At 33.1% G+C, this 576716-nt stretch overlaps 3 protein-coding genes and 1 long non-coding RNA gene across 6 annotated transcripts; 1 reads left to right on the top strand and 3 right to left on the bottom strand.

Annotated features, from left to right (window-relative positions):
- Positions 1-35489: 35489 nt before the first annotated feature.
- Positions 35490-46307, bottom strand: LOC146997293 (uncharacterized). Its single transcript, XR_015041297.1, has 3 exons — positions 46166-46307; positions 43533-43622; positions 35490-35656 (listed from the first exon to the last, which is right to left on the bottom strand). It is a non-coding gene; the product is annotated as an uncharacterized LOC146997293 (long non-coding RNA).
- A 48497-nt stretch (positions 46308-94804) lies between these two features.
- On the bottom strand, positions 94805-148561 carry thoc7 (THO complex subunit 7). 2 transcript variants are annotated; one of them, XM_085817197.1, is made up of 7 exons: positions 148404-148561; positions 148191-148314; positions 147119-147182; positions 125258-125385; positions 112858-112944; positions 106824-107018; positions 94805-99346 (listed from the first exon to the last, which is right to left on the bottom strand). In XM_085817197.1, the coding sequence occupies exons 2-7, from the start codon at positions 148216-148218 to the stop codon at positions 99315-99317; spliced, it is 534 nt and encodes a 177-aa protein (XP_085673323.1). In that variant the 5' UTR covers positions 148219-148314; positions 148404-148561; the 3' UTR covers positions 94805-99314. The 2 variants fall into 2 exon arrangements, with proteins under 2 accessions (XP_085673323.1, XP_085673322.1); XM_085817196.1 differs by lacking the exon at positions 147119-147182.
- Positions 148562-148790: 229 nt separating this feature from the next.
- On the top strand, positions 148791-184207 carry Rpp14a (Ribonuclease P/MRP subunit p14 a). Its single transcript, XM_085817198.1, has 6 exons — positions 148791-148978; positions 149078-149174; positions 178366-178442; positions 179801-179879; positions 180000-180083; positions 183846-184207. The coding sequence occupies exons 1-5, from the start codon at positions 148932-148934 to the stop codon at positions 180078-180080; spliced, it is 381 nt and encodes a 126-aa protein (XP_085673324.1). The 5' UTR covers positions 148791-148931; the 3' UTR covers positions 180081-180083; positions 183846-184207.
- Positions 180169-469463, bottom strand: Dhc64C (dynein heavy chain, cytoplasmic). Of its 2 annotated transcripts, none has more exons than XM_085817195.1 (91): positions 469122-469463; positions 468831-468936; positions 465889-466062; positions 461405-461660; positions 457992-458178; positions 447113-447333; positions 446913-446963; positions 437271-437440; positions 436853-437012; positions 436674-436765; positions 434951-435254; positions 426351-426506; positions 424650-424781; positions 424379-424513; positions 417804-417875; positions 402896-402979; positions 402626-402805; positions 394908-395198; positions 381983-382218; positions 381822-381894; positions 380153-380263; positions 379939-380058; positions 374496-374735; positions 372993-373116; positions 372609-372754; positions 371978-372088; positions 368005-368214; positions 367669-367815; positions 367377-367543; positions 366648-366821; positions 364034-364199; positions 362240-362425; positions 360220-360420; positions 331434-331716; positions 327475-327575; positions 327232-327385; positions 324294-324528; positions 323884-324067; positions 312953-313165; positions 312339-312491; positions 312142-312227; positions 311873-312029; positions 310216-310443; positions 309430-309633; positions 308538-308705; positions 279031-279264; positions 277966-278140; positions 276082-276235; positions 273662-273827; positions 273120-273283; positions 270693-270879; positions 270488-270583; positions 268708-268803; positions 268529-268600; positions 267309-267521; positions 264501-264592; positions 259898-259991; positions 259616-259807; positions 249988-250167; positions 249379-249444; positions 248174-248261; positions 246410-246605; positions 237823-237940; positions 237447-237662; positions 234723-234861; positions 233115-233215; positions 229224-229408; positions 229045-229114; positions 228789-228935; positions 226615-226704; positions 219511-219571; positions 218197-218284; positions 217920-218085; positions 214777-214911; positions 212813-212907; positions 205221-205395; positions 200331-200567; positions 200069-200241; positions 198738-198975; positions 194031-194201; positions 193808-193909; positions 193585-193706; positions 193288-193391; positions 190684-190919; positions 190473-190596; positions 187096-187238; positions 183834-183944; positions 183668-183731; positions 180961-181057; positions 180814-180844; positions 180169-180486 (listed from the first exon to the last, which is right to left on the bottom strand). In XM_085817195.1, exons 1-91 carry the CDS (start codon positions 469372-469374, stop codon positions 180349-180351), a joined length of 13944 nt encoding a protein of 4647 aa, XP_085673321.1. In that variant the 5' UTR covers positions 469375-469463; the 3' UTR covers positions 180169-180348. The 2 variants fall into 2 exon arrangements, with proteins under 2 accessions (XP_085673321.1, XP_085673320.1); XM_085817194.1 differs by lacking the exon at positions 246410-246605 and adding an exon at positions 247199-247394 and having other exon boundaries at positions 469122-469462.
- Between the last annotated feature and the right edge of the window lie 107253 nt (positions 469464-576716).

The following is a 576716-nucleotide window of genomic DNA, read 5'->3' as shown; positions in this document are numbered from 1 at the left end:
CACTTTTGTATAGATATTTTCAGTTGAAATTTGTCCGCCCTTCTTTGAACAATATAATTGTTAATTGTTTTCCTTTATTTCCCTGCGGCTTGTGCTTTGCGTAATTAACAAGAAATTGTTGGCATAGGCCTAGGCATGCGTGTTGGGGACGTTTTTTATACATTTTAAGCGCTTCATTTGCGATTAGGTTCCAAATGACTGGTCCTAAACAAGACCCTTGTGGGCATCCTCTAGTGATTTTGTACGTTTGGATGCCACTGTTGGAGATGTACTGCAGCAATCTGTTACTTAGGTAATCTCTTAATAATCTCAGAATTCCATCTGAACAGTTTCTAATTGATAAGATTTGCAATGCATCCTTCCAACATATTGAGTTGAAGGCTGCTTGTATGTCCAGCGAAGTAACTATAGAATGTACATTCTGACTTTTATTCTGTTGTGATATTTGTTGCAGATTTGAATTGCATGATCTGTAGATTTATTAGCCATAAAGGCGAATTGATTTTAGTGCATTAGTTTGTTTTTGCTCAGATCGTAGTTTAATTCCGCTAATATTAACTTTTACAGAAGCTTTCTTAGAGCAGGTATTAAGTATATTGGTTTATATGAATGCGGATTTTGTTGTGGTTTGTGCTTCTTTAAGAATAATACTAACTATGCTTTTTTAATATATTTTGGAATGTTGCTGATCTCCAGCAAGCATTTACAAATGAATTGACTATATTTTTGCCAGCAGAATGGATTTGTTTTAATATTGTTGCGTGCGTAGGGGTTCGTAATAAATTGAATGCACAAGTCCGATGAAAAGGGAACAAAATGTATTTTTATCAGAACAAATAAAACAAAATGCTAAAATTTCCTCAGAGATATTCGTACAATATCGCAATATCTCACAGTAGTTATATTTTAAACTACTAAAACGTTGAATAGAACTCAATTCAAAACAATGAAAAGCTAATCCGATCTCACCGCGAATTCGATACAATCAATAGCAGCACTAAGTAAACAACTAAATTGAGATGTTTTCCTTCGGCTTTTATAAGCTTTTTAATCATGCACGAGAACATTTTAGCAATTTTTATTTTCTCGATTTTTCTGGATAGCAAAAGAGTACAATCACGGGATATCGATTTATTAAAATGCTCGTGCGCCTGTATTTTAATTTTTTCGGCGTAGCTTTCTCTTCAAATAAGTCTCATGCTGCATTGCACGGGAATATAAAACAATTTTAATTAATTCTACTAAAAACAGCTAAATAAATACAAAAACCCTAACAGTATTATATTATCCATGCCGTCAGGACCCGGCGCGTTTTTGTTATTTAAATGTTTAATTATGTGTTCTATTTCCTCTGAGCTTGGAAGATCCGAAGGAACTGATCTGTGTGAAAAGTCAGAGATATCTATAGTTTCCGAGTTCTGATCTGCATTTATCATATCCTCGCCCTGGAGATAAAGGGCTGATACGATTTTTATGACTGCATCTGTTGATGTATTAGCTCCCTGGAAGGCTGATATGAAACGTTGCTGCGGTATAAAAGTTTTGTTGTCGGCTAGTTTGAAGGCTGACCCATAAAGTTCTGTTGTTGCCGTGCAGAAATTCCTACAGCTTGTCATTTGCGCTTAACGTATATGCTGCTTGTAGATTGCCTTCGCTTTCAAAAATTGTGGTCTGGTTTCCTGCCTCTCCTCTTGGAGCCTACAGGCTTTGTACCGTTTGAGAGCCTTCACTCTGCTCCTTTCTATTGTAAGGGAAATAGTGCCACCAAAGTAGCTTGAATTATATATATATATATATAGCTTGAGGTACAGATATCTGTCGCTGTTTGAATGAATTGTCTGTTGAGGCATTTACTTCTTTATAAGAGTTTGCGATTTCAAAGCAGTGTATGATATCCTGCGAGCCAAGCTGTTATTTTCGCTTTAAATCTGCTATGGCTTCGTTGTTTTAAAATGTCTCTTTACAGTGAAGTTGCGTTCTTCTTGAAACTGGAAGGTTATGTAGCGGTGGTCGTTTAAAGATTCCTGGTCCGAGACTTTCCAGTTAGACACTATTGGTGCAATACCGGGTGTCGCTAGTGTAAGGTATATCCAGCCTTGGGCCTCCAGGGTTTGTAAAGTTATCTGGGGTGTTAAATAATATTAAGCTTTTTAATTTTCTGCTTTAGTGCCCCAGACTGGGTTGTGGGCGTTAAAATCACCTGCTATGAGGTGTTTTGTTGATGGGGAGAAGTTCAGGTTATCCAATTATAGCAGGACATTTTGGAGTTCTACAGAAAGAGGTGCATATACTGATGTTAAATGAAGGAAGTCATTTAAAGTTTCCAGTTTTATGGTAAATGTGTGTTGCGTGGTGAGGATAGGAATAGGGGTTAGAGGACCATTACAGATTATTGCCAATTTAGCTGTTGTGGAGAGGCGAGAAAATAGATCCGTTGATAAGTCCAACTTTCTCGTTGACGGTACATAGGGCTCTTGTGCGAAAATCAAGTTTACGTGTTTTCCTCGGGCTGTTTTTAACGCATATGACAGAGTTATTTTTGCGCCTTGAAGGTTTATCTGGTGGATTCGTAGATTAGTTATTTGCTATGTAGGAGGATTTTGATGCGTGGTATTGCCTGGAAGTGTCGAAATCTGCGACATTATGCTCTTGAAAGTAACTCGACTAGCTTTAGCCTGTAAGTTGGGCAGTCTCGATCTTTGGCACTATGTGTTGTGTCAGTTTTGTGCCCTGTTGTTGATTGTGGCTTTGAAAGTTCGCGGAGTGTTTCTTGTCACTTTAATAAGCTGTATAGGTATGCTCTCCTGCACAGATAATGTAGTCCTGCTGTGTAGGTATACTCTCCTGTAGGTATGTTCTCCTGTATATGGGACTGTTATAACTAGTTGTGCACTTCCCTTCTTTGATGCAAACTGCAATACCGAAATTAAATATGTATATACCCACAGTCCTTATCCAGCTTAATTTTCACAATCGTTGGTCGAAGACATAAACTTCCAATCACAGAAGTATTTAAAATGACGAAAATAATCACATTTTGTCAATTTCACATTTAAAAAAATAGATTTTCTTATTTATCCAAAATTAATCTTTTAATGCGGTCTAGCGGTTACTATATTTATATTTGGGAAAGTTTTATATTCGTTATGAAAAAATAAGAATACAAGAAGTTTGAATTCGTACTGCGAAAATTGACCGTCATATTTGTTTCAAAATTTGAAATTTTTGATGCCATTTTCAATTTGCCTTGAGGGATTGGTTAACTAAGTCTGAATAATTCTAGAAAATAAGTTTAAATTAGGCGCAACAAAAAAGTGTATAGCAGATTCAAGTCAAGTGGTGTCCAAATCAGATTTTTTTGAGGGAGGCATCCATTTACAGCAAAATTTGTGAATCTGTTGCCATTAAAAGGCACGATTAAAAGTTCAAACTCATTTCTCTCAAAATAGGTAAGCTTGGTCTCAGTTTATTTCATATATATGCTTGTTTAATTAAGTAAGTTTCATATTTTTTTTAGGTTTTATTAAAATTTCTAATTACAGCTTTTTACCTTATAAGGTATTTCTCCCGCCGTCATGCTTTAATGCCCAGCAAACTCGGTGCGTATTCGAGAGGTCCGAGTCCTGGCGAGAGCATTGCTCATTTTTCATGGCTCTTACTTCGAAATAACTTAATGTCTACAGTTTCATGTCTCTACAGTGATGCCCGAACTGAAAAGGCGGTGTATGAAGATTCTCCACCACCGGGATTTGCCGATTGAGTCTCCTAATCCCCTGTCGCCATTTAAAAGGGGGAGTATATAAGGTACTTCTCCCACCTTCTTAGCATGCCTTCAAGGGGTAGTGGTCAGCACACTCGATGCGCATTCGAGAGGTCCGTAGTTCAAGTCTGGAGAGGGAATTGTTCATTTTTCATCTCTTCTGCTTCTAAATAACGTAATGTCTCTACAACATCTTTCCATTTAATTTTGACCATTTTAACTGATAAATTTCTTAATATTGTACTATGTTTATATTATTATAAACTAAAGAAGTGGACTTATAAAAGAACACAAACAACTACAACTTTATTAGCTGTAATTTCTACTTACTACATACTCTGGCACGTTGCCCTAGCCGAATCCAGTGGCTAATTATGAGTTTTCTCTCTCTGTACAATAGGTAGCGCTGTATTCTAACTTAACATACCGTTGCGGTTGAAATTTCAAATTTCAGTACGTAAATTATAAACATATAGTTTAACAATTTTAAGACTAACTAGTTCTACAATACAAGTATAAAAAGCTAATAGGTAGTTTTCCATCGTAAAATATATTATAAAATAATATAAATATTATGAAGAACATAAACTAATTCACTAAGCTACAGCTTAACTCGATTTTTTAAAAAAGTTCTATTTTAGTATAAGTTTCAATAAGAGCACAACTATGTAAAGAAAGCTAAGCATTATTATCCTTGATAGGCATTAAGCGAATCATACCAATACGTATACCATTTCATATATCAAATATTTATTTTATTCATTTCATTATATCAAATATGTATACCATTTCATGTTTTCACTTTAATAACTCTTGTTTTATTACCTTTACCATGTAAAACTTCTGTAGTTCTATATAAAGGCCATTTAAATGGAGGAAGATTGAAGATTATCTTCCTTTAACAAAACAAATATACCTTCTTTTAAATTTTCTTTATTAATAAACCATTTGGTGTGCTGTTGAAGATAATTTAAATAGTCTGTCTGCCATAGTCCCCAAATAATTTGAATGAACTTTGTAATAATCTGCCTTTTGGAAATTCGATTATGTGTAAGATAAAATAAATAAAGTTCAGGATAATAAGTAATGGAACGTCCATTTAAAAAATGATCCAGCGGTCAAGGCCTCAAGATCATTCGCATCTGTTGAGAGTAAATTGGACGAGAATTGAGAATACCTTCAATCTGTATGATAAGTCTAGAATTCTTATTAAGTTAATTTGTAACTGACGATTGTATGAAGATGATATTTAAGTAATTTGAATGTGTTTCCTATAAACCATCAAAATTTGGTACACTAAATGGAAGCAATTTCCAATTTATACCCTCAAATGTTAAGAAATTTGCAACATCAGAATTAGATTTAAGGACAAAGTTATACAATTTTTTAGTTCTGATTTTGCACCAACCATATTAGTATCGTTATCTGACGTTACGATATTAAATTTTCCACATCTAGCAATAAATCTTTTAAAGTAGCAAATATTGCATCTGTGATTAAATCAATTATTACCTCTAAACGTATTACTTTAGCAGCTAAACATATATATATAGTAACATGCACTTTTATATAGATGCCCTTTCTCTGATTTTTATACTTGTTGAGGAATGGACCAGAAAAATTAAGTCTGCAAGTATTAAAGAAAGGCAAACCCTAGATTAACTCTTTCCCAAGGTAAATTTCCCTTAAGTTGCTCACATACTATTGGTTTAACCTTAAAACAGGCACAACATTCATATACAACCCTTCGAGCATTATCTCGACCATTAATAGCCTAAAATTTACTGCGAACCTGATGCAATGATGCTTGCGCACCAAAGTGCAAATATTTAACACATTAAAAAAATTAATCTAGTAAATACATGATCTTTTGACATTATATAAGGAAATTTTTATAACAGATGGAGGACCTATTATTTTTTGTCTTTTACAACTGGCTATAAATCTGCTAACAAAACTTAATACATATATAATACGCACATAGTTATTATTAACATTAAAAATATGGTCTAAAACGAGGGAATTGGAGTTCACATTTAGATTAACTATGTCATTAGCCTTAAGTTTGAGCTCATTGGCGTATTACACATCAGTCGTATCAGATGAAATTATTTCACACGGTTTCGATTTTTTTTAGTTAAGACATTTGTACATACCACTATAAATCATTATGAAGAATATCCTTAGGTTCAGTTCCGCGTAATATCAAATTAGCTAGATTATTATGAGTGCTAACATGATACCACTGATGAATAGCAGTCATATTGCGAACAACAGACAATCTCCTATCTTTAATTGATGAGGTTCTTTTTTAATCCATGATAATTGAATAATTAGTGAAATAATAAACTTCTCTATGGGTAGCTGAATGAGCTGTAATATTCTTTTCACTAGTTTTACCAACAGAATTGCACAACAAAGCATTTAGCAATAGCTGAAATCCCACAATGAGGACTGGTAATTAACTTCAAAGGTTAAACACCAGACTTGCTGCAGAGAAGTCTTGATGAACATTCATTCGAAGATGACATACATTTCACATGAACTGCAGCACCATAGTCTTTCTGATTAGCATCGCAGATTCCTATTATTTCCATTTGCTATAATCCCTTGGTTAGAACAAATCTAGGGATGCGATAACCGTTAAATATTTTAATACAATGCAGAAATGCCTTCCATTCATCACAGACATTTTTAGAAAGAAATGTATACCAATTTATTTTTAAGAGCCGAAGTTTCTGTAGAAATATTTTAGCCTTTGCTGTAACAGGTCCAATTAAGCCTAATGTGTCAAAGAGGCGACCTATTGCAGATAAGACATATCTTTCCGTTACTGTTTCTTCAATGTCAGGTATTTTTAAATTGTAAGGAAAACTATCTGTAGCCGTACTCCATGACATACTCAAGGTCTTTGTCACTGGAGGCTTATCAGTAACTTGCAGAGAATAATCCTGAGTTGCACTTTCTCTTTTCTTCAGTAGTTCAGTATTATTCGAACACTTTGGATAACTCCGTTCCACCACGTTCTAGAAGACAGATTAATTGTGTCTGCAACTTCTGGCTTCTTGCAGCGTATTAACTCCTGTAATCTCATATTTCAGCTATTGCTAAATGCTTTAGGACATTTGTTGCGAGGAATCGTAGACGGTAAGTCTGCACATGACTACCAGCTAATTCTTTCCATAAGATTAAGTGCAGGTTTCTTTAAGATGGTTCAATATGTATTTGTCTACACATCTTCTGAACATCAGCTTCTAGTGCATAGTTGTACTTTCGAAATCTGACAATAATTGAAAATACGTCATCTTCTTGTGGTATTCGTCTTTTCATTAATATTAAATTAAGTGATTTTCTATTAGCAGTAGACGCTGATGCATTAAACACAGCGCGGAGCTTGGTAGAGGTAGGTTTTCTCCAAATTTTTCCTTGGTAGGTTTCTCCGAATGATAAACTTTGTGATGATGAAGATAACTGCTGGTCGATGTTTCAGTTTCTTGAACTTCTTCCATGAGATTTTAATTCTCACATTCTTTGATACGATTCTTATAAAAGATATTCATATTTTAATCTTTCCTAGCGAATTCCATGCTTGAGTTAGTTTCGGCTTTAAATTATTAAACACAAAACTCGTGGCATTTCACTGGTATTAGACGTATTTTGATTTATGCTCGCTGGTATTAGATGTATTTTGATTTAGGTAAGCTGGTATAGTGTCTACTCACATTACACTCCTTCGACTCACTTAAGATTTGTGAATTGATAATTCACTGCGGTTTTCTATTATGTGCCCCCCCCCCGAAAAAAAAAGTAACTTTCCTGCCACTTAAACTGAAATTGTCGTTTTCATCTTCAACACGCCGTTCCTTTAGTTCCGCCATTTTAGGTAGTACTGAATGAAAATGACAAAGCATGCACGCCAAGGATTATAGCAGTCAAAGAGTGGAGCTTATTACCGAGGTAGTCGTTATAGAAAAAATGAATATATGAAGACTGTAAGGTGCTGTCATCGCTGAGAATGAAAGGAACTACCATCTGTTGGGCAGCGTCGCCAGTGTCAATGGTATCCCACTAAATCTACTTTTTTGTATGTCCTGGAGCGCAGAGGGAAGAAAATAATGTTTAACATAGGTTATTCTGTTTTAAATTGCTGGTGCCAACACTGCTGATGGCATTTCTTTGAATTTTATTGAATATGGGCCAGTTAGTTCGAATCCTAGCGATTGTACTAAACGGTCTGTTTTGCAAAAATGCGATTTATTCTGTTTATTGTTATTTAAAGTAGTAAGAAGGGTATACGATTTTTTCTCAATGTTTAATTCATATTTTTTATCCAGTAAGATGCGGCAAGTGCCAACAAAATGAATAAAGAGGGCCGAGGGGTTGGACCACACGAACCTAATCCATCCTTTTAACTAAATGTGATCTCTGTATGTTTGTTTGTTATATGTATATAAAAAGCTAAGCTACTAATTCCTATACAAAAACATTTTGGTTAGACTACTTTTAAATTTCATACCTCGAACGTAAATGTTTCGCAGAGACGGCGGTGATGTCACTTTTTCTTTCTTTCTTTCTTTCTTTCTTTCTTTTTTTTTTTTTTTTTTTTTTAATGTTTAACAACTGTTGAAAAGAGAGAAGTAGAGGGAGCTGCTTGGCAGTAGCGCAATGCATTTAAGTACAAACGAAATATCGTTTTTGATTAGGCAACATGATTTTCTGCCACTTAAAGGGTAGTCCGCCTAATAATAGGACAATTATAAATACACTCACGTTTGTGAAAATTGCAACACCAAGAAGGAATCGTCATAATTGAATGCAATTAAATACACAGTTGAGTGGTAGTGGTACAAATAAATGATTAAATGTTCAAAGCAAACAAACAAGAACAAGAGATCAGAATCAGTATTTTGTGTGGCCACCACGCGCCGCAATAAGTGCTGCTACACGACGTGGCATGGAGTCAAACAAAGTTTGAATGTCTGACTGAGGAAGAGCATTCCATATCGTTTGTACGCGTACCCAAAGTTCGTCTGCAGACGCAACAGGACAAGGATCACGAGCAAGACGCCGACCAATGACATCCCACACATGTTCAATTGGCGACATATCCGAGGAACACGCAGGCCAAGGAAGAAGCTGTACCTGCTGCGCTGCAAAGAAGGATTTAACAATCCGAGCAGTATGAGGGCGGGCATTGTCCTGTTGAAATACAGCGCCTGGCAAGCTTTGAAGGAAGGGAACAGCTTCGGGCTGTAGAACTTCACGGATATACCGGTTGCTGTTCAGATTGCCCACAATTCGTAGCAATTGAGATCGTCTATGATATGCTATGGCGCCCCAGACCATAACTCCGGGTGTTCGTCCACTGTGGCGTTCGATAATGCACTCCGGAAGGTGGCGTTCACCGGCATAGCGTCTGACACGAATGCGGCCATCATGGTACCACAAATTAAAGCGGGATTTGTCAGAAAACACGACATGCTGCCAATCAGCACGCCAGTCTCTATGCTGATTAGCCCATTGTAGCCGCAGGCGGCGATGGTCGTGCGTTAGGGGGATCCTGTATAAAGGAGTCCGTGCGCGCAGTCCACACTGCAGCAGACGTCTACGAATTGATGAAGCACACAATGAAACACCTGTAGCTATTGACCACAGTGCTGCCAATTGTCTAGAGGAAGCTGTACGGTCCGTCCGCGCCATGCGGACCAGGTGTCTATCATCGCGAGCTGACGTCACATTTCGGGGTCCACTCCCGGATTTCCGAGTTGTCCGACACTCGTCCGTCCACTGCTTCCAAACGCGCATCACTGTGCTGCTGTTACGCTGCACACGAGAGGCTACTGCACGATACGACAATCCAGCTTCACGAAGGCCGATGATTCTACCTCGTTCAAACTCTGTAAGTTGTTCAAATCTCGCTCTCTTTCGTCGACGAGGCATAAGTACAGATTGAGCTAACGTTTACCACTAGCAGATAACCACCGATAACCATACACGCCTCGCTACAGCCGTCTATTTATTCGGATCCATCAGCCGTTCAGAGGGCGCTGCTCAGCATACGCATGCGCTACGGATTTGCAATTCTAATCATTTGCATATCATGCGCTATTTTGCATTTCCTGAAAATTTCAGCTCACTCGCGTAAGTCCTTCATGGTGTTGCAATTTTCACAAACGTGAATGTATATATATATATATATATATATATATAACGGTTAATAAATAGTACAGTTATAAATACATATATAACGGATAATAAATATCGTGAGAAAAACTGAACCACCGGATGCTTTGTGTTCCCTCTTCGGGCCGCCATAGAAAAATGCAGGTTCGTTACAACAACGGCCTAAAGATTTCTGAATATTGATATTTCGCCCTGTGTTCGAAATCAGGTGAACGGGCTGGCTGCATGGTTTTTTTCATGTGTAACCTGATAAAGAGCCAGTTTCCCGTAAAAAGTTAACCAAGGCATTCTTGCCATTGGGTATATAGCTCTCCTGTGCTTTGCTATAAATTTAACCATTTGTTTTTACTTATTTTTTTTTCCATTTTTATTTAATTATTTATTTAAGACAGGTGTGCGCATTAAGAGCAAAGAGAAATCATCGCTTCAGTTTTTTAAATTACTTAAATAATTTGAAATACGTGCTGATGCAAAAATAAAATTGCAAATCTGTCTCTATCTAATAGATAATTAATTACTTGCGGAGGACTTAAAAGCACGCAGCCTTTTCGCGATCCATAAACGTTATTGATTTAAATAATAACATTAATAAGGAAAGAAAAATTTACAATCCGATCATTCAGACTGCAGATTAGAATTTCAAAGATTAATTTTAAAACATAAAGAAAAAATAATAAATCTATTTATTAAAAACAAACAAAGACTTTTCAGATTTTATGAAACTATCTCATGTGTTTAATATGCAAAAAATATAGCGGAATTCGAACTCTCTTTGCACTGCCATCTCTCAGACCTGAATAACAACTGACTCCTCAATAATACGTAGTACATGATTCAATAATGGAAATGCTTATTTGGATCAAAACTTGGGTAGTTATACGTTCGTGAAAGTAACGTCACATAGAGCCGATCACCGTGAAAAACTGTTTGAAGTACGAGTGGCGTAAGAAAATCTAGAAAAGGAGGCAAAAGGAGTGACATGACACAGACATCACAGGTTTAGTAGGAAGTGAGAGATAACTCATGTAACCGAATGGTCCAGAAACAAAATAAGAAGAGATCACGTCACAATTGGTGAGAATAAAAAAATCTTATTTACAACGTATGAAATGCATGTAAAGGTGAATGAAATAATGCAATATTAAAATAAATAACAGGTATAAAACAGAAATGTTCTATCTACGAAAGCAGCGCACATATATAGAATTCGGAATTAGGACAATATGAAAATAATAAAATAAGCAAATTATACAGGTGAAATGATAAAATTTGTACAGGATGTTTACAATGAAGTACAAAATACGCAACAGCTTAAGTCATGAAGTTGTGATCTTGAAGAATATGCAATTCAAACAGACCTGAAGAGTTTGTCTTCACGTTATAGTAACGGAGAATACTGAATTTGTCCGTACTAAGGAGTTAGATCTCCTTGTGAATTATGGAATGGCTGTTCTATAATACAAGGGGCTTTTTGTTAGAAATCTAATAGTAAAATTTTGCAAGTTAGTCAATCTATTAAAGCTGGTTTTACATAAATAACCCCAGACTGGGCATGCATAAGTGAGTATGGGATACAAATTTTGATCTTCCTTCAACACCTAGATTAAAAGACTGGTGACCGGTAACATTGGATTATGGACGGAGCTTTCTCAACGCTAGATATTTAGAAGCTGAGTGTTAAAATTCCACCTTTTTGTCCAGAAAATCCTGAAATTTAGTTTTTTCAAACAGAAGCTCAGTTTGAAATTAGCGGATAAACGGCTGTTGATAGCACAAAACTTAATTATGTAGTATCTCAATTAGAGCCATTCCAAAATTGATCTTTTCAAAGCATATTTCCGATTCCTATAGCCGAAGAAGATGGACAGAAAACCGCCATAATTACGCTATTTGGCCTCTATGAATTTAATGTAATGAGTGACATAACAGCAGGAACCGTTGCCAGAGCTTTTTATGAAAGTTGGATCACCCGTTTTGGAGTTGTTTACCAAGTTAATACGGATCGTAGAGCACAGTTTGCTTCTGAACTGTTTCGAACCTTGTCAATTATATGTGGAGTTAAACTTCAACACACAACTTTCTATCATCCGCACAGCAAAGGCAAAATTAAGAGATTTCATGAACTTTGAAAGCTGCTGTCAAATATCATAATTCCATTAAGTTGTCTGAATCCATTTCAACAATCCTTTTAGGTCTTAGGGCAGCATTGAAAGAAGACTCTGGATATTCCTTGCACAAATGGTTTACGGGAAAGCAATCAGACTTCCTGGAGAATCTTTCGGTAAGCCGAAGGTTATCGAAAAATTCTACAATACCTCAAACAAACAAGCGGAAAAAAACCTATAATATTAAAACCTAAACGGAAAAAAACCTAAGCATATACTAAAACCTAAACGAAAAAAAAAATCTTTAACACTTCAAACATTATTGCATAAATTGCAAAAACATCCTAAAGTTTTTGTCCATAATATGTGTACTAATGTCTTTCTAAGAGCATATACAGTCAAGAAATAATTAGAACCTAGCTATAGAAAACCCTTCAAAGTTGTTTAAAACCTCGAAAACTACTTCCTGTTACAAATCAAAAGCAAGGACTTAAACACTTCGACTGACTGGCCTATTGTTTAACATCAGGAGACCAAAGCCTAGAAAAAGAAATTTCTAATACTCAGCCCAAGACTCAGATATTGTTAAAATTTGAGGCAAATGACGAACGATCTCGAGTATTACGAAATGGACGACCAATAAAACGTCCTTTACGTTTTAGTAACAATGTTGAATATTTTTCCTAACCCCTAATGTGGAATATGTCTAATTGCGATTGTATACATTTATTTATTGGATTTTGTACTTTTAATTCTAATGTTAGCTTACACTATACTATTCCACTACCAAAATCTCTTAAATCGCAGCACAGTTACTGTCTGGAGAGTAATACAGTGGGAATATGCACTATGTCACAAAAAAGTATATGCACCCAGAAACCACAATCACGAAACTCGACAGAGATGTAGGCTGGTAAGAGATATGCGAATGATTTAAATTTCGATGCTATTGAGACAAGGTTAAGCGTGCTATGATGCTATTGAGACAAGGTTAAGCGTGCTATGATGCTATTGAGACAAGGTTAAGCGTGCTATGATGCTATTGAGACAAGGTTAAGCGTGCTATGATGCTATTGAGACAAGGTTAAGCGCATATGAGATGTGCAGCTGGAAGAGTTTAAAAGCATCACTGCTCGTGCCACAGGACTATTCAAATGAATCTGTCGACTTGGATGGATGGTATTGAGATTAGAGATGCCTCTGACACGTAACCGGTTACAGTACGAAAGAGAAGGAGTGTATAGTAGGCCTTAGAGAAACAGGTTGGTCGAATAGGCCTTACTGGCCGCCACCTCGGTCGGAGCGATATGGTAGGTTCTCGATGTTGGCGACAGTGGGATAGTCTACCGTCGCGGAGGGTAAGGGCGCACCAATCATAAGGGCGGCCACTTCCGAAACAACAATATAGCTATCATCAATTCGACGCCATTTACTACCTTCCAGGCATCCGGTGGTATCAAAGGAAACCATTCGGAGACGACTGGCTGACGCTGGTATATACTGCCGACGTCCATTAAGACGCCTACCACTGGCCTCACATCGCAGGCAGGGTAGATTGAAACGGCGATTGCATAAGGTGTGACAGTTTGAGAGGAACGATTTCTTGGGACACACGATTACCTCTAGTCGTCCTTTAAGGCACTATGACGGCTCGCAGTTATGTGTACAATATTTTAACGCCGGTTGTACTGTCTATGCTATCAAGTCGCCCAAGTGCTATTTATCAGCAAGACAACGCTCGTCCACTCACTGCGCGATTCTCCCAACAATATCTTCAGTGCTATGACGTACTTCCGTCACCTGCCAGGTAACTAGACTTCTCGCCAATAGAGCACGTTTGGGATATGCTTGGAAGGCAATTGCAGCTGTCTCGGAATATTGGTGAATTAAATACCCAGTTGCAAAGATTATGGCATGATCTATCGCAGGGGGTTATAGGTGACCTACTTGTTTCGATGCCACGCCTTGTTTTGGTTGGTATAGCTGCCAGAGGTGGCTATACTACTTCCTGATTTTAACCTTTTTCATGCCATAAATTCTTAATAAAACGATCTTTTGTTTTGAATTTGTGAACATTTGTTTATCTCCTCATACACTACATACACGTTAAGTTTCGTGATAGTAATTCGTTTCCTTCTGGGTGCATATATTTTTTGTAACAGAGTGTACTTAAATATTTTTATATAATTATTAAGATTTTCTGAGTGGAAGCATGAATTAATGTTCTAAAGGATTTTAAGTTTTACTAACATTTATTTTACTTTAAAACTTTGCTATCCTCTCTTATTTTCCATTTCCGGCCAGAACAAGTGCGAGTAGAATTGATTATGCTAATGAGGTTGCAAACTATATAGGTATTTAAGATGTGGCTTTTAGCTAAGAGATGAGAGATGCTTCTAGCTGCCTTACCACGCGCGTGCTTTTCAGTCAGTCCATATCTGCCTTTAAGGCCAGAACTTAGTTCCTGTTGATATTTGAAGACGTATTGTCGTTTCTGCATTTCGCTCACTACATACGTAGTGCCAAAAGTCCAATCTTCGCGTTCCCAGTCCCTGTAAAGCAGCTAATTTTAATTTTTATTTAGTTTAGTTTATTTCTTATTTTCTACGATTTAGACCATAAGTGCTGATCTCTGTATCCTGAAGTGCGAAAGCGGCTGTATGTTGTAAGAAATAAAGGGTAAAGTTAACCCTTTTTAATGGTGTTGTTTGTCCTACACACGCACGAGCATAGTTTGAGTAAGCTCCCTGCTTCCATTCAGGATTAGATAATGTTTCCAAAGGCAATTAGAAGGAGCAGCAGTCCTGACAATGTTTTTGCATAGTTATTAAGATTTGCTGTGATCAGTTAACTTAAAAAGTTGTTATCTGCAGTGTTCCATGATAACCTTAAGCCTTATTCCTTAAAAAGCTTTGTTGTACTATTTTTATGTTAAAAATACGTAATATGTATCAAATAAGTATGAAAGCTATATAAAAATAAATATGCTGTTTTTAAAGACTTAAAACGAGCAATAATTTTAATTATGAAACGCTCTGGATGTTTTGTTTCGATTTTAATCTTCCTTCAACACCTACAACATAATTGTTACAGCCTTATACACGGTGCAGCAAGCGAGAAGCGAATCATGGTCCAGTTTCTGTCACGGAAAGTCCACCACACAGAACAAATGAAAGATTAGCCGGCGGCACGAATAGTAAATCTGCGAAGAGAAGAAAACACTCTACCTTGACAAACAATAAACATTCTGTCACTGAGAACTGAGTTGATATATATAATAATGCTATCTTCGAAACTGAAGCTTGATGAGTTTGCAGATTAATCTCCTACGTCAGACGCGATCGAAGGCTTTCGTCACCTCCAGTATAAGGAGAGATTTACACCTTTTATGCCGTAAATCACTGTGATGAAGTCGATGATTCTTAATGAAAGTTGGTTCATTTTTGAAATTTCCTTCCAAAACCTGAACAGCTCATTCGGAAGAGAATGCACATATGGTTTCATTCAATGTTACATGATACATTCAAAAATCTTGCTAGAACTAGCTGCTAAGCTAATATCTTTTAAGCTTGTTATACACTCATGTCCATAAATTAAGGATAATTCGGAGTCACGCGGAAATCGAACTCTAAAATAAATATATCACCTGTAAAATCACTACACACATCTTCAAGAATCATATGCAAATTTCAGGAAGTAACCAGATGACACCGATGGTACATCACAATGACGAGAGTGTAAGAGAGTGATATATAAGGAATACAGGAAAAAAGTAACATTGTTCGCAGGCGCTTTATAAGCATTTCAGTGCAATAATCGAATAGTTATGACACAAAGAACGCATTTGGATGATTTTTAACGTGGTAGAATTATCGGCCGTCTGGAATGTGGGCGTACCCAACTGGAAGTATCAGACGAACTTGGAATTGCCCAGAGTGTCATCTCCAGGCTTTGGGAACGATTCCAAGATGATGGTAATGTGAGTAGACGTTACAGCACAGGTCGCCCCACAGTTACAACGCCGAATGAGGACCGGTATTTGGCAGTTACTGCCAAAAGAAACAGGCGAAGAACAGCCTCAGACCTGTCTCGTCAGCTCTCTTCAGCCACTGGAACGACAATTTCAAGGCAGACCGTGTACAGACGCTTAGGGAACTATACAGAACTTAGGGAACAGACGCTATGGTCTATATGCTCGTAGACCTGTCAAATGCGTTCCACTTACTGCAACTCACTGTCGCCTGCGGTTAGCCTGGAGTAGAGAGCATGCACTATGGACACCGCAACAGTGGGCTTGTGTGATGTTTTCCGACGAGTCCAGGTTTAGCTTGCAGTCTGATTCTCGCTGGACTTTCATATGGAGAGCTCCAGGTACTCGTTACCACCAAGAAAACATCATTGAACGACACCGTTACGGTGGTGTAGGAGTGCTCGTTTGGGGTGGAATTATTCTGGGTTCCAGAACTGACCTGCATGTTCAAATTGGAACCATGACAAGCCAAATCTACCGGGAAGTCATTCTGGAACAACATGTACGTTTGTTTCGGGGCGCATGGGCGCACAATTTGTGTTTATGGATGACAACGCCCGTCCTCACCGTGCAAACATCGTAAGCGAATGCCTTCAATCGGAGGATATCACCCGTATGGACTGGCCAGCATTCTCACCGGACTTGAATCCAGTAGAGCACGTGTGGGACATGCTTGTCCGACGAGTTGCAGCCCGTCAACCTCATCCTACATGTCTATCGGAACTTCGGAGAGCATTGCTTTTTAAGTGATGTAATATCCCCCAAGATCAGATCGATAATTTGATACTCAGCATGCCTAGGCGTTGTACGGACTGTATTGCATCGTCTGGGAGACATACAATGTATTAACAATCATATTAACCATGTAATATTGTTTTTTTGTAAATAGTTTTTTTTTTTTTTAATTTGCTCCAGGGAGAAAAAACCGCTAATTTTTTTAATAATATCAAACATATAGCATCTTTTTTTGCTCTTTACGTTTTGTTTAATAAATAAGCTTTACAAATAAGTCAAATTTGTCTTGCTTCTATCTCTTTCTTTACTTGAATTTGCATTATCCTTAATTTATGGACATGAGTGTAGTTTACTTTATGGTTCGGTAGAAGGGATATTTTCCCATATTTCCATATATCAGGAAAGTAATTTTTGATGAGAGACGAATTTAAAATGCAGGTGAGTTTTGTGATCGCGTTAGTTAGGAGATTATGAATCATATTACTGACAACTCCATCAATGCAAGATGGTTTTTTTCTAGTTGATTTTGCGGATGATGGAGATGACTTTTGCTAGAGAAATGAAGTTAGAGTGACTTTACTAGAGAAGTGATTATACTCTGTGATTCTGTGAAGAGCTGTTCGAGTATTTTAGTGGAAAGTTCCAGAACTGTGAAGTGTATTTTTGGTAAAATAAATTTTATCAATCTATCATCGGTTCTGTACACATTCAATCACGAACGCAACAATTTTTGGTGTCTTGAGTGGGCTGAATGCCGGTGACAAGAGTGATGAAGAACTAAGATAGCTGGTGACTGCCTTTGCTGCATTCCAAGAAAAGATGGAAATGGCCGTCACCTTCTTTAAAGAAGAGATGAGAGAACGTGAAGAAAGATTGAAACAAGTCAAGAGGAAATGAAAAGGGAAATTTCTGCACTAATTTGAGGCTATGGAACATAGAATAGACACGAGTTTCTGCTGTTGAACCACAAATCGAAAATAGAATTTCTGTAGCCAACAACAAATGCATGACAGAATTTGTGCTGCTGTCGCCAAGGAAGTTGAAAGTTTAAAGAAATCCATACCGAAAGCTTGTCACAATTATAACACATTTAATTTCGAACTTATGCAATTCTGATCCTCTCTAAAGCTATCCGCATATGATGAAAAGTGCACAAGACGCAGTTCTCCATAGTGGCAACCGCAAAAAGATGACTTCAGAAGCTAAAGCCTGCCATCTTGCCGCTCCCCTGAGAGTAGGTGCAGCTGATATAATTCAAACGCTTGCTGAAAACCAGAGGCTAGATTTCGAAGCTCTATCCAACGCGTTGGAGCTGCGCTTTGGCGAGAAGTGTTTAAAAAACTATAGTAGGCTTTAGTTAAAATTTCGCGAGGATATGACCACGCAGAGAATCTCGCTACGCATGTTGAAAGGCTGTTTCACCTCGCCTTTTCAGACAGCCCATCAGAAACAAGGGAAATCCTTTCCTTGCAATACTTCATTGATGGCATCCCGTATACTGAGATACAGAAAGCGATGCGAATGGCTGATGTCAAGGATCTAAAAAGCTCTTTAATATACGCCATTATATTCGAGACGGCCAGCAAGCAACTCATAGAGACCATCACCCAGTCAGAGCTGCTTAAGTCTAGAAGCCAGTGGATCAAGTGACTGCCCGTACAGACGATTCAACCAGATTAGTCAATGCCTTGAGACGGAACAGGAGGGGCAACAAACAGATCCTACACTTCAGAACTATGAAGCTGAAGGCCACGTACAAAGGAACTGTAGAATACCCTAGGGCACGGAAAATAAGACCTCTCCCCAGCAAGGACGCAACATTTAAAAGTGCTTCAGATTTCTGCAATGAATGGGCTGTTTATCATGGGACATATAAATGGAGTGCGCTGCAATATGACCGTCGGTACAGGATCCAATGTTACCATCATCTGAAAAGATTTGGCACAACTTGGTATGTAAACTCATCTGGACGCCGCGCTGCGTTACCCTCCAGACTGTAGGGTGATAAAATCGAAACTAATGGAAAGTTAGACGTGAGCACCACGCGCATCACACCCCGATGACCCAGAAAAGACAATATTCACTACCGGATAAGGACTGTGCGATTTTAAGGCGATGCGGTTTGAAATATGTATACACCGGCAACATTCGTACGCTGCATGGAAACCGTGTTGTGAGGTCTTTCTTACGAAGCCGGTCGATGACATCATCATCGTCCTCAACAGTTTTGAAGAGCATTTAGAAAACATTCGAAGGCGCTTCATAAATTGAAGATTATTGAAGTCACAAGATGTCAGTTAAATCACACCAAATGGAACTTGTTCAGACCAGAGAAAGCATCAGTAGGAGTTGTTTAGTTTAGCGTGATTTCGGTGTATTGAGATGTATCCACGTTAGATTCAGAATTGTGTTGTGTTTAACGTTCTTACTAACTGGAAGTGTAACTACTTATCATACTCCTTGTTACTGTGAAGGTCTATACGAGTATTTTAATGAAAAATTCCAGCACTGCGAAGTGTTTTGTTGGGTAAAATAAATTTTATCAAGCTATGGTCGGTTCTGTGTGCATTCAGTCTATTACGAACCCGTGCGCACTCAACAGTGTAATTTTTTATTTAAGATGAAATGCAAAGCGTTTGTACGATGTTAATTATATTTAAACTTTTTAATAATTCTGGATTTTTAAATTAAAAATTAATATCTTAAGTTTTAAAGCTTAATCTGAACGCCGAGATTTTAAGTTAATTTTCTATATCCGGAAGGGAGTGGATGTTTTTACTTAAGATACAAAATCCTTTTCTGGCAAAAGCTTTTCGGTATGTTTTTTCGATGTAATATGTATTCAAAATGCAGTAGAAGATTAAAAAAAAAAGTATGTGGTTAAAAATGATAGATGGCACACTGTTGTTTCATGTCACCTGAGCTTGTTACAGCTTAGGAAATCAAATGTACAAATTCAAAGTAAGAAATAAGAAATGAGTGAACATGTCACTCTTCAAAGCTTATTTTTATATAAAGTTTTCGGAATATTCAGAATTAAATATCATATATAAGCATTTTCAGACAAAAAATAAATAAATAAATAAATAAAACTAATAATATATGTTTTCCTCGTACACTGCTTTGAAGCACTGGCGATCCCTTCATGGTTGACCAAAACATTGTTACTTACCATTAAGATCAATGAGTTTTGACACAGTCGGATGTAAATATTTTGCATTTACGTCGTAAATATACATATAAATGTATATATTTTGTTTTTCTACAATATTCTAGAGTTCTAAGTATGTGAAAAGATTACGTTTTCAAACAACATTTCATTCTGGGCGGAATTAAATGCTATACTTTTCACAGAACAGTTTGCTCAGAACGGTTTAATTTGAATGAAATATTTTCATATTTTCGTTAATTACATTAGAAAAAAAATTTTAAGGTAACTCGATTTTATTCGGTTAAGGATTACAAAAATTAAGATCAAAGTTTATTGTATTAATTATTAATATTAAAATTATGCATTAGTTTTTTTTTTTCTATTTATAGAGCTGCCTCCTAAAATACTTTCTAAAATACGACATGATTTTTTAGCTTTTGAGGCATCTTTTAAATCAAAAAATCTAAGTCAATTTATCATTAATGTTCTATTCGGTTCATTTCAAATTAGAGCACCTTTTATTTTAATTAGCACGTTAAATATTGGTGCTCATTTCCATGTACTTAACTTTAACGTATTTGTCAACGGGATTTCAATTTATGTTTACAATTCAATGTTAAGGTTATTATATATTTAGACAATATTTGTAATCATTATAAAGTTAGACACATTTAATAATTAGATTTCTTCACAGTAATTTTCACAGGAGTTTATGAATGAACAAATCCTTCATTTCAAATACATTTATAAATAATTTAATAAATATTTACGTATTTTGTTAAAGGAAGATACATGCTTTTAGCAAGCCTATGCATAAATACACATACATATTCCATATTTTTCATTTTCGGAATGGGTAAATCTTTAATTTCTGTGCATTCATTATATTTTTCGAGTAAAGCAATTTACAATAATTTAGTATATACCCGACATTTTTACATGAGAAATATGTATAAATATAATTTGAATGAAAATTACATGCAATATTTTTAATATCCACTCAAAGGTCAGTTTTTCTTCGAAATTCCTCCACGATGGCATCTAGATAACCCTTGCATGCTTTCCTCTATTTAATAAAAACTTAACCTGATCTTATTACAAATACTTTAACATGCATAATTTTATATTCACATTTAGCCATCAAGTTTCAAACTTTTGACTTAAAACACGTTTTAGGATACATTCATTATCAAATTCAAATCATCTAGTAAATATATTTTGGCACAGCACTCAATACCTCTATTAGCGATTTTACCCACTTTAATAATTCTCTGATAATACAGCGTGTTACAAAAAGAATATACGTATTTCGAATGCATATATTTATTAAACTGTATGATATACGAATATGAAACTTTAAACACATATGTACGAACCTCTCAAGTTCAGATTACAGATGTTCAATATGTCCTCCATCAGCGACACGAACAATATCACATCGATACTCAAATTGCTCCCATACTCGGGCAAGCATGTCCGTCCTCATTGATTGTACAGTACGGATCCGGTTCTTCACCTCTTCCAGGTTCTGTGGAAGTGCTGGCATTTAAACCTTGTCTTTAATGAAACCCCACAGGAAGAAGTCACAGGGTGTCAAATCCGTTGACCGTGGAGGCCAGCTGAGACATGCTAAGTCGCCAGGTCCTTGACGACCAATCCAACGGTTCGGCAGAGTTTTATTCAGATAAACACGCACTTGGCGACACCAGTGACGGGGTGCCCCGTCTTATTGAAAAATGAAGTTGTCTTCGTGCGACCTCATCGGAAACAAGTTTTGTAGCATAGCGAGATACTGCAGGCCGTTAACCGTGTTTTTATCAATGAAGAATGGGCCGTAAACAGATGATCGGCATATCGCACAAAACACATTGATTTTGGACGAATCTCGTACATGTACAATGGCTGCATGTGGGTTCTGTAGGCTCCAAATTCGAACATTGGGTTTGTTTACACGACAACTAACATCAAAAGTTGCTTCATCACTGAACACGATGCGTTGTGCGATCGTGTTATCATTGTCAATAGCATCAATAATCTCATTACAAAATGCCACACGTTTGCGTTTGTCATCAGGACGCAGAGACTGTAACAAATGTAACTTGTACGGCTTCATGACCAACCAATGTCTCAAAACACGTCAAATTGTTGTTGTATACAGTTGTAACTCCCGACTGGCACAACGAGCTGATTTTAAAGGACTACGTTTGAAAGCAGTTTGAATTCGTGCAACATTTTCGTCAAGAACACGAAGGCGGCCAGGATCCTTTCCTTTACATACAGATCCTGTATTTACAAACTGTCGATACGATCTGCGAATGTTCCACCCATTCGGAGGATTACTTTGATACCTCAACTTGAAATGTCTTTGCACTGTAATTATGGAATTGGACTTCGCAAACTCCAGAACACAAAATGATTTCTGCTGCGGAGTAGCCATTTTAATCATGTGACGGTTACCACGCAAAACAGAAGACAACTGTCATCTAGCGGCTATTAATATAAACTAGACTATGTATTCATTTTGCCAATAGCCGAGTCGAGGCGCAGTGATCGATAGTTTGGACAAAATAACACTTTGTAATGCATATATTCTTTTTGAAAAACGGTGTATAATAAATAATAACTATCCATTTCACATTTAAACATTAACGGCATTATCATCAAATCGCAATCTTGATTGCCGTACTCTGCATAATATTGCTTCATTTGCCGATTTCGCAAATGTATTCGTCTTCTGTTCCACACATTTGTTAAAACTGTACATAATTTTACACAAATGTATGATTACAAATCAAGGAACAGTTAACTTATTGGCATATCTGTGTGAATATTTATTAATTTTGACGAGGGTTGCAGCATTCGGTGGTAATTTTATATTTTAATTAACCCAAATAAGTAAAACGCGTAAACCCAAAGTGATTATTTTTCAATTATATACAAATAACACGATGAGTTTAAAATGCGTAACTGTAAAGCATTTCCTCTAAAAAATTTTAAAAAGTATATGTTACAATAATAAGTGGATGACCAAAAAATTTATTTTATTTAAAACATTTTGGCGTTTGGAACATAAAATAAAAGTAGCGAATACTCTATCAAAGGAACCGTAAGGCATTTTTCATTCTTTAAGCATAACATTTTTGCTAAAATCTATATTTTTGTAGTTCAACAGCTTAGAATTTTATAAAACAAATTCATAATCAAAATCGCTATTGTTAGCTATCGAAAAATAATCAAGATGTGAGTTTTGCGTAAATGTCACTAAACTATACAAATTGCTATTATCCATCACACGATGAATATTTCTTTTATGCGGAAGTGTCCCGTTTTTCGATTTGTATGAAACTATCGTGTGTCGAAATATTATAAGAGCGCTGTCAAGGGAGCTTCTGAATATAAACAAAAAAACACCCCCATCTAGAGACCGAAGCCTCGGACCAGTGCTTCACTCGTAGTGCGGGTTTGGCCTCTCCTGCCTTTCTTATCCATGAGTCTGACAATAATACTTTGTTATTCATTTCATAACGGTTTACATATTAGGAAAGATGATATTTCAATCGATTACATTTACCACTATTCAAAAAGGGTTCGACTTTAATTTTCTCACCCATTTATTTCAAGCATTCTGAAAAATCTAGACTATAAAGTATTTCGTTTTCTATTGAGAAAATGATTAATGCGCTTAAGTTACTTTGTCCCATAGTTGACCTTAAAAATTTTTTATCAAGCTTAATTTGGAAAAATTTCTTTCACCACTGGCAACAGAAACTGGAATGATTAAAAGGATTCTCAGCGAAATCCTTAAGTTTGATAGAGGTTTTCGACTTTCTGTTTTTACATAAAGTGTAAAACATCAATAGCATTCGTCTTTCATGTACTTTATTTTATTTTGAGATTCCATGGGTTAAATGAAATTTCATAAGTTATCTCATGATTAGCATTTTAAAATGCAAATTCTCTGAATAATTATTGCATTTTATATATTGAAATATTTTGTAGTTTTACAAAAGAAAAGCATAAAAAAGCGATTTTTAAGTTATGCTAATTAAAAATCACTATTCTTAAAATATTTTTGTTCATTGAATATTACGAATTTTACATTGCCTAAAATAATGCGAGACCTTGATATTACAAAGCATTTTAAATAAGCAAAGAGATTTCACAATAGAGTAATTTTTACAAGTAGTAAATTAATGAATTATCAAAATTAATTCAGAATGCAGAAAGCAAACTGAGTAGGGTTATTCCTTTCAGAAATTCGGCCCACCAGCGGCCGAGCGGTAAAGTCGCTGAACACTGGTAGTTCGGTCCGAGGTTCGAATCCCGCGAACGGACTGGCTGCATGGGCGTTTTCGTGGTTTTCCCCATGTGTAACGTGTATACGATCCAGTTTCCCTTAGAAAGTCCTCCACGAAGGCATCCCTCCTCTTAGGCAGATAGCCCTCGAGGCTTTGTCATAATCACACACACACACACCCTTTCAGAAATTCAGATTTAAATTCTTCACAATGAATATTCTTAACCTATCGCCTCTGTAGTATATTAGATATCGAATCATATCAATGCATCACAAAATAATAACCAAAACAAAATGAGTTAGTACTTACTTCTCAGAGCTTAAATTGCGCCGGAGCCCGGCTCGGTACTTCTTAGTTTTGGGGATAAATCATGATTCTAGCTGTAGCGCACCGGAGCTCTAAATCAGAATGCTCCGGCGCTTCATTTATATAACTGAACAACAATTTCAGTTGAAATTTGATTTCGAAAATTTTTGCTTTTTGCAATAAAATTATATTACAAATCGCTTATTAAATTTTAATATATCTCTTTACCTTTTATTTAATTTTAATTATTTAATTACTTTAATCTTTCATTATTTAACTATTTTAATAATAATTTATTTATTTAAATAATAATCGTTAATTAAATAATATTTTACAATTATTAATTATTAATTAAATAATAATTAATTTCCTAATAATTAACTATTTAATTTTAAAATTATTAATGATTTTAATAGTCATTTTATTTATTTCTTTACTTTTGTTCCTCTTTGCTGACGGTCTTCCATAGGGCTCCGGCACTTTGAATTTTAGAAATTAAGTCCTGGTACTTCTACCCAAGAAATCAGACGAAAATTAGTTTAATATTAACAAGCGGTCTTGTTTTGCATTTTGCACAAAAATTGCGTTTGGCGAAAAGAAACATGATGCCAGTATTCCCCAACTCAGTGGCGATTTCTTCCGATCCCGGCAGGGTTGAGCCAAAGAATATATGATTATAAGACGAGAGTATGATAGAATAGATAGATGTTTTTTGGTTGAGCCGCTCGTGGTATTTTCGATTATCTTTCCTTTCTATTCTATTCCAGTCGGCAGTCATGTAACGCGCGCGAATTTTCAAATTTACGGTTAGGCACTCCTACAAGCTCGGCGGCATCTGCCGCGGCTTGCACATCTCTGGAACACGGCTATGATAAGTGAATTCAAAAATCATTTGTACTGCTGTGCACGATTTCTGTCTTAAAGGAAAATGATATGAATCGGTTTGAAATAGAAAAAAACTCTGAATGCCTTAGTTTCTATTTATGTTACTATACATAGATTAATTTTCTTGTTGTTAATTAATTTTTACACTTCCCGCTTCACATAACCAATAAAGATTTCCAGTTAGTAGGGGTAAGCCTCAAAACAACATATGCCTTTTCTAGTAGAAAGAAATTTCTAATGTCACTGGAAACCAAAAAAATTCTCAAATAAATTAATACCACAATTTGCATTAAATATCATTCTTTCACTACTCATAGATGTACATTATCAAATAATAAATGTGAAGAGTATACAGCTTTGAACAGATGTTAGTTTCTATTTATGCTGACAGTAATTTTAAAGAAATTCATTCACTGTTTCCAGAAAAACTGATGTAAAAGTTTGTCTTCTAGTCATTACAAAACAAATTTTTCTTGTTTTAACTTTGTTTAAGCTCATCTTTTAATTAGGTAAAATTCCACCTTAGATTGGAATAATCTTATAGAAATGTTCAAGGGGCGGCTGTGTCTCTTCTTTAAGCTGACCAAAAGCTGAATGGCTAAAGCCATGAAATAAATTCGCATCTAATTTTATTCCAGGTATAGCTAATAGAAGTGTCTGAAGTTTTCTTGGTTTTCCTCAAATGCGTCGAATATGTGTCCCTTAGAAAGTTCTCCATGAAGGTCATAAGCAGATAGCTCCAATGTGCTTTGCTATAAAAAAAGTGACTCAGTCCTCTTCTATTCCGCCCACCAGTGGTCGAGCGGTAAAGTCACGGACCAGAAGTTCGAATCCCGCGAACAATCCAAATTCGAATCCGCTGGTGCGATATTTTCGTGGTTTTCCGCATGTGTAACATGCACATGAGCCAGTTTTCCTTAGAAAGTCTTCAACAAAGGCATCCCTTCCCTAAGGCTGATAATCCTCGAGGCTTTGTCGTAATCATATAAACCAAACCAAACTTTTTTTTTATTCAATGAGCTCTTACATCTTGCTTGAACAAAACAACTTCTGCCAAATTCTCACAAAATTCTAAAGTATTTATCTAAAATTTAAGCCATTATAAATCTAAATTTGTCTTAATTTTAATATATCTTCATAAATATTTTAATCTCAGCATGCCTCTCTCGGATCATATTATGAACATTATTGATTTCTATTATTTGTGATTAAAGCATTCATTACCAACTACATACTTGCAGTTGACGTATGAAATTCGCTAAGCAACTACTTGTATATTGCAAGACGAATCGGATGGCAAGAATGATAAGTTTGGTGTTTTTAAAACTAAGCTTTTAAGTGTGGTTAAAGACAGGACTAAACTTGAAGCAGAACTTCCAATAAATAAAGACTACCTATGAGTTAACTGATTTTTATTCTAAAAAAAGTCCAATTGGTAAAATTGCTACATAGAGAAAAGTCTGATTCATAAGTTATTCAAATTACATTACCCAATTTTTTGCAGCATATCCAAGATTTTGTAGAGTTAAAAAATCCTGGTACGCTAGAACAGCTTTATGAATTAGCTATGAAATTTGGAAGTGTGTCAGTAAATATGCGTAGGCAGGAATATGATGAAAGAGTTAACAAAAACTGTAAAACCTGTACCGAAAAGAGATGTCAAATTTTAAGACAGGAAAAGTTTTGGTGGCTAGCACAAATTTTCGTCCGTTAATGGCGATCATAAATGTAAATCTCAAAAAAGGAAAGGATGTGTTGATAAGCAGAGGCCTTTACACTAGGTAGGTTTGCTGTGGGTCAGAGAATATAGTCACTCCAGCTAAAAGCGAAAGCCTCTCATATTCAATTAAATACGATATACAGATATCCCTCTTATAACACGATAGATAGGTTCCCAGAAAATACCGTGTTATGTGAGACCTAATGGCAGTATGAAAAGGGGGTTACGTTCCGAAAACTTATTAAAAACAAATATTTCTTTAAATTATACATAAACACCTTAATTTTTATTAATATATATATATATGTATGTACAACACAAAACAAAAAATATTACATATTTTATTTCAACGCAACTTTAATTTAATTAATTTCTTCGTTGTCATTTCTCAGTATAATCAACAGAGAACATTTTTTCGGTGGAATGAAATCGCTTTCACTTTCAGAACTTCTTTCTTCATTTAACGTTCTGGCATTTTCTTCCCTCTTTAATTGCTTACTAGTTCTTACCAGTCTATTTCAAATTTCTCGATATAGAGTTTTGCAGCTCTCTTTTAAATTTTCGGCTTATTTCAGAGAAAGGGTCTGCACTCAAGAAAAATAACTCGAGATTTTCAGCTAAGCGTAGGCCTTCTTTTAATTTTTTTACTGTTAAATTATTAACTTCACAATCTTCATGAATGGTAGTGTCCTCAGAATCGATTTGAAATACAGCTTTCTGACGATTCACGCACGTTTTCTATTTCAACTGAAGAGGGCTATATATTCTTCCAACATGCATTTAACGTTGATACTTTCAGTTCTTTCAGCGACAAAGACACGATGTCGATTCAGTTCTTGATTGAAAATGTCTTCCAAGCTTCCATTATATTATTCGATTTTGAATTGGTTACGTCTAAAATCTACTGTAATGCTCTTCTAATGTAATATGTTTTAAAGGCATAAATAATACCTTGATCCAATGGTTGGAGTAACGAAGTAGTGTTAGGTGGTAGGAACAGTATTTTGACATTGGGATGATTCAAATCTTGTGGGTGACATGGAGCACTATCTAGTAGTAATAAGCGCATTGAAATTTTTCTGCCTTAAATAAAGATCAGCGTCTGGCACAAAACAATTTAAAAACCAATCTTTATATATATTCCCAGCTACCCAAGCTCTTGGATTTGCTTTCCAATATACCGGTAAGGTGTTTTTATTTACGCCTTTAAGTGCACGAGGATTTAAAGATCTATAAACTAAAAAGGGTTTTGTCATAAAGTACAAAGACATACTGCACAAAAATAGCATTAGACAATTTTTAGATACCTTAAATCAGGATGCAGTTTTTTTTTTTTTTTTTTTTTTTTTTTTTTTTTTGTCGTCCCGGTATAAAGGTTCTACTAGGCATTTTTGTTGCTCCAAAGCCCAGTTTTGTTGGCATCGAAAACTTGAACTACTGTATATCTTTGTTCTTCTATAATATTTTGAAATTTTTCAGAAAACGTCCTAGCAGCTTCATAATTAGCCGATGCAGATTCTCCTTAAATTCTTACGTTATGAATTGCAAAACGCTTTTTGAAATTTTCGAACCAGCTTTTACTTACCAGAAAATCTTGGTTGAAAATTTTAAGTGCTTTTTGTTTAATGATATTACCATCCAACGAAATTCTTTTTGACAGCTATCATCAATCCAAATGCTAAGTGCCTTTTCTATCTTCTCAATTATTGGCTGCCCCGGGGGCGAACTGCACGTTTTGCGGATATCGAAAATCCTGTAGCAACTGCACTTCTTATTTCTTTTTCATTTTTCTTAATAGTCTGGACTGTTTCTTCATCCAATTAAAACTTTTCCAATGTGCAGATATCTTTTCTCGTTTTAAAAGATAGTCCAAGATTTGTATCTGTTCTTCTAAGGAAATGAATTTCCTCTTAAACTTTTTTTTTTTTTTTTAAATCTTTATCGGACATGTTTGAGGACTGAAACTTAATATCTTAAAGACGAAAAAGTTATTCTTTAGCACACCGTGGCTCAACGCAGACTGCCGACCAACAGTGTGAGACACTTTTGTTTTCAGGCCATGGAGACGATGATTCGAATTTTGGAAGCCGAACGTGCAGGTTGTGTGTTCTAGAGCACTTATTGTGACCTCATGTTGTTTAACTTCTGCGATAGTGAGGTTTCTTCATTGTTATCTGGGGACATTTGTTCATACGGGTCATCTGAGGACATTTGTTCTTACGGCTACTGGATCTTGGAAGATAACTAGTAGAACTTACGAAACAAGGATTCTTGTGTGTTAAATGACTATATAGGTGCTTTGCACAGTATGGAAAAACTTCGTACGGGGTTCGTTAAATTTCTTCGGATTGCTTGGGCAATTTTCTTATCATGTTAGAGCGAAAACCGTGTTGTAGGAGGGTTCTCGCAATTTATGAATCATGTTATAGCGAAACCGTGTTACAGGATGCCGTGTTGTAGAAAGGCTACCTGTATATTAAAACAGTTTACCTTCTAAGTATTCAAATCGTTGAATGGAATCTCGTCAGATGCTTTATTGGATATAGAGGAGCAAAACAGCTTTTCTATTGAAAACTTAAAAAAAAAAAAAAAAAAAAAAAAAAATACAGGTGGTGTTGAGATCTTCCATAGAGGGCGTTGTAGCACCCCTCAACTGTGTGAGAAAAGTTTCGATTTGAGGCAGAGTTGGCGTGGGTTTTGAAAATGTAGTGTGAAAAGCTGTGTAATGCGTATTTGCTATGTAACTGTACTATGTAATATAATGTAATTAAATGTATTTATTTAAAATGTGGAGCAATTTTGAAGGAGCATACTTCACATTTTTTTGGAGCCACCAGTGAGAAAGAGTCGGTCTTGGAAGCTGTGGATTCTAGTGGTTTAGTTGCAAGCTTTGTTTGGGAATTTGTGGAATTTTGCAGGAAGTGAAGGTAGGCTTTGTTTTGATGTTTTGTTTGAAATTTGAATTGTTGTAAAATGTCGGAATTACCTAAGTTGAGAAAGGAGCGTAGCGCAGTTAGGTCTACGTTAACTGAGTTAATTAACAAAGTTGAAGCTTTTATTAAGGAAGATTCTACCGAGATAGATGTTACGAATAAGGTAGATACTTTAAAGGAATTTCGAGCCCAAATAATAGATAAAGAAACTAATTTAAAACGATTAAACGATGAAGTGAAAAATCTTTGTAATTGTGATGATATAGAAGAGGAAATTACTGTGTCAGAGGAATATTCAGAAAAAATTATCCTCTGGAAATAAAAGATAACTAATGTAATTGATAGATTAATGAAAGTTGAAATGAATATTAGTAACGTATCCTTTTCTATTCCCGCAACTGCTCAAGGAACACTAGAAAACCAAACCTTTAGAGAAACCAAAACAGTTAAACTTCCTAAATTGATAATCAGTAAATATTATGGTGATCCTCCTTCTTCTTCATAATAACAGTAATATTACAAAGATAGATAAATTTAATTATTTAAGGTCATATTTAGGGGGTACGGCATCTAATTGTATAAGTGGTTTCGCGTTAACAGAAGAAAATTATGATGCTGCTTTGGATATATTAAAAGGTAGATTTGGTAATAAGAATACTCTTATACAGACACATCTGAATGAGTTACTTAAAATTCCTATTATTAAAAGTATAAATGATTTAGCTGGATTGAGAAGGTTGTTTGACAAAGCTGATACTCAAATTAGAAGTTTAGAGTCGTTAGGAGTTGAAACAAAATCTTTCAGCACTTTATTGATTCCCATTTTGTTAGAAAGAATTCCAAGGGAACTCGTTTTAGAATTCAATAGAGCGTATCCAGATAGTGATTGGAATTTTAAGGATTTATTTACCTTTCTAGACAAAGAGATACGGTCTAGGGAAAGGACATATTTAGTTGCAAAACTGAAAATTATCATAATTTGGGTAATGAATATAAAAGTAATTCTAGGAAATTTGGAAATAAAAAGCTTAACACTAATAGGAATATATCAACTGCTAGTTATACTACAGATGTTAAAAGAAACTGCATTTTTTGTAATAGCAAAGAATACGAATTTTGCGAATTTGAAAGTGTCGCAGATAGGAAAAATAGATTAATAAGAGATAATCGATGTTTTCGATGTTTCTCAAAATTCCATTTAGCGCGATTCTATAAAACTAAACTCGACCAGTGCAAGAACTGCAACAGCTTAGCTCACCACTCCTTGCTATGCGAAAAAAGTAATAAAGCAGATGAAGTCGAAGGAAGGAAGGAGAGTTCAAACGCGGTGACTGAGTGCAGCTCCTCTCAGCGGGGTTCAAATGTCAGTGCTTTACTGCAAACTTGTACTGTCTTGGCTTGTTCGAAAGGAAACTTCAAACTATGTCGTGTGTTAATGGATAACGGGAGTGAAAGATCTTGGATAACAAAATCTTCGGCAGATGCCCTTAGCCATAAAACTATTCGACAGGAAAGATTGTCAGTTCATGCTTTTGGGTCCACGAAAGCTATAAATAAAAACTACAGTGTAGTAAAATTAACATTGAGAAATAGGAACGATCCTAAGAAATATATTGAGATAGAAGCATTAGTTACTGAAATGATTACTGCCGCACCCATTGCATTTCCCAATATAAATATTCAAAATATTTTTGAGCAAAAGGGTTTAAATTTAGCTGAGGCATGCATGGATTCAGATGAAGGTATTCACATTTTAATAGGAGTAGATTATTTTTGGGACGTCATTAAAGAGTCGAAAGTAGAAAAAATAACCAAAACGCTAAACTGCATACAAACTATTTTTGGCCTTACACTCCAGGGCATACAAAATAATTCTGAGGATGAAATTTGGGGAAACATAGTATCGACAAATTTTTGCGTTGGCACTGATATGCAGATGCTATGGAATTTAGAATCGTTAGGAATTACAGATTCTAATAAGTTATCAATTGCAGATGAGAATTTGATAAAACAATTTGAACATAATTTGAGGTTTGTAGATGGAAGATACGAAACTTGTTTGTTATGGGGAATAAAGCCAACGGATTTAAAAAATAACTTTTGTCTTGCTAAAAAAAAGACTTGAGGACTTAAAAAACAATTTCGAAAATAATGAATGGTTGGCGAATGAATACAAGGACATAATTAAAGATCAACAAAGTAAAGGAATAATTGAAGAATGTTCTAGGGATGCGAAGGAATATTTCAGCCACATAGAGCAGTTGTGAGAACCGATAAGGATACTACTAAAGTTCGCGTGGTTTTCAATTGTAGTTCGAAAGCGAAACTAAATCTCTCTTTGAATGATTACTTAGAGAGGGCCGAATTTGAATCCCAGTGTACTGGGTGTTATTTTAAATTTTAGGAAATTCAAAATTGCATTTTGTGCTGATATAGAGAAAGTATTTTTGATGATTGGAATTTCAGAAGAGGATAGGAAATTTTTAAAATTCTTGTGGTTATCAGAAAATGCAAATGAAGACTACAAAATAATGCGTATGACACGTTTGCCGTTTGGCTGTAAGTCATCGCCATTTATTTTTAAGTGCAACAATAAAAAAGCACTTAAAGCAGTACAGGAATAATAAACCCGAATGTGTTGAAATGTTGAACTCTTCACTGTATGTAGATGATTTAGTATATTTTGGGGGAAATAGTGTTGAAGAGGCATTTAAGCTGCCCACATAGCACAAAAACATCCTTGGGATATCCCAAGGATGTTGCTCGCGGGATATGCGCACATCCTCAGGACATCCCGGAATATCCCGCGAACCTCCTCCCGAGTGCTTAATGTCACATCCCGGGATATCCTCAGGACATCCTAACCAAGTCCCATCGACAGCGTGCGGGATGTTATTAGGATATGAACTCCTACTTACTTACATCCTCAGGACATCCCGGGATATCCCACAAACCTCCTAAGCACATCCCATTATATCCTAAAAACATCCTATCTATGTCCCATCGACAGCATATGGGATGTTATTAGGATTTCAAGTCCTACTTACTACATCCTCAGGACATCCCGTAATATCCCAATTTCCTCCTAAACTCATCCTCCTGAGCGCTTAATGTCACATCCCAGTATATCCTTAGGACATCCTATCTACGTCCCACCGACAGCGTATGGGATGTTATCAGGATTTGAAACACTAGTTACAATATCCCTTTAACCTCTTAAATACATATTCTCAACTGCTTAGTGTCACATCCCAGTATATATACAGAGGAAAATTCCAGTGAAAATAGTATGTGAAGGTGTGATGATCTAAAACCTACTTTTTTTTACACAGATAGTCTCAAATCGTTCTCCTATGGTTACTAAGGAAAAATCAGAAATGTTGAAAATATTTATACAACTTATTTTGTTTTTAAATCTGAATTTGTGAATATATTAAAACTGAGCAAGGAAATTAAAATGAATTATTAATACAAAATATTAAAACTGAAAATTTTGCTTTTATTTTTAAGATATTAAAAATCTTTTGGTCATTTTTAAACATCCAATAGCCCCCAAATTGAATTATTCATAATTAAATTATTTTACAAAATCAGTTTCTAATTTCAGTTAATTTGTATTAAAAATTGAATAATAAAATTACCCATTTAATAATCTTTACATAAATGAATCATCTTTCTTTAAAAGATGTAAGGAATTTATAGTGTTTCGATGACACTGTTGGGAAATTGTTAAAAGGAATAAATTGTATTTTTAAAACTAAATCAATTCCTAGCCTCAGAATAAATAAATATGTTTTCGTAACATGAGAATGCTGCAGGCTTTTTTATATATTTAATATTTAGTTGTAAAAATTTGACATTATGTTAACAATTCTTTATATCATTCAAAAGGTAACTCAAGAAGCTCTTCTAAAATTCTATCTTTCTGCTCACACAATTAAAAAAAAAATCTGAAAGGCCTCAGATTTTAGCAGTCACTCAAAGAGGCTAAAAGTTTATGAATGCATAGATTATCAATACAGATGGGGCAGTGGAAATAGCAAAACATTTTATAAGATACTGACACCAGAAAGTTATATATCTTCTATATATTTGAAAAATGAAGAAATATATCATGTAATTATGTAGAAATATTAAAATGTTTTCAATTAGATATATCATGAAATAAATGCATTTTAAATCAATCAGATTAAAAATTAAAAAAAGCATTGTTAAGAACTGTGTGTAATGCTTTTAATTAGCTTGGCTTGTTAGTCAATAATATATTAGATTTTAAAGGTAAATATTTTAAATTTTGCCAAATGGCAAGACTTGAATGAAAAGCAAAACAAGTTTACGACTGACGATATGAAGTCACATTTCAAAACTAATAGCCCTTTTAGATTAAAAAAAAAAAAATTCTGAAAATAATTTGCAATGGTTCATTAATATTATTTTACGCAAAATTCAGTAAAATGAAATTTACCCGTTGAAATCAGCACCAAATTAAACTTTGTAAATTCTAACGCATGTTAAAGGTTGTCTCATCCAGAATTTTATTACATTCATTTCAGAGCAAAATAAAACAGTAATTGCCATTTATATGACAATCAATATCAAAAATTTAAATCTGCATTTTACGCAACATAGAAAAACTTCAAAAGATCTACTGTTTATCATGCAATTAAGGCATTTTATTCTGCTATCAACTTTACCAATTATTAATTCCATTAAGTATATTCTGTTTACTCTTTCTGCTCAATATATGCAATGTAAAATTTTCCATAAATTTATTAATTCATTTTATTTTGAGGTGAGCTTTTATTCAACTCTCAATGTCAACGAGAATGTTTAATTCATTTTTTATTTGGTCTCAAAAGAGAAATCAAAATACGTGGATTTATGTACATGTATTTATGAATCAAAATACATGAGAAATCACAGTGAGAAAAGCACTGCTACCTTAAACTGTGATTATATATAACAAATGCAGTGAATTATAGTTAAAAAATAGTGAAAATATTTATATTTCTGAACTATTTCATATATAACATTTTCAGTTTCGCATATGTGGCAATTTAAGAACTTTTTTACGTATACCAATTTTTTGAAATATCTGCAAATTTTTTTGTATCTTCAAGGAAAGCTTATTCTTTCACCTTTAGTATATAAGTAATGGTAATTTACCAGATAAAATTACTTAATGGGGAATACAGAAAAATATCTAACCACTTACCTTTGTGACTTCATCTGCAAAGAGACTAAAAAAGTAGTTCAGCTAAATCTGCTATAATAAATATTTATAATAATGCTAAATTATGCAATATCTATTAATAATGACAAATTTTTGTAAAGCTATTTATTTGGATGAAAAATAAACACATTCAGAAATTTATGGCACTATATTATGATTAACAGAGGAAAAACACTTTTCAAAATTCAAAATAGTTTTTATTAATCCAATTTATCACATTTTATTTGAATTCATGAAAAACAATCTTATATCCATGTATTCTTATGTATATAAGAACTCTTGATAAATTGGATCTCTGTCATTGCCTTTCACAGCACCTAAAATAAGAAAACACTCACAATTACTATATGTGAATATAATTCATAATTAAATTTAAACAAATGACTATTAGAATGCAAATTAAAGGAAGCATTTAAAATATTTTAACATTTAGTACCTATAAACAGAGTAGCAATTATTTGATTTTTCGATTATAGTAAAATAAACATGAGGGATGCCTTTTAAAATTTTTTATGTCAGAAAATAAACTCAAACCACCAGCTGAACATATGAGCAGTTTTATCAATCAGCCACTGGTAGGTAACCTGGATACTGAATCAACATATAAAGTTGCCAAGATAAAGAGAGAAACAAAATTCTGATAATCACATCTTACCTATTCATAAAACTATTTTAAATTTAATGTGTAGGCAAGTCCAAAAAGAGTGAGAATGAATTTATTTTGCAACACAAAGTAAAGTCTTGCAGGAGCAAAAAAAACTTGTCTCATGAGATTGGCAAGTAAAAAATAATTAACTGCATCTGGTAACATTTATCTGACAACACATAAGTAATTGTTAGCTACGTGCAGAAAATAAAATCTGATCAGGGGTGTAGCTAGAGGGGGGGAAGGTGAGCATCTGTCCCCGGGTGCAGAATCCAAGGGGCGCCAAACTGATGTTAGAACATTTTAGAATTAAATGTTTTCCATCCTTGGCTAGCAGTAGGGGGTGCAAAATCTATAGTGATTTCCGGTTATGTTTTTACCACCAATCCTCTAATTCCATATCACAGATTATGTTCTTACTGCATTAATATAATATTAACAAGACATAGTGCACAATAAAAATTAAGCTTTATTTAGGAACTTCGCGCATACTGCCCGACAGCCTGCCTGTTTCGCTCTGCTCGCTACTCGTAAGAAATTTCTCCTCTAGGGTTGCCACACTTATCGGAGGGTGCAAGGCGCGCTCCTTATCGCCATCACCACAGAGTTTCCCCCCAGTTCCTTTAATGGCTATTCAAAGGAACGACATAGGTTATGAAATTATCTCAGAGTATCCGAACTGTCGGGTATTTTTACATGATTACAAAATTAGAATATAAAATTAGAAAAGATCAAAATGAAATTCAATATATAACAAGGTATTGACACATATAATAAAAATGAAATAACAAAAAATATGTTAAGATATGAATTTAAAAAAAATGTTTTAAATTGTTATGTAAGAAGCAAGTTTCTTAGGGAAGTGAACATGTCTTCCCGATCTGGTGACAGTTTGTGTCTTAGAGAGTTCGTTTGCAGATTTATTCTGCTGAACTGTCTTTAAGTCTTTATTTGTTTTCAGTTCAGGCAAATTAGAGTCCGAAAGCAAATAGGCTGGTTTCACACGGTCTATAGACACAGTAGATTTCAGACCGTTAACATCAATTGTGAAAGTTTTGTCCGTTCTAGAAAGGACTTTATGCGGACCTGTGTATGGTTGGCACAGAGGTGGCTTTACTCGATCGACACGTAAGTATACATGCGTACACGACTTTAAGGTAGCACTTATGTAACATTTTTCTTGGCAATGTGCAGATGTTGCTATTGGATTCAATTGTTGCATTCTATGCCTAAGATTCGTGATAAATTGTGTGTCATACGGAGATATCTTAGATGACGTTATCATATCACTAGGCAGCTTGAGAGTTGTGCCGTACACCAGTTCAGCACAAGATGACTGTAGATCTTCCTTTATGGCTGTCCGAATACCAAGCATAACAACTGGTAGTGTTTCAGTCCAGTTATTGGTCTCGTGAGCCTTGAGAGAAGATTTTAAATGTCGATGAAATCGTTCAACAATGCCGTTGGACATTGGATGATAGGCTGTTGTTGTGATTCTGTTCGTACCCAAAATGCGCGTGAATTCTGCAAAAAGTGCGGATCTCATTTGAGAACCTTGGTCTGTTGTTATGATCGATGGGCAGCCAAAACGAGATATCCAACAGTTGAAGATGGCTCTGCAAATGGTTTCCGTTTTCATATCCGGGATGGGAATGGCTTCAGGCCATCTGGAGAATCTATCTATTAGAGTCAAAAGGTACACATTGCCTTCTGATGGAAGTAACGGTCCGACGATATCCATATGGATTTCTGAAAAACGTGCATCAGGAAGAGAGAATGTGCCCAGTGGTGCTTTAGTATGCCTAGTAATTTTCGATTTTTGGCAAGATTCACAGGATTTCACCCAATTTTTGATATGACGTTTCATATCAGGCCATACATAACGAGAACAAATAAGCTTCGTAGTAGCTGCAATTCCTGGATGTGACAGATTATGCAGATGATTAAAGATGAGTCTGCGAAAGGAATTCGGAACAAATGGACGAGGAATGTCTGTTGATATGTCACAAAGAATATTACCATCAGAATATTGGCACGGTTTAAATTCCAGTTTCAAAGATGATGTGTTGTTTTTGAGAAGGTCTTGTACCTCCGGATCATGCCGTTGAGCTTCCGAAAATTTTTTAAAATCCAAAAATGGAGATTTTGTTATGGAATCAATTTCGATTCTTGAAAGAGCGTCAGCAACGACGTTTTTTGAACCTTGCACATGCCTAATATCAGTAGAGTACTGAGAAATAAAATCTAAATGGCGCAATTGTCGAGGTGAAGATTTATGAGGGTTCTGTTTAAAAGCGTATATTAACGGTTTTTGATCCGTATAAATTATAAAATTTCTGCCCTCTAACATGTGTCGGAATTTCTTAATTGCAGAATAAATAGAAAATAATTCCCTATCGTACGCGGACCATTTCTGTTGACTTTTACTGAGTTTCATAGAGAAAAATGCTATAGGTTCCCATGTTTGTTGAGACAACTGCATAAGTGTGCCGCCGATTGCGACGTCTGAGGCATCTACCCAGATGCTTAGCTGGGCTCCGGGAATAGGGTGTCTCAAAAGGGTAGCCTGAGCAATGGCATTTTTGGCAGCAATAAAGGCTTGTTCAGCATTCTCGTTCCAATTTAATTGTGGGGATGAATCCTGAACACGAGAGCAAGATTTCTTTTTATTAATATAGCCTTCTAACAATTTTATTAAAGGAGAAAGAATATGTGCTGCTTTAGGTATGAAACATCTGTAAAAGTTAAACATGCCTAAAAATCGGCGAAGCTGAGTGAGAGTGGTAGGTTGAGGAAAATCTAAAATACATTTGACTTTGTCAGGAAGAGGTTCAATTCCGTTTTCACTAAGGTGAAAACCTAAGAAATCAATAGATGTTTGACCAAAGGTGCATTTTGAAACATTTATGCAAAGTCCATATTCCTGAAGTTTGGAAAATAAAGCTTTCAAATGCCTGCAATGTTCCTCAGAATCTTTAGAGGCTATGAGCAAGTCATCGACAAAAGCGTAAATGCCTTCTAAACCCTTCGTGACTTCATCTATAAAACGTTGAAAAGTCGCAGATGCATTGCATAAGCCGAATTGCATACGGATACTTTCGAATAAACCGAATGGTGTGCATATGGCGGTTTTGTGGATGTCGGCTGGGTTAATTGGTATTTGATGGTATGCCTTAATCAGGTCGACATGACTAAAAATTTTAGTACCGTGCAATGCAGCAGTAAAATCGGCTAAACATGGAATAGGGTATTTGTCTTTTATTGTTTGAGCGTTCAATGCTCGATAATCTCCTACAGGTCTCCATTCCAGGCTTCCCTTTTTTGGAACCATGTGAAGTGGGGATGCATAATTGCTGCTCGAAGGTCTCAAATGCCCCAATTGCATCATAGTTTGAAATTCTTGTTTTGCTATTTTTAAGCGATCTGGAGCTAACCGACGAGGTTTTGCAACTACAGGTGGACCTTTAGTTATGATATAATGAACGGTGTTGTGTTTAACAGGTTGGTTAGGATCTGGTAATCTAGTAACTGAAGGAAATTCTTTTAAAATTTTGTGATATGGTGTATCACTAAATACAGTTTTTACTGAATAAATGCTTGCATTTTTCACGCAACCGACGGTTTTAAAATGAGTTTTTAAATCTTTGAGACATTTGTTTCTGAGATCAGGCACCAATTCAAAGAAATGGAGAAAATCTGCTCCAAGAATGAGTGTACTAACATTTGCTATAAGAAAAGTCCATGTAAACTGTCGTCTTAATTTGAAATCCAAAGAAAGTGTTTTTTGACCATAAACATGAATAGTAGAAGAATTAGCAGCGAAAAGTGTTTGTTGGGACGAATTCCGTTTTTGAGAATTATTTGCTGGAAGTAAGGACATGTCAGAGCCGGTATCGACCAAGAATGAAAGGTTTGTTCTACGGTCACGAACGAACAGGCGGCGTGAAACTTGAGGCAAAGAATAAGTCGCCTCTATTCTTTGCTGGTTTCGTTTTCTGCCATGAACAAGGTTTTGTACATTTGTCATCTCTACACTTTTTCCCAAAACGTCTATGATACCAGCAAATAGAATAATCTCTCCTTTTGGAATTGCTTCTTTCCTTATTGCGATCTCCGCGATTTGGCGAGCGACCACGAGAAAGAGAAATGCGATCAATACGTTTAATTTTTCTATTTGTTTAAATAATTTATCCTCAAGAGACTGATCGACTGTGCGAGAAACGGCACAAGTCCCTGGGGTTGGATTTACTTCTAAAATTCTGTCGGCAATTTCTGCAGCTTTATCTACAGTTAAATTGGACACCGCTGCCAAAATAGACTGAACAGTCGAAGGCAAACGTTGAAGGAATAATTCTAACATTAAGTTATCAGGAACATTTAAAGATTCTGCTCGACGTTTCATATTTCTAAGCAAATCGGAAGGTTTTCGAGAACCTAATTCTTCTCCAGATAATAATTGGCGAATTTCTTGCTGAGAAGATTCTCCTGAATGATTTATTAACTCAGTTTTGAGCTTTGTATATGGATCAATAGGGTCTGGTTTCATAAGTAAATCCCGTACTATTGATGCAGTATCTGGAGGAAGATGAGCAACTATATAATTATATTTAGTAATGGATTCTGTGATAGGTTTGGGGGTGGCAAGAGCAAAGGTACTTTCACACATAATAAACCATAAAGATGGGTCTGATCGGTTATAAACCGGAATTTGGACGGCATGAACATCAGACATTGTGCAAGGTTTTTAAGCCAAAATAAAAGGAAAAATTTAACTAAAGAAAATTAAATTAAATGATAAGTAGAAAACAGAATTATAAAATGATCTATAATTACTACTCATCTGTGATCCGGAGGACGAAAACCGATGTAATCCATTACTTCTGGTTTGGAGATCTTGAGTGATGGCTTGTAGTCAAAACCGAAAGTGCTTGAGAACTGTTCATACGATTTAACACAGTCCGGGTTACCATTATGGTAATTTCCAGTTATGTTTTTACCACCAATCCTCGAATTCCATATCACAGATTATGTTCTTACTGCATTAATATAATATTAACAAGACATAGTGCACAATAAAAATTAAGCTTTATTTAGGAACTTCGCGCATACTGCCCGACAGCCTGCCTGTTTCGCTCTGCTCGCTACTCGTAAGAAATTTCTCCTCTAGGGTTGCCACACTTATCGGAGGGCGCAAGGCGCGCTCCTTATCGCCATCACCACAAATCTTCAGTTGTCCCTGAGCGCTGAAAACCCTAGCTATGACTCTGAATCTGATCATGTTAATGCAATTTTAAACTTTTGAATTTAACCACAGAAATTTACCAAAGAAGTACTTGTAACAGTAGTAAATGAAGATGTGGCTAATCTTTACTGTATGGTACACCTTGGTTTCTGTCTGAAAAAAAATCGCAAAGTGGTATTGGTTGTTTGTGAAATGTGGAAGCCCATTGCGTCAAACAAGTTTTTTGGTAACCTTAATGTTGATAATGTTGGCGAAAGTAGCCTTTGGGAAAAAAAAAAAAAAAACTTTTTTTTGTCAATAAAAAGGAGTTATTTCTGCAAATATTGCCAACGTGCTGTGATAAATTTAGTTTTGGGCTACTTTTTTTTAATAGTAAACCTTTTGTACGGTCCCAGGTTTTTGGTTCTTACCATTCTTTTCAATTGCTGTGTTTGGTTGCACGGAAGTGGTATGGTCTTGTATTTTGAACATACTATTTATTATTTTGGTGTGGGTACCATCGTTTGAGTATGTCTGAAGTGACTAAGATACGAAAAATTTAATTGAATTGCTTACCTGGAAGATGGTGGTGGGAAGCCTAAACATATGCATGTGAAAAAAAAGGTATGTTAAAAAAAATGACGTTTCATTTATTTTTTTGTCTCTGTGTGTTAAATTTTGTTAGAAGATTTGTTGTTTAATGTTTTTATGTTAGGAAATATGTATTTTTGGTAATTTATTCCTCTCTGTTTATGTATTTTTGGTTGCCTGTGTGTTAAGACAGTGGCGAATTTTTTCTGGTAACTATGATATTTTTAACTTTCTGATTTTCTTAAAGTGAAAATAGATTAATGTGTACATGGACAAAGTTAAGGCAGTGCACAATGCCCAGTTTGTGCAGTTCTCTGTTTTAATAGGTCGATGTGTACAAGGACACAGATTTTGTGTATGTCTTTGACTTCTTATTTTGGTTTTGTGTAGCGGCCACCTTGAAATTGGTGCCGATCCTCTCAGGTGACGATCTTGATATAAAAAAAAGAAACGATTCACCAAGGGTTACAGTAGAGTAAATTTTTACCAAAGATGTTCTACCATAATCACCATTTCAGTGGTTTAAACACTAGTGGAGCAGTATGCAGAGATGAAGATTTGAGTTTTGTTTACACAGCATGATGGTTTAGGCACTCCAGCCATTACAGTGAATAAAATTATAATAAACATAGCCACAATAATTGTCTATAAATATTGATGTATAACACTGCATTAACTAATATATTTCTTATGCTAGTATATACAGAATCCTTAATCGAAGGGAAAATCAGAAGACTGTGCATGCATTTTCCTTTAACTGAAACATGGATTTGACCATACAAATCTCAGTCTTACGGGACATGCCACACTATGCAGATAGACAGTAAAAAGTGCTTGTGTTGTTTTTATTTGTTAGAGGTATGAAATAAATATACTTCTAGATTTTAATTTTTTCTTTTCTTGTTTTACATTTGGATTACCTATCAAAAAGTAAGGAATTCTGATATTATTACAATATCGGAGTTAAAATAACAATAATTGGACATGTTAAAGTAATGAAAATTTTAAATTAGGTTAAAAAGTAACCCTTAATGTGGCATATTTTTTAATTAAACTCTATCGACATTAAAAACAACAAAACGTCCCTCTTTATTAAGGACTTTAATTAACTAATTTTAAATACAGAGCTATGAATGAATTTTTTCCCTTGCATGTTATAATAACTGAAACAAAATTACTCTGATACAGTCAAAATTCCTAAATGCAAGTACATAAAATTTACTTTAGCAATTTAAAGAGATGAGACACACTGAACACATGAATAAATTTCTATCAAAGAATAATTTATTAAATTTGGCCCGTTCCATAGTAAACTTTAACCATTAGATTACATTATTACACCATGTTATCAGTTTGAAAAGCAAGTCATATGCCAGATCTTGGATGTAAAAGAAATGCACAAAATAATATACAGATTATTGAAAAATGATGTATACCAATGTTTATAGATATGATTAAATGTAACAGAAAATTTACTGTCACAACCATATTTTTAAGTGAAATGTATTATTTTAACATTTTACAATATTTAAGGTATGGCATTAAATGCAATTATGTGCCTGGATGTAAGTTAGTAAATTAAAAAAAATAATAATAATAATCAAAGAATGAATGTCATGAAAAATTTCAAAAACAAGCAGAATTTAATTTAGACCTTTAGACACTTATGATAAATAAATTTGAGAATTCTTCACCCAAAATTAAATTATAATTAACTAAAACCAGTTTGACTGACCTTCTACAAAATCTTTCAGCTGCAATTTTTTCTAGCTTGAAAACCAAATTCTTCTCCACATGGTAATAACATCTTAACCAGTTGAAATTCCTGCAGAAAGTTTGATAACACAGTAATAGAATTAATAGAATAGAAAAATTAACACAAAAGTATAGAACATCATTTAAACTTAACATTATTACAAATTTTGGTGCTTTCTGACTATCTGCAAAGCTGTGAAAATTGGCAAAATGGTTAGTTTATGGTTCATATCTACTGCTCTGTTCACAAGTAGTAATTCAAATAAGCACTTTATAAGAAACAAGAAATTTTAGGATGCACACACACAAAAATATATACATTGGGTCAATATTCACATATTTTTCATCCAATGGAAATACTATTCAGAAATAAAGATTAAATATAAAGCATGTAAATACATGTGTGTGGTATGCATATTCATAGTTTGCTATTATCGTGTGCATACTCTTGCTGTTTTAGCATAAGTTGAGGCTGTGAGGGCAGATGATAAGAAAGTATCAGAATTTTTCATGTATAAGAAAAGATTGCCCTGACAATAGTATCTCAATTGTTTAGCACTGACATTTACATAGCGCATTAGAAATATATAGTAATATATGTATGATAAAAAGATAATTGCATATTATTAATTCATTTTTTTAAATGCCAAACTTTAACAATTCTTTCACATATACTTAAACAGAATTTTTTCACATGAACATCTAAAATCCATTCTTAACTAAAGAATAATAATAAAACCATGTAAATTTCTTATCAAGCCCATCATTTCCGAAATGTCTACTTCTGAAAGTTCCCAGCATTTCTCAATATATTATTAAATTACTAAACTAAGCATCAATGATAGTCATGTTCGCTAATGTGGCAATATCTTTCACACTTCTTTGTTACCACAAGTCACAAGTAGGCTTCAATAAATCTTTAACTGTTACATGCTACTTTTGTCTAAAATTTGTACAAATAATAAAATTAAATGAGCTCTTTATAATATGCTCAAAGAAATAATTTTGTATGAAAATTTGTATGTTATATATTGGCCTGATTAATGATTCAGGAAATAATTCGGGTTTTCAAAGTGCTTCCAATAATTCAAATTTCAGCTTGTGTCAAAATAAAATCTATAACACAAATCTAAGCAAATTTCCTTATGAACAATGCATTTTAACATTATTCAATCACTGGCAATCACACAGTATTGATTGCTTCAATAAACATTACTCTAACTGTGTTATTTTAAAGACTGTAATGTTTTAATTATTTCCTTAATTAAAACATTACAGTCTTTTCCTCCTTCTAACACCAAAAGAAAACCCACATAAGAAATATAAAAAATATCAGTAAAAATAAATTATATTATTGAACGACACTTTACATTAATTACACTTATGCATATATTATTTTATTATAAATTATTTCAAAATCAAAGAAGAGAAGGGGGAGAAACTTTAATATTGACATTTCTAAAATGATATAAACATTAATCATTTAGTACAGTTTGTTATTTCAGGCAAAAAGAATTCACTTTTCTGGATAGCATTTATATTTCCATCTCACTTTCAATGAAACATTAAGAGAAATGCATATAATTTAAACACCAGTTTATTTTATTTATCAGACAGATTATGTCAACTCAAAAAAACCTATCGGTAAAATTCAGTAGTAATAATTCTGAATGTTAGGCAACTTGCAAGATTCAACAAAAATTATCAATACTTTTATTATAATGACAATACTACAGTAACATGAACATAAAATTAAACTGCATATAACTATAAAATAAGCCAGCATATAATAATGGTGCATTGGTTTCTAAAACAATGGGCTCAATGAAAAAATACATGTATTATGGTAGCTATTCATATTCTTCAGCTTTACTAATATTCTCATGTTTACTTTACATAACTAAAGTATCTAAAATACAATAAAAATGCAAACAATATTCATGAGAAAATGTTAAAAGCAATCATAAGCATTTGATTGAATGACCATATTTTGTCTTCCTGCAAGTCGAATCTTAAAATGATATGCAGTTTGAAAAATGCTCAATCCTTTTATAAAATATTCAAAAAAGATTTAAAAAAGGTACTGTTCTGTTATTAGGACCGGGTTCAGAATTGTATTTATGTATGCTTGTATATTTGTATGTTTGTGTGTCTACATATACACATCTATGCACATACTTACGAACACAGGTTCATACATTTCCGATTCTGGTCCCAATAACAGAACAGTACCCCCAAAAAAACTTGAATTACAAACTAGATTAAGATAATGTTTCAACCATACATATTTTGGACACAAACTCTTATTTTTATACAATTGTTCAAACTATTTAACATAAATGTATTGCTGCAATAAAATAATAAGCAATCTGATCACACATATTATTTTGAAACAATGCATAAACTAGACTAAAAAAAATTCAGTCATAAACATTTGGATAGCAGGGCAAATTAGATATTTGAAAAGACAGCCAGCCATTGAGATACACGTAATTCACGACAGAATGGTAACAATTCATAAAGCTGTGAAACATTTAACTGTCAAAATGACATAAATAACATAAATTCGAAAAGCAAAAAAAGTAAACATACAAGTATTGCAACTGAACTTACCTTTCATGCAACAAAAAATATCCATACAAGTTAACCTCAGGGCGCAGCCATTTTGGATTTCGTTTCAAATCAGACAGATCAAGGAGGTTAGAATAGGTTAGATCAAGGAGGTAGACCTCTCCTTGAGACAGATGTTTACGGATTTGCGGAAGAATACGAGGAACTAGTAGTTTGCCGGATACAATGTGCAATGACGCGAAAGAATATAGTTCTGTAGAACTTCCTACATTATTCCGTAATAAACAGTACTATTTCCTAATTTTTTCTTTATCTAATTAACTAATTAATAGGGAAATAGTTAAGTAATGCCAAATTCATTTTTAATGAAATGTAAAATTTTGTATGTATGGGACGACCACCTTCCGTCCAATATTTCTGAGAATATAAAGAAATTTTGGAATCTGAGAGTATCAGTAAATAAATATATAGAATATCGCTTCTCAAACGACCACTTCTGAAAGTGACCAATAGTTCTGAGATTATAAATAAATATTGATATTAAGCATTATTTCTATAAGACGACCATCTCTATATAAGACCAAAGTTTCTAGAATCTTGGATAGTCATCAGAGATGTATCTTTACTGCGAAATTATCGCACGACTGTAATTCAATATCAATAACAGATCGCGCGATTGATAAACATTTTCTGTCCTGTAATTAGAGGAAAAATATTTTCCTTATGAGGTATTTCTCCCGCTTGCCTAGCGTGCCTTCGTGGTGTAATAGTTCTGCACGCTGGGCCGGTATTTCAGAGGTCCGTGGTTCGATTCACGGCGAAGGCGGTTGCTAATTTTTCATCTCTACGGCTTCCTAAAAAAATCCTAATGTCTCTACAGTGGCGCCCGAACTAAAAAGGTGTTGGATGAGGTATATCCACACCCAGGATTTAGTGATTCGATCCCCTTAAAAAAAGTCGGCCTTTAAAAAGAGAAGTAATATGAGGTATTTCTCCCGCTTTCCTAGCGTGTCTTCGGCCCACCAGCGGCCGAGCGGTAAAGTCGCTCCCTGGTAGTGCGATCCGAGGTTCGAATCCCGCGAACGGGCTGGCTGCATGGGTGTTTTCGTGGTTTTCCCCACGTGTAACGTGTATACGAGCCAGTTTTCCTTAGAAAGTCCTCCACGAAGACATCTCTCCCCTTAGTAGTGGTTCTGCACACTGGGCCGGTATTCCAGAGGTCCGTCCTTCGATTCCCGGAGAAGGCAGTTGCTAATTTTTCATGTTTCCTGCTTCCAAAAAAATACCTAATGTCTCTATACCCAAATTTAAAAAAAAATTCGTTTCCGTAATTAAATATATCTATATCTAATTTTACCTATATTTGTAGTAGGGTTTGTAATCTGTAAGTAATTATACATGTAATTTATACATTTTTTATAAAAAAAAAAATATATGTTATTTAGAATTTTGCAAATATTCTAGAAAATGCTAACCCATTGAAAAAAATCTTTTCTATGACTAAATAAATTTTTAAAAACGTCAGAAAAAATAGCAGTTAAAATTAATAACAAAATAACAAGAATAAATCATCAATCATATCAATATTTTTAATGTACAGCATTTAGAAACAACTTAGTAAAATACATATGAAAAATAAAATAATGTACAAGTTTCAGATGTGCAATGTCAAAAAATTAAAACTGGTAAATTTGAGAACAAATATCCTCAAAATGTTTGACAACGAAAGTCCTCCGGACAATGCAGAATGAATGTCCTCAGGATGTGAAATTGGTGAACTCCTCAGGACATCTGAGAATCAACATCTTCAGGACATCCTGCCATATCCCGGGACATAGCGACTTAAATAAGACATCCTTAGGATGTTAAATTACGATCTCCTCAGGACATCTGAGAATCAACATCCTTAGGACATCCTACGTATATCCCGGGATATTGCGACTTAAATAGGACATCCTGAGGATGTTTTGTGCTATGGGGGTGTCTTCTGGAAGCTGTGTCGATTTTAAAGGATGCAAGTATGATTTTGCGAAAATTAAAAAGTAATTCTGAGAAACTGAGGTCATTGTGGATGCAGAATGGACTTAGCAATGATACTTGTTCTTCTGATTGTCAGTTGAAGGTTTTAGGCTTGAACTGGAACCAGTAAATGATAAATTTTCTTTAGATATAGCAAGATTAATGGATAGTTTAAAGAGTTTAAAGAGCACAAAGCGTTATGTCTTGCATGTTGCAGCAATGATTTTTGATTCAATTGGTTTTGCAGCTCCATTTGTAGTTAGAATTAAGTGTTTACTACAGGAAATTTGGGAACGTGGTATTGGTTGGGATGAGAAATTGCCAGATGACCTTAAAATCAAGTGCACTAGCTGGTGTTCTGAGGTTAAATATCTGAAGGAAATTTCAGTTCCGAGAAATTTATTTGTGTGTTGTGATAACTTAAATTCAAAAATGAAAATAAACGTATTTTGCGACGCGTCTTCTATAGCTTATGGTGCTGTAGCGTATTGTCGTTACTTAAATGATAAGGGTGACATTTCCGTGTCGTTTGTCATGTCGAAAAGCAGAGTAGCTCCTTTGAAGAAACTGACGTTGCCAGGAGAGGTTTTTAAGATTCTTATTGATAAATTTGTGTATTGGACTGATTCTTGTCTTGTTTTGGATAAAGGGTTCTGCGAAGCAATGGAAACAGTTTGTCGGTAATAGAGAGGTTGAAGTGCAGGAAAAATCATATCCCAGGTTTTGGAATCATTGCAGTGGAACGGAAAATCCTGCTGATTTAGTTAGTAGGGGTGTGCCAGCTCAATGTTTGTTGGAAGGTGATCGTTGGTGATGTGGTCCATATTGGCTAAAAAGAAAAGAAAATTTTTTCCCTAAGCATCCACTGAAGGATATCCCACTGGAAGTAGTAGAAACTGAGAGAAAGGGATGCGTTGTGCATACTACTGGTGATTAAGAATTTTGTGATTGATGAACTGCTTCATAAATATTCTTCTTGGACAAAACTTTTACGAGTTATAGCTTGGTGTCTCAGATTTCTTGCCAATGTGAAACGGTCATCAATAACAAGGACAAAATTAAATTTTCTCCAGACTGGAGAGCTAGCCGTAGCACATTCTTGGTTAATCAAGTCTGTGCAAATGCAAGAATTTAGTGAAGAAATCGATCATTTGAAAAAGAGAAAACTAGTGAGTCCTCGCATTAAACTCAATATGTTGAATCCATTCTTAGATGATGAGGGTATTTTAAGAGTGGGAGGAAGACTAAGAAATGCTAGCATCGCATAGAATGTAAAATATCCAGTCATTCTGTCTAAATCACACACTATATTACAGAACTGATAATACGATATTATCACTATAAATATCTTCACGGAGGAGCACAAATGCTCCATTCAAAAATCAAGCAGAGATATTCGATTATTAATGCACGAGCAACTATTCGAAAGATCATTCGTAAATGTGTAACATGCTGTCGACACAGAAGTGAGCTGTCATATCAAGCAATGGGCGATCTTCCAGCATCTAGAGTGAATCCCGCAAGAGCTTTTTCGAAATGTGGTGTGGAATTTTCGAGTCCTTTCCAAGTTAAACCGAAGAAAGGGCGCGGTGTTCGGACAGTGAAGATCTACGTTTGTGTTTTCGTATGTTTTAGTACTAAGGCAGGGCATTTAGAACAAGTTGGAGACATGACGACAGATACCTTCATTAGCAGCTCTAAAACGGTTCATTGCTAGACGTGGAAGACCGGAGGAAATGTATAGTGATTGCGGCACTAATTTTATAGGTGCCAACAGACAACTGAAATCATATCGTTCTGACCAAAAGGTAGCTAGATACTTAATAGAGGAAGAAATTAAGTGGAATTTCAATCCGCCTTCTGCGCCGTACTTTGGTGGACTATGGGAAGCCGCGGTAAAGGCTATGAAATATCATATGAGAAGAGCAATTTGTTCTCAAGTTCTAACTTTTGAAGAATTTGCTACTTATCTAGCAGAAGTCGAGGCATGTCTGAACTCAAGACCATTAGTAGCGATTTCAAGTGATCCAGATGATTTTTCCGTGATTACACCGGGTCATTTTTTAATAGGAACATCATTAAAGGCTATTCCGAAACCAAATGTGTGCGACGAGACACTAACACTTCGCAATCGTTGGAAACTAGTTCAGCAAATGTCACAGTCCTTTTGGAGGAAATGGTCTAAGGACTATTTGACTCAACTGCAAGTTCGCACAAAATGGCATCGTGCTTCAGCAAATATTAAAGTAAACGACTTAGTAATCATTAAGGAAGATAACACACCTTCCTTAAAATGGAAACTGGGACGTATCACCGAAATTTACCCAGGTAATGATTACAGAGTGCGTGTTGTAAAAGTAAAAACTGCTGATGGTGAATTCAAGAGACCCATTCACAAACTGTGTGTGTCACTAATGGACAGTTAAGTATCGTAAAAAATTTTGAACTTTAATTTGATATTCATCTATATTCATTTGAATTCTCTAAGTTTTAATGTTATTGTACATATTTATGTTATTAATTTTGTGTAATTAATTGTTTATATTTATATGTTAATTTAGGCTTAGTATTACTCATTTATAAGCAAGAACTATTTAATCTAGAAATTATATGTTTACTAAGAATAATGTTAAGTAATAAGTAATAATTTCATGTAAGAGGTAGTTTGATGACCTGAACGGTCATCCGTGGGGAGTATGTTGATATCTCCCATAGAGGGCGTTGTAGCACTCCTCAACTGTGTGAGAAAAGTTTCGATTTGAGGCAGAGTTGGCGTGGGTTTTGAGAATGTAGTGTGAAAAGCTGTGTAACGCGTATTTGCTATGTAACTGTACTATGTAATATAATGTAATTAAATGTATTTATTTAAAATATGGAGCAATTTTGAAGGAGCATACTTCACAGGTGGACTTCGAAGGAGCCAAGGTTGGTAACAGTGCAGAAAAAACACTGTGAATGCGCAAGTTAAAATGAGCGGTGTAAAGTTTTTTTTCGGGGGGGGGGTTGCATGTGTGTGAGTGGAGAGGGAGGAGAAATTTACAGGCAAACATGACATTGGGGTTGGAGTTCTTAAAAAACAGCTTGGCGCAAGAATTTATCAGGAAGACTTGGTACAATTGGACGTAAGCAGATCGAGGGAGAAAGAGATAGAACCACCATCTTTGCATTTGAAGGATTTGCCTGTAGAAGAAAAAACAGATTTGGAGAAACTGATAAGAAATGTTTAAGACTTATTTGATGATACTTTAGCGCATGGGGAGAGTCATCCCGGTGAGACAGAAAATACCCCCCTTCCCCAAGTAGAGCAAAATCTACAAACCCTACCGTTACTATAAAGTTAAAGAAGAAATCATAGAAAGATACATTTCGGACATGTTGAAAAATGGAATAGTCTCCAGAAATAGTCTGTACACTAGCCCTGCAATTATGCAGGAAAAAAAAAAAAAAAAAGAGTAAACTTCCTCCAACTGATTTTAGGGTCTGATGATTCACAGTTAATTACAGAAAACTAAACAGTAACTTTCCTTATGCAAGACAGGTGACGGGGATCTCTAGAGGCTACAAGAGATTAGCAGGAATTGTCGCTGCCTTCCTGACAGGATTTTATAGCAACAAAAATAATTCTGACATGTCAGAGAAGGGCTAAAATACATAAATAATGCATTACAGATATTTTCCCCCCAGTTCATAATGAACAGTTAGTTTTGCAGAAGTTAAATGTGTTTTCTTAACTAAATAGGAATTTAGTTTCTAACTAAATAGGCATTTTAATTTTAGTTTTAGAGCATAATACAATATATAAAATAATACTAATTATTCAAATATTATGCTCTAAAACTGCCTGTTCTGAAATAATAATGCTTTAAAAAAGAGAGAGAGAGAGAGAAAATTTAAAATTATATATGCAACTTTTGTTACACTAACCTTTTCGCTACCAGCGTATCGTATATGATACGGTTCAACTTCTTTCCGTAGGCCTACCATATCAATGCGATATGTAAGCGAATTGCTACTGATGCCCATTGTATCATATATGATACTCTGAAATGGAACGCTTCATTTAAAATATTAAATGCACATAAATTATGTCAGAATGTTATGGAAAGTTACTGAGTGGAATCTTGAAAGTGCTAGAATTGTTGTCATTAACATTATTTATTATTTTAGTCTACGAAAGTTAAATGTGTGAAACTAGCGATATACGTTATTAATTTTGAAACCTTTCACGCAGTGCAAGCAGCTTAAGATTTCTGTATGTACACATAACAATAAGCCTCAAGACTTTTGCTTCATTATTATGCAGAAATAATTAAGACACAATAACACGCCGAATAAATACTAATTCAGAAGTCAAACAACAAAAATCAGCGTTATATTTACCAAATTTTCACAGTGAAATTTTCACAAATCTGTGAAAATTTGGTAAATATAACGCTGATTTTTGTTGTTTGACTTCTGAATTAGTATGCAGAAATAATTTGAATTTGGGAAAATAATAATAATATTTTTATTTCTTATTTAACGGTTATTTTATTGTGGAGGCAGTGAGAGATCATTAATACTGGATGTGCACGGCCAAGGTAATTACTTTTAGTGATTTTGGAAACAAAACATTTTACCTGTTCTCAATTCATTGCACTCCTTGGAATATAAACCTCTAACATGTGAATGGCGGCTTTTTTTTTCCAGTCTTAACCATTGTGCAGTCTAAGCTCTGGGCTAGTTGTGAGATGGTAATTTTACATGTTGGTAATACTTTCAGCATGAAACCATGCATTCCTGTGCCACTTTGGTTCCATCCCAATTACCATTTTTGGATCATTTTGTCCAGCAATGCGAACTTCAAATGTAATGATGGCATTGGAATGTTAAGTTGTGCTGTGTTTGTATTACTGGCTGTTTTCTTGGTGAGCATATTTCCTGTTTTGTTTTCCTCTAGCCCAGCATGTGCTTTTACCCAAGTAAGATGTATACATGCATGAATATTGCTAAATAGGAGTCGCTATATTTCTATAATTAAGAGAGAGGTGCGATTATGGTTCAGGATTGCAAACAATGTTGAAATACTGTCAATACAAATCATTGTTTTGCTGGCGCTTAAGTCTGTTACATGCTGTATGACATCGATAAGACACTATAATTTTGGTTAAGAGGACCTTTTCATGTATGTATAATGCTATCTCTTTCGAATGTAACAAAAGCACTTTCCACTCCTTCTGTTTTGGTTCATTTAATTATGGTAAAGCACTTGAGGGCTATCTGCCTAAGGGAAGGGTGCCTTCAAGGATGACTTTCTAAGGAAAATTGGCTCATATCCATGTTACATATGAAACAAATAAAACATCCATGCAGCCAGCCCGTTCACAAGGATTTGAACACCAGACTGAAAACTACAATGTTCAGCAATTTTACCATTCTGCCACTGGTTGACTTTTCAATTTTGAAGCCATCCATATAGATGATAGTGTGTGCTCTGTAAAATAATAGTTCTTTCTGTTTTTCAATTGTTGCCTGCATTCCCTTTCCTTTTAAATCAGGATGAATCTGCAGAATATTGCCTTGACTTTCATATTGCAAGAGACTTGATATAGTGTTTAGAAAGTTGCATCACATCTGATTTGTATAATTCTTGTATGAACTGGCTCCTGTGCTACTCTTATATGACAGGCGACCAGACCTGATATTACAGGATCAGCGTTTGCTGCTGCTGTTCTGTATGTTTTGCATAAGTTAAGTACGAGTAGACAGAAGCATTAGAAAGTATGTCTTTTTTCCTCTCTTCCATTGGTTGCGGCACATAATGGTATTTTTTCAAAAACTGTCGCATATATTTTCTGTAAGTGGGGTTCTCACCCCAGTTCATTCTTTGAAACTGCCTTGTTTTCCTGGCTATATGCAAGACACACAAGCAGCAACATATTTATTAAAAAAAAAAAAAAAACACGTAATCCAACTCAAACAAATAATACTGCTGCTTAAAACCATCAGTAATCTGTTGGCTGCTCAGAAATTTCGAGTTTATTTTGGCAAGGAACATTTTACCGTATATATACTAGACCATGCGAACATCGTACGTTCATATTCCGATAAAAATTTGTCGCCCGGATTAATAAGATGGGCTCTTTAATTGCAAGAATGAAATTTAAAAATTAAACATAATCCTGTGAAAGAAAATGTTGTGGCAGATGCCGTATCAAGAATTAAGCTAGATGACGAGGGGAAATAATTAAAATGTGCTATGCTGACTTAAAAAATTTCAGGTTCATGAGGAACAATTATTTTAGAACTACAAGTAGACTCAGATTTCAAAAATATCTATAATTATTTGAAGTATCCTGATCACTTTGAACATCACGACATAATAAGAATTGGGAACAGATTCAACTAGGAAATCATGCATACCCTTCTGTTTTATTCAAAAGGAATAAATAACAACAATGAATTATGACTAATTATCTCACCTAATTTAAGATTAAGTATGAATACATGATCAGCATGATGCAGCATTTAAAGGCCATCTAGAGATAAGAAAAACAGTTTGGAGAATACCAGAAGCAGCTTATTTTTTGCAGCTGCAATCATTTGTAACTGAATATATGAAGTCATGTAGCACTTACTTAATTTATAATATTAATTATGGTTCAGATAGGTACCTAAGCAGCATATAAAGGCCACATTTCCTAATAAAAACATAGGAAGTGATCTGTTATGCTTTTAGCACTTAGTGGGCGGGGGGGGCAGATATTTGCTTGCGACTGTTAATCATTTGAAATAAATCTTCTCAGAAGAGCATCTACGAAAATTGTTGCAGATTCATTGTTAAAGAAATTTATACTAAAACACACAGCTTCAATAAAAGTAATCTCAGCTAATGATCTGCAATTCATAAATTAAATTTTTGAAAAATATGTGTATACCTTGACTTAGAGCATTTTCAAATGGTCCCTCATCGACTACCGTTAAATACCAAACATAAATCAAAATCAAAAATAAATAAATAAATAAAACATAGTATGATAGAATAAAATATGAAAAAAATAAATAGGAGACCAATCTTATTTAACAAAGACAAAAGCAAACAAAACTAGTATCAAATTAACCCTCTGGGCGTTATGACCGGGTTTAGGCGGTCAAGGAGACCTGCCTCAAAAGCGTTACTGACGCTTCTAGGCGGTCATTGGAAAATTGTTCGAAAGCGTTACTGACGGTTCTAGCCGGTCAGTGACGACGATCTCGAAAGCGCTATGACCGCCTTAAAGCGGCCGTGCATATGTCTTACCACCCCCCTTATTTTTGGAACCCTGGAGATCTCTAAATGACAACTCTCTGTAGGAGTCTAAGAGGGTTGCTCTTCTTCCTTTTAAACCGCTACATTTTATCGCCAAGAAAGTGTTTAGACATACGACAAACTGACGCGAACATGTAAACATTTTCCAATACTATCTTTAAACACACAACATTTTTATAAAATATCCTTTAGATTTCAAACTAAACGTTCAGAAATATGCAAAATCCTTGTGAATTCAATTAAAAAATAGCACTTCAAAATATTTGCATTATTTAAATAAATTTACTTATGATTATGTATATGCATAAAACCGGCAAGTTAAAGACTTTCAATTAACTCGAACGAACCGAATAGTACTGCATTTAATTAACCTGAATTACATGCAATTGCATATAAATAATAACATTACTTAAGCAATAAGTCAGATAAAATTTAGAAAATCAATAGTCTATTTTAATAAGTTATAATAAGCGTATTCTTGATACGGGTTTATAAAACACAAACTAATTTAATAGTAAATATAATAATGGCGAATTAATTATTCTTTTTGGAACAATACTCGTCGCTTATACTGGTTTGCTGAAGTTTTGTTCTAATGCACTTTAAATAATCCAATGATTTTAATGTACATTGATATGAATGTGGTTTTCACTAGATAAAATTTTACTAAATTTGATTTTCTTGTGTGCTCATGCTTTACATAATATAGTATATATTACTTTGCTTAACGCAATGTAACTACAAGCAGCAACGAAGAGTTGAGTAAAAATGTCCATATTTTGTTTCATAAATTATTAAAATAACCTACAGCGTAACATCTGAATTTCCTAAATATAACCCGCAACTTTTCTAAGAGTTACAAATTTGAATAAAAAAAAATAGCAGTAATTAAATAATAAAAACGAAATACTAATAAGAAAAGAAGCACGAAAGTTTTCTTTCTTTTTTTTTTTTTTTATGTTTGTTTAGTTTATTTTATTGTTTTTGGATATATATTGTTGGCGAATGGTGAAGTTGTCGTTGGAAAATGACACATAATAAAGAAGAATGATCTGTATTATTTATTATTTAAAATGCATATAAATTTCCTCTAAAATAGTATCAGCCTTAGACTGAATGTTGTCTAGACATCTGCAATGATATTTTAACTTGATTAACATATCAAATACAGTTTCCTTTTAAATAACTTCGTCAGCAATCTGAAGAACCTTTTCGAATTATTAGATGATATTGAATAAACCTTGGATTAGTCCAATTTTAAAAATATTTAGAATTACTGAAATAATAAAAGCTAACCTTATTTTAATTTCTTTATCAAAGTACTATATTCTTTAGTCAGCAAGAACTGATCATAAAATCTGAGCCTTATACCCAAGATTCTTAGGTCTAAGCAGTAAAAAAAGCTTGTCCCGCTAGAGAAAATCGTCACATATTATGGAAAAGATTTTGCAAGAGATCATTAATTTAGACAAAACACTACTTTTTAAATTTAATCTCTTGTATTAGAAATCAAGTATTTTACCATAATTTTATTTTCACATATGCAGATGATGGTGTGCGGAAAAAATGTCACCCGGAGAAAAGGGAAACGGAAAGAATGTCCCTGGAAAATAAGGAACGGAAAAAATGTCACCCGAAAAATTAGGAACGGAAAGAAAGGAACTCTAAAATCTAGCCAATCTGAGTTGGGGAAAACAGCCAAATTCTCATTTAACCAGGACTAATACTAATATCTAACTAAATATTTAGCTAATGGATACGAGGCATAAATTTAACTTTCGGGTTGTTTATTCTCCCATCAATAAATTCCGAGTTCCATACTCGTATCCATTAGCTAAATATTTAGTTTCTAGATTTTCCACTCTATTAGACAATAGCATTTACACCATAAAAAATTCAATAGAGTTTGTAAAAAAGGTTTAAAACATTTCTCCTAGTAATTTACTCATGGTTTCTTTTGATGTAAAATCATTATTCACTAACGTCCCAGTGGAGGGTGCATTAAGATGTCTAGAAACCAGACTTCGCGAATTTCATTTCTCTTGCATCGAAATTGATGAGCTAATTTCTCTCACTCAACTCTGTTTGAAACAAACACATTTTGTTTTCCAAAATAAATATTACAAGCAAACTGAGGGATTAGCCATGGGAAGCCCCCTCAATCCCATCCTGGCTGATATCTACATGCATTATTATGAATCAAATTTGTTTGAAACTTTAAACTTCCCGGCATGGTTCTGCTACGTAGACGATACTTTTACCCTGTTTGAAGGTAATAAAGATGATTTAAATAAAGTTCTTTCAACAATGAATTCTATTGATCCTGCTATTCAGTTCACTTTTGAACTTGAGACTTGCAATTCTCTTCCGTTTCTCGACATTCTGGTCGCACGTAACACATCCAACTTCAGTACTACGGTTTACCGTAAACCTTCATCGGTTTGCCTTCCACCACACTTTAAATCATGTCATCCGACTAAACAAAAGTTAGTTTCATTTTATTCCTATGTTTTCCGTGCTCTTCAAGTTTGCTCCTCCAAACTAGCCCTTGATGAAGAACTAAATTATTTAAAAGCAATAGCTATTGACAGGGGCTTTTCACCCAACATTATTAATCAAGCAGTTAAAAATTCTCATCTCTACACACTAAAAGGCACACCCTTGTTTTAGGAGATTATAAAAATTCTGTTGTCATTCCCTTCTTTCCATCAATTAGCTATAAAGTTGCACATATTTTGCAGAAATTTAACTTTCGGGTTGTTTATTCTCCCATCAATAAAATTCCGAGTTCCATACTCAAGGACCCCATTCCGGATATGAATTCCTGGGGTATTTATAGAATTCCTTGCCAGTGTGGTTTAATTTACATTTGCCAAACTAAAAGAGCCTTAAAATTTCGTGTCAAGGAACATGAGGCATATGTTAGAAAAAAGGAAACACAGAAGTCTTCTGTTGCTCAACACTGTTGTTCCGAAAATCACACTTTCAATTTTTCTGCTGCCAAAATTATTCAAAAAACATCTTCCATTGGAGAACTGGATTTTCTAGAGGCATTTCACATTCATAAAAATCTTTCTGTTCTAGTTAACGATACTAATTCCAATCCAAATTTGCCTTCGGCCTTTAAAGAAGTTATGTTTTAGTTCTGGTTTCACCAACAGATGGCGCCACTTGCTTATTCTTGTCCAGGCCTTTCTTATCTTATCTAATCATTATTTCCTATCTTGTTCATTTGCGGTTTTGCAGCTGAGGATGGTGGTTCGGTAAAACCATCGAAACTAGTCCTGTGAAGATTTTGTAAATATAACGCTGATTTTTGTTGTTTGACTTCTGAATTAGAATCTATCTTTAATTAATCTAGTGAATAACTAGTTATTTTATAGAACAATTAGCAAAGTGTGAAATTATTAAACCATTGTTGCTGTTCTTTTTCTCGTGACTTATCTGTCTCTTCTGACAGTAACATCAAAGCAAGCCCACGAATCCATTGTGGCATGGAGTGCAAGACTGTGCTTGTCGTTGACAAGAGCCTTCCTCACACTACTGTTGACAGTTCTGACTTTGCTCAGTTCCGCCCTAAATTTTGAAGGAGGGCGTCCTGAGTAGGGCCAGGTCCGATGGTCTCCCACGTTTCCCCTCTGCAACCAACCTCTCAAGAGGCCTTTCGGCTCGCCGCAAATTTAAAATGCTCCCATGCCGCACAGACACTATACATTTACAAACTTCCATGCCTTCTCCGGGATTCGAACACGGGCTTTTCGATACGACAGTCAGTTTCACTAACCACTATCCCAGTTGGATGACTTATTAATCTATTATACACATTAATCGACTTAACTAGTTAATTCATGAAATGTTTAGTTATTCTTTGAAATAATTGAATTATATGCTTTAATGATAACATATATTGCATCACTAACAACGTCAAATGGTAATTCAGGATTCATTTATGGTGGAATATTTTCAGTTATGAAGCATTATTCGTATCCGATGGAACAAATCCCAACAAGTAGATTTCGTAACACTGACCTCATTTTTATACAAAGCGAATCAAATACGAATGTGTCGCTTTGTAGAGCCATTAGAATTTTATGAAGCAAGAAACTTGAAAAATGAGCAATGCTCTCGCCGGGACTCGAACCTGGACTTCTCGAATACCCGCCGAGTGTGCTCCCGCGTTACACCACGAAGGCGTTCAGAATGGAGGGAGAAAATACAAGCAGTTTTTAGTATATGTACTGGGTATTACGTAAATATTTGACTAAAGATACAATTTACAACTAAATGCGTGTGAGCTCATGAATCAAATGCGTGTGAGCTCATGAGTCAAGTATTAAATAATACATGTTGATTCTTAGAAATTATAAGTAGAAGAGGTTGTCCAAAAAATTAATCAAATTTCGAGTTATTCTGAAAATGTTTTCTACAACGATATACTGGGTGGTTCAAAACTATATGTCAAAAATGTAAAGGCCGGTAGAGGGGGCCTAAATAAGCAGATTTTTTATAGGAATGTGTGTGTGCTAATGCCGCGTTGAGCCAGTAGAGAGCACGTATAAGAGAGCACGCCAGTAGAGAGCACGTATATGAATGCGGCGTATAAAAGCTAGCACGGCTAGCGGATGAGTGCGGCTAGCTAGATTCTTCATTTCCCGCACAGATCTTGAGCATCGTGCATCGTTACACCAATGCGGAGCTTACGATATACATTTCATGTATGGGGCTGCACAAGGAATTTCATGAACGGTACATTTCATGAATGAGCTACTCCAAGGATGTACAGGGAGCGACTCCCGGAGAGGAATCATAGTAGAACATTCGAGCGTCTTCATCGAGAGTTAAGCATGGGTGGATCGTCTTATGCATCCAGGCGTTATACTGTCATTGGAAGATATCTCAGAATTCCTGGAGTGGAAGAAAGAATACTAAACACACTAGGGGGTAATCTTTCGTCAATCTTGAGAGCTGTAGGAAGTGCGCTGGGTGTGAGCCATGCAACTGTTTTGAGGAGTTTACATAAAGACGGACTACATCCGTATCATTTACATAGAGTGTAAGCAATGACTCCTGACGATTATCTTCCAAATTTGAACTTTGTTCGTTGGTACCTATAGCAGTCGGCAGGCAATCAAATTTTCCCCGCTGCAGATGCTTTATTCACTGATGAGGCTACCTTTACGCGGTCAGGCACGTTTAACATTCATCATTCTCACCTGTGCGCTCATGAAAACTCACATGGCACAATAACACACGCCTACCAAGAAAGGTTTTCCATTAATGTTTGGGCAGGCATTGCGCTCGATAACTTAATATGACCGTACATTCTACCCAGTCATTTAACTGGCCACATGTACAGCATTTTCCTACAAGACGTCTTACCTGAACTTTTCGCGTCCATGTTCCTCCAGCTGTTCGCGGACGAATGTGGTTCCGGCATGAAGTAGCCCCAGCTGACTTCAGCCGGAACATCAGGAACCACCTGAACACGTCTACGACCAGAACTGCATAGGACGGGGCGGACCAGTTCCTGGCCACCGCGTTCTCCTGATTTAACCTTCTTAGATTTCTTCTTTTGGGGTCATATTAAAAACCTCGTGTACGAGAGTCCAGTCACATCTGCAGAAAATCTTGTTGCTCACTTGTATGTTGCTGCTGAACATGTGCTCTACATGCCTGACGTCTTTTCTAATGTACGCTGATCCGTGCGCCGCCGCTGTGAATCTTGTATCGCTGTTGGTGGCCGCTCTTTCGGGCACCTATTGTAAACTGTTAGTAATTTTTTTTCTTTTGTCTTTGCTTATCTTTTAAGTTTCCTGTGATTCATATTGCTTTATGTGCTAGCGCTTTAATGCGGCATCTCTCTTCGCATTTCCATAACACACATTTCTTTACGAAATCTGCTTATTGAGATTCCCTCTGCCTGCCTTTACATTTTTGACATATAGTTTTGAACCATCATGCTAGGTAGAGCCATCTCGTGAATGTAGCTAATTATTAATAAATCATCATTTTGAGGAAGTGGACTAAAATTTTACGTTTCTTTTCTATCGATATCATTCTGGCGTTCAACTTATGTCATGTGGTGACTATAATAGTATTTAGTCTGAGGACATTAAAACAATTTATTAGACCAAGCTGTTTAGACTTTTCGGTAGATATGTAGAGGTATTAAGTATTTTTTGAAAGTACGAGAGATGAAAAATGAGCAATATCCTCGCCGGGACTCGAAACACTGACCTATCGAATACGCGCCGAGTGTGCTGACCACTACAACACGAAGGCATGCTAAGAAGGCGGGAGAAATGGCTTATAGATATTCACAGAATGTCGTAAAACTTGGTCATGAGAACAGGAGATTACTAGAACAAAAAGGAAAGAAAAAAAGCTATGGAAAAAGTCTTACTGGTAAAAAAATATTATGGATAATTAGAACTATCTCTAGGGTCCCTCATTCTTCAATGTTCAACAGTATATTTTTTAATATAAAAGATGAACAGCGTAAGAGATAAACAATCATTTTAAAAAACCATTCTTAAATACTCGATTACTTTTATAGGACGACTGTGTTAGTGAATTTATATTGTAATTGTGTTTTTTCTTTTTATCTTTTAGGTAAGTCATAAATGACATAAAATGGTAAATGGTTTTTTTAAAGACATTCTACTTCAGCAGTAGTGATATTTTTCAAGTCCCCCCCCCGCCCGTAATATATTGTGTTTCGTATATTTTATGTTCTTTTCTTCCTTTTTATTTCGTTCTGCAGATACTGTATTCTTTGTTTCATGTCTCCGAGTCACATCGCATTTGTGCTTTTTCATACTTTATGTTTTGAAAATGTGTATGTTAGAGCATTTCAGGCTCTCTTTATGATGATTATGAAATTAATTCAATTAATAAGCTTACAAATATAATATTTAGCAATCATACGTATAATTTGCAATTCCGATTTTCCAAGGCATCACAAAGTCCACAAGATTTTGCGAAAGAATATATGATTTAGTACTTTGCAGCTTAGTCACACTTAATCAAACTAATTATAGGCTTGTAAACAATCGTTCAGGAGTAATTTAGTTAGGTAATTTTTTTTTAATATTAAAATGCAAAATGTAGTATTGATGTTAAATAATGTATACATTTTAGACTTGATTTTATTTTAATTGTGTAAGTAAAGAAGCTTTTGACTTAATATATACATTTACCTTTTTTTTATCTCATGAATTTTGCGGGCGAAAAGTTTTACAAGGAATAAGGTTTATGTATTCTGCAGTAAAGATTTACATTCATTCATATAATGATTTATGTGTATTGAAAGTTGTTTTTTCATTTTATGGAAAATTTATGCGGCAAAAAATTTAGAAATTTTCTGCATTGGTTACAATTTTCACCCTTCTGCAGAGATTGGTATATCAGCGAAACACATTATGTCGAATTACAGCATTGGCTGTAATAATTATGTCGAATTACAGCATTGGCTGTGCTTAGAACAGTGTTTGTTTATTTAAATGGTCCTATCATTAACTTTTGCTAACATTTTTTTAGGATCCTAACGTGTTAAAAAATTCAAAAATTTACTGCACTATTACGTAAATTATATCCTTATATGTTACATGAAGGTAATTAATTGAGTACAAACTCAACCAAAATACTTACAGGTCTTTTTACTAATATTTCTAGTAATTTTATATTTATGAGAAACGGTACCGGGCTTTGATGATATAAGAGGACTGAAGGTCATTTGTGCTCAAAATTCATAAAGCATGATACATACTGCAGCCCATTAGTGCTACAGCGGTAAGATAGCTTAACACTGATCGTTCGACCGGGGTTCAAATCCCAGCGAACAAGTTGGTTCCAAGAGAAATTTTGTGATTTTCTTCATTTATAAAGTAAATGAGAGCAAGTTTCCCATAAAAGTCGTCCACGAAGACATCCCTTCTCTTAGACAGATAGCCCACATGTGTTTTATCATGATACAAGTAACCTAAGAAGAAATGAGGGGAAAACGCAGTATGTATTAGTTGGTCTAGGAATAGAACAATTACTAATAGATGTAGTAGAACATTTTTGAAATCATTTCTTGAGTACAAATGTCCTGGAGTTCTAAATCGCCCAGAGTTCTTAGTGTTAAATAACTTCAGTGCCTTTATTGATTCTTAAAATTGGGTTGACTGAGTTGGATTTATTGAATCTTAAAATTTGCAATTTGCTAGGAAAGACGAATCATCTATAGTTGTGACGAACCTGCATTTATCCATGGCGGCCCGTAGAGCAATCACAAAACATCCGGTCGTTCAGTTTTCTAATGCTATTTATTATTCGTTATATTTACATATTTACAACTGTCCTATTGTTAGGTGGACTACCTTCACAGAAATCATGTTGCCTAATCAAACGACATTTCGTTTCTACTTACATGCGTTGCGCTACTGCCAAGCAGCGCCCTCTACTTCTTTCTTTACAACACTCCCCACCTGTGAACTCTTTTCACACAAACCGAATACAAAATAAACCAGTATTTCTAAATCAAACACAACATTTGAATACTATATAAACTACATCAAATTACAAATAACAATTAAGTAATGTTTAAACACGTTAAATCAACTTATAAACTAATTACTAAATAAGAAACATTATACTAAATCAAAATTCGCAAGAATTATATAAACTAAACTACATTTAGCAACAATCAATAAAGATATTCAGAAGATGACATAAGTGCAAACAACAAATTAGATTATTACACTGTAACTCTTTACTACTAATTATGCACTTCAAGGTTGTACAGCAATTGTACTGGTCTCTTTAGATTACCTGTTTGAGTTTTTATTAGACAAGAGCGAACCTGACCATCTCTGCCAGGATAAGTTTCTATTATCTTACCTAGTGTCCACAAATTCCTAGGTAAACGGTCGTCATGTACAAGGACTACATCATTAACATTAAAGTGACCAGACACTTTAGTAGGTGGACATAAATTCACAGATCTTAAAGAAAGCAAGTAATCCTTCCTCAACCTATTCCAAAAGTGGTTTAACAAGGTTTGTTGATGTTTATACCTTTTGATCAAGGAATGTCTAGACCCAATCAAGTCTTCTCTGCACACTCTTGTAACTGGAAGAGAAAGTAAACGTTTACCAATTAAAAAATGAGCAGGAGTTAGCGGTGAGGGTTCTGAAGGGTCATTGTACACATACGTTATGGGTCTTGAATTAATTATGGCTTCGATTTCTACGAAGACTGTTTCTAGCTCATTCAAACAGAGACTAGAACGTCCAACTATTTTCCTTAAACAAGTTTTGATCGTTCTAAAATGCCTTTCCCAGAACCCTCCCCACCATGCTCCTTTTTCCACAATAAACTTCCATGTTATACCGTGGGAAGAAAACAAATTTTCTACAGATGGATGTTGAATACACTTCCAAATTTTTCGCAACTCGAGATCAGCACATTTGAATGTCTTGGCATTGTCAGAATATATTGTTGAGCACAATCCACGACGAGAAATAAACCTGCGAAACGCAAGCATGAAATTCTCCACGCTCATAGAAGGGACAAGTTCTAGATGTAAAGCTCGAGTTGTAGCACATGTAAACAGAAGCAGATAATGTTTATTCTTGCTGTCCTTTGTAAAAAAGGGACCAGCATAATCCAGCCCTGTTACAGAAAATGGAGATGATTGAAGAACACGATCAGGTGGTAAAGGAGCGGTTTCCTGTGTACCGGCACGCACCTTGTATCGTTTACACAAAAAGCACTTACTTAACGTGGATTTGACGAATTGGCGTCCTTTTATGATCCAAAACTTTTCTCTAATATCGGCCAAGGTAGCTTCGACTCCAGCATGAAACAATTTGTTATGAGACTCAAAAATTACTAGTTCACTGTATCTATCTTTATAAGGTAACAGCCATGGGTGTTTTTCTTCGAAAGAAAAGTCTGAGAATTGAAGTCTGCCCTTTAAACGCAGAAGACCATGGGTATCCAATTCTGGGTTAAGTGAATAAGTCGACGATGTCTTTTCTAAGCATTTTCCACTTGATAGATCTAGAATCTCTTTCGCAAAGTATTTTCGCTGTGTAACTTTTACCCAATAGAACTCAGCTCGTGAAATCTCAACAGAGCTTAATGGACCTTTGACTTTCACTGAATTTCGTTTTATATTGTTGGTAAACCGCATAACATAAGCCGTAATTCGATACACCTTGAGCAGCCTGCTAAATCGCGTTAACTGTAGTAATGCCGAAGATTCTACGTCTTGAACAGAAACATGAAGAGATGTTTGCACCCTTGCTTTGTTCTGAACGCTCTCCTTGTCGATGTTGGTCTGTTGATTTACTGGCCAAACACTTTCAGGTTGAGACAGCCAGTTAGGTCCCTGTAACCAAAGGGAACTTCTCACAAGATTAAAGGCATTTTCTCCTCGAGATAAAAGGTCAGCAGGGTTTTCACTCCCACTGCAGTGAAACCAGCATTCAGGATTCGTGAGTGACTGAATATCAGAAACTCGGTTTGATACAAAGGGTTTCCAATTTCTTGCACATCCCTTTATCCAGTAGATAGTTATTTGTCTATCACTCCAAAGAAACTTTTGATGACACAGTTCAGGAAACAGCTTTGTCAAATACATAGACAATTTGGCGGCTACTAAAGCAGCCATCAACTCCAAACGAGGTAAAGTCATAGTCTTGAGTGGAGCTACGCGACCCTTTGCGGTAATGAAACTGGTGCAAATAATGTTTTCTGAATCAAGGTATCTAAAGTATGCTACTGCGCCGACGCTTTAGGGCTAGCGTCAGCAAATACATGAAGACTAACATTAGATTTTTCACTACTACCAAAATATTTTCTCGGAAGAGAAAAATCCTCCAACACCTGTAATTCAGCTTGCCAGCGACTCCAGTCCTTAACTATTTCTAATGGAAGGGTATCATCCCAGTCCACACCTAATGTCCAAATTTTTTGTAACAAAATTTTCATTTTCATCACAAAGGGTTGAAACACACCAATTGGATCGTAAACTTTGGCCACCCTTTGGAGAATAGTCCTTTTTGTGACCTCAGCACTGTCATGGGATAAATTTCCTAAAAATTCGCAATTCAACTTGATCTTATCTGCTTCAGAGTTCCAGATCATGCCCAAAAATTTTGACTCTTTAGCTGGTTCTATGTTATAACCTTTTCCAATCCACCAGGAATTAAGTTCCTCGGAATTTGACCTTAATTTTCTCAAATTCATCTCAGCGTCTTTAAAAATCTTAACCGCGTCTGAGGATAATCGACATGCATCTTCAATAGTGTCTGCACCGTAGTATAAATCGTCTACATATAACGAGGAATCTAACATATCATAACTTTCTGGATTTGTGCTTTTATATTTTTTAATGTGGAATTTTATAGTCATCGCTAAAATTGCTGGACTACAGCAAAGTCCGAATGGAAGACGTTTAAACCTTAAAACTTTATATTTTTCCTCACTATTCCCGAACCAAAGAAATTTTAAATATTCCCTATCCTTTTCTAAGATTCCTATTATTAAAAAGGCCTTAGCTAAATCTCCGCTGAAAGCAATTTCATATTTCCGAAATTTCAAAATTATGTCCAAAACCACGGGGATCAAACTAGGTCCAATGTCTAAAAAATCATTTAAGGACTTTACACCTTTAGTTCTAGAAGAGCTCGCGTCGTAAACAATCCTACACCTTGTGGTTTCGTTAGGTTTTATTATTTCCCTGTGCGGCATAAAATACGATGCCTCCGTTATTTCCTGTGAACACTTCTCAACTATACCCTCCTTCATTTGCTCTTCAATTACGGATTTATACTGCTGATAAATCTCAGGATTTCTAATAAGTCTATTTTTAAGACTTTCAAATCGTCTTAATGCTACTCCGAAATTATTTTCTAATTGCCCTGCTTCCGATTTCCATAATAAACTGACATAGTATCTATTACCTTCTACCCGTATTTCCTTTTCAAAGCTCTGAATAATTTCTCTCACCTCGTTAGAAACCGCTGAGTCATCGGTAAGGCCCATCAAATCTAAAGTCCACAACGATCTCAATGAATCAGTTACGCAAGAAGAAAGGTTTACTATTGCCGTGTTTTGAGATACTATTTCGCTCTCTTTATCTTGAAGGCCAACTGGGACCCATCCAAACATAGTAGAAATCGCATAAATTTCCTTTCCTAATTGAATCTTTTCCCCCCTTACCATCTTCCAGTAATAATCCATACCTATTAGAATTCCAACGCTTCTTTTACATAAACAAGCGATTCGCAATCCGCACTCATTCATCATTTTTAGTGTTTCTTTTGACGGCGTGGTCATATGCGCAGCCGTAATGGCGTCAGTGACGAGACAGCTGATTTTTATTTTGTTCTTTTGCTTCGCATCTGAAACACAGAATTCGACAACCTTATATGTTTTAGGTACTGCGTATTTCATTCCGAAAGAATAAATAGACAATGTTTCTTCTCCAACAAATTTTAAGTTTAATTTCTTAACTACACTAATATGAACAAAACTTCGTGTAGCACCACAATCGAAAATTAAATTAGTTAACTCTGACTTTCCGTCATAATGAGCTAACACTGAACAGGTTTGCAATAAAGCATTTTTATTCAATGATTCATCACATGGAACAACAGAAAGCGTGTGTTCTTTCGGGGAGTTCTGTGTTTCATCTACTGAATTGTCTCGCGAGCTTTTGCACAATTCTTTTATGTTTTGATTTGAAGCCGTTCGCGCTTTGTTAGGATTTGAACTACTCGTACATAGTGACTCATGATGCGACTTAAACCCGCATTTTAAGCAATTAGTTTTATTTCTGCACGATTTCCAAATGTGATATTTTCGAAAACAAATAAAGCATCTATTTTCAGTACGTAACTTACACAATTTTTCTTTAATGCTTTTATCACAAGAAAATGAATTATGGGACTTTTCGCAGAAGATGCATGCACGATTATCAACAGCATTGAAACTGGCAGCCGTAGGTACATTTCTGTGAATTTTTTTATAATCAGACTTAGCATGTTCGAAACGTGGAGGCAAGGTATTTCTTTTATCTCGCGTCAATAAACTCGACGCTTCACGACATTCAATTTCCCGCTTTATGAAGTCCAACAAGTCTGAAACATTAATTTCTTCATTTGGGTTTTTCCTTCGATTAAATTCCAGAACGAACTCTTCTGGAATAGCTTTTAACAACACAGGTATTAATAACTGACCAAATGAACCTTTCGTAACTCCTTGCGCTTCCAAATTCCGAACTGCAATTTCGATTTCATCATATAACCTACGTAAAGCTTTAATATTATTTGAATTCCTTACTGGTTCTAAATTTAGCAGTTTGTTCATCAATTGACTAATTATTATTTCTTTTTTCCCGAATCTATCCTTTAAAGATTTTATACTCTCATCGTAATTTTTTGCATTTAATTCTAATGAAGATACTACATTACTCGCGGCACCTGTAAGTAATGTTTTCAAGTATGCGAATTTTTCTATCTTACTAAGACTTTCGTTTTTGTCTATAGTGCTTTCGTAACTGTTCCAAAACTCCATAAATTTTTCAGGATCACCTGAATATTTCTCTAAAATTAGTTTTGGAAGTTTTACCGTAGTTTGTACACTTTGCAGTCTAACCAAGTTTTGTTCAGGATCTTTAATACATATTTTATCCTCTTCCAACATTCGATTAATTCGTTTAATAGCTCGAGAACATTTTTCCTGATATTCCTCAGAACTAACTACATCCGCTTCTAGAGAATCTATCTCAATTACGGAATGAATTGCCTCGTCTAATTCTTTCAAATTACTTTTCTTTTCTATTAATAATTCAAGCACTTCGCATAACTCATCTGTATCTTTCTTTGCTAAGTTATCCTCGACTTTCTTTAATAGTTTAGATACTACCGTTCTCAATGCGGTTCTCTTTCGTTTTAATCTATCTAGTTCTGCCATTATTTCGCGTTAATACACAAATGTACCCAAGACTGCAAATTATCAAAATTCAAATCAAACACGTTCAAAATTTAATAATAATCATGCTCTTACCTAGGGCATGGTCTGGACACATACTTCCTCGTGAAGTTCACTTTAACAAATCCAAACATTCCCGGCCGATGCACCATTGTGACGAACCTGCATTTATCCATGGCGGCCCGTAGAGCAATCACAAAACATCCGGTGGTTCAGTTTTCTAATGCTATTTATTATTCGTTATATTTACATATTTACAACTGTCCTATTGTTAGGTGGACTACCTTCACAGAAATCATGTTGCCTAATCAAACGACATTTCGTTTCTACTTACATGCGTTGCGCTACTGCCAAGCAGCGCCCTCTATTTCTTTCTTTACAACAATAGTAGTGCTTATAACAATTCTGAAAATTCTAAATTAGCGAATCCATGCGCGACATGCATGATTGATTATATCAAACGCTTCGAATAATTAACGCAAAAACTCTAAAATTGGGGCGTGACTGTAAAAAATCTATAAGATATTTAGAAATACAAGAAGATTTGGCAGTTGAGGAAAATTGAAAAATATACTAATTGTCATAAAAGATGAACAGAAAATAATTTTAATGTATAAATGAATTTTTTTTCCTTTCTTTTTGTTTATTTTCACAAATTTTAAAAAATGATATAAATCTAAAATTTTGTTACTTAGGGAAACTGGTATAAATTAAGCGTATAACAAATCAGTGTGAGAATGGTTTTGCATATGAAACTGAGACTGCAACACTTTTCAACCAGCTTCAGACGTTAAAACGCTCCATAATTATTACTTTCGTACTGTAAATGCACAAATTTTAAATCTGTCATTAAATAATTTGGCATTTACAGCCCGAATATTGAAAATTATCATAATTAAGGATTTTGAATTTTTGCAATAATATACGTACGAAATAATGATAAACAATTGATTCAAGGCTTTCATATGAATATAATAATCCGAATCGAAGGTAAAAGATTATTACTATTCTAATTTATATTGAAAGTTGTTATACGACCTTGAAAAATCGATATTATAATTTATAAGGCAGACATGTTAAATAAACTGAAATTATTAAATTTCATAAAAAAGCAAATATAATGAGACTTTTCTAATGCGACCACTAACGTTTTCAAGCGATTTGAGCCACTTATATAGATGGTTGCTTTAGAGAGGCAAATGTACAAAAGCCTGTTTATTTATGTTGTAGGAAACACTTTAAGAGTTCGTCGTCATGAGAATCTCTGTACTTATATGTAAAACAGTTACAAATAATATGTCTTACTAAAATGATCAGACATGTTTAGGCTTTTAAAATGATGTCAAAAATTTTAAAAAGGAAATCTAACTGAAAAGTTGCTGATATGGTTAATTTAAAGTAGTTAACACAGTTTATGATAAATAAAACATTTATTAAAGCATCACTAGCTTCAATATGAAAGTAGATTAGCATGATCATCAAAAATCAAATTATTTAGGTTCTGTCAAAGTACCCTAAGATTATCTGCAGAGAGGATATGGGTGTTTTCATGGAAGACTCTTTATACAGTGTGGAGCCGATACAAAAATTATTTCATACGTCTGATAGAAACTGAGTCGTATTTATGCTACACATGGTGAAAACCACGAAAATTTCCTTGTAAGCAGCCCATCCGCCATGGTTTGAACGCCAGTTCGAACTACCAATATTCAACGATTTTTGCCTCTCGGTTGCTAGTGGTCGAATGTCAGAAAAGTTATTCTCTGAATTTCAAAGTTATCGATCTATGTTTTATTGCATGATTATTCATGCTCAGATTTTTGGAAACCAGGGATAAATTAAAAATTGGAATTCTGCATAACCAAGTTAAATAATTAAATTTATTTAATTTTCCGTTCTGATACGTTTTAGGTTCTGAATAGGAAAAGCATCCACATATGATTTATTTGGGACGCAATTTAGAGAGTAAATTGAATAAGTTTCTTTAATTTGGTTTGAATTATAACAAAGCGCACGAAAGCTATCTGCGTAAGAAAACAGTTGTCTTAGTAGAGGGCTTTCTAACAAAAACTCGCTCGTAACCAATACGTGGTTACGAGCTCGTAATACGTGGAAAAAACCACGAAAAGCTGCTTTGCTAGGAACCGAACCCAGTCTAACTACCAGTATTCAGCAACTTAACCGTTCGGCCGGCGTTCGTGTAAAGTTTCCTTAAGCTTTACACGTAATTGTAATGAATGTAACTACTGTGAGTAAAAATCTTTCTACGATATTCATCCATGTTTCTAGTTGATTTTTGGTATTCTGTAGAGGTGATCACCTTAGAAAGATGATGTTCAGTGCAGGTGTTTATTTATACCTTTAGAAATGCCGGTCACTTTTGGAAGTGTTCGTCTTAGGGAGGTGGTCGCCAATCTTTATGGGCTACTAGATGGCCCGGATTTAGGTGGATCATGCACTAATGCACTGTTAAATTATATTAAATCCTCTGTTAGACGATCATCTACATTTCCAATTATTTTGGTCTTCGGTGGAGGTGGTCCTCTTAGAGAGATAATGGCCAGTACAAGCGTTTATTTCTACTCTGGGAAATTTCTTTGGAAGAGGTCGCCACAAGAGGGTTCATTGTATATTAAATGTTTAAATCCAGATCATATGGTTTTAGGATCCATTTTAATTAGATTTTAAAATTTTAATATAATTTTGAAATAAACCTCTTAATTTTTAATAACTATGATTTTCTTGTTTTCCTATTCAGCCTTAAATGGAAAATTAAACAATTGTTTCCTGTGCAAATACGTTACTTTTAATTAAAATCAAATGAAAAATAAATATGCGACAATTAATTAGCTAAAAAATTGAGTAATATTCTTATCTCAAACCGGTGACTTTAAATTGCATCTACAACTGTTTGTTATAATACTGTTTTATACCAAAGCTCATGTGAATTCGTTTTCAATTATGCGACAATCAATGCTTCATTAAACTGCAGCTTAAGGCTATGAGGTGCGAAGGGAGCAGTTACTAATGTCCTGACAATGACACTCGCTGGACAACCCGCCTTCGCCCGCTGGAAACCACTGTATTTTTACCATAAGGGAGAAGCAGAAGCTCGCACATCTTCTTGCAATTATCCACAGAAGTTTCCGTTTATCCGAAGCTACGGTTGCTGTGATAAAACTTTTATCTCCCAGCTTGGCGATCTTTCTAAACATGCCTTACATTTCCCATTGTGGACCACCAGCGGCCTAGCGGTAAAGTCGCTGAACACTGGTAGCTCGGTCCAAGGTTCGAATCCCGAGAACGGGCTGCCTGCATGGGTGTTTTCGTGGTTTTCCAAATGTGTAACGTGTATACGAGAAAGTTCCCCTTAAAAAGTCTTCCAGGAAGGCATCCCTCCCCTTAGGCAGATAGCCCTAGTGTGCTTTGCCATAATTAACCCTTTGCGCTCGAGGCGCTTTTCTGTCGGGTGAACCAGCAACTTGAGAGTAATCAGTCACTCCCGCTTATATCATGAGTTCCTTATTGTTAACTTAATTTTAGACACAATATTTTAACATAATACATATTTTTTTTAACTTAATGAAACATATTTATTAAACATTACGTTCTAAAATTTTGCTTCGTATGATATTTCACGAAACAATCTCCAATATGCATCCTTGGCTTGTCGGGGCATGCGTCACAATAGTATACAGTTTGTCGCCTTTGGGAGAAAATCTTGCAATCTTTTTTTTTTTTTTTTTTTTTTTTTTTTTTTTTTTTTTGCCCCATCAAAATAATATGCAGCTTCCCATTTAGTCGGATCGCTTCAGAAATGCTGTGTGAAGTAGAAGCTGTGCTGGGTTGTTTTTGTCGAAAGTCTCCTCTCAGTTGATCCACTAAAGTTTTCAAATATTGTAAGTGACTAAGCGGCCGTTCGTTTCTCTGCTTCTTTACTGATTTATAAAGAATGTATGAATTGATGGAGCAGATCTTCAAACCCCCCAAAAATAGTTTTCGCCACCATTTTACGGATTTTCTTAAAAAACAATATGTCGAAGCCAGTTGGTCAGCTCGATTAACACCGCTCATAAATTTGATGTAATTTACAATAACGTTGGGCTTTTTTATAACGACTTCAATACCGCCTCGTACAGTTCTTCTTACAGCAGTTATTCCCGCATTATTCCAAGTAGTCAAAGCCGTCACAATCCTCTTGTCCTTCCACGCAAGAACCAAAATATTACCTTTACGATATGCACATGTGGTTCGATTCTCAAATTTTGGCTTTCGTATTTCACATGGCAGGTGCTTTCTATTTGTCATGATCGTCCCAGTTAAGTGGCACTTATGTTTGCGTAATTCTTCCGCCAATATGTAACTCGTATAATAACGGTCCGTGAACATGTGGTGTCCCTGAACACCGGGAATTTTTTCCTGTATTATTTTGTATAGATGTAGCGGTATTCTGGTTGATACCGGTAGATCGGGTCTTATCAAAGTCTCTGTTGTTAGAGATCCATAATACGGCAAAATAGCACAAATGAAGCCGGTATTTGAATCTGCGAGCGTATAAACCCGAATACCCCATTTTGTAGGTTTCATTGGATTGTACGTAATGAATGATATGCGGCCTTTGAATTTAACAGTCGACTCATCCACACAAATCTGCTCTCCGGGTACAAAATAATTCAAGAACCTTTCATTTATATACTCGAAGAAACCAGATACTAACTGCAAACGGGTTCTAGGGTTTGTGTTTTCTGAGGGTATTGTCTTGAGGTGAAGTCTCCAAAATATTTGACAAAATCGGTCTCTCATAAACGTGTCTGAGTAAAACGGAATATAACTAGTATCATTTTTTGACCAGTATTCTTGTATGTTTGCCAGTGGCATTGTCCCCATATTTACGATTGCCCCAATAAACGCCCAAAATTCGGTAACTCTTACATCGTACCATGATCGCCATATAGAACAGGATAAGGTCTTCCCTTCCTCCTTCCTTGCAGCGTTATTGTTAGTTTCCTGCACTATGTCAGTAACTAATTCCTCGGTGAAAAATAATTTGAAAAAATCTATCGGTTCTTATATGTGTGCAAATATGTGCGGTCCTACTTGTCTTTCACCGGATACAAACGGTATTCTTCTGGAGATTTCTTCGGATTCTGTGCACACTGTCCATTCTGAAGGTTCAGTCTCTTCTGTACAATCACTTTGGCTTCCAGATTCACTATCGATTATTCGGATTTTTCGTCTTCTTGCTCCTCTAACGTCGTCACTATCTTTATCACTTCCGTCTTCGTTCTCATGGGCAAGCTATCTATGTAGTGATGTAATTTCGTTCGTTATTGCCGAAAAATTAAACTCATCTTCGCTAGAAGTAACTTCTTCGTTGTGTTCCATACTTATTGGGCTCAGTAACTTTGAAAGAAATACTGCGATCGGCAAGAAGGTTGAGTTCGAACTGATGTCGAAGACACAGTCCTACCCGCGGTCGCAAGTATTTTTGAGATAAGACATTTCATCGCATAAGCATTGCAAAGACAACCTTTATTTGAGATAAGACATCCTTATAGCTATTTAGACACCTCGTAATATGATCTACAAAAGGCTAAGTAGATCTCTCAAGGGATATTCCTTAGGTCAAACACAAATAAACACATCGATTCGAATGGTGCCTCTCAGGCACCGCTCGAGTGCCAAAGGGTTAAATACACCACCATTTTCCATTGCAGACGAAGGGTGACTTATTTTCCGTTTCCTTGTTTTCCAGTGCCCATCTTTCCGAGTGACATTTTTTTCCTACAATCGCAGATGATCGCCATGTCCTTCCGTAACATAAATTAAAGAAATATGCATAGTGTTGGGAATGGCATCACTAAGCCAACGAATCAAAAGCCAGATAGAACCTGACGTCATGGGACGCCAGAGGAAAACGAACAGTTCCGGTTTAGTTAGCTAAGAACGATGTTTGCATGATTTTGATAGATATTGTAGCTAGATAAATATTTTTTATTCTTTTAACTTGTCTTTATGTGTAAATAAATCTTTTTGCTTAAGTTTAAATGAAGTACTCCATTTATGACAAGATAGCTGTTAATTCATCGGGTAGATGACTTACGAATCCCTTCTGAGCTAGCCATTGTTCGAACGTAACGCCTTACGTAACATATCATTGTGGCGCCAAGACGTGGGGCGCGATAACAGCTAAAATAAATTGAAAATGGAGCTTACACAGCTGAAAACCGAAAGAAAATGTCTAAGAACTTCCTTTACTACATGTGCAAACAAAATTGATGCAGAACTGAAATCAGATACTCCTGATTTTAAGCTACTTTCGATTCTGGAACAACAGCTTAGAGACAAGTTTAATCGACTTGAAGTTTGCCAAAAGGAAGTAACGTCGCTAATTCTACAATCTAAAGAAGCTGAAAAGCTATATGAAGAAGATTTTATTTCGTCTGAGCCTTATAGAGATAAATATTTTGAACTGTGTTCTCAAATCGAAAAGCTGTCGAAGAATCCTTTACCTACTGAATTACCAGAGAAGCGCAAATTTAAACTGCCGAAGATCGAACTAAAGAAATTCAACGGCGAAGCAAAAGAATTTTTGACGTTTTGGAGCCAGTTTTCGAAGATCCGACGATTCCAGATGAAGATAAATTCCAGTACCTCCTGCAAGCAGTTGTTCCTCAGTCCAAAGCCGCACGGGTAGTGGAGAGCTTTCCGGTAATGACCTCGAATTATCCGAAAGCAATCGCCCAGCTTCGAGAGAGGTTTGGAAGAGAAGACTTACTTGTGCAGATATACGTCAGAGATCTTCTAAGCATGGTTATGCGTAATGCAAGCAGTGGACGTGTGAAGACAGATCTTCCCACTCTCTACGATGATTTAGAAACCAAGATTAGAGCTTTAGAAAGTCTTGGAAAAACGCAAGAGAAGTATGGTGATTTCTTAACGCCTTTAGTTGAATCCTGCCTGCCCTAAGAAGTATTAATTGCTTGGTAGAGAAACAGAAATTTAAAAGAAGCACCTCAGCCTGATGACCGATACCTACAAGAAGTGAAAGGAGAAGAGATGGTCGTGTTAGCCCGCACTGGGTTTGGTTCTAATCATATTTCTAAGAAAATGGATACACTAAATAAAAATTCAGATTCCGCCACCGCAGCTGCGTTAGTAAGTACATCAAATTCTGAGAGCCCAGGTAAGCGCAATTTTAAATGTCTCTTTTGTGAAAAACGGCACCCAACTAAAGAATGTTGAGAGAAATGCGCATGCTCGCGCCATTGCTGTGTGTGTTTTCTTGAGCTCTGATTTTCATCTTTATTTTGCGATAATTAATGTGTGTAAACTATTTATTGTGTATAATTTTATTTGTGCAAGTGCTCTGCTTTATATTTGTGCAATTTGTTTCAAGTTAAAAGAAGTATTGTTAATATTATGGCTCTTGCAAGATTTCGGTATAGTTAACCCTAGCTTAATGATTTGTTTACTTCTTTGAGTAGTGCTACGAAGTAAAAGAATGCCAAGATGGACGAAGACGATGATGTGTTTTATAGTGCGCTTAAATGTTGCTATGATAAACTTGAAACGGCTATTGAGTCAAAGTGTAATATGAACCAGAATATTCGTGAAGAGGCAAGGCATGCAATGTGTGAGTTAAAGTGTTTGATTACTAAGAATTTTGAACGTATTAAGTCGTTGGGTTACCGTGAAGCTTGTAGGGAAAGTCTTAAAGACATTTTCGTAAAACCAACGTATGCTAGTGCTGTGCTGCCATCTCCTGTGGAGAATGCAAAACAAAATTCTTTAAGTTGTGGTCTTGTCATTTCTTCGGAAAATCGTTCGTCAGAGGATATTAAGAAGATTCTTAAATTACAAATTAATCCTGTAGAGAAAAACGTGGGTATTCTCAATCTAAAAAATATTGGAAATGGCAAGGTATTGATAGAATGCTCCTCTGAAAATGATTTAAAAAGGATACAAACTGAAATTCAAGTAAAATCACCGGAATTAACTACCTTTCCTTCCAAACGAAGGAATCCTACGATCTTAATAAAAAATGTCCCTAATGAGATAAGGGATGAGGATGTTCTCGATGTTTTAAAAAATCGAAATCCAGATGTTATCGCCTCTGAAAATAAATGGAGTGAATCTCGAATTCGATTTACGTTAAGGAAATTTCAAAATACGAGACATTTAGTTGTTGAGGTGCATCCAGACATGCGTAGAGGTATTTTACAGGAATGTAGACTAAAAATTTCTTGGAGCATCTGTACGGTGGATGATTTTGTCGTGATTAATCGGTGTTTTAATTGTTTAGGATATAATCACCGTGCTGAACATTGTAAAAATCTACGTGCTTGTTATTTCTGTGCACGTGAACATGAAAGTAAAAATTGCCCACATAAGAATTTGAAAGTCTGTATCAATTGCATTAGACGCAATCAAAAAATAAAAGATGAGAAAAAAAAATTAAATGTAAGCCATTTGCCTTTTTCTGAAAGTTGCTCTTGTCATGAATTTATAAGAAGTCAAAATATAGCAAGAACAAATTATGGATAATAGTCATAATTTTATTTTAAAATTTGTTCAAATTAATTTACATAGATGTAAGGCTGCTACTCAGCAACTTGTTTTGAATATGGAGGTAAACAATGTTTCTGTTGCTTTTATTCAAGAACCTTACTCTTATCATGGTTTTATGCCTGGCTTTCCGAGTTCCTTTAGGTTATACTATGATTTTAACTCAGAGGTCATAAAGGCTGCTATTGTTGTTCGAGCCGGATTTCTACCTACGTTTTTGGATTTGAGATTCTTGGATTATAATATGGTGACTCTTGATATTATTTTTAAAGATACTAAATATTTTCTATTTTCATACTACTTTGAGCCCTCCCGATGTATTGAATTTGATTTGCATAAAATAAGTCGGGTCTTCCAGGCTAAGGATCTTGCAAAGCTTATTTGGGGTATGGATTCCAATAGTAAGTCTGAACTGTGGTTTAGTCCCTACAGTGATGCTCGAGGAAACAAGCTTGGAGATTTTGTCAGCTCCTATAACTTATGTGTGATCAATGAGGACTGTGGCCCTACCTTTTGTTCGGAACAGGGATCAAGCTATATAGATGTCACAATTATGGGAGCTGATTTGCTAGCAAATGTTACCCGCTGGTGTCTCTCGGACTGTGAATCATTGTCAGATCATGCAATGATTGAATTCGACTTATCTGTTTCTGATGCTTCTTTAATTGCTGTCAGTAGAATTTTGTTTAATACAAAAAAAGCAAATTGGGGATATTTTGAAAAATATTGTTCACAATATATTTCTTTGATCATAATGGTTTGGATTCTTGCTCGAGCACTGACTCACTTAATGTGATTGTAGATTTTGTGACTTCAGTTATTTTTCGGGCATGTATTAAATCTATGCCTACTAGAAGGACTGGTAGGCGAAAAGTACCTTGGTGGTCATTGGAAATTTCCATTATGAGAAAGAGAGTCAACGCGGCTAGACGGAGGTTCCAGAGGACTACTAGCAATGATATAAGGGACTTGTATAAGCGGAAATACCTTGATTTAAGGAAAAAATACAATGAAATGCTTATTGAGGCCAAATTAGAGTCTTGGAGGAAGTTTCTTTCCGATATCAATAATGAGAATGTGTGGAAAAAAATTTACACTTATGGTATTAAAGAAAATTTTATGAGGAAGATTGAGATCTCGGGCCTTCGGCTTTCAAGCGGTAACTTTACGTCTTCCTTGGAGGAAACTATCGATGCTATTCTTGATAAAGCTTTTCCTCCTGATTGTGTGAGACTTGATAATGACTTTCATACTCAGTGGCGCTCATCTGCTCGCAGTAGTTATGCGTCTCAGATTGATCCTCCTTTTTCGCAGGCCGAGGTTGATGATGTAATTCGTAATTTAGGGCTTGGCAGGTCTGCTGGCCCGGACTCTATTTCCAATGAAACCATAGGATACTTCCATCGTCCTTTTCCTGCAGTTTTTCATAGATTATTTAATATATGTTTGAATCTTGGTGCTTTTCCACGAACTTGGAAGAACGCCCTTGTTATTGTGATACCCAAGAAACAAAGTATCACTGTTCCCCATGTGAATAATCTTAGGTGTATCTTTCTTCTTTCTTCTTTAGGTAAATGTTTTGAAAAACTAATTACTAACAGAATTACTTGGCATCTACATAAAGAAAATATTCTTAGTGCTGACCAATATGGTTTCATTGCTCAAAAATGTGCTGAGGATGCACTTCTGCGTCTTAGCAACATTGTACAGAGGGGTAAGATGAGAGGTTTGTACACTATTTTAATTTTTCTTGATATTGAAGGAGCTTTTGATAATGCATGGTGGCCTGCTATTCTCAATTTACTAAAAGAAATGAAGATACCTCAAAATGTGTTTAATGTTGTTTCTGATTTGCTGAAAGACAGGACGGTCGAGCTTTCTTTGGGTGGCACCTCAAGTGTTCGCCGACCTCAAAGAGGTTGTCCACAAGGTTCTGTTTCCGGTCCCAAGCTTTGGATTATTATTATGAATGATCTCTTACAGAAACTTTCTGATCTCTTCAGTTGTGAAGTCATTGCCTTTGCAGATGATTTGTTGATTTGTATTCAAGGAAAAGAAATGCAAAAAGCTTTTCGTCTCGCCCAAGATGTTATAGATTTCATTTATCATTGGTCAATAGATTTTAAGTTAAAGTTTAACCATGTAAAATCCAAGGCCATGTTTATTGATAGAAAAAATACTACTTATGAAGGATATCAATTGCTTTTAAATGACAATCCTCTTGAGAGGGTGAATGAAATTAAATATCTAGGTGTTTTTTTGGACAGCAAATTTAACTGGAAAAAGCATATTTCCTACATTTCTAATAAATGTGAGAGACTTCAGCATGGGCTGAATCGAATTGCTTGTAATAGTTTTGGTGTTAAATCGAATGTTAGCGCAATAATTTATAAACAAGGCATCGTACCCCTTATTTCATATGGATGTAGAGCTTGGGGATTGTCTCTAAAAAAGAAAATTAACTCTAAACGCCTGCTTCGAGTTCAAAGACGAATTTTGCTGCGAGTTATAAGCGGTTACCGAACTATTAGTTACAATGCTGTTTTCTCTCTTGCCGGATTTCCACCACTGGATTTGTTTATTCTGACTTTTATAGATTATAAGAATAGTCTTGCAAATTACTCCAATTCTCACTTTGATCGTTTATTGCCCTTGTCTGTTCTACCACATCCTTCTGTAAGACAACCAGTACAGATTCTGGATAGTACGGACACTGATGTTAATTCATTCTCATTTGTGCTGTATACGGATGGTAGTAGGATTGATGATAAAGTTGGTTTTGCTTATGTTATTTTTGAAGATGATATTGAAATTGAGTGTCACCAATTTCGCATTAGAAATGAATGTACTGTATATATTTCTGAACTTCTGTGTATTAATTTTGCAATCAAGTGGATAATTAGCCAGAATGGAAGTGGTTCCAGCTACTTAATCTGTACGGATTCACTCTCTTCCCTGGAATCTCTTAAAAATACCTCTTTATGTAATGATATTATTGTCAATATACAGCAGTCTCTCGGAGATCTGGAGAAGAGGGGTATTTCAGTGTTTTTTACATTTGTCCGTGGTCATTCGGGTAATTATGGAAACGAGAGAGCTGATTGGCTTGCTAAGAATGCAACTAAAAATGATATTAACGTTGATGTAAATATTCCAAAATCTTATTTAAAAAAAAAACAATTAAAGCTAAAACGATTGAGCGGTGGAACTGTGATTATATCTCTTCTGATAAGGGATCTGTTACAAAAGCATTCTTCCCAACTATTTTTGAAAGACTGAAAAGTAAGGACTTGTTGCTCAATTTTAAAGTTACGCAATTTTTGTCTGGAAATGGTAAGTTTAATGTTTATCTTGAACGATTTAAGTTGATATCTTCCAATTTGTGTAATTGCAAACTTAGCGTTGAGCAGAGTGTTTTCCACCTGCTTTTTGATTGCCCACTGCTTGATAAAGCAAGAAATCTTTTGAAATGTAGATTGAAATTCATTGGAATTCATTGGCCGCCGAAATGTTATGATTTTGTATCCTCGATTTCGGCCTACCGAGCTTTCAATGATTTTGTTGACTTTTATTTTAAACACTGTTAATGATTTCTTTATACATTTTTATACTTTTGTATTTACTTGTGTTTTTTTTTTCCTTGTTATGATTTCATTGTATTGTTGAAAACTGATGATATTACTTACTATTCTGCCTTTTTCACTTACGATTTGTAAGTCTCGTGCGATACTTTGTGGTGCACGAGGATTTCGTTTTCTCTAAATAAAAAATAATAATAATAAAAAAAAAAAAAAAAACTAAAGAATGTTTTTCTGCTAGAAATATGACATTAGAAGCTAAAAAAATATATATTAATTAAAAAAGGGGCCTGTTTTAGATGTTTCAGATTCGGACACACTTTTAAAACATGTCGAGTAAAAAATTCTTGCATGTACTGTAATAAAAATCACCATTCTTTAATGTGTCCCAATCGCCAAGAAAAAGGCGCAAATGAAAAGTCTAAAAGGGACGTAACTGAAACCAGTACATTAACTAATAACTGTAAAATAGAAAATGTTTATTCAATGACTCTAATAGTTAAAATTAAATTTAAGAATGTTGAGCATAAAGTACGCACATTACTGGATACAGGTTCTCAGCATTCGTTTGTCAGTAAAAAATTAGTAGAGAATTTAAATTTAAAACCATTAAGGCAAATTAAATTGAAGCATTCGTTATTCGGTGGAAGAGAAACGCGAACGCAGATTCACGATGTTTATAATTTGTTGATTTCGGCATGAGATGAAACTTTCTCCTTTCAAATCGAAGCACTTTCCGAGAGCAAAATTTGTGGCACAGTGCCAAAAGTAAACGATAGTAAAATTATTAATGAACTGAAAGATAGAGGCGTCAGTTTGTCTGATTTGGGTTCTTCTGATCGTGAGATTGATCTGCTTTTGGGAGCGGATATTGTGGGCGCTTTATTTACTAATAAATCTGTTCGGTTGGAGTCAGGGTTATTTTTGATTGACACTTGTTTGGGACATGTGTTAACTGGGAAGCATGAGTCATTTGGAGATAGCAATGATGATACTGTTTTGAATGCAATTTCGTTGTATGTTAGTAATTATTCGATAAAAGATTTGTGGTCTTTAGAATCCATAGGTATTTCAGATCCCATTGAAAATAATAGAAAGAATTTAGAACATTCTAGAGTTTTGGAAAAGTTTAAAAATAATGTGAAAATTCTTTCAGACGGTAGATATGAACTTTGTTTACCTTTTAAATCTGATGTGGCCGATTTGCCGACAAATAAAGATTTAACTTGGAAGCGGCATAAAAGGATGTGCCAGCGAGCACAAGATAAAGCATTTTTAGAAGAATATACTACGATTTTCCGGGAATGGGAAAAATTGAATATAATTGAAAAGGTAACTGATAATATTGAGACGGGACATTTTTTACCTCATCGGCCAGTAATTAAGGACAGTACCACTACAAAAATCGGGTTTTCATCCGCAGAGAACCCGTTGGCGCTTCGGGAAAGAACCCGTTGGCGCCGTTGCATTCTTACTCGCCAAGCTCGCGGTTCATCGACGATGAGCCGAGCCGTAAACGTGATTTATAGTGCATGTAAATTCAAGTTAGCAGATAAAACAATATATTAAGCATATGGTAGTAAAAATTCACAGATAATATGCATGTAGATGTGAAACTAAACGGTTAAACGTGATATACGAAAATAAATTTGTATTAAATTCAAGTTAGCACAGAAAGGAATATATTATTAAGCATAATTCCAGTTAACACAGAAAACAATATATTCCTTACACCAGCAGTGATTTGCTAATTTTGATGACCATGGTGATGCATCAAACTATTCTGTCATCTTAGATAATCAATATTTTTTTATTTCAATTTAATCATCTATTTATGTCACACCTGCCATCCTCTGAAAGGTTATTGTTAGAAAAGCATTAACAACATATTATCTTGTTAAAATTTTACGCCATAAAAATTGATTTATTCTCATAATTTTAGATGACAATAACCAATAATAAAAATAAAAGCATTACTTAATTATTTTAAATGCACATGCGCATTTTTGCGGTCTACGAAATCAAATTATTTTAGACTTTGGAAACCTCATGGTTCTTAGAGCTGTTAATAATTAAGAACAAAACGTGAACAGCCGTGTTACAAATTAGCATTCACCCCTCCTTTCATCCCGAACCGAGAACCGGCATCTATCTACGAAAATATTTCTATTCTATCTATTCGTTGTTAAAAATTCAAAAAAAAAAAAAAATAATAATAATAATAATAATAATAATAATAAATAAGAGGAAAATAATATAATGCGAACAACGACAGTGTTAATTCAACAAAATACACGCAAGAGGAATGGTTGCAAACTTCGAACAAGCGAATAGGATAAATCTGATGGGTTACCAAGTTTGAACTATTATCGCCAACGTTGGCGATGTTTACATTTACCGGGTTCTCTGCGGAAGTGCTTCCAAAATCAGACCTGTTTTTGACGCGTCAGCCTGAATGCTCTTTGAATGACCTTTTGTATAAGGGTCCGAACTTACTAGAAATAATTCCAGAGATACTTGATAGGTTTCGAATTCATCCAATAGGATTATCTTCAGATATTGAGAAAGCATTTCTGATGTTAAGTATAGCCCCTCAACATAGAGATTTCTTGCGGTTTTTTTATCCGTCCGAGAGTGAACAGATTGTTTACCGACATCGCAGAGTAGTATTTGGGTTAAAGTCGAGTCCATTTTTATTAGCAGCCTCAATTACACATTTATTAGATAATGTACCATCTGAATTTGATGCTATAGCACAAAATCTGAAACATTCTTTTTACGTAGATAATTGTGTCTCTGGTGTTGCAAATATTGAGGAGCAGGAAGATTTTATTGTAAATGCAAAAGATATTTTGTCACGGGGTTGCTTTAATTTAAGAAACTAATAGTACTGGTGTCACGAAAGTATTGGGAATTTTGTGGGATCTTGATAAGGACACTCTTAAGTGTAATTTAAACTTTAATCTTGTAAGTGAAGATCAGAATTTTACTAAGAGAATCATTTTAGCTACAGTTCACAAAATATTTGATCCAATAGGTCTGTTGAGTCCTCCAATCTTACCACCTAAGCTTTTACTGCAGGAAACGTGGAATTTAAATCTAAAGTGGGATACTCCCTTACCAGATAGCATTCAAATTCTTTTAAAAGATGGTTTAGAGAAATAGATGCATTAAGAGATATCGAAATCTCACGTTATGTTGAAATAAATAATTCCACTGAGATGCATGTTTTCGTAGACGCGTGCAAAGAGGCATATGCCACCTGTATTTTTTTTAGAACGAGAACCTCTCAAGGGGTAAAAATTTACTTTGTTAGAGCAAAACCCAGAGTTGCACCTTTGAAGAAAGTAACGATCCCTAGGTTAGAGTTAGCTTGCTGCATTGGTGCCAGGTTGGCATATTCAGTGAAGCAGGCTTTAAATGCCCATGAGATTAAAACAATATTTTGGAGCGACTCTAGGGTAGATTTATACTGGTTAAAAGAACGTGGTAATTGGACAGTTTTTGTCTCGAACAGAGTAAAAGAAATAAATAATCTGTTTCCTAATAATGAATGGCGACATGTGCCAGGGAAAATGAATCCCGCTGATCTGATTTCGCGAGGGTGTTCTCCTAAGAAATTGTTAGAATCCTGCTGGTGGAAAGGCCCGGCATGGTTGTTGCAAGCAAGAGACAACTGGCCTGACACCGAAATATTGATAACGGAAACACCCGAAATAACACTTGAAAGGAGAAAGGTTAGGTTATGTAATATTAATTTGTCGGAAGAGAGAGAGTCCCATGGTATGCCATTAAATTCTCAAATTTCCATTCAATAGTTAGAATGGTTGCATGGATATTGAGATTTATCAGTAATGTAAGATCGCATCATGATACTAGACGGGGGGGGGGGGAAGAACTTCTAACGCAGGAGATTGAAAATGCTGAAATTCTGCTTATTCGTAATGTTCAAGCTCAATTTTTTCCTAGTGAAACCTCTATTCGGAACTTGTGTGTTTTCAAAGATGTGAACGGAATTATCAGAGTTAAAACTCGAATTACTGAATGCATAGATAAGCCTTTCTTCATTTCACCTATTCTTCTTCCTGATAAATGTATTTTTACCCAAAGACTGATTGAATATTTTCACCGAGAAAACTGTCATGCTGGAACCCAGATATTACTAAGCATATTGCGTGAAAAGTACTGGATTACAAGAGGAAGAAGAGCGATACATAGTGTTCTGAAGGACTGTATTAAATGTCGACGATACAAAACTAAATCTTTCATCACTGAACCAGTTTCCTTACCTGCTGATAGAGTGGAAAATGCTGCAGCTTTCGAAGTAGTTGGTATTGACTTAGCAGGTCCCCTATTTGTAAAACGTGGGGACAAAGTATGGATGGTTCTCTACACGTGTGCTCTTTATAGAGCAATTCATTTAGAGTTAATAACATTGCTTTCTACTGATGCTTTTCTGTTATCATTTAGACGTTTTGTTGCTAGAAGAGGAAGACCTAGAGTGGTTTATACAGACAATGGTACAAATTTTAGGGGAGCTTATAATAATTTTTTAGAAATTGATTGGAGTAAAATAACTCGACAAACAGAAATACAGAAGATCGAATGGAAATTCATCCCCCCCCCCCACTGCTGCCTGGTGGGAAAGACCTGTTCGAGTAGTCAAAGAACTCCTTAGGAGAACATTGGGCAGAGCTGTTCTTACCTATGAAGAACTGGAAACGGTTATGTGCGAATGTGAAAGGGTAGTAAATTCGCGACCCTTGACATATTTATCCGAAGATACAGAAGACTTAGTTTCACTTACACCTGCCATGTTTTTGACCGATAGATCCAATTTAGATGTAACTGATATAGACACAGTAGACACCAATCATCTCAGGAAAAGAATCAGATTTCGTGCAAAATTAATGGAAGATCTCCGAGTACGTTTTCGAAAGGAATATTTAGGACTACTTATTCAGACACGACAGCAAAATTCACAATTTTCAAATATTCGCGTGAATGACGTTGTGTTAATAGGAGATGATATCAAAAAGAGATTGAATTAGCCTTTAGCCAGGGTTACGGAACTGATTCCAGGAAAGGACGGCAAGGTGAGAACAGTTAGATTAAGAACACAAACTAACAATTTAGTACGTCCGATACAACGAGTGTTTCCCCTAGAAATCCAAGATGATGATTTGTCAGGTTCATGTCATCCAAGTGATCCTCAAAAACATCAATCTGCTGTGAAGTCTTCAGATTCTCATTGTGGAGACGACATGAGTACCTCTCATCATTCAGAAATTTCTGGGTCACCCCGATCTCCGGACCCCACTGATGTTTCCGATGTATGTGACAGTTCTAAGACTATAAAGCTGGTAGAACTGTTAAGATGCCACTTAGACTGAACTTGATAGACTTAAATGTTTTGAGTAGCTATCCAGCAACTCAAAGGGGGGAGGATGTTGGGAATGGCATCACTAAGCCAACGAATCAAAAGCCAGATACAGACTGACATCATGGGACGCCAGAGGAAAACGAACAGTTCCGGTTTAGTTAGCTAAGAACGATGTTTGCATGATGTTGTTAGATATTGTAGCTAGATAAATATTTTTTATTCTTTTAACTTGTCTTTATGTGTAAATAAATCTTTTTGCTTAAGTTTAAATGAAGTACTCCATTTATGAAAAGATAGCTGTTAATTCATCGGGTAAGATGACTTATGAATCCCTTCTGAGCTAGCCATTGTTCGAACGTAATGCCTTACGTAACATATCACATAGCAACTTCAACCATGAACATATGACTTAAGAGAAGTTTGTTTTGACATGCTACGTGAAGGAATGACTAAACATTCATTTATTTTACATTTATGTTAAATGACAGTGATTAAAAAAGAATAGCTGTAGATGTGTAAAAAACCTGTACTTGTAACCTTCTGTATTTCTAAAGGAAAGCTTAAAATGGTTCACAATAACGGATGGCTTTGATCATTCAGTAAAGTCATCGTAGTGTACATTCAGTTCACGGTTTTGGAGAACTGCAGTAGTTCAGATTTGTCGCAAAAGAGTAATCACACGCCTGGGGGACTGCTTTACTTACGGAACGGAAAAACAAGTTTTTAAACATAGGCATACAAAAGACGTAACTTTTCTCACAACATAAATGGCAGATGTGATAATTTGAACACATGCTTTCAATCAGTTGCTTCCTCCTAACAAAAGTTCCTAGCAAAGTCTTGTACTGTTTTAAATATGCTGTGTTCGAGCATTGTGAATGCTTCCATTCATTATTTTTAATTTGAAACAATATTAAGTTGTAATTACTGGTTAAAATGGCTTAAAATAAATATATACATTATACGAAAGTTTGTAAAAATGAAAACTGGATTCACTTCCTTTCACATAATTTCTGTCTAGCTCTTCCAAAATATTTTAAAGCTTACTTTACAACATACTAGAAAAGTCTACATTTTGGGAAATGCATTTGCTGTCTTTAGTAGTAGTATTTCAGTAGTTTAGTCTTAGTTAGTAGTTTTAATTGGGGTTGTTATGTAAGAAGGTATTTAATCGTTGTTGCTGTGTTATAGTGCTTATTTTATTGTATAATATAAGTACTGTAGGGCAGCAATAATGCAAATATTGCTTTTCTTGTTAATATTATAATGCATAGAGGAACTTTAAAAAAGAACAAAAATAATTTTCAGCGTTATAATATGTCCTTAAAGGGTTTGCAATGAAAGCATAGATAACTAAGTAGTAACATTAATAACTTTATATCAATTAATTTACTAACCAAATATGATAAAAATTTTGAATCCGTCTTTAACTGAGTACTTTTCTCAGAAAGAAAAATCTGTACTGTTAATACATTTTTTGATAAATTCCTGAGAGGAATTCATTGATAATAATAATATATAAAATCCATTAGGTGCTTAAAGCCATGAAAAAGGTAAACTTAACAATGCACTCATGCAGTCAGCTCGTTCGCCTGAGATCGAACTCAAACCAGGCCAAACTGCTAGTAGTCAGAGGTCTTAACTGTTCGGCCATTGATGAGGCCTTGAAGACAATCATGAATCTTCAAACTTATTTAGCTGGACGTGCTGTTAATTCCATATATTCTCCTCTCTTAAAGACTGAAATTCGAATCATAGATCTTTCAGTCTACTAGTTGGATCTGCTACTACTTGCACTACCAGAGGACGCAAGGCAAAAACGGGTAAGTCTTTATAAATGTACTAGTGCGACAGCATTACATGATTTGTTGGACATCTTAACTTATATATGGAATGTATTTCCAAATGGATATTATGTTCGATTATTTTTTAAATTGTTGATTCTAAACTGATCGTCGCCTTTTCAATCCAAAAAATTTCGTATTATAACTAGATGCTATATAAATCATTTCATCTACATACACTAAGTTACGAAATTAACTTTTACATTAGTCCTACAGCAAGAAATTTCAAAATAGAAAGTGTTCTTCGACTGCTTTTGCAGTCTCAGTTGTTTGAATATAATAAGTTTCAGAAATTGTATTTACTATGATTTAGGGCTTAAAATTTTTAATATTTATGACAAAGATTTCAGGAGGCGTCTTGGCGTTGAAATAATGGAATATTAATCCTGAATTCTTAAAAAGTCCTCCAACGAAGTCATCCCTCCTTTTAGGCAGATAGCCCTAGTATACTTTACATTAGTCAAATAAGCCAAAGCATACTGTTGCTGTAAAAAAAAAAAAAAAAAAAAAAAAAAAACATATTGTATTTATCTTAAATAATTTCGACTGCAAACATTATATTTGTTACTACGGAAAAAATGTATTTTTGTGTAAAATTCTGAAAGCTTGAATTTTTATAATACACAGAAATAGAGATAACAAGAAACTAAACAAATATTCATAATTTACTAGGAGATATAAACAATATAATCATTGCTAAATAGATTTTTAATAAGAATATTTTGGAAAAAATAAATGATTAATGTATACTTCTACATCATACTTGCTACAGGGTTGCCACTCAAACAGGAGAATGAAATTCCCTGACTTTTCCAGGTTTTCCAGGTGTGTTTCAAGAAAATTCCAGTCTATCCGCAATGTACGTTGGCTGTGCTAAGAGGTAAATTAATTATGGTATTACTTGTATTGTGTAGCAAATTCACTTAATTATTCAATAAATCCCAGAGGACATTTTTTCTTAATTATTCTTGGTATGCTTTGTTTGATAATTTTGTTTAGTTTTCCACTTAAGAAACTTAATAAAATTTAAGATATATATATTGGATAACAAATGTATGTTTTATTTAATTATTACTCATGATCATCACCAGTTCAACACGAGGCTAATCCGGTCCTTATAAATCACAATGCAATGCTAAATAGTTAGATTAGATTTTAGGTAAATTTAATTTGCGTGAGGTATGTTCTTAAAAGGCACCTTAACACTTGAAAACACAAATATAATTATAATAGTTGTTGTTTTCTCCACTGAAGATTGAGATTAGAAACTTCCCATTCTGGAATAAAATAAGGCTTTTTTTGCAGACATTCTACAGCTAAACGAAAGAAAGAAATCTATTTTAATAAATTGAGGTATTTTATATTTATTTTGCAGCATACATAAGGAAAAAATATGTGCATTAAATTTCGTGATGGTATGTCATCATACTGCTATAATTAATTTCAGAATTATGCCAGAGAAAATTTCCTGAAATTTGGAAATATTATTTACTAATAATAAATAAATTTAAGAGGGAAGAAGCAACATTAAATTACATGAATAACATAAAAATAATTACTTAAAAATTGAATATGAATAATCAATGATATTTTAGCGAATATAGTTATATCACATGGCTAGCCTAGATGACTGATTACTATTTTTTTATTTTACTGCAAAATGGCAAGGTATTTATTAAAAAGAAAAAAAAAAAAAAGGTTTAAAAAGATTTTGCGGTAAAATTCTAGTATATGGTAAGGCTTTGGCACGATTTTGAAAATTGTCGCCAAGACCAAAATGACCCGTTTACTGCGCATCAAGATGTCGCCAAATCCCATTATTATTCTAACCAAAGAACGTCTATGTAAAGAAGAAAAGGTTCCATACAAGTAAAATGCTATTACGCCGCTAGAATGCGGAGGGAAAATTTGCCAAGGGATTTGGCGACGGAACCTGGCTGCCAGAATTTCCCTCTCCGCGATGTGTACAGGAAATTGAGAAACACGTATTAAGAAGAAACGCTCGACAAAAAGAAAACTATGAAAATCCGTTTTTAAATTATTGCGAAAAATCCAAGAAGAAACGTCCTTTGATAAAACGTTTCTTCTTGGATTTTTCGCAATAATTTTAAAAAAGGATTTTCGTAGTTTTTTTTTTCTCTTAAAATAACTAATCCATGAATTAATTTACTTGCGCCAAAAAATATTTTCTTTTCCTTTAGAGTTTAACCACTTGCGCTAAGACTAAACTTCACGTTTGCGGTGCCGTGCGCTACAATATAACAAGCCGTAAAGTGTCTCATTTACGCCGCTCCGCATCTGCGAGTGCAATCCAGAGCTGTAACTCGAGAAATAAACAATCTTGTTGTTAGGCGACGTGTGCACCACGTTATTTTCATTTTTGCGATAAATGCCTATCGACGTGGTGTTCACGTCGCTCGCGGTTTGAGACAAAAGCATCTCGACGTGCGTGGCACGTCTTTTTAGCGCAAGTGGTTAAAGAAATTTTAAACGATATTCATTTTACGAACTCTTGATAACGTGACCTTCGAACTTCGACACCGGTTTCGAGCTTTGGCAACAGATATATCAGACATGCACAGCTGTTTTCCCTCTATGATGGAACGGAGCCACAGCCACGTCTGTTGCAGAGAGGTTTTCATTCTTTACAATACATATTCTTTGATTGTAACCTCCATGGTACCGTATACTAGGATTAAACCCATTTTGTTTTATACGAGAACAGGTACATTCTTTAGTTCATGCACTGCACATGCGATTCTCGAGAATATTGGAAACCAAAAGTTGCGGGAAAGTTGCTTTGCCTTTCTAAAAGACAATCAAATTGGAGCTGCGATAATTGGCTCTATGCCAGCTACCCGAATGACACTCACGTGATACATAATTCGCCAAAAAAGTTACCTCTTCCGACGTCGGCGCAAAAATCGTTTTTTTTTTTTCGCGGGATCGTTGTATGAACTTCCCTGACTTTTCCAGATTTTGACAAAAATACTTAAATTCCCTGAATATTTTGGTCAATTTTCGAATTCCCTGACTTTTCCCGGTTCTCCCGGTAGCGTGGCAACCCTGTTGCTAAGAAGCTTGTTTGTTTTAATTGAAAACGATGAAACATTCTTGAATCATCTCACTAAGAAGTGGAATTCTTTCTTGGAAGATTCTGAAAGGAAACTTGGCTCATAATTGTATTTCACACAGAGAAATCCTAAAAAGTTCCTAAGTAGTTAAGATGCACGCCATGATTCGAATCCATATCAAAGGATCAGATTTTGTGGTCTTATCCAGTCGGTCGTCAGTAGACCCAGTTTCGTAGAAAACTACAAGAATCAAGTCATTAAAGAATTTGCTATTACATTGAATCGGCTAAATAATTGCATGTCACATAGATTTAAAAATTCTAATATAGCATGCAAAGTCACATTTTCCTAAACAGATATGAGCTAGCCAATGGTCGAGCGGCAATATCGTTGAATACTGGTAGTTCGACCAGGACTCAAGTTCTGGCAAACAGGTTGCCTGCATGGATGCTTCGGTGGTTTTCCTTCTGTGTAACGTCAATACCAGCCAATTTCCCTTGGGAAGTTCTCCCCAAAGACATACTTTCATTAGTAAGATAACACTTTCTTGCTTTGCCATAATCAAATAAACTAAACCTAACACTGTCATATGTTTTGCGCCTTTTTAAAAAAAGTTTCACATTCAACATCCCTTTAACAGTAATGAGATAATTTTACTTGTTCGCATATGCCATACTGACATATTTTACCATTCAAATATTCAAGAGGATAATTATAACTCTATTTCGCTGATCATAGAATAGATTGAAATGGATAATAGAATAGATGGAAATAGATGATAGAAATGGATCATTACGTAGATCTTGTCCAGTTGTTATATTGTGTTTTAACTGACTGCTTATAAATACAATTAGATAACATAACTTTAAGAATATCAAATTTATGTATAGAAATATTGCTTTAGATGAATTTTAGAATGAATATTACAAAAAATATCTTTCAGAAAGAAAATTTAAGGCAGAAATTATTGTGTGATATTCATTTTAAAACAATACTTTTCTCCTTAAAGTTATAAGGTATTTTCTCTCCCCTTTCTGCATGCCTTCATGGTGTAATGTAGCACATTCGGCGTATATTCGAGAGGTTCGAGTCCCGGCTAGGGCTTTGCTCATTTTTTATGTGCCTCCTCCACAAATAACCTAATGTTCTACAGTGGTGTCTGAACTAAAAAAAAAGGGGATGGATGATGATTCTTCTCTACCAGGATTTGGCAATTGGGTCTCCTAATCTCCAGTCGGCCTTTAAAAGGCAGAGTATATAAGGTATTTTCTAACTTCTCATTGCATCCTTCGCGGTGAAATGGTAGCACCCTCAGCGCGTATTCGAGAGGTCCAGGTTCGAATCCCGGCGAGGGCATTGCTCATTTTTCACGTCCTTAGCATCAAGAAAACCTAATCACTCTACAAATTTTCTTTCTGAAAACAATATCTGGTTTCATATGTAATATTTTACAAAAGGTATTTAATGTGTTTCTCTTTAAGGTATGCTATTTAGATTACTTCTTATCTCTTTTGTAAAATTTTTATAAACAAATAAAGCTCTTATATTTGAGATCGTTTGATATTAAAACCATATATTTATTTATTTTGAAACATCTTAAAAAATCTGATGCGGTCACAACATGACTTCCTTGTACGCCAAATAAATTAAACACAATTTTTGTTAAACTTCATTTAAGCCTATTTCGTTTGAAAATGAGATATGATCTTCCATTTGCCTCTTTGGCACTGCCGATTGCAATAGAAAAGGGAGGTGCACAATTAAATGTTATACCAATCCCATACAGAAAATTTAAACATTCTATGATTAACCGTTTTTAAGTTATGCGATATACATGCATACATACATACGGACATACGGTCACGCTAAAACTAGTCATAAGTCCCTGAAGTTATGTGACATACGTACAGGTAAACATCATGATGGAACTAATCAAAATGGAAATTTCCTTTAAAATATGAAAATTGAAATTTTTCGTGATTACGATACTTTATTTTTTTGTCACAAGTCAAAACAGTATCATAAATAACTAATTATTAATAAATTTATGATGCAATCTTAAGAATTATTTAAATCTAATATTTTAAACTGGAATAAACTTTAAATATTTGAAAATTAAATATAAACATAATATTAAAGTAAGTTGCGAATAATTTGTATTCGAAAAATTGGAACACGAGGGAAAAAAATTCTCACAAATTCCCTTTGTATATTAAAAAGTATTTTCTCAGAAAATAACGATAAAAAATGCAAGATTAATTTTTCACCATTATCGAAGCAATTCCTTAAAGAAACTGGAAATTTAAAGCATTTTACGTAGTTTCTCTTACTGATGTATATTGACTAATGTTCTGTATTTGGCACATATCTTGATTAAGGTACGAGTAATATACAGCATATGTGTTAGTATGCAAATTATAAAGTAGCCAAATAGGAGATAAAATACCATTTTAGCAACCAGTCCTGTGCCGAAGATACCATAGGGAAAAAAACTAATTTCACTCGCTAAATTCAACCCAGAGGAGAATTAGCTTAATTATATCCACATGGTAAGGGGGCCCGCTTTTGAAGTAGTCTGAGTCAAAATACTTGCCGTTTTTGCGGCAGACCTGATAAGTACACACGATTATTTTTTATGCGGTTTCCTGAAAAAGCCGTAATGCTCGGGGGGTTAATAAACCTAATTTACAGTGAGACAAGGCATAAATTCATCAGGAGCCCAAAATAAAATGTGTTCCATTATTTTAATTTAATTATTTCTTATTAATTTAATTTACTTATTTTATATTTATATTTTTTAAAGTCTTCCACGGGCATCCCTCCTTCACTGTGCAGTATAAATAAGATTCTATTTTAGATGATCTTTGCATTTGTCTGAGCTGCAACTATGGCTATTACCTGTTGTAAAAAATAACATGGTCATTATAATAATTCAGAGAAATTGCATTAATTGCCATTTTATTTGTAACTCTGATATTCGCATGATGGACAGTCTGCAATCAATTAAATTATTGCATACACATAATTTTCTTGTACGGAATATTAAATTATACACAATTTTTCTGCATTTCATTTAAACATATTGAATTAACAATTACTGAATTTTGAATTAAATCTACTTCGTCAATAGCACATAAACCACAATAGAATTAATGAACTCTTTAACATTCACTATATTCATTTACCATAGTGACACTTTGGCACCACGTTCACTTAACAGCATTAACCTTCATTTTATAACTCAGAGTGCACAAAAATTATATCATCTGAAGAATTACCACAAGTTCTATTCAAATACTATAATAAATATAAAATGATGTGTAAAAAAAAAAAAAACAGTTTTTTGCAGACGATTCAATGCCGCTTACCTAATGCACATGCGCTACTAATTAATTCAGTTCTCACTTCGCAGCAAGATAAAAATTCAAAATATTTTCATTAAAATTTGAAAGATATAGAAAAACACAAAACATCAAATACAGTTAAAAGAATTAAAAAACAATTTTTACAATTAAAATTACAATTTCTATGCCAAAACAAACTAATAACTTAAATGATAATTCCAGAATTAATTAAGCATAATTTAATTTGCAATAATAAAAGAAGACGCTACTTTATGAAGCTTACTTTTTCTAGATTGGCAACAAATCTACTATTGTGCTAAGTTTCAAATATAAACAAACATTACAAACAAAAATTAAGCTTAGCTGTACTTAAAAAAACTTTTTAATTGTTGATAATTCCACAATTATTGCATGCAGGTTAACTAAAGGCATAAAAATCTTAACCAGAACAACACAATTCAATCATTTTTAAAGTAAAATATGCAAAATTTACAAACATATAAGAATAAAGAAATTGAGCTCACTGAGCCGAGTAACAGAGTGGATATTTATATTTTATGCGTGTAAGAGTCATATGACATGGATTCATCTAGAAATGATACAGTACAGAGAGAGGTTACTATTTTTAGAATTGAGAAGGCAAATTTACGTTGCTATCATTTCTAGATGAATCCATGTAATATGACTTTTATATAATTATGGTGATGCAAATGGAACTAAAACTCAAGCAGCCAATAGTAATTTTACAGTAATATTTATTATTCAATCACAATGCATTGAGAACCAAAACTAACTCAGTCTGAATTAAGATTTCATTCTAAACATTACGCACATGCTTTCTACGCTTTGGCCTGGCTGGACTGTAGTCTGTCTGTTTCTTCTTTCTTTCTGCAAAATTATCTAAAATGTAAGCTTTTTGGAATAGGCACATTTAATATGCCAACTTGATTGTGGCCACAGCATGTTTACTAAAATAAAAGTTGAATTAAATATACCTCGACTGCCAAATTTCTTAGTCATTGTGAATCGGTGTTTCAGCATTCCTCGATATCAAAATTCTGGCTGTTCATTACGGATTCAGCTGCTTGTGTTCTATCACAGAATCTATTATATACATATATATTTTTTTGGTGCGACCTATTGCAACCAGAATGGGAGGTCCCCATCTACATGTTACAACAGTCCTATGTACAAAATTTAAACATTCTGTGGCTACTCATTTTTGAGTTATGGGACATATGTATGTTTGTATGTACAGACGTTATAAAAAATCTCTTAAGAATTCATTTTAAATCAGTTTTATAATTTTTTTGGAGGAAAAAGAGTCCTTTGTTCTGTCCTTACATACAGATGTCATGCAGAAAACAACGTTAAATTGCATTCGATAGCGGTCAAAATGGATATTTTCGTCAAAATGTTATACCGAAAATTTTTCACGATTACAATACTTCCTTTTTACTTCGTACAAGGAAGTAAAAATCAAATTGCTAATTGATAAAAGAGCATCAGTGCACAAATTTAATTTCAAAATGCAAGTATATTCCAAAAATAAAACTATTGTTTGTTGCAGGCAAGTTGCATTTAAAAAGTCAAAGATCTATTTAAGAGGCTCACAAACTGCAGTTTGGCCATGCCTGGTCGACAGTTTCATATGCAACCAGATGTAGATTTTTGTTCTGTCATAGAACTATATCTTGTCATGAAATAACAACACCAGCTGTATTGTCAACTATCTTCCAACAAGGGAAAATGTTTATATTTCTTTCACCATACAGTCTGTGATTTTCACTGTGAACTGGAGATTTTTTCTACTTTAACATATTTCTGCTTTTTGGTATGATTTTTACCCATCAGCCTTTAATGCACAGTCCATGCAAATGTTCTCCACTGTTGCATTTCTAACCTTTAATTTATTATTTACTACTTTCCCATACACTGGAAGCACCAGTCTTTTCAATCATTTTCATCAGTGCTCTAATCACTGGGTATTTTGTACTGCTGTCAGCCCTTACAGAATGACAATCTTTTCTGCTAGCAGCCTGGATTGTTTCCACTTTCATGGTGCTACTTGAGGTGCTCATTGTAAAAGTTCTACTGTTCATCGAATAATTTTCTTCGGCAAATAGTTCTATTGAACCATTTGTGCAAGAAAATCAACAGCTATATTGGAAACAGAATGGACACAAATCAACGAGGAAACTTTGTGAAGCCGAAGCTACAAGTTGTTAATTGGGTGAAGAATGCATGAGATAAAATAACAGACAGCTGTGTTACCAATGCCCTATGAGCAGACTACATGTGCAACAACAGCTCATTTGAAGAGAAGCTCTGTTACTCAACATGAGATGCTAGGGCTAATTTTCTTAAAGTAAATGAAGTTAAAAAAAATTCAGGCTGGAATTCGTGACTTTGAACTCTAAGATCGTGCTCCAGAAGAAAACAACATGGTGCATTTGAATAAATGATTTTGTTCATTTTTGAATGTTTCTTGAATGTGAATAAATGTACTTTTTGAACTTAAAGAAATGCATTTCTTGAACATGTTGATTATTGTGCATGAAAAATAAGACATTCCCTGAAAATAAGCCCTAGCGTGCCTTTTATAGCAAAAATAAAACAGGGTCTTATTTTCAAGGCAACATGCTGTGTGTGTGTATAGATATATATACTTATTTAAAACTTAAAACATATTGTAAGAAGGATTTCCAAATCTAGCAACCATGCACAACTGTTGCTATGATTGACATTAATTAATTAATTAACAAAACAAGCAACATACACATATATGCATAAAATATATCAGACTGATTTATGTTGATATAAATGTACAGTCAAAAGTCGTTAATCCGGACTCCTCAGGACTTCAGTGATTTCGGATTATTGATCATCAGTTTAAATCTGGTAAGATGGCATGCACAAATTATAAAATTAAAAATATGAAACCGTAATTTATGAAATAAAGAACAATTATGATCTAAAGGGTATCGACATTTCAAAAAAAAAAAAAAAAAAAAAAAGCTTAATATTTATTTGTTTACTTTATTAAACATTTCTTTCAATGTAAGTTGTTTAAGTTGCTTCGTTTTTTATGTGATAATACATTCTCTTTAATTTTATAAACAGACATAATTTCTTGTTCAGTTACAAAGTTCCGCTGTTCAAGTCCTATAATTGCTGTGTCGAGAATACCGACTAATTTGTCAATCGAAATTTTTTCGTTTTCAATAACCTCTGTCACTTTCTTCGCTATCGGAAGCAAATTATAATGACGAGGAATTTGATTTAAATCATATCAAAGACGGAGTACATCGAGATGAAATACTACATTTAGTAAGGAATTATGAGCCAAATAAAATAAAAACATCTGCCCTGAAGATAAGGATAGTGCTGACAGATCAACTTCCAATTCATTGCGCGCCGCGGCGTTAAAGATAAACAAAGGATATGCCTTTATCCATTTTTTGCAGCAATTCCACTTTTTGTTTAATGGACTTCAAAACTTACTTTCGCTTAATAGATCCTTTACATATTAGTAAATATATATCAGAAATTCTACTTGACATAATCGAAAGTTCAAGCTTACTTTTATAAAATTTCTCTAACAGTCTGCAAAAAATAATAAGCAGAATCCAATTCGAAGATTAAGGAACAACGCAATCTGCAACGTTAACTGAATTAGATAATTTTAGCTTATCTTATACCGTCCGTTATACATTAAACGCGCATTCGTAAACGTATTTTGTGCACGCGCGTATTCGCACCCGTAAAGGTCTTACGCACATGCGTCACCGCGATGCATGCGCAGAAAGTTTGTAGCTTTGAGGTCCAGATTATAGATCATTCCAGATTATGGATGTCCGAATTAACGACTTTTGACTGTATAATCTTTTAAAAGTAAGAAAATTAACTTTTGGGCAACATTTTATTAACATACTTTTTTTACAATATTGAAATAAATAAATATTAATAACGGGTTTAATGTGCAGTTTAATAACTGTTTTATTCCATTAATTACAGCTCAAAAGTTCTATACATATAACAAAAAACAGTTTTTCTAATTATGAAAGTGCTTCTATATACAGAATAAAACAAAAGTGAAACACTAAGTCAATCAATTTCCATTTCTGATTCTTCTTCCTCTGAAAAAGAATTTCAAATAATGCATTAATATATTTAATATGAGAATTAATAAAACCACAAGATATTAAGACACAATAACACGCCGAATAAATACTAATTCAGAAGTCAAACAACTAAAATCAGCGTTATATTTACAAATTTTTCACAGGACTGGTTTCGATGGTTTTACCGAACCACCATCCTCAGCTGCAACAGTGAAAATTTTGTAACTATAACGCTGATTTTTGTTGTTTGACTTCTGAATTAGCACAAGATATTACTTATAAATTTGGCTAAGATTAATAATAAATTACTCACCACATTTCTTCATGCAATAACTAAAAGAATTACATTCATAACAAACATGGACAGAACTTTATATATATATATATATATATATATATTATAAAATTATAACACTTTAATTTTTATTTTATATCCAGTGGCAGCTCGTGGCTAAAATTAGTGGGGGTGCTGTTCCAAAAAAATTTAACCTTTGTTTTAAAATTGTGTAAAAGGAAACAAACATGTATAAAAAAAAAAAAAAATTATTATGAAAGCTTACGAGAAAAAAATCAAACATTTAATTAATTATTTTAACCAAAATTGTTACAGTTCAATCTTTGTCTAGTCATTTAAAAATGAAATCCCTTCCTCTTGTTTTAATTTGCGCGAAAAGATCAATAATTTCCTCCTTGATCTCTGGATGACAACTGAGGAAATTTTTTTTTTTTAAATTGAAAGCAATGCAAGTGCATTTAGTCTTTCCGAATTCCTAGTGCTTCTTAGAAAAGTTTTCATTCTCTTCAATGTTCAAAAGCAGCGTTCTGCCTCTGATGTAGTCATGGGAACTCTCAAGAGAATTTTTATCAGTTTCGTAATTTCACTAAGAACATCACCTACATTATTTTTGAAGATAAATTTCAATAGCTCAACTAATTTGCAATATTCATAGATATCAGACCTGCAATAGAATACTTTTAGTTCAGTTTCAAGCTTTTCTTTGTCAATCATTGGATATGCTTCAGTGGTCAGTACTATTTCTTCTGTAGAATGTTCATTTCTAAAACTAAGCATTTCTTGTAAAACAATTTAGCAGCTGCTAAGTGTTTAGTGGAAGAATATCTGTGCATTATATCAATACATAGTATAAAATCACATATTTCCTTAGCTTCTGCCATCAGTGTCTTTGAAAATTTCTTACAGTACTTTGAATTTCTTAATTCTAAAATAGCAGTTTTGAAAACTTTAAACACACTAATTTCTCTGGATTGCATTTAGTTGTATATTATTTCAACATGAGGTATCTGATAAAAAATCTCTAACCAAAACTTGAAATTATCATCATTTAGATATTTTAAAATTCCTCTTGCTGTTTCAATAGTTTGATCTGCATTTGATGTTGACTGAATTTCAGTAAGGCAATTTTTAAAAGTTGCAAATTTTTATGAACTCTGTTTATGGTCCGTATGATGAAGTTCCACCTTGTGGAGGAAGACCACACGCACGGAGTAAAAAGAAATCACGTTTTCAGCAACATGCCAGAATTTCGGCACTGCAAGAGTGACAGTGCTCTTCTCTCTACCTGGCTCATGCGCTGCTTTCTGTGTGCGCATGCTCAGAACAGCCAAACACCACATTGCTGGAACTGTTAAGCGCGCAGTTCCAAACAAAGACTTTCATACCTTTTTCACAAAAGTAGGGGATGGCTACTGACATTAAGCTTACGGATTATGTATTGTAAAAGTATAAAGAAAGAATTAAAGACTAAAGGGCACACTATATTAAATATTAAAAATAATAATAAGTGGAAATAGGGGGTGCTGTAGTTCCACAGTGCTTATTTCGAGTCGCCACTGTTTATGTCACTATCTAAAAGAGCACAAATTTAGATTGTCCAAAAACAAGCTTAATTTTACACCCTGTCTCGCAAATAAATGAGTAAAATGTACACTGTACATTTTTATCATAAAACCAGAGGTACATTCAACTGACAAAAATAAAATATTCAAAAATAAGTAGTTTTTTTATCTAAACTAATATTTTCAATGTTTTAATATATTCTGGCGAGATTTATTTAGAAACAAACTTTTAATATGTATTTTTCCATTCTTTTATAAGGATTCACTTAAGTTCTGTAGAAAATAAATAATTACCAGGTACATAATACACAGCATTAGAAATATCCTTCATTAATTACAACTATACATTTCAAGGCATTTTAATTACGTTATGCATTTTAAGCTGGATCTATATTAAAAATAAAACGAAGGTTTAAACCAGTGACCTCACACTTGCAGCGCCCAGAACAGTTTTACATAAATATATGGCCCATATATTAATTAGCATTATCACAAAATTAATTATTATGACAACAATATGAAGAAAGATTTAAGCTTTTAATGATTTTGAGTCCCATTTCACATATTTTCATTACCATTAGAAACGAAGATTTATAATACTCCAAAAAAATCTAAAAATAAAGCTAATTAATTTATAATACAGGGTTCGTACACATTTCCTTACATGAAAATTAAAGACTTTTAAGGACCATCAAAGAAAAAATTAAGGACCTTTGAGCAAACAACAAACAAACAAACAAACAAACAAAAAAAAAAAAAAAAAAAAAAAAAAAATCAATTATCCATACAACCGACTTCCTGCTTGTAATTTCGTTTTAAGAAACTAACAGAAGTGTGTATTATGCACTATTATTAAATTCAATTTAATACTTAACATAAAACAATTTTGAAAATTAAACTAACTCCTTACAAGTTATGAAGTAGATAACATTAAATTAGGAACATAATTTCTTGAAAAACATGTCTAAGTGTATTTTACACTAATAACAGTCACAGATATTTTAGAGATTTACATGATTATTATTTAACTTATTTGATATTTATTTAAACACAGTCAACTACTATTATAATCACAATGTAAGAATATTTTGCAGATTAAAATAACAGATTTGTAAACATACAATTTATTTCCTTGGTTTTTTTGAAAGATACTAGAATAATAAACTATACAATAAAAGATACAAAACATTTATGCTTTTTTCAAATCTGAAATTTTTTCAGATATTTTAACATCTAATTTATTTATGTCTATTTCCTTTTCTTTAACTATTCTTTTAAGTTCATTTGTTTTGTTTGATAAACAAATCAATGTTCCTGCTGGTCTCGGCTTCATCTGCTAAAGCATCTACTTCTTCATTAATATCTTTAATGTCCCTTTGAAGAAATTTTTTCTTCTGCTTCATATAATCAATTTCTTCCTCAATAATATTTCTTTTCATCTTTGAATTTTCAGATTAAGTTAAATATTTTTGTTCTTCTAAATACTGTATATATTTAGACTTTGCAGAAGCTGCTGCTGATCTCATTTCTTCATTAATTTCGATTTTAAGAATACCTCCAGAAAATTTTATGTAATCAAATACTGTGCGTTGAAAAATGTATGATGAGTCACTTAAATTTTCAATTTCAATTGCTTTATTTACAGAGAAGCCCCTTTCCACAAAGGCCTGCCCATGTGACAAGATAAGAATCATTTTCACTTTTTGTAAAGTAAGATATAACTTTGCTTTTTGAGTTATTCTATTACAGTGAAACAAAATAAATTTTGTAGTTTCAAAGAAATAAAAAACTAAGTGTAATAGTTTGAATATTTTGTAGAAGATTTAAAGGAATCTGTTATTGCTAACTCTAATATGACTTTGACACAAAAGAACATATTTAAAAAAAGTCTAGTTTGGTTCTTTGGTTCTAAGGTTATCGATATACACACATTTGACACACAGCTTTTCTCTACAAGAAATTTTTAAAAATGCAATTTTGTATTACAATCATACCATTTAAAAATGCAATTAAAAATTTGGGAAGGACTGAAACATGAAGAAAGAGGTGAACTGTTAATTTAATATAACACATTAAAATCGGTTAGACCAGAAGTAGCAAGCTTATCCCCTGTTGTGAATAAAAATTTACACCAAATCTTACCATACGCATGGAATTAAATACGTTGGAGCCTATTGAATTAATTGATGACTTGGGGTAAAAATAAAGATAAAACATGAAGATAATTAAAACTTGTTAATTTTAAATCTGTTGTTTTGTTATGGGTGTTAACTCATCAAAAGTTATACTTATATTACCATAGAGATATAACTGTTTTCAGAATGTTACTAAAAAGATATTGTTTTTTAAAAAATTTCAACTGGCAACATTCAATAGTTTTAGAAAATCCAATATGAGAATTATTTTAGTTATGCATTTTATCCTCAATATGAGAATTATTTTCAGTTTACGTCAGTGTTACGGTTTTGTAAAAAGATTACAAAAATCCAACTTTTTACACGTTCCCCTAGGGTACTCGTTATAAAAAATAAAACATAACAATTTTGGCCTGCATACAATAAAAATCGACAGAAATATTTGATATGAAAATCGAAAATCCTATTCACAAGCCATACACAAATTGAAGAGGGAAACATTTATATGTAACTAAAAATAAAATATTGTTTAGAAAAAGGTTTCTGATGTTAAGAGACTATGTGAGGAGCATTTCTATACAGATTATTATGAAAAATATTGATGAACATAATTTTTGTTTTTTAAAAAGGACATCCTATTCACAGAATCTTGGGGTTCAAGGAAACACAGGCTTTCATTATTGGCATCTGGCCAACTTTTAACATTATTTAAAATTAAATATATTTGTACTTTAAAACAGATAAAAGTATATCTGCCTCAAAATTATATGAGGAGTATGGCATTGGAAAGTCAACTGTATATGATATATATTAAAAAAAAGGAACTTTTGAATTTTTTGTGGATTTCAACATCCTACTTGCAATGAATAACAGAAAAATTATTTGTTATGCTAAAAGTGACGATCATGACAAAGTAATGATTGAATGGGTCAGACTCACTGCAAGGGCAAGCTAAAATATTTTATGAAGAAATAAACTGAAAACCTGAGTGCACATATTTGACAGGCTGGTTAACCAAATTTAAAAATCGTCATGGTATAAGACAATTAAAAACTTCAAAAGAAAAAGCTTCAGCTGATACTAAAACTGCTGAACTATTTGCAGATGAATTTACTGAACTCATTCATAGTGAAAAGTTATCTTCAGAAGGAATTAATTTATAACATTGATGAAACTGATCTTTTCTGGCAATATGTACCATGAAATACCTTGGCAACCTCTACAGAAAAGACTCCAACAGGTGTCAAAGATTCCAAAGCGAGACTAACAATTTTAGCATATGCAAATGCTGCAAGAACGCACAAATGTAAACTTTTCATAATTGGAAAAAATATGCGACCTCAAGCATTTAAAGAAGTAAAGATTTTCTCCGTTATGTGTCATGCAAATAAATGAGCATGGATGACACAAGCATTAATGAATGATTGTTTGAAAATAATTTAAAACCGGAGGGTTGTCAACATTTGAAATTGGCTGGTTTACCTGATGACATAAAAATTGTTCTGATTATAGACAACTGTTTGGTTCATACTGCACTTAAAAGCTTTAGTGAAAGATAATGTATCTGTATTATTTTTGTCTCCATACTGAATGTCCATCATTCAGCCTACGGACATTGAAATAGTGTGCACGCAGAAATATAAATATAAAGTAACATTTTTTAAATTCATGTTAAATTTTTTGAATAATGGAAAGACTTTTCAAGAATTTCTGAAATATTTTAGAATAGAATGTGCAGCAAGGAGCATCACAAGATTGTTGGAGGATGTGTCTCCAGATACTTTAAAAAATGCTTGGCATAATTTATGATCAGCTACCATATTTCATGGTGAAGCTGATAGGCGTGAATTTGAAGGTTTTTGGATATCGCAAACCAAAGGTAAAAATTTCCAATTAATAGATTTTGTAAGGAAATGTGGAGAAGCGGTAATAAATGAAGATAATATAACAGAAGTTTTTCTTTGAGATGAAAATACTACTACCGATTGTGAAGAAAGTGACAGAAAGGTTATTGAAAGTGAAAAAATTTCTACTGATATGTTAGTCAGAATTCTCAACACAGCAATTACAGCACTTGAACAATGAAACTGAACAAGAAATTATGTCTGTCTATAAAATTAAAGAGAAAGTATCAGCACAACAAACAAAACAATTTACATCGAAAGAAACATTTAATAAAGTAAACAAATCTATAGTAAGCTTTCTTTCTTCCCTTTTTTTTTTGTTGTAAATTTTGATACCATTTAGAAAAGTAAAAAATAAAAAGCTTTCACAAATGCTTCATTATTTCATAAATCAGAATTTCATTTTTTAAAATTTCTATATTATTTATTATTATTCTATATTATTATTTATTTTATTTATTACTAAATTTAAACTGATGATCTAATATCGATTAAATCCAAAATCCGGAATCGCCAAAGTCTCAAGGATTCCGGATCTCGGACTCTGTACTAGACATATTTATATAGCACAAACATTTCTTTTTCTGCCCTCCCCTAAAATACAGGACAGAGGGACATACAGAACGTTCATTTACCTCTTTGCCTCAGATAAATATAAAAAAATATGCAGGTACGGCGCTGCTCGCAGCTACTGAAAGCTTTTCAATACCAAACATAGAAATCCTCTCCTAGAGACCATCTTGGAGATCATAAATAAACATCAGTTCTAAATGTCTCATCTTTCAGATCATCCAGATGATCATCTCCAGAGAAGAACTATATTATCTAGAGCCATGGCTAGTCAACTTAGAAAGGATTCAGTGAACTGTTTACAGCAATTAAATCAAGATGCTTCACTTTTTCTAGCAAGTTGCTTATTACTAGGAAAATTATTTAAACACCACTTGCCAAGTTCATTGCTCTGTTTTGTAAGTATCATACAATTTTTCTTTCATTCTAAGATACCATTGATTATGTACATACAACATATACATTTTAATTTCAGTGACATTAAAATAAAATAAAAAAAAATAAAGACATAGAAAGATGCATAGAATTACAACTTTATTTCTTTAAATTTATTTATTTTAAAATTTCTCATTAAAATGAAGGTTTGCTTTGGGTTTCTTAAGTTAACTGGAAGAAACAATTTAAGGATCCAGATATTTCCACGTTGACACAGCAAATTTGAAAAGAAATAACAAACACAATACAAAGACACTGGTTTTAATAGAGTGACACTGGTTTTAATAGCTAAATTTAAGCTGATGTAATGGTAGGTTCAAGAGCCTCATATTATATTAGGGAGGCAACTCAGCACTCTGAATTTTATGCAGTTAAGATAAATGAAAACACATAATGTATCTATAAATATTTGAGAAATATGCACCCAAATACACTACTTGTACATGACAATTAAACATAATTTAAAACAATGGCTTATTCAGATTAATATACTTTTTGCAGATAAAAATTCAAATAATTAAGTTTAATAAAGTTGCATATCAAATAATATACAATGAAAATAAAGCACAGTAACTGCTCCTTATAACATACTTTTTATTAACTGCTGTAGTCTATGAGCCGCACTCAATAGTACTTTGAATTGTTTATGACGCTTTTCTAGCTTCATTTGAAGATCTTGCTTAGCTTTTTCTAAACTTGCTATCTCCTCTCCCAAAAACTGCAACTTCGAATGTGTTTCTTTGCGATCAGGCTGTTCAGATATAATTCTTGCAAGGGCATCATATTCTATAATTAATCAACAAATAATTTTAAAAATCATGGAAATATATTTTTAACAACAGCAACATACATTTAAGAAAACAACAATGAAATTTTTTTAAATTTCAATGCATATAAAATTTGCTCATTTAACAGGGTTCGTACACATTTCTGCGCACGGAAATTAAGCACTTTTAAGGACTTTTAATGAAAAAAATTAAGGACCTATGAGCGAATGGGAACTGAATAAATTCAATTAAAAATATTATCTATGCCTGAACTTTACTTTTATAATACCATCCTAAAAATAAAATAGATCTGTAAGTAGGATGCATTATTATTAAACATGACTTAATTCACATAATTATTATTAAGTCTGAGAATAAAATATATGAAATTTATCAAGGAGCATTATATATTTTACACTTATAAGAACTGAACATATTTGAAAGGTGGTGGTATGTGGTGTATTTAATGATGGCAAAGCACACTAGGGCTATCTGCCTAAGGGGAGGGATGCCTTCGTGGAGGACTTTCTAAGGGAAACTGGCTCGTATACATGTTACACATGGGGAAATCCACGAAAACACCCATGCAGCCAGCCCGTTCGCGGGATTCAAACCTCGGACCGAACTACCAGTGTTCAGCGACTTTACCGCTCGGCTGCTGGTCGGCCCATATTTGAAAGGAGATATGTGACATTTTATTTAAGTTTTACTAACAGTTAGTTTAATGTCGATTTTATTTTATACCTCATTTTGTCACATACTTGCTCAGTCTAGAGCTTTAGTAAATAGTAAGCAGATTTTATGTCAAGCGGCATAGGTTAAAATGAGAAGTAAAATCATAATCAGCATGATGAAAAACAAAAGACTGGCTGTTGTCACTGCTGCTGCTTGCAACCAGGGGTTGTGACTCAGTTAATATACTTTAAGGTTCTAATAAGCCACTAAAGCACCACAGGTGATAAGTTGTTTTGCATTATTCACTAGATGCAAAGAATAAGTTTTACATGAATTTTTTATCTTGTGACTACGGTAAGGGTTAATGAAAGGCAATAACTCGCTTTAATATGCAGAGATAATTTTTAAGGGCAAGCAGTTATAAGTAATTAAATTAGGTATAAGATAGTCTTAGTCATTATGGATTTACATGGTCACTATTAAATTTTATTTATTTTAGCTCTATTAAAATCCCAATCTAATAAAATTTCACAGTTTAAAATACATGTAATTTATGACATTGATTCTTAAATGATATTTGGATAATTACACATAAAACATTTATGTTTTGTAGTAACAATACTCAAAAAATATTTATGTGCCTTTTTAATTTGAAGCCTTCCCAGACATTTTGCCTAATTTATATCGATTTCCGTCTCTTTAAGCACCTTTTTTAACAATTAGGAATTTGCCTCAATACACAAAAGAAAGTTCTCACTAATTTCTGTGTGTTTTATCTCCTAACCTGTCAACCTATCTATAATGTACCTATGAAGGTTTATTTGATTTGGTAAAAGTTGAATAGTCCAAAACACATAAACAGATATGAAGCAAATTATCGCTATGTCTGAAAGAAACTACAATGTCCGACAGAGGTTTAAATAAGATTCGGCTGATCTTTGGAATATGGTAACTGGTAGTTTGGCGACATTTTGGAGGCGATAAAGGTTACTACCTGGGACTTTGGTAATAATGTGAGCAGTACTCAGTTCCGATTACGCATTATTTTGTGTGAGGGAAATGAGAGATCATGAGATATGTCATGTGACATTAATGGACGAATTACAGTTCTTTAATTGGAAAAGGGGGGAAATCTGGAAATTTTGTATTTAGCTTTATTCTGTGTTGTGTAAAACAGTGTTGGTTAATTTTTGGATCCCATGGCCCTAACTAAAGTGAATTCGAAATGGGTATTTAGGCATTGTGATAAAGAGAATTTTGCTTTTTATTTAGCAGAGGAAGTATGGAGGAAAAATTCGCAGAAAACATCTTTCAATAATTTTATTGAATGAATTAGAAGAGTGTATCCACTACGTAATCAAGATTCTGAAGAAGATTAGGTAAGTTAGTATTTTTAATTATTTGAGGATATTATTTTTATGCATTGTTCTAAATGTAAGGAGTAAATAAAGTAATATGGTATTATTGGAAAATTGTTATTAGCAATGATTTAGTTTAAAGTAATTAGGATTGTAAGCTAATTTTTATTAATTTAATGTATGTGCTTATTTATATTTTAAGTAGTGTTTTTGAATTTAATTATATTTTAATTAAATGATAGTTATTTTGTGAATTATATGTTTGTAGGAATTTGGTATACGTTTCAGTGGAAGTAAACGTGCATGGAAATAATTTAAATATTTGACACTAAGTATTTGTAACCATTTGTAATGTTTGCGGTATGAATTCGTTGGTGACGTTTATAATATAATAGATAATTTAGAGGTAAAAGTTTTTGGATATTTTATTTATTTTATACGTGGAAATGTTCATCTTTGGAAAGGGTATATACTTTTTCGTTATTAGGTAATTTCACATATGTTCTTTTTAACGGGTTTAAAGATTCAGAAAACTGTCATGCATTTTCGTGAAATTTTTCTAATTTATGAGAAAAAAGGAGTGTACATGGATATGGTGAAGAGTGTGTGCAATGCCATTTTTGTGCAATTCTGGGACTTTTTTTTTTTTTAAGTAAAAATAAGTCGACATGTACATGGTTTAGTGATATTTTAATTAAATGATAGTTATTTTGTGAATTTTATGTTTGTAGGAATTGGTATACGTTTTAGTTGAAGTAAACGTGCATGGAAATAATTTAAATATTTGACACTAAGTATTTGTAATGCTTGCGGTATGAATTCGTTGGTGACGTTTATAATATAATAGATGATTTAGAGGTAAAAGTTTTTGGATATTTTATTTATTTTATTCGTGAAAATGTTCATCCTTGGAAAGGGTATACACTTTTTCGCGATCAGGTAATTTCATATATGTGCTTTTCACCGAGTTTAAAGATTCACAGAATTTTTTTGCATTTTCGTGCAAATTTTTGTAATTTATGAGAAAAAACAGTGTAGATGGATAAAGTTAAGAGTGTGTGCAATGCCATTTTTGTGCAATTCTGGGATTTTTTTTAAGTAAAAATAAGTTGATGTGTAAATGGTTTATGTGTATGTGCTATTCTGAAAAACGCGCAAGGAGTTTGCGATTGTGCACTTTTTCCCAATTTTGCAGTTAATATTTGTCATGATTAAGCAGTTTTGTTACATAAAATTTCTAGCATAAGTGTAATTTGGCTAGTAGATTGTTGGAAAAAGTGTTCAGTAAATAAAAAGAAAAGAAACATGTCTTTACTTCGTGAAGACAAAATGGCGGCGAAAAAAAAATAGAGTGTTGCTGTAGCAGAGTTGGTCGCCAAAAAATCGCCAAGTTAACATAATCCAAAGATCAACCTAAGATTCTTATTTAAAAAGAACTTAAAAAATAAAGGCATGTTCTTGTGCTAACAAAATCGATTACAGCTCGAAGTGATGTAATGAAACAAGAAGAGTCAAATTCAAACTAAAAATATGGATTAGTAGTCAAAGACTATACAATTTAATTTAATTTTAGGCTTACTCAATAATTCTATCATCATAACAAACTTAAATGTTGCCATCGGTAATCCAAGACGAATAATTACAAATTATCAGAATGTGCAGGAACTAATGCAGTGAGCAAGTGGAGGTCAGAAACACACTCTTGTCTTACACTCCAAAAATCTCGGTTTAAAAACTGTCTACGTGATTTGCATTCTGGTGAGAAAATAGAAAAGGGAAATTATAGTAAGGGCTGAAATTGTAAACAATTGGGTAATTTACATAACAATAACTGTACATATCTTTGAAGAATAAATTTGTTTTTCTTTATGTATTCAGTTTCTTTCTTCCACGTTTCCTCTTCATTTTAGAATTTTTGGATTTAATTAGAGATTTCTGATATTCTAAATAAACTAAATGCATTTAGAATGTATAGAAAAAGCTGTTAATTTTATTTCTTTAGTAACATGAACATTCAGAAGAAATATGAAATATATATAGTTAGAGAGCTGATGTGGCATAATTTTTTAGAATTTAGTGACACACTGAGTAATAAAGTATAGAAATGGCAAAACGTTTAGCATTTAGAACAGGCATTGGAAGCAGAATTTAGAAAGGCACCAGGCAGCAGAATTTACGATCCACAGAGACTGCATCAGATGGGAAAGTGCCTAGTGCCAGCCCTGTGTGTGATGCATTAAGATATATTAAATGAATCTTTTAAATTTTCAATTTTTAATATCTTTATTAATAAAATAATTCCTTTCTATAACGCCTGTCCATATGATAAGATTAGAAGCATTTTTGATATTTTCTATGTTTATATCTAGTGAAAAGTAGAGAAAATAAAGGGAAGATTAAAATGTTAGAAAAAAGATTCTAGCATCAGAAGGAATACATTCAACTATAATGTTTTCATTGTTCTTCCAGAGCTTAAATTGCGCCGGATGCTTTATTTTAATCTTATCTCATAAATATAATTCAAAAATATTACTATTATTTAAATGAAATTTATCAATGTTATAATGTTCTAAAAAAAAAAAACTGTCGAAAATATCCTAGATCTTGGAATTAAAAATTTTCTACAGAAACAGATCTTAAAATCGCCAAAATTATGATAAGCCGCCAAATTTATTTGGCAACCGTTGAAGACCGTTTAATAAAAGAATTCACAGCCCAAAAAGCAAAAAGTTGTTTAATCTTCATTAGAAAAAATGAAATAATTTTGAAATGTTCATGTTTCACTTCCTGCTCAGAAACTCGAGTATCCCACCATTTAATATTAGAAATAGGAACAAATTATAATCCAAGAACCCATTTAAAAGATAACCATATTTATCAGCAAATCAACAAAAATATTACACTAAAATGTAAATTCACACTTAAAATGGCAGTCGTAAAAACACAGAAATTTCTGATGATTAAAATTAAGGACCTTCTGACGATTTTGGCCGAAATTAAGGACTTTTAAGGACCAAAAATCGATTCCAGAAAACTTAAGGACTTTTAAGGACTCTTAAGGACCATACGAACCCTGTTTAAGCTTATTCTCATTATCTCTCCACAAGAAAGTTCAATTAATGCATTTCTTACACAAAATGTTTTTTCCTCTTGCATATAAATTCTAATTTTCTATAAGGAGAAAGCTAGGATACTTACATATTACCCATTGACCATGCAAGTTGGCTAACATTAAACTATAAAAGATGGCGTAGATTTTGCCAAAGTTACGGCAATCGCTCCAGCAGAATTCTGAAGGAAATGATGTCTCTTTATTTAATAAACAATCAGTATTCGATCCGCTTTGTTTTTGCACTTTGTAAAAAGCTTTTCATCTATTTCTGCTATTTTGGTAGGCCTTCCAATTTTGCTGAACATTTCCATTTACTGAATGTGCCAGCAGCTGAGAATGTTGGCTCAGTAAAACTACCAAAACTAGTCCTTGTGAACATTTGCAAATACAATACTGATTTTTGTTGTTTGAAATCTAAATTAATAATTAGTATCATTACAAAAATGAAGATTTAGATGTCAGCCAATTTATGTTTGCTTTATGGTTCAGCTGCTGAAGACCACACAATACGCTAAATGATTAATGTGTTCAATTTTCTGCAAAGAGGTTAAAAGCTTGTATGGTTTAGAAGTTTCAAATGCAGCAGAGCTCTAAATTTGCATCAATACATGTGTCAAAAAAAAAAAAAAAAAAAAAAAAAAAAGTAATAAGTAAGTTACTACTTGAGAACCAAAGTTAAAGGTTTTCCATGAAAAGCTAACTAAACTACTTACGTTGCTTATTTTTTCTGACCCTCTTTGATTGTTGAAGTTCAGCTTTTTTGTCTAAAATAGCCTGCTGTGCTTCTGCAATCCTTGTTTCTAGAATTAAAAAATAAGTATAAAAACGAGGTTTATTAAAGTAAAAGACATATGTGCCAAACACACATTAGTTTAGACAAAGGTAGCTTTCGTTCCCAACTAAAGTTTATATGAAACACAAATTTAAAACAACAAATAGCAATGTTATAAAATCTACATGAAATAATTAATTGATGAAATAGGTATTAAAACTCCACAAATAAAATGGAACACATTAAAATTACACTATATTAAAAGCTAAATCAAATTAAATAATAAAAACCTGTTTCTTTCAGGTATGGAAATAAATTATTATTGACGTCTTTCCCGATTAATCTGTCAAGAGGTAAGTCACACTCGTTAAAATGCTTTAGCCTAAGTCTATTAAAATTCGGACACTCTATTAAAAAATGACACACAGATAGAATGCTAACACAGTAGGGAGAAATTGGCTCACTCTCTGCTTCGAGAAGGTAACTGTGAGTGGCCAATTCGAATGCGAGTCAAGAGTACTTCTTCTCTTCGGTTTCGAGCGCTTGCCTAAAATAGCACTCTAGGCTTCACACTTCTTAGCTTATTATTTGATTGTGCATTCCAGATTTCTTGCTATTTATTTAAAATTTTCTGCTTGATGGTCTTGCTGATAGCTCTGAGAGGAACAAGTTGACTGGAATCCTCAACAGCAGCTTTAGCTGTGTTATCTGCCAACTCATTATTTTTCATTCCTACATGTCCGGAAACGCAGCAATAAAGAATTTCATATCCACGGCTACTTAAGTTTGCAATCAGAATAGATAATAAACTTTCTTCGACAACATCTAGATATCGATAAAACAGCAAAATAAATTGCAGTCAATTCAGATGTCAGGACTGAACAATTATCATTTAGTCATCTTCCCACCATATCATTTTCAATTACGAAAGACATTACAACATGGTTGATTGCTTTCGATCCATCTGTATATACAGAAATATAATTAATGTACTTTTGTCTATGTTCTAAAAAAAGTTGTTGATACATTATCTCATTAGTGCTTTTTTTATCCAGATGGGTGGAAACATCAAGACAGCGAATTTGTACATTTTCCCAAGGTGGTATTTCAAAATGCTTTACTAGCTGGATGTTGCTTTACTAGCAAGTCAGACATGGAATATTTTTTAATTAATGAACTAACTTGTAAGGAGAAGGTAGGAATACAAGACGGTCGTGCTTCAAATAAGAGGTCACATATGTCATCAACCATAACTTTACAAGGATGGTTCAGTTGTGACAAGATATTGAAATAATAATGAAGGGACAATTGCTCGTGTCTTAGCTGGAGTGGTGGTTCATAACAGTCAACATAAAGGCTTTGAACTGGAGATGTTCTGAAGGCTCCAGAACAAATCTGCAAGGCCTGATGGTGCACAGGATCTAGCTTCAATAAAATGGAAGATCGTGCTGAGCCATATACAACTGACCCATAGTCCAGTTTAGAGCGTACAAAGTCTACAGCATATAAATGCAAAGCATTGATTCCCGCTTGGCACCCCAGGAGGCGTTCCCCCAAGACTTTTAAAATATTCAGTGTTTTGAAACCTTTCTGAAGTACAGGACATGGGGAATGAAGGTCAACTTTCAGTCAAGCATCACTCCTAAAAACTTTACTTCTGGTACGACAGGAATCGATGAACCTTGAAAGTGAAGCTCCAGCCGGAAATGCAAATTACGTTTTCGGCAAAAGTGCATGCAAACACTCTTTTGCTTTGAAAAGATATACCCATGTTTTTCTGACCATTTCTCAACTCTGTTAAGAGTGATCTGCAACTGTCTCTCGATAAATCTCATATCTGTACCATGACAACTTATTTGGAGGTCATCCACATATACCCCGACACAGTAGGGGGAATTAATTTTAAATAGTTTTTATTTTTAAACTAAATAAAGTAACACTTAAAATGCAGCCTTGAGGCACACCCTCTTCTTGTTCAAATACATCTGAGAAAACAGAGCCAATCCTCACCTGAAATGACCTAGTTCTCAAAAAATTTTGTATGAAAATCGGTAAATTGCTGTGCAAGCCACAGACATGAAGATCTCGCAAAATGCCATACCTCCAGGTCTAGTCATACGCTTTCTCTATGTCAAAGAACACAGACACAAGGTGATTCCTCTTGACAAAAGCTTCACAAATAAAGGTCTTCAATATGAGCATATTGTTAGTCATAAATCTACCTTTACGGAAACCACTCTGGTATGGGAAGATTACATTGTTTTTCTCTAGGTAATACACTAAACGATAATTTACCATTTTTTCAAGCAACTTACAGACACAACTAGTCAATGCGATAGGCCGATAATTAGAGGGATTCTTCAGGTCTTTGCCTGCTTTAGTTATGGGAATGACAACAGCTTTCTCCACAAACTGGGAAAACAGTGCTCCTTCCACTCGATTTTAAAGAGAGAGAAGAGCGACCAATGCCATAGAGGAAAGCTGCTTCAGCATTTCATAGCTGACACCATCTGGACCCATACTAGATTTATGAATCTGAAGCAAGGCTCTCTTTAGCTCAAGCATAGTGAAATCTTTATTATGAGGCTCCGAGTTACTAGAGTTTAAGGATACGGGAGTTCTCTCTGAGTATTTCTTCACGGAAAGAAATGCTGGCAGATAGTTGTTGCCACTAGAAACTGCCCCCAAAGGTCTCATCAATAACATTTGCAATTTCTTCCGGAGTGCTAATTACCCGGCCACCTTTTTCCAAGATGGAAAGTGAGTGATCATTATACATATCGCATCCTTTCCTAACTCTCTCCCATAGCTTTTTACTCGGAGTAGAGAATGTTATTGATGACACATAGTGTATCCACGAATCCCTCTGGCTCTTTCATCGTACTTTTCTTGCATTTGCTTTCGCTTTTTTGAAGGCTAGGAGGTTTGACAAAGTGGATACCTACGAAAAATTTCCCAAGCTTTTCTCTGTTCTCTAAGGGTTTCTTGATACTCATGGTTCCACCATGACTTTGAATATTTTCGTATCATTCCCGATGCCATTGATATAGAGGCTCTAGCTGCCTGCATTATTTTATCAGTAATGGCTTTCACTACATCATCGATTCCCACAACTTCCACCATCTCTTCTGTGAGCTCTGTAAGAGATGAGAAGAGCTGCCAGTCTGCCTTCTCAAGTATAAATCAAGGAGATCTTGACATGGGATTTACACCATCTCGTGTGATAGAGACTAAAAGAAGAAAATTATCACTGTTATAAAGATCATTCCCAAAGTCAAAAGTGCAGAAGGGCAAAAGAGATGGTGAGCAAGGTCAAGAGCGTGAAAAGTCCTTGTAGGCTCATGGAAGTAGGTAACTTCTCCATTATTGAGGAGACAAAGAAAATGATCTTCAACCATTATCTCAATTTGTCTACCTTGAGGATTAGTGTCTTTGTTACCAAAAAGCAAACTATGGCCGTTAAAGTTGCCTATTATGAAGAAAGATTCAGACAGTTGCTCTATTAGACCATCCAAATCGCCTTGATCAATGTGGGCATTTGGAGGCAAATAAACAGAACAAATTGAAACCAAGGTCCTTATATTTATTTGGATGGCAACAGCTTGGAGGCTTGTAGTTGAAGGAAGTGAACTGCTTGGGTAGTCCAGTAAGGAAAGGAGACTTACACATCCAAAGGCAAGTTCACCTACAATATTGTCTTTCCTAAAAATTGAGAACCCTCAAAGTTTAGTTTGCTTTTCTGGTTTCAGTAGAGTTTCCTGCAATGCCAAACGTACAGGATGATGCAATTTGATCAAGTCTTTGATGTTATCAAGATGTTGATGGAAACCTCAACAATACCAAGAAATGAGCGTGGCCATTATGTCTGATTTTTGTCTTTCCTATGCTGCATTTTGGTTTTAGGTGAAAGTAGGTTCTTTGGGATGTTCAACCCTCTTCCACCTCCATCTCTGAGTCAAGACGATCAGAGCTACAGCTCAAAAAAGAGCTTATGTTTCTATCAGGCTTTAATGTCTTCGGTTTTCCTTTGTTTCTAATAAGGTTTTCTTTCACTTTATTATATTCTATTGTTATTATTGAATGTTTCGATATCGCTGGTGTATTTGGTTGACGATTTTGGACTGGTTGTTTATTTGTGTTTATTGCCTAGGTGGCTATGGATCTGACCGATTTTACTGCCCTTGCAGTTTTTCGAGACTGCGACTCTGCTACTAGTTTCCTTGCTTCTGCAGAAGGAATATTTCTAGTTAGTTTTATATTTTGCACCTCCTTCTCAGATTGCCATTTTGGGCAAAGTCGAGAGAATGCCGTATGCTCCCCTTTGCAATTTGCACATAGTGGGCTGGCACTGGAATTTTCACTGTTATGGCCTTTCACAGAGCAACGTGCGCATGTGAGTTTGCCACGACAGGACATTTTTGAGTGGCCAAATCACTAGCATTGAAAACATCGTAAAAGGTTAGGTATGTAAGGTCTAACAGGACAGTGCAAATACCCGGCCTTAATACAGTACAAAGTCCGTAATCCCGACTCGTCGGGACTTCAGCGATTCCGGATTAGGGGCTTTTCCGGATTTTAGATCATTAATTTAAATCTGGTAAGATGGCATGCAGAAATTATACGTATGTTCTTTTTTTTTTTTTCAACCTCCGATCGCACAGTATGATGGCCAGGTATGCGGTAGGTGGTTGGTGTGCGTAGTAGGCGACTGTGCATCTCCCCCTCCACACGCTCTGTCACTGGCGTATTCAACACACCATTTTCTGTTGAGTTGCAGTCACGTATACATGGCTGTCGTTATTGATTCTCCCGCGAAGTGTGAATTGCGAGCTGTTATTCGTTTCTTGCAGGCAGAAGGGAACACAGTGGAAATTCATCGAAGAATGAGTCGAGTGTATGGAAACAGCTTTATGAGTGATGGGCGTTGTTCATGAATGATGTCGAAAGTTTAAAGATGGCCGAACTGATGTGCATGATGAAAGGGGTCAAGGACGCAAGTCTGTTGCTACAGATGACATTGTTCAACGAGTTGAACAAGTGGTTAAGCAAAATCGAACGTTCACCATAAGTGAATTATCAATGAAATTTCCGGAAATTTCAAGATCTTCCCTGTACTCTATCGTTACTGAAAACATTTGCGCTACAGAAAAGTTTGCGCTCGCTGGGTCCCACAGATGCTGACTGACGACCACACCACAAAACTCGCCGAATGGTTGCAGCGTTTGAGTTTCTTGACTGTTACAATACTGAGGAGAAGATTTTTTGAAATCCATTGTGACAAGGGATGAGACATGGGTTCAATATGACACGCCCGAAACGAAACGACAATCACAACTATGGATGCACACAAATTCTCCAAAGAGACCCACAAAATTCAAACGAACCTTTAACAACCGTAAGGTTATGGCAACTGTTTTTTGGGACCAAAAAGGTGTGTTGCTTGTGGAGTTTATGCAGCCTGGAATAACAATTAATGCAGATTCATATTGTGAAACTTTGCGACGCTTACGGAGAGCTATTCAAAACAAACGAAGAGGCATGCTGACTTCTGGAATTGTTCTGATGCATGACAATGCCCATTCTCACAGCGCTCGTGTAACCCAACAGCTCCTTCAGCAATTTCAATGGGACATTTTCGAACATCCACCATATAGTCCCGACCTAGCGCCTAGTGACTTTCATCTGTTCCGTGAACTGAAGCAGTGGCTTGGCGGGAAGCGCTTCCAAAATGACGTGGAGCTGAAAGAAACCGTCACAACTCACTTCCAATCATTGGCGGGGACATTTTATGAAGAGGGTATTGCAAAGCTTGTTCACAGATATGACAAATGTCTCAATCGTCAAGGTGATTATGTAGAGAAATAACCTGCACTGTACATTACTTTTGATAATAAAATCTTTTTTGTATATTCACCCGTCTTTTCTTTATAGCCCATCGGAGGTTGGAAAAAAAAAAGCCCTTGTACAATTAAAACATGAAAACGTAATTTATGAAATAAAGAGTAATTATGATCTAAAGGGTATCAAAATTTACAAAAAAAAAAAAAAAAAAAAAAAAAAAAAAAAAAAAAAAAAAAGCTTAATATTTATTTGTTTACTTTATTAAACATTTCTTTTAATGTAAGTTGTTTAAGTTGCTTCGTTTTTTGTGCTAATACTTTTTCTTTAATTCTATAAAAAGGCATAATTTCTTGTTCAGTTACAAAGTTCTACAGTTCAAGTCCTGTAACTGCTGTGTCGAGAATTTCCGACTATTGTCAATTGAAATTTTTTTGTTTTGAATAACCTCACTGTCACTTTCTCCACTATAGGAAGCGGTATTTTCTGGATTTAGAACCATACTACAGATTTCGCTGTCCGTTAACTGATTGATGATTGGGGCATTGTCGTCGCAATGAAAACCTGTTATATCATCTTCGTTTATTACCGCTTCTCCACATTTCTTTACAAAATCCAATAACTGGAAAATTTCACCTTTAGTTTGCGATGTCCGAAAACCTTCAAATTTGCTGCTATTATCTTTATCATCCTCACCATGAAATATGGTAGCTGGCCATAAATTATCCCAAGCATTTTTTAATGTATCTGGGGACACATCCTCCCAACGCACATGTGCATGTGCAAATGCATTATGCTCATGCATAAAGCATACACAAAAAAAGTTTGTGGCTTTGAGGTCTGGATTATAGATCATTCCGGATAATGGACATCAGGATTACGGACTTTGTACTGTACTTTTTGGCAAATCAGGCAAATTGAAAGTAAGGATTACGTGTTTATATCTTTACATGATTTCTGTGCATTACCTTATCTAAAAAACTGTGTAATTCCATTTGCAATGGATTTTCTATATATCAACAATCACATCAATTCTGTACATCTATATGAATTTACCTTCACTTTGGAAAAAAGCAATAAAACTGTCTTCTTTTTCATACTAAATAGGAAAAATACACAAGAGAAATCTCTGAGCCTAATTTCCTAATTATGTATGCAAGAAAATAAATGTAGTTAAATCTTAAATTACAAACCACATAAAAGATGAGTGAAGTATTGATAACAATCAGTCATATTTATTCTCTGTACATCAAATAATGGGCTTAAATCAATGGCATGTTGTTCACCATAGAAGAAAGAAAAAATAAAATTAAAAAAAAAAAAAAAAAAAAAAAAAAAAAAAAAAAAAAAAAAAAAAAAAACCAGCTGTTTGTGAAAGATATTTAATGGGGGGGGGGAATAAAAGGCCTTCATATTTTACATTACGCCCAAATGTCTTTTTATTTTTAATGTTTTCTGTGTTATCTTTATTTATTAAATAATTAAATATCATGTTCTTCACACCATAAAATTCAATTCAATAGTAATATTGCAAAATAATTTTAAAATGAGCATATCTTTAGAATTTCCGATACAGTCTCATGCACTGGAGATAAAAACGTTCCCCCCCCCCCCCGTATAAGTGTTGCCATTGCTTGCTTAAAAATTGTTGAGTTTCTTAAACAAAAAATTCGTTAAAGTGTTACAAAATATGAAATCAATAATAAAACAAATTCCAAATTTGGGTTTCCAGATGAAGCGTCCTCCTCTGAATATCAGAGGAGGATTTTGTTATTCAAAATTTTGCTGGCTCTAGATACCGTTGTTTTATCACAGTGCGAGAAAGACACATATATTTATGCAAATTCTTCATTATTTAATTTCTTAAAGTAAAATACAGGGCTGTAATACTTGGTGGCAACAGTTTGAAAAGTGAATCAATGCAAAATGCTAACATGAAATTAATAGCCCTTCTGAGCTAATGCTCCTTTGGGCTAACAATAATAGCAAAAGTTGAAGATTTATTGCTTTCATGTGGCATCTTTAATGTGCCTATCAAATGACAGTACTATACTATTTATCATCAGTGACAGAAATATACCTTAAAGGCAACACTGTTAATAAGAAGACTCCATATAAGTAGTGGTTTTACATTTAAACTTATAATATTTTTGCAAAGGCATTTGAGGACTAAAACTGCCTTCACATAAAAATAAAGAAAGAAAATGAAACCATGCAAAGATCTTAAGGCTTACACATTCATATACAAGAAAAATGTCCAAAATTATCTATTATATAATTTCTTTTGACTCCAATATATTTAAAATTTCAATCAGTTAGTCTTAATTATAAAGCTGGTTAGCCATTATTTATAAATTTCAGTATATCTATACTTCTCAGTCGCATTTACCTAAAAATAATGAATCTAATAACTACTTATAATATAATAATAATTATTACTATAACAAGGCTATTGTTGACTTCTACATAAAAAGTATCCCAATAATACATTAATACTACAGTTTACATTGCCCTGATTTGATACAATACTTTAACAAATCAATTTACAAAAATCTAAAATTTCATATTTTCCCCCTTGTATTAGAAAGTGATTAATAGTTACTTTTCATTAAGAATAATTAAAAAAAATCACTATAGAATTGAATTGCACATTGTTAGGCTGTTGATGACATGAAGAACGATCAGATGATGAACGCTATTGCAAGCAATGATCTGTACGGCTATAATATAGATGCACGCTAATTTTCATTATAGGGTCCTTTGCTCATCATATTACTTTTCATGCATTTCAGCTCACAGATTTTTTTTTTGTGCATAATATATATATTTATATACCGTATTTGACGGCAAATAAGACACACTTTTTTGCCTAAATTTGGTCTCAAAAAAGTTACCTGCGTCTTATACGTGAAGGACGCCTAAATAAGGGTGCGTCTTATATGCCGTCAAATACAGTATATATATATATATTTTTTTGGGGGGGTGCATTACTGATTATGGATTTATAAATTTATGGTGATTATGGATAATTTTGTCTTAAATGTTTTGCAAAAAATAAAAAATATTTTTTTTGAGGTGGGCAGCAAGTTGGCATCCTGCCAACCTCAAAGTGAAAGTTTCCCCGCCAAGTTTTTGAAGAAATGGAAAGACAACTCAGCATTTGGATCAATCACAAAACACTACATAAAATTTCTTCAAGCCAAATTCAAGTCAAGTCATAGTTATGGCAAAAGCAAAAAGCATATTTAATTTTATACAAGAAGAAACTGGTAATACAACTGAATGTTTTGTGATTAATTGAGGAAGGTTTGATCGATTCAAATGCTGATAATAAATCTGCAGAAGGATTTTCACAAATTTTAAAGAAAATTATTACTTATGGAAACTTTAAACTACAAGTTGTGTTCGGTATGGATGAAATTAATTTACTTTGGAAGAGGATGCCATCATATACATACATTTCACATGATGCAAAATGTGCTCCTGGATCTAAAAGCATCAGAAGACAGACTCACCTTACTTTTAGGAGGTAATGCAAAAGGTTATTTTAAACTCAAACTTTTGCTTAGGTATCATTCTGAAACACCATACCCATTGAAACAAATGGATAAATCAACACTTCCCATCATTCAGTGAACAAATAGAAAATCCTATAGAACGTTTGAAGGTTGGCTTATAAACAAAGTTTGTTCATCGGTAAGCATTATCGCCATTAAAACAACACTGGATCAAAAGGCTTTTTTCAATAAATAATGCTCATGGACACAAGAAGTTATCAATCTGCTACCAAATTCGACATGGCATATGCTACCTATGGATCAAGGTGTGATATCCAATTATAAAGCACACTACTTGTGGCAAACATTTCAAAATTTAATTGACAAAACTGATTCTAATAAAAATAAAAGTAGCTCAGTTTTGGAAAAATTATATCATCACAAATGTTTTGCAAAAGAAAAAGCAGGCTTGGAATCAAGTGACTTCAAGCTGTAGAAAAAAATTTGGAAAGTTGTCAGAAATTTACAAAAATGTGAGCGAAACTATGGGCAGAAATGAAATCATTGTTACATCTCATGAATCAGAAATGAATGAAGTTGATGAAGAGGACATCAAGAATTTGATGGAATCTCATGCACAAAAACCTATCAAATGCAGAACTGAAAGACATGACCGATAATATAAATAGATCACAAGGCAATTAATGTATTGAAAATGTTTTAGAAAATATTGCTGCAGATAAATTGAAAAAGATTTAACAACAGAGGTCTTAAAAAACAGCACTGAAACTCTTACAAAAATCTGACAACTGGCTGAAGGGGGGGGACTTTAGATAGTTTCTTTATATATAATTTTTAAATTTTATAATACATATTCAATGAAATAAGAACCCCTTTTTACTTCTATGTGTGAAGTTAAGGAAGTAATGTAATTGCGATAAATTTCAAAGGAAATATCCATTTTAACTATTTTTTTGCATGACATCTGTACATAATAAAGGACTCTACTCCAAAATAGATTGTAAAATGGATCCTTTCGTGATGTCTGCATGTACATATGTACGTATCTCGCATAACTCAAAAAACAATTAACCATAGAATGTTGAAATTTTGTATGGAACTGTTAAAATATTTGTGCACTCCACATTTTTACTGCAATTGGCAGTACCAAATGAGTGTATACATACACACACACACACCCTTTCTGCAGCTTAAAAGTTCTCACTCTGCCTTTATTTTCCCAATCGTAGGTTGTAGCCATATACTTCCAATTACACTGGTCTCTTAACTCCTATACTTATATTTTGTAAAGTTTTGCACTCATTATGAAAAAATAAAATTATAAGAAATGTTACTCCCATACAACAAAAGCTGACTAGAATATTTAATTTCAAAATTTGCAATTTTTTATGTTATTTTCAACTTGCCTTAAGGAATCAGCTAATTAAGTTAGAATAACTAGAGGAAATAAGTTTAAGCAAAGTGCAGCAAAAATTGTATAAAATTAAATAGGCCATACAAGGACATCATGTGGTATCCAAATCACATTTTTTATTTCTGTTACAGTTGTTAGATTATTTTTAAATATGAACTGAAATTTTACTAGACTTATGACATACGAGACAAAGACATTTTTGGACACAGTCACCTTCTATTACCATTCCCTATAAACTTTCCAATGTTAAAATGATCCTCCTCTTTTTGTTTATGTGTGACTTGATAAAATGCGCAGTACAATATATAAAAGCACTGCTAAATTAAATAGTAATGTTGATTTTAAATAACAAAATTAAATATGTTTCCAAAATTTGATTGGCCTTGTGGAAAAAAAAAAAAAAAAAAAAGAATTAAAAAGTGTGCAATATAATTATTTTTTAGTCACAGATTATTTATTTGAGCCATTGCTTCATTTCTGATATTTCTGGTTCTTTGAGAAAGGTGAAGATCTTTGTTCAAGAAATTTTTATGGAGATTGCTGGTGTAAATCTCACACAGCAAAAATTTCATAACTTTCTAAGTATCTCACTAATGCCTAAAAAAATTTACCTTTTTATCTCAAGAAAAAATTGATATTTTAATTATTATGAGTGGTAAAAATCCTTTTCGTCTGTGTCCGTACTCTGAAACACCATAGACACAAAATTTTAGTTAACTTTTGAGGAATAAAGTATATTTTAACCAACTTGAGTCTTCACTGAAATGTGTGTATATCACACGATCAGATCTACAATATAAATATCATAATTCAGTTTTAATCAAAGTGTTAAACACTCAAATGTGTTTTTCTTCCTAACTGATATTGAAGATTTGTAATTTTTGTGGTGTCACCAACAGTATCTCTAAGTTAGGCAGGATAACAATCTAAAAACTCAGCTTGACTTGTCCAACTATATAAGTTACTTTATTTTTAATACTGAAACAAAATTATTGCGAACAATTCAGTTAAAGCAGTTATTATGTGCAGTACAAGTTTGTAACTTCTCTAACTTATTTAAAAAATGAAAAGAAAAAGAAATAAAGAAAAGTGGAAAAGGAAGAGAAAAATTAAATTGAATAAAAAATTATTAATTAATAAATTAAATAACAATAAAATTAATACTTAAATTAAATTTTTTCAAAGTATGTATTTTAGTGTTAAGTACTGTTTTTAATCTTATTGTATTTGAGTTCTTTTTTAATTCAAAATACTTCATATGACAATTTAAAAAATGCAATTGATCCCATTTTACGTTTGATCTACTTAGTGTTTTTTTCTCCCCACGAATTAAGAGTGTAAACCGGGATATTAGTGTATAAATAATTCACAAAATCAAACACACAATAAATGTGAAATTTTAGAAACTATAGTTGATGTTCATTATAATGACTCAGCTAAAGAAAAAAAAAAGAAGGGTACTATAAAAAAAATGGATATCTTCAATCAGCTGCAATATGCAATCAATATAATAAGTATCAACTATGTTAATTAGAGAACAAGTCAAGAAAATAAGCTGAAATATCAGTTACCTATCTTAGAATATAATTCTTCATAATGAGTGATTTCAGCTTCATTCACTATTTGAGCTTGCTGAGATTTTAGCATTAGAAATTCACAGTTTGAAAGGGAAGTTATGAGTCTTTCATAACCTGCAATCCTAGAGTATGTGAAAAAAAAAAGGAATTCTTTAAGATATGTAATGTACAACAAAAATCCTTAAAATAAATTAAATCTTCAACTAAACTGCAGAACTTTGTCTTACTATTAACTTGAAATTTTTGTTTGAGGTGAATTTGAAATGTTTATGTGCGAGAAATCTAGTAACTGCCAGATGTATGAGCAATATGAAATTAATTGAATGAATATGCTGTCTAAGTAAAAAGAGATGAAAATCCATAACAACTTAAACATTATATCATTATCCATAACAAATTAAGACCTAGTTTCATGAAAGTAAAATTAGAACAAATCCATTTACTTTTATAAAACAAAGCAAGAATATATACTGATTTAACGGCTAACAAATTCAAAAGCTGATTTGCTTATGAAATACCATCTTAACTTTCTGGAACAATTTCCAAAAAAGGCAGAATATTTTGAAATGTTCTATTGCAAGCCTTCAAATAGCTGAAAATATTTAGTAAGTACATATATATATTTAACAAACATTTTCTATTCATTTACAAATTAAAGTTAATAAATTTAAATGAAATTTAATGCAATCTGGTAACTGCCAGATGTATGAGCAATATGAAATTAATCGAATGAATATGCTGTCTAGGTAAAAAAAGATGAAAATCCATAACAACTTAAGCATTATATCATTATCCATAATAACTTAAGACCTAGTTTCATGAAAGTAAAATTAGAACAAATCCATTTACTTTTATAAAACAAAGCAAGAATATATACTGATTTAACAGCTAACAAATTCAAAAGCTGATTTGCTTATGAAATACCATCTTAACTTTCTGGAACAATTTCCAGAAAAGGCAGAATATTTTGAAATGTTCTATTGCAAGCCTTCAAATAGCTGAAAATATTTAGTAAGTACATATATATATTTAACAAACATTTTCTATTCATTTACAAATTAAAGTTAATAAATTTAAATGAAATTTAATGCAAACAAATAAATGATTAATTATTGTTGCAAATTAATTTACAATATCATTTAAATTCTGAAAGCATATGTAAATCAAGTGTAAGTATCAAAGTCCATTAATAAATATAAAATTTGAAGATATTCTTTTGATGCAATATATATATGTACCACAAATAAGTTACATATACATTTAGTTACAAATTACAGGTACAGCTCATAACATTTGGTATAATCATTTTAATTCCTAAACATACATATTCCTTTTTTTTTTTTTTTAATACAGAAACAAACCCCCCCCCCCAAAATTTTTTTTTTTTGGTAAAACATACACACACATACAAAAAATTAAAACCTTATATCAGTCTCAGATAAATATAAGTAAAACCACAGCACAATGGAAAAAAAATACAATCAATAATTAGGTTAATTACTTTAAATGTCAAACATGCTAATTTTTTTATATATAAGTGTGCTTCAACTTTGGTTTTCAAGTAATTTTAACAGTTTTACCACTGATCTACATCCCTGCACATGTTGAATGGAATATATAGACATTTGTGTACTTTGCAAGCAGTTTGACTGTTCCACAGTTCATTCATTTTGGGATTAAGTCACACTTTGGCACATTCTGTTTTGAAGCACAGTCTTCTTAAATTTTGAATGCATTTAACAAAATCAGAGAAATCGATAATAGGACAAGTTCAAATTTAAAAAAAAAAAAATATATATATATATATATATATATATATATATAAAATCTGGATCTAAGCAGCAGTCAGATGAAATATATATATATCTACATATAATTTGAATTTAACAAGAATATTCTCTATTCATATAAAGCTAATTTAAATTTAAATTATAAATTATGAAATTTTAATTGCATACAAAAAAAAGATTAATTATTGCTGCAAACTAATTTACAATATCATTTAAATTTTGACAACATATGTAAAATAAGTGCAAGTATCTAAAACCATAAAAAAATATGTAATATTCTAAAAAATTAATTCTCCCAAAATTTAAAAAAAAAAAAAAAAAAAAAAAAAATTATTTGCATAAGTGAATAATTACTAATTCAGAAGTCAAACAACAAAAATCAGCGTTACATTTACAAAATTTTCACAGGACTAGTTTCGATAGTTTTACCGAACCACCATCTTCAGCTGCAAAACCGCAAATGAACAAAATAGGAAATAATGATTAGATAAGATAAGAAAGCCTGGACAAGAATAAGCAAGTGGCGCCATCTGTTGGTGAAACCAGAACTAAAACATAATTTCTTTAAAGGCCGAAGGCAAATTTGGATTGGAATTAGGATCGTTAACTAGAACAGAAAGATTTTTATGAATGTGAAATGCCTCTAGAGAATCCAGTTCTCCAATGGAAGATGTTTTTTGAATAATTTTGGCAGCAGAAAAACTAAAAGTGTGGTTTTCGGACCAACAATGTTGAGCAACAGAAGACTTCTGTGTTTTCTTTTTTCTAACATATGCCTCATGTTCCTTGACGTGGAATTTTAAGGCTCTCTTAGTTTGGCCAATGTAAATTAAACCACACTGGCAAGGAATCCTATAAATACCCCAGGAATTCATATCCGGAATGGGGTCCTTGAGTATGGAACTCGGAATTTTATTGGTGGGAGAATAAACAACCCGAAAGTTAAATTTCTGCAAAATATGTGCAACTTTATAGCTAATTGATGGAAAGAAGGGAATGACAACAGAATTTTTATAATCTCCTAAAACAAGAGTGTGCCTTTTAGTGTGTTGAGATGAGAATTTTTTAACTGCTTGATTAATAATGTTGGGTGGAAAGCCCCTGTCAATAGCTATTGCTTTTAAATAATTTAGTTCTTCTTCAAGGGCTAGTTTGGAGGAGCAAACTTGAAGAGCACGGAAAACATAGGAATAAAATGAAGCTAACTTTTGTTTAGTCGGATGACATGATTTTAAGTGTGGTGGAAGGCAAACCAATGAAGGTTTACGGTAAACCGTAGTACTGAAGTTGGATGTGTTACGTGTGACCAGAATGTCGAGAAACGGAAGAGAATTGCAAGTCTCAAGTTCAAAAGTGAACTGAATAGCAGGATCAATAGAATTCATTGTTGAAAGAACTTTATTTAAATGAGCTTTATTACCTTCAAACAGAGTAAAAGTATCGTCTACGTAGCGGAACCATGCCGGGAAGTTTAAAGTTTCAAACAATTTTGATTCATAATAATGCATGTAGATATCAGCCAAGATGGGACTGAGGGGGCTTCCCATGGCTAATCCCTCAGTTTGCTTGTAATATTTATTTTGGAAAACAAAATGTGTTTGTTTCAAACAGAGTTGAGTGAGAGAAATTAGCTCATCAATTTCGATGCAAGAGAAATGAAATTCGCGAAGTCTGGTTTCTAGACATCTTAATGCACCCTCCACTCGGACATTGGTGAATAATGATTTTACATCAAAAGAAACCATGAGTAAATTACTAGGAGAAATGTTTTTAACTTTTTTTACAAATTCTATTGAATTTTTTATGGTGTAAATGTTATTGTCTAATAGAGTTGAAAATCTAGAAACTAAATATTTAGCTAATGGATATGAGGCAGTACCTAAATTTGATACAATAGGACGGAAAGGAATACCACTTTTATGAATTTTGGGAAGAGCATATAATCTGGCACAATTCGCAACAGATGGGATAAGTGAATGTTTTAAGTTGCCTGAAATGATTTGCGAAGATTTGATTGCAGTTTTTATTTTTGACAAGTCCGAAGGTGAAGGATCTTTAGGGATCGGATTATATGCTTCTTCGTTTAAGAGTTAATGACACCATCGATGTAAGTGTTCCTATCCATGACGATTATCTGGCCACCTTTGTCGGCCTTTAAAATAATAATATCCGGGTTAGAATGAATTTCACGCAATGTAGCTCTTTTTCTCGCAGTTAGATTTGGTTTCAAAGGTTTATTATTGAATTTCACATTATGAGCGATAAGATGCCTAATCATTTCTTTCTGTGAATCTGAAACTTTACTGAACTTGAAAGCTTTTTCGATAGGAGCCAAAATTTTTGGAATCGAGGGTTTACAGGTTTGTGAAAAGTTAAAATTATATTTTAGAATTCTCTCTTGTTCTTCTGAAAGACTAACATTAGAAATATTAACTATTGGCTTGATGTTTACAATGGGAAGATTTTTTGAACTTCTTGAACTGGAAGATTGTAAAAGAAGTTTTTCGAATTTAACTGCAAGGGTGTTTTTATGACGGTTAACTGCATTCTCTGTTCTAGACCAAGACTTTTGTTCAAGGGCAGTGAATTTTTGGATATGATTTAGCGAGTTTCAGATGAAGCTTATAGAGTTCACGTTCAATTTTGGACAATTGTTGACATGTATCCCTTTTTGCATCTAATGGTTCTGTGAGACTAAAGGTGCATCCAAGAGATAATAAGAGGTTTTGTTAACAATAACAACATTTATTTACAAGAAAATATACGAAATTTTCAATCAATTAGATATAATATTAGGCATCTCTGCCTTCAACGTCTTACACCTTTAGTATCCTGCCTGCCACTGACTATTAGGACGAACGCAGCGCCATCTAGTCAGAATGACGCTGGCTGGAAATATGTAATACTCCCCACCTGAACTCACTTGAGTTGACTTACCATTGAATTTCAACTAAATTTACATTCAGGAACCATTTAAAATTACAAGAATAAAAATATAATAGCATATTATATCAAATACAAAGCTTCAAAATTATTCAGTGACTTAACATACAAAAACCAATTACACTTTTAACTTCCAAAGAAAATTGTTCAAATATCAAGCATTAAAATATAAGCACAATTAAACTATAATTAATACACAGATAGAACATTAACAGGTTGCAACTCAATTAAACTAACACAATTAAGGATTAATTTCCAAATTATACACAAGTTGTACTGAGCGTTTTATTTGTCCTTTAGGAGTCTGAATAAGAAGAGAACGAACTTTTCCATCTCTTCCTGGATATAGCTCTAAAATTTTTCCCATCATCCACATATTCCTGGGATAACGCTCATCATTAATCAAAACAATATCATTCACTTTAAATGAAACTATTTTACCTGGTTGTGGAGAAATATAAGCTGATCTTAGATTAAGTAAATATTCCTTTCTCCACCTGTTCCAGAAGTGATTCGAAAGTGTTTGCTGATATTTATATTTCTTTACCAAAGAATTCCTATTAACATTTAAATTTTCATTTTTATGTTTTATTACATGTAAAGACACCAATCTTTTACCAATAAGAAAATGAGATGGGGTGAGTGGAGAGGGTTCTGAGGGTTCGTTGTACAGATACGTGATAGGCCTGGAATTAACCAGAGCTTCAATTTCCGAAAAAACAGTTTCCAATTCCTTCAAAGAAAGAGAGGATCGTCCAACAATTTTCTTTAAGCAGGTTTTAACCGTCCGTATCTGTCTCTCCCAGAAACCTCCCCACCATGGACTTTTTTCAACTATAAAATTCCAAACTATTCCTTTAGAAGCAAACAAATTTTTAACTTGATCATTATCTATCTGATTCCACCATTTTTTCAATTCACTATTTGCTTTTTTAAAAGCTTTGGCGTTATCAGAATATATAGTGGAACATAATCCTCGACGAGAAACAAATCGTCGAAATCCTAACAAAAAAGAATCAGCACTTATGTTAAGAACTACTTCTAAGTGGATAGCTCTTGTCACTGCACAGCTGAATATAAGTAAATAACACTTTGAATTAAAATCACGAACAAAAAATGGTCCGGCAAAATCCACACCGCATACATCAAATGGTGGATGCTCTTGAATTCTATCAGGCGGTAAAGGGGCAACCACCTGCATTCCAGATTTCACTTTGAATCGTCTACAAATCAGACAGTTATTTAACACTTTTTTCACAAATTGACGACCATTAACAATCCAGAATTGTTCTCGTAAATGTGTTAAAGTTGCATCAACACCTAAATGGCACATTTTAGTATGAGAATCACAGATAAGTAGTTCAACAAATTTATCATTAGATGGAAGAAGCCAAGGATGTTTAGCTCGCATATCGTTACATGAAAACTGTAGACGTCCCTTTAAACAAAGTAAGTTATTATCATCAAGTTCAGGATTCAAATTAAATATGCGTGAACTCTTATCGTTAGTTCCTTTAGAAAGAAGTTGGGTAACTTCTGTACTATAATGCTTGAATTGAGTAGCTTTGATCCAAAAACGCAAAGCTTGCTCAAGTTCTGGAACACATATAGGTCCATTTAATTTTGTAGAATTAGGTTTAGAATTGTGCACAAACCTTTTAATCCAAGCAGTAACACGCAGTAATCTACTTAATTTGCTGAAGTCATTAATGTCCAATAACGACGACATAGGTAAGTTTCCATTAGCTGAACTGGTTACCATGGAATTAACCAGTGTAGTCCGTCGCTCTTTCACTACAACGCGTTCGTCACAGATGTCATTAAAATCATGTAGCGATTCTTGAAGAGGCCACGAGTGAAGTGGTTTAGACAACCAAACAGGGCCTGACCACCACAGAGAACTTGTAAGAATCATCCTAGCCGATTCTCCTCTAGTAAGGTCTGCGGGATTGTCGGAGCCACTGCAATGGTTCCAACACTCTGGTAGAGTCAGCAACTGCACTTGAGCTACTCTGTTGGCGACAAATGGTTTCCATTGTTTAGAAGATCCTTTCAGCCAATGAAGGACGATTTGAGAGTCGCTCCAAAAGAAAATTTGTTTCGCAAAATTAGGAAATAGACCTTGTAAATAATTTCCTAAACGTGCAGCGAGGAGAGCTGCCATTAACTCTAATCTTGCAAGAGTCAAAGGTTTTAAAGGAGCAACTTTACTTTTACATTATAAAGCTCACTTTGATTTGGCCACTGTAATTCACGTACCTTAGGAACGCAACAGCCCCATATGCCTTGGGACTAGCGTCACAAAACACATGAAGAGAAAGTTCACTTATTTCTACACTTTCAAAAAACCTTCTTTCAATAGATACTGATTCAAGTTCACAAAGTTCAGAACACCAGGTTCTCCATTTATTTTGTAGGTCACTTGGCAAGTCTTCATCCCACTGTAGACCACGTTCCCACATCTCTTGCAGAAGAATTTTCACAGTGATTACAAAGGGACTGATCAGTCCACATGGATCAAATATTTTTGAAATAACTCTCAAAACGTGACGCTTGGTGATTCTAGCATCAATGGAATCCCTAACATCCTCTTAAATCTAATTTAATTTTATCCTCAATCGGATCCCACTTCAATCCCAAGAAACCTGTTCCTTGACCGAAGTCAGTATTTTCCTCATATCCGTTTTCATTCCAAAGTTTATACAATTCCGGACAATTAGTTTTTAATTTCCTCAAATGAAATCCCGCTGCTTTTAATATCTTTACTGCCGTAGATGTTAAATGATAAGCATCTTGAACGGTATTGGCTCCATAGCAGAGATCATCAACATAAAGAAAAGAATTTAACATGTCATAACATTTTGGATGAAGTTCCTTAAATTTCTTTATGTGAAATTTCAAAACACAAGCCAAGGAAAATGGCGAAGTAGTTAAACCGAATGGGAGACGATTTAAATGGAGAGTTTCGGTTGAATGACCTACCTCTTCGGAAAACCACAAAAATTTAAGGTATTTTCTATCTTCCTCCGCAATCTCTATCATAAGAAAAGCTTTCTCTAAATCTCCGCAAAATGCAACTTGATATTCTCGAAATTTAAGAATTATGTCCAATAAATTTGCATAAAGATTTACTCCTGATTCTAGAGACTCATTAAGAGATTTATTATTTTCATTAGCCTTACTGCTACAGTCATAAACAATTCTAACTCGAGTTGTTTCCTTGTCATCCCTAATTACCGCTCTGTGGGGCATATAATACCCTGAATTTTTATCTTCATTAACACATTTTCCCACAATCTGACATTCTAACTGATCCGATATAATTTGTTTATACTGGTCATAAATTTCTTGATTTTTATTTAGTTTTTGCTTTAACGAATCAAAACGCTTTTTCGCAACGTCATAATTAGAATTCAACCCAACTGCAGGTCCCAAGTTTTCCTTCCACATCAATCTACAAACGTACCTTTCCCCATTAAATTCCAAAGAATTTTCAAATTTTTCAATCAATTGATTATCCCATTCAGAAAAGTTTTGTTTGACTGAAATTCTTCTATTTCCCAAAATTTTTTCAAATCGCACAAAATGGAAGAAGAGTCCATGACTAAACATACATTTTCATAATTATTAGTCAATTTATTACTTCCTTTCACTCCCGCAAGTAACCAACCGAAACAAGAATTTATCACAGTAATGTTTTCATTTAACTTTACTCTCTCGTCATAAACAATATCCCAAAATGAATCGCATCTGATAAGTATTTCCGTCTGGCAGTCGCCAGAAAATGAATCAGCCAAAGGTAAAACCTTTTTCCTTCAACGCACTGCGAATAGATACATCAGGAATTTTCAAGGACAAATTAGATATATAATCCGTTATGACAGCTTCTAACTCGTACGATTTCGAACTTTGATCCCTATTGCGCAACGTCAATGAAACGATACCGTATTCCTATCTCACGTGCTATTTTGTCTCCGAAAGCAAAAATAGCTATTCTTTCGTAGCGTATTGGCTTTAATTTTAATTCTTTAACTAATCGAGATGAAATAAAACTTCGATGACTACCATTGTCTAAAATAACATTAGTTAAGACTGAATTTTTATCCGAACAGGCTAAAACTGTACATGTTTGCAAAAAGGGCTTATTTTTGGTACAAATATTACTATGAGACACAGAAATATTCTCGGCACTTTTATTAGATTTAGATTGTGAGTAATTCAAAACAGTTTCGCTTTCCACTTGCTTCTCACAACCTTTCAAAGTAACATTAACGGGTTTATTTTTTCTACACACTGACTCATGATGAAAATTGCTTAAACAATTTTTACACGATATTTTTGCCCTGCATACACGAGACACGTGATATTTCTGGAAACAACACCAGCATCTAGCTTCAGTCCTAAGCTTATTTATTTTTTGTTCTACATCCAATTTTTTACAACTTACGGAATCGTGATGACCGTCACAGAATAAACAAACATTTTTTATTTGTGTATTTAATGCTGAAGCGGTTGATATATTTTTAGGTTTTGAATAGTTTTTCTGATAAGTTTGACCACTTTGATAATTTTGGGAAAAGGATCGTTTTGTTTCGTAACTTTTTAGGGGGCTCATCACAGTTTCGGCAATTTCCCTAGATTCGACTTCATTCCTCAAAAACGTAATAATTTCCGAAACCTCACAATTCACTTCCCTGTTTCGTTTTCGGTGAAAATCTAACACCAAATCTTGTGGTAGCAACTTCAATAATAATGGATTCAATAAATGCCCATATGAACCCTCCGTTACATTTAATGAACGCAAATTTCTTATATTAACTTCTATTTCATCGTATAATTTACGCAAACCCTTAACATTAGACGAACATCTCACGGGTTCTAAGCTTAATAATTTAGTCATGTAAGAATTTATAATAGAATCAGTTCTACCATATCTTTGTTTTAAAAGCTCAAGACATGATTCATAGTTTTTCTCATTTAATTCAAAACCCGCAACAACGTTATATGCAGGACCAGAAAGAAGAGATTTTAAATATTGGAATATTTCAATTTTCGTAAGTGAATTGTTTGAACCGATTGCGCTATCAAAACAGTTTAAGAATTCCATAAATTTGCCAGAATCACCATAGAATCGCGAAATTTCTAACTTTGGTAATTTTAAAGCCGTAACAGTGTTTTCCGAAACACTAGATGTGTTAAGAACTGAAGAAGTCCGCTGAACATTTTCTGCTGCTAATTCTTTAATTTTGCTTTTTAGTTTAATCTTAGCTAACAATATTTTGTCATCGTATTCTTCCGAAGCTTTTAATTCACCTTTAAATTTTTCCGGATCGTCTATGAGTGCTTCCACCTCTAAATCATGGCTTTTCAACATCTGCTCTTTCGTTTCTAATAGTTCCAGTAGTTCTGATAATGAACTTACGTCTTCGACGGCTTCATCAAGCTTCTGCACTCTTTTAACTAGTTTAGTATCACTAGCGCGAACGTTACTTCTTTTTTCAATTATTTTCGAAAGCTTATCCATATTAACTCCGAATTTGTGAGTTCAAAAGGTCTTACCTCCACAGTCCAGTATGCAATGTTACGTATCCAAAAGCGTACGTAAAGTATCCAAACTTCTCAGAAATATAATCCAGTAATGATGACTAATTACTTCCGGTATTCCACATTCGCGGACAAGATGCACCAATTTTCCATCTAATGGTTCTGTGAGACTAAAGGTGCATCCAAGAGATAATAAGAGGTTTTGTTAACAATAACAACATTTATTTACAAGAAAATATACGAAATTTTCAATCAATTAGATATAATATTAGGCATCTCTGCCTTCAATGTCTTACACCTTTAGTATCCTGCCTGCCACTGACTATTAGGACGAACGCAGCGCCCTCTAGTCAGAATGACGCTGGAAATACGTAATATCCCTTATGATGGACCGAAGTAAGGCAAGCTTGCAATTTAACAGAATTATTGAAACGCGACTCGAAGGTTTTTGATTAGATTTGATTTGAATAAAATTGGGGATCAATTTTTTACATTTACATTTAAGTAAAAAGTTTCAGGCGTAATTTAGTGAAACGATTAACGGATGAAGGAATGATAAATGTCTTCGGACATGTCAAAAATAAAAACTGTGATCAAATCTTCGCAAATCATTTCAGGCAACTTAAAACATTCACTTATCCCATCTGTTGCGAATTGTGCCAGATTATATGCTCTTCCCAAAATTCATAAAAGTGGTATTCCTTTCCGTCCTACTGTATCAAATTTAGGTACTGCCTCATATCCATTAGCTAAATATTTAGTTTCTAGATTTTCAACTCTATTAGACAATAACATTTACACCATAAAAAATTCAATAGAATTTGTAAAAAAAGTTAAAAACATTTCTCCTAGTAATTTACTCATGGTTTCTTTTGATGTAAAATCATTATTCACCAATGTCCGAGTGGAGGGTGCATTAAGATGTCTAGAAACCAGACTTCGCGAATTTCATTTCTCTTGCATCGAAATTGATGAGCTAATTTCTCTCACTCAACTCTGTTTGAAACAAACACATTTTGTTTTCCAAAATAAATATTACAAGCAAACTGAGGGATTAGCCATGGGAAGCCCCCTCAGTCCCATCTTGGCTGATATCTACATGCATTATTATGAATCAAAATTGTTTGAAACTTTAAACTTCCCGGCATGGTTCCGCTACGTAGACGATACTTTTACTCTGTTTGAAGGTAATAAAGCTGATTTAAATAAAGTTCTTTCAACAATGAATTCCTTGCCAGTGTGGTTTAATTTACATTTGCCAAACTAAAAGAGCCTTAAAATTTCGTGTCAAGAAACATGAGGCATATGTTAGAAAAAAGAAAACACAGAAGTCTTCTGTTGCTCAACATTGTTGGTCCGAAAACCACACTTTCAGTTTTTCTGCTGCCAAAATTATTCAAAAAACATCTTCCATTGGAGAACTGGATTTTCTAGAGGCATTTTACATTCATAAAAATCTTTCTGTTCTAGTTAACGATTCTAATTCCAATCTAAATTTGCCTTCGGCCTTTAAAGAAATTATGTTTTAGTTCTGGTTTCACCAACAGATGGCGCCACTTGCTTATTCTTGTCCAGGCTTTCTTATCTTATCTAATCATTATTTCCTATCTTGTTCATTTGCGGTTTTGCAGCTGAAGATGGTGGTTCGGTAAAACCATCGAAACTAGTCCTGTGAAAATTTTGTAAATATAACGCTGATTTTTGTTGTTTGACTTCTGAATTAGTATTTATTCGGCGTGTTATTGTGTCTTAATTAAGTGAATAATTGTTGAGCAGGCAGAAGATAGATCTTATCAAGGGGAAGTTGCCTGCAACCTAACTCCTAAATTACTCAATTCGTGTTTCGTCATCCATATAGCCATGGGTATACTAGTAATATTCAAAACCAACAGTAAAATCGAATGTAGTGAATTACTTAAAAAAAGAAATTTAAACTAAAGGAATTTTGAGAAATTTGGAAAGCAAATTGACTAAGGATCAAAATATTAATTAAACGTAAACAGCCAATGTAAAAAGAGTAAACAAAGTTTTTTAGAAAACCAAAGTAATTTAGAAACCTTTGCCTATTTGAAAACTTCCCCGACATGAATTATGCTTGTAAATCAAAAATAAACTATATAGAATCTATCAAAATACAAAAATAATATATATGATAGAAAATACATAAATCAGCTTTATAATTTAATTTAGTACAGTCAAAAGTCGTTAATGCGGACTCATCGGGACTTCGGCGATTCCGCATTATAGATCATCTGTTTAAATCTGGTAAGATGGAATGCAGAAATTATAAAATTAAAAATATGAAACCGTAATTTATGAAATAAAAAACAATTATGATCTAAAGGGTATCAAAATTTACAAAAAAAAAAAAAAAAAAAAAAAAAAAAAAAAAAAAAAAAAGCTTAATATTTATTTGTTTACTTTATTAAACATTTCTTTCAATGTAAGTTGTTTAAGTTGCTTAGTTTCATGCGATAATACTTTCTCTTTAATTCTATTAAAGAGACATAATTTCTTGTTTAGTTACAAAGTTCCGCTGTTTAAGTCCTATAATTGCTGCATCGAGAATACCGACTAATTTGTGAATCGAAATTTTTTCGTTTTCAATAACCTCTGTGTCACTTTCTTCATTATCGGAAGCTAATTATAATGGCGAGGAATTTGATTTAAATCATATCAAAGATGGAGTACATCAAGATGAAATACTACATTTAGTAAGGAATTACAAGCCAAATAAAATAAAAACATCTGCCCTGAAGATATGGATACTGCTGACAGATCAACTTCCAATTCTATGCGCGCCGCTGCGTCCCCCCACTTTTTGTTTAATGGACTTCGAAACATACTTTCGCTTTGTAGATTCTTTATATATTAGTAAATATACATCGGGAATTCTATTTGACATAATCGAAAGTTCAAGCTTACTTTTATAAAATTGCTCTAACAGTCTGCAAAAAACAATAAGCCGGATTCAATTCGAAGATTAAAGAACAAAGCAATCTGCAACATTAACTGAAATAGATAATTTTAGCTTAGCTTATACCGTCCGTTATACATTAAACACGCACACATTTTCGCAGCCGTAAAGGTCTTACGTGCATGCGTCAACACGACGCATGTGCAGAAAGTTTGTAGCTTTGAGGTCCGGATTATAGATCATTCCGGATTATGGGTGTCCGAATTAACGACTTTTTACTGTAATAGCTTTTTAATTTAGTTATTTCCTCTTTATTCTAAAAATAATAATAACATTTCTGGACTGCACCATTTCTAGATTAACCTATGCCACAAAGCTTGCATAAAGCTGATGACGCAGTTATTTCGGAACCTAAACTCTGAGAACTGAAACCTTTCTAACGTAAATCAAAATCTTCCTTTTTACTGAGCTGCCATATTGGAATTGGATAAATGCTTACTTCGCCTGCATCTCTATTGCTGTGCTCTGTTCCTATCGCAATACTACTAGTATTAAAAATGTAAATGTTCTGTAAATAGGCACATTTAGAGTTCCAAGTGAGTTGTAACCTCAAATATGAATTTAAATAAAAAGGGAATTTAACCTGCCTTGACTGCCAAAGTTCCTATTCATTATGGATTAGCATTCTATGTGATCAAAATGCTTAGGCTTCAATATGGATCTACGTTCTATGCCAAACAACATTGCTACAACTTTTTCTTTTTTTTACTTCCTTGTATGAAGTAAAAAGGAAGTACTGTAATCGCGAAAAGTTTCAGGCAGCATATTTCAACGAAAATATCCATTTTGACCGCTATCAAATGCAATTTAACGATGCTTTTGCGTGATATCTGTACATAAGGACAGAATAAAAGACTCGTTTCCTCCAAAAAAATTATAAAACTGCTTTAAAATTAATTCTGAAGAGAATTTTTTGTGGCGTCTGTATGAACGTATGTACGTATCTCGCATAACTCAAAAACGAGAAGCCTCAGAACATTGAAATTTTGTATATAGGACTGCTATAACATGTAGATGTGCACCTCGTATTTTGGTTGCAATCGGCCGCACCAAACATATATAAATATATTTATATATATATCCTCTCTGTTACCCGACTCAGTGATCTCAGTTTCTTTACTCTTATATGTTTGCGAATTTTCTTTGCTTCAAAAATGATTGAATTATGTTGTTTTTATCTTCCGGTTAAGGTTTTTATGCCTTTAGTAAATCGGTATGGAATATTTTTAGAATTATCAACAATTTTAAAGTTGTTTAAGTGCCACTAAGCCTTTTTTTTTTTTGATGTCGGCCACTGATTGTTTACACTGAACCACTGAAATAACAGACTAATGGATTTGTTGCCAATCTAGAGAAACTTAGCTTCGCAACAACAAAGATAACGCCTTCATTTATTATTGCCAATTAAATCATGCTTAATCCTTTCTGGAATTTTTTCGAGGAAATAAGTGTTTAAGATTTACTTCGTAATTTTTAATATAGATATTTTGAGTTTTTATTTATTTTTGCCTTCTTGCGAAGTGAGAACTGAATTAATTGAATGAGAAATACTCAATCATCTGTGAAAACTGTTTCTTTTTTGTTTTGTTTGCTTAATTTCTTTTATACATTATTCTAGCTTTATTATAGTATTTGAATAGAACATGTGGCAATGATTAGATAATTCTATTCATTAAATGATATAAATTTTGTGCATTATGGGTTATAATATGAACGAAATATAATACTGTTAAGTGAATCTAGCGCCAGAGTGTCACTATGATTAACAAATACTAGAGTGAATTTTAAAGAATGCATTTATTCTATTGTGGTTTATGCGCTGTCAGCGAAGTAGATTAAATTCAATCCAATAAGTTTAAATGAAATGCAAGAAAAAATGCATATAATTTAATATTCCGTACAAGGAAGTCATGTGGTGTACACATCATATTTTTTTTTTATTACATATACATACACTTACTTATATGAACTCCAAGATATATGGTTTCTTATTTTCCATCCTACCTTCTCTGCCCCACCTACTATGCAGATTATTTCACCAAAAAATTGTTTCACCTTATTCAGAAAATGAACAAGTTACTCATATAATAGAAAGAATTATCAATACTGCCCTGCAGTTTCATTTTAAAGTAAATAATAATGATGTCAGCAAGCTATTAAATAACGGAATTGATAATTGCTGCACTTATAGTGATACATGAGCACACCGCTACTACCCAGTTCCAACAGCTAATAAAGCATCCAATTCACCTCCAGCAGAAAAGTATGACATTTGCAAACTGGGCAGAAGGTCTCACTCAACTGGAAAAGGGTTACACAGTTTGGAGAACATATATTCTAAGGAGGAATATGTTCAGGCTAAATGGGGGGGGGGGAAAAAAAAGCTAGCTAATCCATGTTATAGATAAAAGGTCATCAGATGAATTAAATTCAGAAAGCCATTGGCACCAAAATAACTCTATTTCATGTAGCAGATTTACTTTAATACTACAGTACAAAGTCTTTAATGTGGACGTCCATAATCTGGACCTAAAAGCTACACACTTTCTGCACATGAGTAGCATTTACGCATGCGCATTCAATGTATAATGGACGGTATAAGCTAGGCTAAAATTATTTAATTATCTATTTCAGTTAATGTTGAAGATTGTGTTGTTCCTTAATCTTCTAATTGGATCTGGCTTATTATTTTTTGCAGACTGTTAGAGCAATTTTATAAAAAGTAAGCTTGAACTTTCGATTCTGTCAAAAAGAGTTTCCGATTCTGGATCTGCCAAAGGATCTACAAAGCGAAAGCATGTTTCGATGTCCATGAAACAAAAAGTGGAATCGCTGCAAAAAAAAAAAAAAAAAGGATAAAGGCATGAAGAAAGTGACAGAGAGATTAGTGAAAACGAAAAAATTTCGATTGACAAGTTAGTCGGTATTCTCGGCACAGCAATTACAGGACTTGAACAGCGGAACTTTGTAATTGAACAAGAAATTACGTCTGTTTATAGAATTAAAGAGAAAGTATTAGGACATAAAACAAAGCAACTTAAATAACTTACACTGAAAGAAATGTTTAATAAAGTAAACAAATAAATATTAAGCTCTTTTTTTTTTTTTTTTTTTGTGTGTGTAAATTTTGATATTCTTTAGATCATAATTGCTCTTTATTTCATAAATTATGGTTTCATATTTTTAATTTTACAATTTCTGCATGCCATCTTAGCAGATTTAAATTGATTATCTATAATCTGGAAAAACCCCTAATCTAGAATCGCCGAAGTCCCGACGAGCCCGGATTAAGACTTTGTACTGTACTTCACATTGATATGGATGAAAACTTACAATTCTTCTAAAAAAAGTATTTTTTTAGCTCCTGGTCCTATTTAAATAAAATTCATATGTTTTTAAATGCTCATCTTATGCAAATTGTCTTACGCTTTTTATTGGTCCTACCTATTACATAAATTCAGGGTATTACTATATACACTTTTTTTAGAAGTCTAAATCTAAAAGGATAAAGTTAATTTCTTGACAAAGAAATATTAGTATCCCTTATTAATTAAACATTTTGGAATGAACATTAGTGGCTAAAGGATTAAACTGACATCATTATCATCAACAACCACTGTTACATAAACATATGCATTGCAACACTTTGTATAAATGACTTATGAAACTATTGATTCAGAAATGATGCAAAGTTTAATTATCAAGCAGCGGTTTTTTTTTAAAGAAGAAATGAACAAATTAGCCATCTACGCAGCATGAGTGGGTATATCACTCAAAGTAATCAAAAAGACCTATATCGTAAGCATTACAGACGCTTATAAGCAGTCAGAAGAAATTTAGTCTAAGCATTTATCTAATTCCAATATGGCAGCTCACTTAAGAGGAAGGTTTTCATTTACATTAGAAAGATTTCAGTTCTCAGAGTTTAGGTTCCGAAATAACTGCGTTATCAGCTTTATGCAAGGTTTGTAGCATAGGTTAATCTAGAAATGGTACGGTCCAGAAATGTTATTATTTTTTTAGAATAAAGAGGCAGTTGGTCGCAAGAGCCTTAAACATGACATGACCATCTTTAAGTGCCATGCAGATACCCCCTTATACACAGAAGCCTGTGGATCTTCAAAACGACAACTCTCAGCAGATAGTCTATGAGGGTTGCTTTGCTTTGCAGTAGGCTGCCATATCCGAATGTCAAGAAAGTGCTTGGATATACAGCTGCATATAAATATCGAACAGACACTGACATTCTTGCTAAATTAACAAAAAAACTCCTCCTTTATTAAATTTTAAAACTAACACATATGAAAATATGTACCAGCTTAACTGTTTAATTTTCTCCCCAAATTCAATCAAAAATAGGTCACAGTTTTCAATTTCCTTTTGAAGTAGAAAGATGCTGTTAAAATTGACATTTGTATTATTTTTAAGCATTTAAAATAACTTTTTTACTATAATAAATATTTTTCCCAGAATCTGTCTTTTGTTCTTACATGAGCATTTAACAGGGAAGTTACATTTATGGCTATATACATAAAATATAATTACTTCACAATTACGTTTGATTACAATTACATTTACTTAGCCTTTTCATTCAAAGATCTGATTTAGTGCAATATATCTTAAAACCAGGCAGATGGCACAGTCCAGACAAAAATCCCTTTTTAAATTCTTCTATTGTTGTCACATTTTTCAGTGGACACATAGAACCATCCTGTGGGTCTTAGTGCCCCCTCCATAAGTAAAATCACCTCTAGAAATGCCTTTCTGCTAGTTTTAGTAGAGCTAGTAAATATCCACGAAGACCCCTTCTTTACTTTTTACTGTTGCATGCCTTTCAATCAAATGATAATAATCCAAACAAAATTGTAAATTCATATCTTTATGGCCTTTCAAAACTCTTCGATTCGTTTCAAAGATTTCAGATTCTGATTTCAAATCAGTCTGAATTGCGAGAAATTTGCTGCACACTTTGTGAACCAGTTGTTACTTTATGGTTAAAAAAAAAAATTAACTACTTGCAGGATTGCCACTCAAACACAGCATCTAGACTTAAATTCAAAGAATAAAATTCCCTGACTTTTCCAAGTTTTCCAGGTGTGTTTTAAGAAAATTCCAGTCCAGATGCATAGTACACTTTGGCTGTGCACAGGGTAAATCAATTATGGTACTTGAAAACACAAAAATTTGCTATTTATATATGATTTTGATAAAAAAATATCCTACATTGAAAATCTCCAAAGCATTACTATTATAACTACAATATGGGTGCCCCTTGGTGATAATCAGTGGTACACGGACACAGAGTTTGTGCAATTCTTTGACTTGTTATTTCGGCTTTGTGTAGCAGCGAAATCGCCGCTTCTGCATAAAATTTATTGCAAAAGGAATCATTTCTTCAATGAAAAAAAGAGAAACTAGATTGCTCACAAAGAAAAGAAAAACTAGTTTGCTAGATGATGAGATCTTGCTGGGTTCAATATATGTAGATCCGACACATCGAATTTTCTTGGATGACGAACAAATTAAAAAGGCAAAGAAAGTTATCTATGAACTTTCATTAAGAATGAAATTATTCTCAGAACAATTGGAGAGTTTGAATCAGGACAGCCAAACTGCAGACATTGCAACTGAGTCTCTATCATCCTCTGCCAGAGATGAATTAGATTTTGAGAAATATTTTTGGATAATATTGAAAAGGCTAAGGCAAAGCAAATGAAAATAAAGAACCAACAGCTTTAAGATATGAAAATGAAAAAATACAAACAAGATTTCTACATGGCCTTTGAAGAAATAGAGAAATATGATTGCTTTTGCAAGTCACCTTATAAAAATCTATCCTGAAAAGTTAAAAGAAGTAACCCTAACAGTAACAGCTCTTCCTCTTACTCAAGTCAGTGTGGAAAGACTCTTATCAAATCAGATCTATGATCCTCTAACAAAGAAGATCTAGCGGAAGCTATACTGTTTCTTAAATTGCTAATGCCAGTTTTTCCATTCCAAAATAAATCTAATTGATATAAATAATTTGCTTTGCCATCAATTTCTTCCCTGTAGCATTCTTCTTTTATATTAAAAAAATAAGCTGTAACCCATGTGAATATGTTTACATATATATGATGGAGTCGGAGTCAAAGTCTTCAGAATTCCAAGAGTTGGAGTCAGTCATTTTCCCTATCGACTTCACAGCCCTGCTATTATGTTCTTTTTTTCTTTAAATTTCATTAATTTTTGAATTGAGGTGAATTGAATTTTGAATTGGAAGAGTTTTGGTTTTGACATTTATTAAATTCTTTTTTACATTTATAGGATTATTTGAAATTTATTACTTAAGAATTTCAAATTTTTGGCCTATGTAAAAAAAAAAAAATTGTTCTAAATTTCTTACTTTATGTCTTTAGAAATATCAAATTTATATGCTAAAATATTATTTTAAAATAAACATTACACAATATTTAACCCCATTAATATGTCTTCCTGAAAATCATATCTAGGTTCTTACAGCCAAATATTTTTTAAAAACATTTAACGGTAATCTATTACTCATTCTTTAATTCTTCTATTTAAAGAAAGTGCATTTAATGGATTTCTCCTCCAAATAAAGTATTTGGATTTTTTTTTACTTTCTTTTAGAATACTTTCAGCAAATATAGCTCATATCCTTGAAGCTGTTTTACTTGATTTACCATTACTAAATTCTGCTTCAAAGCTTGCAGTTCCTTGCTTTTCTACAAAATTTTACATTTTATCACTGTTTGCTGCTTCCACAGAAGCTATATGACTGGCTTTATTTTTATTCACTACAAACTGATTAATGAATATTTTATAATTTCAGTACAACAAAATAAATTGAACATCTTTAAGAATTGAAGACTAAAATGCAGAATCACCCACTTATTTGGCGCATTGTGTTTGACGCTTTTTACGAGATTGATAAATGCATCAAGTGGTATCCAAGTCAATTTTAATTGTTTTAAATTAAGAATTTCTTTTGAGCGTGAAATTCAGAGCATTTTCCCGCATGCTCAGTATGTATTTTAAAATTTAGAATTTTTGCTTGGTGTAGACGATAATAGATGGTAGAGGTGCAGTTATTTTAAACAATAATTCGAGAACATTTCGAGAATTCGTTACTTTTTGTTCTTAGGCTGAAAGGAGTGGATTACCCCTTTTCAGGCAAGTGAAATTATTTTTATTTTCCAGTGTTTTGTAATGATTTTTAGTTTTTAAAATTATGTTTTTGTAAGGACTGGATTTTCATATTTAAAAATTTTTTGGAAGTGAAAGTATTAATTTTTGAGGGTTTTGTAAAGATTTTATGTTCTTTAAACTTACTATGTTTTTGAACGATTTAAGTTTTTAAAGTTATTAGGTTTTTTTTTTTTTTGAAAGGATTTCCAGCTTTGAAAATTTCCCACTTATTTGTTTGGTGCTTTTTACAAGAGTAAGAAGAATTGGATTTTTGTCATTTTTCTTTGATTTTTTTAAGTGAAAATAGGTTGATATGTACATGGATAATGTCAATAGAGTGCACAATGTCATTTTTGTGCAATTCTGGGATGTTTTTTTAAGTGAAAATAGGTCGATGTGTACATGGATATCGAGTTTGTGCAATTCTTAAAAACGCGTCAAGCCGTGGGTTATTCTGCACTTTCCAGAATTTTTTTAGGTTGATCTTTACATTATGGTAACTTGGCGTTTTTTTGGCAACCAACTCTCCTACAGCAACCCTCTATTTTTTTTTTCCCGCCGCCATTTTGTCTTCACGAAGTAAAGACATGTTTCTTTTCTTTTTATCTACTGAACACTTCTTCCAACAATCTACTAGCCGAATTACACTTATGCTAGAAATTTTATCTAACAAAACTGCTTAATCATGACAAATATTCACTGCAAAATTGGGAAAAAGTGCACAATACCATACTCCTTACGCGTTTTTCAAAATAACACATACACATAAACCATGTACACGCCGACTTATTTTTACTTAAAAAAACATCCCAGAATTGCACAAAAATGGCATTGCACACACTCTTCACTATATCCATGTACACTGCTTTTTTCTCATAAATTAGAAAAATTTCACGAAAATACATGACAATTTTCTCAATCTTTAAACCCGGTAAAAAGAACATATATGAAATTACCTGATCGCGAAAAAGTATTTACCCTTTCCAAATATGAACATTTCCACATATAAAATAAATAAAATATCCAAAAACTTTTACCTCTAAATCATCTATTACATTATACATGTCACCAACGAATTCATACCGCAAGCATTACAAATACTTAGTATCAAATATTTAAATTATTTCCATGCACGTTTACTTCAACTGAAACGTATACCAAATTCCTACAAACATAAAATTCACAAAATAACTATCATTTAATTAAAATATAATTAAATTCAAAAACACTACTTAAAATATAAATGAGCACATACATTAAATTAATAAAAATTACCTTACAATCCTAATTACTTTAAACTAAATCATTGCTAATAACAATTTTCCCAATAATACCAAATTCCTTTACTTCCACCTTACATTTAGAATAATGCATAAAAATAATATCCTCAAATAATTAAAAATACTAACTTACCTCATCTTCTTCAGAATCTTGATTACGTGTCCGATAAACTTTTCTTTAGTTACGGCCATGGGATCTAAAAATTCACGAACACTGTTTCACACAACACAGAATAAACTAAATACAAAATTTCCAGATTTTTTCCCGATTTCCCCCCTTTTCCGATTAAAGAACCGTAATTCGTCCATTAATATCACATGACATATCCCATGATCTCTCATTTCCCTCACACAAAATAATGCGTAATCGGAACTGAGTACTGCTCACATTATTACCAAAGTCCCAGGTAGTAACCTTTATCGCCTCCAAAATGTCGCCAAACTACCAGTTACCATATTGTAAAGATCAACCTTTTTTTATAGGTGAATGTTATTTTAATTCTTCAGTGTTTTGTAACGATTTTAAGTTTTTGAAGCTTACTACCTTTTCTTAACCATGTTTGTTTTTTAAAATTATTACGCTGTTTTTAAAAAATTTTCAGTTTTCAAAATTTTGCTTCAAATTTTATTTTGTATTTAACTGTTCGGTATTGTAAATGTCGCACCTTGCGTAGTGTTTTCTGGAGGGGTTGCAAATCCAGGAGACAAGACACGAGAACGTGCCAAGTTGGCGTTTTTGAAAAACGCGGCACGCAGTGGTCGAATTTAAATGTGTATAGTCCTTGGCAGAAATGAAAGCACATATAACTGAGCACTGTATTGGATGATAGGGAGGAAATGCATAAAAACAATCCTTGAAGATCTGCATGTTATTTGATAAAGCATAAAACAAGAAGACAATATGAATCGCAGCATTTATGAACATGTGCATAGCGACAATTGATTATTAAATGATGGGAAAATGCGATAGATTTAGAATAAAATGAAGAAAACATTCAATTGATATTGTAGTATGAAGAACTAAAATTATAAATGTTTATAATCTTAACAAATTTCGGGTTTTCATCCGCAAAGAACCCGTTGGTTCCATAATTTGATAAAGTACAGAAAATAAAACATGAAATAGTAGATTGTTACATATTTAAATACAGTCTTATGTTTATATAACTGTCTAATTAATTTATGGCATAAAATAAATAACATACATTTCTTCTTCAGAATCTTCTTTCCCATCACACCACTTAAAAAAGGATCGTAAAAGGATATTTAATCGCCTATCGTCTCCCATTCCTTCTCCATCCATAAGTAGTTTACGACGGAATACTTCATCTAAAACAGAATATCATAACGGAAATTATATCTGTATGTGCAAAATTAAGCAGCTGATGGTAATAAAGCAACATATAAGGAAAACACACCATCACTAATTTGAATAGACCCTTGAGAAGACGCGTTTGACATATTTACACTGTAAAAAATGCACAAGTTTATATGATCCTAGAAATAAAATAAAATAAAGTCTACAAATCTTAAATACAATTACGAAATCGTGTGAACCGGCAAACAATCACTGTTGCCAAAAGCTCTTTCCATAAAAAGTAGAAGCCTCCCCTGATTAGCCGCGATATGTGTTGAATTTTATAGAATACTTTTCTATAATTCGAAAGATATTATTCCTTTTATTATTTTTAGTTTAGAAATAAATTTATTTTTGCCACATTATGACGAATTTTCATTAAAGTATTATAAAAAGTTACCGGGAATCGTTATATTGATAATGATACTTTTATCAGGAATAACATTATAAACAAAAACACATGTTTTGAGATATGATTCCTCACGGACTGGAGGAAACGGCGTTAAGCAAAGTCCTCATCTACTTTCTTTTTGCTTAAAAAGCAAGATTGATTATATGATTATCCCTACTTTTAAATAAATGCGTGAATATGAGTATTACTTCTATAAGTTCCAAATATTATATGGATTTACAGTTGTAAGTTTTCGAGCTCCAGAATTCAAATCTTCTACATGAAAAGATTAATACTGCAATGTTATTCTGTAATACCTAATTGTATACAATTTTACATTTCAGAGATTTTGGAGAAGAATATGGGAAAACAGGAGTTGAAATGGATGAGAAAATGTTTAAATATGCTATTTGTCTGGCTCTAAAAATTATGTATGGTGATGTACGTGATTTTTTTTTCTTTTGTGCTTTAAAGTCATGCATGCAAATATTTAATATTAGAAATATAACGTCAAAAATGAAAAAAAAAAACCTCTAATATGCAGAATTTGAAAAATTATAATTCGTATTTAATTTGTATAGACCTAAACAGTAATCCATTGTAAGTACAACTTAAGCTTTACCTCCCAGTGAACTTTGTTTATGAGGTGTTGAAAAGGGAAAGTTCTGATTATGCCATTGTCAAGTGGATTTATATTTTACTGATACTGAATTTAATTTATATTACCCTTTACATACCGATTATATTTAATTTGAATCTGAGGAAGTTTTATCGTTATGTAAATTTAGACAGTCACCTAATGTGCTCAAATATGGATGTATTTCCTTCTCGTAAACAAAAAAAAAAAAAAAAAAAAAAAAAAGAAATCATTCAATCTTTTTGATTTTTAAGGACTTGTTAAATATAGTTTAATTTAATGTTAAATGAGTGGCACCTAAACGGTATAGAGATTAGTGTCGCTGACTGCCATGCCCAAAGGCCCGGTTTCAAATCCTGAGAAGACACTTATGCTTGTAAATGTATACTGTCGGTGCGGCTGTCTAAATATGTGGCAAGCCGAAAGTCCTCTCGTGTGGTTTGGTGGAAGGGGAGAGGGACCCTCGGACCCATCCTCCCCCGGGTGCTCTCCATCAAAATTGGGGGCGGAACTGAGCAAAATCACACTGTTACCTGTATGCTCAAGGCTAATTGCCAACAACAGGCGTATCTTACGCTCCTTGCCACGAGGAATTTCGTGGGTTTGGGTTGATGTTACTGTCAGACAAGTGAGCATAAGTAACAACAAAAATATTAAACAAGCATTACTTGAATACTATAAATAAATTGAACCTCTCATGGCAGTTACCTTAAGACAGCTACTTCTGTTTAAGAAGGCATAACAAAATAATAGTATTGAATTTTGCTGGTTGTGTTTTCAACGATAACCACCATAACAGATGACCATCTGTATAATCATCATTGCATATACTTTGTAGGCAATGCATAGGAGCATCTGAATTATACTGTTGTACTTACCTAGAGGTACAAGTCCTGATTTAAGCTAAGATTTAGATATAATATTAATTGGATTAAATAATAGCCAATCCAAGAGCTCTTGAACTTAACATTGGTTTATTTGCAATCTAAATGAAAGTGACCAAATTTTTTTCTTAATAATAGAAAAGAAAATTGTACAAAGAGGATAATGATGATATTAGGAATTTATGACGTGGTATGAATGAAATGCTATAACATGTTAATTTAATGCGATTTTAAACTGGAAATGTATAAGACCTGAAATGTTCATATCAGAACTACGCAGAGATATTAAATAATAATGAAAATACAAAATAAATATATTTAAAAATAACTTGAATTACAAGCATAACAGATTTCAGGAAACATCCATTATACAGCCTAATTGTTGAATATTCAGCCACAATTATTATGGTCTGTCAGGTGTTTCAGCAGCTTGGTTACAAACTTTTAGGAGAGATTATGTACACCTAGACAATGGAAAATCAAACAACAATGCATGGTCCAAAATGCTTTCCTAATGCTGTAGTGACAACACAAAACACAAGAAAGGAAGAACATGAAATGGGTGAAGAAACATGTTTATTATGCCTAGTACAGCAAAAATCAAGAAATAAGAACAAAAATTGACAATGATTGTCATCAAAGAAGGTTTTTGAAATTATGACTCCGGACCCTGATGCAGGTCTCGTATCTCCGGCATGTCGAAGATCTGATGTTCTGGCAAAATACCAGGCATGTCTTGGACTTTCCCAGCAACTGCTATGATGCATGCAACGCATTCCTCAGCACTTCTAATGGGGGTTTTGTACACCAGTGTCTTGACATACCCTTCAGAGGGATCAATGCAAATGAGGTCTGGTGATCTTGCTGGCCAATGCAACGAACCACTCCTGCCTATCATATGTTGAGGAAACATTTTGAACATAATTTCAAACACTTTCTTTGGTAATGATTGTCTGTTTTTGTTCTCATACTTTGGTTTCCACTGCGCTAAGTGTAATAAACGTATATTCTTGCCCTATTCATATCCTTTCTTTCTTGTGTTGTTATTAACATGCAGGAATGAAGTAATGGTAGCAGTTCTAATGTATGAGCAACACTTACTTTGGCAAAATTTATCAGAAAAGAAAGTATTTTAATTAAAATGATTTCATAGTTTTCCTCATCTCCGTGCAATTTTTGCTGCAATTGCTATTACATTAACGATTAGGAATGAGATACATTAATTTACAAAAATAAATAAATAATAATAATACAAGACTTCAGTGCTGATGCAATTATGTGTAACAAGTTAAAAAATGAAAGGAAATGTATTACAGTCAAAAGTCGTTAATCCGGACTCGTCAGGACTTTGGCGATTCCGGATTATCGATTTTTCCGGATTATAGATCATCAGTTTAAATCTCGTAAGATGGCATGCAGAAATTCTAAAATTAAAAATATGAAACCGTAATTTATGAAATGAAGAACAATTATAATCTAAAGGGTATCAAAATTTACAAAAAAAAGCTTCATATTTATTTGTTAACTTTAATAAACATTTCTTTCAATGTAAGTTGTTTAAGTTGCTTCGTTTTATGTGATAATACTTTTTCTTTAATTCTATAAACAGACATAATTTCTTGTTCAGTTACAAAGTTCTGCTGTTCAAGTCCCTTTAATTGCTATGCCGAGAATAACGACTAACTTGTCAATCGAAATTTTTTCGTTTTCACTAACCTCTCTGTCACATTCTTCATGTCTTTATCCATTTTTTGCAGCAATTCCACTTTTTGTTTGATGGTCATCGAAACATACTTTCGTTTTGTAGATCCTTTGCGAGCTCCAGCATCGGAAATTCTATTTGACATAATCGAAAGTTCAAGTTTACTTTTATAAAATTGCTCTTACAGTCTGCAAAAAATAATAAGGGATCCAATTCGAAGATTAAGGAACAATGCAATCATCAACATTAACTGAAATAGATAATTAGATAATTTTAGCTTATACCGTCCGTTATACATAAAACACGCACGCGAAAACGTATTTTGCACTTGCGCACACGCATATGCGCAGTCGTAAAAGGTCTTATGCGCACACGTAAATGCCTATGCGCATATGTCAACGCTGCGCATGCGCAGAAAGTTTTTAGCTTTGAGGTCCGGATTATAGATCATTCCGCATTATGGGTGTCCAAATTAACGACTTTTGACTGTAATAAGATAATTTGTCGTAGGAATATGACTAAGTACAATGAGATGCACAAAAAAATTCTTCCCCGCTTAGTTCCTTAAAAAGTTGTTTATTGTAATTCGATGTACTTAGATATACTAATGTAAATATATTGTTTGTATGAAGTAGAATGTACAATGAAAGATTTTTTAATTTATGTTCGAAGTAATTATGTTATATTAATCTGCCATAATCCAACATTTGTTAATAGGTTAATTTCTTTGTAATAATTGTATACCGTGTTTTTGTAATTGTATATTCAATACGTAAGTCTAGTATTAATGTAAAATTTCTATGTAAATGTCTTGTTAGGCTAGCATCCGACGCGGGCCAACTGAAAGCCCTACTGGGTACAGTAGTGCGGCGGAGCAATACCTGTAAAAGTCACTGACAAAGTTCTGGTGCTCCGTCCACTTTTCCCTGTCCCTGTGCATTGCTATGTGTTTTTTCATCGTCTAGGTGTACTTTATCTCTCATGAAAGTTTGTGATCAATTTTCTGAAACACCCTGTACATAAAAGGAAAATTTCTCACTTTTTTAAATTTCATTTTATATATTTACTTTTTTTTTTTTTTTTTTTTTAATTTAAAGGCATGACCAGTCTTTTTTTTTTTTTTTTTCTGTTGTATTTTAAATAATCATATTTTGGGGTTTTTTAAAACCATTTAATGTGTACTAATGATTCAGATGACAAGTTCCAAACAGGTATTATACTTATGAATTATACCAAAAGTTATGAACTGCTTTATAAAATGATATGCAGATATGCACTGCTTTATAAAAGTTTAGTGACCATCACTTTTATAAAAGTTTTTAATTTTTTAAAAGAAATATTTATAGGATTTTTAATTATATATATAAAAAGAGAAAATACTGTTTCTTTATGTGAAGATCAAATAAAAATTGACTTTACTTGTGAGAGAGCAAGGATAGTTTTGCAGGTTTGATTGCCTGTAAAGAACTATAGGTACTTTTCTGTTTCGCTGGTGCAAATCTTGCCAAGCAGTCTTTATTCACGACAACATAAAAGAATGTTAACAAATGTTCTAAGAATTTTTTATTTTGAAGGCATAAACATTTTAATATCATTTAAAATTCTGTAAAAAGACATTAGTTTAAGAATTTACTATGTTTTCATGGTACAACATCCCGATTTGCTGGTTCATATCACGTGGCTCCAAGTGATCTCATCTCACGTAAACTACGATAAATTACAATTCTAGCTGGAGCGCACCGAAGCCCAAAATAAGATGAGCTTCAGTACTTCTTTTCATAAAACTGAGCCACAATTTCAAGGAAAGAAAACTTAGAATTCTTAACGTTTTAGTTTAACAATAAGCAGATCTTACAATACTCTATTTCCCTAGAAATATGAGCTCATGAGAACATGAGATGTTTAAGTAAAGTCCCGTCACTCACATGCGGAAACCTTTCCCTTTAAGAAGGGCAATAAATTTGGGGGAGTTTGTTTAGGAACGCGTAAATTTCTTGCCATGAAATCGTATCTAGTGTATTCTTATCGATGGTTACAGTTAGTTATCCTTGCATGAAGGAAAATTTGTGTTCTTAAATGTGTGTTAAGTGACAGTGAGTACAATAAGAGTGAAATACTGAGATAAACTGCACAAGCACGTCCTATACATCGTCTTCCCACAGTATCCACTAATGTAACCAAATACGAGGGGGCAAAAAGCATAACCAGCAACTTTAAATTCATCCTTAGAAGTCAGATTCAGGACTCATTTTACCCCTGACACACATCCGCTTGATGGCCATAATTATATCAGCAAAGAGCCACGGTCAAAGAAAACGTTCTCTCTCACCGAGATTCCCCTCATTTTTTGTTTCCACACACTCATACCCTCATTCTGTTTCGCTCTCTTTTTAGCATTATCTGAATTTTCATCAGCTATATTTTAAGTATATTTAATTTTTGTGATGATAAAAGAACTTTTCCCCCCTACAATCAGAGCTTAAATTGCACTGGAGTTCACCAGATCCCGGCTCCGATGCTTCTTAGTTTTTGTAATAAATCATAATTCTAGCCGGATCGCACCGGAGCCCTGAAAAAGAAGGTTGTGACATTTCTTTTACATAATTGAATAACAAGTTGAGTTGAAATTTTATCTCGAAAATTTTATTTTTAGCAATAAAATTGTATTAAAAATTACTTATTAAATTTTAATTTATCTCTTTACATTTAATTTATTTTTAATTATTTAATTATATAATAATTATTGATTAAATAACAATATATAAACATTAACTAAATAGCTATTAATTAATTTGATAGTAATTAACTATTTAATTTTAAAATTATTAATGAGTTTAATAGTCATTTTATTTATTTATTTACTCTTGTTCCTCTTTGCTGACGGTTTTCCATAGGGCTCCGGCACTTCTAATTTTAGAAATTAAGCCCTGGTTAAATCTTAATATGGAATACAAGTTTAAATGCTAGAATTAGTTCAATTCATACAAATAGCTTACTTAGAAATTATGTAAAACCTCAGTGCTTAACTCTTTCGCATCGAAGTCGCCCGTTCATTCAGGCAACGGCAAACCGCCCCAATGCCTCGTTTATTTTTTACCTAGTTCTTTCCCCTTCACGTTAGTGCATGGCCCATTGGTTTCGTGAGTTGTTAAAAGACATGTCAATCATTCTTTTGAAGCAAATAAAGGAGAAATACAGAAAGCTATTGACGTTCGCAGGTGCAATCCGGCCCTAAGGTGAAACTGCACACTATGGAAGAAACAGCAGAAAAACCTCCAAGAGCAGCAAGGGGGAAAGGAAAACTATTTTAAGACAAATTCGTAAACACGGGCGTTTTCGATGTTTGTTGAAAACAGATTTGGTCGTCTCTCGATGCGAAAGAGTTAACTTCGTTAGTGCATTCTCATTAGAATTGATGGATTTAAACCTTGACTTTGCCTTTTCTATATTTTCGCCTTTGGGTGAGCAGTGTGATTGCATCCTAATTGACTTAATTATTGCGAATGGCCTTAGGCCATGAAATTGAACTATCTGATAAAAATTCTATGTAATTGTATGCCAGTATTGAAAGAAACTTATCAATCTGATAAGAAATGGCTGCGACTTGTTTTGAAAATGAGGCGTAAAAGGTTACCAGCGAAGATATTCCGTTTGGCATCGGTTGTGCTATTTTTGGCGACTTTATCGCCTGCGCCACAAAATGGAAAAGTACCGAACTATACAACAGGAAATGTATCAGTATAAACAGGCAAACATACCATCATACTTCAAAACTTTTGCATCAGTCACAGTAAATGGAAAACCTCTTTTATCTAGTGATGACATTCAGGTTGATACACAGAGAATAGATAGAATTTGATAGATACAAACCCTCTGTTTTTCCTAAACCTTTTTATAACTAAAGGGAGTAGATTGTTGATATAATCTGTCACCACCTAATCTTCAACAACTTAGCTTAATGTGTCATCACCTAAACCTGTTCATTATCTTCCAATTTTTAAAGGTGAAACTACATTATATGTTTTATTTCTATTTATTTTGGGTTGTATAGTAATCATATCATTCCTGTGTGTAGTAGCAAGTGAAATTAGTATTATTTTAGGTTTTGTGCCATATGATTTTTTTTTTTTTTTTGATTGGAGATGACAAGTGCCAAGCAGGTGTTATACTTAACACTAAGAATTGTTTTCCATATAAATTAATATTGCATGCTTGCTTGCTTTAAGCCTGTTCATATGACAGAAATTTTCACAGGAATGTGGCAGTTTCATAAAATAAGAGGAAAATGCGTGATATGCTTTTTTTCCATAAAAGTTTAGTTTTAAATTCATAGATATTAAATATATTATAGGAAATGGAAGTAACAGATTTGAATTTTAAAAAATTAGGTAAAGCTCTGTCGTAAATTGACACTGGTTAACCCAGATAGTCCTGAATTGAATAATTTTGCAGCTGAGTGGTAAAGTCGCTGAACACTGGTAGTTTGGTTCAGAGTTTGAAACTTAATGAATCATCTGGCTGCATGGGCGCTTTCGTGGTTTTCTCCATGTGTATAGTATATATGATAATTCTCTCTAATAAAATCATTCATAGAGGCATTCCCTTGCATGGGCAGATAATTACAATTTGCTTGACAAAATTAAGTAGGCCTACCATTGGCTGAGTCACTGAACTCTGGTAGTTCAGTCCGAGCTTCGAATCCTGCAAGCAGTCTAGCTGCATGGGTATTTTCATGGTTTTTCCCATCTGAAATGTATATACCAGCCTGTTTTGTTTAGAAAGTCCTACACAAAAGCATCCCTCCCATTAGGCAGATAGCCCAGTGAAGAAGAAGAGGTGACTGAGATAAAAATGCTTTGCCATAATCAAGTAAACTAAACCAAAACAGATTGAATAAATTTGAGAATTTTTCAAGAATTGTAGAAGGTACCAATTTAGTAGAAGAAGGGAGCAAGAGAATGCCATGAAACCCTTTCAGAATGAAGATAATTTTGTATAAAATCGAGTAACTTTCAGAACCTTGATGAATAATTTTATATCATCTACATCTTCACGAAAGGAACAGATTTGCCACAGAATGTATGCAGTTAAATGTCCAATATTTTGTTGATGGAGCTTCCTGTATTTAAATTTTATTATACGTTTTCATATGTACTTCTGTTTGTCATGTAGGTAGCAGGGTTTTATGATTTAGAATTCATACACATTTTAACATTGAAATTAACTTTTCATAAATTGTCTTGGATGATATTGAATCTTCTACAATAAATGTTTCTTGACTCGAGTTTTTAGCAACATTAACAAAACTCTAAATAAAATACCATACCTGAAAATTATTAAATACAGGAGAAGCTTTTGAAGTAATACATGGGAATGGATGTAGAAGGAATGATCGTATGCCATGATTATCAGGAGTTTATCACAATTCTGAATGAAGTATTAGAATGATTGGATGTAGGAAGTATTAAGAGATTTTTAATTAAAACAATGAATGAGATTTTTTTTTTTCTTTGAAAACAGCTAAGTGATCCTCTTCTATAACTTAAACTTTTGAAGCAAAGGTTTCATGTTCAGAAGAGGCATTCAAAATTTATTGCAGCTGTACAAAGAATTATACAGATATTGAAAAAAAGAAACAAAACTCAAGAACGTTTCTTTTTCCTCTCCATTAATAACATAAGTACTTATCAACATTTTTACTGCATTAACTTTGGTTGTTTAACCCAATTAATATTTCAAACTTCTACATTCTTTTTGTTTGTTTTTTAATTAATTTAGAAAGAAATATTCAAACTCCATATAAATACCTTATATTATATTAAACTCATTATTTAATATGGCTTCCTAGTCATGCGATATTATGTATCACTGCACAAATCTATCCCCATGACAGTCAGGGACTTCTGCATTTAGTAATCTAATTATTTTTTATCGGTAGAAAAACTTTCATTCTAAAATATTTGTTTTTTAATACACCATTTCTGTCATTGCATAAAGTACTTCAAATTCGATTACTGAAAGTAAAGGTGGAATAAAAATTATAATTTAGAAAAATTTTAAATGCACTAAACATATATGGAGCAAGTTTGTTTTGAAAATAACTAAACATCTTTTTTTTTTTTTTTTTTTTTTTAAAGTTCTCTGTTGTGTAATTTTTCAACTCTTCATAAAATAAAATATTAATTTACAAGATAACACATTTTATGCAAGTCTTGTAGAGTCATTTCTTTCATGCTGTAAATAAATCATGTAGTAATTTAAGGGGTTACATGGGTTTCATCCGAGTAAAAACTGCGTATTTTCAAGATTTTTTTTCATATAATAAATGAAATATTTAATTCAATTTTTTATTATGTTAAAGGCACACATTTAATAAACAATTTCTGAAATTTTAGAAAAAAATATTAAAGACTCCGCCATTGTGACGTCATTCCCGGCGAGCCCTCGGAAAAAAGGTGCATTCGCGTTGACAGCAGAACTCCTAGCAGAATCATCTGAAGTGGGAAAAAAAAAAAAAAAAAAAAAAAAAAATATTGAAAATTAAATGTTTGACAGCGGTTTTTACATAAAAATGCAAAATTCAATAAAAATTTCGTGGCAATATGAAAAAAAAAAAAAAAAAAAAAAAATCCTTCGTCCAAGTCCTTGTAAATTGTATCTCGAAGACCTGTTTAAAATTTCATCGAGATTGGTGGAGTAGTCTTCGAGAAATCTTGACAACCGACTTTAAAAACATAGTTTTGAGAAAAACGCGTTTAAAGTTTTGAGTGACCACAAAATTTCTTGCATCCGGCAAGCCCTAAACCCAATAATCTCATGACAAAAATAAACCGCCTATTTAGTTCATACATTCTGTCAATTTTTTGACAAGATAAAATATATTTCGGCTCACATCGTTCACATGCTACCTCAATTTTAAATCCCAGACCGAATTTCGAGCATTGTTTAAAGTTTACTTTTCCATTACACAATTTTTCTTCACCTTCACTTTCAATGACGTTTGAACACCGCACAAAATACGACAGCGATGAAAAAACAAGATAAAAATCGATGGTGGAATACTGGAGCGTGGCTTCCTCTGGCACGTGCTCTTTATTTTCACCTTTCAAATTTTGCTGATGTGCTCATGAAAGAATCATCATGCTGCTCAGGATTTTTAGGATTGAACGACTGGGTTTCTTGGATCTACGAGCACCGCCACTAATTGAGATCTTGAAACTTTGGGCATTTTTAAATATAATTTACTTTGGACACTTATAACCTCAAAATAAACCTCGTGGCTCAACAAGTGATCACCAAATGAAGTATTTCAACTAGTTGCCCTTAGAAAAAGAGAAAAGTAGCCATAAAGGACAAATGAACAAGCAGGCGAGCAGCTGCTCTTTTATAACTGCGGCAAGCGGAGCCCAGGTAGCTTTGAGCGCGCCACTTCAAAAGGCTGTATCTCCGAAACTATTACTAGGATCAACTTCAAATTTTCGGACAATATTCGAGAGATGTTGTAGATTTTAATAAGAAAAAAAATCGATTTTTTGAACCCGTGAAACCCATGTAACCCCTTAAGCATCTAAGCCTCAGTATTAAGAATTGAAGTGCATTATTTTCTAGAAATCAGCATAATAACTACAGTATACTGCACTTGTCCAAGCTATGCAATAGGACACAGTTAACCCGCGAGAATGTTACAAAAACGTAATACAAAAATTTCTCCTTTTGGTGAAATTTTTCGACCTTCTCAGTAGGTGCGTTTAAGGTCAAGTACTTGTCATTCACAAGCCTTTCCGGAATTTAACCCTTCATCTTATCTCAGAAACTGAGTAACTGGGCTTCTCAAGCCTGAGGCGCGCTCTCGTATTGTCATTTAAAATTGTGAAAGAGATCAGGCAGTTGCAAAAAGGTCTTGCTATTTGAGTTATGACGATGAAATGAAAAGACTACAGAAACTATTAACCAAAGTGTCGACTGATAAAGATACAATTAATGAAGAGGACGAAGAAATAGTTGGTGAAGAACAGTTTAGTGATCCCCAATCGAATTCTGAAGAGGCATTAGACTCAAGCCATGAATCTAGTAATGAATTAAGTAATTTTGTGTCCGTCAGCGAATTGTTATCATGGCAAATATAATGTGACAAAATGGAATAAAAAAGAACCAAGACTTGCTGTGAGAACTCTTGCTCACAACATTGTGAGAAAATTGCTCGGAAATGTTTGTGAAGCAAAATTTGTATCCTCCCTTATGAATTCTTGGCAACTGCTTATGGATAAAATAATAGTAAAAATTCTAGTAGTTTGTGCGAACATTTATATCGAATCCATTGCCGTCAAATTCGGAAGATAGAGGGATGCTCGATCCACAACTATTACAGCATTTTTCTGTCTTCTTTATTTTGGTGGACTCCACAAGGCTTCTCACGTAAATGTTCTCTACTTTTGGGTGACAGATGAAACAGTGCTTGATATTTTTCATCGAACAATGTCTAACAAACGTTTTTTATTTGTAATGAGATGTTTGTTTGATGACATAAGAAATCGCCCTTCTAGAAGGGAGATAAATAAAATGGGTCCGATAATATATGCCTTTAAAAAGTTCGTTGAAAATTGCAAAAAAGTTTACAGTCTTTGAGTAGCGGACTGGAAATTACAAATTTGAAAAATGTTTATGGTAAACACAGCACGATTATTTGCAAAAAAATGTGAAACGCAAGTTTTATTTTTAAATTATTGCTGTAAAAATTTAATATTGCATAAATTATTAGTAAATTTCATTTGCGCTCGACATCAGTTTAATTTTTGTTGTTAATGATAAATAAGTTCAGCCTTAAAATTGTTTAAAATACAATTTTATTAGACTTATTAAATTAAAAGTATATTTTTACATTTTATACACTCTTTTTTTATAATTTAAATGTTTTTCTTCAATTAAACAAGCAATTTTATTTTTGTTTTGTTAAGAAATAACGCTTCGGGCCTACGGAGCCCGACGCGCGTCCTCGCGTAGCTAAAAGTAGCGCGCGTCTTCGCGGGTTAAAAATATAGTATAAATTCATTTAGCCAACATTATGTTTTATTAGGCATGCCTTCAAAAACCTAAGTCATACTAGAAATTATTTATTATTTCAATGTTTTTTAACTAAGTGTTATTGCAACAACTGATTTTTAAGCGATTTAGAAACACTTTGAAAATTTCACTATATCATTTCAACAAATTTGAAGACTTCGAAGAATTGCTGAGAAAAAGCAAATGTCAACTGACTAAAGCTACTGGAAATAATTATACTATACGTGAACCTGAGCAAACAGAGAAAATCATCTGTAGGAAAATCTGCTGAAATAGTTTTAATGTGAATAAAATAGCCAATTAAGATAATGGTTGCTGACACCTTATTGCTTTTATGTTAGTACAACATAGCTACAATCAAGAGAACTGCCGGAAAATAATCACATTAACAATTTTTGTAACTAATTTGCTATGTTACAAAAGACATTCTGTTGAGTATTAATTTATTTAATATCCAATGGAATGTACTTCTTTTCTGCTGTATAACTTTAATATATTATACAGTCAAAAGTCGTTAATCCGGACTCGTCGGGACTTCGGCGATTCCGGATTATCGATTTTTCCGGATTATAGATCATCAGTTTAAATCTCGTAAGATGGCGTGCAGAAATTCTAAAATTAAAAATATGAAACCGTAATTTATGAAATAAAGAACAATTATGATCTAAAGGGTATCAAAATTTACAAAAAAAAAAAAAAAAAAAAAAAAAAGCTTAATATTTATTTGTTTACTTTATGAAACATTTCTTTCAATGTAAGTTGTTTAAGTTGCTTCGTTTTATGTGATAATACTTTCTCTTTAATTCTATAAACAGACATAATTTCTTGTTCAGTTACAAAGTTCCGCTGTTCGAGTCCCGTAATTGCTGTGCCGAGAATACCGACTAACTTGTCAATCGAATTTTTTTCGTTTTCACTAACCTCTCTGTCACCTTCTTCATGTCTTTATCCATTTTTTGAAGCAATTCCACTTTTTGTTTGATGGACATCGAAACATACTTTCGTTTTGTAGATCCTTTGGGAGCTCCAGCATCGGAAATTCTATTTGACATAATCGAAAGTTCAAGTTTACTTTTATAAAATTGCTCTTACAGTCTGCAAAAAATAATAAGGGATCCAATTCGAAGATTAAGGAACAACGTAATCATCAACATTAACTGAAATAGATAATTAGATAATTTTAGCTTATACCGTCCGTTATACATAAAACACGCACGCGGAAACGTATTCTGCACTTGCGCACACGGCGCAGTCGTAAAGGTCTTACGGGCATGTGTCAACGCGGCGCATGCGCAGAAAGTTATTAGCTTTGAGGTCCGGATTATAGATCATTCCGGGTTATGGGTGTCCGAATTAACGACTTTTGACTGTATACTAATAGTCCTTTGTTTTTAGATCTTTGACATGATTTTATAATTGTAGGTTTCGAAAGATTAAATTACATCATGATATCAATATGCAGTAATTATGTCGGTCTTTAATTGCACTAAATTTGTAGCAAAATTTTGCCTTTTATTCAGCAAATGTACTTTATAATTAATCTTGAGTTGTTAAATGTTATCATTCACTCTCCAGTCCTCTTATGTTGAATAAGTGGAATTCTGCAAAACTGTTTGTTTGTGCATATATTGTTGGTAAGAGAACAATTAAAAGAAACTCTGATTTAATGGTTCTCATTGATAATTTTTAATTCCTTGTTCTTTTATGCAAATCTTAACTGAATATGTTAAACTATATCAACTAGCCAATTTACTTCCTTTATATATATATATATATATATATATTTATAAAATCTAGACGAATTTATAGTTAAAACTAGTTACAAATTAAATATTCCAAATTCTACCTTTATGGCTTGGAAACATGAAGTATTAGAAGAATTCAACCGAAGAATTCGAAGGATTGAATTTAATAGAGATTTACTGTGGAATATTCTCATTCCTTTACTGCAAGATTTGAAACAAAAGTTCGTAATAACCAAAATTGACAACGCCAATAATAATTTTAGCATAATATGAAAAATTTTTTATGTCTCATTAATTAATACTGAACTGAATAATGCCATTACTTACAAACTCACCAATGTACAAGAAAATGTTATTGCAAAAAAGCTAAAAGCATTTCATAAGAAACTCCAAATTTCACAACCATCTAACTACAGTAGATTAGCAAATCTATATGATCTCCCAAAATTTCATAAATCACCACTCAAATTTAGATTTATTGCTAATGGTACAAATAATTATAAAAAGAATATAGATTACATATTTGCAATTAAACTTAAAAAAAAATCTGTAATTTAATCCAACAACTTGTTAAAAACAACACAACTATAATTGGATTATTTATAATAATGCTCCAGTTCTCAGCAGATTGGAAAGTTTAGAAATCAAGAACATTGACTCCTGTGACTTTGAGAACCTTTATACTTCTCTACCATTAGAAGAAATTTTTACTAGTTTAATGGAACTCCCACAACTTTTTCCTGACATACTTGACATCCTTTGTATTGAAAGATGGAATACTTATCTGAATTGTGCATTATTTAATAACTATGGTAAATTCAATAATAAGATCTTTCAGCAAGTGAGAGGAATTCCTATGGGAGCAAACAGTTCTACACAAATATGTAACCTATTTCTTTTTACTTATGAATATAAATTCTAACTAAGTTTAAATAAGAATGAATTAAAGCTATTTGTACATACATTTAGATACATAAATGATATTATAACTTTCAATAATAATTCTGCTTTTGAGCAATTCAAAATTTACCCAAATAGTTTAACACTTAATAAAACGATTACAAATCAAGATACTATTGAATACCTAGACCTGCTAATTATTAAACACAGTTAATTAATTTAGTTATAGTGTGCTATATTAGTCGGTTCTGGTGTTTAAACTTACATTCTAAACTAGAAATTTTTACCAGTGAGAGCAATTAAAACGCAACTTTATAATATTAATAATATATTTTAATCAAATTAAAAGAAACAATATATATAGATAATCAATTTTAGTTTTTAAACTAATCTAATGGGATGGATGAATTTGATGATTTTTAACAAGTGTGTTGATATCAGGTTCAATTTTACTCATAAACAGTCGTAAGTCGCCGCGTTTGGTAACTTACAAATGATTTCTCTTTTTAATAAGCAGCGTTGTCACAGCGCTAAATTCACGTTCACACAAATATGACGATGGGAATGATATCAAAAATTGTTGAACGATCGACCATAATCCAGGGTACAACTGCGGAATTGACTTTTGTAGCCAAAATTGTTGGTAGCCATTTTTAAATTTGCTTTTTATTTCCTCATTCGTTGTCAGTTCTATAAGTTCTTCCAGCTGGGGTGATATTGCTATGTTGACTTTTGAAAAAGGATCTAACACCCAGTCTGGTATTTCCAATTTCAAAATGTCCTGGAATCTTTCAATGAAATCACCGTGAAGGTTTTCCAAATGTTGGCAGTAGACGAGCAAGTCCTCGTTGTTGCAGTATACTGATAAATTGGGAAAATTATGGAACTCACGTCTGCCGATATTCTTCTTGTGTAAGAGCAGCTTGGCTACGAAAGCAGCGACGATATTTTTTGTTTTTTTTAAGTTCAAGTCATCGCTTTGAAGTTGGAGATTCATATCATTAAACAATGTATAAAGGTCTGTCAGGTATGCGATATCATTCTTTGATGTGATGAGGTTTTCGCGCAATGCTGTGTCTTTGATTTCCAAGAACTCAACAGATTGTAAAAACGAGTCAGACAATTTCCTTTTGATAGCCAACGTACTTCTGTGTGAAAGATCAATCTGTTGAAATCTTCATCATTAGCAACACAAAGCTGATTAAATAATCTAAAGAGTATTTTAAGATAATTTAAAGAGTTGTTTCGGATTATATTGACTGCTCTGATGACATGTTGCAATGATTGAAACAGTCGTTCACTTAAATTTCTAACTAAATGCTGTCGATGTATAACGCAATGTACAGCAATCACATCAGGAATTTTGTTTTTTAAGTACGACATAAAGCCTTTTTGAGACCCTGTCATAGCTGGAGCACCATCTGTAGCAGCTGATATAATATTCTTTAAGGGAATTCCTTTTTCATCACAAAACTTTTCCAGTGTTTTAAATATGGTTTCTCCTTTTGTGTCTGTCTCTAAATTTCTAGCAAATAAAAGTTCTTGACATATTTTTTCATCTTTAATGAACCTCATGTAAGACAACAACAATGCTTCATTAGTTGGTAAAGTGGACTCATCCAACTGAATTGAAAATTGACTAGTCTTCATATGATTGTACAATGGCTCTTCAATGTTTTCAGCCATTTCATCAATTCGTCTTTGCACAGAATTATTGCTCAAAGGAATTTTTCGAATTATATCTGCCGCCGTTTTATGGAGCACAGTAGTTATAACTTCTTTTATCGCCGGCAAAATTAACGTTTCTCCGATGGTGTGTGGTTTACCTGTTTGAGCAATTAACAGAGAGATATTGTATGAAGCTCGAAGTCCGTCATCGTCTTGCTTAGCAGCCATCGAAAAAAGTTTCGATACACTTGGCTGAGCATTATGCTTCTTTTCTAGATCTTGAAAATAGGCTACATTTTTGTCCTTATCTGAATGCATTTTATTTAAATGATCTTGAAGTCTTGAAGGCTTCATCGCTTCATTTGAAAATGTTTTTGAACAAAGAAGGCACAAAGGCAAAGATGGGTTTGTCGAATTTTCTATGAATCCATATTTAATATATTCTGCACTGTATTGCCGTTTCTTCTTTTTTGCTTACAACATTTTTTTTTCAAAAATATGTAAATAAAGTGTTAAACTTAAATACTCGTTTAAAGATAGCGCGTGAAACCACTAATGAAAATATAAGAAAAATTACGAGCTTTTATATAGGATTTAAATACAGCAAGCACCGACAGGAATAAGACAACACGGACAAACTCGTTTATCTCTTTCGAGGCTCAATCGTACTGAGCAAGTTAGGACAAGTATCGATGAACCAGCCGATTGCTACCACGTACAGTCCATTTTCGTATTGCAAAACCGCCACCTGTCGACGATTCTATTCTGAAAAGGGGCGATACGCTGAGATGGACTTTTTCCTCAGACCGGTTTTTCAGAAGCACGGAAGCACGCATGTTAAGTAAACATTTCTCTTTTGTCTCAACCACGGAGTATAATGAAGGAGGTGAAACTGCCTAGTAGAAAAACGGTCCTAAAATGTTGCGTTCACTAGATGGCGCTGTTGTTCCATCTTAGTAGTTCCAAATGTAAACATTTTTTGAGTAGCCAGGCAGCGAAGCTTACTACCGAATGAAAAAATGTTTATGTTTTTAATGTCATGGATTGCGTTATTATCAACGTTATAATATTCTGCTCACTAATGATTGTATTTTATTCCTCAAATTATAAAATTAATATACAGCTTTCATGCTGTAAGGCTTGTAGTACTTTTTATGAATGATTAATTTAATGATTATTTTTCAGTCCTTCCCCCTTAGAAAAATAATCATATTACTAGTAATAATACTTGCTGTATATATGTTAAATTTAATTAGAATAGTTTCTTCGCGTCTCTCATTTTGTAAAATGCTTAGATACACAGCTTGATATAAAATGTGTCGAAATTTTAATGAAGCTTATAGAATTTTTTGCTTCAGTCAGTAAATTTTCTGTACTATCATAATAAGTTATTCTTTTTCATGAATCAGATGTCAGTTTTGATTTTGATATTTTTATCGTTTTCTGTTAAAAATTTCCATATCTTTGTTATTTGAGAAGTATGTTTCAAATTGATTTCAAAACATTTTAAAATAGAATTCGGATTTGAATTCAGTTAAGTATTCTGAACGCTTGGTTATGCTGAACTATATTATTCATAATTAAATATAAAGAGTAAGAAATATTGACTGTTTATACTCCGTGGTCTCAACCCTATTTTGATGAAGTCGAAGCAGACCTGACGCATGCGTAAAAGCGCTGAAGGTTTCTCCAAACGAAAACGGACAGTACGTCTACGGAGCACATCATAAGTGCACCGGCTCCCACAGTTAGTCTTTCCCCCCCGGAATGTTTGCCACATTTGGCGATGCATGCATTTACACAGCTGTATGCTTTTCGACATTTTACAACGTATGCGCATACGGCGTGCGGGCTATCCTACGAAATCTATGTTAAGTATTTTAAGTTTTTATACCATCATACAGGGTAGAAATATAAACTAAGTATTCGTTATTGTGTAGTAGGTAGGTTTTAATTCTAGTGAAATTAAAAATATAAAGTAAATGAAATTACAAATCTACCATCGCCCCTAACCCACGTCAACGCCCCCCATTTTTTTCTGGGCCCCTTAACGCCCCCCTCTAGGTCTCAAACGCCCACAAGGCGGCATTATCGCCCACTTTGGGAAAGACTGCATTAAACTTTAGCTGGAGGGTAATGAAGGATATAGAAGAGTAAAGGAATTATCTTGTAAATTTTTATTGTAAATAAGTATATTTAATCAATACTGGATTCTTTCCTTTTACTAATAAAGGGCCAACTCTTTTCAAAAGTCTCAATTATAGCCCGAATTGAGTGAAGATTTTAATCTTCTTCTAATTTTCCATGCTTTAGCCAGCATTTAGTAAAGTTTTGATATACCAGTTGGAATCAAGTTTATTAAAACTTTCAATTTTTTCTTTCTTTAAATTTTGCTTTTAATAAACATTTTTTAAGGAATTTATGGGAAATTTCTAGGAATTTTCTTTTTTAACTTACATTTAATTTAATGAATAAAATTTTTTTTAAGGAATTCAATTTAATAAATAAAAAATTTGGGGAGGGGAATTTTTTTAAGACATTATGAGACTTTTTTTAATTTAAATTTTAAATTTTACTTTAAAACATTTCAGTTTTACTTAATTACTTTTTAATTTGCAATTTTCACTTAACGTAATTATTTGCATTATTTACACAATTTGGCAACACATATTTAACATTACAAACAAGTTTACATTTATTAATTCACAATAACCACTTAACTCTACTTTACTTCAATTAGAGTACTCTTTTTATGATATTTGCAGAGCAAACATACATCTCTTGATTGGTTCAGCTACTAAACTCCCTACCATAAATAGTTGGTCAGTTTAAATTAAAACTCGAATTACTTACGTTTAGGATAGTCTTTAATTTTTCTAGATTTATATTATTTAAATATTTTAATATTAAAGTTTACATAATTTTTAATAAAACATCATAGCAGCTTGGCACTCAACTTTACTTACCTAAGCGCCATCTATATAATTTGCAGAACACACTTTCATCACTTAGGAAATACTTTTGCAGGCCCCCATTGCTAATATGGTAGGGAAGTTAGAATTAAAACTTACTACATTTACTTGCTTTTAAGTATTTTTCTGTAGTATTTAATAAAAAAGTATTTCTTAAAAAATACATAACCTGAAAAGGTATTTCTAAAAATAGAGAAAACAAACAGCAGAGCAAAAATACGATGCTTTTTATTTGGAATTACAAACTATAGCTTTCTTTGAACGACGGTATCGCGAAGCACGATCTCCTGATGACGACAACACTCACTGTTGCCAGAACTTATCTAAACTATGTATTATATTATTATTATTATTAACATACTTTAATACTTCCCCTTGTAAAAAAAAAAATAATAATAAATTAAAAAAAAAAAAAAAAAAGTCACATCTTATCACAAAGAATTAACAGTCTCGGTTTAAATAAAGGTTTAGTCATTACGTCAGCAACTTGCGCTTCTGTAGGTACCTGCTGCACAATGATTTCCTTTTCTAGAACTTTCTCTCGTATGAAAAAGTGCTTGATATCAATGTGTTTTGTGCGTCGATGAAACTCCGGGTTTTGTGACAGTCTCACTGCAGCGGCATTGTCTACTTGAATTACTGGAGTTTCACGTAACTTGGTTACATCACTAAATAGTCGCTTTAACCAAATTACTTCTCTAGAACATTCACTAGCTGCAATTACTTCTGCTTCAGTCGTCGAAGTTGCAGCAACTGATTGCCTTTGGCTAATCCATGATATAGCTCCACCACTATATAATATCACTACTCCACTCGTTGATTTTCCTGTTTCTTGACAGCCTCCAAAATCTGCATCACTATAGCATTCTAGAATTCCTGGTTTGTATTTATTCTTGTATGTAACACCTTTAGTTAGAGAACCTGCTATGTATCTGAATACACGTTTCACTTTTTTCCAATCATCTTTCGAAGGATTTTCTAGGTAACGTGATAGAATGCCAACACAGTAAGCTAAATCTGGTCTTGTGCCTAACATAAGATACATTAAAGCTCCTACAGCTTCTCTATAAGGAAAAATTTCTCTGTTTGATTTATCTTCCTTTTTCTTTTCAGTTAGACCTTCCTTCAGGATAGGAGTTGACACTGGCTTGCAATCTTCCATCCCAAATTTTTGAAGAATTTTTCTTGCATAAGCTTGCTGACTAATTTTAATACTTCCATCTTCAAGATGTTTAATTTCAAGTCCAAGAAAGTATACTGCTGGTTTAGTTGTGATTCTGAATCTCGACTTCAATTCTCTGAGAAATTTTTCATTCTTGTAGATCTGTTGATGCTACTAAACCATCATCTACATATAAACATATGATTAGCTTCTTGCCGTTATTGTTTCTTATATATAAGCATGGATCAGCTTCACTTGTCTTGAAGCCCAGCTGTGACACAAAATCTCCAAAATATTTATTCCAGCAGCGTGATGATTGTGTAAGTCCATACAAACTGCGTTTCAACTTACAGACTTTTTTCGAACCGTCACTATATCCTTCTGGTTGCTGCATGTATATAGATTCTTCAAGTTTTCCATATAAGAATGCTGAACCGACATCAAACTGAGAAAGATGCATTTTCTCATTGGCTGCGATGCTCAAAACTGAACGAATAGTTCCTAACTTTGTTACTGGACTAAATGTTTGATCATAATCAACTCCAAAATGTTGAGTACATCCTTTGGCAACAAGTCTAGCCTTGAATTTATCAATAGATCCATCAGGATTCCTTTTGATCTTATAAACCCACTTGCATGGTATAGCTTTAGCATCTTTTGGTAATTTTTCTAAACTCCATGTTTCATTCTCTATCAATGATTTCATCTCTGAATCCATAGCTTCTTTCCAATTAACACTTTGCTTACAGTTGATCGCTTCTTCATAAGATTCGGGCTCTTTAGAATCAATAATAAAAGCTTCACTTATCATTATATAATCTTCAAAACGCTTTGGCTTTCTCAAGTCAGCTCTATCTCTTAGGTATCTTGGCTGTGCATTATTTTGCAAATTAATATCTTCACATTCTTCTCTTTCAGAATGTTCTTCTGATATATTTCCAGATATTTCTTTGTTGTATTCTTTTTCTGAATTTTGTTGATGTTCAGAGCCAGAAATTAGGCTATCTTGATCTTGAATAGGTAACTGCACCCTTTCTTCACAATTTGTGAGCTTTTCGTTAAATATAACATCCCGTGAACAGATCACACTATTGGTTTCTTTGATCCATAGTCGGTATCTTTCGTCTCCATCATAACCAATTAAATAAGCTTTTGTAGCCTTATTATCCATTTTCCTTCTTTGTTTAGGAATATGGGCATAACACACAGATCCTACTATATGAAGATGCTTAATTCGAGGTTTCTTTTTAAACCATAGCTCATAAGGACTCATGCCTTCTACTGATGATTTGCCAGTTCTGTTTAGTACATATATGGCAGTGTTGACTAGTTCAGCCCACATTGCTGCAGGAAAATGAGCTTCAGAATTTGAGTACTTAAATGTTCTTGCCACTTCGATTATTGTACGTATGTCTCTTTCACTAGAGCCATTTTGTTCAGGAGAATAAGGTGCTGTTAGTCTTTGAGTTATACCTTCAGAATGCAAAATAGCACGCACTTTGTCATTGTCAAACTCGCCTCCATTATCGCTGAGAAATTCTTTGATTGAATGTCCTAAAATTTTAGCATGTGCAAGCATGTGTTGTAACATATTTACAACAGCAGATTTTTCCTTGATAAAATACCCATAACGAAACTTTGTGTAGCTATCTTTAAACACAACTAAGTATCTTTTCTTCTGGAAAGATTCATCAAAAGGTCCACAGACATCAGCCGAAATTAATTCACCAGGCTTGCTGGCTGGCTTTCTTATGCCAAATGGTAAACGGTGTGCTTTGCCAAAAATGCATGGTTCACACAATTTTCTTTCAAATGGGATTTTAATTCCTAATTCTTTCTCAAGCATGTTCTTAATGTGACGTTTATCTTGATGTCCCCATCTCTGATGATACAATTCTAACAAGGAATTGTCTGCTTCAGCAGCATGAACTTCTATAATTTTATCAGGCATAATAGGTTCGATAGCTGCCTTGTATAAAGTACCATATACTTTGCGAGTTCCAAAAAGCACTACTTGACCATTAACCTTTAACCAGCATTCTGTAACTGTTGAAATAAATTTACTATTCGGATTTCTATCTTGAGCAGCAAGTAAAGAAAATAAATTTCTGTTTATCTCAGGGACATGCCAAACATCTTTAAGGTAAATTCTTTGGATTTTACTACCAATAGTTGTTTTGACACATACTGTACCTTTACCAAGAGCAACTAAAGTTTCTTTTCCAGCAGCCTTGATGCTACAGGGACTATCAAACTTCATAAAGTACGTGAAACAATTCATGATATGTCTTGTAGCTCCACTATCAATCCAAAAAGATGTTTGATCAGTCTTAGCCTCTTCGTCAATGGACATCAGTATTACACTGCCTGTATTTCCTTCATTGGTTTTCGTTAACCTATTCTTGGGTGGTCTTCCATCAGCAATCCACTGTTTACAATCTTTTACCCAGTGTCCTTTCTTTTTGCAATAATTGCAAATATCTTCTTTTCTTGGTTTTCTTCTGAATTTGTCTTTTTTATATTGCTTTTGTTTTTCAGATTTTGACATTACTAATGCCACTTGTTCATTTGTGTTGCCTTTCTCATGACTTTTAAATTCTCTTTCATGAGAGCAAAGCTGTGCTGTTAACTCATCAACTGTTCTTTTGTCTTCACCCAAGAGTAACCAAGTTGACTTAAACAAATGGTATTGTCCTGGTAAGACATCTAAAATCTTGCAATTGTATGTCAGGTAACTTATTTTCATTTTTCTTTTCAAGTCCTGAATTCAACTCATTCTATAAGTTTTTTAATTTAGAAAGATGAGCCGCCATATTATGATTTTCATTCCACTTGAATTGAAAAAAATTGCATGCATATATTATACAATTGATTTTCTTATGATGCTTCAAATAACTTATGTAATTCCAACCACACTTCTCTAGCAGTTTGAAATCTCATAACTTTTTGCAGAGTTTCTTCCGTCATGGAATTCGTTAATACCATCATAGCACTAGTGTTTGCATTTTGAAACTTCTTAACAACTTCATTATATCTCTCTTGTTGAGCAATCGGAGCATCTACAGGAAGAATTTCTGGTTTCACTATAGTTCCTTCTACAATTTCTAAAGCACCAGGATGATAATTTAAAACAAATTTTATCCTGTATTTCCATGTAAGCCAATCGCTTTCACCTGATAAATGCTTTACTTGGACCTTAGATAATTCCATACTTTGATTTCTAAACAACTTTCGATTGCTATAACGAAAATAAAACACTTACTTGATTAGGCTTAACGAGTTCCATTTCTTCGAGAAAACATCAATTCATAACATTTGACGCAATATGGGAGCTTGCTTGACCCATAACCTAAAAAAGTATTTCTTAAAAAATACATAACCTAAAAAGGTATTTCTAAAAATAGAGAAAACAAACAGCAGAGCAAAAATACGATGCTTTTTATTTGGAATTACAAACTATAGCTTTCTTTGAACGACAGTATCGCGAAGCACGATCTCCTGATGACGACAACACTCACTGTTGCCAGAACTTATCTAAACTATGTATTATATTATTATTATTTTTATTAACATACTTTAATATTTAAGTATTTTCTAGATATGTAAATATATTTTTAAGTATATATTTGTTTTTTATAAATTATGAATTAGTTCGTTTTAGTTTCTTATCGGTTTATATAAATTATGTCTAGTTCCTTTTTAATTGATATGCATATTCCTGTCGGCGAGGTTTCTGTAGACAAGGGTTTCTAAAATGCAATGGTTTCTAAATTAATTTTTCTGGTAAATTTAAAATTTAATTTAATACTAGACTTTAACTTGCCTATTTCTTAAAATACTTCATTATTGGTATTTTCCTTTCAGAACTTTAATTTTTAATTGCTAATTTCTCAAGGTACCACTTTATTGGTATTTCTTTTTGGACATTCTTCACTATGTTTTTACTTTTGGTTTTGACTTTTACCCTTGCCTGCATGAATGACGAAACACGAATTGAATGATTGAAAAGTTAGGTTTGGAGGCAACTTCCCCTTGATAAGTCTGTCTCCTACCTGCTCAACAGTCATTCACTTATGCATTAAATAAATAATTTTTTTTAGATTAATTTTAATTTGCTAAATTGGTGAAAACTTATTTTCATGGTTTGGTTTTACACTTGATTTGCTTATGCTATCTGAATTTAAAGGATATTGTAGATTAGTTCAAAAATTAAATCTTTTATATGTTTGCACATTTAAAAAAAAAAAAAAAAAAAAAAAAAAAAAAAATAACTTTAATTTTTTTTAACTTTAAATTTGCTTTTTACATATATACATGTTTGTTTAAATTTATATATATATATATAACATTCTGAGATCTATCTTGTTTAATGAAAGTGCTCTGTTAAGCAAAATAATGGTGGCCAAGTGGTTAAGTCAAACACTGGTAGTTTGACCCAAGTATGAATTCGAGTAAAGGAGCTGGTTGCATCTTTGGTTTTTCCCATGTGACACAACACAGATATAAACCGGTTTCCTAAAAAGGTCCTGTGCAAAGGCAAACAGCCTTTAAGCTGCTTTGCCTTAATCAATTAACCTAATCTACACTCAGCATTCTGTTATATTTTTTAAGAGTATATGCTTAAACCTAAATAAATATCCATTTTACTCTTCTATCAGAAATTACTACATATAAGAACGTGCTAATTATAGAAACAGATCCATTTGCGGTAGATTTTTGTTTTGAAGCATTTCATAAAGTTAAATAAAAGCTGAAAAAATTTTATTTCATTTTTTTTTTTTACTTTGTTTCTAAAATAGTGTGCAAATCAAACAATATAATGATAACTAAAATAATTTTTTATATAAAATTTTAAATATATTTTCATTAAAAGAAAAGAGTACAGTAATACCCCAACTTCAGCAAACTCGAAATTATGCAGTCCTTTACCTCACAGCATGTATGTGTTTATCAGCGTCATACTTGAAACAAAAGTGCAGATGTAACACAATGTCCAAATATAATTTTAACTTCTGAAGAGAAGTACTCAACACACAATACAGTTACCTGGATTAATTTTCTTCGAGGAAACTATCTTAATGTGAATGAATCAATTTCCACTTTGAGGCAAATGACATGAATGTCTCTCATTTTGCTTTATCTCACTACTGAGTAAACAATGCTATAAACAATTCGGTGCTACTTTGGTAGACGGTTGCACGGATTTTGGCGAGCAATACGACTTATGGTAAACCCATTGCTGGACAAGTTATTTATGGTAACTGATACTTTGTTGTCATTTTATTTAAAAAATAATGCATTTTATTATCCATAAATTCCATGTTTTAAATATTATTTATGACTTCAAAATAATAAAAATGAATTTAATTTTGCATTTTTATTTGAAATAAAAATTTTATTGTTTATGATATTTTATGGAATTTTATGTTGTGAATGATGTAATGAATGACGTCACATTATTTTAAAAGTAATTGGTTTTAATATTTATAAATTTAATCTGTTTTAAACATTATTTATGGCTGTTAAATATTAAAATACAATTTAATTTTGCATTTTTTTTAAATATGATTTTATTATGAATGATTATTTAAATAATTTTAATTCTATGCGTGATGTAATCAGCTCCCTGATTGGTTACTGAATATTTGTGCATTACCGCTCCATTTTAAAATTTTATTATTCATATCTTCGAATTCTTCAGATTTCAAAGCGAATGGATGTGACTGTTTCGAATATGAATGTTGTTATTGGTAATTACCAAGAATTATTGGTATCAGAATAAAAAATTGCCGTTTGAGACCTTATTTTGGCCAACCTTGCTTTCCTAATCAAAGCTTTATTTATTGTTACAAGGGTCAGAGGAAATTTATTTTAAATTTTTGGAGGAAACCTCGCTAATTGCTTCTTCGATGAAGTGCGAGGGACGTAGATCACAAATGAAAATCTTTTTTTTTTTTTTTTCTGGTACTTATCAACATACAACAGGTAAAATACTTTAAAAAAATGTAAGTACATATTTTTCTTTTACTTTATAATTGTATACTTCAATTTCTATTAAAAAATTAATACATTGTTTTAAAAAATTCCTGAGATATTTCTTGCCACATATGTTTTAATGTTAAATAATTATATCCTATAAAACTTATTTTTAAAGGATTTGAATTTAATTATATGAAAAATTTTAATTCTTTTGAACATTAGAATGATGTTTTTAATTCAATATTCAATTTAAATAATATTTTATTCCAATTAAATGTTGGCGCAATGTTTTTATTCTATTATATGAAAGTAATAATTTAACCTTACTTTAGCATTTTATACTCGTAGTAAATGTATTTATTTACATTTGCCAGCCATCTTAAAAAACAACATTTTCAACAAAAAATTAATCCATTATTTTTAACGATATTGATTTTTTAAAAGTTTCGAATATTTTACTATGCCTGAAATACGTAAAAACGGCGTTTTTCAAGATGGCTGACGACTGTGAAAACCTCGCCAACGTAAATCGCCAAAAATACATGCAACCGTCTACCAAAGTAGCACCACTAAATGGTGTAAACTTCTGCATTTTTAAATTTTAGGAAACTGAGAGATTTCTCAACAAACTGGCACTTCTTCATTTTTAGTTTTCCTCAATTGAATGATTCACATTATACCTTTCAAGTGGTTTCAGGGCCCTTTCTCTTTACAGCAGGACAATCAGTAAAACTTAGGATTATTATTTTGTGTTACATTTTTTATAATGTTTAAAAAAGAAGCATGCCATCTAAACAAGGTAATAATGATTCTAGTAAAAGAGAAGAAAAACACTAATGCTGAAACTTAAACACAAAAATAAGGATTTTGATGATGGAATGAAAATCTGTGAATTTAACAATAACTATTAGAATTCATAATAAGAAGTCGAAATATAATTCTCATAGTTGTGAAAAATGCCCAGTTGTTAAAGTAAAGCATTATTGCATAGATGGAACCAGTTCAGAAATTTTGAAGTGGTAATCAAGTAAGAGTTAACCACTTGCGCCAAAAAGATGTGCCACGCACGTCGAGATGCTTTTGTCTCAATGCAAAAATGAAAATAACGTGGTGCACAAGTTGCCTAACAAGATTGTTTATTTCTCAAGTTACAGCTCTGGATTGCACTCGCAGACGCGGAGCAGTGTAAATGAGACACTTTACCGCTTGTAATATCATAGTGCACGGCACCGCAACCGTGAAGTTTAGTCGTAGCGCAAGTGGTTAAAAACTGTTCAATCAGTCAGAACAGTATATGTTATTAATCTGGACTGATTTTTCAGAGGTATAAGTAGAAAGAAACTACAGAAACAGTCAAATATGAAAACTTTAGTAATGGATGATTTAACTGATTTAAAACTCATTGTAACTGGCACAATATTATGAAGAGTAGAGAAGTAAAAAGTGCAGAGTAAGAGATGTCTTCTTTTCATGAGACACTGAAAGTTATGATCAAGGAAAGTGGCTATAGCAACCAAATCATCTTTTTTATATGGATGACAATAGCCTGTTCTGGACAAAGATGCCTAAAAGAACTTCTTTTGCAAGTGTGTGTGTGCAGTGTGTGCAGGGGGGGGGGAGAATCTTTCCAAGTTTTTAAAAACGGGTTGACACAGATAGTGGGAAGCTAGTTATTGCAAGTTCGAATATCTTTTAATTTATTACTCTGAAAATCTAAAAATATGTCTAAAGCTGACTTGGCCATGATTTGGAAATCAAATTCTAAAGCTTGCGTGAGAACTTTCATTTTTGAGTATTAGTTTAGTCATCACTGTATACCCAAAGTTGAATTGTTATTGCCAGTATAAATTCCATTTAAAATTCTGCTTCTAACTAGTAATGCACCTCGTTCATCCTCCTGCAACTTGAATTAATTCTGACTCAGATGTAAATGTGGTTTTTTTTTTTTTTTTTTTTTTTTTTTTTTTTTTTTTTTTTAACTTCAAACAGCCAACTTGCTTTACCCTATGAACCAAGAAGATACCAAAACATTGAGGGTTTATACATCAGATGATCATTTGAAGATCTAAATAACTCTATGAAGCAAAACAATCAGCCATCTGTTAAAGATTTTGGGTCACAATGCAGTGATTTAGATGCCATAAAAGTCTTGAAATGGGGGGAGACTGTACTGATTCTGATGCGTAGAAGAAAATTTGTTCATTCTTTTTTTCAAAAGCAAGATCTAAACAATGCCAGAAGTTGATGAAGTTGACAAATAACAGAAGTTGTCGGTCTTGCCAGATAATTAGATTTAGAAGTTGATAGTGATTATATCAATGAGCTTTTATACTCACATATCAAAAAGCTTACAGTCAATGAGTTTATAGAGTTGCATGAGAAAATCACTTCTGGAGAAGTCAACATATTAAACTCAGATCCACCAAAAAAACTTAAAACAAATGCATACTTGACAGAAAGTCTTAGCTCAATTGAAAAAAGGTTACAAATTTTGGAGAATAGTGATTTTAATAACAAACATTATAGATACAAGACAAAAAATAAAATATTAGCTTGATATGAAGAAATTTTATACAATGAAAAAAGTAATTAAGTCATCAGACAAGATGAATTTATGGAGACAGTGGCATTGAAATAACTCCACTTTATGCAGCACATTCATTTCCATACTATTTTATTATTATTACTACAGCTTAAGCACTACCTAAGTGCTTAAGCTGCATTATTGCTCTGTACGAAAGCTGCATTTTTCATTTCAAACTTTTTTTAAAAAAATGAAGTTTTTAGCTCTTGATTCTGTTAAAAAAATTCATATGCAAAGTTATATCTCTACTTACTTATGGCTTTTCATCAGTCTTGCCTATTGCATTATTACTGTATATCACTTTTAAAAAGTATTTAAAATTTAAATCTTGTTTTACAGATGGGATACATAATTCCTATAGATATTCTCAAGTACAGAACAGAAGACAGAAGAGCATACATTAGATTACCTGCAAGGTTTGTTTTATAATTCCAGTTTCTTTAAATTATTAAAATTAAGTATTTTAGTTTTCATTGCTTTTATCTTTAAAAAAAGATACTTGTACTATTTTCAAAACTATTTTGCATAGAGAAGGGAATGATAATACAAAATAAGATACTTTCATTACGGAAAAGAAATGCTCTTTGATCAAACCATTGTAAAAAGTATTTTATCTGAAATCTCATGGCAATGTACTCAAAATTAAACAAAATTGCTTGGAATGATGAAACGTTGAATCTAGATGGTTTGAATAGTTGGATATTAATTCATATCTTCAGGAAAGACTTTAGTATGATGTATGATCAGACAACTATAATATTTCATTTTCTAAAGAAGCATACTTAAGTTTTTCAAAATTAATGAAATTTAAATGTTTATGTCTAGAGATGATCAAACTTGTCTGATACTTGTGCACTGAACAGTGATCAATACATTTGTTGTCTGCTATATAATCCAGTCAGTTTTAAATAATTATGAAACAACATAATGAGGATAGTGACAAACTTCAAAATACATCAAAATGACTGCATATTTTGATATAATTTATTGTCTTTATACAATAGTTTGCTAGTCACATACTAAATCAAATTCAAACTTAGGGAAAGAAACAGTACAGTCAGAGTTTAACAAAACAAATTACATTTGCTTGTCTCCCAGTTGAAACTGTCTGATGAACATCAGTAAAATAAGTATATTTTACTCAATAAGTTCAATTATTTTAGGATAATTTTCCAGAGAAGAAAATTAAACCAAAATTAATAACTTTAAGTATTCAGACCAACCCAACTCCCGGGAAGGTATATTTCCTAGAATTAATTTTTTTTGATTTCATACTTGCTTCATACTTTATGTAAAATTCATCTTTTGAACAGTTCTTTCATTTTTTAAACATTACTGTTTGATGAGAATGCGATTCCAATATTCAAATTATTTTTTAATGTCTTATTTTTTCCCTTTTGTTAAATGTTAATCTGTAATACATCTTTACCATTGTTTAATCAAATATTACACTCAGGACAAATTTTTTATTTACATAGAAATGATTTTTTTATATATTTTTGTAAGTTTTATCAAAGGAAGCTACAGTCAGGGAAACAAAATTTTTAGTATAGTTTAAATCAAGAAAGAGAGCATTAAAAGTTCTATACTACAAAGCACATCAGATTTTTATCATTAGTTACTTTAAGCTAGATAAGATGCACCAGATATATTTTAATTATTCAATCAAAAATCTCAGCTGTGCCAAAAAGTTAAATATCTTTCGACTAATAATTATATATATATATATATATATATATATATATAATGTTTGTTTATCATAATTTGCTTACAGGGATGTCACAAAAGTATGGAGTGCTCTTTCTCTGTTTACCAGTTATGAAGGTTTAGAATGTATGTTTAGAATATTTAAGGTAGGCTTAGACTGAATTTGAATAATTCTTATGCATAAGTATTTTAAAAGTGTATAATATTTAAAAATTTTTGTTTTTCTAAAAACTATTTTTCATTGTGTTTTTTCATATTCCCTTTAGGTAACTCAAGTTCTTGCTTGTCTGAATTTAAATAGTAGTATATATTTTCACAAAAAAACAGAAGATTGCACAGATACTTGAAAGGTAGTCACAGCTTTATTCTTCATCTATATGTAAACCATTTTCCAAAATCGTTAACAAAATTTAGGTGTTAAAATAAATATGCCAATTCTTTTTGAGTTTTTATTATGCTTACAAATAAAAATAATTAAAAAATGATAAATACAAAGATGTTCAAAGACAGCATAACTTCAAAATTAGTCTTGAAGAAATTAAATAACACAGCTGCCCTAATAATTAAATGAAATTATGTGGTCCATAAATTTAACAAAAAATTCATCACAGTCATTTAACCAAGAGCTGATGAACAAATAACAGCCACTCCTCTTTCATAAAAACTATATTCTTTCTGTTGGCCAGCCACAGGAAGATTAACTGTGAAGAGTAATTCACTACGGGTTGTATTTAAATACACAGGAAGTGTCACCTAAAAATAAAATATAATAGGAATGCATATTTTAATGATGGAAAATTGTTAAGCACCATATTAATGTGTTCAGAATTCAGTATTTAAAATGACAATATATTTTATAATGCACACACAGAGAAAACTATGGAAATATCCCAAGGACCATATTGTTCACCCACTGGGAAACAGATTGGGAAGGAGTTATGAATGATACTTGGCTACCATACAGCATAACTTCCTGGCTACTAGTGAAAATATATCCCCCTCACACTTCGTACATTTTGCAGGAACAAATTCTTAAAAATTATAAATATTAAATAACAGGAAAAATAAATTTTATATTACCTCTGGTGTTGATTTCTTTTCTTCAGTTCTCCTAAACAGTGGAGCGAAAAGATGAAAATATATAATAAACATGATATTATGCTACTAAAATCTGTAACTGAATAAATACACCTTTATGTATTGTAATGAGGGAAAAAAATGCATTACTTGATCCAACGAAGTGTAGTTAAAGGCAGATCAGTGGATATGGTCAGGGTTAAGTACAAATGGCTTTTGCGGCATTCAGCTCCTTGAAGTTTTAATCCTTTAAGAACATACATTTAATATTTTACTATAGTTCAAAATAAAATATATATATTTTTAAATTGTCCATCAACATTATTTAACATGAAGAAATAAACACCAAATAAATGAAATAAAATAATCATAATTAACATAACCTGTATTTGCCACATTGTCATGCAGCAAAATAACATAAATAAAGAAATTGTATTTGCACGAAATTAAATGTAGAATATATATTTTAATAGAATATTTATGTGGACACACAGGATTATTAATAATTAAATGCAGTATGGATATCAGAATAATACTGTTTAAAATATATTTCTAATAATACGCAAGCAAAGATCCAAGAATATAATTCTTAATAATAAAAAGTTAACTTCAGGAAGATATTACCTAAAAGCAATATCAAAGCTAGCACAAACAGTTTACAAATTTCATGCACTTCTTGAACACTTTTTCCATCAGAAGCATCATAATTAGATAGTTAAGCTGTTTTTCCCAAATAACCATAAAAGATTGGTCTAAATTCTAAGCAAACTGTACTGCTGAGGCATGTTATTTAAATACTTTTATTAAAAACTTTACTAAAATGCCTTTAAACTTGATCTTTTTTTAACATTTAGATTTATTAAAAAGTTGATAAAATGAAGTACTAATATTAGAGTTATACCTACAAAAAATGTTTTCTAAAACTTGAATATAACAATTTAAACCAGGACAATCATAACTAGAACTTTTTCTCATGAAAGAATCTCTCTCTCTCATTTCTTGTTTATATTTAATTTACAATACACATACCTTTGCTCTTTCTATACATGAATATTATTTACTTTTATATAAATTATAATAAACATAAACCTATGCAGATGAAAAGTTACTTTGTTATTTAAAATTTTACTTCTGATTTTTTTTTAATAAAAAGGGTCAGTTTTTGAAATCTACTGCAGCTTTTGTAATTTACATATACTTTGTGAAGCTTTTACCCTTAATTTAATATTTTCATTTATGAATGTCTATGGTCTAAATACACATTTAAGGGAAAAAAAAACTTTACAGAACTCCCCCAATAGAATATTAACTATTAGTGTAATTCTGGTATCACTTAAAAAATATTTTAAGGTAAAATATAATTAATTTAAATACCAGTTTTTCTATGAAATATTTAAGTTAAAAGACTTAAATGCCATAAATTTGCAATATATGGATCACCTAGTGAATTTTTGAATTTGAAACCAATACAGAATTTTAAAACTGTCCAGTCCTACATTTAATTGTATCTGAATAATCACAATTGATGAGAACACTCTATGAATTGTTTTTTATGTATTAATTAAAAACATGAAGTATTTTATAATACATTTATAGAACTTTTGGAATACACTGCATTTTACACAGTATTCATGCCATATTTAGATTAGTGAAATATTACATAATACTATCATGTGAAACTTAGCCTGCATAGGTATCACAGGAAATTCAACATAACACAGCACTGTGTCTCAAACAGTTCGCAATATTAAAACTTTGCCTTTAAATTTTCCGAGTTAAGATTTTTTTTAAAAAATTCATTTTTGGAAGAAAATTAATTGTAAGGATACTGGAAAAGGACCTGTTGCTAAATCAAGTAATTACAGTGAATTAATTCTATTAAAATAATGTCACAATGCAAGCACAAAGAAAATTATATTAAAGGAATACCATTTTAAATTGCGAAATGCCCAGCCCATTATTTTATTCAATGCATTACCTTTTTTTTTGGGGGGGGGGGGCAAAACAGCTCCTTGAAATATGTTGCACCATGAAATGCAAATTGCTTATACTATCCCTTCTGTTATCATATTAGGTTTACTCTAAATATGAATGACAAGTACTTCATTGATCCTAAACTTATTGAAAAATATTTTTACATTATCAAAACAATTCCGTGGCCTTTTTTTAAATCATTTATAATAAAACTCTTAAAGAAATTCTTTGAAAATCAGATTCTCCCCCCCCCCTTCCAGTGACCAGCTATACTTGATCTGACACCATCTGATATTTTTTAAGGGAAGCAAGCAATCATGTAGGTAGATAATCCATATTTCATCAGCTACAGGGTACAATAATAACCAACCATCCAACCATATCACATGCCAACAACCTTCAACAATATGTAAAAAATATATGCAGACAAATCTTAGGAAAGTAGGGGGATGGTTTTAACTTCTTCTATAATAGGGTTGCTTTATCTTTTAATGAATGACAGCAACTTTACTGTATACAGAATTATGATCTACTGATGCGTAGCTAAAATGTAAATTAATCATCTAATAATGTAATAAAAGAGATTATGACTGATGTAAAATCATGTCCCTTTTGATATGATCAAATGGTTGGCCGGACCTATTCTATAAGAAACAGTGTGGCAGAGTAATTTCAATTCCCAGTGACAAAGTATAAAATAGTACAACGCATGTATTAAGCTGTCTCATGGGTAGAAAAACAGAACTAAAAAAAAAAAAAAAAAAAAAAAAAAAAAAAAAAAAAAAATGTAAAAAACTAACTATTAGCTTTCCTCCAAATATCACAAAATAATCTCAGAAGAATTTAAGAAATAAAAAAGATTTAAAAAATTAAAAAACAATACCTGTTACACCAAAACTACATTCATCTAAATCAGCTGGTTTTTCATCCTTATCCAAAATTGTTACCTAGTATTTTAAATAAACATTAATATTTTTAATTTATGTAAATAATTTTTAAATAATTTTAAGACATTTTAATTTTGTTCTAATTGAAACAAATAAACTTACTTTCATTGCCAGTTCTTCCAAGGACCATCCATTTGCTTGAGCAACATACTGTCGAGTAGCTGTGATATATGCTTCAGGATTGAAGAGACCACCAAGCCAAACATGTAGATTCTACATCATATAAAAATGCATACATTATTTTAAATGAACCTTCATTGCATTATCAGATATTCCAATATGTTTGCACATGAGGAATATAACCTTGATACTGCAAAACTATGAGATGGTAAAGACTAAAACATATCTCACTGTGGTTTGTTTTCAAATACAACAGCAGCTCTTGTACAGCTCAAATTTACTTAAGTTAATAAATCAATGCATTTCAGTTCTCATATATGCCATTATATGGAATAATAAAAGTTAATTGTACCTTATTTTATTTTTGTATTTCTTGCTTACAAAATTTAAAACTTATAATTTTATATACAGAAATATTATTTGAAATACACATGTATGTCAGATATAGCCAACCAATGTCTAATGAGCCTCATGAAGATCTTTCATTCCTTAAATGTGGCTTGCAATGTAACAAACAATACTTTTATTTCTGAAATATAATTGTAACAGAAATACTACTGTTTAATAATTGTTCACTTTTTTTAAACTGCATTATGTGCATAGAATTTTAAACTCAGCACTATACACAATCTTCAAAATTAGGAATACAAGGCAAATAATTCCATTGTTGTGACGCTATGAACAAAAGGTATCACAACAACAGAAAATGGACTTTGAAAACAGCAGAGGAAAAAATTTGTATAATTGTAGATAAAAAAAAAAAAAAAAAAAAAAAAAAATATATATATATATATGATTTCTAGTTTTAATCTGTTTATGGCCTCTCTCTGTTTTTCTTCATGTTTGTTGTGCAGAAAAAACAAACTATTATATTTTTAAAGTCATAATAAGTTGACTGCATACCTAAAAACAATTTTAGCATCTGAAATAGCAATTTCTATGTGAAGTGTGCTATTTTATCTCATTTATTTTAGTCTCTATAACCTGTGGGTTAAAAAGGGAAAAGAAAACCCACTAGTTCTATTTCTCAAGTTACCATATTATTATTCTTCACTTGAAAGAAAAGTTTTTTACATTACTGTAAAAACTACTGTGTTTTCTTTCTTTTTCAATTTACTGCTATTAAAACAAACTGGGAATTGAAAAATAAATAAATCATAATAATAATAATAATAATAACTCTTGCTTTTTCTAACTGGAAAAAAAAGAGAGATGCCTAGTGTATATAAAAACCCAGACTTTTTTTAGCATAAACATATACTTTAGAACAAAGACGAATAAACAACAAGGATGAAAAGATATGTTTATATATATTCATTAAAAACCATACTAATTGAAAATTGCAAAATCCTTGTTAATTTATTCCAATAATTTTAGATTTTTATTTCATACTATTCAAAAACTACCTAGCCCCTTTTAAAAAATACAGCTGTTGCTCTTAAAAATCTATTTGCTGCTTTTGGATATTCCATACATGATGCCTTTTCTTTGAAAATATTCTCGGTAAAGTGTAGAATTGCTCACATATTTGCCTGCCGCTTTTTACAAGGATAAAAACAATTAAATTTTTGTCAATTTTCTTTTACTTTTTAAGTGAAAATAGGTCGATGTGTACATAGATAAAGTCAAGGGTGTGCGCAGTGCCATTTTTATGCAATTCTAGTGAAATATTCAAGTGAAAATAGGTCGATGTGCACATGGATACCGAGTATGTGCAATTCTTAAAAACGTGTCAAGCAGTGGGTGATTCTGCACTTTACCCAAAATTCTATTGCCGACTTTTCGTCATGGGCAATTCCCAAATTGTTAAATCCATAGGATATCAAAAAAGGATTTAAAAATTAAACTAGTATGTCAATGGCGTCTTAAGAAATATAGAACTATATAAACTTACGCAATCTGAAATCAACGCATATGCTAGATTTGGCGCTTTTGCGCATACATTTTCGCTGCAATTTTTTTACGGCCCTCAAAATCAAATAGTACCAAAAATTTTAAATGTCACATTTTTATAAATTCACATATTTAAAGCATAGAACTTTAACAGCAATATTAGAAAGGCAATAAAAAATAGTAAAAAGTACTTCTAAATCTAGAGCATCTCTGCAAATTTTGAAAACAGTATACAATGTACTATTAAATCAGGATGTCACATAGGCCATTCATATGAATATTAAATCTAAAGAATTATTATTCTACTGGCCAAGTTCTATATGGATCACTGCTATAATTGCATAGCACGAATAACTCCTTTTCCTTTAAGTTGACTAGGAAGTGACTTTCTCTCCTTCCCCACATGAGGTTCTACTTATTCCCATCGATAAATGTCATCACTGTGCTTCAGAGGACTGAAAATTGTATTTTTCAACAGATATATATACATCTTACTAGCATGGTGTATTTGGCACAGACTCTAGAATGAAACTGCAAACTTCATTTTCTCCATGGCATGAAACTAGTAATATTTTGATTAATATGAATACAGATTCATTGGTTTTTCAGTCCAGTTTAAATATCCGAGTGGTCATTCAAGTCTCTCAGCTGATGTGATGGGCACAAAAAAATCACTGGCTACTTTGCATACAGATTTTTATGAAGATTTCTTTGTGTAATAGAAAATATTTTAAAAGTAATTTGTGCAAAAGAGCACAATGGTAGAAACAGCCTAGAGGCCTTTTGCTTCAAAGTAATGAACTACAACAATCAGTCTTGTACAACTATTTCAACTTCAGGCCTTTCATGGTTGTATATTTAGAATGTGTTACCTGTTCCTAGATAATAGTCTTCAGCTAATATACTATGTCTGACTAACTACCAAACTTCCAGCCAAAAATGACATTCCATCATAGTTTAGTTTGGCAAATAATATATCAAAAATTAAAATGTGAAACATTAATCAAATCTGAAATACCATTTTCTCATACCGTTACCTGATTATGTAAATTGGTGCAATCCAGGCTATCATGCAATACACTGATTCAGCATTTCTTTACTATATGACAAAGTTTGACCCCCCCCAAAAAATTATAAGCAAAGATTTGTGATTTTTAAAAATTCTTCACTTGTAGAAATCAGTATAATACTAAAGAAACAATATTAAGGTGCAGCTATTAATATTTAAAATGTTATTTCCCATTAACTTAAGTGTTGCAGCAGCTTCTGTTCATGTATAAAACATCATTTTCATATATAGAGCTTTTAAAATGCACAAATTAGTATAATGCATATTATGAAGCAAATATACCTTTAAAGCTGCAGTACCTCCAGACACAGATGCAGTAGACACTTTTTGAAGTTGCTTTATTCGGTCTGAGAAATCAGTAATCCACTGTATTACAGTACATCCGGAAGGAACAGTGTAGCATCGCCAGTGGGATGGTAGAATACCTTGGAAAATAAATCAGAATATTAAAACATTATATCAGGGGTTCTGAATCATGGGGGATGCAGTCAGTCTTTTATTTACCTGTTAAGCATTTAATTTTAACCTATTTTTATTCAAGTTTTGGTATTTATCAACATTTTCTGTACTTTTTCTTGTTTATTTATAATACATTAAAAAATAATCTAAATTTTAACATATTTTTTGAGTTTTGGAAAGGAAGAGAGGAGGGAATGATCATTTAGCAAGATGAAGGGGGTACATGGAGCAAAAAACGTTCAGACCACTGCATTATATGACTGAAGTTAAGTTGTCTTTTTAAGGTTTAGTAACAGTTAAATTAAATATGCAAATTGACTACCATTTGTACATACTCTGGTAATTAATTTTATTTTTCAAGTAACAAAAACAATATCTATTCATTATTTAACACTTGTACATTGCAGCTTATTTTAAAATGTTAAGATTTTTGTTAAATTTTCATAGCTTGCCTGAGAGAACAGAAAATCAATGTTAATTATACAATTAATTTTTTGAGGGGAAGACGGACACAATTGTGTTAAATTATATTGTAATGGCTATCACTGTCAATTTAAAGAATTTTTCCATCTGAATTAAAATCAGATATTTAGTTAAGTACATTAATTATCATCACTAAATTACACAATATGAGCATATAAATTACAATCCCGTATTTTGATCAAGTCTAGAATACTACCTATGAAAATGAACATGCAAATACTGTGACTAAAATGACAACAAAAGTTGAAATTGGACCTAAATTGAATATCACATACTCAGTAGAACAAAATCAGTGTTATAGATGTCTTAGAGAATTGCTCTATTATACTGATCTATTAATATATACAATATATTAATTAATCCTAATATATTGATCTATTAATCCTAATAGTCAATAGATTATAGTATTTTCCTTCTATGCTACATCAGCATGAACATTTCAGTACAGATTTTAACACACTACAAGGGTTAAAGAAGTCCTAAAATTCTCATTTTTCCTATTCATATTTTCTAAATACAATTTAGAGTGCCTTTTAATGTCAGAAGAATGGTTGGTTTGGTTTATTAAGATTACGGCTAGGGCTACTGCATAAGGAGAGGGAGGTGGCTCGTATACAAGTTACACATAGGCAAAACACCCCTGCAGCCAGCCCATTCGCCTGGAATCGAACCCAGGTTAGAAGTACCAGTGTTCAGTGACTTTACCACTCGGCCATTGATGGGTCATGAAAACAATGAATCTGAAAATCAAATAATTAGGAGGATAGTTTGGGAAAATTTTCTGATAATTCTCTAGAAACATTCTGATGTAACATTTTTTCATATTACTTTTGAAAATCGATAAGTTTAAATCTTCCTTTATGTAACAAATTTAATTATTTCCTGTTCTACTTCCAGTCATTTCAAGCCTTGGAAAGTTTTAGAATATTTTTTAAAAATATTCTATACAGTCAAAAGTCGTTAATTCGGACACCCATAATCCAGACCTCAAAGCTACAAACTTTCTGCGCATGTGTCGCGTTCACGCATGCGCATAGGCGTTTACGCGTGCACGTAAGACCTTTACGGCTGCGAATATGCGTGTGTGCATGCGCGTTTTATGTATAACGGACGGTATACGCTAAGCTAAAATTATCTATTTCAGTTACTGTTGCAGATTGCGTTGTTCCTTAATCTTCGAATTGGATCAGGCTTATTATTTTTTTTTTGAGACTGTTAGAGCAATTTTATAAAAGTAAGCTTGAACTTTCGATTATGTCAAATAGAATTTCCGATATATATTTACTAATATGTAAAATATCTACAAAGCAAAAGTATGTTTCGAAGTCCATTAAACAGAAAGTGGAATTGTTGCAAAAAATGGATAAAGGCATATCCTTTGATTATCTAATCATTCCGAAATATGTTGATCAATTTCACGCTGCTGTACGGGGGGAGGGAAACGACGCGGCGCACTATGAATTGGAAGTTGATCTGTCAGCACTATCCTTATCTTCAGGGCAGATGTTTTTATTTTATTTGGCTTATAATTCCTCACTAAATGTAGTATTTCATCTCGATGTACGCCGTCTTTGATATGATTTAAATCAAGTTCCTCGTCATTATAATTCGCTTCCGATAATGAAGAAAGTGACACAGAGGTTATTGAAAACGAAAAAATTTCGATTGACAAATTAGTCGGTATTCTCGACGCAGCAATTATAGGACTTGAACAGTGGAACTTTGTAACTAAACAAGAAATTATGTCTGTTTAATAGAATTAAAGAGAAAGTATTATCACATGAAACGAAGCAACTTAAACAACTTACATTGAAAGAAATGTTTAATAAAGTAAACAAATAAATATTAAGCCTTTTCTTTTTGTAAATTTTGATACCCTTTAGATCATAATTGTTCTTTATTTCATAAATTACGGTTTCATATTTTTAATTTTAGAATATCTGCATGCCATCTAACCAGATTTAAACTGCTGATCTATAATCCGGAAAAATCGATAATCCAGAATCGCCAAAGTCTCGACGTGTCCGGATTAACGACTTTTGACTGTATTTGTAATGCATTTAAAAAATTAGTAGTTTTTGTTGAAATATGTAGTTTATTAAATAGAATATAGACCATTTATGAAATTTTCCACAAATTAAAACGTTCTATAAATAATTAAATTTGAGACATTGAAAAGGGAAGATCTCCTAATATGTGTAACCAATGTAGTGTTACACCACATTACTTCCCCCCCCCCAAAAAAAAAATCCTAATACGTTGGAAATGCTACATCCCAAAGAATTTTTCCCTCAGTGTTCACATATAAAACAAAGGGACTTTGACAGTAATATTTTTTTTTTTTTTTTTAAAGTACAGGTTACTATTTTCTAAAAGGTGTGGATTTGGATGTAGTGGCATACAAAATGGTGGGCAATTATTTCACTGACCCATAAAGAAGACCTACTTCCCCTCTTGTAAATAAACTTGAAGTTTCTAACTGGCCAACTAAGATTCTTTTAAGATTTTACTTGAATTATGAATTTTTTAACAGTAATTAGCTTTTTTATGTGATTTTGCACATTTTAATATTTTGCCAATAGCTATTTATTTGTGAGTTTGCTTTTATATGTTGTGAAGCACAATGAATTACTGTTTAAAATAACTTTTTAATGCATAATTTTTTTAAAATGCTAATATTATCTATTATGTATACAAATAAAATAGGTTAAATTTACCCTTTGCAAGATCACTAATCATGGAACGATGGAAATTCGTCTGCTTCTTTTCTCCCTTACAAATCTGAATAGCATCTTCCAAATCACGTCGAACAATTTGTAACAATTTAACAGCAGCATTAACCTGTGTGAGAGGAGAAATGAACATTTACAATTCAGTGACAAGTATACAAATTAAAATACATTTGTCCATACTTAAAAATTTTTATACCTCTCTCTCAAAGTATCTGTACATTGGATCCTTGATATTTTCAACAGTTCTTTTTAACGATGGTAAACTTTGAGGAACTAAGCGCAACCATGTAGCAGCAGAATTATGTAGAGTAATCATCCAAGCTGGCCGTCCATCAGCTTTACGCTTTGCCTCAGCCTCATCAGCAGAATATACTACTTCATCATCATCTTCTAACAACTGCATCTTCAGCAGCTTAGCAATTAATGATGTTCCTGTATTATTAAACATAATAGTTACTTCATACAGATTTTTCAATAAAAATCACAGAATATTTTAATGGGAAATATTCAGAATTTCTTAAATTTTAGCAATAAAGATAATGAGAGATAAAACTGTTACTATACAGTTGCATTTCTTAAGGGGTTAGAAGCATATGCATGTTAAAATATTTCATCATACAATGAATAACTGAAAGTTATGATGAATGCTAATTTAAAGGAAAGCTGTTGAGACAAACACAATTTGGTGATATGAGGAAGGTATTTACACTGCCTGATTCAATCAATTATGTACTAAGTGAACTAAGTTCCCCCTCGCCCCATTTTAACAGAACAATGCTTATATTTATATTAGGGTTTTAACTAGCATTTTTTGCAGGCTCGTGTTCAACATGTTATGCTTGATTATATTATACTGGACATATGCCTGAACAATTCTACTATGTTATCCATGATAGATGGACATGAAACAATTTACTGGTCTTGAGTTACAGGATGAACTAAGCTACTGTGGGAATATTACTGGGTCTCAAAATGCACAGAAGTTTAATCTTGGCCAGAATAATCAGCAAAAGTATTACCAAAACACACAATAAATTTTACAGTTTAGAAAACCGTTTATTTAATTGTGTTTTTTTTCGGGGGGGGGGAGGTGATGTTATATGTGAAACATGGATCGAATTCTCCTTTTTAATTTTAAGAAATTTCAAACAAAAACTTGTACTAAATACTTGTAATTCATCAATAGATTTTGAGATAAATTTGGAGAAATTACAAAAACAATAGCCTGTTATGTAAGAATTTAAGCTTTTCTTGAAATAGGTATATATGAAAGGTAAATCTTAAATTATATGAAAAATTTTGCAGCAATAATTCGTTAACTTTTTTGTGATGTAAGGCACATGTACCACTGGGGTGGCTGTTTCTTTCGTGTCTCTCCAGGGCCGAAAAATTTTTTGCTACTAAGCCTGAATCAGCTAAATTAAGTATGAATGCATTTCTTAATAATATTCTGTAAATTACATTACTGTCTTAATAATTTCTTAATAATATATATATATATATATATATGTGTGTGTGTGTGTGTGTGATATATCCTTTATATATTTCTTTATTTACATACTTGATATACTTAAGTTGGTTTTTGTTTACTTTGCACATTAATTTATTTTTCAGTATTCACTTACCTGTTAGTGACTATTGAAATTATACAACTGACAACTAAACATTTTAATTAAAATTCATTTTTAGTGTAATAAATTTTAAAGCAGGGAACTACACACAATATTATGTTACAATCCTTGCATTCATAATAGCTTATTTTCTTTTCTGGAGCACTTTTGTAGGAGTATGAACAAATGAATCATCGCTGTCGCACTTTTCTTAGAACTTTCATTTGAACAAAAAACATTTCCTAACTATATTTGAAAGTAATTTAGGTTTTTTTCCCTGCAAAATCAACATCTCACCAATATTCATTTCAGGTGGTGGAAAATTTTCAATAATTTCTTTCCTTCTCCTCATTACAATCCAACAAGTATTTGTTGCAAATCTAAAGAATTCATTTGCCGGTGATGGAGACATAAAAAATTATCTATATAAAAATGACATTCTTGTTCAGAAAGTTCTTCAAGTATAGATTTAACAACTCTTTCCCCGTACATCCTGAAGTTTCTTTTAACTCCTCTTTCTTTTCCCATTTAAAAGGTAAATTCATATATATAGCCTGATTTAGATTCTAATAATCTGCTAAAAATTTTTGAAACTTCAACATTGTAATGCTCAAAATAGAAACATTTCACTTACACAAGGTATAATTCTCTATTAGAAACTGGACTGCCATGATCCAGCCCTCCCCCCCAAAAAAAAAATCGATAACTACTAGGTCACATTCAAAGGAACACTCAATGCTATATATATATATATATATAAAAAAAAAAAAAAAAAACATAACATTTATCAATAAATACTATGTGCACATTTAAAGAGCCATCAATAAACCTGTGAGTTGAGAACATGCCTTATTAATCTTATGTTTATATAATCAAAATCCAAGTGTTTGAGTCACCTTTGTCTCATTTTGAGTACAAGGTCAAATCTACATGTATCTCTAATTCTATGAACATATAACATATCTTGTGCCAAAAATTATTAGTTTCTAAAACATTTCAAAACTTTTGACACAAATGCATGACAGGCGGGGTAAACAAGACTTGCCGACATATCAGTTGGGAAATGAGTAGATTTTATTTTGGTACATCTGTGTGATAGTTGGCACAAAAAGGTTGATAAGAGATATAAAAAAAAATTAAAAATTAAATTCATACTCAGTGACAAGAATAATTCAAGAAAAATCAAAAACCTCTTGTCAAGAGTAGCATTTTTTCAGCATTATTAGGTAAACCAAGCCATGATGGTGACTGTCGGTCAGAGAGATTTTCAACCCAATGCAAAAATTGGTCCCTTCTAAAAAGCAAAAATCAAATTTATTATAATTGCTGAGAAAAAAATTTTTAACAAGCATATATATATCATTAAATGAGTAAAATATTTCACCATTTGTCAATTACTCTGTAAAAACTTACAAAAAATTAGCATAAGTTTATTGGTACTATTAATTAAACTTCATTAATCTAGAATTTCTTATTTTTGTCTTTACCTTATTCCTTCAGGCATTGTTATAACTTTGTTATCAACACCATCAACGCCTGTTACTAAAGGAAAATCTGGCTCAAAGCTCTGGGCAGTGAACAGTTTATTCAAGAAAGAGTTCAACAAACGCTGGTGGAAGAAAAATATAATATAACAGAATTCAGGGAAAAAACAAGAAAAAAACTGCAAAATGTAATAAATGAATATACTGCAATTTATATGAAACTTACTTGATCAAATTCATTATCAATTTTGCCACCATATATACACTGGCTAAATAGAGTACAAATGGCATCCCAAGGCACTTTTTCTGGCGGTAAATTAGTTCTTCCCTTTAAAATAAATACTTTAAATTCCAATAATTTATATATATATGTATAAATGAATGCACAAATAAATATAAAATTTAAAGTATACTATAAAATTTTAAAATTACTGAAAGATAGCCATTACCATGGCTACAGTTTCAATCCAAGTATCCAATGTATCACAAGCAACACGAAGGTCAGATTCATTGAACTCGTAGCGTTTTGACCATCCCAGAGGTGAATATCGTAGCCTCTCTTGAACTACAGCATGGAACCATGCAAGCAAAAAGTAAAGGCGAGCCCTTTCGCCTGGAGCCTAAAACAGAAATTACAATAATTTATTTTATACTCTTTTAAGTACAGCAGGTGCCTTTGAATATACAGTACAAAGTCCGAAATCCGGACTCATCGGGTCTTCAGCGATTCCGGATTTGGGATTTTTCTGGATAATAGATCATCAGGTTAAATCCAGTAAGATGGCATGTAGAAATTATAAAATTAAAAATATGAAATCGCGATTTATGAAATAATGAAGTATTTATGATCTAAACAGTATCAAAATTTACAAAAAAAAAAAAAAAAAAAAAAATTTGATTTGTTCATCTTATTAAACATTTCTTTCAAAGCAAGTTGTCTTAAGTTACTTCATTTTTTGTGCTAATACTTTCTCTTTAATTTTGTAGACAGAAATAATTTCTTGTTTAGTTACATTGTTGAAGTCCTGTAACTGTTCTTTCGAGAATTCCGACTAACTTTTCAATCCAAATTTTCTTGTTTTCAGTAACTTTTCTGTCACTTTCTTCACTATCTGTAGCAGTATTTTCTGGATCTAGAACCATACTACCAATTTTACCATTCATTAATTGATTGATGATTGAGAAGGATTGTTATCACAATGAAAAACTTCTTTTATATCATCTTCATTTATTACCGCTTCTCCACATTTCTTTACAAAATCCATTAACTGGAAAATTTCACCTTTGTTTTGTGATACCCGAAAACCTTTAAAATTAGCAGCTGTCATCATGAAATTTAGCTATCCTTGCATCATGAGCTTGGCGATTAACGACAAGTTGTTAGGTTAAATTTTATCTTGCTTCTATTGCATACTGAGACAATTAAGCCTGAATTGTATTTTGTCTAGTTATTCATTATACTTATGTCTATTTCTTGCACATGCTTAAGGCCTATCAGAAAAATAAATTCCCACATGTACTTAAGCCTTATTGAGGGCCGACACTAGATATCTTACCGCCTGATGCAGTCTCTGTGGGTCCTAAATTCTGCAACTTGGACGACCATACGAGCCCTGGTTCTGGTTTCATGCGAATAACAAATCAGTTATTCTTAATTCAAATAGCCCTAAATGTAATCTTTGGGTCTATGAGTATCATCAACAAAATCTATTTTTAGCATATGGAAAGAAATTTTTGGTAAATTTTTCCTCGTCAACATTTTTTAGAGCAACTGAAATCTGTAATCATCACCAAGCATAATGTCATGATGTCAACATAAAAGGTTACCACACTCCTTTATTATTCAAATACTAACATAAAAAAATTGTTTAGGTAACACTACATGAGCCATTACTCAAGTTGTCATGTTTTGATAAACATGCGGTAATGAAAGGAAAGTATAATAATAAATAATGATTCGCCAAGTTGGCGTCAGATCAATGATGTATCTATGTGGAATGTTTTGGTTTGAGATGTGTGCCAAGCAAATATGCAGCAGTAGAGCCAAATTACTAATCTTACAAATTTATGCTAAAATGATTGTTTCTTCAATAACAAAGTATTTTATTCAGCATTGAAGTGAAATTAAGAATCGGGACTCTCCAGATTTTTTTATTATGCGTGGAGGGAGAAATTAAATGCGCATGCGTAAAGCCTACGAGAAAAATTTTGTTGGTGGTTTTGAGGTCCAGATTTTACATCATTCCGGATAATGCACATCCAGATTTCGGACTTTGTACTGTACTCCTACATTAATTTTAAAGTACTATAACTTTCAAAGAAGAGCAAATGACAAAGTGCAAATACAGAACCACTGATCTTTACTTAGATTTTTGTATCAATCAGATGAAAATTATTGTTTCAGTTATTTAGTATTAAAGAGAAGGCTTCAAAATAGTGCTTCATGTGTATATATGAGTTTGCAGGAAGTCAAAAGGAAACTGTCAAAATTCTCAACCCCCCTCCCCCCTTGTTCATCAGATATGGCATCCACAGAGTACTTTCTCTCTTCTAAAATTAAGTTTCATTTCATAGGCCATTGATTTTAATAGCACACAAGACATTCAAAAACTGCAAAGAGAAACTTAAAGGATATTCTTAAAGCTGAATTCTACAAATGAATCATGCAGCTATATTACGCTGAAAGCTGTGAAGAATGTTAACATTTTTATATGAACGTACTCCTTTATGCACTTTATAAATGCATAGAACACATACTTCAATAAATGAATTTATACAAAAAAAAAAAATGTATACTTATTGTCTAAGAACAATGAATTTAATTTGACATTAACTATTCTGATATACAGAATTTAGCCATTTTGGACAGCATAACATTCTTTGGATATACATAGAACTATACGAAATGGATTACTTAGTATTTGTAAAACACTGTTGGCTATTATATACAATTAATGTAAATAATTAGATCTAGAAATAAAGTTACATAAAAACATAAAAATATCTAGTTTGCAATTTTCTTAAAAAATGGGAAAATCAGTTCCCTTTTTAAATACAGGATGAACAATTAGTCACTGGAAAAATTACATTTCATATTACAAAACCATTTGCAATTAAGTTTGAATATCTAAAACTACACTAATTAGGAATACATTACAAAGTCTGAGATCCGGACTTGTTGGCGTATTCTGGATTTGGGATTTTTCTGAATATTAGATCATAAATTTAAATCTAATAAGATAATACATAAAAATGATAAAATTAAAAACATGAAATAGTGGTTTAGGAAATAATGAAGCATTTATGGCCTCAAAGGTTTCAGAGTTCATTTAATTTACTTAACAGCTATTTTATGTTCAATCAGCTTTTCTATAGCTCTTGCTTTTAAATCACACTTTCTTGCCAGAATGCAAATTGACTAGTGTGTATGTACTTAAATAAGGCTGGAAAAAGTCAGAATTTAAGGGAAGGATTTGGAATGTAAAATTACAGTGTGTTTTGCCTGTCTGAGTCACAGGTTGTGCTCCAGTAAAAAGGCAGAGAACAGGCATTCTCCATTAATAACTTTTTGGTCCTTTGTTTCCACAGATTCTTTTTTTTTTTTTTTTGTTTTGTAAATAGAACTCATGTTGTCCTTGTGTTTTTGTGTATGCACATGTTTGAGAAAGGATATCGAAAAAACACAATGACAAATGGTACACATCTTAAACGCATTACATTTCCTTGAGGAAATAATAGAAGGAAAGTCATCTGTGTAGGGTTTTTGAAAAGTACATAAATAAAACAAAAGATCGTAATTTCTTAAATTATTTCTTGAAAGCACATGAACTCACATTCCTCAGCGACAAGATGAATGAAATAACAACCCCGACCTTGCTTTGCGCTCATTGGTTAATGTACGGCAGATCACACACAGTGGTGCTTGATGCTCATTAGATAACTGAAACACAATGTTTTTGGACTCATGTGCTCTCACCCACAAAGCAGAAGTGTGTCATAATTTCTCACTGATGAAACGACTTTTATATGTAATCTAGTTGTTTTCTTTTATATGTAATCTAGAGAAAAACCAAGTGCTTTCAGATGCCTTTTTTTTTTCTTTCAAATAACAAAAATAACAAAATATTAAGTAAAGCTACAGAAAAATCGTGAAAAAATTTTAAGAATAAGAAAAAGTCAGGAGAAATATTTTGTAGATCGGGTTGGCAGGAGAACAGTTGGAAATTGGGATCATTGGCAATTCTGCAGTGCCTTCTCAAAATTTTAAAGATTTTGCCATCCCTTAATTTTGTTGTTTGGTGCTTCTCTAAATTATAAAAATTCAGCCACTTCAGCTCTGGCATTGCCCTGGGCTTGTATGAATCAAAAATAAATTATTCTCAATGCAAACAGCACTAAATGTAATCTTTTGGCCTATCAGTTTCATTTATGAAATCTATTCTTTGAATATGGGAAGATATTTCTATTAAATTTCTCCTCATCATCACATTTAACACTTCACAGCACAGTTAACTGAAGTCTGTAACCATCGCCAAGTGTACTGTCAATATTAAAGGTTACCATGCTCTTTGATATTCAGTTACTAATACTTAAAAAGAAAATTTTTAGACATCGCAAAATTTCTCAAGCTGCTGCATGTTGATAGTCATGCAGGATGAAAGCAAATAATAATAAATAATGATATCTCAATTAGCATCAGGGAAATAAATTATTGTGTAGATGTAACATCAATGATATTTCAATGCAGAATGTTTCGGTTTGAGATGTATGCCAAGCAAAAGGGCAAGAGCCAAATTGTTGATTACACAGATTTATGCTAATAAATGATTATTTCTTCAATATGTTTGTATTTTATTTAGTGTCAAATAGAAATTAACAATCGGAACTTTCTACATTATATTGTGAAAAAAATATGAAATATGCATGCATAAAGCATACAAAAAAATTATTAAAAAAAGGGGGGTTGCTGCTAGTCTGTATTTTAGATCATTCTAGATACTGGACATCAAGATTCTATACTTTATACTATATATAAAGACTATGTTAGATATATATATATTAACTCTTTATGATATAATTAATGAACTGCTAAAGGATTTCATCATGCAAACATATATATTACACAACAGAAAAATAACACAACAACAGAAACTTACTTTCATCATCCTTTGTGCAGGTACTGCACTAAACGTACGCAACAAGTTGGCTTTGATACCAGGCGGAGGCTCAAAGACAAATATGCGACCAGCACGCAACAAATTTACGGGCACTTTTGGATGAATTTCAAGTGTTAAGAAAAGTCTAAACAATGCATGAGGTTTCAATGTGTGTAGCTTCTTCTCTAGCTGCACTAGCCACTGAGGTGCCAAATGTACATTCTTCAACATTACCCACCTATAGAAGAAAATAATAAAAATGATAAGTGAATTAGCAAAATATATAAACAAACTGAAACACCTACAATGTCTTTCCAAAAATAACTGAAAATCCATAAAAATGTATTCATCTCAAGCTGAAATGATTGTCAGTATAAATAAAAGTCATCTATTCACTACTACCACAATTTCTATCCCTCAAGGGAAACATTTTAGTACATTTTTTGAGTTTTATATTTCCATTTTCCTTCCTATAACACTCACTGTTGTATGCAGTACCTAGAACTTTCCAGGTATCTCATAGATGGAATCACTGAATTAGTGGATACTGATAATCATGCTACTTGTATACTGAACATCATTCAACTCATATCACATATTCATTTTGCAAGTATCCATAACATATAGAAAATACTACTTTATGTTATAGTTATTAATGGAAAACTGGTAAATGGTTATTCTTATAAATAATGTTACAGTACATAAGAAATTCTTATACTGCACAAAATGTGTAAGACTGTCTTTTTTTTAAAAACTTATTTTAATTTGTGCAATAAGTTTAGAGCTTTAATTATATATGTGATTAAAACTAAAATTAAAAAAAATATTAAATATTTTTAACATATCTGTCATTATGCCTATTTAGTTGACTTTCATTCCACATATTTTACATTAAAATAAATGAAATACAGTACTTATTTGACGAAAATACAATATGTGATGTATTTACATGACTCTACATATGTGAAGTGATGACTGATGTTTGGTATGTGATGACTCAAGTAAGTGAATAAAATCTCAGCATAAACTTAAGTGGTTTCTAACATTATTTGTTCATGCTTTAATTGTAACCAATGATAAGAAATGAACAAGTAGAAAATTCAGTGTTGCCACAAGTAATGTTCCTAATACTGATAATGTATGCAAATAATTATTATTTCCAAACTTAATGTAAGTATAAGTAAGTAACAAATTTAATGTACGCAACTGTAAGTAAATACAAAATTTATAGGATATGTTAAAACTTATTACAAAAAGAAGAAACCATAAATTTGATTACTGGAAAATGCCTACAATATATTCACTCTCTTAAATCCTGCAATCAATATTACCTTCCAGTTTTAGATGCAGAGTTTATGGCTTTTTCAGCTTGACTGAAACCTTCTGCAGAACCCATGGCTATTGATGTTATACTTTTTCCCAATTCAGTTGCTAAATCATCAACACGACCACTAGCATCATATCCTGGTACTGAACACATTAGCACTGGTGTGTTCGATTTAACCTTTAAAACAAAGTCAAATAAAATAATAATCAAGAATAATACGTAATTGAAATTTTAAAAATAAATAAATAAATAATTTCTATTTATACCTCATTTTCAACAATTGAAGCAAGATCCAGCTCAACTTCTGCTTCTGCTAGGAAATTATTTCCCAGTACAGCAGAAACAACTTGTAAAGCTTTGGCTATTACTCTATCAGGCCTGAATGCTTGAGTAACTAAAAGTTCATGCATAGCAGTTCCAATTGCTGTCAAGGGCTTGTCATCACTCCACAAAACAGGCACCTCTTGTTCTGGATTACTACTTTCTATCCATTTGTTGAAATTCTGAAAATAAACAAAGTGATCACTATAGAATGCATTTCAAATATACATGTTATTTTGTTTTTAATTTAATATACACATTCATCAAGAGATATTTATACATTGGTTGCCACTGGAATATCACTAAAACAATTACAGTTAACAGAAATTAAAACTAAAGTTTATGGAAAGAAAGACTAAACAAACATTTTCTATCCTGTGATGGCTTAAAATTTAGCAATTACACTATAAAGTATTTTCTTTCTCCTTACTGCATTGCATCATGGTTAGTTGACAGCATGTCTGCTAGCAACTAGAATACCCTGAGTTTAAATCCTGGTGAGAGCACTGCACATTTTTTACATCCCTTGAAATAAAATGTCATATGGTCTCTACAGAGGCAGCTAAACTAAAATGTGGTGGATGATGATTTTCTACCACCAGGATTTGGAAACTGGGTCCACAACTAACCAGTCTTAAGTGGGAAATGTAAGGCATTTTCTCCCTCCTTATCATGTGTCTTTGTTATGTAATTGGAGGCATGTTCAGCTGCAGTCAGGAGTTGGAATCCCAGCAAGGGCATTTTTCATACCTCCTGCTCTGAAAAGAAATGCTGCCTAATAGTCTTTACAATATTAAATAGGTAAAAATGTTAAAAAAAGTTTAGTAGACAGTTTTAATCAAATTAACATTTTAGTAGAAATTTACAATTAAAATATATTTTATTAGTGTGAATGCTATGAGTTAACAACTAATATTAAAAACACTTTATTCTCTAACACCATCAAATAAATCTCCACTGCAATAGAAATAATGATCTCACAGCCATTTCTATGATTGTGAGAACGGTTTTCCCTTTCTGAAGTACCTTTCATAGTTACAATATTCAGCAATGTCTTTCTGGACTTTATATATGCAGCTAAATGTTTTCTCATTCAGCTTCATTTTCGGTTACAGAAAAGGATGAAATAATTGACAGCTAAATCTAGTAAGAGAGGGAAGTTATAGAATTGTGTATGTTTGTTCTGCAGAAGTTTGTAACATGACAGTTAAGTTGTACAGTAAATGTATTCGTATCTTAAACTATTCTTTTTACATTATGTTCACCTGAGAGATAATCTGACAACTTTGCAAATACCCTAAATTGTTTACTTATGATCTCTCAGGATGATTTCATACACTTCTTCAGTAATTTGATGATTGTGTCAGTTGAATGATATGCAGAACAAGCATTATTTTCAACTAATATTGAGCCATTTATTAAATGGTTAAACCAGTAGTTTCAAACTGGTAGCTCCTGAAGGAATTTTATCTGGCTTAGCAATGCATTTCAATTACATAAGTTTTAATATAGTGCTTATGAATTTCCATAAAGCTTAAATTCATTGGGAAATGTTTTGCAACATAGTGTTTGTTACGAAAATAGAAAAGCACTAGCAAATACTTAAGGAGTCATTACATTCCAAGTTTTCCATTCTCTTAGATATATTAAATATCACCAGGCCTAGCTAACTGCTAAGCTTCTATCCCAATTTAGAATTTCGAGGAAGAATAACCTCCCGGCACTCAAAGACGGAGGAAGTTTGCAGGTCTCTTACCCCTCTTTTTCTAATAACGATCACTCAAGAGAACTTCAGCTCAGCATATATTTTGAATGCCCCCACTGCTGCACAGATAGTACATGCTTATAAACATGTAGTCTTTCTCTGAGATTGAACCTCAACCCTTCGGTATGGCAGTCAGTATCACTAACCACTATACAGTCAGGGCGGGCTTTTATCAGGTTGTCTGGAAAATAATGTAGGTTTTTGCAATTGTTTATCTTTCCTGTACATTTTCAGCAACAATATTTTGAATTACATTGGTTTATATATAATTTTGAATTCTATAATAATCATTTTGTTCCAAAATTATTTTAAAAACTATTTACTAGGCGTTTTTGTTTAGATGTCAAAATGGAATTTTCGTCAAATTTACTTTTATGAGTACAAGCTAGGCCACAGCGCAGCACAAACGACTCGAAATGTCAATGAAGTATGGAACGAGGAAAGTGCTAATGAATCTACAGTTCAATGGTGGTACCAAAAGTTTCGCCGTGAAGAATTTGACCTGGAACATCAAGAGCATCATGGATACTTTTCAGCTGTTGATGAGGACGATTTGAAGACTTTAGATAAAACAAACCCATGCACAACTGTCGAGAGCTTGGCGTAAGCAAAACAATTAATTTCTGATCATCTAAATCATATAGGAAAGTCAAAGAAGCTCGATAAATGGATGCCTCACGAGTGATTGAGTGAAAATTTAAAAAAATCGCCATTTTGAAGTGTTGTCTTTCTTCTCTGCAACAAAAACGACCCTTTTCTTGATCGAATTGTTACATGCGATGAAAAGTGGATTCTGTATAACAACCAGCAACATTCAGCTGAGTGTTGGACCGCAGTCAGATACCATAACACTTCCCAAAGCCAAATTTGCACCAAAAGCAAATTATGGTGCCTGTTTGGTGGTCTGCGGCCGGTCTCATCCACCACAGCTTCCTAAATCTGGGTGAAACAATTATGGCAGATAAGTACTGTCAGCAAATCAACAAAATGCACCAAAAATTGCAATGCATGTAACAGGCATTGGTCAACAGAGAGGGGCCAGTTCTTCTCCATGACAATGTTGGGCCGCACGTCCCGCACGTCGTCAAACTGACCTTACAGAAATTGAATGAATTGGGATACGAGACTTTCCCTCTTTCCCCATAATCGCCTGACCTCTCGCCGACCGATTAACCACTTTTTCAAACATCTAGATAACATTCTGCAGAAGAAATGCTTCAGAAACGAAGACAAAGCCAAAAACGCCTTTAACAACTTTATAGCATCTAAACTTTTATTCTACTAGCATAAATAAACTTATATCTCATTGGCAAAAATGCACTGATTCGGCTGGTGCTTATTTTGATAATTAAAATTGTTTTTGAGTTGAGTTATGATACTTTAAAGATATAGGTTAAAAACCTGCATTATTTTCCGGACAGCCTAATACAGTCAAAAGTCGTTAATTCGGACACCCATAATCCGGAATGATCTATAATCCGGACCTCAAAGCTACAAACTTTCTGCGCATGCGTCGCGTTCACGGATGCGCACAGGTGTTTAAGAGTGCGCGTAAGACCTTTACGTCTGCGAATATGTTTGTGCGCATGCGCGTTTAATGTGTAACGGAGGTATAAACTAAGCTAAAAATTCAGTTAATGTTGCAGATTGCGTTGTTCCTTAATCTTCGAATTCGATCCGGCTTATTATTTTTTGCAGACTGTTAGAGCAATTTCATAAAAGTAAGCTTGAACTTTCGATTATGTCAAATAGAATTTCCCATATATATTTACTAATATGTAATTTGTATCTACAAAGCGAAAGTATGTTTTGAAATCCGAAATCTGTTTATCAATTTCACGTGGCGGATTGGAAGTTGATCTGTCAGCACTATCCTTATCTTCAGGGCAGATGGTTTATATTTTATTTGGCTTATAATTCCTTATTAAGTGTAGTATTTCATCTCGATGTACTCCGTCTTTGATATGATTTAAATCAAGTTCCTCGTCATTATAATTCGCTTCCGATAGTGAAGAAAGTGACCCAGAGGTTATTGAAAACGAAAACATTTCGATTGACAAATTAGTCGGTATTCTCAACACAGCAATTATAGGACTTGAACAGTGGAACTTTGTAACTAAACAAGAAATTATGTCTGTTTAATAGAATAAAAGAGAAAGTATTATCACATGAAACGAAGCAACTTACATTGAAAGAAATGCTTAATAAAGTAAACAAATAAATATTAAGCTTTTTCTTTTTGTAAATTTTGATACCTTTTAGATCATAATTGTTCTTTATTTCGTAAATTACGGTTTCATATTTTTAATTTTGTAATTTCTGCATGCCATCTTACCAGATTTAAACTGATGATCTATAATCCGGAAGAATCGATAATTCGGAATTGCCGAAGTCCTGACGAGTCCGGATTAACGACTTTTGACTGTATACTGACGGGTACAAGTAGAAGTTAGGCTAGCATCTCTATAGTACCAGAAGTGCTTGAGATATTAATGTACGTAACTATAGATATGTATGCCTATATATATGTTATGCCTCTGTCCCAATTTTGAGAAACAGCAAACGGGGTCAGGAGGGCAGTCTGAGGGTTCCCATCTCTCTTTCCCTACCATGAAACTCTCAAGAGAGCTTTCGGCTCATCGCATATTTTGAGAGCCCCTTACCCCACAGATACAAACATCTATGCCTTCTTCAGGATTCAAACCCGGGTTTACTTATATGGCAGCGCATCACTAAACACTTTATCGGTTCAGTGGTCTTTTGTACTGATGATGGAATAGCCTACAATAGTCACAACACAAAGCAGATGAAATGAGTTAATATCTATTTGTATGCACATATATAAAGCATTGATTGACTAAGATCAATAATAAATTCAATTAAGTGCTTTCTTTATTAAAAAATAAAGAACATAATAATTAATAAATTATTATAAGTGCTTTCTTTAGCATAATCTACTTTTAAGTGAAGGAATACTATTTGGAACACCTAAAAGGATGTTCACATTAATTTATGAAATGAAGATAAAGAATTCTTCGAAGTTAAATAGGGAAAATTACATATAAAATACCTCTATATTATCAAGATTTCTTTGAAGATTTTTAAAAGCTGGCAGTTTAGAAAGAGCAGTTGCTCCCTCAAGTTGATCTGGATTAAGCCCTGGGAAATGAATAGTTGGTTGTCCAGGAAGAATTCCTTCTCTTCCACGCAAGAAATGATTAAATTCATGTTCAAAATTGGGTTCACTATAATTTAAATCAAGCTATCAATACATTATTTAAATTAAAATCATTTCAACAATTCTCAATGTGACAATAATAAAAATTTCTTAATTATGAACATAAAAACTTAATTTTATCATTTAAGAAAATATCAAACAATATTATAGTAATAAAGGCTTAAATCTAGCTTTAAATGCATGTGTGTTTAAGTAATTCAATTAAGCAATGAAAAGAATGCATCACCCCTAAATTATTAAAAGGAAATAAAATGGTTGTGTAAACTTGGAGAACAATTCTACACGTCATTATTTGAGATAATAAATTTCCATGGTAAGTAATGCTCTAAATCTGAAAGCATTTCCCTCATGTACAAATTAAAATAAAAATATTATTATGAATTAAATTTCTAATATCCAAATAAAATATAAGTACTCACTTTGAAAGTGATCATGAATTCCCAATTAAACATGAAAATGTTTTATGAGATTTTATTTAATCTTTTTAAAGTGGGACACTAACTGAGATTAATTTTGCTAAAAATATGCAATTTAATGAGATTAAATAAGAGTATGTTTGTGACAAAATGAATATGAAATTTTGTTCATTTAAAAATTTTCAAATGTAAGATTAAAAAAATTAGTACTCCAGGGGGGGGACTCTTATGATTTATTAAAATAATTTATTATTTTCTATGATACTATAATCAATTTTTGCCAAATGATTTAATAATATAGGAAAATTTCAATCCCTCCACGCACCCACTCATGCAAGCACAAAAACCTATCTTTTATTAAGCACCTCAAAGGAATAAAATGCATCGCTATTTAGGGAAATATTTATAACTAGCCTTCTGCACAAGCAATCTAATAAAATTAATGCAAAGCATTATCTTGAATAATTAAATATTTTATTTATTAAATGAGAGCGTAAATTCTCACATGGTATTAATTTATAATGAAATTTAAATAAAAGGGTTCATACACATTTCTGCACATGGAAATTAAGTACTTTAAAGGACCATTAATGAAAAAAATTAAGGACCCATCAACAAATGGGAACTGAATTCAATTAAAGATATTAGCTATGTGTAAACTTCGCTTTTGTGATACCATCCTAATAAATAGATCCATAAGTAGAATGCATTATTATTAAACATAATTATAAAACAAATGTGAGAATGAAATCAACTTTATAAAATTTATCAGGCAGCATTAAGTATTTTACCCTTTTAATAATTGGACATATTTGAAAGAAGATTAGTGACATTTTATTTATGTTTTGCTAACAGTTGACTTTATTTTTTTCTTATTTTTTTTAAATACCTCATTTTGTCATGTACTTGCTCAGTTTAGAGGTTTAATAAATAGTAGGTACAGTGGATGGACAAAAATATGGAAACACCTTGTGAAATGCATGCTTGAAAAGAAAGATTGATTTTAATGAAATATGTAGGTGGCGCTGGCGTTTTTGACTACTGACGCCACCTATACAACTTCGTAAATGTGCTAAACAGTTCAGTTGTTGTCGGAGTACTGTTATGTGAGGTTGTCATTGCATTATGTCAGAGTTAACAGACTTCGAACGTGGGCAAATTGTTGGAGCATGTATGGTAGGTGCTTCGTAAGCAAGATAGCCGAGGTGTTTAGTGTTTCAAGAGGTACTGTATCGAAGATTTATTCCGCATATTTGAAAAGCGGAAAAACATCATCTGCTAAATCACAGCGCGGACGAAAGTGTGTCCTGAGTGATTGTGACAGACGATCATTAAGGGCAATTGTGACGAAAAATAAGAAGACCACAGCTGCAAAAGTTACTGCTGAAATGAATGTTGTGTTACCGAACCCTGTGACTACCTAAACAATTAGAAGGGAGCTTCATAAACAGGAAATTTCTGGCCGTGCTGCAATTGAGAAGCCACTCATCAGTGATGCTAATGCCCGTAACAGGAAAAGGTGGTGTTTAAGTCATAAAGCCTGGACTATAGAGCAGTGGAAGCGAGTAATATGGTCTGACGAGTCTTTTTTCACATTGTTTCCCACTTCTGGCCGAGTTTACGTCTGGAGAACGCCATCTCAAGCCTATAATACAGACTGCTTGTTGCCACTGCTGCTGGTTGCCTACAAAGAGGCCTGCTGATCAGAACAAACCTGAAAGCCTGATGTAATATGTTTGGCAAGTTTTGAAAGTTAGTTGTGTTCTGCCTGTCTGACGCAATTAGTGTCACAACTTTATGTAGAGTTCCTAGGGTTGTAACCCAGTTAATATATTTTAAGGTTCCAATAAGCCAGTAAAGCACCAGAAGTGATAAGTTGCTTTGTATTATTTAAGTCTAACTAGATGCTAAGAATTAAGTTTTACATTAATTTTTACATTTTTGTGCTATATCTTGTGACCACAGTAAAGATTAATGAAAGGCAATAACTTACTTTAATTAGAAGAGATAACTTTTAAGAATGATCAGTTAGTTACAAATAATTAAATTAACAGAGATAACTTTTAAGAATAATCAGTTAGTTACAAATAATTAAATTAGCTAGTTAGATACTCTTAGTCATTATAGATTTACATGGCCACTATTAAATTTATATTTTAAAAATATTTGTTAAAAAGCGCTATTAAAACCACAATCTATCAACATGTCGCAGTTTAAAATATATGTAATTTATGACATTGATTCTTAAACAATATTAAGATAACCACACATTAAAAGCTAACTACAAAAACTTTACGTTTTGTAGTAACAACACTCAAATATTTATGCACCTTTTTAATTTGAAGACTCTCCAGACATTCTACTTAATTTATATAAATTTCCTTCTCTTTAAGCATATTTTCTAACAATTCGAAATTTGTTTCAATATGCAAACCAATATTCTCCCATTAGTTTCTGTAAATTTTATCTTCCAACTTATCAGTCTCTCGACTATGTACCTATGAGGTTTTACCTGATTTGATAAAAGTTAAATAATCCAAAATCCCTAACAGATGTGAAGCAAATTTTCGCTATGCCTGAAAGTAAAATACAGTCAAAAGTTGTTAATTCGGACACCCATAATTCGGAATGATCTATAATCTGGACCTCAAAGTTACAAACTTTCTGCACATGCTCCGTGTTGACGCATGCGCGTAAGACCTTTACGGCTGCGAATATGCTTGTGCGCATGCGCAAAATACGTTTACGAGTGCGTGTTTAATGTATAATGGACAGCATAAGCTAAGCTAAAATTATCTAATTATCTATTTCAGTTAATGTTGCAGATTGCGTTGTTCCTTAATCTTCGAATTGGATCCGGCTTATTATTTTTTGCAGACTGTCAGAGCAATTTTATAAAAGTAAGCTTGAACTTTCGATTATGTCAAATAGAATTTCTAATATATATTTATTAATATGTAAAGGATCTACAAAGATAAAGTATGTTTCAAAGTTCATTAAACAAAAAGTGGAATTGCTGCAAAAAATGGATAAAGGCATATCCTTTGTTTATCTAAACTTTAACATTTGTTTATCTAAACTTTGTTTATCGTGCGGGGGCGCACAATGAATTGCAAGTTGATCTGTCAGCACTATCCTTATCTTCAGGGCAGATGTTTTTATTTTATTTGGCTTATAATTCCTTATTAAATGTAGTATTTCATCTCGATGTACTCCGTCTTTGATATGATTTAAATCAAATTCCCCATCATTATAATTCGCTTCCGATAGCGAAGAAAGTAACAGAGGTTATTGAAAACGAAAAAAAAATTCGATTGACAAATTAGTCAGTAGACACAGCAATTATAGGACTTGAACAGCGGAACTTTGTAACTGAACAAGAAATTATGTCTGTTTATAGAATTAAAGAGAATGTATTATCACATAAAAAACGAAGCAACTTAAACAACTTACATTGAAAGAAATGTTTAATAAAATAAACAAATAAATATTAAGCTTTTTTTTTTTTTTTCTGTATATTTTGATACCCTTTAGATCATAATTGTTCTTTATTTCATAAATTACGGTTTCATATTTTTAATTTTATAATTTCTGCATGCCATCTTACCAGATTTAAACTGATGATCTATAATCTGGAAAAATCTATAATCCGGAATCGCCGAAGTCCCGACGAGTCCGGATTAACGACTTTTGACTGTACATGTTTACACAAACCTCTTATTAAAAAGGACCTTGGAAATAAAGGCATATTTTTATGCTAGTAAAATCAACTACAGCTTATGGTGATCCAATTAAACAGGAACAATGAAACTAAAAATGTGGACCAGTAGTCAAAGATTACAAAATTTAATTTAAATCTAAGTGGCTCAGTAACTGACACGCAACTTGTCGTAACGTAGTTATCACATAAGAAAAATCAAATATTGGCAGTGATAACGCAAAGATGAATAATTAAAATTTACCAGAGCTAATAGGAACTAAATGCAGCGTACAAGTGGAGGCCAGAAACAAATTCTGTCTTACAAGCTAGCTACAAAACCCCAAAACCTTAGTTTAAAAACTATATAGGTAATTTTCATTCTGGTGGGGAAATTATAGCAAAAGCTGATATTACAAACAACTGCTTAATTTATATAATAATAACTGCACATATCTTTGAAAAATAATTTTCTTTCTCTTTACATATTCGGCTTCTTTCTTCAATATGTTTCCTCTTCATTTTAGAATTTTTGGATTTAATTAAAGATTTCTATTATTCTAGAAGACTAAATGCATTTAAGATGTATAGGAAAAGGTGCTGATTCTATTTCTTTAGTAATATGAACATTCAGAATAACTAATAAATGATATGTGGTAAGGGCCGGTTACAGAGCTGGTATGGGAGAATTTTTAGAATTTAGTGACACACCTAGCAACAAAATCTACAAATGGCAAAATTTTAGAATTTAAGAAGGCACTAGGCAGCAAAATTTAGAATCCACAGAGATTGCATCAGGTGGGAAAATGCATAGTGCCAGCTCTGTGTATGATGTGCAGAGCTAGGGTTTCAAGTGTGCGGGGACAACTGTAGATTTTGTGCCCCTTTCTGTATGCCAAGAATGAAAAACATTTCATTCTAAAATTTTGTAACATCAGTTTGGAAACCAATGGATGCTGTGCCCGGGGACAAGTATCCCCCTTGTCCCACCCTAGCTATGCCACTAATGATTCATTGAGACATACAAGATGAATCTTTTAAATTATCAGTTTTCAATTTCTTTATTAATAGAAAATTCCCTTCCTATAAATGCCTGTCCATGTAATAAGATTAGAAACATTTTTGGTATTTTCCATGCTTGTGTCTGGTGAAAAGTAGAGAAAACAAAGGGAAGATAAACATGCTAAGAAAAGGTTTCTAGTACCAGAAGTAAAACTTTCAACGATTATGTTTTCATTATCGAAAACTCTCCAAAAAGTAAAAGTTCACAAACTTCCTATAAAATACACCCATTACATGTTTAAACCATGAGGACATTTTTCTGAAATCGTCTAGGTTTATAAATCATGCCTTCAAATTCTTCAAAACTTTCCAAATTACAATGCCTAAAATCCTAAAGACAAATTACCCCTACCAATTCTGTAACAGCAAAAAGCCAGAAATCAGTTGGAAAAAAAAATCAGAGGATAAAAGCGTAAAATTAATTTCACAGAGAAAACTGATGCATATTGAGACAATGACATGGGTAAAACTCTAAAACTAAATTCACAGCCCTTAGCGAACCATGGTCGGCAGTGCCCCGATATCTGCTTTCTAGACTGTGGGCCTTGTGGTGCTTGTGCATATTGCCTGGACAAATGGTCAGCTTGTTGCAGGACCCCGAGTGTTTAGTCCCCAAGCGAACTTGGTACTCATTTTATTAACCATCTCTAAGGATGAAAGGCTAAGACTGTAAGGTACCCTGTAGCCTTGCCCACCCGAAGGATCGAACCCCAAACCTGTGGTGTTGCTGCACAATGCACTAGCCACTGTGCCAATGGACCTCAGGAAAAAAAAATATTACCATGGAAAAATTAAAACTTAGGCATTTTTAATTAATTACATAGCTATTTTGCTTTTGCTAAGAATTATTTCGTAAATTGTGCTAAAGCACAATTTAGGAATTTATTACCTTGTTTGTTTTCAGATTCAAAATATTGCATAAGTCGCTGGAAAGTAATGTCACTTTATAATATGATAGCAAAAAATAAAAATGTTTAATTTTAATGTTATTTCTTGAATGCAATTTCAATATACCAGTATTATTTTAATGAAATTTATCAATGTTATAATGTTTAACAAAAATTTTGAAAAATTCACAGATTTTTGGAATAAAAATTTTCTATAGAAACTGATCTTAAAATCGCCAAAATGTTGTTAAGTCACCAAATTTAGAACCGTTTAATAATAGAACTTACATCCCCCAAAGCGAACAATTTTTTTTAAAGCTTTCATTAGAAAAAATGAAACAATTTCGAAATGCTAATGTTTCACTTTTTGTTAAGAAACTTCAGAATTCCACCATTTATATTAGAAATAGGACCAAATTATAATCCATGAGCCTATTTACCCATTCAAAAAATTATTATATTTATCAATGAATCCCCAAAAACATTTGTCCAAAATGCTAATTCGCATTCAAAATGGCAGTTGTAAAAACAGACAGAAATTCCAGGTGATTAAAATTAAGGACTTCCTGCCAAAGTTGGTCGAAATTTTAAGGAACAAAAACTGATTCCAAAGAACCCAAGGACACTTAAGGACTGTAAGGTACCCTGTAATTCTTGGGGAATATATTTTTATATCAACAGGCTTATCAAAACTGCTTCATTTAAAATTGGTTTTGAGTATTAAACTGAAATCTCTGTTCCATAATTAAATTGCAGTTTCTTCTTAAGCTTATAATTGTTATTTTTATTTATTTACTTTATTGAACTTTGATGGTATATTCTTTGAGATATCAATATGCAAGCTGAAGTTTTCGTTCAAGAATTTTTCATTTATTTAATTGGAATATAAAATTGAATAATACAAAATAAATAAGAAACAAAAATTATATTGAACACTGATTTTGATCATATATAATGTATGTATGTGGATAAAACTGTATAATACATATGCAAATATTGCAGTAAAAAAAATTAAACCTTCAAGAATTTAAAATCTTAAAATTATTAGTATTCTTTTCCCTCTTCCTCTCCCTAAATTCTAATTATGTACAGTTCATACTTTATTACAAAAAGATATTGACTTGATATTGTAGAGAAATAATAGGAACACATCTAATACTTCATATATAATATACATAAAAAAATTGATTAAGAAATATTAGAAAAAGAGAAAAGGTATCTTAAAAATTTGTGAATTTATCTAAAAATATTGCTATAGAAAAAATGTATTTTTAAAGTTTTTCCAAAGTTCAGTTTATCATAAACAATATCTAATTAAATTTTATAACTGAACAAAACGAAACACCCCAAAACATGTTTTACCTGGATAAACCTTTTAAGTAAATCTTGCATAAAAGCAAAGCAAATATCAGACGGTCTTCATGAAGTACCCCTCTTGTGACACGATTATACACAGTCTGAAAGGAAATTGAAATTTCTCAGGTTAATAAATTAAGATCATCATTTTTTACACAAATACAATGATTTTTAAAACAAATTATTACTCATATTTTTCAAGTATTACTCGAAATCTGAATAAATATTTAGTCACACTTCTTTTGCTATGTAGCTAAATTATGTATATGCAAATAAATATCCTTAAAATCAGAATGGAGAAAAATTTTTAATTAAATTGGAAATTATTTTATCAACATATTTTTGTACTTCTGAAATGAAATGAACACATTTACTATTCATTAACATAATTTCTAAAAAACAGGCACTAAATTACAATACATTAATAACTATATATTCAGAACTGTTGAATAAGGAAACTTTATATTGAAAGAACATCTCAAAAGCTCTAAGCCAATGTTTAAAATGTTCATAAAAAATTTTCTGTATTTGAAATACAGATTTTCTATATTTACAACAATACACACATCTAACTCTAAAGTTATCTTCTAAATTTAAACAAATTTAAATTCTTAACAAATACGTATAAAAGTAAAAAAGTAAAAAAGCAAATTTAAATTCTAGAAAAAGGAAAAAAAAACAAATAATTTAAAATAATTAAAAAATATGCAAACATGTAAAAGATTTAATTCCCGAACTAATCTACAATATCATTTAAATTCAGAAGCATAAGCAAATCAAGTGCAAAATCTATCCATGAAAATAAATCTACTATTAATAAATTAAAATTAAATTAAACAATTTTTTTAAAAAAATGCATATGTGAATGATCGTAGAGTAGGCAGGAGACAGACTTATCAAGGGGAAGTTGCCTCCAAACCTAACTCTCCAATCATTCAATTCATGTTTCGTCATTCATGCAGGCAAGGGTAAAAGTCAAAACCAAAAGTAATTCCAATAAAGTGGTATCCTTAGAAATTTACATTTAAGTATTAAAGTTCAAAAAGGAAAATACTAATTAAGTCTTTTGAGAAACAAGCAAGTAAAGTCAAGAATTAAACTTTTTCTTAAAAAATTAAATTTTTTAAATATTAATTTTTTATAAAATAATAAAAAATCTAGAAACCAATGTATTTTAGAAATCCTTGTCTACAGAAACTTCCCCTACACGAATATGCATATCAATAAAAAGAAACTATAAAAGAACTATACATAATCCATATAAACCAATAAGAAATAAGAAACAAAAAGAACTAATTCACAATTTTTAAAATAAATATACATTAAAAATATAATTTCATATTTAGAAAATACTTAGATACTAAATAAAAATTTAAAAAAAAAAAAAAAAACTTAAAGCAAGTAAATAGTAAGTTTTAATTCTAACTTACCTACTATATGAGTGTTTATATACTGCATTCACTTATCATACAATCAGTTTAAAAGTTATAACATTTTCTCTTATGTCAAGTCATTTTAAAATACCAAGCTATTTCAATAAACATATTCTAGGTAAGGATTAAAATTAAAAACACTCCTGCAAATAATTTACCAAATGTTAAGTTAAAATTCACCCAGACAGCTTTGAAAACATTTGTGGAACACAGAATAAGTAATATATACTTTATAACACTAACATAAAGTGATTCACTTCATTTAAGAATACCAAGTACATAACAGCCTTAAGAGATATTATTATAAAATGACAGCGAGTATAATTAACATGGAAAAATCATCCAGAGTATAAGGAATATGTTTAAAATATATTTATTAAAAAATTAACATTATGCAATTAGATAATCACTGTCATATTTAGAATATTTTTGTTATTGTAGTATAATTCTGTTAAATTAAATTTGAAGGTAATAAATAAGCTTCTAACAAAATGAACACAGTTAAAATAAAAAACTTTTTTTAAAAAAAAGTTATACCTGGAATAGATCTGATGTAATAACAGATAATCGAGCATTATTGTCTAATAAACCAGTTAAATGGGGGTTATTAGTAAGCACATCATTGTACATATCCAGGAAGAATTGTAGAGCATACTGATAGAGGAAATGAACCTAAAAGTACATTAATATACATATATAGATATATATATATATATATACACATAAATAGAATAAATAGAAAAAAACTTTTTTATAAATAAAAAAATGTAATTATTCCAAGAATTTCTGTGCATTATGCCACAGAATATATAAATGAAATTTTATTTTAAAATTAAATTTGAATAAATGTTAATGAATTAAAAAAAATAAAAATATACTTAACTTATTCTAAGACTTTAAATGCACCTTATAATGTGCAGCAAAGTCAGTAAAATAACTTCCCTTACATCTATTAAATGTAACAATTTATGCTTTAAGATATTTGCATATTAATAAAGCATTTATTAATAAACATATGAGTAACATGTATTTAATATATATAATATAAGATTTAAACTTATATCTACCTTTATGTATTAAAAAAATATTTTCACTCTTCCATTTTATGTATTTTAGAATGCAACATTTGATTTAAAAAAAAAAAAAAAAAAAGAGGAGTTGAGGCAATATTTGTTGATATTGGACTCAAATATCGTTTAATTAACATAAGCAAAAAATTCCAATCATTAAAATATTCAATAGGCTTTTACGAAGTTAAATATAAAATGTTTTATATCTTTGCAAAACTTGTGGCAATACATGTAAAAAAATTTGAACTAAATTTAGGCTGCAACTAGAAAACAAAAGTTGCTCATTTTAGCAGTTAAGTTTCCATATGGCAAAAAGCACTAATAAATATATTTACAACTAAGAAAATACTGATTCTGAACATCAATATAAATTTTGAATGTAAAAAGAGTTTTTCACATTTAACTTACAAAATCCTGTTTTCTTAATTGAATGTTTTGCTTGAAAAATCCTTCAAAAAGTTTGATTTAGTTTATAAGCAGCCTGCGTAATACTAATTCTGATGCTCTACTTTGAAACTTTATAGTTAAAGTTCTACTTTGAAACTTTATAATCAAAGTTGTCTTAAGACCAATATTTAAAGAAATATAGAGGTACATTGGTATGTGTCTCTAATCCATTCAAGATCTATAGATGTACACCAAATGAACTTTTGAAATAAAAATTAAGGGAAAATAAATAATCCATTCTCATGAAAAAATCCTATTCTTATTTTTAAAACACTGTTCAGTACTAAAATACAAATACAGTGGGTGAAATACATATTGTATGTAAATGAAGCACTACACAGGATATTGTACATAAATGCTTTTCTGATATCCAAATCAAAAGCAACCTTTTAACCTACTCTAACGTCTCTGATGTTTGCTTGGCAATAAATTTCACCCCCTTCACAACATTATCTGACTTAACAGCATCATTGTTTTTTATAATTAAACTTGGCATAAATTATGCAATAGCCAAGTCCTGGATACACATGCCATCTTCATATTGTTCAACAATCTCTTTTTCTCACACCCATGGTGATCCTAACAATCTTTTTTGTCACTTTATTCTTCCCATTAACATTTCTAAAATTCATTGTTAATAAATTTATGAAAAACTTACCCCCTCCCCCCATTCATTTTTTTAAATTTTATAATATTTGCATGCCATCTTACCAGATTTAAACTGATGATCTATAATCCGGAAAAACCGATAATCTGGAATCGCCAAAGTTTCGACGAGTCCAGATTAAAGACTTTTGACTGTATGTGTATGTTTTGTATTTGCATGTACAACACATATATGTGTAGTCACAAATGTATGTCACATGTATATAAACACGTTATATGTACATACAACACATATGTTCTACTTGTATATGCATGTGTATACAGATGTAAATATGTATTCATATATGTGTGTTACATGTATATACACACATATATGTTATATGTGTGTATGTACATGTGTATTATGCATATATATGTTCAAATTCATTACCTCAGCAAGAAAGGCTTTTTCACTCTCTAAATCACCAAATGATTAGTTCATTCATTTAATGGGGAACTTATAACTGGTGAGTAGAAAATTTTTTTACTGTTTTCCTCTTTGATATTACTTTTAAACCTGTTCTTTGTTGATTTTGATTATTATTTTATGAATAATGATGTATTTTTCTAGCGGTTAAGCCTGTAATTATATATTATAGAATATTTAAAACTAAATTCTCATGTTTTCACAGTTTGCTGATGCTTTTCTGGTTTAAAGTGTATGCAGTTTTTCTCACAATTTTGTTTCATATTTTAATTTTCATCAGCAACTATAACTAAAATATTTTTACAAAACTGCATTAACTATATTTTTAATCATTTTCATACTACAACAATTTTCTGAATGCTTCCTCAACAGTCAGCATGCATGCCGTTTTCCTGTCAGCTTGCCAGCCACACCGTTTTTATTGCACATCAGAATGGATCAGTTCAAACTCTGGATACTAATTACATCCTTTTTGGTTATTACTAACTCATTTTTTTTAAATGTTTGATTAATAATGAAAAGGGGCTGAAATCAGAGCATTTGTGGTGGCTCCCTGATGACAACCAGCATATCAGAATCTACCTTTTTTTTTTTTTTTCCCTTAGTCCTCCTCCAATCTTTATTTAACTTTTTAACTAGTCTTTTGGCTTTATTTTTTTGCTACGTAAAAATTCCGTTTACCTAGTTTCCATGATGTAGTGAATTCGATTTAACTTTTTACATATTTCATTTACATTATTTTTACTTATTACATATTTCTTCTAAACTGCAATAGCAAAATTTGTGCTTTAATAATAGTAATCTCTCTCTCTCTCTATACATATATATATATGAGACAGAGCAAGCCATAAAAATAATAAAAACATTCTTTGGCTTACTTAGAAAAATTCTGTAACTGGAAGTAATCACATAGGATATATTTAAGGAAATGCAATCCTTCTTTAAAAAAATTTTTTGTGTGTATTTGTGTGCATATATATATATATATATATATATATATATATATATATATATATGTGTGTGTGTGTGTGTGCGTGTGTGAATGTGTATTTAGCAAGTCAAAGTCATATGAATTGAAGATATTAAATTACTTGATGCATTCCTTCTAGGGTAAAGTATATACTGCTGCATGCTTGAGAAAGAGGCATGTATTGTTGAGAAACCATTTCTACTTCACCCATAACCTTATCTGTTTCTTCTACTTTATGCATGATTTCAGATGCTTCATTTTTCAGTTTCTCTAATGTACTGATGACACTACAAGAGAGAAAGCAAAACTAGTTACAACTGATTATAAAGTAAGCAGAACTTCTATTAATATTAAAAGATATTTTGTCTAAAATATAACAACAAAAAACAAATAATAACCTGTCATCATCTAAAATTCGACCTTTAGCATCATTGAGAGCCTGTAACAATGATTTTTCTAGCTGTCTGAGACGAACATGAAACTCTCCTGAAAAAATTTGATAATTTAAACAAATACAAATGAGAAAATATTTTATTTTAGTTTTGAAAATGAACAGCTCTGAAACAGGAAATTTCCTTTTTCAAAATAAAAAAAGTCTTCAAAATCAAATATACCCCAGAAAAATAAAATGGTACAAAATTTTTATTACTTTAAATTTTTTATTATATTATGTTTAAAGCAAAAAATGAAAACCTAAATCACAGTGAGAAAGTTTTAAAAATTAAGAGCAAGCTTGATTAATACAGTTTAAATTTAATTGCACTTACAGACAAAAAAAAAAAAAAAAAAAAAAAAAAGAAAAAAAGAGAATAAAAAATGATAAGCTGAAAATATTACTAACAGAAAGATAATTTTAAAAAATTGCTATATTTACTATGGAACTATACTCAAATTTTAAATGTTGCACCTCCACACACACAAGATGCGATATATCGAGAGGATACTCGAAAAACTCTAAAAAGATTATCGAAAAGTAAAAAACCTACATGCATAAATAAAACTGCACCAGGCAGACAGTGAAATTTCTAAGCTAGGCAGAATAATAGATATTAACAAAAGAAACTGTACCAAATCTAGTATAAATCAGCAACAATGAAATTATTTTCAAAATTCATATATAATTATTCAAATTAAACTATGCTTTCCAATAATTAATAAAATATTATATTAGTGGCAATAAAATTCTTCGCAAATATATTAAATTACTGGTCTTTGCTCAAAGAAGGAATTTATTCTGTTTCCTATTTTTACTGACAATTATATATGAGACTTTTCATTGCAAAGGCAAATGAGGTGCTGCTTATATTATTTTTATATAAAATAAACTAGGAAAAATAAGTACTTATTAGTAAAGATTTATTTGATTATAAATATACAAAAATTATTAGAAAATAAGGCATATAAGCAAGGTCAAATGTGCAACAAATTTTCACAGTCTCATAGGCGAAATGATTTTTCAGAATGTGCACTCTAGCAGTTTATCAGCAATACTAATTGAAGTTAGATTTAAAAGTACAAAAGAAATGAGATATATATATATATAAATTAAACGTATACTGATCTTTTCATCATATGGAAGAATTAAATTAAGAACAATACTAGACTGAAACAAAAAAAATCAAAATTCTTTTTATGTGGTTCAACAAGGGTAGGAAGTATATACATCCTGTTGTTATATTTAAATTGTTAAGGTCTACACATCTGATAAATACCTTGCAATTTCAAAAGGTCAGATCGTTTTTCATCAATGTCTGGTCTTTCAGCTTTTAGAACCTAAAATAACATAATAAAATTTTGGTTTAAACAACTGATATAAGCTATCCAATTTATAACATAATTGTAAAAGTATATAACATTAACCCCTTAACGGCCACGGGTGTATATATTGGCTTGCTCAGCAGATGCGTTAACTGCCCCAGGCGTATATATGTGCTGTTCCAAAATACTATCATTTGCTTTGCGCTGCTACCTATAAAATTATTTGCAAAGCTTTGGAATGCAACACCACAATGACCTTGACAAAGTATGAGAAAGAGGATACTATTTCAGAGAAGTGTGGGGAGAAATTGGAGAGAGGGGTGTGTCTAAAGCGGTGAAAATAATGACTGTGCAGTATTGGTTGGTGTTGTTTGAGTAAAACATATTTTTTTTTGTTCTGTGTCCTCTGTTTTCGTTTATTTCTTGTAGTAGGTCCAGGAATAAAGAAAAATATAATGGATGTTTCAAATCCATTTATCTTTTTTGAATTGTTTTTTGATGAACTGCTCGTGCTTCATATTGTTAATGAAACTAACCATTTTGTAGACGAATATATGAACCAACGAAAAACCAATCAAATCTTTGCAAACGAGAAATCAAGTACAAAATCGTGGCATGCAACCAGTTCAGAAGAAATATTATGTTTTTTTTAGGCATATTGATTTCACAAGTTATAACACTGAAACCTAATATTACACTTAATTGGTCTAACAATGAATTGATCAAAACTATATTTTAGGGATTGTTTTTAATATAAAAACTTCATGGTTAAAGCAGAGTTGTGATGCCAAGGCAACTAATCTGTGCTACGTCCCATAATCTGGTTTAAGGCTCGTGGTACAAGGTTCCAAGTTTTCAACTTTACGGCGAGTCTGGGATAAGCGTTGACCAATCAGAGCGAAGCTAAAACGAATCGGCTTTCTTTAGACAATTTCACTGTCACATCGAAGGCGATATTTTTTTTAATATAGAGCACATCGTATCTGAATGAGTTGTAATCGTATCCGAACGAAATAATGAGTTGATCTCGCAAGAAATCTATGACAACAACATACACTTTTTAAATGAGTTTGCACAATAAATTGGAAAATATGGATGAAATTCATGAAGCGAAAATTAAGCTCAGGATCATACACACTGTAGATGATTGATCATACATCCTGTAGATGATTGATCCCATCCATTATTTTTCATTTTATTATGAAAATTCTTTAAAAAATGCATTCTTACAAAAATTTAATTTTTTCTGTGTAAATTACTATTATTACTTTCTTTCTGTTTAATTATTTTTGTATTTAAGAATAAATTTATTGAAAAAGCTGGAAATATTGTATTGATATTTGCTTCAAATGCTGATTTTCTTTCCAAACAAACTTCATGAATTAATTTTACTAAACCATCAAATCAATATCAAGAATCTATTTTTTTTAACAGTAAAAATATTACTTTAAAAAAATAAAAAAATATTTTCAATTATTTAAGAATAGACACAATAGTCAATTCAATGGTGTAAGCTTTGTATAAGTAATAAAAGATTAATCTTTTGAGAAAATACTCTTATGAATTCCAAGAAGGAAAAAATTCAGTGAAATATCCTTAAAACAACAGTCAATAGTCTACACAGTTTTGTCTCCTGTTGATGTTCTATTGTGTTTCTTAATTACGTATAGTATTTGTTATTATTATCCACTCTTTAGTAATATCATTTGAATGGAACTTTGATCATTAAATTCATGCTATTTCTCTGGTAGAAATTCCTGGATAAGGTATGAATGTTTATAATTTTGTTATATTTGAAGACTTGGGTACCTAAAATTTGTCAATGTGAAATTACTTTTGAGATATTGGTCATAAATAGAAATGACAGCATATGTTGAAATTAAACTCTTTTTGGTGCTTTAATATGCATGTCTGCCAGTGAGTGAAGAATTGTCATAATCTGCCAGCAAATGAAAAATCATTAAAAGTAATTGCTTCTGACAACAGACGTGGATGAAACTTACATCTATGACATCTCATAGCAGAGCAGAGTTTAATTTGAATTACTCATATGATGTAAACATACTAGTTTGCAGAATTATCCACAAAAATTCCTGAAAGTTAGTGTTTACTATGTATTGTAGTCTCTCAAGTGTAAACCTGAGTGGTTTTTTTTTTTTTTTTCCAGAAAAAGCATATGAAATTCAGAGTTGCGGCTTATACATGCAAATTATTAGAAATAGATGTATACAAACAGCTTGCAACACAGCAAAATGTATTTAATGATTGAGCATAAATTACATTGTTGGGTGAACGTTTCATAGTACTGTATTAGTTGTGGTTGCTGATCATGGTGACCAGTTGTGGGATACTAGTACTAGTGATAATTGATACTGGTAGTGCAGCCAACTACTGTAGTGATCAACAGGACAGTGGATAATGAGTGCTAAGCAGAGAAACATGTTCCTTTTGATTGAAAATTAAATAATAATAATAATAATAATGTATGGTAAGTACTGTTTTCTGCTTAACTGCTTTCACACCCGCAAAATGGAAAAATATTATATACAGGCTATATGTCACTTATGCTCAAGATTTTTTTTTTCATTAGTTATATTAAGAATATCGTATTTCTCCTAAGAGAAATTATATATAAAAATTGAAGAAGTTAATATATATATAAATATGCATGTGCATGTTTATAGTATAGAGAGTACTACAGTACAATGCAGAAATATTCCATACTGCTTTGCACAGAAATATGTGCCAACCAAATATTGGTCTTTCCAAAAAACATCTCTAGACCATTTTGTTCTTTTTCTTTTTTTTACCTTCTTCCATTGCCTCTTGGCTTATAAGAAGGGCAGATAAAAGAGCATTCTGTTGAACCAGTAAAGCTTTGTGGTGAGCTGAAAAAGCCATGACACAAAATAACGAAAACAAGCACAGCGAGCGCAGGAAATCAATTGGGCTGGAAAACAGCACTCAAAAGGTGTAGACACATTCATGCATGTGCAAATTTAGCTTCTCTCATTGGACACAGCTTGAACCCCCATCTCGGAGGTGTGAACAGAACTCTGGTATTTTATGCCCTTATGACTATGCCTCTATGCTCTTTATGCCACCATCTGAATGCAGCTTAATACATCGCAGCTTAATACGCACGCCTGTGTGAAAAACCATGGCACTGGGAAATGAATCTTGTATGTTTTCCGCGACAGTTAAGGAATTAAATAACAATCTATTAACAATTTTTTAAATTCAGTAAATCTAATTTAAACTATTTAACAATAAAAAAAAAAAAAAAAAAAAAAAAAAAAAAAACTAATTATAAAGTTTCATGAATATATGACATGTGCATTACAAATAATAGCCTTTTAAAGGCACTACTTACATTACAGTTGTGTCAGAAAATTTAAGTCTCAGTTCTCTTGTAGAAAAGCACATAATTAAGAAATTAACAGGTAAACTGCATTTTCAGTAAATAAAATGAAGGAAATACTCACAAAAAGCTCTTCAGTTTTTATTTTTAAATACAAAAGAGGTGACTGTTAATTTAATATAAGGTTTCTAAATTTTAAAATTCAAACTTAAAATCCTTATGCAAATTCATTAATGCCCAGATGAATAAATTAACATTTCTTAAGTTTTAAACTTTTAATAATAAATTTAAAGTCTCCATACAATGTTAGAAAAATAATACAGTATTCTTGAGAGATCAAAATGTGCAGGTCAGAAAGCAAATACATCGCAACACTAATTTAATAATAGCTTTGATTTAAAGACTCCTTCCCTGGTCCAACAAAGAAGAATAAGAAAAGAAAAAATAACCACAAACCATTTTTTTCTAATGTAACATTTTTGCTATGAGTATGCTAAAAAAATAAAAAAAGAGCAAGGTAACTTGCAAATATAAGTTCAGTATCTTATAATATACATCATTTTTAAAACTGAGCGAAAATAATTATTCAATTTAATGCTTTACCCCCGATTTAATGATACTTTTCAATTATTCCCTTTATAAGGTATTTCTCCCGCCATTTCAGCATGCCTTCATGGTGTAGTAGTCAGCACAATCGGCGCATATTCGAGAGGTCCGTGGTTCGAGTCCTGGCGAAGGCATGCTCATTTTTCACATCTCCTGCTTCGAAAAAACCCTAATAGTCTCTATGCCTTGAATAACGTAAATCATAATCTGACAGTAGGTTCACCTCCCATGACTTTAATGTCACACCAAAGGTCAGATTTTCACAAATTTTCACATTTCATATTTATGCAAACCTCTTGCATTGACCAAAATTAAATTAAGCAGCCCTTTTAATCAGTCTTCAAAGATATTATGAAGTTTCATAAATGGTCTTCTAGAATTGATTATTTTATGCAATACGAAGGGAATATTACATCATAACTTAAAATTAATATTATATATACATTATTATGAATTCTTTTTAATAAAAGTATTGAAAAATTTAATCTGTTTTCTATATAATAAATTTAAAGAGATGAAATAATTTGTGAAAAAAGGAACTTTTTGCAAAATACAAGCAAAGAATTATTTCCTTTATTTACTTCATTAAAAAATATCTATAAAACATTTATTACTATTAGTAAGTTATGCAAAAACCAAAAGTATTTCAAGAATATGCATGCTTTATGCCTAATTTCATAAAGGAAAACTTGGCCACTTACTAAATGTAAGGCATAATAAATATGTTTTGTTTTCCAATTCAAATAATACCTAATCAATCTTTCTAAAACAGCATTGATTAAAATTTATATGTTAAAAAGTATGAAATCTGGGCATCCAATATCCACAACAATTTAAAATCCAAGCTTCTAGATCACTAGCAACTTTTTTTTTAATAAAAAAAAAGCATTATGCTTGAAATCTCATATTTTTTCATGATAAAACATGAGAAGAGTCCTGACTCTTAATTTCACTAGCAAATCATTATTTATTATTTTTTGTTCTCAGCCCTACATGACTATTAACACACTACAGCCTGATAAAGACTCATGCAGTGATGTCTAAATAAAATTTTTTCGAACATTAGTAACTGAATATGAAATAGCATGGTAACTTTTTCTATTGATATTATACTTGATGATAACAGACTTCAGCCTCTGTTAAGTGTTTAGTTAGGAGGTATTGGGGGGAGGAAAGATATTTTGTAAATGACACTCATAGAACAAAAGGTTATATTTGGTGCTGTATGAATTGAGAATAACTGATTTGTTATTCGGAGAAACCTATGACCGGTGCCAGAGTTGGTGCAACCACACCAGGTGGGAGAATTTAAGAAAGGCAAATTTTTTAGAATTTAGGGGGGTGCTTGGCAGCAGAATCTTAGACCTACAGAGAATGCATCAGGCCTCAAGATTTAGATGTTTAAGAAACAGGCAGAAGTACAACAAACGACACACAAAATTCAGGCTTAATTTCATCAGCAAGCAATAGAAACAAGAACATATAGTGAATCAACACATCTTTAGTCACCAATCTTATGATAGCTGAACTTTATGATGATTTCCATGAATCTGAGGGTGTGCAGATATGGCGAACAAAATGCAAAATTTTCCAATTAATAGAATTTTTGAAGAAATGTGGATATGTAATAATAAATGAAGTTGATAGTTTTTCATTATGATAACAATGCTTCAATTATCAATTAACAAATGGACGGTGAAATCTGTAGTATGGTTCAAAATCCAGAAAATCTTGCTAATGCTAGAGAAGAAAGTGACACACAGGCTGTTGAGGATGAAAAAAATTTCAGATGACAATTTAGTCAGAATTCTTGATGCAGCAGTTAAAGATGAACAACGGAACCTTGAACAATATGTTATGTCTATGAATTAAAGAGAAAGTATTAGCACAAGAATGAAGCAAGTTAACTAACTTATATTGAAAGAAATATTTCATAGCAAATTTATTTAAGGCAAACATATAAATATTGAGATTTTTTTGTGTGCGAGGGGGTACACGTATAAATTTTGATTCTCTTAAGGTCATAACTCCATCATTATTCCATAAATCACTATTTCATATTTTTAATTTCATAATTTCCACATGCCATCTTAATAGATTTAAACGGATGATGTGTGATGGTCTGGAAAACTGCCCAAATCTGGAAACTGTCAAAATCTCAATGAGTTCAGATTTAGGACTTTAATTATGAAGAAACCTTATTTTGAAAATATAACTATGTTTTTTGCTCTTATTTGAAAAGTAAAATACCCTTTATCATATGCTATTACACAGTTCAATTTACTAATTAAATTATCACAAATGCTAACTAAATGGCATACTGGCTGTAGTAAAAGTTTATGTAGAACATAAATAGAATATATAATTGCAATACAACATTACTAAGCAACTTTGCTTAAGAAAATGCTTCATATCATTCATTCTCTAAAATGTAAAATTTTTAATATTAATTTAAACATTAAAAATTTAGATTTTTAACACTACTATAGATGCTATAATTTTAGATTTGTTCAGATCCTTTTATATAAAATACATGAAAAATTACAAGATCTTTCTTTTTGTTTTCATGAAATTTTACAAAAATATGCTTTTAAGAAATAACAATTTATTAAACTAAAAAATTACATGGAATTATCTTCTTTTCTTCTAAGCAAATACTATCATTCATATTTTAATTTTTGTTATCAAATTTGAAAGAAAACGTATCAGAAGCAATTTTTCAAATTACACTATACCAATGCAAATTTTACTTGAAAAAAATTAAATGATACAGCTGATAAAAAAAGTATTATTATTTTTCAGCCATTATGTACTAAATAAAATAATGACAGCATAATAATACTTTCTTATTATTATTCAGTCAATTTAGTTATTTGTAATTGTCAAGTTATCATGTAATTTATAGCTACAATATAAGCATAGACACACCATTCTAGTGATGTGAAGTTACAAAACAGGTGGGAAACAAAACTGATAACAAATCTGAGAGTTAAAATTAAATAAAATACTAAAAAGAAGATCCATCATAATAATAATGGAATTTACTAGATGTTTTGCATCATAAATAGTTTTAAAAACACATATTATTTACCTGGTTTAGACACTGGCTTTGCAGACTACTACGAGTAACAGTGAAGTTAACAAATGTTACACGTGAGCAAATATCAGGAGGAAAATCAACCTGCAAAAGAATAGAATAACTCTAACAGCGGTGCAGTTTAATAGACTCTCAATTACTGAACCAGAAATAAGATTCCATATGATTTACTTAAAATCTCTGCCATATGTAATAATTTTTAACCTTTTCATGGCCATCAATAAGCTCAACTCGCAGTCCAGTTATGCACCGCAGTGGGCCTAAATGAACACAGCTTGCATTACAAATTTACACCTGAGAGATCTTGTGCATATCTCGGAAGAAAGAATTGCTTAATTTCACAACTGCTGACAGATTAACCTTTTCATAGCTTAAATAGTAATGATAGTGTTCTGTAAAATCTACCATGTTTAACTCATAAATTTATAAACAAAGTAAACTAAACTTATTTTTCTGTTAAAAATATTAACTTAGATTGTTCAAATTTCGTAGATATGTACACAGGTGAAATAAATTAAGAGAATTTGCATATTTTATTGAATTGCATGAAAAGAACTGAACTGAAGGAAAAACTTCACACTGCTTCTAGATAAAGATGCAAATCTTGTATGGCAAATATGTAAGCATACACGTGTGTCTAGGCGGAGCCAAAAGAAAAACAGGCTTTATAATCACGTGGAGGGTAAGACAAATTGCGTTCGCTAGCACACCTCAGCAAATTTCTTGGTGTTATCTTGCAGCATTAGGTTAAATTCACATCGGAATAGTAAAAGTAAATAACCACCACCGTTTACATGATGGAATGAGGTGGCAAATTGTGGGGAGTATAGAGACAGGGCAATCTCAAGTCCAGATATGCAGAGAGTTTAATTTTAACGCCTACCGTCGTGTGTAACTTATGGAAACAGTTCCAGTATATTGGATCCATCGAGAGAAAGCCTGGGCAAGGTCGTCCAAGAGCCACGGCGGTCAGAGAAGATTGCTATTCTTCCATTTTAGCGAGGCGTATCAGAGCGGCTGCAGCTTCTCAGCTCTCTTGGGACCTGTATGCAGCCATAGGAACCTGTGTAACATGGGTGACTGTTTCCAAAAGACTGCACAAGATAGGGTTGTTTGCCAGATAAACCGGCTGTTTGCGTCCCGCTCACGTCTATGAACAGGAGAGTCCGATTAACATGGTGCAGCCAGCATAATGATTGGAGTACAGAGCAATAATGGAAGAGGAAGAAAAATTGGTTGACATATGTTAAAAAGTGCGCCACGTGAATTATTCTCTGCAATTTGGAAAAATTGTGCCAACATAAATTTTTGAATTTCTCCGTCAATTTCGCACCAAATTTTCCGAAATTTAATATCTAGGCATAATTTGAGTCGTAGAATTGAAATATGGAAAAAAATTGGTATGTTATTTCAGAAAAAGTCCTATTTTGTGTTAAAATACCTATGTTAGAACAATGCTATATATGAATCTAATATACATCCTAACTCGCGCTGTCGAGACATGAAAAACGCAATTTGAATTTTGTCAATCGGCCCAGTAGAATGGGAGATATAGAACTGCCCTCTTCCTCTCTCTTTTTTTTTTCACAGTGTACATTGCTCTAAAATCAAAATATGGGTAGATATTTCATCTAATTTTACTTGTATTTGAAAATCTTTGCTAGATATTAGGAAATTATTAAAAAAAATCGTATTATGTTTCTTAATGACAAAAACTGAATTATTACCAAAAAAAAAATTAATCTGAATATGGAATTGTTCAAGGATAATTAATAAAGAAACATTTTTAATTTTCTAAAAAACTATTAAAAATCCAAACCTAAAAGTTCCTAAATAATTTCATTATTTTTTTTTTAAATAATGACTATTTGAAATGCTTTTGCCTTATAAGAACATTAGAAATTCCAAATCTACAAACCACTGATATTTTACAGTATATTTTCTCCCTTGTTTGTGTACATACATAACATACAGATACACACATAGGCAATCTTTTATAAGGTTTAATTAAAATTAATAAAATCATGCACCTGATCTTTCAAGTATTTGCAAGAAAGAAGTATACCTTTTTATTTATGTCAAAATTTATGATATCAACAAATGTATTGATTTAATAAATAACAAATAAAATATCAAAATTTTACAGTAGCAATTAAAATCACACATACTGTTGGATCCCGAGTAGAAAGGAAAATGCAAAATGATGGTGATAAATCAATGTCTTGATCTCCAAGTGTGATTAACACTCGCCCTCCAGTCTTACGCACTTCCCTGTTCAGTACTGGATTAAGTATTGGATCATAGCTTTCAACATCCTATGAGTAACAAACAGAAAATACTTTTTTACATATGCCTAAATATTGGATAATATTGGATGTGGCAGAATTTACTACTTCAATGCTTAGAAAATTTACGAAAACTCACCTGCACAAGAAGTGGGTTGCCGAATCGAAGAGCACTTTCCAAATTCTTCCGGAAAGAATCATCCAAGAAACTGAAAGTAATATGAAAAATATAGATATAAAAACAGATAAATTATTTCTCCGACTTTTCATAAAACAATTGGCAAAAGTAAATTTTATAAAATTTAAAAGTATTTTTACCTAGTCTTAGTAATTTTCTTTTCTTTGTATTCATTCAATATAAATTCTGTAGCTTGGCCAGAAGGATCAATGATAAGAGGATAGCGATTGAATCGCTTTAACATAATTGCATTTTCAGTACACAGGTCATCTGAAGGCAAAGCATTTGCTTGCCACCTTAAGCGTTCATCAGCAGTTGACAGATACTGCAAATATACAAAATGTAAAAGGCAAGCTGAAGTCATGAAAAGATGATGCTGTTTAGATTAATAATTCTCTTAATGAGCCAGATGAATTTTTTCAAAGTAAAGGGTAAATAAGCATCTTAAATAGAAAGTTTAATAATTCATAATACTAATTTAATCTTTAAACTTGTATAGATAAAAACAGTGAAAAATAGCTTATTTTTACTTCCTTGTATGACGTAAAAAAAGTACTGTAATGGCAAAATATTTAGGCATCATATTTCAACAAAAAATTCATTTTGAGGGTTCTTGATATTCCATTTGAAAGATGTTTTTTCATTACATCTACATGAACAGACAAAATAAAGGACTTTCCCCCTAAAACAGATTCTAAAATGGATTCAGAAGAGTCTTTTTCGTGACATCTGTCTGTACGTACGTACTTATATATCTCGCATAAAAAAAGCTCAGAATAGCCTCAGAACATTTAAATTTTGTATATAGGACTGCTATGATGCACCTCGCTGTTTGGTTTCAATCGACCACACCAAAAGTATATAAATACAGTACGAAGTCCGTAATCTGTTCGTCCATTATCCAGAATGATCTATAATCCGGACCTCAAAGGCAAACTTTTTTTTTTTGTATGCTTTATGCATGTGCGATTAATGTATAATGGTTGGTATAAGCTAGGCTAAAATTATCATTACTGATTCTAAGGCATTTCAGTTAATGTTGCAGATTGCACTGTTCCTTAATCTTCTAATTGGATCTTATTATTTTTTGCAGAATGTTAGAGCAATATTATAAAAATTAAGCTTGAACTTTCGATTATGTCAAAAAGAGTTTCCAATTTCAGAGCTGCCAAAGGATCTACAAAATGAAAGTGTGTTTTGATGTCCATCAAACAAAAAGTAGAATTCCTGCAAAAAATGGATAAAAGCATATTCGTCTCAAAATGATGTGAGGAGTATGACATTGGAAAGTCAACTGTATATAACATAAGCAAAAAGAAAAAGGAACTTTTTGAATTTTTGGTGGATTCCGTCACCCTACTTGCAATGAATAACAGAAAAAAGGGTTTGTTATGATAAAAGTCACAATCATGACAAAGTGATGATTGAATGTGTCAGACAGCGTCGCAGCGAGGGCATGTCTTTGACGGGTCCAATGCTAATGGCTCAAGCCAAAATATTTCATGCAGAATGAACTTAAACACTGAGTGCACATATTAGACAGGTTGATTAACCATATTTAAAAATCGCCATGGTATAAGAAAATTAAAAATTTCATGTGAAAAAGATTCAGCTGTTACTGAAGCTGCTGAACATTTTTCAGATGACTTCATTACAGGTGAACAATTATTTCACGAACAAATTTACGATGCTGATGAAATTGGTCTTTTCTAGCAATATGTATTGCAAAATACCTTGGCAACCTCCACAGAAAAGGCTCCAACTGGTGTTAAAGATTCCAAAGCGAGACTAACAATTTTAGTGTGCGCAAATGCTTTTCGTAATCGGAAAACATGCAAGACCTTGATTATTTAAAGGAGAAACAATTTTCCCCGTTATATATTGCGCAAATAAAAGAGCATGGATGACACAAGTGTTGATGAATGATTGGTTTGAAAATCCTTTTATACCCAAGGCTCGGTGACATTTGAATTCAGTTGGTTTACCTGATGACTCAAAAATAGTCCTGATTGTTGACAACTGTTCGGCGCATACTTTATGTATGGCACAAGTGTAATTAAATGTTGGCCAAGTACTGTTCGGCACAAGTATGTACCAAACAGTTGTTAGTGAAAGATAATGTATCCGTATTATTCTTCCCTCCAAATTGCACGTCTATCACTCAGCCATGGATATGGGAATAGTGCATGTGCTGAAATACAAATATAAAGTAGCATTTTTAAAATCTGTTAAATTTCTTGAACAATGGCAAGACTATTCAAGACTTTTCAAAATTTTTTAGCATTTAATCTGCTGTGTGGAGCATTTCAAGATTGTGGGAGGATGTGTCTCCAGATACGTTCAAAAATGCTTGGCATAATTTATGGCCAGTTACCATATTTCATGTTGAGGACGATAAAGATGATAGCCGCGAATTTGAAGGTTTTCAGACATCGCTAACTAAAGGCAAAATTTTCCAGGTATTGGATTTTGTAAAGAAATGTGGAGAAGCAGTAATAAATGAAGATGATATAACAAAAATTTTTCATTGAGACGACAATTCCCCAATCATCAATCAATTAACGGATGATGAAACCTATAGTATGGTTCTAGATCCAGAAAATACTGCTTCCGATGGCGAAGAAAGTGACAAAGAGGTTATTGAAAATGAAAAAATTTCGATTGATAAGTGAGTTGGTATTCTCGACACAGCAATTACAGGACTTGAACAGTGGAACTTTGTAACTGAACCAGAAATTATGTCTGTTTATGGAATTAAAGAGAAAGTATTAGCACAAAAAACAAAGCATCTTAAACAACTTGCATTGAAAGAAATGATTAATAAAGTAAAAAAATAAATATTAAGCTTTTTTTTTTTTTTTTTTGTAAATTTTGATCGCTTTTAGATCACAATTGTTCTTTCTTTATTTCATAAATTATGGTTTCATATTTTTAATTGTATAATTTCTGCATGCCATCTGACCAGATTTAAATTGATAATCTATAATCCGGAATTGCTGAAGTCTCGACGAGTCCAGATTACGGATTTTGTACTGTACATGTATATACAGAGAGAGATATAGATATATATTCCCTCTGTTACCTGACTCAGCTAAGTTTTTTTTATCCTTATATGTTGGTAAATTGTGCATTTTTTGCTTTAAAATTGATTGAATTATATTGCTCTTATGTTTCGGTGAAGGTTTTTACGCATTTAGTCAATCTACATGCAGTAGTAGTTCCACTAAGCATAATGACCCCACCATTTGTTTACATTTGAAACTTAGTAGCTTAATGAATTAAGTTAGTTTCTGCACCAACTTCAGTGTGTTTTTGCCAAGTGGGAGCCAAAAGTTTTGTGCACTGAAAAATCTATCTTTCTGCTTAATTCTAATTACTTTAAACTCTAATAACTGTAACAAAAAATTTTTTAATGGTTTTCAACTCTATTTGATGTTTTAGGTTTTTCTGTACTTTACAATTTTTAATGAAGATGTTTTGAGTTTTTGTATATTTTTGCCTTGCCACAAAGTGAGAACTATTGATTGGATGAGAAATATATTTAATAAAATTTGGGGAAATAAGTTTAAATGAAATGCAGCAAAAAAAGTGCATAATTTAATAGGCTGTAAAGGGAAGTCGTGGTGTCCACTTCAATTTTTTTACCGCCTTAAAATTTTGCCATCTGAACAAATCTTCCCCATATAAAGCAGTTCACTCAGGGTTCTGTAATACAAATGTTTTCGAAAAGAGTTATGGAAAAAGCAATTATTTTTTCACTACATATGCTTTCAAAATGTGGGATAAAAAACACGCCAATATTAAAAAAATTTACTAGCAATTGAAAATATAAAAAGGTTAAATCTTCCTTAATATAAATATGTTTTTTGAGCACATGCACATTATTTTGTCGATTTTGTGGAATATAAAAACTATTTAATTTTTCAAAATATTTAATAACACACTTTACAAAAACATTAAACATAGAACCTCCATAGCAGAGTTAATCTACATTACCAGAATGCAATTATTCATTATCTAATTTGAATTACCTCAGTTCTTGCAAGATCTCCTCTAAACATTATACCAGCTTGTTGAAGATGTGTACACCAATAGTTGAATAAGTTGTTTCTGTATTGCTGATCATAATACCCTAATTTGCAATAAATAAAATTAACACAACTGGTAATGATATGAAAATCTCATTCTCATAAATTTAAGAGAAAATTGAATAGCTATTTAATCCTCATAATGAATTTAGCATTATCTATTACAGAACTACAGTAAAAAAAAAAAAAAAAAAAAAAAAAAAAAAAAAAAAAAAAATATAATAATAATAATAATAATAATAAGTAAAAATAAAAATAAAAAAACAAGCATACAGTTATTTATTAACCCTTAGTCATTAAAATACACAGCAAAAATAATATAAATAGCTATGAACTGATTAATAAAAATAAAATGTACACAATATTATTAATAGAATACTAATAGCTATGAATTTAATTACACTTGAACTTCTGCTTAGTAAATTAACCATTTTGTTCACATACTAATTATAAAGATTTATAGCTAAAAGTACATTACATGTATTAAAGGACATACAGTATTCCTCGAAGTACATTTATGAAAATTACTGAGAAACACACAGTAAATTAATTCAAAGAAAAAGAATACAATTTAAGTCTAATAGCACACTGCAATTGAAATAATAATAATAAAGCATTTCTAGCTAAAATATTCATATCTGATACTTAAAGAAACATGCATGAAATAAAAGATTTTACAATATCTTCTAATAAAAATTATTTTATAGTACATGTTAATTAGAAAATAAATAGTTTAAGACAAAAATTCTTTAAATTCTTTTAATAGAACTCTTTTTCATACCAAATGAAAATTATGCTACAATTCTCATAAATATCAACACAAGCCAATAAATTAAGAAAACTGAACTTAACCCATTGATTTTAAATTTTACATAAGAAAACTGATTTTCTTATTACATAAAAATTTTGTGATTGTAATTTGAATACATATATTATATTTTAATGCTAATTTGTAATAAATGTATGAAAAGTGATTCAATTTTGTCATTGTTTGGAGAGTGGGATGAAATAAAGTAGCAAAAGGGAATAGGAGAATGAGGGAAAAATTCTTTCTCTAAATTTTATAATTTTTTACAAAGAAATGCTTATATTTTTAGGTGTGTAATAAAATTCAATCTGAAACTTCTTTCGGTCATCTATTTCATCAGTAACAGGTTATGTTCTTGCAGTCAACTAGTTAAATGAATCTAAGTAAGAAATAAACATCAAAATGTAATGCATATGATGATTTCATAAAAACAGCCACACAATTTCAGACCTTTCATCTAGAAATTGAATGCATTAAAAATACATATTTTAAGATGTATTTCAATCGAAAATTCTATAAATGAAAGTAAATTTTTTCTCTGGAAAGGAAGAGAATCTATGAAAATATAGTAATTCATTATTTTCATTATACACTGAATAATATATGTATGCAAATTGTATTTTATTTTATTCCAGAGAAAAGAGACACTAGAAGTTAATAATTCTCAGAATTAATTTTTTCCAATTTCAAAATTTTCAGCATTTAATTTTAGCATATTATAAAAAAACAGCATACAATTATACCTGCATATGCTAAGAAAGCAGATGACAACAACACATCTCCTGCAATAGTAGCCATTTGGTTTTTGAAAGTTTCACTTGTTGCCTCCCACCGCTTTCTTTCAGAACTTAAGCTCTTAAGCAGAGCAATACTGCGATCAACCTATCAAAACAAAATAAACATTCAAATATTTTTTAGTAAGTAATCAAGAAATAAGAGAAAATATATAACTTCATAATTCTACCTTTATAGGAGATATCTACAAAAAGTATATATTACTAAATTAGAATATTAATTAATCATTGTAATATCAGAGAATATGACTTCTTGTGACATTTTTTAATAAAAAGTTAAATAGCGTTTTAGAAAATAAAGTATGAATACTGACAGAACTAAATACCTATCATAGATGCAAACAGACAACCATTTTTTAAACTTAAATTATTTTTCAGACTTTTAAAAATAATTCACTTCTTAGACATTTAAAAATTAATCATAGCTTCTAAAGCTTATTTTCTCAGTATTCAAAGAAAAGCCCACATGGTCTAATCACTTGCACATGCATTATATTTATTAAAAGGAAACTTTGCATAATATATTTGTAACCGCTAGCATAATTTTAAATAAAAAAACATACACAATAATACACACAAACTTATAGCTGGCACAAATTCAGTATACCTATATAATAGCAATCCACTAATGACTCTAACATGCATATATTTGTATCAGAAATACAGTCAAAAGTCGTTAATTCGGACACCCATAATCCGGAATGATCTATAATCCGGACCTCAAAGCTATATGTGCATGTGTCGCGTTCACGCATGCGCACAGGCGTTTACGAGTGCACGTAAGGCCTTTACGGCTGCGAATATGCATGTGCGCAGGCGCGTTTAATGTGTAACGGATGGTATAAGCTAAGCTAAAATTATCTAATTCAGTTAATGTTGCAGATTGCGTTGTTCCTTAATCTTCGAATTGGATCCGGCTTATTATTTTTTGCAGACTGTTAGAGCAATTTTATAAAAGTAAGCTTGAAATTTCGATCATGTCAAATAGAATTTCCGATATATATTTACTAATATGTAAAGGATCTACAAAACGAAAGTATGTTTCGAAATCCGAAATCTGTTTATCAATTTCACGCCGCGGCGCGCAATGAATTGGAAGTTGATCGGTCAGCACTATCCTTATCTTCAGGGCAGATGTTTTTATTTTATTTGGCTTGTAATTCCTTACTAAATGTAGTATTTCATCTTGATGTACTCCATCTTTGATATGATTTAAATCAAATTCCTCGCCATTATAATTAGCTTCCGATAATGAAGAAAGTGACACAGAGGTTATTGAAAACGAAAAAATTTCGATTCACAAATTAGTCGGTATTCTCGATGCAGCAATTATAGGACTTAAACAGCGGAACTTTGTAACTAAACAAGAAATTATGTCTGTTTAATAGAATTAAAGAGGAAGTATTATCACATGAAACGAAGCAACTTAAACAACTTACATTGAAAGAAATGTTTAATAAAGTAAACAAATAAATATGAAGCTTTTTCTTTTTGTAAATTTTGATACCCTTTAGATCATAATTGTTCTTTATTTCATAAATTACAGTTTCATATTTTTAATTTTGCAGTTTCTGCATGCCATCTTACCAGATTTCAACTAATGATCTAAATCCCGGAAAAATCGATAATCCAGAATCGCCGAAGTCCCGACGAGTCTAGATTAATGACTTTTGACTGTATATGCAATTATTATTAATAAGTAAGTTTATTCTTACAATATAAATGCAAGTATCAGCAAGCACAACTTTTCTTAACTGCTTTTTTCTTATTTGAGGCAAAGATTTTACATCTTTAGAATTATATTTACTTTAAATGAATGCAGTACAATGCAATATTTGCAATCTGCATATAATGCATAATATACATTTGTATAATACAATTACATAATTAGTTATACAAGTACATAAACACAGTTTGTCTCAGATAACCATAATTTTTTTTCATTCTTTCAGACGTAGTAAAAATTCATTTCAAATAAAATTCTGATACAAATTATTAAATAAGGAATAACATTTGCATTTGGCAGGATGTAGCATACTATGTTTTCTTTCAGAAATCTCCTGGTTGCCAGAAATAACTGCTATTACTTATCCTTTTAGGTACAATAATACAGTACATAATTTTCAGAGAAATAAATTCAACTGTTTCAGTTACATGCTTCTCTAATTTTTGGAAATGTCAAATATTCGAAGATTGCTTTACAAAAACAAGTACACAAACAAAACAAAACAAAACAAAAAAAAAAAAAAAAAAAAAAAAAAAAAAAAAAAAAAAAAAAAAGGTAATTTTGATGTAGCCAAGTTTATGGTTTTAAAATGATAAATTAAATGGAACTTAGAACATTATAGCAGTATTCATGATAGCTAGCAAAGTATAAGGAAATGTTTTCCTTATTACAATTTTAGAGATGGAAATCAATAATTAATAAATTTTTCAAACAGTAACCTAGAAGACTGCTTATATTCTGCTAATGATATGCCAATGATCTTCGACCTATCATAATTACAAACTTTACCCTAAATTTCAAATTTATTATATCCTATAAAAATTTTAAAGATCAAGAAAAAGACTAGAGAAAAAAAAGAAGAAAAACGAATGAAGCCATTGCTTCCAAATTTATATTAAATCCCCCCCCCTTTAAGTGAAAAAGTAATTTATAATAACATGCTCTACCTTAGCTTGCACAGATGCTAAATCTGCTTTGATGGCTTGAGCCTGGCTTACTAGGTTAGCATATTCTTCCTTATATGCAGCAATGCTTTTTTCTAGGTGGTTAATAAGACTCTCCATTTCTTCAGCTCTACGTTTATTTTCAGCTGCTTCAGTTTCTAAACTCTGAAGTTCATCTCTTAGAGGTTCAACCCTTTTCAACATATCAGCATAATTAATCTAATGTGTAAAAAAAGATTAAATAAATATATTCTGACACAACAAGGAAAAACAATAACAATGAACCAAGAAACAATTTACTCATCATGGGAAACTATACATTTATATTACTTATTTTACTAGGGAAAAAAGAAAAGAAAAGAAAACAAAGAAATAGCACCTGAGCAATAGCCCATTTCACCATAGGTCCACAAGCCACACTGGCACGGTTAACTTTTTCAAAATTGAATTCAGGATTATTTACGTATTTGTTTTTCATTTTAGTCCTTATTTCATCTCTATAAATACAAAGATTATATGTAGTGAATTCAGAATCAATAATTATATATATATATATATATATATATATATATATATGTAATACATAATTATACAACTATTTACATTAATATACAAGAATACAAAATTAGCATTCATTATATAATGACAAACTTTTACACAGAAATTGTGTTCTGCAAATTATATAGATGGCGCTTATGTAAGCAAAGTTGAGTGCCAAGCTGCTATCTTTGTTTTATTAAAAATTTTGTAAACTTAAAATATTTAAATATAAATCTAGAAAAAATCTTAAAGTAGGTAATTCAAGTTTTAATTTTAACTGACCAACTATTTATGGTAGGGAGTTTAGTAGCTGAGCCAATCAAGAGATGTAAGTTTACTCTGCAAATATCATAAAAAGAGTACTGTAATTGAAGTAGAGTTGAGTGGTTATTGTGAATTAATAAATGCAAACTTGTTTGTAATGTTAAATGTGTGTTCTGTTGCAAAATTGTGTAAATAATGCAAAAATAACGTTAAGTGAAAATTTTTTTTATTTTTTATGTGAAAATTGCAAATTAAAAAGTAATTAAGTAAAACTGAAATGTTTTAAAATTTAAAAAGTTTGAAAGTAAAATTTAAAATTTAAATTTAAACAGTCTTAAAATTTCTTAAAAAATTTGAAGAATTTTTTAAGTAATATTTAAATTTTGAAATAAATTCCTTAAATTTTTTTTATTTATTAAATTTAATGAAAGAAAATGTAAGTTAAAAAAGAAAATATCCAGAAATTTCCCCAAAATTCCTTAAAAAAATTTTTATTAAAAACTAAATTTAAAGAAAGAAAATATTGAAAGTTTTAATAAACTTGATTCCTATTGGTATATCAAAACTTTACTAAATACTGGCTAAAGTATGGAAAATTAGAAGATTATATATATATTACGTTGACATTACGCTTGGCGATGATTACAAATTTAAGTTAAATATGCTAAGAAATGTTGATAGGAAAAATTTAACAAAATTTTCTTTTTATATGCTAATAAAAGTAGATTTTGTTAATGATGCTCATAGGCCAAACAATTACATTTAGTGCTATTTGAATTAAAAATAATGATTTGTTATTCAGATAAACACAGAACCAGCGCCAGAGTTCTATGGCCACACAGGGTGGCAGAATTTAGAAGCAAGGAGTGTTTGAGAAACTTCAAGAATCGTTGCAAATGGCAATCCTGCCCATCAAGTAAAGGTGATGGTATGCAAATAGTGATAGACTGCCGTCAATAGCGCAATAAACATTATGAACTGAAAACCCTGCAAAAGAGTTAACTGTGTAACTCGCTTAATCTTTACACTTACGTTTCTCACTCCTTCAGGAAAGGACAGTGATGTGACACTTTCTATTCTATAACTCCCTTTTTTCAATATGTATTTGAAATACTAACAAATCTTATTCTATTTTTTAAGTATTAAAAAAATGTGTTTGTGATCTTACAATTTCCGTCTACAACCTTTTTGGATTACAAGTTAATTAGCTATTATCTCTCTTGATGCTGCACTGGATACAATGCAAGAGGAATCAATTTGCTCTCTACTTTTATTAATTTGTTGTGAAATTTCGAGGCTATAAAAATATTTTACAACAAATTTTACACTTATTTTTCAAAGTTAAACATATCATAGATCTGTATATCATACAAATGGCCGACTGAATGAAAAGATTTACCGTTTTCAGAATGTTTAATGATTTCCATCTTTGTCTCAACTGTATGAAGTTTATAAGGCCTTAATTTCTTTTTGTTTATTTCAACACTGAAGTTTCTACCTTTCTCACACATTTTTATCAATTTATAAGGGCAAAATACTTAAACATAAATGAATAAATCAGGAAAATACACAACATATTGATGCACACTCTAATGAAAGACAAGCTGTTTTGACCTCGTGCTCAGAATAAGACAGCACTGATTACGATTCTGATATGTTCACTGTTATAAGAAGTAGAGTGAGCCAAAAATGGTTGACTCATGAGCAAATTTTTTCATTATCAACAAAAATCTTTTTAATTTTAAAAAATGTGAAAAAGTTGAGGGCCAGCTGTATCCCTATTCATACTCTCGTGGTGTAAGTCCAGCTAGCACTGAAGACCAATGGTTCAAAGTCTGGTGAGGGCAAAGTTGATTTTTCCTATTTCCTGGTCCAAAATATTTAATAGAAAGAACAGATCTGAGAAATTAAAAAATACTTTCATCTTCAATCTGAGGAAAGACTTCCAAGGAGACTAGCTTATGTTTATTACCCTTAATAAGGAAATATGAACATCAGTTCCTACTGAACTGAAAAATTAAATGAAATTAGCAGAATTTAGTAATGCTCTATGTTCATATGTCTGCGAATAATAAGCATGCTAAAAATTTTCAAGTATTACATAGTCAATGGCATCAAAAAAAAAAAAAAAAAAAAAAAAAAAAAAAAATTCTAAAATTAAAAAACAATTATTTTAAAGAGTGCAGTTCCTAATTTTCAAGCATATATATATATATATATATATATATATATACATCAAGCATATATATATATATATATATATATATATATATATATATGCTTGATGTATATATATATGACTCCTGTTAAGTTTAGATTCATAGCTAATAGTACCAGAAGTCATTTAAAGGAGACAGATTATCTCTTTGCACAAAAACTTCATCTCATACAAGATGTCATCAATAATTATGATTTTAAAGATCAGCATTGCAACTGGATGATATCAAGCAACAAACAAATTCTTAAAACCTTAAATTCACTTAAAATAGAACATATTCAATGCTATGACTTTGAGAACCTCTATACTACTTTACCACTTGAAGAAATTTACAGCAGTTTACTTATTTCTCCAAAATTGTTTCCCCAAATTTCTAAAATCTTAAATGCTGAAAAATGGCAACTTTTTCTTTCAAGCGTACTTTTTAATAATTATATTCAATTTAATAACAACATCTGTAAACAAATACAGGGAATACCTAGGAGAGGCAATTTTTCAACTGCAATCTGTTAATTATTCCTTTTTGCACAATAATTTACTTTTGTACGTTTGCTAAATAATGAAGATTATAAATATTACCAACACATCTTTCTTTATATTGATGATGTAATAGCCTTCAACAACTTCAACAAAATAGAAAAAGCTAATATATACCCTTCCTGCCTACAACTTAATACTACAAATACAGTGCAACATGATATAGTTTACCTTGATTTGCATGTTACTGATTACAATTTTTTGAAAATCTACGATAAACAAAGAGATTTCAAATTTCCTACACTTAAATTAACCAACTGGAATTCCAATATTTCTAAAAGAGTCACCCTCAATACAATTTACGCACAACTGCTTAGAATAAAAAGAATCTCAATACAACAAAACACCTCCAAGAAGAAGTACTATACTTTGTAACAATCTTGAATAACAATCTAATTCCTACAAAAATAATTAAAAATGTGTTAAAAAAAAGCTGGAATTAACTTTATCTTTTATGTTTTTTGAGTTAGATAATGAAATTTTATGCTTAAAGCCCTATGGGAAGGTGTAAAATGGATGGCTGATTCAGAAGATCTAATGTATAAATGTAAAATTAGTTCCTCTCACAGCTTCATTTTTTTACTCTTAAAATTTGGCACAGTAGTACTTTTAATTCTATTCTTAACTAGATTTTAAGCATTTTCTGGGCATTTCTTTCCTGTTATTTACTTATGGGCCATTTCGTTTCTGGAAGCTTGATTGCCCTCTAGCTTGAAAAATTTCGACTTTAATTAACAATTTACTATTTTTCCTTATTTCTTCTTACTTTTGTGGCCATATTTTAACATATTGTTGAATTAGCCATTTTTTCTTTCACCTACGCCCAAATTTCTCCAAACTTGTAGAGTAAGACGCCATCTTGAACAGTTTTTGCATTCTTCAACACATTGCCCCCCCCTTGCACTGAGTCAGGTTTATGCCAACGGTCAGTCACTTTTTATTGGTTCTTTCCTCATGACACTTGTCCCCCTTTTCCCATCATACTGCCTAGTTGGTTAGCAGCTTACTTGCTTGAAGCTTTCAGCCCCTTTTTGAGTTTGCATCGTGACTGCAATGAAGACATCGACGATCCAGGTCTGGTTTTAAAAAAATATTTCTTTTCCTTGTATTGATTTTTGGTCTTAGACCCTTAAAAATTTATTTGTTTTATTATAATTTTAAATTTAATTTTTGGTACATTCATAAAGTTTAAACTCTATAAGCTAGTAGGTCCTCCCATAAAATCTTGTATATTTTGACTAATAGCAAATCGCTATTTATTTTATTTTGTACACTGGTATTACCAGTCCATTATCTATAGTTATTATTACACCTTAATGTTTTTCTTCAAGCAGACGCATCGGGAAATTGGAACAGAGAATTGAGACTAAAGTTTATGGCGAAGTTTTTTCAATTAATTTATAAAAAGTGTTTCATGTACAGTTTCAACTGTGTGTTTCAGCGAAACAAGTATGAAGTTAGCTGGATTCGAAAATCATTAAAAATAATTTCCCCTGAAGAGCCTTAATGAGATTTGAATTGGGCTAATGTACCATTTGCCGCTTCTTTGTTTTTGTATTTTTGCTGAAGTCGTTTGTCGCACTTTAATTCTAATGTTTAAAATATGCCTTACTTTGATCAACATATTGCTTAAAATTAGTACTGAATTTTATTTGTAAATATTCAAGTTATTATTGTTTATTTAATCTTTTTTTAATTTTAATATTGTTTATTTAATCTTTATTACACATTTAATTGCACTTTATTTTACTTATGTTAACATTTTCACGGAACCACAGTATCTAAGCAACTTTTTAGCGTACGAACTAGGAGTTTTCTTTTAACTTTTTTCTAAATTTTGCAGCTCTATGTGCAAAGTTTTTGACCACATAGGTCTATTATCATTTGTTCTCTTTTCTTTAATTAATTAATTATATATATATATATATATATATAAACAACACAATTTTGGAAAAACTAATGTCAGAATACTGAGATATAGATGCGCAGAAATACTAATGGCATAGATACTTGATGCTTAGAACATCCATCCATTTTGAAGAAACAGTCGAGCGGGATTCAATTCCATATTTTCACATTGGTGGTCACAATTCACTAGGCACTCCAATCATGCTTACTTTTAGAACATTTACAATTTTGATACTATAGCAATAGAAGCGATCATAGCAGCACACAGATGATTGCAGCAAAGCGTCAGCACAAGCAAAAGTGGTGCATCAGTTCAGAGGAAGAAGGGGGAGTCAAAAGTTTCAGTTTTGGTTCACAATTTGGTGATTGGTTAAGAGGTATCTGCGTTAATCGTTATGTAGGATCACACGATTAATTTGAATGATACAGTTTTGACTTACAGCCTTATTTTTAAGACAGAGAGATGAAGTCCCCAAATTAAATAGAAAAATCAAAGAGGTTATTATCAATCAAATTTAGAAGTTTGCTTTCATATTTTTTATCTTACATATATATTATATCAATCTTGCAAAAAAATGTTTAATTATAGAATTTGATTAATACTTAAAAGTTAGGTTACTTCAATGGTAGAGCTTGTAAGAGCCATCTTCTACCTATGAGGACAAATGCCTTTATGGAGAACTTGAAGGAAACTGGCTCATATTCATATTACACATGAGCAAAGCCTCAAAGTAAATTTTGTACTCCCCACATTTCTTATCCAGAATTGTTTGCCTAGTAATTTCTTGGTTAGACAGTAGATGAAATAAGACTTTAGTTTCGAAGACTTGTGACTTTTTCGAAGAATTAAACTTTTGAAATATCAACTAACACAATTCTTTTTAAGTTAATAGTTTTGAAAATGTTCTATCATTTCTACTAAATTGTAAAATTATTATGCAAATAAAGTGTTTTAATTTTTATGTATTAGAATTCCTGACTGGAGATTACAATTATGAAACTAAATTATGTAGGATAAAACATTTTTGATTATCCATTTTTGAAAATAATATACTCAGAGCTAGACACAATTCCAAATATTTTATTTTATTCCCCCCCCACACACACTTGTCTCTTTATAATATGCTAAGTAGATTAACCACTGTCAGTTCCAATAAATCATATGCATAATAAATAAAAGCTGTTATCAATTGACGACAGATAAGCTCTCTTCTTTCACCTTTAATATCTTAGCATAAATTAATCATTAAAATAATTATTCAATCTGGTCTTCTTAACAGTATTTGTAACAAAGATAATTTTATACATAAATGTCATAAATAAATTACATTTCTAATTATATATAATTTCTACCAGAAAATTATGTCTCTCTGGGAAGTGAGAAAAATATATTCTTCATGGTTGACATCTGCTTCAGTTTTGAATTTTTTCCCCTTCAGAAAACTTTGCAAAGAGAGAAGCAAATAATCATCAGAGGTGCTAGGTCTGGAGAGTATGGTAGATGTTGCAGAATTTCCCAGGCTAATTCTGTGATTTTCTGATGAGTAACCAAAGCTTTATCATGATGCAGGATGATGTGCTTCCTATTGAACATCACCAGCCACTCCTTTTCGATTGATTTGTTTAAATCATCCATTTGCTGACAATGTCTCTTTAAATTGAGTTTTCCTTCTGGTTTCCAAAACTCATAATATATTGATTCCTGGATGACCCACCATATACACAAAATTCTCTTATTTAGGCTCAAACTCGGTTTAGAAGTGAAGGAGGCAAATTGTCTGGGCTAACAGTATGCTCTTTTCCTATGTAATCCACTTTTCATTCTCAGTTATCATCTGGCCCAAAAAAGTTTGTGTATTGCCCAAGCAAGCAGAGAGAGATATACATACGATGATTCGATCATGCAAATTTTTATCACTTCACCCCATCACAACTTAAATATTCTGAGATATAGGTTCAGAAGAGAAATGAAAATATAAATGCTGGACATTTAAAACTGATTTTATTATTATTATTATTATTATTTTAAGTTATTTTACCACTTTATTGAATAGTGTAGATTTAGTTTTTTATATTAAGAACAGTAGATGTTATTTTTATTTATGACAAAAAGAAATATTTATACAATTTTTAACATTTTGTACATTTTAAAAAATCTTTTATTTAAATACCATAATAATCTTTTATGTCATCTTCTACGTAAGTATTTATGTAAATATATAAATAATATAATTACAAAATATTTTGCTCACTCTCTAAAATGCAATTACATTTTCAAGAGAAGAAATTTAATTATAGGTAATAAGTATTGGAATTAAATAGCACTTCCAAGTTAGACATAGGCAGGAATGTTAACTTACACAATTAAAGTGAACAAACTAAAACACAAGTTCATATTTACTAATCATTCAAACATGCATATGTGCAAAAGATAATGTGCCCTTTACAGAAAATATTTTCTAGGCAATTATGCAGTTAAGAGAATTTTTAATAGTGCTTTATACTACAGTATTTTTCATATTTCTAACACCATTTTTTTCACATTCAGTTTGATGCATAGATTATTTTGGAGGAGGATGAAAGTAGCATAAATAACTACATCTTTACTATTCAAGTTTGGCTTCATAGCAGAGAAATTGAAGTTAGAAAAAAATTCAGTGAGCTACAATTGGAACTGGGATATTTAAGATTTTTACCAACCATTAGCTCTGCATTAATTTTTAAAATCAAATTTATGAGTCTGAACCTAATCAAATCTAATAAAATTAATGTTTCTAGAGAAAACTGAATGACTCTCATTTTTATTAAATTTGTAAGAAAAAGCTTTTACATTTTCCAGGGGCATATCCTTTTATTTCTCCTTCTCATTCAGTGTAATTTTTATTAATCTAACCTACATTTTCAAATTTTATTTATAATCGTTGAGTATTTACTATTTTCTAAAATAAAAGCTGATAAGCTATCATGACATATCTCTAATTACTGATAATTTGTACAATTAATTGCTTAAAGCTCTGTTATATCTAATTAATTCCTAATCTCTGTATGTAATTAGAACCAACATAAATGTATATAGTATTTTTATTGGAGTTAAATCAATTTAAGAATTAAAGGTTTTGCACTATTACACTACACTCTTTCAATACTGTGTTGATAGTTAAAAAAAGGATGAAGTGAAACAACTACAGAGATAATAGTTTCAATCTTAATTCAGTATGAACAATATTTTGGCATTAAAATCTCAAGATTACACATTAACCTCTAATCTCATCTTGTCTTACTGAGAAGGAAGTTAAATTAATGACAATTCTCATGTGACTAATTTTGTAAACATTATACTTGTAAATTTGAAGAATAAATAGTAAAAGAATTCTTAAGAAAACAAAATATAGCATAAAAGTATAGAAAAAATTTTCTGCAATATTCTGTTAATACAAAAGTCAGAGATAAAAAGAATATAGCATGCAAAGACTGTTATTAAGGAAAAAATAAACCTTACGACAGGCATTCAGAGGAGAAGTTCACAATAGTAGGAATGAAGTTCTCCCGAATGATAACTGAACGAATTGCCTTCCAATCTGGGGCTGGTTCCCCAAGTAGGAGGCAAATTGCCTCTAGTGCCATCTTGACAGGCAAAGGAGGATTACTCATTGAACGAACCTCTACCAAATGCTGCCGTTTGATACTTTTCACAGCTGCATGTTAAGAAGTGATAATGAAAATAATTAGCAAATTAATGCAATCTAGAGGAATTATAGAAAGTTTTCTTTAAGGGTTTTTATTCCTTCAATTAGTTTATCAAATCATGCTACAGAAAATACATGAATCATGCTATCAGAAAATACATGAAAAAATAGTATAATACTAATTTCTTTTAAATACATTACCTCCATCTAAAGACTTTTTTGCCACCCCTATATATTCTCTATATAATAAAAATATTTACTGGATATTCAAGAATTTGTTTAAAAACTATAATAAAAGATTATGGCTGATGCTATATATCATAATCTGTACAAGATGAAGTTCATAAATTAAATGGCACAAACAATGCTTTATTATTAATATACAAGAAAGCTAATGTTGATGCAAAACTTTTCCTGAATTATGAATTTTTACTTAAAAGAAAATTAAGAAAAAGAGAATGAGTGAGCACATTTTATAAAAAAAAATGATGGAAATAAATTCTTATAATAAGCAAACAAAATCATTCCGAAATGCAAAAGATCACAGTGTTACAATGCTTATGGAAACTGGAAAAACAATTATTTTAGGAATTTAATCTTACGTGATTTCATCAGTAGCAAAGTTCACTATTGTATTAATAAAATTTTCTCGAATGATGACAGATCTGATAGCTTTCCAGTCAGTTGTTGGCTCTCCAAGCAGCAAGCAAATAGATTCAAGAGCAAGTTTAACAGGAGCAGGTGGGTTTGCCATGGATCGTACTTCAACTAAGTGCTGTTTTCTTATAGATTTCACAGCTGAATGTATTTAAAAAATAAAAAAAAAAACCATGCAAACAAAATGAATTCAAATGCAAGCAAAATGAATTCAAAAGAAATAACTATAACATAAAAAGCAAAAACATAAAAACAATCAGGTACTGAAGCAAAGGATTTAATAACTACACTTTGAAATTCTAATCACAAAATATCATAACCTTAACTTCTACCTAGCTCACTTAATTTAATCATTTTAAAATAGATCAAATTTCTTATTATATTTACAAAATAAAAGCATATCATTTTAACTGTCTATGCAGCCAGATAACTTAATTTTTTTTTTTTTTTAATTAATGCACTTCAAAATAATTTAAACCTCAAAGCACAATTTTAACCAACTAAATTGCAAATAAAAAATAATGGGAAATAAGATTTGAATACATTAGCATTTAAATTCATGCATAAAACCATAAATCAAATTTCTTGTTTTGCACAAAATACATGATAAATATATCATTTGTTTTCAAAATAAATTATTCCCCCATCGTAAACTACCAGTATGATTCTAAATTAGTACTGCAAATTCATCACTAAATTCCATTAAAGATAATACTCTGCTGCAATTTTTAAACAATATTTGATGAATTAATACAAAATTTAGACATATACTAATAACATGTTAAAAAATTTTATGTGACTAAATGGTACAAAAGTGATTTATTCAAGAGTAAAAATAATTCAATAAATTATAAATAAACAAATAAATGTATTTCAAATATCTACTAATGTTAAGAAAGACTAAACACAGCACTGCCTACCTTGTTGAGCTTCTAAAACAGCAGGTTCAACTTTTGATAAATCTTCCATGACACTAGCTCTTTTTACAGCTATCACTTCTTCTTGCTCCTAGAATTCATTAAAAAATAATAATAATAAAGTATTTTGTGAATTGTTTAATATTGCATCATATGCATGAAACAGAAAATGTTAACAATCAGTATGCCAGTAAGATAAACAGTTCTTATAATAATAACTGAACATTCCAATATGCTATTTTTTTATATTAAGTGATACTTATGTGACAGAAAATAAATGATTATTATCAAAAACCCATATAAAGTTGCCAGTAGACAAACAGCAAGCAAATAATATCAACACTTGCTCATAATAACCACATTAAATTACCACTGAACACTTATTTGCATCAACAATAATGAAAAGATTTAAGACAAAACTATCGTAAATACTGCTTTATGCTGTTAAAAGGTACAAAATGTGTTGCTTACCTAAATAATTAGGATAGAAATATTTTGGATATTTACACATTAATAATATAACATTTTTTCTAACATTACTTAAAAACTTAAGAATGTTTTAAATATTTGCATCAAATGTCAATGATAACTAATGATAATTTAAAATATTCAATGATGTCCTGAATAAGTTTACAGTATATTTACAAGCAGCTACTTCATACCACTGTTTGAGGAGCAAACAGGCATTTCCCTTACAAATTCTCATAATTTATCACACTCTTTAAATTGTATAATGATCAATTTATCTCTAAAGAATAAAATGCTGGAAGAATGTTTTCTTTTTTTAAATGGCACGTACTAGCCACATTTGGGCTTTTGCCACTACTAAGGCCAGAAGTGGTAGTCGTTTTATTATGGAGGCACTTAAAAGACAGCCATTATTACCTCCTACAAGAGAACAGAAAATTTACATTCATGCTTTCTCCAGTTCATGCCAGGATTCGAATCCTCCCCTAACTACTACATCATCTGGGTGGCTGATGGAAGAAAGTAAATTTTAAAAAATTGACACAATTTTGGATTCACTCATTGTATGTTATATTTCTTCACCACTTTGATTAATACAGGTTTGAGTTAAGAAAGTTTAATTACATTACACAACACCGTAATTATTCTATTACCATACTTGCTTTCCATACACATTAATACATTAAATCTTCTTGTAATGTTTATTAAAAATGAAGTTTGAAAAGAATTGGAAAACATACCCGAAGAGCAGCTTGTATCTCATGAGACTGCATTTTTTTCTTCTCTGCTTCTTGTTGATCTTTTAACTACAATAAAGCAAAAAAAAGTACATTAATAATAAAATAAAAAGAACTTTACATTTACTCAAAAATTAACACTGAATTTTAGTTTCTGCAATTATAAAAAAGGGGCATATTTTAATAAAAAGGAGATGAACATATTTTAAATAGTTCATTAGCCTTAAACTAAAGTGTGTAACTACCAGTGAACATAAAATTTGAAACAAATGAATATTAATAATACATATTTTATAAACATGTTTTAATATTTCTGAACAAAGAAAGTATAGAAAGTATACACAATACGTAAAAAATTGATACAGTACAAAAAATGAAAGATAAAAGTTATGAAAAGATGGCTACATCACAGACTACACTGAAAAAGTAATTTTCAATAAGATAAAATATGTTAAGTAATGCCTATGTTATAAATTTATAAAATATATTCCGAAAGCACAATAAATAACAAATGCATTTCTTGAAATGATTCTAAAAACCTTACATAACCTAGTAATAAATAAATAAACTTTTACTTTTTGGAGATAAAAAAAAGGGGGGGAGGAAAAATACCATGTCTTTTAACTTTGCATTTGCAGCTTGATTTTTGGCTTCAAGTTCTCGGCTTTTTAGAGCTAGTGATTTCTGCAGTTCTTCTACCTGCTCAACAGTTTCATGTATTTTCTGCAGTCCAACATTTAGATGCAATTGTTGTTCTTCTAGTTCTGCCTGTTTCTCATTAAAAAGCTTCACCTAGCAGAAAAGAAAATTTAGATTTAAAATGCATATTTAAAGAACCTAGCATTATGAGATGCTTTCTATCCAATACTTTTAAAAATGATGCATATTTGTAGTTTATACATAAATTTGACAGAATTAGACACTACTGCTGAAATAAATGTTGGGCACAGGTAATTTTATATGTACAAGGTGTCTTGGTACCACATTTCAGAAGTTCTAGGAGGAGTAGGGCAACTCAGAATCTTATAGGAATGCAAGGTGTTTTGTCCTCCTCGGTGATTGTGGTGATTTGTACCCAGAGGGCGCACCACACAAAGAGTTAGTTGTGTTATAGAATGTAAAGGTAGCAGTCATGCCGAAAATGTCGGGCGTATTACCGCTAATTGATATAATTGCATTGTATCTGCCAGGTGGTAGAAACTAGTATGATGTATCAATTTACATGCCAGGTGGCAGAATATGTGTACCATGTACATGCCAGGAGACGTAATGCTTGTAAACATGCCAGGTGACATTTGGTAGTGTGACTTGTAGGGAAGCCGGCTAATATTTGACAATATGGATTTGTAAGTATGGATTAGCACGATGTGAAGTGTGCGAATCTGCAGGATGTTTTTGAAGAATACAAAAATGGTGAAATCCAGAAAGTTCTGGAACAGAAGGTATGGGGATATAAAAGGAATTACAAGGAAAATCTTCTGAAGATAGATTCACAAAATCTAACTAATCAAGCTCAAGGGAAAACAAAGCTAATGACAAAAAGAGAATTTTTTAAAACCATTGGAAAGCTTTACGATCCCACTGGATTTATAAGTCCATTCACTATTAGGGCAAAAACACTAATGCAGGAAATTTGGCAACTTGGGGTACATTGGGATGATCCGTTGCCATTGGACTTTGAAAACAGAATGAAAAAAATGGACTAATGAACTGTCAGCGATTCAGAATGTAAACATTCCGCAACATTACTTCCGAAAGACTAACAAGTCTGAATTGAGAGATATTCAAATGCATTGCTTTACCGACACAAGTCAGAAGGCATATGGAGCTGTGACATACCTGTGATACATTATGAAAGACAGTGAAATAGGAAGTAGTTTTGTCATTTCCAAAACCAGAGTAGCTCCACTGAAGAAGCTGTCCCTCCCAAGACTACAGCTGATGGGAGCACTTATCGGAGCAAGATTAGCCTCAAATGTGTTACAGTTACAGAAAAGGCTCCAGATGAATGTATATTTTTGATCAGACTCTTCTGTTATGTTACATTGGATAAAGGGCGATTTAAATAAATTGAAGCCATTCATCCAACATCGAGTAATGGAAATACGAAAGAAAACATCACCTGAGTCCTGGAATTATTGCCCTGATGATGAAAATCCTGCCGATATGCTGACCAGAGGAAAGAAGACAAATTCCAAGAGAGGAACAATGTTGTCTGAACTACGAAATAGTGACATGTGGTGGCATGGACCTAAGTGGCTATTACAGAGCATCGATTCGTGGCCTAAAGAGAGTAAGAGATTTCAAATATAATGAAGAGCTTGAACTTCGAAGGGGAGCTGTAGTAAACTCAACAGTCACAGGTGAAAATTCCATTGAGAACAAATTCATTAAAGGGTATTCATCATTTAGCAAACTGATTAGAACTACTGCGTGGTGTTTAAGGTTTGTGAACAACTGCAGAACCAATCCACCATTAAGAAAAGAAAGTTTTCAGAGTGCTTCTGAATTACAGAATGCAACAAAGGTGCTAGTCAAATGTGTACAACATTCTGAATTTCAACCTGAAATTAAGTGCCTGCAGTCGAAATGATTAGTTCCAAGAAATAGTTAGGTTTTATCTTAAATGTATTTCTTGACGAAGATCAATTTTTACAAGTTGGTGGGAGATTACGTTTCTCCAATCTTTCAGAAGACCAGAAACATCAACTTCTTTTACCCAAAAGACATAATTTCACTGAATTACTCATAGATTATTATAAAAAAAAAAAAAAAAAAACTCTTCATTCGGGCGTTCAAACACTTTCTCTTATTAGACAATTATATTGGATACCTTCCGGACAGGATAGAGTTAGACGCATTATAAATAAATGCATGACGTGCTTTCAGGCAAGGAACCACACCATAAATCAAATGATGGGAGACTTACCTAGAGATAGATTTGTAATAACTAGACCATTTGACAAAAATAAGACTGGACTTTGCAGGTCCAGTTATCATCAAGCCTAATTTGAAAAGATCTAGAGTTACTTTAAAATCATACATCTCGATATTTATTTGCTTTAGTAGAAAGGCTATTCATTTAGTAGTAGTATCGTATTTGTCTACTGAAGAATTTCTAACATGTCTTAGAAGGTTTATTGCCAGACAATCCAAACCATCCATTCTTTGGCGTGATAACACTACAAACTTTAAAGGAAAGAAGAATGTTCTTGATAAACTCCTTAAAATTTGCAGATCGGATCCTATTCAGCGCTTTAGTTCTGAAGGAGGTATAACATGGAGATTTATTCCTCCTTCTTCCTCGCATTTTAGCGGATTATGGTAGTTTAATATAAAATCAATGTCGAGAAGTTTGACAAATGTCAAGAAAATGACAATTTTAAACTTTGAAGAGCTGTATACATTAATTACACAAATAGAAGCTTGCTTGAACTCTCGACCTCTGTCACCTATTTCGGCTCATCAAACAGATCTTCAGCCTTTGACTCCAGGTCATTTCCTGATAGGAGCTCCACTTTTGTCAATACCAGAACTGAATGATTCTGTAGATTCTTTGACCTTGTCTTCTAGATGGATTTTAATTCAAAAACTTAGAGCTAATTTCTGGAACCACTGGAGCGTGGATTATCTTAATCATTTGCAGAACCGTTCAAAATGGAATCGAGTGAAATCCAATCTCAAGGCAGGACAACTAGTCTTGTTAAAGGATAAAAACAAGGCAATCATGAAATGGACACCAGCTTGCATTGAGGAGACCTTTCCTGGTCCAGATGGACTAGTACGAGTCGTAGACGTCAGAACTTCTGATGGAATCTTTCACCGAGCCGTCTCCAATATCAGTCCACTCCCATTTCCAAATGATGTATGTTGGACAATCGTCCAATGGGGGCCGGGAAGTTCCGGTTTGACTAGAAACTTTCACTCTGCCGATGTTCCAGTTTGATTAGAAACAAACTTTTCTCTGCCTTGGAATGTCAACAGTGAGAACTTGACTTTCGATTTGTTATGACGCAGCTCGAACGCTGCTCATGAGATGTAACATTAGATATGTTTCTAGATTTTAGATTAGATTAATTTGTTTAGTATTTAATAAATCCTTTTACAACTAGATGGATTATTTTGATCACAGAATCATAACTGAACCACAACTTATAGAAATTTAGATGTGGCATTCAGATTCAGAGTTAGATGCGTAGGCAGCGCCATTCTTTGATTCGATTAGTGTACATTAGTACATACATACGGCTTGTAAATAAATGTACAGTAAAATATCTTGGTGTAATAGATTAAGGAACACGTAACAACAAATGATCATTTGGATACGCACACAAGGTCTGAAAAGCTTTTCTGATGCGACAGATGGTGTTGCTCAAAAGTTCCAAGAATTCCTGTAGGGAATCATCATTTTGCACACGAACGCAGAGTTAGTTGGATGAGGAATTATACAAACGTAGAGTTAGCCGATATGCATTTGGCAAATGGGGCTGCAAGTTGTAGTTGCCCAGCAGCACATTGCTTGTAAGCGAAACGATATCCTATGAGGCAAACACCCAGGCATAATTTCTTTGCAAGTCTGCACCAGAGGTTAGTTGAAACAGGTTCCTATCAAAGAGTTTTAATGAATCGGGAACAATCAGCACAGACTCTGGACATTGAACAGAATGTGCTACATCAAGTGCAGGGGACTCCAAGTTTGAATACACGAAGAGTAGTGCAGTCAGGTTTTCCCATTCCAGCATCTGGAGGATTCTCAGAGAAAACAAAATTCATTCAAATTGCATGCAGTGTATTCAGGCACTTCAACGGGTGATTATACACCTTGTACAGGGTTCATACACGTTTCTGCACACGGAAATTAAGTACTTTTAAGGACCATTAATGAAAAAAATTAATGACCTATGAGCAAATAGGAACTGAATAAACACAATTAAAAATATTATATCTATGCCTGAACTTCACTTTTTAATATATCCTAAAAATAAAAGAGATCCGTAAATAGCATGCATTATTATTAAACATAGCTAGCTTAATAAACATAATTATTAATACACTTGAGAATAAAAAAATATTATGAAATTTATCAAGTATCATTAAATATTTTACACTTATAATAACTGGGCATATTTGAAAGGAAGATAAACAACGTTTCAGTTACGTTTTACAAAAGTTAGCTTTTTTTTTATTTTATTGTCTCATTTTGTCACATACTTGCTCAGTCTAGAAGTTTAGTAAATTGTAAGTAGATTTTATATCAAGCAGCATAGGTTAAAATGAGCATTAAAATCATAATCAGCATGATTCATAACAAATGACTGGCTGTTGTCACCACTCCTGCTTGCCTAAAGACAGACCTGCTGATCAGAACAAACCTGAAAGAACTGATGTAGGCACAGTTAGTAAGTTTTGAAAGTTAGCTGAGCTCTGTCTGATGCAGTTAGTGTCGTAGCTTCGTGTAGAGTTCCAGGGGTTGTAACTCAGTTAATATACATTAAGGTTCTATTAAGCCACTAAAGCACTTGAGGTGATAAGTTGTTTTTCATTATTTTAAGTTTCACTAGATGCGATGAATAGGTTTTACATGCATTTTTATATTTTACCTTGTAACTACTGTAAAGGTTAATGAAAGGCAATAACTCACTTTAATATGCAAAGATAACTTTTATGGGTAAGCACTTAGTTATAAGTAATTATAGGTATTAGATAACCTTAGTCATATGGATTTACATGAACACTATCAATTTAAATTTATTTTTGAATAATATTTGTTAGAAAGCCCCTATTAATACCACAATCTAATAAAATTTCACAGTTTAAAATACATGCAATTTATGACACTGATTTTTAAACAATGTTAGGGTAATTACACATTAAACATTTGTGTTTTGTAGCAACAAAACTCAACAAAATAATTATGCACCTTTCTACTTTGAAGCCCTGCCCAGACATTTTGGCTAATTTATATCGATTTCTTTCTCCTTAAGCATCTTTTCTAACAATTAGAAATTTGTCTCAATACGCAAAACAATGTTCTCATTAGTTTCTGCCTGTTTTGTCTAATAACTGTCAACCTCTCCACACTGTGAGGGTTTACTTGATTTGGTAAAAGTTAAATAGCCCCCCCCCCCAAATTATGGCTATGTCTGAAAGTAACTATAAATCAGAGGTTTAAATAAGCTTCTTATTTAAAAAGAACTTAAAACATAAAGGCATGTTCTTATGCTAACAAAATCAATTACAGCTTGTGGTGATGTAACTAAACAAGAAGAGTCAAATTCAAAATAAAAATATGGACTAGTGGTCAAAGACAAGTGGTCAATTTAATTTCAATTTAATCTGGTTTAATAACCCTATCATAATAATAAACTCAAATGTCAGCAGCGGTAATGGAAATTATCAGAGCTGATAGGAACTAATACAGGGAGCAAAGGGAGGCCAGAAACACACTCTTGTCTTACACTCCAAAACCCTCAGTTCAAAAACTGTCTCAGTGATTTGCATTCTGGTGAGGAAATAGAAATGGGAAATTATAGTAAAGGCTGAAATTGTTAACAACTGGTTAGTTTACATAATTATAACTACATATCTCTGAAGAATAATTTTTTTTCTCTTTACATATTTAGTTCATTTCTTTAGCAAGTTTCCTTTTCACTTTAGAATTTTTGGATTTAATTAAAGATTTCTGTTATTTTAAAAGACAAAATGCATTTAGAATGCATACAAAAAGCTGCTAATTTTATTTCTTGAGTAATACGAACATTCAGAAGAAATATGAAATACATATGGTAAGGTCTGGTCACAGAGTTGGTGTGGCATAATTTTTAGAATTCAGTGACACACCAAGCAACAAAATATAGAAATGACAAAACTTTTAGAATTTAGAGGAGACATTGGAAGCAGAATTTAGGATCCACAGTGACTTCATGAGGTGGCAAAATGCCTAGCGCCAGCTCTGTGTATGATGCATTAAGACATATTAGATGAATCTTTTAAATTGTCAGTTTTCAATTTCTTTCTATAATGCCTGTCCATATGATAAAATTAGAAGCATTTTTGATATTTTCCATGCTTGTGTCTAGTGAAAAGTAGAGAAAGAGAAAACTGATGCATATTTTGAGAATTCTGAAAATTCTGAGAAATCGGGAAAAACTGTTACCATGAAAAAATTAAAAAGATGTTTCTAATTAATTACATAGCTATTTTGCTTTTGCTAAAAACTGTTTCGTAAATTGTGCTTTATAGCATTATACCTTGCTTATTTTTCAGATTCAAAACATTGTATAATATGTGGCCAAAATGGAACTTTATAACATGACAGTGAAATATAAAAATGCTTTATTTTAATGTTATTTCTTAAATATAATTCCAATACATTACCATTATTTTAATGAAATTTATCAGTGTTAGAATGTTCTAAAAAAAGTCGCCAAAAATTTCCCAGATTTCGGAATTAAAAATTTTTCACAGAAACTGATCTTAAAATCACCAAAATGTTGATAAGTCGCCAAATTTTTAACCATTTAATAAAAGAATTCACATCACCAAAAGCGGAAAGTTGTTTGAGAGCTCTTCATTACAAAAAATGAAATAATTTCGAAATGCTTATGTTTTACTTCTTGCTCACAAACTCGAGTATCCCTTCATTTACATTACGAATAGGAACAAAACCCATGAACCCATTAAAAAAATAACCATATTTGTCAGTGAACTGCCAAAAATATTGCTACAAAATGCTAATTCACACTCAAAATGGCAGTCGTGAAAACTGACAGAAACTTCAGATTATTAAAATTAAGGACCTTCTAACGATTTTGGCCAAAATTAAGGACTTTTAAGGACCAAAAATTGATTCCAAAAAACTTAAGGACTTTTAAGGACTGTACAAACACTGCTTGTATTGGTTTTGCACAATGACATCTTGAAAAGTGTGCTATAGATCACTGTTTCCCTGCTAATGTGTTGTTCATCAATGAAGCATCTTTCACAAGGAAAGGAATATTCAGTGCACATAACATCCATCTCTGGGCAGTAGAGAACTTTCATGCATCATGAAGAGTGGGTTTTCGGCTAATGACTGGGCTGACATTGTGGAAGATCACCTCATTGGTCATTACCTGTTACCTTTTTGTCTAACCGGTTGTAACTATATGATCTTTCTGCAACAAATCATGCTACAACTTTTAGATGATGAACAGATTTCTGCATTGATGCGACAGACAAAGTGGTTCCAACACAGTGGGGCCCCTACACATTTCAGTCAGAACTTTCATATCTACTTAGACATCAGATGTGTCAAACAGTGGATCAGATCTGGTAGTCTTGTGCATTGGCCTGCTCGATCCCCAGACCTATCATATTTTAATTTCCTTTTATGGGGATAAACAAAGATTGATTAAATACTTGAGTAATTTTACTACATAAATTGTTTTTCCCTCAAAATTTGTATTAGCAAAAATGCTTAATTCAGAATGAGTTCTTTGGTACTCTACTTTGGTTCTAAATTCCTTCCCTTCCCGGAACTATTTAGCCTAACTTAATTTGCCATTTTGGCATCACCATTATTACTTGAGTAAAAGATGAAACACCTTAGTATTTATTAATTATTGTTCATTGAATGGGAGTTGGTTTGTTTCCCTTGAAAAGTCAACTCATTTCTGATCAATAGCAATAATTACTTTCTCTTAATTTAATTTCTTTTTCAAAGTTTGAAATTTTGTTATTCATGATTTACTTCAAGTTCCCGTAAAACATTTTTAACAATTTACATTCAAGTTACATTAAAACTATTTTCGGAATTAAACTTCCTACCTATGGGTTCACTCTTTTTAGATACTTCTACTAAAATTAATATTAGGAGATAATATAATCAATATTTCTTTAGTAAATAAATTATTATTATATTACTTTGCAGCTATTGTGCAAGTATTAGAATAAGTTGTTTTCGAACTAAGTGAATTTATGATCATACAACATTATATATATATATATATATATATATACACACACACATACACACTAAAGTTAATACTTTATATAGTATAACAAATGACTGTTAACAGAGTAACATAAAATAACACAGTACAAATAGCACATAATTTAGAATTCCACACAGCTAAAACAGAAAACAGTTTCAAACAATGAAAGGCAAAAAATTAAAAATTAATAAATCATTACATGCATTATCAATGGAGCTGTTTAAGAGTTCTTCACCATATTAATTTTAATCTGATTTTACATAACCAATATCTAGTATTAAAAATTAAAAACTGAACAAAAGGAGGTAATATAAATAAATGAATAAAAATAATTAAAAATAAATTTAAAAAAATCACTCAATCCAAGTACTGCCAAGAAATTTATTGCCAAAAAATAAATAAATAAAATAAATCTTAGTCAATTTTTTATATCATACTTGGTATCAGTGGCACATCAGGTGAATAAGAAAGCTTCCTGAATAAAACTCTATATTATTATTATTATTATTATTATTTTAATTTTTATTTCTGACTGTAATAAGGAAATTCAAGTATACTTTAGAGACTGAGCTTAAGAAAGCATCCACCAGCTCTATTAGAATGCCAAGAGATACATATCATTAGGAATGTATGTAGAAAACTAATAAGGTTATTTACTTAAGATTTTTTTTTTTTTTTTAATTTAGCTCTGAAACTTCAATGACAAAGAGTGCGATAACAGAAAACTATCAACTAAATCAGTACCATTATTTGTAAGCTGATGATTAGCTGGTCACCAGTTTACAAATAATGCACATATCAATGTGCTTATTAAATCTAGCAAACCACAATTCATTTTTGATGCAAAATAATGAATTCAAATGGTAACCCACGAGTAAAATACATATGATACATACACCTCTTAAATACATATGATGACAAATCACCGAACAAGCCTAATTTTAGGCTTCTTTAGGAAAAACTGCAATTGGAAAAAATGAATTTTAATGATAAAATAATAAACCTAGAAAACATTTTTTGAAAATTATGACAATAAATCTTATAGATATATAATCCAACAAAACACAATTAAAATCTGCTCAGCTTTTTGAATAACTGGATTTCATTCCTTCTAGGTTTTGATTCATGTTCATTACAATACATTACCTCAATCATTTTATACAAAAAAGTTCCATTTAGTTTCAGAAGTAGAGTAAAATAAAAAGCAAATGGAAAACATTTACCAAATTTTATCTGACAATAAAAAGAAACACATTAACACTCACATAATGATTTATAAAATCAAGAAAATGTCTAGGTGTAACTGTAGCAACATGACCTCCTCTTTTAGAAAGTCTGGCATTTGCTTTATGCAGTGTTTGATGAACATAAACAAAAGCATTGACAATAGCAGTTCGGTGTGTAGGTGGCATTTCCAGACTCGAAAAAGCTGCAGGAAAGTAATCTGGAGCCTTATACTGGAAGAGAAAATGTATGCAAAAGTATGATCAAATTATATACATAACTGGAAAAAGAAAGAATAGCTAATACATATACAACTATATTACATGTGGTTTGTCCATATCAAGCTTGTTAGTAAACTCTCTACCAACATGAAAAAGTGCTTCATCAGACCAATCTCCAAACCAATTAAGAACACATCTGAATAAAATAAAAATAAAAATTAGAACTTAGAGATTAACAAATAAAAAAAAATATGTAAAGAGCTATAAAAATTACTTTTATACAGGTTTTAAATTTTAATTTGATATTTAATAGCCCAAAATTTCTTCAAAAAAATTTTGGAACTAAACACAGATTAGGATTTTTTTTAATTAAAAGGCTTTCTTCAAAATAACTGAAACAAGTCTTCTTGGCATATACTCAGTACATTTATATAGTCAAAATATAGGAGAAGGAAAGTCAATAGTTTTAAAGCCTATCATACTTTTACAAGTTTAATGTTCAAAATGTTTACAGTTTTCTATATGGTTTCCCTTGACTGCAATGAACATAACACTGCAACTGTTAAAAATCTGATTCTAACAAGGGGGAAGTTATTGTCTTCAAATCACTGAATTATCTTTTATATCATCATCGTCACTCTAACATGAAATATGCAAATGAACGTGAACAAAGAAAATAGAGCATGTTATAATGAACTGTGTCGAATGCATCCTCTGTAATAAAAAGCAAGGCAAAGCAGAAGGTCTATTGAACCCAATCCCGAAGGACAATATTCCTTTAAGCACATACCACATTGATTTCATAGGACCCTGCCTTCTACAGATAAGAGATACCATATCTTTACAGTGGTAGATGCTTTTACAAAATTCGTCTGGTTTTACCCAGTTAAGATAACATCAACGGCAGAAGCTATACAGAAGCTAAAAATCCAAAAAGCTGTCTTCAGAAATCCTTCAAGAGTTATCTCTGACAAGGAATCTGCTTCCACTTCAAAGGACTTTGAGGATTACTGTAAAGATGAAGAAATTAGATTGAAAGAATTCATGGAACCCTTATCCCAGTGCTTGCAAAACTGTCAGTAGATGATCCTGCTAATTGGTTCAAATTTGTTCCTGACGTCGAAAGAATCATCAACAGCATCAGTAGATCCAGGAAATTCCCTCCTTTCGAGCTGATGACAGGCATCAAAATGAGAAATAAGGCAGACCAAAGAATTAAAGAAATCCTCGATGAAGAATTCCTGAACTCCACAATCCAGGAGAAAGCATCTCTTCGTGAAGAGGACAAAGCAAATATCTTAAAACTGCAAGAGAAGAACTGACAACAATACAATCGACATCGTAGAACCGCTCCACTCTACACAGTCAATGACCAAGTAGCCATTAAAAGAACCCAGTTAGGAGGAGGTCTCAAGCTAAGACCTAAATTCTTAGGACCTTATAAAGTGGTCAAGATTAAGCCACATGACTGCTATGATGTAGCAAAAGTAGGATCTCATGAAGGACCTGAAGCAACTTTCACTTCAGCAGATCACATGAAGCTTTGGTCTAATGGAACTGCAACCTGAGATCATTCTTTTGCAAACTATTTCTCAAATACTGCTCTTTTTTTGGGGGGGGGGTGTATTTTATTTTTTACAGATGTACTCCAGTGTTTGGAGGTCCTCACCTGTCGATAGCCAAACGTTGTGGGAATCGTGCCTCAATGAAGCACCAGATGTCGTTATCTATATCTACGGGAGGAACTTTTCAGGTAAACCTATCTTCACTTTGTTCGGGAAGTCCAACAGAAGTGGTCTAATGAAACGCTCGCGAAGGAGCTACAACTAGATGCTTACTGGTTGTGCGTAGGTAATTGGATGTGGACTTATCTAAAGTGACCGCACGTAGGTGGTCAGCTGTATCTTTTACCTTTCATACTGGAGCCAGTGTTGTGATTCCTCTCCTAAACATATTTAGTCCATCTGTACATACTAATCCCGTTTACCTTTTCTTCTGTGAACAGGAATAAAACCTTATACTTTGAACAGTGGGTGTGATTTCTGTTTAATGATAAGATGTCACCCCCACAATAATAATAATGTGTTTCTTTAAAAATTGATCAGGAGATTTGCATATCACTGAATTAAAATTTTCACAGCCAAACTGATTTTAAGTTTGATAAAATGTTTATCAAATCTAGTGACATGTAAAAAGTAAAATTTGTTTTTGATGCAATGAAAAGGATGAATTCAAATAGCAATACAAACATCTGCAAAGATTTTACACTTAAAAAATATATTTTATGACATATTTTAAGTTTGACAAATATTTTGAGCACATTTTTAAGCTCCCAAAAATTGCACAATTCATTAAAAAAATATTTAGAGCTAGTAAAACATAAATAATTTTCACAAAAATTTCAAAGGATTTCTAAAAGTTGTCGGATAAGTTCACCAAGAGAAAGAATCTACAGCACAAAATACAGATACCACTGTAGACCATGATGGAATAAGCAGTGATATGTTTAATAATAATGATATGTTTTTTATACAAAGCTTCCAGTTATGATATCTCTTGTGTCTGACAGGAAAAAACAGTAGTGCTTTATCTGCAGAAATTGATACGAAAATATTCTTGCCATCTACAGATGTGAGAGTAAAGATGATGAAAGAGAGAAAATAAATGGTTTTGATGATAATATTTTGTAAACTCTTTGTTCAATATTAAGAATACAGTCACAAATAAATTTAATCTAAATTAAATTTGGAAACAGAACAGGGGAGAGAGGTGAAAGAAAATAAAGAAGAGGAGAAAAAGAAAAGTAAATTTTGTTAAAAAATTACCTTATGTATCATTCTAGGGTTCCTGTACAAGTTTCTATCCCAGATATCAACAAAGTAACTTGCTCAATCTGCCTATTTGTTATGAAAGTGACAAATAGTGACTTTTACTGATTTGAAATTGCTAAAGAAATTTTAAATCTATGCAGATTAAAAACTTAATGCTCCAAGGATATAGTTGGACATGTTTACTGACCACAAAAAAGTTCTTCAGTTATCCACTTCTTGTAAATGCACAGACAGTGCCCAAGAGTTTGTAAGGTCTACTTGCAAGAATAATTAGCAGTTCAGCAAAATACTTTTCTCTTTAAATTGGGGAAGGGGAAAAAAAAAAAAAAAAATTCACGAATCTCACATTCTAGCATTTAGCATCAATCTCACATCTTAAAAGGTGCATTTTTATATGCAGCTTTTTAATAAAGCAATTTACTTGATATTTGTCAGTCTTTATAGTGGCTAAATATTCCAAACAATGTCTAAAAGAAGTATGTAAAATATTAACCGCTTCCCTTACAAATTTTTTTTGTAAAAAATTTCAAAAAATCATCACATTATTTTATTTTATTATAAAATAGAACGAAATGAAAAAAAATCAAAATATGTAGGTTTTAAGTAGAATTTTTAATTTTTTGAAGGTGTAAAAGCATTTAGTTTTAATATTAGTTTACTATCCCAAGTTATCTCGAGCAAACAAAAAACAACAACAAAAAAAAAAAAAAAAAAAAAAAAAAATTAGTCTTTGTATGATAGTTTTTGAAACAAGAGACAACACAAATTGATACCTGACATTCTACACTGGTTCTGGTCTCTTTTCTTACTGGCTTACTGCTGGAATCTCTTTCACGGGAGCACAGAGTACACTGTCTCTTTGGATTTGATTTTTATTTATTTATTATTTTTTCCCAACCTCTTCATAATCACTAACTAAAAAATCATCGCTTTTGCTATCTTGCATATTTTTTTTCAATGCATGTATCCTTCTTTGCGCATTACTAATCCACAAGCCGATGTATACTATACAATAGGAAAACACATGACCAATCCTTCCAAAAGAACCGTGCAACCAACAAAAAATCAAAGCTGAATATTTCCTCTCATTTCCTCCAGGCCGAGTAAAACCATGATAAAACAAATTGTACTAACAAATTTTGCTTCGCCCGAGTTCTCATAGGATAATAATTAACTACAATATATACGAACCCAAGGTAACTCGGGATAATCAGGCAAGTGGTTAAAATAAGCAGATAATTTATACTTCCCTAAATATGCCACATGTTGTGTAAAATGCCTGCTTTTTCCAGGAACACATACTATATCAAGATATTTGCGGGTATTATTAATAGTCATCATAAGTTTACAAGATAATAGGCACTAATATTTCCTAAGGTGCACTTTATTTCATTTAAAACTGTTAATGTTTCATTTCAAACATGTATAACGTAATTTTTTCATTTGTAGATTACATACTACAGTCAAAAGTCGTTAATCCGGAATGATCTAACCATAAAATTCAAACCAAAATATTTTTAAATTTTAACCCCTCTCTTACCGAAAAAATTAAGCAAATGAGATATTTGTAAAGCCATCGTAAATCACGTATAGCACTCAGAACTTCATAAATAAATATGTTTTACTTTCATATGTTTAAAGTTTACAAACCTACGCCGGCTTTAGTCTGAAATACATAATACTATAGGTTCATTTATTTCATAATGCTAAATGTAAACTTTTAATATTCAGACTGATAACAAATAAGATAACTGTTTTTATAATATAATAAATAACTGAATTATTATTCACAAAATATATAGCTGCAATGAAAGATCAGAAGTTATAAATCATCCTTCTATTTTTTAAAGTAAAATTATTATTCCTTTATGTACCTGTTGAACAATGCTGGGGAAGTAGCAGCTCTGTCTTTCAAACCTTCAGATGAAGGATTCATGGTAAACACAACATGTAAATTTTTCATTACCTGAAATGGTTTAAAATGAATGATAATCAAAACTGAATAATACTAAAGTTCAACAAATAGAAATTTCTATGAACCCTTAGCATACAATACATCCTTATACTTTTCTTAACAGTTCATCTTTATAAAGTGCAATATTTTTTTACACTTAAACTGATATCTGACATATTATTTTCTTGAAAAGAAAATATATTAAAATTTACAGCTTTTAACCAAGAGAATGTCTAAATTTGATCAAATATAAAAATAAAGTATGGATTAACAAATTATTAACCTAAATATAACTAAATTGTATGTGATTATATAATCTACATAGAAGTGGTACAAGATTTAAATACATCATATGTACAAATCTAAATACATCATTTAAAAGGATTTACAATTTTTTTTTCAATAAAGCGGATTTTAATAATATTTTATGTCATTGATAAACTAGAGAAACAAGCTATAAATGTCCTCATATTGTACAACAGTAACATAAGTATTCAAAATATGCCTCAAATTTAATTCTTGATTAATGATGTTATTTTTTGTAATACAGTTAAAAGTCTTTAATCCGGGCTCGTTGGGACTTCGGCTATTCCTGTTTATCAGTTTTTCCGGATTATAGATCATCAGTTTAAATCTTTAAGATATCATGCAGAAATTATAAAATTAAAAATATGAAACCGTAATTTATGAAATAAAGAGAAATTATGATCTAAAGGGTATCAAAATTTACAAAAAAAAAAAAAAAAAAAAAAAAAAAAGCTTAATATTTATTTGTTTACTTTATTAAATATTTCTTTCAACGTGCGCATGCATAAAGCATACATTATGCATAGTCGAAATTAGAAAATTGCAACCAGAAAATTATTTGATGTGTATTCGTGATATTTATAATGACGAGGAAATTGATTTAAATCATATCGGAATACATTGAGATGAAATACTACATTTAGTAAGAAATTATAAGCCAAATAAAATAAAAACATCTGCCCTGATGATGAGGATAGTGCTGACAGATAAACTTCCAGTTCATTGCACGCCGCGACGTCCCCCCCCCGGCAAAGCAGATCGAAATTGATAAACAGATTTTGGAATGGTTAGAGAAACAAATCACATCTCTGTCACTTTCTTCATGCCTTTATCCATTTTTTGCAGCAATTCCACTTTTTGTTTAATGGACATCGAAACATGCTTTCACTTTGTAGATCCTTTGCCAGCTCCAGAATCGGAAACTCTTTTTGACATAATCGAAAGTTCAAGCTTACTTTTTATAAAATTGCCCTAACAGTCTGCAAAAAACAATAAGCCGAATCCAATTAGAAGAGCAAGGAACATTAACTGAAATAGATAATTATATAGTTTTAGCTTAGCCATCCATTATGCATTAAACATGCATGCGCAGAAAGTTTGTAGCTCTGAAGTCTGGATTATAGATCATTCCGAATTATGGACATCCGGATTAAAGACTTTTGACTGTATAGTAATTCTTTAAAAAGTAATGCATAATAACATTTATTTCATAACCGGTAACAAATTCTAACTAGGACTCACGTTTTCATCAGAAGTTTCACACTAGGGATACTGTGCTTCATTTCTTAATTAGAAATTCTGGTCACTGAAAATGATAGATGCCCGGCTCTTTTGCATTTACATACACACTTTTATCTTCATTGCAGATGCTTTCATATACTAATTTAGTAGCATAATAGTAATATTGAACACATTTTCTTAAGCTATGCTATTGTTTTACAATTTGTTTGCTAATTATAGCATTTAAGTATTTATAATAAAAACATTTTACTTATTTAATTTAAAGTTCAGTTATTTAGGCTGTTATCTTACAAAAGCTTGAAACTGGCTGTAATTCATACAAAACACCTCTACATTTACTACATAAACTGCCTTTCAGATGAAAAAAGTGAAACATTTCTTTGATATGGATTAGATTTGATTGACTAATTATGACAATGAAGAGTAGTACTAATTAAGAGGATTTCTGTTTTGTAAATATAGATAGCAAAAATTTCAAACAATTTTTAAAAACAAAAATAAATAAAAGTAACAACAGACCCAAAGAAGAAGTATCCAGTTTGTTTAAGAAATGTTAATTTTTAAGTCCAAAGGTAAGGACGTGCAACAACATCCCACAAATAAAAATTAAAAAATGAACAGAAACAAAAATATTCAAAATCGAATCCCCCCCCCCCAAAAAAAAATTTTTTTTTTTTCAGCTTAAAAGAATTAGCAAACAGAAGTATCAATAATCACTAAAAACAGGAAATATATCCTATTAGGAAAAATCTTGCTTCATAATTATCACTTCTTGCACATTCCACCTTCTTCTAACTATTTATCTCTTATCTTCTCATTTATGCTAAATGCATGAATTTGTTTAAATGAATCAAAATATGTGATAATTTTGAAAGAAACTATAATTTTAAAACAGAGAGATTAAACTTAAATAGGATTTTAAATGTCTAAAATATACAGTATTAATATTTTTAAAGATTATTTTGTCAAATTTTAGACATATACAGCCCCCATAGTAAAGGGAACTTTTTTTTCCTTTTGACCAATAATTATTGTTCATGACAACTAGTGAAACTTTATTGAATTCCTTATTACAACCATAATACTACTATTTCAAAAGAATTATATTAACAGAACTGCAGTATAAATTTATAAAATTCTGTAACATACAAAAATATACAAAATTTATAGCAAAATATACCTGCTGTGTAAACCATTTATACAGCTCTTCATTAGAGTCCAGCATCAAGCCTTCTCTTTGAGAGCCTTCTTTACACTGAGTCATCAGAGTTGTGAATTCATCTCCTTCAAACAGACCCGGAACTTCTCCATTGGCCAAGAGTGTGTTCATGCGCTCCAAAAATCCAGAATCTAATACATTAGATTCATCTAGGATGAAGCAGATTTTTTCATCCTATATAAAAAATTTAATATTAGATAAATGTTTAGCCTGAATTTGGATTACAAAACTTCCAGATAAAAGAATTCTGTTGAATAATTTTCTGGTAAGAAAAACTTTCTTTAGTTCCTAAAACCAGAATATAATTCATATATTCTGGTAATATAATATATATTGAATAATAAAAAATTCATCAAATGAACTTTTTACCCTTAAATATACATCAGGTAGAAGAAACAGCGAGGGATAGTTTCCCGCATAGTTAAAAAAAAAATAAAAAAAATCAATCTTCCAAGAAAGCAGCAAACCACAGAAAACTGCAAGAGGATTTTGCATTTACGGTTCCACTTCAGACAGTACTATGTACAACTCCTGCAACAATAAAAGCCAGAGGATTACATCCATTGATTTGATTTTTGCATCAACCTGCAAGAAGCACCAGAGGATGAAGATTTTGCCAGAAGTTGATCATCAAAATGTGCGATTCCAAGGCACAAAAAATCCACGTGTAATTGTAACAATTGGAAGAGATTCATCAAAGGTGAATGTTTTCTGTGCAGTGTCACAAAAATGAATGAGCCGTTTTTTCTTCGCTGAGCACATGTTACTTAGATATGTTGTAGTTGCACATGTTACCTGGATATGTTGCAGTTGTTCCCACAACGCAGTGGTGACTTCAGGAATTTTGTCTTCCAACAAGATGAGGCACCCTCTTGCTGGTACATCACAGTTCGTGACTAGTCGTGTCACCATGAAACAATTATAGAGAGTGTATAAACTTGGTGAGTTTGTGGTTCTTTTTCATATACCTTTCATGTGTCTATGTGTAATAATTTTGAAAATAAGCCTTTCCAAAATGAATGACTCATATATGCTAGCCCTGCATATGTGTTTCTTAAAATTCTTAAAGACATAAATTTCTAGTGTTTTCTCATTGAATAATGACATACAATACATTTATCAGTAATATAACTTATTCAAATCTAAATATATAACAAATATCCAACTTTTGTGATACTTACTTTACAGCCAGATCTTCTAAGCACAGCTCTTAAATCTTCATCAAAATCAGAAGCACTGTATTTATTGTGAACCTAAACATAAAGAAAGAGTATAATTAATTTTATTTTGGAGCATGGTATGAGAGTTTACTGCATAAAAGTATGTAGAACTTTGCAAAGAGCGTAAAATTAAAGATTACCTTTATTTGGAATACACTGAGACCATTCATCCAAGCGACAAAACGAGACAATGTAGTTTTGCCAGCGCCGCTGACACCAATCAGCAACAGATGACCCTAGAATGTTTTCAAAGTAATTGGTATCAGTATAAACAGTTATGTTAATTAACCAGATATTATGATTTTGATCTTTACTATGACTATTTCCATATGCAAATTATCTTTGAATCTAATACACAGAGAGCTTCTGGCACTCACATTGCACCATTAGAATTTTGCCAACTCTATCTTAAAGTAATTATTCTGGCTTTGGCATTCTATGCTAGCCAACTGTTTTAAATTTTTGCACCAGGTGGATGTTAGTTGAGTCATCTTATTGCTTACTTAACTGCCTGTGTAGTCTTACACTACTAATTAATGTTTATATTGAATTGACTGTCATTTCGTAATTTACATCACAAGTAGCGGTTTATCTATAACAAAAGTCATGCTTTTTATGTTAAAAGCTCAGACTAAATAAAAAGGTTATTTTAAACTTTACAAGTCTCTGTCATACTATTTCAGATATAGCGATAGCTCTTTAATTTGTTTAGCAAGGTTGCAGAACTTTAATTCAGTATCCAGATCAGTACCAACCTTACCCACTGGTGTAATTATTAATCATTCACTTAATATAAAAGAATATAATTATTTATTATCCAACATTCATAACAATTTATTACTTTATTAGTCATAAGACAAATATCCAAAACAACAAACAAATTTTAATAGTATTTGTAGAGTCCTTAGGTAGCAAGATATATGAAAAATGTGCAATATACTCACGAGGACTGGAACTCTGAACCTTCTAACTGTTAATTGAACATGCTTTTCAATTCTACCAGGAAGGCACATGGTAAGGAGAGAGGAAAACCTTATCTTCTTTTCACTTAAAGGGCATGTAAGAAGGAGGGGTTTGGTTTCATTTATTTGATTATGGCAAAGCACACTACAGCTATCTGCATAAGGGGAGGTTTATCAAAGGGGAAACTGGTGGGTACCCACATTAAACACTGGGAAAACTATCCATGCAGCCAGACCATTCGTCTGGATTCAAATCCATATTAAACTACTAGTGCTTGATGACTTTATTACTTGGCCGTTTGCAGGTTTGTGGAGGAGGGAACTAATTGCCAAATCCTAGTGGTGACGAATTATCATCCACCTCAGAAATTTATCATCTACCCCAATATTATTAAACTAAAATTCGGGAGTCACTTGTACAGTCGTTAAGTTACACTGATCAGGAGAGTGAAAAAGTGCAATGCCCCAGCCAGGACTTGAATTCCGGACCCATCAACTGCTAGCCGGACGTGCTTTCCAATTCCACTATGAAGGCATGCAATAAGGAGGGGAACAAACCTTGCATATTTAATAAAAAGAAACTGAAGTTGACACATTAAATGCACATCAGAATTAAAAAAAAGTAATAAAATTCATTTAAAGCATTTCATTCTACTCTGGTAAAATAACATCAACTGAGAACTGAAGTAGTTACACTGCATGCATTACTTTTGTTCATTTAATGAATATTTCTACTCACATATGTGTAAATAAAAGCTGAACATTACAGGATTCAGTGTAATGATAAATAATCCACTAAGATTCCTATGTAAGGTTTAAAACAATTTAATAGTATTAAAATGATTAACAATCCCTCCTCCCTCTAAGCAAATTTACATTTAACCTTCTTTTATCTATTCTTATTCACATAAGCAGAACCTTTCAACAATTAAATAAACAAACAAAAAGAATCAGAAACCTGAGGCTGCCGAAAGATTCGATCAATTCTGAGCACGTGATCTAAAACTTCATTAAACAGTACCAGAGGCACATCTAATTCTTCTTCATAGAATATCTACAAAAGATAAATGTTTGCATAGAATTAATGTTATATAAATACCACTAAATTTTAATAAATGCAGTCAGATAGCACATAAAGAAAATGCACTTAAATGTGAACATACTTTTAACCTAGCTTTAATATAATCCCTTAAACAGTCTCTCTCAACTGGTAAATAGTCTTTAGATAACCAGTTGCTGTAAAGTATAGGTCTTTCCAATGCAGCATCACGATTTACGTTAGGGAAATGTTTCAAAGCAACTGTATTAATATTTTCATCAGTCCAGACACGTTCATCTTCACCTACTAATCTAAAAAAGTTTTTTTTTTTTTTTTCAAAATTTTAATACATATGTAAAAAGATTCTACAACAAATGTTTAAAAACAAAAATAACATGCAAAATCATATCAAATTTTACTTGTCATCAGAAATTGTTTATTTCATACCCGCCCCCCCCAAAAAAAAATCAAAATATTCTGAAAAAATTAACAGTTTACTGTTTCAGTCTACAGAATTTAATCTCATAATACTATACATTTCTTCCAATTTAAAAACCTGGTTAAATCTGCAGAATGTTTTTATGAATGAAATTCTGTGAAATGTGGTCAGAATAATATTAATTTGTGCAACAATTTTGAACCCAAAAATGTTCTTTCAAACTGATTGCTTTAAAATACATTAAATTTCACAAACAAATAATTTCTCCTAGTACAGAAATGTAATCTTGATAGTGGAATGAATCAAAACATTTTTTTAAATTAAAAAAAAATAATAAAGGTTAAAAATATCAGTAATAATTTTACAGGAGCATTAAAAAATCAATAATATTAATATATATATATATATATATATGCAGTGCAGGCACTCAAACTGAAGAATGAAATTCCCTGACTTTTCCTGGTATTCCAGGTCTGTTTTAAGAAAATTCCAGTCTATCCCTGTAGTGCATGTTGGCTGTGCTGAGAGGTGAATTCATTATGGTACCACTTAAACAGAAAAATTTTCCAATTACAAATGATTTATATAATATATATATAATCCCCAGAGCATTACTATTATAGCTATAATAAGAGTTGTTTTCTTCACTCAAGATCAAGATTAGAATCTGCCCAATCCAAACTAAAAAATGTCTTGTTTTGCATGCAGCTAACGAAAGAAGGAGATCTATTTAATAATATTTTTAAATAAATTCAGGTATTTTATATTTATTTAGCAGCATACATAAGCAAAAAAACATGTGCATACAATTCTCTGATGGTCGTACTGCTAGAATTAGTTTCAGGAGTATGCCAGAGAAAATTGCCTGAAATTTAAAAGTGTTATTAACAAATAATAAATATATTTAGAAGGAAGAAGCCACATTAAATGATATGAATAATATTAAAATAAAGTGAATTACTCAAAGACTACGAATTTAATTACAATAATCAACAATATTTTGGCTTTCAACGATATACTTGTATTAAATAGTCAGCTTAGATGACTGATCACTTTTTTTTTTTTTTTCTTTTAATGCAAAATGACAAATAAGGTATCTGGTAAATCCTAGTATACAGTACAGCCTTGGTATGATTATGAAAACTGTTGCAAACACCAGAATGATCCGTTTACTGCTCATTCTGAATGTCCAGTTTACAGCTCATCTTAATGTTGCCAAATCACGTTGTGTACTGTATACTAGGATTAAACCAATTTCATTTCATATAAGAATGAGAAGGCATTTTCTTTGTTCAATATGCACTGCACATGCGAGTCTCTCAATTTTGAGGTTATTGGAAATCAAAGTTGCTGATAACTTGCTTTGCCTTTCTAAAAGACAATTTGATTGGAGCTGTGAAAATTGACTCTACGTCAGCTGCCTGAATGATCCTCATGCAATACATAATTAATTCATCAAGTGATGGCTTCCAATGTTGAAGCAAAACTTTTTTGGGGGAGATTGCCATATGAAATTTCCCTACATTTCCTGATTTTGACTAAAATATTTAAATTATCTGACATTTTTGGCCAATTTTCAAATTCCCTGACTTTTTCCGGTTTTCCAGGTAGCATGGCAACCCTATACATATGAATTTTGCATGCAACAAAAAAGCGTATGTACGATATCGGATACATAGAAGATATTAATTATCAAATGCAAAAAAATTTTAATTGTTAAATGTATGTAATACACAGAAGTGAATTAAATTCGATAGCATTTCTAAAAAATGAATCAAACTAAATCAATGAATTAACATTCAAATTAATGTTACACACAAAAATTTTGTAAACTACCAAATACAAAATGGGAAACATATACATACAATGCATCTAAGGTTCTTTTGATATTGAATCTTTACGTACTTCAGTTGCTTACTTTAACTACTAATTTTCATATATAAATGAAATTGATATCATATTTATTTTGAATTTTCTTTCATTTTCAACTTTTCACGTTTCAGATAAAATATAATAAATTTTAAATTCTGTATGAAGAAAATATGAGCAAAGTGTTATAATAAAGAAAAATAAAAATTAATGCACAATAATCTGTTTTCCTGAAAATTTTACCTGTCTTGGAACAGTCTCAACCCTTCGTGTGCCCACAGTCGAACAAGTCCTTCAACTGCAAGAGTTTCAAGAGGTCTGATTGCTTCACAAATGCCCCGAACCCATCTTGTAAGTTCACGGGGACTGTATACATAATGTGGCTGCATGTCTTGTGTAAAACGCTCCTAACATACATGAAGAAAAATTCTTTTTAAATAAAACAATGAAACATCACATATTATGGAACATATATAAAAAACATTATTATTCATGAAAGATATGCTAATGTAAATAGGTGAATAATTAAAACTTAATCAAGCAAACCTACATTCAACTATTAAATTATTCTTTATATTTAAAATAAAATTTACAATGAAACAAAATTTCTTTAGTTTTAAATTAATATTAACATGACTTCTGACAATTAATAAATGCATTCATAATAAAAGTTCGAAAAATATTGTAATTCAAACATAAATAATGTAAAAACATATGATAATATGTATAAAAACGATGAACAAAGCTTTATATTAAAATAACAAAGAATAGAGCTATCTTTTTACCTGTGACATGAGATAGAATTCAACCATGGCAGCTGTGAGTGGTTCAGAGTAAGTTCTTAAAGAAGGAAGTAAACGAAGCATTGCTCGATTGAAAGTACCATAAATCTGCTTCAAAGATGTTTCACCAGGATAATCAACATAAACAATTGGAACATGACGCAAAAATCTAAACATTTTAAATACAAATCAATTTATATTAACATTATCTAAACAGTAGTAAAACACATTAAATTAATGAAAAAAACTGTTAAATACACTCTATGTCAAAAAAAAAAAAAAAAAAAAAAAAATCATTTATGCTGAAAAAAATTGTTTAATCATGAAGAACCTTGATATCAGCAATGAGAAAACAAATCATCAACTTTAGATGGCAACCAATCAATTTATCTAGCAAACACAGGTTGAGAATCACTACATATTTAGCATGATGTAAGAATACCTCTAGTAGTAATGCATATTTGCAATATTTGATCTGGCATACACAAACACTGAACACTTTTCTGTAGAATTTACTGCCACATATCCTGTAACAGTTCCATAAATCCATGCATGTTGCGAGAAGACTTTACAAAGCATCTTAATATGCTTTATGTGTGATTAGTGCTCAAAATCTGAAATCATGGCAAGCCAAGGGAGGCTGAGCCATTATGGAGAAAATCCCTGATGATGTTCAACATGCATACATGGGTAGCATGTGGCAAAAAACAAAACAGCCTCCAACAGTTATGGCGGCACTAGCAATAAAGATTGGAGGATGTTGTTCATGAATAGACAAGTCATTAAAGTGCTGCAAAAGATCAATAAAGATTAAAAGATAGTATAGTTACTCTTCAAACAGTAATGCCATATGTGGCTGCTCCATAGTAATATGAAGTGAGCAGTATTCCTTTTTATTATATGCAATATTCTATGGTTAGCCAATGCATGAGAAACACTGTGCTCTATCAGCATATTTTAACACTGTCTAAAGGTCTTGTGGCTGCAACACCAGGTTGAACATTGCAGTTGATTCCCAGAAATTAGAGATACATATGAAAATAGACATTATGATACATTTTTTTTATTTCTGAGATTGCATACCCATGAGATACAGGTAAATGATTCTGAATAGCAGATATTTAGGTTGTCAGTATGCTCACAGCAGCCTTCAGTATCATAAAATTCTCCTTCTGAAACAGTGTTATCCTAATCTTTGCTACTCTCATGACAACTGTTGGAATTACTGATAACACCACTTACTCATGAGACCTCAATTATCAATATGAAGAACTTGCTTCATTGAAGACAGTAATGCAAATTAGGTTGAACTCACTCAGTTGTTCCATCATTAGGGAAATTTCTGTAGCATTCATGATTTTTCCCATAAAACAACACTACCACAAGAGCTATTCAAATTGATAGAGCTAATTTATGTACTTTTTCAAGTATCCCTCTCTTGGCACTTTTAGAATCACCATGTGTACTCATTAACAATGCATTTCTATTGTGTTTCAACACAGTCATTTTTCTAGAATTTTTTTTTTTTTTCATTTCATCAGATTCACAACACTTACAGGGGGGGGGGAGTCTGAAAATAGAAAATTACAACATAAAATTAGGTTTGATATTTTTTTAGAAATTAAGAATACATATTTCCCAATAAAATTACAATGTGTATTAGAATGAGCTTCAATACACTGGCAACAGCAATTTAAACACCTCAAACCAGCCATAAAATTGCTTTTTTATCCTATTAACATTACTTTGTATAATAAAAATATACAAAAATTGGAAGCATAATCCTAGGCTATGAGTTTATTGTTAAGGGATGATACTGCATTAAATAACATTTCAAGGTTGAGTGACAGAGAAATTCAAAATTAAATTTTATCAATTTTCTGCTTAGCAATTTGATTTTCATTTCCAGAGAATACTGTTTGATAGATTTTATCAGATTTTGCTTCATCTGCCAAAGAAGTCATTTCAGAACATTTTAAAAAATAGTTTTACCCCTCCATACAGTTCCCATATTTATTTCACATTAGATTCAGTTAGATTAATAACAAACAAAAAGTATGCATGGTGAAAATACCCATAACTTATTATGAATGTGTAGCACTGCAAAAGTTTCTATCTGTTGCACTTATCACATACATTCCATCTGTTGTAAAGATTAATTTTTTTTTTTCAAAATTACATTTAGTTTTTTATTTTCCCTCACATATATAATATAGTGAAATGGAAGCAATGCTTTTTTTTAAAGAAGCTTATTGTTTTTTTAAGCAAAGCGAATGGAAGAAGAGAAGAGTCAAAAAAAGGTAACAATTGATAAGGTAAAAAATATTCACATTCTTAATGAAATTTTACATTACAGAAAGACCTTCTGATAATATATTTTATTTATGCACAACCTTAAAAAACTAATTTCAAGACAATTTTACCTATGAGAGAGAGGTTTTCGTCCAGGATCAGTAGGTGGGTTACAGGCTCCAACAAACTGGATACGCTCCAGTTTTACAAAGGCTTGGTCAGTAGTACGATAAAAACCACCATGCTCCACTATTTGCCTTAAAAATGATATCACTCTCTGAGTTCCTTTAAAAAAATAAAAGATTAATATTAATAACAAAATACCTTTTAACCAAAGGATGTTAGACAGTGATAAATTTGTCGCCATTTAAATGAGTTTTAATGATATTCATCTAGAAACAAATCTCAAGGAATTATTATTACAAAGCAACTCTTCAAACTCATTCATTTCTATTTCATAATAAAAACTTTCTCTGAAATGTACAATTATAAGCTAAAATGTCCAGGAAGCTTTTATTAAAAATTGCATCTTAAATGTACAAAATGTTTTACCAACAAACTTACTTATTAGTCTTCAGATCTCCAAAGAAGCAGAATGAGAATCTCAAGGATAACATTTCTTATATTTCTACATTGTTTGAAAGATTTTCGTATTTTTCTACATTTTTTGATATTTTAGCACACATTACTTTGAACTAACTTTATCAATTCAATCATCGACATTCAAACATAATATTCAAATCTTTATAATTTGCATGATTTAGTTCCCAGTTTAGGTACTTATTATTAAGCAAGTGAAATACTTGAGAAGCCTGCTAGAAGAAACCTTCATTTCCATGCTAAATATTAGAGAAATTTCAGACTGAAAGACAAACAAGCCAATGTAAAATTTAAAAGTAGATAAAAAAGATACCTTAATTTAGTATAGATTTTGAATAAAATATTATCGCTTTTGAAGGTGATCAGATACAAGTTCCACTTTTTCAACAGCAAATTTTGTTTTACAAAAATGAGAGAAGCAACAGCAATTTCATGCTGAAATCAAAGGATAAAAGCAAAGTGAAAATTGTCTTGTGTAAGTAGTGCCAAGGAAAATAGTAATGTAATATGAAAAGTTAAGACATTAGAATTCTGAATAAGATTAAGTGCCTGAAAAATAATTAGCTATCAAAGATTTGTTTATTTCCCATTTTTGAATATAAAATTTATATTCCTTGACACAACATTTTAAAGTTCTTTTAGTTTGGCCAATGAATATCAAATCATACTGTTAGGATATACAATAAATTTCCCAAGTATTAAAATCAGAGATGGGATAATTAAGAATTGTAGAATAAATTTTGCTGATAGATAATAAAAATAACTTGAAAGTTGAACATCTAGAAAATCTCAGCACTTTTGCAACTGACAGAAGGATAAGTGGAATAACGACAAGGTTACGGTTATTCTGAATAGCCAACTATTTTTTTTAATGACAAAGATATAGGATAAAATCTGCCAATGGCAGCTGATTTCAAACAAATGAAATCATTGAGGTCATAATATTAAAATGCTGATTTTGTGTGAATTTTTTTGTAAAAGTAGGCTTAACTGCTGAAAATGTATGGGCTGGTGTTCTATTTCAGGGGCTTCGGTCATGTGGCTGCAGTTTTTCTGCACGCTACTCCTCAGTGGGTTAAAGAAACTACCCATAGGATTTTTAGAAAACTTGCTACTCTGCCAAAGTTTTAGGTATAGAATCAAATTATGAAATTACATATACAAAAAAATGATTCTAAATCAAAATACATAATGCTATATACAAAACTGTACATAATGCTATATACTCAATTGCTTATAAGATATGAAAAATGCAAGTTGAACTTCAATGATCGGCCAACTAAAACAGGAAACAAAAGATACAGAACTAGTATACTATTTTTTCTCACTATACATTAAAGATAAATCAAATCTGAGATCTCAGGTTATACATATAAGTCACAAAATATTTCACTTTTTTCATATAACAAATGTACCATATTTGTCCATATCCGGTAAATTGATTTCATCACAGAAAAGAACCAGCCATTTTCCAAGTTGAATTGGGGAAAGAACAATGCCGTTTGGAGTTCTTCGATATTCACAATAATGGTCAAATGTTTTTAATAATAACTCAGGAGTTGTAGCACTAGAAAAATTTAAGCCAACAACCTGTAAGAAGACATATTTTGTTTTGAATTATTCTATTAAAATATTCAAAAATTAAAAATCTTTGGCATATTTTAAAAGCCAAATAATAGAATCCTGCAGATAGACAATAACATTATAAAAAATACTAAGACCATAAAAACAGATTAATGAGCTTTATTCTAATAAAGAGTTAATATTTTAAAGATCTATAATAAACAGAAAAAGGAGAGAGGTGGGGAAAAAAGTAGACTTTAAAACACTAAATATAACAGTTCCAAGAAAAAAATGTTTATCAATCTAGTTGGTCACAGAAACATCAAAAGTAAAGAATCTCAGATGTTCAGCAGTCAAATAGTGTTGGGTCTCACTAAATATGACTTAAGCTTCTGTGTCATTTCAGTTCACGAAATGTTTCACTTCTTTTTACTACCTTAGTTTCAAAGAATGCATCATGAAATTTTGGCTAAACAGATATTTCAAATTATTATGAGACATTTTCACATTGTTGACATTTAGAAAATAATTAAATAAATTAAAAAAAATACAATTAAATACAGTTAACAATACAATTAAATAACAAAATAAAATAATAAAAATATAATTAAATAAATGAAATAACTCCATTATATGATTTTACATATTTATTACATCTATTACAAAACCTGAATGAAAACAGAACATCAGATTTTCTATTATTTAGCATAAAATTGAAATATTCCATGTATTTTTAATTAATAAGGTACTTATAATAAATACATATATTTTAACAGCTTATTAGAATTTCCCTTTATACATACAAACTGACAAATTAAACAGTATTACATACAAAACTGCACAGTATTTAATTAAAAAGACAAATATGAAACAACTGTAATGAAGATTGCTTTCTCTATAACATAAAATTAACATACCTCCATATCTGGTAAAGATCTTAATGCACTAAACAATGTCATAGTTTTCCCTGATCCAGGTGGTCCACATAATACTAATGGTTTGTGCTCAGCCAACCAAGTGTACAAAAGTGATTCATGGCGAACAGTATCTAGTGTGGGGACAACAATATCTGGAGCAGCAACTTTGTGTGTTTCAACTTCAATTTGAGGCACTTTACTTTGCCAAGGAGACCATTCACCACTTATTGCAACCTAAGACAAAGATTTAATGAATTGACCAGCAAACACCAGGAAATGCTCAGTATAAATATTAATAAAAAATTGGTATTTTTTAATTTTATAAAAATAATTATCCACATGATAAAGTAGCAGTTGCATATGAAAATTTTAAATAAAATTACAGCATAAAATACACCAGAAATATTATTTGAGTTTTCAAAATATATACTTTGGATGATATAAAAACAACTTCAGTGTTTGCGTCAATGAAAATTTTTGTTTCACTCAATTTAATTGTTGTTGTTGTCGTGTCCATATTACATTGAACAATGGTTGCCAAAGCCTACTCCAAAGAGAGGCTGGTCTTCTATTTTCTGCCAATTTTGAGGAAGAGCATCCGGGTGGCTCTCCCAAATCCACATGAGGGGACTTTAAGCTGACTGCATATTTAGAGTGCGGCCATGCCGCAACGACACTATACATTTACAAACATCCATGTCTTCTCCGGGATTCGAACCTGGGCCCTTCGGTACCGTAGTAGGCTGCCATAAACACTATACCGTCTGGGCAACGCGATTTAATTAAAATACTTAAATATCAGGTCATCTCCATATAAAGATCAAATATAAACTTGAAACATTCATAACTAGATTAACAGTTATATCTTCAGGTTTAAAGAAAAGTACATTTTTAAAAAGGCTTAAAGTGCTAAAACAAACATTTAACACTTTGAAATATTAAGCTCTCAAGTCAAATTTAAATATCTAAAAAATTTTGCAAAAATTGCTAAGATTTCATCCACCTTTTAACCTAATAAAGGAATATAAGCATTCAAAATACAACATCCCCAGTCCCTACCCCCAAAATAACTATGCCTAATCTCTATGGGTATTGAGGAAAAGAAGATTCTTTCATAAACTGATTTGAGGGTCAGACCATTAAAGTGGAATGAAGCAGAACTTATTTCTACAATAATAATAATTTTGTGACGAAAGCTTATACATAATCATATAAACTTTGATCATGAAAATTTGTATTCAATTGTATTTTGCAGAGCTCCTCCCTCCCCCCCCAAAAAAGAACTTCTTATTGATTATTTATATTAGACTTACCAAAAATGTTTTTCTTTTCTAATCAAAACTCTCAAAGAATCTCACAGAATGAAAGTATAAATTTTCACAGTAATGGAGCCTGAAACATCAATCTTGATTATATACAGGATGGTCATAAAAAAACTTATGCAATATATGAACCCCTAGCAGCCTATCCATTCAAAACATCGAAATGAAATTTCAGATATTGTTACTTGAAGGTATGTACTTAAGATTGCGGTAATGTAAAACAATACAGCTCACATGGTTACAGTGATGGTGAAAAAATTTTCAAAATTTTCAAATGGCAACATCCATTTTTTTCCCCCCGCACCGTAAAATTTCCAGGCAGACCTTGAGTGCCAGCTACTACAGTGCACAGATATCTGCAAAATAGAAGTCAGTAGGCAAGACAACCACTTGTTTGTGCCCCCTTAACCCAAGGGCACAGACGTGACCATTTATTTTTGGCAAGGGAATACATATCCTGGACCAGTCAACAATAGGCATCTGTCCTCTTCACAGACGAGTCCATGTTCACACGGGAGAGTGATTCAGATCATCAGCTGATTTGGAGGGAACAACATTCCCGATACAACCAATCCAACGCTGCAGAAAGACAGGGATAAATAGAAGGGCTAGGTCATTCCTTTGTTCGACTCCTCGCCGACTCGAGCCTCATGGAGGGGGTTAATTGGAAGTAATCTGACATGTCTGTTTTGCACCTGCTTTGATTTCGTGCATTTATATCTGTAGTTTCATTCAGTTGCGAGACGATTTTCTGCAAGTCGCATATCCCAAATTAATTTTAATCATACATATCTGTTTTTTAATAATGCAAATATTTAAAATAATTTGTGTATATATATAGTTTTAGTCAGTTTTCCTTTTAAATTCTATATTTAAAGTATCCTTTATGTAATATGGCTTCTTGTGCTGTAGCAACGTGCCGTAACACTTATAGAAATACGAAAGAAAGAGATATTGTAATATTTCATACTTTCCCAAATGATAATTTGCTTTTGACGAAAGAATGGATACATAAATGTTAAATTCAGGCTTCTATAAATGTGAAAAATGTAAGAATTTGCAGCAAACATTTTCTGTGTAGTGATTATGAAGATGACATGAAAAACCTCTTGCTTGGATTGCTGCAAAAGAAACTGTTGAAATGCAATACTGTGCCGAAAGTAAGTTTGCTGTGTGCAATAAACGAAATAACACCAAGAAATCGGAGACATTTGGAAAGAAAACTAATGTGGAGTGCTTTTGAAAGACTACACGAATTAAGCCCAAAGAAAATTAATTTTGAGGGCGAGAAAGAAATTGAAGCTGACAATAATAAATCAAATGTGAATTATTTTGAAATATAACTCGCAAGTGACAATGCCCTAAGTGTAAACAAGAATGTATTGATAATTTGAAGAAAAAAATAATATCCTTAGAAAATTGTAATAAAATATTGAAAAATAGAGAAAAGAAAAATTATAGAATGTTTGCTCAGCGACAAAGAAGGTGAACGACATCTAGAAAGCAATTTGTATCGGAAATTCAGAAATAAATCCCAAACAGCGAAATTTAGGAAAAAACAGCACAGATCGGAGAATTTGGAAAAACGACTAAAGCATATTTTTACAAAGACGCAGATTTCGCATTGCTAGAATACGATTTTTGGAAAGAAAATATGGGAATTCCTTTACCTAGCACTAGCACATTAAGGAGATGGTGAGCTAAATTTTCATGTAGTCCAGGAATTCAGAGTGATATTCTTGCTGTAATGAAGGAAAGATGCGAATATTTGAATTCTGTACAAAAAATATGCATTCTCAATTTCAACGAAATGCATATAGATTCTAAACTCCGCTATGACTCTAAACTGGACCAAATTCTCTGTCCTTTTCAAAAAGTGCAGTTTGTTTTAATCAGAGGATTCAATCATCTGGACTAGAAGTGAAAGCAATAGTGTCTGATTTAGGAAGATCTAGTACTTTGTGGAAAGAGTTACACATTTCGATTAATAGTTCTCAGTTTTCAAATCCAGTATTGCAAACAAAAAAATATGGATTTTTGCAGATTTAACGCACTGCCTCAAATTACTGAGAAACCATTTTTTAGATAAAGGATTTGTTTCAGAAGATGGAGCTGCTTTAAATGTTGATATTATTAAAGAGGTTTTAAATAGAGATTCAGGAGAAATTATATTGTGTCATAAACTAAAACCAAATTATTTAATAGTCAAGGGAAACGAGAGACAAAAAGTCGCTCCAGTGAAAACATTATTTTCAAGAACTACCGCAAAAGGTATACTCCACCTCACAGGAAATCAAAAAGCATCCGATTTCTTTGAATTAATCAAAAATTTTTTCGATGTTATGAATAGTACCAAGCCATACAATACTTAAAGCAGCATTTGGATTAAATGAACATCATGAAAATCAAATTCAAGTTTGGGAATTAATGAAGAAAGTCGGTGGTGGATTAAGAGTTAAGGGAAAATCCAACATACTGCCTCTCCAAAAAGGAATAATAATTTCAATAAATTATCTCTTTGGCCTACACCAGGATTTGAAATCATCGTATGATGCTAAATATATTTTAACCTCTAGATTAACTCAGGATGTACTTGAAAGTCTCTTTAGTTAGATTCGAAGGCTTGGTAGGTTTAATGACCATCCATCAACTAGTGAAGTTATATGCCACTTAAAGCAATTAATACTCGCTAATAGGCTGCCAAATTTATCTTCAAAAGTGTGCATGACTAAAGAAAGCAGAAATATTTATTTATATTTAACATCAGAAATACTTGAAAGGGCTTTGAAAACTGAGGAGGAAGTTGCTTTTCCATTAAATACTATTGATCATTTGGATTTGGATTTCATAGAGGAATCTTCTCCTATGGCTTGGGAATTAGAATTGAATTCCGTCAGACAATTTTCGACGGCCGAAAAAGAAGCATTAACATATGTTGTAGGTTATATTGCCTACCGTATGTGAAACAAAGACCCATTTGGTAAGACCCGCCTAACGCTAGAGGGCGCTGAGAGCGTCTTTGAGTGTGTGCTGAGACTCGATGGAAGTTACTCGATGGATGATATGTGATTTCTGAGATTGAGATATTATTATATTTAATTAAATCAATTTATATTTTATTGATTGGTGATTATTGATTTTGATTTAATGATAAGAGATGTGACATAATGTTTTGCTGAACCACCACACTTTCGACAAACTTGGATTACCACCGAATCTTAAAACCACTGATGCGCATTTGGTGCATCTATGCCAAAAACCAGGTAAGAGAATCTTTATTGAATTATTGAAGCTGAATTATACCTGGATAGAAATTAAATACGGCTGAAAATCTGTCAAAGTTAAAGAAGAAACGCAGTTCTGTGCGATGTTGACGAAATTAATTAACAAAATAAAAGTTGCTATCAACAACGAAAACGAAACAGTTGATCAGTTAGAAGCATTTTTGGAACAATTAATCGGAAAAGAAATTGACTTAAATTCTTTAAATGATGAAATTGAAAACCTTTTGCCCGTCGATACAATATCTGAAGATACAGAAGCTTCAGAAGAAATAAAAGAAAAAATAATTTTTTTGAAATCGAAACTTCATTCTAAAATAAAGAAATTGAATTCTGATTCTATCCAAGTTGATACAGTTTCACAAAACATTCAGTTGATTAATAATAAAACTGAAAATATAAATATAAAATTGCCTAAATTACATATTAGTAAATATTCTGGTTGGTCTCGTATTATGGTAATTATTCTGGTTGGTTAGATTTTTACAATTTATTTGAAAGCTCTGTTTATAATAATCCTAAATTAAGCAAAATTGATAAATTTAATTATTTGAAATCCTATCTCTGTGGTACCGCGGCAGCATGTATTAGTGGATTTGCTTTAAGTGGTGAAAATTATGATAAAGCACTTGATTTATTGAAAGAAAGGTTTGGAAATAAAAACATTTTGATTACCACTCATTTGAGTTTTTTGCTGAATTTAACTCCGGTTAAAAATCTTAACGATGTTATAAGTTTACGAAACTTAACGCAAGATAACACGGATTTCCGATAACACGGAAACGCAAATCAGAAGCTTAGATTCTTTAGGAATCACAGGTGAATCATATGCAAATCTATTGACACCAATTTTAATGAAATTAATTCCTTCAGAATTCGTTTTAGAATTTAATCACATTCAAGGCGACAAAGAATTTGACTTAAAAACTCTTTTGCAATTCATTAATAAAGAAATTCGAAGCCACGAGAGATCCTTTCCAATAAATAATTATAAATCATCGAATCAACGAGTGCACCTACGTTCCTCACAAGAGAAAATAAAAATAAAAATTCTACTTCCATTAGACATAACTCTTCAAGACCTCCGCATAAGAGGAAGAATTCTTTCCCCTCCCCACACACACATGAATTCCTGGCGTCAGTCGAAAATGTAATGTGTTTATTTTGTAGCAAAGGTCATAAATCAGAATCATGCTCTACATTTAATGCAAATGAACGGAGAGATATATTAAAGCAACGAGGTCAATGTTTTCGTTGTTTGAACCCAAACCATCCAGTGAAAGAAAGTTTGAAAAAGGATTTGTGTCTCATCTGCAGCAAAACTCACCATGTTTCAATTTGTTTTCGAAATCAAAATAATCCACACATTATTTCTCCAAAAGGAGAAACCGATAATGTCGTATCAACGAATATCGTATCGGCAAAAAAGAATACTACCATGTTACAAACATGTTCAACCTTAATTGATAATGGAAAAGAGCAGGAAATTGTTAGAATTTTCCTGGACAATGGTTCACACCACTCCTTTATTTCAGCTATTTCTAAAAGATTTAACTTTCCAGTTGTTAGAAAGGAAAGCCTTTCCATTTGCACATTTGGTGCTAAGGAAACGGAAACAAAATCATTTAATGTAGTTAAACTTAAATTAAAGAATAAAGATGATCCAAATTTATCCATAGAAATTGAAGCACTGGAGACAGAACATATTTCGGGCACACATTTGCCGACTCCCAATAAAAATATTGAGAAACAATTTAGACGTTTAAAAAATGTACAACTAGTGGACTATTATGAATTTAACAATAAAGAAATATCAATACTAATAGGTGCAGATTACTATTATGATATTGTCACTGGTCGAATTACACGCCTAAGCAAAACCCTCGTTGCAGTTGAAACAACATTTGGGTGGTGTTTGCAAGGCCGAAACACGAACTTAAATGAAACGTTTGCAATGAGTGTTATGGTAAACGAATCCAATATTTCCGATCAACTCAAGGAATTTTGGGATTTAGAGAATTTGGGTATCGAGGCAGAAGTAGCTGACATAGAACCCACTGAGAAAGAAATAATGAGTGAATTTGAATCCGGAATTACATATCAAAATAAGCGATACAAAGTGAAACTGCCCTGGAAACCAAATATGAAGACATTATTAGAAAATAACGAGCAGATACCAATGAAAAGATTTTTGAGATTGAAATCATCTTTTAAAAATGACCCGTCCTTATTTTGTGAATATAACACTGTTCTAAAGAATTATCTTTCGGAGAATAATATTGAAACTGTTCCAGTTGATGAAGTAAATTTACGCCAAAATACATTTTATCTACCTCATTGAGCTGTAATACATACGGATAAGACTACAAGCAAATTACGCATTGTGTTTGATGCTTCGGCGCATGCAAAAGGTCAATTATCTTTGAACAATTGCTTATACACAGGACGTAATTTTATGCCTAACCTATTTCTTCTTTTGATCAGATTTAGAACGAATCCGATAGCATTTGTTGCAGATATTAAGATGGCTTTTCTCCAGATTGAAATAGATGAAAGTGAACGAAACTACACCAGATTCTTCTGGGAAGAAGATTCAGGAATTGATGATGGAAACAAGAAATTGGAAATTTTTCGGATGACAAGGGTTTTATTTGGGGTGAGATCTAGCCCGTTCCTCCTTGCAGCCACAATAAACATCACTTGAAAAGGTACGTAGATATATTTCCTCTGACTTCTAAGCATCTTAATGAATCATTGTACGTCGATGATTTTATTTGTCGGCAAATCACTGTTCAACAGGTTCTAAAGACTTGCAAAGAGAGTGTAGACATTCTAAAAGAGGCAAGCATAGACCTTCGAAAGTGGAGAACCAATTCTCCTGAGCTAAGTAAAGAATTAAAGAATTTAAACTTCAATGTAGATCAGGGTGAAGAGTCTTTAGATACAAAATTGATAGTTTCAAAAGTATTGGGAATTGATTGGGATGAATAAACTGATACGTTTTATTTCGATACAAGAAATCTGGAAACATTTCTTTTAAAAACAACTAACACAAAAAGACACTTACTGCAAGAAGTAGGTTGACTTTTCGATCCAGTAGGTTTTATAGGACCGTATACTATTAGAGTTAAGTACTTGATACAAGAAATTTAGTGTTTACGATTAGACTAAGATGAAAAATTGCCCAAACAATTAGAAAGTGCTTGGAATAAATGGCGCGATGAGATCCAAGATGTAAAGGAAGTAATTATTCCCCGATATTATTTTCAAAATTCTTTGCCCAGTCATGCAATCACTATTCAATTACACTGTTTTTCAGATGCATCTAAGAAAGCTTATGGTACTGTTGCGTGCTTACGCATAGAATTAAAGAGTGGAAATATCATTTCTAGGTTTGTAGCATCAAAGAGCAGGGTAGCTCCGTTAAAAACCCCTTCGATTCCTAGATTGGAACTCATGAGTGCACTTTTGTCTTCAAGATTGAGCAATAAAATTGTAACTGCACTAAGTTTTCCAGTTACTCGATATTTTTGGACGGATTCCTCAATAGCTTATTACTGGATCAAAGGTGATCCAAATAGACATAAAGTGTTTGTGAAGAATAGAATAAAAGAAATACAAAAATACAGCAATCCAGAAGAATGGCATCATTGTATAGGAAAGAATAATCCCGCGATTTGATTTCTAGTGGTTTATCCTTAAGCGAGCTCAAGAATAATCAGCTCTGGTGGCATGGACCCTGTTGGTTGACAATGAATAATACAGCATGGCCATCATCCTTAGAATCAATGTGTTGTGAAATGAACTGAAGTAATAACTGGCGCCAGGCGCTGCTGTTCGTGACGTCAGCCTGCGTGCTGAGTTTTTTCGAATGTTTTGCTTGTAGACGGGACAAAAGCTGATCTCGGAAGAGTGATACTGTTTTGATGGAAATAAAGAATGACTTATTAAGAATTTTTTTTGTCTTTATTCATAATGCACCCAGCCTCGGGTAGAGGCATCCCGCAACTGAACGAACTGTTTTGAATATATTTGATTTATATATTTTCTGTGTTCTTCGTAACATAGTGGTACCCTCAGCGGAACCGGGTGCTATGAATTAGAATTTTCTGATTGAACTTTTGATATTGAATTTCGATTTTGAATATACTTTGAAGATGGATTTGATCGCTTTAAAGGCCCAAAGAAGAGGACTTAGAATTGCGTTTTCGCAAACCTCAAGGAAAACCGAAAGTGAATTAACTAAAGAAGCAAGAGATTTTGAAGTGTCAACTTTGTGATAAATTCCAGAGACTTGACATATGCCAGAGTGCTATATCACAGCATATTTTGCAGACTGAAGATGGAGAAAAATTATTTAGTGATGATTTTCAAGAAGCGGAGGATTACCGAGATAAGTTTCTAGAACAGTGTGCTCAAATAGATGCTGAAATACAAGCCTCCTCTCTTCCAACTAACTCCGAATCTAGGAAATTTAAATTGCCTAAAATTGAGCTTAAAAAATTCAGTGGTGAAGCTAAAGATTACCTGACTTTTTGGAGTCAGTTCCAGAAAATCCCCATCGACAAAAGTATCGCAGATGAAGATAAAATGCAGTATCTATTGCAGGCCATGGAACCCAAATCGAAAGCAAAACACCTAGTCCTTAGCTTCCCGGCAACAGCAGCTAATTATCCTAAAGCCATCGAACAACTAAGAGAGCGCTTTGGATGCGAAGATTTACCTGTGCAAATCCATGTGAGAGACTTGTTAAGCCTAGTGATGAAGAACACTGTAACCGGAAGAGCAAAAACTGATCTACCATACCTGTATGATGAACTAGAAGGAAAATTGCGAGCGTTGGAAAGTTTGGGGAGAACCCAAGAAAAATATGGGGATTTTTTGACCCACTTAAGTGGAAAGTTGCTTACCAGAAGAAGTATTGATGGCATGGGAAAGAAGCAGAAATCACAACTCCAATGAAACTAAAGAGACTCGAACTTTGCAACATTTAATGAATTTCTTAAAACAGGAAGTTAAGGGAGAAGAGATGGTTCAACTCGCAAGAACTGGTTTCGCTTCCCAACAAAACCATCGGAAGAAAGACTTTAACCACGAACAGGTAAAGCAAAATGAACCCGTAACAGCGTCAGCGCTAGTAAGTCTTGAGAATTCAGGTAAGAGTGTTCCAAACTGTAATTTTTGTGAAAAGAAGCATTTTAGTGAAAAATATTACTATGCAAAAGAAAAATGACTTTAGCTGAAAAACAACAATTGTTGTTGAAAAAAGGTGCTTGTTTCTCTTGTCTGAAAAGAGCGAGTCACATTAGTAAATTTTGTCCGTTGAAAGGTAAGTTAAGTTGTTCTATTTGCAAAATTTGTAATCATTTTGATGTAATGTGTAATCAAAAGCTAAAAAATAACGATCAGATAAATGTTTCAAAAGAGAGTTCTCTTTCTAACTGTGGCAGAAGCGAAACTGTATTTTTGCAAACGCTGTGTGTTCGAATTCGGTGTCAAGGTTGTGAGAAAATTATTCGCTGCATAATTGATAGCGGAAGCCAAAGTAGCTACATTAGTGAAAGTATGATGAGTCAGTTTAAAGTATCTCCACTTCGGGAGGAGATAGTTATACATGCACTGTTTGGAGGGGACGAAACGAAACCTAAACAACATGAAGTGTTTTCGGTCGAGGTCAGCAATTTAAAAGAAACATTTGCATGTAGTTTTGAAGTACTTTCTGAAAAAAGGATTTGCGGTTTTATTCCTAAGGTTAAGAATAAAGAGATTTTGAATGAATTAAAAGAAAAAGAAATCGAATTTTCTGATCCATTGCGAAAGGAAATTGAAATTAACATTTAAATCAGAGCAGATATTATAGGAAAATTATTGACAGGAAATTTTATTGAATTACAGTCCGGGGTAACGGCTGTCGAAATGAAACTTGGGTGGACGGTATTTGGAAAACGAAATTCAGGTGAAAAGGATAATATTTTCAAAACATTTTCAATGCATGTCAGAAGAGAATTCCTCTGAACGAGTTATGAGAACTTGGAAAAAATAGGAATATGCGCTCCAAACAATACTGTTAAAATGAATGAAAGTTTTAATTTATCTGAATTTGAGAATAAAATGAAAATTCTTCCATATGGAAGATATGAAGTAGAACTTCTGTGGAAATGTGATACGACACATTTAACCGATAATAAATAATTATCCTGGAAAAGGTATCAAAAGATGATCTATAAACTCAGATGTAGTAAATTTTTCAATGATTATCAAAATGTGTTCAAGGAATGGGAAAGGTTGAATATTATTGAACGCGTACCAGAAAACGAACTAAATAATGAATATCATTATTTGCTGCATAGGCCTGTAATCAAATTAGGAAGTCAAACCACGAAAATTCGTCCTGTTTTTGACGCTTCTGCATCCGAGAAAGGGAAACTCTCTTTGAATGAATGTTTGTGTAAAGGAATAAATCTTATTGAATTAATACCTGATATTCTAGATCGTTTTAGAATGTATCCAATTGGTATCAGTGCCGATATTGAAAAAGCTTTTATAATGTTATCCATCACATCTAAAGATAGAGATTTTCTCAGATTTTTTTTCCCATGCAATGAAGGGCAATTAATTTATAGGCATTGCAGAGTTGTGTTTGGAGTTTCTTCGAGCCCCTACTTGTTGAATGCATCTATAATGCATCTATTAGAAAACTGTCCACGTCAATATAGTGAAGTTGCTCAAAAATTGAAATCGTCCTTTTATGTGGATAATTGTTTATCTAGTGCTTTTAATATTGATGAACAGTTTACTTTTATTGAACATTCCAAATTAATCATGTCAAATGGATGTTTTAACTTGCGCGGTTTTGAAAGCAATGTGGCTGGTTCAAATGTTGACAAACATTCATGGGATACTTCCGTTTTGGGGGTAATTTGGAATTTGGATAATGATACGCTGAGGTGCTGCACAGATACAGATACATTGACCTGTGATACGAAAATCACAAAGAGGAAAATTTTGGCAATTGTGCAGACATTTTTTGATCCTATTGGTTTATTAACGCCAACTACATTGCTTCCGAAACTGTTGTTGCAAAAATTCTGGAAAGTGAAAATTGCATGGGATGGTGAATTGTCTCCAAATGATGTAAATATATTTTTGAACTGGTTTAAAGAACTTAATGGTTTGAAAGATGTTACTTTGCCTTGATACTTGTTTATCAATGACACGTCTGAACTACATGTATTTGTGGATGCTTGCAAGGGGGCGTATGCAGCGTGCATCTTTGTTCGATCAGTATTTAATTCTGAAGTAAAAATAAATCTCGTACGGGCGAAGTCTAGAGTATCGCCTTTGAAATCTTTAAGCATTCCTCGCTTAGAATTAATGGCCTGTTGTATAGGTTCTAGACTTGCAAATTCTATTATCAAGGCTCTCAGTTTGCCTGATTTAAAAGTTACCTTCTGGTCTGATTCAACCACTGCCCTTTGGTGGATAACAGAGCAAGGAAATTGATCTGTTTTCGTCAAAAATAGGGTTAAAGAGATTCGAGAGTTTACGCGAGGTCATTCATGGAGACATGTTCCAGGGAAACTAAATATTGCCGACTTGTTATCGCGCGGATGTTTTGCAAAGCAATTGCTTCGGTCTAGATGGTGGAAAGGCCCCTCCTGGTTGCGAGAAGGCCCTGAAAAATGGCCCACTGGTGAGATTATTTATTTGCATGAAGAAGTAGAATTGGAGAGGAAAAAGATAAAAAGAGTGAATATTGATCTATCAAAAGACGCACCCCCTTGGCATTGAATCAGTGTATCCAATTATGACAAAATAATTAGAATATTTGCATGGATATTTAGATTTGTAAATAATTGTAAAGATGGTTCTGAAAAGAACAGAAACATTGAACTTTCACAGTATGAAATTGAAAAGTCTGAGAAAATTTTAATTCGTTTGGTTCAAAATTATTATCTGACTGATAAGAAATCTTATAATTTTATTGAAACGCTCATTGATGATGATAGTATTCTGAGAGTTAAAACGAGAATACTAAATAGAGATGACCATGAATCTTTTCTGTATCCAATACTGTTACCAGAAAAATGTGATTTCACTAGGTTATTAATCAGAAATGTACATAATAAGAACTGTCATGCTGGTCTTCAGATGATGCAATGTATATTACGAGAAAGATTTTGGATAGTCAGAGCTAGAAAGGCCATTAAAAATGTTCTCTTTAACTGTATCGTTTGTAAAAGATTTAAAACTAAGGCTATGTCAAGCGAACCGACACCTCTGCCACCAGACCGAGTTACGGATTGTGCACCATTTGAAATCATAAGGATTGATTTGGCTGGACCGCTGTTTTTAAAAAATGGAGGAAAGGTGTGGATCGCACTGTTCACATGCACTGTGTACTGTGCCATTCACCTTGAACTCGTAAATTCTCTTTCTACTGAAGCTTTTCTTCTGGCGCTTCGACGATTTGTTGCTAAACGCGGACGCCCTAGAATAATTTATAGTGATAACGGGACAAATTTTCGGGGTGCATCTAATGATTTATCAAAACTAAATTGGGCTAAAGTATTAAAGGAAACGGGAACTGAAAGGATAATCTGGAAATTTATTCCATCTACTGCAGCTTGGTGGGGTGGCTGGTGGGAGAACTTTATACTATTATTTGTGATTGTAAAACTATAATTAATTATAGACCCTAAACGTATATTTCTGAAGATCCGCAGGAATTAGTCCCTCTGACACCCGCCATGTTTCTAATCGAGAACAGAAATTCCAATGTTGAAGATCTTGATGAATTAAATTTGTCAAGTCTTAATAAGAGATTAAAGTATAGAACTAAATTGTTAAATGATCTGAGACAACGATTTAGAAAAGAATACCTTAGTCAACTGGTTCAAAAGCATAATGAAAAACGATCTCGGGAACCTGTAGTAGGAGAAATAGTACTGATGGGGGATGATAACAGAAAACGTTTATTTTGGCCTTTAGTCCAAATTACAGAATTGATCCCTGGACGTGATGGAAAGATTCCTCTGGAGATACAGGCTAATGACAGAAACATAATTCCTGATAAGAAACTGGGTACAGAGGAATCTAATTCTAGTGCTGGGTGTACGTTAAAAAGGGGAATTGCACCTGATAAAATAGTGATGCAATAATATTCCTCCTCTGGACGATTTGTAAAAGCTCCAAAAAGACTTGATCTTTTAAATAATGTTTGTTATGAGTTTGAGACTCAACCTGAGTCTCAAGGGGGGAAGGATGTTGTGAAATGAACTGAAATAATAACCAGCACGAGGCGCTGCTGTTCGTGACGTCAGCCTGCGTACTGAGTTTTTTCGAATGTTTTGCTCATAGACAGGATGAAAGCTGATCTCGGAAGAGTGATACTGTTTTGATGGATATAAAGAATGACTTAAGAATTTTTTTTTTTTTGTCTTTATTCATAATGCACCCAGCCTTGGGTAGAGGCATCCCGCAACTGAACAAACTGTTTTGAATATATTTGATTTATATATTTTCTGTGTTCTTCATAACACAATGGAAGAAACCGAAGTAGATGTCTATAAGTTAGAGTTTAAGAAGTCAGTTGTTGTAAATGCAACTGTTGAAAATAGCCAAAAGAAAAACAATTTGATCACAAGATACTCCTCATTCAGTAAATTAATTAGGATAACTGCATTATGTTTGAGATTTATAAATAACTGTAAAGCAAACCCAGAGTTGAGAACAGACTTCATACGTGCTTCTGAGTTAAGACATGCTACTAGTTTTAGTAAAACTCGTACAATCAACTGAATTTCAAAGGGAAATAAAGTGCTTGAAAAACGGACAATCCATTCCAAGAAATAGTAAAATATCATCTCTGAACATATTTCTTGACAAAACTGAGGTACTGAGAGTAAGAGGAAGACTGGAGTATTCTGAGTTTTCTGAATTTCAGAAACATCAGACATTCTTGCCAAAGGCTCATCATTACACTAATTTAGTTATTGAATATTATCATAGAAAATCCTTACATTCTGGCGTACAGACTACATTATCATTAATAAGACAGTCTTATTGGACAGCGTCTGGTCAAGATCGAGTTAGAAAGGTAATAAATAAGTGCATGACTTGCTTTAGAACGAAGAATCAAACGGTAAACCAGATGATGGGTAATCTACCTAGGGACAGAGTAGTGCCTTCTAGACCTTTCGAGAAGGTCGGATTAGATTTCGCAGCACCTATAATCACGAAACCTTATTTGAAAAGGTCAAAGGTGACTTTAAAGTCTTATATTGCATTATTTATGTGTTTTTGCACTAAAGCAGTGCATTTAGAAGTTGTTTCTCAGTTAACAACAGAAGCTTTTCTAGCCTGTTTACGACGATTTATTGCCAGAAGATCCAAACCAGCTGTTATCTGGAGCGATAACGCCACGAATTTCAAAAGGTGCGAGAAATATTCTTAACACATATAATGATATTTGCAAATCTAACACAATTCAAGGATTTAGTGCAGAGGAAGGCATCCAATGGAAATTTATCCCACCAGCTTCTCCTCATTTTGGAGGACTGTGGGAAGCAAACATAAAATCTGTGAAACGGATTTTGTTAATGGTAGCAAAATCAGCTATCATGAATTTTGAAGAGTTAACTACTTTAGTTACTCATATAGAAGCAGTTCTGAATTCCCGTCCATTATCACCGCTTTCTTCCGATCTGAACGCCTTACAGCCTTTAACTCCGAGACATTTTTTAACAGGAAGTGCTATGTTATCCTTTCCTGAACAACATACTGCTTCGTATTCTCTTTCTTTTCATTCCAGGTGGGAACTAGTTCAGAGACTCCAAGCTACAGTATCTAAATCAACTACAGAATCATGCCAAATGGAGCAGTTCACAGCCAAACATGCAAATTGGTCAACTAGTACTGCTGAAGGACTCCAACCACAATCCTTTGCATTGGCCATTGGGTCGCATCCAACAAGTGTATCCTGGTGCTGATGGTCTGGTCAGAGTAGCTGAAGTTAAAACCTCTACAGGTGTTCTTCAGCGAGCCATCAACAAAATTATTCCTCTACCATTTAAAGACTGACTGAACTTGAAAAACTTTTATATCTAATAGTTTACCAATTTAATATTTAGTTTAGTGTAATTTTAGTGACTTTAAATTTATTTGAATATCTGGAAATTGAAATGTAAACTCCATGGGAGTTTAAGTGGGGAGAATGGAAAGACCCACCTAATGCTAGAGGGCTTTGAGTGTGTGCTGAGACTCGATGGATAATGTGCGATTTCTGAGATTGAGATATTATTATATTTAATTAAATCAATTTATATTTTATTGATTGCTAATTATTGATTTTGATTTATTGATAAGAGATGTGATATAATGTTTTCCTGAACCACCACACTTTCGACAAACTTGGATTACCACTGAATCTTAAAACCACTGATGTGCACCATCATTGGGAACAATATCTAAAAATAGTGCTGTTGAACCAATATTTAATTCAGAATGGATTAAATTATTGTCCTTAGGAGGTTTGACTTCCCATTCATGGATGAATACAGTTTACGAGTTCGAAAACATATTTTGTGCAGTTCATGGTACAACTTACTATAAAGGGAAGCATGTAATTGGCTCTTTAATTAATAAACTGAAGAAACATTATCCTGAAGTTAACAGAGAAGCAGTTTATTTCATAGAGTGCAAACTTTTATTAGAATACGTTTCTTAAATAGAAACTACATGATCTAAATTAGTATTAAATAGAAATGCATATGTTTTTTCCCAAAGAAAAGCAGCCCAAAAGGCAAAAAAGTGGATTGCTTCGAATGTGGCAGCCAATAAATAATATTTCAACAACTTGTAGTTGCATTGTGACTGTACAAGTAAGCATGTATAATATGTTTTGATTTGAAATATTTCTAGATGACATTTTAGAAGTTAATAGCGTAAAGCATATTTCAAATGAGAACTAATTTTGTTAAGTTATTGTTAAAGTTAATTTTATTGTATCTTGTGTTATTACTGATTCGATTTTGTGCTAGCTTAGCATTCTAGATAAAATATAATAGTATAACATTAAAGTAATTGGCATAAGAAGACCTACCTCCTTAACCCCAACTTTTGAAAAATTAAATATTTTTTTTAGGTACTGTGAGTAAAGTTGTTTTGTCTAAATTAAGATAACAATCTTACATGTATTTATTTAAATGTAATATTGATGTAAGTTACAAAATTATTAAAAAAATATGTGTTATTATATTGAATCAGAAGAAAAATATGCTAATGTAAAATTTACAATTGGGCTGAAACTCAAACTTAAATTAGCAGAAAATTTGCCATTATAACCATACATATTTAAAACTATGCCAATTTAAGGTTGTTTTTTGATTCATTTTAAATAGCTGTTATTATAGTTATCTTAAAAGCAGTAGTAAAGTTCTCTTAGTTAACATGCACATAAAGAAATGATTAGAAATAAACAGGCATTTAAAGAAAAAAAAAAATCCCTGCAAATTAAAAAAAAAAAAAAAAGGAACTTTATTGCTAAGAGCAGCACATTTTATCTGTTATTTTTAAATTGAGTGAGTACGATTAAGTTTTTTAATGTTCAGTGTAAAATGCATACTGCAGTAACATTTTCTCTTACAAATTATAGCTATCTTTCACATGCAGCTAATTTTAAACGCTGGTTCTTCAAATTTAAAACACTAATTTCTATCTTGTCAGTTGCATCTCCGCGCTCAGTGTCATCATGGCTACGTCATCACTATCCACTGCCTGTTTCAGGGGAAAAAGCTCTATGAGCTAGTCCTTCTCTTTTAAGTCCTGGTAGAAAGACACAGTTACAGAGGTGGTAAAATAATGGTTTGGGTTGTGACCTCTCGGTGGTCACATTGACCTGCATGTGTTCCATAAAGGAACTTTGATTGGTGTGAGATATCGACACAAGATCCTTGATCAATACGTCCGCTCATATGCCGCTGCTACTGGTCCTGGATTTCTTCTGATGGATGGCAAAGCGCAACTGCACTGAGCTCGGGTTGCTGAAGAATATCTTGGTCATGGGATGGAACGGATGGAATGGCCAGCTCAATCCCCAGACCTGATCTGATAGAACATCTTTGGGACTGCCTTTGCAGACAGGTTTCTGCTTTAAGGTCCAAGGTCATTAGATGAGCTTGAACGAGGATTACTCCATGCCTGGTCTTTGCTTCCCATTTCACTGACTGACAGCTTAATTGACAGCATGAAACGTTGCTGCTACCAATGTATTACAGCTAAAAGTGGAGACATTCCTCATTAGAACCCATTTCTGTAATGTTACCACCCTATTTTCCCACAAATAACTGTGATAAACTTTTTCTCCAAGACTAGATTTCTCTGCCAAAAGTTGAATTTTTTGTTGTAATACTTGTTTGTCTTGAACTTTTACAACATTCTATGTCATATTCAAGAAATGTTTAGGGAACATGTCCTATAAATTTCTTGTTTTTATGCTGCTTTGTTCTCCGATTAGACACAAAAAAAAACATGCTGTTCCTTAACTTTTAGAGGGCGGTGTATATTACCATATTTGCGAGAGTGTAAAATGCACTTTTTTTCTTTTGCAAATAGGTCTGAAAAACGAGGTGTGTGTTATACTTCAAAATTTCATTTCTGGAAATTTCCTCTATTCAGATTTTTTTTTCTTGTTTCCTTGCAGACAGTGGGAATATTATAGATAAGTAAATGTGCATGCGCAGTCATTGACGATCACAGCTGGGTTCATTTAAACTTTCGAATTTTGTAAACGACTTTTATAAGTGCGGGAAATTTCTACTGTTAATTTCCTTAAATTTGTTGGTAAGTTATGGCTCAAAAACAACCTCAGCATTGCTATAACATAGTATACACAGGGTTCGTACACATTTCTGCACAAGGAAATTAAGTACTTTTAAGGACCATTAATGAAAAAATTAAGGACCTATGAGCAAATGGGAACTGAATAAATTCAATTGAAGATATTATCTATGCCTGAATATCCTTTTTGCAATACCATCCTAAAAATAAAATAGATCTCTAAGTAGTACGCATTATTGCTAAACATGAATTAATTAAGATAATTGTTAATAAGTTTGAGAGTAAAATAAACTTTATGCAATTTATCAAGTAGCATTAAATATTTTACACTTATAATTGTAGGTCATATTTGAAAGAAGATAAGTAACATTTACGTTTTACTAAAAGTTAGCTTTATGTTGATTTTTTTTTATGTCCCTTTTTGTCACATACTTGGTCAGTCTAGAGGTTCAGTAAATAATCAGGTAGATTTTATGTCAAACTACATAGGTTAAAATGAGACGTAAGATCATAATCAGCATGATTCATAACAAAAGACTGAATGTTGTCACCGCTGCTGCTTGTCTAGAGAGAACCCTGCTGATTAGAACAAACCTGAAAGGCCTGATGTAGGCAAGTGTTGAAAGTTAGTCAGGTTCTATTTGATGAAGTTAGTGTCATAGCTTCGTGTACAGTTCCAGAGGTTATAACCCAGTTAATATACTTTAAGGTTTCAATAAGCCATTAAAGCACCAGAGGTGATAAGTTGTTTTGTATTATTTTAAGTAGATGCATAGAATATGTTTCATTTGAATTTTTACATTTTTATAATTTATCTTGTGATCACAGTGAGTATTAATTTGAAAGGCAATAACTCGCTTTAATATGTAGAGATAATTTTTAAGGGTAAGCAGTTAGATATAAATAATTAAATTAGGTAGTTTGATAACCTTAGTCATTATGGATTTACATGACCACTATTAAATTTTATTTTTAAACAATATTTGTTAAAAAAGCTCTATTTAAATCAAAATCTAATAAAATTTCACAGTTTAAAGTATATGTAATTTATGACACAGATTCTTAAACAATATTAAGGTAATTACGCATTAAAAGCTACAGAACATTTATGTTTTGTAACAACAGCAGTCAACAAAATATTTATTCATCATTTTAATTTGAAGCCTTCCCAGACATTTTGGCTAGTTTATATCAATTTCCTTTTCTTTAAGCATCTTTTCTAACAATTAGAGATTTGTCTCAATATGCAAATCAATGCTCTTGCTAGTTTCTGCGTCTTTATCTTGTCAACCTCTCCACAATGTACCTATGAGGGTTTAATTGATCTGGTAAAAGTTAAATTATCCAAAACGCCCGACAGGCGTGAAGCATATTATCGCTACGTCTGAAATTAACCACAATACCAGAAAAAGGTTTAAATAAGCCTCTTATTTAAAAAGAGCTTAGAACATAAAGGCATGTTCTGATGCTAACAAAATCAATTACAGCTCACGGTGACGTAATTAAACAAGAACAGTCATATTCAAACTAATAATGTGGACTAGTGGTCAAAGATTATACAATTTAATTTTAATTTAACCTCACTCAATAACTCTATCACATGGGGGAAATAGAAATGGGGAATTATAGTAAAGGTTGAGATCATAAACAATTGGGTAATTTACATAATAATAACTGCCCATATCTTTGAAGAATAATTTCCTTTATGTACTCAGTTTCTTTCTTCAACACGTTTCCTTTTCATCTTAGAAATTTTGGATTTAATTTTGGATTTCCGTTATTCTAAAAAACACTAAATGCATATAGAATGTACAGAAAAAGCGGCTAATTTTATTTCTTTAGTAATATGAACATTCAGAAGCAATATGAAATATATATAGTAAAAGACGGTTACAGAGCTGATTGGCAGAATTTCTAGAATTTAGTCACACCAAACAACAAAATCTAGAAATGGCAAAACTTTTAGAATTTAGAGCAGACATTGTAAGCAGAATTTAGAAAGGCTTTAGGCAACAGAATTTAGGATCCACAGAGATTGCATCAGGTGGGAAAATGCCTAGTGCCAGCTATGTGTATGATGCATTAAGAAATATTAGATGAATTTTTTAAATTGTAAGCTTTCAATTTCTTTATTAATAAAAAATTCCCTTTCTATAATGCCTTCCCATGTAATAAAATCAGAAGCATTTTTGATATTTTCCATGCTTCTGTCTAGTGAAAAGTAGAGAAAATAAAGATAAGATTAATATGTTAAGATTCTAGTATCAGAAGTAAAACATTTATATATTATGTTTTCGTTGTTCTTCCAGATGTTCTCCAAAAATTAAGAAATTCATTGCAAACTCTCTGTAAAATACATCCATTACATGTTGATACCATGGAGACATTTTTCATTTTGGTCATATATTTCTCGAATCTTCTAGAATCGTGGATCTATAAATCTTGCCTTCAAATCCTTCTAAACTTTCCAAGCTGCAATGTGTAAAATCGTAAAGAAAAATTATCCCTACCAATTCTGTAACAGCAAAAAGCCAGAAATGTTTTGGGAAAAAATATAAAATTATTTTTATGGAGAAAACTGATGCACATTCTGAGAATTTTGAATATTCTGAGACAATTACATGGGATTACTCTTACTATGAAATAATTAAAAACAAGGCATTTTTTAATTAATTACATAGCTAATTTTGCTTTTCCTAAGAGCTGTTTCGTAAATTGGGCTTTATAGCATTATACCTTGTTTATTTTTCAGATTTAAAATATTGTATAATAAGTTGCCAAAATGAAACTTTATAATATTACAGCGAAAAAAAAAATCTTATTTTAATGTTATTTTTTAAATATTATTTCAATATATTACCATTATTTTAATGAAATTTATTAATGTTACAATGTTTTAAAAAAAATCGTCGAAAAATTCTCAGACCTTGGAATTAAAAAGTTTCTATAGAAACTAATCTTAAAATCGCCAAAATGTTGAAAAGTCGCCAAATTTAGAACCGTTTAATAAAAGAATTCACACCCCCAAAAGCGAAAAGTTGTTTAAGAGCTCTTTACTAGAAAAAATGAATTTCGAAAGGCTTATATTTCACTTCTTGCTTAGAAACTCGAGTATCCCATCATTTATATTAGAAATAGAAACCAATTATAACTCATGAACCCATTCAAAAGATAACCATATATACGGCAGTGAATCGCCAAAATTATTCCTCAAAATGCTAATTCACACTCAAAATGACAGCCATAAAAACAGACAGAAATTTCAGATTATTAAAATTAAGGACCTTCAGCTGATTTTGGCCAAAATTAAGGACTTTTAAGGGCCAAAAATTGATTCCAAAAAATCTAAGGAGTTTTAAAGACCGTACGAACCCTGTATACAAGCTACAAGTGATTGCATATGCTAAAGAACATGGAAACATTGGATGGTACAGAGGACAACTTGTTGTATGAGGGCTCAGATGCTGATTTAGAAGAGGTTTCAAGTGACTCTTCATTTAGCTCTGGATGAGGATGTCTGGATTTTGACGAAGAAGATTAAAAGGTGTTCTTTCCCAGATAAATTGGGTGTTTGCAGAAAATATTACTTTATATTTAAAATACTGTAAATTTATTATAATGATCAGTAATAAAATTTTATCCTTCAAAAATGTGTATAAAAAGGGGTGTGTCTTATACGCTAGCAAATGTTATTTGCTGTATTATGTGTAAATCTGTTTACCTTATCATTTGCATAAATTTGTTTATGTATGTATACAAAAATATTACATATCAATTCTGTATGCTTATATAAATATGTGCTTGTATATATTATGTATGTGTATATAAATAGACACTCTCATTCAAAGCATACTTGTATACTGCATGATGCAATACAGGATTTCTTCTTTTTGAAAATGCAGGGCTTTGAAAAGGGGTTTTTGAGCTTACTGCCAACTAAATCAAAGCATTTTTTACAAAAACACTGAACATCACCAGCTATTTTTGATTCATAAGTCAGGAGAATTTGGACCATTTAATTTACAATATAGTTATTTTCCTCCCATCAAGCTTCTGTTTGCTTATATATTAGCATGCATGTCTTTTGTTTGCATGTATGTCTTGAAATATACCAATGACGATTGCTTTCATAAATGATTCATTCTCGAGTAATTCAATTAACTCCAACTTAACAGTGTAATATAAAGTTTTGGATAAGCTGGAAGAGTGGTCATAAACTGACTTTAAAAGACTTATTTTTTGCCATTCCTATCATATATCATATTTGTCAGATGTATTTTTAGATTATCAAAATATCTGTATGCTTTACTCTGGTAGCAGCTTTTTTTTTTTTTTTTTTTTTTTTTAATCACACAGTGCGTGACAAATTTGATGATTTCAAGCACTGCAACATTTCATTACTGCCTTCATTCATCAAATTTATATTCTCCATTGAAGTTGCCCTACATATTCTGTTGGCTATTACAGCTTCATTAAAGTTTTACAACTATAATATCAAAGGAGTGCCATTTAGTAAAAAAGGTAAACTGTGATTTTTTATTTAATATTTAGAAATTATACAATAACCTAATACTTTTTCAAATTCAGATACTGTGCTGGGTTCTGTGGATTAAGTTTATAGCATAACCTTAACAGCAAGTGCAAACAATCCATATTTATTTTCAATACTTGTTTAGAAAGCTTTATAGAACTACACTGACCAATAATTATTCTTCTTATGAATTTAATTATCACTTCATCAGTTTGTTCATACGGATACATTTCCACACATTTTTCTGAAGTTAAGGAAATGAAAGCTGAATTTTACCTACAAATTTGAAACATGATATCTTTTTCTTTTCATTACCTCTGTCAGAAAAAAAGAAAATAGTGCCCTAGACATTACTTTGTTTAACATTTTGTTCCTTAAAACTGAGTTTTGAGAATGATGATTACAAATTCTTGGCAATACTTATAATTAATATCATCATGGTAAAAACTTAAACTTTCATTAATGATCCAGTAGGTTCCCAGTTATTATCTTTGAATTGATCCAATGAACTATAGCATGCAAATTAATTTAAACCCAGCGATTTTAGTTGGTTGCCAGCTAACAGCAGCAGGTCCTTCAAAGTAGTTTTATCTGCCTTAATATCATATGGATGTCTGCTTTTGACTACTTAGTATATGTTTAGACAATAAATTAGGATTATTGCACCATATGTCTGTGTGAAATTTACAGCTATGTGAAGACGAAGTTACTTTTGCATACTTTTTAGTACATTTTGCATTTGTTCATTTTAGTGCACTAATAATGTAAAGCTAGAAAGAGAGCAAAAATTATCACACTTAACAGCCACTTATCCATGACTGTAAGAAATATTTTTTTCACAGCTGGTGTTAGAAAATTGAGGTTTTTCGAGTTCTGACAAGACAAAATGAAACTGGATCATTTTCTCCAGAAATGAATGGCAAATGTGGAAAGAAAAGGAAAACAACTCAAAAATCTGATTGATTCCTAATACATACTTGCTAACCTATGACTCTCAAAAATCAGGAAATTTTTCACAATGTTAAAAAGACTTTCTAAATGATAAAAATATAGTTTTTAATAATGAATTAACTTTAAATAGCTACTAAGTCTTAAATGCAAGCAACACAAAAATACCTTACACATAAAAAAACATTTTTATTACTTGTATCGTTAAAAAAAAAAAAAAAAAAAAGACACTTTAATCAGATTTTGTACAAATGTTATGAACAGTGGCAGATTTTGCTTTCGTTAAGAAAGAAACTTAATAATTTTGTTCTTAGCAATTGCCATGTAGGCCTGCTTTCACTAAAAAAAGTTTTTCTAATGTGTCATCACTAATATTAGATTTAAATTTAGTCCTCGTTTTCGCAACAACACTGAAAATCCTCTCGCACTCCACATTACTATGGGGAACTGTCAAGATGGCCAACATAATTCTAGACAGTTCACTATATTTTAAAATTCCATCAGCATCTTTCAGTTTTTCAATTAAACTCCACTGAGAGTCAATCCTAGCCGATTTTATAACTCCATCCAAGTTTTCTAGTTGTAAACTACAAAATTGCGACTGCAGTATATCAGTGGCAACATCAATATCATCATCTTTCATGACTAAACGAAATAACACAGGAAACTTGTTCAAAAAGTACCTTATATCAGAAAGAGATGCATTTGCTAGAGCAGAAACATCAGCAACTTTAGCATGCAAAATCACTTCATCGTTGACTGGAAATTTATGGAGTATGTAATCATCACTTACTCAAAAGAAGTAACTTCTAACTTATTTTTGTCTTCTTCTGAAAGTTCTTCCACCACTTTTGCAATTGCAGCTCCTATTACCAAATCTTTATCTTTCTTCTGATTTTCTATTTCACCATAAATCACATCATATATAGAATTACAAGACAAAACACACACTGGTTTTACAAACTTTGATAAAATGTCTTATCAAACAGATCATAAATCATTGATTACAAAACATGAATTAATGGAATTCTGCTTTGTAGAAATGTGTTAAGAACATCGAATGATGGCAAAATGAATTATAAAAAAAAGCAAAAAGCTTTGTTAAGATCCATAAAAAAAACATTAATATTCGTTCTTCACAAGATAAACTTACAGTAATCGGAAAATATTTCGTGTGTTGAGCAATTTTTTTTTATTTTGAGAGAAATTTGTATCAGGCTTTACGCTTATATTTTGCAGTATTATTTTAAGAACTGCCAGTTGAATTGCTGAATGGTGCAGAAATTACTTTATTTTTCTCAAACCTATTTTTAACAATGGAAGTAGTAACTACATCTCCATTTACTTTAGGTACTTTATAATTTTTAATAGTCTTTTGTCTTAATTCTCGAAGCATTTACTTCTTCTTTAAAAAATGCAAGAAGTGGGTTCCATTGATCAAAGATTCTAATAAGTATTTCTTTAAAGACAGCCAGTGTATACACGCGTTTAAAAATTTTTCTCATTTCAGTATTATGCAGCTGTTGGAACTGTTTCAATTTTTCCTTCCTTTTAGAACTCCTTTCAAGATAATAATAAATATCAACAATGTGTTCATCCACATTTATTGGTAAGGAAGCTGCCCCTTTTCAGCTGCTAAATTTAAGAGGTGACAGGTGAACCTCATAATTTTCAAATCTGAATTTTCCTTTCTTAAGATGCCTGCAACAACAGTCTTCATGCCTACCATTACTGGTGCATTATTGGCACCAAGTGCTACGCAATTATCCAGAGGAACTGCATTTTCTTTTAAAGTTTTAATAATTAGCTGTGCTATATTAAAGACTGTCAAATGTCCTTCTAAAGTGGGGACAGAAAGTAAACTGCACTCAATTTCTGAAGACTGGATTAAAAAAAGGAACAATAATTGGTTACAGTTTTGAATCGGTATTATTGTTTCCGTAGAGAGACAGAACGGAGCTGTTTTAATGAAATCAATAACTGAAGATTTATTTTTCAAACCCATTTCTTTAACAATTGCACCTGTTTTGGTCCTTGCACTTGAGTATTTCTTAGCGATTTCACTATCGGGAAACATTTTCTAAATAAAGCTGCAGCGTGATCCAATGCATTCAGTGGCAGGTTGTGCTTCAGTAAAAAGGCAGAGAACAGACATTCTGCATTAATCACTTTTTGGTCCTTTGTTTCCAAAGAAAAATTTAATTTTTTGTTTTTTTCAAAACAATTCATGTTGTCCTTGTGTTTTTGTGTACGCAAATGTTTGAGCACATTCGCCCTTCCACCATGTGAAATTGAAAAATCACAACGACAGGTAGTACACATCGCAAATTTATTACATTTCCTTGAGGAAATAATGGAAGGAATGTCAACTGTGTACGATTTTTGAAATGTGCATGAGTATTTCACCTTTCTTGCAGACATAAAAAAAGATGATGATTTCTAAAACTATTTCCCGAAGGCACGTGTATGCACACAACTGAGGACAAGATGAACGAAATAACTAAAGAACATCCAAATAACAGCCTTGAGCTTGCTTTGTGCTCATTGGCTAATATATGCCAGATGACACGCAGAGGAGCTCGATGCTCATTGGAGAACTGGAGAACGACGTTTCTGGACATGAATGCTCTCACTAACAAAGCAGAAATTCTCATCTTATTCGCAAGGTTTTGTTTCAGATATAATCTAGAGAAAATTCAACTGCTTTCAGTGAATTTCAGTGAATTTTCAGGCAAATTCTCAAGAAACATCTCAGCAAGATGGATTGTATAGCAAAAGAGTGCATGATTAAGAATGCTATAAAAGAGTGGTTCTACGATAAAGAATTAGAATATATATGCACAAGACTATTACAGTTAATGCCTAAGCACATTATAGAGATCATTTGTATTAAAAGAGAGCATATTTCCTATTAAATTTATTATTATAACTGTATATGAAGGTATATTCTTAACTTTTAAAAAAAAATCACTTTGCTCTAATTAATTTACTCACTGTAATATCAGCAAAACTTTTTAAAATACAACAGTCTAAAAAATTAAGATTTTAACATGCATCATTTTTTACACAATGAACTTAGCATTGGAACACAAATTTTCCATAAAAATCAAAATCACTTTTTTTTTTTTTTTTGGTGTGTGTGTGTGTGTGTGTGTTCATGTAACGAAGTATTAAGCCAACTTCCATAAAAATCGTGAGAAATATTAAGAATAAGAAAAAGTTGGGAGAAATATATTGTAAATCGGGTTGGCGGGAGAGTGGTCGAAAATCAGAAGTCCCTCACCTAAATCGGTAGAGTTGGCAACTCTGCTAATAGATATAGCATTATTAATCCAATAAACAGTAACAAAGACCTTAAAAAGGATCTACTATGTCTTGGTATCAATATTCACTCTTCAAATGTATAGCGTAGACTTCTTACTGCTAGTGAAAAGGTGAGAAAGCCAATTAAAAGAACACAATCTTTGACATGTCAAATGAAGCAAAGAAATTATTGTGAGCCAAAAAATACAAATCCTGGACCATAAATGATCGCGAAAAGGTCATTTTCAATGATAAGATTCATTTATTTGTTCATGGTTACATATCTAACACTGTTAGAAGAAGTAAAGATGAATCAATAAGACCACAACTTATCTGCCAAACCATAAAATACCCTCAAAAACAAATGTCTTGGGGATTTTTTTTACAGCAGATGACACTGGAAATCTAGTTTCTAATGATGGAATGAAGAATTCATCAAAGTATATAGAAATTTTAAAACAAAAATTTGTGACATTCTCAAAATTTTTGCAGGGACATTTTAATGTTTCTTGCTCCCATGGCACAATTCAAAATCTGATAGAAGGTTCATGTTGGAAAATAAAATTATTGTGCTAGAATGTCCTGCAAATGCAACAGACTTAAGTCTCATTGAAAATTTGTGGCAAATTCTCAAGAAACATCTCAGCAAGATGGATTGTATAGCAAAAGAGTGCATGATTAAGAATGCTATAAAAGAGTGGTTCTACGATAAAGAATTAGAATATATATGCACAAGACTATTACAGTTAATGCCTAAGCACATTATAGAGATCATTTGTATTAAAAGAGAGCATATTTCCTATTAAATTTATTATTATAACTGTATATGAAGGTATATTCTTAACTTTAAAAAAAAATCACTTTGCTCTAATTAATTTACTCACTGTAATATTTGCCGAAATAATGCTGCATGAATCATGTGAAAGCAAAATACTGAGATAATGTAAAGCAGAGAGGGACATGAGTAGGTAATTCATGTTTACTTGGTGGTATTTCTGCTTACCTGGTCAATCAGCAAAATTTTTTAAAATACAACAGTCTAAAAAATTAAGATTTTAACATGCATCATTTTTTACACAATGAACTTAGCATTGGAACACAAATTTTCCATAAAAATCATGAATCACTTCTCATACAATAAGCAATAAACAAAGCCAACAAAAATGATTTAGTAACAAATTAGAACATTTGTTGTTACTGATAAAATGGAAGCTAAATTACAGTAAACCAGAAGATTATGATAATGAATTTCAGCTTGAAAAACATGAAGGCAGATTCAAAATTACAGACAGCTGGAAACAAACTAAGAGGATAAGTGAAGCAAAAACAGGCTTTTAAATTTATGAATAAGAGATCTTTTACTAATTTATGCTTACTTGTAAAGAATATTATTAACCATAATGAGAAATCTATATGCAGTACAATTCAAAATTTAGCAATTTTTACCAGCCTTACTTTAATTTACTTTATAATTATAAGATATTTTAATATATTTTACCCCCCTTGATTAAACATACCAGAATTACTTTCTCATGCCAAGCATATCAGTCACATAAAAACACTTTCTAGTTGTTTTTATTCATAAGCAAAGTCATTGTTAAAGTTTTTAATCTGTGTTTTCTCAAAGATTAATTACTTCTTCATTTTCCTCTTCTCATCACACTAAATTTTCTATATTTTCACTGTCTGTGCTTAAAATTTTTCTGTGCAGCTTAAAAACTACTGCTCAACAGCATAATCCAGCTCTACTTAACACGTTGAGTGCCATGTGTGTTTCTTAGACAATCCGTTTAGGCCACATGCACCGCTCAAAAGCGCTGGTCTTGTAGGGCCAGGAGCAATGGCCAGAAAAAAAGACTAAGAGACTTGTCACGTTTTGTAATAGCTGTAATGGCAAACCATTTTTATGTTTACCGTGTTTCAGTGAAATCCAGTAGTCTTGTAATGAATCAAAATTAAGTAAATTTTAAATAAATTTTCTGTAATTCCACAAAACAGTGTAAATTTTATAGTTATATATCATGTTACATGCTGTCAGCCAGCGGTGGTCGACACGGCCTAAACGGAAAGTTTATTGTCAGCCACAAATGGCTGACATGGCGCTCAACATGTTAAAAATTCACATTTCAAACTAAAGAATTTTTTTATAAAGCAGTCATTAACAATATTATTTTACAAAACATTATAACAAGCATTAGATAAACATTTCTATTTTAAAATTAAAGGAACAACAGGAATACATAAACATTGATACAAAAACAGAGAAAAAGATATTTAATTTACCTCAAAATCTATAATTGGTGCATTAGTAACTGGTGGCAAAGGAATAGTTGTGATTCCTCTTATAAAATCACCAAGATCAGATCTTATTTTCAATTTTCCATCACCAGCAAAGGACCACAGTAATGCATAGACTAAACAGCGAGGGATATATCGATCTAACTGATCTTGCTATAAAAATACCAATAAGTCAGTTTAGAAAACAAGAAAATCCATATAAAATAATAAGCTTAAATAATACACACAACTGCAGTAATATGTTTATTTTGCAATTTTCATACAAGCAAACTTAGTAGAGCAATGCATACATAGCATGAAATTTCTAACTTCTAACAATGACAACCTGATTTAATTTATCAATGCTAACACAGTCTCCTCTTAGATTAACATTATGCTACTGTGGCTTCAAAATAAAGAGAAACACAAAACTGATGATTACTTTAAGTAGGTTTTTCACACATATTTTAAAGTCATATATAAGTAAAAATTGGACTTGGATGATCAAATATTTTTTAATACAGTACACTACATGTTTCAGTTCATTCAAACATGAATAAAACTTGGTGTTTCTTTTATAAAAACAAATATACAGTATTCAATATATTGACATTTTAACAATGCTCTATGGACTGAGAATAAAGAAAGGCAAGTGATTGTTGTATTAAATAGCAAGCCAGTCAGTTCTTAACATTCAAGGTTGATATACAAGTTGACAGCAAGAAAATCATACACTAAATTCAATATCAGTGCTGAGGAATAAACTGTTTGACAAAAGTTAATTTGTTGCAGGAAATAAAATGCAATTTTCTATGAATAAGTATCTGAATTAATTAATCAATTACATAATCAAAATATCAAAGAACTTAATAATTAAAATGATAAATCTCTATATTACCTGCATAGGAAAATCAGGATGACTGTGATTATAATTCAAAACATTTCGACATGCTTGGTTCAGCATTGAGAATAAAGAGCCAAGGGCTCGAAGCCGTGTGAAATCCATTACATGTTCTTGATTTGATGCAAATTCTAAAGCTCGAACAACTAAACCATCTGATGTAAAATGTGGGCTAAGTATTGTAGCAACATCTCGTTGAACCTGAAAAATATTTTTCTTCTTATTTTATATTTCAAGAAGAGTATCTAAAAACAAAGAATAAAATTTCCCATCTATACTGCTTTAAATTTCACTTAAAAGCATTCCTCTTAAATTTAGTTATCTAGTTATCTATGCAGTATATAGAGATAGACAGAAAGATATGTGTAGCTGCTCAAAAACATGGCTATCTTGTTACATTATCATGCGTTCCCAACATCTTAAAGAGATGTTATAAGATATGTAAGACACTGATTTTTATTTCTCTTGAATTATTTATTAGTCTTAGCTCTCATACTTTGTTATATTGAATTCCGGTTGATCTGTGAAAGATTACAAAAAAAGCTTTGCTTTATCCTTTATATAGATTCAATCTCATTTAGCCAAAAACATTTTAACTCTTTCATAATTAACTGCAACAATAAATACTAAAAATAATGTAAGGATTTTAAATTAATAAAAAAGAAGCAAGATTAAAAACAACTTCTAGAAACATGGACATTCAAACAACTCTAAGTTCAAACCAGAAATATAAGAATAATACAAAATACTAAAAAATTTCAGACAAATAAATATTAATTTCACCTGTAATGTAGGAGACAAAAGATCTTCTTTGAGCGTATCTTCTTTTTTCTTTTTATAAGATATTTCTTCCTCAACTTCCTCTAAAGGAATATGTCGGAGTTTTAATAAAAAGTTCTCAAAAATCATTTCAGTTGATAGCACATCTTCACTAAACCATATCATTCCACAACGGGACACAGTAGCTAATGTAGCAAACTTCAAATCTTGTACTTCAAACATTATTCGTACCTAGGGAGAAGGGAGTTTAAACATGAAATTAGAAATTTACACTACAGAACAGACAAAAATACAACTAATTCCCTAGTTTAAAATATAATTAGAACATACTTTTACAATATCATAGCTGCCAACTGTGAAATGTTTTTAAAAAAAGAGAGGAGATAAGCATGTGTGAACAAGGAGTTTCCAGGAAGTTTTCATTTTGCAAGGTGTTGTTGTTCAACAGAAACTCCAAACTGACATAAATTCACTTTATATGTATGATTTAGGTTATTGAACTATTTACAATATGATTCTGATGTAAAACATATAAGATTTAATCAGATATTTTACATGGTGTGCTCTTTAATGTAATTAATTTCAATTTATAATTTTCTTACACTTTAATACGAAGGAAATCCTTAGTAATCTGAAAAAAGATAAAATTTTTATTATCAAAATACGTTTAAATGTAATGAAATTAAAATTAATAATTAACATACATACCATTGTGAGAATACACTTAGTAATGTATCATACACTGATGTAAAAGAAATGTGAATATTAACTGATTAAACATTAGTTGAACCTTCATAAAAAGTTCTATAAAGTCTTCAGTAGATTAATTCAGATAAAAAAAAATTTTTTTTTTTCATAGAAATTATGTTGAAAATCACTCGAAGGTGGGGGAGTGAAACTTAACAATTCAAGTTTCATTTGTTCAACCAATGAAATTAAAAACTGGGAGATGGAAAACTGAGAGAGTTGGCAGGTATGTGGTATATAAAGGGGAAACAAAAATACAGTAATACAGTACAAAATCTTTAATCCGGACTTGTCGGGATTCCGGATTAGAGGTTTTTTCAGATTATAGATCATCAATTTAAATCTGGTAAGATGGCATGCAGAAATTATAAAATTAAAAATATGGAACTGTAATATAAGAAATAAAGAGAAATTATGATCTAAAAAGTATAAAATTTTACACACAAAATTTTGGTTTCTTTTCTTCTTTATTAAACATTTTTTTCAACGTGCGCATGCGTAAAGCATACATTACGCATAGTCGAAATTAGAAAATTGCAACCAGAAAACTATTTGATATGTATTTGTGATATTTATAATGATGAGAATATTTGATTTAAATCATATCAAAGACGGAGTACATCAAGATGAAACACTACATTTAGTGAATAAAATAAAAACATCTGATCTGAAGATGAGGATAGTGCTGACAGATCAACTTCCGGTTCATTGCGCACTGCAACGCAAAAAAAGCTCCATATTTTTTATGAAGTGGCAAAAATCTACATACTTATAGAATTGAATTCACTGAACAAACAAACTGTGATAACATGAATTGATACTATTAAATACATTTCACAAATAATTCACTAGCTTACAGAATTTAAATAATAATTTTCTATCACCATTAAGAAAAGTGTATTCAATTTCTTACATTGGGTGGCAAACTCAAACGTTCACCATTTGGCAAAGTCAAGAGTTTATTGTCATCAAGAACACTATTTAAATTTTCAACCCATTCTGGATCTACATCACCATCAAATATGATCCACTGACGCTTACTGATTTCACCACGGACATTATCAATTATTCTGAAAAGAAGCAAAAATTACTGTAATTTCTTTTCACAGATATAAACTTCTAAATCAAAAATAATATGGATGAATCTCAGGAAAAGAGATTTAATAAAATAACACCACATACTTTCTTAGAACATGGGTGAATAATCCATCCGTCCATTCTCTTGTATTTGGATCAAGGGTTCCATACAAAGCTTCTTTGGAAATAGCCTAAATTCAAAAGCATACAATTCATAAGTATTTCATTTTGAGCAATGTTCATATGCATCATTTAACATCAAATTAATAAAACATTTCAAAATTTTTAATTTTTTTAAATACCTTAGGATCTATGACATGAGCAACACCTTCTACTCCTTCAAATCGTTCTAATGCTTTAAGAAGAACATGCCATGCAGTTGATTTTCCACTGCCACTGGGCCCAACCATCATCAAACCATGATTCAATTGTGAAATTTGGAAAAGTTGAAGAACCTGAAAAGAAGGAAAGTCTCATCTAAACAGAATGGATTTTTGCAAGCCTCTGAAGAAAAAATAATAATAACATCTATAAAACTTTATAGATTTGCTTTTATCAAAAACAATTTAAGCAACATGGTATAATAAAAGATTATTATTTGATATTAAAATACTATGTTTGTAATTTTTAAATATTTAATAGTACATAAACATATCTTCTAAAATAAAACAAACAAAGTCTTTTTTGATTCTGAACAACAGTTATGAAAGAAAGGAATATTTTATGTTGAATATGTATTTTTAATATTTTGCTTCAGAGGAAAAAAACAGCAAATTATTCAGCTTTAAATAACTAAATAAAAATACATCATGCCACAAATATTAAAAGTATTTCATCTTTAGGCTTAATATATTTGCATTTATAGGAAATATACAATCAAGAATATACAACACAAGGAAATATACAATCATATTACTTTCTCCATCCAAAGACCACCAATTTCCTCATTTTCCCCACAAACAAGAAACATTTCCTGGCAGACTTTTCTTATCTGCTCCTTTAAACCTTTCATCTCAGCCCTAGTATATGATACACCAGGAAATACATCAGATAAAAGCGAGAAGAGGAGTGGTATATCTTCTGCCACAAGTTTTGGAACCATAGTTTCACATACACTCTGTATCAAAATCTAAAACAGGAAAAAGAAGTTTCTTGTGGTTCAGAATAACAAAAACATACTGAAATAACTTTAAATTTTTATATATATATATATATTCATGACATTATGTAAAATTCATTACAAATATAAAAAGAAAATAAAACAAAATAAACTGGCCCTATAAACAAGATCATTCACAGATTTTTCACATAAGCTTCTCTTACACTAATTAATATCTCTAATACTTATAACATGACCATTAAAATACCAATATATTAAATTCAATACCAAAATATTAACCTTAAAACATAAAAACAGTTGTATTTCTAATTGAAAATATGAAGAATGCTGAACATTTACTATAATTATTTGAAAAATACAAAGAAAAAAATTAGTAGTTATTTTTTAAATTAATAAAAAAAATACCAAGTAGTTAAAATCAGGGAAAGTTTTCTCTTTTTGTTACATTATTCATACAGAATTTTTGAGATAGTTAGCTACAAGCTTTAGTTTTTAACTATTCACTATGCGTATGTACTTCTTCCTACCAAGTTTTACTGGATAAAGTAAAGAATTTCATTAGAATGGTTTCAGCTAAATTGGGAACTGGATGTTTTTGATAACACAAAATTTATTAAAAGGTAACTTATAAAGTAGGGGCTCTGAATGAGAGGGGAATTTCATAGTTTCAAGATGAGAAACGCAGTCAACATTTTATTTAGCTATTGTGTATTTAGTTTTAACTTATGAATATAAAAAAATTACTTTTATTCAAGTTTTGATATTTATCATTAAGTAAATGTACACTAGTGTGCAAAAATTTAGGACAAGATGGTTTTTTCAATATAACGTTGTGTGAAAGCTTTCCAAATCAACACATATAATAGCATAAGATCCCCAAGACTTAAAAACATTGGTAATGTTTCCCAAGACACTGGTGTAACATTGGTGTGAAACTTCCCAAGAAAGAAATCAAAAGGATAAAAAGGAACTTTACTGGAAAAGTTGCATGGAACACAATGCGACAGAAGGCCGAAACATCCATGTGACAGGTGTCCAGAAAGAAGCAACCAGTTTTTAGTAGGGGATATGAACTCTCCTGACTGCTGTCAAGGTTTCACATTGCCTGTCCATGCTGAGTATGATGTTGCCAATGAGTTGTTGAGCCACTGCTGCCCATTCCTCTTGTTGTGCTTATCACAGGCTCTGGAATCATTATTGGTAATAAATTACATGCTGCCACGCTCTCTCCCTGTTAAGTCCTATACGTGCTCGATGAAATTTAGATTTGGAGAACTTGACGGCCAATTCATACATTCAAAATTCCTCACTCTCCAGTGACTCTTTGACAGCAACTAAGCGATGAAATGGAGCATTGTCATCCATGAAGAGGACTTGAGGACCCATAGCACCTCTGAAAAGATGCACGTAAGGAAGGAAAACCTTGTTACAATAACGGGCCCCAGTGCTTGAACCTCCTTGGAAGATGTGAAGGTCATAAAGCTAGCAAGCATGATGTTTCTCCAAATGAGAACTCCACGACCTCCAAACCGGTCTCTTTCGATGCTGTTGGAGCGGTTATAGCGTATTCCCCACTCTCTTTAGCTTGTAGGTGTCTAGAATCACTACTCAGACTATATCTGCTCTCATCCATAACGAGTACTTCGCTCCATTGGTTATCTGCCCGATTCTGGTGTTCCCTGCACCACAGAAAATGCCTTTTCTGATGAGCAAACATTAATGGTATACACTGCATATGTCGTCGTGCTAACAGACCACCACTTGGCAGCCTCCTGGCATGGTAAAACACAATATCGGTCATCCAATCATCTGCTCCATGTGTCTTGAGATTTCACCCATTTTCTGCAGCTTGTTCCTTCTTGCCTGTAAGGAAATACACCGGTCATCTGCTGCCGTAGTTGCTTGTGGATGAGAACTACTGAACTGTCGGACAATTGTTCCTGCATTTTGAAATGCTTTTCAAAGTCATTAAACAATGCAGTGAGCAATTCTGAACTCTGCACACTTGTCACACTTTGACCTTCCTCAGTCTTTCCAATGATTCGACTTTGAGTACAATCATTAAGATTGATTGTTTGACATTTCACACTGAGGCAGCAACTCAACTTCATTTAATTTGATATACACCGTGCAATAGCTTACCAGAAATGCTGAGCTCACACTGCCGGCAAACTTTATACTCCTCCGACACTCCCTCATTGTGTCTAGCTGCATGTATGTGCATGTACTACTGTAACTGAACCTGATTAATCTCCTGACTGGTGTTTCAGTCCTCTGTGCCTCTTCTTTCTACTGATAAGCTAATTTTTCATTTTCATCCTTAATTTTTGTACACCTGTGTAAATATGTTATTTTTCAAGTTTGGGAAAGAGGAGAATAATATTCTGCAATGCTGAAAGGGGTGCATGAGGCACAATAGGTTGAGAACCACCGCATAGAGTGAAAAGACTAGTTAGAAAAATATTTAATAGTACTTCAAAAACCTAAATGCAAAAGAATTCTATACTTTTATATGAATATTTAGTGAGAATTGTTCAGTGGGCAATTATTTCTTGGAATCAACCACAATGCTAGAAATAAGTACTATTTTACTCAAATATGGTCTCATTAACAGTATTCTATCTAGCAAATGTTACAGAATATTATATTAAACAGTATATTGATATAAATACTTTCAAATGAGTTTTAAAAATAATTACTTAAATTTAGTTATTAATAAAAATCCTGAAGTCATTTGAACAAGTAAAAGCTGAAGGGCATTTAGACTCAGATAAGTAACAATTTCCATTATTAAGTGTTTACTGAATTACTCTCAGTTTATACAATTAGCACTGTCTTACTGAAGAAACACAGTAAATACACTGATTAGATCAGCTTGTGGTTAAAGAGTTTATAATTATGTGATATTCAGATGTCTACATTAACAGTTTCAGGGGTGTTTGTATAACCCTGAAAAATCCCCTGAAACTTTTACGGACTTACTACCGACATTTTGGAGTTTCGAGAAGGGGGGGAGAAATGAAAAATTACAATTATGAAGTACTGAATGACCTAATTATAAAAGATCAATGAATTACTTTTTTTTTGCAAAATTAATAACCATAAATTTTCAAACATATAAACTACTACATTTTATGTAAATATTTTAAATTACCTGAATTAATTCTTTAAAAAAAAAAAAAAAAAAAAAAAAAAAAATCTAATTTCTGCAGCTTTATTTTATTTTCTGATGTTTGTGGGCTTGTCTTTCTTTTGTGTTGAACTTCATAATTGCAGGAAGGTTGACTTTTATTTTCCTCATTTACAGTTGAAGAAATTTCCTCGAGAACTGCACATGCAGAGGTAGAAGCAGTTTGCTTTTCTGCTAATGTGGAAGGTTTTTCAGAGACTTTTATAGGTAACTCATCTGAAATACATGTTTTTAAGTCCTCTTGATATGTTTTCCAACTTCTGTTCATATTCAGTAAGAGATCTTTGTGAATTGGATCAGTCATTGAATTTTTGAGCCATATTTTTCACATGAGGTTTCTTTAGAAGCCATTAAATCATATTTAATAGTCTGCACTGCATCTAGGGAATCAATCTTAAGAGAGGTTCTATAGTCAGTGACAAGTGTATCCATTAAGTTGAATGCACTTTCCACTAATGGGCCATTAAAGCAGCTAAGGCAGGCTTTGACCAATTTAGCCAATGTAGGATACTTCTAATCATTTGTGAAATCATCTTTTAAATTAAAAACTTTAGACCAATATTTATCAATTGTACACTTGACTTGATTTCCACTTTCATCAGATGTGTAGAGCATTTCTTTGGTGATATCAATATCACTCTGGTATAACCTTATTTCAGCTTCTACTTTTGACTTTTCATTATCACTAAAAATATGGGACATAAAAGAAGCTAAAGATTTTCAAAAGCTAATATTGTACTGGTTTTACCTCTTAGCTCTGGATCTAATGCTGTAAAACTAATTAGATATGAATTTTTAAGGGGTAATTTCTGTTTCAATTCTGTGCTGTATTAGTATAAGCTTTCATCAGAGAAATTTGGAATTCTTTTGCTATTGGATGATTTTTTGATAATTTCTTCAGGAGAGTGGAAGCTTCTGCACCAGTAAATATTACTTTGCTAGGTAGATGGAATTCTGGATTTGTGACATCAACCTTTAATAAATCATTATAAGATGTGCATTCTATATTTTCTGGCTTCATAAAAAAAGAGAAAAATTTTGCCATCAATTTATAAATACTGGAATGTATTAAATGAAGCATTGGTTTTTTTGTTTCAAATAATTTAATATATGTGTTGAACTCTGGTAATACTGTTGAATATAATGCCATATGCAATAAAGTTTTGTTTTGCATAACAAATAACCCATTTAGTATTCTTTTTTTCGGAGCTAAAGCATCCTTTGTGAGTTGTTGGGAATGCAAGCAAGAATACACACCTTCAACAATTTTTTTCTGAGCTGCAGAAATATTTCTTTTATTGTATACAGTTTCAACATAAGAAAAATAATCCCCTTTATCAGTTTTATCCAAGTAGAGAAAATAAAATGCAATAAGAGCATCCCACAGATCTTTGATTCTTTCTAAAACACATAAAATGTACACCCACCTATGGTCTGGTCTCTTCAAGGGCTTAAGGTTTTTAATGGCATGGGATTCACAGATTTTGAAAAAATTTTCTCTTTTACTGCAGCTTTTCAATCAAAATAGATGTCATCAAACAAATCTTCTAAGTATCTATCAAAACATGAAGCAAATTTTTTTGCACAGTTATTAGCTGTGTGACATGTGTCACCATCAATATTTAATAAGTGGGGTGCTTTGTTTGATCGTAGTCTGGTTTCAACACCTTTTTCTTTCCGCACATGGTGTTACATGAGTCCATTAATACACTAATTAAGTTTGCCCATGGAATATTATTATCTTCAATAGTATTAACAACTGCTTTAAAAACAGCTTCTGAATTGCAAGATTCCATCTTTAGAGATGCAAAATGATGAACTACAACTTCATTTTGATTGTTGTCATAAAACTGCACCAATATTGCCAGTATACTTTCTTGAGCATTGCTAGTACTTTCATCCAAATTTAGAGAAAATGGAGTCTCCTTTAAAGTTTTAATGATATTTTCCTTAATAGTTTTTGCTAGCCCATATTTCATCGTATAACATGCAGTAGTTAGTCCTGGACATTTCCAACGAGTTTACTGCCAGCTGATCGCGGCTCAACTGTTTGCAGAGTTCAATTAAATTGGGAGCTACATTGAAAGAAAGAGAATTCTCGGCGATAAAGAAGTTATTAATACCTCTTGGCGTGCTTTTCTTGTCACTATATCCAATGGCCGAGCATCAGTCTCCAATAAGTCATCAGTATTTTTTGAATTAGCATAATTACTTAAAGTCATTGAATGTCAAATGCACTTTGAATATTTTATGTGCGTCACAGTTTTAGAATGATTTGTGAAAACCTTGAATCCTTCCCCACCATACTTCAGCAGTGAGTTACAAAAAACACAATATGCTTGTCCAGCAACATTTATTTTCTTGCACCATGTGCCGATGGTATCCCCATTACCATCTCTCCGTTCAATCCAATTCCACCTAAATGCATTCCGGACACCTTTTTCTAATTGTATAATATCACTATTTATATCGAGAAATTTCATAGTAAAATTCTCTTGCGTACATAAATAAAAAAATATTTCAATAAACGAAACAAAAAATTTACACGTGCATCAATAAATGAAACGAAAATTTTACGCAGCGGAGAACAAAAAGTTGAGAAGCGATCAATGACAAATAGCTAATACGGCGAAAAATCCCCCTTCTCTACTTATTGGCGCCCCGCCAAGAGAGGTAAGACCTTTGAACCCAGAGTCACATGATCGCACATCTTGTCGAACGAAGTCTTTCCCTTTTTTTTCTGCCGTGCCTACTTGCCGAAAAGAATCCAGAAGAGAATGTCCGAGAACCGGGGGAATGAGTCATAACTCGCAATAAGGAAAAAACAAAAAAGAAGTTTTTTCCCCCTTTTCACGCATTATCACTGCCTTTGGAGGAAGAAAGGAAAAGTTTTCACCACACACTGACCTTGCGTTTTCTGCTTAAAAAGCAAACAAAATTACCCAGATCAAAATAAATAATTCATTATTATTCCTACTTCCTTTTGAACGATGATCCCCGGAATTTCCGGGTATCGAAGTTCAAAATCCCCAGAACACAAATACCCCTGCAGTTTGGATATTTCGTAAAGTTCAAAATCAGATATGTCTTCCATATCTACCCTTGCACAGCAAATCCTTCTCTGGATGCAATTCTAGGTTTTTTTTTTTTTTTTTTTTTTTTTTTTTTTTGACTTAATTTCTCTGTTCACCCAACCACTGACATTTTCAAGTAATATAACATAAAGAATCATTTTTTAATTTTCAGTCACAGTATGCATTGAGAAAGTCTCTGCTCGCAATCTGAATGCAAAAATCCAGATCAATATTTGTTATTGATGGTTTTCAGGTATAACTTCATTTAAATCAAACACTAGCCTTCCCCCCCCAAAAAAAACTCTTTCACTTGAAATTATCTCATTCACAATGCAGCCTCTCTGCTATTTCTCTACTGAAGATATATGAATCTGATTCTACCAGCATTTTCAGTTCAGCATAATGCAACTCCTTTGGCCAGCTCGTAATTTATCGTCAAGATTCAAATTTCTAATTTTGGAAACTTTCATTTATATCTATACAGAGATAAAAAGCATTATATTGATATTATAATATGTCTTTGATTGCAGAATAATTCAAGTATACTTATGCACTTGAATACTAGCAAGCCAGAATCCTAGGGCAATTCAACCCAGTATTTTAAAAACTACTGCCTTGGTACAGCTGAAACTAAACTGAAACAAATTCTTACTCAGAAAATTTTTGTAATTGAAAATACAAGCCTAGAATAAATAATTAAGAAAAGAAAGTCTGTAGCTACTTTTCATGAGTACCCACTACATGAAAATAAGCAACTAAATCCTCAAGATACTATTTAAAGAAATTATTGCATTTTATATCTTAATAATTAACCTAATATGTAAGATGATAAAATAGTACAATAACTAGCTAGATATTCCATTCAAATGTGTTAACCAACTTGAACAGAACTGATAAACTCAAGACAGGGTTCGTACACATTTCCTTACATGAAAATTGAGGACTTTAAAGACTTTTGAGGACCATCAAAGAAAAAATTAAGGACCTATCAGCAAACAAAAAAAATGAATAGAATAAAGCAATTATCCATACAACCGACTTCATGCTTGTAATTTCACTTTAAGAAACTAACAGAAGTGTGTATTATGCACTATTATTAAATTCAATTTAATACTTACCATAAAACAATTTTGAAAATTAAACTAACTCCCTACAAGTTATGAAGTAGATAACATTATATTAAGAACATAATTTCTTATTAAGTGTATTTTACACTAATAATAGCCACAGATATTTTAGAGATTTACATGATTATTATTTAACTTATTTGGTATTTATTTAAACACAGTCAACTACTATTACAATTGCAATGTAAGAATATTTTGCAGATTAAAATAACAGATTTGTAAACATACAATTTATTTGTTTGGTTTTTTGAAAGATACTAGAATAATAAACTATACAATAAAAGATACAAAACATTTATGCTTTTTTAAAATCTGAAATTTTTTCAGATATTTTAACATCTAACTTATTTATGTCTATTTCCTTTTCTTTAACTATTCTTCTAAATTCATTTGCTTTGATAAACAAATCAATGTTCCTGCTGGTCTCGGCTTCATCTGCTAAAAGCATCTATTGAAGCTGCTGCTGATTTTATTTCTTTATTAATTTCGATATTAAGAATACCTCCAGAAAATTTTATGTAATCAAATACTGTGCATTGAGAAATGTATGATGAGTCACTTAAATTTTCAATTTCAATTGCTTTATTTACAGAGAAGCCCCTTTCTGCAGAGGCCTGACCATGTGACAAGATAAGAATCATTTTCACTATTTTCCATACTTTAGAATAGTGAAAATCATGAAAATAAGAAGTGAGAAATGTGTCAAGAGATAGATTTTGAGGATCAGAAGTAGAAAATTCATGTAAATTTGTCTTAACTACTTTGTCTAGAATCTCTCCAAACTGCAGCAGAATTTCATCACAATTATCTTGTAAAACACGTTTTTTCTGCGTTAATACCGTTAGAACTATTTTCATTTTGTTCTGGGCTTTTTCTGGACTTTAAGCTATCAACTGTGGGTCTATACAAGATACATTTCGAATAAGAGACATTTAGCCATTAAGTGTTGTACCATTGTTAAGACACATTGTTGACCTTGTTTCAATGCAAAACTTGCAGCTTGTGAAATGTCCTTCTTGCAGCATTTTTCATTCATTAACTGCTCAAATAAACTTTACTTTTATCATTATAACAATTTGGATCATTAAATTAAATTTATAAAGATTTTCTGCTTTAGTTATTTTTGAATATTCTAGTTTCAAAATTTTAAAGTGCTAAAAGCAACCATTTACAAATTTTAAGATATCTTCAGCAAAAAAGGGAATAAGTGGTTTATCGCTTTGATAATATTCAAGGAAAGGCAATAATATTTTTGGCAGAGAGAGAAAAAAAATTTAATTTTATAAGAAATGTTTTATCCTTAGTTGCCTCCAAAATATTTGAGATGGATTTCAATTAATTTTTTTTTTAAACTGGCCTATTTCAACTTTTATAATGTATAGTAGCAAGTCATCCCATATTTCAATGGCTCTTTCAACTGCTGGGACATTTTGCAACCATCGGTAAAAGCAGAACTTCACAGCAGAAAATTTTAATTAAAACATTATTTCTTTATCTATCAGACGATGGAGCAACGATAAAAATTCTGCAATAATTGGTTTTATTGTTAAACAAAAATGTATGAATTTTTCTTATGCATTATATTTTAACACTTAAAAAAATGTACTATATCGATAAAAAATTGCGACATCGCGAAATATTCTAGGCAAGCGTTCCTGCAGAGATTCCATTACATCGCTAAAATTGCCATAAGAATGCGATATTGGCAATACCATGAACACGTTTTCTCCGTGTAGAAATTATTCCGCTTATCGGTCATTTTCTTTTAATTTATTAATCTTCCGTTTCTTTTATTTTTTCTTTATCATTTCAACACTGACTTTTTATTCAGGATTCAGCTTTTATTTTAATTTCTAGTAATAAATAGGTGAAATTAGCTTAATAACAAAAGATAATTTCAATCATTATCACAATGAAATTTTACATCGACCAACTATTTGGATAACTGATGTGATATTAAAATTCAATTACATTCTTCTGAAAGCAGTATTCCTTTTATAAAAATACTTGGTAAAATTCTAGTACGGTGCAGCCTTGGTGCAATTTTGAAAACTATTGCCAACACCAAAATGACCCGTTTAACTACCCATCGTATATGTCCCATTTAATGCTCATCATAAAGTCACCAAAAGTAGCCAAATCCCTTATGTAACGGATACCTTGCGCACAGGATTAAACCAAATACTTAATTGTCTATTGAAGCTTTAAAACGTATTTCCGAACTTCACTTTTTTTTGGCTAGCATTACCGAATTTGCCTTTGGCGACCTAAAATAAAAATGGAGCCAACAGATTTCCCGCAAAATCGATAACAGACCCTCTGCAGAAATAAACTCATAATCCCGATATCCCACACATATATGTGCAAATAAATAAATAAATAAATAAACTTCATAGAAAGTGATAAAAAATTAATTTATGGCTTAATTCAAACAAACACAGAAATTAAGGTAAGCAAAACCGTGTAAAAACAAATTGAAATGATAAAACGAAACTTAGCTTTCATGGGAATTTTCAGCGCTGACTCTCCCATTCTAGAAATTTCAATTTGTTTCAGACAAAGAACACATTTAGCTTTATAAGGATTGTCATCCATCAATATCCAGTCTTTGTAGTCAGCTTGATGAAGCCACAGTTTATTGAAAATGCACTTTCCAGGCATCTCGTTCCTATTGGCGTCGGAGGGGTTGTGGCCTTCCAGGTTGGAATTTTCTAATTTTGGCAAATATTTTCAGAATCCCCCCCTTTTCTTTTTCCTCGAGCACCTTCATCATCACTTTTGCCTCTTAAAGAACTTCCGGCTTCACGCTTTCATCACAATCTGCCTAAATTTATGCATAACACCTGTTTCGAAAGACTGGGTAAATAGCCAATCAGACACCCAATACTTTCGTCCTAGGGTAGCTAACTGTTTTTTATCGTTTGCAACGCAAATCCGCCAACAGATTGGTTAAGAGCTGTGTAATTTTAATTCCATATTCATGAGAAATCGCAATTCACACTTAGAATGGCAATCATTAGAAATGATAAGAAATGTCAAATGAGCAAAATTAAGGACCGTTTATTCCTTTTGACCAAAATTAAGGACTTTTAAGGACCAAAAATCATTTTTGAAAAAATTAAGGACTTTTAAGGACCGTATGAACCCTGTCAAGAGTTTTGAGAAATATATTTGCAAATTCATTTCTAACGAAGTAATGTGTAAAGATTTAACCTTTGATCATCAATTATAACCTAACTGATTAAATGCAAGTTTAATAACCTTAGTTAGTCTTACATAGCTTATTAGTCTCTAAAACAAGATACACAAACTTCTTAAAATTAATAAAATACAAACTTCTTGTTCTGGGAGTTGTTCTGCAATCTTCCCCTCAGGCAATGTCTCCCCTTGTTCAGCTAAAGTGTCTTTAATCTTCTGAATTCGATCACGTTTGATATTGCCAGCACTTATCAAAACACTTTTGAGTGCTCGCAACCCAAAATCATAGTGAGATTGATTGGACAGCTGCTCATCACATAACCTATCAAAGTTTTTTAAAAACAAAAAAATTAAATACATTTTTTTTTTCAAATTAAAATTTCTTATTTAAGTTAAATTCTTGAAAATTTCAAGTAAAATTAGATGGAATATAGCATATTGATTTAATTACACTCAGCCACAGTCACTATTACGCTTAACAGTAATGTCATATTTTAAAATTTCAGAAAACAAAACAATTAACAATCACTGAATTAAAATTTACTAACTTAAAGAATGGCACAATTTTGCTTGCTAGTTTTTCAGCAGAACGGAAACCTTGAGAGAACAACATGACTTGCGCTATAAGCTGTCTATCTGGCTTGGTCATAGCCAAAGATCTGAACAATTTTTTCAAATTGTCAGGTAAATTGGATCGTCCAGCATATCCTGGATTCATTGTAATAAAGATGGCCATATCAGGATTTACATTTACTTGTTTGCCAATTAACTCTACAGTTATATCTGTGAAAAAATAAAAATATATATTAAAAAATTAGAATATTTATACAAACTACAACAATTATTTTCTTTGTAATGCTAGCCTCCTCCCCCCCAAAAAAAATTAATAAAAGAGAGAAAGAAAAAAGAAACACATGCACGAAAGAGAAGAGAGAACAAAAATACAATATCTATTTTACAGTCATATGGAACTAATTTTTTTGAAATCAATCATCATCTATTTCCACTAATTAGAATAATTAATAATTTAATAGGAAATGGTGAGAAAAGTAACAATTTCCATAATGCACTATGTGGTAGAGAGTGAATACAGAAAACACAGTAAGTATAAAAAAAAATGAAAAGTCATTTTAATCATGGATGTTTACAAGAAACAGCGAGTTATATTTACAAGAGTTCTTCAAATGAAGGAGCAGCAGTTGCAGTATATACATGATAATAAGAACAGATCACAATATCTAGATACAGATTAAGTTTCCTAAAGACCATACCACCAAAATAAGCAGTGCTGCTGTTGCAGAAGTATGTGATCTTTTCAAGGCTTCTTTTAAAGTGTATGCTGTTCATTTTGTTGTCATTATTATAAATGTATTGTAGTTGGAGGACGCTCATTTGAACAATTCTTGTACATATCAAACACCATTTCTTGTACATAAAAACATAATCCAAATGACGTCCTTCACCTGCATTCACTCTTTACATTCCACAATACACTGTATAATGAAAATTGTTACTTTTACCAATCTAATCTAGTAGTAAAAAGGTACTACAGTACAAAGTTCGTAATCTGGACTTCCATTATCTGGAATGATCTATAATCTGGACCTCAAACCCACAAACCTTTTTCTTTGCATGCTTTACGCATGCGCGTTGGAAGGATGCGTCTCATTAAAAGATACGTTAAGCAATGCTTGGCATAATTTACGGCCAGCTAACATACTTCATGTAAGGACGATGAAGATGATAGCTGGGAATCTGAAGGTTTTTGGAGATCGCAAACTAAAGGTGAAATTTTCCAGTTACTGGATTTTGTAAAGAAATGTGGAGAAGTGGTAATTAATGAAGATGATATAACAGAAGTTTTTCATTGTGACGACAATGCCCCATTTATTAATCAATTAACGGATGGCGAAATCTGTAGTATCCAAAAAATACCACTTCCGAAAAGTGGAACTTTATAACTGAATAAGAAATTATGTCAGTTTATAGAATTAAAGAGAAAGTATTAGCACAAAAAAAAGGGAGCAACTTAAACAACTTACAATGAAATAAATGTTCAATAAAGTAAACAAATAAATATTAAGGTTTTTTTTTTTTTTTTTTTTTTTTTTGTAAATTTTGATACCCTTTAGATCACAATTGTTCTTTATTTCATAAATTACGGTTTCATATTTTTAATTGTATAATTTCTACATGCCATCTTACGAGATTTAAAGTGATGATCTATGTATAATTCGGAAAAACCCCTAATCCGGAATCGCCAAAAAGTCCCAACGAGTCCAGATTACAGACTTTGTACTGTAATAGATTCATCTCTACTTAAGTTTTAGCTAGTACTTGTCAGCAATACAATTTATGATTCTGCTTTCCTATAGATGCAGGAGTCCTGAGCTGCTCTGGATACTTCTAGAAAGATGCAACTTTTTCTTTCTTTCTTTTTTATTTCTTTATCCTTTTTCTGGGGTAACAGAGGGTACAGGTGGTTTCTTTTCTGCCCCCCCCTTCCGAATTTCAACATTCATCAACTTCTGACCAATTAGAGTAAGCCCATGCCTGCATTGGTTTATATTTTATTAAGTCTTTTCATGCGGAATGTTTTTAAAAAGTTTATTTCCCTTATGTTAAATTTTACTGCAATTTGCACTATACATTCACTAGATAAACTGAGAAATAAAGCAAAAGCAATCCACAATTTCTCAGCATGCAGTGTCTTGCAAAAAGTTGTGAAAGTTCCAATTCTCACTCAATGAAACTGAACATGATAGAAGATATACAATGGAAATATAATATTAATAATTCATGATAAAGTGTTAAAATAAGAACTGGTAAATAAAAATTTATAATTTCACCTTTTCTTTATCAGAGTGCATATGCAAACAGAATCAAGTAGAGGAAATTAAAAATCTGCTTCATGAAACTGTGCACTAAAAAACTGTTTAATTAATCTACTGATGTCAAAAATATATTTCATCCCCAAAAGATGCCAACAGAATGTTGGCAGTTTATGAGTTGGTATTGGCTTAAGACCCAAGGTGGTGTTATAAAACAGGTCTTATAACAAACTTTTGTTTCATAATTCTATATTGGGAAAAATATGATATATCTTAATGTTATTCAGCCCTTTTTCTGCTTGACTCTCATATTATGGACCCTGTTTTGAACATCTGAAAAGTGGATCTGCTGGAAAACTGATAACATTATTTATGATGTACAAAAAGATTAAGCAAGGCATACTATGAATCATTAAAACTGGATAGCTATTTTCCATAAAGAATAAGCTTAAGGACTCATAATGGGATTTAATATTCTACTTTGAAGTAAAATAAATAGGAATTAAACACATTACTAATTTTGAAACTGACATTTTAAATTCACTTGCTAGTAATTTACACATAGTATGCTATATATATAAATATATATATATATAAAGCAAACATAAATTAAGAAAACTGTTAAATAAGCAATGATCTGTAATAAATGTCATACTTGTCTTTTGACTCAACTGATTCTTCAATGTTTCTTGAATCATTTGAATCTGCTGTGAGACAGCAGAAAGCATTCTTTCTTCCAATCTATTGAATTCATCGAAGCACCCCCAAGCTCCAACTTGGCATAAACCAACAAATATACGTCCCATTGCCTTAAATAAAATATACATATGTTTTTTTAATACTCTTCTAAAATAATCAGAGTGCTATAACAGTTTCTATACAGTATAATTTTTCTTACCTGAAAATCAAAAGTTTCATCACAATTGAAAACTAAAACAAAACGGCCTAACTGATGGCCTAAGGCTTTAACAGATTCTGTTTTCCCTGTACCAGCAGGACCTAAAGAAACAAAAACAAACAGTAATATGCAGAACTAATAAATTGAAATCATTAGAGCATACAAATTACAAAAAGATCTGAAATATTAATGAAAACACACTTTTTAATTGATAATGACTGTGCATTTTACCATTAATGACTTGTTTAGAAATGCTACTTAATATGAATTGCTTTTCTTCTGTGGGAAGCAGCAATTAAAAATTTTAAGGTGGCAAACTTTGCTGTCCTTAATAAATTCTGCTTTTTCTCATAGGCCATTTCAAACAAGCTCAATGGCTTAAATTCAGCATAAAAGGCATTTCATGCAGATCAAATTATCAGATTTAATGTGATTAAAAAAGTTCTGAGCCAAAATCAATACAATACAAAAGAAAATTTTATGATAATATATTCAACTATGCAGGATATATTTAAAAAAAAAAAAAAAAAAAAAAAAAAAAAAAGATAATTTTGATCCCCCCTTACATTAGCTCCTTAAATAATTTTTTGTACAGAAAAAAATATATAGCTAATAATTTTAATGAATCCAGTTAGTATAATTTCATTGGATCCAGTTTGTATAATTTTATAAAAATATTTAATGATTTTAATAACAGATCAAAAACAATGCTTTTTTGTTACAAAGTTTGTTTAAGTCGATAAATTTAATCATTTGATACTTGGTCTACATGTTATCTACTAAGTAAATTTTGTTGTGATATCTCTTGTCTTTCTTGGTGTTGCAATTTGGGTGGCCAGCAGTGTAGATACATAGGTAACTTGAAAATTTTTTAGAAAGGAATATACAATGTAGGCTCTCTTATTTACAAATTGTGTAAACTGGAAACACAATCAGAAATCAGGAGCAAAAATAAAGAAAATACATGAATTCAATGATGTGAAGTGCTTGTTCCCTAATATAAATAATTTGATATGCCATCATTTTTCCACCCCTGTAGCATCTGTTACTTCTTATATATTAAAAAAAATAAGCTGTAACCCATGTGTATATGTTTACATATATATATATCTATATGAGGGTGTCAGAGTTGGAGTCTTTAAAATTTCAGAAGCCGGAGTCATTTTCCCTACCGATTCCATAGCCGTGGAATTAACTCTCTCAACGTTACGGTCGGAAAATTCCGCATAGAGGGCTGCCTTCTATATTCATTATACACGAAAATTTCTGCTAGTTTTTAATGTATCTGATTTCGGTTTGGATGTATATTGGAAGAAAAGGAATCAAGGTATCTTTGTTAGAGGACCATAGATCCGATTTGATAAACTGATTTAATGAGCTGAGAAGAGTCTTTCCACACTGACTAGAGTAGGAGGAAGAGCTGTTACTGTTAGGGTTACTTTTTTTAACTTTCTTCTCTAAAAAAAGGTGTCTTGCAAGCGCAATCATATTATTCTATTTCTTCAAAGGCTGTGTAGAAATCTTGTTTGTATTTTTTCATTTTTATATCTAAAGGATCTTGGTTCTTTATTTTCATTCGCTTTAACTTAGCCTTTTCAATATTATCCAAAAATATTTCTCAAAATCTAATTCATCACTGGAAGAGGATGATAGAGACTCAATTGCAATGTCTGCAGTTTGACTTTCCTGATTTGAATTCTCCAATTGTTCTGAGAATAATTCCATTCTTAATGAAAGTTCATAGATGGCTTTCTTTTGCCTTTTTAATTTGTTTGTCATCCAAGAAAATTCAGTGTTTCGGATCTACATATATTGAACCCAGCAAGATCTCATTACCTAGCAAACTAGTTTTTCTTTTCTTCATTGAAGAAATAATTCCTTCTGCAATAAATCCTCCATTTTAGAAAGAGCAAACATCATATTCTTACTTCCTGACAATTCTTCAGACTGCAGCTTTTTTTAAGGCTATATATGGTGAAGAAAGAAGTGTTTCCAATTCTGAAAGATCATTCCAGAGTTTTTCTGTTAGTGAAACATTAGAGTTATCTACATCTTCTAAAAAAGTTCTTAATTCTATTAACAACCTCTTTGTCATCAAATATGGACTTCCTTATCACGTTGCTTAATCAATAATTGCTCCTTTTCCTGCTTGCTTCCTAAGAATGGCATGAATTTTGGGAGTTCTTGCTGTTATTGCTCCTTACCTAAATTTACCAGTGAAATTTGTAACTAAATGAATCAATTTAATCACTAGTGGCAAATATGACATCCATCCTCCTCCCTTAAATTTATTTATTAATATGTTAATAAAATAGAAAATAACTATTTATTAATGTATATAGTTCATAAATAAAAAATAATTATTAATATGTTAATAAAATAGAAAATAACTATTTATTAATGTATATAGTCCATAAATAAAAAATAAAAACTCAGCTTGTCATTAATTTTTTCCCAATTCATTTTTATTTCATTTCAAATTCAAACTGTCCAACAAAAACTGGAGTCGGAGTTGACCTGTGTTTAGTGACTTCAGCTCCGACTCTTTTTACCCCAAAATCTGCCTGACTTCGATTCCGACTCCACAGCCCTGCTTAATTCAGGACTCATTATCACATTATTAAAAAGAGAGAGAGAGAAGAAAATAAAATATGCATCAAGAAAAATATTAAACTTTTTTTTCAAAGAAAGTTGTTGCAAAATTTGTTAAATATATGCCTCACAGAAATAGACTACCTTAAAGCCAGATAAAAATGCCATAAAAGGTAATATTCAGAAGAAAAAAAAGTATAGGGAGCATAATAAAAGTTGTATTCTGCAAAAAAGGGCTAAAAATTAATTGAATTTTACAAAATTCACAGAGTTAAATAAAATTAACAAATTAAATAAGGTCCCTATACAACTTAAATACAATATATCAGCTGTCAGGCTGCACACATCATATAAGTAAACACAGTGGAGGCTAACTACTAAGCTGAAATGAAGCATGCAGGTTTGATTCCTGTGAGTCTTCCCTCTCCTCTATGGGTACAATACTGGTCATTCCCTACTCCCTGAGACTCATTCTCGGTGATGAGATAGCTCAATGATCTATGAATCTGACCATTTTTGATGAATGCTTAAGTGTCTAGCAACTGAAAAAAAAAAAAAAAAAAAAAATTGTATATTGTAGAATAGATTGAACTGGTCAAAAAAATTGAATGCAGACTTGCAAAAAATGTTTAATTGGCCTATCAAATGAGTTGTAGAAAAAAGCAGTACACAAGTAGCTATTTGAATAGAATACATATCTGAATAAAATCTAAGAGAATAAAGCAGCTATTAGCTATCTGCTAATAATAAAGCAGCTATTAGCTATCTGCTAATAGGCCTAGCATGACTTTCTAATGAAAAGAGACTCATATTCACATAAAACAAGAGGAAAAACCAACCCATTAAGAAACAATAAACAGTTGAAATAAGAGGCTAGCAATCAGTGAAACAGATAAAGGCAAAGATCATGCCAGTATGAAGTCAAATAGAAATTTATTTTAAGAAAGTACCAGGTTATTGCCTTCCATTATTAGACAGCTATAATATGAGGATTATGTCAGTGTTATGCCCGAATAAAAGAGATTATGATGATACAGAGCGGCAGAAATATTCTCTAAGAACTGCTGTTTTTTACAGATTTGTCGTCTACAAGAGTTTAAAACTATACCGTTCTGAAGCTTTTGGTATTTTAAATCAAAATGTCAGGCTACACATTACAACACTTTTCCAAAATTTACTAAGTTATATTCTTAAGGACTACCCGAGTATATTCAAGATAAAACAAACTTAGTCAAGTATTACACTGTCACTTAACATGTTAATTCATATATTCGTAGCAATACATTCATTCTTTCATGTTTATTCTTGTGTCAAAAAAATTATAATTGTACATAAACAAAGGTAGAATATAAAAGGTGAAATTTTACCGAATGGAGATCCTCCAAGTCTAGCTTCTAATGCTTGTGTCATAGTTAAATAACATCTATCTGTGAGAGGGGTTTGAACAAGTTTTTCTTGTACACCTAAATATTCAAATCCATAGTTAAACTTAGCATTAGCCATATGTATAGACAATTGCTGAAGGACATCAGACTGGCGAGGATCAAAGTAAAAACGCATACGGCTTAACCACTCAAAAGATTTAGGACTAGCAACTCCTTTCTTGATCAGTAAGCGAGTAACATCTCTTTTATGAACAAATTCTGTTATCTGCAGGAAAAGAAAAATATATATATACTTAACCATTAAAAAATAATTTCATTCAAAAAAGAAAGATCATAAATCAAGACTATGCTTTTTTTTTTTTTTTTTTTTTTTTTTTTTACTATTTTCTTCACATGCAAATTTTGAAAATTTTATCTTTACATGAAGTCACTACTCAGTACCATATAAATAACATGTTTTGAAAAACTTATGAATATGGTTATTTATGAAACTTACTGTACATTCAATGTGAAGCTATATGTGATCCAGAAAATTTTCTCAGCCACAAAAATCATTTTGAAATGACAAAAAATATGAAGAGAAAATTTTTTTTTAAATAATGAATAAATTTAAATGTTAACTAATCAATACCCGATTATTTGCAATTTAATTAATATCTAATCAATTTTCATTGAATCCTTAACAATTTCAACATTTAGAATCATTTAAATGAAAAAAATCATAATTTGGTTTTTTGGTGCAGCATGTTTCTTCAATTTTGTTTGCATTTGTCAGTTAATAGTAATTACCACAAAGGCCTGTTTTTGCTAATAAAATTGCTCTAGTAAAAAGACAGACAACAGGCATTTCCATATTAAAAAATGTTTGGTTCTTTGTTTCCATACAAATTTCAATTTTCTTTTTTAACATAATTTTTATTGAAATTTTTGTATATAAATATGTTTAGCAGCATCAGGCTTTCTACTGTGCAAAATCAAAAAATCACAATGCAAACAGCACACATCACTAACATATTATATTTCCTTGAAGAAATTATACAAGAACAGTTATTTGTACACGATTTTTGGAAAACAATAAATGTTAAAAACACTATAGCAACAATAATCAGTGTTTGAAAATATATTTTACATTTTTGCATCTATAACTAATGTCAAATTTATAGCATTTTTAACAATAACATTAATGAGACTTAGCACACCACATGGTGATCTGATACCATGCGTTACTAAATCCACTACTATGGTACTTCTGTTGTCCTCTTGTCATAAAATGTGATCTTTACATTCGGCAGTTGACTGTTAAATATAAGTACAGGCTCAGAGGCAGCAGCTTTAAGTAAAATAATAGCTGTCTTTACAAAAAAATGGCTGACATATATAAAGTGCAGTCAAATGAGATTTTGTAGAAATTACTACATATGTCTATAATGCTGAAAGTTTTCAAAGCCCAGTAAGTACTTCTGATTTATGAGAATACACTTCTAATTACAAAAGTTCTGCTTTTCAATAACATTACTACTTCTACTACTATAAATCTCAAATTACAGTACATTTAAGAGACTGTCTGTTTACTTTGCTTCGCTCTAAAAACACAGTAGAAGATCATTCATTAAGTTATATATTGTATCCCATTAAAATATTTATCATATATTTTGTATTATAATTCATAAATTTCACAGCTTAGAACAGAAAGTTTTTTAAGACACATTTTTTAAGACACAATCAATACCAAACAAAGCTTTGCTAGCATCTTACAAGGTGGCTTGCCGAATCGCAAAATGTGAGAAGCTTCATTCCATCGCAGAAAAACTTATTCTACCAGTTGCTATAGATATGGTAAACATCATTGTTAGTGAATCTGCTAAGAAAATGCTTTTAAAAGTGTTCTTGTCCAATAACACAATAGTCACAGAATACAACATATGTTGAAAGATATCAAGGATCAATTAACTGAAAAGATTAAAGGAGCAAAATTTGGATTGCAGCTAGATGCAGCTATGGATAATAATAAAACTGTTCATTTGATATACTAACTTTTCCCTAACTACACGGCCTCTTCACAGGGGTAACCCGAAATACTACAAAAGCTTCATAATTACCTGAACGAAGACATCTGGCCTAACTAAACAAAAAAACAAAATGAGAAGCTAAAAATGTCTTGAATATTTGTGTGGTTTGTTTTTACTTGACCCTGTATAAAACTAAAGGCACCTGTGCAGAATTTTCTTGCGAAGACGAAATGTCAATGCTGTGTCTTCTCAATCGCACCATATGATCGCACTATACCTCATGGCAATCTAACCTGTCAACACGTACAAGGATAGAACAACTTTTGCATGGCTCATTCCATAAAAAAAAAAAAAAAAAAAAAAAAAACATGAACTTTTATTTGCATTATTGGTTAAGCTAAGCTTATTATGTTATTTGATTATGGTTTACATGTACCAACTTTCAGAGGTCATTTTTGCCCCAGAGTCGAAAATCTGCCCCCCTTCCTTTTTTCCCAGTTGGATTTCGTGCGATTTATGTTTATACGCAGAAACGCCAGTCAAATCAGAAGCAAAAGTAACAATTTTGTGATGGGATTTATAAGGAAAATGCTCTCGTAATTTAACAATAGCACTCATAATGATAATCTTAATGGAACAGCGTAGTAATTTCCCAGCCTTATGAGGTATTGAATTATAAACATATGTCAAAGATGAAGAAGATGCCATACCAATTGCTCTCTTCCCTTCTGAGTCAGTGAACAAATGAATGCTTTAATTGCTTTTCTCATCGAGAGAAAGGTGAGATTGCAGTTGCTGGAATTTGCAGTTTCGACAATAATACCAAAAAAAGCAGATGTCTCCCAATTGGTCATTGAATGATTGACATAATATTAGTAATTTTTTAAAAAAGCTGGATGCAACATAATCTACCATTTCAAACATTTTTTTCATTCCATTCTCTCAGCTCAACAATATTCGTATTTAATAGCACAATTTTTATAATATGCCATCTCGAAGGTAGAAGATGTGGATGCATACACTTTCTACTATAGCCAGTGTTCTCAACTTAGGTTGACCGGTAGTATAGATACATCGAGGTGCCTAGACCCTTCACAACAGATATGGATTGTTCTAGAATATCTTGCAAAAAGCATATAAGCAAGTGATGCTAGCTCGATTCAGTCAATCAGTTTATAATCTAAGTCTATTAATATAGAATTAATTATATTGAGTGAAATTAAGTTCAGCGCTTTGTATAAATGAACAGCGATATAAATTAAGTTAGTATAGTTAGTATTATATTACTTCTTATCTGTTATCTTTGATACATAGTTTTGTGATTTTTTTGCTCTTGTATCTTTGAAAATGAACCAATTTTTGAACAGTAATAAATGTAATAGTACAGATAAAGGAATGTCTTAACCCTGTGGCATGACAGTGAAGAAAAGAAAAATATTGTAAATATGATGACAGTTATTTAGAGTTTGATTTTACGTCAAGAGAAATGGATGAGAGAGATCACAATGTGTACTGTGAATGAAAGTTTTGACAGCAGAGTGTATGCTCCCAAGTAAACTGAAACATCATTTAAAAGCTAACCACCACAGCATGGTTGACAAACCTGGTGATTTTTTTGCCAGGAAGTTAAAATAACTGAAACAACAAAAAAATTACATTTTTTAAGACACAATCAATACCAAACAAAGCTTTGCTAGCATCTTACAAGGTGGCTTGCCGAATCGCAAAATGTGAGAAGCTTCATTCCATCGCAGAAAAACTTATTCTACCAGTTGCTATAGATATGGTAAACATCATTGTTAGTGAATCTGCTAAGAAAATGCTTTTAAAAGTGCTCTTGTCCAATAACACAATAGTCACAGAATACAACATATGTTGAAAGATATCAAGGATCAATTAACTGAAAAGATTAAAGGAGCAAAATTTGGATTGCAGCTAGATGCAGCTATGGATAATAATAAAACTGTTCATTTGATATACTATGTACAAATTATAGATGGTAATATTATCAATGAAGCTAGTGTTTTGTAAATATATCACTGCAGTAGGGAAGGCTCAGCACCTGTTTGAGAAATTATTGTTTGAGATTCTTGATGCATTGTTTTCTGAAAATAATTTGAATTGGTCTAAGTGTGTTGGTGTCTGTAGATGGAGCTAGCTCCATGTCTGGCCTATGTAGGATTACAGGCATTTATTTAATATTATTATCCCCAAATGCACTGTGGACCTATTATATTATTTATTCACAGAGAAGTGCTCGCATCAAAGCATCCGAGTCCTGCACTGAATCAAGTGTTAGAATATGTAATGAATGTGGTAAAGTTTATAAAATCAAGTCCACTGAAAGCAAGATTTTTAAAAAAACTGTGTGAGAATATGGCAACAGAACACTCATCTTTGCTATACTAAAGCAGTGCACGATGGTTATACTAAATAAATAAATAAATAAATAAATTTAAAAAAAAATACTCATATTATAGGAAGAAAACTGAATGAATATGCGGTGAAGATTGGTTATGTTTTATGATGTACCTTTGAATTGCGGCAAGAAATTTTTATTTTCCTTAAAGAGGAAGGATAAAAACATACAGAAGATTTTGCTGATGCCGATTTTTTGATAAAACAGGCATATAAGGCATTTTTGAAAAGCTGAATTCCCTGAATCTTTCTCTGCACGGAAAAAAGCTGCACCTCTGGAAGTGAATGAAAAAAATATCAGCTTTTATATTAAAAAAATAAATAAATAAATAAATAAATTTAAAAAAAAATACTCATATTATAGGAAGAAAACTGAATGAATATGCGGTGAAGATTGGTTCTTGTAATATTTCAGCAATTTTTTATGTAAAATGAACTTAATCTTTCATAAGACATAAAAGCCACGTTTGAAAGGCACTTATGACAAATAATTATCTGGCTTGATATCAGTGACGTGCGGTCCATATGTGCAGGGTGTGCACTGCACACCCTGGCGAAATTATGAGAGACAATACTTTTCTGTACCTATCTTTATATGGTATATAATAAATATTATTTATAATATATTCAAATATTATGTTGATTTGCTTGCTTGAATTCCTGCAAGTGCGTGCGGTACTAGGTGCTGCACCACGTAGCACATTCAAAAGCAAATGAACATAGGAAGTTTTGATGTGTACGCACTGCGCACTAATAGAAAATCATGCTTTATATGTATGGGCTACTGGAGAAGCACAGCATACTAATGCACTGAGGCAAGTGCAGCTATTTTTCCTGCACTTGGCATTCAGAATCATCCCGAGGTACGGTTTATTAAGCGTTGTATTAGAGCAGGGACTTGCGTGCTGAAGCGCTTTTGGTTTTTTAACTGATTAACTGGCCATATGATTTTGCAGACGGTTAATGTTTAAATTTATATATTGTAAGATTTTGTTTTTATGGAAATATAAGAGAAGTATTTCATCAATATGAAGAAAATGTTTCAGTGTGATAAAGTAATTTCGGCGATGTATTATATTTATAGAAATAATTCGCTGAAAAACAATTTTGTTTTGTTAGACAAAAAAGAAACAAATTTTAACAGAACAGTCCAAATTTTACCATTCATTGTGTCTTACAGATAGTATATAAGTTATTATCTGTCTAACACCATATCCCTAATTTTGTTTTTAAAAATTGTCAAGATGTTTTTCACAGAATATATGATTTCCAAATGTTAAAAACAATTAATAAATATAATTTAATCCACTGACCGAACAAGAAACAGTTCGTTCTATTGCGCCAGCGTGCAGTGAAATTGAATAAGTTGTACTGTTGGTCATGTTTACTTTTTGCTGTAATTGAAAAGGACAAGAATATTTGAACAAAGCAAGGCTAAAGTGATTTAAATCATCTCCACGAAGCTGCAAAGAAACATGAAAAAACACAATCTCACATAAATGCTGTAATACTATTAAAAACATTTGGTACTGCCAAGATAGATTTAATGTTAGATCAACAAAAGGCTTCATCGATTGTTCAACACAATGAAAAAGTAACAAGAAATAGAAATATTCTCAAGAGATTAATAGACATAGTTTGTTACTTAGCAAAACAAGAAGATGCATTTAGCGGACACAATGAGAATATAAATTTCCTTAATTTATGAAATTATATAGAATTAATAACTTTAATTAGTAAATAGGATGACCTTTTAGCAACCCATCTAAGAACTGCAACTGTATTTTCTGGAACTTCTAATAGAATACAAATTGATATTATTGCATCGATAGAAAATATTGTAATTTCAGAAATCAGAAACGAGGTAAAAGAAACGCCATTCTTTGCTATTATGCTGGATAAAACATCTGATATATCTCTCAAATCGCAATTATCGGTTGTGCTACGATATGTTAATAATTGTAGTGTATCAGTGGAAAGATTTTTATTTTTTAAAGATGTTAGTGGTGATCGTTCAGCGGAAGCTTTGTGTAATGTTGTGCAAGATGCAATTTTGAGTTGGGGGGTGAGAGAATAAACTGATTGCTCAAACGTATGATGGGGTGGCAGTCATGGCAGGAACGTTGAATGGGACACAAAAAGTAAAAGACATTTTCCCAGAAGCTATGTATGTGCATTGTTGCGCACATATACTTAATTTAGTTCTGTCGCAATCTGTATTGTTTATAAAAGATTATAAATTATTTTTTGCAACAATTTCTGGCATAGCCTCATTTTTTTTTTTTTTTTCAGTGTCTACAAAAAGAAATCATGTTTTAAATGAAATTATTAAAGGAAAATTTCCAAAATTAGCTACAACACGTTGGAACTATTCATCTCGTTTGGTAAATACCATAAAAAGCGAAAGGCAAGGCCTATCTCACGTATTTGAAAATATTATTGAGAATCCAGAAAGCTGGGATAACGATACAATTAATATTGCAAAGAGTTATCACATGTTTTTTGAAGAATTTAACAATAATTTTCTCCTAAATATTTTTGCCAAAATGTTTAGTTATACTGATGTCCTATTTGATATTTTACACAAAACTAACTTAGATATAGCATATTCTAGTCAAAAAGTAGAGGAAGTAAAAGATGCAATTCAAAATATGCAAACTACTGTTGCATTTGATGAAGTTTATGAACAGACTATTTCTGTAGTGGGTCCCCCAAATTTAAAAAAACGTCATGTAAATTTACAAAACTCAAGTGTAGACCAAGACCAACATTTTAAAAATTTATATTATGAAATAATGGACACTATTTATAGTCAGTTAGATGTTCATTAAAAAAAATTAAATTCGCTCAAATTTTTTGAACTATTGAATTTAATTTTTTTTTAAAGAAATATCAAAGTAAAATTTCCGTATGAATGCCTTAATTCATTAAAGAACGCTTATGCAAAACATTTCAATTTTGCAAAGGTAACAAATAAATGATGCGTTCTTTATCGTAGTGAGTCATACCATGAAATGAATTTCTCAAAACTTATTCAGCATATAATGCTAAATGATTTGACAGATGCCCTAAGCGAAGTAAATAAATTGGCACATTTAAATTGTACAATTCCATTTTCAACTGCTTAGGTGGAGAGATCATTTTCAGCACTGAAAAGAGTAAAAAATTATGCACGCAATACAATGGGCCAGGATCTAAAGTTATCTCTAATAACAATAGAAAAAGAAATGTTACACTTATTGAAGTCAAAACCAGAGTTTTATGATCATGTAATTAATGATTTTGTTAATAATACAGATAGACATATGGATTTCATGTACAAATGAATAATAAAAAGTTAAAGAAGTGTTTAATGTACATTTTTATGGTTTTATTATTATTGTTGTTGTTCTCTACACACCCTGCATGAAAACTTACCGCACGCCACTGCTTGATATATACTTTCATAATGATAATCTCAATGGGTTTGCCTGGAATCAAGATCCATTTAACATCCACGCTGCATTTGAATTTACTTCCACGGAAGAAGAGAATATTATTTAGTTATCTTGCAACAACAATTTGAAAGAAAAATTTGGCAGCATCCCAGGCAGCATGTCTCCAAAAATATACGTATAATTTTGGTGAAATAAGGGTATGGTATTTTTTGCACGTTACTTTTACGAAATTTATACGAATGAAAAAGGCTGAAGTTACTGTTGATTCTTGATCGTTATTTTCCACATGTTATTTTTACGAAAAATATACGAATCCGAATGTACTGAAAAAAACTATCGCCATAATGGTATATTTTATTCGTCACTTTTACGCATATTATACGAATCGAATGTTCTGAAGGAAATTACTGCCTTTATGGTAGATTTCATTCGTCACTTTTACAGATATTATACAAAGTCTAAAAAGATTGAAAATGAATTCAAAATATTTAGTGTATTTCTGGCATTTCACTTTTTTTCCCTTGTCCACGAACATGAAAAAAGGGGCATTCATATATGAGGCTAAAATTTTTCTATGAATTTTAACATGTGAGCTAAATCTTTATGTGCATTTTTGCAAAAAATTATATTTTCCTAATTCAAAGATCTTCAAAATAACTTATTTATTTTCTTATATCAAATTTGTTATTTTTATTCATATCAACACTTACATTAATTTACACAATTTAATTTCTTTAATGAAAATCCTATTACCCATTTAACTGGAATAAGCTGCATATTAAATTTGTGTACTTACTGAGTTTGGTACAACAGTAATTTGGTTAATGTACAGGAAAAATGATATAGCGATTTTAATAATTTTTACATGAGGAAAAAATAAATAAATAATGTAAATAAATAATTATATTATATTTTATATTTTTTCTGAAACAGTTAAAGACATTCTTAATATGGAGATCTACAGGATAAGTACAAGGGTCCAGTTAAATGAACTCAAAATTTACATAGTTAATTTTACGCTAACTTATAAAAATTAACCGGATTTACGATTATACACTGACCATGCGCATACACAGACATTTCTATTTTTCGTAGAAAAATTGAATTATGAAGAGAGAAACAGAGATGCTGTGAATATAAATTTATATAATGCAAAAGTAAGTTTATTTCATATGCTAATTTAGAGGCTTTCTTAATATGTTTAATTATAAAGAAAAAAAAAAATGTTGCAATTCTTGTTCACTGACCAATGGCAAAGCAGACACTTTCTACTTCCGGTTGTGGGGGGATATTTGTGAAGTCAGCAATGGCGGTCGAAAAGAAACGTAAAGCCGCAAAGAATACTGCTTGTTCGTGGATTGGCGTTTGTGGCTGAATCCATCGATGTTACTAATTATTTGAAGAAAGTAAGTTAATATTTTATATTTTCAGTGTTTAATACTCGTACTTTCTTCACTTATATAAAATTTTATAAATAGCGTCTGTGTAGGAAATGTGATTTTCCATGTGTTGTTCTTTTGTGTACGTGCCTAATGATTCATTTTCAGGATTTGGTACTGTTAATGACATAGAATACCATATCAATAAATTAAAAAAAATGTGCACTAGTCTGTTTCTTACTGTTTGTGTCACTCCTGTTCGTATGTGTCTCACCTTTTTATAGTTATATTATTTTTACTCAGACCTTTTAATATTTATCTTAAAGCATACTGTAATTAAGCAGGAAATAGCTTTTAATGGAAAAAGAAAGGCAATATTAACATGATTAATCGTTCAGAAATCTAATAAAGCATGTACCTTTCATTTATTTATGAAATTCAAAATTTTTATTTGTTTAGTGTTTTCCCTAAAAATAATTTAATTTCTTAGTTTTGAATTTAGTTTTATAAATTTGCTTTAATATATAATCTTTAACTCAAAGATATTGTGCTATTAAAACAGGAAATTTTAGGCGATAGAAACACAGGTACTTTGTTCCAAATCTTTGTTCATTTTATTTTATATTTCATGCACTTGTAATTACTGAAATATATCAAGTTTTCTTAAAGTCCTTTCATGAACGCATTTCTTTTTTGTTTGTTTCATTTTGTCGTTTTAAAAGATCTGCTGCTTTACTTCCAGTTTTAAATAAATTTATTACTATTTACTGCAGCCTCAGGTTTCTCTAAAAATAATTTTCGAAGTCAAAACTTGATGGTTATGTCGATTATTACACTTGCATGAAAATATTTATTGAAAAGTTAGTATTTGATCTAAAATACCTTAAATTATTTGAATTATATTTTACTAAATCATGCATTTTGATATAACTAGTTAAAAAAATGAAAATTGTAAATGTGCAGAAATGCTTATGTAAAACCAAGAAATTGTTTATATTTTTGTTGCTTTTTCCCTTGTAAATTAAATATATATATATATTACAGTCTGGAGAGTCAGCACCCTGCTGAATTGTAGTAAACAAGATGTCCAATCTACTTGACCATCAAAGACACAGATTTGGATTTTCTATTTCATAGTTATTGAAATCATAATGGTATGTTTGTTTAAATTAGTACTGTTTATAAATGTGTTAAAAATAAATTCTGATAAACTAAGAAATGATTTATTTTCTATTAATTATTAACTGTAAATAATGTAACTAATTTTCTTCATAGTATTTACTAAAAATTTTTTTAAAAAAAGGTAGGTAGTCTTATTTATACAATTCTTGCACAGTGAGATACTAAGAAACAAAACATTTCAGGAATTTTCACTCAGTATATCTTGATGTGTAAAATCATGTTATTCAATGCCATATTACTTTTTCACAGGGAAGTAATTTTATTGATCTAATATCTGCATAAATCAAACTTTTTTAAGAATGATTACAGTTTCTAAGCAAACTTCAAATTTTCAGATTTAGAAAATATATGTTTAATGTAGCATTAGTTTTCCGTGGAATAGAAAAGGTTTTAAAAAATGTTCAGTTGTTAGAGGGAAAGAATATAAATGAGATTGCCCTGATATAGTTTCAGCTGGAAATGAAACTGAATTTTCGGATAGTGAAGATAAAATTCTCTGCATTTAAGAATTCTAATAAAACTGATTTATGTAAATCCTCTGCATTTAAGAATTCTGATAAAACTGATTAATGTAAATCCTATGATTCATTTAGGTATTCTTCTGTTATCAGGACCAGATTCAGAAATGTGTGTCTATATGCATGCATTTTTAAATGTAGGTGCTCGTGTGTGCATGTGTATATTCTTTATGTATTTATGTGTATACTCATACACATATATGCACACAAATGCATGTACACATGCTTACATATCTAACAATCTTCTTGCGAGGCATCTTGAAATAATTATTTTCACATTAAATGTCAAAACAATTAACTTACAAGTGCACAAACACATATATAAAAGAACACTGAGTGATCTGACAAGGGGATTCCCTGAGTTGAGGCGGGTAGGGAAATGCGCCACCCATACCAACAGCCTGGCTCATTGCTCGTTACTCGAGTCAGTGCTCATATTTTGCATATACTTTCCTCGTATCTCGAGGTTTCATTGTACATTTCTGAATCCCGTCCTAATAACAGAGGAGTACCTTTGCCAGTATTGCAACAGAGCTAGAAGGAATTACTGTGTTAAATATGTGGAAAATGCATGCTTAAAGTACTGTTATTTTCTAAAAATACTCTGTATGTCTATTTTTTACAAGAAGAAAAAATAGCTAAAAGTTGTTAATTTATTTATTAGTTCAAAGGGGCTTTGTCCCTAAAGGACTATTGTTTTTGTTTTGTGTTGGTTCACTATAAATATCCGTTTCACTTTTCAAACTGTTCCCACCAAATGTTAGAGTCCCTAGTGTGGGGTTAATACTCTTTATCTTAGTGCCCTCTATAACCTATGTTAGGGTTAACCTGTATAACCTACAAGGATTGCCAGTTTGGGCGAGATATCTAGGTAGTCATCATAATACGTACCTTATTTTTTATTATTTTTAAATTAAATTGATAGTAATAAACTAGTTTTCAAGAATGGAATTAAACTAGAATTGCATTCAACTCTGGTTTATTGTGTTAATGATGTTTTCTGTAACAAATATGAATTTTTTGTTTAAGTATAATAATTTAAAATGTTTTTCTAGAGAATGAAGTACTGCCACTTAGTTGTATTGGATATGTTGCAAGGTAATTTTCTATTCTACAATCTCAATCTTTATGTCCTGTTTCAGATATAATGGCAGAAATAATGAAAACATGAAATTCAAAAAGAAAAATAATAATGTTGAGTGTAGTACATTACATGGTTAACTGCGGTTTGGCAGCTCATTAATAATCTTACACATATTGAATACGAATAATTTGACAATTACCGGTATTTTCAATAGTATAAAATTAGGCAAGAAAGCAGTTTTAGTTTAGCACCAATTTTAAATACTACTCTCTTAATTTCGAAGGTGATCCTGCACACACAAGTCCTGTGTAATAGAAGACTCGCCAATGGCCCAGTGGTAAAGTCGCTGAACACTGGTAGTTCGGTTTGACGTTCGAATCCCGCGTGCGGTTTGGCTGCGTGGCCGTTTCCGTGGTTTTCCCCATGTGTAACATGAATACGAGCCAGTTTCCCTTAGAAAGTCCTTCACGAAAGCATTCCTCACCTTAGGCAAATAGCGCTATTGTGCTTTGTAGTAATCAAATAAACCTAAACCAAACCTGTTACAGATGTACTTTTGTTACTAAAATAGTAAAACTTAAAAGTAAACTGGATGGCACAAACAGCCCTTAGAGAGCCATGGCTGGCTATGCCTTGATATCTACTTTCTAGACGGTGAGCTCTGTGGTGTTTGTGCATAAGTGGTCAGCTTGTTGCAGGCCCCCCGGTATTTAGTCCCCAATGGAACTTGGTGCTAATTTTATCGACCCACTCAAGGGATGAAAGGCTGTTTCAACCTTGCCCAGCCTGGGAATCAAACGCCGGACCTCTGGTGCTGCTGCGTGACGCGCTAGCCACTGTGCTACCGAGCCTCCCTAAAATAGTAAATTTATGAAAATTATAAAAAAAAAATGCAAAATATTAGGGTACTTTTATGTTTCGCCGGCGCAAATCTTGCCAAGCAGACTTTATTGGCGATAACACACAGTGTACACATAAAAAATGTTAACAAATGTTAGTTCTAAGAAATTTTTATTTTAAAGGCATAAACATTTTAATATCGTTTAAAATTTTGTAAAATGATAATAAATAAAGACAATAAATTTGTAGAAAGACATTAATTTGCATTTTTAAAAAGAGATTAATTTAAGAATTTACTATGCTTTCATGGTACAACATTCTGATTCGCCGTTTCATATCACATTACTCCCAAGTGTTATCTCATGTTAAACTACGCTAATTCTTTCAGTAATTATCTACATTAATTTCAAGTTAAATCTTAATTTGGAATACAAGTTTAAATGCAAGAATTATTTCATTTCGTATGAATAGCTTACTCAGAAATTATGTAAAACCGCAGTGCTTTACATCACTAGTGCATTCTCATTTGAATTGATGAATTTAACCCTTGATTTTGCCTTTTCTATATTTTCGGGTGAGCGTGTGATTGCATCCTAATTGATTTAATTACCGCGAATGGCCTTAGGACATAGAATTGAACTATCTGGTAAAAAATCTGTGTAATTGTATCCCAGTATTAAAAGAAACATTCAATCTGATAGAAATAGCTGCAATTTCTTTTGAAAATGAAACGTAAAAGGTTACCAGTGAGGATATTCTGTTTGGCATCGGTTGTACCATTTTGGGCAACTTTATTGCTTGCACCGGCAAAATGGAAAAGTACCAATATTGGTTTGACAAAGGTAAGATGTAATTGAATTTAATAAGTTGGAAATACTGTCTGTCTTTCCATGAGTTAACAAATAATTTCAAATAAAATTTCTTTTTTCAGTTTTTCATGTTATTTGTTTAATGTTATTGTAATCTGATTTATCATATTTAGTCACATATTCCATCCCTCTTTGCACTATAGTATACAATTCAAAGGACTTATCAGTTTCAGCAATATTTTTTTAACCAGTACACATTTTTACTATAAGTCTGTTTCTAAATCATATCCAGAAAAATTAAAGAATAAAGTACACAAAGAAGGAAAATATGCAAGTAAATAATGGCATTTAGTGTTGTTTATGTGTCTAATATTTGTACTAGATTGTAAAAGTTATAAAATTCTATTAGCTTTTATTCTTCTTTAAATTGAGATGCTTCTTTGCACCCAAATGGTTAAAGTCTTACAGAAGTGGTACTTTTGTAAGGATCTTAAGTTTTACTAACGTTTATTTTATTTTAAATCTTTACTATCACTTCTTATTTTCTACTTCCGGCCAGAATTAAAAGCTTTAACTTATTTATGAAAATTTGTCTTGCGAGCGCCAAGTACTTAAGTTGTGGCTTTTTGCAAAGCAAGAGAGAGGAAGGAGTGATTAGGAGCAGGCCGCTTGCCATAGCAGTTTTACTCGGTTGCTGGTTGCCTTCAAGGCCAGAGGTTTAATCCTCTTGATAATTTTATATCGTAGTGTTAACAGTTCTCTGTACTACATACGGCCTTTCTGTTAATATACGGCCAATCTTCAAGTAGACACTTGTTTATTAATCCAAAGTTAGTTTAGTTAATATTTTTATATTCTTACGTTCAGACCACAAGTGGTTGGTCTCTGTATTCCGAAGTCCGGAAATCATTGTAAAGAGAGAAAAATAAAGGGTTTCGTATACCCTTCCTGTGTATCTTGTCTACTTCCCCCATTTATTGAACATAACTTTAGTAAGCTCCCTGTTCCGAGTCAGGTCATTTAATGTTCCCAAAGCAAGTAAGTAGGAATACTGAACCTGATAGTGGCGCCCGACGAAGAAGAATAACCATGGCCGAGTTTCAAGAAGAACCTGTGCTGCCTGCAGAAGCAGCTCAGAATCCAGAAATGCCAGCTGCCGCCCTAGAAGGATTTGGTTACATCGTCCAGACCATGCGCGCATCGATGAAACCAGAAGCAACATTTAATGGAAACTCACCGGTAACCAGTTTTTTGGAAAAATTGGATGACCACTTCATGCTGTATCCCGTGCATGAGTTCCAGAAAGTCACCTTAGCTACCAGCGCTTTGAGGGGCCAAGCGCTTAATTGGTTCAAATGTATAGGCAGAAGCCTCTTGGGTCAAGCAGGAAGTCCCACCTATACTTACGAAAATTTCAAGACTGCCTTAGTAAAAGCCTTCCCTGTCGTAAGGGATCGTGCAAAATTAGAAACGGAACTTTTCAGCATATATCAGCAACGAATCGAAAATCTTTCCACCTTTATTTTAAGAAAAATTCACGTCTTCAAACTCTTGTATGGAAACCGCCCGGATCCTGAGATAATTCAAGTGATTTTGCCGAGGTTACTTCCCCAAGTACAAGAATTTATTGAATTAAGGAATCCGACTACACTGGAAAAGTTATTTGAGCTAGCAATCCAGTTTGAAAGTAGAAGAATGGCGGACATTGAAAGAAGACGCCAGTATGAGCAACGAACCCAATTTGGTGCGCCAAGACCACAGCAAAGTCAAGAACACGGCTACGGAAGCAAAGCAAATCAGTGGGCAAGGAAACCCGAGTATCCAAAAACAACCGGCGAACGTCGACAGTTCAATAGTAATCTAGGAAAAAAGTCTCAAGGCCAGTGGAAAAAGAAGGAAAGCATGGAAAGGAAAAAACAAGATTTAAACTAAAACAGATTTCTGCTGACGGGAGGGTGCGGAAATCCGAAGGCCTAGAAAACCCCTCTTCCTTCAAGTTAAATACAGTGATGGTGAAAAATTTGACTCTTCCAACGATTGAAGTGTTGGTGAATAACATCCCAGCCACCACACTCCTGGATACAGGCGCTCAGCGTTCCTGTGCGGCAGAAGATTTTTTTAGGAAGTATTTTCGTAAATACCGCATATATAATTTGGATAATACGACAGTGTTAACTGCGCAGGGAGAAAGATGCAAGTACATAGGTAAATTACCGCTATACGTTCGTATCAAGGACGACAAGTAAAGATTATGTTTTTTATAGTAAAGAATTTGCAAGCACATATCATCTTAGGGATAGATTTTCTTTCAGAGGCAGAAGCAACGCTGGATTTTAACGAAGCGTCCCTTAAGCTGACGATGAAACCAGTTCGGGAAGAAAAAACAGAACCACCAATGTTAAACCTTGACCACCTGCCTAAGGAAGAGCAACAAAAAATCCGACAAGTGGTAAGTGAATTTGCTTCGTTATTTAGTGATATTCCAGGATTTACTCAAGTTACTAACCATAGTATCGACACCGGAGATTCACTGCCAGTTCGCCACAAACCATACCGGTATGATAAGAATAAAGAAAAAATTATAGAGTGGCACATTAGAGATATGTTACGTAAAAAGATCATAATGCCCATCTCAAGTAGTTATGCTAGCCTGGTTCTTTTATGTAAGAAAAACAATGACTATCAAGTAACACATCCTTAAAAGGTGGCGTTTTGCGATTGACCGTAAATTAAACTCCATGACTAAATATCCCGTATAAAAGTTACCTATTATTGAAGAAATTCTAAGGAACATAACTTCTACCAACTACATGACTACGTTAGACTTAACGACTGGTTATTTTCAAATAGGGGTTAGACTGGAAGATGTGCCTAAGACTGATTTTATAACCAAGTCTGGCACTTATGCATTCCTGCGTATGCCGTTTGGCCTTTCAGGGGCACCGGCAACATTTCAGCGATGTATGGACATTGTACTAAGGCCTATTCTAGGAAAGACCACATTTATCTATTTAGACGATATCATTATTACTAGTGATAATCTGGACCAACAAGTACAGGATTTACGAGATGTGTTTTCATTATTAAATGAGGCCGGTCTAAAAGTTAATGTCGAAAAGTGCAAATTTGCAGCCCCTGAATTAAAATACTTAGGTTACAAAATATCTCAGAAAGGAATCGAGACGGACGAATCAAAAATAATCGCTGTGCAAAAGTATCCGCCACCAAATACGGCGAAGAAGCTGTCTTCTTTTCTAGGACTTTGTTCATATTATAGGTCCTTTATTAAAGATTTTGCAGCTATTGAACGATGAGAATTTAGAAATTTCAGCGAATGCTTCGGATTATGCGGTAGGAGCTGTACTTTCGAAAAATCAGCAGCCCGTGGCATTTTTTAGTAGAACTTTAAATCAAACACAAAGAAATTATTCCGCGACTGAGAGAGAGGCACTTGCAGTTCTGTTAGCAGTGCAAAAGTTCCAAGTCTATTTTGGAAGGGCGCCAGTAACAGTGTATTCTGATCATGCGGCGGTAACTAGATTGTACTCAGGAAAAAACTTATCCCCAGGTTAATAAGATGGGCACTCAAGTTACAAGAGTATACTTTGGTAATTAAGCACACCCCCGGAAAAGAAAATATCGTAGCAGATGCCCTATCCAGAATAAAAATAGATGAAGGAGGTAATACTGTAAAGGTGGCAATGCTCAGAGCATGTACGATACATTCCCGAGAAACTGTAATAACCGAACTGGGTAAGGATCCTGAATTTAAAAACATTTATGAGTATTTAAAGGATCCTAAAAATTCTAGCCACCAAGATATTGTGGCGATAAGAAATAGGGCGGCCTATTACGAACTAATAGATGGTCTATTATTTTATACAAAAACTACAAATTCCAACAACGAATTTCGACCTGTTATCCCAGCTAGTCTTAGATTAAATATCCTGCAGGAGCTCCATGACTGCCCTTTAGCTTCTCATGCTGGTATTTGAAAAACTATCCAACGCGTATGCGAATCAGTCTATTTTCCTGAACTGCAAAAGTTAACAAGGGCTTATGTCCAGTCCTGCCCAACATGTCAAGCATTTAATTATATTAATTTCCGCCCGGCCGGGTTTCTAAATAGCATTAAATCCGAATTTCCAAATGAAATAATTGGCATCGATTTATTGGGCCCTTTCCCAAAATGTCAGTTAAATAAAAGTCGGTATCTCCTTGTTATGGTTGATCATTTTAGTAAGTGGACAAAAATTGTTCTCTTAAAACGAGCCTCCGCGAAATTAGTTACTGATTCTATTTTAAATAAATATATTTTAAAATACGGGGCGCCCCTAAAAGTTATATCGGATAATGGTCCTCAATTTGTAAGTAATATATTTGAAGACATGTGCCAAAAACTGGGCATACGTCATTTAAAAATGGTCCCGTATCGGCCGCAATCAAATATAGCGGAATGGGTCAATAGAAATATAGTGAAAATTATCCATAGTTATGTTAAAAATTTTCGTAAAAGCTGGGATAACTATGTCAATGAATTAGCTTTCGCCCTTAGGACCACAAAACATGATACAACGGGCAAAACTCCTGCTGAGTTATTTTTAGGCAGAAAGATTATAATGCCGTTAGATAAATTATTTTATGTTCAACAAAGAGCCCCAGAATTTAAAATGGGTGATATAGAAAAATTAATTAAAGAAGCAAAAAAGAACACTGAAGTAGCACAGAGGAAACAGAAACTTTATTACGATATGAAACAACGGGGAGTAACTTATAAAGTAGGAGATGAAGTGTTGAAAATTAAGCATTCACTTTCTTCAGCACCAGAAGATAAAACTGCCAAATTTTTTCCACGATTTGAAGGACCATATGTCATAGAAAAAATAACTCGGGCTGTAGTGGTGTTAAAAGAAAGGAATGGTGAAACATGCTCCGCAAACATTGACCAGATAAAACCATTCTATAACCGTAATAAAATGCAAATATTTAAAGATCTTTGGCAGAATCCGGCATGGCTGGCACCGCAGGCACAAGCTCCAGACGTGGAACAACGACAATTACAAGGGCAAGCCATTAGGAGGCAGGAGCAATTGAAAAGAAAGTTTTCCCGTTGGAAAATTGAAGGTAACAAGAAAAAGAAGCCGTTCCACTGACCAGGAAAGAGATAGCACGACCACCCCCAGAATGAAGAAGGGAGAAGTACGACGAATGCAAAGAGAGCCAGGAGAAATAATGGCAACTATAACCCGGCTCCCAAACAGAAGATCTACCCATCGGACAGGAGTCTACGCAGCAAATGTCGACGAATTGCTGAAGGAACACCAGCTGCGGAGGCAAAGAAACAAGGAAAATTTGAACAGCCAGCAACGAGATCCAAGCAGGAACGAGAGAGAAGTGTCCCGGTTCCGCCAAGACCAGCTGCCATCAAACGGCTAAGACCACAGGCAGAGGCTAAAAAGAAGGTCTTCAAGGGTGACCGAACTGGAAGGAAAAGAAAGCTCATAGAGGAAGGAACTGAAGGGCGAACCCGCACAAGAAGGAAGATAAACCAAACGCTAGTCTTCGCTACGTTCCAGGACTGGGCAGAAAAAAGGATGTCCAAATATCACAAAGATAAGTAAAACTTCATGTTACTTTGCAACCTTAAGTTAATCTTTCATTCTTACTGCAAGTGGCAGATTTCAAGACGTTTTACCTCATGTGAGGTCTACCTTTATCACCAAAAAGGCGAGAAATGAGTTGTTACCTATTTTGGTATTATGTTTTTCAATTACTCGTGAGTAAAACTAAAAATAATGTATAATAGGAATGTGTAAATACTTGAATATTGTAAAAGTTATTGTATAAAATTTTATTTAAAACATTCTGGCAAGAAAGAAGTTTTAGTCTGAAAGACTTTTGAAATGTAGTATTTCAATGTAGAAGAATTGGCACTTGCTTGGAAAAGAATAGAAGTTAACAATGTACTACTAATGTATGTTTTAAAATGCGTAAAATTAACGGCATGTTATTATGTCCTTATATACAATGTGAACTGTTATTTTAAACGTTAAGAAATACTGTGATATGTTAAAAGTGAAAGTAATGCCAAAACTTTTAACTTATTCGTGTGACTGTAAAAAGAGAAAATTATTGTGAATATGTGTTAAAGGTTGAATGAATGAAGTTAGGCTCTCTGACGCTACACTTCAGAGTTAGCCACTTTCAGAATAGTACCTCAGGGTTTAGAGATGAATATAAGGTGTGTTATGAGGTCTTGTTATGTTGAATTTTAACACGTTAGTGTTTTGATTGCAGGCGGTAGTGTTGAACACTTGTACATAAACACGTTCGTGTTTGGTGTTTTCTTTTACAACACATGTCAGAGAGAACGGGGAGAGAATTAAATAACGTCATGAATGAAATAAGAATGTTAAGAGAAATATAAGTATTCATGTTACTTGCCATTAAATTGTGTAACATTTCATTAAACTAGTTTTCCTTCCAGATCTCTGGAAGGAACCAGATTTCAACTAAGAGCTCCTGTTTAGATGCAGTACAGATGAAAAGTAATTGTCCATGAAGTTGATAATGTAAAAAATGATTTTTTTTTAAATTTCTAGTTTCTAGTGAGAAATGTTTGTAAAAGATTGGCCTCGTGTTAGATTCTAGAGCTAAAAGTTTTCAACAAGGTCGTTTTAGACCTCAGTTTCAAACTAATTAACTCTGGCGGGAAGTATGTAAGGATCTTAAGTTTTACTAACGTTTATTTTATTTTAAATCTTTACTATCACCTCTTATTTTCTACTTCCGGCCAGAATTAAAAGCTTTAACTTATTTATGCAAATTTGTCTTGCTAGCGCCAAGTACTTAAGTTGTGGCTTTTTGCCAAGCAAGAGAGAGGAAGGAGTGATTAGAAGTAGGCCGCTTGCCATAGCAGTTTTACTCGGTTGCTGGTTGCCTTCAAGGCCAGAGGTTTAATCCTCTTGATAATTTTATATCGTAGTGTTAACAGTTCTCTGTACTACATACGGCCTTTCTGTTAATATACGGCCAATTTTCAAGTAGGCACTTGTTTATTAATCCAAAGTTAGTTTAGTTAATATTTTTATATTCTTACGTTCAGACCACAAGTGGTTGGTCTCTGTATTCCGAAGTCCGGAAATCATTGTAAAGAGAGAAAAATAAAGGGTTACGTATACCCTTCCTGTGTATCTTGTCTACTTCCCACATTTATTGAACATAGCTTTAGTAAGCTCCCTGTTCCGAGTCAGGTCATTTAATGTTCCCAAAGCAAGTAAGGAGGAATACTGAACCTGATACTTTGAGCTAACTCCTATTCCTAATAAATAATCCAGCTGCATACAGTTTACTCAATTTCTGCCATGTGTAAGGTAAACAGTATTTATTAGCTTTTTTTAAATATAACTTTTACAATTATTCCATCAGGTAGATTTCTTTCATTTTTTGCCTTAATTGAGTCATCCTGCTAATTAAGAATTTATTAAAGTTAATATGTTAAGTTTTTGTGTGTATAATGTAAGTGCAAGCAAATGTATACATTAGCAGTTACGTAGAATTATGTTTTGGGTATCAAATTCAGAAATTTTTGGGCTGTTTTTAGAAGATTTATTAATGATTTATACGATATTAATATTGGTAAAAAAATTCTGTGGCTTTTATATGAGAGCATATATTTTAAAATAGCTGCATGATATGGTAGAGGTAAAAAGCTTCATGTGGATCATAAATTAATATTACGTGGGAATTTTTCATTTATTTAATAAAGAAAATATTCAAGCCACAATTAAATTTTTTTCACTGGATTATTTGCATACAAAGTTTGCAGCAAATATTTTCTGCAACAGAAGTGACAATTTTTATTTTGCCAAGACAGGAAATTTAGTTAGTGAAAGCAGTAACCCTATTTTGAGATGTTAAATAGGAAGGCAAATTTTTGAATTTAAATTGATTTTTGAAGGAATACTTCATTTAGTCTTGCTATCATTCTACGTGGCTTTTAACTTTTTTATGGTATTTATAATTTTATTGTTATTCAGCTTTCTGTTTGCTTAGAATGCATATAAATGTAGACTTAAAATATTTTATATTGCAAACTGAGATGCCATTGTTATCATAATTAAAGATTTGTATTCTGATTCTGGAGGAATTTACTGATAATACTTTTGATTGTGTATTGGTTTCTGGTTTATTGAAATGTGTAAAATACCCTGTTAATGCATATACGTATGTTGATGAAGTATTCTGTTATATGTATATGGTGTTGTAATTAGTTTTCTGCTTGCTCATTATTTAAGAAAAAGTTATTTGTAAGAAAGTGAATATTCTTTACTATATGTAGGAGTAAAATTGGAAAGGCTAATGCAATATAATTAATACAAAATTAAGTTTTTTCTCATGTACTTAAATACAAACATAGCCATTAAAGACTTTCTTAACCTTGCAGTTCTAAACAAATCTTTAGGTATTTTTTAATTGAAATTATAGGCATTGTGTGAGGTATATAATTGAAGTTTACTGTGTGATAATATGAACTTAAATTTTTAATTACTGAAATGTAAATTTTTAAATATGAAATACTCAGTACATTTTATATGCATCTTTTAATACTTCAACTATATTTTAAAACTGAAAACATCTGAAGTGTGAAATTATTACAAATTTTTCTTTTTCTTGTTTAGGAGCTGTTCTCAAAACATTGGGTGACAAAGAATTCACTTTTACAAAAATCGAGCAGGATATTAAAGACAGCGAAATATAGAACAAGTATGGCGAAGCTGAATGAAATTTATGTTGAATTTTATTATTGAAAAAAATTATGCTCTTCAGATTTAATGTTAGTTTTTATTGTTTAACAGTAATTGCAGTTTTCGAATACCTGTAAAATAAACCTAATTCTTAAATTAATTTCATGTGTATTTCTTTTGCAAGTATTACAGTTCATAATACTTCAAACAACTTGAAATTTGATACTTGTTAATTTATGTGGGATATGTTAATAATAATTTTATAATTTAAATAACTCATTGTCATCATATGAGCGTAATCTAAAATGCACTGCATTAGCCAACTTCTAATTGCTTTATTTTGTCCAGTTGCCTCCTTTTAAATCATTTAATACCATAAAGTTATTTGATGAAAAAAATAATTGGTATGTCCACATCAACATGTACATTTATAATGATGTTATAGAAAAAGTCACATGACATAAATATTTAAAAAATTCAATAATCCTAAACAAATTAACTTTTTAAAGTTTTATCTGGTATATAAGATAAAATAAAGAACATATTTAGGTACTTTTGAATTTGCATAATTTTATGAACTTATTTATGAAATTAACGGTTACATTGTAAAAGGGAACTTTTTAAAAATGCCTGGATAAAGCATTTCTTTTGTAGAGGTCAACTTTTAGTACTGATGTAATATACTATTTATAAGATTTTAAACTGAGAAAGACAACAATAATAGATTACAATACATTGCAAAATTGACTGATAAAAGTAAAATTTTTACATATCATAATTATGTGTGTAACTAAAACAGAAGTTACTCTATTAACTTACATGAAAATTAATAATATTTTCTTTAACATGTTTTTGATAAACTTAATAAATATATATATATATATTTGTGCATTATCTGAAGATATGAATGCAATATTTGTGACATTAAACATTCATCTTCAAGAAAAATACGCAAAAAGTAAACTTCGTAACTATTGGAAAAGGTAAGTTTTCTACAATATACCTCCTGATCTATATTTAACAATTTTAAAATTTAGCACACTATGATGTTTTCTTTTGCGCTACAGTCGTTTACAGAATTTGGTAATTAACTATATTGTACTTTAGATAGAAATTAACGTAGATATTCCCTGTATTTTACGGTACAAAAACTTATATATTTGATAATAATTGACCTAAATCTTCCCTATGTTTTCTTTGCATATGCGAATGACTTTGGTAAAAATTTAGTCCAATGTCTTCTCTTTACTGTGTATAAGTGCACATTTTTGGATAAATCTCCAATTACCTTTTTACCGCATTTTTCGTAAAATGTGCTTATTTTAATCTCATATTTTTTATATAAATCTATGCAAAAATGTTCTGCATATTATGATTAAAAGATAAAATGTAATTTGATATCAAATTTTTACATATCCACCTTTTAGGTATGTACAGCAATATGGAATATATATAACTGGAAAATTTAAATGCAAAAAAAAATTAATTTCTATTAAAAAATTACGTAACACTTAAAGGCTGAAAATCACTTTTAATATTTCATTTCAAAGTGACTACAAAATATGCAATAAACTTTGTAAACCTGAATTCTATGTTTTAAATCAATTAATGCTATCGTTCATTTTCATGGCATAAAAAAATGTCCTTCGGAAAAGCAAATAATTTATTTAAAGTGTTATTTAGCAATAATGAAATGAATTTAGTAAACAACTGTTTGCTACAGCTGTTTACTAAATTTAAATTTATGAAATGAATTTAGTAAACAAAAATGTAAATGAACAATAGCATTAATTGACTTAAAACATAGAATTGATGTTTATGAAATTTATTGCATATTTTGAAGTCACTTTGAAATGAAATATTAAAAGTGATTTTCAACCTTTAAGTGTTACGTAATTTCTTAATAGAATTTTTTTTTTTTTTTTTTCATTTACTAGTGCATTTAAATTTTCCAGTTATATATATTCCATATTGTTGTACATAACTAAAAGACAGATATGTAAGAATTTGATATAAAAATGACATTTTACCTTTTAATCATAGCATGCAGAAAGTTTTTGCATAGATTTCTATAAAAAATATGAGATTAAAATAAGTACATTTTACGAAAAATGCAGTAAAAAGGTAATTAGAGATTTATGCAAATTTTTTACCAGAAATGTGCATTTATACGCAGTAAAGCGGAGAATACATCAGATTAAATTTTTACCAGTCATTCGCATATGCAAAGAAAACATGGGGAAGATTTAGGTCAATTACTATCACATATATGCGTTTTTGTACCATAAAATACGGGAAATATATATGCTAATTTCTATCAAATATATACGTTTTAGTACCGTAAAATACAGTGAATATCTTCCTTAATTTTTACCTAATATATACGTTTATATACAGTAAAAAATCGGGGAGATTTACGTAAATTTTACTAAATATACATAAATTTTTACTAAAAATATATGTAAATCCCAGAAATTTACGTATATTATACGTGAAAGTTGCGAATGAACAGCAGTCTCTCGCGTAAATATACCTAAATTTTACGTAAAAGTTACGTATAGTATAACGTAAAAATATACGTAAATATTTAGTAATTGCCACTGGACACTTTTTATGATATTTTTATGTTTAACTTGAACGTTTTTTATACGAAAGGCCATTCGTAAATTGCACGTATTTTTCTCGTGCAATTTACGAATGCATGCTGCTTGGGATGGAATTGACAGAATTTTGGGTTTTAATAAAAGAATAATATCTCCTTCTAAGTGGCTCAGTGGATTTTAATTCTACTTTCAATAATAAAAAGCAAGTATAGAGCAAAAATGAGTTTGGAAAAAGACATGAGGGTAGTCGCCATGTCCAATTCTATGATTTGAGAAAATGAGCAGTGATTTGCAGGCTTATCCATCATATTAATTATTAATTTGATGTTAATAAAGTAAAAAAAAAGTTAAATAATGATGATAGACAAGTTTTAGTTATTTTTAAATATTACTTATTACTAGTCATGCTTTTACTTAAGGCACCATGGAAAATTTTTAAATGAAAAGACACCGCGACTCGAAAGAGTTTGAGAACCACTGGCTTAGGAAATTTATGAAATTTGAACGATTTTCTAAAGCTTCCTTTACATTTGTTTACAGTCTTCTTTAAAAAGTGCAATTTATTGCTTTGCATAATAGCCATGGGTAACAAACAGTTCACATGAATACTTATTCCTTAAATTTAAATTCTAAACATCAGACTAATAATTTTTCATATTTGTCATACCTATTAGTTAAATCATAAACATACTTTAAGACATTATTCTAAGTACTTCATAGTTTAAAACATCATACAACAACTAAGAATCCATACAGTTATAGTTGCCATTAAATGTATTTCACATATTTTGTGTATCAGATCTCTTTCTCATCCTATTTACAATGCTACACTTAATATGCCATGAAATTCTTAATTTTTCCGCATATTAGTTTGTCACAACAGTTTTTTTCCTGTATGCTTCCTTTACATTTGTTCTGGTAATGCAAATGCCAAAGAATATCTCAAAAGACATAAACATTTCAACAATTATTTATAAGCCCTTTTAATAAAATACAAGAAACTAGAAGTGTAACACCTAGAAAGTATAATAGAAACACAAAAAAGACTGGAGAAAAGGGTGAAATTAATGTTTTAATTTCTAGTGCAGTAGATCTGCAAATTAGTTCCTGGAAAATTATAAGAAGTGGCATCAGTCAGCCAAATGTGCTACATATTCTCCACTGTCATAAGTTCCAACCCTTTAATCTCTCTGTCTCTATAAAAAATTACATGGAAATGATTAAGTAAATCATGTTAATATTTTCTGCATAGATGTTAAGACATAATGCACATATTTGCCATGCATCTTTTTTAATGATGAAGCAAATTTTACGAATCACAGCCACATAAACTGCAGAAACATGAACTAACGGTCTATAAATAATTTTCTTTGGCTTCGTCAAGTGGAACATAAGTGTTAATCGAGGGTAAACGGGTGATGTAAAATAATTAATCATCATCTCTTAGTCTCTTTGCACATAGGTGGAACAATGGATCCCAATAAGTATGTTAACCTGGTAACAGATGAATTTCTACAGATGTTAGAAGATCTCCCACTACCACAGGCTTCTTCAAGTCTGTAGTATTAGCAAGATGGTTGCCCAGTACATGATGCAAGATGTACTACGGCCTGTCTTTACTGTTTGTTTCGAGATCATTGGTTTGTGCAAAACGGGCCTATTAGCTATTATCTGATGGCCATTGAGAATCAGATTTGACTCCTTATATTTTGACCTCTCACATAACACTCATATGTTTTAGCAATTAAATCAATTTAAATAACTTTATCAGTTTGTGAGACAACAAAGCCCTAAATATGCATTAAATAAATAAATAAATATGTAATTGTTTATTGTTATCAAATATGAGTATTTTCTACAAAATTTAATTTTTAAACAAAATTTCTTTCATTTATATGTGCTTTGTATGTAAGTGTTAATTTAGTGTTAAGCAATATGCCATTTCAATTCTTACTTAGATATAAATTTTATTCAGCTTTTTTGTTGAATATCAGTTTTATTTGTTGATTCCCATTTTCTGATTCTTAATGATTCAATTTAACTGAATGTTGGCCTGAAATATTAGGAAGTCTCAATTTCTAATTCTTCTTTAAATCTGTGATAAGACTTTCAGTATTAAATTTTATAAACATACCTTACAGTTTGAAAAATGTTTTTTCAAGGAATGGAGCATGGTTTTAAAAATTTTAGGAAATAACTCTTTTTAGGGAAAAAGTACAATAGTTATCTATATTCCAAAATAACAAATTATCATGCATAATTTAATTCTTACATTTACACAATGTGATTCACTTAAGCATATGCACAAACCTCAGGGTGAAGTAGGTTACTCCAAGGCGATTGAGAATTACATAGCAATGTAGTGATGGAAATGCAATCCTCATATGCTAGAGTGCAGAGAAAACATAAGAGAGGGTGATGTAAATAATTATATTTTAATGAGCAAACTGATATAGTTGTGATATTCAGATGCCACAGCAAATGTTCAAAATTACAGCTGCAAGCATGACACTGGTACAACATGGAATCTTGTACGTTTTGAAATGTACCAGGAGTCTCACTGACGATCACGCTAGCTATGCTAATGCATGCGATAAGATCTTCCTCATTCACCACATGTGTTTCCTATACAAGGCTTTTCAGGTAATCCCAGGGAACAAAATCTACGCATGTCTGGCAAACATGCAGGCCAATGAGCAGGACCACCGAAACCAATCTACCTTTCACCAAATGTTGAATTTAAATGCTGCCAAATGAAAACAGTAAAATGGGCTGGGATGCCATCATGCTGGAATCACAAATCATTGTGTCATAGCTGCAGGATGCTTTGAACACTTAACAGCCCACACAAGACTATCTCCAAGAAAATCTTATAAGACCATCCATCCAAACGAACAGGCATGAGATATGGGCCTTTTGGGTTGTTGCCAACCATGCTCGCCTAAACACCAATTGGAAAAAGATGTTATGCTGCCTGTGCTTGAATACTCTTGGGATTGTCCAGTGCCCATGCATGTGTGTTATGTGCATTGTAGCCACCTTCTCTGCTAAACTACACCGTGTCAATGAATATAACTACAGACGAAAAATGGGATTCCGTCACACACTTCTGCTTGCACCATTCAGTATATGCCACTCGTTGTGCATTACCAGCAGGAAGCAGTTGCTGTATACCCTCCTCATGGTATGGATACAATTAGTCTGAGTGCACGATTCTTCAAACGATAGCTTGAGAAATGAGGATTGCAGCAATCCCTTATGTGTTCACACATGAAATCCTTTCTGCATAACAGAGTATCATTCATTCCTTCTACTTCAAAGACCTGTATCATTCATTTCAGTTCCTTTGAGTTTTCCCAAAAGATTCTGTACAGCACAAATTTGGATGCAGCCATGCAAACATCTGGTGATTCAGAATCCACCTATTTGAACACAACTCACTGTACATGTGCACAGAGGCTTGCCCATTACAAATGGTTACTCCATATGCTAGTTGCATATCTACTAACTCGAAATTACTGTAACCTTTCATTCTACTTCTGCGCTTGATTATCGAATGATGAATTTCAGGCATGGAGGTTTTATCTGTTTTACAAAAACACCCTCTAACAAGCTACACATGTGCTTCTACCCATACATTGCTATGTATTTCCAAAATGTCTTTGAGTAAGTTACCCCTCCCAAAAATTTGCACATGCTTAAAAAAACATTCTTGTATACATAATAATAATATATTACTCACTAAATGCTCCAATTTTTTACGCCTGAGTGGTGGTTGCTCCTGAAGAACAGAATCAGCCAAGACAGTCAAAGTTGATTCTACTGCTGCTAATACTTCTTCTAAAGGTTTTAAATTGCTATCACCTGCATTAGCAATAGCATGTAATGCACTTTCAACATCTTCTGACCATGAAATCTGTGCAGCTAAAACAACTATTTGAGACTAAAAAAAGAGGGGAAAGTACAGATTTTATGTATATATAATAAATACATAGATACAAATAAATTGTTTATATTTTTAAAACGAGTCTGAATATATATCTATAGATGCCACAGTTATCTTAAATTTATTTTATACATGATGGAATATAATAATACACTTAGAATTAATTGTAAGACGTAATGATTGCATAAATACTACATTATAATACTAAAAGGAGGAGGTGATATATATATTTAGACACTGAATATTAGTTTGGTAATAAATTCAATTTAATTAACGAAGCTAAATTCATCTCACGATAACGTTGGCCCCTTTGTATACACTGTGTATTCCTTACAAATTTCACTTAAAATAACAATATTTAAGAAATATAGTACCAAAATAATGCAGAATTTTGACATCGAAATAAATTTACTAAATCAACAATAAGGCAAATAAAGGATTAAACTGTTATGATTACTGAATTAGTAATTTGCCAGCAGTGAAACCATATTAATAATAAAACAGTAACTTATAAGCATTTATGTGTGTGTATCAAAATTAATAATTTCTTCCAATTTCTCTCCTCAGCATATGCATTGTGTTCTTAAACTTTACTTATAAATATATCATAATTATAAGAATCCCCAGCTTTCAACAGAGTCCATTAAAAAAATGTTTATGATTTATTATTTTTTATGAATTTTTATGATTCAATTTATTTTTTTAAAATATTTATATACAAATATTTTAATGCTTCTAAACCAGCCTTCGAGATTAAAAGTGACTGGGCCTGAACTTTCTCACATCATCTCTAAATAAACCAACTGAAACCAACACACAATAAATATCCACCAATTCGAATTTTTTCTGTGGAGGTATCTTTATTAAACAGCATGATTACTAATGATTTCCAATACCTATCTTTATATTTTCAGAAATATTGGTACTTTTTGAAGATGATTATTTATAGCAAGTGGACACAATGAGATATTTAAATGTATATACATGCTACTTTTATGCAAGAATTCCTGAAGATAGCTGCGGATATTATTTTTTAATTGCCATTGATCATTTTTGAAATTTCAGTGAATTAATTTCATGCTTTGAAAGTTAATATAAAAATTGAAATTATGAAAATAAAATGGTAGTGCATTTTTCCATTCACTTTCTGCTATATAAGTAAATTAACTCAGAATTTTAAGAATTTTTCTCTTATTAACTCTTAGAAGAATATTTTCATTCTAATTTTAACATTTAAAAAATACTAACACTTCAGAAATAACATAAATCAGGAAAATAACCCCTTGTAGCCTATAATGAATATGAATGAATAAGATCCTGAAAAATATTTAATCACAAACATTTTTCATTTAAAAATCAAAATTTTTATACTTACAACAACTGATTTTAAAAATTTGATACAATTACATAATGAAGTACAGCCAAGACTATGTCATGTCAAAAACTGCGATGACAGTCAAAAACTGTCATGTCAAAAACTGCGATTTTATGAGACATTGAAATCAAAAATAGTAACCGAATTTTTAATCTATATTTAAAATTAATTTATTAAAAATCCTAAAACTGTCGCTTCTTTGCACAAACCTATATAATCTACATCAATATACTATATTCACACACACAAAGTGCTTTCCTGTTCTTTTTGCATGTGCATCGAATATGTAAAGATTTAACATGCTTTTGAAACTTCACACACATCACGTATTCTTCATAAATTAGGTGAATTATTTGGTTACATAGGTTTCCACAACAAAAAAGTCTAAAATTTTGTGAATGAAATTCTGCTAATTTATTTTTTAAAAAAATGCAATATTACCTGATAGTCATCTACCCAACTCATGTATGCCTTCTGATCGATGGATCCACCTTTAAATGGACCAATGTTTGAAACTGCAGATGCCAAAAGAGTTGCTAAAGTCATCCTCATTTCTTTTTCAACTAAAGTTAGCCATTCATTAATTTTAGGGTGCTCTTTTATTGATACTCGGTTTGTAAATATAACCTGAAAAATATGCCTTAAATGTCAAAATAGTGAGAAAATAAATATTACCAAATGGAAAAATATAAGTATATATTAAACTAAATTACTTATAAGCTCATAAAATACAAATACAGAAAGCAAAATAGCATGTATCGGTTTAAAGAATATTATTATAATAACTAAAACATCTGTACTTTAAATTAGTAATTCAAGACTACAGAATAAAGTAAGAATAATATAATGTTTAAAAGCAGATTTACAGCCTTTGAATAAAAGTTTTTCAACTACGAATTTCAACCATTTTAGTTTTCATGTTCTTCACTTTTCATATGAATCGAGTAGAAGTAGTACAGATGAAATGCTGGGGAACTTTCAAATAGATTAGCGTTACAGCATACTTGCGAAATTTAATGTTCAGCCAAAAATTTAAATTACAAATATATTTATACTTTTTTTTCAAAAATTATAAAACCATGCATACTTGACTGTTATTCAGTAACTGGAACTACGATAGCCACCAAGATAACTTAGGCAGATGATCTGCGTATCAATTACCTCAATTTCTGAGAAATAATTCTAGCAGTGATCTGGCTAACTTATTTTTACTTATTATCTTTGATAAATAATCTTATGCAATTTAAATTTTAAATAATCTTATGCATCTTATGCAATTTAATAACCAAACTATAAGAAAAATGTAGTTCATCACGGAATACACTGTTTCATTGCTCTGCATTTTGAGCTCATCATTTCTTGGCATGTAACTTCATATTTTATCTAATGGTTTATTGCAAAAATTTAGGAATATTACTGATTGCAAGTAATTGATTCTTATGCTACATAAAGTTTAAGGACATGATATTTATTGGTAAACAGATATTTATTATGTTATAAATTAGTGCCACCTACCATAGCTCCAACTTTCAGATAATCCACAAGTATCAAAACTTAAAATTACATATATAAAATCCATACAAATATAACATATTATTTAATCAAGTACACACTTGTTAAATTTAAAACAAATTATTTCAATTTACATCATTTGGGAAAATATACTGATATAATGATATAACATATGATCTGCTCCTTTTAGTAGTTAGTTCTTAGATGATGTGACCAAAATACTATTTTTAATTATGAAAACAATTATAAACAGTTAAGAATACATAAACAAAAATAATTCCATTAATTTAACAAGGCATTAAATTTTTTAGCTTCATTAAATTGATTCCAATTTTACAAAACAAAAGTAAGACTAGCACTTAAGAGGGGGTCTAAGAGTCATTCAGCTGTACACATCATGAATATCATAAAGCATACCAAAAAAGAGTCATTACTTTTATTAATGAATCTCTACCGTGCATCTGCAAGATAACATGCAGACATTTATGGTGTGGTATTCACGTTATATAGTCACATGTTATATTAGTTTCAATATCTTACCATATGATTCAATGGTTTGAGTAGTAGTACAATTTGCAGGAATGAAAAGTTCTTTGGGTGTTTTACAGTTTGATGATCGCAGGATTTGGTCACAAAAGCAGTTGATCACTATTATATTAATGCAAAATATTTTACGCAATAAAATATACTAAATATAACATTAAATCAATTTTGATATATTACTTCTTCTCCTTCTTTGGATGCTATTCCTGTAACAACTGTATCATCTTCATCTAATATAATAGCAGCAACACCAGCAAACATTTTCTTGAAATGCTTCTGTAGTCTGGGAATATTTTTACTGTTTCCAATAATTTCAAGTAAATCTTCATCACCCACAAAATAAAACCTAGGACGAAAAGAAAAACATTCATAATGCAATTCTACAATTAAAAAAATAAATAAATAAAATTCTGTTGTTGTTGTTTTAAAGTAATTTGAAAAAACATCAGAGAATAAAATTTTAATGCATAATTATTCATTCACACACATATACTTAGAACACAAATATTTCAACGTACAAAAATAATTCTCAGAAATTCATTTTTATCATTATATTTATCAATTTATTATCATTTATTATTCTTATATGGTTTGAAGCCTCATTAGAGTGTAATTATAATTTAATCCCATTTTAATTTTAGTTTTAGAGGGAATTAGAATTAATTTCACATCAACTGTATAACCAAAATTCTCTACTAGGCTTGAAAAAGCAGAAAATTATCATATTAATAAATATATTTAAATTATTTAAACAAAATTTTAAAAACTTAACACTTTATTTTTTAGCATATGGTGATGCTATATTATTATCTATATTTTTAAATATTAGTTTTTGTTATACATGTGTATAATAGCTATGTCATACTGGAATGGAAGATATTTCTCAAGCATAAACATTTTCTGCTTCAAATGACTCTAGCAGAATCAGAAATAAGGCATTTTGTAATAAATTAAACTAGATGACAATATTTTAAAAAGTGTTTGTATCTTTAATATTTAGTTGATTTCCAAGACAAAGAAAGAACTCATGCCACTAACATATATAAAGAATTACAAATGGAATTATTCACAGTTCAGCCAGCCCAAGTCATGAGAGTTCAGCACCTTTACCAAAAAAAAAAAAAAAAAAAAACTCTGAAAGCTTTCAGGTTTTACATTTTGCCCAAAGGAGGCTTTCTTTAACGTTATTTTTGCTATCTTTATTTATTAAATATCATGTTCTTTGCACTTAACCCATAAAATTCAATTCAACAGCAATATCACAAAATAATTTTAAAATGAGCATATCTTTAGAATTTCCTATACACAGTCTCGCGAACTGAACCCACATCCTGCTAATATCTGGCTCGAGTGATATGGACAACGGAAAGGCACAGGTCGTGTTCTCAGATGAGTCACACTTCTGTTTCTCCAATGATAGTTGACGCGTATGAGTGTGGCATGGATATGGAGACAGGTCCAATCCGGCAGCAATTATGGAATGCCCCAATGCATGACAACGTCGCACCATGGTTTGGAATGAAATTACATATGATTCCAGGTCACCTCTAGTTTGTATTCAGGGCACTATGAAGACCCAACGATATGTGGATGATACGCTGCGGCCGGTGACACTCCTCTACTTTCAGGGAATGCCCAATGTCCTTTATCAGCAGGATAATGCCCAACTATATGCTGCTCGGATTGGCCAACATGCCCTGCAAGCTGTACAGATGCTTCCCTGGCCACTATTCTCTCCTGATCTTTCACCAATCGAACAAATCTGGGATACGATTAGAGATTGGGCACCATTTGCAGGCCCTGCCATTGCCACATTCAGAAGATGAACTGTGGCAAATTGTTGACATGGAATGGAGAGCCATTCCCCAGGACACCATCCATAGTCTCACTGACTTTGTACCTAGACATGTTGCTTCGTGTATCACTGTCCAAGGTGGTCCTACAATATATTAAGCTGATGCTGTTCTCACTCTGTATTATGCTTATCATTTTGAAATAAAGATCATTTATTGTTCATTGTTTCATCTCTCTGTTTGCTGAGTTTCAATACATTCTGACCATTCCTTCTTGGTGCTGCATTTTCAATGTCGCATAGTGTATATAGACACTAGCTTCGAGAAAATTCAGGAAAGATTTGTTGCATCAAAGCATGATTTGTTGCATTATCTCGTTTCACTTACGTTATTTTATTGTTCATTGTTTCATCTCTCTGTTTGCTCTCTCTCTGCTGAGTTTCAACACATTCCGGCCATTCTTTCTTGGTGCTGCATTTTCAATGTCATGTAGTGTATATAGACACTAGCTTCCAGAAAATTCAGGAAAGATTTGTTGCATCTAAGCATGATTTGTTGCATTACCTCATTTTACTTATGTTATTTTTACATTCTGAATGTTACCCATTCTCAGACAAACAAAATCAACAATTTCATATTAGAAACAAACATACACATAACAAATGTGGCCACAAACACAAAACTAATGAACAAATAATATAATAATGCAGTACAAAAAATAATGTAAATATTTACAGATATAAACTTGCAACAAACAGATGCAACAATATTGATTGTATCTATTCACTCTCATAGTTATATAATGATAAAGGATTATTTATTCTATTCTATAATAAACCACCACTATTAAAAAATAATCTACTAACTGTAAGTAACTTGACATAAACAAAAGTATCCTTTACTTAAATTATTCTGTATTAACGATGAAAAATAGAATAAAATCATTATTTGTTTAGATTAAGAATACATTCAGAAAAATATAATAATATCAAATTAATTACCTGGGAAAGGAAGACCTTTCTCTTTCTAAGTACTCTCCCAAAGCCTTTTGGATCTTTCCTAACAAATCAGCCAGTCTTTCTAACGAACGCTGAACTCCAGGAATGTTCAAAACATCCATGACAAGAGGTGATTTGGTGACTTTTTTCATTAGAGTTAAAAATTCAGCACTGATACTTAAAAAAAAAATTAAAAAAAACACAAATTAAAGACAATATTTAAAAATCAAAAATTTACATTTTATTTCAGATCTAGCAAAATTACATGAAGATTCTGAAACACACTGTATCCAGCATGTTTCAAGGAATACGCTGCCTCCAAGGAACAGCATGTTTTTTGTGTCTAATTTGAGAATGAAGCAACATAGAAACAAGAAATTTACAGGATATGTTCACTAAACAGTTCCTTAATGAATGCGACATAGAATGTTTCTAAAGTTCATAACAAACATGAATTTAGGTGCATATTAATTTAATTTACTTTATTTAAATTACAATAATATTGAAATACTATTCCTAAGAGGTAATATTAAATTCTATATATTGAAAAGGCTAGATGGGAAATACATGAGTAAATACGGTGTATCTAAAATTTTTAACTCTATTTGCAATGCAAACATTTACTTTTTGTAATTTGTTCATATATAGTAGCTAAATTAATTAAAAAAAAAAAAGTTATCTTACAGTCAAGGAAGATAAGTTGAAATTATTCTGCACCACACACACATATACCTTTGAAATCGTGAAGTCTCAACAGGAAGGAGGGTCTGAATATCAGCACTACCAGAAAAAATGCCTTCCAAGTAAACCCAACGTCTCTGAACATCAATCCAGACATCAAATAAAGCATTGATGCGATTTAATTTTTCTTCCCATGCTAATGCATCTTCCTCAAACTCCTACACATAAAATGAATAAAATTATAAGTTTCAACACACAGTTCATTTTTTTTAAATGTTTTCAGTTAGTATTTTTATTTTTAATCAAAAACTTCAATCAATGAAGAAATAAATACACAACATACCTTATAATATGGGGATAACTTCATAGCAGCAACTGAATTTATGTGTTCCTTTACTTTTGTAAATAGATCATCCCACCCTTTAATTAAACGGCATTTGTTTTGATAACTGACAAGATCCAATTCATAATTTTGCCATGCTTCTCTCACCTAAATGAAATTAAATCTTTAATTGAATTGAATTGAATCTTATTTAAAAATAAACTTAATCAAACAGCATTATTTTACCCTTTAACAAAAAATATAATTTAAAATATTTTTTTTAAAAAGAAAGAAAAGCAACACAAATTACACTTTACAAATTATTAATTTGGAAAAGAAGATAAGTAAAATCTAAACCTGCTTCAGAAATTCTTCCAAGGCCATTTCTCCTTGCGCTACTAATATGACGCCTTTGATAATGGATTCATTTCTCTGCAGATCTATATCCCATACTTGACCTAGTGTTAGATCAGAAAGCACCCAGTTCACTCTCAGCTGTTTCATCAGTTGTTTCCAGTGTCTTTCCTTTAGTGCATCAGATTTCAGTTCAACTATCAACATGTTAACCTACCAAAATTGATTTTTTTAAATTAAAATATATTCTAATGTAATTCTGTAAACACATATCCATAACATAGTAATTTATGCATTTAATTCCAAACACATAAAACTAGCAAAAAAATTAAAATACAAAATACAAAAAAAATTAAAATACAAAAAATAATATATAATAATTAAAATACAAAAAATTAATACAAAAAAAATTAAAATACCACAACAAGTTTAAAATTCATACTAAGGCAATTTATATGCAAGACGAAAATAGCATGGAAATACCAAAAATATTCTGAATTTTGAAAATTCCTTGATACATATGAACATTTAGAGAACTTTATGCCCTAGATAAAATTACATCATTGTACATTTTGACTGCATAAAATATGAAATTCTATAGGATGTCAAGGAAAATACCAGTAAAGCTCAGACCGGGGAATTCCCAATAGAGATCATTTATACACAAAAATGATGCATTATTACCGACAACATTCAACCACATGAAAGATTTTTGTCTAGCTTTACTTCAGAAATCACGCTGCAACGTGCAAACATAAATATAGAAGCCTGTAAATGTTTAGGGGTAACAATTCCAGCTTTTCTATCAAAGTAAATGGTTATATTCTCAAGTAAGTGTGCATCTAGTGCAGCATATAAAACCAATCCTCTGTTCATTCAATGCAAGCAAAATCCTCACATCACTAAAACAAAATTAAACATAATGCAAGCATGCGTAATACCATATCAACATTTTGGATCTTAATTTTTTAATGGATCTGGCATACAGAGACCTGACACTTATCCAGGCTTATTGGATTGAATTGAATTACAATAATTTTTGATAGCAATATCTTGGATGAACAAAAATTAATTTTTAAAAAGTAAAATAGTGCAATTTAAATGTAATCAAATACAAAGAAAGAAAGTATCAATCATTCTGAAAGATATATATCCCATTTCAGACAATATTTATTTTTAAGAATTAAATATATATCTTGTATGATAATTGGTAGTTAAAGGGAACTATATAGCACCCTTACTTTTAATCACTATCAAATAACAACTTAAATGCAATGGTATCCAAAGTTATTTATAATCACATTCAATAAAATAATCTATCTTAAAAAAAAAAAAAAAAAAAAAAAGAGAGAGAGAGAGAGAGAATGAGAAAAAAATATATACTCATTATTACCCAATCCAAATCACTCAGTCTGTTTCGAACATATAAATAATGGCATGATATCATTCAAGTGCCCTGCATAAAGTATTGTTACAAATTGTGCATATACAGCATGTTCACGAATACCATCAGCAGATTTTTTTTTTTATAATTGTAATCAGAAAAATCGAGGTGTGTAGCTTACTCGAAAAAAACAATATAGGCCAGGTAAATGCAAGTTGGCTGCTATAAATTATTTCTTTTTGAAGCTATGGTATGCCCAGAAGATATAACGTTATATGATACTACTATATCCTCTTAAATAATAAATCCTGGCCAGAGATTTGTAAGGTTGGTATACAGTTACTATCACCAAACTGTTATTCTCTGAATGGTTTACACCGAACTTGGATTTTTAGGCCTAACATTGTCAGCAGCACTAAAAAGAATGTACACGGAATGGATGGGCACTGTAAATCACACACAGACACTGACTGGTCGCATCAAGAAGCCTGAAATAATTCAAATCTGTGCATTGATAAAAGCCACCTGGGATGAAATTTCACAAGAACTTGTTGTTAAGAGCTTGAAAAAGTATGGAATGTCGAATAGCATGGGCGGTGTGGGATGATGAGGAAGATGAGAATATCAATATTTCATAAAGTATCAGCGATGACAGCAGTGCAGAAGGCTAGGAATATTGGCAATCTACATTAAGTTTCCAGACTAAAAAAATGAGAAGTGTCATGGTGTGGTAAGTTATCTGCCTTTGTTAGATTACCGGTAGATTTTAAAGGATCACTTGGGACTCTGCCTTTGTTAGATTGCCAGTAGATTTTAAAGGATCACGTTGGGACTTGTGGAAATTTCACTTGGGAATCCATACTTACGGTGATGATTGTTTCTGACTGTAGCTATAATGAATAAAATTGCACATATTTAAATTAGCAATTTTTTCTTTCTGTCGTTTCTGCTAACCGATTTATTCCTTTCCATTAAAATGATACTGGCATGTGTTGTTACACACTTAGGCAGGAGCTGCAAAAGCTGCAGGTGGTAGCTCAGATTCCTTTCCCAATAACTGTCGATCGGTATCATATTTTTTTGTTTCATAATGCTCATAATCCAGAAAAAAGATTTTTTCTGTAAATTAAGCTTTCAGGGCTTGATGAAAACATGCGCCCCATATTCGCGGAGATTTTTTTCTTTTTTGGTGCATCGAAAAAATCAGGTGAGCATCTTATTCGGTGACACATGGTACTCGTGAACATGCGATATGTAAATCATTTTAATCACATTATATGTAAATTCCAGTATCTTTCATATAATGCAACATGAAAGGCATCAAGAATGTGAAGCTCAGATGAAAAAATAAGGTTACAAGGATAAGTCCATTTAATACTAAGGTGGAAACAGTTTCAGTGACTTCATTTTTGTTGCCAAATTTGATGATAAGTCATCAAACTTGGCAATATTTTGGTTTTACACTTATGTAACTAATTGGTTTGATCCCTGTGTAACTAATTGGTTTGATCCCTGTGTAACTAATTGTATCTGGCCCTATGTAACTGTGTGTATGCCTTCCAACAATTTCAAGAAATCAAAGGCACTGGAAATTTCTCGGCAGATGGGGCAAAGCTATGTAAGACTGGAAAAAGTTGAGTTCAGAGTTTAGCTCAGAGTATTGAAAGATAACAGTGAGAGCATGCACACTGAAGAGTTTTATACTGTCTTGTGTTTACATGTTCTTAGTAATTTAAAGTAGTAATTACTGATTGTGCTCTGTCATACTGAGAAAAGCTGCAGTGTACTTTGTGAGAAAAGTTCAAGAACAGTAAAATGTTTCTTTTGTAAAAATAAATTTTACCAAGATATCATCAGCTCCATATGCATTCAATCTATCATAAATGCGTATGCATACAATAATACATTTTCTTGCAAAGTTCTGAAATTCATTGTTTTATTACATTAAAACAGTTTTCTAAGGTATAAATTACCATTTGAAAGTATTGAATCTTTTATATTATAACAAATATTTACAAAAGACTTGAAGAAAAGGACCATTGTGCCATGTGTTTCACTTAGCACATAAGAAAACAGTTGGTTTAACATGATTCTGAACGCATTAATTACATCTGGAGAGAACTAAAAACAGAAAAATTTCCTGCCAGCATTTTGTCAGTGCAGATGTGAAACTTGAGAAGGAAAAATGATCAATGGATGTATTCCTTAACATGTGTTTGACAGAAGATTTGTGTCCAAGAATACATGCAAGATGGCACCTAACACCTACATAGGGTATTTTAGATAAGCTTTGGATTTCACAGATAATCACCCAAATTAAAATTAACCTTTTTACTGAGAGCCTTTAAAACCTTTTTACTTAAAGTCAGAAGTCTATTTTTCTTTCAGAGATACTCATTCTTCTTCCAAAATTCTCACAAATATTATTTCAATTTTATTTGTTTCAAAATACAGTTTGTTTTGCATACATTCATATTTGGTACTCAGTTTTGTACTAATAATTTATAATGCTACATGTAACCCCCAAATAAATTTGTTCAGTTTTATTAAACAGCTTTTGAAAAATCAATGTGCAGTCAATATTAATCATACCTTTGTAAAATTTTGTAGCGTCCTCTTGACATATTCATATGAAGCATATTGCCGTAATCTTGCAGGAAGCTCTTTAAGTTGGTTTAATAATCCATCAAGATGTTGTCTCAGCTAAAAATATGTGGAAAGACCAAGCTGATATGTGTATCTTATAACTCACACACATATATACAAATATAACAATAATTATGCATAAATATTCACCTTATACAGGCGTATTAATTACAGTAACTATTAGAGTAATACATTTAGCAATCACTTTGGCATTGCATATAATGACTGCAGTATAATAAGATAATTTTTTTACAGAACTAAATGTTAACCAGCTATAATTTTTCTAAACTCATATATTACAGAATTTTTTTTCCCAGAATAATATTTACAATTTATGCAATACAAAATCCTACACTTATTTATATCAAGTACAAAAAAGATCTATTGAAATGGACACACTTCATTAGTATTTTCATCATAAGTTATTACGATAAAATTATTATTATTTTCTTCAATTACAAAAGTTTACATAATTATTCAAAATCTTAAGATTCTATGTACCAAAATATCCCATAAACATAATCCTCTAAAAGTGCTTTCAAAATTAGTATTCATTAAATAATAAATTAAACTTTACTTTTCTTGGCTGCACTGATAGCCATGACTGTTCCTTCATTTGATCTATCTGATCCCATATTTTGGCAAGCTCTGACCAGACACCTTTCAAATCTTGTAATTCTTCTAATGCAACCTGAAGTCGTTCATCAGTTGCACTAAGGATACCTTTGTTTAAAATAAATAAATAATATTGATTTAAGAAATAAAAACATCCTAAACTTATACTGTGATAGAAGATACGATAATACATTTCAAATAACCTATTTCAGAGTAATTATTTCTTACACACTCATTTTTGCTACATTAACTAACAATCAAAAAGCTTCATACTTCACTAAATAATGTAATACACTTGGCCAATTTAAAAAGCTTTGAACAATTTTAGAACATCACAGATCCAAACCTGGTTCTTGCAGTTCCAGTGCTTCTTTAGCACGCATTACATTATCTCTATCTTCTTTCAGCCGACTGAATTTTGATTCAAAAATTGAAAGGTGACCCATTGCTTCTTGAGGTCGGAGAGAACCCTAAAAAAATTAAAAAGTTTTTTTTTCTTACATTTTGACAAATATGAATTGGGTTACCTTATGAAACTTATAATTTTGCACAGAAATAATGGGTACTGTAATGTTTTACAAACTGTTGAAACAAAAATTTCTGCTCAAAACCACTAGGATTCTTTATTGCATAGTTTTTACCATTACTTTACTGACTCATGTGTCATCTTTCAATCACTACTCAATGTACTGTTGCAGTTAGGGTGCTTTCTTTAAGAATTACCTCTGAATTCCCCTACCCTTAAAACCATTAGCTCTAGTTACAATACTTCCTGAAAATTCAAATAACCATACGGCAATACTGCATGATTTCTACTTTCTACGTACCCCAAAGCATAATTTCTGTTTGGAAGATTATGTTATTAATTAGTCTGAAAATCAATAAACAGTAATAAACTAAACCATTTATAAGTAACAAATGTATTTCAAAAATATGATTTTTTTGAAAAGTCAACTAATTTCCGATCAATGACAATAATTACATGTTTTAATTTTTACTTTTACAATTGTAATATTATTCTTCGTGATGATTTAACTCCAGTCCCTGTTAAAACATTATTAACATTTTGCTTTCAAATTACTTCAAAACATCTTTCAAAATATAACTTACCAGTATGGATGCACACTTTTAAAATAATTCTACTTTAATTAAACTTAGGAGATAATATAATCAATTAATCAATACTGTTTAGGAAATAATATATATATATATATATATATATATATATACATGTTGCAGTGTAAAATTTACAGTTCAGAAATTGGTTTCCATAACGCCCAACAGATGCAGTTTTCCCCATCTCTTCTTTCTTGAAGTGCATTATTTCCCCTAACTTTATTCAGACTTAAATTGTTGGATCTCAATTCACAATTCAAGGAGAAAAAAATTCCTCATGTCACTTCTCAGTTGTCACACTAGTTGGCACAATATATCTGCAATTGAGAATCACCTTTCAAGGATAGCAGATTAAAGTTTTAAAAGTGCTAAATTCAGAAAGGTGCAACTGGTTAAAATTTCAAAGCAAATAACAAAAAACAAACAAACAAACAAACAAACAAAAAAAAAAAAAAAAAAAAAAAAAAAAAAAAAAAAAAATTGGATTGAATCAAAAATAAAATCATCTTTAACTCTACATTTGTTTTCAGACATTAATACAGACATATGAGTTCAAGGAAACTTAAATATATATATATATATATAGGAAATAGAAAATAAAATTTTATATTTAAAAAAAATCAGCAACCATATTTATTCATTCTGTAAGAAAAGGATTAAGATTTTATGACGTGCACAAGTAAATATAAAATAATAAAGAAAATCTTGCCTACTAAATACTCCTTATACTTACTTCAACTGGTTTTGATTTTTCCCACTCAACTAGCACATCATTTGTACGAGCTTCAACAGCTTTATCTTCAGCCACTATCTTAACTTGCAAACTTGCTACTTGAACTTGTATTGCACAATCTTTTCGACGAATGATTTCATTAAATGCTGACCATTCTCCTTCCACATTATCAACATGGAGCCAAGAATTTGGAAACTGGAATCGTTGCCTCTCAAGAATTCTTTGACCTTCTTTGTACAGCTGTAAAGAAAGCAGAAATTTTCTTGAAAGTAAAGAAAAAAATAATCTACTGTAACATGTAAGAGAATTTTCATCCATGATAATGATCAGTTAAATAATTTTTAAAAATATTTACTTTATGAACATAACATAAAAAAATAACAAAAACATTAAGATTCAGATGGAAGTGAATTGCATACTCTTAGTATGTCTTAATGGTTCTAGAGTCACTGCATAGTTAGTTGTATTTTTGTTAATTGCCAAAAGAAGCAGAGTCCAAACTTAGAGGGAAGAGAGCAAAGTTTTCCAGCTAGTCTAGCTTCAAAATCATGGTTAGGTTATGCTATTTGGCTATAGCAAAGCACATGAGGGCTATCTGTCTAAGAGGATGCGCTTTCATGGAGGATTTTTTAAGGAGAACCAGCTTGTATTAATGTTAAACATGAAGAAAAGTTAAAAAAAAATCAAGTTGCAGTAAGAAGTTCATTAAAAAAACATTATACGAACTACTAAACAGCAATTTCCACCAAATGTATTCTCTTAAATAACAATGGCTTTAAAAGTATTTCCTAAGATTTTAGAGGAACTACAAACAAACAATTCTATTATTGCATTTTTGCAATATTTTATAACTTACATACAAATAAATATAGCTTCTTAAAAATAATAGGATTGTCTTAATTATTCACTACTAAGTTGAAGAAACTAATTTAATTAAGTCTGAATACTGTGAAGTGGGAATAACAGATACAGTCAAAAGTCTTTAATCCGGACTCGTCGGGACTTCGGCGATTCCGGATTATCGATTTTTCCGGATTATAGATCATCAGTTTAAATCTGGTAAGATGGCATGCAGAAATTATAAAATTAAAAATATGAAACCGTAATTTATAAAATAATGAGCAATTATGATCTAAAGGGTATCCAAATTTACCAAAAAAGAAGCCTAATATTTATTTGTTTACTTTATTAAACATTTCTTTTAACGCGCGGATGCGTAAAGCATACCTTACTCATAGCCGAAATTAGAAAATTGCAACCAGAAAACTATGTGATTTGTATTCGTGATATTTATAATGACGAGGAATTTGATTTAAATCATATCAAAGACGGAGTACATCGAAATTAAATACTACATTTAGTAAGGAATTATAAGCCGACTAAAATAAAAACATCTGCCCTGAAGATAACGATAGTGTTGACAGATCAACTTCCAGTTCATTGCGCGCCGCGACGTGCCCCCCCCCTGCGCAGAGCAGCGTGAAATTGATAAACAGATTTCGGAACGGTTAGATAAACAAAGGATATGCTTTTATCCATTTTTTGTAGCAATTCGTTTTTTGTTTGATGGACATCGAAACATACTTTCGTTTTCTAGATCCTTTGGGAGCTCCAGCATCGGAAATTCTATTTGACATAATCGAAAGTTCAAGCTTACTTTTAGAAAATTGCTCTTACAGTCTGCAAAAAATAATAAGCCGGATCCAATTTGAAGATTAAGGAACAACGCAATTATCAACAATAACTGAAATAGATAATTAGATAATTTTAGCTTTTACCGTCCGTTATACATTAAACACGCACGCGAAAACGTATTCTGCACTTGCGCAGATGCATATGCCAGTCGTAAATGTCTTGCGCGCACGAGTAAAACGCCTATGCGCATGCGTCAATGCGGCGCATGCGCAGAAAGATTTTAGCTTTGAGGTCCGGATTATAGATCATTCCGGATTACGGGTGTCCGAATTAACGACTTTTGACTGTAATGGATAAAATATGCCCATATTTTTCTAACCATAGTTTCAAATTTTTATCTTTGATTTTACAGAAATGACATCTTTTGCAGAAATCTTTTCTTTCTTAAATACATAATTTAGAAATACAATTTGAGTTACGAAGAAACAATATGTTTCAAGATAACTGTTTAATAAAATACATCCAGAAAAACTGCTAAATTATTTTTAAAAAACTAAACAAGTTTTGAAAATTATCAGTGGTACATTTCAAGTTAAATATTTAATGGTTTCAATTTCCTAATAAAATAAAAAGAAAAGAACTGTTTAAAATTGCCTTTTATAGACAGTACAAAGTCCATAATCTGGATGTCCATTATCCGGAATGATCTATAATCTGGACCTCAAAGCCACAAACTTTTTTTTTTTGTATGCTTTATGTATGTACATTTAATGTATAACAGTATAAGCTAGGCTAAAATTATCTTTACTGATTCTAAGACATTTCAGTTAATGTTCCAGATTGCACTGTTTCTTAATCTTCTAATTAGATCCGGCTTATCACTTTTTGCAGATTGTTAGAGCAATTTTATAAACATTAAGCTTGAACTTTTGATTATGTCAAAAACAGTTTCCAATTCTGGAGCAGCCAAAGGATCTACAAAGAGAAAGCATGTTTCGATGTCCATCAAACAAAAAGTGGAATTGCTGCAAAAAATGGATAAAGGCATATCCGTCTCAGAATTATGAGAGGAGTATGACATTGGAGAGTCAACTGTATATGACACAATGCTCCAATCATCAATCAATTAATGGACGGCGAAATCTGTAGTATGGTTCTAGATCCAGAAAATATCGCTTCCGATAGTGAAGAAAGTGACAGACAGGTTATTGAAAATGAAAACATTTCGATTTACGAGTTAGTCGGTATTCTCGACACAGCAATTACAGGACTTGAACAGTGGAACTTTGTAACAGAACAAGAAATTATGTCTGTTTATAGAATTAAAGAGAAAGTATTAGCACAAAAAACGAAGCAACTTAAACAACTTACATTGAAAGAAATGTTTAATAAAGTAAACAAAAAAATATTAAGCTTTTTTTTTTTAAATTTTGATACCCTTTAGATAATACTTGCTCTTTATTTCATAAATTAAGGTTTCATATTTTTAATTATACATTTTCTACATGCCATCTTACCAGATTTAAATTGATGATCTTTAATCCGGAAAAAAGCCTGATCCGGAATCGCCGAAGTTCCGATGAGTCCGGATTACGGACTTTGCTGTATAGATTTTTTTTTTTTTTTTTTTTTTTTTTTTTTAAAGTTTGTTTTAATACTAAATTTATGAGATCACCTGCAGATAACTAGCAAAGAAAGGTTTTTAGTAAAACTGAATAAACAGCAATTTATAACAGCTAATTTAATATTTTAATAACATTCCAGCAATACATTTTAAGGGATGATTTATCCAAAATAATCGACATATAAGTGATCACACATGTAACATCAATGTGCTTTCTTTTTATTTTATTCACAATATCAGAAAATTAATTAGAACTTAAGTTATTTTGGATGACAAGTATTTTAAAACTGAAGAAAAATCAAAAATTGAGAAACATCATTTTATTCTGAGACTTTTTTAGTTATAATTAACATTATCTTGTAATTTTCAGGCAAGATAGAGGTCATTTATATAGATAAAAAGCAATTTTCATTGTGAGTTCTTGGTAAGCTAAACAAACATAATTTAATTATGTAAGTAATTTCTTAACGCTTTTAGGATGGGCGTCCCATATACGCATTCCCTAAGAACGTCTCTTACAGCCAGGCGTCTCATCCACGCATCAGTAAAGATTGCATTCAGAGGACGGGTGATGTGTATACGCACTTTAAGGTAAAACGTTTTTCTGAAGGCCACTAGATGGCATCCTGTGTCCATTACTTTTGAAATGAACACAATTTTAGGTTCCTGACCTTCAGTTTGATATATTCTACTTGACTTTGGTATTTTACTCATCAGCTGTTCAAGGGTGGCAGGGCGGAGGGAAAGCGTAAACAGAGGTGGGCTCTTTAAATCGCTGCATGCTAATGAAAACATTCTCGTATCTGATTTATATCCAATTCCTTTTTTTATTCTATTTTTTCCTCTACTATGTACGGTCTTTTAGGGTTACTGTGCGGAGTTTTTTTTACGTTTTACATTGCCTTCAGATATATTTCCGTTACTTCTTTTTTTATTTAGGAAAGCCTCACCTCCAGTCTATTATGGTGGGAAGACGCTTTTTATCAGAGGAAGAATACCCTAGTATGGTTAGTGAACCATTTACTAATGCAAATGAGAGTGCTGATTCAATTTCTAAAGAAATAAAAAGTGATACTTTTTCTAAGAATTACAAAGTGATACTTCTCTGTGCTTCGAGATTTACCACACTCGTTTTCATTTTAAATTTTGTTACTTCTTACTGTAAATAGTCTTTATTGTGTTCTCTTTATTAATTTTAAACTTTATTGATGGATTTTATCAATTAAAACTTTGGAATAATTTGAATAGCGCTTCCGAAAATTATTTTAGAAGATAAGCAATTTTTTAAGTATATTTTCATGTAAAATAAAGAAAAAAATGTTTTAAGGGCTAATTTTAACATATATAAGAGCTCAAGTAATGATCTAAAATGATACCAAAAGTTACGATGCTAGAAGCCAAACTTTTGTTTTTCTGATTTTTGTTATAAATTTAGGCTTAGCAATGCAAAACCTCCGTCCTGTACGGTGACAGCCTTCGAATCTCTTCCGTCCTGCACGAGCATCTTAAACAAAGGTGTGCCGTCGCCAAAAGGTTAACAATATTTGAAGACATCAAAGCAAAATCTCAAGAAATCAAAGGCTCTATTAAATCAAAATCTCAAGGAATAAAGCTGTTTCATGAATAGATTTTTAACACACCTTCCCACATTATTACACTTTACAGACTTATTTATATTGTTTTCTTTTAAATTATAGTTATTATTTATGACAAAGCACTTGAGGGCTATCTGCCTAAGAGAAGTGATGCCGTTGTGGAGGACTTTCTAAGAAAAAATGGCTTGTATACATATCACACACGAGGAAAATCATGAAAACTCTCATGCAGTCAGCCTTTTCACCAGGAAGCAAACCCTGGACCGAATTATCAGCATTTAGCAACTTTACCAGTTGGCCTCTGATTTCAATGCAGGTTGTTTAACCCAACTCATATTATTTTCTTATTCTATCTGCATTCAAATACACAATGCCACAAAAATCTATTGCTACATTTTTTAGAGAAGAAGCTGTGATTTTCAAAATGATATTGTACTACAGCATTTATGCATTATATAAAATAATGACTATCATACAATTTAAACAATAAATGCATGGATAGTAATGGAGACAAAATTTAAAATAGGCTACAGGTTAATTTTCTCTCTCCCCTCCATATACATATATAAAAAATAAGTGAATTTCATACCTCAACTTTTTTATCCCAAACTTTCATCTTCTTTTTTAAAGACTGCACATAAGTGATAAATGTAACAGCATCTGATGTGGAATCTGTTTCAATAGACTGTTGTTCCAAATCACTTCGTGACTACAAAGGAAAATATATACACATAATATAAATATTTCTAATTAAAAACTTTAATTACATAACAGAAAAGTTTAAACTATTTTACACAACTTACTTTTGAAATAGTTGTATGAAAAGCAGCCATTTCATTACCCAAAAGAGATCCAAATTTCCCAAGAACATCTTTATGCCAAGAATCATACTTCAATGATACTTTTGATTGAACCTAAAAGGGAAAAAAATATTGCAACAAAAATACATAAATAAATAAATAACTTTAAGAAAGAAAATGAAAATTTAAAAAAATAATAAATTTTTCTGCTTAACATATTTATTTAGATAAAACCTACAGTTAATTTTCGAGTTGTGAGATGCTGGGAACAGAGAAAATAAAAATCAATCATAATTAACAAAAGCACATACTGGGCTTGAATAATCTACTAGAAGTTGACTTTTTTCCCTAAATTTAATATTTAAAAAAATTAACCTCCTTCCAAATGCCATACGTACTTAATGCTGCACATTATGGCATGAGAGTAAGACGTTCATTTTCCACTGGTAATTTGGACACTGGCAATGGATTTTTTTAAAAAAAAATTGGGAAAATTTTTGTGATAGAGTAATGATGACATTTTTTAATACCTTTAATTACTAAAACTAGCAAGAACAAACAAAATTATTTTTTTCAGTACAAGTAAATATAATGCTATTTTGATTTAGATATTGATCATATTTAACATTTTTAACAATGGTGGTGCTTCCTTCTTATAAAAAAAAAAAAAAAAAAAAAAAAAAAAAAAAAGAAGGAAAAGAGCTTAGGCAATGCTGCTCATTGCTCTTCTGCTATTTCAACATTTAAAACAAAGATTTTAAATGGTTATTCCCATGCAAGGTAAATAGTAAATAAGTAGATAAGATCCCAAACTGCCACCAAATATATAGTATTAGTAAAAGATCCCATCTCTAAGTTCAGGGGATTGGTTAAATCATTAAGACATCCCAAGTGAATGAAGAGCCGATCCCTCAACCACCAAACGCAAACTGTTGATCAAATAAGGGTGTGATGGCGAGTCTGAAAAATAAATTAATTGTTCATCATATAATAAACTTTAAAAGTAAAAAAAAAAAAAAAAAAAAAAAAAAAAAAACCTGAAAATATTTTAATTGTTGGTTTGAATTCCAGAAATTTTTAATTCAAATATAATACATCAAAAAAAGAAAAAAAATTAACCATCCAACCAACAGAAGGTTTCACTAACAAACACCAAATTTCCCAAAACTGCAATGAGAAATAGGTATAGTCTTGATTTTAATACCACAGTGCCTTAGCTACTTTTTACCTGGATTTATGTACTTTTGATTTGCTTTTTTTTTTTTTTTTTTTCCAGCTGAGGATGGTGGTTCGGTAAAACCATCAAAACTAGTCCTGTGAAAATTTGAAAATATAAACACTGATTTATGTTGTTTAACTTCTGAATTAGTATTTGTTCGGCGTGTTACTGTGTCTTAGTAATGCAATTACTTTTAGAATACTAATAATATTATACTGAATATCAATGGAAAAACATTTCAATTTTTGTGCATAATATATCACATAAATCACAGTATGAACTGCTTATGGAATAAATTTAATGCCATTCTCCTCAAAGAAGTTCTTAAGAATGCATTTATTTAAAATATTTTTCCTAATAACACAGGCTAAAAAAAAGTTTTCTCTTAAACTGTTCACTATTACACACAATACAAGAAATATATAAAACTTTTAGATGAGATTTTTAACTTACTTTTGCATACTCTATGATTATTGGTCCAATTTCCTTGCGCACATCAGTTGTGTCAAACGTTGTTCTGGACTTTCTAACAAAATACAAACATATTTAATCATATACTGGCATACGTTACTTACACAGACAACTTACGAGAAACTATGAAATAAATAACATACTTAATTTCAACCAGAGTATTCATCCAACGACTGATATTTTCACCAAGCTTTGAGTACACAGCTTCTGGCTGAAGATCCCATAATGCTTGATAACGAAGCCATTCTTTAACATAAGTGTCCATTTGTTGAATTTTATCTTCAATAGCATGATAAGCCGATTCTAAAGTGGCTGCACCATCGGGCATTTTCACTAGCAAATTTCGATAAGTTTCAGAAACAGGACGATCAAGTCCAACCTAATGATAAATAGAAAATTTACATGTCTTCAAAAAAATTCCTATATCATTAAAAATCTCAATAAAAGTTTGTGATCTCCCAAATGAGATACTTTTTTTTAAATAGTTTTATATACCATGACCATTAATATAATCACATATATTTTATTTTTATAGACTTAGTATAAAACTCAGTTTAACTTTCTTTCTTTGAGGTAACGTAAGTATTTTTTATCCTTTTAATGGAACAGTCTTTTCATATTTTATTCAACAAAAGCCAATCTAAAGTAACAAATAAATTTTTATATATTTTCACATTTCAAGTGTTTCTACAGTTAGATAGCTTTTAACTTATAACAGTGTACAATATGAAATAGAATTGCTAAATAATTCTTTTCACAATTACAAAAACTTAAGCTTTTATTTCATCTAAAAAACCAAAATATTTATGAGAATTTGAAAATATTAATATATTTTTCTTTAAAATCAATATGTAAAACACAAAAATCAAACTATGACCAGGAAAAAAATCATTTTTAGGTATACCTGAAATGTATATCTTTTTTAATGCAAGTCAGATAAAAGGGACATAATCTTATTTAACACTAAAGGCAATAAAATTCCATGCTCCAGATACCTTTCACAATATTAATCGACCAAATTTTTATCTATACTATGGTGCATTTCTTTTGATCTTAACTGCACAATTAAATAACATAATATACATAAAATTAAGAACATTTACAGTAGAAAAAAAAATTCAATATAATTACTGAGAAATACATTTTTAATAAAAAGTCGTTAGATAACATGCTTCTAAAAACATACTTTATAACAGCATATGTATATATTACATGAAAACATAGGCTGTAAAAACAATACTTCTTTCAGGTCAAAAAGAGAACAAAGGTTTCATTAGTAACCATATAGCAGCAGCATAAAACTACATTCATTTAAAAATAATTTTAATAATAATACAATTTTCACAAAAACTGCATGAGACATATTACACTGTTCCTTTACTATAGCGATACCAATGCAATAAAGCAGTGTAAAACACCAACCATCCTTGATGGACATTTTACAGGGTGACAGCATTAACAAAGCAATTTATTATGTCTTTATTGTGGCCATAAAACATCATTATTATAGATTGCGCCTATGCATGCATGCATGTCCATCTAGCGACAGCTTATAGGCAGCAAGTCCATTATTTGGAAAGAAAGCAGAACAGAATCGACAAAAAATCTGCTGTGAAAGTATTTAAACATTATTGAGTAATGTTTTGGATAAACTGTAACATATTCCTTCTTGTTACATGAAGTTGTTCAATCTTATGTAAGATATTGTGCAACAGAAAAAGAAACTGCAAAAATTCTGAAGCTTTCATTTCATATGGGTAATTACATTATATATGTTGATTCTGAAGAACTCAGTATTTTCACGACATCGTTAATAATAAAGCTAAATTTGAGTTGAGATGCTAGGAACATACTCAGTTACATGAAGAATGTACACAAAATCCAGATCCCACCAAAGTGTTAGGTCTGCTATGGGACAAACAAGAAGATTCTTTCTTGCGATGTGAGTATGAGCTTGGAAGATCTTCATGTAAGACATAGATACCTTTTATCTTAGAGTATTAAATCCTACTGGATTTCGTTGTCCCTTGATACCTCTTTCAAAGCTGTTGGTACAAAGCTGGGAATCTAAATTAAGTTAGGATGCTAAACATCCAAAACATTTTTTTAAAAAAATTTAAAACGGTTTGAAGAATTAGCTTTATTAGAATCAGTAAAAATTCCCAGAAAGATAACATTGAATAGTAGCCTCACAGAGAGTTTGCATTTTTTTTTTTCCCTTCAAAAAAATCATATGTGACTTAGTTTATTTATGATGTGAAAATGAGAATAATGTTAAGGTACAACTACTTCAAACAAAATCCAAAATTACTCCATTAAACAATTGATTTGAATTACTACCTTGCCTTAATGGAGATAGATTAGCCTCTTTTGTTAAGAAGAATCTAGGGATTGAAATTGAGAAAGACTACTCGACTGATTCATCGACTGTCAAAAGAAATTCGAGATTTAACCAGAACTGAAGGTTGGTGTCATGTTCCCAGTGTAAGAAATCCTGCCAGTTTGCCCTCCAGGAGGTGTTCTACAGCTATACTAACAGAATGAAGGTAGTGGGAAGGACCATAATGGATAAGAAGGCCAAAAAATGCATGGCCCCAGTCCAATCCAGACCAAGAAAAAGTTGTTTCACTTGATGCTGCAGATGAAGAATTAGATGCAGGAAAAAGGAAAGCTGTACTGACATTAAATTGGAAAAAAAAAAAAAAAAAAAAAAAAATACAAACTTCTAGATGTTCTCAAATTTTCAAGTTATATATATGAAAATTTTAAGAATGGTAACTTGGAAATTAGGATTTATTAGAAATGCACGAATGAAAGATAAAGAACATGAAAAGGGAGAATTAAAAGTTTGCAAAAATATCAACAGTGGAGAAAGTTACAGTAAAATTAGTGCAGTAAGAGTCTTATAACTTTGGAGGTATAAAAATTTTTTAATAAAGTTATGTATTCAAAGACCAAGAAAATATTTCGTGAGTTCAAACTAAACTGACCACAAGAAAGAAGCAGGAAAATTTTGTTTACCTTATATTACTTCCAAGTAAAAGTAAGCATAAACTCATTGAATAAGCTACACCTGAGTTTTAGCTCATGCTGGATTACATGCACAGATGTCAAAGTTGAGGGAAAACTTTTGGATAATGAAGAGTTGGAAAATAATCTACAAAACATGATCTCAATGCATCAGATGCAAAAGAACGTGCAACTAAATGAATACAGTATACCAGCTACACTATCAGAAAATAGAGTTTGAGACAGTCTCATGTTTGAGGTGATAGAAATTGATCTCGAATGACTTCTTACAATAAAAATCAAGAAAAAGCCATAAGTAATTCTATTTACTTGTGCAGTATACAGGGGTATCCATCTAAAATTGATAAAATCTCTGACAACCCAATTTTTTGTTTGCTTAGACCCTGTAATCCTCTGACAGGAAGGCAGCTGAAGTGCAGACACCTATGAGAAGAATTTAGTGGATTTTTAAACACCCTGCAGCCGCTTATCGGGAAGAATGATTCAGATGGTTAAAAAACTTCTCAGCAGAGTATTAAGATTTTCATCATTGGATTATGAAGGACTTTGCAAGGAGTGAAGCTACAATGAACTCGGGCCACTTACATATGCATCTGATAATTCAAATGAGCTTCTTTCCTTGACACAATGTTTACAGGCAAGATTTTTTAAGTGGATGTGCCAGATTAAAATCATCTTCATGGGATGAATCTTACTAAAAGATTAGGTATCAACAAAAATAAAGAGATGCTTTAAAGGAAAGATTAATGAGTATCTCAGCTAACTTTTACAAAGGTTGGTAGAAAAATATCAAAACATAGAAATCGGTCATGTAGTATTCGTTGAGAATGAAAATAAAGAACATCTGAAAGACACTTCCCTCCACTGAAAGATGGTGAAATGAGAGGCGTGCACATCAAAATAACTTCTGGTGAAATAACTCAGCATACCCAGAAAAGTTTCCCACTAAAAATTGTTCCAATTGAATCAATAAATGATGAACTTACAAAAAATTAAAGTACTCTTGAAAAGGTTAGCATCAGACTTTCTGAAAAATAAAATTGTTATAAAATTGTTGTAAGAGTGGAAGATGAATTATAACTCTTGTCAGACAATTGAACTGAAGAACTCTTTTTAACTGTGACTTTGAACTCAAACGGAAGAATTCTTTTTAACTGTGACTTTGAACTCGAACTAAAGAACTCTTTTTAACCGCGACTTTAAACTCATTTTACTCTTAGTTTTGATTAGAAGACCATGAAAAGGTGGGGAGAAAGTTATATTTTACAATGTTAACTGATGTTTAGATATTAAAGGTTAGATAGGATTAGATAGGTTTAAAAATATGGAAAAGCTGGATTCATCACTGGATAACATGGATGTAAGAATTAAATACCTTCTTACAACACTTAAAATAAATAATACTACAAAGTTGAAAGATGGTTGTATACCAGAGAAATAATGAAACTTTCAGTATCATAAAACTCCCTGAAATTCCATTGCCAATATTCAAAGGAAATTATGAAGTCTTTAATACCTTTAAATATCAGTTTATTTGGACTAAAAATCAGTTTATTTCTTTAACTTTAATTTCCATCTACCTCAACTGCAAACATTCTGCAGAAGTATTAGGAGCCACTTTCCTTAGCTAACAAAGATAATTAAAACCAGTTTGCTGCCTAGGATATCATTAATCACTGAAAAGGCACTTGGTGAAAAAGTAAAATTAATCCTAGACTGACGAAGTAGTTGTAATTTATTAAATGCTGAAGATGAAGCAGAAAATAAATACCAACATAATTAGAATAAGTGAAGAAAAATATTTTGTCAAAAACAAAACTGGAAAAATCTCAAATGAAGATGGTGATTATTGCAAGATATCTTTGCATCTTTTTTTATTTTGCTTTGGATTACAGGGCTCAAGCCTACCAATAAAATTCATATTTCTGAAATAGATTTCCTGAAGAAAATTAAATTACAAATCCTACTTTGCACATACATAAAAAAAAATTCATACAATATTTATTTTCAAATAATTATAGGCAGAAAGATTCAGGTATTTTGATGACATGCTGTTGTTGCAAAGCATTGTTTTTGGTTATTTAATGACAAGTCTAATCAAAAATTCAGATTCTTATAATTTTTCTGGGTTAATTTCAGAAGGTGATAATTTAGATATGTCTGTCAGACAATTCTTCTTATTAGAAGCCTATCCTGATGATCACACTAAAAATTCAAGTGAAACCAAAACTTTTAAAAAGCAATACTGTGAGGAACATTTCATATCTAATTCAAGAGAAATATAAATGTGAGATATATTGTACGGTTACCAATAATTGAAGTTAAATGGTCAGCATTAGGGGTGTCAAGGGAAATAGCAGGATTTAAACTTACTAGGAAAGAAATTAGATAAAAATAAAACCATGGCAGCACTGTATAAATTATTTAGAGATGAATATCTCTCCCTTAATCATATGGAAAGAATTAAGTATAATCAGTGTTTTAATACAGAATATTATATCTCCCACTATGACCTTTGTCATCTGGAGAGCATATCAGGTCCCTTCTTGTCATTTTTTATGTTTCCTAAATTAGGTAATGGGGTCTTTCTCAAATTTATATTGCTAAGTGGAGCAATTGTGGCAAAATTTCATACTTATGACATGCCTTCAGAGCAGACATTAAGAAACAGTATTATCAAATTCCAGTAGATGAAGCTGATAAGAGATTTACAAAGGATATTAATATAGCTGAGTCTATTTATTCCTGTGGAGACATATAAAGTGAAAATAGTAACTTACAGAACATCAAGTGTAAGTGCTCCATTTTTCCATATACATGGTTTTACTCCATCACATGAGTTTCCAACCATTCTGACTCAATAAATGATCAAAAAAATCAAATACAGTACAAAGTCCGAAATCCGGACATGTCTGGACTTCAGCGATTCCAGATTCGGGATTTTCCCGGATATTAGATCATCAGTTTAAATCTAGTAAGATGACATGTAGAAATTATAAAATTAAAAATATGAAATAATGAAGTATTTATGATCTAAAGTGTATCAAAATTTACCAAAAAAAAAAAAAAAAGCTTAATATTTATTTGTTTACCTTATGAAACATTTATTTCAATGTAAGTTGTTTCATTTTTTGTGCTAATACTTTGTCTTTAATTCTGTAGACAGACATAATCTCTTGTTTAGTTACATTGTTGAAGTCCGCTATTTCGAGAATTCTGACTACAAATTCTCAATCAAAATTTTCTCACTTTCAATAATTAACTTCTTTATCACTTTCTTCATAACGGTAGCGGTATTTTCTGGACCTAAAACCACACTACAGATTTCGCCATTCATTAATTGATTGATGATTGAGAAGCATTGTCATCATAATGAAAAACTTCTTTTATATCATCTTCATTTATTACTGCTTCTCCACATTTCTTTACAAAATCCGTTAATTGGAAAATTTCACCTTTGTTTTGCTATATCTGAAAACCTTTAAAATTTGCAGCTATCGTTATCAAATTTAACTATCTTTCACTATACAAATTTGGCTATGCATCATGAGCTTGGTGACTAATGACAAGTTGTTCCGTTAAATTTTATCTTGCTTCTATCGTGCATTGAGACAATTAAGCCTGAATTGTATTATTTTAGTTATTTATTATTCTTATGTCTATTTCTTGCACATACTTAAGTCTTATCAGAGTTCTAAATAAATAAATTCTCACATATACTTAAGCCTTATTGAGGGCCGGAGCTACATATTGTACCACCTGATGCAGACTCTGTCGGTCCTAAATTCTGCAGCACATTGTAACCATATGAGCCCTGGCGCTGGTTTCGGCTTTATATGAATAATAAATCAGTTATTCTAATTCAAATAGCACTAAATGTAGTCTTTTGGCCTATGAGCATCTTTCAAAAAACCTACTTTTAACATATGAAAAACAAAATTGTTAAAAGTTTTCCTCGTCAACATTTTTTAGCGCATTTAACTTAAATCCGTAATCATAGCCAAGCGTAATGTCAGTATAAAAGGTTACCATACTCCTTTATTATTAATATAAAAAAATTGTTTAGGTATTGCTGCATGAGTCATTACTCAAGTCATGTTTTGATAAACATGTGGTGTTGAAAGGAAAGTATAATAAATAATGATTCGAAAGGGTGGCGTCAGATCAACGATCTATCTATGTGGAATGTTTCGGTTTGAGATGTGTGCCCAAGCAGATACGCAGCAACGGAGCTAAATTACTGATCGTACAAATTTATGCTAAAATGATTGTTTCTTCAATAACAAGGTATTTTAGTTATTGTCGAAGTGAAATTAAGAATTGGGACTCTCCAGATGATTTATTATGCGAGGAAGGGGGGAATTAAACGTGCATGCATAAAGCCTGCGAGAAAAAGTTTTGGTGGTTTTGAGGTCCGGATTTTAGATCATTCTGGATAATGGATGTCTGGATTTCGGACTCTGTACTGGAGGAAAAAAATATAGAATAAATAAAATTTCATAAGAACAACCTACTATTAAGACTTTTGATTTATTACAGAAACCTTCCATCAGAATATTTTAATTTTAAGGTTTCCAAACAACTATTCAATGCATTTTACAAAGTATGAGGCCCTTTCAACTTTTGCTCAACTCTTTGACCCACCAAGTGCTGTCAGTCTAGTTATTACCAAAGATAAACTAAATACAAAAAATGTGGAAAAGTAAACTAAATTAGAATGATTTTATCCCACCAAGTGAATTGAAAGGTTAGTAAAACCTTCCAAAGAAAATCAATAAATTAGAAATTCCTAGATCTGTTCTTATGCATAATACTGTTGTAATCTTTATGGAAACCAGAAGGGCATTCAGTATAATAATTTATATCAATTCAAAGCTAGTAACAGATATGAAAAGTAGTTTACTGTGCAGCAAATTAAGAATTTGCCCAATTAAAGCTCTAACCAATCTGCAAGTGTAACAGTCAGTTACTCTGCTTTTAGACTACTTTGTGTCAAAGAGTTGATTCCAGTTCTTCAATTCAATTCAACCACATATATCTGTGAAGTGATTAAACAATTACATTAGTTGGTTCAAGACACCTCCTGAACAGTTAAAAACCTTCTTGTCTAATCAGGTTAAACTAACAAACTCTATGTTTCCAAACTTTGATTGGAGATATATTTCAACTATACACAATACTGCTGACATTATTTCCAGAGGTACACTGAACAAAAAAAAAGGCAGATACAGTTCTGTATCTCCTGCTCTACTAGGCCGATTGATGAAATTCAAATCGCGTTTTTCATACCTCGAAAATGTGACTTAAAATATATATTAAAATTTGTATATAGCTTTGTTCTAATATAGGTATTTTGACATAAAAATCGGACTTTTTCTGAAATAACATGCCACTTTTTTCCGTATTTTCATTCTACAACCCAACTTATGCCTAAATATTAAATTTTGTAAAATTTGGTGTGAAATTTACACAGAAATTCCAAATTTATCTTGGCGAATTTTTTTCAGTCTGTGTCACTTGGCGAACTTCTTAATTTATGGTAACCTATTTTCCTTTCTCTTTTTACATTGAGTAAGAGCGGGGAAAAAGTTACATTGTTCCTACTTTCAAATAATTTTAACAAAGTATGTAAACCACAATGGATGTTATTATTGCTTTCAACAAAGATAGCAAATTTCAAAATGCACTACTATATAAATTCACATATATCTTCGGAAATTTTGAATTTTTTGCATGTATGCTTAGAAATACATCGACTTTAAGAAGATGGTAAAAATTTTATAGGTTATAATTCAAATTTTGGTATTTTTCCGTTTCGCCGGCGCAAATCTCGCCAAGCAGACTTTATTCGCGACAACATGCAGTATACACATAAAAAATATTAAAAAAATTTTAGTTCTAAGAATTCTTTTTTTGAAGGCATAAACATTTTAATATCGCTTAAAAATTTATAAAAAGCCAATAAAGACAATAAATTTTTAAAAAGACATTAATTTAAGTATTTACTATGCTTTCATGGTTCAACATCCTAATTCGCCGGTTCATATAACGTGACTCCAAGCGATCTCATCTCACGTAAACTACTCTACAAAAATCTAATACTTTCAGTAATTATCTACATTAATTTCAAGTTAAATCTTAATTTGGAACACAAGTTTAAATGCAAGAAATATTTCAATGCGTACGAATAGCTTACTCAGAAATTATGTAAAACTACAGTGCTTTACTTCACTAATGCATTCTCATTAGAATTGATGAATTGAACCCTTGACTTTCCTATTCTATATTTTCGGCTTCGGGTAAGAGCTGTGATTGCATCCTAATTGACTTAATTACCGAAAATGGCCTTAGACATAAAACTGAACTATCTGATAAAAATTATATGTAATTATATGCCAGTATTGAAAGAAACAATCAATCTGATAAGAAAAAACTGCGACTTGTTTTGCAAATGAGGCGTAAAAGGTTACCAGCGAGAATATTCCGTTTGTCATCGGTTGTACCATTATTGGCGACTTTATCGCTTGCGCCGGCAAAACGGAAAAGTACCCAATTTTTTTTCAAAAAATTTATAAAAATTATTTAAAAATACAAATTTTAAAAATAAATCCTAAAAAAATCTGATATGTACACCACATGACTTTTTAGTACAGAATAGTAAATTATATGCATTTTTTCTTGCATTTCATTTAAACTTATTGGATTGAATTGAATCTACTTCGTCGATAGCGCATAAACCACAATAGAATAAATGCACTCTTTAAAATTCACTCTGTTTGTTTACCATAGTGACACTCGCGCTAAGTTCACTTAACAGTGTTATATTTCGTTCATATTATAACTCAAAATACATAAAATTTATATCATTTGAAGAATTATCTAATCGTTGCCATGTGTTCTATTCAAATACTAAAATAAACCTAGAATGATGCATAAAAGAAATTATGCAAACAAAACAAAAAAGAAACAGTTTTTTACAGACGATTCAGTATTTCTCATTCAATTAATTCAGTTCTCACTTCGCAACAAGGCAAAAATACATTAAAACCCAAGATGTGTGTATGTAAAATTATGAAGTAAATCTTAAACACTTATTTTCTCGAATAAATTCCAGAATGGTTTAAGCATGATTTTATTCACAATAAAAAAAGAAGGCATTATCTTGAAGCTTACTTTCTCTAGATTGGCAACAAATCTACTATTCTGTTGTTTCAAATGTAAACAAGCAATGGTCACCATGGAAAAAATTATTAGGCTTAGCGGCATTTAAACAACTTTTAAATTATTGATAATTCTAAAAATATTGCATACAGGTTCACTAAAGGCATAAAAACCTTAACCGGAAGATAGGAATAACATAATTCAATCATTTTTAAAGGAAAAAAATGGACAATTTACAAACATATAAGAATAAAGAACTGAGATCACCGAGCCGAGTAACAGAGTAGATATATATATACATATGTTTATATACTTTTGGTGCGGCTGACTGCAATCAAAATACAAGGTGCATATCTATATGTTATAGCAGTCCTATATATAAAAATTTCAACGTTCTGAGGGTACTCATTTTTGAGTTATGCGAGGTACATACGCATATGTAGTACATATGTATGTACACACAGACGCCACGGAAAAGTATCTTCAGAATTCATTTTAAATTAGTTTTACAATTTTTTTCGGGGGAAAAGAGTCATTTATCCTGCCTTTACATAGAGATGTCACACAAAAACTTCATTAAATTGCATTCGATAGCAGTGAAAATGGATATTAGCTTTAATATATGATGCCTGAAACTTTTCACGATTACAATATAGTACATAGTCTGTAATCCGGAAATCCATTATCTGGAATAATCTATAATACAGACCTCAAAGCCACAAACATGCATGCACGTTGGGAGAATGTTTCCAGATACGTTAAAAAATGCTTGTCATAATTTATGGCCAGCTACATATTTCATGGTGAGGACGATGAAAATGACAGCCACGAATTTGAAGGTTTTCGGACATCACAAACTAAAGGTGAAATTTTCCAGTTATTGAATTTGAAAAGAAATGTGCCGAAGCAGTAATAAATGAAGATAATATAACAGAAGTGTTTCATTGTGACAACAATGCCCCAATCATCAATCGATTAATGGATGGCGAAATCTGTAGTATGGTTCTAGATCCAGAAAACACTGCTTCCGATAGGTAAAACTTTGTAACTGACCAAGAAATTATGTCTGTTCATAGAATTAAGGAGAAAGTATTAGTGCAAAAAAACGAAGCAATTTAAACAACTTACACTGAAAGAAATATTTAATAATTTAATGTTTAAATAAATGTTAAGCTTTTTTTTTTTTTTTTTTAATTTTGATACCATTTAGATCATAATTGCTCTTTATTTTTAATTCTTTAATTTCTGCATGCTATCTTACCAGATTTAAATTGATGATCTATAATCCGGGAAAACCCCTAATCCGGAATCGCAGAAGTCCCAACGAGTCCAGATTACGGACTTTGTACTGTACTTCCTTTTTACTTCATACAAGGAAGTAAAAAGAGGGGGGAATTTTATTTGCAATGAACTTAAATATTGAACTGTGAAAGAAGGAATCAAGTAACTATAATAAAAAAAGAAATATTAATAAATACGTACCAAATTGAATTATCATTGAGGAGCTTAATTTTTGAGAGCTAATTAATTTTTGAGAGCTAATTTAAAAACTACTTTACGATTTTTATAAAACTCGGCATAATTTGAGTCATAGAATTGAAATATGGAAAAAACATTGGCATGTCGTTTCAGATAAAGTCCGATTTTGTGTCAAAATACCTATATTAGAACAATGATATATATAAATCTAATACATATACTAAATCACGTTTTCAAGACATGGAAAACGTGATTTGAATTTCACCAATCGACCCAGTAGAACAGGAGATATAGAACTGTCCCCTTTTTTTTGCAGTGTACCTAAACTAAACACCTATTGAACAATTAATGTGTGGCTTACTTCTGACCAAGCAAAAGCAAGATGCGAAGCAAAACTTACATAATGGCAGAATAAAAGAAGATTTCAGGTCACAAGCCCATGAAATTTTATATAAAATTAAACATTACTCATTAAAAAAATTAAAATTAGGTTTTGTTTTGTTTATATACTTGTTCATTAAAAATATATTTTTCTTGTGTTGAAAATATTTAACAAAAAATTTAAATCATTTACGAATTAATCACATTTCAATTAATTTCAATGAAGAAAATTGATTTGAGATACAAAAATTTTAACTTGCAAGCTCAGTCACAGAACGAATTAAACTTGTATCTCAAGGTACCACTATAGTAGTAACAGTACAATAAAAATAAAACATTTTTTATCCCTCAAAAAAACACAAAATAATAAATGGTAAGTTACTAAACTATTATATAACTACAATACAAAGTCCGTAATCCGGACTCGTTGTGACTTCGGCGATTCCGGATTAGGGATTTTTCCGGATTATAGATCATCAATTTAAATCTGGTAAGATGGCATGCAGAAATTATACAATTAAAAATATGAAACTGTAATTTATGAAATAAAGAGCAATTATGATCTAAAGGGTATCAAATTTTACAAAAAAAAAAATCTTAATATTTATTTGCTTCTTTATTAAACATTTCTTTCATTGCGCGCATGCGTAAAGCATACTTTACATGCATGCGTAATGTATGCGCATTTTTTAAAAGCATATGTAAAGTTTGTGGCTTTGTGGTCCGGATCATAGATCATTCCGGATAATGGACATCCAGATTAAGGACTTTGTACTGTATTGCCTAATCATTAGCAAGAAAACTTGGAAAGTCATGGAAACAGTAAGATAATAAAATACATTTATACATAAAAATGAGATTTATAATTAACCAATGAAGGAAGTGCCTTAATGCTTAATATTAATTTTTTTTTTAATTTAGTAGCAAATTTCACACATAATATTAAAACCGTACAAAACAAATCTGTAAAATAATAATATAATTATAATTTTTAATACCTTAATTTTAAATACTCACTTGATATCGGGAACTTTGAATTCTAGTTTGAAGCAAAACAACATTTTCCCAGGCAAACAGTTGCTGTATTATATTAAAACGAGCTTCCTCAACGCTAGGATTTACATATATCACTTGATTAGTAATACGAATTTCATGAATAAGAGTCTGTATTTGGGGATCACCTCCAGGTTTATGGGCAGTAGTAGTATCAGTATCAGCGAAATCTGTTTCTTGCTGATTTTTCCCCTCTAAAGCTTTTGTCCAAGCTTTAATTCCAGCTTCGAGTCGTAGAGACAACTTCTTTTCTACCTAAATATTAAGTAAAAACACAAATTGTAAAACTTAGTATATATAATAATAAATACTTAGTATATTATGAATATACTTAATTTTAAAAAATCCATTTAACATTCCAGCTGAACAATGTACCTGAGATACTTTCTACATTTGATGAAAATGAATAAGAGTAACTACACTGATTGAAAGGTTAAAGTAACTAACATTAAAAAATAATAAATAATACAATGCGATTAATAGAACAATAAAAAGTTATTTAGTAATTCCTCAAAGGGAAAAAATAACATATAGTGGAACACACTTTATATAAATTTCACAAGGGACCATTCACAAACAACATATAAATGAGAAAGACATATTAAGGAAATTTTAATTTACCATGTCAAACATATATATATTAGCTGCACAATTTCAATACTACTAACCTACTACTGATATGAGAAAGATGTATAAAGGAAATTTTAATTTACAATGAGAAATATAAATATATTAGCTGCACATTTCAATAATACTAACCTACTACTGATATTACATAATTTTATTACTGTACTTTTAATTTGTTTAAAACATTTATTATGTTCACGCAAATTTAAAATTAATACTTTAAATAGTATTTAATTAATATTTTAAACAAATCAGCAATTTTTATTAATATTTTAAAAATTATAGTAACATAAATTTAATATTTTTAAAACCATAAGAACATAAATTTCCATATGTAGTTACATAAAATTTTAAAAACAATAGTCATACCTTTATCTGAATTATTATTTTTAATAAGTAAATTTTTTTTTAAGAACAGTTTAAAGCAAAGCTTATCTCTTTTTTTTTAAAGAAAAAGTTTTTAATTCTTATCTGATGTGTCTTTTGATTCTGAATTTTAAGCGAAGCTCTATGAATCAAATTAGTTCTTGAAATGTTTCCTTGCTTGTATTGTACACACTGAGAAATTTCTGAGGGTGTGAATGCAGTAGAATTCATTAAGGTGGATTATTTCTTCATTTTCGCCTTCTCCCTGCTACTTAAATGTTCATCTAATTGCTTAGACTCAGTTCTTCATCTGTGTGCAAGTTTGATTTCATTACATCGGCACCACAGTTTACATATTCCTCAACTAAAGTGTCCAATTCCAGTAGTTTTTAATCTTCTTTATCCATAATCAAGTTTCATTATAATTTTCATCGTCAACACTTTCCCTTGATTCTGTTTCAAAAATCCTCCTTTAACGAAGCAATTTTTAATTGTTTGTGGTCTTACTTGAGACAAGGCTAGTGAAATCATATTCGTAGCCTCAAGAATATTTAAATTTTTCTGTTTATTTCCTATAGTTGTATTTGAATCAACCTTTGCCTATACAGCATTTTTAAATTCTTAATGACACCTTGATCTAAAAGCTGAAATATAGTAGTGCGATTTGCCGGGAACAAAACAACTTTCACATTTTGCAAGAAATCTGTTGTTTAAGGCTGCTATCACACATAGGTTTGTTTCAGAAGAACAACTGTTTGGAACAATTTTTCTGCTTTATCACAACACCGTAGATAGCTTTGGAGGTTAACACAGGGGAAACTGGTTCCCCATTACAAGCAAGCTGATAGCATTCGAAGCTGATAGGCTGATTGGTTGAAAACAAACAACTTGCAATTTTTTTGGAAAGGAAGGAAAAAGTCGCATGTCTTTCTTTCAATAGTAAACCAGGCAGAAAAATTGTCCGAAATAGTTGTTCCTGTGAAACAAAAGCCGTGTGATATGGGCTTAAGGATGGGATACACTGATCAATAAATAGTATAATTTTGTGGTATTGCCTATTCACAGTTTTTTTCTATTCGGATCCACTCTGTAAAAATGTCTACAGCCATCCATGCTTTCATACTTATTTACTTTTCATACTTATTTGCTTTTCATACTTGCCAATCTACGACACTCAAAAATCGGAAGAATTTTCTCAATGACAAAAAGATTTTTTAAATAATAAAAATATGTAGAAACAAAATATATTTTTAATAATGAATTAACTTTAAATGGTAACTAATTAATATCTGAAAGTTCAGTTATTATTTCTTGAATGTAAATACTGAAAAAAAAAACTTTTTTCCTAGTCGTACCTTTTAATAACAGAAAAATACTTTAATCAATTTCCCTAATCATTAAACTTTAACCAGATCACTACTCATTGATTGCAAAACATGAATTAATGTAATTCTCCACTATGGAATTATGTTAAAAATATCGAATGATGGCAAAATAGAGCGTACAAAAAAGCAAAAAGCTTTCTTATAGTCTGAAAACCAAAACATAAATATTCGTTCTTCACAAAATAAACTTAAAATAATCGGAAAATGTGTCCTTTGTCAAGCGATTTTTTTATTTTGGGAAAACTTTACACTTATATTTTGTGGTATTATTTTGAGAATTCCAAATAAATTGCTTGTAGGTGCAGAAATTACTTCATTTTTCTTCCACCTATGTCTAACAATGGAAGAAATAACACCACCTCCATTTACTTAAGTTATTTTATAACTTTCTACAGAACCTTTTTATCTTTACTGTAGAAGCAATTACTTCTTTCTTAAAAAAATTAAGAGGCGATCGACAATTCTAACTAAACAAAGATAACCAATGTGTATGTACATATTTCAATTTTTTTTTTCTGATTTCAATATTATGAACGTTTCAGTATTGTGTTGAAATTGTTTCAATTTTTTCTTCCTTATTAGCAATCTTCCAAAGATAATAATAAATATCAACCATGTGTTCAACCACACTTATTGACAAAGAAGTAAACCCTTTTCGCTGCTAAATTTAAGAAGTGACAGGCACATTTCATAATTTGCTTTTTTTAACATGCCTGCAATATCAATTTTCAAGCCTAAAATTCCCAGTGCACTCTTGGTACGGCACTAAGTGCTAAGCAATTTTCCTGAAGGATTGCACTTTCTTTTAAAGTTTTACGTTTCTGGCACAAAAATAACAGAAATGAGTGAATATGGATAATAAATTTGTTAAGAAATAAAATATTAATTTTATTATTGCAAAATACAAATGATATCACATTCAAATATAAGTACATTATTTTTTTAAGTTCTTATGTTAGTGAGATGGAAATGCAATGGTGTATTTCATTATAGAAAATTTTAAATTTATTATTTAATAATTATATTTTAAAATCGATGCTAATTTTAATATTTATCAAAGGCAAGTATAAATAAATAAAAAAGGAAAATGTGTTGGTAGGGAAAAAAGTAAGTTTAGCATTACTTACTTCTGCAAGGAAATTTACTTCTTACTGGTTAGAAAAACACACTTTAAACTAACTTTAATATTTTTGTTTATTTCTAAAAAATAGAAATAAAAGAAAATAAATAATGGAAATCATTACTGTTCTCCCATCCAAAGGTTTTTTTGTCTTCCTTTTCTTCATCAGATAATTCTTGAAGAATACGAGCAAAATCAGCTGGTTGCAACTTACAACTTTTGGACATATTTGAAAGAAGATTAGTGACATTTTATTTATGTTTTATGAACAGTTAGCTTCATACTGATTTTTTCTTTTGTCTCATTTTGCACATACTTTTATGTCAAATGGCATGGGTTAATATAAGAAGTAAAGTCATACTCAGCATGATTTTTAACAGAAGATTGGCTGTTGCCATAGCTGCTGCTTCCCTAGAGAGAGACCTGCTGATCATAACAAATATGAAAGCCTGATGTATGTACGGTTTGCAAGATTTGAAAGTAAATTGTGCTCTGCCTGTCTGATGCAGATAGTGCCATAGCGTCGTGTAGAGCTTCTGGGGTTGCAATTCAGTTAATAGAGTTTAAGGTACCAATAAGCCACTAAGGCCCCAGAGGTCACAAGTTCTCTTGTATTATTTTAAGTCTCACTAGATGCAAAGAATAAGTTTTATTTATAAGATAATGTTTTTCATTTTTGTATTGTATCTGATAATCACAGTAAGGATTATGAAAGGCAATAAATCACTTCAATATGCAGAGATAATTTTAAAGCTTAGCAGTTAGTTACAAATAATTAAATAAGGTAGTTACGTACTCTTATTTATTATAAATTTACATGGCCACTATAAATTATTTTTTTTTTTAATTTTTATTTAAAAAAATTACTAAAATTAGAATCTAATAACATTTCACAGTTTAAAATACAGTAATTTATAACATTGATTCTTAAAAAATATTAGTATAATTACACATTAAAATACACAAAATATTGGTATTTTGTAATAACAACACATAACAAAATATTTTATGTGTTTTTTAATTTGAAGCCTTCCTTATGTGTTTTTAATTGAAGCATTTTAGCTAATTTATATAAATTTCCTTCTCTTTAACTGTTTGACTGCTACACAGCGCAAAAGCGCTGCATTCATTCAAACCGCAACGCAGCGCTTATGAGGTTTTGCATTATCTGGTGAAAGTTAAATAATTCAAAACCCCTGACAGACATGAAACAAATTATTGCTATGTCTGAAAGTAACTACAAAGTCACATAAAGGTTTAAATAAACCTCTTATTTAAAAACAACTTACAACATAAAGACATGTTCTTATGCTAACAAAATAAACTGCAGCTCGTGGTGATGTAGTTAAACATAGACAGTGAAATTCAGACTAAAATGTGAACTAGCAGTCAATTTAATTTTAAGCTAAGCTAGCTCATTAATGCTATCGTCATAACAAATACAAATGCAATGATAATAGTTACAAGCAAAGACAAATAGTTGCAAATTATCAGAGGTGGCAAAAACTAATGCAGCGTGCATGCCAAAGCCAGAAACACGCACTGTTTTACAATCCCAAAACCTCAGTTTAGAAATTATCTAACTGACTTTGCATTCTGGCAAGGAAAAGGAAAGGGGAAGTTATAGTAAAGACTGAAATTATAAACAACTGGTTAATTTATACAATAATAACTGTACATATCTTTGAAGAATAATTTTCTTTCTCTTTATGCATTCAGTTTCTTTCTTCAATACATTTCCTCTTCATTTTAGAATTTTTGGATTTAATTAAAGATTTCTCTTATTCTAAAAACTAAATACACAGAAAAAAGCTGCTAATTTTATTTCTTTAGTTATGTGAACATTTAAAACAAATACGAAATTATACATCGTAAAGCCCAGTTACAGAGCCAATGTGGCCGAATTTTTAGAATAGTGACACGCCGGGCAAAAAATCTAGAAATAGCAATACTGTTAAAATTTAGGACAGGCACTGGGAGCAAAATATTGGAAGGCACTAGGTAGCAGAACTTAGTACCCACAGAGATTGCATCAGGTGGGAAAATGACTAGCGCCAGCCATGTGTATGATGAGTTGAAACATACAAGATGAATCTTTTAAATTGTCAGTTTTCAATTTCTTTATAAATAGAAAAATTCCTTTCTATAAACATCTGTCCATGTGATAAGATTACAAGCATTTTTGACATTTTCCACGCATTTGTCTAATAAAAAGTAGAGAAAACAAAGGAAGGAAAAACATGTTTAAAAAAGACTTCTAGTGTAAGAAGTAAAACATTCAAATATTATGCTTCCATTGTTCTTTCAAAAATTCTCCAAAAAGTAAGAAATTTACCACAAACTTTCTGTAAAATACACCCATTACGTATTAATACCATGAAGACATTTTTCATTTTGTCACATTTTTCTGGAATATTCTAGTGAGTGAGTGAGTGAGTGACTCATATACATATTACACATGGGGAAAACCACAAAAACGTCCATGCAGTCAGCCCATTCACGGGATTCGAACCTCGGACCGAACTACCAGTGTTCAGTGACTTTACCGCTCGGCCACTGGTGGGCTCGGAATATTCTAGAATCTTGGATTTATAAAACTTGCCTTCAAATCCTTCTAAACTTTGCAAGTTGCAATGCCTAAAATCCTAAAGAAAAATTACCTGTACCAATCCTGTAACAGCAAAATGTCAGAAAAATTTTGAGGGGGGACAAGAGAAAATGTGTAAAATCATTTTAATACAGAAAAGTGATGCATATTCTGAGAAAAAAAAAAAAAAAATTCTAACCATGGGAAAAATTCTAACCATGAAAAAAAATTAAAAAGAAGACATTTATAATTAATTACATAGCTATTTTGCTTTTGCTAAGAATCATTTTTTAAAATGTGCTTCATTCCCTTTCTCCCTCCCAGATTCAAAATATTGCATAATAAGTCACCAAAATGGAAAGTCATATCACTTTATAATATTGCAGTAAAAAATAAAAATGTTTCATTTTAATGTTATTTCTTAAATATAATTTCAATGTTAAAATGTTTAAAAAAAATCCCAGATCTTTTTTTAAAAAATTTTTTCTATAGAAACTGATCTTAAAATCCCCAAAATGTTGATACATAGCCAAATTTAGAACCGTTTAATAAAAGAATTCATATCTCCAACAGCAAAAAGTTGTTTAAGAGCTCTTTATTAGAAAAAATTAAATGAATTTAAAATGCTCAATTTTTGCCCAGAATCTCGTGCATCTCAATGTTTGTATTAGAAATAGGAACAAATTATAACCCATTCATGCATTTAAAAAGGTAACCATACTTATCAGTGAATCACCAAAAATGTTCCTCCAAAATGCTGTCACACTCTAAATGCCAGTCGTAAAAACAGGCGGAAATTTCAGATGATTAAAATTAAGGACCTTCTGCCGATTTTGGCTGAAATTAAGGACTTTTAAGGACCAAAATCCGATTCCAAAAAACCTAAGGACTTTTAAGAATTCTTAAGCACCATATGAACCCTGTACCTCAGTGCTCTTCCTCTACTCCCCCCCAGTCTGTCAAGATAACTTCTCGCTTAGCTATATTTGAAGTGTTCCCATGCCGTACAGGCACTATACACTTACAAACATGCATGCCTTCTCCAGGAATCAAATCCACATACGGCAGCCAGCATCACTTGATCAGAACAAGAATAAATCTTGGCTATTTAAAGCGTTAAGCATTAGCAATAACTACAGCTACTAGATGTGGCTAAGCACGCACATAAATTCTATATGTGATACAACTATTTTATTAGATTACTATTCAACATTTCTGATTTCTGTCTTACAGAGAAAGTTTTGAGCTACAACTTCTTTTAAAGATGTAATATTCATTGTGCATTCAGTGATAAGTACCAGTGAAATATTCTTAATTGAAGAAATCTAATATTATACACTTCAGAATGTTACTAAATAAGCAAGAGTTCAAAAATGCATATTAGGGTGAGAGACGAAAATGTAAACTTTAGCAAACAGTTTGCCAGTAGAAAATTACCTAAAAGCATTAATGCAAATTTTTCTATTACTGGGAATGGACTCCTCTGGGAGAAGAAATACTAATTTTTAAATCAGCTTGCCTTGCAACCAAATTAGATATCAAGGGTTCAGTTCATAAATTATTATTATCTCTTATGTTTTAATGTAAAATAACTTACTTCTTCATCTAGCTTGCTCACCCACAGATGAAGATTTGAATATTGATGGAGACTGAGATCATCTACTGCCTTCTGAATTTTATTCAGAATATCTGCAAAAACACTTGTACTATATGCACAGGTTTCAAGAGAACGAACATCTATATCAATCTGTTCCTCTATGGACAAAAGATCTTCAACCTATAAAAATAAATTCCATTAATAACTGATGTAGCTCATGCTTTGTAAGAAACCTAAACACAATAACAAGAGAAGTATAGTTCGACTTACCTTCTCTTGAAATGTGAAGACATTTTCAGCTAAACGCTGCACATAAGGATCCAATTTATAAGACTCCCATATCAAACTAAGACCCTAAAACAAAATATAAAAATAATATATACTATATAAGAATATATAGTACTAATATGAAAAAATATCTAATATGAAAAATAATATATATAAAAGAATAGTTAGTACTAATATGAAAAAATATCTGTCTAATGTTATTTAAAACTACGAAAGTATGAAAAAAATTTACAGTAGAACAAAAATATCAAACCATTAATGCTGGATTTAATTTTTTTTGCTATCTTAATAAAATAATATTCACACAACTTTTGACTGCAAGCTTCAAAATTAGAATAATTGCAACATGATAGTTGTAAAACTGGGGGAAAAAATCTTTTTATACACTACAGCACTTCTAAAATAAATAAAAGTGAAAACTCTGCTTTCCTAGCTCTAGTAAATATTTTTAAAAATAAAATGTTGTATGATCTTAAATTCATTTAGGGCGAAAACAAGTTACTACTACTTGTGCAATTGCTGCAAAGTAAGTTAATAATAATTTATTTACTAAAAAATATTGATTACTTGCTTATAGTCTTCTTCAAAAAAATTTGAGGCATTTCAAGGAATTTTCAAGGACTACTCTAAAAATTGTTTCCTGCATAGAACTACTTTATATGTTAAGAGAAATAACATGCCGAAAAAATACTAATTCAGAAGTCGAACAACAAAAATCAGTGTTGTATTTTCAAATTTTCACAGGACTAGTTTGGAAGGTTTTACCAAACCACCATCCTTAGCTGCAAAAGCACAAATGAACGAGATAGGATATAATGATTAAATAAGATAAGAAAGCTGTGATGTATGGGTAACGCCAACCAACAAAATGGATAGAGGGCGCTGGCTCTCAATCTGAAGGTGCCAAAAGTTTTAGTTTCCAAGAGGGAGACCAACAGAGAGGTCACAGGGAAAGCACGTGGAAGCCATTAATGAAAGCGAAATTAACTTGTATTACTTTATATATTTCAGTTATTAGTGTTGTAGTTTAGTATTAGTTTTATGTTTGTGAAATAAATGTTTAAAAATACGAAAGGGTGGAGTTATTTCTCTATGAGACGGTGGATGAAGAAAGGGATGATATCACACGCTCTCTCACTCGAACCAGAGCTTTAGATGACGGTAGAGAAACTTCAAGAGAAGCAGGTAGGAAGCTTCTGATTTTATTTACTTAAAGTAGAGATGCATTGAAGATATATATGTATATATATGTAAGATATATATAAATTAAAATGTATAAGAATGCCAAGAAAGAATATTTAGTAAACCTTTTTGGTGAAATTTAAGATACACAAACTGTTGGTTTAACAGTGGTTCAATTAAAAGGTAAAATTGAGGACAGTAAAATATTTAAAGATGATACAGAATTTGTAATTGGATTATTAAACTCAATAGTTGAGGAAAGAAAAATTAGAGAAGAAATAAAAGCTAGGGATACACAATTAGCCTTAGAAGCTCAAAAAGTTGAACTTGAGAAATTAAAATTAGGGCAGCTAGAGAAAGAATTAGAACTGGAAAAAGTTAGAAGTCAGAATACAGCTAAAGATGGATCTCGTGCAGATAAAGACATGATTACAAGTTCAGGAAATTATTTAGAAAATTTGATAAAGAGTGTTCTTCTGAAAATATCGGAAAACTTCAATTTGTTTTTTCAAACATTAGAGAGAACACTCATAACTCAAAATGTACCACATGAGCTCAAATCCGAAATTTTGATTAACATTTTAGGGAATAAGGCAACTAATATATTATTTTACATTAATGATGAAGAACTAAAATGTTATGAAACCATTAAAAAACTAGTATTAAGAGAATATCCACCAACTGCTTATGAATGTTTAATGAATTTCCAAAGAGCACGACGCGATCCTAAAGAGTCACATGTTCAGTTCACTTCTAGACTGTCTGCAAATTTTCAGCATTACTGTCAATTATGTGAAGTTAATGACTTTGATACACTTTGTCAACTAATGATTTCCGACAAACTTTTACAAACGTTAGATAAAGAAGCGGCAACTTACATAATTAAAACAGGAGAAAATTGGTTAAAACCTAAGGATTTAGCTAAAGATATTAACCTATATTTTGTAAACAAAGGCAAATTGTTAAACGACACCACTTTTAGTACTAACGAAAACATAGCTAAATCGTTCCACTCTTCAAGAGAATCGAAATATATTCCGCCTCATATGAGAAGCAACATAAATAAAAATAAATATCCACCCAAAGACTGTTACATATGTGGAAAATTAACGCATCTCGCTAAATCTTGTCCACAAAGAAACAAATCAGTAATGCAAAACCCTCCTCTTAAAAAAGAAACACCAGAGAAAAATACTAGTAATAACATAATAGCAAAAATTGGATCTTCATGCTCGTCAAATGAAATTTTTATGCAACCATTGCAAAAGGTAAATATTTGTGTTGCAGGTAACGAAATCCAAGCCATAATTGATTTGGGTGCCGAGATTTCTGCTATAAATCCGAAACACATATCAAATTTCTCTATTGAGAACAACTGTAATATTGACCTAATTTCTGCATTCGGAGAAACCATATCAGCTAAAGTGGCTAGAATTCCTATATCCATCAGAAATGCTGATAATCCTAATTTATTGAAACCTGTCGAAATATTAGTAGCTTTAACAGAAAAACTTCATATACCCTGCGTAATTACTCCAAATGTTTATGATTTATTGACCTCTAAATCACATCTGCTTGGCACGAATCGTGACTGCGACACAGTGTCTCCATCGCAGATACCGGAAGTGAGGAGTCATCAGTCAAAACAATTCGAAGGCAAAAGAAGCGCTGATTTATTTATGACAGGAGACGAGCAAAATTTAGTCATAAGTTGCATTCAGAGCGAAAACGAAAGTGAGGATAAATTAAATTTGGCTCAACATTCAGATGCCAGTATTTTTAAACAACAGCAAAGAGAATGCGAGACGTTACGCAATATCTATAAAGACACGCAAAGAAATAAAAATAAATACTTTTTAAGGGATGATTTGATTTATCATACCAAAAGAATTTCTGGAGAACAAGTTAGTGAATTGGCATTACCTAAAGTTAGAAGGGAACAAATTTTAAAATTAGCTCATGAATCTGTTTTTGCAAATCATTTAGGGATGAGAAAAACAAAAGAAAGGATTCGTTATTCATTTTATTGGCCAAATATGTCACGAGATACTGAAGAATATTGTAAAACGTGTAAGGAATGTCACTTACAAAGTAGAGAAAGAACCAACGATCGTATACCCATAGTTCCAGTTTAAAGACCTGAATTTCCATTTGACACAATGAATGTAGATATTAATCGGTCCAATTGAACCTCCATCAGCATGTTAACACAAATATGTACTATGTTTAGTCGACCAACATTCTAGGTGACCAGAAGCTGTCCCTTTGAGAACTATTACAGCAAAATCAACATGCAATGCATTATTAGAAATCTTTATGAGAACGGGCATACCTCAAATAATAGCTAGCAATCAAGGTACAAATTTTGTTGCAGAATTAACACAAGAATTCCATGCCAGATTAGGAGCAAGTCCTAGATTTGCTAGGGCATCCACAAAGTTCAGGATTAGTTGAACGCTATAACCAAGTTCTAAAACGTATGCTTCATCATATCATTAGAAACGACTCTAAAAATTGGGACAAACACATACCATACCTGTTATTCGCTTACCGCGAAATTCCACATTGTACTACGGGAGTATCCCCATTTAAATTAATATTGAGAGGTTAGAGGTCTGTTGTCAGTATTAAAATTGTCATAGTCAGGAGAAATTCCATTACCAATAAAATTGTGTAAAAGTGCTGTTGATTATCTACAGGAGCTAAAAATGAATTTAGAAATAGCAGCAGAGCAATCAGCTATAATTGCAGAATTGAAACAAGGTGCATATGCAAGATATGCTAATCGAAGGGCTATATATAAAGAATTCAATCCTGGAGATCAAGTGTACCTGCTGATTCCAGATTTCAGTAATAAATTATATGCCAGATGGATAGGACCCGCAGAAATAGTATCTTGTTGTAATCCAGATTCTTACAGAGTCAAACTGACAGATGGTACAACAAGAAGAGTACACGTAAATAAAATTAGAAAATTTAATCCAAAGGTACAGGCAGTAGGTGTAATATTTGAGAACGAAGAAGAACTAGGAGAAGTCCTTCCTACACCCAGTGTGAGTGACAAGTCCGATCATTTTCATCTTAACGAAGTACACTTAAGCCATTTAGATGATGATAAAAGGAATGACATGACGAACTTGTTAAGAAAATATGAAAACTTATTTATACATAAGGTACAAATTGCCAAAGTAGGAGAACATAAAATAAGATTAAATGACACTGAAAGAAAGAAGCCATAAGTTTATCGAATTTTAGAATCATTGAAGCCACAAGTGGACAAACATATCGAAGAAATATTGTCATTGGAATAGATTGAAGAAAACAACACTGAAATTTCGTACCCTATTGTATGCATTATGAAGAAAGATGGTAATCTTCGCCTTTGCGTTGACTTTAGATCCCTTAATGCAGTAATGAAACCAGATGACTTCCCTATGGAAAATCCTAAAGAGCTCTTATTCCACATTGGAAAAGCCAAAGTGATATCCAGCATTGATTTTACTCAAAGGCTATTGGGCCATACCATTAAAAAGATAAAGTCAAGAATTAGCAAGTTTCAAGACACATCGAGCTCAGTATCAATTTAAAGTCATGCCTTTCGGGCTACGCAATGCCGCTGCAACATTTCAGAGAGTGATGAACCAGGCCCTTGCTAAATACAAAGATTTTGCTCGAGCCTACGTCGATGACATAGCAGTTTATTCAAATAGTTGGAATGAACATTTAGTACATCTTGACACCATTTTTTCAAAACTGTTAGAACTACAGTTTTACGTAAATCTCAAGAAATGTTCCTTTGCTAAAACTCATATTAAGTATCTAGGACATATTATCGGTTCCAGCAGTCATCATACAGATCCAGAGAAAGTGGAGGCTATCCAGAAATTTGCTAGACCTCAAACAAAGAAACAATTGAAAAGCATCCTAGGCCTAAGTAATTATTACAGAGATTACATTCCACATTACGCCGAAACAGCTTATCCATTAACCAAGCTCACCAAAAGAAGAAGTTTTGAAGAGCTGTGCCAGACAGAAAAACACGATGAAGCATTCGATAAACTAAAGAAATTCCTAATGGAAGCACCTAATCTTTATACCCCTGTTACAAGGTTACCTTTTATAATTCAATGTGATGCATCTTCAACAGGTGTTGGAGCCTGCTTATCTCAACGGAAAATTGTTCCCAATAAGTTACGCCAGCCAGAAACTAACCAAAATACAACAAGCATGGCCAACTATCAAGAGGGAAGCTTATGCTGTTATTTGGAGCTTGAAGAAGTTTGAAACTTGGATTTTTGGATCACCCGTGGAACTGATAACTGATCACAATCCGATAACTTTCACCACAATCTTCTAAGTTGCAGGGATGGGCTTCAGCATTACAAAAGTATGATACTACAATTTCACATTGCCCAGGTGGCTAAGTTAAGCAATGCTGATGCGTTGTCCAGACTAGAGACTATTGAGTGACTTGTGTGAAAGAAAGAACTTTTCATAGACATTTATGAACTCTTAAGATTATTATTTTTTATGTGTGTGTTTCTTTTTCAACTACTCTCCTAGAGACTTTTAAGTATATCATAGAAACTTTAAGTATTCTATTGCATTAGAATTGTTTGATTACTAATTTTTAATCATTTATACGTTAGAGTTTTAGAAGAAGTCTTGTAGTAGGTGTAGAAGTAACCTGTATAAGTATTGTGTTATATATCTTTCAACTTCAGTATTGAATGATTTGTAGACTTCAGTAGGTAAGTAACTCTTTTGTTTGATGACACCATAATTTGTCATATTTCAATAGGCTTTCACCCTATTTCAGTCTTGGATGGGGGATGTGATGTATGGGTGACGCCAACCAACAAAATGGATAGAGGGTGCTGGCTTTTAATCTGAAGGCACCAAATGTTTTAGTTTCCAAAAGGGAGACCAACAGAGAAGTCATAGGGAAGGCTCAAGGGAGCCATTAATGAAATCGAAATTATCTTGTATTACTTTACATATTTCAGTTATTAGTGTTGTAGTTTAGTAGAAGTTTTGTGTTTGTGAAATAAACGTTTAAAAATACGAAAGGGTGGAGTTATTTCTCTATGAAGTGGTGGATGAAGAAACGGATGATATCACAAAAGCCTGGACAGAAAATAAGCTAGTGGTGCCATCTGTTGATGAAACCAGAACTAAAACATAATTTAACACTCATCTCAACACACAAAAAAGCACATTCTTGTTTTAGGAGATTATAAAAATTCTGTTGTCATTCCCTTCTTTCCATCAATTAGCTATAAAGTTGCACATATTTTGCAGAAATTTAACTTTCGTGTCGTTTATTCTCCCATTAATCGAGTTCCATACTCAAGGACCGCATTCCGGATATGAATTCCTGGGGTATTTATAGGATTCTTTGCCAGTGTGGTTTAATTTACATTGGCCAAACTAAGAGAGCCTTAAAATTTCGCATCAAGGAACATGAAGCATATGTTAGAAAAAAGGAAACACAGAAGTCTTCTGTTGCCCAACATTTTGTTGGTCCAAAAATCACACTTTCAATTTTTCTGCTGCCAAAATTATTCAGAAAAACATCTTTCATTGGAGAACTGGATTTTCTAGAGGCATTTCACATTCAAAAAAATCTTTCTGTTCTAGTTAACGATCCTAATTCCAAGCCGTCTTTGCCGGCCTTTAAAGAAATTACATTTTAGTTCTGGTTTCATCAACAGATGGTGCCACTAGCTTATTTTCTGTCCAGGCTTTCTTATCTAATCATTATATCCTATCTCGTTCGTTTGCATTTTTACAGCTGAGGATGGTGGTTCGGTAAAACCATCGAAACTAGTGCTGTGAAAATTTGAAAATATAACGCTGATTTTTGCTGTTTGACTTCTGAATTAGTACTTTAAATGTATTTTTAAAAATTTATACATTTAACTTCACTCTTTCATTATATGAAGTTAATTAAGTATAATAAATTAAAATAACATATTTTACTGTTCATGTATTAAATAACATATATTACTTTTCAGAATTTAATAATCATTTTGCTATCTCTGAGGCTTAAATTACTTTTAGGCACAAGGGGATAAAAATTACAGCCAAGTTTTTCTGGTACTTAATTTATACATCTGTATACATTAATCAGCATTCCCTCATGATTTATATTTTTGAAGTTCCTTCTTTAAATGATTTGTTTATTTTTCTACTTATTAACATACATACTACACCTGTTGTTACAAACATAAATATTTTTAAGCTATCCACATGAATACTATTTCTTGTGTTGTTTGTTTACTCAAATAATAATATAATAATAAACTATTTTATTTCTATGAGAAATAAGAAATTTTCTTCATGCTTTTTTTTTTTTTTTTTTTTTTTTTTTTCCCCTCTTAAATTTCAAAGGAGGGGGAAGAAAGAAAGAGAGACAAAAAAGTTCTAAAAAATCTTTTTAAAATCTTACAAAATACATTTTAAAATTAAAATGTCAAAATACTAATGTTTGATTTTTAATTCTAACATCAGAAAGAAAACTGATGTGCAATAATTTTGCCAATAAACCTTAATATTGTTTAACTCCTAAAATATGATTGATACATCACTACAATCAATTTATTTAAGTCTAATAATAATACAAGATACTCAAGTTAAAAATGGATTACACATTCAGGAATAAATAATTGTGTGCAGATTTTGTTTGCAATGAGTTTTTGATTCCTATTTTGTTTCACTACATGTAAGAGGTTCATAAATCAGTTTCATTAGGATAGCATGAATTCTTCAGAAGCAAGAAGAGATAGAATAAATCTGTGGGAAGCAGATGTTGAACACTGTCTTATGCATTACATATCTTAGTAAGAACTTCACTCATGGAGACTTTTTAGTTTTAAATGAAGTTTTCTTGACAGATCACGCATGGTTTCATCAGAGTGGATATGCCTGTCACAAAATTGTTGAGCTCTAGAAAATTTTGTTTATCAATTGTTCTTTGCCTCTTACAAAAAGTTTTACCTGGTGTGCAGTCAAGGCAACGAATCAGGATAGGACCTACCAAGATACTGTTTTGCAGTTTAGTATTTTATAATAAACTTCAAATAAAACTAATTTTTAAAAAGATAAGTTGAATTTCTAAGACACTACTGCTCATGTGTAACAGTTAGAGCTCTGCCTTTCCTATCAAAAATGAAAGTGATGGATGAAATTTTCAGAGTCTAGCAATCTTAAGGAAATTTAAAAGTTTTTTGGGTATGGCAAGTCATTTCAGACAGCATATGCCTATATATTTTACTACTGCAAAACCACAGAGTAACTTATTAAAGAAGAGAGTTCAAAGTAAAGACATGTTGCATAAACTGAAAAAGTTATAACAGCAGAAGAAATAATACTCCATTATATAATAAGAAGATGCAAAATGCTATACATGAGATTCCATAATAATGCTGGAGGACTAAATCTATTATCACAAAACAACTACGTGATCTGTTAAGAATGAATCTGAATTCAAATTCAGTGCTTAAACAATCAATCACTTTCAATGAGATTCAACATACTTTACAATTAGAAGAGAAATATTACTACATGATATAGCAAGATGATGCAAAGTACCATAAAGCTAATTCTACCATGTTGGAAAGAGTTCTTTTGCTTTGTTTGGTTGTAGTTATCAAATCATATCTAAAGACTATGGACATCAAGATATTCTCTTCTTATCAGTTGGGATTACATTTAATAGAAAAATTTAAAACAAAGCTTTTACAATGCACACACACTTTGGAAGAGGAAGATCATTGTTACCCATGAACAGTATGTACAGGGCAAAATTTTCATAAAGTTGTTTGATAAAACATAGTGAAACATGTACACAAATTTGTTGAACTCAAGGGACATCATTTCCAGTATATGTTATAGGCAAAGTATGTCTCATGAATATGATGTTTTTTCTATGAAGTAATGCAATATGCCAATATGCATATTGTTTCTATACAATTACAGTTTCTATGAAGAATCTATTTAAAAATTGAATAGCCTGTTAGTAAAAACTATACCACAGTAGTTAATCTAAAAAGTTGTTTCCTATATAATATTATATAAATTACCAAGCCAGATTCATGGTTTAATTTTTACATAATCAAAGAAACAAATGCTCTTACAAACTGCAGAATGACAGTTTAACTTTCATATGGCACTGGATACATGCTTTCATGACCATTTATTTCACAATGAACTCAGAATCTAATTATTCATTTTACAATTTTCTATGGCTTACAAATAGTGAAAGTCATATATTATGATTCCAGTACTTTTCTGTTATGCACCAGCCACATTTTTTGGCACATATGAAAAAGAAGCCAAACACAAACTGAGACCCAACAAAGCACCATTTAGGAACTATGCATGTATGTGTGTGTAAACAAAAATATTTAAACACACACATACACATATTATTACAATAGTACTGTGGAAATGAGTGGCAGGTGCATAAAAAAAAGTATCATAATTAATTGTAAGAAAATTTTGGGAAGATTAACTGCCAGGCATTAGTTAACTAATGATAGACCGTACAATTAGGCTAGACATATAAAAAGCTGATATTAATACATTGCAGAATTTAGTGATCGGCAGGCAAACTGAAGAAGGTAACCCCTTCCAAAGAAGCTGTACACTAGGGAAAAGGAGCAGCCAGAGCAGGCTAGCTAAAGGCTGCCGGTGTTTTTTCTATTGTTTTCAAATAAATAAAATGAAAAATGTTCTTTTCAAATTTAAAAAAAGTGACTTTTAAGCTAACAGATAATATTTAGGTACTTTTATAGAACTGTCTCCCTGAAAACTGTCTCTTAATTTAAAAAAAAAAAAAAAAAAAATTTTTTTTTTTTACTACTATATTTTTTCTAAAACAGATTTCTCATAACTCAAAGAGAATAATTAAGCTGCAAAATATCAAAATAGGTACAATTTATGATGCATTTTAAAAAGTGATAAAATGGGTAGAAAAGATATTTTATGATTATCTGCATCTCTACCATCATGATAAAGTATTCGTGAGGCAAAGCATTATATTGCCAAAAGAGTTGCGTGGCTAAACATAATGTCGCCAAGAAGTATTTTTGTTGCAACCCGGGTATGCTTGTATACATGTTTGATTTGACTGCTGTACTATGCCAAATACAGATGCCAAATTCATACTTGCCAACCTATGACACTCAAAAATCAGGAGACTTTTCACAATGTTAAAAAGACTTTTTAAATGATAAAAATATAGTTTTTAATAATGAATTAACTTTTAAATAGTTACTAAGTCTTAAATGCAAGCAAAACAAAAATACCTTAGACATAAAAAACATTTTTATTACTTTCATCGTTTTTAAAAACAAAACAAAAAAAAAAAAAAAAAAAAAAAAAAAAAAGGCACTTTAATCAGTTTTCATACAAATGTTATGGACAGTGGCAGATTTTGCTCTCGTTAAGAAAGAAACTTCATAATTTTGTTCATAGCAATTGCCACGTAGGCCTGCTTTCGCTAATAAAAGTTTTTCTAATGTGTCATCACTAATATTAGATCTAAATTTAGTCCTTGTTTTCACAACAACACTGAAAATCCTCTCACACTGCATTACTATGGGGAACTGTCAAGATGGCCAACATAATTCTAGAGAGTTCACTATATTTTAAAATTCCATCAGCACCTTTCAATTTTCCAATTATCCTCCACTTGGGTGTCAATCCTAGCTGATTTTATAACTTCATCCAAGTTTTCTAATTGTAAACTGCAAAATTGTGACTGCAGTATATCAGTAGCAACATCAATATCATCATCTTTCATGACTAAACGAAGTAACACAGGAAATCTGTTCAAAAAGTACCTTATATCAAAAAAAGATGCATTTGCTAGAGCAGAAACATCAGCAACTTTAGCATGCAAAATCACTTCATCGTTGACTGGAAATTTATGTAGTGTGTAATCACATACTCGAAAGAAGTAACTTCTAACATGAAGATAAAACTTATTTTTGTCTTCTGAAAGTTCTTCCACTACTTTTGTAGTTGCAGCTCCTATTACCAAATCTTCATCTACCTTCTGATTTTCTGTTTCACCATAAATCACATCATATATAGAATTACAAGACAAAACACAGACTGGTTTTACAAACTTTGATAAAATGTCTTTAAACAGATCATAAATCATTGATAGCAAAACATGAATTAATGGAATTCTGCTTTGTATAATTGTGTTCAGAACATCAAATGATGGCAAAATGAATTGTAAAAAAAAAAAAGCAAAAAGCTTTGTTAAGGTCCGAAGAAAAAAACATAAATATTCGTTCTTCACAAGATAAACTTACAGTAATCGGAAAATGTTTCGTGTGTTGAGCAATTTTTTTTTTTTTTTTTTTTTTTTATTTTGAGAGAAATTTGTATCAGCTTTACGCTTATATTTTGCAGTATTATTTTGAGAACTGCCAGTTAAATTGCTGAATGATGCAGAAATTACAAAAAATTAAAATTTTTCTCATTTCAGTATTATGCAGCTGTTGGAACTGTTTCAATTTTTCCTTTCTTTTAGAACTCCTTTCAAGATAATAATAAATATCAACAATGTGTTCATCCACATTTAATGGTAAAGAATCTGCCCCTTTTTCAGCTGCTAAATTTAAGAGGTGACAGGTGCACCTCATAATCTGCAAATCTGAATTTGCCTTTCTTAAGATGCCTGCAACGTCAGTTTTCAAGCCTACCATTACTGGTGCATTATCGGCACCAAGCGCTAAGCAATTATCCAGAGGGACTGCATTTTATTTTAAAGTTTTAATAATTAGCTGTGCTATATTAAAGCCTGTCGAATGTCCTTCTAAAGTGGGGACAGAAAGTAAACTGCACTCAATTTCTGAAGACTCTGGATTAAAAAAAGAAACAAAGAAAGAAATTACTTTATTTTTCTCAAACCTATTTTTAACAATGGAAGTAGTAACTACATCTCCATTTACTTTAGGTACTTTATAATTTTCAATAGTCTTTTGTCTTAATTCTCGAAGCATTTACTTCTTCTTTAAAAAATGCAAGAAGTGGGTTCCATTGATCAAAGATTCTAATAAGTATTTCTTTAAAGACAGCCAGTGTGTACACACGTTTCAAAATTTTTCTCATTTCAGTATTATGCAGCTGTTGGAACTGTTTCAATTTTTCCTTCCTTTTAGAACTCCTTTCAAGATAATAATAAATATCAACAATGTGTTCATCCACATTTATTGGTAAGGAAGCTGCCCCTTTTCAGCTGTTAAATTTAAGAGGTGACAGGTGAACCTCATAATTTTCAAATCTGAATTTTCCTTTCTTAAGATGCCTGCAACAACAGTCTTCATGCCTACCATTACTGGTGCATTATTGGCACCAAGTGCTACACAATTATCCAGAGGAACCGCATTTTCTTTTAAAGTTTTAATAGTTAGCTGTGCTATATTAAAGACTGTCGAATGTCCTTCTAAAGTGGGGACAGAAAGTAAACTGCACTCAATTTCTGAAGACTGGATTAAAAAAAGGAACAATAATTGGTTACAGTTTTGAATCGGTATTATTGTTTCCGTAGAGAGACAGAATGGAGCTGTTTTAATGAAATCAATAATTGAAGATTTATTTTTCAAACCCATTTCTTTAACAATTGCACCTGTTTTGGTCCTTGCACTTGAGTATTTCTTAGCGATTTCACTATCGGGAAACATTTTTCTAAATAAAGCTGCAGCGTGATCCAATGCATTCAGTGGCAGGTTGTGCTTCAGTAAAAAGGCAGAGAACAGACATTCTGCATTAATCACTTTTTGGTCCTTTGTTTCCAAAGAAAAATTTGATTTTTTGTTTTTTTCAAAACAATTCATGTTGTCCTTGTGTTTTTGTGTACGCAAATGTTTGAGCACATTCGCCCTTCCACCATGTGAAATTGAAAAATCACAACGACAGATGGTACACATCGCAAATTTATTACATTTCCTTGAGGAAATAATGGAAGGAATGTCAACTGTGTACGATTTTTGAAATGTGCATGAGTATTTCACCTTTCTTGCAGACATAAAAAAAGATGATGATTTCTAAAACTATTTCCCGAAGGCACGTGTATGCACACAACTGAGGACAAGATGAACGAAATAACTAAAGAACATCCAAATAACAGCCTTGAGCTTGCTTTGTGCTCATTGGCTAATATATGCCAGATGACACGCAGAGGAGCTCGATGCTCATTGGAGAACTGGAGAACGACGTTTCTGGACATGAATGCTCTCACTAACAAAGCAGAAATTCTCATCTTATTCGCAAGGTTTTGTTTCAGATATAATCTAGAGAAAATTCAACTGCTTTCAGTGAATTTCAGTGAATTTTCAGGCAAATTCTCAAGAAACATCTCAGCAAGATGGATTGTATAGCAAAAGAGTGCATGATTAAGAATGCTATAAAAGAGTGGTTCTACGATAAAGAATTAGAATATATATGCACAAGACTATTACAGTTAATGCCTAAGCACATTATAGAGATCATTTGTATTAAAAGAGAGCATATTTCCTATTAAATTTATTATTATAACTGTATATGAAGGTATATTCTTAACTTTTAAAAAAAAATCACTTTGCTCTAATTAATTTACTCACTGTAATATCAGCAAAACTTTTTAAAATAAATATTTTTAAAATAATAAATTTTAAAAAGGAAATAATGGAAGGAATGTCAACTGTGTACGATTTTTGAAATGTGCATGAGTATTTCACCTTTCTCGCAGACATATCAAAAGACGATAATTTCTAAAACTATTTCCTAAAGGCACGTGTACTCACACAACTCAGGACAAGAACGAAATAGCGAAAGAACATCCAAAGAACAGCCAAAGGCCTTGAGCTTTCTTTGTGCTCATTGGCTAATATATGCCAGATGACACGCAGTAGAGCTCGATGCCCATTGGACAACTGGAGAACGACGTTTCTGGATACGTATGCTGTCAATCACAAAGCAGAAATTCTCATCTGATTCACAAGGTTTCATTTTAGATATAATCTAGAGAAAATTCAGTTGCTTTCAGACGTCCAAAATCACCTCCCCCCCCTTTTTTTTTTTTGTTCATATAACGAAGTATTAAGCCAAGTTCCATAAAAATCGTGAGAAATATTAAGAATAAGAAAAAGTCGGGAGAAATATATTGTAAATCGGGTTGGCGGGATAGCGGTCGAAAATCGGGAGTCTCCTGCCTAAATCGGGAGAGTTGGCAACTCTGCAAATTTGTTTACAGATGCCAAATTTGTGTAATTTGTTTCTTTACAGTGAAAACAGGTCACTGTATACATGGGGAAAACAGCAATGTTTAAAAAAATATTTCTTAAAACATGAAACAGGTAAGAGTTTTATTACTAATGCTTCCCGATTTTTTAAAATTTTATTGATATAGCTTCTTTTAATGGAAATTTTAGTAATAACACCACTCTGAAAATGGCTGCTGCCTTAATGTATCAGCTTTGAGAAAATTTAATGAACAAGTCTGTGAATGCTCTTCAAAGTTGGTAACGAGTTCACAACTTTTGGGTGAGGATGAGGATAATTGGAAAATACCAGAGAAAATTATACAAATTAGGATTAAATTAAATCAGTATAATTTTATGCCTTCTAAGCTTTAAAACAAAATTATAACAAAGCTATTCATTAACTAAAGTGTGATAATCTCCTCTTTAATAAATTTCAAAATTTTTACCTCCATGATTAAACTTTGGGCATCCCTTTTCAATCCAGCAACTAGAAGAACTACAGATGGTCTATCTTCAACCTGGTTTAAGAAAGAAATATATATATATATATATATATATATATATGCAAATGTGTGTGTGTAAAACAGAAATGCTGGTAAAGTGTTGAAATATTAGCAGTTGGCTTTTAATGTGAAATCAAATTTGAAAGTTGCTCACAAAAATGTAGTTATGCAACCACAATCCAAATCTGCAAAATAACAGGAAGCTAATTTTAAAAGCATTTTCAAGGAAAAAGTTTAAGCTAAATGTCAAGTAAAAGAGCATTTTAAACTTAATCTAAAAAGAACGTTTTAAACTAAGTAAAACTGAATGAAGATAGCTTCTTTTCGCTAAATTTCAAGTTGCACAGAGCATTTAATGCTACACTTCAAGCTGAGAGAGGTGTTGATAGTACCTTATTATAAACACTCCATGTCAGCTTCAACGAAAAGATTTAAATTAAACTTTTTCATTATACACCAGATAAAAATGCAGTAAACATGAATAAATTAAAAGAAATTACCAATATTTTAGGACTGCTTAAGTTTAGATTTCTAGCGATTTTCTTAAATGATATGAACAAACTATGTAATTAATATTCTCAAAATGTATTAAAAATCAACTTCTCCCTTTTCCCCTCCAATTTCAAGTGCTATCTAAATCGGCTGGGAAAAAGAAAATGCTTTTAAATTTAAACCTCAGAGTTGAATTATTCTTACATTTTTAGAATAATCTTTTTTATATACCATTCAGCTGCAGCAGTATTTAAATATATTAATTATCTAATTGCACAAATATCATCGCTACATACAAATAACATATAAAAATTATAAACTTTTACAAAATGATTTATAAACAAAAATTCAACAGATGTTTAACAACACTTGAAAAATACAATTTTTTACAATTGAATGTATTGTCACATTTTTAGAATGATCTTTTTTATATACCATTCAGCTGCAGTAGTATTTAACCCTTTGAGCAGCCAGAGTTTTCGCTAAGATAGCACAAATTTCCCAAAACTACTATGAGAAATTTTTTTTTTTTTTTTTTTTCATTTCAATGTAAAAACTCTTCTAGTATTTCATACCTGGATTTGTTTTCTTTTGATATATCGCTCTAATTTCTTTGATATATTTTAATATTCACGTATATATACATTCTTACAGATATCACAAATATTATTGTAGGCTGTATATATATATGGCTTTAGAGGGTTAAATATATTAATTATCTAATTGCACAAATATCATTGCTACATACGAATAACATATACAAATTATACACTTTTACAGAATGATTTATAAACACAAATTCAACAGATGTTTAACAACACTTGAAAAATACAATTTTTTACATATAACTTAAATTTTAATTTAACCTCTCAATTAATTAAAAAAAAAGTCTGCTTTAAAGAAAATCACAGTTCTTTTGATTTGGCCTATCTCACATCATCTGACTTTTTATTGGGTTTTCCCCTTTCTTAATTTCTCATTTCTTTTTAAAGTATGCATTTTCTTAACAAATATTTGGCTAAACTCTAAAACAAATGCTCAGTATTTTAATGTTCCTACTTTTAATAATTAATGATTAAGAGAAATTCAAGAGTTAAAATTAATTTAATTTTAATTTTAACTCCTGAATTTCTCTAGTAAAACTATTTTTCAAAATTATCTGTGGATTATGTATACATCTATTTGAGCTATGTAAAAGCAATGTAAGTCCCTTTATTTCAAAACATAATTATATTATGTAATACATATATAGGAAAGAAGCACTTAGTATTTTAATTTTGCTGTTAAATAACTTCTAAAATCAGTACAGAAATTTTAAATACTTTCTTTCACGAGCAAAAATAATTCACATAAATAGATTAAAAGCAATAAAATGTCTAATACGTTGAAAATTCCATCATGGCATTATGATTGTTTTGGTAAGAGATGGCAGAGAGTCAAATTTTTCCAAAGAGATACTGCTAAGTGCAAGTAACTGTTTTTACGAGAGGTATATTGTGAATTGCTTTATGGTCTTCTTTGTGTAGGAAGGGAACACATAGTCTGTGAGCAAATATATTATTTAAATGTATTTGCTCACAGACTATTTAGTCTGCCTGATGCTACAACACACATATATTTAAATCAAAACATAAAACTCTTAACCATCCATCATTTATTTTTCACATTATTTCACATAAATAGATTAAAAACAATAAAATGTCTAATACGTTGAAAATTCCATCATGGCATTATAAATGTTTTGGTAAGAGATGGCATAGAGTCAAATTTTTCCAAAGAGATACTGCTAAGTGCAAGTAACTGTTTTTACGAGAGGTATATTGTGAATTGCTTTATGGTCTTCTTTGTGTAGGAAGGGAACACATAGTCTGTGAGCAAATATATTATTTAAATGTATTTGCTCACAGACTATTTAGTCTGCCTGATGCTACAACACACATATATTTAAATCAAAACATAAAACTCTTAACCATCCATCATTTATTTTTCACATTATTTCACATAAATAGATTAAAAACAATAAAATGTCTAATACGTTGAAAATTCCATCATGGCATTATAAATGTTTTGGTAAGAGATGGCATAGAGTCAAATTTTTCCAAAGAGATACTGCTAAGTGCAAGTAACTGTTTTTACGAGAGGTATATTGTGAATTGCTTTATGGTCTTCTTTGTGTAGGAAGGGAACACATAGTCTGTGAGCAAATATATTATTTAAATGTATTTGCTCACAGACTATTTAGTCTGCCTGATGCTACAACACACATATATTTAAATCAAAACATAAAACTCTTAACCATCCATCATTTATTTTTCAAATGGCTACATATTTGTACCTCACGTATCTGTCAGGAACCATTAAATACATCAGTCATTTAGTCATCTTATCATCAAGAACATTGCCTAAAATGCAACTAAGGGCATAGACCATATTATGCCTACATGAAGGGGAAAGCAACACACAATCAAACCTTTTACCTTGGAGTAAGGCTGGGTCTCAGAGTGGGGATTTAAACCCACAGCCTGGAGTTTAGATCAACAGTCAATTTCCAATAACCATTTTACCATCCAGGGTGAAAATACATATACATTTATATCTATATTTATGACATAATTACAAAATGTTTAGATCCAATCATGTCAAAACCCATTGATCTTAATGGTGGTCACTGAATGTTTTGGTCTCCATGAAGGGATAGCCAGTGCTTCAAAGTAGTGTATGAGGAAAAACAGTTAAGGCCTCTTCTCTTACTTCCTACCTCTATGTCAATTACTCAAGTCACTTGTTTAATGATAAAATAAGGGTGGCCATTAAAAAAGATATAAAAATTTTAAATCAATTCAACACATTTATCTTAAACCAATGAAATATTAATACCATGGATTTATAACAGCAATAAACATTACTTGCACTAGTCCAAGTGAACTTATGAAGGAGCATTTTAAAATTTATGGTTGTTATAGTCCAGCTGGTAAACTAGAAGACTTGACTTTGGCCTCCTGAATTTCTCTAGTAAAACTATTTTATGCAGAGATTTAAATCCCCATAGCCAGATCTAGATTATTATTATTCCAATTCTGTTGAAAAGGTGATGCAATATATATATATATATATATGTATATATATATATATGTATATATATATATATGTCTGATAAACTGGAGTTTTCATTTAATAAGTCAATTGCTACAACCTCTTTGGCAATGGTACCAATCCAGATTTGACAATGGCCTCTGCAGACACTGAGAGAAAAGTTATTTATTATCCTGGCTTGGTTCATAGTATGACTGTTACTGTGTTCAACTTCTTCACAAATAAGTCTCCAAAGAAAATTTTTAGAAACAGGTGGAATTTTTCTAATCCTAAATGGAAGAGTTTTTCTCTAGAACTTGAGTCTATCTTTTGAATTTTCGGTTTCTGTAAAATTAGCAAGAGCACTGATAAGGCCTTCGTCAGACTTCTAAATATCATCTCTCGTTTCGTAAAAAAAAAAAAAAAATGAATTCTTAGAGGTAAGCAATTTAGCTATGAGCCCTTTTGGAACAAAAATCTTGCTATTCTTAAAGAGAAAACTTTTACTGCCCGTTCTGCTGAACAATCTAAAAATCCAGAGGATAAATTCAATATTGGAGAAGAAATGCTGCTTTTGTAAAAATAATAATAATAATAATAATTCTGTAAAAATATATTCTTTCAGTAATTGTATATCAAAAATTGATTATAGGAAGGATGGTAAAAGGGATTTTAATTTTATGAACAAGTTACAGAAGAAGACAAATATGCCTCCCAGAGAACCTCTGAGTGTCAGTAGTCGTGTTTTAACTAATGACAAGAATATTTCCAAGGCTTTTAACTCTTTTTATTCTCCTTGATACAACATTTCAGAAAGGATTTCAAGACCATGCAGAGGATCTTTCAATGGAAAATTTGCAATTTTGCCTCATCCTAATCACTTGGACATAAGGTTTTTCATTGAAACTTAAAGAAGCTACTAGAGGTGCAAAGTGTGGGAGGAGCCCTGGACCTGATAATGTCCAACTGAAATTTTTGAAACATCTTGATAATAATGTGCTCTCTGCACTACTGGAACTTTATAATTATAGCTGGAATTCACGTGTCCCTGTGATTTGGGAAAAAGCAATTATTATACCTATATATAAAAAGAATACATCACCTAAAGACTTAAACAGTTACACAATATTCTTGGCCTCTGATGGGCTGTTTGATACGGCGCTTTTTTGTGGATGACCTTGCTATTTAGCACTACACATCGGAAAAAGAACCACTTAGGTTAAATAACATTCTGACTTCAACTCTTGAAAGAATGGATTGCTGGTGTATGGGAAAATATGATCATAAATTTAAGAAAGACTACTTGCCAGTTTTTTACTTTAAACAGACAACCCTTCACCCATCACCTTGTTTATAGGGCTATAGATTTAAAACATTATGAAGTTTCAACTTATTTGGGTTGCATGTTTGATAGCAAATGGAAATGGACCAAGCACGATGAGCATGCCATGTCAAGGGCAAGGAATAGTCTAAATAGTCTTCAAAGGTTGGCAGGAGTTAAATGCAGGTGTAGTAGAACTACCCTGAATACAAGCTACAAGTTATATATTCAGCCATTTCTGAATTATTGCAGTAAAGTGTTGATCTTTTCTTTGGATCAAGTCTTGAAACTACTTGATACCTTCCAAAACCAATTGCTATGAATGATCATTGGGGTAATTAACACTACCCATGCATTTGCTATGCAATTACTTTGTGACTAACAGCCAATGACTAATTTAATTTAGAAGAATGAGCTATTCTTTTTAAGACTAATTACACTCCCAAATAATCACTTCTGACATGACTATGGAAGAAAACGTAATCTAAAGATTCAGAGAGGCTTCATTCAATGTGTTCATAAGAACACTCATTATAACATTATTAATGATGTGCCTTATGAACAACTATCTTTTGTGAGTCAACTGGAATACATGTTACTCAATGTCAGATTGAGCTTGGTTCTAAATGTGAGAAAATGTGATCTTAGTTCTATTCCACTCCTGCTATTGGCTTAGAAACTATTAATACTTGTTTTCCTTCTGACAAATGGCTTCACAACTACCCTGATGGGACTCTTGAACTTGCTGTTTGTCATTCCCCTCTTGAAAAGGTTTAATTTTTTGGACTCTATATCTGCTTTTCAGGCTTTGACAAGCAACCAGGAGAATGGGGGTTCCCATATACAGAGTTGCAAAGACTTGAAGGAATTCAGGGAAAGGTTGCTTTCCAATGGATAGCATCATATAGTCTATATGTGAACAAGAAGGCGGACCTTTTCGCAAAAAAGGGAACTGATTTCTCCAAAAGTTTTACACAGACTTTCTACTCTTCTACTTCCCTTTGCTAAATTATAAATAAATTTCAAACAATCATAGGAGCATGGAGTGTGTTTTGTGTTCCAACTCAAGCCATGCTGCCACTGTGGCCCCACTTGGGAGCGGATACAATTGTCTTAGTCGCTATTTATTTCATTTTAAACTTAAATGTGTTCTGTGTGACAGCAGACGAAACATCGCTGCTGCTCATCTGGATGTGTGTTCTGCACTAAATAATTTGAATTGTAAAAATATTGCAAAAATTTTAAAAATTTGAGTCTTAATTTAAATTGTTAAAAAGTATTGGAGAACTCGTCACCTAATGACCTGGCATTTTTTTAATAATGATAAGAGTTTAATTATTTTTATTCTCAGGACAACCATTTTTTTATATAAAACTAGGTATACCATTGCTTAAATAATATTTATTTGATTATTTTGCAACTTTGCAAATATGTTGCATATGTAAAAACATCTTAAAATGTTTTCTCATTCTTCATAATTAGAAAATGCAAATATATTTTTCTTAAGATTTAATTTCTACTTATAAAAAATTATAAAATTAAAATCTATGCACTATGCATGGCAAAAACATTAATATATATGTATATATATATATACGAAAATCCTAAAAAACTTCCAATAATATAAAATTACCTTTTCACAGGTTCTTTCATAAGTTCTGACACTTTCAATAAGAGATATAGCAAATGGATAGAGTTGGTTTGCTTGATGAGCTTTATTTATAATTGCCAATGGTACTCTGAATCCCAACCAACGCAAATTCCGCACCTTAAAATATATTTTTATTAAAATTTAACAGTTTAAAAAAGTGAAATAAAGAAGTTAAATTTATCCTACATTGCAAAGCTGTCAAAACATTAATAAATTTATAAGTACAAAAATAAATATTGGTATGAAAGAGTACCTCTTTAGCAAGAGTAATGATTTCAGGCAAAAAATTTATTCTCAATTTAAGAAGATTTCCTTTACCAGCCCTAGATCGAATATTGTCAATGGTAAATATTCTCCCAGAGACACCTAACTGACGCTGACTAACCTGAAATGAGAAAACAATTCCATTTTTTAGACCAATTTCATTAGTGAAAAATTTCTTCTAAATAATACTATATTTGTTACCTTACTTTTACAATAAAAAAGAAATTATTTAACATATACCAACCTAAGTGACAGAAAAATATAAAGCTGAAAAACCTATCTTTAATTCCTCAAATATTACCAAGAGTCCAAATAATTTTTCATAGCAAATTTTAAAAAATTAAAAGTTTTGTCCAACAGGATAATGTAAATTTAAAAGTAAGATAGTTAGAACAGTTCATATAAATTAACTTTAATTCAAGCTTTCAAAATTCTCAGTATCTTTAACTAGTGAAATGTTTAAATTTGAAATTTAAAAATACAGAGAAAAGATAGAGAAGAGATATATGCAATGTAAAATATAAAATTAGTCAGGGAAAAAACTTGTAGAGAATTTATATTTCTACAATTTAAAGTAGTTTTTCTGCTTAATTTTATATTTATTCAAACAGGTTTTTTGCAACTTTGTTAAAGTTTACAAATGATGCAATAATACTGAAAAAAAAAAAAAAAAACTGCAACTGCATTTATACAGAAATCAATTCACAACCATAAATGTTATGAATCAAGGTATTGTCTATTAATGTGATGGAAGTCTAATAATGACATGTCTATTAATGTGATGGAATTAATGTAAACTTCCATCACATTAATAGACAATCCTACAAAAATAATTCTTAGTTTTCAGTTAAACAAAATGTTTTTTTGAACATTTGTCAGCTCTGGATAAAATTGGAATTAAAATTAAAATACAGAAGATCTATTGGAAGTGCTAAGGCAACAAGAATCAAAGTAATACTTATAAATTTGCTGAACTAGTTTCAAAAGTTTAAACAGATTCTTGTTGCCTCTAGCACCTCCAATAATAATAATTATTTGGCATGTTATTTTAACTCGCACACAGAAGTCCCCCCCTTTTTTTAACACAGAGTTGCAGATCCAATTATTGAATTCTCTTCTTTTATATATCTAAAATTTAATTTGATTGTCTTTATATATATATATATATATAGAGAGAGAGAGAGAGAGAGAGAGAGTGAAAATCCCTAAAATAACTACCAAAGTTTCCAAGAGATTTTTATATTATAAATAGTCACCTTAAAGAATATTGTTATACAGTGATGTTCAACACTATTATTTAACTGAATTCTCAGAAATATTATTTTATAAGATCAGTGTGTAAAGATAGCGGTCTACATAAAATGTTTCACCCCATTTCAAAAGATCGCAGAAAAAAAAAAAAAAAAAAAAACGCTAGCCAAGAGTCTGTAACAGCACAGAAGGGTAAATAAAAAAAAAGAATCCCATTAATAAGAAAATATTTTTAATCTACAAATAATTTTTGAAAAAGAAAAACACTTACAACAATACCTAAAAAAAAAAATAAATAAGTTACACTGATAAGCTCCATAAGTTATATTTTATTACAGAACTATTAAAAAAATAATATATAATAAAATTATATTTTTACATATAAAATAATGAAAATGACTGAAATTATAATTGCTTTTCAAAAAAAATTTATACTTACCATTTTTGACCAGTCATCAAAAATGCCCTGTGTATTTAATTTTACTCGAAAACTATCCGCATCTGCTTTTAACTTTTGCCCTTCAACATGATTTTCCCATCCTTTGCCTAAAACGTCTTCTACCCTTTTCATGTACACTGACAACTGCCTATCAATCTATTTGAAAAACACAGCAAACATTAATTTTAAAAAATATTCTCATAAATATATGTGATTTTAGAAACTTTTTCCTTATGAGCCTGTCACATATTATTTTAATAGACTTTTTAATTGTAAACAATTTCTAGTAATAAAATAGTTTATTAAAAAGAAAATATACAAGTTTATTATAAAGAAAACAAAATATACACAAAGTTATTTAGAAAATCAATACATTTCGCAAAAATATGTGAAAAAGGCACTTTAACTTGCCAAATTTAAGATAATAAATCTTAAAAATTCACAAATTTCAATAATTATCAAAACTGGGAACTTCAAAATATCAAGTAATTACATAATCTGTTTGACATATACTTCTAACTGATTCATATATCACTACTCCAAGAAAAACTTAAAAGAAAATAGAGTTGATATTATGTGCATTACAGAGAATCGTTTCTTTTAGCATAGATGCCCCTCTCCCTCCCCCCCCCCCAAAATTAGAAAATTCAAGCTTGTAGTTTTAATTTGGCACTAAAAATATAAAAACTGAATGCAAAAGTGTCACAATTATCAAATAGATTTTTGGTTCTTCATAATGAATCAATGAAACAATTTGGTCCAGGAAACAAAGCCTAAAATCAAACTTAATTTTTAATCAGTTTATCTTGGCTCAAAGACAAATACTCCATGCACAATTCAAAACATACCTTTACACTCATTCAACTTTGTTATTCAAACAGTGAGAGCAAACAAAAGTACATGAAAACATTATTTCAACTACAAACTTAAATACTACATACAACCACTGAAACTTTTTTTTAATTAATTCCAATTCCAAGCTACAATAACTGATGAAAATCATGTTTACTTTTCTCCTTAGGACAGATATATTTATAAAATGAATAAATACAAAACAAAGAGCACCTCAAAATCTAATTCAATTACATGTTGATAGCAGCAACAAGTGGTGGTAATAATGCAAAATAAATTAATTTAAAATCATCCTATATTCAGACAAATTATATGCAAGAATAACAAAACCAGAAACACAGTGACAAATTGCATGAAAAGTGCATAAAAGCTTTAAACCAAATATGAAAACAGTAAAAGAAAAGGAAAAAGTAATTTATATCCTCTATCGCACCGTCATCAGGAGGTTGCTGCAATGAAAGAAGGAAATATATCAGCCTGTTTCTGACACAAATTATTAATCAGAGTTTAATACCAGAAAATTAAAAGCTTTTATTAATACAATCCCTACATGCTGGAGAAGGTGATATATAAAGTACAAAACTACATTAAAAACCATAAAAAAAATTTTTTTAATCTAGAATTTTGAGTAAACTGAGTCTAATAAACAAAGCCTGTGTACTGAAGTAATCCTACATATGGAAAAGTAATGCATGAAAAATAGATACAAAAAAACACAGAAAAACATAGGGGAAAAAAAGAGTTAGTAAACTCTGTAAAAATCATAAACTGTAAAAAACTGTAAAAATAGAGCAACAATTGCTTTGAAACAGAAAATTAATTAATTCAACGTGACTAATAAGATAAGACTGGTCATAGAATGCATGTTTTTTAATGGGATGTACATGGTTTGCATTATGGTTGCTTTTCACATTTATAATCTATGTAAATCAATTTCTATTTCCTTTTACAATTTATTTATTTTTTACCATATAACATTTAATGTTGCATTAAAAGTTTTATCTATTTGTTTTCACATTATTAATCAATTTAAAATTTGATAATAATATTATTATTTAACATATGTTTTGATTAGTATAAGTCTTATCCCACAGTTATATCAAATTAACTTATTTTCAATTTCAAAACCATTGCTGCTCTACTAATACAGTTTTGAGAAATAATATTTTTTTTTCTTCTATGTTTATATATATATATATATATATATATATATATTTTTTTTTTTTTTGTGTGTGTGTGTGTGTATAACTTTTTCATGTTCAAAATTACAAATGTTTGCATGGATTCATTTATTAGACTTAATCTACTCAAAATTCTTTTAGTTATTTTTAAACTTTTTTATGACTTTAATGATGTAAATTTTCCAATTTTTGCATTACATATTCCAGCCTATAGCAGTTGGACTGATAAAGGCAAGAATTACTTTGATTAATGTTCTAGTGTTTAAATTTCTGATATTAAACTCTAATTTACAATTTGTATATTTATCAGTTCAGAAACAAGCTGATGTACCGGGGGATCAAAAAGTCAGTATAAATTTGAAAACTTAATAAAATCACGGAATAATGTAGATAGAGAGGTAAAAATTGACACACATACTTAGAATGACATGGGGTTTTATTAGAACCAAAAAAAAAGTTATTGTTATCGGTCCTTTTTTCTTTGAGGAAATGCGTGATTCTGGTTTTGTAACTACTACCATGACGGGTGAGAGGTACGCCGATATGTTACAGAATCGCATCGTCCCGATTTTTATGCAGGATGGCGCTCCACCCCATATTGCTGGACGCGTGAAAGATCTCTTGCGCACGTCGTTTGGTAATGATTGTGTGCTCAGCCGCCACTTTCGTCATTCTTGGCCTCCCAGGTCCCCAGACCTCAGTCCGTGCGATTATTGGCTTTGGGGTTACCTGAAGTCGCAAGTGTATCGTGATCGACCGACATTAACTCCGGACATGCTTTACAGTGGTGTTCACAACATTATTCCTCGACTACAGCTATTGTTGAGGAATGATGGTGAACATATTGAGCATTTCCTGTAAAGAACATCATCTTTGCTTTGTCTTAATTTGTTATGCTAATTATTGCTTTTCTGATCAAATTATTGCTTTTCTAATAAAACCCCATGTCATTCTAAGTATGTGAGTCAATTTTTACCTCTCTAGCTACCTTATTCCGTGATTTATTAAGTTTTCAAATTTATACTGACTTTTTGATCACCCAGTATTTACATCTTTCGCTGCCCAACCCCTGATGACAATGTGATGAAAGATATAAATCATTTTTTCCTTTTTCTATTACTATTTTTTATTTTTGGTTTAAACTGCTTTTGAACCATTCATGCAACTTTTCACTGTACTATTTTTTTTTAATTGCACACAATTTGTTCTAAATTAAACAAGGAATGAATTTCAAATGTTTTAATTTATTTTGCGTTATATATATATGTCCTAGGAGTCTTGCATAATGCTGTTGATGTAAATGGAACTAAAACTTAAACAGCCAATAATAATTTTATAGCAATAATAATTAGCCAAAGAGCCACTGAAAATAAAACTAACTCATTTTCATCCTGAACACAAGTCACTCGTTTTTCTACACTTCAGCCTAGACAGACTGCTGTTCCTGAAAAGGCATGATCAGTGAGCCAATTTATTTGTGGCTACACAATGTTCATAGAAATAAAAATGAATATTTAATCTGCCTCGACTGCCAAGATCTTCATTAAAAATCAACATTTTAGCATTCTATGCCATCAACTGTTACTACAACATCATTACATCTAAGTATGCTTCATTACAATGAGTCAACAGTTAGTCATGAGGAAATAGATTTTGATACTAGTCTATGACATGCCTATTTTTAATTTCTACATTAATAATCAAAGTGCTACATTTCTGCATTTATAATTTTGATGCAAGTTTGTGCCATGCCTATTTATGATTTCTGTATTCATAGTTACTCACTGGTGTTTAGCCCAGTGTCTAAGGGGGGAAAAAATTATTGTATGATCATCTACGATTTAATTACTTTAATTGCTGCTTTGCAGTTAAACAGTACTTCAAAATCAATATGAGTACTTTTAAATCAATTACAAAATGATTTAGCATTCCATTCATCAGTCTGTGTCTATATAAATAGGATTTTCAACTACCATATATGAGATACACTTATCTTTGCATTGCAAATTAACACAGCAAAAATTAACAGTCATCAATCAAGTGTAATTCACTCCACACATGCTGAACTGTGAGAAATGCTTGTCATTCATTTCTGATTCCTGCATTCTACGGCCTTCTGGATGTTTTATCCCTAATTATTTTTTATCAACCCAAATTACAGTCTTTTCAATGAAACAAAACACTGATGGGGTGGATTTTAAATTTTGTATGAAATGTTTTAGTTAAAATTTTTACAATTTGATTTTATTGCTTTGAGGAGGGGAACATAGTGTTCAAAAAATGAAAACACGATTATTCTGATATTTTCATTCAAGGGTTTCGCATTTATTAATTTTGCTGGTGCATTTTTTGTTACAATTTTTGCTGAGAGAGTATGTTTTAAATTTTTCATAACAATTTATTAAATAATTTATTAATTAATTAATGTTATTTTTTTAATTTAAATACATAATACTATTTCTTCTTAAACAGAATTAAAATTACAGCATTGTTTTAGGAAAATGCTAGATTAAAACTTTTTTGATATTAGAAATATATATTTAAATAACTACTTTTAAATTAATTAAGTAAAGAATTTTAATACTCCCCCCAAGGAAGATATAAAATTGTAATGTCATTAATGATTTTATTTTCTAATTACTTTATAATGTTTGAATTAATGTTCAGAATTTTATAATTATTCTGAGAATGAAATGAATGTAAAAAAAAAAAAGTGAAATAATTTTAAATGCTACCACAGAAAATGGATGTAAAATAGTGTTCTTGAACATAATATAGAAAATATTTAACATTTTAATAGTGAATATTGTTATAATGAATATAAAACTATCAATAATTTTCAAATTGAATAATTATAACATTTATTGAGTAATCTAATTAAAAAGTGAAATTAACACAAATAATTAATGAAATTATGGTAAATGAATGATAAAATTTATGGATAATTGTATGTTAAGGATAAAATATGATGAGGGAGTACAAGTTCCAAAATACAGGCCTATTATTACCTCTGTACAATTGTTCCTTTTGCTCTCTTTATAAGACAATGCTGAAGACCCTCCTTTTATGATTGAGTGTAATTTTTTTAAATTATAAATATATAAGTTATGTAACATATTAGTGTAGTTCACAAATGCCAGTTACCTTATGTAAGGAACGGAGACCTTCTCAAGTAACCATAGCAAACCTTGGCCACTGGTGCCAAACAAACACACTAGTTATTTCTGCACTATTACTTCTATCATGTTTAAGATATTAAAATATAATTTATGAACATAAAATTAATATTTTTATATGTATTACAGTTCATTAAAATAAATAATGATCATGCAAAAGTTTTTATTTATGATTACAGTCTGTGAGATAATGATACTCTGTGATATGATACTCTGTGAGAACAAAAACCTTCCCTAAACAATTACAATTATATCAACTCAAACAGTAAGACTTTTATGAACTCCAATGCTGAAAAATTTAATGGAATTCTAAACACTACATTTTTTTAAAAAAAAAATCTTATATTAAAAAATTATACATTTACTTAATTATTTAGGTCAAAATTTTATGATTTACATTTCTATTTATCTGCTACTGATTAACGCTTTTTCTTTAAAATGGCTTCTGTTTTTCTACACCTTTTGGCCTTGGGGGAGAATATATTTCAAGGTCCCCTTTGGCGAAAATTGGTGGTGTTTTTTTTTTTTTTTTTTTTCCCTTTCCTCTTTACAAGTGAAATGGCATCCAATGCAATAAAACATAAAAAAATTATAATTTAACTTTTTTTATTTATAATTTAACATTATAATTTATATTTAATCTGCACAGTACAAAAATGAAATATTGACTTATCGTATTTATCGTAATTTCTGTGTTTCTGGTGTACGGCACACAGATTTTCTTAACTGCATCCAAAAACTGTTTAAAATTATCTGAACTAGGATCTGTATATTGCGATCACCAACATAAATTCACAAAGGGTAACATTCAAAAACATCCTCCATAGTGCCAGACTTTCGGTGGCATTTTTTTTTTAAATTCCTTTTTATTACACCCCACATACTCTCAATAGCTCCAGTTTCCGGATCCTTAAATGTCATTGTGTGATTTACTAAGAAGTCAACAATGCCATTTAAACCTTCATTTACATACCAATTAATGCTCTCTTTCCCATTCATTCCAAATTGTACAGAAGCTTCAAGTTAATCTTACAACTGGCACCCATTTTATGGTATAATGCACAAAATAAGCAACATACTTCCTAACTGACCTCCAATACAGAAATAAGTCCTCAGAAATATTCTCCTAAATTTCAAACTCAGCACTATCACACATTACAATCAATCACGTCATAATAGAGTTTCCACAACCTACACTGTAAGATACTCATTAACCATAAATAAAACAACAACTTGGTGATGAATGTAACAACAATTTAGCAATAATCCAAGGGGTACCTCAAAATACAGACTACCTGGGGGGATATGTAAGAAACATTAAAATTATGTAAATTATAATTTAAATTAGCAATGGCCCTTTAATTCTTAATTTTAACTTACATCTATGTGCACTTCATTATACACTGGTCATCTAAATTAAAGGGCAATGTAACTAAGTTAATGTTGCAACCAATGCCCAATACTGTAACTATCAATGTTAATTAAATATAATTGAACATTACACTTTCATGCATACATTAGTGCCAGAAATATGCAAATTCGGTGATTGACAAATGTGGTGCATAATGGACGTATGCTGGAAGTCTGGTCTGTAGAGTTGTTTAAAGTAGTGCTTCTCAACCACCGGTCCACAAGAAATATTTGCCAGTCCGCGAAATATCCAGCTATGTGTCCAAAATCCAAAGTGTCATCGGCCGACAATCGATATTACGACAGCAACTACATTCCAATAACAATAGTTTACTAGCTTAGTATTTATTTATGTGGAAAAATTGTGCCAATGGGTCGAATTACTAAACTTACCAGTCCGCGAGAACATATCGAAATATTTTACCGATCCTCAAAGTAAATCCAGTTGAGAAACACTGCTTTAAAGTGAATGTGGTTTCTGAGAGTGATGAGTATTCAGTAGTTATGGATCAAAGGCATCATTTAAGTGAAGATCAAAAGTGGCAAATAATTAGTAGAATAGAGGATTGACTGATTTGAAGATCCTTCAAAGTGACATTCAAGAGTTTGGATGTGCTTTTTAAGCACTGGATCAGTCGACAGATAGCCTGGTCAAAGAGCAACAACTGCATCAAAAGACCATTTCCTGTCAAGTTGGCTCGAAGAAATCACGAAGCGACTACACGAGATTTGGTTTTAGACCTTCAGGCTGCCACAGGACTTGGAATTAGCCTTTCTACTGCTGCATGAAGGCTTAACGAAGTCAGACTGCATGTAAGAAAACCAATAATTTGTGTCCCACTCACTTTAGCTTTCAGAAGGGCCCGTTTAAATTGGTGTCATCTTTATGTTCAATAAAACTGAGATGAATGGGCCCAAGTATCATTTACTGACGAGTCCAGATATAGTCTGAACAGTGATTCTAAACATGTTTTGATCTGAAGAGAGGAATAAGCATGCAACTTGCCTTCCCCTGTCCATGAGATATCCCGTTTTCACAACCACGGTTTAATGGTTTGGGTAGGAATCATGACAAATGGCCGCACCTAGCTGCATGCCTTTTAAGTGGGTTCTATACCTACTCGGAGATATATGGAAAAAGGTCTTAGATCCCCAATTTTTGCTAATGCACAACAACGCTCAGCTGCACCCAGCTTATGTAGTGTCAGAATACTTGCAAACAAAAGCTATCATAGCACGTCAAATTCCTCTCCGTACCCACCCACTCTAGGAGCTGAAAAGTGCACTTTCAGAAGAGTTATTTGCACTTTCATAAAATCTGAAGTCTATGACATCAATATGTGAGGTACGCACATTTGTCAGACATGACCATACACCATATTAAAGAAAAAAATTTCCTACAAGATATAACTTAATTTTTCCACTATTTTCCAATTTCCATAAATTTGGTTTTAACTGAAGATTCTGCAAATAATCAACTGCCAAACATCGTATTTTAACTAATGCTTTTGTACAAATTTCTATTAATAATTTTTCATCAACTATCAGTTGTATTTTATATCTGTCGTTATACTTTAATTTTCCACAGTGCACTTCAGCTTTCATATTGCATTCTTTTCTGCCAATTTTTACCACAATAGCACACTTTTGCAAACTAAATTTCACTTTGTATTCCCTAGGAGATAATTTACTTTATTTAATACTATGTTGAATTATATAAATAAATATATATAGAGAGAAGAGAGAATTTTAATCATCTAACAAGACAGGATGAGCTTTAAAAAACATAGTAATGCATTAGTGCACTATTAATAGTTTTTCACAATAAAGACAATTGAAAAAAATATTTTAAATTTCCTTTACATATTGCTACAAGTTGAAGTAATACATTTAATATTTATAATATAGAATAAAAAGCATCAAAACCTTCTTATAGCACTTGAATAAACTTTTAAAAGAAAATAATAAACTCGTTTCATACTTGTTTAGCCCATATAATGGAACCAGCAACAGGTGGCAAATCTCGAACTCTGCTCATCCTGCAAGCTTTACTTTGTGGGTACTGGACTTTGAATTTTTCATGAAGCGCAGCAATATCATCCTTTACTCTCTGAATAAGCTGAGTCTGATATTCCCGAATGGCCCCTCGAATATGAGGTCTCACAAATAAAGCATTGAATCGAGAAAATATGCGGAACATTTCATTTGCATTTTTTGCTGTGCCTAGCTGATCTCGAAGTCTAGCTGTGATACGTGTTTCAACCCTATCAATTCTTTCTTCATATCTGGAAATATGTATAAATATATATATATTAGAAATTTTGAAAATATTAAATTCTCAAACTACAGTTGTGCTTCTTATTACACAGATACACACTCGGCTTATTCTGAAAATAACAATAAATACTGGATAAAGTCATTTCTGTAATATTCAGCAAAAAAAAACACAATAGGCTGGCTTAGGTTTTGAATAAACTCAATTTCAAGGCAAAAAAAAAATTTTGAAACATTTACAACCATATACGTTTAAGTGACAACCTTATTCAAAAGAAAAATAGTTTGAATAAACTATAATTAATGTTTGCTATAAAAAAATTCTATAACTCACTCAAATAATAATTAAGAATTTTTGTGCTAAGCAAAGTAAACAGTAGAAATGACAAACACTTGCAAAGCATGTAACTGGTATACAAAAAATACAAATGATGAATGAAAATGAAAGAGAATATCATAACTTAGAAATACTTAATTTGGTTAAAATTAGCTTTCAATAATATATTATGTATTTCAAAAAAAAAAAAAAAAAGGCTATATGTATGTCAAGATACAATTCAAGTAAAATAAACTAATCATACTTTCTGATTATTCACATCACCACTTACAACATGCAGTACAATTGCTTTTTTTTTCCCATATTTTTTAATACACACATGACAACAACCAAGCTATGCATGTATGTATTAAACATATGTTTGAGTACATATGGAATTACATACCCCTGGAATATTATTATTTCACTGAATATCTACTGCCTATAAAAACGTAAATATCAGACATACAGGTTTTCGTTTTCCCTCAAAATATTTGTATTGTTTAAAATATTTCTTTTTATTATTATTTTGAGTGAACAAGGTTTTATGGAGGTGAGAATCCTGAGATCTGTAACAAGTGACTACAACCATTGTTAAACAAAATCAAGTTTAAATTATTTGATCACGAACTGGAGTATGAAATTAAATAGTGCAGAAAGAAAAATATGAATCTGACTAAAAAAGCAAGCTTTCACAGAATCCCCTGCATACTGTGCTGTCTTTTAATATTAATTTTGAATTTATGTTGTTAAATAGTTTTTAGATAATGTGGCATGTGCTAATTATGAATTTTTTTTCAGCACTGCACTCTAACTTAAACAAAACTCATAAATGGTTTGTTTACTTTGAACATCATAAGCAAAGAACATCAGCCATGAATAGGAAGATTTTAAAAAGTAAAATAACTTTGTCATTTTAGTGATTTCAGTGGTAGATATAGTTTATTTATACAAAATTTTCAATTGCATTTTTACAAAAAAAAAAAAAAAAAAAAAAAAAATTCTAAAAAAAAAATATTTTAATGGACTAACTACTATATATCACATATACACATTATTCTGTAGCTATTGTTAGCCATAAATAAATTACATATTAATAAAACTCTCTACACACCTTCTTAGAGATGCCTCCCATGCATCTGTGCCTTCTTTTGATAAATCTAGTCCATCTACTTCTTTAACATTTTCATAAGCCAGATTTACTTCCTAGAATATACTTTTCATCAATAAACAACAGTTATGGTACAGAACACTCCTTAAGCTAAAAAAATCAAAAGTAAAAAGAAAATGCACCTCAATGGCATTAACATCAGCAGCATCAAGAGAATCGGTCTTTGACTCAGATGAATCTTCAGTTACAGGTGTTCCAATTGATTGCTGAGGCCTAGGCACTACAGAAGGTCTTAAAACACGAACAATTACAGTGCGAAGCTGTTCATGCTGTCTCCTAAATCTAATAAAAAAAAAGTATGAAATTATTATACAAAATACTAAAATTATAAAAGGCTCCAATGTTCTTAATTCTAATTAATAAAAGATATTTCATTGTTTGTCTTATAACAATCATAATGATAAGCGCAAACAATTTTTTACAGCAGAATAAACAGCTTTTAGTACAATAAATGCACAATAAATTTGTTACTTTTCATGCATGATATTATATTATAAAATACAATTAATTACTAATAACACTAAGATATATAAGACATACTTTCTCATTTGCTCCATTCTGCTTTGCAACTTTTTATGTTCTGGACTCACACGCCATATCATTTTCAAATGCTCATCCCTCTTCTTTTTCACAATATCTCGTAATAACCCTTGTAGTTTATCATACTCATCATCCCAAGTGCTAAAAACTTCAAAACATGCATTTAAAACCTATTAAAAAAGAAAGAAAATATGCTCAATTCAAATTAACTGAAGAGATTTGGTCTTAATTTTGTTACTAAACTTTGTACTGGCAAATTACTTCATTAACACTGATTTATATCATTTATTTTTATACATTCAGGATAAAAAATAGATTTGATAATCTTAATTTTATGAGGTGTTAAAGCACAGTAGGTAATTTTCATAATAACAATGTACGATGGAATGTAAAATGCAGAAATAAACAGCAGTTACGCATAGTTAATTAACAAAATAATATTTAAATTCCTAAAATTAATTAAATAACAAATTTTTAATGTTCTTTACAATAGAGCATTTCAGATTCAGGAGATCACTGTGTAAGCTTATATATTTGAGACTCCTTGCATTCCCTTATTTTCTAAGCTCTTGGTAGTTTGAATTAGTAACTATTGATCATGCTCTATCATACTGAGAAGAGCTATACGAGAATTTTTGTAAAATATTCCAGAACTGCAAAATGTTTTTTTTTTTTTTTTTTTGTAAAATAAATTTAATCAAACCATTATCGGTTATATATGCATTCAAACCACTATGATCCCATATACATGCAACAATTTTTTGCTGTTAGAAATGGGATTGAATGTCTGTGATAAGAACAATGGATGAGCAACTAAGACAGTTAGAGACAATCTTTGTTACATTCCAAAAAGAGATAAAAGTGGGACAAGAAAAGATGGAAGGGGCCGTCAAGTCAGTTCAAGAAAAGACTGAAGCAGGTCAGAGAGATTTAACTGAACCATCCTTAATAACACCTTGCTCATGATTTCCAGAAACCAAGAGAGCTGGAACTAGAACCTACCTCAGTTCTTACTGGCCTACTGTAACGGTGCCCATGAAACAACCAGATACTCCCTATCCCAGACGCTCTTTATCATGACCTTCATCTGCCTTGTGATCTGCTGTTTGTTTGCCCTCTGGATGCACCTTCATCCCCTAAGGAGCTTCAACCACGGTTTGAAGTGATGCTTAATTTTCACAACAGCAGTCAACTTGGGATGGTGACGACGAAGACCTTATATGGCATAAGAGTCACAGAACATGGATTCAACATAGGTGACAAGGTGTGGTTATGGAGTCTGATTCAATAGAAAGGACTTTCTCCTAAACTATCATCCAGAACAATCCTTACACAGTCCTAAATAGGTTGAACAATGTTGTAGTTCAGATCTCAAGTCATCAAATTCTAAGCCTAAAGTAGGTCATTACAACATGCTAGCCACTTACTGTGGCCACAGTACATAGTATGTAGTGTATACAGTGCTCGACATTGAAAATGCAACACCAAGGAGTGATAAAAAATTTATGCAAATTTTAGAGTAGACATACATCACCGAGTTATGCGAATGATGTGAAATGCGCAGCTCTCCAATGCACGTGAAGCAAGATATAAGGAAACAAACGTGCAGAATGGGCAATATTCGAATAGTTATTTCTGCCAGACGAATTACCAAAGAAAGTTGGTTTTTGTCCCGAAGGATATGTGTAATAGGAGAGAATGTCAGGCCACCATCAACGAAGGCATTTCCAGCAGACAGACGATTTTACGAGGGGTAGGTGATCGGACTGAGAAGGGCGGGTTGGTCCTTATGTCAAATCAGCTGATACCAAAATGGATGTGAGCATGGTGCAGACTATGGCGAACATGGTTGGAACAAGGAAATGTGGGAAGAAGGAGGGTCCCGCAAGTCACTTGCAACCGTGATTCTGCAGCATGTGCAAGATACCCTGGATGTTCCCGTGTCGACCAGAACCATTTCCCGTCGATTGGTTGAACGTGGCCTGCACTCACGGCATTAAGAAGACTGCCATTGACCCCACAGCATAGACGCCAACATTCAAAATGGTGCCAGACTGGAGCGATGTGGATGACAGAATGGCAAAACGTCATGTTCTCAGATGAGTCACGCTTCTGTTTATCCGGTGACAGTCGCCGCATACGTGTGTGGCGTCTACGTAGAGACAGATCTAATCCAGCAGTAACTGTGTAACACCCCACCACGCAACAACATGGCATAATGGTTTAGGGCGCTATTGCCTACGATTCCAGGTTACCTGTAGTTCGTATTCAGGGCACTATGACGGCCCAACCGTACTTGGATAATGTACTGCGGCCGGTGGCAATCCCCTACCTTCAGGGGCTGACTAATGCACATTTTCAGCAGGATAACACCCAACCACACAGTGCTTGCATCTGCCAACATGCTCTGCAAGGTATACAGATGCTTCCCTGGCCACCATACTCTCCTGATCTTTCATCAATAGAACATGTGTGGGATGTGATTGGACGCCGTTTGCAGACTCTGCCCTCGTTCCGAAGACAAACTGTGGTAAATGGTTGAAAGGGAATGGAGAGCCATCTCTCAGGACACCATCCACACTCTTATTGACTCTATGCCTAGACGTGTTTCTTCGTGCATTGCTGTCCATGGTGGTCCTACATCCTACTGAGCCGACGCCGTTCTCGCTCTGTATTCTGACTAATCATTTTGAAATAAAGATCACTTATTGCTGCTTGCTGTCTCTGTCTTTTTTCCAAATTTCATCACTTTCTGACCCCCTCTTCTTGGCTTTTCATTTTCAATGTCGAGCAGTGTATAACGTAAATAGTATACTAAGATGTAGGCATATTTGTTTCTAAATTTGTAAACTTATATTTTATTAATTTAGCATTTGATTTGTTTTATGTCATTTATTGCAATTATTGCTTAACTGCTTCCCTTACAAAATTTTTTGAAAAAAATTGATAAAAATAATCACATTTTTTTATTTTATTATTAAATACAACGAAACAAACAAATCAAAATATGTAGGTTTTAAGTTGAATTTTTAATTTTTTGAATGCGTAAAAGCAGTGGAGCAACGAGCATAACTGGCACCCGGAGCAAAATACCTTTTTGGTGCACCCCTCCTCGAAAAAAAACACAGTGATATGATGAAAATCTTGTTTGTAGACCATTTGGTGCCCCTCTACAAGCGGTGCTCGGGACATCATACACCTCCTTGCCATCCCTCGCTACGCCACTGTGTAAAAGCATTGTGTAAAGCACTTCTACTGGAGTTTTAATATTAGTTTACTATCCCGAGTTATCTCGGGCAAACGAAAAAAAGTTTTACCGCTGGAATCTCTTTCACGGGAGCCCAGAGTACACTGTCTCATTGGATTTGATTTTTTTCCCCCATCTCTTTAAAATCACTACCTGAAAAATCATCGCTGTTGCTATTTTACATCATCGCCTCTATTTTTTTTTTTTTTTCCAATGCATGTATCCTTTTTTATAATTACCAATCCACAAGGCGACATATACTATATAATAGGGAAACATGTGACCAGTCCCTCCAAAAGAACCGTGCAACCAACAAAATTTGGCAAATTGCCAATCAAAGCTGAATACGTCCTTTCATTTCCTCCAGGATGAGTAAAACCGTGATAAAACAAATCGTACTAACAAACTCTGCTTCACCCTCTCTGGTTCGTATATACTGCAGTTAATTGTTATTCACCATGGGATAACAATTAACTGCAGTATATACGAACCAGAGATAATCGGGATAATCAGGCAAGCGGTTAAGAACTGAATTGCTTTCTCTTAGTTTAAGTACACTTTCATGTACAGGGATAGTACTGCACAGGATGTGCAGTCCTTGCAAAGTGCCAATGTTATGAATTTTGTACATATAATAACAACAAAACAATACTGGGCTCTCCGGGACTCGCACCATGTTCAAAGCGGTGTCTTGAACCAGAAGTTTGAATTGGATGATGGAAAGTCGCTACAGTGGCAGCTAATATTTCCAAGATCTCAGACATCCTTAAAGAATTACATAGCAGTCCAACAGGAAACCATTTTGGAATAACAAACACTTTGCATGGAGTTTGAGAGCACTTCTACTGGAGTAACAGAAGAGATGATGTGCAAAAGTGGCACCAGTCTTGCAATGTCTGTGCAGGTCATAAAGAACTGAAGAAATGTAGATGAAGGAAGCTGAAACGATACATCACTAAGTGGGATGAATGGTATTCTATTCTTGATCAAGATGCTGTTATGGCAACAGAAGCAATGATAAAGACTGGAGTTCTAGGTTCAGAGTGAAACATCAGTTACATTCCAATCAAAGGAAGAAATTTTAATTATTATGTAATTATCAAATTCTGCAAGCTACTCGGCATCTGCAAAACCCAAACCACAAATTTACATCAGTCAGGCGAAATGGTAGAGAGGTTTAACCAAACTATCCTTAAAAATATCTTGTTGATAATTTCCACAAACCCACAGGACTCGGACCAGATGTTACCACTGGTTTTACTGGCCTATCATAGTACTGTCCACGAGACTGCTGGCTATAACTCATTAAAGATACTCTTCAGTTGTAACCTTAATTAATCTGCCTTATGATCTCATGTTTGGGTACCCTCAAGATGCACTTTCACACCTGAGGAGTACATCCAAGATCTACAGCACGGTTTGAACAGATGCATAATTTTGCACAAGAGTAAGTCATATTGGCAATGGTGAAGATGAAGACCCCAATACGACACGAGAGCTACAAGACATCAATTCAATGAAGGTAACAAAGTGTGGTTATGGAATCCAATTACATAGAAAGGACTCTCTCTTAAACTACAGTCACCTTGGGATGGTCCCTACACAGTCCTAAACAGGCTGAATGATGTTGTAGTTCGGATCTGTAAGTCATCGAACTCCAAGCCTAAAGTCGTTCATTACGACAGATTAGCTCCTTACTATGGCCTTAGTACATAGCGTATTTATAATTGGAAATGGTATAAGACAGGGATGGGTAAACTTTTTCGGTTGCAGGCCCAAAATCAGAAAAAAAAAAGTTTGGCGGACCAAGATAAATTTTTTTTAATTTTAAAAACAATATACAAATATTATAATTTAAATATGTTAATAAGATAAATGAAATTGCGATTTCATTTTTAAAAGTTCATTACAATAAAGTTCATTCCTTAGTTCATTACAATTGGTGAGTAAGATGTACTGATTCTAAGAAATGAGGCTAAATGCTCATCTATCACTCTACTTCTGAAATAATTCTTTCACTGTTGAAAACACTTGTTCACACATATAAGATGAAACGAACATAGCACTGATTTTCTGGGCGTGATATATTTAATTTGGGAAACTTACTTTCGATAATCATTTGTAAAACTCTAGCTTTGGCATATTCACAAACAACTGCTTGAGATGATTGTTAGATTGCAAATCAATTAATTCAAGCTCCAAATCTGACCTTACATTAAAAGGCATGGTGAAAATATCTAGTTACGTCTGAATGGCACTGAAATCTTGAAATCTGTGTTTGAACTCAAAATGCAGTTTTTTCAAGCCATCTTCATAATTCTTAAGCTTCTCTTCATTTACTGAGAGTATTGAATTTAACCTCAGGAAATGAGGCAAATCGTTCTTAGCTAGCTGCACAGCAAACAGATTAAGTTTTAGTTTAAAAGCTTTGAGATTGGCCCATATAGTGTCAATAAATTGATTTTTCCTTTGCATCTTGACATTCAAGTTGCTCATATGACAAAGAAGATCTGTAAAAAATACAGTCTGAAAGCCAATCCGTATCTTCTACCATTTCGCACTCCGCAGAACACTGTTTCTCAGGGAAGAACGCCACAATGTCATCTTTCAGCTGCAAAACTCACTTGAAAACACATCCTGCAGTAACCCACCTTACTTCCGTGTAATACAGTACATCAGAGTATTCGTATTAGACGGACTGAAGAAAATCTCAAAGCCCACGAGATTGAATAGTATTTACAAGCTTCACGACTGCATCAAGCACGGATTTTATATTCAATGCAGATTTACACAGAGCATCTTGATGTATAGCACAATGTAGAAAAACAACATTGTTTCTGGGATAGTTTTGATTTAAGAGTCCAAGAAATCCAGATTTTTTACCTGTCATATTTGGTGCTCCATTGATCATAATATTACATATATTTGTTATAGGCACTTTCATAGTTAAAAGCTCTTCCTGAAAATCACTAGAAATATCACATCCCGTTGTAGCTCCCTTTAAAGAATGCATGCACTGCAGTTCCTTGGTAATGTCAAAGTTCTCATCAACATCTCTTATAAATAATACTAACTGAGCAATATCATTTATATCAGTGCTTTCATCCATAGCTATGGAGCAAAATTTAAACTGGCCAATCTTTGACTGTAATTTCAATGTCAAATTTTTATCGATGTCTTCGATTCTAGAAGGTCACCGTTTTTCAAGATAAGCTTACAATCTCAAAATAATTTTTCTTGTCTGGACATAAAACATCACAAACTTGGAGCATGCATTGTTTAACGAACTCCCCATCACTTAGAGCTTTATTATTTTTAACAATACTGTATGCTATAATGTAACTTGCATGTGTAGCTGCTTCTTGCTACTGTCTACCTTCTTGAAAAAATTTTGTCAGCCTGATAATTTTTTTTCAAAGACTTTCTGCATTTTGTTTTCTTTCATATTCAGATATTGCTTCGTAATTGGAATTCTTATACTTAGATGTGAAATGACGAGAAACATGGTATTCTTTGAAGACTGCTACAGCTTCACTGCAGATGAGACACACTGGTTTATCTTTTACAACTGTAAAAATATATTTCCAGGTCTATTTATCATTAAAAGCACGGCATTCTAAATCAACTTTAAGGTTTTTAGTAGCCATTTTGGGGTTGAACTATTTTATGAATAACTCAAACAAGCACTAGCTACACTATACTTTTTTTAATAATTTCACCACTATTCACAATGATGCTATATTTTTTCTGCAATCTTTCCATATGCAATCAATAATATTAGAACTTGTGAAAAAAAAAAAAAAAAAAAAAAAAAAAAAAAAAATAAGCCAGAAGCTTAAAATGCACAGTCTGCCACATGTGAGGTCTAATTCACTTATATTAGAACGATTCTTGGTGCCAATCTACAGCTATAACTAACAAAGAACTTCTGCTTTTTAACACTTTACCGATTGAAAGCTGTCTGTACTTGCTATTTCCGCCAATTTATGTTTTGTAAAACAAAAATAGAGAAAGTACAAAGATCGTCAGTCCTTTGAAAAAAAGGAAGAAAAAAAGTAATATTTAAACAAAATAGAAAAGGAGATAGATATATAACATATAAATATATAGTTCTTTTAATTTGCCTTCGGACCGGCAAATTGAAATTCTATCCGCAGGACGGATAGAGTCTTCCAGTGGGCTGTAGTTTGCCCATCCCTGGTATAAGACCATGTCAATAGTTACCAATCTTTATGACTATTGATCTTAATTGACTATCCTGGATCTTTATAATTATTCATCATTGGGAAGAGGGCAATGTTACAAATTTTATATATGTAAATAATTTTAATAAAATTGTATGTATTGTAGTACCTCTTGTATAACATAACACAAAAGTCTTTAGAATGTAAAGCATCGCTGGAAAAATAACAGATTACAGAGATCAGTCCCTTTACATTGAGATAAATGGCTATATTGCCAATTTGGTGATTTAGCGCCAAACTAACAATGATTTTAGTGGCTAATTTTTAATTACCACATTTGACTACAAATTTCCAAAAGTCACCAAACTTGATGACATTTTGATCCAATCCCTGTGTAACTGTTGTCCAATCCTTGTGTGTGCATTCAGCCTTATGTAACTTTAACCACATCTGGCCCTATGTAGCTGTAGCAGCATATGCCTTTAGAAAACTTCAAGAAATCGAAGCTAATAGAAATTTCTCTGGCAGACAGAGGAGACTATATATAACTGAAGAGCATATGAGTTATGTTATGCTCAGAGTACTGAAAATTCAGAATATTGAGAGATCAGCATGCGAGCTTATGCAGTTGAGCCTCTTTGCATTCCTTTGGGTTTAATGTTCTTAGTAGTTTGAAATGGTAACTACTGATTGTGCTCTGTCATACTGAGAACAGCTGTACGAGTACTTTTAGTGAAAAGTTACTTTTTTTCAAAAAACAAATTTCATCAAACTTTTATCAGTTATGGTATGCATTTAATCCACTATAAACCTGCATGCACATGTATATTATTGTAAAGTTATGTAAATATTTGCTTTTATTTGATTATGTTTTAATTTTCTTTTTCCATTTTTACAATGTTACAAATTGTTTTCATTTATTTGACTATTTAGTACATTTTATATACAATAATTTTAGCATGTTGTAAGGTATATCCTAATTTTATAACAGTTATTTTAAGTTTATAAACCTTTCCTATCTCTTTTAGCTTCAGCTCACAATTCCTTACCAGAATAAGTTTTTAGAACTGTGTTAAATGCAAATGAGAAGAAGAAAGTATTTAAGTTCCACTGACTTCGAGAGAGACAGGATTCCTGAACAGGGCATGTTTGCCTTTTGACTACATCTCTCTAACTGTTACTAAGCTAGGCCGTATTAAGTGCCTTTGATAGCTTCGCTGGCTAGTTTAATGTGACGGGCCAACTAGGTTAGAATTTGTGGTAGCTTCAGCTAAATCTCTTTACTTTTTCATTAGATAGTTCTTATTGCTTACATTTTTAAGTTAAGACAAAGTGGAGGCTTTGGTGTACGCTCTGAGAAAGGGGCTGACTGCATATTTTTATTTGGATCAAATAGAGGGTAATTAACCCTTCTTGAGTTTACATTTCTGTTCTTGGACTTAAGCAATTATTCATTTGGTAGTTCACAAAGTTCCTGAACACTTAGTTTAGTAGAATTAAAGGGGAAGAACACTATAATGTATGTTTGTTTAATCATATTCACGTGCACAGATTGTGTTTATAAATGTTCCTTTCCTGTATAGCATTATAGATCTTGTAATTCTAAAATGATTAGTATTTAAATTGTGAAAATAGTTAAATTAAATGTCAATATACAAGCAGAAACTCTCCTTACAGGCCTCGGGAACCATTTCTATTGTTAAGCTGACAGCATTTGGCAAATACTGCCAACTTGATAACTATCCAGAAGTTTCCAGAAAATGCACTTTCAAAAACCTAATAGCAATTCCCCCTCCCCAAATCTCCCAAAAGACCAGGCAACCTTATGATTGGCAGACTGTGATGAGCTATGAGACCAGGCAGACTGTGATGAGCTGTGGAAGTCATTTCAGATTACTGTTATACGACTAGAGTTTGAAATTGTGTAACTATACTGAGTTATTGTACAGAGATTAAAAATTTAAAGTTTATTCTGTGAATAACATTTGTGATTTAAGACATTTGCATGCGAGCGAGTTTAGGATAATTTCAACTCTGTTCTCGTTGAGAGCTTTTTACAGCTGTTTATTTTCCTGTGTGCTATTATTTACTCTAACAAAGTATACATTTCTTCCTGCTCATCTGGTACATTTATCAAAGAGATCTTGACATATCCATAATTTGTAAAAATACAAAAGATAAATTAAAATACAAAGGTAAATTTAAACTCACTTTTTCAAACTCCTCAAAAGGAATATGCATTAATCTTCTAGTTCCTAGAACCTATGCAAACAACATATATATATATATATATATATATATATATATATATATATTCAGATAAAAAGTAAACATATCAAAATCTATGTAACATAAATATAAAGTATGAAAGTATAATATGTATAAAAAAGTACTGAATTAACACTGGATACCTTCAACAACTGCGATTTCAAGTCCCGTGATATTGCTTCAACCAAACGTAAAGCTCTCTGTATGGGGTACTTAGTACTACGGATTTTTCTCAAATGAAAGAATATTGCTCCTAATGCAGTTCTAATCTTGTCTAATTCAGTTGCAGACAGTAAATCATTCAATGGGAAATCTTTCATAAGTGGATTGTAATCATTCACAGTAGCCAAAGCTTGCTTCAAACCTATAATTGAGTAAAATATTGCAAAACAAAAAGCACAGGAAATAGCAAAATACTGTGATTTTATTTCAATGTAATTTAATTATCTGTATTAGCAAAATACACTCGTAGCTTTAAATGCTACAAAAATATTTATGTACAAAATTTTCCACAGCATTTTCTTCTCTGATGATGTACCATTAGTGATCACACATAAAAAAAAGTCAAAATTCTTCATAAAAGCCTGCCTAGATTAACACACGACAGAAAAAGACATTTAAAAGTTATAATATTTTATGCAGCTTCCCATTCAAATACCTCTTGATGAATGTTAACACTTTGCAGGCTTCTGTCACGATGGCGTGACTTTTGCTCGCCAACAGTTATCGCCCACTGTCGCGCTGGCGTGACTTTTGCTCGCCAACAGTTATCGGCCGCTGTCACGTACGCGTGACTTATTTTCGCCAACAACGATGCTTCAGATCGACGTTTGTATACATAGACATACTATAGCAAAACATTTGACGATCAGGAAACATTGGTTTCAACTGTTTTCCTCTCCCAATTCACCAGACTGTCTATTATTGAAATCTTTTTTCATGGACGCTTGTTTTGTTAGTTTGAGACTGTCTTTCGCTGCCTTCAAATATCGGAAACTTACGTTAGATTTAAAGATATCTTTCAGAATGCTCTTCGATGAGGAAATATATGCTGATCTGTTATCAGAAGATGATAATTGCTCTAATAGTGAAAGTGATTCGGACAGTGGGAGTGATATAATTGTGAGACGATTCAAAAATAAGGGAAGACCAATAATTAGTGAATCTGAAAGTGATGAAGAGAATTCTGTGGCAAATGATTGGTCAGAAGTTAATTTTAAAACTAACTTTCATGCTTGCCTGGAACGGTTTGGGTTACAGGTACCATACACACCAGATATATTATCAAATGTGGAATGGTTCAATGGGGACGATTTATTTAATTTGTTTGCCACACAAACAAACTTATATCATAATCAGCAGAATAATGATAACAACAATGCATCAACAAAGAATAAAGTTTGGATTGATACAAATGTTGTAGAAATGAAAAAACTTTTGGGGCTTGTTATCCTAATGAGAATAGTAAGAATACTTATGCCAAGGAACCAATTTCGGCAGTTGCGGAAGTATTGGCACTTCAGTAATAATGAGCATTGCCAAGAAAGGCTTGATAAAATAAAACCAGGTTACTCATACCTGGTAGAAAAGTTTCAAAAAAATTATAAACCCGAGAAAGAATTATCGCCGGATGAAGGTGTCATTCCATGGAGGGGCAGGCTATCTTTTCGTACATATAATCCTGCAAAAATTATAAAATATGGAATTTTAGTCCGTATGGTGTACGAGGCGACATCTGGTTATATATGCAATTTAGAAATATATTGCGCGCAAGAAAAATCACTAATTGCGACAATATTATCCATGCTATCGCCATATTTAAATTCATGGCACGATGTATATATGGACAACTATTACAATAGTGTAAAGGTTGCAGAGGAGTTACTAAAGCATAAAACAAACATGTGTGGCACAATTAGAGTAAACAGAGGAGTGCCAAATTGTTTAAAATCTGCTACATTGAAAAATAAGTCAATGGAATTTCGTAGAAAAGGGAAAATTATGGTACAAAAATAGAATTCGGTCAAAAAATTGATAATGATGATTTCTACGATACATTCAGCAGACATGGTCGAATGTGTGAGTACAAGAACCAAAAGAAGTGCATTAAACCAATTTGCATACAAGAGTATAATAAATTTATGAAAGGTGTTGATCACGCTGATCAATACCTATCATGTTATTCCTTACTTCGCAAAACAAAAAAATGGACCAAAAAAAAAAAAAAAAAAAAAAAAGGGTATCTTATAAACTGTGCATTACTCAAGGCGTTCCAGATATACATAAAAAATTCTGAAAATCCTATTAGATTCAAACAATTTTTACTAAACCTTGCACTAGCATAGATTAATGGGAATGAAGAGGAGCAACAATCAAGATCGGTCGGTTGCTCAATTTGATAAAAGATCGCCAAGGTTTGATCCACCAGGCAGACTTACTACGGACATGAGAAAACATAGTATTAGTGATAATGGGAGAATTCAAAACCCGCAAAGAGCCTGTAAAGTCTGCACTGCCACCAAGAAAAGAAGTTACACTGCATACATGTGTTCTTCCTGCAACGTTTCTCTGCATGTTGGAAAATCTTTTCAGAATTATGATACTAAAAAGAACTATGGATCCTAGGAGTTAAATTTTTTAAATAAAACATTTTAGTACTAATTAAAAACTATAATAGGAATAAAAATAGTGTAACAGTTATTTTAGTGCTTTCTTTAATAATAATTATATACCAACTACTTATGTTTCAAAAAATTGCGTAAATATCACCATTGGCAAGCAGTAGAACCGGCATGAACTGGCGGCAGCGTAATGGCGCTTCGATAAATGCGCGGCCCACAAAGTGTTAAGCTAAAATATGCTTCTCTTTTACTTTTAAATCAGAGAATCAGGTGATGTTTAATGAACGGAATTTTTAAAACCTGAAACCTATAAATTATTATTAATTGTGATCCACACAAAATCCATACTCTATATCTGATAAATGAATACTTTTATTGTAAACAGAAGAGCATAATTATATTTAAATGAATTTTAACACACAGGAATAGGCTTTTATTTTTAAAATGAAACATATCTGATCTGATTTCCTTCTTTTCATCTGAGAGTCTGACTGATTCATCAATTTGAGACTAATTACTATACTCTATTAACTTGTAGAGTTCCTCACTCTTTTTGTCTAAAGTAAATGTCGAGGAACCTAGTGAACTTGTTAGCAACTTATTGCTAAGTTCAATAAGGGGGGGGGGGCGTGGCACGTAATGAATTGGAAGTTGATCTGTCAGCACTATCCTTATCTTCACGGCAGATGTTTTTATTTTATTTGGCTTATAATTCCTTACTAAATGTAGTATTTCATGTCATGTACTCCGTCTTTGATATGATTTAAAGCAATTATAGGACTTGAACAGCGGAACTTTGTAACTAAACAAGAAATTATGTCTGTTTAATAGAATTAAAGAGAAAGTATTATCACATGAAAGGAAGCAACTTAAACAACTTACATTGAAAGAAATGTTTAATAAAGTAAACAAATAAATATTAAGCTTTTTTTGTAAATTTTGATACCCTTTAGATCATAATTGTTCTTTATTTCATAAATTACGGTTTCATATTTTTAATTTTGTAATTTCTGCATGTCATCTTACCAGATTTAAACTGATGATCTATAATCCGGAAAAATCGATAATCCGGAATCGCCGAAGTCCCGACGATTCCGGATTAATGACTTTTAACTGTATATATATATATATACATATATATATATATATATTTAATTGTTTCCATTAAATTATGCAGTAAATTAATCTTCTTTCATGCGATTCAAACAAAAGCTAATTTTATAAAAACTTTATTTTTTGATTTTCTTTAGTTTCTATTACATGTTATCAATGAAATTATTCAATTGAAAATTAATTTTTTTTAAATGGATAACCATTTTTCACTTTTAATAATTCTCATATTATTATTATCTTTCGAAAAATTACATTATTTTTAACTTTATATCAAAATTTATGCATATTATCTGAGGGGGAAAAAATCTATAGAGTATCATGGATAGTGTACTTGCATTTTCTCTATTTCATGCTGGTATACAGTTTTTCCAGTCAAATTTGTGCTATATAGCTTCTGAATGATTTGACTTAATGTAATTTTATTACTAACAGCAATGTATGTTTGACTTTTTGCAAACAATTTTTTCTTTGATTATTTACCATATCTGGGATGCGTTCAATCTGGACACTTGCATGTTCGATGCTTGACTGTGCATGCAGCTAGATTTTAAAATAATTCTCTAGCATACCGAAATATTTTTCTATCAATCTTGTTTTAAAGGGGGGTGAAAAGCATTTGTTTTATAACCTGTGAAAACCATAAATGTAATTATATTAATAAAACTTATTAAAGGATTTTATTTTATATTTAATCTGACAGATTTTTTCTGCCTATTTAGGTTTTATTTTTCTTTCCATATTTCTACTTTCTAAAATGGCTCAAGGTCAAGTTATCCAACTAAAAGCTTATAATCCAAATGTCTCCCCCTCCCCCCAAAGATGCTGAGATATTATGAAAGATGTTGATGGACCCCCAACACCAATGAAAACAAACCTGAATATGAAAACAAAAGTGATACACATACTTTAGATCTAGCTGAAGAATGGGATCAAAAATCTAACACTGTACAAAGAAGTTTTCTTCAAAAAGTGATCAAGAAAGTGAGGGAAAAATTATAAACTATGACTATTACACTGGTAAAGATAAAATATTGAAAAGGGGAAAAAACTACATTTTTGCAGCATGTAGAAAAAAAACAGCACAGAATACTTTAGTATGTCTGCCAGGTGTCATGGAATCTGCAAAACAAGCCAAAACTAATCTTGAAGGCTGAAACTGTTTCTTGGAAGAAACAATGGCTATTGTTATCTTTGTTCAGATTTCAAATAAATGAATAGTAAAGATTATGTCATAATGCTCTTAGAGATGCCAAATGTATAGGTCTTTTTTGAAATAAAGGCATTTATATGGCTGACATATCTAGTAGTTGTACTGCATAGTAATAGCCCAAGTTTAGAAGAATTGTATTGAGATAATGGCCATTAAGTTAAAATGTTTCCTTCAGTAATGAATTTAAAACAGTGCAAGTTTACTCTTCTTTGCATCTGTTTTGATACTTATGATTAGAAGAACAAAGAAAACTTAACAAGCTTGCTGCTATTAGCAAAATATTTACACTAGTATTCTCCTGGACCAAATATAATTATTGACCTGATGCCATTTGGTATTAGAAGATAACTTTTATTCAAACACTACATTCCTTCAAAACAAACAAATGCAGAATTAAAATGTTTCACTTAGTACTCATATTATACATGTATAATTTGGAAATACAACCTGGACAACAATCTGGGAGACAATTTTAAATGAGCTTAAACCTACTGATATCAATGAATGACAGACTAAACTAATATATATAATACTGACTATAACAAAAAAGCAAGTAACTCACTGACGGATATTGAGTTTGCTCAGCTTCTTCACATTAAAAACTTATCATATACTGACAAACTTAAAAAAAAAATAACACCTTATTTTATCACTACTAAATATAGACACGGAAAAAAAAAAAAGTCTATCTGGATATCAAAAAGATGCCACAATAATATCATATACTCTGAACTATAACAATATCTAATGTGCACTTCACTTAATTTAGTCAACTAAGTATGCAAATTTCAGTGTACAAAGAAATGCTTGGTCCTAGCTATTCAAAGTGCTGTTTACAATGTTAAATATAAGTAGCATTAATGCACAAGTCCTGTCCTGGAGAATGGAAATGAAGTTCAAAAAAAAAAAAAAAAAAAAAAAACTCTGATGAGGCCAGAGCATGCATGACATCCTGCCAATTCCATGTTTAAACATGGATTTAACAAAGTTTTAAAGATAATTTTAATTTTATCACTTCAGGTTGATAAGTTGTAAATAAAACTTAATTTGTTTATAAACCTTATGGTACAATGCTAATTATAAACATGAGTCATTTTTATTATTCTCCTATACAAACAGTAATGGTAATTATACATGTTTACGTATTCTCATGCATTGATGTGAAAATATAACACTGATTATAGTATATTCTCTGGTCATATAATGTTTCAGATTCAAAATCAATGAGTTAACAATCACAAAATTTTTAACAGCAGCATATCTTTAGAATTCCAGATAGAATGTTAAGTGTTGCTATACATTTTGTTTTATACTGGGAATATTATTTACATTTACTATATTATTTCTTTAAAAATAATAGAGTGAGAATATTTGGTGGCAGCATCCATTTACATGAAAGTAATTCAAAGCCGAAATGAACTAAAATTGACGATAGAGGTTAATATATTTAATTTCATCAGAACAAGAGCTCATCTTCCCAATGAGCTAATTCTCATTACATTTAGAATAATTCCAAGAATATATTTAATATTTTTAAATGTAACACATTGTTCTCAATAACAACTGCTACTTTAAATACTAAATTTGAGAAGTTTTGGATTACCTGATAACATTTTTCTTTTACAAACATCTGTTCAGAGCTGAAAATAAAGTATCACTTTCTGTTTATTTATTTTAGCCAAAATAAAATAAAATGTGTTGTTCTCATCGATATAAAAATCTTGAATAGTAAAATTGATAAGTTTCGGATTATATATTAATATTGTTTTTATTATTATTATTATTATTATTATTATTATTATTATTAAGAAGTGTTATGGGGTTCAAGTAAAGTACCCCTTCTGGTTATCCATTAAAGGCAATTATGAGCTTCCTGTAAAGTATTATTTCCAGTACTACAATTTTACCCAAAATCTAATCAACTCTTTATATGGATGTAGAATATTAAATACATAAAATGTAAATTTTTTAAAATCCCATTTAAGAATTATCGTGAACAACAAAAAAAAAAAAAAAAAAAAAATGTCACACAAATACAGATAACATAGTAAAAATATTTTTTAAAGTATTGTGGGGACCCTAATTCATGCTTATTCACTCAAAACTCACTAATAAAACATAATACCCTTACTTATGTACATATGTTGGCTGTTTATAGTATTCAAGAATTTCTAAAAAAGGACACTTGTGTGTTATTGCAACCACTTTAGAAGTTGTCAAATTTTCAAGATGTTCCAAACTCAGGGAACCAAGTACATAACCACTATTTAGGCAACCATAGTCATAATAATCCTCTAGCCAAGCAACATCGTCATTCTCATATGTGTTCCTTTCGTTTTATTCCAAGTTCCAATAGTTTTTAGAGACAAACATGATATTTTTTGTCTTAAAGTAAATTTTAAAATTTGTGCTTGTGGAATTTGCCAACAGTGAAAGAAACTGAAGCAAAATTCTCGCAGAAATATCAACTTTCTTCCTCAAATTCTCTAAAAGATATAATGAGATGCATACATAGTCAGTGTTGAAGTTTGATCGATGTTGAATTTCTACACTTCACTGTTTTTTTAAGTAATAATAGATTATTGTGTACTCAAGAAGAAGAAAAGCACACAAAAAAAATTACAGAAAGATCTGGAGGTAAACATGTTTCATTTTTTAATACATCATATAATCCTTATTTAATAATTAAAATTTGTATTTTAAATTTTATCTAACATATGTTGGAATTTATATCTAATGTATGTTGACTTTTCATATGTTGATAACGCTTGTCAATGAACACTAATTATCGATACTTTGAAAATCCTTTTTTAAAAAGTCACAAAAACCAGCAGCTTGCACCTGATAAGTAACTTACATTTTCATGCGTAAAAAATTGTCAAATTGGGCCACAGTGGTTCTGTTAATACATACACACTAAAAATAGTGACAGACATTTATCCCTTCAGCAAAGCCAAGAAGTTTCTACATGTTTCTTGGGCTCATAGTCCTGCTAATACAAGCAGGCCTTTATGGGCTTCAAGTAAAGTAACACTTCTGGTTGTCCAGTTTTAAACAAAATCTAATAAATTCTTCATATGAATGTAGAAAGCTTAAATACAGAAATGGAAAATATTGGAAATTTCATATAAGAGTGATGGATGAAAAAATTGTCACACACACATACAAACAGATATTCTAAAAATAGTAAAAACATATTGTATTGTAGGGACCCTAATACTTGTTCATTGAAAACTCACTATCAAATTTTTAGACCAAAAACATTACCTCCCTTACCTATATTTACAGTACAAAGTCTTTAATCCAGACATCCATAATCCACAATGATCTATAATCCGAACCTCAAAACTACAAACTTTCTGCGCATGTGTAGCGCTTACGCATGCGCATAATACCTTTACGCATGCACATAATACATTTACGCATCCATGTTTAATATATAACAGATGGTATAAGCTAGGCTAAAATTATCTAATTATCTATTTCAGTTAATGTTGCAGATTGCGTTGTTCCTTAATCTTCTAATTTTATCCGGCTTATTATTTTTTGCAGACTGTTAGAGCAATTTTATAAAAAGTAAGTTTGAACTTTCGATTATGTCAAAGAGAGTTTCCGATTCTGGAGCTGCTAAATGATCTACAAAGCGAAAGCATGTTTCGATGTCCATCAAACAAAAAGTGGAATTTCTGCAAAAAATGGATAAAGGCATGAAGAAAGTGACACAGAGGTGAAAACGAAAAAATTTCGATTGATAGGTTAGTCGGTATTCTCGGCACAGCAATTACAGGACTTGAACAGCGGAACTTTGTAACTGAACAAGAAATTATGTTTGTTTATAGAATTAAAGAGAAATTATTAGCACATAAAACGAAGCAACTTAAACATTTTACATTGAAAGAAATGTTTAATAAAGTAAACAAATAAATATTAAGCTTTTTTTTTTTTTTTTTTTTTTTTTTTGTAAATTTTGATATCTATTAGATCATAATTGCTTTTTATTTCATAAATTATGGTTTCATATTTTTAATTTTATAATTCCTGCATGCCATCTTACCAGATTTAAACTGATGATCTAAAATCCAGAAAAACCCCTAATCTGGAATCGCCGAAGTCCCAATGAGTCCGGATTAAAGACTTTGTACTGTATATGTTGATGGGAAGTAACAGTAAAAGCATGTAATGAGGACCCTAATTTGTGCTTATTTGCCAAATCTCACTATCAAATTTTTCTACTGAAAATATTACCTCCCTTACCTACGTATGTAAGTTGACTGGAGATAAAACTATGCTTATTTTTGAAACAGTTGAGTAGGAAATTAATATCCAAAGATATGAGTGGAAATTTTCCTTTATAATCTCCAGAAAAACAGCAGCAGTTTATTGCTATTGCACCAGCAGTCAAAGTTTAAGCAAACGAACTGGAGGCCATAACTTCATCAAAAAAAGGAAATGTTATGTACCTTGCAGAAAAAATAGAAGACTCCTCCACACTGAAGTACTTTTAAGTACTCCTGCACATTGCCCCCTCCCAAAAAAAAAAAACTGCAAATCCTGTATGTACAAAAAAAAAAAAAAAAAAAAAAAAAAAAAAAAATAAGAAAAAAAACTACAATATTTGGAGCATGCAACAATGAATTGTAAAATTATTTTATCTCAAATCTCAAATTTCAATGTCGATAAAACAGAGTAACAGCAATCAAAAATTTTCTTTTAGTTTTATGACTTTATTGCTTTTCGAATTAATATTTAATTTCTGTAATTAATGCACTGTTTTATGCATAAGATTTTATTCTGAATAAATAAAAACACATTGAACTCTTAACTTTTGTACTTCAAAAGCCTACAGACACTTTTTAAAGATACTGCTAGCAGTAAGCAACTGTATATATACCTATGTTTATGCTATAGCAATATTTTCTACATTTATCTGATATTTTAACAGCCTTCAGTACATACTGCTCATATACATATTTTTTTTAATTAAGAAAATTCTCTCAAAATCATATCTAATTAATCTTAAAATGGTGCCTGTTTTACAAACTTAATGTTCTTCTATATTCATTCAGGTCTAAAATTGCAATTATTACTTCATGCAAAAACCAATTACATACTGTTACGAAATGGACATATGTGGTAAGATAGCTTTCCCCGCAAAGCAAATTTAGGGTTGCCATAAAATGGTAAAGGAAGGAAGGGTTGCTCCACTTGGCGAGAAATCACCCATTTGGGAACAAAATTGGGGATATGCCAAGGACGGATTGAGAACCTTCTGGAACAAATTCTAATTGGTTTTGTCCAGAATGTTCTTGAACACAAGCCAAAAGATACATAAACCCTGCTGGTACACGGAGAATCAGTCAGTTAGTATTGAGTTAGAGTCTCGAGTTAGTCAGTTCGTGTGGAGTCAATCGAGCTGACAGCCGGAAAACAATACCGAGCGAGTCGTTGATCGCATCGAAAGAGTCTCTTAGTGTATCGTGGTTAGCGCATTGTTAAAAGAGTGTGTGGAGCTCCAGGAGCAACTGAACCAAAGAGTCGGGAGCTGTGCTCTGTGTGTCGTCGATTGCGAGTCTCGAGAGTATGCGGAGTTCCAAGAACGACTGAGCAGAGTCGGGTGCTGTACTCTGGTGCTTTGCAGTGAAGCTGTCTCCACTGTTATAGCCTGATGACCTGAAGGCTATGTCGTTGAGTTTCAGCGTGTTTATAGGAGATATTCGACGACTGTAAAACGTGATTTTTAAGCTGTCCTGGAAATACTGGCAAATGAAGTATGGTTTGATACTTTATCAAGTGCTGTCATAATTATTCACTCCAAATCCTCACAACGTACATTCATCCTTTCACGTATGAACGTGAAAGAAGAAAATAGCATAACAAGTGGTGTCAGAAAATAACACAACAATACTTCACAGTTATTCTTTTATACTAATATTGCTTACTTATTTAGTATAAATATACCTATAAAATGAACACATTTATTTATCACTGAACATTTATTAAGATATCAGAAATATGGTTTCATAATTACTTAAATGCCTTCATTCATCTGGAATCTAAAGTTTGGTGAAAAAGACTCACCTGTATCAGTATCAAAACTGACTGTTGCATGGAAACGTTTTCCCTTTTTTAATATATCAAGAGTGAGAGCGACTTCAGGACTTTCACGTTTCTCTTGAATTCTCAACAAAGCACGCTCGAGATTTAACCAGAAGCTAATTTCCTGAAGAGCTGTACCAGATGATGGATCTCTATCCAGTTTAGTGACCTAAACAGAAAATTATAGACCATAAAAAATTACTGAGTGCAAATTAAATATATACAATTATTCCATACACGTTGACCACATTGAAAAGCAAAAAAAATTTTTACTTCATTTGTATCATTGAACACTAGCAAAACTGATTCCCATATAAATGCATAAAAAAGTAGAAAAAAAGTTTTTTAAGAATGAAAAATATTTGGTTGCATTATTTTCCCAATATCATGTCATATTGTAAGTATCTCATAAGATCTTTGTGCTTTTTTGTGTTTTACTTCTGCGAACAACTATAGCATATGCTATCTTTTTTGCACATGTTTATGACTTTTCAATACAAGCAGTGTCAGATTTTTAAGTACAAGCTGCACAAGCTATAGCTTAGGTCCCCCACTTTCTTGGGGCCACCCCAAAATATTGTACCATATCCCATTTAAAAAAAAAAAAAAAAATTGACCTATATCCCTCATAAAGGACCCCCTATTTCAAATACCTTAGCGTTTTGGTCAAATCTAAATCTAGTCCTGAATGCAAGAAGTACTATATATAATCACTTGAATTTTGATTAACATTCTGAAAGCTAATACAATATAAAGCCCAGAATCCATCCCAATATCCAAACTACTAGCATTTTGTTTTTAACTTTCCAGCAAAATTTACGGCAAATTCAGTTTGTAATGCAAATTTTACGTATATCGAAGCTGAGATGTTTAAATGTTATTTCTATTCCTCCTTTCGACCCTTCCCCACATCATGGAATGTGCCAACAGGAAGTCATTTGACTTTTTTTTTTTTTTTTTTTTTTTTAATTGGCACTGAGGCAGCTTTTCCATAAAAGTTACAACACGCATGTGTTCGTAGGTGAAAATTAAGAAAATATTTTTTTCTCAAATATTTTGCAATTTTGTGTTATTAATTGCCATGTATTATTTTGATTTGAATACACTTGGCTCTGTAAATTTTATATCAGTTTTCATGGCAAAAAAATATGTGCAAGCAGCTGATTTTGCTCGTATTCTTCAAGAATTATCTGATGAAGAAAAGTAAGACAAGGAAACCTTTGGATGGGAAAACAATAGCGATTTCAATTCCTTACTTTCTTTTATTTCCATTTTTTAGAAATAAATAAAAATATTAAAGTTAGTTTAAAGTGCGTTTTTGTAACCAGTAAGAAGTAAATTTCCTTGCAGAAGTAAGTAATGCTAAACTTACTTTTTTCCTACCAAGGTGTTTTCCTTTTTTATTTGTCTATACTTGCTTTTGATGAATATTAAAATTGCTTCGATTTTAAAATATAATTATTAAATAATAAATTTAAAATGTTCTATAATGAAATACGTCACTGCATTTCCATCTCTCTAACATAAGAACTTAAAAATAATTTACTTATATTTGAATGTGATATCATTTGTATTTTGCAATAATAAGATTAATATTTTATTTATTAACAAATTTATTATTAATATTCACTCATTTCTGTTGTTTTTCATGCCAAAAACGGTAAAATAACGGATGTAGTAAAAAATACGACGTGCGCGTGCTGGAAGGTTAATAACCTTTTGGGTAAAAATCATGAAAGAATTACATTTTGATCAGAGCATCTCGTATTAGCATATGCCTCTCACATGAGCAGTAGACATTTTTCATCATAAAGCATGAGAACGGATTCTTAATTTCACTTTGGCACTAAATAAACGCCTTCATGTTGAAGAAACACTATCATTAATTAGCATAAACCTATATGATCAATAATTAGGCTGCCTTCTTGCTTGCTAAACAACTCAAATAGAAACACTACCAAAGTTTATCATTGATTTTACAGCTACTGAAGCTTATATCCCTGACACCAAACTGGTAAATCATTTTTCATCATTTGTTGCTTTCATCAAAACATGAGTATCAGCTCATGCCAGCTTGAGAAATGACTCATGCAGGAAGTCTAAAACAATTTTTGGTACTTCTCTGTTACAAGGACTGGATTTAGAAATGTATATATGTATGCATGGATTGATGTGTTCATGTATACATGTACATATGGATGGATTTCAATGTAGACATATACGCACATAAATGCATACATACAATTTTTAAATCCGACCCCAATAACATAAGGGTACTTTAGAAAAAAAATATTATTAACTGAATACCAAACAGTACAGTAACCTTTTTTTATGATGAACCTTTTATCTTGATATTTGGCTTCCTGATGATTACAGGTTTGGTGATGACAACTGTGCTGTTAAATGCTATGTGGCTTTTACGATGAGGAATTTCTTTCCATACGCAAAAAGTAGATTTTGTAAATGATATTCATAGACAAAAGGTTAAATTTAGTGATGTTTGAATAAGAATACCTCACTTGTTATCCAGATAAGCTTTGAGTATATGTAGGAATTAATTTATTCAGAACTCAGATAAGCTTTAAGCATATATAGGAAATAGACATAAGTACAATAAATAACTAACCTAACAGACTAGATTTCCTTAGCTTTAGATACAATTAACTAACTTCCTCAGCATATGATAGAAGCAACACAAAATTTAATCAGTTGCCAATCTCATGCAGGATATGTCACCAATAGTGTCTAACGGCCACTAGCTAAACTTTATGATGACAGCTGTGAATTTTACGGTTTCACAAACAAAAAGCAAAACTTCCAATTAATGGAATTTGTGGAGAAGTGATAGTACAATAAAGATGACATAAGAGAAGTTTTTTTTTTTTTTCAATGATAATGTCATAATCATCAATTAACCAACAGATGGCGATATCTGTTTATGGTTCTAAATGCAGAAAATATCAGTGAATAGTGAGATAGACAAGCTGCTAAGAATGAAAAAATTTTGATTGATAATTTAATGGGAATTCTCAACAAGGCAATTACAGAACATGAACAAGGAGTTCTGAGTAAGAAATTATACGTCTACAAAATTAAAGAGAATGCATTAGCATAAGAAATGAAGCAGCTTAAACAATTTACATTGAAAGAAATTTTTTATAAAGCAAACAGATCAATATTGAGCTATTTTTGTAAATTCTGATTCCCTTGGTTATACGCTTCCTTTATTCATAAACAAATATTACCTTTTTTTTTTTAAATTTTATAGTTTCTACATGTATCTTACTAGATTAAACTGAAGACCTAGAAATCCCGATGAGTATGGATCTCAGACTTTTAACTGCACTAATACATAGTTCAATAGTAATGAAATGGAAGCACGGACTGTCCTTTACCTTTTGTATCTCTCGAATCCAGCGATTGACTCCATTTTGCAATTGGTTCAGAAAAGTTGAATCTTCAACTTTATCACCAAAGTCATTGACAGTGGCTTTTCTTCCTTCTTCACTTGCTTTTTTTATTGTGTTAGCCACAGATGGGTGAATGAGTAGAGTAATTTCTGGAATGTCAATATTTTGTTGCAAATGAAGTAAACCCATTTCCAACTCAGCAATCTTTTTTTCCACCGTTGGAGCCATCTTATCACCATCTCTGTAGCAAAAACAGGAATAATTCACTTTGCAGTGCATTTATGTATAAAATTTTTAACTTACATTTCCACATGAAATTTACATATTTTTTTTAAATAAGAACTGCAAAGATTTATTACATTCAGAATACACTATGTAAATCCATAAGTATACAAAGAACAAGAAAATATGAAGAAAATTCTGATCCACTGCCTTAGTTAGATGTTATGCTGGTATATATTTTAGTTTTTAATCATTCAGTTTCTGGTTTCACACTAACATTCATTTTCAGAAATTTTTTATATAATTTATGGCACATGTGTATTATCTCATCAAACATGAAAGTTGGCTACCCTCAAACTATAATAGTAGAGAACCCACCAATGTTGTGTCAATTGTTCCTATGGAATTCTGAGCCATACTTCCATCTACAATTCTTAACACTTAAAATATCAGTTTCTCTTTACACAATCCACCAAATAGCCAATGGTACAGAAATATTCGACTCATTTCATTTTTACACTTCATTATGCTTTCCTTTATTTCTATTACTTTATTAGGTCCTCCAATTTTACTAGAAACTCTGTTTAATTCTATGAATTACATTTATAACTGATGAAATGAATGTGCCAATATCTGTTAATTTATATCATACCTCATTAAAAAAAGGTAGTTCACCAAGGAGCAATAAGGGTTAGATCAAACGAAAGCACAGATGACTGTGTTGTGACATCACATCCATAACTGGCATGAAATCATGCTGCTTGATGACAGTTTCATGGCTGAAGGGATTTTTATGAGAGTACCTCATCTTTTACAGGTATAATTTTTATGATATAATTTACATTTTTTGAACTACATTAACATTTTTTGTAAAGCATGCTTAAAAATATTATTACTTCTTTTCCTTCAACAGAAGACTGAAATTCATTTATGCAATTTGGGATTAACAAATGTTCAACATTTCAATTTATGCATCTGATTTGTTTCTGTAGTTCTAATCCTCTACTTCGCATGCTTATACCAGCTATTTACTAAACAAAATAAATATGAATTATCTGAAACAGACAAAAACTGTAATATATTGCCCTAATAAGCTGTTTTCCCAGTTGTAATTACTTGGTTTTATGACTTAATAAATATAAAAAATTAATCAAAAATTTCAGAACGCTAAAAAATTATTTAAATAATATAACAGAAAAGATCAAAGCATGCATTTAGTGCTATTTTTTTCATTAAAATATTTTTGTGTCAAAGTGGCAAGTACTTTCTTGGCAGGTTCCAAATCAGGAAGCAAGCAGACTGATATCAATGATTATAGACCAACCAGTATAAGAATCAACAATATATTCAGATTGTTGGCAACCCTATAAAACAGACGACCTTGAAATGCTAGTTACAGCCATTCAAGTGTAAATCACATCTAATTTTGTTGATCAACAACAAGTGCTTGCAATCAAAATGTGGAAAGATTGTGATGCTCCGTTAAATGGTGAAACAAAACGACAGGTACAGCTCAATATCATTCAGGGTTCTATCTTTCAGCGGCGGAAATCCTGTGGAAAAGATAAGCTTTTTTATGACATATTAAAAGCAGTCGTGCAGATATGGCAGCCACAAACTGTATGCGAGTAGTTTAAACTTGGTGATTATCTTGGCTCCATTTTGATAACAGGGGCTGTGAAAATCAATCAGTACCTTTTTTCACACTCGTCTCTTCACCTGTTATACATCAAATAATTTAATCTACTGGATCATTGCAACAATTGTGGGATAATTTTTAACTTATAGTAAAGCAGTTCTATATTATTTCATGCATTAATTTTTCTGAATTATTTTAACCTATCACTTTGGAAAGTTTCACCTTTCAACTGTTTCCTCAGCAGTGGAAAAAGTTTTTTCTAGCTACATTTTAAAACTCCTCTACAAAGGTTGCTATAATTGTAGCATTAGCATTTTTTTAAACAGGAAACTTCCTTACTAGACATATTTTATTACTTTATTGTTTAGGTATGCAAAAATTTTCCTTTAGACAGCAAATTATGATTATTTATATAACTCCTCTTCTAAAAACTATATTCAAAATTTTGAAAACTGAAATTAAGACATTTTAATACAGCTTAAGTTATTTATAACAAGTCGCAAGACAATGAAGTACGTACCCTTTACAGGAAAGATTGCACAGAGTGAATTAAACATATTTGTTAATAACTTTGGTACTTATGTATTATCCTGTCAACCGGCCAAATAGCATGATTTAGCACCAGTTATGAATGACTGTGATGTCACAGCATATCTGAATTTATGTTTCATGTAATTCAGATCAATTTTTGATTAGACATTTTTTGTTTTTATGAACATGGATAGAAATTAAAAATGTTCTTGTTTTTCTTGCAGTTTGAAACAAAATTATAAAAATTTGAGACCTGGCTTCTACAGAAAAGCAAGCAGTGAATTTTTGAGCTTATGGAATCCTACCATAAAAAAAGTGCATATTAATGGACATGATATGGTGCTTTACTTGAAAATGGATGAACAATGATGATGCAATGCCAAAAACTGTAACTCATTCGAAAAGAAACGTGGTTCAAAAACTTTAGAATCACATTTGTCATATTTGTGCTGGTCGAGAGAATTAACATTTGCTGAATGGAGGAAAGCAACAGACTGGAATAATTATCTTCTGTAGCTCTGTATATTTATCTTTTGTGTCTTTGGGTTAATTATCTTTTGCAAAAAAAAGTTTGTACTCGGAGCATTTTGAACAAAACTTCTGGTAAAATTAGAGGGCCTAACAAAATAGTAGAAATCAACGAAAACCTTTTTATGAATCGGGTCAAATACTTCCTCAGCAGTGGCTATTTGGTGGATTGTGCAAAGAGACTGATAAATGTTTTGTAAGAGTTACAGATAGAAGTAAGTACTTCGATGAAAGCAATAAAAGAAAGTATAGTCGATCAAATCTATAACCAAATCTACGATTATCAGAAAGGTTGTAAAGCTAGTGAATTAAAAGCTGCAGAATTTTCACATACGAATGTGAATCACTGGTATAATTTTGTAGATCCTGAAAGTGGTACACATAACTGAAAACATCAAAAGACTCTGGGATTCAGTATAATAGGCTGAAAAAATCACTATGGTACCACACATCAGCACTTAGATTCTTATTTAAGCAAATTTATATGATGCTGAGTTCATAAAGAATATGATCACGTTGCTGCTATTCAGGGCCATTCCTAGGCCATCGGCTGCCCGCATACTTTCCTAAGATTGCTGTACCCAATTTTTTTTAAAAAAAGCTTGATGATTAATAAATTTTTATTTCACAAAGTACTTGCATATGACAAATTCTATAAAAAGTACTTACATGTGACAAGTACTTACAATGAATTTCAAATATTTAGGCATGGTATCACAAGATACCAACCAACCACCGCCACCCACATACTTTTACGTGCACCACCACCCCCCTCTAGGAATGGCCCTATTGCTATTTTAAATGTCATTAGGAATTTTCCACGGCTGCAATAACTGATGATTTTTAAAAAATTTAGTTATTAGTTTATTAAAAATCTTGAATAAATATACATTTTTTTTCTCAATTCATAATTTTCATTTGTCGATAATAGAAGCAAATAAAGAATGACAGTTCATTGAAAAACAAAGTTACTCACTTCCTTTAGAATTCTACAGTTATGATTTATGACTGGTAATGCTGCTGAAATTTCCACCAACAGTCAATGGAATAATATCTAAATACCATAACTTTTACCAAGCATCAGCAACGTACAATCCAACTCAAAATATCTGATAATCAGAAGATAAGAATTGAATGGTTGGACATATAACACATGATAGAGAAGGAAGTGATATCAATACAGTTAAGAATATTTTAACTATGTAAACATAACTCAAACAAGTGCAAGTTATAAAGCTATGTACTCTTTAAAAATTAATTTCACTGTACTGGTACTTTTTTTTTAATCCAATGGCAGGCACTTGCCTATTCAGCACTGTCCACTCCTAAGGCCAGAAGTGGTGGCATCTGATAGACAACCACCTATGAAGGGACGGAAAGTTACAAACCTCCTAGCTAAAATATGTAGCTAAAAAATGTGTGTTATGCTAGTAAGGTAACTTATTAATATTACGATGTTAATACTAAAAGTTCAAACAGCGCTTTTATATAATAATAAAATACATATTAAAGACAATAAAAAAAAATACCAATGCTATGTAGTCATTACCTCTCAGCTCTTCCAGTTTCTCGTACATAAGATTTGAAATAAGGTGCAACAGCACTGCTGACATAAGAATGAAGAGTTTCATATGGTGATGCATCATTCAGATTCATTACTCGTACCTGTGATACTATTCGTTTTTCAGCCTCAATGACTGATGAAGTTTTGATAATGACAATACTATAAAAACAAAAACACTATGAATAAATCAATCACTATGAATGAATCAAGTTAAAATAAACAAAGCATGCAATAAAAAGGCTTTGCTACTTTATAATACTAAAACTGAGCTGAATTGTTGTTGTGCTTTATCACGATGTCATAGAACCTGATATTCCATCATTTTCTTCACAGAAATATTGTGATAAGACAATGTTGTATATGTTTCATTAATTTATTTAAACTGTATTGTTGGCTTATAATTTAAGATACAAATATTGTGAAAGGTAAAAAAGTTCAGCTGCAAATATCTATTATTGTCAACTCTGCATTTCGAAGAGAAGTATTTGTTCAATTACATAACAGATAAAGTGTACAAAGCTAATTTTGTTTTAAATTTAGTGATAAAAAATAATATGTTTGACATATAGATCCAAAATATATTAATTTTTAAAATGGAGCAATTATATAACTACATCTTCTCCCCCCCCCAAAAAAAAAAATCTCCTGTGGGCATAAATTACTCTGTCAAGTGACAGAAAATAAAAATGAACATGATTAAAACAGCTTAAATTATTTCAATACAGCAAAGCACATTTATCTCCCTAACTCTTTCTATTAGTTACCTATCTAAAAGGTGAAAAACCCACATACAGGATTTTCTTAGGGAAACTAAGGCTATTTACATTACCGATAAGAAAATTTATGACAACCTCATGCAGCTGCTAGGAATAGAACATTATACAATTATGATATTAGTGTTTTATGGTTCTAGCTTAAAATTAACCTAGGGAAAAAAAGTGATTTGGATTTGGTGAAAACAAAATGAAATCAATTTGATTTACAAATGATGCATTTTGCTGTGGCTGTTTCTTAAGGAATGTGGATTTCAGTACATTACATTATTTCAAAGGGAATAATAATATCTTCAATATGATAAGATGTAACGTTTTGAAAAGCATATAAATATCTGGTAGGATAAAAAGACTTCATTTTCTTCAAAGTGTTTGGAAATTAACAATTCTAATATAAGACATTTTCTGGATCCAGAAAGTTTAAGATTATCAAAGACTATTTTACTCAGCAATATTTCAATTGCTAAACATATACATATTAACTGCCTTCAGGTCAAATATATGGTGACATAATATGCAACTAGAATAAATGCATAGATAGCGTGATGTTTTCAAAAGAGAAAAAAAATTAATATAGTCCGAAAAGAGACAAATACACAGCTTTGAAAGATGAGCTATAATAAGGCACAGATTTTATTCTATCCCATTTTAGAACTACTTTATTAGCAGTTATATAAAACAAATAATCCCACTAAGTTACTCCTTGCCTTTCTCACCCCCCTTGAATCAATATTTTAAATTCTACAACATGATCACAGTTTTGTAATGGAGAAAATAGATCATAGGCCTGTAATTATAATTCTAAATTCTGTTATTTCAATGAAATAATTAACTTACAGAATTCTCAAATTTTGTAACATTTTTCAGCCTTTTCATGTTGCAATTTTATTACTGTAAATTTGAATTTTTCTCTCACCCTCCTTTTTTTCTGACAAATGTTAATCATTTCCTACCCGGGAACATATTCTATTGGCATCTAAATCTTTCAATTACTATTTCATTCAATTTTTAATCCTTCATCGGTTCATAATATCATATTTAAATGCTCCATCTTTCAAGTTAAAATGCTAGATATGCTTTGTTATCTGTTAAATGACACTACGTCACAGACTAAATTCTTATCGCAATCCAGATAGCGTGATTTATAATTATTTTGATCTTATTCATATATCAAGAGGAATTATATTATCTAAAAACTTTTTTTAATGGTTTCATTTAATTATGTCAATCAATGTAACATTTACTGGCAAAAATATTACATAATTCAAAAGTTAATGGTTTGAATATTTTTGTTACCCTATCTGTATGAAAATTTAACCTATATGCAATCATAAGTTTGAGATTAAAAACGCAAAGCTGTACTTCCTTGATGCTTTTAAACAAAATTAACAGTCCTGCAAACATAATTATTATACAACATTTCTCAAATAAATGAAATACACTCGATACACTGAGTGTTATGACTTATCTCACTAGTCTTAAAAAAAAAAGGTTAAAGTGCAGAATCGCCCACTTATTTGTTTGGCGCTTTTTACAAGAGTAAGAAGAATTGGATTTTTGTCAATTTTCTTTGACTTTTTAAAAGAAAATAGATCGATGTGTACATGGATAAAGTCAAGAGTGTGCACAATGCCCTTTTTGTGCGATTCTGGGATGTTTTTTTAAGTGAAAATAGGTCGACATGTACATGGATACCGCGTATGCGCAATTCTTAAAAGCGTGCCAAGCAGTGGGCGATTCTGCTATTTCACACACACAAAAAAAAACTACTCATAGGTAACAAAATGTTTTCTTAAAAATGTAGTCACAAACACAATTTTAAGTTCAAATAAAATATTTGCCTAGGTTCAAATAAGATATTCACAGAAATATGAGATGCATTATTTGCCCCTTTTTCTTAACGTTATCTTTTCATCCTTACAGAGCATGCACCTAAAAAAGCAGACTTGGTTGATTGAATCTGTAGCGTAAAACAATAACAAAGACTGTTATTATGCCTAAAAATTAAAAGGTTTTAGATACCACTTGTAAATTAAGCATAATTTGCATGCCACTAGCATGCATATACATATATAATCTTCATTAAAAAAATAAGCGGTCAGGTTTTTTTTTTTTTTTTAGTGACCATTGTTTTCACGGAAGAAAAATATGCACCTGTTAACTTTAGGATTTGTGAAACGAACATCATCAGAAATAATGTAAACTACATTTTCTTTCTCTTCTTCCCCTTCCGCTCCAGCTTCACTAACTTCTTCATCATCTGAAAGACAAGATTGTAATTATAGTTTCATTCTGTGTTATTTTTCACATCAGAAATGATATTCAAATTTACGTATTGAAAAACCAGGCCCAGTCTATAAAATAATTAATTAATTCTAACTATTTTTAAGAATTTTGATTTTTTTTACACGAAGCAGTCTACAATTTAACAACTAATAATTATACCTTTACTTGATGATCTCTGAATAAGTATCGCCCTACACTGTGAATCTCCTATGAACTTCTTAAGAATTTCTAAGTTATTTTTATCAGAAAGAGCTGTTACTAAAGCTGGATGAACTTCATCATCGTCCTCTAGTAATACTGGCACCACCCTTTTAATATATTTTATGAATTGACTAACATCGGCTAATTCAGATGTTACAGACGGTGGTACAGACGACGGCTGAGAAGCCGTGCTCTCTATGGAATCACCCATACCGCTTGTCACTTAATGGATCAAATACTTTTTTAATAAAAAAATCACTACGACATTGTTCAATCCCTAATACTCTCCATCAACATCAATACTCAGGTAAGCATTTATTTGGTATGATGTCATACTGTTACCGGTGTTGCCATAAAATGCGATTTAAAAAAGTAAACGATGACACAGTCAACTTAATACTGAGGCATGATTTTAAACAAATGTATGAAAAACTGAGTATTGTGTTAGAAAAATGCTTGTTCCTCGGATCTTCTAAAATAATTCTACCGTTATTGATAACTCTTATCAGCAGTTTTACTATTTTCCTCTTTCAAAATGATAAATTTAGATCTCGATGGAATGTAAAGTGTAAACAGTCTGAACGCTTTTTAAGGCGGTTTGTTGACAAATGTCTGCCTATTCGTTCAACATAAGCAAATTTAGCCCTTTATTATCTCATAAAAAAATGCAGTGCCGTTTGGGGTAATATTTAATTTTTCTGCATTAAAATGGTTAATATTTTTATCTTAGGAAACGAAGTAACATTTACAGATTCACTATAACACGTTTCATTCATCAAAATGTTATTTCTACAACACATAATGTGCACATACATAGATTATATTCAAATACTTTGCAAACCTAAAGGTTTCGGTAACGTCATTGCATCTTTCGCCAAGTAGGAAATTTGGCGAATTTTTTCGCGCCTGTGTTGTAGATCGTCTGCAGAGTTGAACAGGTTTCGAATGTATATAACCCCCCCTGCAAAAAGCAATTTCGGAGGAGAAAACGTTGAAAGCTTTCTTTAGCCAATCATAAGGCTCCTCTAATAGGAGCCTTAGCCAATCAAGATAACAAAACGTTGAACGCTTTCAATAGCCATCTGCAGAGTCTGGAAACAATAACGAAATAGTGCATTCAACGAAAAATTTCTCAAGAGCAATTTTTGGCTCTCCGCTAAATATAATTCAAATGATTAATTATTTGACTAATACTAGTAATAAATATTCAGCTAAGGGTTATGCGAGAACGTGGAAAGATCATTCGATATTTTTTTAGAGAGCGTTAGGGGTATCTCTAAAACTGCCTCAGTTACCAATTTTGAACCATTATACGCAAAATCTTGAATGCTGAACTGATATTTACATGGAGTAATTTAAAGAACTTAATCATAGAAAAAGAATGCGTTCAATTTTTTTTTAATAATCTCATTATATATTAGGTCAGCACTTTATTGAATACATTGAAATTAAGTATAACTAAAACGGATTTAAAATAGTCTTCAAATATTAGGTATAGTGTGTTATTTTATGTAAAGATTCGTTAAAGTAAATTTTGCCACTTCAATATTTCAGTATTTTTTCTTGCATCACGTAGTATAAGTTACTTCATCGCCGGAAGGACGGCATAATTGGAAATTAAGGAACATCTCGAGAGATAAATCGTGAAATTCGTCGAATATTTCGCAGCCGAGGATATTCACTTACACCTTCTTTCAAAGAATCAGTTAGATAACGACGCATTAAGTTATATTTATTTTCAAACAATCAAGCTTTGCCAGTGTTAATAGAATCGTTACAAGAGATTAAGATCTTGATTTAAGCTGATAGTATAATGTAATACGTTATAACGCCCCACAGATTTTTTTAATTTGGTATCTGTTATCGTCATTCGTTTGGTTATTTATTTCATTCTTATGTAAAATTTTCTGGTATATGCTAAATTATTGTAAATTACTTTACTCGAAAAAGATTGTGAATGCACAGAAATTAAATATTTGCCCACGCCGAAAATAAAAAATATTAAATATATATGGTATTTATGCATATGCTTGCGAAAAGCATGTATCTGCTTTTGACAATGTACATAAATACGTATTAATTAAATTATTCATAAATGTGTTTGGAAATGAAGGATTTATTCATCCATAAACTTCTGTAAAACTTACTGTGAAGAAATCTAGTATATCTAAATTTATAATGATTATAAATATTATCTAAATATATAATAACTTAACATTTAATTGTAAACATAAATTTAAATTCTGTTTTATAAAACTATTTAAGCAAGATTGTTCGTACTGGAAAGCAATCTGTTAAAAGGTTTTGTAAAGCAAATTCTATGAGATAGGTACTTAAGAAAGTAGTAAAAAAGAGTTTTTAGAATATGTATTGTTGAAATAAAGGGTAAAAAAAATATCGTAAATATTAAAAGAATTATTTCCTTAGATTCTATAATAAATAACTCAGTTACAAGTTTTAAATAATATTTAGAAAAGTAATCCTTTTTTTATTCTCTTTCAGAAATATTTATAGAAAGTGAAGTACATGGAAATCAGCACCAATATTTAATATATTTCACTATTAAAAATAAAAGGTGCTCTAATTTGAAATGGACAGAACATAGCATTAATTATAAAATGACTCAGATTTTCGATTTAATGATGCCTCAGGAGCTAAAAAATCATCTCATTTGAGAAAGTATTTTAGGAATTAGCTCTGTAAATAGAAAAGAAATAAGGCGTAATTTTAATATTAATAATACAATAAACTTTGATCTTAATTTTTATAATCTTTAACCGAATAAAATCGACATACCTAAATTTTTTTCCTATTATAATTAACGAAAACTTGTGAAAATATTTCATGCAAATTAAACTGTTCTGGAAAAAGTATAGCATTTAATTTCGTTCAAAATGAAATGTTGCTTAAAAACGCATTCGTTTCACATACTTAGGAAATATTATAGAAAAAGAACTGTATATTTAGATGTCTATGAAGGGATCGCCACTGCTTCAAAGCAGTGAAAGGGGAAAACCAGTTAGGACCCTCTCCCAAAGAACGTCTATGTCTATACATATTCTTTGCCTCTCCTCTTACTTCTTACCTCCATGGTAGGAAGTAGTTCATGGTAGGAACCCTAAGGGGATGAAGAGGCAGTTCAGATAAAAATAGAACTTGTAGAGAGATATTCCATTTTCAATTTATAATACACCAATCAGAAGCTAATTTATAAACTGAAATTAGTCCATAGAATATACAGCGATCTCATTTCTTTACATTTTCGTCATCAGATTTTGCATCCTGTTTTTTGTTTTATTCTTAGCCTTTATATTTTAGATATTGTATTATTATTACTTCGCTGTTGATCTCTAATTCCAAACTGGGTAGGCGTAAAGGCAGGGGCGTAGCTTGAGGGGGGCAAGGGGGGCATCTGTCCCCGGGCGCAGAATCCAAGGGGCGCCAAACTGATGTTACGACATTTTAGAATTAAATGTTTTCTATCCTTGGCAAGCAGTAAGGGGCGCGAAATCTTCAGTTGTCCCTGGGCGCTGAAAACCCAAGCTACGACTCTGCGTAAAGGTGAATCTAAAAGTAATCGTCGGAGCGTTCATCCACTGTATTCATTAGCTTCAAAAGCTCAACGACTACGGCGTCTGAAAGAAAGAATAGTGTCTCAATCGCATATGAATACAGATCTTATAGAACAGTATGTTTTATGTATCCTTTTCTTCTTCCTCTTTTTTAAATAGAATGATTTTTTTTTTAAATCTCACCTAACATTTATAAATTATCAATGATTGTTGGCATACCTGTGATGTATTGATTTTTAACGTTAACAGAGACAAAACCGAAACAACATTTTCCAGCATTAGGTCTTTATAGCTGGTCCCCTTTTGTGGCAAAAATCTTTATTATTTGAAATTTTGTAAAAGAAATCAGGAAATAATGCATTCATTTGTTTAGTTAAGTGAATTAAATTTCACAGATGTACAGATATCAGTAGCCTTTATCGTTCGTTTATACATACATATATCCCTATGAGATTGAACCTTAAAATTATAGTTTTGGGTAAAACAGCTTCAATCTTTATAAAACTTAGACAGCAAAGGGTATTCGAGAAGTTCTGTTTTCTAAAATATTTTTTATGCTTACCACACGTAAAATGTACTTCCAAAGTTTAAAAGTTACTGAAAACGAGGTACACAATTCTATAGAAATATTAAAAAAATAATATTTTTATGTGGTTCTGAATTAGAAAGAAAAGTTTTTCGAAATCAAGTAAATACAAAAACTATATTCAGGCCGTTTTATCTGTAATATAGCTCTTGTCATAAATCAAGCCAGAAAGGTAGAAGAACACACATATAGTTGCAAATTTTGTGGGAAATATGTATTTTCAAGCGTTAAATATACTGGACGTTTTGCATCATTTCGATATGTTTGCAGCAGTCTATTATGCCCAGACGTAGCTATTATTGAATCTGACACAGAATCCAATGCTCTGAATAACTTACCTGTTTTAGGGGCTTTAACAACAGGCAGTGGGTTTTCTCAAGAAGAAGAAACATTTAGTATTATGAACATCAAATATATGTCACAGTACATGTTTTCTTCTATCGAGAAAATCACCGGTAAAATAATTGAAGCTTATTCGAAGGATTCAATGTATAGCCTCGTGGCAGAAGGGGAAAAAATGGCAGAGGAACGTGGAGACAAAGATAGTGATAATTTTTACTGTGTAACAGCTATAACTGATGGTGGATGGTGCAAGAGAAGTTATGGGCACGGATATAATGCTTCAGCAGGCATATCAGTTATTATAGATATGAGTACTCAAAAAATATTATTTATAGGTGTTAGAAATAAAGTGTGTCTTATCTGTAATTCAATCGAACAGGGCAAAATAAAAGCAAAAGAGCACTTCTGTTGGAAAAACTGGAACGGTCCTTCAACTGGAATGGAAAGTGATACGATAGCAGACGGCTTGCAGTACTTAGAAGAAGTACATAACATTCGTTGTACTCGTTTAGTGGGTGATGGAGATGCCAGTACCATGATGAAAGTGAGGGAGAAAGTATCATATGGAGGCCGCGTTTTAAAAGTTGAATGCGCAAATCATGCTGTGCGAAGATACGGACGAGCACTCGAAAAACTGCTGCACAGCAGCATCAGGTTTTCAGGGACAAATGGCATTAAAGCCAGAAAGATTCTTAAGAGTCGTATGTCAAGTTTTATACGAGGTGCAAGGGCAGCTATAAAAGATCATGCTATTTCAAACCATAATGAACCAACTCAGATAATAGATGCATTAGTACAGGAGTTGCGAAATTTACCAAACCATGTCTTCGGAAAGCACGATGCTTGTGGCTGCAAGCAACAAAAGTAGAAATAAGTCGTGTTTTAATAGCATGTTCTAACACGCTAATCTGGAATGCTACAAATAACCCTGCAGAAAGTTTTATGAGCCAGCTGTGCAAGACTTCTGGAGGAAAAAGAGTCGATTTTGAAAAAACAGAAAGCATAAACAGAAGAGCAAACATAGCTGTTATGGCATTTCAAACTCCTGCACAACAGTGGCAGAGCGGTATTTATAAAGCAGTGTCGAGCAGAAGTCCCCAAACTCCTTTACACAGATTTTTAAATTCTCGAAAAAAAACGACATTTGGAGAGAATAAAAAGGCGCAGATTATTTGATCTTGAAAAAAAGAAAAGAGTTCAGAAGAGGTGTTTTCACGTTAAAAGGAAAGGAGATCATCATTACGGTACTTCTGCTCAAAAACCAGATATATTTTCAGAAGCACTGGATATTCTTAAGACGAACCACATGTCATCTATTCAAGTTCTTCGTAAAGACGAATTCGAGTTGGAAACTAGAGGGTTAACTAGAACATTATCAGAAAGATGGAGACAAGAAAGATCAAGACGAATATCTTCGTCTTATTTCAAAGATATTGTAACTAGACGACAAATAACACGAAGTGCCAACCTAGTGAAAAGAATTGTGTATGAAAACACGACAGCAAATGAGGCGGCAATGCAGTATGGTTTGGTTAATGAAGCTAAAGCTTTGGCGCAATATGAACATGACCAACAATTATATGTTCATAGAAGCGGAATATTTATAGATCCGGAAATCCCTTTCCTTTGTACAGTCGGTCACAAAAAAGTTTGAACACCGATACCCATTCAGAAAATTTACTTTTCCGTTGAGAAACAAACTGGTGGCTCGTTTCAATCTTGGTTCGATCAGAACACCAAAGGGTGGCTGACGTCCATCCTGGCTAGGTGTCGAGAGTAAAAAACCACGAGCTATCTGAGTGAGCTGGGGAAAAAACGCAAACGGTCGCTGCGGCCCGACTTGGTCGCCGAAAAGCGAAAAAGCAAAAGGGTCTCAAGAGTCTATCTCAGTTGGATGGGAAAAACAAAAGGATGGTTCATGTCAAATTCGGCTAGGTGTCGGAAAAATACAATACGACCTATCTGAATGAGCTGGGAAACAAAATGGCTGCTCAAGGCATCGAGGTTTGCGTGCACAGGAAAAAATAAAACCCACAAACGGTCGCTACACCCCCAATCTTAGTTGGATGAAAAAAAAACAAAAGGATGGCTCACGTCAAATTTGGCTAGGTGTCGGAAAAAATACAACACGACCTTGTAGGGTTTATATTTAATTTAACTAACATTTATTTTAAGTTTAAACTATCTTTCCTGTCAAGCCTTACTTTCCCCTGGAACTGCCAATGCCAGAGTACGTAAATTTTTAGTAGAACGCGCAAGGATTCAAATTATCAGCGGAAGTATTCTGAGTTAAATAGAAAGGAAACGAGTTCGAAGTGGTGCTTTTCTTACTTCACGAGCGCGGAGGTAGTTAGTCAGAAATTGAAGAACCACGCGTTTCGGCCTGTGTGCTTGCCTAGGCAAATTGTTAATCTTTCAACGTAATATTCAGAGTTTGCTGAAGTATCAGCGGTAGTGTAAAACGCGGTGAGGTTAGTTACGTTTAGAGAGCCTCGTAGTTAGTCTTTTGTTATTATCTCTTTTCAGTTCTTATTTTTATTTTACCGCCGGGTCCGCGTAGTTTGTGAGCGTCAAGAGCACGCATTTGTAATTTCTAAAGTTGAATAAAAAGGGACTTAAACCCTTCTCAAGACTCTGTCTAATATCCAGTTTCAGCAGTCACCACTTTGTTGCGTGAAGGTTGGAGGCGCGCAACTTTACATTGGCTCCTGAACACTTGTCGAACTGAAATGGCCGAAAATCGGATGGAAGCCGCTGGACAACAACAAGAAATGGCAAGCCAATTGGAAGGATTTGGATACCTGGTCCCGACGTTGAGAGCGTCAATCAAGCCAAACGTCAATTTCGACGGAAAAAATTCGGTGGCAATATTTCTAGAAAGCCCAGACAATCACTTTCAACTCTACCCTGTGCCTGAAAGACAAAAAGTTGCCATAGCCACATCTGCACTAAGAGGACAGGCCGCGCTATGGTGGAAGAATATAGGCAAATTTTTATTAGGGGAATTTGGAGGTCAGACATATACATTTGAAAATTTCAAAAAATCGTTATTAAAGGCCTTCCCCATAGTGAAAGATCGAGCAAGGCTAGAAGCCGAACTATATAGTTTCTATCAACGGAATATAGAAGAGTTGACGGACTTTACTCTGCGAAAAATTAAGCTGACGGATATACTGTATGGGAAGAAACCCGACGCGGAGATTATTGAAATAATCTTGCCAAGATTGTTACCTACTGTTCAAGACTACTTCGAAATTAGAAACCCAAGCACATCGCAGGAGCTCTTCGAATTGGCGGTCAAGTTTCAAAATCGCAGAATAGCGGGAAAAGCTAGAGGGGCATCGTATTCTCAAAGTACCCGAAGGCAATCTTCAAATGAGTAGACCAGAAATGCAAACCGCTCTTATGGGGGAAAGAGCTATCAAGCTAACTCATCGAACCTCGAAGGTCAAGGCCCAAAAAGGAAATTCGAAAACAAACGTCCGTGTACTCAGAAGGCAGAAGTTGAAAGGAAAGCTTTAAACGAGTAGAGGGGGCCTGTGAAAGCGAGGGTCCAGACCCCGGAAGTTTTAAAAAAACCCTCAAAAAGACACTTAAACACGGTCATCGTAAAGAACTCATATCTACCAATTATACAAGTCCTGGTTGGCGATGTACCAGTAGAAGCCCTCATCGATACAGGAGCAGAAGGTAATTTTATGAGTGAGACATTTTTCAAGAAGAATTTTTATAGGTTACGATTATTTAAAAACAAAAACACAGAAATTATAGCGGCGCAAGGAAAAACCTGTCACTGCATCGGGAAATTATAATTAAATATACAGGTAAAAGAGGAAAGCCTCAAAGTATTAATTTTTGTAGTAAAACATTTGCAAAATCCTCTTATTTTAGGTATGGAGTTTTTAAGGGACGCGAGGGCCAAATTGAATTTTCAGGACGGTTCTATTGTGCTGGAGATGGACCAGAGGGTGGTGGAACCTGTGGAACAACCGCAAGTTGACCTTAGCCATTTGAATGACCATGAAAGTCAAGCCATCCAGCAAGTGGTGAGTACTTTTTCAAACTTGTTTTCAGAAAGGCCTGGTAGCTGTCAAATAGTTACGCATGAGATACAGTTAACTGCCGAAAAACCTTGTAGGACTAAACCGTATCGTTATGATAAACAAAAAGACCTAATCATCGAAGAACATATTCAGGAAATGTTAAAGAACAAAATAATAACGCCCATAAATAGTGAGTACGCGAGTCCAGTCGTACTATGTAGGAAAAAGAACGAGTTTCCTCCTTCGGATAAAAGGGCTTGGAGGTTTGCTATCGATTACAGAAAACTGAATAGTATTACTAAATTCCCAGTTTACCCTTTGCCGGTTATAGAGGAAATTATAAGAAACATTAAATCTACAAGATACATGACTACTTTGGACTTAACGTCTGGCTACTATCAAATAGCTATGAGACCCGAAGACATACATAAAACCGCGTTTATAACAAAATCGGGCACTTATGCATTTTTACGCATGCCCTTTGGGTTGTGTGGGGCCCCATCAACATTCCAGAAAGCTATGGACATTGTTCTAAAGCCTGTCCTAGGAAAATCGACTTTAATCTATCTAGATGATATGATTACAACAAGTATTACGTTGGAACAACATATTAAACATCTAGAAGAAGTGTTTAAGTTATTAAAAGAGGCCGGTCTTACAATTAACGCCTCAAAATGCAAGTTCGCAACTAAAGAACTTAAATATCTGGGTTATAAAATTTCACAAAAGGGTATAGAAACGCAAGATTCAAAAATAAAAGCAATCAAGAATTTCCCACCGCCCAACACCGCCAAGAAACTTTCTTCTTTCCTTGGGTTATGTTCTTACTATCGGTCATTCATAAAAGATTTCGCTAATATTGTTGAACCACTGCTAGTAATTAAAAGAAAGGAAAGTAAATTTACGTGGACAGCGGAAGCAAATAACGCATTTGAAAGATTAAACGAAGCGCTCATCAATGCCCCTGTTTTGAAATTCCCGGAGGGGGACGAAAACCTGGAAATTGCAGCAGATGCGTCGGGCTATGCGGTGGGTGCGGTTCTTATGCAAAATAGCCATCCTTTGGCATTTTTAGTAAAACGTTGAATCATACACAAAGGAATTATACAGCTATAGAGAGAGAAACATTGGCCTTATTAATGGCTGTACACAAATTTCGAGTTTATTTCGGCAAAGCGCCAGTAACAGTCTTTTCGGATCATGCGGCTGTTCGTAGACTTTACTCGGGGAAAAAACCTAACGCCCAGGTTAATAAGAAGGGCTTTAAAACTCCAAGAATATAATTTAATAATAAAATATAAACCGGGTAAGGAAAACAATGTAGCTGACGCACTTTCTCGTATAAAACTGGACGATGAAGGTAATGAACTTAAATGCGCTGTGTTGACTTCAAAAATTTTAGATTCTAGAGATACAATTATCGCTGAACTGAAAGCTGATCCTGAATTTGGAAGTATCTATGCATATTTGAAAGACCCCGAAAGCTTTGTGCACACAGATATCGATGCGATAATAAATAGAGCAGAAAACTGTGAAATAATAGATAATTTATTATTTTATACGAAAAAGGGCTTGGAGGTTTGCTATCGATTACAGAAAACTGAATAGTATTACTAAATTCCCAGTTTACCCTTTGCCGGTTATAGAGGAAATTATAAGAAACATTAAATCTACAAGATAAATGACTACTTTGGACTTAACGTCTGGCTACGAAAACAACAAACGAAAATCTCGAGTACAAACCAGTCATCCCAGCCTCTCTTCGATTAAGCATTTTAAGGAATTACACGACGTGAAAACAGCGGGTCATTTAGGGGTCAGAAAGATTTTAAAAATGGTACGCGAGGTGGTATATTTCCCGCAAATATACAAAATAGTAACTGCGTATGTCAGGTCCTGCAATCAATGTCAGTTAATAAATGATATAAATTACAGCCCAGGCCGGTACTTAAATAGCATTCGCGCTACATTTCCGAATGAAATTTTAGGTATAGATCTTCTTAGTTCTTTTCCCCAGAGTGAGTTAAATAAAAATCGTTTTCTTTTAGTAATTGTAGATCATTTTTCAAAATGGACAGAAATTGTTCCACTTAAACGCGCGTCAGCCAAAACAGTCGCAGATGCATTCTTACACAGATACATTTTAAAATACGGTGCACCGATAAAAGTCATTAGCGATAACGGTAAACAATTCATTAGTCAAATATTTGAAAACATATGCACTGGACTTGGCATACGCCATATCAAAATGGTTCCGCATAGACCACAGGCAAACATAGCAGAAAGAGTTAATAAAAACATTGTAAAAATAATTCGCAGTTACGTTAGCACACATCACAAGCGCTGGGATGGCTACATAAATGAGTTAGCTTACGCTTTAAGAATGGCAAATCACGATACTACGGGAAAAACCCCAGCAGAATTATTTTTAGGCCGAAAGTTAATTACGCCTTTAGATAAATTATTCTTTGTGCAACAAAGAGAGCAAGAATTTAAACAGAAAGACGTGCAAAAACTTATTGACCAGGCGCTTAAAAGCTCGGATATGGCAAGAAATAAGCAAAAAGTATATTACGATAGAAAACGCCGTGAAGCCGATTTTAAAGTTGGGGATAAAGTATTGAAGCGGAAATTTTCTTTATCAAGTGCCCCAGACAATTTTACTGCAAAGTTAGCTCCAAAATTTGAAGGCCCCTATGTAATTCAGGAAATCAAAGGAGTCGTATTGTACCTTAAGAACGAGAGAGGGGAAATCTGTAAAGCAAGTCCAGACCAGGTGAAAAAATACTATAATGAAAATGATTTTGAATCTTTAAAAGTTTCTTGCAGGTCTCAAGTAGAAGGTCCAGAAATAACGTCACCCGTTCCACTACCCAAGAAGCAGAGAACTGAAGAGAGACCTAGCCCTTCTACAACCCAGGCGACGGTACCGAAAAGAAAAAACGAAAACTTTCAGACTCCGGCATTTAAGAAAAACAAGAACGCAAAGCCACCGCGTAAAGAAACCTTGGTAAAGAGGAAAACACAACCTACAACGTATCGCAGTAGAAATTATACATCAAGGAGAACGTTCCCAGGGCCAGAAAGTCAGGTGCAAACAAGGCCGCCGTTCCTGAAAATAAAAAGACAGCAGGAGCAACGAAAAGACCAGCAACAACAGAAGAAATTCAAGAATGACACCAGACCGGAGGACGCCAAGACCAGCCGTCCAGGCGAAAAACGAAAAAGACAGCAACCCGACGACTACTACGCCAAGAGGCCAGCATGCAGAGGACGAAAACGAAAAATTAATGTGGACGACACTCGGAGGTCATTAAGGAGAAGATTGACGTCCATGAAAAACTTATAACGTGGGAACAGTTCTGCCAGCAAAGAATGACGGAGTTCCAATCATCGAAAACTCAAAGATAAGTTAAAATCTTCTATAAAATTTTTCTTTTGTTCCAAAATGTTATGCGTAAATACGAGGTTCTATGTTTTGACGAAAGTCAATGTGTTTCGGTTGAGACTTAGTTTTGTTTTACTTATTTAGCTAAGGCAAAAGTATTATTTTCTTTCAGTATAAAATCTAAGAACAAGCAGTTTCTGTTGGTCGAAAGACTAATTCTGTTATGTTAAAGCCAAAATTTGGCCGAAGATAAAAATAACTTCGTATTCTTGTATTAATAAGAATTTTAGTTTCAGTGCCGCCAGCTTGGCGAAGAATGAGTAAAGTAAAAATTTATTTTTCTCTTATTCATTTTATGGTAAATTGTAAAAATCATATGTATTAGAATTCTGTAAATATATGTAAATACTTCAAAGTTATGTAAAAGTAAAATTTAGTCAGGAAGCATAAAATTTTAGATGCTAAAAGTAAATGCTCAAAAGCAATGAATTCAGATTTAAGTATTAAACTGTAGATAAAATCATGCTTTAGAGCGAAAGCCTGCATGTCTAAAGATGAATGAGGGGGAAGTTAGAATGAATGTGTTTTGTAGGGTTCTCCACCTACACTTGAATTTTAAGAATGTTAAAGTAGCTCATCGAGTTGTAGAATGTCGAGTAAGGTGTGTCTATTTGGTCGTTGAATTCTAACAAATCATTGTGTTTAAGGGAAGTGTCGCAATACTAAAACACGAATATTCCCGTTTGACACCACACGTGGTGGAGAGCCAGGGTAAAGTCAAATTAATGTTTGAATACTTGAATGAATGTGAAGTAAGCAGTAACTAAGGAAAATAAATCGTTTAAAAACAAAAATGTATTCAGTGTCAAGAAAGTGTAAATTATAATGTATTTAGAAAGATACTGATACTTATTCCTTCCAGATGCTGGAAGGAAAAGAACAAGATTGATTGCTGAAGTCCAGGAAAAGTTGCTGTAAGAAGAGAGATTTAAATAAGTATCTACACAAATTTAGTATACCTTTTGTGACATAAGATTTTTTATGTAAACGAGGCTCTTAAAAGTTAGTTCAGAATTGTAGAAACTTTACAACAGGTCGTTTGTAGGACCTGCTTCCAAGTTTTCCAAATTCTGGCAGCGGCAAATGTAGGGTTTATATTTATTTTAACTAACATTTATTTTAAGTTTAAACTATCTTTCCTGTCAAGCCTTACTTTCCCCTGGAACTGCCAATGCCAGAGTATGTAAATTTTTAGTAGAACGTGCAAGGATTCAAATTATCAGCGGAAGTATTCTGAGTTAAATAGAAAGGAAACGAGTTCGAAGTGGTGCTTTTCTTACTTCACGAGGGCGGAGGTAGTTAGTCAGAAATGAAGAACCACGCGTTTCGGCCTGTGTGCTTGCCTAGGCAAATTGTTAATCTTTCAACGTAATATTCAGAGTTTGCTGAAGTATCAGCGGAAGTGTAAAACGCGGTGAGGTTAGTTACGTTTAGAGAGCCTCGTAGTTAGTCTCTTGTTATTATCTCTTTTCAGTTTCTTATTTTTATTTTACCGCCGGGTCGGCGTAGTTTGTGAGCGTCAAGAGCACGTATTTGTAATTTCTAAAGTTGAATAAAAAGGGACTTAAACCCTTCTCAAAACTCTGTCTGATTTCCAGTTTCAGCAGTCACCACTTTGTCGCGTGCAGGTTGAGGCGCGCAACTTTACAACCTATCTAAGTGAGCTGGGAAACAAAATGACTGCTCAAGTGATCCAGGTTTGCGTTCAGAGAAAAAACGCAAACGGTCGCTACGTCCCGTCTCGGCTGTCGTCTCCCTCATCCATCTTAGTTGGATGAGAAAAACAAAAGGATAGCTCATGTCAAATTCGGCTAGGTGTAGGGAAAAAAAAATACAATACGACCTATCTGAGTGAACTGTGAAACAAAATAGTTGCTCAAGTGATCGAGGTTTGCGCTCAGAGGAAAAATAAAAAAACACAAACGGTCGCTATGCCCCCGTCTCGGTTCGCGAAGAGAGAAAGAGCACAATGGTCTCATTCATCCCTCTTACTTCGATGGGGAAAATAAAAGGGAGGCTCACGTCAAATTTGTCTAGGTGTAGGAAAAAAAATACAACATGACCTATCTAGGTGAGATGGGAAACAAAATGACTGATCAAACGGTCGCTGCGTCCCATCTTGGCTCGCGCAGAGAGAGAAAGAACACAACAGTCTTTTCAGAAAGTCTTCACTGGATGAGGAAACAAAATAGCTGCTCCCACCATCAAAGTTTGAGATGAAAAAAATAAAAGGTTGGTTCTCCATCTATCGAGGTTTAAGAGAGACTAGAAAAAAAGTAGTTTAGCTTATTCGTCAACATGTCCCATTCATGACATCTTACACTTCTTTGACAAATGGCTTCGAAATATGAAAAAAGAAAATATCCAGCTCGTGTAAAGTTCAGAAATGGCAAAACATTCCCAAAGAATTTTCTTGAGAAAGTATATCCAGTGTCCAGATGAGGTAGAGGTAGAGAGAGAGAAAGCATGATGCATCTTCAAGAACCAGCACTATTCTGAACAGAAACGTGGAATATTTTTATAGGTAAGTGAGGAAGTGAAAGTGAAAGTGAAAAATCGAAATCGGATCGGCTGGGAAAAAATTTTCAGAGCTCAGAAAAAAATTCTGGCTGGCTAAGTTGAAAAAAAAATTATTAATTTTTATTATGTCTTTAGACATAATAAAAATTAACTACATACTCTTTTTGTTTAGGATGAGGTCTCACTTTTTCAAAAAATACAATTCCTAGAAAAACAATGAGACATCTCTTTCTTGGAAATCTGCTTTAGAAGCATGTTGAAACATGTTGAGACTTGATTCGAACCAAAATAGGGGAGATCGTTAATTTTTATTATGTCTAAAGACATAATAAAAATTAACAATTTTTTTTTTCTTTTTTACAACTTAGCCAACAAGAATTTTTTTCTGAGCTCTGAAAATTTTTTCCCAGCCGATCCGATTTCGTTTTTTAACTTTCACTTTCAATTCCTCACTTCTCTATAAAAACATTCCGTGTTTCAGTGCAGATTCGTGCTGGCTGTTGAAGAGGCAACAGATATCTCTCTCTCTACTCAATCTGGATCCAGGATGCTCTTTAGAGGAAATTCTTTTTAGGAAATTGTTGACAACTTCTGAACCTTAGATGAATTGGCTGTCTATTGCTCGCTTATTTATAAAAGCATTCCGCGTTTCAATAAAGTTCCGTGCTGGCTATTGAAGAGACGACACGTCTCTACTTAATCTGAACCCATGATGTTTTTTTTTAAGAGGCAATTTTTTTAGGAATTCACAAGTCTCTCTCTACTCAATCTGAAACCAGGATGCTCTTCAGAGGAAATTCTTTTTAGGAAATTGTTGAGAACTTCTGAACCTTTGATGAATTGGATGTGTATTGCTCGCTTATTTATAAAAGCATTCAGCGTTTTAATGCAGATCCGTGCTGGTTGTTGAAAAGACGACACGTCTCTACTCAATCTGGACCCATAATGTTTTTTAAGAGGAAATTCTTTTAGGAATTGTTGACAACTTCTGAACCTTTGATGAGTTGAATGTTTCTTTTCGTATTTCGAAGGACTTTGTCAAAAAAGGAGATTCCAAAGGAATTGTTTAAGGATGTCGTCTATTGAAATTGAAAAACAAAAAAAGGAAATATCCTGAGAGTTTTAAAATGAGAATGCTTTTTCCAAATCTATTCCTGTTTTCGTTTGGATAGACATGATCTTCATGAAAGGTAAGTCTTTTACAAATATTTTTACTCAAACTATTCTTTTAAACATTGTCTAGTAGAACATTGTAAAAAAATGTAATAGATTTATAAAAAACAATTTATTGTTCCTAATGTCATTGTCATACCGGACATAATTCATATGTTTCACTATACTCTTTAGATCTGATTCTCCCTTCTTAAATAGGAGTGTAGAAAATATCTGTATGTGGAGAGAGTTGAAAGGATTTCCCCGGGCCCCCCTTAAATGCATGATTATTTTTTTAAAAAAACATATGTATGATGTTTAGTTTGTTCTCTTTTGGATGTCTTTTCCAACATATCGTGGGGCAAAAGGATTTCTGTTCGGCTGCTCCCCCTCTTTACGATGTGATTTCAAAACTGTCCTTTTAAAGACCTTCATGTATCAGCAACGAGACTCTAAAGCAAAAATTGCTTCTATTGATTACCAATTTCTAAAGGATGCCGGAGGCATTTTTTTAAGATTGGTTTTTATTTTATAAGCTCAGAGGGAAAAGAAAAATCTCTCACAGATAATTTATTCTTTTTGAATTCCCTGAAATAGGTCTCAAGCGAAACGGTCTGGACTTAAATCCTTTCCGTTCTACAGGTCCCTCCGTTTAGGCTGACCATTGAGGTGTGATGGGGGTAGTTTGTGATATTTATTTCCATTTCCACGACAGACAACACTTTTGTGATTTAGAGAGGTATGAGAGACGAGCTAGATGATTTGTTTTTCCGTTAACATTGTGAAACGGATCGAGTCAGCTGGGAAAAATTTCTCAGAAAAAAAAATCTGAGTTAGTCCCGAGAGCTGACATTGCTTTAGGTTGAAAAATGCGTTTTTGGAAATCTATTCCCGCTTTCGTCTGGATAGAAATGATTTTCACGAAAGGCATATTCCATTTTTCATTTCTCAAGTCGTTGTTTAAAGTATGCTTCTAAACATTTCCGAGTGAAATATTGTCAGATTTTCTGTTTCTAGAGTGAAACTGTATTAAAAATGTTTTTTTTTTTTAGTTTCTAATGTTGTTACCATACGAGACATAATTCATGTGTTTTTTGCTATACGTTTTAAATGAGACTGCTCTCAAATATGAGTAGGAACCGTTATCTATTCAGGTAGGAATCAACCCTCCCTCTGTAAACACTCGAGAAAGATCATGTTGAGAGATCTTGTTCTAGTTTTCTCAAATCACCCTGGTATGGCTAAAGCGAAACTCAGAAGGCTGTCAGTAAGATTTGCTTTCAAAAGCTACAGAAAAAAGCTACGAGGGTTCAAAAGAGCTATGACAATTTCCCAGAAGGGAAGGGAATAAGTATCTAGGTGAGTCCACAGGACGAAGTGCAGGGAAGTGAAACGGGAAAGGCTTCCATAGATAACAGAGAGTTCATTCTTAAAAATAGAGGGATGTCTCGTCGATCAAGTTGGCTGGGGAAAAAATAATTTTCTAACAACTGCGAAAAAATGTTCCCATACCTTCATAGAATCATTTTTTCTAGGAGGGAGTGAAATGAAAGGGCAAAAGTGTAGAAGGAATCTCTCTGGCTACCCATTCTTTCCAGATCAGGGAAACACGTGTGTCCCGATGGGTCCACAGCAGGGATTGAACTGCAGCTAAACGCGGAATACTTCATTCAATAATGGAAAGTCTATTCTTTTAAAACAAATATGGTGATGCCTCGTCGATCAAGTCGGCTGGGAAAAAATTTCTCAGAGCTCAGAAGAAAATTCTGAGTCAGTCCCGAGAGTTGACATTACTCTAGGTTGAAAAATTGTTTTCTCAGATCACCCTGGTATAGCTAAAGCGAAACTCGGAAGACTGTAAACAAAAACAAAAACAAAAAGAAAACAAAAAAAAACATTTTTCAGATTTGCTTTCGAAAGCTACGAGAATCCAAAAGAGCTATGGGAATTTCCCAGAAGGGGAAGGGGTATAAAATAGATATCCAGGTGAGTCCACAGCACGCACTGCAGGGAAGTGAAACGGGAAAGACTTCCATAGATCAGAGAGTCCATTCTTAAAAAAATAGAGGGATGTCTCATTAATCGAGCCGGCTGGGGAGAAAAAAACACATTCCTAACAGCTGAGAAAAATGTTCCCATACTTTCATAATGGATCTTTTCCAGGAAAGAGCAGTGTGTATCCAGGTCGAAACCACAGCACAGATTGATTGGAAACGAAATATGAAAAAGAAACATACAGCTCATCTAAAGTTTCGAAATGGTAAGAGATTCTCAAAGAATTCTTCTTAAGATCATCGTGGGTCATCTCAGATTTGGGCAGAGAGAGAGAGACATGTTGCATCTCCAACAGCCCACTTTGTTCTGAACAAAAATGCGTAATGCTCTTAAAGTGAAAGTGAAAAAACGAAATCGGATCGGCAGGGAAAAAATTTCTGAGGGCTGGAAAAAAGTTTCTCTGGCTCAAATTAACAAAAAAAAAAAAAAAAAAAAACAAAAAAAAAAAAAAAATTTGCTAATTTTATGATGTTTTTAAACATCATAAAATTAACGATATACCCTTTCTGTTTAGAATGATGTCTCACTCTTTCTAAAAATAGATCATGGCTCATCCTTTCTAAAAATAGAATTCCAAGAAAAACAATGATCTATTTTTAGAAAGAGTGAGACATCATTCTAAGCAAAAAGGGTATGTCGTTAATTTTATGATGTCTAAACACATCATAAAATTAACAAAAAGGTTTTTTTTTTTTTTTTTTTTTTTTTTTTTTTTTTTTTTTTATAATTCAGCCAGCCAGAAAATTTTCCCAGCCGACTCGATTTTCGATTGGCAAGACAGCACTATTTTTTTTAAGAATGGACTCTTCTTTACATTTTTCAACATTCCCAGTTTTACGCAACAGATGACTCTGAGCTGTACAAGAATGCAGATTCGCATACAAGATTTTCTGGAGAGCGATTCGAATTTGTTTAAAGTGGAGGATATTTACGTCATCGTTGCGTTCAAACAGAGTCGACAGAGCATCTTTTTCAAGATTTCTTCCCCCCATTTTGGACTCATCAAGAGGTGAGTTTAGATTTTCCAAAATTGAATGAGAGAGTGACCCCCCAAAACGGGTCTCGGAAGGAATAGAATGCATTGACGCTCATGGGTATTGAAATAGACTCAAAAAACGGGCGTTTGAGATAGTTTCTAGACTATTTCTATACAAATTCCCCCGTATCCAATGACGTCATCGTTGCGTTAAAACAGAGTCGACAGAGGATATTTTTCAAGATTTCCTCCCCCCATTTTGGACTCATTAAAAGGTGAGTTTAGATTTTCCAAGATTTATGACACCCCAAAATGGGTCTCGGAAGGAATAGAATGCATTGACTCTCATGGATATTGAAATAGACTGAAAAAAACGGGCGTTTGAGTTAGTTTCTAGACTATTTCTATGCAAATTCCACCGTATCCAATGATGTCATCGTTGCGTTCAAACAGAGAAGACATAGGACCTTTTTCAAGATTTCCTCCCCCCATTTTCGAATTATCAAGAGGTGAGATTAGATTTTCCAAGATTGGATGAGAGAGTGACCCACCAAAATGGGTCTCGGAATGAATAGAATGCTTTGACACTCATGGGTATTGAAATTGTTTGAAAAAAACCGTCGTTTGAGTTAGTTTCTTGACTATTTCTGTACAAATTCCACCGTATCCAATGACGTCATCGTTGCGTTCAAACAGACTCGACAGAGGATCATCCTCTCTAAAAATAGATCATGACTCAATTATTTATATTCCTTCCGAGACCCATTTTGGGGTGTAACTCTCTCATCCAATCTTGGAAAATCTAAACTCACCTCTTGATGAGTCCAAAATGGGGGGAGGAAAACTTGAAAAATATCCTCTGTCGACTATGTTTGAACGCAACGATGACGTCATTGGATACGGTGGAATTTGTACAGAAATAGTCTAGAAAGTAACTCAAACGTCCGTTTTTTTCAGCCTATTTCAATACCCATGAGTGTCAATGCATTCTATTCCTTCCGAGATCAATTTTGGGGGGTCACTCTCTCATCCAATCTTGGAAAATCTATACTGACCCCTTGATGAGTCCAAAATGGGGGGGGGAGGAAATCTTGAAAAAGATCCTCTGTTTGAACGCAACGATGACGTAAATATCCTCCACTTTAAACAAATTCGAATAGCCCTCCAGAAAATCTTGCATGCGGATCTGCATTCTTGAACAGTTCACAGTCATCTGTTGCTAAAAACTGGGAATTTTGAAAAATGTAGAGAAGAGTCCATTCTTAAAAAAAATAGTGCTGTCTTGCCAGTCGAAGATCGAGTCGGCTGGAAAAAAATTTGGAGGGCTGGAAAAAATTTCTAGCTGGCTAAGTTATAAAAAAAACCTTTTGTTAAACTTTATTATGTCTTCAGACATAATAAAAATTAACGATCTCCCCCTTCTCTGTGGGAATGATGTATCATCATTCTAAAAATAGATCACGACTCACCCTTTCTAAAAATAGAGCGTGACTCATTGTTTTTCTTGGAATTCTATTTTTAGAAATGATGACTCATGATCTATTTTTAGAAAGGATGATCCTCAGTCGACTCTGTTTGAACGCAACTATGACGTCATTGATACGGTGGAATTTGTATACACATAGTCTAGAAACTAACTCAAATGCCCGTTTTTTTCAGTCTATTTCGATACCCAAGGGTGTCAATGCATTCTATTTCTTCCGAGACCCATTTTGGGGGGTCACTCTCTCATCCAATTTTGGAAAATCTAAACTCACCTCTTCATGAGTGCAAAATGGGGGGAGGAAATCTTGAAAAACATCCTCTGTCGACTCTGTTCGAACGCACCGATGACGTCATTGGATACGGTGGAATTTGTATAGAAATAGTCTAGAAACTAACTCAAAACCCCGTTTTTTTCAGTCCATTCCAATACCCATGAGTGTCAATGCATTCTATTCCTTCCGAAACCCATTTTGGGGGGTTATCCAAACTTGGAAAATCTAAACTCACCTCTTGTTGAGTCCAAAATGGGGGGAGGAAATCTTGAAAAAGATCGTCTGTCGACTCTGTTTGAACGCAACGATGACGTCATTGGATACAGTGGAATTTGAATAGACATATTCTAGAAACTATATCAAACGCCCGTTTTTTTCATTCTATTCCTTCCGAGACCCTTCCGAGATAGCTCAAAAACCCGTTTTTTCAGTCTATTTCAATACCCATGAGTGTCAATGCATTCTACTCCTTCCGAGACCCAATTTGGGGGTCACTCTCTCATCCAATCTTAAAAAATCCAAACTCACCTCTTGATGAGTTCAAAATGGGAGGAGGAAATATTGAAAATGATCCTCTTTCGACTCTGTTTGAACGCAACGATTGCGTCACTCGATACGGTGGAATTTGTATAGAAATAGTCTAGAAACTAACTTAAACGCCCGTTTTTTTTCAGTCTATTTCAATACCCTGTGACTCAATGAATTCTATCCCTTACGAGACAAATTTTGGGGGGTCATCCAATCTTGGAAAATCTAAACTCATCACTTGATGAGTCCAAAATGGGGGTAGGAAATCTCGAAAATGATCCTCTTTTGACTCTGTTTGAACGGAACGATGACGTTATTGGATAAGGTGGAATTTGTATAGAAATAGTTTAGAAACTAACTCAAACGCCCGTTTCTTTCACTCTATTTCAATACCCTGTGAGTCAATGCATTCTATCCCTTACGAGACCAATTTTGGGGGGTCATTCAATCTTGGAAAATCTAAACTCATCACTTGATGAGTCCAAAATGGGGGGAGGAAATCTTGAAAATTATCCTCTTTTGACTCTGATCGGAACGATGACGTTATTGGATACGGTGGAATTTGTATAGAAATAGTTTAGAAACTGACTCAAACGCCCCTTTTTTTCACTCTATTTCAGTACCCATGAGTGTCAATGCATTCTATTCCTTCCGAGACCCATTTTGGGAGGTCACTCTCTCATCCAATCTTGGAAAATGTAAACTCACCTCTTGATGAGTCCAAAATGGGGGGAGGAAATCTTGAAAAAATCCTCTCTCGACTCTGTTTGAACGCAACGATGACGTCATTGGATACGGTGGAATTTGTATAGAAATAGTCTAGAAACTAACTCAAAACCCCGTTTTTTTCAGTCCATTCCAATACCCATGAGTGTCAATGCATTCTATTCCTTCCGAAACCCATTTTGGGGGGTTATCCAAACTTGGAAAATCTAAACTCACCTCTTGTTGAGTCCAAAATGGGGGGAGGAAATCTTGAAAAAGGTCCTCTGTCGACTCTGTCTGAACGCAACGAAGACGTCATTGGAAACGGTGGAATTTGTATAGAAATAGTCTAGAAACTAACTCAAACGCCCGTTTTTTTTCAGTCTATTTCAATACCCTGTGAGTCAATGTATTCTATCTCTTACGAGACCCATTTCGGGGGGTCATCCAATCTTGGAAAATCAAAACTCACCTCTTGTTGAGTCCAAAATGGGGGGAGGAAATCTTGAATAAGATCCTCTGTCGACTCTGTTTGAACGCAACGATGACGTCATTGGATACGGTGGAATCTGTATAGACATATTCTAGAAAATAAATCAAACGCCCGTTTTTTTCACTCTACTCCTTCCGAGACCCTTCCGAGATAGCTCAAAACCCGTTTTTTCAGTCTATTTCAATACCCATGAGTGTCAATGCATTCTGATCCTTCCGAGACCCATTTTGGGGTCACTCTCTCATCCAATCTTAAAAAATCTAAACTCACGTCTTGATGAGTGCAAAATGGGGGAAGGAAATCTCGAAAATGATCCTCTTTCGACTCTGTTTGAACGCAACGATGACGTCACTGGATACGGTGGAATTTGTACAGAAATAGTCAAGAAACTAACTCAAACGCCCGTTTTTTTTCAGTCTATTTCAATACCCATGAGTGTCAATGCATTCTATCCCTTCCGAAACCCATTTTTAAGGGTCATCCAATCTTGGAAAATCTAAACTCACCTCTTGATGAGTCCAAAATGGGGGGAGGAAATCTTGAAAAAGATCCTCTCTCGACTCTGTTTGAACGCAACGATGACGTCATTGGATACGGTGGAATTTGTATACACATATTCTAGAAACTAAACCAAACGCCCGTTTTTTTCACTCTATTCCTTCCGAGACCCTTCCGAGATAGCTCAAAACCCGTTATTTCAGTCTATTTCAATACCCATGTGTGTCAATGCATTCTACTCCTTCCGAGACCCATTTTGGGGGTCACACTCTCATCCAATCTTAAAAAATCTAAACTCACCTCTTGATGAGTTCAAAATGGGGGGAGGAAATCTTGAAAATGATTCTCTTTCGGCTCTGTTTGAACGCAACGGTGACGTAAATATCCTCCACTTTAAACAAATTCGAATCGCTCTCCAGAAAATCTTGTATGCGGATCTGCATTGTTGAACAGTTCACAGTCATCTGTTACGAAAAATTGGTAATTTTGAAAAATGTAAAGAAGAATCCATTCTTAAAAAAAATAGTGCTGTCTTGTCAGTCGAAGATCGAGTTGGCTGGAAAAAAATTTTCGAGGGCTGGAAAAAATTTCTGGCTGGCTAAGTTATTAAAAAAAACTTTTTGTTATTTTTTATTATGTCTTTAGACATAATAAAAATTAACGATCTCCCGTTTTCTGTGGGAATGATGTGTCATCATTCTAAAAATAGATCATGACTCACCTTTTCTAAAAATAGACCGTGACTCATTGTTTTTCTTGGAATTCTATTCTTAAAAATGATTAGTCATGATCTATTTTTAGAAAGGATGATCCTCTGTCGACTCTGGTTGAACGCAATGATGACGTCATTGGATATGGTGGAATTTGTACTGAAAAAGTCTAGAAACTAACTCAAACGCCCGTTTTTTTCAGTCTATTTCAATACCCATGAATGTCAATAATATCTATTCCTTCAGAGACCCATTTTTGGGGGTTACTCTCTCATCCAATCTTGGAAAATCTAAACTCACTTCTTGATGAGTCCAAAATGGGGAAAGGAAGACTTGAAAAAGATCCTCTCTGGACTCTATTTGGACGCAACGATGAGGTCATTGGATACGGTGGAATTTGTGTAGAAATAGTCTAGAGACTAACTCAAACGCCCGTTTTTCTCAATCTATTTCAATACCCATGAGTGTCAATGCATTCTATTCCTTCCGAAACCCATTTTGAAGGGTCATCCAATCATGAAAATTCTAAACTCACCTCTTGATGAGTTTAAAATGGGGAGAGGAAATCTTGAAAATGATCCTCTTTCGACTCTGTTTGAACGCAACGATGATGTCATTGGATACGGTGGAATTTGTATAAAAATAGTCTAGAAACTAACTCAAACGCCCGTTGTTTTTTCAGTCTATTTCAATACTCTGTGAGTCAATGCATTCTATCTCTTACGAGACCGATTTTGGGGGGTCATCCAATCTTGGAAAATTTAAACTCATCTCTTGATGAGTCCAAAATGGGGGCAGGAAATCTTGAAAAAGATCCTATGTCGACTCTGTTTGAACGCAACGATGACGTCATTGGATACGGTGGAATTTGTATAGAAATAGTCTAGAAACTAACTCAAAAACCCGTTTTTTTCAGTCTATTTCAATACCCATGAGTGTCAATGCATTCTATTCCTTCCGAAACCCATTTTCAAGGGTCATCCAATCTTGGAAAATCTAAACTCACCTCTTGTTGAGTCCAAAACGGGGGAAGGAAACCTTGAAAAAGATCCTCTCTGGACTTTGTTTGAACGCAACGATGACGTCATTGGATACGGTGGAATTTGTATAGACATATTCTAGAAACTAAACCAAACGCCCGTTTTTTTCATTCTATTCCTTCCGAGACCCTTCCGAGATAGCTCAAAAACCCGTTTTTTCAGTCTATTTCAATACCCATGAGTGTCAATGCATTCTACTCCTTCCGAGACCCAATTTGGGGGTCACTCTCTCATCCAATCTTAAAAAATCCAAACTCACCTCTTGATGAGTTCAAAATGGGAGGAGGAAATATTGAAAATGATCCTCTTTCGACTCTGTTTGAACGCAACGATGGCGTCACTCGATACGGTGGAATTTGTATAGAAATAGTCTAGAAACTAACTCAAACGCCCGTTTTTTTTTCAGTCTATTTCAATACCCTGTGACTCAATGAATTCTATCCCTTACGAGACAAATTTTGGGGGGTCATCCAATCTTGGAAAATCTAAACTCATCACTTGATGAGTCCAAAATGGGGGTAGGAAATCTCGAAAATTATCCTCTTTTGACTCTGTTTGAACGGAACGATGACGTTATTGGATAAGGTGGAATTTGTATAGAAATAGTTTAGAAACTAACTCAAACGCCCGTTTTTTTCACTCTATTTCAATACCCTGTGAGTCAATGCATTCTATCCCTTACGAGACCAATTTTGGGGGGTCATTCAATCTTGGAAAATCTAAACTCATCACTTGATGAGTCCAAAATGGGGGGAGGAAATCTTGAAAATTATCCTCTTTTGACTCTGATCGGAACGATGACGTCATTGGATACGGTGGAATTTGTATAGAAATAGTCTAGAGACTAACTCAAACGCCCGTTTTTCTCACTCTATTTCAATACCCATGAGTGTCAACGCATTCTATTCCTTCCGAAACCCATTTGAAGGGCCATTCAATCTTGAAAAATCTAAACTCATCTCTTGATGAGTTTAAAATGGGGAGACGAAATCTTGAAAATGATCCTCTTTCGACTCGGTTTGAACGCAACGATGACGTCACTGGATACGGTGGAATTTGTATAGAAATAGTCTAGAAACTAACTCAAACGCCCGTTTTTTTTCAGTCTATTTCAATACCCTGTGAGTCAAAGCATTCTATCTCTTACGAGACCCATTTTGGGGGGTCATCCAATCTTGGAAAATCTAAACTCACCTCTTGTTGAGTCCAAAATGGGGGGAGGAAATCTTGAATAAGGTCCTCTGTCGAATTTGGGGGTCACTCTCTCATCCAATCTTAAAAAATCCAAACTCACCTCTTGATGAGTTCAAAATGGGAGGAGGAAATATTGAAAATGATCCTCTTTCGACTCTGTTTGAACGCAACGATGGCGTCACTCGATACGGTGGAATTTGTATAGAAATAGTCTAGAAACTAACTCAAACGCCCGTTTTTTTTTAAGTCTATTTCAATATCCTGTGACTCAATGAATTCTATCCCTTACGAGACAAATTTTGGGGGGTCATCCAATCTTGGAAAATCTAAACTCATCACTTGATGAGTCCAAAATGGGGGTAGGAAATCTCGAAAATGATCCTCTTTTGACTCTGTTTGAACGGAACGATGACGTTATTGGATAAGGTGGAATTTGTATAGAAATAGTTTAGAAACTAACTCAAACGCCCGTTTTTTTCACTCTATTTCAATACCCTGTGAGTCAATGCATTCTATCCCTTACGAGACCAATTTTGGGGGGTCATTCAATCTTGGAAAATCTAAACTCATCACTTGATGAGTCCAAAATGGGGGGAGGAAATCTTGAAAATTATCCTCTTTTGACTCTGATCGGAACGATGACGTTATTGGATACGGTGGAATTTGTATAGAAATAGTTTAGAAACTGACTCAAACGCCCCTTTTTTTCACTCTATTTCAGTACCCATGAGTGTCAATGCATTCTATTCCTTCCGAGACCCATTTTGGGAGGTCACTCTCTCATCCAATCTTGGAAAATGTAAACTCACCTCTTGATGAGTCCAAAATGGGGGGAGGAAATCTTGAAAAAATCCTCTCTCGACTCTGTTTGAACGCAACGATGACGTCATTGGATACGGTGGAATTTGTATAGAAATAGTCTAGAAATTAACTCAAACGCCCGTTTTTCTTACTCTATTTCAATACCCATGATTGTCAATGCATTCTATTCCTTCCGAGACACATTTTGGGGTGTCACTCTCTCATCGAATCTTGGAAAATCTAAACTCACCTCTTGATGAGTCCAAAATGGGGGGAGGAAATCTTGAAAAAGGTCCTCTGTCGTCTCTGTCTGAACGCAACGATGACGTCATTGGATACGGTGGAATTTGTATAAAAATAGTCTAGAAACTAACTCAAACGCCCGTTGTTTTTTCAGTCTATTTCAATACTCTGTGAGTCAATGCATTCTATCTCTTACGAGATCCATTTTGGGGGGTCATCCAATCTTGGAAAATCTAAACTCACCTCTTGTTGAGTCCAAAACGGGGGAAGGAAACCTTGAAAAAGATCCTCTCTGGACTCTGTTTGAACGGAACGATGACGTCATTGGATACGGTGGAATTTGTATAGACATATTCTAGAAACTAAACCAAACGCCCGTTTTTTTCACTCTATTCCTTCCGAGACCCTTCCGAGATAGCTCAAAACCCGTTTTTTCAGTCTATTTCAATACCCATGACTGTCAATGCATTCTGCTCCTTCCGAGACCCATTTTGGGGTCACTCGCTCATCCAATCTTAAAAAATCTAAACTCACGTCTTGATGAGTTCAAAATGGGGGGAGGAAATCTCGAAAATGATCCTCTTTCGACTCTGTTTGAACGCAACGATGACGTCACTGGATACGGTGGAATTTGTACAGAAATAGTCTAGAAACTAACTCAAAAAGCCGTTTTTTTCAGTCTATTTCAATACCCATGAGTGTCAATGCATTCTAACCCTTCCGAAACCTATTTTGAAGGGTCATCCAATTTTGGAAAATGTAAACTCACCTCTTGTTGAGTCCAAAACGGGGGAAGGAAATCTTGAAAAAGATCCTCTCTGGACTCTGTTTGAACGCAACGATGACGTCATTGGATACGGTGGAATTTGAATAGACATATTCTAGAAACTAAACCAAACGCCCGTTTTTTTCACTCTATTCCTTCCGAGACCCTTCCGAGATAGCTCAAAACCCGTTATTTCAGTCTATTTCAATACCCATGAGTGTCAATGCATTCTACTCCTTCCGAGACCCATTTTGGGGGTCACACTCTCATCCAATCTTAAAAAATCTAAACTCACCTCTAAACTTATCCAAACTTGGAAAATCTAAATTCACCTCTTGATGAGTTCAAAATGGGGGGAGGAAATCTTGAAAATGATCCTCTTTCGACTCTGTTTGAACGCAACGGTGACGTAAATATCCTCCACTTTAAACAAATTCGAATCGCTCTCCAGAAAATCTTGTATGCGGATCTGCATTGTTGAACAGTTCACAGTCATCTGTTACGAAAAATTGGGAATTTTGAAAAATGTAAAGAAGAGTCCATTCTTAAAAAAAAAATAATGCTGTCTTGTCAATCGAAGATCGAGTCGGCTGGAAAAAAATTTTCGAGGGCTGGAAAAAATTTCTGGCCGGCTAAGTTATTAAAAAAAAACTTTTTCTTAATTTTTAGTATGTCTTTAGACATAATAAAAATTAATGATCCCCCCTTTTCTGTGGGAATGATGTGTCATCATTCTAAAAATAGATCATGACTCACCTTTTCTAAAAATAGACCGTGACTCATTGTTTTTCTTGGAATTCTATTCTTAAAAAGGATGAGTCATGATCTATTTTTAGAAAGGATGATCCTCTGTCGACTCTGGTTGAACGCAACTATGACGTCATTGATACGGTGGAATTTGTATACACATAGTCTAGAAACTAACTCAAACGCCCGTTTTTTTCAGTCTATTTCGATACACATGAGTGTCAATGCATTCTATTTCTTCCGAGACCCATTTTGGGAGGTCACTCTCTCATCCAATCTTGGAAAATCTAAACTCACTTCTTGATGAGTCCAAAATGGGGAAAGGAAGTCTTGAAAAAGATCCTCTCTGGACTCTATTTGGACGCAACGATGACGTCATTGGATACGGTGGAATTTGTATAGAAATAGTCTAGAGACTAACTCAAACGCCCGTTTTTCTCACTCTATTTCAATACCCATGAGTGTCAACGCATTCTATTCCTTCCGAAACCCATTTGAAGGGCCATTCAATCTTGAAAAATCTAAACTCATCTCTTGATGAGTTTAAAATGGGGAGACGAAATCTTGAAAATGATCCTCTTTCGACTCGGTTTGAACGCAACGATGACGTCACTGGATACGGTGGAATTTGTATAGAAATAGTCTAGAAACTAACTCAAACGCCCGTTTTTTTTCAGTCTATTTCAATACCCTGTGAGTCAAAGCATTCTATCTCTTACGAGACCCATTTTGGGGGGTCATCCAATCTTGGAAAATCTAAACTCACCTCTTGTTGAGTCCAAAATGGGGGGAGGAAATCTTGAATAAGGTCCTCTGTCGACTCTGTTTGAACGCAACGATGACGTCATTGGATACGGTGGAATTTGTATAGACATATTCTAGAAACTATATCAAACGCCCGTTTTTTTCATTCTATTCCTTCCGAGACCCTTCCGAGATAGCTCAAAAACCCGTTTTTTCAGTCTATTTCAATACCCATGAGTGTCAATGCATTCTACTCCTTCCGAGACCCAATTTGGGGGTCACTCTCTCATCCAATCTTGGAAAATCTAAACTCACCTCTTGATGAGTTCAAAATGGGAGGAGGAAATATTGAAAATGATCCTCTTTCGACTCTGTTTGAACGCAACGATGGCGGCACTCGATACGGTGGAATTTGTATAGAAATAGTCTAGAAACTAACTCAAACGCCCGTTTTTTTCAGTCTATTTCAATACCCAGTGACTCAATGCATTCTATCCCTTACGAGACCAATTTTGGGGGGTCATCCAATCTTGGAAAATCTAAACTGATCACTTGATGAGTCCAAAATGGGGGGAGGAAATCTTGAAAATGATCCTCTTTCGACTCTGTTTGAACGGAACGATGACGTTATTGGATACGGTGGAATTTGTTTACAAAGAGTTTAGAAACTAACTCAAACGCCCGTTTTTTCACTCTATTTCAGTACCCATGAGTGTCAATGCATTCTATTCCTTCCGAGACCCATTTTGGGAGGTCACTCTCTCATCCAATCTTGGAAAATCTAAACTCACCTCTTGTTGAGTCCAAAATGGGGGGAGGAAATCTTGAAAAATTCCTCTCTCGACTCTGTTTGAACGCAACGATGACGTCATTGGATACGGTGGAATTTGTATAGAAATAGTCTAGAAACTAACTCAAACGCCCATTTTTTTCAGCCTATTTCAATGCCCATGAGTGTCAATGCATTCTATTCCTTCCGAGACCCATTTTGGGGAGTCATCCAATCTTGGAAAATCTAAACTCACCTCTTGATGAGTTCGAGATGATGGGAGGAAATCTTGAAAATGATCCTCTTTCGACTCTGTTTGGACGCAAAAATGACGTCATTGGATACGGTGGAATTTGTACAGAAACAGTCTAGAAACTATCTCAAACGCCCGTTTTTTTCAGTCTATTTGAATATCCATGAATGTCAATGCATTCTATTCCTTCCGAGACCCATTTTTGGGGGTCACTCTCTCATCCAATCTTGGAAAATCTAAACTCACCTCTTGATGAGTCCAAAATGGGGAAAGGAAGTCTTGAAAAAGATCCTCTCTGGACTCTATTTGAACGCAACGATGACGTCATTGGATACGGTGGAATTTGTATAGAAATAGTCTAGAAACTAACTCAAACGCCCGTTTTTTTCAGTCTATTTCAATACCCAGTGACTCAATGCATTCTATCCCTTACGAGACCAATTTTGGGAATGTCATCCAATCTTGGAAAATCTAAACTGATCACTTGATGAGTCCAAAATGGGGGGAGGAAATCTCGAAAATGATCCTCTTTCGACTCTGTTTGAACGGAACGATGACGTTATTGGATACGGTGAAATTTGTATAGAAATAGTTTAGAAACTAACTCAAACGCCCATTTTTTTCACTCTATTTCAATACCCTGTGAGTCAATGCATTCTATCCCGTACGAGACCAATTTTCGGGGGTCATCCAATCTTGGAAAATCTAAACTCATCACTTGATGAGTCCAAAATGGGGGGAGGAAATCTTGAAAATGATCCTCTTTCGACTCTGTTTGAACGGAACGATGACGTTATTGGATACGGTGGAATTTGTTTAGAAATAGTTTAGAAACTAACTCAAACGCCCGTTTTTTCACTCTATTTCAGTACCCATGAGTGTCAATGCATTCTATTCCTTCCGAGACCCATTTTGGGAGGTCACTCTCTCATCCAATCTTGGAAAATCTAAACTCACCTCTTGTTGTGTCCGAAATGGGGGGAGGAAATCTTGAAAATGATCCTCTGTCGACTCTGTTTGAACGCAACGATGACGTCATTGTATACGGTGGAATTTGTATAGAAATAGTCTAGAAACTAACTCAAAAACCCGTTTTTTTCAGTCTATTTCAATACCCATGAGTGTCAATGCATTCTATCCCTTCCGAAACCCATTTTTGGGGGTCACTCTCTCATCGAATCTTGGAAAATCTAAACTCACCTCTTGATGAGTTCAAGATGATGGGAGGAAATCTTGAAAATGATCCTCTTTCGACTCTGTTGGGACGCAAAAATGACGTCATTGGATACGGTGGAATTTGTACAGAAACAGTCTAGAAACTATCTCAAACACCCGTTTTTTTCAGTCTATTTCAATATCCATGAATGTCAATGCATTCTATTCCTTCCGAGACCCATTTTTGGGGGTCACTCTCTCATCGAATCTTGGAAAATCTAAACTCACCTCTTGATGAGTCCAAAATGGGGGCAGGAAATCTTGAAAATGATCCTCTGTCGACTCTGTTTGAACGCAACGATGACGTCATTGTATACGGTGGAATTTGTATAGAAATAGTCTAGAAACTAACTCAAAAACCCGTTTTTTTCAGTCTATTTCAATACCCATGAGTGTCAATGCATTCTATCCTTTCCGAAACCCATTTTTGGGGGTCACTCTCTCATCGAATCTTGGAAAATCTAAACTCACCTCTTGTTGAGTCCAAAATGGGGGGAGGAAATCTTGAATAAGATCCCCTGTCGACTCTGTTTGAACGCAACGATCACGTAATTGGATACGGTGGAATCTGTATAGACATATTCTAGAAAATAAATCTAACGCCCGTTTTTTTCACCCTATTCCTTCCGAGACCCTTCCGAGATAGCTCAAAACCCGTTTTTTCAGTCTATTTCAATACCCATGAGTGTCAATGCATTCTGATCCTTCCGAGACCCATTTTGGGGTCACTCTCTCATCCAATCTTAAAAAATCTAAACTCACGTCTTGATGAGTTTAAAATGGGGAGAGGAAATCTTGAAAATGATCCTCTGTCGACTCTGTTTGAACGCAACGATGACGTCACTGGATACGGTGGAATTTGTACAGAAATAGTCTAGAAACTAACTCAAAAACTCGTTTTTTTCAGTCTATTTCAATACCCATGAGTGTCAATGCATTCTATCCCTTCCGAAACCCATTTTGAAGGGTCATCCAATCTTGGAAAATCTAAACTCACCTCTTGTTGAGTCCAAAATGGGGGGAGGAATTCTTGAAAAAGATCCTCTCTCGACTCTGTTTGAACGCAAAGATGACGTCATTGGATACGGTGGAATTTTGTACGGAAACAGTCTAGAAACTAACTCAAACGCCTGTTTTTTCAGTCTATTTCAATACCCATGAATGTCAATGCTATCTGTTCCTTCCGAGACCCATTTTTGGGGGTCACTCTCTCATCCAATCTTGGAAAATCTAAACTCACCTCTTGATGAGTCCAAAATGGGGAAAGGAAGTATTGTAAAAGATCCTCTCTGGACTCTATTTGGACGCAACGATGACGTCATTGGATACGGTGGAATTTGTATACACATAGTCTAGAAACTAACTCAAACTCCCGTTTTTTTCAGTCTATTTCGATACACATGAGTGTCAATGCATTCTATTTCTTCCGAGACCCATTTTGGGAGGTCACTCTCTCATCCAATCTTGGAAAATCTAAACTCACTTCTTAATGAGTCCAAAATGGGGAAAGGAAGTCTTGAAAAAGATCCTCTGTCGACTCTGGTTGAACGCAACTATGACGTCATTGATACGGTGGAATTTGTATACACATAGTCTAGAAACTAACTCAAACTCCCGTTATTTTCAGTCTATTTCGATACACATGAGTGTCAATGCATTCTATTTCTTCCGAGACTCATTTTGGGGGGTCACTCTCTCATCCAATTTTGGAAAATCTAAACTCACATCTTCATGAGTGCAAAATGGGGGGAGGAAATCTTGAAAAAGATCCTCTGTCGACTCTGTTTCAACGCAACGATGACGTCATTGGATACGGTGGAATTTGTATAGAAATAGTCTAGAAACTAACTCAAAAACCCGTTTTTTCAGTCCATTCCAATACCCATGAGTGTCAATGCATTCTATTCCTTCCGAAACCCATTTTGAAGGGTCATCCAATTTCTCTGTTCAATTTCAGTCAATTCAGTCATCTGTTACTAAAAATTGGGACTTTTGAAAAATGTAAAGAAGAGTCCATTCTTAAAAAAAAATAGTGCTGTCTTGTCAATCGAAGATCGAGTCGGCTGGAAAAAAATTTTCGAGGGCTGGAAAAAATTTCTGGCTGGCTAAGTTATTAAAAAAACTTTTTGTTAATTTTTCTTATGTCTTTAGACATAATAAAAATTAACGATCCCCCCTTTTCTGTGGGAATGATGTGTCATCATTCTAAAAATAGATCATGACTCACCTTTTCTAAAAATAGACCGTGACTCATTGTTTTTCTTGGAATTCTATTCTTAAAAATGATGAGTCATGATCTATTTTTAGAAAGGATGATCCTCTGTCGACTCTGGTTGAACGCAACTATGACGTCATTGATACGGTGGAATTTGTATACACATAGTCTAGAAACTAACTCAAACGCCCGTTTTTTTTCAGTCTATTTCGATACACATGAGTGTCAATGCATTCTATTTCTTCCGAGACCCATTTTGGGGGGTCACTCTCTCATCCAATTTTGGAAAATCTAAACTCACCTCTTCATGAGTGCAAAATGGGGGGAGGAAATCTTGAAAAAGATCCTCTGTCGACTCTGTTTGAACGCAACGATGACGTCATTGGATACGGTGGAATTTGTATAGAAATAGTCTAGAAACTAACTCAAAAACCCGTTTTTTCAGTCCATTCCAATACCCATGAGTGTCAATGCATTCTATTCCTTCCGAAACCCATTTGAAGGGTCATCCAATCTTGAAAAATCTAAACTCACCGCTTGATGAGTTTAAAATGGGGAGAGGAAATCTTGAAAATTATCCTCTTTCGACTCTGTTTGAACGGAACGATGACGTTATTGGATACGGTGAAATTTGTATAGAAATAGTTTAGAAACTAACTCAAACGCCCATTTTTTTCACTCTATTTCAATACCCTGTGAGTCAATGCATTGTATCCCGTACGAGACCAATTTTGGGGGGTCATCCAATCTTGAAAAATCTAAACTCATCTCTTGATGAGTTTAAAATGGGGAGAGGAAATCTTGAAAATGATCCTCTTTCGACTCTGTTTGAACGCAACGATGACGTCACTGGATACGGTGGAATTTGTACAGAAACAGTCTAGAAACTAACTCAAACGCCCGTTTTTTTCAGTCTATTTCAATACCCATGAATGTCAATGCTATCTATTCTTTCAGAGACCCATTTTTGGGGGTCAATCTCTCATCCAATCTTGGAAAATCTAAACTCACTTCTTGATGAGTCCAAAATGGGGAAAGGAAGTCTTGAAAAAGATCCTCTCTGGACTCTATTTGGACGCAACGATGACGTCATTGGATACGGTGGAATTTGTATAGAAATAGTCTAGAGACTAACTCAAACGCCCGTTTTTCTCACTCTATTTCAATAGCCATGAGTGTCAATGCATTCTATTCCTTCCGAAACCCATTTTGAAGGGTCATCCAATCATGAAAATTCTAAACTCACCTCTTGATGAGTTTAAAATGGGGAGAGGAAATCTTGAAAATGATCCTCTTTCGACTCTGTTTGAACGCAACGATGACGTCATTGGATACGGTGGAATTTGTATAAAAATAGTCTAGAAACTAACTCAAAGGCCCGTTGTTTTTTCAGTCTATTTCAATACGCTGTGAGTCAATGCATTCTATCTCTTACGAGACCCATTTTGGGGGGTCATCCAATCTTGGAAAATTTAAACTCATCTCTTGATGAGTCCAAAATGGGGGCAGGAAATCTTGAAAATGATCCTCTGTCGACTCTGTTTGAACGCAACGATGACGTCGTTGTATGCGGTGGAATTTGTATAGAAATAGTCTAGAAACTAACTCAAAAACCCGTTTTTTTCAGTCTATTTCAATACCCATGAGTGTCAATGCATTCTATCCCTTCCGAAACCCATTTTGAAGGGTCATACAATCTTGGAAAATCTAAACTGACCTCTTGTTGAGTCCAAAATGGGGGGAGGAATTCTTGAAAAAGATCCTCTCTCGATTCTGTTTGAACGCAAAGATGACGTCATTGGATACGGTGGAATTTGTACAGAAACAGTCTAGAAACTAACTCAAACGCCCGTTTTTTTCAGTCTATTTCAATACCCATGAATGTCAATGCTATCTGTTCCTTCCGAGACCCATTTTTGGGGGTCACTCTCTCATCCAATCTTGGAAAATCTAAACTCACCTCTTGATGAGTCCAAAATGGGGAAAGGAAGTATTGTAAAAGATCCTCTCTGGACTCTATTTGGACGCAACGATGACGTCATTGGATACGGTGGAATTTGTATAGAAATAGTCTAGAGTGTAACTCAAACGCCCGTTTTTCTCACTCTATTTCAATACCCATGCGTGTCAATGCATTCTATTCCTTCCGAAACCCATTTGAATCAATCTTGAAAAATCTAAACTCACCGCTTGATGAGTTTAAAATGGGGAGAGGAAATCTTGAAAATTATCCTCTTTCGACTCTGTTTGAGCGCAACGATGACGTCATTGGATACAGTGGAATTTGTATAGACATATTCTAGAAACTATATCAAACGCCCGTTTTTTTCATTCTGTTCCTTCCGAGACCCTTCCGAGATAGCTCAAAAACCCGTTTTTTCATTCTATTTCAATACCCATGAGTTTCAATGCATTCTACTCCTTCCGAGACCCAATTTGGGGGTCACACTCTCATCCAATCTTAAAAAATACAAACTCACCTCTTGATGAGTTCAAAATGGGAGGAGGAAATATTGAAAATGATCATCTTTCGACTCTGTTTGAACGCAACGATGGCGTCACTCGATACGGTGGAATTTGTATAGAAATAGTCTAGAAACTAACTCATAAGCCCGTTTTTTTTTCAGTCTATTTGAATACCCATGAGTGTCAATGCATTCTATCCCATCCGAAAACCATTTTGAAGGGTCATCCAATTTTGGAAAATCTAAACTCACCTCTTGTTGAGTCCAAAACGGGGGGAGGAAATCTTGAAAAAGATCCTCTCTGGACTCTGTTTGAACGCAACGATGACGTCATTGGATACGGTGGAATTTGTATAGACATATTCTAGAAACTAAACCAAACGCCCGTTTTTTTTGACTCTATTCCTTCCGAGACCCTTCCGAGATAGCTCAAAACCCGTTATTTCAGTCTATTTCAATACCCATGAGTGTCAATGCATTCTACTCCTTCCGAGACCCATTTTGGGGGTCACACTCTCATCCAATCTTAAAAAATCTAAACTCACCTCTTGATGAGTTCAAAATGGGGGAAGGAAATCTTGAAAATGATCCTCTTTCGACTCTGTTTGAACGCAACGGTGACGTAAATATCCTCCACTTTAAACAAATTCGAATCGCTCTCCAGAAAATCTTGTATGCGGATCTACATTGTTGAACAGTTCACAGTCATCTGTTACGAAAAATTGGGAATTTTGAAAAATGTAAAGAAGAGTCCATTCTTAAAAAAAAATAGTGCTGTCTTGTCAATCGAAGATCGAGTCGGCTGGAAAAAAATTTTCGAGGGCTGGAAAAAATTTCTGGCTGGCTAAGTTATTAAAAAAAACTTTTTGTTAATTTTTATTATGTCTTTAGACATAATAAAAATTAACGATCCCCCCTTTTCTGTGGGAATGATGTGTCATCATTCTAAAAATAGATCATGACTCACCTTTTCTAAAAATAGACCGTGACTCATTGTTTTTCTTGGAATTCTATTCTTAAAAATGATGAGTCATGATCTATTTTTAGAAAGGATGATCCTCTGTCGACTCTGGTTGAACGCAACTATGACGTCATTGATACGGTGGAATTTGTATACACATAGTCTAGAAACTAACTCAAACGCCCGTTTTTTTCAGTCTATTTCGATACACATGAGTGTCAATGCATTCTATTTCTTCCGAGACCCATTTTGGGGGGTCACTCTCTCATACAATTTTGGAAAATCTAAACTCACCTCTTCATGAGTGCAAAATGGGGGGAGGAAATCTTGAAAAAGATCCTCTGTCGACTCTGTTTGAACGCAACGATGACGTCATTGGATACGGTGGAATTTGTATAGAAATAGTCTAGAAACTAACTCAAACGCCTGTTTTTTCAGTCCATTCCAATACCCATGAGTGTCAATGCATTCTACTCCATCTGAGACCCAATTTGGGGGTCACTCTCTCATCCAATCTTAAAAAATCCAAACTCACCTCTTAATGAGATCAAAATGGGAGGAGGAAATATTGAAAATGATCCTCTTTCGACTCTGTTTGAACGCAACGATGGCGTCACTCGATACGGTGGAATTTGTATAGAAATAGTCTAAAAACTAACTCAAACGCCCATTTTTTTCACTCTATTTCAATACCGTGTGAGTCAATGCATTCTATCCCGTACGAGATTAATTTTGGGGGGTCATCCAATCTTGAAAAATCTAAACTCATCTCTTGATGAGTTTAAAATGGGGAGAGGAAATCTTGAAAATGATCCTCTGTCGACTCTGTTTGAACGCAACGATGACGTCACTTGATACGGTGGAATTTGTACAGAAATAGTCTAGAAACTAACTCAAAAACCCGTTTTTTTCAGTCTATTTCAATACCCATGAGTGTCAATGCATTCTATCCCTTCCGAAACCCATTTTGAAGGGTCATCCAATCTTGGAAAATCTAAACTCACCTCTTGTTGAGTCCAAAATGGGGGGAGGAATTCTTGAAAAAGATCCTCTCTCGACTCTGTTTGAACGCAAAGATGACGTCATTGGATACGGTGGAATTTGTACAGAAACAGTCTAGAAACTAACTCAAACGCCTGTTTTTTCAGTCTATTTCAATACCCATGAATGTCAATGCTATCTGTTCCTTCCGAGACCCATTTTTGGGGGTCACTTTCTCATCCAATCTTGGAAAATCTAAACTCACCTCTTGATGAGTCCAAAATTAGGAAAGGAAGTATTGTAAAAGATCCTCTCTGGACTCTATTTGGACGCAACGATGACGTCATTGGATACGGTGGAATTTGTATAGAAATAGTCTAGAGTGTAACTCAAACGCCCGTTTTTCTCACTCTATTTCAATACCCATGAGTGTCAATGCATTCTATTCCTTCCGAAACCCATTTGAAGGGTCATCCAATCTTGAAAAATCTAAACTCACCGCTTGATGAGTTTAAAATGGGGAGAGGAAATCTTGAAAATTATCCTCTTTCGACTCTGTTTGAGCGCAACGATGACGTCATTGGATACAGTGGAATTTGTATAGACATATTCTAGAAACTATATCAAACGCCCGTTTTTTTCATTCTGTTCCTTCCGAGACCCTTCCGAGATAGCTCAAAAACCCGTTTTTTCATTCTATTTGAATACCCATGAGTTTCAATGCATTCTACTCCTTCCGAGACCCAATTTGGGGGTCACTCTCTCATCCAATCTTAAAAAATCCAAACTCACCTCTTGATGAGTTCAAAATGGGAGGAGGAAATATTGAAAATGATCATCTTTCGACTCTGTTTGAACGCAACGATGGCGTCACTCGATACGGTGGAATTTGTATAGAAATAGTCTAGAAACTAACTCATAAGCCCGTTTTTTTTTTCAGTCTATTTCAATACCCAGTGACGTAATGCATTCTATCCCTTACGAGACCAATTTTGGGGGGTCATCCAATCTTGGAAAATCTAAACTCATCACTTGATGAGACCAAAATGGGGGGAGGAAATCTCGAAAATGATCCTCTTTCGACTCTGTTTGAACGGAACGATGACGTTATTGGATACGGTGAAATTTGTATAGAAATAGTTTAGAAACTAACTCAAACGCCCATTTTTTTCACTCTATTTCAATACCCTGTGAGTCAATGCATTCTATCTCTTACGAAACCCATTTTGGGGGATCATCCAATCTTGGAAAATCTAAACTCATCTCTTGATGAGTCCAAAATGGGGGCAGGAAATCTTGAAAATGATCCTCTGTCGACTCTGTTTGAACGCAACGATGACGTCATTGTATGCGGTGGAATTTGTATAGAAATAGTCTAGAAACTAACTCAAAAACCCGTTTTTTTCAGTCTATTTCAATACCCATGAGTGTCAATGCATTCTATCCCTTCCGAAACCCATTTTGAAGGGTCATACAATCTTGGAAAATCTAAACTGACCTCTTGTTGAGTCCAAAATGGGGGGAGGAAATCTTGAATAAGATCCTCTGTCGACTCTGTTTGAACGCAACGATCACGTATTTGGATACTGTGGAATCTGTATCGACATATTCTAGAAACTAAATGAAAGGCCCGTTTTTTTCACTCTATTCCTTCCGAGACCCTTCCGAGGTAGCTCAAAACCCGTTTTTTCAGTCTATTTCAATACCCATGAGTGTCAATGCATTCTGCTCCTTCCGAGGCCCATTTTGGGGTCACTCGCTCATCCAATCTTAAAAAATCTAAACTCACGTCTTGATGAGTTCAAAATGGGGGGAGGAAATCTCGAAAATGATCCTCTTTCGACTCTGTTTGAACGCAACGATGACGTCACTGGATACGGTGGAATTTGTACAGAAATAGTCTAGAAACTAACTCAAAAAGCCGTTTTTTTCAGTCTATTTCAATACCCATGAGTGTCAATGCATTCTATCCCTTCCGAAAACCATTTTGAAGGGTCATCCAATTTTGGAAAATCTAAACTCACCTCTTGTTGAGTCCAAAACGGGGGGAGGAAATCTTGAAAAAGATCCTCTCTGGACTCTGTTTGAACGCAACGATGACGTCATTGGATACGGTGGAATTTGTATAGACATATTCTAGAAACTAAACCAAACGCCCGTTTTTTTCACTCTATTCCTTCCGAGACCCTTCCGAGATAGCTCAAAACCCGTTATTTCAGTCTATTTCAATACCCATGAGTGTCAATGCATTCTACTCCTTCCGAGACCCATTTTGGGGGTCACACTCTCATCCAATCTTAAAAAATCTAAACTCACCTCTTGATGAGTTCAAAATGGGGGAAGGAAATCTTGAAAAGGATCCTCTTTCGACTCTGTTTGAACGCAACGGTGACTTAAATATCCTCCACTTTAAACAAATTCGAATCGCTCTCCAGAAAATCTTGTATGCGGATCTGCATTGTTGAACAGTTCACAGTCATCTGTTACGAAAAATTGGGAATTTTGAAAAATGTAAAGAAGAGTCCATTCTTAAAAAAAAAATAGTGCTGTCTTGTCAATCGAAGATCGAGTCGGCTGGAAAAAAATTTTCGAGGGCTGGAAAAAATTTCTGGCTGGCTAAGTTATTAAAAAAAACTTTTTGTTAATTTTTATTATGTCTTTAGACATAATAAAAATTAACGATCCCCTCTTTTCTGTGGGAATGATGTGTCATCATTCTAAAAATAGATCATGACTCACCTTTTCTAAAAATAGACCGTGACTCATTGTTTTTCTTGGAATTCTATTCTTAAAAATGATGAGTCATGATCTATTTTTAGAAAGGATGATCCTCTGTCGACTCTGGTTGAACGCAACTATGACGTCATTGATACGGTGGAATTTGTATACACATAGTCTAGAAACTAACTCAAACGCCCGTTTCTTTCAGTCTATTTCGATACACATGAGTGTCAATGCATTCTATTTCTTCCGAGACCCATTTTGGGGGGTCACTCTCTCATCCAATTTTGGAAAATCTAAACTCACCTCTTCATGAGTGCAAAATGAGGGGAGGAAATCTTGAAAATATCCTCTGTCGACTCTGTTTGAACGCAACGATGACGTCATTGGATACGGTGGAATTTGTATAGAAATAGTCTAGAAACTAACTCAAAAACCCGTTTTTTCAGTCCATTCCAATACCCATGAGTGTCAATGCATTCTATTCCTTCCGAAACCCATTTTGGGGGGTTATCCAAACTTGGAAAATCTAAATTCACCTCTTGTTGAGTTCAAAATGGGGGGAGGAAATCTTGAAAAAGATCCTCTGTCGACTCTGTTTGAACGCAACGATGACGTCATTGGATACAGTGGAATTTGTATAGACATATTCGAGAAACTATATCAAACGCCCGTTTTTTTCATTCTATTCCTTCCGAGACCCTTCCGAGATAGCTCAAAAACCCGTTTTTTCATTCTATTTCAATACCCATGAGTTTCAATGCATTCTACTCCTTCCGAGACCCAATTTGGAGGTCACTCTCTCATCCAATCTTAAAAAATCCAAACTCACCTCTTGATGAGTTCAAAATGGGAGGAGGAAATATTGAAAATGATCCTCTTTCGACTCTGTTTGAACGCAACGATGGCGTCACTCGATACGGTGGAATTTGTATAGAAATAGTCTAGAAACTAACTCATAAGCCCGTTTTTTTTTTCAGTCTATTTCAATACCCAGTGACGTAATGCATTCTATCCCTTACGAGACCAATTTTGGGGGGTCATCCAATCTTGGAAAATCTAAACTCATCACTTGATGAGACCAAAATGGGGGGAGGAAATCTCGAAAATGATCCTCTTTCGACTCTGTTTGAACGGAACGATGACGTTATTGGATACGGTGAAATTTGTATAGAAATAGTTTAGAAACTAACTCAAACGCCCATTTTTTTCACTCTATTTCAATACCCTGTGAGTCAATGCATTCTATCTCTTACGAAACCCATTTTGGGGGATCATCCAATCTTGGAAAATCTAAACTCATCTCTTGATGAGTCCAAAATGGGGGCAGGAAATCTTGAAAATGATCCTCTGTCGACTCTGTTTGAACGCAACGATGACGTCATTGTATGCGGTGGAATTTGTATAGAAATAGTCTAGAAACTAACTCAAAAACCCGTTTTTTTCAGTCTATTTCAATACCCATGAGTGTCAATGCATTCTATCCCTTCCGAAACCCATTTTGAAGGGTCATACAATCTTGGAAAATCTAAACTGACCTCTTGTTGAGTCCAAAATGGGGGGAGGAAATCTTGAATAAGATCCTCTGTCGACTCTGTTTGAACGCAACGATCACGTATTTGGATACTGTGGAATCTGTATCGACATATTCTAGAAACTAAATGAAAGGCCCGTTTTTTTCACTCTATTCCTTCCGAGACCCTTCCGAGGTAGCTCAAAACCCGTTTTTTCAGTCTATTTCAATACCCATGAGTGTCAATGCATTCTGCTCCTTCCGAGGCCCATTTTGGGGTCACTCGCTCATCCAATCTTAAAAAATCTAAACTCACGTCTTGATGAGTTCAAAATGGGGGGAGGAAATCTCGAAAATGATCCTCTTTCGACTCTGTTTGAACGCAACGATGACGTCACTGGATACGGTGGAATTTGTACAGAAATAGTCTAGAAACTAACTCAAAAAGCCGTTTTTTTCAGTCTATTTCAATACCCATGAGTGTCAATGCATTCTATCCCTTCCGAAAACCATTTTGAAGGGTCATCCAATTTTGGAAAATCTAAACTCACCTCTTGTTGAGTCCAAAACGGGGGGAGGAAATCTTGAAAAAGATCCTCTCTGGACTCTGTTTGAACGCAACGATGACGTCATTGGATACGGTGGAATTTGTATAGACATATTCTAGAAACTAAACCAAACGCCCGTTTTTTTCACTCTATTCCTTCCGAGACCCTTCCGAGATAGCTCAAAACCCGTTATTTCAGTCTATTTCAATACCCATGAGTGTCAATGCATTCTACTCCTTCCGAGACCCATTTTGGGGGTCACACTCTCATCCAATCTTAAAAAATCTAAACTCACCTCTTGATGAGTTCAAAATGGGGGAAGGAAATCTTGAAAAGGATCCTCTTTCGACTCTGTTTGAACGCAACGGTGACTTAAATATCCTCCACTTTAAACAAATTCGAATCGCTCTCCAGAAAATCTTGTATGCGGATCTGCATTGTTGAACAGTTCACAGTCATCTGTTACGAAAAATTGGGAATTTTGAAAAATGTAAAGAAGAGTCCATTCTTAAAAAAAAAATAGTGCTGTCTTGTCAATCGAAGATCGAGTCGGCTGGAAAAAAATTTTCGAGGGCTGGAAAAAATTTCTGGCTGGCTAAGTTATTAAAAAAAACTTTTTGTTAATTTTTATTATGTCTTTAGACATAATAAAAATTAACGATCCCCTCTTTTCTGTGGGAATGATGTGTCATCATTCTAAAAATAGATCATGACTCACCTTTTCTAAAAATAGACCGTGACTCATTGTTTTTCTTGGAATTCTATTCTTAAAAATGATGAGTCATGATCTATTTTTAGAAAGGATGATCCTCTGTCGACTCTGGTTGAACGCAACTATGACGTCATTGATACGGTGGAATTTGTATACACATAGTCTAGAAACTAACTCAAACGCCCGTTTCTTTCAGTCTATTTCGATACACATGAGTGTCAATGCATTCTATTTCTTCCGAGACCCATTTTGGGGGGTCACTCTCTCATCCAATTTTGGAAAATCTAAACTCACCTCTTCATGAGTGCAAAATGAGGGGAGGAAATCTTGAAAATATCCTCTGTCGACTCTGTTTGAACGCAACGATGACGTCATTGGATACGGTGGAATTTGTATAGAAATAGTCTAGAAACTAACTCAAAAACCCGTTTTTTCAGTCCATTCCAATACCCATGAGTGTCAATGCATTCTATTCCTTCCGAAACCCATTTTGGGGGGTTATCCAAACTTGGAAAATCTAAATTCACCTCTTGTTGAGTTCAAAATGGGGGGAGGAAATCTTGAAAAAGATCCTCTGTCGACTCTGTTTGAACGCAACGATGACGTCATTGGATACAGTGGAATTTGTATAGACATATTCGAGAAACTATATCAAACGCCCGTTTTTTTCATTCTATTCCTTCCGAGACCCTTCCGAGATAGCTCAAAAACCCGTTTTTTCATTCTATTTCAATACCCATGAGTTTCAATGCATTCTACTCCTTCCGAGACCCAATTTGGGGGTCACTCTCTCATCCAATCTTAAAAAATCCAAACTCACCTCTTGATGAGTTCAAAATGGGAGGAGGAAATATTGAAAATGATCCTCTTTCGACTCTGTTTGAACGCAACGATGGCGTCACTCGATACGGTGGAATTTGTATAGAAATAGTCTAGAAACTAACTCATAAGCCCGTTTTTTTTTCAGTCTATTTCAATACCCAGTGACGTAATGCATTCTATCCCTTACGAGACCAATTTTGGGGGGTCATCCAATCTTGGAAAATCTAAACTCATCACTTGATGAGACCAAAATGGGGGGAGGAAATCTCGAAAATGATCCTCTTTCGACTCTGTTTGAACGGAACGATGACGTTATTGGATACGGTGAAATTTGTATAGAAATAGTTTAGAAACTAACTCAAACGCCCATTTTTTTCACTCTATTTCAATACCCTGTGAGTCAATGCATTCTATCCCGAACGAGACCAATTTTGGGGGGTCATCCAATCTTGAAAAATCTAAGCTCATCTCTTGATGAGTTTAAAATGGGGAGAGGAAATCTTGAAAATGATCCTCTTTCGACTCTGTTTGAACGCAACGATGACGTAAATATCCTCCACTTTAAACAAATTCGAATCGCTCTCCAGAAAATCTTGTATGCGGATCTGCATTGTTGAACAGTTCACAGTCATCTGTTACGAAAAATTGGGAATTTTGAAAAATGTAAAGAAGAGTCCATTCTTAAAAAAAAAATAGTGCTGTCTTGTCAATCGAAGATCGAGTCGGCTGGAAAAAAATTTTCGAGGGCTGGAAAAAATTTCTGGCTGGCTAAGTTATTAAAAAAAACTTTTTGTTAATTTTTATTATGTCTTTAGACATAATAAAAATTAACGATCCCCCCCTTTCTGTGGGAATGATGTGTCATCATTCTAAAAATAGATCATGACTCACCTTTTCTAAAAATAGACCGTGACTCATTGTTTTTCTTGGAATTCTATTCTTAAAAATGATGAGTCATGATCTATTTTTAGAAAGGATGATCCTCTGTCGACTCTGGTTGAACGCAACTATGACGTCATTGATACGGTGGAATTTGTATACACATAGTCTAGAAACTAACTCAAACGCCCGTTTTTTTCAGTCTATTTCGATACACATGAGTGTCAATGCATTCTATTTCTTCCGAGACCCATTTTGGGGGGTCACTCTCTCATCCAATTTTGGAAAATCTAAACTCACCTCTTCATGAGTGCAAAATGGGGGGAGGAAATCTTGAAAAAGATCCTCTGTCGACTCTGTTTGAACGCAACGATGACGTCATTGGATACGGTGGAATTTGTATAGAAATAGTCTAGAAACTAACTCAAAAACCCGTTTTTTCAGTCCATTCCAATACCCATGAGTGTCAATGCATTCTATTCCTTCCGAAACCCATTTTGGGGGGTTATCCAAACTTGGAAAATCTAAATTCACCTCTTGTTGAGTTCAAAATGGGGGGAGGAAATCTTGAAAAAGATCCTCTGTCGACTCTGTTTGAACGCAACGATGACGTCATTGGATACGGTGGAATTTGTATAGACATATTCTAGAAACTAAACCAAACGCCCGTTTTTTTCACTCTATTCCTTCCGAGACCCTTCCGAGATAGTTCAAAACCCGTTATTTCAGTCTATTTCAATACCCATGAGTGTCAATGCATTCTACTCCTTCCGAGACCCATTTTGGGGGTCACACTCTCATCCAATCTTAAAAAATCTAAACTCACCTCTTGATGAGTTCAAAATGGGGGGAGGAAATCTTGAAAATGATCCTCTTTCGACTCTGTTTGAACGCAACGATGGCGTCACTCGATACGGTGGAATTTGTATAGAAATAGTCTAGAAACTAACTCAAACGCCCGTTTTTTTCAGTCAATTTCAATACCCAGTGACTCAATGCATTCTATCCGTTACGAGACCAATTTTGGGGGGTCATCCAATCTTGGAAAATCTAAACTCATCACTTGATGAGTCCAAAATGGGGGGAGGAAATCTCGAAAATGATCCTCTTTCGACTCTGTTTGAACGGAACGATGACGTTATTGGATACGGTGAAATTTGTATAGAAATAGTTTAGAAACTAACTCAAACGCCCATTTTTTTCACTCTATTTCAATACCCTGTGAGTCAATGCATTCTATCTCTTACGAAACCCATTTTGGGGGATCATCCAATCTTGGAAAATCTAAACTCATCTCTTGATGAGTCCAAAATGGGGGCAGGAAATCTTGAAAATGATCCTCTGTCGACTCTGTTTGAACGCAACGATGACGTCATTGTATGCGGTGGAATTTGTATAGAAATAGTCTAGAAACTAACTCAAAAACCCGTTTTTTTCAGTCTATTTCAATACCCATGAGTGTCAATGCATTCTATCCCTTCCGAAACCCATTTTGAAGGGTCATACAATCTTGGAAAATCTAAACTGACCTCTTGTTGAGTCCAAAATGGGGGGAGGAAATCTTGAATAAGATCCTCTGTCGACTCTGTTTGAACGCAACGATCACGTATTTGGATACTGTGGAATCTGTATCGACATATTCTAGAAACTAAATGAAAGGCCCGTTTTTTTCACTCTATTCCTTCCGAGACCCTTCCGAGGTAGCTCAAAACCCGTTTTTTCAGTCTATTTCAATACCCATGAGTGTCCATGCATTCTGCTCCTTCCGAGGCCCATTTTGGGGTCACTCGCTCATCCAATCTTAAAAAATCTAAACTCACGTCTTGATGAGTTCAAAATGGGGGGAGGAAATCTCGAAAATGATCCTCTTTCGACTCTGTTTGAACGCAACGATGACGTCACTGGATACGGTGGAATTTGTACAGAAATAGTCTAGAAACTAACTCAAAAAGCCGTTTTTTTCAGTCTATTTCAATACCCATGAGTGTCAATGCATTCTATCCCTTCCGAAAACCATTTTGAAGGGTCATCCAATTTTGGAAAATCTAAACTCACCTCTTGTTGAGTCCAAAACGGGGGGAGGAAATCTTGAAAAAGATCCTCTCTGGACTCTGTTTGAACGCAACGATGACGTCATTGGATACGGTGGAATTTGTATAGACATATTCTAGAAACTAAACCAAACGCCCGTTTTTTTCACTCTATTCCTTCCGAGACCCTTCCGAGATAGCTCAAAACCCGTTATTTCAGTCTATTTCAATACCCATGAGTGTCAATGCATTCTACTCCTTCCGAGACCCATTTTGGGGGTCACACTCTCATCCAATCCTAAAAAATCTAAACTCACCTCTTGATGAGTTCAAAATGGGGGAAGGAAATCTTGAAAAGGATCCTCTTTCGACTCTGTTTGAACGCAACGGTGACTTAAATATCCTCCACTTTAAACAAATTCGAATCGCTCTCCAGAAAATCTTGTATGCGGATCTGCATTGTTGAACAGTTCACAGTCATCTGTTACGAAAAATTGGGAATTTTGAAAAATGTAAAGAAGAGTCCATTCTTAAAAAAAAAATAGTGCTGTCTTGTCAATCGAAGATCGAGTCGGCTGGAAAAAAATTTTCGAGGGCTGGAAAAAATTTCTGGCTGGCTAAGTTATTAAAAAAAACTTTTTGTTAATTTTTATTATGTCTTTAGACATAATAAAAATTAACGATCCCCTCTTTTCTGTGGGAATGATGTGTCATCATTCTAAAAATAGATCATGACTCACCTTTTCTAAAAATAGACCGTGACTCATTGTTTTTCTTGGAATTCTATTCTTAAAAATGATGAGTCATGATCTATTTTTAGAAAGGATGATCCTCTGTCGACTCTGGTTGAACGCAACTATGACGTCATTGATACGGTGGAATTTGTATACACATAGTCTAGAAACTAACTCAAACGCCCGTTTCTTTCAGTCTATTTCGATACACATGAGTGTCAATGCATTCTATTTCTTCCGAGACCCATTTTGGGGGGTCACTCTCTCATCCAATTTTGGAAAATCTAAACTCACCTCTTCATGAGTGCAAAATGAGGGGAGGAAATCTTGAAAATATCCTCTGTCGACTCTGTTTGAACGCAACGATGACGTCATTGGATACGGTGGAATTTGTATAGAAATAGTCTAGAAACTAACTCAAAAACCCGTTTTTTCAGTCCATTCCAATACCCATGAGTGTCAATGCATTCTATTCCTTCCGAAACCCATTTTGGGGGGTTATCCAAACTTGGAAAATCTAAATTCACCTCTTGTTGAGTTCAAAATGGGGGGAGGAAATCTTGAAAAAGATCCTCTGTCGACTCTGTTTGAACGCAACGATGACGTCATTGGATACAGTGGAATTTGTATAGACATATTCGAGAAACTATATCAAACGCCCGTTTTTTTCATTCTATTCCTTCCGAGACCCTTCCGAGATAGCTCAAAAACCCGTTTTTTCATTCTATTTCAATACCCATGAGTTTCAATGCATTCTACTCCTTCCGAGACCCAATTTGGGGGTCACTCTCTCATCCAATCTTAAAAAATCCAAACTCACCTCTTGATGAGTTCAAAATGGGAGGAGGAAATATTGAAAATGATCCTCTTTCGACTCTGTTTGAACGCAACGATGGCGTCACTCGATACGGTGGAATTTGTATAGAAATAGTCTAGAAACTAACTCATAAGCCCGTTTTTTTTTCAGTCTATTTCAATACCCAGTGACGTAATGCATTCTATCCCTTACGAGACCAATTTTGGGGGGTCATCCAATCTTGGAAAATCTAAACTCATCACTTGATGAGACCAAAATGGGGGGAGGAAATCTCGAAAATGATCCTCTTTCGACTCTGTTTGAACGGAACGATGACGTTATTGGATACGGTGAAATTTGTATAGAAATAGTTTAGAAACTAACTCAAACGCCCGTTTTTTCACTCTATTTCATTACCCATGAGTGTCAATGCATTCTATTCCTTCCTAGACCCATTTTGGGAGGTCACTCTCTCATCCAATCTTGGAAAATCTAAACTCACCTCTTGTTGAGTCCAAAATGAGGGGAGGAAATCTTGAAAAATTCCTCTCTCGACTCTGTTTGAACGCAACGATGACGTCACTGGATACGGTGGAATTTGTATAGAAATAGTCTAGAAACTAACTCAAACGCCCATTTTTTTCAGCCTATTTCAATGCCCATGAGTGTCAATGCATTGTATTCCTTCCGAGACCCATTTTGGGGAGTCATCCAATCTTGGAAAATCTAAACTCACCTCTTGTTGAGTCCAAAATGGGGGGGGGGAGGAAATCTTGGAAAAGATCTTCTGTCGACTCTGTTTGAACGCAACGAAGACGTCATTGGAAACGGTGGAATTTGTATAGAAACTGTCTAGAAACTAACTCAAACGCCCGTTTTTTTCACTCTATTTCAATACCCTGTGAGTCAATGCATTCTATCCCTTACGAGACCAATTTTGGGGGGTCATCCAATCTTGGAAAATCTAAACTCACCTCTTGTTGAGTCCAAAATGGGGGGGGGGAGGAAATCTTGAAAAAGATCCTCTGTCGACTCTGAACGCAACGAAGACGTCATTGGAAACGGTGGAATTTGTATAGAAACTGTCTAGAAACTAACTCAAACGCCGTTTTTTTCAATCTGTTTCAATACCCATTAGTGTCAATGCATTCTATTTCTTCCGAGACCCATTTTGGGGGGTCACTCTCTCATCCAATCTTAAAAAATCTAAACTCACCTCTTGATGAGTTCAAGATGATGGGAGGAAATCTTGAAAATGATCCTCTTTCGACTCTGTTTGGACGCAACGATGACGTCATTGGATACGGTGGAATTTGTATAGAAATAGTCTAGAGACTAACTCAAACGCCCGTTTTTCTCACTCTATTTCAATACCCATGAGTGTCAATGCATTCTATTCCTTCCGAAACCCATTTGAAGGGTCATCCAATCTTGAAAAATCTAAACTCATCTCTTGATGAGTTTAAAATGGGGAGAGGAAATCTTGAAAATGATCCTCTTTCGACTCTGTTTGAACGCAAGGAGGACGTCACTGGATACGGTGGAATTTGTATAGAAATAGTCTAGAAACTAACTCAAAAACCCGTTTTTTTCAGTCTATTTCAATACCCATGAGTGTCAATGCATTCTATCCCTTCCGAAACCCATTTTGAAGGGTCATCCAATCTTGGAAAATCTAAACTCACCTCTTGTTGAGTCCAAAATGGGGGGAGGAAATCTTGAATAAGATCCTCTGTCGACTCTGTTTGAACGCAACGATCACGTAATTGGATACGGTGGAATCTGTATAGACATATTCTAGAAAATAAATCTAACGCCCGTTTTTTTCATTCTGTTTCTTCCGAGACCCTTCCGAGATAGCTCAAAAACCCGTTTTTCATTCTATTTCAATACCCATGAGTTTCAATGCATTCTACTCCTTCCGAGACCCAATTTGGGGGTCACTCTCTCATCTAATCTTAAAAAATCCAAACTCACCTCTTGATGAGTTCAAAATGGGAGGAGGAAATATTGAAAATGATCCTCTTTCGACTCTGTTTGAACGCAACGATGGCGTCACTCGATACGGTGGAATTTGTATAGAAATAGTCTAGAAACTAACTCAAACGCCCGTTTTTTTTTCAGTCTATTTCAATACCCAGTGACGTAATGCATTCTATCCCTTACGAGACCAATTTTGGGGGGTCAACCAATCTTGGAAAATCTAAACTCATCACTTGATGAGACCAAAATGGGGGGAGGAAATCTCGAAAATGATCCTCTTTCGACTCTGTTTGAACGGAACGATGACGTTATTGGATACGGTGAAATTTGTATAGAAATAGTTTAGAAACTAACTCAAACGCCCATTTTTTTCACTCTATTTCAATACCCTGTGAGTCAATGCTTTCTATCCCGTACGAGACAAATTTTGGGGGGTCATCCAATCTTGAAAAATCTAAACTCATCTCTTGATGAGTTTAAAATGGGCAGAGGAAATCTTGAAAATGATCCTCTTTCGACTCTGTTTGAACGCAACGATGACGTCACTGGATACGGTGGAATTTGTATAGAAATAGTCTAGAAACCAACTCAAACGCCCGTTTTTTTTCAGTCTATTTCAATACCCTGTGAGTCAATGCATTCTATCTCTTACGAGACCCATTTTGGGGGATCATCCAATCTTGGAAAATCTAAACTCATCTCTTGATGAGTCCAAAATGGGGGCAGGAAATCTTGAAAATGATCCTCTTTCGACTCTGTTTGAACGGAACGATGACGTTATTGGATACGGTGAAATTTGTATAGAAATAGTTTAGAAACTAACTCAAACGCCCGTTTTTTCACTCTATTTCATTACCCATGAGTGTCAATGCATTCTATTCCTTCCTAGACCCATTTTGGGAGGTCACTCTCTCATCCAATCTTGGAAAATCTAAACTCACCTCTTGTTGAGTCCAAAATGAGGGGAGGAAATCTTGAAAAATTCCTCTCTCGACTCTGTTTGAACGCAACGATGACGTCATTGGATACGGTGGAATTTGTATAGAAATAGTCTAGAAACTAACTCAAACGCCCATTTTTTTCAGCCTATTTCAATGCCCATGAGTGTCAATGCATTGTATTCCTTCCGAGACCCATTTTGGGGAGTCATCCAATCTTGGAAAATCTAAACTCACCTCTTGTTGAGTCCAAAATGGGGGGGGGGGAGGAAATCTTGAAAAAGATCCTCTGTCGACTCTGTTTGAACGCAACGAAGACGTCATTGGAAACGGTGGAATTTGTATAGAAACTGTCTAGAAACTAACTCAAACGCCCGTTTTTTTCACTCTATTTCAATACCCTGTGAGTCAATGCATTCTATCCCTTACGAGACCAATTTTGGGGGGTCATCCAATCTTGGAAAATCTAAACTCACCTCTTGTTGAGTCCAAAATGGGGGGGGGGAGGAAATCTTGAAAAAGATCCTCTGTCGACTCTGAACGCAACGAAGACGTCATTGGAAACGGTGGAATTTGTATAGAAACTGTCTAGAAACTAACTCAAACGCCGTTTTTTTCAATCTGTTTCAATACCCATTAGTGTCAATGCATTCTATTTCTTCCGAGACCCATTTTGGGGGGTCACTCTCTCATCCAATCTTAAAAAATCTAAACTCACCTCTTGATGAGTTCAAGATGATGGGAGGAAATCTTGAAAATGATCCTCTTTCGACTCTGTTTGGACGCAAAAATGACGTCATTGGATACGGTGGAATTTGTACAGAAACAGTCTAGAAACTATCTCAAACGCCCGTTTTTTTCAGTCTATTTCAATATCCATGAATGTCAATGCATTCTATTCCTTCCGAGACCCATTTTTGGGGGTCACTCTCTCATCCAATCTTGGAAAATCTAAACTCACCTCTTGATGAGTCCAAAATGGGGAAAGGAAGTCTTGAAAAAGATCCTCTCTGGACTCTATTTGAACGCAACGATGACGTCATTGGATACGGTGGAATTTGTATAGAAATAGTCTAGAGACTAACTCAAACGCCCGTTTTTCTCACTCTATTTCAATACCCATGAGTGTCAATGCATTCTATTCCTTCCGAAACCCATTTGAAGGGTCATCCAATCTTGGAAAATCTAAACTCACCTCTTGTTGAGTCCAAAATGGGGGGAGGAAATCTTGAATAAGATCCTCTGTCGACTCTGTTTGAACGCAACGATCACGTAATTGGATACGGTGGAATCTGTATAGACATATTCTAGAAAATAAATCTAACGCCCGTTTTTTTCATTCTGTTTCTTCCGAGACCCTTCCGAGATAGCTCAAAAACCCGTTTTTCATTCTATTTCAATACCCATGAGTTTCAATGCATTCTACTCCTTCCGAGACCCAATTTGGGGGTCACTCTCTCATCTAATCTTAAAAAATCCAAACTCACCTCTTGATGAGTTCAAAATGGGAGGAGGAAATATTGAAAATGATCCTCTTTCGACTCTGTTTGAACGCAACGATGGCGTCACTCGATACGGTGGAATTTGTATAGAAATAGTCTAGAAACTAACTCAAACGCCCGTTTTTTTTTCAGTCTATTTCAATACCCAGTGACGTAATGCATTCTATCCCTTACGAGACCAATTTTGGGGGGTCAACCAATCTTGGAAAATCTAAACTCATCACTTGATGAGACCAAAATGGGGGGAGGAAATCTCGAAAATGATCCTCTTTCGACTCTGTTTGAACGGAACGATGACGTTATTGGATACGGTGAAATTTGTATAGAAATAGTTTAGAAACTAACTCAAACGCCCATTTTTTTCACTCTATTTCAATACCCTGTGAGTCAATGCTTTCTATCCCGTACGAGACAAATTTTGGGGGGTCATCCAATCTTGAAAAATCTAAACTCATCTCTTGATGAGTTTAAAATGGGGAGAGGAAATCTTGAAAATGATCCTCTTTCGACTCTGTTTGAACGCAACGATGACGTCACTGGATACGGTGGAATTTGTATAGAAATAGTCTAGAAACCAACTCAAACGCCCGTTTTTTTTCAGTCTATTTCAATACCCTGTGAGTCAATGCATTCTATCTCTTACGAGACCCATTTTGGGGGATCATCCAATCTTGGAAAATCTAAACTCATCTCTTGATGAGTCCAAAATGGGGGCAGGAAATCTTGAAAATGATCCTCTGTCGACTCTGTTTGAACGCAACGATGACGTCATTGTATGCGGTGGAATTTGTATAGAAATAGTCTAGAAACTAACTCAAAAACCCGTTTTTTTCAGTCTATTTCAATACCCATGAGTGTCAATGCATTCTATCCCTTCCGAAACCCATTTTGAAGGGTCATCCAATCTTGGAAAATCTAAACTGACCTCTTGTTGAGTCCAAAATGTGGGGAGGAAATCTTGAATAAGATCCTCTGTCGACTGTGTTTGAACGCAACGATGACGTCATTGGATACGGTGGAATTTGTACAGAAACAGTCTAGAAACTAACTCAAACGCCCGTTTTTTTCAGTCTATTTCAATACCCATGAATGTCAATGCTATCTGTTCCTTCCGAGACTCATATTTGGGGGTCACTCTCTCATCCAATCTTGGAAAATCTAAACTCACCTCTTGATGAGTCCAAAATGGGGAAAGGAAGTATTGAAAAAGATCCTCTCTGGACTCTATTTGGACGCAACGATGACGTCATTGGATACGGTGGAATTTGTATAGAAATAGTCTAGAGAGTAACTCAAACGCCCGTTTTTCTCACTCTATTTCAATACCCATGAGTGTCAATGCATTCTATTCCTTCCGAAACCCATTTGAAGGGTCATCCAATCTTGAAAAATCTAAACTCACCGCTTGATGAGTTTAAAATGGGGAGAGGAAATCTTGAAAAGGATCCTCTTTCGACTCTGTTTGAACGCAACGATGACGTCACTGGATACGGTGGAATTTGTATAGAAATAGCCTAGAAACTAACTCAAACGCCCGTTTTTTTCAGTCTATTTCGATACCCATGAGTGTCAATGCATTCTATTTCTTCCGAGACCCATTTTGGGGGGTCACTCTCTCATCCAATTTTGGAAAATCTAAACTCACCTCTTCATGAGTGCAAAATGGGGGGAGGAAATCTTGAAAAAGATCCTCTGTCGACTCTGTTTGAACGCAACGATGACGTCATTGGATACGGTGGAATCTGTATAGACATATTCTAGAAAATAAATCAAACGCCCGTTTTTTTCACTCTATTCCTTCCGAGATCCTTCCGAGATAGCTCAGAACCCGTTTTTTCAGTCTATTTCAATACCCATGAGTGTCAATGCATTCTGATCTTTCCGAGACCCATTTTGGGGTCACTCTCTCATCCAATCTTAAAAAATCTAATCTCACGTCTTGATGAGTTCAAAATGGGGGGAGGAAATCTCGAAAATGATCCTCTTTCGACTCTGTTTGAACGCAACGATGACGTCACTGGATACGGTGGAATTTGTACTGAAATAGTCTAGAAACTAACTCAAAAAGCCGTTTTTTTCAGTCTATTTGAATACCCATGAGTGTCTATGCATTCTATCCCTTCCGAAACCCATTTTTAAGGGTCATCCAATCTTGGAAAATTTAAACTCACCTCTTGATGAGTCCAAAATGGGGGGAGGAAATCTTGAAAAAGATCCTCTCTCGACTCTGTTTGAACGCAACGATGACGTCATTGGATACGGTGGAATTTGTATAGACATATTCTAGAAACTAAACCAAACGCCCGTTTTTTTCACTCTATTCCTTCCGAGACCCTTCCGAGATAGCTCAAAACCCGTTATTTCAGTCTATTTCAATACCCATGATTGTCAATGCATTCTACTCCTTCCGAGACCCATTTGGGGGTCACACTCTCATCCAATCTTAAAAAATCTAAACTCACCTCTTGATGAGTTCAAAATGGAGGAAGGAAATCTTGAAAATGATCCTCTTTCGACTCTGTTTGAACGCAACGGTGACGTAAATATCCTCCACTTTAAACAAATTCGAATCGCTCTCCAGAAAATCTTGTATGCGGATCTACATTGTTGAACAGTTCACAGTCATCTGTTACGAAAAATTGGGAATTTTGAAAAATGTAAAGAAGAGTCCATTCTTAAAAAAAAAATATTGCTGTCTTGTCAATCGAAGATCGAGTCGGCTGGAAAAAAATTTTCGAGGGCTGGAAAAAATTTCTGGCTGGCTAAGTTATTAAAAAAAACTTTTTGTTAATTTTTATTATGTCTTTAGACATAATAAAAATTAACGATCCCCCCTTTTCTGTGGGAATGATGTGTCATCATTCTAAAAATAGATCATGACTCACCTTTTCTAAAAATAGACCGTGACTCATTGTTTTTCTTGGAATTCTATTCTTAAAAATGATGAGTCATGATCTATTTTTAGAAAGGATGATCCTCTGTCGACTCTGGTTGAACGCAACTATGACGTCATTGATACGGTGGAATTTGTATACACATAGTCTAGAAACTAACTCAAACGCCCGTTTTTTTCAGTCTATTTCGATACACATGAGTGTCAATGCATTCTATTTCTTCCGAGACCCATTTTGGGGGGTCACTCTCTCATCCAATTTTGGAAAATCTAAACTCACCTCTTCATGAGTGCAAAATGGGGGGAGGAAATCTTGAAAAAGATCCTCTGTCGACTCTGTTTGAACGCAACGAGGACGTCATTGGATACGGTGGAATTTGTATAGAAATAGTCTAGAAACTAACTCAAACGCCTGTTTTTTCAGTCCATTCCAATACCCATGAGTGTCAATGCATTCTACTCCATCCGAGACCCAATTTGGGGGTCACTCTCTCATCCAATCTTAAAAAATCCAAACTCACCTCTTAATGAGATCAAAATGGGAGGAGGAAATATTGAAAATGATCCTCTTTCGACTCTGATTGAACGCAACGATGGCGTCACTCGATACGGTGGAATTTGTATAGAAATAGTCTAGAAACTAACTCAAACGCCCGTTTTTTTCAGTCTATTTCAATACCCAGTGACTCAATGCATTCTATCCCTTACGAGACCAATTTTGGGGGGTCATCCAAACTTGGAAAATCTAAACTCATCACTTGATGAGTCCAAAATGGGGGGAGGAAATCTCGAAAATGATCCTCTTTCGACTCTGTTTGAACGGAACGATGACGTTATTGGATACGGTGAAATTTGTATAGAAATAGTTTAGAAACTAACTCAAACGCCCATTTTTTTCAGTCTATTTCAATACCCATGAGTGTCAATGCATTCTATCCCTTCCGAAACCCATTTTGAAGGGTCATCCAATCTTGGAAAATCTAAACTCACCTCTTGTTGAGTCCAAAATGGGGGGAGGAATTCTTGAAAAAGATCCTCTCTCGACTCTGTTTGAACGCAAAGATGACGTCATTGGATACGGTGGAATTTGTACAGAAACAGTCTAGAAACTAACTCAAACGCCTGTTTTTTCAGTCTATTTCAATACCCATGAATGTCAATGCTATCTGTTCCTTCCGAGACCCATTTTTGGGGGTCACTCTCTCATCCAATCTTGGAAAATCTAAACTCACCTCTTGATGAGTCCAAAATGGGGAAAGGAAGTATTGTAAAAGATCCTCTCTGGACTCTATTTGGACGCAACGATGACGTCATTGGATACGGTGGAATTTGTATAGAAATAGTCTAGAGTGTAACTCAAACGCCCGTTTTTCTCACTCTATTTCAATACCCATGCGTGTCAATGCATTCTATTCCTTCCGAAACCCATTTGAATCAATCTTGAAAAATCTAAACTCACCGCTTGATGAGTTTAAAATGGGGAGAGGAAATCTTGAAAATTATCCTCTTTCGACTCTGTTTGAGCGCAACGATGACGTCATTGGATACAGTGGAATTTGTATAGACATATTCTAGAAACTATATCAAACGCCCGTTTTTTTCATTCTCTTCCTTCCGAGACCCTTCCGAGATAGCTCAAAAACCCGTTTTTTCATTCTATTTCAATACCCATGAGTTTCAATGCATTCTACTCCTTCCGAGACCCAATTTGGGGGTCACTCTCTCATCCAATCTTAAAAAATCCAAACTCACCTCTTGATGAGTTCAAAATGGGAGGAGGAAATATTGAAAATGATCATCTTTCGACTCTGTTTGAACGCAACGATGGCGTCACTCGATACGGTGGAATTTGTATAGAAATAGTCTAGAAACTAACTCATAAGCCCGTTTTTTTTTCAGTCTATTTCAATACCCAGTGACGTAATGCATTCTATCCCTTACGAGACCAATTTTGGGGGGTCATCCAATCTTGGAAAATCTAAACTCATCACTTGATGAGACCAAAATGGGGAGAGGAAATCTCGAAAATGATCCTCTTTCGACTCTGTTTGAACGGAACGATGACGTTATTGGATACGGTGAAATTTGTATAGAAATGGTTTAGAAACTAACTCAAACGCCCATTTTTTTCACTCTATTTCAATACCCTGTGAGTCAATGCATTCTATCTCTTACGAGACCCATTTTGGGGGATCATCCAATCTTGGAAAATCTAAACTCATCTCTTGATGAGTCCAAAATGGGGGCAGGAAATCTTGAAAATGATCCTCTGTCGACTCTGTTTGAACGCAACGATGACGTCATTGTATGCGGTGGAATTTGTATAGAAATAGTCTAGAAACTAACTCAAAAACCCGTTTTTCTCAGTCTATTTCAATACCCATGAGTGTCAATGCATTCTATCCCTTCCGAAACCCATTTTGAAGGGTCATACAATCTTGGAAAATCTAAACTGACCTCTTGTTGAGTCCAAAATGGGGGGAGGAAATCTTGAATAAGATCCTCTGTCGACTCTGTTTGAACGCAACGATCACGTATTTGGATACTGTGGAATCTGTATCGACATATTCTAGAAACTAAATGAAACGCCCGTTTTTTTCACTCTATTCCTTCCGAGACCCTTCCGAGATAGCTCAAAACCCGTTTTTTCAGTCTATTTCAATACCCATGAGTGTCAATGCATTCTGCTCCTTCCGAGACACATTTTGGGGTCACTCGCTCATCCAATCTTAAAAAATCTAAACTCACGTCTTGATGAGTTCAAAATGGGGGGAGGAAATCTCGAAAATGATCCTCTTTCGACTCTGTTTGAACGCAACGATGACGTCACTGGATACGGTGGAATTTGTACAGAAATAGTCTAGAAACTAACTCAAAAAGCCGTTTTTTTCAGTCTATTTCAATACCCATGAGTGTCAATGCATTCTATCCCTTCCGAAAACCATTTTGAAGGGTCATCCAATTTTGGAAAATCTAAACTCACCTCTTGTTGAGTCCAAAACGGGGGGAGGAAATCTTGAAAAAGATCCTCTCTGGACTCTGTTTGAACGCAACGATGACGTCATTGGATACGGTGGAATTTGTATAGACATATTCTAGAAACTAAACCAGACGCCCGTTTTTTTCACTCTATTCCTTCCGAGACCCTTCCGAGATAGCTCAAAACCCGTTATTTCAGTCTATTTCAATACCCATGAGTGTCAACGCATTCTACTCCTTCCGAGACCCATTTTGGGGGTCACACTCTCATCCAATCTTAAAAAATCTAAACTCACCTCTTGATGAGTTCAAAATGGGGGAAGGAAATCTTGAAAATGATCCTCTTTCGACTCTGTTTGAACGCAACGGTGACGTAAATATCCTCCACTTTAAACAAATTCGAATCGCTCTCCAGAAAATCTTGTATGCGGATCTGCATTGTTGAACAGTTCACAGTCATCTGTTACGAAAAATTGGGAATTTTGAAAAATGTAAAGAAGAGTCCATTCTTAAAAAAAAAATAGTGCTGTCTTGTCAATCGAAGATCGAGTCGGCTGGAAAAAAATTTTCGAGGGCTGGAAAAAATTTCTGGCTGGCTAAGTTATTAAAAAAAACTTTTTGTTAATTTTTATTATGTCTTTAGACATAATAAAAATTAACGATCCCCTCTTTTCTGTGGGAATGATGTGTCATCATTCTAAAAATAGATCATGACTCACCTTTTCTAAAAATAGACCGTGACTCATTGTTTTTCTTGGAATTCTATTCTTAAAAATGATGAGTCATGATCTATTTTTAGAAAGGATGATCCTCTGTCGACTCTGGTTGAACGCAACTATGACGTCATTGATACGGTGGAATTTGTATACACATAGTCTAGAAACTAACTCAAACGCCCGTTTCTTTCAGTCTATTTCGATACACATGAGTGTCAATGCATTCTATTTCTTCCGAGACCCATTTTGGGGGGTCACTCTCTCATCCAATTTTGGAAAATCTAAACTCACCTCTTCATGAGTGCAAAATGAGGGGAGGAAATCTTGAAAAAGATCCTCTGTCGACTCTGTTTGAACGCAACGATGACGTCATTGGATACGGTGGAATTTGTATAGAAATAGTCTAGAAACTAACTCAAAAACCCGTTTTTTCAGTCCATTCCAATACCCATGAGTGTCAATGCATTCTATTCCTTCCGAAACCCATTTTGGGGGGTTATCCAAACTTGGAAAATCTAAATTCACCTCTTGTTGAGTTCAAAATGGGGGGAGGAAATCTTGAAAAAGATCCTCTGTCGACTCTGTTTGAACGCAACGATGACGTCATTGGATACAGTGGAATTTGTATAGACATATTCGAGAAACTATATCAAACGCCCGTTTTTTTCATTCTATTCCTTCCGAGACCCTTCCGAGATAGCTCAAAAACCCGTTTTTTCATTCTATTTCAATACCCATGAGTTTCAATGCATTCTACTCCTTCCGAGACCCAATTTGGGGGTCACTCTCTCATCCAATCTTAAAAAATCCAAACTCACCTCTTGATGAGTTCAAAATGGGAGGAGGAAATATTGAAAATGATCCTCTTTCGACTCTGTTTGAACGCAACGATGGCGTCACTCGATACGGTGGAATTTGTATAGAAATAGTCTAGAAACTAACTCATAAGCCCGTTTTTTTTTCAGTCTATTTCAATACCCAGTGACGTAATGCATTCTATCCCTTACGAGACCAATTTTGGGGGGTCATCCAATCTTGGAAAATCTAAACGCATCACTTGATGAGACCAAAATGCGGGGAGGAAATCTCGAAAATGATCCTCTTTCGACTCTGTTTGAACGGAACGATGACGTTATTGGATACGGTGAAATTTGTATAGAAATAGTTTAGAAACTAACTCAAACGCCCATTTTTTTCACTCTATTTCAATACCCTGTGAGTCAATGCATTCTATCCCGAACGAGACCAATTTTGGGGGGTCATCCAATCTTGAAAAATCTAAGCTCATCTCTTGATGAGTTTAAAATGGGGAGAGGAAATCTTGAAAATGATCCTCTTTCGACTGTGTTTGAACGCAACGATGACGTCACTGGATACGGTGGAATTTGTATAGAAATAGTCTAGAAACTAACTCAAACGCCCGTTTTTTTTCAGTCTATTTCAATACGCTGTGAGTCAATGCATTCTATCTCTTACGAGACCCATTTTGGGGGGTCATCCAATCTTGGAAAATTTAAACTCATCTCTTGATGAGTCCAAAATGGGGGCAGGAAATCTTGAAAAAGATCCTATGTCGACTCTGTTTGAACGCAACGATGACGTCATTGGATACGGTGGAATTTCTATAGAAATAGTCTAGAAACTAACTCAAAAACCCGTTTATTTCAGTCTATTTCAATACCCATGAGTGTCAATGCATTCTGATCCTTCCGAGACCCGTTTTGGGGTCACTCTCTCATCCAATCTTAAAAAATCTAAACTCACGTCTTGATGAGTTCAAAATGGGGGGGAGGAAATCTCGAAAATGATCCTCTGTCGACTCTGTTTGAACGCAACGATGACGTCACTGGATACGGTGGAATTTGTATAAAAATAGTCTAGAAACTAACTCAAACGCCCGTTGTTTTTTCAGTCTATTTCAATACGCTGTGAGTCAATGCATTCTATCTCTTACGAGACCCATTTTGGGGGGTCATCCAATCTTGGAAAATTTAAACTCATCTCTTGATGAGTCCAAAATGGGGGCAGGAAATCTTGAAAAAGATCCTATGTCGACTCTGTTTGAACGCAACGATGACGTCATTGGATACGGTGGAATTTCTATAGAAATAGTCTAGAAACTAACTCAAAAACCCGTTTATTTCAGTCTATTTCAATACCCATGAGTGTCAATGCATTCTATTCCTTTCGAAACCCATTTTCAAGGGTCATCCAATCTTGGAAAATCTAAACTCACCTCTTGTTTAGTCCAAAATGGGGGGAGGAAATCTTGAAAAAGATCCTCTGTCGAATCTGTTTGAACGCGACGATGACGTCATTGGATACGGTGGAATCTGTATAGACATATTCTAGAAACTAAATGAAACGCCCGTTTTTTTCACTCTATTCCTTCCGAGAGCCTATCGAGATAGCTCAAAACCCGTTTTTTCAGTCTATTTCAATACCCATGAGTGTCAATGCATTCTGCTCCTTCCGAGACCCATTTTGGGGTCACTCGCTCATCCAATCTTAAAAAATCTAAACTCACGTCTTGATGAGTTCAAAATGGGGGGGAGGAAATCTCGAAAATGATCCTCTTTCGACTCTGTTTGAACGCAACGATGACGTCACTGGATACGGTGGAATTTGTACAGAAATAGTCTAGAAACTAACTCAAAAAGCCGTTTTTTTCAGTCCATTCCAATACCCATGAGTGTCAATGCATTCTATTCCTTCCGAAACCCATTTTGAAGGGTCATCCAATTTTGGAAAATCTAAACTCACCTCTTGTTGAGTCCAAAACGGGGGGAGGAAATCTTGAAAAAGATCCTCTCTGGACTCTGTTTGAACGCAACGATGACGTCATTGGATACGGTGGAATTTGTATAGACATATTCTAGAAACTAAACCAAACGCCCGTTTTTTTCACTCTATTCCTTCCGAGACCCTTCCGAGATAGCTCAAAACCCGTTATTTCAGTCTATTTCAATACCCATGAGTGTCAATGCATTCTACTCCTTCCGAGACCCATTTTGAGGTTCACACTCTCATCCAATCTTAAAAAATCTAAACTCACCTCTTGATGAGTTCAAAATGGGGGGAGGAAATCTTGAAAATGATCCTCTTTCGACTCTGTTTGAACGCAACGGTGACGTAAATATCCTCCACTTTAAACAAATTCGAATCGCTCTCCAGAAAATCTTGTATGCGGATCTGCATTGTTGAACAGTTCACAGTCATCTGTTACGAAAAATTGGGAATTTTGAAAAATGTAAAGAAGAGTCCATTCTTAAAAAAAAAATAGTGCTGTCTTGTCAATCGAAGATCGAGTCGGCTGGAAAAAAATTTTCGAGGGCTGGAAAAAATTTCTGGCTGGCTAAGTTATTAAAAAAAACTTTTTGTTAATTTTTATTATGTCTTTAGACATAATAAAAATTAACGATCCCCTCTTTTCTGTGGGAATGATGTGTCATCATTCTAAAAATAGATCATGACTCACCTTTTCTAAAAATAGACCGTGACTCATTGTTTTTCTTGGAATTCTATTCTTAAAAATGATGAGTCATGATCTATTTTTAGAAAGGATGATCCTCTGTCGACTCTGGTTGAACGCAACTATGACGTCATTGATACGGTGGAATTTGTATACACATAGTCTAGAAACTAACTCAAACGCCCGTTTCTTTCAGTCTATTTCGATACACATGAGTGTCAATGCATTCTATTTCTTCCGAGACCCATTTTGGGGGGTCACTCTCTCATCCAATTTTGGAAAATCTAAACTCACCTCTTTATGAGTGCAAAATGAGGGGAGGAAATCTTGGAAAAGATCCTCTGTCGACTCTGTTTGAACGCAACGATGACGTCATTGGATACGGTGGAATTTGTAAAGAAATAGTCTAGAAACTAACTCAAAAACCCGTTTTTTCAGTCCATTCCAATACCCATGAGTGTCAATGCATTCTATTCCTTCCGAAACCCATTTTGGGGGGTTATCCAAACTTGGAAAATCTAAATTCACCTCTTGTTGAGTTCAAAATGAGGGGAGGAAATCTTGGAAAAGATCCTCTGTCGACTCTGTTTGAACGCAACGATGACGTCATTGGATACGGTGGAATTTGTATAGAAATAGTCTAGAAACTAACTCAAAAACCCGTTTTTTCAGTCCATTCCAATACCCATGTCAATGCATTCTATTCCTTCCGAAACCCATTTTGGGGGGTTATCCAAACTTGGAAAATCTAAATTCACCTCTTGTTGAGTTCAAAATGGGGGGAGGAAATCTTGAAAAAGATCCTCTGTCGACTCTGTTTGAACGCAACGATGACGTCATTGGATACGGTGGAATTTCTAAAGAAATAGTCTAGAAACTAACTCAAAAACCCGTTTATTTCAGTCTATTTCAATACCCATGAGTGTCAATGCATTCTATTCCTTTCGAAACCCATTTTCAAGGGTCATCCAATCTTGGAAAATCTAAACTCACCTCTTGTTTAGTCCAAAATGGGGGGAGGAAATCTTGAAAAAGATCCTCTGTCGAATCTGTTTGAACGCGACGATGACGTCATTGGATACGGTGGAATCTGTATAGACATATTCTAGAAACTAAATGAAACGCCCGTTTTTTTCACTCTATTCCTTCCGAGACCCTATCGAGATAGCTCAAAACCCGTTTTTTCATTCTATTTCAATACCCATGAGTTTCAATGCATTCTACTCCTTCCGAGACCCAATTTGGGGGTCACTCTCTCATCCAATCTTAAAAAATCCAAACTCACCTCTTGATGAGTTCAAAATGGGAGGAGGAAATATTGAAAATGATCCTCTTTCGACTCTGTTTGAATGCAACGATGGCGTCACTCGATACGGTGGAATTTGTATAGAAATAGTCTAGAAACTAACTCATAAGCCCGTTTTTTTTTCAGTCTATTTCAATACCCAGTGACGTAATGCATTCTATCCCTTACGAGACCAATTTTGGGGGGTCATCCAATCTTGGAAAATCTAAACTCATCACTTGATGAGACCAAAATGGGGGGAGGAAATCTCGAAAATGATCCTCTTTCGACTCTGTTTGAACGGAACGATGACGTTATTGGATACGGTGAAATTTGTATAGAAATAGTTTAGAAACTAACTCAAACGCCCATTTTTTTCACTCTATTTCAATACCCTGTGAGTCAATGCATTCTATCCCGAACGAGACCAATTTTGGGGGGTCATCCAATCTTGAAAAATCTAAGCTCATCTCTTGATGAGTTTAAAATGGGGAGACGAAATCTTGAAAATGATCCTCTTTCGACTCTGTTTGAACGCAACGATGACGTCACTGGATACGGTGGAATTTGTATAGAAATAGTCTAGAAACTAACTCAAACGCCCGTTTTTTTTCAGTCTATTTCAATACCCTGTGAGTCAATGCATTCTATCTCTTACGAGACCCATTTTGGGGGATCATCCAATCTTGGAAAATCTAAACTCATCTCTTGATGAGTCCAAAATGGGGGCAGGAAATCTTGAAAATGATCCTCTGTCGACTCTGTTTGAACGCAACGATGACGTCATTGTATGCGGTGGAATTTGTATAGAAATAGTCTAGAAACTAACTCAAAAACCCGTTTTTTTCAGTCTATTTCAATACCCATGAGTGTCAATGCATTCTATCCCTTCCGAAACCCATTTTGAAGGGTTATCCAATCTTGGAAAATCTAAACTGACCTCTTGTTGAGTCCAAAATGGGGGGAGGAAATCTTGAATAAGATCCTCTGTCGACTCTGTTTGAACGCAACGATCACGTATTTGGATACTGTGGAATCTGTATCGACATATTCTAGAAAATAAATCAAACGCCCGTTTTTTTCACTCTATTCCTTCCGAGACCCTTCCGAGATAGCTCAAAACCCGTTTTTTCAGTCTATTTCAATACCTATGAGTGTCAATGCATTCTGATCCTTCCGAGACCCGTTTTGGGGTCACTCTCTCATCCAATCTTAAAAAATCTAAACTCACGTCTTGATGAGTTCAAAATGGGGGGGAGGAAATCTCGAAAATGATCCTCTGTCGACTCTGTTTGAACGCAACGATGACGTCACTGGATACGGTGGAATTTGTATAAAAATAGTCTAGAAACTAACTCAAACGCCCGTTGTTTTTTCAGTCTATTTCAATACGCTGTGAGTCAATGCATTCTATCTCTTACGAGACCCATTTTGGGGGGTCATCCAATCTTGGAAAATTTAAACTCATCTCTTGATGAGTCCAAAATGGGGGCAGGAAATCTTGAAAAAGATCCTATGTCGACTCTGTTTGAACGCAACGATGACGTCATTGGATACGGTGGAATTTCTGTAGAAATAGTCTAGTAACTAACTCAAAAACCCGTTTATTTCAGTCTATTTCAATACCCATGAGTGTCAATGCATTCTATTCCTTTCGAAACCCATTTTCAAGGGTCATCCAATCTTGGAAAATCTAAACTCACCTCTTGTTTAGTCCAAAATGGGGGGAGGAAATCTTGAAAAAGATCCTCTGTCGAATCTGTTTGAACGCGACGATGACGTCATTGGATACGGTGGAATCTGTATAGACATATTCTAGAAACTAAATGAAACGCCCGTTTTTTTCACTCTATTCCTTCCGAGACCCTATCGAGATAGCTCAAAACCCGTTTTTTCAGTCTATTTCAATACCCATGAGTGTCAATGCATTCTGCTCCTTCCGAGACCCATTTTGGGGTCACTCGCTCATCCAATCTTAAAAAATCTAAACTCACGTCTTGATGAGTTCAAAATGGGGGGAGGAAATCTCGAAAATGATCCTCTTTCGACTCTGTTTGAACGCAACGATGACGTCACTGGATACGGTGGAATTTGTACAGAAATAGTCAAGAAACTAACTCAAAAAGCCGTTTTTTTTCAGTCTATTTCAATACCCATGAGTGTCAATGCATTCTAACCCTTCCGAAACCCATTTTGAAGGGTCATCCGATTTTGGAAAATCTAAACTCACCTCTTGTTGAGTCCAAAACGGGGGGAGGAAATCTTGAAAAAGATCCTCTCTGGACTCTGTTTGAACGCAACGATGACGTCATTGGATACGGTGGAATTTGTATAGACATATTCTAGAAACTAAACCAAACGCCCGTTTTTTTCACTCTATTCCTTCCGAGACCCTTCCGAGATAGCTCAAAACCCGTTATTTCAGTCTATTTCAATACCCATGAGTGTCAATGCATTCTACTCCTTCCGAGACCCATTTTGGGGGTCACACTCTCATCCAATCTTAAAAAATCTAAACTCACCTCTTGATGAGTTCAAAATGGGGGGAGGAAATCTTGAAAATGATCCTCTTTCGACTCTGTTTGAACGCAACGATGGCGTCACTCGATACGGTGGAATTTGTATAGAAATAGTCTAGAAACTAACTCAAACGCCCGTTTTTTTCAGTCAATTTCAATACCCAGTGACTCAATGCATTCTATCCCTTACGAGACCAATTTTGGGGGGTCATCCAATCTTGGAAAATCTAAACTCATCACTTGATGAGTCCAAAATGGGGGGAGGAAATCTCGAAAATGATCCTCTTTCGACTCTGTTTGAACGGAACGATGACGTTATTGGATACGGTGAAATTTGTATAGAAATAGTTTAGAAACTAACTCAAACGCCCGTTTTTTCACTCTATTTCATTACCCATGAGTGTCAATGCATTCTATTCCTTCCTAGACCCATTTTGGGAGGTCACTCTCTCATCCAATCTTGGAAAATCTAAACTCACCTCTTGTTGAGTCCAAAATGAGGGGAGGAAATCTTGAAAAATTCCTCTCTCGACTCTGTTTGAACGCAACGATGACGTCATTGGATACGGTGGAATTTGTATAGAAATAGTCTAGAAACTAACTCAAACGCCCATTTTTTTCAGCCTATTTCAATGCCCATGAGTGTCAATGCATTGTATTCCTTCCGAGACCCATTTTGGGGAGTCATCCAATCTTGGAAAATCTAAACTCACCTCTTGTTGAGTCCAAAATGGGGGGGGGAGGAAATCTTGAAAAAGATCCTCTGTCGACTCTGTTTGAACGCAACGAAGACGTCATTGGAAACGGTGGAATTTGTATAGAAACTGTCTAGAAACTAACTCAAACGCCCGTTTTTTCACTCTATTTCAATACCCTGTGAGTCAATGCATTCTATCCCTTACGAGACCAATTTTGGGGGGTCATCCAATCTTATAAAATCTAAACTCACCTCTTGTTGAGTCCAAAATGGGGGGGGGGAGGAAATCTTGAAAAAGATCCTCTGTCGACTCTGAACGCAACGAAGACGTCATTGGAAACGGTGGAATTTGTATAGAAACTGTCTAGAAACTAACTCAAACGCCGTTTTTTTTAATCTGTTTCAATACCCATTAGCGTCAATGCATTCTATTTCTTCCGAGACCCATTTTGGGGGGTCACTCTCTCATCCAATCTTAAAAAATCTAAACTCACCTCTTGATGAGTTCAAGATGATGGGAGGAAATCTTGAAAATGATCCTCTTTCGACTCTGTTTGGACGCAAAAATGACGTCATTGGATACGGTGGAATTTGTACAGAAACAGTCTAGAAACTATCTCAAACGCCCGTTTTTTTCAGTCTATTTCAATATCCATGAATGTCAATGCATTCTATTCCTTCCGAGACCCATTTTTGGGGGTCACTCTCTCATCCAATCTTGGAAAATCTAAACTCACCTCTTGATGAGTCCAAAATGGGGAAAGGAAGTCTTGAAAAAGATCCTCTCTGGACTCTATTTGAACGCAACGATGACGTCATTGGATACGGTGGAATTTGTATAGAAATAGTCTAGAGACTAACTCAAACGCCCGTTTGTCTCACTCTATTTCAATACCCATGAGTGTCAATGCATTCTATTCCTTCCGAAACCCATTTGAAGGGTCATCCAATCTTGAAAAATCTAAACTCATCTCTTGATGAGTTTAAAATGGGGAGAGGAAATCTTGAAAATGATCCTCATTCGACTCTGTTTGAACGCAAGGAGGACGTCACTGGATACGGTGGAATTTGTATAGAAATAGTCTAGAAACTAACTCAAAAACCCGTTTTTTTCAGTCTATTTCAATACCCATGAGTGTCAATGCATTCTATCCCTTCCGAAACCCATTTTGAAGGGTCATCCAATCTTGGAAAATCTAAACTCACCTCTTGTTGAGTCCAAAATGGGGGGAGGAAATCTTGAATAAGATCCTCTGTCGACTCTGTTTGAACGCAACGATCACGTAATTGGATACGGTGGAATCTGTATAGACATATTCTAGAAAATAAATCTAACGCCCGTTTTTTTCATTCTGTTCCTTCCGAGACCCTTCCGAGATAGCTCAAAAACCCGTTTTTTCATTCTATTTCAATACCCATGAGTTTCAATGCATTCTACTCCTTCCGAGACCCAATTTGGGGGTCACTCTCTCATCCAATCTTAAAAAATCCAAACTCACCTCTTGATGAGTTCAAAATGGGAGGAGGAAATATTGAAAATGATCCTCTTTCGACTCTGTTTGAACGCAACGATGGCGTCACTCGATACGGTGGAATTTGTATAGAAATAGTCTAGAAACTAACTCAAACGCCCGTTTTTTTTTCAGTCTATTTCAATACCCAGTGACGTAATGCATTCTGTCCCTTACGAGACCAATTTTGGGGGGTCAACCAATCTTGGAAAATCTAAACTCATCACTTGATGAGACCAAAATGGGGGGAGGAAATCTCGAAAATGATCCTCTTTCGACTCTGTTTGAACGGAACGATGACGTTATTGGATACGGTGAAATTTGTATAGAAATAGTTTAGAAACTAACTCAAACGCCCATTTTTTTCACTCTATTTCAATACCCTGTGAGTCAATGCTTTCTATCCCGTACGAGACCAATTTTGGGGGGTCATCCAGTCTTGAAAAATCTAAACTCATCTCTTGATGAGTTTAAAATGGGGAGAGGAAATCTTGAAAATGATCCTCTTTCGACTCTGTTTGAACGCAACGATGACGTCACTGGATACGGTGGAATTTGTATAGAAATAGTCTAGAAACCAACTCAAACGCCCGTTTTTTTTCAGTCTATTTCAATACCCTGTGGGTCAATGCATTCTATCTCTTACGAGACCCATTTTGGGGGATCATCCAATCTTGGAAAATCTAAACTCATCTCTTGATGAGTCCAAAATGGGGGCAGGAAATCTTGAAAATGATCCTCTGTCGACTCTGTTTGAACGCAACGATGACGTCATTGTATGCGGTGGAATTTGTATAGAAATAGTCTAGAAACTAACTCAAAAACCCGTTTCTTTCAGTCTATTTCAATACCCATGAGTGTCAATGCATTCTATCCCTTCCGAAACCCATTTTGAAGGGTCATCCAATCTTGGAAAATCTAAACTGACCTCTTGTTGAGTCCAAAATGGGGGGAGGAAATCTTGAATAAGATCCTCTGTCGACTCTGTTTGAACGCAACGATCACGTATTTGGATACTGTGGAATCTGTATCGACATATTCTAGAAAATAAATCAAACGCCCGTTTTTTTCACTCTATTCCTTCCGAGACCCTTCCGAGATAGCTCAAAACCCGTTTTTTCAGTCTATTTCGATACCCATGAGTGTCAATGCATTCTGATCCTTCCGAGACCCGTTTTGGGGTCACTCTCTCATCCAATCTTAAAAAATCTAAACTCACGTCTTGATGAGTTCAAAATGGGGGGAGGAAATCTCGAAAATGAACCTCTGTCGACTCTGTTTGAACGCAACGATGACGTCACTGGATACGGTGGAATTTGTACAGAAACAGTCTAGAAACTAACTCAAAAACCCGTTTTTTTCAGTCTGTTTCAATACCCATGAGTGTCAATGCATTCTATACCTTCCGAAACCCATTTTGAAGGGTCATCCAATCTTGCAAAATCTAAACTCACCTCTTGTTGAGTCCAAAATGGGGGGAGGAAATCTTGAAAAAGATCCTCTCTCGACTCTGTTTGAACGCAACGATGACGTCACTGGATACGGTGGAATTTGTATAGAAATAGTCTAGAAACTAACTCAAACGCCCGTTTTTTTCAGTCAATTTCAATACCCTGTGAGTCAATGCATTCTATCCCGAACGAGACCAATTTTGGGGGGTCATCCAATCTTGAAAAATCTAAGCTCATCTCTTGATGAGTTTAAAATGGGGAGAGGAAATCTTGAAAATGATCCTCTTTCGACTGTGTTTGAACGCAACGATGACGTCACTGGATACGGTGGAATTTGTATAGAAATAGTCTAGAAACTAACTCAAACGCCCGTTTTTTTTCAGTCTATTTCAATACCCTGTGAGTCAATGCATTCTATCTCTTACGAGACCCATTTTGGGGGATCATCCAATCTTGGAAAATCTAAACTCATCTCTTGATGAGTCCAAAATGGGGGCAGGAAATCTTGAAAATGATCCTCTGTCGACTCTGTTTGAACGCAACGATGACGTCATTGTATGCGGTGGAATTTGTATAGAAATAGTCTAGAAACTAACTCAAAAACCCGTTTTTTTCAGTCTATTTCAATACCCATGAGTGTCAATGCATTCTATCCCTTCCGAAACCCATTTTGAAGGGTTATCCAATCTTGGAAAATCTAAACTGACCTCTTGTTGAGTCCAAAATGGGGGGAGGAAATCTTGAATAAGATCCTCTGTCGACTCTGTTTGAACGCAACGATCACGTATTTGGATACTGTGGAATCTGTATCGACATATTCTAGAAACTAAATGAAACGCCCGTTTTTTTCACTCTATTCCTTCCGAGACCCTTCCGAGATAGCTCAAAACCCGTTTTTTCAGTCTATTTCAATACCTATGAGTGTCAATGCATTCTGATCCTTCCGAGACCCGTTTTGGGGTCACTCTCTCATCCAATCTTAAAAAATCTAAACTCACGTCTTGATGAGTTCAAAATGGGGGGGAGGAAATCTCGAAAATGATCCTCTGTCGACTCTGTTTGAACGCAACGATGACGTCACTGGATACGGTGGAATTTGTATAAAAATAGTCTAGAAACTAACTCAAACGCCCGTTGTTTTTTCAGTCTATTTCAATACGCTGTGAGTCAATGCATTCTATCTCTTACGAGACCCATTTTGGGGGGTCATCCAATCTTGGAAAATTTAAACTCATCTCTTGATGAGTCCAAAATGGGGGCAGGAAATCTTGAAAAAGATCCTATGTCGACTCTGTTTGAACGCAACGATGACGTCATTGGATACGGTGGAATTTCTATAGAAATAGTCTAGAAACTAACTCAAAAACCCGTTTATTTCAGTCTATTTCAATACCCATGAGTGTCAATGCATTCTATTCCTTTCGAAACCCATTTTCAAGGGTCATCCAATCTTGGAAAATCTAAACTCACCTCTTGTTTAGTCCAAAATGGGGGGAGGAAATCTTGAAAAAGATCCTCTGTCGAATCTGTTTGAACGCGACGATGACGTCATTGGATACGGTGGAATCTGTATAGACATATTCTAGAAACTAAATGAAACGCCCGTTTTTTTCACTCTATTCCTTCCGAGAGCCTATCGAGATAGCTCAAAACCCGTTTTTTCAGTCTATTTCAATACCCATGAGTGTCAATGCATTCTGCTCCTTCCGAGACCCATTTTGGGGTCACTCGCTCATCCAATCTTAAAAAATCTAAACTCACGTCTTGATGAGTTCAAAATGGGGGGGAGGAAATCTCGAAAATGATCCTCTTTCGACTCTGTTTGAACGCAACGATGACGTCACTGGATACGGTGGAATTTGTACAGAAATAGTCTAGAAACTAACTCAAAAAGCCGTTTTTTTCAGTCCATTCCAATACCCATGAGTGTCAATGCATTCTATTCCTTCCGAAACCCATTTTGAAGGGTCATCCAATTTTGGAAAATCTAAACTCACCTCTTGTTGAGTCCAAAACTGGGGGAGGAAATCTTGAAAAAGATCCTCTCTGGACTCTGTTTGAACGCAACGATGACGTCATTGGATACGGTGGAATTTGTATAGACATATTCTAGAAACTAAACCAAACGCCCGTTTTTTTCACTCTATTCCTTCCGAGACCCTTCCGAGATAGCTCAAAACCCGTTATTTCAGTCTATTTCAATACCCATGAGTGTCAATGCATTCTACTCCTTCCGAGACCCATTTTGAGGTTCACACTCTCATCCAATCTTAAAAAATCTATACTCACCTCTTGATGAGTTCAAAATGGGGGGAGGAAATCTTGAAAATGATCCTCTTTCGACTCTGTTTGAACGCAACGGTGACGTAAATATCCTCCACTTTAAACAAATTCGAATCGCTCTCCAGAAAATCTTGTATGCGGATCTGCATTGTTGAACAGTTCACAGTCATCTGTTACGAAAAATTGGGAATTTTGAAAAATGTAAAGAAGAGTCCATTCTTAAAAAAAAAATAGTGCTGTCTTGTCAATCGAAGATCGAGTCGGCTGGAAAAAAATTTTCGAGGGCTGGAAAAAATTTCTGGCTGGCTAAGTTATTAAAAAAAACTTTTTGTTAATTTTTATTATGTCTTTAGACATAATAAAAATTAACGATCCCCTCTTTTCTGTGGGAATGATGTGTCATCATTCTAAAAATAGATCATGACTCACCTTTTCTAAAAATAGACCGTGACTCATTGTTTTTCTTGGAATTCTATTCTTAAAAATGATGAGTCATGATCTATTTTTAGAAAGGATGATCCTCTGTCGACTCTGGTTGAACGCAACTATGACGTCATTGATACGGTGGAATTTGTATACACATAGTCTAGAAACTAACTCAAACGCCCGTTTCTTTCAGTCTATTTCGATACACATGAGTGTCAATGCATTCTATTTCTTCCGAGACCCATTTTGGGGGGTCACTCTCTCATCCAATTTTGGAAAATCTAAACTCACCTCTTCATGAGTGCAAAATGAGGGGAGGAAATCTTGGAAAAGATCCTCTGTCGACTCTGTTTGAACGCAACGATGACGTCATTGGATACGGTGGAATTTGTATAGAAATAGTCTAGAAACTAACTCAAAAACCCGTTTTTTCAGTCCATTCCAATACCCATGAGTGTCAATGCATTCTATTCCTTCCGAAACCCATTTTGGGGGGTTATCCAAACTTGGAAAATCTAAATTCACCTCTTGTTGAGTTCAAAATGAGGGGAGGAAATCTTGGAAAAGATCCTCTGTCGACTCTGTTTGAACGCAACGATGACGTCATTGGATACGGTGGAATTTGTATAGAAATAGTCTAGAAACTAACTCAAAAACCCGTTTTTTCAGTCCATTCCAATACCCATGTCAATGCATTCTATTCCTTCCGAAACCCATTTTGGGGGGTTATCCAAACTTGGAAAATCTAAATTCACCTCTTGTTGAGTTCAAAATGGGGGGAGGAAATCTTGAAAAAGATCCTCTGTCGACTCTGTTTGAACGCAACGATGACGTCATTGGATACGGTGGAATTTCTATAGAAATAGTCTAGAAACTAACTCAAAAACCCGTTTATTTCAGTCTATTTCAATACCCATGAGTGTCAATGCATTCTATTCCTTTCGAAACCCATTTTCAAGGGTCATCCAATCTTGGAAAATCTAAACTCACCTCTTGTTTAGTCCAAAATGGGGGGAGGAAATCTTGAAAAAGATCCTCTGTCGAATCTGTTTGAACGCGACGATGACGTCATTGGATACGGTGGAATCTGTATAGACATATTCTAGAAACTAAATGAAACGCCCGTTTTTTTCACTCTATTCCTTCCGAGACCCTATCGAGATAGCTCAAAACCCGTTTTTTCATTCTATTTCAATACCCATGAGTTTCAATGCATTCTACTCCTTCCGAGACCCAATTTGGGGGTCACTCTCTCATCCAATCTTAAAAAATCCAAACTCACCTCTTGATGAGTTCAAAATGGGAGGAGGAAATATTGAAAATGATCCTCTTTCGACTCTGTTTGAATGCAACGATGGCGTCACTCGATACGGTGGAATTTGTATAGAAATAGTCTAGAAACTAACTCATAAGCCCGTTTTTTTTTCAGTCTATTTCAATACCCAGTGACGTAATGCATTCTATCCCTTACGAGACCAATTTTGGGGGGTCATCCAATCTTGGAAAATCTAAACTCATCACTTGATGAGACCAAAATGGGGGGAGGAAATCTCGAAAATGATCCTCTTTCGACTCTGTTTGAACGGAACGATGACGTTATTGGATACGGTGAAATTTGTATAGAAATAGTTTAGAAACTAACTCAAACGCCCATTTTTTTCACTCTATTTCAATACCCTGTGAGTCAATGCATTCTATCCCGAACGAGACCAATTTTGGGGGGTCATCCAATCTTGAAAAATCTAAGCTCATCTCTTGATGAGTTTAAAATGGGGAGACGAAATCTTGAAAATGATCCTCTTTCGACTCTGTTTGAACGCAACGATGACGTCACTGGATACGGTGGAATTTGTATAGAAATAGTCTAGAAACTAACTCAAACGCCCGTTTTTTTTCAGTCTATTTCAATACCCTGTGAGTCAATGCATTCTATCTCTTACGAGACCCATTTTGGGGGATCATCCAATCTTGGAAAATCTAAACTCATCTCTTGATGAGTCCAAAATGGGGGCAGGAAATCTTGAAAATGATCCTCTGTCGACTCTGTTTGAACGCAACGATGACGTCATTGTATGCGGTGGAATTTGTATAGAAATAGTCTAGAAACTAACTCAAAAACCCGTTTTTTTCAGTCTATTTCAATACCCATGAGTGTCAATGCATTCTATCCCTTCCGAAACCCATTTTGAAGGGTTATCCAATCTTGGAAAATCTAAACTGACCTCTTGTTGAGTCCAAAATGGGGGGAGGAAATCTTGAATAAGATCCTCTGTCGACTCTGTTTGAACGCAACGATCACGTATTTGGATACTGTGGAATCTGTATCGACATATTCTAGAAAATAAATCAAACGCCCGTTTTTTTCACTCTATTCCTTCCGAGACCCTTCCGAGATAGCTCAAAACCCGTTTTTTCAGTCTATTTCAATACCTATGAGTGTCAATGCATTCTGATCCTTCCGAGACCCGTTTTGGGGTCACTCTCTCATCCAATCTTAAAAAATCTAAACTCACGTCTTGATGAGTTCAAAATGGGGGGGAGGAAATCTCGAAAATGATCCTCTGTCGACTCTGTTTGAACGCAACGATGACGTCACTGGATACGGTGGAATTTGTATAAAAATAGTCTAGAAACTAACTCAAACGCCCGTTGTTTTTTCAGTCTATTTCAATACGCTGTGAGTCAATGCATTCTATCTCTTACGAGACCCATTTTGGGGGGTCATCCAATCTTGGAAAATTTAAACTCATCTCTTGATGAGTCCAAAATGGGGGCAGGAAATCTTGAAAAAGATCCTATGTCGACTCTGTTTGAACGCAACGATGACGTCATTGGATACGGTGGAATTTCTATAGAAATAGTCTAGAAACTAACTCAAAAACCCGTTTATTTCAGTCTATTTCAATACCCATGAGTGTCAATGCATTCTATTCCTTTCGAAACCCATTTTCAAGGGTCATCCAATCTTGGAAAATCTAAACTCACCTCTTGTTTAGTCCAAAATGGGGGGAGGAAATCTTGAAAAAGATCCTCTGTCGAATCTGTTTGAACGCGACGATGACGTCATTGGATACGGTGGAATCTGTATAGACATATTCTAGAAACTAAATGAAACGCCCGTTTTTTTCACTCTATTCCTTCCGAGAGCCTATCGAGATAGCTCAAAACCCGTTTTTTCAGTCTATTTCAATACCCATGAGTGTCAATGCATTCTGCTCCTTCCGAGACCCATTTTGGGGTCACTCGCTCATCCAATCTTAAAAAATCTAAACTCACGTCTTGATGAGTTCAAAATGGGGGGGAGGAAATCTCGAAAATGATCCTCTTTCGACTCTGTTTGAACGCAACGATGACGTCACTGGATACGGTGGAATTTGTACAGAAATAGTCTAGAAACTAACTCAAAAAGCCGTTTTTTTCAGTCCATTCCAATACCCATGAGTGTCAATGCATTCTATTCCTTCCGAAACCCATTTTGAAGGGTCATCCAATTTTGGAAAATCTAAACTCACCTCTTGTTGAGTCCAAAACTGGGGGAGGAAATCTTGAAAAAGATCCTCTCTGGACTCTGTTTGAACGCAACGATGACGTCATTGGATACGGTGGAATTTGTATAGACATATTCTAGAAACTAAACCAAACGCCCGTTTTTTTCACTCTATTCCTTCCGAGACCCTTCCGAGATAGCTCAAAACCCGTTATTTCAGTCTATTTCAATACCCATGAGTGTCAATGCATTCTACTCCTTCCGAGACCCATTTTGAGGTTCACACTCTCATCCAATCTTAAAAAATCTAAACTCACCTCTTGATGAGTTCAAAATGGGGGGAGGAAATCTTGAAAATGATCCTCTTTCGACTCTGTTTGAACGCAACGGTGACGTAAATATCCTCCACTTTAAACAAATTCGAATCGCTCTCCAGAAAATCTTGTATGCGGATCTGCATTGTTGAACAGTTCACAGTCATCTGTTACGAAAAATTGGGAATTTTGAAAAATGTAAAGAAGAGTCCATTCTTAAAAAAAAAATAGTGCTGTCTTGTCAATCGAAGATCGAGTCGGCTGGAAAAAAATTTTCGAGGGCTGGAAAAAATTTCTGGCTGGCTAAGTTATTAAAAAAAACTTTTTGTTAATTTTTATTATGTCTTTAGACATAATAAAAATTAACGATCCCCTCTTTTCTGTGGGAATGATGTGTCATCATTCTAAAAATAGATCATGACTCACCTTTTCTAAAAATAGACCGTGACTCATTGTTTTTCTTGGAATTCTATTCTTAAAAATGATGAGTCATGATCTATTTTTAGAAAGGATGATCCTCTGTCGACTCTGGTTGAACGCAACTATGACGTCATTGATACGGTGGAATTTGTATACACATAGTCTAGAAACTAACTCAAACGCCCGTTTCTTTCAGTCTATTTCGATACACATGAGTGTCAATGCATTCTATTTCTTCCGAGACCCATTTTGGGGGGTCACTCTCTCATCCAATTTTGGAAAATCTAAACTCACCTCTTCATGAGTGCAAAATGAGGGGAGGAAATCTTGGAAAAGATCCTCTGTCGACTCTGTTTGAACGCAACGATGACGTCATTGGATACGGTGGAATTTGTATAGAAATAGTCTAGAAACTAACTCAAAAACCCGTTTTTTCAGTCCATTCCAATACCCATGAGTGTCAATGCATTCTATTCCTTCCGAAACCCATTTTGGGGGGTTATCCAAACTTGGAAAATCTAAATTCACCTCTTGTTGAGTTCAAAATGAGGGGAGGAAATCTTGGAAAAGATCCTCTGTCGACTCTGTTTGAACGCAACGATGACGTCATTGGATACGGTGGAATTTGTATAGAAATAGTCTAGAAACTAACTCAAAAACCCGTTTTTTCAGTCCATTCCAATACCCATGTCAATGCATTCTATTCCTTCCGAAACCCATTTTGGGGGGTTATCCAAACTTGGAAAATCTAAATTCACCTCTTGTTGAGTTCAAAATGGGGGGAGGAAATCTTGAAAAAGATCCTCTGTCGACTCTGTTTGAACGCAACGATGACGTCATTGGATACGGTGGAATTTCTATAGAAATAGTCTAGAAACTAACTCAAAAACCCGTTTATTTCAGTCTATTTCAATACCCATGAGTGTCAATGCATTCTATTCCTTTCGAAACCCATTTTCAAGGGTCATCCAATCTTGGAAAATCTAAACTCACCTCTTGTTTAGTCCAAAATGGGGGGAGGAAATCTTGAAAAAGATCCTCTGTCGAATCTGTTTGAACGCGACGATGACGTCATTGGATACGGTGGAATCTGTATAGACATATTCTAGAAACTAAATGAAACGCCCGTTTTTTTCACTCTATTCCTTCCGAGACCCTATCGAGATAGCTCAAAACCCGTTTTTTCATTCTATTTCAATACCCATGAGTTTCAATGCATTCTACTCCTTCCGAGACCCAATTTGGGGGTCACTCTCTCATCCAATCTTAAAAAATCCAAACTCACCTCTTGATGAGTTCAAAATGGGAGGAGGAAATATTGAAAATGATCCTCTTTCGACTCTGTTTGAATGCAACGATGGCGTCACTCGATACGGTGGAATTTGTATAGAAATAGTCTAGAAACTAACTCATAAGCCCGTTTTTTTTTCAGTCTATTTCAATACCCAGTGACGTAATGCATTCTATCCCTTACGAGACCAATTTTGGGGGGTCATCCAATCTTGGAAAATCTAAACTCATCACTTGATGAGACCAAAATGGGGGGAGGAAATCTCGAAAATGATCCTCTTTCGACTCTGTTTGAACGGAACGATGACGTTATTGGATACGGTGAAATTTGTATAGAAATAGTTTAGAAACTAACTCAAACGCCCATTTTTTTCACTCTATTTCAATACCCTGTGAGTCAATGCATTCTATCCCGAACGAGACCAATTTTGGGGGGTCATCCAATCTTGAAAAATCTAAGCTCATCTCTTGATGAGTTTAAAATGGGGAGACGAAATCTTGAAAATGATCCTCTTTCGACTCTGTTTGAACGCAACGATGACGTCACTGGATACGGTGGAATTTGTATAGAAATAGTCTAGAAACTAACTCAAACGCCCGTTTTTTTTCAGTCCATTTCAATACCCTGTGAGTCAATGCATTCTATCTCTTACGAGACCCATTTTGGGGGATCATCCAATCTTGGAAAATCTAAACTCATCTCTTGATGAGTCCAAAATGGGGGCAGGAAATCTTGAAAATGATCCTCTGTCGACTCTGTTTGAACGCAACGATGACGTCATTGTATGCGGTGGAATTTGTATAGAAATAGTCTAGAAACTAACTCAAAAACCCGTTTTTTTCAGTCTATTTCAATACCCATGAGTGTCAATGCATTCTATCCCTTCCGAAACCCATTTTGAAGGGTTATCCAATCTTGGAAAATCTAAACTGACCTCTTGTTGAGTCCAAAATGGGGGGAGGAAATCTTGAATAAGATCCTCTGTCGACTCTGTTTGAACGCAACGATCACGTATTTGGATACTGTGGAATCTGTATCGACATATTCTAGAAAATAAATCAAACGCCCGTTTTTTTCACTCTATTCCTTCCGAGACCCTTCCGAGATAGCTCAAAACCCGTTTTTTCAGTCTATTTCAATACCTATGAGTGTCAATGCATTCTGATCCTTCCGACACCCGTTTTGGGGTCACTCTCTCATCCAATCTTAAAAAATCTAAACTCACGTCTTGATGAGTTCAAAATGGGGGGGAGGAAATCTCGAAAATGATCCTCTGTCGACTCTGTTTGAACGCAACGATGACGTCACTGGATACGGTGGAATTTGTATAAAAATAGTCTAGAAACTAACTCAAACGCCCGTTGTTTTTTCAGTCTATTTCAATACGCTGTGAGTCAATGCATTCTATCTCTTACGAGACCCATTTTGGGGGGTCATCCAATCTTGGAAAATTTAAACTCATCTCTTGATGAGTCCAAAATGGGGGCAGGAAATCTTGAAAAAGATCCTATGTCGACTCTGTTTGAACGCAACGATGACGTCATTGGATACGGTGGAATTTCTATAGAAATAGTCTAGAAACTAACTCAAAAACCCGTTTATTTCAGTCTATTTCAATACCCATGAGTGTCAATGCATTCTATTCCTTTCGAAACCCATTTTCAAGGGTCATCCAATCTTGGAAAATCTAAACTCACCTCTTGTTTAGTCCAAAATGGGGGGAGGAAATCTTGAAAAAGATCCTCTGTCGAATCTGTTTGAACGCAACGATGACGTCATTGGATACGGTGGAATCTGTATAGACATATTCTAGAAACTAAATGAAACGCCCGTTTTTTTCACTCTATTCCTTCCGAGACCCTATCGAGATAGCTCAAAACCCGTTTTTTCAGTCTATTTCAATACCCATGAGTGTCAATGCATTCTGCTCCTTCCGAGACCCATTTTGGGGTCACTCGCTCATCCAATCTTAAAAAATCTAAACTCACGTCTTGATGAGTTCAAAATGGGGGGAGGAAATCTCGAAAATGATCCTCTTTCGACTCTGTTTGAACGCAACGATGACGTCACTGGATACGGTGGAATTTGTACAGAAATAGTCAAGAAACTAACTCAAAAAGCCGTTTTTTTTCAGTCTATTTCAATACCCATGAGTGTCAATGCATTCTAACCCTTCCGAAACCCATTTTGAAGGGTCATCCAATTTTGGAAAATCTAAACTCACCTCTTGTTGAGTCCAAAACGGGGGGAGGAAATCTTGAAAAAGATCCTCTCTGGACTCTGTTTGAACGCAACGATGACGTCATTGGATACGGTGGAATTTGTATAGACATATTCTAGAAACTAAACCAAACGCCCGTTTTTTTCACTCTATTCCTTCCGAGACCCTTCCGAGATAGCTCAAAACCCGTTATTTCAGTCTATTTCAATACCCATGAGTGTCAATGCATTCTACTCCTTCCGAGACCCATTTTGGGGGTCACACTCTCATCCAATCTTAAAAAATCTAAACTCACCTCTTGATGAGTTCAAAATGGGGGGAGGAAATCTTGAAAATGATCCTCTTTCGACTCTGTTTGAACGCAACGATGGCGTCACTCGATACGGTGGAATTTGTATAGAAATAGTCTAGAAACTAACTCAAACGCCCGTTTTTTTCAGTCAATTTCAATACCCAGTGACTCAATGCATTCTATCCCTTACGAGACCAATTTTGGGGGGTCATCCAATCTTGGAAAATCTAAACTCATCACTTGATGAGTCCAAAATGGGGGGAGGAAATCTCGAAAATGATCCTCTTTCGACTCTGTTTGAACGGAACGATGACGTTATTGAATACGGTGAAATTTGTATAGAAATAGTTTAGAAACTAACTCAAACGCCCGTTTTTTCACTCTATTTCATTACCCATGAGTGTCAATGCATTCTATTCCTTCCTAGACCCATTTTGGGAGGTCACTCTCTCATCCAATCTTGGAAAATCTAAACTCACCTCTTGTTGAGTCCAAAATGAGGGGAGGAAATCTTGAAAAATTCCTCTCTCGACTCTGTTTGAACGCAACGATGACGTCATTGGATACGGTGGAATTTGTATAGAAATAGTCTAGAAACTAACTCAAACGCCCATTTTTTTCAGCCTATTTCAATGCCCATGAGTGTCAATGCATTGTATTCCTTCCGAGACCCATTTTGGGGAGTCATCCAATCTTGGAAAATCTAAACTCACCTCTTGTTGAGTCCAAAATGGGGGGGGAGGAAATCTTGAAAAAGATCCTCTGTCGACTCTGTTTGAACGCAACGAAGACGTCATTGGAAACGGTGGAATTTGTATAGAAACTGTCTAGAAACTAACTCAAACGCCCGTTTTTTCACTCTATTTCAATACCCTGTGAGTCAATGCATTCTATCCCTTACGAGACCAATTTTGGGGGGTCATCCAATCTTATAAAATCTAAACTCACCTCTTGTTGAGTCCAAAATGGGGGGGGGAGGAAATCTTGAAAAAGATCCTCTGTCGACTCTGAACGCAACGAAGACGTCATTGGAAACGGTGGAATTTGTATAGAAACTGTCTAGAAACTAACTCAAACGCCGTTTTTTTTAATCTGTTTCAATACCCATTAGCGTCAATGCATTCTATTTCTTCCGAGACCCATTTTGGGGGGTCACTCTCTCATCCAATCTTAAAAAATCTAAACTCACCTCTTGATGAGTTCAAGATGATGGGAGGAAATCTTGAAAATGATCCTCTTTCGACTCTGTTTGGACGCAAAAATGACGTCATTGGATACGGTGGAATTTGTACAGAAACAGTCTAGAAACTATCTCAAACGCCCGTTTTTTTCAGTCTATTTCAATATCCATGAATGTCAATGCATTCTATTCCTTCCGAGACCCATTTTTGGGGGTCACTCTCTCATCCAATCTTGGAAAATCTAAACTCACCTCTTGATGAGTCCAAAATGGGGAAAGGAAGTCTTGAAAAAGATCCTCTCTGGACTCTATTTGAACGCAACGATGACGTCATTGGATACGGTGGAATTTGTATAGAAATAGTCTAGAGACTAACTCAAACGCCCGTTTGTCTCACTCTATTTCAATACCCATGAGTGTATTGCATTCTATTCCTTCCGAAACCCATTTGAAGGGTCATCCAATCTTGAAAAATCTAAACTCATCTCTTGATGAGTTTAAAATGGGGAGAGGAAATCTTGAAAATGATCCTCTTTCGACTCTGTTTGAACGCAAGGAGGACGTCACTGGATACGGTGGAATTTGTATAGAAATAGTCTAGAAACTAACTCAAAAGCCCGTTTTTTTCAGTCTATTTCAATACCCATGAGTGTCAATGCATTCTATCCCTTCCGAAACCCATTTTGAAGGGTCATCCAATCTTGGAAAATCTAAACTCACCTCTTGTTGAGTCCAAAATGGGGGGAGCAAATCTTGAATAAGATCCTCTGTCGACTCTGTTTGAACGCAACGATCACGTAATTGGATACGGTGGAATCTGTATAGACATATTCTAGAAAATAAATCTAACGCCCGTTTTTTTCATTCTGTTCCTTCCGAGACCCTTCCGAGATAGCTCAAAAACCCGTTTTTTCATTCTATTTCAATACCCATGAGTTTCAATGCATTCTACTCCTTCCGAGACCCAATTTGGGGGTCACTCTCTCATCCAATCTTAAAAAATCCAAACTCACCTCTTGATGAGTTCAAAATGGGAGGAGGAAATATTGAAAATGATCCTCTTTCGACTCTGTTTGAACGCAACGATGGCGTCACTCGATACGGTGGAATTTGTATAGAAATAGTCTAGAAACTAACTCAAACGCCCGTTTTTTTTTCAGTCTATTTCAATACCCAGTGACGTAATGCATTCTATCCCTTACGAGACCAATTTTGGGGGGTCAACCAATCTTGGAAAATCTAAACTCATCACTTGATGAGACCAAAATGGGGGGAGGAAATCTCGAAAATGATCCTCTTTCGACTCTGTTTGAACGGAACGATGACGTTATTGGATACGGTGAAATTTGTATAGAAATAGTTTAGAAACTAACTCAAACGCCCATTTTTTTCACTCTATTTCAATACCCTGTGAGTCAATGCTTTCTATCCCGTACGAGACCAATTTTGGGGGGTCATCCAGTCTTGAAAAATCTAAACTCATCTCTTGATGAGTTTAAAATGGGGAGAGGAAATCTTGAAAATGATCCTCTTTCGACTCTGTTTGAACGCAACGATGACGTCACTGGATACGGTGGAATTTGTATAGAAATAGTCTAGAAACCAACTCAAACGCCCGTTTTTTTTCAGTCTATTTCAATACCCTGTGGGTCAATGCATTCTATCTCTTACGAGACCCATTTTGGGGGATCATCCAATCTTGGAAAATCTAAACTCATCTCTTGATGAGTCCAAAATGGGGGCAGGAAATCTTGAAAATGATCCTCTGTCGACTCTGTTTGAACGCAACGATGACGTCATTGTATGCGGTGGAATTTGTATAGAAATAGTCTAGAAACTAACTCAAAAACCCGTTTCTTTCAGTCTATTTCAATACCCATGAGTGTCAATGCATTCTATCCCTTCCGAAACCCATTTTGAAGGGTCATCCAATCTTGAAAAATCTAAACTGACCTCTTGTTGAGTCCAAAATGGAGGGAGGAAATCTTGAATAAGATCCTCTGTCGACTCTGTTTGAACGCAACGATCACGTATTTGGATACTGTGGAATCTGTATCGACATATTCTAGAAAATAAATCAAACGCCCGTTTTTTTCACTCTATTCCTTCCGAGACCCTTCCGAGATAGCTCAAAACCCGTTTTTTCAGTCTATTTCGATACCCATGAGTGTCAATGCATTCTGATCCTTCCGAGACCCGTTTTGGGGTCACTCTCTCATCCAATCTTAAAAAATCTAAACTCACGTCTTGATGAGTTCAAAATGGGGGGAGGAAATCTCGAAAATGAACCTCTGTCGACTCTGTTTGAACGCAACGATGACGTCACTGGATACGGTGGAATTTGTACAGAAACAGTCTAGAAACTAACTCAAAAAGCCGTTTTTTTCAGTCTGTTTCAATACCCATGAGTGTCAATGCATTCTATACCTTCCGAAACTTATTTTGAAGGGTCATCCAATCTTGGAAAATCTAAACTCACCTCTTGTTGAGTCCAAAATGGGGGGAGGAAATCTTGAAAAAGATCCTCTCTCGACTCTGTTTGAACGCAACGATGACGTCACTGGATACGGTGGAATTTGTATAGAAATAGTCTAGAAACTAACTCAAACGCCCGTTTTTTTCAGTCAATTTCAATACCCAGTGACTCAATGCATTCTATCCCTTACGAGACCAATTTTGGGGGGTCATCCAATCTTGGAAAATCTAAACTCATCACTTGATGAGTCCAAAATGGGGGGAGGAAATCTCGAAAATGATCCTCTTTCGACTCTGTTTGAACGGAACGATGACGTTATTGGATACGGTGAAATTTGTATAGAAATAGTTTAGAAACTAACTCAAACGCCCGTTTTTTCACTCTATTTCATTACCCATGAGTGTCAATGCATTCTATTCCTTCCTAGACCCATTTTGGGAGGTCACTCTCTCATCCAATCTTGGAAAATCTAAACTCACCTCTTGTTGAGTCCAAAATGAGGGGAGGAAATCTTGAAAAATTCCTCTCTCGACTCTGTTTGAACGCAACGATGACGTCATTGGATACGGTGGAATTTGTATAGAAATAGTCTAGAAACTAACTCAAACGCCCATTTTTTTCAGCCTATTTCAATGCCCATGAGTGTCAATGCATTGTATTCCTTCCGAGACCCATTTTGGGGAGTCATCCAATCTTGGAAAATCTAAACTCACCTCTTGTTGAGTCCAAAATGGGGGGGAGGAAATCTTGAAAAAGATCCTCTGTCGACTCTGTTTGAACGCAACGAAGACGTCATTGGAAACGGTGGAATTTGTATAGAAACTGTCTAGAAACTAACTCAAACGCCCGTTTTTTCACTCTATTTCAATACCCTGTGAGTCAATGCATTCTATCCCTTACGAGACCAATTTTGGGGGGTCATCCAATCTTATAAAATCTAAACTCACCTCTTGTTGAGTCCAAAATGGGGGGGGGAGGAAATCTTGAAAAAGATCCTCTGTCGACTCTGAACGCAACGAAGACGTCATTGGAAACGGTGGAATTTGTATAGAAACTGTCTAGAAACTAACTCAAACGCCGTTTTTTTCAATCTGTTTCAATACCCATTAGCGTCAATGCATTCTATTTCTTCCGAGACCCATTTTGGGGGGTCACTCTCTCATCCAATCTTAAAAAATCTAAACTCACCTCTTGATGAGTTCAAGATGATGGGAGGAAATCTTGAAAATGATCCTCTTTCGACTCTGTTTGGACGCAAAAATGACGTCATTGGATACGGTGGAATTTGTACAGAAACAGTCTAGAAACTATCTCAAACGCCCGTTTTTTTCAGTCTATTTCAATATCCATGAATGTCAATGCATTCTATTCCTTCCGAGACCCATTTTTGGGGGTCACTCTCTCATCCAATCTTGGAAAATCTAAACTCACCTCTTGATGAGTCCAAAATGGGGAAAGGAAGTCTTGAAAAAGATCCTCTCTGGACTCTATTTGAACGCAACGATGACGTCATTGGATACGGTGGAATTTGTATAGAAATAGTCTAGAGACTAACTCAAACGCCCGTTTGTCTCACTCTATTTCAATACCCATGAGTGTCAATGCATTCTATTCCTTCCGAAACCCATTTGAAGGGTCATCCAATCTTGAAAAATCTAAACTCATCTCTTGATGAGTTTAAAATGGGGAGAGGAAATCTTGAAAATGATCCTCTTTCGACTCTGTTTGAACGCAAGGAGGACGTCACTGGATACGGTGGAATTTGTATAGAAATAGTCTAGAAACTAACTCAAAAACCCGTTTTTTTCAGTCTATTTCAATACCCATGAGTGTCAATGCATTCTATCCCTTCCGAAACCCATTTTGAAGGGTCATCCAATCTTGGAAAATCTAAACTCACCTCTTGTTGAGTCCAAAATGGGGGGAGGAAATCTTGAATAAGATCCTCTGTCGACTCTGTTTGAACGCAACGATCACGTAATTGGATACGGTGGAATCTGTATAGACATATTCTAGAAAATAAATCTAACGCCCGTTTTTTTCATTCTGTTCCTTCCGAGACCCTTCCGAGATAGCTCAAAAACCCGTTTTTTCATTCTATTTCAATACCCATGAGTTTCAATGCATTCTACTCCTTCCGAGACCCAATTTGGGGGTCACTCTCTCATCCAATCTTAAAAAATCCAAACTCACCTCTTGATGAGTTCAAAATGGGAGGAGGAAATATTGAAAATGATCCTCTTTCGACTCTGTTTGAACGCAACGATGGCGTCACTCGATACGGTGGAATTTGTATAGAAATAGTCTAGAAACTAACTCAAACGCCCGTTTTTTTTTCAGTCTATTTCAATACCCAGTGACGTAATGCATTCTATCCCTTACGAGACCAATTTTGGGGGGTCAACCAATCTTGGAAAATCTAAACTCATCACTTGATGAGACCAAAATGGGGGGAGGAAATCTCGAAAATGATCCTCTTTCGACTCTGTTTGAACGGAACGATGACGTTATTGGATACGGTGAAATTTGTATAGAAATAGTTTAGAAACTAACTCAAACGCCCATTTTTTTCACTCTATTTCAATACCCTGTGAGTCAATGCTTTCTATCCCGTACGAGACCAATTTTGGGGGGTCATCCAGTCTTGAAAAATCTAAACTCATCTCTTGATGAGTTTAAAATGGGGAGAGGAAATCTTGAAAATGATCCTCTTTCGACTCTGTTTGAACGCAACGATGACGTCACTGGATACGGTGGAATTTGTATAGAAATAGTCTAGAAACCAACTCAAACGCCCGTTTTTTTTCAGTCTATTTCAATACCCTGTGGGTCAATGCATTCTATCTCTTACGAGACCCATTTTGGGGGATCATCCAATCTTGGAAAATCTAAACTCATCTCTTGATGAGTCCAAAATGGGGGCAGGAAATCTTGAAAATGATCCTCTGTCGACTCTGTTTGAACGCAACGATGACGTCATTGTATGCGGTGGAATTTGTATAGAAATAGTCTAGAAACTAACTCAAAAACCCGTTTCTTTCAGTCTATTTCAATACCCATGAGTGTCAATGCATTCTATCCCTTCCGAAACCCATTTTGAAGGGTCATCCAATCTTGGAAAATCTAAACTGACCTCTTGTTGAGTCCAAAATGGGGGGAGGAAATCTTGAATAAGATCCTCTGTCGACTCTGTTTGAACGCAACGATCACGTATTTGGATACTGTGGAATCTGTATCGACATATTCTAGAAAATAAATCAAACGCCCGTTTTTTTCACTCTATTCCTTCCGAGACCCTTCCGAGATAGCTCAAAACCCGTTTTTTCAGTCTATTTCGATACCCATGAGTGTCAATGCATTCTGATCCTTCCGAGACCCGTTTTGGGGTCACTCTCTCATCCAATCTTAAAAAATCTAAACTCACGTCTTGATGAGTTCAAAATGGGGGGAGGAAATCTCGAAAATGAACCTCTGTCGACTCTGTTTGAACGCAACGATGACGTCACTGGATACGGTGGAATTTGTACAGAAACAGTCTAGAAACTAACTCAAAAACCCGTTTTTTTCAGTCTGTTTCAATACCCATGAGTGTCAATGCATTCTATACCTTCCGAAACCCATTTTGAAGGGTCATCCAATCTTGGAAAATCTAAACTCACCTCTTGTTGAGTCCAAAATGGGGGGAGGAAATCTTGGAAAAGATCCTCTGTCGACTCTGTTTGAACGCAACGATGACGTCATTGGATACGGTGGAATTTGTATAGAAATAGTCTAGAAACTAACTCAAAAACCCGTTTTTTCAGTCCATTCCAATACCCATGTCAATGCATTCTATTCCTTCCGAAACCCATTTTGGGGGGTTATCCAAACTTGGAAAATCTAAATTCACCTCTTGTTGAGTTCAAAATGGGGGGAGGAAATCTTGAAAAAGATCCTCTGTCGACTCTGTTTGAACGCAACGATGACGTCATTGGATACGGTGGAATTTCTATAGAAATAGTCTAGAAACTAACTCAAAAACCCGTTTATTTCAGTCTATTTCAATACCCATGAGTGTCAATGCATTCTATTCCTTTCGAAACCCATTTTCAAGGGTCATCCAATCTTGGAAAATCTAAACTCACCTCTTGTTTAGTCCAAAATGGGGGGAGGAAATCTTGAAAAAGATCCTCTGTCGAATCTGTTTGAACGCGACGATGACGTCATTGGATACGGTGGAATCTGTATAGACATATTCTAGAAACTAAATGAAACGCCCGTTTTTTTCACTCTATTCCTTCCGAGACCCTATCGAGATAGCTCAAAACCCGTTTTTTCATTCTATTTCAATACCCATGAGTTTCAATGCATTCTACTCCTTCCGAGACCCAATTTGGGGGTCACTCTCTCATCCAATCTTAAAAAATCCAAACTCACCTCTTGATGAGTTCAAAATGGGAGGAGGAAATATTGAAAATGATCCTCTTTCGACTCTGTTTGAATGCAACGATGGCGTCACTCGATACGGTGGAATTTGTATAGAAATAGTCTAGAAACTAACTCATAAGCCCGTTTTTTTTTCAGTCTATTTCAATACCCAGTGACGTAATGCATTCTATCCCTTACGAGACCAATTTTGGGGGGTCATCCAATCTTGGAAAATCTAAACTCATCACTTGATGAGACCAAAATGGGGGGAGGAAATCTCGAAAATGATCCTCTTTCGACTCTGTTTGAACGGAACGATGACGTTATTGGATACGGTGAAATTTGTATAGAAATAGTTTAGAAACTAACTCAAACGCCCATTTTTTTCACTCTATTTCAATACCCTGTGAGTCAATGCATTCTATCCCGAACGAGACCAATTTTGGGGGGTCATCCAATCTTGAAAAATCTAAGCTCATCTCTTGATGAGTTTAAAATGGGGAGAGGAAATCTTGAAAATGATCCTCTTTCGACTCTGTTTGAACGCAACGATGACGTCACTGGATACGGTGGAATTTGTATAGAAATAGTCTAGAAACTAACTCAAACGCCCGTTTTTTTTCAGTCTATTTCAATACCCTGTGAGTCAATGCATTCTATCTCTTACGAGACCCATTTTGGGGGATCATCCAATCTTGGAAAATCTAAACTCATCTCTTGATGAGTCCAAAATGGGGGCAGGAAATCTTGAAAATGATCCTCTGTCGACTCTGTTTGAACGCAACGATGACGTCATTGTATGCGGTGGAATTTGTATAGAAATAGTCTAGAAACTAACTCAAAAACCCGTTTTTTTCAGTCTATTTCAATACCCATGAGTGTCAATGCATTCTATCCCTTCCGAAACCCATTTTGAAGGGTTATCCAATCTTGGAAAATCTAAACTGACCTCTTGTTGAGTCCAAAATGGGGGGAGGAAATCTTGAATAAGATCCTCTGTCGACTCTGTTTGAACGCAACGATCACGTATTTGGATACTGTGGAATCTGTATCGACATATTCTAGAAAATAAATCAAACGCCCGTTTTTTTCACTCTATTCCTTCCGAGACCCTTCCGAGATAGCTCAAAACCCGTTTTTTCAGTCTATTTCAATACCTATGAGTGTCAATGCATTCTGATCCTTCCGAGACCCGTTTTGGGGTCACTCTCTCATCCAATCTTAAAAAATCTAAACTCACGTCTTGATGAGTTCAAAATGGGGGGAGGAAATCTCGAAAATGATCCTCTGTCGACTCTGTTTGAACGCAACGATGACGTCACTGGATACGGTGGAATTTGTATAAAAATAGTCTAGAAACTAACTCAAACGCCCGTTGTTTTTTCAGTCTATTTCAATACGCTGTGAGTCAATGCATTCTATCTCTTACGAGACCCATTTTGGGGGGTCATCCAATCTTGGAAAATTTAAACTCATCTCTTGATGAGTCCAAAATGGGGGCAGGAAATCTTGAAAAAGATCCTATGTCGACTCTGTTTGAACGCAACGATGACGTCATTGGATACGGTGGAATTTCTATAGAAATAGTCTAGAAACTAACTCAAAAACCCGTTTATTTCAGTCTATTTCAATACCCATGAGTGTCAATGCATTCTATTCCTTTCGAAACCCATTTTCAAGGGTCATCCAATCTTGGAAAATCTAAACTCACCTCTTGTTTAGTCCAAAATGGGGGGAGGAAATCTTGAAAAAGATCCTCTGTCGAATGTGTTTGAACGCGACGATGACGTCATTGGATACGGTGGAATCTGTATAGACATATTCTAGAAACTAAATGAAACGCCCGTTTTTTTCACTCTATTCCTTCCGAGACCCTATCGAGATAGCTCAAAACCCGTTTTTTCAGTCTATTTCAATACCCATGAGTGTCAATGCATTCTGCTCCTTCCGAGACCCATTTTGGGATCACTCGCTCATCCAATCTTAAAAAATCTAAACTCACGTCTTGATGAGTTCAAAATGGGGGGAGGAAATCTCGAAAATGATCCTCTTTCGACTCTGTTTGAACGCAACGATGACGTCACTGGATACGGTGGAATTTGTACAGAAATAGTCAAGAAACTAACTCAAAAAGCCGTTTTTTTCAGTCTATTTCAATACCCATGAGTGTCAATGCATTCTAACCCTTCCGAAACCCATTTTGAAGGGTCATCCAATTTTGGAAAATCTAAACTCACCTCTTGTTGAGTCCAAAACGGGGGGAGGAAATCTTGAAAAAGATCCTCTCTGGACTCTGTTTGAACGCAACGATGACGTCATTGGATACGGTGGAATTTGTATAGACATATTCTAGAAACTAAACCAAACGCCCGTTTTTTTCACTCTATTCCTTCCGAGACCCTTCCGAGATAGCTCAAAACCCGTTATTTCAGTCTATTTCAATACCCATGAGTGTCAATGCATTCTACTCCTTCCGAGACCCATTTTGGGGGTCACACTCTCATCCAATCTTAAAAAATCTAAACTCACCTCTTGATGAGTTCAAAATGGGGGGAGGAAATCTTGAAAATGATCCTCTTTCGACTCTGTTTGAACGCAACGATGGCGTCACTCGATACGGTGGAATTTGTATAGAAATAGTCTAGAAACTAACTCAAACGCCCGTTTTTTTCAGTCAATTTCAATACCCAGTGACTCAATGCATTCTATCCCTTACGAGACCAATTTTGGGGGGTCATCCAATCTTGGAAAATCTAAACTCATCACTTGATGAGTCCAAAATGGGGGGAGGAAATCTCGAAAATGATCCTCTTTCGACTCTGTTTGAACGGAACGATGACGTTATTGGATACGGTGAAATTTGTATAGAAATAGTTTAGAAACTAACTCAAACGCCCGTTTTTTCACTCTATTTCATTACCCATGAGTGTCAATGCATTCTATTCCTTCCTAGACCCATTTTGGGAGGTCACTCTCTCATCCAATCTTGGAAAATCTAAACTCACCTCTTGTTGAGTCCAAAATGAGGGGAGGAAATCTTGAAAAATTCCTCTCTCGACTCTGTTTGAACGCAACGATGACGTCATTGGATACGGTGGAATTTGTATAGAAATAGTCTAGAAACTAACTCAAACGCCCATTTTTTTCAGCCTATTTCAATGCCCATGAGTGTCAATGCATTGTATTCCTTCCGAGACCCATTTTGGGGAGTCATCCAATCTTGGAAAATCTAAACTCACCTCTTGTTGAGTCCAAAATGGGGGGGGAGGAAATCTTGAAAAAGATCCTCTGTCGACTCTGTTTGAACGCAACGAAGACGTCATTGGAAACGGTGGAATTTGTATAGAAACTGTCTAGAAACTAACTCAAACGCCCGTTTTTTCACTCTATTTCAATACCCTGTGAGTCAATGCATTCTATCCCTTACGAGACCAATTTTGGGGGGTCATCCAATCTTATAAAATCTAAACTCACCTCTTGTTGAGTCCAAAATGGGGGGGGGGAGGAAATCTTGAAAAAGATCCTCTGTCGACTCTGAACGCAACGAAGACGTCATTGGAAACGGTGGAATTTGTATAGAAACTGTCTAGAAACTAACTCAAACGCCGTTTTTTTCAATCTGTTTCAATACCCATTAGCGTCAATGCATTCTATTTCTTCCGAGACCCATTTTGGGGCGTCACTCTCTCATCCAATCTTAAAAAATCTAAACTCACCTCTTGATGAGTTCAAGATGATGGGAGGAAATCTTGAAAATGATCCTCTTTCGACTCTGTTTGGACGCAAAAATGACGTCATTGGATACGGTGGAATTTGTACAGAAACAGTCTAGAAACTATCTCAAACGCCCGTTTTTTTCAGTCTATTTCAATATCCATGAATGTCAATGCATTCTATTCCTTCCGAGACCCATTTTTGGGGGTCACTCTCTCATCCAATCTTGGAAAATCTAAACTCACCTCTTGATGAGTCCAAAATGGGGAAAGGAAGTCTTGAAAAAGATCCTCTCTGGACTCTATTTGAACGCAACGATGACGTCATTGGATACGGTGGAATTTGTATAGAAATAGTCTAGAGACTAACTCAAACGCCCGTTTGTCTCACTCTATTTCAATACCCATGAGTGTCAATGCATTCTATTCCTTCCGAAACCCATTTGAAGGGTCATCCAATCTTGAAAAATCTAAACTCATCTCTTGATGAGTTTAAAATGGGGAGAGGAAATCTTGAAAATGATCCTCTTTCGACTCTGTTTGAACGCAAGGAGGACGTCACTGGATACGGTGGAATTTGTATAGAAATAGTCTAGAAACTAACTCAAAAACCCGTTTTTTTCAGTCTATTTCAATACCCATGAGTGTCAATGCATTCTATCCCTTCCGAAACCCATTTTGAAGGGTCATCCAATCTTGGAAAATCTAAACTCACCTCTTGTTGAGTCCAAAATGGGGGGAGGAAATCTTGAATAAGATCCTCTGTCGACTCTGTTTGAACGCAACGATCACGTAATTGGATACGGTGGAATCTGTATAGACATATTCTAGAAAATAAATCTAACGCCCGTTTTTTTCATTCTGTTCCTTCCGAGACCCTTCCGAGATAGCTCAAAAACCCGTTTTTTCATTCTATTTCAATACCCATGAGTTTCAATGCATTCTACTCCTTCCGAGACCCAATTTGGGGGTCACTCTCTCATCCAATCTTAAAAAATCCAAACTCACCTCTTGATGAGTTCAAAATGGGAGGAGGAAATATTGAAAATGATCCTCTTTCGACTCTGTTTGAACGCAACGATGGCGTCACTCGATACGGTGGAATTTGTATAGAAATAGTCTAGAAACTAACTCAAACGCCCGTTTTTTTTTCAGTCTATTTCAATACCCAGTGACGTAATGCATTCTATCCCTTACGAGACCAATTTTGGGGGGTCAACCAATCTTGGAAAATCTAAACTCATCACTTGATGAGACCAAAATGGGGGGAGGAAATCTCGAAAATGATCCTCTTTCGACTCTGTTTGAACGGAACGATGACGTTATTGGATACGGTGAAATTTGTATAGAAATAGTTTAGAAACTAACTCAAACGCCCATTTTTTTCACTCTATTTCAATACCCTGTGAGTCAATGCTTTCTATCCCGTACGAGACCAATTTTGGGGGGTCATCCAGTCTTGAAAAATCTAAACTCATCTCTTGATGAGTTTAAAATGGGGAGAGGAAATCTTGAAAATGATCCTCTTTCGACTCTGTTTGAACGCAACGATGACGTCACTGGATACGGTGGAATTTGTATAGAAATAGTCTAGAAACCAACTCAAACGCCCGTTTTTTTTCAGTCTATTTCAATACCCTGTGGGTCAATGCATTCTATCTCTTACGAGACCCATTTTGGGGGATCATCCAATCTTGGAAAATCTAAACTCATCTCTTGATGAGTCCAAAATGGGGGCAGGAAATCTTGAAAATGATCCTCTGTCGACTCTGTTTGAACGCAACGATGACGTCATTGTATGCGGTGGAATTTGTATAGAAATAGTCTAGAAACTAACTCAAAAACCCGTTTCTTTCAGTCTATTTCAATACCCATGAGTGTCAATGCATTCTATCCCTTCCGAAACCCATTTTGAAGGGTCATTCAATCTTGGAAAATCTAAACTGACCTCTTGTTGAGTCCAAAATGGGGGGAGGAAATCTTGAATAAGATCCTCTGTCGACTCTGTTTGAACGCAACGATCACGTATTTGGATACTGTGGAATCTGTATCGACATATTCTAGAAAATAAATCAAACGCCCGTTTTTTTCACTCTATTCCTTCCGAGACCCTTCCGAGATAGCTCAAAACCCGTTTTTTCAGTCTATTTCGATACCCATGAGTGTCAATGCATTCTGATCCTTCCGAGACCCGTTTTGGGGTCACTCTCTCATCCAATCTTAAAAAATCTAAACTCACGTCTTGATGAGTTCAAAATGGGGGGAGGAAATCTCGAAAATGAACCTCTGTCGACTCTGTTTGAACGCAACGATGACGTCACTGGATACGGTGGAATTTGTACAGAAACAGTCTAGAAACTAACTCAAAAACCCGTTTTTTTCAGTCTGTTTCAATACCCATGAGTGTCAATGCATTCTATACCTTCCGAAACCCATTTTGAAGGGTCATCCAATCTTGGAAAATCTAAACTCACCTCTTGTTGAGTCCAAAATGGGGGGAGGAAATCTTGAAAAAGATCCTCTCTCGACTCTGTTTGAACGCAACGATGACGTCACTGGATACGGTGGAATTTGTATAAAAATAGTCTAGAAACTAACTCAAACGCCCGTTGTTTTTTCAGTCTATTTCAATACGCTGTGAGTCAATGCATTCTATCTCTTACGAGACCCATTTTGGGGGGTCATCCAATCTTGGAAAATCTAAACTGACCTCTTGTTGAGTCCAAAATGGGGGGAGGAAATCTTGAATAAGATCCTCTGTCGACTCTGTTTGAACGCAACGATCACGTATTTGGATACTGTGGAATCTGTATCGACATATTCTAGAAAATAAATCAAACGCCCGTTTTTTTCACTCTATTCCTTCCGAGACCCTTCCGAGATAGCTCAAAACCCGTTTTTTCAGTCTATTTCGATACCCATGAGTGTCAATGCATTCTGATCCTTCCGAGACCCGTTTTGGGGTCACTCTCTCATCCAATCTTAAAAAATCTAAACTCACGTCTTGATGAGTTCAAAATGGGGGGAGGAAATCTCGAAAATGATCCTCTGTCGACTCTGTTTGAACGCAACGATGACGTCATTGGATACGGTGGAATTTCTATAGAAATAGTCTAGAAACTAACTCAAAAACCCGTTTATTTCAGTCTATTTCAATACCCATGAGTGTCAATGCATTCTATTCCTTTCGAAACCCATTTTCAAGGGTCATCCAATCTTGGAAAATCTAAACTCACCTCTTGTTTAGTCCAAAATGGGGGGAGGAAATCTTGAAAAAGATCCTCTGTCGAATCTGTTTGAACGCGACGATGACGTCATTGGATACGGTGGAATCTGTATAGACATATTCTAGAAACTAAATGAAACGCCCGTTTTTTTCACTCTATTCCTTCCGAGACCCTATCGAGGTAGCTCAAAACCCGTTTTTTCAGTCTATTTCAATACCCATGAGTGTCAATGCATTCTGCTCCTTCCGAGACCCATTTTGGGGTCACTCGCTCATCCAATCTTAAAAAATCTAAACTCACGTCTTGATGAGTTCAAAATGGGGGGAGGAAATCTCGAAAATGATCCTCTTTCGACTCTGTTTGAACGCAACGATGACGTCACTGGATACGGTGGAATTTGTACAGAAATAGTCAAGAAACTAACTCAAAAAGCCGTTTTTTTCAGTCTATTTCAATACCCATGAGTGTCAATGCATTCTAACCCTTCCGAAACCCATTTTGAAGGGTCATCCAATTTTGGAAAATCTAAACTCACCTCTTGTTGAGTCCAAAACGGGGGGAGGAAATCTTGAAAAAGATCCTCTCTGGACTCTGTTTGAACGCAACAATGACGTCATTGGATACGGTGGAATTTGTATAGACATATTCTAGAAACTAAACCAAACGCCCGTTTTTTTCACTCTATTCCTTCCGAGACCCTTCCGAGATAGCTCAAAACCCGTTATTTCAGTCTATTTCAATACCCATGAGTGTCAATGCATTCTACTCCTTCCGAGACCCATTTTGGGGGTCACACTCTCATCCAATCTTAAAAAATCTAAACTCACCTCTTGATGAGTTCAAAATGGGGGGAGGAAATCTTGAAAATGATCCTCTTTCGACTCTGTTTGAACGCAACGGTGACGTAAATATCCTCCACTTTAAACAAATTCGAATCGCTCTCCAGAAAATCTTGTATGCGGATCTGCATTGTTGAACAGTTCACAGTCATCTGTTACGAAAAATTGGGAATTTTGAAAAATGTAAAGAAGAGTCCATTCTTAAAAAAAAAATAGTGCTGTCTTGTCAATCGAAGATCGAGTCGGCTGGAAAAAAATTTTCGAGGGCTGGAAAAAATTTCTGGCTGGCTAAGTTATTAAAAAAAACTTTTTGTTAATTTTTATTATGTCTTTAGACATAATAAAAATTAACGATCCCCCCTTTTCTGTGGGAATGATGTGTCATCATTCTAAAAATAGATCATGACTCACCTTTTCTAAAAATAGACCGTGACTCATTGTTTTTCTTGGAATTCTATTCTTAAAAATGATGAGTCATGATCTATTTTTAGAAAGGATGATCCTCTGTCGACTCTGGTTGAACGCAACTATGACGTCATTGATACGGTGGAATTTGTATACACATAGTCTAGAAACTAACTCAAACGCCCGTTTTTTTCAGTCTATTTCGATACACATGAGTGTCAATGCATTCTATTTCTTCCGAGACCCATTTTGGGGGGTCACTCTCTCATCCAATTTTGGAAAATCTAAACTAACCTCTTCATGAGTGCAAAATGGGGGGAGGAAATCTTGAAAAAGATCCTCTGTCGAGTCTGTTTGAACGCAACGATGACGTCATTGGATACGGTGGAATTTGTATAGAAATAGTCTAGAAACTAACTCAAAAACCCGTTTTTTCAGTCCATTCCAATACCCATGAGTGTCAATGCATTCTATTCCTTCCGAAACCCATTTTGGGGGGTTATCCAAACTTGGAAAATCTAAATTCACCTCTTGTTGAGTTCAAAATGGGGGGAGGAAATCTTGAAAAAGATCCTCTGTTGACTCTGTTTGAACGCAACGATGACGTCATTGGATACGGTGGAATTTGTATAGACATATTCTAGAAACTAAACCAAACGCCCGTTTTTTTCACTCTATTCCTTCCGAGACCCTTCCGAGATAGCTCAAAACCCGTTATTTCAGTCTATTTCAATACCCATGAGTGTCAATGCATTCTACTCCTTCCGAGACCCATTTTGGGGGTCACACTCTCATCCAATCTTAAAAAATCTAAACTCACCTCTTGATGAGTTCAAAATGGGGGGAGGAAATCTTGAAAGTGATCCTCTTTCGACTCTGTTTGAACGCAACGATGGCGTCACTCGATACTGTGGAATTTGTATAGAAATAGTCTAGAAACTAACTCAAACGCCCGTTTTTTTCAGTCAATTTCAATACCCAGTGACTCAATGCATTCTATCCCTTACGAGACCAATTTTGGGGGGTCATCCAATCTTGGAAAATCTAAACTCATCACTTGATGAGTCCAAAATGGGGGGAGGAAATCTCGAAAATGATCCTCTTTCGACTCTGTTTGAACGGAACGATGACGTTATTGGATACGGTGAAATTTGTATAGAAATAGTTTAGAAACTAACTCAAACGCCCGTTTTTTCACTCTATTTCATTACCCATGAGTGTCAATGCATTCTATTCCTTCCTAGACCCATTTTGGGAGGTCACTCTCTCATCCAATCTTGGAAAATCTAAACTCACCTCTTGTTGAGTCCAAAATGAGGGGAGGAAATCTTGAAAAATTCCTCTCTCGACTCTGTTTGAACGCAACGATGACGTCATTGGATACGGTGGAATTTGTATAGAAATAGTCTAGAAACTAACTCAAACGCCCATTTTTTTCAGCCTATTTCAATGCCCATGAGTGTCAATGCATTGTATTCCTTCCGAGACCCATTTTGGGGAGTCATCCAATCTTGGAAAATCTAAACTCACCTCTTGTTGAGTCCAAAATGGGGGGGGAGGAAATCTTGAAAAAGATCCTCTGTCGACTCTGTTTGAACGCAACGAAGACGTCATTGGAAACGGTGGAATTTGTATAGAAACTGTCTAGAAACTAACTCAAACGCCCGTTTTTTTCACTCTATTTCAATACCCTGTGAGTCAATGCATTCTATCCCTTACGAGACCAATTTTGGGGGGTCATCCAATCTTGGAAAATCTAAACTCACCTCTTGTTGAGTCCAAAATGGGGGGGGGGAGGAAATCTTGAAAAAGATCCTCTGTCGACTCTGAACGCAACGAAGACGTCATTGGAAACGGTGGAATTTGTATAGAAACTGTCTAGAAACTAACTCAAACGCCCGTTTTTTTCAGTCTATTTCAATACCCTGTGAGTCAATGCATTCTATCTCTTACGAGACCCATTTTGGGGGATCATCCAATCTTGGAAAATCTAAACTCACCTCTTGTTGAGTCCAAAATGGGGGGAGGAAATCTTGAAAAAATCCTCTCTCGACTCTGTTTGAACGCAACGATGACGTCATTGGATACGGTGGAATTTGTATAGAAATAGTCTAGAAACTAACTCAAACGCCCATTTTTTCAGCCTATTTCAATGCCCATGATTGTCAATGCATTCTATTCCTTCCGAGACCCATTTTGGGGAGTCATCCAATCTTGGAAAATCTAAACTCACCTCTTGTTGAGTCCAAAATGGGGGGGGGGAGGAAATCTTGAAAAAGATCCTCTGTCGACTCTGTTTGAACGCAACGAAGACGTCATTGGAAACGGTGGAATTTGTATAGAAATAGTCTAGAAACTAACTCAAACGCCCGTTTTTTTCACTCTATTTCAATACCCTGTGAGTCAATGCATTCTATCCCTTACGAGACCGATTTTGGGGGGTCATCCAATCTTGGAAAATCTAAACTCATCACTTGATGAGTCCAAAATGGGGGGAGGAAATCTCGAAAATGATCCTCTTTCGACTCTGTTTGAACGGAACGATGACGTTATTGGATACGGTGGAATTTGTACAGAAACAGTCTAGAAACTATCTCAAACGCCCGTTTTTTTCAGTCTATTTCAATATCCATGAATGTCAATGCATTCTATTCCTTCCGAGACCCATTTTTGGGGGTCACTCTCTCATCCAATCTTGGAAAATCTAAACTCACCTCTTGATGAGTCCAAAATGGGGAAAGGAAGTCTTGAAAAAGATCCTCTCTGGACTCTATTTGAACGCAACGATGACGTCATTGGATACGGTGGAATTTGTATAGAAATAGTCTAGAGACTAACTCAAACGCCCGTTTTTCTCACTCTATTTCAATACCCATGAGTGTCAATGCATTCTATTCCTTCCGAAACCTATTTGAAGGGTCATCCAATCTTGAAAAATCTAAACTCATCTCTTGATGAGTTTAAAATGGGGAGAGGAAATCTTGAAAATGATCCTCTTTCGACTCTGTTTGAACGCAAGGAGGACGTCACTGGATACGGTGGAATTTGTATAGAAATAGTCTAGAAACTAACTCAAAAACCCGTTTTTTTCAGTCTATTTCAATACCCATGAGTGTCAATGCATTCTATCCCTTCCGAAACCCATTTTGAAGGGTCATCCAATCTTGGAAAATCTAAACTCACCTCTTGTTGAGTCCAAAATGGGGGGAGGAAATCTTGAATAAGATCCTCTGTCGACTCTGTTTGAACGCAACGATCACGTAATTGGATACGGTGGAATCTGTATAGACATATTCTAGAAAATAAATCTAACGCCCGTTTTTTTCATTCTGTTCCTTCCGAGACCCTTCCGAGATAGCTCAAAAACCCGTTTTTTCATTCTATTTCAATACCCATGAGTTTCAATGCATTCTACTCCTTCCGAGACCCAATTTGGGGGTCACTCTCTCATCCAATCTTAAAAAATCCAAACTCACCTCTTGATGAGTTCAAAATGGGAGGAGGAAATATTGAAAATGATCCTCTTTCGACTCTGTTTGAACGCAACGATGGCGTCACTCGATACGGTGGAATTTGTATAGAAATAGTCTAGAAACTAACTCAAACGCCCGTTTTTTTTTCAGTCTATTTCAATACCCAGTGACGTAATGCATTCTATCCCTTACGAGACCAATTTTGGGGGGTCAACCAATCTTGGAAAATCTAAACTCATCACTTGATGAGACCAAAATGGGGGGAGGAAATCTCGAAAATGATCCTCTTTCGACTCTGTTTGAACGGAACGATGACGTTATTGGATACGGTGAAATTTGTATAGAAATAGTTTAGAAACTAACTCAAACGCCCATTTTTTTCACTCTATTTCAATAACCTGTGAGTCAATGCTTTCTATCCCGTACGAGACCAATTTTGGGGGGTCATCCAGTCTTGAAAAATCTAAACTCATCTCTTGATGAGTTTAAAATGGGGAGAGGAAATCTTGAAAATGATCCTCTTTCGACTCTGTTTGAACGCAACGATGACGTCACTGGATACGGTGGAATTTGTATAGAAATAGTCTAGAAACCAACTCAAACGCCCGTTTTTTTTCAGTCTATTTCAATACCCTGTGGGTCAATGCATTCTATCTCTTACGAGACCCATTTTGGGGGATCATCCAATCTTGGAAAATCTAAACTCATCTCTTGATGAGTCCAAAATGGGGGCAGGAAATATTGAAAATGATCCTCTGTCGACTCTGTTTGAACGCAACGATGACGTCATTGTATGCGGTGGAATTTGTATAGAAATAGTCTAGAAACTAACTCAAAAACCCGTTTTTTTCAGTCTATTTCAATACCCATGAGTGTCAATGCATTCTATCCCTTCCGAAACCCATTTTGAAGGGTCATCCAATCTTGGAAAATCTAAACTGACCTCTTGTTGAGTCCAAAATGGGGAGAGGAAATCTTGAATAAGATCCTCTGTCGACTCTGTTTGAACGCAACGATCACGTATTTGGATACTGTGGAATCTGTATCGACATATTCTAGAAAATAAATCAAACGCCCGTTTTTTTCACTCTATTCCTTCCGAGACCCTTCCGAGATAGCTCAAAACCCGTTTTTTCAGTCTATTTCGATACCCATGAGTGTCAATGCATTCTGATCCTTCCGAGACCCGTTTTGGGGTCACTCTCTCATCCAATCTTAAAAAATCTAAACTCACGTCTTGATGAGTTCAAAATGGGGGGAGGAAATCTTGAAAAAGATCCTCTCTCGACTCTGTTTGAACGCAACGATGACGTCATTGGATACGGTGGAATTTGTACAGAAACAGTCTAGAAACTAACTCAAACGCCCGTTTTTTTCAGTCTATTTCAATACCCATGAATGTCAATGCTATCTGTTCCTTCCGAGACTCATATTTGGGGGTCACTCTCTCATCCAATCTTGGAAAATCTAAACTCACCTCTTGATGACTCCAAACTGGGGAAAGGAAGTATTGAAAAAGATCCTCTCTGGACTCTATTTGTACGCAACGATGACGTCATTGGATACGGTGGAATTTGTATAGAAATAGTCTAGAGAGTAACTCAAACGCCCGTTTTTCTCACTCTATTTCAATACCCATGAGTGTCAATGCATTCTATTCCTTCCGAAACCCATTTGAAGGGTCATCCAATCTTGAAAAATCTAAACTCACCGCTTGATGAGTTTAAAATGGGGAGAGGAAATCTTGAAAAGGATCCTCTTTCGACTCTGTTTGAACGCAACGATCACGTAATTGGATACGGTGGAATCTGTATAGACATATTCTAGAAAATAAATCTAACGCCCGTTTTTTTCATTCTGTTCCTTCCGAGACCCTTCCGAGATAGCTCAAAAACCCGTTTTTTCATTCTATTTCAATACCCATGAGTTTCAATGCATTCTACTCCTTCCGAGACCCAATTTGGGGGTCACTCTCTCATCCAATCTTAAAAAATCCAAACTCACCTCTTGATGAGTTCAAAATGGGAGGAGGAAATATTGAAAATGATCCTCTTTCGACTCTGTTTGAACGCAACGATGGCGTCACTCGATACGGTGGAATTTGTATAGAAATAGTCTAGAAACTAACTCAAACGCCCGTTTTTTTTTCAGTCTATTTCAATACCCAGTGACGTAATGCATTCTATCCCTTACGAGACCAATTTTGGGGGGTCAACCAATCTTGGAAAATCTAAACTCATCACTTGATGAGACCAAAATGGGGGGAGGAAATCTCGAAAATGATCCTCTTTCGACTCTGTTTGAACGGAACGATGACGTTATTGGATACGGTGAAATTTGTATAGAAATAGTTTAGAAACTAACTCAAACGCCCATTTTTTTCACTCTATTTCAATAACCTGTGAGTCAATGCTTTCTATCCCGTACGAGACCAATTTTGGGGGGTCATCCAGTCTTGAAAAATCTAAACTCATCTCTTGATGAGTTCAAAATGGGGGGAGGAAATCTTGAAAAAGATCCTCTCTCGACTCTGTTTGAACACAACGATGACGTCATTGGATACGGTGGAATTTGTACAGAAACAGTCTAGAAACTAACTCAAACGCCCGTTTTTTTCAGTCTATTTCAATACCCATGAATGTCAATGCTATCTGTTCCTTCCGAGACTCATATTTGGGGGTCACTCTCTCATCCAATCTTGGAAAATCTAAACTCACCTCTTGATGACTCCAAACTGGGGAAAGGAAGTATTGAAAAAGATCCTCTCTGGACTCTATTTGTACGCAACGATGACGTCATTGGATACGGTGGAATTTGTATAGAAATAGTCTAGAGAGTAACTCAAACGCCCGTTTTTCTCACTCTATTTCAATACCCATGAGTGTCAATGCATTCTATTCCTTCCGAAACCCATTTGAAGGGTCATCCAATCTTGAAAAATCTAAACTCACCGCTTGATGAGTTTAAAATGGGGAGAGGAAATCTTGAAAAGGATCCTCTTTCGACTCTGTTTGAACGCAACGATCACGTAATTGGATACGGTGGAATCTGTATAGACATATTCTAGAAAATAAATCTAACGCCCGTTTTTTTCATTCTGTTCCTTCCGAGACCCTTCCGAGATAGCTCAAAAACCCGTTTTTTCATTCTATTTCAATACCCATGAGTTTCAATGCATTCTACTCCTTCCGAGACCCAATTTGGGGGTCACTCTCTCATCCAATCTTAAAAAATCCAAACTCACCTCTTGATGAGTTCAAAATGGGAGGAGGAAATATTGAAAATGATCCTCTTTCGACTCTGTTTGAACGCAACGATGGCGTCACTCGATACGGTGGAATTTGTATAGAAATAGTCTAGAAACTAACTCAAACGCCCGTTTTTTTTTCAGTCTATTTCAATACCCAGTGACGTAATGCATTCTATCCCTTACGAGACCAATTTTGGGGGGTCAACCAATCTTGGAAAATCTAAACTCATCACTTGATGAGACCAAAATGGGGGGAGGAAATCTCGAAAATGATCCTCTTTCGACTCTGTTTGAACGGAACGATGACGTTATTGGATACGGTGAAATTTGTATAGAAATAGTTTAGAAACTAACTCAAACGCCCATTTTTTTCACTCTATTTCAATAACCTGTGAGTCAATGCTTTCTATCCCGTACGAGACCAATTTTGGGGGGTCATCCAGTCTTGAAAAATCTAAACTCATCTCTTGATGAGTTCAAAATGGGGGGAGGAAATCTTGAAAAAGATCCTCTCTCGACTCTGTTTGAACACAACGATGACGTCATTGGATACGGTGGAATTTGTACAGAAACAGTCTAGAAACTAACTCAAACGCCCGTTTTTTTCAGTCTATTTCAATACCCATGAATGTCAATGCTATCTGTTCCTTCCGAGACTCATATTTGGGGGTCACTCTCTCATCCAATCTTGGAAAATCTAAACTCACCTCTTGATGACTCCAAACTGGGGAAAGGAAGTATTGAAAAAGATCCTCTCTGGACTCTATTTGTACGCAACGATGACGTCATTGGATACGGTGGAATTTGTATAGAAATAGTCTAGAGAGTAACTCAAACGCCCGTTTTTCTCACTCTATTTCAATACCCATGAGTGTCAATGCATTCTATTCCTTCCGAAACCCATTTGAAGGGTCATCCAATCTTGAAAAATCTAAACTCACCGCTTGATGAGTTTAAAATGGGGAGAGGAAATCTTGAAAAGGATCCTCTTTCGACTCTGTTTGAACGCAACGATGACGTCACTGGATACGGTGGAATTTGTATAGAAATAGCCTAGAAACTAACTCAAACGCCCGTTTTTTTTGTCTATTTCAATACCCTGTGAGTCAATGCATTCTATCTCTTACGAGACCCATTTTGGGGGGGTCATCCAATCTTGGAAAATTTAAACTCATCTCTTGATGAGTCCAAAATAGGGGCAGGAAATCTTGAAAAAGATCCTATGTCGACTCTGTTTGAACGCAACGATGACGTCATTGGATACGGTGGAATTTGTATAGAAATAGTCTAGAAACTAACTCAAAAACCCGTTTTTTTCAGTCTATTTCAATACCCATGAGTGTCAATCCTTCCGAAACCCGTCATGAGTGTCAATACTTCCGAAAAAATAGGGGCAGGAAATTTTGAAAAAGATCCTATGTCGACTCTGTTTGAACGCAACGATGACGTCATTGGATACGGTGGAATTTGTATAGAAATAGTCTAGAAACTAACTCAAAACCCGTTTTTTTCAGTCTATTTCAATACCCATGAGTGTCAATCCTTCCGAAACCCATTTTGAAGGGTCATCCAATCTTGGAAAATCTAAACTCACCTCTTGTTGAGTCCAAAATGGGGAAAGGGAGTCTTGAAAAAGATCCTCTCTGGACTCTATTTGAACGCAACGATGACGTCATTGGATACGTTGGAATTTGTATAGAAATAGTCTAGAGACTAACTCAAACGCCCGTTTTTCTCACTCTATTTCAATACCCATGAGTGTCAATGCATTCTATTCCTTCCGAAACCCATTTGAAGGGTCATCCAATCTTGAAAAATCTAAACTCATCTCTTGATGAGTTTAAAATGGGGAGAGGAAATCTTGAAAATGATCCTCTTTCGACTCTGTTTGAACGCAAGGAGGACGTCACTGGATACGGTGGAATTTGTATAGAAATAGTCTAGAAACTAACTCAAAAACCCGTTTTTTTCAGTCTATTTCAATACCCATGTGTGTCAATGCATTCTATCCCTTCCGAAACCCATTTTGAAGGGTCATCCAATCTTGGAAAATCTAAACTCACCTCTTGTTGAGTCCAAAATGGGGGGAGGAAATCTTGAATAAGATCCTCTGTCGACTCTGTTTGAACGCAACGATCACGTAATTGGATACGGTGGAATCTGTATACACATATTCTAGAAAATAAATCTAACGCCCGTTTTTTTCATTCTGTTCCTTCCGAGACCCTTCCGAGATAGCTCAAAAACCCGTTTTTTCATTCTATTTCAATACCCATGAGTTTCAATGCATTCTACTCCTTCCGAGACCCAATTTGGGGGTCACTCTCTCATCCAATCTTAAAAAATCCAAACTCACCTCTTGATGAGTTCAAAATGGGAGGAGGAAATATTGAAAATGATCCTCTTTCGACTCTGTTTGAACGTAACGATGGCGTCACTCGATACGGTGGAATTTGTATAGAAATAGTCTAGAAACTAACTCAAACGCCCGTTTTTTTTTCAGTCTATTTCAATACCCAGTGACGTAATGCATTCTATCCCTTACGAGACCAATTTTGGGGGGTCAACCAATCTTGGAAAATCTAAACTCATCACTTGATGAGACCAAAATGGGGGGAGGAAATCTCGAAAATGATCCTCTTTCGACTCTGTTTGAACGGAACGATGACGTTATTGGATACGGTGAAATTTGTATAGAAATAGTTTAGAAACTAACTCAAACGCCCATTTTTTTCACTCTATTTCAATACCCTGTGAGTCAATGCTTTCTATCCCGTACGAGACCAATTTTGGGGGGTCATCCAGTCTTGAAAAATCTAAACTCATCTCTTGATGAGTTTAAAATGGGGAGAGGAAATCTTGAAAATCATCCTCTTTCGACTCTGTTTGAACGCAACGATGACGTCACTGGATACGGTGGAATTTGTATAGAAATAGTCTAGAAACCAACTCAAACGCCCGTTTTTTTCAGTCTATTTCAATACCCTGTGGGTCAATGCATTCTATCTCTTACGAGAGCCATTTTGGGGGATCATCCAATCTTGGAAAATCTAAACTCATCTCTTGATGAGTTCAAAATGGGGGGAGGAAATCTTGAAAAAGATCCTCTCTCGACTCTGTTTGAACACAACGATGACGTCATTGGATACGGTGGAATTTGTACAGAAACAGTCTAGAAACTAACTCAAACGCCCGTTTTTTTCAGTCTATTTCAATACCCATGAATGTCAATGCTATCTGTTCCTTCCGAGACTCATATTTGGGGGTCACTCTCTCATCCAATCTTGGAAAATCTAAACTCACCTCTTGATGACTCCAAACTGGGGAAAGGAAGTATTGAAAAAGATCCTCTCTGGACTCTATTTGTAC

Source organism: Stegodyphus dumicola, chromosome 5, assembly GCF_044657685.1.
Source record: "Stegodyphus dumicola isolate Sdum_Otavi_A_Nest chromosome 5, ASM4465768v1".
Taxonomy (NCBI): Eukaryota; Metazoa; Arthropoda; class Arachnida; order Araneae; family Eresidae; genus Stegodyphus; species Stegodyphus dumicola.
Note: the sequence above shows the minus strand (reverse complement) of the source record. Positions and strands in the feature narration are given on the sequence as shown.

Coding starts and splice junctions, on each gene's coding strand:
- thoc7 (XM_085817196.1), bottom strand. CDS start 148,446: ATGTCAAACGCGTCTTCTCAAGGGTCTATTCAAATTAGTGATG. Junction 125,386..148,190: donor GAAGATTCTGAAGAAGAAAT/GTATGTTATTTA, acceptor CACATACTCTAG/GATTGCAGGTTATGAAAGAC. Junction 99,347..106,823: donor ACTACAGCAGTTAATAAAAA/GTATGTTATAAG, acceptor ATTCTTTTTCAG/AGGAAGAAGAATCAGAAATG.
- Rpp14a (XM_085817198.1), top strand. CDS start 148,932: ATGAGTATTACTTCTATAAGTTCCAAATATTATATGGATTTACAGTT. Junction 148,979..149,077: donor TATTATATGGATTTACAGTT/GTAAGTTTTCGA, acceptor TTTACATTTCAG/AGATTTTGGAGAAGAATATG. Junction 178,443..179,800: donor TACATTAGATTACCTGCAAG/GTTTGTTTTATA, acceptor ATTTGCTTACAG/GGATGTCACAAAAGTATGGA.
- Dhc64C (XM_085817195.1), bottom strand. CDS start 469,374: ATGGGTGATTCCATAGAGAGCACGGCTTCTCAGCCGTCGTCTGTACCA. Junction 368,215..371,977: donor CGCTACAAAATTTTACAAAG/GTATGATTAATA, acceptor CAATTTTGGTAG/GTTAACATGTTGATAGTTGA. Junction 237,663..237,822: donor TGAAATGGGCTATTGCTCAG/GTGCTATTTCTT, acceptor TTTACACATTAG/ATTAATTATGCTGATATGTT.